At 38.9% G+C, this 576,716-nt stretch overlaps 1 protein-coding gene across 2 annotated transcripts; it reads left to right on the top strand.

Moving 5' to 3' along the window:
- The first annotated feature begins 195,345 nt into the window (after positions 1 to 195,345).
- On the top strand, positions 195,346 to 442,232 carry Fgf12 (fibroblast growth factor 12). Of its 2 annotated transcripts, none has more exons than XM_027412929.2 (5): positions 195,346 to 195,544; positions 240,566 to 240,676; positions 265,905 to 266,008; positions 424,580 to 424,778; positions 441,839 to 442,232. In XM_027412929.2, the coding sequence occupies exons 1-5, from the start codon at positions 195,346 to 195,348 to the stop codon at positions 441,955 to 441,957; spliced, it is 732 nt and encodes a 243-aa protein (XP_027268730.1). In that variant the 3' UTR covers positions 441,958 to 442,232. The 2 variants fall into 2 exon arrangements, with proteins under 2 accessions (XP_027268730.1, XP_027268732.1); XM_027412931.2 differs by lacking the exon at positions 195,346 to 195,544 and adding an exon at positions 218,645 to 218,705.
- Positions 442,233 to 576,716: the final 134,484 nt, after the last annotated feature.

The following is a 576,716-nucleotide window of genomic DNA, read 5'->3' on the forward strand; positions in this document are numbered from 1 at the left end:
GAGCTTCAGTTACCACCTGTTCTCTGATGGCTCCCTGCCTGGCATCTTTCTCGAAGCCCGGACACTCCATTCTGGTGTGGGTTGCTGTCTTGGCATCTCTGTGTGGATGCTCACACAGAATGGAGAGTCAGCACTTCTAAAACTGGCCTTATCACTATCCCTTTTCAACCTTGCCTCCACTTGTCCTGTTAAGAGGCTTAGAAACCTTTCTTGTTACCTAAGCAGAAACCCGAGTGGTACCTCACGTTCTTTTTCATTTAGCCCTTCATGTCATGAGGTACAGGCCACATGGTAACAGTTGATGGTGAATGTGCTTTATATTTTCACTGACATCCTTCAAAGCCTCATGTACTCTAAGCTGTGCTGTTCTGAGCTCTTCTAACACTTTTACTTACCTGGTCATGTGTGACCCATTTCTTGAAATCTAGATTGGTAATGCCTTTAGTATCATTCTCTTTGTTCAGAATAGCATTGGCTATCTGGAGGGTCTCTTGTGGTTTCATATGAATTTGGGTATTTTTTAAATTATCATTTCTGTGAATAATGTTATGAGGATTTTGATTTGAATTGCACCAAAGCTGTAAATTGTTTTTGGTAGAATAGTCATTTTCACACTATTAAATTACCAATCCATGAGCACAGGGGGTCTTTCTATTTACTAGTGTCTTCCTTAGTCTTTGTGCAAAGAAATTAAAATGTTTTTATTGTATCTTTCACCTCCATGGTTGTGGTTGTGTTGACTCCTAGACATCTTATTTTCTTTGAGGCCCTTGTGAATTTGAATGTGTCCATGATCTCTTTCTCAGTGTTTTTATTTGTAGTGTAGAAAGGCTACTGATTTTTTTGTGAGTTGGCTTTGTGTCCAGTCACTTTGATGAAATTATCAATCATTTCCCAGAGTTTTTTGGTGGAATTCTTTTGGGTTTCTTATGTATAATATCATTCATAGGGATAATGTAAATAGAGGTAACTCAACTCCTTGTTTTTCCTTTTTGTGTTCGTTTAATTTCCTCTTCTTACCTTGTTGCTCCTTCTAGTACTTCCAGCACTATATTGAAAAGGAGTGGGAGTAGTGGCCATCTGTGGTAGTTTGAAAGAAAATGACTCCCCAATGGAGTGGCACTTTGAGGAGGTGTGGCCTTGTTGGAGGAAGTGTGTCACTGTGGAGGTAGGCTTGAGGTCTCCTATGCTCAAGCTATGCTCAGTGTGGCAGGCAGTTCACTTCTTGCTGCTTGTGAATCAAGATGTAGAACTCTCAGCTCCTTCTCCAGTACCATGTCTGTCTGCACAACTGCCCCACCATGACAACAATGGACTAAACCTCTGAAGTGTAAGGCAGCTTCAATTAAATGTTTTCTTTATAACAGTTGCTGTGGTCACTGGGTCTCTTCATAGCAATAGAAACTCTAATTAGGACACCATCAATGTCTCATTCCTGATTTAAATGGGATTGCTTTGTGTTTTTCTTCATTTAGAATAATAGTGGCTGTGGGTTTGCCATATATAGCCTTTACTATGCTGAGATATGTTCCCTCTAGTCCAACTCTCCCTAGATATTTTATCATGAAGGCATGTTAGATTTTGTCATGTGACATGTTTTTTAAGCCTATTTATATTATTTAATACATCTATTGATTTACATATGTGGAATCATTCCTGCATCTCTGAAATAGAGCCAAATTAATCTTGGTGGGTGATCTTTTTGTAAATGCTTATATTTATTTTCAAGTGTTTTATTGGAGAGTTTTGTATCTATGTTAATGATATAACATAGATTATTAGGTATTAGCCTGTGTGTGTGTGTGTGTGTGTGTGTGTGTGTGTGTGTGTGTGTTTACCTGCTGTTAATATTAGAATATTACTGACTTACTGATCTCACCACTTTACTTTTTTATTTTTCCCCTTCCCTCATGACAATGACATTTTCTTAAATAGTGTCTTACTTTATAACCCAAACTGTGCTGTGATTCCCTAGTTAGCCCAAGCTAACCTTGAATTCATGGTGATCCCTCTATCTCAATGTCCCGCCTCAGGAATTGCGGGTGTGAGCCACCATGTGGGATTTTTAATATGTGACGGTAAGACCATCTCCTATAGTACTTTAGGAGTCTAGCTGCACTTGAACCACCTCTACAAATGTGAATTACATTTGCTTCTTTTAGATCTCACCACTTTATAACCCCCAGAAAGAGTGCTATTCTATCAGGACCACCTGGGTTCTTGAGTTGGGGCAGTAATGATTTACTCAGGGAACCCTGTTCCTAGAAAAAGTCCTTAAGTTCCCTGACCCTCAGTTTCTCTTCCTGTAAAGCATAAGAGCAAGTCTTCCCAGGTGTGCCTCAAATGGCTTTTGTGAGAGATTACTGAAATAGTAGACTTGGAAATATTTTTAAATGATAAACATTTGCCTAAGTATGATCTGTGAAAAAGGCATCAATTATTGAAAAGTCAAGAAAAATTCTAGGACATTTGACATATTGATGACATAGTTTGATAGGCATGTACAAATGGCATGGATATGAATCAAGTTGCAAAGAAAAATAATCTACTCCCAGATACATAGACATATACATCCCTGAGATATATCATTTAAAAGAGGAGTTGTCATTTTTTTTTTTTTTTGCAAGAAGTAGATAAAGGTGAGGCTTGGGGGCTCTGGTTGTGTTTTTTGTCATTGTTCAGTGTCACTGTGGTTTGAAAGTTATTGAGGGTATTAAACAGACACTTGGACATTGTGGCATTTTAATAAAATAATCTGCTGGTACTAAAATATATAATTTTCACTAGCAGAAATACTATGTTTGCCATGTTTGGTGGCATACTTTAATACTGTCTCTTGGCAATCAAAGGAAATGACATTTGACTATCTCAAAGGAGCCCTCACTGCCTCTCTTTACCCACTGAGCCATCTTGCTGAACCTGAAAATTTCAAAGAGAATTTCTTTATTATGTGTTCTTAAAACAAATATAGTATTTTGGGTTACATATGAAAAATGAAATGGTTAAAAATTAACATACAGTCATCTTACATGGTTTCCCCCATCATTATCAGTTAGTTTTGTATAGAGAGAACTAGCTAAATCTGTTTATTTAGCAAGGATCTCAGACTCAATAGAACTTTGTCAAAGTATCTCCAGGTTGAGAATTAGATCTCTAGATTCACTCTTCTTTCTATTCACTATCATCTCTACTACCTGATAACCCATGACTGCCACATCCCGCTCCTCCTCCATGTACTTGGTAAACATGCTTATTCTCTGTTTCTGTAAATTAACTTGTGGAAACAAATAAACAATCTCACACAATTCCAAATAAAAGTGTCTTTCAGTGTGCATCTTTCCATTTTTGTCTCATTCTAGTGTATTATTCTATTTCCATTTAGATTGTAGCAAGTGGCAGGCTCTCCTTTTAAAGGATGAATGGCACCATTGCAGATAGGTCTAAAGAGCAATTTCTGTATCTATTTATGCATCAACAGATGCTTGGGTTGTTTCCCTATCTTGGCTATTGTGAATACTGAATTTCCGGGGGAGTACAGATTTATCTTCAGTGCAGATATTGCGTTTCCCTGGGATGTATGGTCAAAAGCAGATTACTTGGTGCTATGAGAGTTCAATTTTGAATTTCTTTATGGGGTCCTTGCTGTCTTCTGTAGTGGCTTTGCCAATCTACATTCCTGCCATGAGTGTTCAGGTTTCCTTCTTCACATCCTTGTCAACACTTATTGTTTACTAGTTTCTGTTAATTTTTAACTGATGGGAGGCAAAGATCTTATTGTGGTTTTGACATGCTTTTCTCTTGAGTAAGGATATTGAACACTTCTTCACATAGCTCTTTTCTATTTGTGTATTCTCCCTAGACAAAGTCTAGTTCAATTCTTTGCCCATTTTAAAGGGAATTGTTTTTCCCTTATTGAGTTGCATGAGCTCTTTTAAATTTTGTATATTGGCCCTGCATCATATATATCATTTGCAAATATTCTTTAATGTATAGCTTCTTATGTAATTTTTACTATTGCTTCTGATGTCATATAGAAATTTTAAGTGCATTGATGACCAGAAGCTGATGTCTGTTGTCTTGATTTGATAGATTTTCCTTGATTCTCAAGTTTCTCAATATTAAAGTAGGTATGTTGAATGGGCATTAATTTTTCAGAGCTCCTAAGGTTTGCAGCCATGTTATCACTACAGTTCCAAGTCGATATGCAAATAGTATGTTTCAGTGTAACTTTTCTTATTCAAATACTCCCACAAACGTGGGCAGTAACTCACACTATAATAAATGAACACATCTATAAAACAAGAAACCTAATGCCTACTTTGTGGGCATGTGGCTAAACTTAATTATTTAACACTTCTGAAGAATTTTCAAAGCTGCCAATAAAATGTATCATTCAATGCTAGAAGCATTGAATTGTTTATTATTTCCTCTACTATTCCCAAGTAGGCACCTCATTATTACTGCTCAATGGCAGTGATTCTGAAAGAGGCTGGCGTTTAACTTTGTTTATAGGGCTCATGAAGCTACAGGTAACATTTTAATGAACTCTTTCCCTGCCTTCCTCCCACACCCAGGATCATTAGTTACCTTTGATGGTGCACATTCCATTGAAGGCTCACACAATTTGTTAGTGTTTCACAGTAATTTTGTATAAGTATAAAAGGAATAAGGGAATGTTTTTCCAGCTAAGATAAGGTGATTTAATGATGTTAATAATTGTAGGGATGTTAAATGATGTCTTATGGGATGAAAAACAATGAGTTGTATTTAATGGTTGTAATTGACCTTTTATGTTGGTCAACAGCATGGCATAGATTAAAGCCATTGGATACCGATACCAAGTTCTGCTTCTATAATATTCAACTTAGTTCAGAAAGGCATACAATTATAAGATGTGAGACCATTTGATTCCTACTTGCAAAACTGTGAGAGTCAGCCACATATTATACTAGAAAGGACATGAGATTGGGCAGTAGCTACGTAGATAGAGGTTCAATTTTCCTCTTTATTAGAAAGTTTCTTCTCTTCCCAAATCTCAGGCTCCTGGTAAAAATTATTACATCACTGATTTTCAGATGCTGCTTCCTGGAATGTAAGGCTAATTAATGACAGATATATCAAGATTTCTACCAATAATTATTTTACAATAAACATAGCAGCATTGATGCCCACAGAGTATATTTGTCATTTCTCAATTACATTTCAAGGTTCTTATCAAATGTGATGGGAGATGTCATTCTGTAAATATGTCTAAAACAGCTGAGACAATGCAGCCTTGCAAACTACAAAAACAAGGACCTGGCCAGGTTTCTGTGTATTGTCATGATCCCCATGGTCTGGACAATGCACCCAACCATCAGGAAGCAGTTTGGAATGAACAACGTCCAGCTGCTCTCTATGACCTGACTGGAACCAAGAGAGAGCAAGCCTGTCCCAGATACCAGATCAAATCTCACATGCTCACATATGCATATGTGGCCATGCCCATTTGGGCGTGGTCAATGCCACAGGTGCATTTGGTAGATCTCTCACTACAATTCCCCTTTTAGTCTAAAGAAAAAGATGTAGACTTGATACAAAACTATATACAAAGATAGCAACTATCAAGAACATACTCCCTTAAGACCTATTGCCAGTGAAGCACCAAAAGCAAATGTCAAGAACTACAGAAATGTATATCTAAAGAGTTTTATTATTAAGAAATTATTTCATCTAGTGACCTAACAGATTGTTTCCAGTGTACTGGCATTCAATGATCTTGCATCTCAATTAGAGCTGGCATGTCCAACACACACACACACACACACACACACCTATAAAACATTTTCTGAGGACTCTAATTCTAGGCTCCAAGACAAGTATAATTCTTGAGACTTCTGGACTACAGAAGTGTTGTTAAATGAAAGAAAGCGAATCAGTCAACAAATGGCACTTGGAAGACACATATTTTGATACTACTGGACAAGACACCTGTCATAAATTTTCTCAGTATTTTACTCCCCACCAAGTACTAGTTGTAACCAGATCTTAATGCCATTGTGTCTGGAATTGTCTAATCATATATGCATAGCTGAACCAAGAAGAGCTATGATATGCCTGTCAGAGTGCCAAGTGTCCTGGGCAGTGCCTCAGCTACAAGTTTTGGTGTATTAGCACTTTATAGTTCATAAGGTACAGGCTTGGAAATGCCGGTTTCAGAGCTTATTTCTCCTTCTGTTTTGGAGATTTCATCTTTCTGACCCCCAGAAATAATTTCAGAAGCCTATACTTTAAAGTGCTGCACAGAATAGAATATTCACAGCTTACTGTACATGCACCTATAGAGACAGATAAAGTGATATGTATTAGCATATTTGAGAAAGAATAAGAGCTTGGGAAGGGACATGGATTTTCATTGATGTACTAAGTTCACTCTTAGATCTACTATTCTGAAAACTGACAATTCACTTAATACTCCATGTGACATGTCAAACTGCGTATCTGAAAGGTAGGCTTTCCAGGATGTTGTAGTCGTGGCCTGCCACTGATTGTATGCCAGGACCCAGTCCATATTGTTAGTACAATAAAGACTGTCTGTAGACTGACGGTTGACCACCATGCAAAGCCAATAACATGCTTGGTACATAGTGGCATCATAGAAAAGTATGGGTGAAATGGAAAGCCTTTCACTGAGCCCATGCCAGCCCCTATCTTTAACTAGCCTGAGAATGCAGGCAAAATCTGTCTCCTGTGTACATCTCAATGTCCTGATGTTTAGGATGTTTGTTTAAGGTCTCTCTCATCTCTGAAATCCCTATTATCAAAAACAGGATAACCTTCGTGGGTAAGCTTAATCTCTGTTTATTTAGCTCTCCCAACAGTATTTATTAATATCATGAATATTTACCTTGCATTAGACTCCAGGCTAAAAGGTGCCTTAAAAAGGATACAATCACTCCATTTATGAGCAGAAGGAACCTGACTTAGAACAAGGGTTTCCACTCCCTGGAGGGTACAGTTAGCAAGCTGCAGTTGCAGAGGGGGAAGCTTAACAGATAACCAGGTTCCAGAGCCAGAATGCAATGTCCATGTGTGGGTTATGACATTGGGGATAATGACACCCAGAGGATAGGGGTCTCATGCTAAGACCTGTCATGAGCCACAGAGAAAGCTATGACAGTGTTTTAGTCCTCCTATGATCACTTATAGTTACATTTCAGCTGAAAGGAAATAGCAGTGAAAGCTTTGAGAGAAATACCAGGCAGCCTGAACACTGGTGGCCAAGGGAGAGACATCCTCAGAAGAAAGCAGTAGGGACTTGGCACCACTGAAGTATCATTACAGAACCAGCCAAAAGCATTGTCAGCATGTAGCAAGACAGCCATTGCCTTCTCCAGAGGATCAACAGTAGGAGAGATGCAATGAAAAGAATAAAGTACAGCTGCTCATCAAATACATCCTTAGTTATCCATTGCTTGGAGGGTTAACTGCTTATCATAATCAGGCAAAAGGTGGCTTCCTAGGTGGTTCTGTGATTCTGTGCAGCATCTGCCTTCTGTCGCTGATCCTAGTCAGTTACCATGTCTTCACTGCTGGTATCCCCCTAGCACCATGGACAGACTGAATCTGTCTTCATTTCTGTTATTGCTTTTGATTTGGAATTAGGCAAGCATAGATTTTTGGAATAGGCTTACTTTTTAACAACTTTGTAGTTCTGCTCAATACCTGAGCCATTAGTACAAAGTCCCATAAAGTCACCATGTTGACCAACATGGCTAAGTCACATTTTGGCAGAGAAAGACCCAATAGGCAAAGTAGCTAATATTTATGACAATCATGATCTCCACATCAATATTTTCAAATCTCTGGTACAATATGGCATGGTGCTTGTACATAATAAGCCACTCAATCTGCCCTACTTTTTGTTGTCCCTAGGTTATGTACAATGCTTCCTACAATCTAAATATTATATGAATAGTTGTGTTGTATTGTTTAGGGAACAGTGATTATAAAAGTCCATCCATGGTTATTACAGGCCCATTTTTCAAATATTAATATATGCATATATGTATGAGTTTATAGAAAGAAAGAGGGCAAAGGGCATGTGGAAGAGGAAAGGGGAATAAAAAAGAAGTAAAGAGAGAAAGAAAAGGGAAATGGAGAATAAACTGTTGCAAAAATTTAGATGTTGATTAGAATTATCTTAAAGAAGCTCAACTGGAATTGGGGTGAGCATTTGTGTATAACCTGGGCCTTTAGACATGAATTACACTTAAATTTTGAGTATGGGTGTCTGGACTGAAGGAAAGACACTGTAGGAGAATAAACAAGTATGTAAAGTATTCTAAGGTAGACATAAAGGGACTTATATAACACTCATTGAAAATACAGTGCAGGAACCAATGCTGGGATGTAAGAGAAGCTACTGATAGTGGCCATCATCTGTTGCCATAGGTAACAGCCACCATGTTTAATTCTGCGCTAACTTGAAAGCCATTGAATGAAACAGGAATTCTTTGCCAAGGTGAGGCAGGATGATGCCAGTATATACCCAGAGGGTCCACCCTACAATATGATTTAGATGGGAGCTAAAACAAAAACCTGAATTTGAGTCCTCATTCCATGATTTATCATTCAGTGATAATTCTGAAATCTATTAACTCTTCTCTGGTAGATAAGTTTTGATCTCACAAAATTCTTTCACTAATAACCTAAACTCATGACCTCATTTAGGATATGGGTTTACCACATCATATTAGCATCATCTCTAAATTCATTGACTGGTGCACTTGTAAGAAAAGGACTCGGAGAAAACATGATGTGAAGATGAAGGCAGAGATTTCAGTGATGTGCCCAAAGCCAAAGGCACCAGGAATGTGCAGAAATCTCCAGAAGCCAGAAGCTGGGTATAGAACAAATTCTCCCTCAGAACCTCTAAATTCTAAAGTCTAAAAGGAACCAACTCTTCCAGCACTTTGTTTTATGTTCATGTTTTTCTATGACTTTGAAAGAATACATTTTTATTGTTTTAAGATGTCCAATTTGCAGCTGGGTGGTGGTGGTGCACACCTTTAATACCAGCACTTGGGAGGAAGAGGCAGGCAGATCTCTGTGAATTCGAGACCAGTGTGATCTACAAGAGCTCATCTGAGGACAGGCTCCAAAGCTACACAAGGAAACCCTGTCTCAAAAAACAAACAAACAAACAACAACAAGAAGATGCCCAATTTGTGGTATAGTATTTGTCATGGTATGAAATCAACACATTTTCAAACTTTTTTTTTTCATTTGAGAGACAGGATAATGGTTCTTGCCTGAGTTTTATTGAGAACTAAAGGAACTAGAATCACTAAGAAGAGACTGACTGGTTAAAAACTGCTCTGCAAATGTCTACACTTGAAAACACTTTCTAAGATTATGGAATGCTTGATAGTATTTGAGAGCTAACTGGGCAGCAGTCAAAGCATGTCACACCTTATACCTGCCATGCCGAGGAGAACATGCCATGGGAGAATTAATAAAGCCATCTAATATTATTTTTGCATATTGGTCCTTGAAACAGAATAGTAACAAAATGTGTAGGTATTTACTTGTTGGGGGTAAAAAAGAGTGCTTTGACCAATACCCTGGCTTTCTTTTTCATTATTCATAATCTTTTTCCTCTCACAGACCAGTGAAAGCTCACTGTGCAATGATTTAGTAAGAAAACTATGTGTTCAGTTAAACCTCCAAATGGAGTTTGAAGGCAGGCTCTGCTTTTCTATTATTGCTCGCCTTTTCCAAGAAAAACCACAACTTCTCAAGAAGAAGGAAACCCTTGTACTTTGTAGTAAGTGCAATCTGGAGACCCAGAGGAAAATAGATGTGCAAAGCCATTCAGTGCAGCTCACTTTCAGATGGTTTGGTAAATATCGGCTAATTTGTTCCTATTGCTCCCCTGAGGGAACTATGAATTGTGTTCACAACATAGATGCAGAAATGGATCAGGCTGGTTATAAAACAAGTGAGCATAGGGGTTAAATGTTCTTTTGAGTGAACTCATGCGATGTTAGGGTTCTGCTCACTGGTGTGTGTACCACATGATATGAGAAGACCCCCAGCCTCTCCATGCTCCTTACTGTCTCTCAACTATTCAAGAAATTGTGTGCATGTGAGTGTCTGTGTGTATGTGTGTGTATGTGTATGTGCATATGTGTGTGTGATCTATATATTGTTTATACATGTGGCAGGGTGGTGAGCATACCCCAACTGGAGGTTGGCATTTGGTGTCCTTTCTATTGCTCTCTGCCTTATGTTTGAGACATGATATTGGCATACTCTGGAAAACTCTTTTTTGTCCTTTTTCTTTCTTAGAGTGCAATGTTGCTTTGCATCAGTATTTTCCAAATGTCAAACATGGCCTTCCACTGGGTTGGTCATCAGAGTCAACTGGGGAGCTCTTGAAGATCCATGTTGCTGAGTTCTGCCCTGTAAGACTGTGTGTGCAACAATCAGGGATGGATCTTGGAAGTATGTGTTTTATTAAGGACCCTGTGTCATTCTGAGTTGGAATCTACATAGAAATCTATGACTCTAGAGACTCGAAGCTTCTTCAACATCCTGGTTTTATTGTTTTCTCTCTAACACTTGGCGTTTGCATCTTTCTGTGTTTATAAGCTGGGATGCTGCCAAAGATCAAGTCCAAGTTTATCAGCGTATCATTCCCAATGGAGACTTCAAGTGGGAGCCAAATGATGCAGAGAACCCATGCTCATTGTTTTCTCAGCCCTCATGGAAACACAAGCCATTAAAAGTCTATGTAAAAACCACACATTCTCCAATCCCACATTTGAAGTTGGCTTTCTTTGAGATCACTGGTATGTTTTTCAAAGTTCTATGACACCTTCCCGAGGCCTAATTAGTAACACCTACCCAGTATTTCAAATTCTTTAGAGAAAAATGATTATCATAGGTGTATATGATAGTCATTTTGATGTTCAGGTGATTCCTCCTGACCTATAGGACAAATGGAAGACTCCCCTTAAAGGGCCTGGAGAGGTGGCTTAGTGGTTAAGAGTACATACTACCATTACAAAGCACCCATGTTCAGTGGCTCACAACCACCTGTAACTCCAGTTTTGGGGGCTCTGATACCCTCTTTGGCTTCTGAGGGAGACATGCATACATAGACATGGACAGACACACACACATAATAAAAATTAAATAAGTATATTTACAAAGACTTCATTAGAGTTCATTTTAGATTTAAAAAGTTCACTTGATATGTGTATTAGGATATATTTTATTTTGTTTTAATAACTTTTTCATTTGGTGGAAAGTGGTACGTTCAGGGGCTTTTATAGCTCTCCAGAAATATTATTCTTTACTCAGTGAGCAAATTATAGAAACCATGCCCTAGAGAGATAAAATAACTTGCTCAAATCATTTATCAAATTAGTGTCAAGAGAATCTCAATCTCTGGTCCTTAGTTCTACAGTTAGTGATCAATAGAGCTAATAAAACTATTCTTCTCATTCACAGCCCTAAGGGCTCTCCAAAGAAAGTACGTGTGTGTGTGTGTGGGGTGTGTATGTATGTGTGTGTGTGTGTGTGTGTGTGTGTGTATGTGTATGTGTGTATGTGTGTTGTAGGCATAGTGAGGGGCACATGCGCATATGTGTGTCTGTGCACGTGTGTGTGTGTGCGCGTGTGCACACGCGCGCATACACACACACACACACACAGATTGGGGGGGATGATATGGAGGTTGACACATGCCCAGATTGGCAGTCAGTATGGAAGGGATAGGCAAACCAAAGGTGTTAGTCAACTTCCAGGCCCAATTGTATAGCTCCAGCTTAAATGTTAGCAAGCCCTAGAGCCAAGGAGAACTGGAGTTTGCATTTCAGTACAAAGGCAAAGACAGGAAAAATATCCCAAGCATGAGGCAGCCAGGTAGGGGGTCTCCTGATTGGTGAGAGAGTCCTTCTTTGTGGCCTGCATCATTGACTTTTGAGATGAAGCCTATGTGCATTATAGAAGACAATATGCCTCCCAATCTACTTCAAAGATAATCTCACCTACAGTTATTCTTACAGATACCCAAAATAATGTTTATCCAAATGTCTTGGCATTTTATGGTTCAATTGAGTTGATACAGAACATTAGTCACCTCAACACATAACAGTACGACCAAATGAAAAAGTTATTAAAACAAAATGCCAGCAAGGATGTAGAAATAAATTCCATTGTATTTTTTGGGTGGAAAAGAAAAAAAAAATAGCACAGCTATTTAATAACTTTACGTATATGTATACATACATATGTATGAATATAGTTTGTCAGTTTTTATTAAGCAAAACATCAAATTATCATACAACATTACTATTGGATTCTGGAGTTTAGTTTCAGAGAAATAAAAACTATGCTCACACAAAATGTATGTACTACTATTCAAAGGAGCTTTATCTGTAACAGCCACACTGGTGTCCCCTTGAACAGATGCCAGGATCACATATGCTCTGTAACAAAAGTAAACTAACTGTTAATATATACCACTATTGAATGAATCTGTAGGAAATTGTAGTGAGTGACAAATGCCAATCCCTGAAGATTATAGAGTTTATGGAGCCATGTGTATGATCTTTTTAATGACAAGATTTCTGAAGTGGAAGCCTTATTATGTCTAGGTAGCAGTGATAGGTTGGTGCAGTGGTTGAGAGCAGAACGTGGCTATGAATAGTCAGCACAAGCAATTTTTGTGATGGAAAGCCTCTCAGCTTTTGCCTATGGTAATTCTACATAAACCTCTACACACACAGCAAAATTGAATAGACTGTGTTTGCGTACAGCTCAGATTAAGGAGACAGGGCATAACATGCACTGTAATATGCTGCCATAGTTTTCAAGTTTGAAATAGGATGGTGCATTGAGGTCCTTTCTGTGTTACTTCCTACAGTTTGAGATGAACTGATAATTGTCTTGTAAACGTTTCAATTAGAGAAGAGACATTCCTGAGAAAGCTAGTTTTATAAATGCTGTATGTCAGTTTGGACAAAGGGATGCTTATTGCTGCCATGCAATATTGTTGAGAAGAGCAAAGTAGACATCTATACTATACCTGTTAGGAGTCCAGACTGCCACAAACAAATAATTTGATGTATTCAAATTTATTTTTCATTTGTGTTTGATGAGGTATGTGGGGGAGAGGTAAATCTTGCTTGTCTTCCTCAATTGCTTTACACCTTATAATTTATTTATTTATTTATTTTAGATAGGGTCTCTTAGAGCAGTTTGGCTACACTTCCTTCCCAGAATGCCCCAGGGGTCCTCTCTCAGTGTCTGTACTGCTAATACCTTGGATATTCACCATTGCACCCAGCTTTCCACATGGGTACTGGGGATGTAAGTCCAGATTATCATGCTTGTAAAACATGCACTTTGTCAACTGATCCATCTCCCCAGGACACATTTTAAATCATTTGACCTGTTTATTTCCTACCCATGAAAGTCACAGGAAAAAATAATTAAAAGTAAATGAAACATTTGTACATAAGTATTTTTAACATATTACTATGATAGCACTAAGATGTCAAACATTCTTCATTATAATCATACTTTCCTAAATACTTATTACTTGAATAGAAACTCATGAGATAATGGTAAATATAAGAGTTAAAATGACACTGTTCATTAGATCAGAAATGGTATGCCAACACATATATCTGATAACATATATTTCCTAGATGTCTGAGTTGGGTCAGATTACTAAATCCCTTTCTGGACCCATTATTTTTACAATAGACAGTTAATAGGAACATTTATCTTTTATGAAGATGAAAGGGCTGTAACTTTTCTAAGCATGTAAATATTAAAGCTGGTGTGAAATAGCAATTGTCTCTGTGTGGTAGTGATATTATCCCCATTTGCACTCTTCTTTACTTTGAAGAAACTTTCACATTTAACAGACATATGATACTTTGGTATTTTTAATGGTGTGTATATGCACATTTATTAAATATTAAACTTATTTCCACTCTTATTGCTATTAATGATTAATTTCCATCAATGCATAATTCATACCTATAACTCCTACATGTGGTATGTATGTAAAGAACATTGTAAACGTCAGAGGCTGCATTCTTAGACAGTGTTTTAGACAATGGGAGTCTGTGAACTGAGTGTTTAGCTGCATTCAAATTTACAGCCCATAGTTAAATAATATAATTTGATGTTAAAGAACAGAAGTAAAATCTTGAAAAATGCTGTTCATTTTGGCTGTAGAGAAATACCTTTCTGGGATATTAAAGAGAATAGGCAATATATGCTAATTGTTTCAAATACACTGATAGGACATGTTGGCTTTAAAATTGAGAACTCAAACCAATTGCCTGATACATTTGGAGGAATTTAAACATTTACTTAACCACAAGTGAACTTTTAATTTGCCTTTTGAGAGGCATCTCCCAGTCTTCCAGTTTGTAGATCTGTTGCATTGCAGTGAGAAAAGGATGATCTTGGGAGACAAGAAACTACAGAGTGAAGTCAACAGGAGCTATATTTGTTGAGCAGTATCTATCCCAATAAAATTCATCTAGCTTATACAACAAGCTACCAACCAACCTCTCTATGACATTTCATTCCACAACCCAAGACCTTCTGAAAAATGCAACTCATGGCATGTGGTTCCTAAATTTCCTGATACACATTGTGCCTAATTATCACTTTGCTCATTATTGATTCTCATTCTTATTGATATTTGAATATTTTGGGGTCTTCAAAATTATTTATTTTTATTATACTTAAAGCTACTTTCATGAAAGTATTCAAAATGTTCTTTGAACATACCCCCAACACACACCCTGCTAGCTAACCCCACCTTCGTTCACCTCCTTCCTTTCCATCCCTTTTGCTTCCCTAGGTGATTTTGCATCCACTCACATATATAATTTTTTATATCTATATAAAGTTTATGACTTATAAGTGAGAGGAAACATGTAATATTTGTCTTCCCCAGGGTTGACTTAATGTGATTCTCTCCAGCTATATCCAGTTTGCTGAAAACAACATAATTTCATATCTTCTTCATGGTTGACAATAAACTGTTGATATATACACCATATGTTTTTATATGTTGCTTTGTTGACAGACACTTGGTTTGGTTCCATAGTTTAGCTAATGTTCATAGTGCCAAACATTGCTAACATTGTTGTGAAAGAGTCTCTGTGATGTGTTGACTTAGAGCTTTTTGGGTAAATATCCAAGAATGGTATAGCTGGGTCATATGTAGTTCTACTTTTAGGAGTTTGGATTTGTTGCTGTTGTTGTGTGTTTGTTTGAGAAACTTCCATACTAATTGCCGCAATAGCTGGATTCATTTATGTATAAGAGTCTGTTTCCTCTGTACCAATAGCAGCATATGTTGTTATTTGTTTTCTTGCTGACTCCCACTCTGACTGGGGTGAGATGGAATTTCACTGTACTTTCAATTTGCATTTTCTATTGAGTTTGAACTTTTTTCATATTTTATAAAGTATTTCATAATCCAAAAGTTTCTTGTGACACCTGGTAACAAAATGCTTGCAGAATACAACTTTTAAAAGGATGCATGTTTTCTGAAAATAGAGGTTCTGTATTTTCACATCGTATTCATTCATGCTGTAAGATCTGTACTCCTTTATGGAAACCATTAGTGCTTGACTGTAATGTTTATTATCAACCCCTAGAGGATATTAAAATTGTATGAACTCTCAGCTTTCCATATTTATTTATTTATTTATTTATTTATTTATTTATTTATTTATTTTTATCTATTGTATTTCAAGATAGAGTTTCTCTATATAACAGTCCTGTCTGTCCTAAAACTCACTTTGTACACCAGGCTGGCCTCAGACTCTCAGAGATCAGACTGCCTCTTTCCCCCCAAGTACTAACATTAAAGGTGTGCACCACCGCCGCACAGCAGTCCATTTTCATTCTTAATACAGTGAAGTTATCATCTCAGAGGAAAGTCTAACATCTCTAAGACCTAAAAAAAAAAGTGCTCTGTAACAATCAAATATGGAAAAATTCAAATTATGTAAACATTTATCTATCTATCTTTTAAAACAGTTTTTTCAGCAAGCCCAAACTGAACATGAACTCTAGATTCCTGTGATTCAGCCCCCCAAACACCAGAGTTACAGCTATGCATCATGCTGCCCGACCCTGTCTATCATTTTTAAGTTCTTAAAGTTTCAAAGATGATTATCTCTTATAACACAGTTGATTGGGTCACAGGGTAAATGGACATCCATACAATAACCATGTGAATGACATAATCTTTATTGAAGGGAATTTGGAGCTATCTGTCCAATTTATCCTGCATGCATTCTGATCCAGAAAGTCTACAAGTAGGAATTTCACGGAGAGATACACAGGCATGCATAATAAAAATCTGTAAAATAATTAAGCTCTGTAATTTCTAATACAGAAGACTGGCTGTAAACTAGGAAGCGACTAGTCAATGAGATGATGGAACCTTATTATGTGGATTTTTGTGTATCTAAAACACAGGATGGCATAATGTACTAGATGTAATATTTGTTGAGCAGTATCATTGAGTCAACAGAGCAAAGGTGTGGACTGTGACAACATAAATTATCTCTGAAAAAATTCATCAAAACATGACAATGGCCTGTCATGGTGTCACATGTCTTTAATCCCAGCACTAGGAAGGCAGAGGCTGGCAGATCTCTGTGAGTTCAAGGCCAACCTGATCAACATGAAGAGTTCTAGCCAAGCTAGGACCACACACCGTGAGACTCTGTCTCAAAAAAAAAAATAAAGCAAAACAAGAAGCTTCTCTAAAACCCTCAAATAAGAACCATGACAAAGGTTCTGTTCTGTGGAAGGATGATGTCTGCAAGACAGGCACTGAGGAGTTTAAAACAAACATTGTCTTGTGGGTTTTAGGTGATGAGAGCATATTACCTAATCAGAAAAGAAATTAACGTGATAAGTAATAATGACTTTATACAAATATATAATAGATCAAAATGTGCACAATCAACTTTCCTTTCATTGGAGTTACTTTTTTCCTAATTCTTCTCTCCAGACAAAAAGATAGTACATAATTATTTTATAATGATGAGAAATGGGTTTTAGAAGGTTGAGAATTCAGCTCCATCACATTTAAATTATTTTATTGCTTCTATTTGCATTCACATGTATGGAATATAATGAACAACTAAGTGTGTGAGTCCCCCTTCATTTGTGAGGTCCCCTTCCTATGTGAGGCGCCATCTGTATGTGTGAGTCCCCTGTGTGTGTGTGAGGTCCCCCTGTGTGTGTGAGGCCCCTGTGTGTGTAAGGTCCCCTGTGTGTGAGGTCCTCTGTGTGTGTGAGGTCCCCTGTGTGTGCAAGGTTTCTTCTGTGTATGAGGCCCCCACTTTGTGTGAGGTCTCCTCTCTTCTTCTGGCTTTCCATTTTCTGGAATTTTCTGTGGCATTGGCTAAAATTGGAATGATTTTTTAAAATATATTCAATGAAATTCGGTTACATAGTTATATTGATATTCATATAAATAAAGTGCTTTCTGCTTACATAAGTACAAGCAGGACAAATGGTCTTGTTGCATATGCCAGCCTTATTTGAGTAGTGATTTTATTATTTCTTGATTTAGTGTCATTTGGGATTTTTAAAAAGTAGAATTGAAATTGTTTTCCATTTGTCAAGGGGAAGTATTCCTTGTATGGACTTCTATAGAACATTGGCTCATTTTAGAAATTTCTAGCATTGAGTCCTAAGGAGATAGGTAACAGGTGCTTAAAGTACTTGGCTTCATAATGCCATTTCTATCCAGCTCAAGAGAACATGTGTTTTCATATTCGATTAACCTCTGTCTAATACAGTGATGACCCAATCTTAAAATTGATTATCCCCCCATGGACATGTTTTGAAGGGACATTTTAAATAGCGACATTTTCCAACACACAGTTTTGGCATCATGTCATGACCGCTTTTCAGCCTCCAGTGAGTGGGCTTTCATGAATGTTTCAGATGCTTCATTCCACAAAAAGCTGCAAGAGCTGATGGTAGCAGGGAGCGAGAAGGTGGACTTACTCATCTTTGGCTTCTGTTCTCTCCATTGTCTTCCATTCTTGTGTTGTCTGCACCTATATGTTATATGTCATATGATATATATATATATATATATATATATATATATATATATATACTTTTTTAACAAACAAAACCAAAATAACCTGATGCAGGGGCATGATAATTAGAGCAATTCTGAAGGAACTAAATTGACAGTGTAGCTTCACACACCAATCAGTATTTGTAGCATTTTATGCTTGATAAATACTATTTTAGCAAAATAATTGAACTCTAAAATTCACAACTAATAGATTAGAATTATAAACTTGACTTCTCTGATTAGAAACTTGACCCAGAAATATGAAAAAGTATATTTGCTTTAGGTTGTTTTGTGTGAATTAAAAGATAGTTACAAAGATACAGAGACAGAGGTAGGAAGAGAGAGAATAAGGAGGAGGAGTAAAACCCTCTGTGCATTTACAGTCCCTGTAACCATGTAGCATTGGATTCATTTGTTCTCATTTCTTCCTTAATCTACAACGCAAGTAAAACTTAGAGCAGGGAGTATGTGTTTCTCTCTGTAGCCAACACAGTCTCTATTTAGGGGCCTGGTGCCTAGCTGTTACACACATAATGTTTATTTGATTGAACTGAATTATGAATAATGCTTTCATTATTCTATTGTAAGTAGAGGGGAGAGGCAGAGAGGAATTAGCTAGGTATGAAACTCAAGTTGGTTGTAGTACAAATACATACTGTGAGCTTCTTCTCTAAGTATCATAATCCAGAAAGATTATGTGGTTAGTACTTGGTGGATACGGGCAGAAGTTACTAACATCTCCATCTGCTAGCCTTTGGGACTGATGAGGCAGGGGTGTGTGTGTGTGTGTGTGTGTGTGTGTGTGTGTGTGTGTGTGTGTGTGTGTGTGTTTCCTAAGAAGACCCTACTTATTTATGGGTATTGGGAAGTTTTACAGTTTCCAAGGTGTATCTATGCTTTTCTCATGATCATACTTGATTTCCAAGGAAATATGAGAATGTTTCGTCTCATTTACAGTTAAGTAAACTAAATTTTAGGGCAGCAGCTAAATGATTTGCCCGTTTCCCTACTTGTAAGGGATACAACCAAGACTGGCTCTCTCTTATAACTATCATTCTGGCTCTCTCTTATAACTATCATTCCCTGAATAGGAGAATGGCGTTTCCCAGGAATCTTTGGGCCTTGCTCAAACTTCACATCTGCCCCCACTTCTGAATTTTGCCAGCACAGCTTCTGTAATAGGAAGTTGCCTCCTATAGGTGTTTCAAGTGGCCCAGTGACTCCTGCATTCTAGTTCTCTGTTCTCTGCTTCCTACCAGGGACTCACGTGTTGTTTTATCTTTAGGAAAGAGTGGCCCATGGTGAGGTGGAGGAGAGCAGTCCATTAGATGACTCAGTCCAGTCTGCCTCCGCAGTTCTCTCTTCGGCCTGCTCAGGAGGCTTCCTGTTTCTTGGTTGCTGAATGTTGCTTAGTGCCCTTGAGCTGAAGGAGGCCGTGCTGTGCAAAATGATTACATCAACGTGCCAGTTGGCACAGAGAAGCCATGCTGTGCATATTTATTTGTAGCCATGCCATTTGACAACAGTAAGATTTAGCATTTGGCTTGCTTCTACAGAAGAACTAGAATGTTTGCTCTGGGGACGACATACAACAAAAACCCGAGTGTTCAGTCCTGTGTGAACGACTAGAGATACTGTTCTTCATACAGGGTAAATGTTTGGGGTGCAAGACATAGATTCATTTCCTATCTTGCTCTAAAGAGAGTTTGCATACATAAAATTTTACTATTGACAGTGGACAAGGTGCCAAGTATTTTGCCAGTCATCTAGATTTGTTGATGCCCTTTCTGTTTTATAAAATTATAGTCCTTAGGCTGGAGGCAGGAGGTTCTGAGCTATGAAAACACGTGAGTTTGTGTATTTGTGCTGTTTTTTCCTTTGTATGTGTGTGTGTGTGTGTGTGTGTGTGTGTGTGTGTGTGTGTTTGTGTGTGCGCGTTTCGCGTGCGCGCGCGCGCATGCGCGCGCGTGCATCAAAGAGTATTTATTTAAACTAATGTTGGGACTTCTCTAAAATGGAGAAACGATTTTCTCACCATCAAAAGATCTTTGTAGCAAATGATATTCTGCTCCATGAATCGTCTAAACATTACCTCCAGTCTTTAAAATAGCCTTTCAGTAGGATGCAACTATTTCCCCTTCCTACAAATGGTGGAGAAAGTGCAAGGACACAAATTTTCATTTTGTCTCATCAGAGGGAAAAACTGATTCCTCCCTTTGCCCTTGCAGTCAGTTTAGCACTTCCACATTCAGTGGCAGAACTTGAATTCCAACCCCATTCTTAGGTTTCAAAACCCACTGCATAGCTGAGCTAAGCACAAACCTAGTTTTACAGAATGTAAAATTCAATTCAAATTCACACATTTTTTCTTACCCAATATGCTATCTGTGGTATAGAATTGTGGACAGAAAGAAAACATTTTCTACCAAAAAAAAAATAGGAAAAGAAATTTCTCTTAGCTAAATGCAGATTAAAAGTATGAAGGAAAAATACATATGATTTTGAGTGTGGAAATGTGAAAGCAAACTTTAGATTTAGAGTCACCAATAGATTTCTGAATTAAAATTAATTTGATGGGGTTATCTTAAATATATTTGAGTTTTGTTAAGGTAGAATCAGATGGTTCACGGGCTGGTTCCAGATGTGGATGGGAAGAAGAGTCTCAGCACCTGGGTCAGTGGAGATTTCAGAGCTGAACATCTTAGTCTTCCAGGGGAACCGGGATACACTTGGCTAGTGGACTATAGATACAGCTGCTTCAGCTTGCTTCATAGAAGAACCAAGTGCTCCCCATTGACCTGGTACTCTAGGACAACTCAATGCTCCCTGAATTGGCATGGTACTCTAGGAGAACTCAATGCTCCCCGCATTGACATAGTACTCTAGGACAACTCAGTGCTCTATGCTTTGACATGGTACACTAGGAGAAGTCAGTGCTCCATGCATAGACGTGGTACTCTAGGACAACTCAGTTCTCCTTGTATTGACATGGCACTCTAGGAGAACTCAGTGCTCCCTTTGTTGACATGGCACTCTAGGAGAACTCAGTGCTCCCTGGGTTGACATAGGACTCAAAGCTGAATACTCAGCAGCTTAGACATTTGAGCTTAAAGAGGTAGTTGGGTAATATTCAGCAGCCTTATATTAAAATTATTGAGTGGGGATTATAGTCTAGTGTTCTTGGTGGATGATGCACATGAGAAGAACATTAGTGTTAGGATTCAGAAATTTCCAATCTAAACCTCATGAATTCTCCACTCAGCAGCTCATCAGGGGCAAAGCTTGGGCAACAAGCTAGAGGCACGTTGGCTAGTGCAGGCAGGGTGACATTTTCCCTACTGTATCCTTTTTATTCAGAGCACACACCAAGCAAATGATTCTCAGCAGGGAAAGATGCAGATTATTTCTTGTGTATTACAGCCATTTGGAGGAGATGAAATACGGGCCTTGGAGGCCTTTCTGGCAAACTCTCCAATCACTGCAAAGAGTGCTTTTTAAAATAGAAGAAAATGGGCTCTTTTTTAGTACATTGAAACCAGAAATTGTTTTTACCTGGGGGAGGGGAGCAAGTGCTATTTTATTTTCTAAATTCAAAGCCAGAGTATGCTTTCATGTCTACATCAACTAGGGGATGGGTCAGGTAGGCAAAAATGGAGAGTGAGTATGGTATGATGGCAAAGAGAATGAATGTGTAGACAACAGGGGTCAGAATAAAGACCCTCCCCTCATGTTCTTTCCACCCACTGACCACATCTTAAATGGTCTACAGGTTTTTCAAAGGATTATTTTTCTCCCTGGAGCCCATCTCATTAGCTATTTCCAAGAGCTAGGGAAAAACCATTGCCTGGTGGCTGGAGGTCCAATTATCCCAACTTGCTAAACCTCTATGTTTTTCCTGAAAAAAAAATGGTCAGCTGGAGATTCCTTTATGATTAAGGGTATTGCAAATGAAAGCCCAGCTCTAGCCAATATTCCTATTTCTTTTGCAAATGGTGATAATGTATAGGTTTAGAATAATTTAACTCAAATTTCTCATAGTGTAAGACAAGTAAATAAGCAAAATCGAAAGACTTCTATTGAGAGTAACAGGAGTGGGCTCACTAATCATGCCTACTCTCACACATTCCTGGGTGGGTTGGTGGGTCATCACCCTGCAATTCTACTATGCCCAAAGGTAGCAGTGACATCTCTGAGGTAGATAAAGACGTTAGCTTTGAGAGCAAATAAATTCCTCACAGATGTCAGTAGGAGATGTTCGGAGGGAACTGGGCAAGAGCATCCAGGAGGATCCAGTGAAGGCTGACCATACTCAGGCCACACACCCATGCCGTGTTCCCCTGACCCAGTTCTTGCAGAATTCCCACCTCTCTCTGCTAGAGACATGTTCATTCCTTTCAGTCCTTTCCTTGATATCTATCTAAAATGTCACTTATCTTACTTCTCTTTTATATCAATCTCGGAAAAAACAAGGGATATATATGCCTCCTTCAAGAACTTGAAGATAGTTCTTGCCCTATTTTAGGTAATATTTTTTAATTAAGTATCCATCTATAAACTCTATTGGGCTGCAGAGCCACTCTTATCTGCATATCCTAAGGCCTTGGGAAGCATTTAACACCTAGGAGAGATTTAGTAAATGATTGCTAATTTGAGGCTATCCTTGAACTTGTCCTCAACCAGAAAGGAGGTTAACTTAGCACTTGGCCCAGCCAATTGTGTGAGTCAGTCTTTGACCTATGAGAGCAGAAGCATTTGGGGATGGATGCACAGGGTTATTTTTTCCCCTTTCTTCTGTGATTCTTATCTGTAAGACATACGTCTAGAAGAGAATTGAATGGAACTAAAATTTACTTCCATTTCTGGGTCAAAGAGCCAGAGAGAATGTTTTTGCCTCTAGTTCTAGTGAAAAGAACATTCAAATTTATCTATCTTTATTATTAACACAATGCCATATGTAATATATATATATATATATATATATATGTATATATATATATATATATATATTCTCATAGTTTTTAGTACCCAAGTCCCACCTCGCCTATCTCTCTTTTATTCCCCTCTTATTTTTCATTTGTCTGTTCTTTCTCCTGCCCTCTCCTCTCCTTTCTCTCCTCAAAACAGCCATTAATTTTCAGAAATTCATCCATGTATTTATCTTCTTTTAGATCAAATGTAATTAGTCCGCCAAAACCTAAGGTCATGAGAAGCACTTGAACTTAGAGACCTCTCCCTATCAGCTTGCAATCTTGTTTCTCTTGTAGCACCCACTGGTTAAATGGACTCACTTTAGATCTTTTCCACTTTAGATCTTTTCCTTGGAGTTTGCAACCTGAGTTCTCATTTTAAAATGTAACCTTAGTGATTACATCATAATATCAGAAAAGAGTAGAATAAACAGGGCCTTGGCAGTTTTCCTAATGTGTTTCTTGTGATAAGAGGTTGCCTTATCATTTTGAACTCTGAAGAAAGCAACAATCCTGTTTCTAATTCAAATTAAAAAAAAGTTGAAAAAAAAAGCAATTTATGCTCCTCCACATTAAGGCAAGGCTTTGTTGGGCTATTTTTTTTCTATTTTTCTTTGATATCCTGAGTATACAGATGGAGTCATGTTTGCATCAACCATGCAAACTCAGTAACTTTTCCCATAGTTTTCTGCCTACAATACCTAACAGGAGTACAGAATTCCCTATGTTTATGCGATCACCTTGATTTTTGTGAAGTACAGACTTAGAGCATCCATAAACCACACACTGTGCAAGTCACAGCTGTGAATCTATCTGATCCTTGGTTTTTCTATGTTGGGAAGTTTTTTGTTGCTATTACAGCTTCAATCTCATTGCTTGTTATTGATCTACTTACACACAGGTCTAGAAATTTATACAGTTCTTCTACATTTTCAAATACATCAACACAAATGCTTTTAAAATATTTCCCCAAGGATCAGTCGTCATATCCTCTTATTTACCTCTAATTTCATTTATTTCGGTTTCCCTCTCCTTCTTTGGGTTAGTTTGGCTAAGGATTGTCAGGTTTCTTTGAAAGAACAGTTTCAGTGATCATCCGTATGCTACTACTCTCCACTTATTTCATCTCTGTTATTATTTAATAGTTTTTCTAAGGTCTTGATGTATATCATTTTGTTATTTATTTGATTTCTCTGTTTTTTTTTCTTTTTTCATTAGGGCACTTATGATTACAGAGGTTCCCACTTGGTTCCCCCCCCCCCATGTACAGTGAGATATGGTATGTTGTATTTTCTTTTTTTTTCCTTTCTTTTCCTGCATTTTTTATTTGAATTAGAAACAAGATTGCTTTACATGTCAATCCTAGTTCCCTCTTCCTCCCTCCTCCTCTCCCCCGCCCCCCCCCCCCGCCCCAACTACCTATCCCATACCCTTTCTGCTCCCGAGGGAGGGTGAGGCCTTCCATAGGGGGTCTTCAGAGTCTGTCATATCCTTTGGGATAGGGCCTAGGCCCACCCCCATGTGTCTAGGTTCAGGGAGTATTCCTCTATGTTGGATGGGCTTCACAAAAAGACAAACATGGTATGTACTCACTCATATATGAATTTTCATTTTATTTGATTCTAGGTGCTTTATATACCCCTTCATTTCTTTAATTTTTATTAAATTATTTTATTAATCTTTATTAAAATATTTTTGCTTTAGTCTCCATGCATTTGTATAACCCTCCAGTTCCTCTTATTTATTTTATTTATCTTATTTATTTTTCTGTGATCCAATAAAATTCAAGAAATTGTTTAAAGTTTTTGTACTTGTTAAAACTTACTTTATGACCTAAAATGTGATTTGTTTTAGAAACAGTTATCAGTGATGATAAAAATGTATGTTCTGTAATTGCTGTACAGAAGGTTTTGGAGCTGCTGTATTGAGTACTCTTCATGTCACTGTGAGAAAATAACTGACAAAGTAACTACTTAGGAGAGCAAAGGTTTGTCCTGGCTCCTGATTTAAGGATAAGCAAGTCCTCAGTGGCAGAGAAGTGATAGTTGCAGGGCAGGTTCTGCCTTTGTTAGCAGCAATGAAAAGCGACAGGACATCTGCTGGCAGCCAGGATGCAGAGAATAAGGGCAGAAGCCAGACTGAATGATAACCTTTAAAGGCTGTCCTCAGTGATCCACCTCAAACATCCAGACTCCATCTCCTAAAAGTTCTACAGTGCCAAGAAGCAGTGAGACCAGTTGGGGACCACTAAGGCATGAGTCCATGGGGAGAGAGATGCTGCAGGCTCTAAGCTTGACATATGTCTATCACATCTTTTATATTGTAATTAAATGTTTGTTTCTTGTTTTGATAATTTTCTGTTGGTGAAATTTACCTCTAGATGAGAGACACCCATTATCATAACAGTAGCATCCCGTTTCCTTTATTTTCTGTGGTGTCAGTTTTGAAAAGTGTAGTGTTTCAAGATCCAGTGCATATCCATCTATAATCATATTGATCCCTTTGGTAGTTGTAGTAAGGTTTTGTTTTGTTTTTTGTCTCACACCTTAGGCTTGTAGCTATCATGTTGGCTATAAGTATGGATGCTCCTGCTGGGTTTTGGACTTGTTTGGAATGCCATTTTCTAGCCTCTCACTTTCAGTATGTCTTTTGCCCAGTGGAGTGAGTTTCAGAAACAGCAAATGGATGGCATTCTTTTTTTAAATACAATAAGCCAGTCTGAGACTTTTATTTGAAGAGCTAAGGGCACTGGTGTCCCATGCTGTTGCCGTGAGGCTTGTGCCTGTGCCCGTCATTTTGTTGATTTTTCTTCCACTTGTTTAATGATCTGTGTTTATTTCTTTCCAAGATATTCATGTTAGGCACTTGATTATCGACTAAATGGTGTTTGATTCTTCCCCAATTCTCTTTTACATACCAGTGGTCCTCCTACTGAGATTTATTGTTCTTTCTTGGTAGTCTTTAATTTTTTTCCTCCTCAGTGTAGAAGATGTCTTCAAACATTGTCTGGAGTACTTGTTTAAGGGTCATGAATTCCATCAACTTGAGCATGTTTTGAATTCAGAGCTGTGTTCTCCTGGGTGGTAAACCAGGTTAACAGTTGTTTCAGTTTGGAGTCAGAAATACTTTCAGACTGTTGGAACATCTAGTAAGAAGTCTGTATGTTCTAATTGGCTTGGCCGTGGAAGTGACTTGGTACTTCTCTTTTATAATTTTTAATGTTAGTATTTTGTTACTTTCTTATTTCTTGTCTCCTTCCATCTATCAATTTGACATGGTGCAGATAAACAAAAATGAAATGTTTTCTGATCATGCCTATTTGATGTTCTAAGTGCCTCCTGAACCATGGTATTCATACCTTTTCTTGACTTAGGGAATTATCATTCTTATTTTACTGACTGGGTTTTCTACACTTCTGACTGTACCTTTGCCTTTCGTTTGTGGTTTTGTACAAGCCTGACCTTTTGTCATGCCACACAGGTCTTACATGTTCTTTTCCTAATTTTTACTTGGTTGCTCTCTGAATGTGGCAATTCACCAACCTTACCCTGAAGACTTGACATTCTTTTCTTAACTTCATCTTTTTTTTTTAATCAAGTGAGGCTATCAATTAAATTTTTATGTTATTAAACTTTTCAAGATTTCTTATTATGTTTCTCAATTTCCATGTATTCATTGGATTTCTTGTTCATACTCTGCGTTCCCTTCTTTAACTCATTAAGCTGTTTATTTTTATTGTCCTAAAATATGTAGATCATTTTGAAAATCATTTGGTAATACTTTGTCATTTGGACCACTTAGGTATGTTTGGATTCACACACACACACACACACACACACACACACACACACACTCCTTGTTTTATATGCTGAGCTTTCATCTTTGGGGATAGTGACTTGGTCACTTTTGTGTGAGAGTTTCCATAGTCTCTCCCCTGCAGCCATCTTTTGAATATTGTTACTCAGCACTGCTTAGAAAAGAGAAGACAAACCCCAATAATGACAACACTAAACGAAACAGAGACTAAATTCAGTAAAACAAAAATTAAAGTTACTAACTCACAAAAGAATGGGAAGGTATAAAAATAATATAGAATAAACAAAAAAGTTCAAAATCAACAAGATTAGTCAATAATAACAAAAATAACTTAAAATTCAGGAGAGAAAAGTAAACAAGACAGGTGAAGGAAAAAATGGGAAAAAGATGAATGTTAAATATCAAATTATGAAACAGGTAAATAAAACCAAAAAAGGAAAATGTTATTTTAAAAGAAAGAAAAGTAAAAGCAGGTGAAGAGCCTTCCTAGCTGACACACTTGAACTGGCAAAGATCCTTCCAGGCTCCTCCAATGCTAGGACCTTTCAGGTGCAGGCTAGCAGCTTCTAGCTGAGACATGCTGCAGTTCCTCTCAGGTCCCACGGTGTTGACTGGTGCTGGATGTGGACTGATCCTTACCCTAGGTCTCCTAATGGGATAGTTAGAAGTATGCCGTCCATGGCAAGGCTGTGTTCACACCTGAGAAGATGCTGTCCATGGCAAGGTTGCATTCACACCTGAGAGGTCTGGTTCTTCTTTCTCCTTCCTTCCTTCCTTCCTTCCTTCCTTCCTTCCTTCCTTCCTTCTTTCCTTCCTTCCATCTTTCCTCTCTCTCTCCCACCCCCTCCCCTCCCATCTCTTTCTTTTTTTTCATTTCATTTTAACACAAGAGTCACAACTAGCCTTTTCAAACTGTGGTAGTATGTAGGCTTAATGGGCACACTCTGTGCTCAAGCACCACGGGGTGCAGCAAATGGCCACAATAGGTCATATCACCCAAAGCTTGATGAGCTGGAAGAACCAAGTAGACCTTTGAGTTTTGGGTTTGAGGCATATGGGAATGAAGTTATATGTTGGTCTTTGTTTCTGCACTCTCAGATGGTACCTTTGTCCTAAACCATGTAACTGGTTCATTCCTCACCAGCTACCACTGTTCTCTTTATAGCCAGTGATATTTGCTGCTTACATTTCTTAACCAGTTTGTTATAGATGCCCCTACTCCATGACTGCTTGACTGATTTTGACAGGCAGTCAGTCATGTCCATAGTGACAGGGTATCTTGAGGAGCTCTACATTATGTTTTTTCCATGCTTTCAGAACCTTAAAGTAGTGAAGTTTTACCAACAGGTCCCTCTGGAAGCGGCTCTCTATGACACTCAGGGATGGTAAATGACATAATGGATTTCCTCTCTAAATTGAGCTTGTGGTGTGTGTGTTTGGGGAGGGGCACTTTTAGACCAAATTCAGTTCTGTATTTAGCACTTCTAAGAACCATGCCTTCTTATGTAGCTAGGTTTGCCTGTCTGTCATTATCATCAGGCTGCCTGCACTTTGTAGCTTACCTTGTGCCCATAGCATCTGGTCCCTGTTCAGCTCCCCAGGGAACCTGAGATGGAGATGCTGAGTGTTTGGGGCTTCCCTCTGAGTTGCCATTTGGCTTCCCCATACTCTTTAGCCTTCAGTCACCACTCTCTTTGTTCTTATAGCTCTTGTTTTCTTTCTTCCTCAGAATATAGCTTTTACTTTGTAAAGTTATAAATGATGTTTAGGATCTTATGCACAAATGTTGATAAAAGTTTGTCTTCTAAAGCCAGCATAGACATGGATTCTTAGTCCATGAGTGGATTAGTATCCAGGGGCTATGTCTGTAACTTTCTCAATAGTGGGTTTGCAGTGACTCTTCCTTCAATTCTCTTAGACGATTACTCTAACCAGGGAGGTTGCTCGTACCTGCTTTGTCTTTGAATATGTTATGAATATCTGAAGATGTTGGCAAATTTCTAGTAAATATGTTGAGTATCTACAATAACAGAGAATATGTGTTCTATAGAAAGGTCTTTTTTTTATGATTAGTCAATATGTGTATCCGTAAGCCAAACATGGCCACCTGCTCAGGTCAGAAGTGGAGTGGGACCTTTTCAGTTGTCCCCTAAGCCTTCACAATTCCATTTATGCAACGAACACTTCACTATCACACTGTTGCAGAAAAACAATAAAGGAGCAAGCAACTAAGCTGTAGCTCTGAGAGTTCTCTTCCTCCATTACATAACAAAGATGCCCACACCCAAATTACCAAAGTGTACCCTAAACAGGAGAAAATGCTTCACATCTGCTGATATGGCTTGAAACACAACAAAAAGACACCATCTTCTCTTCTGAGACATTTTTTCAGGAAAGAAATTGTGCAAAGAAAGTCTTCAAGGAATAATTGACTTTAACAAGCTTTTGACTGGTCAGCAACATAGTTTTTTTTTTTTTTTTTGCTTCGAAGTAAAAATAAATAAAACAAAGCAAAATGGAAAAGATCAGCAAAAAGAGCATCAAAAGAGAATGCCTGCATCTTCTCAGCAAGAAAAATGAGCAAGGAAAGGTCACCATCTTGTGTTTTCAGAATTATTTGTCTATCTCACAGTTTGTGGTTCCAAAGTATTTTATCAGCATTAATTAGTTTTTTTCATTTAAAAATCTGGATACATTCGACTTGAAACATTGATGCCAACTTAAGTTTTAAAGTAAAATTCGGGCAGTTTGTTGTGCATTTCTTGGAGGACAGGGTGAAAGAAAGACACTTCTATTTACTTGGTTTTTCTTCAAAACCTCACAAATAATTGGCTCTAATATTCCAATTTTCCCTGTCTTGAAATGAGTATACATTCTGCTTAGAAAGTTTATGAAGTATAAAATAAGCAACAGAAAGATAAAAAAACAAGTTGTCCTTCTAATCTTACCCATGGACATAACCAGTAGATGATTTTTCTTCATGTTCTGTGCATTTGGTGAGCTTTATGTCCTCTACCACATCCTTTTTATTATATGTTGAATGTTTTCTTTGCAGTATTTCACCAAACTGGTCAAAGATATTTTAATAAGCTTTCTTGTTCAGTTCATTTGTGTTTGGAGAGTAGAATACATACAGTGTACAGGCAGGCCTTGAGCTTGGTATATAGCCACTGATGTCCATGAACTTCTGACATCCGCACTTCCACCCCTCAAGTGTTAGAATTAGAAGAGTGCCCCTCCATCCCTGGTTTTTATGTGTTTCTAGGGATCAAACCCAAGGCTCAGTGCTCCCTAGGCAATCACCCTATCAACTGATTGATATCCCCAGTTCTAGTAAGTATTCTTTTTAGTAATTAGTTAATTAATTGATTTTACATTTGGGGTGTGTGTGTGTGTGTGTGTGTGTGTGTGTGTGTGTGTGTGTGTGTGTGTGTGTGTCCCATGCTCTTAGATGCTCATGTAGAGACCAGAGGAAAACATGCAGAAGTCAGTTGTCTTCTGCCATGTGGGTTTGGGGGTGGAACTCAGCTATTCATGGTGGCATGTGTCTGTATCCACTGAGGCATTTCACCAGCCCTCATCTTATTTTTAATGAAGAAAATGATACCAACTGAACAAGAAGTCATACAAGCCAAATGCCATTTTAAAATTCCACTTACATCCATTGCAGATTTTGACTGAGCATCATAAAGCAAAATTGATTTCTTTTACTCAAATTATTCATTTGCTTACAAAAGCCAGGCAAAAGAAATTATATGTGAATTTGACAAGATAAGAAATAAGAAAAAAAAATCTGGTAAAGTAGAAAAAAACTGAGTCAAATACAAAATGTTAGATATGTTACCTGAGACTAACTAGAGCACGTGTTATCCAGTTCCTGTAAGCACATTTTTTAAAAAATATGGCCTTTAGTCTATTTCTCTGTCTGGTTTGTTTTCATGGCAAAGAAATGGCCTTGGCTGGAGCTCTCCAAATGGCTAAGATTAATGGGCATCAAGAGAAGTATGTGACACATGGAACTGGAATATGACTCAAATACCAAAGAGCCAACATGACTGTTCTGCAAAGTCTCGAGCAATGTAAGACTGCTCTAGAATCTCTCTCTCCACTCTGTCAAGCAATTGGAGTACAAAGAGATTCACCAAGCTGTTGAAACTCCAGAAGGGGAAGTGAGAATTTCAGTTAAGACTATTCTTCACAAAATCACATACACACACACAGATAGACAGATATACAGACACAGACAGATATAAAGAGACAACAGAGACATAGAGAAACACAGAAAACAGAGACAGAGATATAGAAACACAGAGACACAGAAAGACAGAGACAGACTGTAAGAGAGACATTATCTAATCTCTCCCATCTTCTGCACTCCCATCTGCTGCTCCTTCAGTATCTGTCCTTTCTATGTTACAGTGACCATAAAATCTAGAACAAACACTAAACTCATTGGAAACACTGAAAATATTTTCTTGTTCTTCAGATTTCTGGAACGAGGCCCCAGGAGCTGGTTTAGTTTTGAGCCTTCTAAGCAATTCTACTTATTATTCAGCAGTGCTGGCCTCTGCTGTTTCATGATATAGTTTTTAAATGCTTCGGGGAATGTGTTCAATATGGATTCTGATCCCTTAAGGCTAATTCAGGGACCTTTCAGATAATAGGGTTCTCGATAAAAATTTGTTGAATGAATGTAGGTCTAAAATATTATAATGCAAACAAGTAAGATGAAAATCAAGGAGAAGGCAGTTCCCTGCTAGTTGCTTACCTTCTTTACTGCTGGCTATGTGAGTTTAAAAGCTAGAAGTGTTTCCAATAAGAAGCCACTAATATTTATTAGTGAGGATGCCATGGTTTTTGTCAAGGTGTAGAAGGCAGGAACATTGTCTAAGGACTTCATGCTTATTGTCAAGGTCTAAAGAATCTTAAGTTATTTCCACAAGCAAAACACAAAATAGATTCTCTTTAAAATCCTAGATCCAAAATTATCAGAGCTGAACTTGCATTCTTTTGTTTTCTTTCCTTGTCTCCGTAACTGAGGACTGTATGTGTATACATATATAGCAATGTTCTAAGTTCTGAGAATACACTAGTGAGTGAAACAGGTAAAAGTCTTTGTGTTCACATAGATTGGAAAGTAATTAGGAAAGCTAATATGTGTGTGATGAGGAGTACAGAGGGAGATGAGGCAGAAAATGCATAAAGATCTGGGGTCAGACAGTACTTCTGTGGTGGCTTTCTGGGTGTGCTTTCTCTGCAATCCTAAGAAGACAGTGTTGAAATAGTGGAAGGGGGTGAAGTGTTACTTGGGGGAAGAGGCTAACAGATCAGCAAGAGCAGAAGCTGTGGGACAGGAGTCCACACATAGTGTCCAAAGAACAGCCAAATGACTCAGTAAGAGACAGTCAGACGAGCTATGCAGGGGAGAGGCCTGTGGGCCTTGGGAAGCTGCAGGAGGGACACTGTCTTTCATTCTTACAGAGATGAGATGTCCCCGAGGGCTTTAACAAGTGATCTGGAAATACACTGTCACTGGATGACTTTGGTCACCACAATGACTAGGCCAATGTGGCTAACATGTGGGAGTCAACAGTAATAATACAGACAAAGATGCTGCTGATTTGGACTCCAGTTAATGATAAGAAGCTGTGATTTATGAACTAAGATGACAATGACTGGGAAAATAAAACACCACCATTTCTTTCTGAAAGATATACTGTAATAACATTAGCCTTCAAATTTTCTTGAAGCCCCACGAGAACTTCTTATGCCCCATTTACAGTTGAAAAATGTGATTCTTGTTGAATACATCTCCAGTGTCTTTTTCTTAGACACTGGCAGGCCAGCCTATGGATGAATCTAAAGAGAATCTTGTCCCATAAGAGAATGACAATAGATGGGTTTGAGCATTCGTTCTAATATGCGATCTCGTTATGTAGTGCTTAATAACTATGAAAAATTTCTGGATGGACAAGGTCTGAAAATTTAATTATCTCTTACGCAAGAGTGGCACCGATTGTCCCCATACATTATAAGCAAATGCTAATGGCTTTGAGTAACATCCTCCACATTTACGACTGGCCCAGCACAGACATTGATCTTTATAGGTGCCAGTTATATAGACAGCAGGCACTGCCATGCATCTATCAGGATGATTATAAATTACACTTATGCATATGTGTGAATCACATCACACCTTAACTGATGTAGTCTGACATAGGCACTGCCATATTTAACCAACTCCACTAGGATAGTGTAGTAAACAGACACGTTCGTGCCTAGTTTGCACCTGACATTTTGAGAGAAATGTAAAGAAATATTGTGAGATGTGGGCATAACTTATAAATTCCTTTTAATACAGCTTGGAAGGGAATGCTTTGCATTTAAAATGAATTGTGAGTAATCAGACATGGAAAATACAAACAACCTTTTGCAAATTCTTGCCCTCCAAACACATTTGCTTGCTTCTTTGTAGCTGTTTTGTGTCTGAGACTTCAGATTAATGTAAACAGGAAGCTAAACTCATCTGTAGGACATAGGAAAATATCCCTCATCTCATTTTGTAGCACCTTAGAAGAGAAATGTAAGGTCCTGGGCAAGCATCCAACTCTCACTTAGGTAACAGACACATAGGATCATATTCTTTCTCTAAATCTATGCCTCTGTAGTGAGATATCCATCCTGTCCACACCTGTAGCACTGACCACGTCCATTTGGGTGTGGTCATAGGTGTGGATGTGATGGAAGGCAGGAGTAGATCTGGGGTCCCAGACCCTAGGGCTCTCTCTTGCTTCCGGTTGGGTCACGGAGGACAGCCTGGGTGGATTCTTGGAGCTGGAACCTGCAGCAGTCACCCGCTTCTAGTGCATTCTTCCCGAATAAACTTCATATAACCTGTACTGAGTCTAGTGACTCTCGATCCCCATGCAATATGCCCCTTTTCTGATTTGGGTGCTTCCTAGCACAACTGGATCCAGTGTGCTGGCTAGTTTTATGCCAACTTAACACATGCTAGAGTCCTTTTAGAAGAGGGAACATCAACTGATAAACTGTCCCCACTGGACTGGTCTGTGGGCAAGCCTGTGATACCTTTTCTTGATTGATGATTGATGTGGCAGGCCCCAGCTCACTGGGCTTGGTGTCATCCTGGGCAGATGGTCCTGGGTCTATAAGACAGCAGGCTGAGAAGTACATGACAATTAAGTCATAAGCAGCCCTCCTCTTTTTGCATCAACTCCAGCCTCTAGGTTCCTGCCCCTCTTTGAGTTCCTGCCCTGACTCCCCTGGGTGGTAGACTATAGGCTGTAAGATGAAATAAACCCTTACCTCCTCAAGTTGCTTCAGTCCATAGTGTTTTATCACAGCAATAGAAACCTTAGCTAAGACATTGGTAACCTTACACCAAAAGTATGAGAGTGGGAAGTTGCCCTAAAACCTTTCTTTTGCAGTCTTCATCCAGATTCACGAGTGTCTTCAGAAAGACCCTTCTTAGGTGGGTCTGAACAGAACAACGCAAGACCTTGATATGTGACACCCACTTAGCACTTCAGTTATCTCCGGTCACAGTTATGACTATAGTTTAGGATCAATACAGCCAGCCACATAATCAAGAAAGACTTCACAGAACTCAGGTTATTTGACTATCTCTTCCCTAATCATTTAAAAGGAGTCTCGGGGCAGAAAGGAGCCATGCAAACTTTACCCAGCAGGAACCCAGCATCTCCAGACGCTAACTACAGATTCTTTCCCTCAAGTGAGATGCCCGTTATAGCTCAGCCAAAAGCCATTTTTAGTATCCTCCTCTTCAAAGCTGCCTCACTGAGCTGGTTAAGTGCTGGAATATGGGGAACTGACCACGCTAAGATGGACTTCTGCATTAAATCTCTCAGAGCTGATAAATTTAGAACAACCTAAAGAGCCGAGCCATGTTATGTCTGTACTGCTTATCCAGTTGGCATAATGGGTAGAGTTAGCACAGGAGCGGCGTTTGGCCGGAAGGCTGAATTATTTCATCGTCAGCAATTCTGAGTTCCACAGTGAAGTAGAAGTAACAGAATTATCTGCTTCTGAATGTAAGAGCATCTTCTCAGGAGGTTGGAAGGCATTTGCAGTCTTTTCTATTTGCTGGCTGTTCTGGGATTTGCCCAGTCTGAACTGCTTTTGAGAATTCTGTCGTGGAAGTAAGTTCTGCACAAATGTAAATAGCAGGCTCGGCATATGCTTCCCTATAAAGTGTCAAATTTGAGCCACTCTCCTTTTGTTCTAACAGACATAGCTGTGGGCATACAGGGCCATGTTCTAAGCTGCAGCCTTGACCTATCATCATGTGACTTGGACATGTTATAACAGACTCCATAGTGCTACCCTTTTCTCCTATGTACAGTTGGGCAGTAACGGCTCCATCACAGTCTTGCTGGGAGGCAGCACCAGCATGGCCCAGAGTAAGTGCTGTGCCAATAGTACCTGCTCCTGTTCTCAGCATCCAGATGGAAAGCAATGACCAAAAATTTTCACCAAAGAGCATTTGTATCTTTAAAAATAGCTGTCAAAATTGACACTTTGAAATAGATCGTTATCTTAAATAAAATTAATGACCCATGCACTGGAATAACGAGTCATCAATGTGTTTTTTCAACAGTGAATTGAAAATGATGGAAACCTTTTACTCCAACAAAGAACTTGGCCTCTTCCGGAAGCTTGCTATGTGTCAGGCATATGTAATGGCATTGAGCCCCGATTCACTCTGTCGCTGCCATCTGCATGCTGTAAAGAGGCAGAAGCTCCGCATACCAGTAGCTTTAGTGAGCAACATGGTAAAGACACAAATTGGACATCTCCGAACTTCCTCTTCCACTGTGCCCAACAGTATACCTTCTGTCTTTCTTTAAGCCTCAGTTTCCTGTTGGCCCTTGGTATTCTAATTGAGTCTCTTGGACACAAGGGGATTTCCCAGAAACAGGCAAGATATGGTGGCTTGGTATGACTTTTTCTCCAGCAGTAGCTAAGCAGGGGGTCTCTTGGTCCAGCTGTCAATGTCTTGTGACTCACTTTGTAGTCCCACAACAAAGAGGACATGTTAGAAGCTTTGGAGAAGCCGTGAGAAGATGCATGGTAAAATTGTGAACACATGTGTGCGTGTTCCCTCAAACTGTGTCTCTATAGTCTCTGCTCCAACAGTAAACATTTATAGTCACAGGTTTGACTCAGCATACTGCTGTCATCACCATAGAATCGACCACAGTGTTTGGAACAAGACAAGACAATGTATGCCCTGGAATAAGAGGGAGAACTGAAGTGTCCGGGGGGCATGCTTCCACCTCATTGGAAGCTGCTTGGCCTAGTGAACGTAAAAGCAGAGCAATAGAGATCTCGATTCAATTGTTTCAGGGCACGAGGGTGGTGATGAGACTTTGTCTTAGTTACTGTTCTGTTCCTTGAAGAGACACCATGGCCAAGGCAACTCTTACAAAGGGAAAAAAATAATAGGGGGCTTGCTTACTGTTTCAGAGGCTTAGTCCATGCTCATCATGGGAGCATGCAGGTAGGCATGGTGCTGGACAAGTAAATGAGTGCTATATGCTCATCCATCAACAGCAGGCTGAGAGAGCAACAGATACTGGGCCTGGTCTGGGCTTTTGAAACCTTAAATCTCTCCCTGAGTAGCATACCTCCTCCAACAAGGACACACCTCCTCCAACAAGGCCAGATCTCCTAATCCTTCCAAATAGCTCACCAACTAGAAACAAAGTAGGTAAATAATGAGCCTATGGGAGTCAATCTCATTTAAACCACCACATACAGTGTCTGGTTATGGATTCTTGAATGGCCTGGTATATGCACCTCAAACTCGTGGCAACACCCTACTTCAGTCTCACAAGGACTTAACAATTATAGGTGTGCACTGCCACACCCGGCTTTTAAAGTCTGGTGACTAATAAGCTGGGGCATCTCATCTCTAAAGTCTTGTTTCTCCTAGTGTAACAGACAAAATGGCTATACCAGTGTTATAGGGTGTCTGTCTTAGTTAGGGTTTATATTACTGTGGTAAATCACTATGACTTAAAGCAATTTTGGGAGGGAAGGGTTTATTTCATCTTACAGCCTGTAGTTTACCACCCAGGGAAGTCAGAAAAGGAACTCAAGGCAGGAACCTGGATGCAGGAACTGAAGCAGAGGCCATGGAGGAATATTGATTATTGGCTTTTCCTCATGGCTTGTTCAGCCTGCTTTCATACAGTAGCCAAGAACACCTGCCCAGGGGTGCCATAACCCACAATGAGGTGGACCCTCTTACATGAATCATTACTCATGAAAACGCACCATAGGTTTGCTCATATGCTAATCTGGTAGGGGTATTTTCTCAAGTGATGTTTTCTTTTCTTCAATGACTCTAGCCTGTGTCAAGTTGACATAAACACATCAGCCAATAGGGCTCCTAGTGATCACTGAGAAAAGGAGAGCCATAACCATGGCACACCTGTTGGCTTGTTCCAAGCAAATGGAAATTCTTAGTGAGCACTGGCCTAACTAGAAACGCAACACATTCACAAGTTAAGTCCTTCCTGCATCATGCAGTGGCATCTCGGATATAACTCCTCAAAATGAAGCTTCTGGAATTTTGCACTTTTGAAACTGTGTTGTACATGCAATGGCAGTTTACACGCCTGGAGAGCAGACTATTATATGTCTTCAGTGTAGTTCAACTTTACTTCCCAGCTCTGACAACATGTACCACCTCCAACATCCAATGTGAAGGAAAAGATCAGTAATTGGCCCTTTCTTGTGATGTAAGTTTTGCACGGATACCAGCATCTCAGAGGGAACTTACTTGGTAATTTTTTACCCTCAGTAGCCTCATCCTAACCTGCACTATCTATGTCTTTTATGCTGTCATATTTCTTATAATGTGCTTAATTTATAGATCAGCTTTGAGTTTATAGCAAAACTAATCAGAAAGTGCAAATTTGTTCCACTCCATGTTATGGACCTTCCCCACCATTAACATTCCCACCAGAATGGCATGTCTCTTACAATTGATGAGCCCACATCACACAACAGTATCACAGAAGGACATGGTGTGCACCAAGGCTTTTTTTTTTTTTTGGTGCAGCATAGTCTAAGAGTTCAGCAGACTTTGCCAAGTGTATATAGTGTCTCATAATAGCTTGACTGCTGTGCTCAAAAGCTCCCCCATGTTTTTAAGTCATTCCCCACCCCCATCTCTGGCAACAATTAATCTTCCTTCTATTTCCATAGTTTTGCTTTTCTGGAATGGCAATATGCCTAATGCTTTATGTTTTCATTTTTTGTTTTGTTTGCCTGAGAGAAGTTCTCCCCATGTTGTTGAAAATGGTATAAACCCTTCCATTCATCCCAGCCTGGTCTTGAACTCTTGATCCTTCTGCCTCTACCTTTTGACTTCAGGAATTACAGGTGTGTCCTACGATGTCCAGCTCGATACTATATTTTTAGAAGTACATTTATTAGTGTTCTATGATGGTGATAAAACACCATGGCCAATGAAACATAGAGAAGGAAATGTTTATTTGGGACTCCGAGTTCCAGAGTGTTGGCATTCATGATGGTAGAGTAGAGATAGCAGGTAGCAGGAGACTAGAGAGATTGCTAAGAATGCACATCCCAGCCACACCAAGAGGCTGAACGAGCTGAGTTGAAATGGCCTAGGTCATTTGAAACATCAGAACCCACCCGCAGTGATATACTTCGTCTAGCAAAGTCATATTCCATTATCATCTCCAAACACAACACAAACTGACAACCAAGTATCCAAATGCCTGAGACTGGAGGGGAACATCTCATTCAAATCCACATTCCAGTCCTTTGTACTCATAGTCTCATGGTCATAATGTAAAATGCTTTTGGACCAACTTCAAAAGTCCCCCTAATCTTTCACAGTCTCAATACTGTTTAAAAGTCCGAAATCTCTTCTGAGACTCAGATCAATCTTTTAGCTATAACCACCTGTAATATCAAAAATCAAAATACATATTTCCAACATATACTGGCATAGAATATACCTCACCACTTCAAAGAGAGGGAACCAGAGCATATCGAGGAAATACTGGATCACAGCAAGACAGAAATCCATCAGGGCATACTCTAAGTCCTGTACTTCCTTCTTGGGCTGGTGCTACTCCTTGTTTGCAGCTCTGGTTGGCAGATTTCTAGTGGTTCTGATGCCTCTGACATTCAAGGCAACTCAAGCTTCACTTTCAGGGTTACACACAATGACCGCTCAGGGCCTCCATCCAATGATTCCCTTGCCTTGACTCCGGGATCAGCAGCTCCCTGAAAGTGAAGAGAAAGATTCCACATCCCATCACTTGTATATCCTTCATGGTTCTAAAGCCAGCATGGGACAATACTGATGAGCTATCAACTTGGGATGAACCCTGGCATTCTTGATCAAATCTCCAGAAACAGAGATCAAATATCGTGGGAGACATCTCATTCCAACAACTATAGTTCTTACTGTTCCTTATATATATTATTTGTTTGCTTGTTTGTTTCTTTGTCTATGTTTAAGTAGTGCAAATCCTCGGGGTTCATCTATGTCTGGCTAACAGTTTAGTTAATGAATAAAGCATAAAAATCACTTGTATCCTTCTGCTAGAACTGGTGGTTGGAGATATTTACAATAGTATCCAGGAAGATATTAATTACTATTTTTTCTTATTTTTCACATACCAGTCTCCACTTGGTACACCTTGTGTGTTATTTACTCTAACCAGCATAACGACCTGAGGATAGGTACCACTTCAACATGTAACAGAGGCAATACATAAGAAATATAGCCAATATTCAGGTAATAAAATGTAACTCTGAGAAATTATCCCAGATCACACAATTGGACAATGTCAAGACTATGCCTGGAATTCAGGCCCATAAAATCCCCAAACTGAAGTTCTTTAGTTTAGGGTTAGAGGAAACACCACACTAATCCAATGCACAGCTTGGATTTGGAACACAGTTGGTTAATTTGCCTGGCATGATGCTCACTGTGGTTTACTTAACATCATGCAGCACCTACCTTTGGCTGGCTGTGTGTTTTAGGGCATCACTTGTCTATTCATAGAAGACTTTCTGCTCTCCTCAGGACCCACAAATCGGTATCTGTGCTTTGAAACAAGTGTGGAAGTGGAGGCAGGTAGATGCCTGGTGTTTGTTGTCCAGTCAGCCTAACTTACTTAGAGAGTCTCAGGCTCATGAGAGAAAGACACCCCCCCCCCAGCCCAAGATGAGTGATAGCTGAGGACACCTGAGGTTGCCTGAAATGTGTGAGATATGTGTGTCTGAACAATACTACTCTGTAAGGGGGATATCAAGACCTCCAATCCCATCCCCTAACCGAGGAATGAAGAAAGCAGTCTCAGTCCCCAGGACAGTCTGTGCTTGAGCTTTTCATGCTCCCTGGTACTTACCAAACACTCTGAAGTCTTCTAAATTACTTAAGGGGTGAAACATCAGCCAGGAAAATGGACTGACTGTAGCAGAGGATGAACAAGCCAGTCTCTAGCTCCCACACGGCATAAAATATTCTCTTTCAATAGTGCATAGAAAATTCAGGTATTTTTTTCTCTTGCCATGACTCAGTGTTAGAGTGGGTCTCTAGTGTATCAGCACTTCCTACTGTAGTGGGTACATTTCCATAATAGAATTCAGATGGCAGCACATCTGTAACCCTGCGATGATGATAATGGCATTGCCAGGGAAAGGGGAAAAAAAAAAAAAAAACCAAAACATTGCTGATGTTTGATTACAAATTCCAGGAGTACTACAGCACTTCCACCAGGGAAGTGTGGGTGGTCAATTTCATCACAACTTTAGGCTGCTGCATTCTTACATCAGGGGACACCTCCTTGTCTGCTTTGTAATATCTCTGTCCCAAGTTCAACCCATATTGCACCCTTCACTGTAATGAGCATTTAGGCCAGGGAGGAAAACGTAGCTGTTTCAGGTATGTTGACTTTCTCAGCACCGTCTGCATTCAAAAACCAGTTGGTTTGCTGTGGTTGTCTTTGCATCTGAGGATGAGTTCAGGGCTTTGATCAGTGCATTAGTTTTCTGCTTTGTCATATACAGAACTGGCAAGTCCAGCTAGCAGGATGTTCCAGGAGGAAATCTTCCTGTGCCTGGAATGCAGAACGACCAGTTTCTCACATTTCTTCCCTCTGCACCCTCCACAGCTACCATTCCTTTCCCGTTCCAAAGTTACGCACAGACTATAATTATGTGTATTTCTTTCATGCTGTTTATAATCATACAGCATTCTCTGCATCCACAATAGGTGTGATCCATCCCATTTCCTCTTCTTATCTTTTGTAATCCAAGCTTGCCTTGTTCTCTCTCATTGATTCCTGCCCGCACCACAACAATCAAATGGAAATACAATACGTTGCACCTGACATCCATTTAAATCACCTGCTAGGGTGCTGATAGGCTCTGCCGATTTCTTTGCACAGCACTTAGAGAAGAGTATCATACTGCAATGTGCTTTTTCTGGAATGAGCTGTGCTTTGCTGCGGGAACAATCCAACAACACTGTAAGAAGTCAGTGGAAATGAACAGGCTGAATGTCATCACACATCTTCCTCCCTGTTCAAATCCTCATAGTGCCAGCACAGTCTTTCGTTCTTTCTATGGATATGTATGTTTTCACTTATTCCTTTAAAAGATTAAGGTATAGGATTTGTTTACAGGGAAGACAGTTAGCACTCATAGAAATGAGGTGGTGTTTTAAGGTCCCATAGCTGGCTATTGACAGAGGATATAGAAACCATACCCATCCCTAGAGATGTGCTGTCAAGAGTCAGTGGTATCTGCCAGGCTCATCTAAGAGCTGATGGTAGGCACTGCACCGAAGGGACTTTCTTTGCTATGAGTAACTGGAAATGGAGAGAAGCAAAAATTAAATACATGAACTGTGCTTTTATTTATTTTTTGTACTTTTTAAACTAGTGGTTTTTTGTTCATTTGTTTTAATTTAAAGGTAGTTCACACAGTAGTGGGCTTCACTCTGGCATCTTCATGCACATGTCTTAGTGGTCTGGTCCCCTCCCCTCCACTCTCCTCTCCTCTCTCTACCCGACTCTTGCTCATCCTCTTCCTCCCCCAACACCCCCTCCTGATTCCATTTCCCTCACATCCCATTACCCTCCTCTATTGGTTTCTTTCTCCTTGTTTTACAATATTCTCTAGGGTTAGAGGGATGACTCAGTGGTTAAGAGAACAGGCTGATCTTGCAGAGGACACAGCTGGAGCACTCACAATTCCCCCCACACCCACATGGAGGCTCACTACTGTCAGTAACTCCAGTTCCAGGGGATCCGTGTCCTCTTCTGGCTTCCAAAAGCATTACCAAGCATGTTATGCATATACATACATGCAGGCAAACACACACACACACACACACACACACACACACACACACACACACTCATAAAGTAAAAGTAAATCTCTTTTTAAAAATCTCATCTTCCCTTGTCTCGGTCCTCTTTCTAGTTTCATGACCTACAGCCCCACTCTACCCCACTCACACACATGCAAATTAAAATCTGAAACCAACCACAAATGAGAGAAAATGGTATTTGTCTTTCTGTGTCTTATTTATTTCAGTCAACAATCTCTACTTTCAGCCATTTTCCGTAAATGTCATGGTTTTGCTTTAGGTTGTATAAAATTCCACTGTGTATATGTATCACCTTCTCCTTGCTCATTCATCTGTAGTTGGTTATCTAGACTGGTTTCATTTCTAATTCTGTGTGTGTGTGTGGGGGGGGGGGGTCTTGCAGTAGTTGCAGCAGTCTGCCAGTAGGGGAAGCCTTCTGTGTAAATGATCCAAACAGGTTACCTGGTTGTTTGTAGTTGGAGGTTTTTCTCCGGAATAACCACTCAGAGGCATACAGAAGGACATCCCATATCAGTTGCACCCTTCCTCCTGTGAGGGGTTTCACTGTGGGGTCTTTACCTTTTACAGAGACACCCGGCCTACCAGTTATTACTTCACCCTTGGTGTTTGAGTATCGTTCTTTAAATGCACAGGACGTACTATGACTGAGACTCGCGTTAGGGGGGTCTACCCCCTTCTACACTGGATAGTCTTTTCCTGGCCTTGCCCACTGGGGAGACACAGACAAGTTCAGCACCGGGCCTCATGTGTTCTCATGCCACTAGTGCAGGCTGCGGAGGGCTTATCCCTTCTCAGACTATTAGCTCCTAAGAACCTGAGGGAATTCTCAGTTTTTGGCTTCATGCTGTGCTGCCTCCACCTTTATCATGCCATGCCTGGTAAGGGCTCCACAGCCAACTCTGCCTTTCTCCAGCTAGCTGTTTGTCTTAGTAACTGCTCTGTTGCTGTGAAGAGTCACCATGACCAAGGCAACTCATGCAAAAGAAAGCATTTAACTGGGGGCTTGCTTACAGCTTGTTCCATCATCATCATGGCAAGGAGCATGTGGCATCAGGCATGGTGCTTAGGAAGTAGTTGAGAACTACATACATCCTGATCCACAGGTGGAGTGAGTGGGTGGGGGGTGAGGGGTGAGGGGTGGGACTGGCATGGGCTTTTTAAAACCTCAAAGTCTGCTCCCAGTGATATACTTCCTACCTCCTAATTCTTCTAATCCTTTCCACTTCTAAAGAGTTCCACTCCAGGGTGACTAAGCATTCAAATGTATGAGTCTAGAGGAGTCATTCTTACTCAAATCATCACGCTGTTCTTGCAGCACCTGTGTTCAGAGGGAACAGCACCTTCCTGGAAGCTTCTGTCTAGGCCATCCTGTGTGAGCAGTATGGTTGCAGCTTGGAAGCAGTTGGGACATGCTCCTGTCTTCCTGAGAAAACGCCACCTAGGTTTATTCATTTTTCTTTCAGCTCATTCTCTCAAAAATCCTTACTATTTCACTGGATTGCACAAATGTAGCTCCCATTCAGTCTTACCCAGACACTCCCCATGCTTGGATATTTTAGTGAATTTATAATAACTAATAGTGTTGGTTGTTCTGTGTAGTAAGCATCCTAGGAAAAACTCTCTGATACTTTGCTATTTTCCAACCTACATTTCTTTTTTAAACCCGTTTCTTTATATCTTCTTTTCAACTTACCACATTGTTATGGTGGAAATGATCTCATTGATCTAAAAGAAGAAGCTGAAGTCCCACTATTCACTAGAGAGGTGACTTTCCAAGGGTAGTCCTCCCCCAACCAGCCTTTGCAGTCCAGTGACAAATTCTTAGATCGCAAGCTCATGAGTCTACCCCAGGCTGGTCTGAGTCAGAGGCTAAGAGCTGTGTTCTGCCATTTGTTTTAATGAACTGCGCTGGAGACTCTGATGTGATCAGGAGTGAGAGCTGCTGCTCCGCTAAAACTCAGGCTGTAAGTAATTGCCAAATCAGAGGCTTATAAAGGACGTGTGAATGAGGAAGTGGAGTTAATAACACTGTCAGGGTTAAGGAAGGGGACAGTGGTGAACTGTGTGCCACTTCTGTTCATGGCAACAGCTGGTGGTCATGTGGTCATTCCACCCTTGCTTGTCATTTAGGAATATGGAACACCTCCAACTGTAATGTTCTACAGGATAAAAACCAGGACTGTTCTACAAATACTCAATGAACACACTCTGAAGATTGGCTCATGAATAAGAAATCAGAAAGACAATAAAGCTTGCTCAAGAGAAAATGAGAGGTGGATGTCTTTATATAGTGAATAGAAGAATACTGAAATAAGATTAAGTTATTAATAAATTTGATTAATATCCTACAGCAAAATAGGAAAGGCCATTTGTTCCTCTAAACAAAAATAACTTGAAAACATCCAGTCTCCTATACATTAACATCTAGCCCTAATCAATACCAAGAAAAAAAAAAAACAATATTGTGCACCTGGAGTCAAGGATCTGTATGTTTAAAGAAATCTAAGGTAGGTTTATTAAATGATACTACATTATAACTGAAAGAAAAATGCAATAATATCTGTTGCCTTATTCCCAAAGTTTGGAGTGTGTGTGTGTGTGTGTGTGTGTGTGTGTGTGTGTGTGTGTGTGTGATACTAAGAACTGAACCTAAGGTTTGGCATACGCTAGGCATACAGTCTACTACTGAACTATTTTGTGACAGGTTCTCACTAAGTTATCCATGCTTGACTTGAATTCATTCTGTAGGCTCCAGCAGGCCATGAACTTGCAATCCTCCTGGCTCATCCTCCTAAGTAACTGGATGTGTATACTATTTCCCTCAGGTCTTTACAGAGCCTTTTTCTCCTTAGCAAACAAGTATGACAGACAGATCCTGCACTTTCAAAAGGAAGCTGCAACTAGGGTTCATATCGAAACTTTCTTAGCTATAGCCTAAATAAAGCATACTGTAGGATTGGTACTACAATGTGCTACCTTGCAACCCAGACACAAACTCCTACTGCAGTCACAAGATCCAAAGACACTGTAATCACTGTTTGATGCCTTTCCTTCTTTCTATTGACTTCCTGCACTGTGTCCAAGGAAGACAGTAAAGTCTGTTACTCAGCTTCTGAAAGCAAAACCGACAGTTTAGTCCTCTGTGCACATGTCTTTACTAGGTACCTCCACACTCGGCTTCCCTGCATTCTCAGAGAAAATGTTAGCAGGTTGGCTTCCTTGTGTAACCTTAATTTAAAAGCCAAGCCACTTCCCCATCAATACTTAAAGGACTCAAGGCAAGCCCGAGAATGAAAGCTGCAACTAGATGAAGTAAGACCAAGGTCATTTAAATCCATATCACAATAGTCTCATGTAGAGGGAGCTGTTTGATATATATATATATCATATATTTGCAAAGAGCTCTTCACTTCCTTCTTTCCTCTTATTGTTCCAGAATCTTCAATCTTCTACTCTTTGAAACAGTTATGCTTTAACCCTCAGGAAAAGGTAGATACATCCCATAAAAAGAAATCAACACTCTGCCTTGAGTTATAAAGTAAACCTCCAAATGTATTCAGCAATGAAAACAGTCTTGGAGCCCAACACAGGTTCGAGTGAGATTAGCTTCTACTTCCAGTTTTACTTTGTATATCAAGAGTCAGTGTTTATAGGCTTATAATTCAATGTTCCTTCATTCACTGAAATTACAATTATTCACCAAGAACACTGGGTATACAGAAGGCAACGGAGCCAAGTGTTCTCATGGATTCAAGTTCTGGTGGAGAGAATTAATAGTAAGTATACAGGCAGATAAACAAGTAATAGACAGATGGGGAGAGATTAACAGAAAGTATACAAGCAGATCAACAAGTAATAGACAGATGGGGAGAGATTAGCAGTAAGTATACAAGCAGATCAACAAGTAATAGACAGATGGGCAGAGATTAACAGTAAGTATACAAGTAGATAAACAAGTAATTGACAGATGGGGAGAGATTAAGAGTAAGCATACAAGCAGATAAACACACAATAGACAGATGGAGAGAGATTAACAGTAAGTATACAAGCAGATCAACATGTAATAGACAGATGGGGAGAGATTAGCAGTAAGCATACAAACAGATAAACAAATAATAGATGGGGAGAGAAAAAAAAAAAAGAAAAGGAAGAGACAGGTAGATTCCAGAAAACATAGAGAGGGGTGTAGTAATTGCATGAAATAAGGAAGGTGTGTGTGGCAACTGATCAGACAGACCTGACACAGTGTGGGGAAAGCCACATCTAGATTGTCAGTACAGAGAACTCAATAGACCCCAAGTGGAGGAGGCCGAAGCTGTGCTTACATCATAAAGGAGAACCCACAGAGTTTCCTGGTTTATTAGCTACTTTTGCATTGCTCTGATAGAGGCTTGGTAGGAACAACATGGAAGGAGAGACTTACACTGGATTTTGCTTTCAGAGGGTCTCAGTCCATCACCATGGGGAAAGCAGTGCACAGTTGCTACCAGGGACTTATGTCTTGGAGACTTCTTCCAAGGCGGGGGACCAAGAGGCAGAGAAAGAGGTTAGAACTAGCAGTGGACATAACCTTCAAAGTCCACCTATAGTAACCTACTTCCATCATCCAGGCCAACTTGCCCATCATCCTTCAAAATAACCGTGTAAGGTGGTGAACAAGCAGTAAAAACATGAGTCTGTTTGGGACCTTCCAAATTAAATCCACAACATGGGTTAATGCCAGGACTTTGTGTTTTGCTAACAATGTTGAAGGAGAAACCAACTGGGAACTTTGTAGAGCAGAGGAATAATTTCATGTAACTTGATTATAAATGACTCGTGGAGGATCCTAGAGAACCAGGAAGCAGGGAGACCAGTGAGGGAACAGTAATACAAGGAAAGGGGCTGGTGGTTCAGCCCACCATAAAAACAGACCTGAGAGCCAAAGTTATGTTTTAATGACTGTGCCTAAGGGATCCATGAAACAAAAATGCCTCTAAGTTGTAAACCCTTTGACCAAGGACACATGCTTCTTGAAGTGCTGAAGCCTATTGTTTAATGAAAGATAACAAGCCACATGTTTTCACTACCCCTAAACAAATTTGGCCCAACTACACTGGATGTGCTTAATCCCATGCAGGCAGGAGGTACATGGGCAGGAAATTTATCAGGATGTATGCTGCCTCCTGATTGGATGTAGGTGGGAAATACACAGGCAGGAAATTCGTCAGGATATGTGCTTTCCCCTGATTGGATCTGATGGGAAATATGGTGACCTTATGGGGTAGCCTCTGCAAGGTATGACTTGTCCCCATTTTATGGGAACCCAGGAATGGACCTGGCCAGAGTCCATCATTCTGGCCAGTATTTCACTAAAGTTTGCTTCAAATTTGGCTCAAAATTGTGGTAGTGGTCTTAGTTATATCCAGTGGGATTAAAATGAAAAGTCGAAGTCTATAGGCTTCTGGGGGTATTTCAGTAGTGATTAGCATGCTATGACTCCAAAGGAGAGATGGTCATGGTGAGTGGATTGGAAGGAACAATAGGAGAGCTATACTTTGACCTGGCATACTGAGTCCCAAAGAAATGATCCATGTTCCTTCCTCTTTCCTTCAGCCTGAGCTCTGCGGGTCACAGGAAGATGCAGACCATTGATGTAGTTAAGGGGATTCTGGAATAGTGTTATTTTGTCTAAGAAGGATAAATTTGGGACTTGTGGAGAAGTGTTGCATTCTCTGCGGCTTTAGAATGATAAAGGCTAGCAGCAGGACAATGAGTAAGCTTGGAAGGATGGACTAGAGAACCATTTCTCCTATACTTAGCATCCTGCATGTGGAAAACCAAATCTTTTCATAACCTTGAGATGGAAACAATGGTAGTCAGAAAGAAACCAATCAAACTGGAAGGATGGGTCAGTGGCCAGGATCAGGAAGAGGCCACACAAATACCTGCTTACCGGGGTCCAGGTAGGACCAAAGAAGCTGGTATTTGTAGGTATATAAGGATTAGATTCCAACGTCTAAGACCCTGTGCTTTGAAATATACCCACAGCATGCCACTCACTGGTATCCAGGATGGAATCCTCTCTTCCCAGGAGAATTTATCTCGCCAGAGTCTTGTCAACAACTCTAAGGAACACTGGAAAAAGTGACTCCAGACAAAAATCGCCATTTACCAGGGAGGAGTTAAAGGGGAGGAGGTTATGATTCTAGAAACTTGAGCTCAGTGGAAGTTAAGTCCCAGGGTTATCTGTGACCGTGAAACCCTTCCCTCTGCCCATTCTTATTGTTTACATATTCTGTAAAGGAAGGAATATTTATACGGATTTACTTTGTAAATGTTTCTGGCAAAACCACTGAAATTAGATTTAAAAGTACTAATATCTTCCAATTTTATCTATGGTGGAGTAGCTGAAGCCAGGGCCTAGTTTCTTCTCCACCCACACACAAACACCCGTCTTCGCTCCAGGTCTTAAAAGTTCCCATTTGTGAAACAAAGGGCTGTGCAGGAAGTCTAATTTCTTTTAACATAATATGATGGACTTTACACTGCCATAGAAGCATTCTAGCCGTACTGTCCCTGCTTCTATCATTCACCCTGTGTCTGGTGACACGCTGCCTTGCTCAGCACCAAAAAATTCTTATCGGTGCTTGAAAAGTGTGCCACAGACCGAGGCCATTGTAAGACCTTGCTGGGGACAGAGAGCTTGACTGGCCTTGGACTGAACATCATTGCCATTGTGAGTCTGATCAGGATCAAGATGAAAACTCTCAGCAGTTGAATTTGTAACTCTTTCACCTCAGGGGCACCTCTTTTGTTTAGCCTGTGTGGGTGTGGAACCAAGCAATCTGGACTCTCCATTCTTCTGCCATTAAAATTGGGAGCTGATCATGTTCAGGGGGTCAAAGGACACCCCTCCCCCAGGGGTAGCAAATGCAGTCTCTTTGTTCTAGTGAATGTGAATGTGAATGTGATCTAACTAGACATCAGAAGGGCCAGGTGAGGACTCCTCATTCTCAGAGGCCAATCAAGAGGAGGGCAGACAGAGAAGTTGCTATAGTAGTTCGCCAGTACCTGTCCAAGGAACTGGGTTGTGCAGTTACCTCTTCCTATGTGCCGTGAGATCTGAGATGGTGAGATCGACCACCCAGACACACAGCCATTTCTAAGGCTATGGAGGGAAGCAATGTAATTACGGCTAGGGGGAAAGACTGTATGTAGACAAAGGAGAGAACTCACTAATTGGACACAAGCTTCCAGAAGAGACCGGGTGGCGAGTCATGTGTTTTGCCATCAAGGGAGAGAGAAGGGGGAGAAGTTGAGATGTAGCTCTCTGGGCAAGGAAGCACAGGAAAGGGATCGGGAGAGCAAGGTCTACATGGGAACAGAGTTTCTCATGTCATGTCGTCATTCAGCTGGAGCCTGTAGTCCTCTGATGGTTCTGTATTTAAGTGGGCTTAAAATCTTAGGCTAAAAAGTGTGATTTCAATAATTCAAGGTCAATAATTCAAGAAAATGTGACACGGTATGCGTCATTACTCAATAGTAATGATGCAACTGAGCCCGAGCCTGTCGCTGACTTCTCTCTCTTTGGCAACAGGAAGAGATTTGTTTTAAAGACCGATTGTAGTTTTTGAGAACTTCAGTAGCACTCAGCTTTTGAGGGAAAAATATTTCTATAATTCTTTAAATTTTTATAATGCTGTAAAAATATTTTCCTGCTCAAAAGAAAAACCTTCAGATGTTTGAAAACCTTGAACTATCCATAGTTCCCACAAAACCTTTTATAATTGAATGAACCATATTTGAAGGAATGTAGTTTCCTGAGAACTATATTTGTTTTCTAAATAAATTAACTCACTAGAAATACCAACAAAGTGCAAAGGAGTTTATGCTTTTTGTGTGGTTTCAAGGTCTTTCCTTTACTTATATTCTGATTCTATGAGTTTCCCTGGTTTGTCACATATTGACTTTTGAGAAATAACTAGACTATCTAGACTCTAATCTTTAATTTTTACAGGAATTGAAAATTTGAGGTTTGGTAAATAACAAGGAAGGTGCAATGGACGTAGACGTCTTCTCCTCACCAATTATTAGTCTAGTTTCATGGGATATATACACATGTTTATACATGTGTATACACACACACACACACACATATATATATATATATATATATATATATATGGTTAAAATTAGTTTAAATTCCCAACATGGGCTAATGTCAGAACTTTATGTCTTGCTAACATTGAAGGATATATATATATATCTCCTAAGGAAATTGTTCTCTAGAATAGTAATTATTAGATCCAAGGAGGGATGTTGAGGGGCGAACGGAGGAGGGTAACTCCTTTTCTCCTTGAATTGACAGACTGTTTGACAGAAGCAGCGAATGTGGGGACCAATATATTCTGACTGGCATCTTCAGGTGGTCTGATCCATTATAGTGAGGAAGCTTGTTAGCTAGGAGCTGGCCAGTCCACAGCACAAGTGTATGTAACAGAGGCTCTTCACATCCTGTTGGATCAGGAAGCAGAAAGAGTAGGTCAGAAATGGGGCTATGACTGCCTAGCCTCACCCCAGTGGCCTTACTCCACCAGTGAGGCCCAATGTCCGAAAAGTTCCATAACTCTGGAAACAGCTATATTAGCTGGGTACTAAGTATTCAAACACCTGAGCCTATAAAGGGCATTTCCCACTTTAGCCATGACACACACCAATTGTAACATTTGAAAACAATTAACCAATTATTTCAACTATGCAAAAGAGTGGAATATGAATCTTCTCACTGCAAGAAATGGCATGTTTGAGGCCTTATGTGCCATTTACTCAATTCTCACCACTATGTGCTGCATGCATTTATTAAAATGCCTCACTATGCTCTATAAATATGTATAGTTATTGGAAAGAAACATTAGAAATATACTTAAGAAGATTTTTTCCTCTTTTGCATGGTAATAAGAAACTACACTAAACTCCAGCTTGATTGCAAAGAGTGTGTGTTTTTCTCTGTTCCTGGGTAATGTAGAATCTAACAAGGCTTGTTCTTCGTCTTCCTGGCCTGCGGAATCATTTTCCTAAAGTATACTAGTTATCTGAGCTGTATGACCTTGATGAAATGATTTCTGTCCCTTCAGTGTCACTGTTTCTGTAAAAGGATCATAGGTGACTATGAGAGCCTTCCTCTGCCACTGTCATTCAGGGAGATCAGGCATCACACCTTCATCTTATATGAGCTTTGCAGTGTGACTCCCATTGTGGAAGCACTGTGGGGACACAAGGGGCCATCCTAGAAGATTTGAGCTGAGAAGCCAATTGGCAGAGTGGTGGAGTGCGTCCTTCTTGTGTAGAGGTATTTTTCCTCATGTTAGATAACTCCACCCCCTTATGTTATGGTTTACAAGTCTCTGAGAGTTTTGTGTATTCTGACAAGTTAGCACAACCTGCCTATGTAAATGGGTTGCTAAAATCCAGAAACAATCATCTTAGTTTGTATAAATGATAATTATAAATGCCTAAGACCTTATGTTCTTTGAGCAAAACAATTGTATGGCTAGACTATAAAAAGAGACTACTAAAATGTGAAGCCCTTAACCAGATTGATAGAGAACCCCAGGGACCTCTAACACACGCGCGCGCGCGCGCGCGCGCGCGCGCGCGAGAGAGAGAGAGAGAGAGAGAGAGAGAGAGAGAGAGGGAGGGGGGAAGAGAGAGAGAGAGAGAGAGAGAGGGGAAGAGAGAGAGAGAGAGAGAGAGAGAGAGAGAGAGAGAGAGAGAGAGAGAGAGAGAGAGAGAGAGAGAGAGAGAGAGCTAGTCTTAGCATTTGGGGATTACAGATACTGGAATCAGATCCTAAGAAATGATTACAAATCCATTCCAATGTTAACAAAGTAAAACAATAATACATTTCATTCTTGTAATCTCTGGGGGGAAAAAAGAAAACCACTATGAATCTGTATAAAGGGAAAACAAAGCAAAAGAAAATTAAAAAAATAGCTGTGATTCCAGGAGGTGTCTGCACAGTGGGGACTTGAGTTAGTCTTCTGTGACTTAATATCTTCTTGAACAAGGTGAAGGTGAAAGTCTTGTATCCAGGGAAGTGAATGGATTAAAAAATTGGCATATGAAAGGTAGCACTAGAAAATCTAAAGCACAAAAATTGCCATTGTTGTAAAATAACTTATTTTTGTTTGTAGCAACACCACCATTACTATTGTTTTCATTTTTATTATATACTAGCAAATGCTTTATCCCTTACATTCATACTGTTTTAAAACAGTGCTATAAAATCGCCCCAAAATAGATGACCACTCAAAGTCTGTAAGGATCACTGTTGCAATGAGAGAAATAATCTTAAACATCGTTTTATCATTGTATTATAAAGATGGCATCCAAGGTTTTAGTATTAAAAGTATTACTTTCCCACCTTTATAAAGATGCCTTTAGTTGATTTTGAGCCTAAATCAACCTGATTTACAAATGCAAGTGTAAATGCGGTGTTTAGACAGTACCTATCAACACTGCTGATCTGATATGTAATACTGATATATGTTTGTACTCTTCTGGTCTAAGGCCCTTCTCAAACTCTACCCTGTCTGACCTACTTTTCTCAGTTTGATAACTAAGTGAGTTAACTCCTAGAATAGGTGGGTACCACAGGTGCTGTCTTTAGCACCCACGGCATCCATCTGATTGGTGGATGGATGCCTGAATCCCAGCCTTACGTAAGTTGGCATTGAAGGTGTATGGCTCCATGGCTACCACAAGGCAGTGTTGTTTTGATCAACAGAAATGCTGGATGGAAAGGGGCTGAGCAGCTCTTTCCCTTTGGATACGTGTAAACCCTAAGCCTAAACACCATGCAGTTCTGAAACTTATGTAGTTCTCTGAGGATACCCCGAGGGGTCAGTAACTCTAGAAAGTATAAGAATTTTTCTTTTACATTTATTAGACTCTTTCTGAAATAATAAGTTGTTAGATTTATAGAGACCCAAGAGGAAATGTGTGCACATAGGAACCATTCTAACAAGAAATATCATTGTCAGCATTTTAACAGAAATACTGTTCCATTAAATCATCCAAGCACAAGACTTACATGATTTAAGAAAGAATCAGAAGTGGGTTTGGTTCAGTCTTTGGCCAGGTACAAGCACATATTTCTAACAGAACCAAATACACCTCTGTGGATTCACCTTGACCTGCGTGTAGACTAACTGTACTCACTGATTACTTGCAAAAAGTAGGTAAGGCTGGAATTCAGAATAGTTACCCATCAGTTTTTTAGAGGCATTGATCAGACAATTGGATGGATGGAGTAAGACAGAATCCTCCTTTCTGGCTTTCTGCTTCCTATGTGGTTTATGTGGAATTATATTAAACAAGCTCCCTCTGGTGATACATCAATATTATGAGCACATTCCTAGATAAATTAATATTAAGAATAAAGATAAAGAACACCTGCTAGTCATTTAGCTGGTCATATGCTGAATGAATAAGGATTGATTATGTGTCAGGTACTGCTCCAAGCCCCTTATTTACACATTTCATATAAACTTCATAGCAATGATTGAAGTTGATGGTATTATTCAAAATGTATGGATGGGGAAGTTGCAATTCAGAAATGTGAACTTTTCTAAGTTTTCAATGCTACAAAGTGACATGGTCAGGAATACATCACCTCACATATGTCAATATTCCAGTTGGTCCAGGTCATGGGGTTCACAAGGCTTGTAATGTATGATCCATCTATGTGCTAATCTTAGAGGAGAGCCAACTTTAGGTGGTGTTACATGTTATTTACCTGTTTCCCTGAGTCTGTTTCACTCAACAGTCTCCTACATCTCCATACAGGTGACTAATGACCAGACTCAGTCTTTCTCCAATGACTGTATGGTGCCTTTTCACACATGCGTTTGGTAAAATTGTATGTACAACCTAACAAACTTCCCCCCACTTTCCAGTAGTAAATTCCTTTGGATAATGTAGCTAAATACAATATTGAATTTTCATATTTTTTTTGCTAATGATTTCTTTGCTTGCTAGTTCGCAAATAAATGTGTGTAAACATATTCAACTAAGCACAGTTGTCATGTAGTTTCACTAATGACGCTGAATTCTTAGACATGATATTATTTCTGTGACTTGACTTCTCCTTCCTACCATAATTTAATGTAATTGACTACTGGCTTTAGTCTTCTACCAGGGTATTTTTCGTTGTTACTCCTATTGCTGCTGCTCTTTGGGGTGACTACTGAGGTTAGGGAGTACCTGGACTGAGGAAACAAACCAGATGGGCAGCAAACAGTGGATGGGAAGGTAGATAATGGGTTCAGGAGTCACCTGTGGTCCTCTACAGGTTCAGTCTCTTTGGATCAAGCTGATAAGATGGAAATAATAGCTGCTGGTGTCTGTAAGTCAGGAGCCTGGAAAGTCTTGTGGATATTTAAAAGGGAGTCAGAACATTGCCACCAGGTGGTGCCAAACCACAGCACAGTTGGATTTAATTGTACATTCTGAGGCTTGGAAGTGCCCCCCCTCCCACTCACCCCAACAGCTGGAAAAAGGCTAAAACAGAATTTGTTGCATACTGTAGACAATATGGGGGAATTTGGGCCCAAGTATTTAGGTTTTTACCTTTTGCTTTCCAAGCTTTTTATGAGATCTAAAGTAACTTAGCCAAGTCAGTATACACAGTGGGGAAATAGAGGGCCCAGTAAGTAGGAGGCATTCTACAAACATTTGCATCTGTTAGACCCCCAGAAAAACTCAGGTATCCGGGATCCCAGGCCATGACCTCGGTTACCCCAATCACCAGGCAGATTCGAGAGCTTGATGCAAACTGCATGAGGCTTTATTGTAATTTAATGAGCTAACCCCATGTTAGCTGGGGTCTTTTGTCCACCCACCATGGCGGATGGCTACAAAAGACAGTTTGAACCGGCTGCTGAGAGATCTTGTAGGGCAGCATAAGGGGAGTGTCTAGGGTTACGCACAGGCTCACAATTGGTGTGCCTCCAGGCTTGGAGGGCTTGCCCTGTGTTGATTGGTCAACTGGTTGTTATGGCCCATAGGCCCTCCCAGGGTGGTTGCTATGCTCTGTGCCTCATTGCTGTGTGCTTGTCCGTAAAGTACACCCAGGGACGTAAAGCATACTGCCACAAACTAACTTCTGATTGGTTCTTGTCACGAGGCAGACACCTAACCTCTAGTGACTAAGACAAGGTCATAACCAGCACGTGTTACTGTCATGGCTGACGAAATGGGGAGCTGGTCCCTTCACACCTGACCTGAAAAAGAACTAATTTGCCCCACAATTTGTCCCTTAAATATTGAATTTGATCCTGCTATTTATTGCCACTCTGGATTTATTAAAAACAGAGTGACTTTTTCTTACTTGCTGAAATATGCCTAATTCATTGTGAAAACGGCCTGTAAATAACTCAGTGATACCTAGATGTTTTTTCCCCCAATCTCCTAACTGTAACAAGGCACAGAATTAATGACTGGTGTGAATTAATGACATATGTTCTCCCCATATCTCATCCCCTGAGGATTTGGATGACAGTTTGGTAGGAATGCATCAGCGGAGGAAAAGCTACACTGAGTGGCTTTGGAAGAGGTAGCTGAACTCAGCAGAGAAAGGAAAGAAAGGAAAGACTCTTAGAAGCAAATAAGGCTAGAGGAAGAGAGTGAGGACAGCCTGGAGCAACCCTGATGGGTAAAAAGGGACTGAGGGTCAAATTTTGTCTACAAATTTTAGTGAAATGTCCAGGGAGGGATGATTTTACAGTTTGAGTGTGAAATTTGCCCTTTAAGTTCATGTGTTTGAAAGCTTGGTCCCTAGCTGATAACCCTTCTCCCCCCTACACACACTTTGAACTTGGAGGAGATTGGGCCTATGTGGAGGAAGTCGGTTACAGGAGACTGGTTTTATGGGTTGCCTATAGCAGAGCCTTGATTCCAGCTTCAACTCTGCCTCCTGTCCCTCCCAAGGTGATTAACCAGCCTCAAATATCTGCCACACTAGACAGGAACACTCCCATTCCCATGCCTTACTTTCTCCACTCTGATGGGAAAGAGCAACACCCCCCCCCCCACACACACACAAAGAAACACTTTGTTTTCTGATTGTGAGAAGTGAACCTAGGACTACATGGATACTAGGCAAGAAATCTACCACGGAGCTCTACTCCCAGCCTGTCTTGCAGTATTTCTTCCTTGTTGATAAGAAAAGAGGTAACATGGTGGATAAATAAATACAAGAAGTGTAGCTGGCATGTTGGTATACAATGGAAGAGAGCTGAATCTCCTATGCAAAACTGTTTTTCAAGAATCTGGAACAACAGCTAAGCAATGTATAGGATCAGTGGTTTTCACCCTTCCTAACCCTTTAATACATTCCTCCTGTTGTGGTGGACCCCAGCCATTATTTTTGTGTCTCGTTCTTAACTGTAATGTTGCTACTGTTCTGAACCATAATGTAAACATCTATGTTTTCTGATGGTCTTAGGTGACCCCTGTCATTTGACCTTTAAGGAGTTGTGATCCACAGGTTGGGAACCACTGTATTAGATAACAAGTGCTTCAAGATTTGAAATCAGAAAACATCTGTTTAAGACCATATGTAGTGTGTCTCTAGACTTCTCAAGACCTCTGTTTTCAACAAAAATCCCCAATGTACATTCTGATAAGTATATACTTATACTTATAAATTTGTACACCTATAAACATTCTTCTAAGTCTGTACTTGTAAATTTATATACTTATAAACATTCTTGTAAGTATATACTTATGTAGCAAAATAGGAATAAAAATTAAAGCGCTTGTGTAGAGAGCAGGATTGTTTCATATGAGGTGAAGAGAATTAAAAACAAACATGTTGTTGTCATTCTTGTTAGTTTTATGTCACCTTGATACAAGCCAGGTTATCTGGGGAGAAGGAACCACAGTTGAGAAAATGCCTCCATCTGACTGGCCTGTAAGCAAGCCTGTGAGGCATTTTCTTGATTCATGATTGATGTAGGAGGGCCCAGCACACAGTGGGTAGTACCACCCTTGGGCAGGGGTTTCCTGGGTTGTACAAGATAACAAATGAGCAAGTTAGCAGGCCATGGAAAGAAAGCCAATAAATGCATTACTTCACTTCCTGACTCTAGGTTTCTGTCTTGGCTTCCCTCTATAGTGGACTGTGATTCAGTTATGGTAAGCGTGGAAGGGGGCAAAACCAAAACAATACACCTTTCCTCCTCAAGTTTCTTTTGGTCATAGTTGGTATCAAAGCAATGGGAAGAAAGCTAAAACACGCATATGAGTCAAAGAAATCCTTAGGAAATGCCCAGTGACTTGACGCTAACTTCCTAGCAACTTTGTCCTTTCTTATTCTTCTTTTGAAAAAGAACATGGGAAGCAGAAGAGGAAGTGTGGTGTGGGACAAAGCTGGTCCCAGATACCACAAATAGTTTCTGATGGAGTTCAGAGCATCTGAGTTGTTCAATCCTCTAAAGAGGATTATGAGCTCAGAGGCTTTTTCTTCTTCTTTTGAATCAGCAGAATGGTATTCTCTGGAGCAGCTCAGCAGGCTTCGGATCTGGTTAGACCAAAGTTCCCCTAGGATTTAAATCGCCACAGAAAAGGATAAAACGGTGATTGGGAGGGGCACAGCTCTCCAGTGCCTCTGAAAAGGCTACCTTGAAATTCAAGACTAGAAGGTAATTTTAGAGATAGGAATCCAGCAAAGGATGCTTGAGTGCTGGAGAACAGGAGAGTGACACAGATGGTGAAGGCTGAGGTGACTGGTATGATGAGCTCAGGGTATCTGCAAGACATGAGATTGTTTGTTTTATTTGCTTTCCTTGACCCATCTCCAAGAGAGTCAGATTCGGCATTTTCAAATATATGTCTTTTTTATTTTCTGATGCTTTATGTTATACTCAAGTTTGAACTGTTCTTCCCATTTATGAAAGGTTAAAAGCATCACTGAAGCAAATCAAAGATATTCTCGCTCTGTATGAAAATTATCTTCTCAAAACCAACACAGAAAAGGAAAATCAGTGCAAAGGTATATAGACACAGAGGCCGGAGAGCTGCCTAACAGGTAAGAGCACTGACTGCTCTTCCAGAGAACTCAGGTTCTGTTCCTAGCACTTACGTGGTGGCTAATAACCTTCTGTAAGTTCAGTTCCGGGATATAATGCTCTCTCCTGATTTCTGCGGGCACTGCATGAATGTGGTACACAGTTATACATTCAGGCAAAACACCTTACACATAAAAATAGGCAAATATTTAAAATATGTATAAGCACACATTATTATAAACGATAATATTACTGAGCAGTGAGCATTTGCTGCCTGACAACTTGTATGCCTTCAACATTCCCACACTATGTTAGGTCCTGTGGAGAACACAACAGCAGCAAGTGAGAGCGGTGTCCAGCAGAGACAGGGCACAGTGGGAATTCAAGCACAGGTTACTTGAGGCAGAATGTAGTCAGCTAACAATGGAGGATCAAATATGGAAAACAGCAATTTGGAAGAGGGAGAAATGAACAAGAGCTCAAATGGTAAAGAATTACCCTAGGAAACAAAGGAGCCAAAACTGTTGTGTGGGAGAAGGAAGGGCTGGCTTCGAAATGACTGGGGAGTGGATCAAGGAACACTTAGGTCAGGCTACCCATGCTTAGAGGAGAGGGAGGAACAGATTAAACAAGTTGTAGAGTCAGGAGTGAAAAGTGTTGTACATGTTTGTGCTGAGGCAGGGGTGAGAGGGGTAGGGGTGAGAGTGTAGGAGCTGGCCAATGGGCTCTACTGAAAAATCAGGCAAGAGTGCAAAGTTCATCGAGAAGAGCGTTGGCAACTTTCTTAGTGTCCCATTGGTTTTGAATGATTCCCAGTTCTCTGTAATCGTCCAAGGATGTAGCATGGATTTCCTCACACCATTCATTAAAGCTGTTCCTGCTCCTACTTGTAAGGACTGGATGTCTTTCTTGTTTTCCAGCACCAGACCATTACTCCAAACTACCCTCACTCCAAACCAGCATTCGAAATTTACTGTTAGTTTAAAACTAGCTGGTCCCCACATGATCTCGAAGCACCCAGTCTAAGGAAGAGACCATATTGTCAGAGGTCAGCTGGTATTCTCCATAGCTGGAGGAACTGGATATCTCACTGGGAAAGAGTAGATCAGGAATAGCAATAGGTGAGACTTGATAGAGACACAACCCTGAAAAAGTGGATGCTCCCCCATTTACTGGCCAATGGCTGTCATTTCTATTTAAGGTTTGTCCTTTGGAAAGAGATTTTTAAAGTGTACTTCAATGGTTTTGGGTGATCTGCTAAACATCTAAAAATAACTTTATAGAGACTCTAAATATATAGCCTTAATTATGTTTTAAAGCTGAGAGCTATTTTTAAATCTGTCATAATATGAGAAATTCTAAAATTAAATTGGCAAAGCTTAATGCAAAGGTGAATTGTGTTGAGCTCAAGTTAGCATCAGTATAAGAGTTATATCTAGTTGCCCAATAGTCAAGAGTTTGGACTATTCTACTAAGTAGCACCATTTGATTTTCTCATAACTCCCAAATGGCTACAAAATTGTAGAAGTATTCTCAATGAGCACAACATTGATCCAGCAGGATATTTGAATCCCCTAAGAGAAGAAGGCATCGTGGTTTTGGCATTTTCAAATCTGTTCACATTTTTTTTTAGCTAATTCAACATAATGATATTTTAGAGGGAAATGTGCTCATCAAATTGATGGATTAAGAATTCTTCACACCATCTAAATTCTGAAAGACATGGGGGAATTTTTCAATTTTAGTGTACTAAAATGGATTAAGAAGCCATCATGCCATTTGGGTTCTGAAAGATGAAAAACTCTGGAGCCATCTAAAATATTTTCATTTACATTTTAAAGAAGTTTTCCAAGGCAGCAGCAGCACATACAACATTCATCTTTTTTTTTTTACTAGCAAAAGAAATAAGTGTTTATTGAGAAAAATGTGTTCAACCCAGACAAGTCTTACGCTTCCCATAAACGTTCTTTGAATACAAATCATGTGTCACCACAGTATACTAGACATGGGCACCGTAGATTTAGTCATGCTAGTCATGTTGGAGACTTTTAAAGAGCTGGGTTACCTCTTGAAGAAGTGAAATCACAACTGAAATAAAGTGTGTGATAAGTGACAGGATAGGCAAGGTGTGTGGTGCCAGACAGGATGCAACAGAGGCTTTCCCAGGTGAGTCCAGGGGTCGGGGAGAACCAGCCAGACTGCTTGATAGGAAAGAGCAGTGAGAGCTGAGTGGCTTAGTTGGAGCAGGGGTCATGATTAAGGACAGCCTGACAAACACTAAGACATTTTAGAGTGTCAGGTAAGTTGAATTCATATCATTGACATTCTGATAGACACTGTTTGGTTTATTTTTAAAGATACACTGAGGAATATATTTATTATATTTTGGATTAAATAGCTTTTCATTTCTTTTATTCCCAAAGGGATAATTATATTTATTGGCCTATACAATTCTATTTTGATTTATGAGAGTATATTTATGTCAAATAATTTCATATTCATCAACTCCTTTTACTGAATATAATATTTTCAATATTTCTCCATTATAAAAGTTAAATATTTAATGAAAATATCATACATACCTCTGACTATTTGTTTAAAATCTAATGTACTGTTTAAAATCTATATAAAATGAAAGGCTTCACATGTTAATCAAACAAATCTAACTCAAATTAAATTCCAGAGCAAATTAATTTTCTTTCAAAGTATTTATTGAGAAGCGTGTTTGAAAAGTATAATTATGCAGGACATGTGACAACTGCCTTTAAGTAGAAACTGGTTTGGAGCCACATCCTAAGCCACAGCATTGGAATACTACGTCACATTCTCCTAGTAGGCAATCCTCTTTGTGGAATTAAGGGGAAACTTGGTCCCATTTATTTTTAAAATAAGGGCTTCATTTGTATTAACAAAATCCAACTGTGTCGATGGGGACAAACCCCTGCAACTTGTTAGGCACCTATGCTGCTTGGGGAAGGGCATGTTTTTTGGAATTTTAAATGATCATTATATAATATCTTCTTTGAAGCACCTCAGGAAAGCTAGCAAGCAAAGAACCAGGAAGGCCACAGCATTTCATGATTTAGACTTATGAGAAAAGAAAGACAGAGCAATAGATTGAAAAGGAGTTTCAGTGACACTGTTCCTTTGTTCCCAGACTGTGAGTTCCTTCAGGTCACTGGGCATAGCTGTCATCTCTTTCCTTTGTGAGTGTATACACCATGGCCTCAGTCCTGTCAAATTAAATTCCTGAGTGAGTAAATGGACAGAAAAATGAATGAATGTGTGAACAGGCATCTTTAGGCTATTAGAAAAACATAGGTTCACTACACATCATCAGCAAGGTGGGTCATGAACACACCCAGCTTGGAGCCATATTTCTATACATCTGTTAAACATGACATGAGGGGCATATCTGTACAACTACATGTGAAGTATCTAACCAATGCTATTTTCTCTTTCTTTGTGTGCTTTTCCAAGGTTAACCCTTGAACGCATATTTATTTCTCATTTGCATTCCAATGTTTTAGAAATTAATACTAGAATATTTGCATACACTTTAGGACACAATACAATAAGTTGGTAGGTGTGTTCAATATATAATGCTCAGATGAGTCAAAAACAATGAGTTCTCGTCTCACCAGAGTCAGAATAGCTACTGAAGTAAAACGTTTTAAAAAATTAACCAGTATTGGCATGGTTGTGGATTAAAGGGAACACTTATCTGCTGTGAGTGCAACATAAATTAATATGTTGCAATGGTGATGCCTCAAAATCTTTGCACAAGTACAGTAGACACACGCGCCCACGTACACACACACACACACACACACACACACGGTATTAAGTAAATGCTGACCACAGAAATCCATCCCTAGCTGCTTTTTATTTTTCATTTTGAGGCAGGATCTCCCTGAGATGTCTAGGTTAGACTTGAATGCACTCTATAACCCAGGCAGGCTTTGAACTTGAGATCTTCCTGTGTCAGCCTCCAGATTCCCTGGCATTCTGACAGTAGCACCAGGGCCTGCCTCTTTTTTCTGTACATCTTAAGAGTTGCTTTTTGTGGTTGAGATAATCAAGTCTTCCCCACTGAGGAGAGCTGAAGTGTCTAATTCTCTTGTCAAAACCAGGCTCACTATCAATCCAAGAGATTTCCTTTTTCAAAACTGCAACTTGTAATCAAGATGAAGACATGTCATAGGTTGGAATGACAGTGAGATCCTTCACTTCGTTTTTCTTGGTTGCCATTGAGTCCAAAGCTCCAACACAGTAGGCACCACCTTTGAGTCACACTTCTAGCTGTCCCAAGATCAAGATCTATAAAATTGGAATGAGGAGCTAGAACTGTGGGAGAACCAGTGAAGATTATTAAAAGGGAGAAAGAAAATAAATCATCATCTTAAAAGACGGTTGGAATGAAGACTCAGTGATAGACACTTTACAAACCAAGGCAGTGTGGGAGGCTTTCAATTTATATTTTTAAATGTGAGCAGATGGGCTGAGCATCCTTATAGAAAGTGGATGCGTGCATCTATGAGATGAAAATGTAGTTCACAAAGGCTGTTCCTTTGCAGGTGGGGATGATATGAGCTTACTCACTCTGCACTGATAAGAAAGCTAAAATCAAATCGGCACATCACTTCACATATGGTGACCCAGTTCTCCTTATTAACTCCACAGAGGGTTGTTCTTTCTCTCCAGATGACAATTTGGGTGAAAGGGGTGTATTTTCAAAGGCAATTTGAATTCAAGACATGTGAAGGCTGGACATGTCCCAGGGATGCTATTAATTGTGTGATGGTAACAGGACTGGGTATGGTGGGGCTCTTTGGGACAAAAAGTAAAGAGAGGGGTCCTGATTGCAAATCTAACATCAGCATTCACTGGGTTGTTAAGGAATAAGAGCAATAATAAAATTTAAAAGTATATATATATATATATATATATATGTGTGTGTGTGTGTGTGTGTGTGTGTGTGTTGTGGTTCACCCTTAAAAGACAGTAGAAAGTTTATAATGCAGAATATGGAACCGGAAGGCTGGAGTTCAAATCCTGTATCTACTGCTTCCAAGGGCACTTAAGCTTCCTGTGCTTTAGTACCCACCACAATAAAAAGGAGAAGATTGGGCAAAGTAACAGTTCCTACTGATGAAGGAGTATGAGAGAATTAAATTTGTTTACTTATTAATGTATTTAGGACAGTTTCAGGCACATTGTAATCATCATTTAGATATAATAATGTCCTCAACTGTTATTTGGTATTCGTTTTGTGGAGTCTGCATTCTGCTTTAAGGCAATGTACCCAAAATACTTTTTCTTGCTATAGAGAATAAGGCTATCCATTGTGATGTAAGTGCAGTGTTGCTATTTTCAAATGTGTTCCCCATAATCCCTGTTACCAGAGGTTTTGCTCCCCATCCACTCCTCCTTTGCTATCAAGTTTATCCAATTATTTTTTCCATTTTTTATTTAAATTAGAAACAAGATTGTTTTACATGTCAATCCCAGTTCCCTCTCCCACCCCCACTAACACTCTACCTATCCCCATGGAGGGTGAGGCCTTCCATAGGGGGTCCTCAGAGTCTGTCATATCCTTTGGGATAGGGCCGAGGCCCTCCCCCATGTGTCTAGGCTCAGGGAGTATCCCTCTATGTGGAATGGGCTCCCAAAGTCCACACCTATGCTAGGGATAAGTACAAGAGGCCCCATAGATTTCCAAGATCTCCTCACTGACCCCCACGTTCATAGGGTGTGGATCAGTCCCATGCTGGTTTCCTAGCTATCAGTCTAGGAACCAAGAACGCCCCCTTGTTTAGGTCAGCTGTTTCTGTGGGTTTCACCATGCTGGTCTTGACCCCTTTGTTCATCACTCCTCCTTCTCTGCAACTGGATTCCAGTTCAGTTCAGTTTTTTTTCTGGAGGTATCTGCTTCTACTTCCATCAGCTGCCAGTCTACCACAAGATCCAGAAATTCCACTCTTAGGCATATACCCAAAAGAAGCACATTCATACAACAAGGACATCTGTTCAACTATGTTCATAGCAGCATTATTTGCAATAGCCAGAACCTGGAAGCAACCTAGATGCTCCTCAACTGAAGAATGGATAGAGAAAATGTGGTACATTTATACAATGGAGTACTACTCAGCAGGGAAAAAAACCCTATGGAATCTTGAAATTCACAGGGAAATTTATGGAACTAGAAGAAACCATTCTGAGCGAGGTAACCCAGTCACAAAAAGACAAACATAGTATCTACTCACTCATATATGGATTTTAGACATAGAGCAAAGGATTACCAGCCTACAATCCATACTGCCAGAGAAGTTAGGAAACAAGGAGGACTCTAAAAGTTTATCCACTTATAACAAGAATGTAATTACTTCTTTTCAGTTCTAGGGTTGGAACCCAGGCCTCACATATTAGGCAAATGCTCTACCATTGAACCACAACCTTGGCCCCTTGAATTGAATCACACCCTTAGGGCTTTGTCTCTCACACCAAATCAGTTTTTTGAGATTGTAGGATGAGTTCTTCCAGAGGACAGTGTTGGCTTCCATGCAGGCCCGTGCTGCCAGTACATTACAAGTCAACAACATGATTGTTATTAGATGGAAATCTGTGGGGTTTGTATGTTCTCAGCTGTAATGATGGGTAGCTTTATAAACCACATGTCCCATGGCCCAGTCTTCTCTGACCTCCATGCTGTTCCTATTAATACAAAGGCTTCTGTTGTGCCATATGGTCGGATTTCCTCTCTGCTTGTTCTCCATCCCAGGTTCTCTCCAGGGCCAGTCCAGCTTCATCTCCAATAGTGCCAAAGTGTACCAGTATTCAGGTAAATCGGACAGAAACATGTTTCCTTCCTGTTACAGAATTCCACGCATAGGGTTAGCTGCTGGGATCTAAAATAATAGCACATGGGGCCACATGTTTAAGGGCTCAGGCATTATGACCCTCACAATGATGGTCCAAACCTTGTATCTATTTAAAAGTCTCTCCCCTCTCCTCTCTGTCTGTCTCTGTCTCTGTCTCTCTCCTCTCTCCTCTTTCTTTTCTCTGTCTCTTCCTTCTCCCACTCTTCCCTTTATCCAAAGTCTCTCTCTGTAGATCAGAATGGCCTTAGACTCACAGTAATCCTCCTGGCTCAGTCTCCTTCATGTTGGGATTATATGCATAAGCCATTATGCACAGCTGAAAAGAATTATTTTCCTTGTGCAGAGGACAAAAATACATGCTTGTATTTCAAAATGGAAAAGTGAAGTCAAGAATAAAGAAACCTCACACCATTTACAGTGTCATAACCAGAAGGAACACAGTGGTGGTTATGTGTTGGTACACTAATGCTTTCCTGCCGCCCAACAGATTTGAGACTACAATGTTCTTTATCTGTTTTTCAAACTTCATACTAAATTATATGCATTTTCCCCAGGACATGAAATGGTAGCAAAAGAGATATCTGATGGAATTGATTATGATTTTCCAAATCCTATTATTACTGTTCTTATCATACTCATTATTATTATTATTATTATTATTATTATTATTATTATTATTATTTTATTTGGTTTTTCAAGACAGGGTTTCTCTGTAGCTTTGGAGACTGTCCTGGAACTAGCTCTTGTAATCCAGGCTGGCCTCGAACTCACAGAGATCCGCCGGCCTCTGCCTCCTGAGTGCTGGGATTAAAGGCGTGCGTCACCACTGCCCAGCTCTATTATTATTATTATTATTATTATTATTATTATTATTAGCAGAGACTTTTCAAGTGACACACTGGGGCATAGGACATCACTCAAGTATGAATCACCCAGAAATTCCTAATCTCCCATTCTTTTCCAAGCATTCTTCTCCATTGGGTAGCTGAGAGCTGGGGAAGCATGCCAGGTTTGGAACAAATGTGTGAACAGTAGCCTGTGTGATGCTTGTCCCTGCCTATGGGAAAAAAGAATGGGATAGTGGACAACAAACTATCTTACCAATTAAGAGAGACAAGACTGCTTTCTGTTTGTGTTTTATTTTCCTAACCCAAGGGCAAGGTTGACTCTTTCTCTCTCTCTTTTTTTTTTAAGGAGATAATTGACTGTATCAAAGTGCTAGTAAAAACCACTGTTTGACTGCCTTGTCTTCCATGGATTTGTTAATACATAACCCCAGCTTGCCCCTTTTCACCAATGGCATGATTTGTCTGGCAATTTAAAAGAAAGGTTATTTGAATGTTTGAAAGGCATTGTATTTTATTTTGTGAGCCCACGTATGAGTGTGGTGTCACATGTGGAGGTCAGAGGACAGTTTGTGGCAATCCATTTCCCCCTTTCACCATGTGGGTTTCCATGACAAACTCAGGTCATTGGGCTAACAAAATGAGACTGTTTCCTGCAGTCCATAGGACACTAGAATTCCTTACTTCAGTCCACAATAGATCATCTTTTTATTGCTCAGTTTGATTCTGTTGTCTAGATGTACCATTAGTTTATGTGTTCATCTCCTGATGGTTGTCCAAGCTATCCATTGTTGTGCAACAGACTTTCCAAAGCTTAGCTGTTTAAAATAACTAAGCATTCACTCATTTACTCACAGTTTCCGTGGGAGAGATGGTGGGTGGGGGTGTGGCTAAGTGCTCTGGTTCAGAGTTTCCTGAGATAATGGGGTGCTGGCCAGGTTTTTCTGCATCTGCAACCCTCTGGAGGTTGGATTGGGATGGGAATTCATTTTTGAAGTGCGCGCGTGCACACACACACACACACACACACACACACACACACACACACACACAATACTGAATGCATAGTAGGTGGCTATCAAATTCATGTGACTAGAGCAGCAATTCTCAACCTGTGGGCCATGATCCCTTTTGGGGTCAAATGACCCTTTCACAAGGGTCACATATCAGATATCCTATGTACCAGATATTTACACTGCAATTCATAACACTGGCCAAATTGCAGTTATGAAGTAGTAATGAAATAATTTTATGACTGGGGGGTCACTACAACATGAGGAGCTATATTAAAGGTTTACAGCATTAGGATTTTTGAGAACTACTGGGCTAGACTTAGGGCCTCAAATTTCAGCCTAAGGAGCTTGAGTGTGCTTTCCTTCCTATATATGCTAAGTTGAAGAGAATTCCTGTTTGAGTGGAGAATGCTTTGAAGATTTCCACTTGCTGGTTTCATTGATAAGAAGTGACCAATGGAAGGAGGGCTACTGGAATGACTTGAGAGTTGAAGTTTTGGGACTTGTCCATCCTGTAGAGGTAGAGCAGACCTGCTAGAGCTGTATGTCTATTCCATGCTTTTATCCTATAGTCCTAGAGACTTAAGGGTATGCCATTCATCACATTTATGTTTACAGATCTGTTAATGGTTATTATGTGCACAGAGTGGATATTTTGCAGCTTAAACATTTTATTTCTGCATGTCCAATGCAAGCAATATAGACTAGCCAACTTTTGTGGCCCCTTTGGGTTTTGGTTTCATGTAGTATGATAGGAAAGTAGAATGATTCATTTCAGAGCGGTCATCAATGTGCAACAGTCCCAGATATCTGACTTGTGTATGTAATCACCATTCGAAGCAGGATGATAAGCTGCTCTTAGCTTCATAGTTCCGAGGTAATGCTCAGCAGGAAGAGACACCTCCCCTTCCTGTTATCTTCCATTAGTGATGCCTGGATACAGACCTTACTTCAGGACACCTCAGGGTAGAGAGACTTGGAGAACAAAGAAGAAGTCCACTTTGTCATTGTATTTTTGTTCTCAAGCTAAATGCAGACTTAGTAGCAGTTTTGGAGGTGTGAGTGGAGAAAGACTAATAGGCTGGCAAATAGCTACTGTTGACACATGGCATTGTGGGCATTATTTAAATTCTGATGCCCCGAGAATAGCCTTGTACCCTAAGTATTGTGTGTATCTTTGCATATCATAACTCTTGCCACATTTATTTGCTGTACATCTGAACTGGGTAGAGTTTTGTTTTTTTTCTAATAAATATTGCAAAAATAATAACTATGAGCCAGAGTCCTCCAGAGAAACAGAACCAGGAGGAGATTTATTTGGATTTTAAGGAGTTGGCTTATGTGGTTATGGAACATGGTTAGCCCCAAATGTGCACAGTTAGTGCCCCCTGTTTTTGGGCTGAAAGTAGGTCCAGGGAAAGCAAAGGTCATTTTTTTTTATCGTGGCCTTTATCTTATAGGCAGAGGTCCACTCCTGTGATAGAAGGCAGCCAGGCAGCCTGGTCTACCAATTCTAGTGATTGTATGATGAGTCTCATCCAAAAGATCACCCATATCAGCAACCCAGAACATGGCAGCCATGTTATAATTTAAAGAAAGAAAGAAAGTGAAGGAAAGGAAGGAAAGAAGGAAGGAAGGAAGGAAAGAAAGGAAGGAAGGAAAGAAGGAAGAAAGGAAGAAAGGAAGGAAGGAAGGAAGGAAGGAAGGAAGGAAGGAAGGAAGGAAGAAGGAAGGAAGGAAGGATCTCAGGTTTCTTGACTCAGGGTTTTGGTTTCTGTTTTCAACTACTCAAGGCTAACTTGTCACCATTCCCAAGGTTCTGTTGAAGGTCAGTTCAGGTAATTGTTCCATATGCACATTAGCTCTTAACCTATAAAAAAGAAGTACCTTCCAAAGGTGTCCTTCCTAGACCTGGACATCACATGTAGAGTAGGATTCCGGAAAATGGGTCTTCATTCATCATTTCAGACCCTCACTGGTCAAGTATCACGCACATGGTCCCTAAGTACTGGTCCTTTATGCCAAGAACTGTGTCATTATCCCCCTGTCCCACTTTTGTCATCTTGCTGTCTTTGCACCTCAGGCTCCTCTTGCTGTATCTTGTTTATTTGTTTTAATGGCTGTTTGCTCTCTTGTTAGCAACTTACATGCTTCATCATTAAACAATATTAGAGGCACATGCAACTTGATTGTGGATGTTTTGTTGTTCACATTTCTCTTGCAGCAAGAGTTTCTCAGGTAGACCTAAGGATGAGGACTCTGGGGACTCAGACAAAAGAATAACTTAGAGAAAGTTGTCAGTTTTATGGTCTGAGAGAATGCAAGAAGAGAAAGAACTCAATTTCTGCAAATTAACTCTTTGTTTTGAGACAAAGTTTTTTAGTCCTGACAGTCCTGGAACTCACTATGTAGGTTGGGATGGCCTGGAACTCACAGAGATCTATTTGCCTCTGCCTTACCAGTGCTGGGATTAAAGGCTACCATCACCCAGCTCAGCTCCTTTTTAAGGAGAATGTAAAACAAGGAAGAAGGGAAGAGGAGTTGTGTTTGTGATTGCATCCATCTTCTACCAGAATCTCCACTACCACTGACTGTTCATGAAGAACTCTAGACCCCCTTAATCCATCTATTTGATAATTTGCTCCTAAAAATTTCTGTCACCTAACTAGATACAGTGAGTAGCTTGTAAACGTCCAGAGCTTCTAGAACCATATACTATAACTATAATGTTTTAAAAATGATGCTGGGGCCACTGTATTCAGGAATTTTCTGGGAGGGGAAGGAGCTCCTGGGGCTCGGGGACCATTTCTTAGGGAGTGTGAGCATTGTGCATCTGGATAGATTGAATTCCCAGGTTGTTACTAGGGCAGAGGTCAGAAAGCAGATACTTTGGGTGTGGAAGAAGCAGCTGCTCCAATAGCAGCTTTGGTGTTGGGGGACCACATGCAGACAGGAGCTGGAGCTTGGGAAACAAGGGAGAGCAAAAGACCTTGAACACGATGGGGTCTATTAATGAGGCAAAATAACCTGGCTGGCTTTGCTGGGTAGGAAGTCAGACCCTGGCAGAGCAGGCAGGCCCTGTGGGGCTGACTGGGCACCTTAAGGAAGCGCTCTGCTCTCCGCCGCCCTGGCAGGCGGCCCGGAGCGGCGTGAGTCAGTTTTGCGCCGAATCTCAGCATAATGGAGAAAGGTGCTATTTTGGGATAACAGGCATATGATCAGCTCTTTTTTGAGCAGATTTCACAGGCCATGATGTTTGCAGAAAGAGTGACTTTCCAGAATACCTCACTTTCTGCTTGAGTACAGAAACAGAATCCCGGAGAAAGGTTTTCACTTTTGACATTGGCAGACCGACCGTTAACCATGGTAACAATGGTAGTGCCTCCAGAACAGTTTAAAGAAAGATGCTTGTGTGTAGTTAATAAGCTACCTGCTATTATGTTAACCCAGTGGTAGAAAATGAGAATGGAAGGTGTGGAGACGGGAAACATCCAAAGGGTAATGGCGTCACAGGAGCCGGAAATGTCTAGACCTGCATGCCGTACCGATCTCCATAGATTCATCGTTTTCTTTGCTTTGTGTTTCCAGGGTGAATGCCAAGGAGAGAATCCAGTTTGGAATAGTTACTGAAAAAGGAGCTGCTAAGACTGGGTTCCGTTTTTCTTTTTTCCTTTCCCACATACTGTCATGACTATCTACCTGCTAGGTATAGACTGGAAACTGGAAACGTTGTACAAAAGGTGGCATGAACGCCATGATTTCCAGGGTGCTGAAGTTTTAAGAACCTGCTTCCCACTAGATGTGCTGTGGACAGTATGGTGCTATGAATACCCAGCTCTCAACCTTGTTTCTGGATAGTGTACACAGTGGAATGTTCTGTTGCATGATGTAGCCAGCTGTGTTTGGAGAAATCTTTTAGATTCAGTACCTACTTAGACCAAGAGACCAAAGGCAACTATAGAACTCCTAACTTTGGGTACATGGTGAACTCTATTCTAGTCTCCTTCATGCCTCTTGTATTTTTCCTTTGTTTCTTCTCCTCTGGAAATTTCATCAATCAATATTTATCTGTAACTGAAGCCTCTTTGATACATTTACAAGGCAGGTGTCTATTAGATGCTCACTGGGCCCGACTGCATGTAGCTTATCACACACACACACACACACACACACACACACACACACACACACCTTTCACTAAACTGCCCCAGAGCTAATTACATTTCCATGAGCAACTCAAATTTGACATGTGTAAATCTGCAGCCGCTCTGATGTCCTCTTCTGTAAACAAGACAGATCAGCACTACTCACCCTGTCTTCCAGGCTTGGGTCTGTACATCATACCTTATCACCCATACTTTTCCTTGGGTTTCAGCCACTTATATATTGAAATGCATGCTGTAGCCTTTAGGTCCACTACCTCTGCGCTTTCTTCACTGGTACAGCCCAGTTTAGAGTCTTTGCTTTCCCCTTAAACATCATCTTAAGACTTACATCTTATATATTTTCCCTGTCCATTTATTACTTACATACATGTTTCCAAATTACAAATGTGAGTTACCACACTTTCCCCTGTAAAGTCCCAACCCACTTCAGGAACACTCATTTCTCCATGAAGTTCATGATTTTGGAGTCAGGCAGGCCTGAGCAAAAATCTGCACTCTTGTCACTTACTTGCTGTGTGAAATTGGGTCACTAACTTCTGTGTTTTAAAAAGTGAGAGCGACAAGGGTAATATGTAGTAAATTTACTTCAAATTCTATACTTGACTTTTCCTCTATTTCTGGACCCAGTGTTTCTCTGATCCTTGCCTGGCTAACTGTTGATGACATATTTTTTTTTTATTCTGAGATACCCATTTCTTCTGTTTCCTATCAGAGCATCTTTAAGCAACGTGACTATTCTTCATGTACTGTTTTGTCTTGTTTGGGTCTGATTACACTCATTCTGCACTGGGGACCAACAGCTCTGTAAAGGGTCTCCTTACACCTTTTCTGCGCACAGCCTAGGCTGCTTTCTTATCTCCATGCTCTGGTATACAGAGACCCTTTCTTCTGCTCTTGGACACTAGATCACAGTGACGACATCATGGCTCTGACTGTCTGATTGGGATGGGGTTCTCAGAAAGGATTCTGTCTTGGCCATCATTGCATCCCCACGATCTACAGCAGTGTATGATACAAAGAGTTTAATGTGATGTGAAAGCACTCTGAACTATCAGGAGACCTCAGACAGCATGACACTTGACAGCTCTCATCAGGTGAGAGGGCCTCTTACTTCATGGAAACAGTCACATTTGATGTTCCCTTTCACCCCAGTGTCCTTTTGATTTTGTGACAGATAGCTTGTCTAACTGCCCAATTTTACCAGTGAGATCAACGCCAAGGGATGAGCATACATGGATACAGCAGGGAGGTATCATACTAGTGTCCAAGTCAGAAGTTAATACATGAGACAGCTACATGTGAGGAAAGGCCAGGAACTGTAGTACAAACATTTATGAAATCCCCATAGGCTAGAGGAGGGAAGATCATGACAATGTCACCATGGTTGTGTGCCAAACCCTAAGATGTTATATCCAAGTTCATAATTAGCCCTGGGCTCCCATGAGTGTACTATTTCTTGGGAAAAGATCTTGAAGATTTAACTCTCAGGGTAAGACTGTTCCTGAATATCTGGGTAGATCCTAAGCCAAATTAAGAAGTCTTTTGAAGAGGCACAAGGAAGAACTGATCTTGTCCATGAAGATGGAGGCAGAGATAAGAGTTGAGCTGCACATACTAGGAAAGCGCCAATCCCTTTCTTCTAAAATGTGTTCCCCACAACACCTGGGGAGCACAGCCCTGTGGACACCTTGATTTTGATCCAGCTGCTCCAGAACAATTAGCTGTGAGGCCAAAGGTTTACACAAGTCAGCTACAGTAGGACAGCGATTTCTTTTACTTTTTTTTTGTTTCAGTCAAGCTTTCTGTAATAGCATTTTGTGATATGCTGTATGTAAGTGTGCGTGTATTTGTTATTTTTAAAACATGAAAATAATTTCCTTTCCCCATTAATTTTCCAGAGGAATTTCTTATGGTCCTTGAGGTTTTGGTACCTCCACCCTGACTGTTAATCAGGGGGCACATTTTAGCTGAAATGATGGCAGACCACAGGGTCTGGAGCTTTGTCTGGCCTCACGCCTCCCAGGGGCTCCTGGTACTTGGAGTAACACTGAGCCCATAGCCCTCAGAAGGTTCTAACCCTGTAGGACACAGAGGAGTGACCTGGAGTGGCAAGGAAATGCTTTTCGGAAGTGCTACCATCATCCTGCTGAACTTCCCTAAGACACTGGGAATTTGTAGATGTGTTTGTAGGAAGTCAGGCTCACTCTGCTGGTCGCTTATTAGTTGTGCTTTGCTGCCATCGTGTGGCTGTGCTTGTATTTGTCTGTGTCACCGGATTTGTGGTGCAATAAATAGTTTAATTTGTTATAACTTTTAGAAATTTATAAAAAGGAATTTTCTTTACAGAAAAAAATTACTAGGAAGATAACGTCAAGTTTTCCATTGTCTCCATCATTTCTTATTTTAGGAAATCTGGGAGACTAGATTTGTAAATACCCTTTTGAAGAATTATAGCAGATAAATTTTATTTTTCAAGACAGTGTTTCCCTGTGTAGCCCTGGCTGTCCTAAAACTCGCTCTGTAGACCAGGCTGGCCTCCAACTCAAAAGTCTGCCTGCCCCTGCCTCCAGAGTGCTGGGATTAAAGGTGTTCCACCACGACTGGCTTTTCAGTAGATAGATTTAGAGAAACCTCAGCTAGTTTGAGAGCATGAGGGTTAGCACAGACTTTAAGTAATGAAAACTCACCTTATCCAGGTTGCATCCATAGAATGTCACAACAGTGGTTGGCTTGTCTCATCACCTTCTCTCGCCTTTCTGCTTTGTAGATTTAATTAGATTGATTTGCACGAGGTATTCAGAACCCAGGGATTAAGTATGGGGTCAGACTTCTTGTGGTTGAATCTCAAAACTATCATCTTGGTTTCCAGTGGTTGAGCAGGGAAGCCACTTAAACACTCTGTAAGTCAGTTTCCTTGAGGTTATAGTGTGGACACTGCAGTACACACCCACAGGTTTGTGTAAAGACCTGTGACATGCAACCAGTGGCTACATATCAATGCAGCAGTATGGGGTGAGGCTCTATAAGCATGAATCTGCTCTGGTTATTCCTCCCCAGTGAACATGGGTTCCTTCCAATACAAGATTATTTTTTATCTCCATATTCTCAATTTCACTTATTCCTTTTTAGATTAAAGTAATTTGTCATCATTTTAGATATATAAGTGGGGAGTCAATAATCTTTTCTGAGTACACTCACTTCAGTTCTTGAAATTCTGATTAAATCATCAAGATACGCCTTGATAGTGTGTATGTATGTGTGTGTGTGTGTGTGTTGCAGATAATAGACAATGATCACAATTCATCGAGTGTTTATTGTATGGAAGGATCAGCTCAGAAGGCTTTGCATGGATGACCCTTCTCAACACTCACATCGCTTGGAGGTCAGTACTAACTCAACAAAGGTATGGCTAGGTACCACTGGAGGTAGAATAGAACAGGTTAGAGCCAGGGCAACTGTCTCTGGAGGTTACATTCCTGGGAAACATTCATGCTGTAAATAAGCCTCCTTCAAGGTTTGGTTTCAGGTCTGCTGCCAGGTTCCTGCACATCAAAAGAGAAACTTAAAGAATATATATCAATCCTGTGCTATTGCGTCAAGCCTCAAACTTGCCTTCACCTATTTTGGGAGCAGCACGCTATTCAATAATGAACTGTGAACAATGGTTTCTGTTGTATATAGATAGCTGTGCGTGTGGAGACCTCAAGGACCAAGTATTTTTCAGCTTTTTGCAGTAGGTAGGACAATGATTCCATTCCAGTTAGCATGCTGTGTGGCCTATTGCAAAGTACCCACTGCTGCCTGGCTGCTGGCTGGTGCGGGAAAATCTTCCTAAAATTACTGGCCCTGAAGCAAAAAGAACCACAAGCATTCAACCCTTGCAGCAGAAGCAGCAGCCTGCCCTTGTGTACATCCATTATAAATACATGGCCTCATTTTCAGAATTAATCATTTATTGATTTAGAAAATGAAAACTCTGAAAAATGTAGTCATACTAAGTGAATCTTCCACTGGTGGTAATGAGCACACATATTCAGTTGGTTGTTTTTTATTCTTAGCTGTTACTCTTCGAGGGGCTTGCCACCTAGCTCCCAAATAAATCACACACGGAGACTTTTGCTTACTTATAAATGTCCAGTCTTAGCTTGACTTGTTTCTTGCCAGCTTTTCTTAATTTATATTATCCCTTTAAGTTAATTAATCTTTTGTTTCTGGGTTTTTTTATTTTCCTACTTCTGTATGTCTAACTTTAACTCTTATTTGTGGCTGACTGATTGGCTGGCTGGGTGAGTGGCTAGCCCCTGATGTCCTCCTCTCCTCCTTCTATTTTGCTTCTTCTCTTAGATTTCTCCTTTTTATTTATTCTTTTTGCCTGCCGGTCCTGCCTGTCCTTTCTCCTACCTTGCTATTCGACAGTCAGGTGTTTTAGACAGGCAAAGAATCACAGCTTCACCAAGTCAGGCAAATGCAATATAAACAAATGTAACACAACTGAACACAACATTTCACAACACACACACATCTACTCACACACCTTGCTTCTTAAGATTAACTTAATTCATGTAACACATCTATGGGTAAACAAGGACACAGTTGTATTCCAAGCAGCCTAGCTCCAAAGTTCAAGTGTTAACTGTGGCTGCGCGCTTACTGTTATCCATTGATGATGGCACTGAATGGTTGCATGGGATTTCTCTCTGTTTCAGTGAACGCTACGTGCGCACTGGGACTTGTCCACTCCTAGTGTAGGTGGTATCCCTCGACTTTACTGTTACAGCTTTATCTTTTTCCTCCCTAGGGAGGGATGAGATTGAAACGCCCCAGCCCTTCTTCAGATGCTGCATTAAAATGCTGGCAGCTGCTGCAGACAGGAAAGGGGGAATCAGGTTTGTGTGAGTGAGATCCTGACGTGGAGCAAGTGGTGAATGTGGGAGGAGTGTATCTGAGGATCGATGAGCCTGGGGAGCAGCACCAAGTCCTTGTTGGTCAGACTGTTTAACTATCCAGCAGCTGCTCTGATTCTGTCTCTATGATTCAGGCTTGGACGATTGTAGGTTTCCAGCGATCTCTCTCCATCCCTCCCGCCCGCCTTCCCTCCCTCTCTCCCCGTCCCCCTCCATCTCTCATTTCTCTTCTAGTCTCTTATAATCCTTCTTATTTCTATGGCCTAATACAATGTCCCTGTCTCCTTATGACTTATTTATTTTAGACTTACATGGTTTCTCTTTCCTCTGTGTTGAAGATTTGCTGCTTAAGCTTTTTTAAAAACTTGAAATTGAGTTGACTCTTTTTTCCTATCAATTTCTATTTCCTATGTAATTAGTTTCTTTTGTTAACCTTGGGCCTACTTTGTTTTTTCTTTGTCTAGTCCTTTCAAGGATGCCTCTGCATTGTTTGCTTTTCTTCTTTTTATTGACTGCTATTAATGCCCTTTCTAGGACTGCTTTGCTGCACCTGCTTGACTTTGTATGCTGGTTTTTGTTTTTTTTCCCACTTACATTTTACTGAAGATGATCTCTCATTTTTCTGCTTTCTTTCACAGACGCATTGGTTTTTCATTTACTCAAAAACTGCATTGTGGTTTCCGATTAATTGTGAATTTTTCAGTTTTTCCTCCTGTCTTGACTCCGAGTGTCAGTCTGTTGTGGGGAGAGACATTTCAAGTGATTTTCAGTCTTCTTACCTGTTTGATGCTTCTTTCATGACCTGATGTGATTTATGCTCAAGCTCATTCTGTGTGAGTTTGAAAATCATGCCTACTGGTTTAGATGAAGGTTCTTTGTGTGTTTATGTCTGCTTACTACTGTTGAGTTCCACACTTCCTTACTAGCGTCCACTAGGTAATACATCCATTACCAACAGTGGGGAGCTGCAGTGGCCTTCTATTGATAGGCTGCCATTTCTCCCTATGTTTCTATCAACATTACTTCACGTATGTGGTTACTTAGTCATTAGCTAAATGTAACGCACACATATATAATTATTTTACCTTTCTGGTTAGTTGATCTATTCATCAAAAAATTCTTTGTTTCATCCTAATGTTGGAAGTATTGTTTCCACCCAATATGGCATTCTGGATTGACTGTATATTTATTTAAAGCATTATTTCAAAATAGTCTGGGATCATTTTTTTCTTTGTCTTCTTCATATTTTTGTCTTTTTATAGTGTCAAATTTATTGAATACTGAGAAATTAAAAGGGTGCAGCAGGTTTTTTTGAGAACAATAAAATTTAATAGAGTTCCCCCAAGCAATATCTAAACAACATTTTCATATAGCACCTCCCCCTTTTATTGAAAATAGATTCTTTTCTCACATAGGATACTCTACAGAGGGTTTTTGCTCCCTTTTCACCTCCCGGGTCCTCCCCTCCTATCTGCAGCCACTCACTTTCAGTTTCTCAGGCTTCTAGCAGACAATAATAAAATATAGTAAGACAAAACAAAAACTATTACACTGCAGTTGGGCAAGACAAACAAACAGAAGAAAAAGAGACCAAGAGGATGTGTAAGAATTACACACACACACACACACACACACACACACACACACACACATATATATATATATATATAATATATATATTTCACTGGTTTTGACAGTTCAATTCCATCTAGTACACAAAGGAAGTTTTATTCAACTATACAACCAGTGCTTGCTAACCTAGTGCAATGCCTACATTGACTTTTAAACAAATTTGGGGTGTTGAGACTAAGCAGTAGAGTTCCCTCTCTTTGGTATTTTGGCTCACAAATTTCAAATGCTAACTTCTGATCTACACCTAGTGTGCTAGACATTGAAGACTGTAGCCCTGTCAATTGTGGCTTGAGCTCTCTGTTTCCTACCCATTGTTGCAATAGGAATAATCAGCGTGCTCCCACTACCATGGACCAAATCTTCTTTTCTGAGACTGCAGTCCTCTTTCAGACTTGATCTTCCATTCTGACTCCTAGAAAGGGGCCCCAGGAGGAAAGCTGGAGTTGGTGAGTGTGGCGGGTGTTTGATCTCAGCTCATGTGTCCATTCCTCATGAAGATCAGGGTCACACAGAATATCCTACCCTTGCAGAGAAGAATAAGTATTTCTGGATTTTTTTTAAAGTTTTTTTACAACTGGAAAGAAAGTACTAGTTTAGTTACTCTGCCACGAGTAGAAATGAGTTAAGAACTTTGTACACTGTTTTTGATTTATCATGACACATAAAACCTATCGACAGTTGCTAGGTCTTCTCAATAAGTAACTCACTATACCTGATAGTAGTGTGTCTTCCAGGCAGTGGGAACAAAGATAGAGGAGGCTTTCCCTTCTATTATTTTTAAAGGAGAAAAATATCTGTATCCTTCAAATATTTGAAATGTTTAATTTTTAATATAAAATAAATTTAATACAAAATAGGATTTCATAATCTATTGCGTTGCAAACATTACATTTTTTCAAATTTAATTTTTATTTATTTTTCTGTGGATTTCATATCATGAATCTCAATCCCACTCATCTTCCTGTCCCTTCCCATCTCTACCTTTGCAACACCCCCCTCCCTGGATAAAATAAGGTAAGCTTTAAAAGAAGAGAGAAAAAGAAGTCTTGTGGAAACTGTAGTGTGATGCAGTGAGTCACACAGTTCCTTAGTCCATATATTGTTACTTGCTGGTGTTCATTGAATTGAGTTATTGGTCTGGTTTGAGGTCTCTGGTTTTTACTACATCACCAGAACTGGGCCATCAGTGTGACTCCTCTGGGATATCCTATTGTTGTTCTGTGTCATGGAGATCCTGTAGCTTCGGGTCTGCAGGACCAACTCCTTAATGTGCTCTAGCAGATCATAGGTGGGGGTTAGATGATGGGATGGGCCATCTCATAGCTCTAGTTCTGGGTTTAGGTGATAATACTTTATAGTAGATTTTATCATTTCAGTTTTAAAAATACCTTTCAAACCTTTGATGATCTTTTTCAGAAGCAGCCTTTCCCTCATACACTGATTCACATATGAATCCTTTCAGGAATCTGTCCAGATACAACTGGAATAATGTTTGCTTAAATGCCCTGACACCCTGTGGCCCGGTCAAGCTTGCACATGGGATAAACTATCCCAGTTTCCTCATGTCTAGCTCAAGTGTTATTTTATCTTGATTAATTTTTTGTTATTGCTGATATGTATTGCTGTTTATCTCATTGTGACAGATATCCTGACAGAAGTGATCCTGGATAGGAGAGGTGAGGTTTTGCTCACATTTCAGGGGCTAGCGTGTATATCATGGCAGAGAAAGTATGTCTATAGAAATCTGGTCCACCTAAGAAGGAGCTTGCTGATGTTTCTGTTGCAGCAACAGTAGGAAGCAGAGAGCTTGGGCCAGAAATGTCTGAGCTACAACCCTCAAGTCCTGCTCCCCAGTGTGCCCAATGAGCCCATGCTCACCCCCAGACCTTACCACCATGTGTGGCATATAACAAGTCTATCATAAAACCCTGTTTTCTGTCACAGCAGAGTGTTTTGCTAGGTCTTCTTTGGTTTTGAGTTCCTTCATTCTCATTATACTACCAGGATCATCATGCCCCTGTGTAGTGAGTTTCTACATCTGGTCAGTACTATCTACCAAAGCATCAAATCCCATGTTTGTATTTTTTTGTATTTATCATAATATAGGATTTAAATTTGTTGGCGGAACCATTTGATCCTCCACATCTCCATATTAGTACCAGAGTGACTTTCTTGAATCACAAATTTGATCGCAGAATATGACAAATTAAAGTCTTTCAGTGACTTTACAAGGTTAAAAAGTCCAGATTTTTCAGAATAGTAACAATTAACATAGCTAGCTTGTATGGCATAATTTAGAAAACATGATCTGTGGTGCTCATTGTCATGCCTATTGACAAATATAGTAGGGATTTATTTTCATATAATAATGTAAAGAGTTTGCTGGAAATGACTCACAAACTTTTTTTTATTGATTTATTTTATGTGTATGAGTGTTCTGTCTACATGAATTCATGTGCACCATGTGTATACCTGATGCCCATGGAGGTCAGAAGAGGGCATCAGATCCCCTAGAATTGTAGTTGAGGGCTGTAGTGGAGCCATCATGTGGGTTCTGGGGATGGAACCTGGGTCCTCTGCCAGAACAACTGTTCTTAACTGCTGAGATCCTCAAAGATATTTTGATGCAAACAACTCAAGGGAGCATCTAGGTATCAAATGTCACACACCACTCCTAGTTTGCTCTGTACTTCCTGCTTGCTGTTTGAGCTGATGTGAGCTCCGTCTCAGCTCCCAGTTTTGGCTATCTGCTGCCTATTGCTGTAATGTCCCTGCTATTATGGATCCTAACCCTCTGGAATCGTACACCCAAATAAATCCTTTCTTCTATAAATGCATTGGGCATTGGGTTTTATCAAAGCAATAGGAAATTAACTGACACTGAAGTTATTAGTAGGAGTGGGCAGTTGCTGTGACAGATTGGACCTGACCATGCCTTTTTGTTTTGTTTTGTTTTTAATCTGGAAGACCTGGGGTTCTGGACTAGAAAGCCATTGAATGCTATAAATAGGGCTCAACTGACCATCCTAGTAGGAGCTTGGGACCAGCTGAAGAGTGTCAGACGAGGCCAATATTAGCAATTGGGCTAGAGCCCTTTCTTATGATATTTTGACAAATAATGCGGGTGCTTTCTGTCCTTGTCCTAAGAACTTTGCTGAGGCCAAACAAAAAAGTAACGGACTAATTTCTTTGGTGGAGGAGATTTCCTCCCCCCCTTTTCTTTTCTTTTTTTTATTTTAGAAACAATCTAATTTTACATATCAATCCCTCCATTCCCTCACCCTCCCATGCTCCCCACCGATTCCCCCAACCCACCCCCACCCACTCCCCAAAGATAGTAAGGCCTTCCACAGGGGATCATCAAAGTCTGTCACATCATTTGGGGGGAGGGCCTAGGCCCTCTTTCATGTATCTGGGCTGCAATAGGGAATGGGCTCCCTCCATAGGGAATGGGCTGCCGAAGTCCATTTGTGCACTAGGGATAATCACTGGCTCCACTGTTAGAAGTCCCATAGACTGCCCAGGCGGTGGAGGAAATTTCAAAAACAGTCCAATATCAATTGCTATGAAGCTATTATTAGTGACTGTAATGCTGGCCTATAAAGAAAAAGAATAAGTGGGGAAGAAAAAATTACAAACTGGATTGCTTGAAGAGAAAAAGAGCAGCTGGAATTTAGTATCACAGCCAAGGTTTGTGATAAAAGATGTAAGGACATTGAGGAAAGGCCTATTCTATATTGGAATAAAGGGGAAGGTGCCCTTAGGACAGTGCCCTACCCAGATAATCTTATAACCTATTAAAAATCCTAAGGAATTGTCTGCTCCTAGGCATGAACAACAAATCACATTGTTACAAATGTGTTACAAGGGTCCAGGGTCCATCTCAATTTGGCAGCCAAACTTGACAGTGTGGTCCACATAGTACTGACTTTAGTGTCATTAAGGATACATGTGTAAAGGAGCTGTGGAATCTTCCTCCTCGGTTTCAGAGAGACCTTGAGGCCAAGTATGTGGCAGGGAACTCCCTGCCTGGAAGCCTTGGAAAGCAATTGCATGGAGCTGTGGAAGTGAAACCTGAATCCTGTTGGTAATCCCAAGAAGTTGAAGATGCCAGAGCAGTGGGATGTTTGCAAAGGAGAGCTGCAGACTGGGAGTGGAAATGATGAGGGATGTCCTTCTGTGTATTTGTTTGTCTTATTGGTTGATAAATAAAGTACTGTTGGCCAATAGGAAAGTAAGATAGGTGGGACCAGGAGTTGAGAAGGATTCTGGGAAATGTAGTAAAGAAGTCTTGTGATCCAGGCAGGAAGTGACATAGCAGGCAGACTCAGAATATAAGCAGGGGCAAGAAGGAAATCGTCCTTTTGCTCTTGCTCTTCCTCCTGCTCTTTTCTCTAAGGAGCCACCATGTGATCCCGGGAAGAGGACACCATCGGAAGGCGTCCTTGATAAGATAAGTCTTATAAAATATATAGATTTATGATAATTAAGACTGAGCTAGCATATAAGAAGTCCTAGTCAATTGGCCAGCAGCATTGTAAACTAATACAAGTCTCTCTGTGTATTATTTTCGCCGCCCACGTGGCATGTGGAACTCAGGTGGCTGGCAGAAAGATTTATCATTACAGGGAGATAAATGTATACTGTAATCAGTAAAGCTGGAGGGCTGGAACCAGTTAAGCCTTTGACAGCAGACACAGAGCTACAGGATTTAACCTTTGACTACTGATTTTTGTTTTGTGGTAAAGTATTTCCTCACTGTACCCCCAACTTGCTATTTGGAATGGATGTATGCAATTTGCTTTTTTGTCTTATAAGACATTATTATTAAGAGATTGCCTTGAGTCTCAGAAGAAGTTTTGGACCAAGTATTTTGAAGAACTCACTGGATATAGAATGTTTACTATTACCTTTGGATCCAGTTTTACATTCAGAAAAGCTGTTCAGAATCCATCATCATTTCTATGTGGCCAATTACCTCAGTGTAATCTAAATTTGTATAAGTATCAAAGTTAATTGACTCTAACATTCCTTGTAAAGATTTTATCCCATTACAAAGTACAAAAATGACTACAGACCACTTCCCCTCAAATAAGTAGATGTAATTGATGAGACGAGAGAGACTCTGGTTTACTAGAGGGGCAGAAATGTTATAAAGAAACTCAGGGTAGGGTGACTGGGGATTCCTTCCTATGACTAGGCTCAGAAAGACACATTCACTGTGAGACACTTCAAGGAACAGGTAGAAAAGTCAGAGAGCACACAGACTGTGCACACTGGGAGAGTTCATTCCTGTCCTACTGTCATTGGAAATGGCCAGTGTGTGTTCCACAAAGCATTCCAGTGCAGTTCATGGAAACTCAAGTAGTCAGTGAAATTGAAACATGCAGTTAGCATACCACGAGTTTGGAATACTGTGGAGGTTGAGCTGGAATCTGGATATCATCACCTGCCCACTTCCTGCAAGTCCTCTTAGTTAGTGTTCACTAGTTCAAATGTCACAGTTAAAGGTTGTTCTTTATGATGCTCCCTGTCCATTTTCATGGGTTTACAGAAGAAATGCCTCCTGGAGTCAGTGCTGAAAATGTGTTTGTTACAATCAATTAATGCACTTGTCCTTGTAATTGAGCATCTACCCAGTCCAGGTGTGAGGATCTGAGAGGACACCATCAAGAGGTTAATGCCCACACCATCAAGATTCCAGGTACTTGATTTCTTGGGCAACTGATTTTGGCACAGGAATCCTGCATAGTTCAATACTGGAGATGACTGCTTACTGCCAGTATCCTAACCACCATGGGAATCCCATCAGGTTGGAAAATAGAATGACGTTCTCTTAGGCATGGCTCAGTTTACCAGTGAGACGGTTTCTGTTCATGAAGTTTCAAGCTCTCCTCATGTGATCTCCTTATGTGTCTAGTCTTTCCCTTGAGCCCTCATCAGAAATAAGAACATTGAAGATTGGAAATAGGTAGCTGCAGCCACTAACCCAAAATAGATGTTTCACTCTTTTTTTTGGGGGGGATGTTAGAGCAATTTACTTCACATAAGAACAGTGTATTTTAGGCCTATGGTTTTCATTGAATATCAACAAAAGTAATCTGTACAGAATACCTAAAGGCAATCATATAGCATAGCATGTAAAATGTGCAAATATGCTTTAAAATGTAATTGTTGTGTATGTAGCACTTGCAAGGTAGAACTGCATAGCAATTCTAGTTAACCTAGTAATTGTTTGCATGTAGTCAATGCAAATGTCCAAGGCACAATTCAGAGTTGGTACACAAGTGTATGACACACGCCCTCAGATCATTTATTTGAAGACATTAAAATAACATGATGCTACGTTTAATGAGACATCAGTTTATCTTTAAAGCTTCATGAAATACCACACTGATAATGTTGTGTGGCTAGAACAAACTGCTCCCTGAACTTAAAAGTGAAGACAAGATTCTCCATAAACTGATATATATATATATCCACATCATACACAGGAAACACCCAAAGTCCAAAGGGAAGCCGTTTTCTTATTATTAAAGGTTCCCATTGCAGTATTTTATAACAATTCTTTAAAAATGTATACTTCTTTGCCACATCTTTTGGTCAATCTTGGCTACAAAAGGACACTGAAGTAGACAACTTTCTTCTTCAAGGTGAAGGTGATGACTAACTTAGAAAGTCTCTTGCAAAGTGAAAGGTGTTGTGTGGTTATAAAAGTATGCTGCCTTTCGAGGAATCATTTTGATCTACACAGGAAGAACCAACCCACTGCAAAGCCAACAGTAGCACTGACTGTGTGGCACAATCCTCCAGATTCATCACAGTGTTCTGCACTTGACCACCCATTCCTGAGAGTAAAGATTCTACCATTTTTAATTTTTAATAAAACATTAGCTTTAAGAATGCTTAAAGATTTTTTTCAAGATATTTATATATCACTAGCTTTAGACCTATTTCAATTTCCTTAAAAAAAAAGAAAGAAGGAAAGAAAAGACATTGCAGACATTTCACTCCTATCTAGACAAACTAACTGATCCCTGAGCCAGAGGGGACTAGAGGCCTATTAGTATCCCCTGATTCCATGTCAGTGGCACACATTAGCAAGTGATTAGCTAAAGGGTGGGTACAACAAGTCTGGGTCTATAATCAGCTCTGTAAATTCCTATACTATAGAGCTTCACATGTTTTTATATTGTTTTTGGAAAATGTTCCACCCTTTACAGTTATTGTTACCGTGCATGCGTGTGTGTGTGTGTGTGTGTGTGTGTGTGTGTGTGTGTGTGTATGCGTGCGTGCGTGCGTGCGTGCGTGCGTGTGTGTGTGTGTGTGGTGTGTGTGTGTGTGTGTGTGTGTGTGTGTGACATCTGTATGTGCACACCTGTGTTGGCTGTGTACTTGACCCCACTTATAAATATGAACACCAAGGGTTGATTCCTGGTATTGTATTAACTCTTATTTTTTTTTTTTGAGACAGGGTTTCTTGATAAATATAGAAGTTGTCATTTCAGATCATCTCTACTTTGTCCTTTCTTTAAATACTTTTGAAGGTTGGTATATATGTTCTAGACACTTATTAGATTAGTTATTAAGCTATAACTAGGTATTATAGATGAGTAAACTCTAGTTCCATGTGCTTCATGGCATTGCCAAGATTATGGAATAGGATATTGCAATTCTAGTTCACTGAATAACTTAATTCATGCTCCGGGAAGTGATATAAGCATGATCAAAGACCTAGAAAAATAACTGTGTAATATGAGACAGTTATGGTCTAACTCATGATTTCTCAGTGTGGTGCTTACCAGAAACTGGTTTCTTTCTGGCCTGCTCAGTGCTGAAATGGAGGGAAGTCTAGTAAAAAAAATTGCTTAATTCTTGCTTAGAATCTCTAGAAAGTTCTTGACCAGAAAAGAAAGATTTTTAATAATAGTTTTCAAAAACCTCCAGCCTATCCACATTCATCAACAGTGTGGAGAGAACAGTGAACACATGGACAAGTTTGTGGCCAGGAGTGCCTAGCTGGGGCTGGCTTTTATTGTTTGATTCATTGACTCCATTGAGGAAAACGCACATCCAGGAGCCCCAGGTGCAAAGGCTAACCAGATACAGAGCTGTCTTCAGTAGTTTCTAGTTATAAGGGAAAGACATTCACGCTAATGGCAACAGAGGAGAGATACCAAATATTTGTCATGAATATTTGGACAAATAAAGAGTTGACATTTTGGCTGGCCCATGACAGAATTTAATAAGCTAGAATTGACATAGAGGATTCTTAGCCATATTCTTGGCTAGTAAAGGATGTAAACAAATGCCCAGAAGTCCAGAAGTCCCTGTCCAGATAAAGTAAGAAGACTTATGGGATTTAACAGTAATTTCTAAATCCAAGAAACCCTGACTGCTGTCTCCACCCCTTAGGTTTACAACAAACTTACCCAGGGGGCACAATGACAAGTTTGTTTATCTTAGAAGATGATATTTTGCTGCAAAAGTATTAGTGTGTCTGGTTATAGGTACAGTTCTCAATACAGGGACTTTCTAACATTTTATGCACTTATCATACTACTTAAACTCCCCACGAATGTGAAATAGTTTGTAGTAAAAGCATGCTATACAAGTTACAGCCAGACACCCACAGCTAAGCACTGAGCCATACTCCTGTAATCCAGTTGTAGAAATGGAGGAGGGATGATCAAAGGAGTCAAGACCTTGCTGGAGAAACCTACAGAACCAGCTGACCAGACCTTGTGAAGGCACATGGTCCCCAGTCATAAAGCTGGGGAACCAGCATTGAGCTGAACCAAATCTTCTGAATGTGGGTGCTAGTTAGGAGGCCTGGGCAGTCTATGGGACCTCTATCGTGGAACCAATATTTATCCCTAGAGCACAAATGGATTTTGGGAGCCCATTCCCTATGGAGGGATACTATTTCAGCCCAGATACATGGAGGAGGGCCGAGGCCCAACCACAAATGATGTGACAGACTTTGATGCCATGCCTCCCATGGAAGGCCTCACTGTCCTAAGAGAGCGGGTGGGAGGTGGGTGGGTTAGTGGTGTTTGTAGGAGGCATGGGAGGATGGGAGGGAAAAGGAATGTGGGGCACTGATATGTAAAATTATTGTTTCTAAATAAATAAAAAACTCAGCTTTTGTAATTCAAAACAAAACAAAACAAAACAAAAAAACAAGTTACAGCCAGAGATCTAGGCATGCACGGGGCTGTGCATTGAAAGTGAAGCTTTAAATGTTGAAAATTTGAGCCCAGCCTCTAAAGCAGCTGTTCTCAACCAGTGGCTCCTGACCCCTTTGCAGGGACACACGACCCTTTCATAGGGATCGAACATCAGATACTCTGAATATCAGATATTTACTTTGCAATTTATAACAGTGGCAAGATGACAGTTAAAAAGTAGCAAGGAAAATAATTTTATGATTGGGGGGTCACCATAGTATGAGGAACTGTATGAAAGATTGGAGCATTAGGAATGTTGAAAATCACTGCTCTAAAGAAGCATTATAGACTTTAAAAATAATTTTATTATAAATGAAAATATAATTATATCATTTCCTCTCCCTTCCTTTACCTCCTCCAGTTCCTCACATGTACCCCATCCCCCCCACACAATTGATTTCAAAGTCATGGTCTTCTTTTTAAAAAATTCTCTCTCTCTCTCTCTCTCTCTCTGTCTGTCTCTCTCTCTCTCTCTCTCTCTCTCACACACACAGCCCTAAATACATAAACATGAAAACATGACATGCTCAGTCCATTCACTGTTGCTTGTATATATAGGTTTTTGAAGAAGCCATGAAATAATATTTTTAAATTGGTTTGTATTTCTGAGCACAAAATTCTTTCCCCACACAATTACGAAGATTGCGATGCTCTCTCTCTCTCTCTCTCTCTCTCTCTCTCTCTCTCTCTCTCTCTCTCTCTCTCTCCCTCCTTTGAAGAAGAAAAAGATGTCAGATGAACTGCTTTGGAAAGTAGATATTTGCATCTATCATTTCTTTCCTGGGAAAGGTGTGTGGGAGGAATAGGGCGAGAGAAGGCAATTGCAGCCTGCATTTGCAGCTTGCTGAGAGTCATACCACATAAATACGGCCAGACTTTGTTGTCCCCAAATGACTTCTCTTTGAAAACGAAGGAATAGATTCTTGAAAGGAAAACGAACCAGACAAAAAAGGAACCACCATTCAATTTTTTTTTTTTTGTTCACATTCTTTTACTGATGACAGCCAAAGGCAAGATCGAGAGAGTTTCATTTTGATGAAGTGGAGACTGTTAGTTGAGCAGTGATAGTGTTGATTTTGTGTGTGGTGGGTGTTCGCTCTAAGTCTGAGAGCACTGGTTTTGGAAATAGACAGCCTGCTGGACCTACGTCAGTGTTCCTCTGTTAGATTGTCTGCAGAGTGTATGGAGTTTCCATCTTCCCCATGTGTGTAAGAATTAGTATTGGTTCTCAGGAATAAAAGCACATCTCATTTTAAATTTTAAAAATAGCACTCAGGAGGCTGGAAGCAGAGGCCGGCACATATAATTAAACCATACATTGAGACAGTTTTTCATGCATTTCGTAGCCACCTTAGTGACATTCTTAGGTACATTTTTCATGCATTTTGTAGTCACCTAGTGATATTCGTATGTTTGATTCCTAGAAGATTTTAATCCTTCAGTGTTTCTTCGGGGATCGAGAAAGTTCACCTAATTCATAGTGTATGGCTTTCTGAAAACTCCATTTGACTTCAGAATTATCAAGTATTAATTACATGTTTACAAACATTTCCTGGCTCTTGTAAGAGACCAAGGATGAAGTACTCAGCTTGGGCCATGGAGGAAGTGTTTTTGGATGGGCTTTATAGTATTACCCCAAGAGTTAACTTCTGAATGTTGCTTGACTTCCTTTTCAGCACTTGGGGATTAAACCCAGGACCTTACAAGCTAGGCAAGTACTCTGCCCATGACCTACACTCTAGTCTGACAGCTTTGAATTATTCATGAATGCAAACATGATGGTGCTGTTCCTTAATGAAATATTTCTTTCCCATTAATTTGATGCTAGAGAAATGCTTGTAAAGAATTAGTGATAAATCAATCTTGTTTCTAATTCAAATAAAAAAATACCCACAGAGCTTCTTAAGCATTCTATAGGTATCATACTTCATGCTTTAGTTACATTAACCCAGCTAAACATTCTGTGATATACTTTTGTTAAATGTATATTGAACCACTGAGGGTTACAAGTGATGATGACTTGACTGGCACAGGCTCATCAGGTGCTGAGGTCCAAGTCTAGAGTACATGTTCTGAACAGGAATACTTGCAAGCTTCCTACCAGTCAACAATGAGCACAAAGTAGTCTCAGAGAATACCCACTGGAAGACTTTCATATATTCGCTATCAATATTTCTCCAGGTATATATGTATACTGGGGCACACTTTAAATCTTGGTACACACTGTTTACTTACTTTCTCTACTGGTGTTTTGACTGTGGAATCTATTAAGATTAATAAAATAGCAACAGAATCATCTTGATATATCTATTGTTGCTTGTCTAGGTAAAAACTTAAATTGAAAACTAAGAAACAAAAGCACATTCTTCAAACCAGGCACCATGGCTCAGGCCACCTTGGAGGCAGAAAGGGCTTCCATCTTCCCTAGGTGTGAGTGATTCAATCAGGCCTGCTGTAGAAAAATGGGGGAATACACTACAAGAAATTTGCAACAGGAGAATTCCTAGGTCAGATCAAATTCTGACCTTGAAAAAAAATCTCTCTTAAAAATAGACGAGTCATTGTTAAGCAAGTCTTTAGAAATGAGAAAGGAGAAACTGAACTCTGCTTCCCCTTTTGTTTTTGAGGAGGGATATCACTCTGTCACCTAGGCTTGCTGAGGACTTGCGATATTGATCACACTGGGCTAAAACTCATGGTGATCCTCTGTGTCAGCCTCTTGAGATTACAACAGTGAGGGAGTAGACATACATTATGTTGTTTTTCCCCTGTATCAACCTGCATACCAAGTTCTTCACTTCATTTTGGTAAAGAGTGTAATAAAGCTCAAAGAAGTTAGGAAACTTTGTCACGAGCACTCAAACCCGGTGGATGTTTCCTAAACATCTACTATCTGGCAGGCATCATGCTGTGGGATTCTGTCTTGACTGACTCTGCTAGCAGTTCTGTCATTAATACCCACAGCATTGCACAATGTCACAAACCTGAAACCTAAATGTCAAAGCTGAGCAGCAAGCCTAGGTCTAGCTTTATCCAAAGCTCCAGCAAGAAAGCAGGAGTGGTTCAAAATCGAGCACAGATACCCAAGTGAAATTAGCATTTACATCCAAATTGATTGATTGTACAAACCAAAGATGCTGAAGATGGCTTTGTAATCTTCATACTGGAAGCATTATCCTTGTGACCTTTGTGCCTCTTGGTTTTGTGGTAACAAGTGTTCACCTGCATGAGACTAGAGAAACCAGATCTTTCCCACCCTCCCAGTTTTCATTCTATGATAATTAACCTATCAAGTCAGAAATGAGCAGCTGCCTGTCTGGAAGCATTAGACCTTTCAGATTCACGCTGTAGACATCTCTCCAGTTGTTTCCAACTGTTGGTTTTCCCGACCTCTGTGCTGGATGAGTCAATTTAAGGGCCGAATGGGCTGCTCTTCCCCAAGTGTGAGCTTCTCTTTGCTCTTTTGAAGACGTCCCTTTATTGTAATCACTACACTCAGAGCCATCTGGTAGGTGTGTCATGCCACTGATTTTCAGGAAAGAACACATGACATATGCTGTTTTTGTTCATAACAGAAATGCTAGCTTGTCATAAATATGGTTAAGGATGTATTTTTATGTTTGTATGTGGACTTGTGTGTGTGTGTGTGTGTGTGTGTGTGTGTATTGAGGTCAGAGGTCATCATTGATTCTCTTCCTTAATAACTCTTTACTTTTTTTTTTTTTTTGAGTCATGAGCTGTCATTGAATCCAGGGTTTTATTTAGGCTGACTGGCCAGTGATCTCTGAGGATCTTCCTGTCTCTGCCTCTCCACTTCTGGGATTGGCATGTGCTGTCAAACCTGGCTTTTTATACAGGTGATGGGACTATGAGATCAAGTTCTCATACTTGCAAGACAAACACCTTATCTACTGAGCCACATCTCCTTAGCTTCTCATTAAAGACCTATTTCCAGATAAGCCATTCTGATTACTTTTGTATCTCATTGAAATGTGTAATTCTGATCAATTTGATTAAGGCCTTATCTTCATAAGAAGTGTGTGCTTAACTCACCCTTGTGGATGCGTGTACCTATGTTCATTTGAGGTGAGGAAATGTACCTAAAACTATACCCAATGATACAAGGGCTGTTAACTGAAATGAGTCAAAGATTTTCCCAGGTTCACCTTCACCCCTCTTTAGGGACTTTAGAACCAAGTATTTCTCTTTTTATTCATCTGCCACAGTTGCAACTGTACATTAATTTGAAGAATTATTTAGATTGACATCCAATTGGTACTTTGGCTCCTTGGTTATGAGATAGCGCTAAAGAAAAAAAAACAGACATATTGGGGTTATTGAGTGACACTTGTGTACTGAAAAATATGTAGAGCTGATTCCTCAAAAGGTAGCATGTAACCTAGGCAGGGGAGGTGATCCATGTTGGGCTACTTTTCAAGGTTGCATATCCATTCATTCTAAGAACAAAGCAATATTTTAGGCAAGTAGAGTAACGTGTGCAATCATATATCAGCATGATCATGAAACTGCATAAACCAGTATATAACGGGAGTTAAATTTCTATATTGGCAAAAGAAAACAAAGCAAAATAATCAGAGGTCAAAGAAATTGTAATGAGAGGAGAAAGATTTCAGGAGGCAACCTTGGAAAATAGTGATGGATGCAGGGTGGTTGGAGAGAATACCATTATTAATAGAGAGGCAAAAAACAAACCAAGATAAAAATTGTTTCTGAAGGGAAAGAGGAAGAATGTAATGAAATTGGTTGGGACTAGTAACTTTTAGTAGCTTTAAGATAAAATTTGACACTTGGATCTGGAATAGCTTAGTTTATAGTGACTCTACATAAAAGAACTTAGGCAGGATTGTGTGGGCAAAAGGCAGCATTCAACAAGTTAAGGAAAGAACAGAAATTGCTAATACAGAGACAGTACATGCAGATCCCTCACTAAGTTGTTTACATGCTTGTGGGAGGAAAGAAAGAGAGGGACCCACAGTGGGGAAATGGCCTTGAGATTTCCCCACACAAAGCTCTTTCCTGCTAGCTCAGAGTGATCTCCTGATTCTAATTTGTGTTTCGCCCAAAATGCATGTATGTGTGCCTCTGTGCGCATACCTACATATAAAGCAACACTCTAAAAAAAGGGATAGTATATTCATTTACCAGATTACCACATCTTCAACAAATCTTCAGCCTGACTCACATCAATGTCTGTAACCACAAAAGCTGTGTAATCCTCATGGCTGTAAGTAAAAGGGAAGACAAAGGGGACTTGATAGCAGTGTTGTACGGATAGGGTGTGTTCAGGAGAGGAGTGGAAAGAAGTGGTGTGACATCAGTCAGGAAAAACAAAAGGGGAGGGGCATTTCTCAGACAAGATATATTCTTATAAAACTTTAACTTTGCACCCAAATAATGTTTTGAGTATTAAATAAATGAAGCTAATTAATTTTAGTAAAATAATTAAAACCACCAAGCATGGAATGTAAATCATAAATTAACTTAAGTTACAAGTGAATAGCACCCTCACTGAAGAGGAGGAAAAAAAACCTCAGAGTTTTTTGTTTCAAAACTTGGGAAAATAACATTTTGGTAGAGTTCTGCAAAGCCAGTGACAAGAACTCCTGTACAAAATGGGAACACAATAGCAAGTTTGTTTCTCATCAGAGTACTGGTTAGGGAATTTGAGGCTACTTCAGGTATGTACTAAGACTGGATCAATAGAATATAAATAATGAAAGGCAAGGAGGACAACTAAATTGCAACCTGGTCTATTAGACAGGTGTGGGAAGCTGTCTTTGTGGGGCTACAGTCAGAGCCAGCCCACTTGCCTGGTTCATACCTGAGAGAAAGAATGTGGATCCAGAAAGGGCAGATAAAGATGTTAAGAGAAATACAAAGACACAGGATAGAGTCAGGAGGTCAGCCCAATGAATGCTGACCTCCTCCAGTTCATTCTTGAACATTCTTAAGTAACCAACCAAAAAGGGGTGGGGGGACTTTTGGCAGAAGACTTCTATTATCATGTGTAAGGAGCAAACAGACTTACTTCCCTTAATCCTCCAGGCATTTGATAGCCATACCAGTCAGGGTCAAGAGTAAACTTGAGCCCCGAACTTGAGCCTTGACCTAAAGATCAAGCCTTAGACCTTTAGGTCTTTTGACTTACTAAGGACAGTTTCGAACTCTCTGACCTTGAGGCAAGATGAAGGGGGCCCATCTTCATGAGTCCCAACATACAGGGATCTGGTGTTGGCTATCTTCATCTCAATCTTTGTGCATACCTTGGGTATATCTGCCCATGTCTCTCTTTGATAAAGAAAATAGAGAAATAAATGATTTATGTGTTATACAGCTTTCACATAATTATCGAATTTCTAACTCTTTACTGAATCTAGCAACAGTTAATATCCCAGCCAAAAACAAAACAAAGCAAAAAACAAAACAAAACAAAAAATCCTCTGCATCTAGCATCCAGCATTCAGATTTAGCCTCTTCGATATCAGACCTGATACAAAGAACTAGAATTCACTGGGAAATTAGCTGATTCTAGGGCTAGGGCAAGATAAACGGAAGTTAAAAAACAAATGGTAAATCTGGAGCATCCTATGGTGGCAGAAAATTAAGGAAGCAATTTAAAAGCAGAAACTGCCCAAAGGCCATGGGATCCAGTCAAAGCACCCCCAATGCTAAACTACCTCAGACACAAGACAAAGACAGGGAAGTACCACCTATTTAAAAAAAAAAAAACCTTCTTGCATAACTGAATAAAGCAGTAAGTGCGGAGAGGGCATAGTCTTTCAAAATAAATTGCCAGTTTATAGACGAAATCAAGGGTATTTGAACTCTTTGTTAGGTATACAGTACAGTAACAATGGTCACTAACAGGATCTGCCCTTAAATGTTGAAAGTGTCAGGTGAGAGTTGCAGTCACAGGACATTGGTATAGCAGAATTCCTCAAGATAAATTTCAAAATAGACCTTATAATGTAAAAACGTAGCAGACACTGCATTATTTACTTCAGCAAGGTTAATATCACTGATAGACGACAGCAGGGATTCCCCTAATAGTGATATATTGTTGAGGTCACAGCACCACTGTCAATCTGTGGCTGTCTTTCCAAACCGAGTAACTGTAGACTAACAATCAGAAACTGTCAAGGTGTTTTGAAATGTAGTTGTCCAATGTTTATGGAATGTCAAATCTTTGAAAGACAAGAAAGAGTTGAGGATCTGTCACAAGATTGAAGAAGACTGAAGACACTTGGGGATTAGCACAGGTCCCAGCTGAATTCTGAAACAGAAAAAAATGTACAGTAAGAGGAAATCCTGTGACAGTTGATAAAATTTCTACTTTACAGGATCATTAAGTGCCAATGTAAATGTTCTGAGTTAACTGTTTACAAAGTGGTTAAAGAAGCGGTGAGTATTAGCAAAAGTTGGATAAACTAATTGCACATAAACCCTGCACTGTTTTAACTTTTCCCCAAGCTGAAAATCATGCCAAACCTCAAAAACCTGACAAGGAAAAACAAAGGAAGCTAGCTAACTTTTGGGTACTGTTTTTGGTCTGAATAAACTGCCATGGTTGCCTGTCATACTCTGGTTTGACTTCTAAGACATGAAGCAGCATCATTGTTTGTAGCCCTAAAGATGACAAAACATGCATACTGTTGTGTGCCATGCTGATTTCAACCCTTTGGCTCATATGCTTGCTTGATTTGCTGGGAGGGGGAGATTTGTTCTCTAATAGTCACTTATACACTCAGTAAAAATATGGGGACCTGACAAAGTCTTAATGGGTTATTACTAATCTAATGTAGGCTTCCAAAAAGATAAATTCAGTGATTGCACACCTGTGCTTAATATGAACCAAAATACCTTATATTAGGTGCCATTTGAAAATGGCACTGTTCCCTTGCACAACTGTTAATTCATATTAACCTTAAGTAAATGACATTTTTAAAAAGTAAAAATTAGGTATTCAGAATTTCAACAAGTTCACGTATGTACCAAGATACACAATTCTTATTAAATACTACAAGGCCAGTCTGTGCACACTTCCAATACTAGCACCAGGGAGCTGAGGCAGGAGGATCAAGATCTTTTCTCCCCAAATAGTGCTAAATTATTTCATTGTGAAACCATGTTGCTAAGCTATGTGTTAGAATTGGTCCCAGGTACCACTTTGATTAGAAAACAGAAAACATAGAAAACTGTAAAAGCCCCAGAGACAGAAAATATATAACTTGATGTTTTATAGTCATCAAGACAACTATGTGTATTACATTTAAAATAAAATGTCATTGCTGCAAAAACTTTGAGTTTGACTTTGACATGCACAGAAACAAAACTTGAAAGTTTTTGTCCAAACTAGTCTACCACTTGTCTGGCTTCTGCAGTCTTTGTTTCTTTTTCTGTATAATATCACCAGTAAAGCGAATAGTGCTGACGTCCTGCACCTGATACTTCAGGGAAGCTGATGCCAATTACACGTGGAGGGGTTTCTAGAAGACATTTTAAAAACAACCCAAATAATAAAATTTTAGTGAGTGACTCCCCTTGGGGCCCACTTTAATGAAACATAATCTGAAGTAAAAGAAAAATCACATTTTAATATGCTGTGCTATCCAATTTAAAAGGACTTCTGGTGGTTTGGTAACATGACAGTGTGTGAATGCAATCCCTCAGTTTCTTTTTTTTCTTTTGGATGAGCATATCTGGCCCTAAGAATCATGGGCAGGGTAGTGTAAATATGAGAGCAGGCCACCTGAATATCAACTGTGATGGAGTTGACTTTCCTGCCCTGCTGCCCTGTTTTCTATGGGGAGGGGGGGTCGGGTGAGGCTACAGGCTTATTGAGGAATCAGAAGATTCACACTTAAGCGCTTCCTGTTATCAATAATAGAGCCACTACATTAGACCTAGAATCCAGAAAAGCTGACAGTGGCACCTCACCTGGCCAAAAAAAAAAAAAAAAAAATTAGAATTTTCAAACACTTTCATGTGTCTCAGTCCATTGAATTAGCATAAGCATTTTCATGTGTATTTTGTATTTACCTATGGACCGTATCACTCTGCTCAAGTTCCATTGGGAACCAATGTCTCATACTATTGATTCATTTGCTCCTTATTGAGCAATACCACTTCTTTCAGAGTGAAGCAGGAGCTCTGGGCTTTGGGTTCCAGAGCAGGAGGGCGCTACCGGAAAACTCTATGCCTTCTGCTACAGCACCAAGGGCTATTTTTAGATGTTTTCCTCTGGCTAATTGTCTCACCCTCCTTGGGGAATCTCCATGGGTAGAATCCCAGATGAGCCAATTTTCTTACTAATTCCCGCAGAGATGGGAAAGAGGAAGGCCATGGCTGTTTGTTGCCTTGGGGCCTTAGGACCTTCTTGGTGATGACAGAGAAGGAGTTTAGCAAGATCTTCAAGGATCTTGAAGCCCACAGAGCTCTGCTCAAGGTATTGACTGAGGAGACTAAGACAGGACTTGCTGGGAGACTGGGAAGTATCCTCTTTGAGCCTTGGAACCACCCTAAATGGCCTTGTCTGAAGTTGATTTGTGAAAGGAGCTGAGGGCATGGAGCCAGCAGTGACAGGGGGCTCAAGAGGCCCTTCTACATGCCCCAACTTTCATCTACCATCTTTAAAAGGAAAAGGGAAGTTCCAGGGAACTTGATTTAAACTTTTGGGAAACACAGGAAAAGACCAGTGGAAGTTAGTTAGCTTATCAGAGGTAAAGAGAGAGGGAATAATGACAGTCATTTAGGCTTCCTTCCTTTCTGGAAAAACAAGTAAAGTAGTGTTAGATGCCTAGAAGATAATGAATGGAATGGAACACTAGAATGGGTGTTCAAGATGGTTTCCGACTCAGTGACAGGGCCAAATGTCTAACAGGTTTTGTGCAGTGAATTACCTCGGGGGGGGGCACTGAATTTCTTATCACCTGGATTGTACAGATACTAGTATGCAAACTGGCTTTTGCTGGGAAGTGAAAATGATCCAAAACCCTAAAGGTGGCAGCTAACATGATAGCACTTATGACTAGAGTGTTCTTAAGCCACTGCAAGGGGTACATGAGCTACCCGGTCATTAATGGTGAGCTATGAAAACCCTGAAGCACCAAGAAGTTAATGTGTTGAAGAGCACACAGCAAAGAGGAATTTGAATTCAGGCTTTGTCTGTGCTCTCAAAGATGTGTCCTTGAAGGTTCCTCTCTGTACAGGACTTCACATAGGGGATGCTGTTACATAGACATCACTATTTGAGTTCTTCTCTCAACCCGTTTCCAAAAGGACATTGATAAACTCTGGGAAGTGAGGGGTGAGATGCAAAGCAGCTGTTGTAGAGAAATATGAGCCCTTAAATACCAAGCAGATTCTCCTAGGGTAACCGAGCAGTCTGGCAGCGGCAGAGGTACCAGAATACTCTCTCCAGAGTGAAGCGCTGGCGCTGTCTGATTCGGCTTCATGCGCCCCGCTTTCCAACTCTGGTGTTCAGGTCAGGCTCAGGCTCAGGCTCAGGCTCAGGCTCAGGCTCAGGCTCAGGCTCAGGCTCAGGCTCAGGCTCAGGCTCTTCTTCCCATTGCGCCCATGGTAAACATGTCCTGGAGCCTGGAAGGCCAGGGACAAAAGTACCAGAAGCTGCCAACCCCCCATTTCACACTCTCTTCCTCGTCCAGATTTATGGAGAGGCGCCCAAGGTGGCAAAAGACTTACCCAAGGTCACAGCCCTAGCCAGGAAATCCAGGAGTCCGGGTCCCACATCAGTACCCAGCGACCGCCTGGGCTCACTTTTTCTCACCGCCCGCGCCCGAAGCTCTGTCCATGCCACACCCCGCTTCCCTGTCCCCCGCCCCCCAGTCCCCGGAGTCGCTTCTGACGCTCGGCGGCCTCCCGGGTGCAGTCCTTCCTGCGGGCGCTCCCTTCCGCCGGATTCCCGCCGCGCGCGCACGCCCCCAGCCACCCGCCGCGGGGACCCCGAAGCCGCGGAGCCCCGGGTCGCAGGACCCGAAGGAGGCGCGACCCGCGGTGACGGTGACGTCCTCCGCGCCGCGGCGCCCGCGCTCCCGCCTGCAGTGGGGCCGCCCTCCCGAAAGTCCCAAAGTGTCGCGCGGAGCCCGCTGAGGCGTGGCCGAGTCCGGGGCCCCCCGGGAGGGCCGCCCCCGGCGGAGCCCCAGCCCGGCGAACGAGTCGCGAGGCTCCGGGACGTACCATGGGCTCGGGACCCCGGCGCCCCGCGCAGGCCACCGCCCGGTCGCAGGAGTAGCCGAGGTGGGCGGGGAGCCGGCCGACCCCGCGCGCGTCTCTCCATGAAGATTCTTGCGCTTTCTCTGAAGAAAGGAGTGCATATGCTGCAGTGCCTCTGTGGAAGGAGCCTGAGGTCCAGCGACAGCCCGAGCGGTGAGCCGACGTCCCCTCCCCGGCTGCCCACCGCGGGAGCCCTGCGCCCAGAGGGCCCGCGGGCTTGCGAGCGCGCGCGTGTGTGCGCGTGTGCGCGTGTGTGTGAGTGTGTGTAGCCCTCAAGTCACCCGCGCTGTCGCCCCGCACCCGAGAAGGAGCCTGCGGGTCCGGCACGCGGGGAGCGGGAGGCACCGGCTCCCACACTTCCTGGCGCCTCGCTGCTCCTTGTTGACTTGCCAGGGCGGCCTGGAACTCACGGTTGTTCAGGGTCTCCTCGGAGAAGTTGCTGGTGCATTCGGCTGCAGAGGGGACTTTAAACAGGTGGCTGGCAGACAGGTATCTTATTTTTCTTGCTTTGTCTGAAAGTGGACTTTCGGCGGTGGTTAGGTGGGGTTACCTTTTCTGCGGAGATGGAGCGATTTCTGGCCTTGGTGCTGAGGCAGGAGGATTCCCAAGTAGTCTGGGACTTAGCCAATCTACTCCCGTAGGGAAAGAAAAGAAAAGCGGATCGGTTGAGTAGCTTGTGATATTGAGAAAAATCGTTGAAGCACTGAATGACTTTTTAGAAACGCACCAAACTCGAATCAAGTAAGCCCTTCTGTTCTGCAGAAGCCTTGTAAGATAGTGTGGTCCTCCGCGGCATTCCCTTCCTTTGTCTGATTCTTTTAAAAGATGAAAGTTCCCTTTAAATCAATCATCTGTTAATCTTGCAAGTGCTAATTCAGTTTCTGTGCTCTTCAGTTGCTTTCTGGAAAGTGGAGGTGGGGTGTGAGGAGACAGGAAAGGCACCATATCATGTCTAAACGCGTGTCTCTGTAAAGAATGTATTTTTGATCTCCGAGCCCCAAATAACTAACAAATTCAACAACATTATAATAGCTTTTGTGTTTGAAACTTTTGTGCTATTTTTGGGGATCTGATTCATTTGGTGATGCACCTATTTTCACTCTGTTCTAGAGCTATGAAAATTCTATTTGGGAGAGTATGTATCTATCTATATCTATCTATCTATCTATCTATCTATCTATCTATATGCACTTTCATTCATCTTTTTTCAAACTTGGGCTTTCTAATTATTCACCAGTCAAAAAAACAAAACTAGAATCTAGTTTTAAAGAAACTAGAAATTTTAACTGTGTGGAATTTGTGAACACGGTTGTGAAGTGACATTGGCAATGTGATCTCATGTGTTACTTCTATGTAATTCAGGAGGTTAGCTAGACTTCCTTCTTGTTTTGTTACTGTATCTGTGAGTGCTGAAGGAGGTATCTACATCCTTCAACTAAAAAGCTCTACTTTAAAGACTTGCATCTTAATGGTACGTGACCCAGGAAGTCTCTGGAGATCCATGTAGATAGCATTTCGGTTCTCCTGGCTCAAGTTAAATAGAACATGAATAGACTGTAGGGAAGGTGTTCGCCGCCGAGGTGTGAAGTTTTAAGGTAATGTGTGGTGTGTAACTGAGCAAGGCCCTTCCTCAGTGAAAAGGAGGTAAAATCTTCAGATAACAGGCAGAGTTCGTTTCCCAAATAGTAACAGCTGCAAATGGAAAGGGCTATCCGTGTGACTGGATAGCGTGGGCTGCTGCAAGCATGGGGTTTAGGAGTCAAGAGATCCAGTTAGGAGGCAGTTACCAGGCAGTTTCCATAAGTCACTCTACTTGAAAAAAGTCTTGGTTTTCATCTGCAAAGCTAGAAAGTGGAAATGCTGCTAGCTCTTGCCTGGTTCCTCTGTTTGTGACTTCATCTGCCTTTAACGTGTGTTTCTGGAAGAACTGTGGTGTCTTTATTTATACATGTAATTTTACTTAATGGATAAATATTTTCTTTTGGGGAACTAGCTCTCTAGAAAAAAAAAATTTAAAAAGTTTCAGGACCAAACAAGGAAGATGAGACCTCTACCTCAGTCTTTCACAAACAGATTAGTATGCAGTTATTTGCCAAGAGAGTGTTTCTAGAACTACAGGGTCTTTGTTTAAATTATGACTCTTTATAGCTTGTGATTGTATGCAACTAACATAACCTTGCTGTTTGTCAATTTGTGTACAGATCTAAATTACCTCGACCATACTGCACACATTGTAGGTGGAATAAAATGATTTAATAGAAGGTAAAGATTTAATCGAACTCTTGTATATCAGGTACCAGTCTAAAGGCTTTTAACCTCTTGTATGCAATACGCTTAGCATGTTTAGATAGTTTCAGTGTGTTCTGTTTTAAATTGGTATCATTACCGTGGCTTCTACCATTAACATAACCTCACAGCAATTCTGCAGGTAATATTGGTATGCCCAATGTTCTCATGCAAATTGGAGTAAAGAAACTAGAATTGTTTTCATGAAGTGAATTCATAAAAACCAGGCTATGAAAGCACTATAAGTTTTAAAATCTTGCCTGAAAGGAATTTAGTAATGTTTTAAATAATGTCACTATGTATTTACAATTCCATTCTAGCCATTTCCTCATTGCAGTTGAACTGAACACGTACCGGAGGGGCATGGAATACCATTGACTACAGTAGGTTAAAAGATTCCATTAACATACTCAGCCTTTGAAATTATAAATGTTTCACTTTTTATTTATATTTTGTCAACTAAATGGGCTTAAAATTTAAATTAACTGTTGGTTTTGAGTTTTTAGGGACATTTATCACTCTTGCCTGTCCTGCATTATTGGACATTAATATCATGTCTAGTTTAGTAAGTCTACCACTTACTTCTGTACTTCAGAAGGACGGAGATGATGGGGACACATGGAAGGCCATCTTGATACACTGTGAAGTCAGTTGCTCAAGGCTGAATTCCCAGCCTCTTTCCTTACTTGGGTTTTGTTCTTTTTCTCATTTACCAAAATTAAGTGATTTTTTTAAACATATGGAGACAGTCTGTTAAAGAATAGATTAGAAGCTTAAATTTCTGAACACCTCTGTTCAGAGAACATGACATTTCTATCAGACCGATGAATTAAAAAGCTTGTAGTTTAAAGAGGGAGTGAAACAAAGAGGTGGGACTTTTATAAAGAAATAGGCACTCAAGAGTGGTGATCAAAACAATGGCTTTCACACCTGCTCCCACTCTTCAACAGATGTGTGGGGAAAAACCTTGGTGCCCCACCAGTGAGCTTAGGGTTGCAGGCTTCTCACTACAGCAGGGTACATTCTGATTTTGTAGAGGAGGAAAACCTATCCTAACACCCAGGCCGCTGAGAGGGAAGACCCTGATGAGAGATGGTCCCCATAGGAGGACTAAGGTAAATGTATGAGTGTGTATGCATGTGCTTGCTTGCTTTAGCTGTCACTAAATTATTCTGGAAAAGTCACATGGAAGTGATGGTGTGACTCTTCTGAAGTATGCATAAGGGAGGGGCTTCCCAGCTTGGCAGAGTGAAGGATTATCAGATGTCTAGAGTTGGAGCCCAACAAGAACACCTAGTTTCCTTGACATGGAATTCAAACACTTTGGGCAAGCATAACTCATTGATTGAGCCCAATAGAAGCACACACTTAGAACTCGAAGTGCCACTGTTTTCAAGTATAGTGCAAACACCCAAATGAAATACAAGTTGTCTCAGACATTGTATATCAGGCTTGGGTATCTAGGCTTTGATTTTTCTTCAGGGCAATGAAATGATTTAAGAAAGGATATTTGTTTAGATATGGTTATTGTTCATAAGCATATTTCCCACCAAGATACCTTTGTTTAAAACATTAAATAATTGTTGTTGTTGTTTTTTATGTGTTGTGATATATGTTTGTGTGTCTATGGTCATGCTTTTTTGTGTGTGAATGCAGGCTTCCTATGCCATGGGCTTAATGGGAAGGTCAGAAGATAACCTCATGTCCAGGCTTGCGTTCATTCCTCCTTGTTTTAGATGGGGTCTCTTTGTTATTTTTACATTGTGTATAGCAGGCTAGCTGTCCCATGAACGTCCAGGGATTCTCTTGTCCCAGCTTCCTAATTCTCCATAGGACCACTAAGATCACAGATACTCACACTGCAGTCAGTTTTTACATGGGTTCTGGAGATTCAAACACAGATTCTTATGTTTATGCAATAAGCACTTTCACCCATTGAGCCTTCTTACCAGTGTCAAAATTAGCAAGCTAATGAAAAATCTTGCCCTTTGTTTTTTTCTTCAAAGGTAAAAGTGATAGTTGTCAACCAGGAGGACAAATGGAAATAAAATATTTTATACTTGAGGTTATTTGGAATTCCTCTTGATCTTTAGAAAATTATCAGGCTATCCAATGTGCTGTCAGTATAGCCCAGTGGTAGAATGCTTGCTTTGTATGTCTGGGATCCTGGATTTGATATCCAGAAACACACACACACACACACACACACACGAGATACATCTGCCAAATTTAAAAGAAATAAATGACAAAATCTACCTTTTGAGGTCAGTTGCTTATAGTTTCTTATGGTTTTAATTTTCAATTTTTAAATTTTATATTAGATTTTCAGTCAGTGTCAGAAAACTCAATATGTTGCTTATTATTGGTTACCTTGTTTTACATAGTCTATTGTCTATGTATTAACACACTACCATTAGGGGCTTTATGTCATTTTCTAGAGTAGTTGTAGATTCCCAACAAAGTTGAAAGGAAGGTAAAGAGGTGTCTTGTAAACTATAGTCCTCACAGGTGCCTGGTCTCTTCTGCTCTCAGTTGTCCCTCATCAGAGTGGTTCACTATTACATTAAATTCATGAAGTTGCACTGGCAATGTGTATTTTCTGTTGGTTGTATATATCTCATAGGTTTGGATAATGACCATTATAGTATCACTCAGAGTGTTTCACTGTCACCAGAATCTATTCCCTAACTATTAACCTTCATTAACTGCTGGAAGACACTGGTTTTTAAAAACTGTCTTCATAGTTTTACCTTTCTTAGAATATCATATTGTTGTGGTAACATAGTATGCAGTCTCTTGAAAGTGGCTTCTTTCACTTAATAAACATTTAAATTTCTTCCATCTTATATCATGCCTTGCCAGCTCATTTCTTCCTAACTCTGAAGGATATTCATTGTTGGCATGTATGGCAGTTTATTATTCACTTAGCAGAGGACATTTTGGTAATTTAAAATTTGAGAAATAATGAATGAAATTGCTATAAACACCAATGTACATGCTTTTGTGTGAACATAAAATTTCAACTCTTCTGGGCAAATGACAATTTTTGGATCATGTAATAAAAGAAATTTGATTTTGTAAGGATTTGTCAACAGTAGCTATGAGATTTTGCATTCTGACCATCAATGAATGCATATTCTTGGGCTCCTATCCTTGCCTGAATTTGTTGTTGTGAATTTGTTGGATTTTTGGCAGTCTAATAGGTGTGTAGTCATATTCCTTTGATTTAATTTGAAATTCTTTAATAGTATATTGTATTGGACATCTTTCCATATGCTCTGTGCCATTGGTATATTTTCTTTGGTGAGATGTCCTTGTGACTTCTGTTTTTATTTATTTATTTATTTATTTATTTATTTATTTATTTATTTATTTATTTAACTTGAGTGCTTATTGTCTTACTGTAGAGATTTTTCATTGGCATCTTTTTTTTTTTGTTCAACTCTTTGGGTTCTCCTCCTGGGACATTGTCAGTTATATGTTACTCTTCTGTTGCTGTGATAAAACACACCACTGAAAGCAGTTTAGAGAAGAGTTTGTTTAGACTTACGATTCTAGAGTGATAAGAGTGGATCATGGCAAAGAGGTAAGGCAACAAGTGACAGGCATGGTGGCAGGAGCAGGAGGTTTAGAGCTCACAGCTTCAAATACAATCAGGAGGCTCTAACCCCCTAGTGACATATTTCCTTCTGCAAGGTCACACCTCCTAAACTTCCATACACATTATCACCCACTGGGAACCAAGTATTCAAATACTAGAACCTATGGGGGATATTTACTATTTAAGCCAGTTCAGGCAGCTTTATTCTATTCCCATGAAGTCAAGTGTGCCCATCAGTATTGGATATGAAATGTGAGCTAGTGACACACTGGTACATGGAAACTCCAATTGCCCAGAGCAAAATACTCTTCAAGTTTTGTTGTTGTTGTTGTTTGTTTGGTTAGTTTGGTTTCTTGCTGCTGCTGCTGCTGCTGCTGCTGCTGCTGCTGCTGCTGCTGCTGTTAGTTGGTGGTGGTATTCAGGGTAGTGTTACTCAATTAGCCTGTGTCCCTGAGTGTCTGTTGTTAATAGACCCCACTACATGATCTCTGATGGACATTTCATAGAAATGAGAAGTTAAAGCCATATTCATAAGTAAATTCCTTTAAAAGGTAGTTTCTGATCTGCCCTATTCTGATGGATAGGATATTGCAGTACTGCTAAAAATAGCAGTTAGTGTAATGTATGCGAGTCATGCTTAGGGTTCTTCCCAGTCAAAACACTCCAGTTTCTTTCTGATATCTTCTGTAGTATTTAACGAATATACATGCTGACTTCTATTCATGGTATTTTAATAATAAGTGTATTATGCCACAGTCTTAAGCTTTGCTATCTTCCAGTGGGTTAGCAGATGCTCTTACCATGGCTGATACATTGTTCCTTTTACCAGCGTACCAATTCTCCACTGATACACTTTGGGATTATCTTTTTGTACTTGTGATTTCATGTTAAGTCTTTAAGGGATTAAGTTGCTATATTTTACTTACCTAGAAATGTGACATTCTGATGCTATAAATCATATCTGGATAAGTAAGAACTCACTGTGTTGCTTTACAGCAGTAACTGTACTTTTGCAGCCAAAGGAAAGTGCAAATAAACACTGTTTCTCCCTTAAGTTTGTGCAGTCTACAAGGTGCATCGGGAAGGAACTCAGTGCAGCTCTTTATAGGGAAGGGATCAAGCTCAATGTCGTTCTCACCTGGGTCATGGAACTCCACTCTGCCTGTCTTGCTGGCTCTGCCCTGTGTTAAGTACAGCAGAAGAGAGGAAGCAAGCCAGACCTTTCCTGAAGCCTAGAATACATGCATCATGCTAATTAGCTCACTCCAAAAGACTTCCTTCTCTTTTTTTTCCCCGGCCATTCTCTAGCATTCTCAATTCAGCAAAAAATCTTGGGGACAAGTATATGAGAAGTTCATAGAGACCCAGAAGAAAGAGACATGAAAACAAAGAACAACGAAGGATGAAATGAATGCCCAAGTAAAGGACGCAGGAGCCATTGCTTGTTTCGTTTTAACTAAGCTTTGTAAGATTTAATGATAAGGATCACATCAAGGAAGGAAAGATTTGGCTCAGGAGTCATACTAATCTCCCTGAGTTTGTAAAGCACCTAAGAACTCAAAAAGAAGTGCTGGAGAATGTGACATAACAGCTGTGATTCGAGGGGCAGGGGGTAGTATCTCCATACTCCTTTTGGGGAATAACGTTTTTGAATAAAAACACTTTTTGAGGAGTATTACTTTTGTAAAAGTAGTTGACCTATACCTCAATGTAAGTCTACTTAACATTGACCACGGTCAGATACTCTTCCTAGTTATTTGTATTTTCTCTCCTCTCCGCCCTTGCATCAACATGTCCCGTTACCCAGGGCCGGTTGTACTACATTAGCTTCTTACAGAGGTATGGATACTAATCTGTGGTGCAAGAGGAACGAACAGCTGGGGAATACTTGCAAATCTGCTCCCTTGGTTTCTGCCGAACATTTTACCCAATGATTTTACTCTTTCGCTTTGTTCAGCTCAGTGCATACAATTGCTGTATTTTCTCCATGTTATTTTCCTTGCACAGTGTTCCAAACATCATGTCAGGGCATCTCTTCTAATGCCATTAAATACCGGACATCTCAGTCTCCTCTGATGCCTAATCAGAGATGCTGTGAGTCTGCCCAGACAATCTCTCTTGCTGGAATGATTTTTCTTGTTTATACATAAGCTTCTAGTACCATCCTACCCCCTCCACTCATTACTGTTTATAGAAACGAAGGCATTGCAGTTGGTGTCACTGATTGCCCACGTTGTTGCTTCAATGAAGCCAGCTGGGATGCGATTGCATGGTCTTTAAATAAAACTTAGCGGCACAAAATGAATCTCCTCTTTTAGGGGAGAGGGGTTGGTGCTAGCTAGCTGTATCTCTTTCTAGAGCACTAATTATTTGCTTATCTTGGAGAAGCTTGGGAACTGACTTTCCATGTTAGCATGGTGGCTGACCTTGACCCTAGGACCTTGCATGTGAAGAGCACAGCCACAGTCATAGTGGCTCTCTCCTTACCTTGCACTCTGTACACAACACATTGACTAAAGACAGTGGATGTGTCAATTGTTATAGCTACACAAAGGCTGAGGTCCGAAGATAAATTGCAATCAGGAATTTGGGGCAGTGAATGATAAGCTGACAGTAGTCCCACATTCACAACAGCACGGAGATCATAGAGGTGATGAGAGGTAGAACAAAAGACTGGTGTGGCATTTTCTGAATCTGCTACAGTATGGAAACTGAATAACAGTAACATTTCCTGCAGCTGGTTAATTTGTGGATATCATTGTGAGTTGGCAGGACAGCAGATTTCATAGTTACTCGATACAAACTAGGGCATTAGGTCTTTTCCAGGTAGAGACTTATCTGTCTATGTACCTTTCTTTGTTTCCATCTTGAAAATCTTTTTGATTCAGGATCTTGCTCTTTAGTCCAGGAGAACCTGGAATTCACTATTTAGCTTAGGCTAGCCTTTGGTCCATGCCAACTATCCTGCCTCAGCCTCCAAAATACTGGGATTACAGACATGAACAAAAATATCTTAAACTTTAAGAACATCTTTATCTCTACAAAGCATCTGTGTGTGTGGGGGGGTGTAGGTGTGTGTATTTGTAGGTGGGATTCATTCAGTATTGCTTATGACAGTTACCTCTGGAGAGTGATGGGATAGACTGAAGAATTACTTTGTACTCTATGTGTTTCCTTTAAAACAAAACCCAGTAGTGAGTATTATTTTAATATTATGTAGTTTTTGTTTATAGCAGAAAACATTGACCATGTAAAGACTCCATAGGCTAAAATCTCATAATATCAAGATCCTGACAGAACTTCTTCCAGTCCCTGTGTGAATCTTTACAAAAGTTAAAGGGTTGTGGAATTCAGCTTTTTCTTATGAAGTTAAACAATTAAGTGAAATAATTAATAATGCACATTGAATTATTTTCCAAAAAGTACTTACAGAAAGTTGCTCAAAGTGGCCATTGGAAGTCATGGCAAAGTAGACCTCCTTGTCCTTTTTTGGTTTTTACTTCTGTGTTTTCTAAAGATATACATAGATCTCTATTGGCATGTCAGAGTTGAGAAACTGTGTTATCTTAAACACAAAACTTGCATTTTAAAAAGTATATGTATATATTAAAAATACTAGTGGCTTTGTGGTTTTCATGAAATTGTCCTAAATGTAACTTTAAGTTACTAAATAGAATGATATTACCTGTGTCTGTTATTATTATAACAATAGAGTATCCATCTAATACTCACTTTCTATGCCTTTGGGTTTTGCTGTGGCAAGTACTTTTCGTAGAAATCTTTGTGTGTAAGTACTGCATTTATGTCATTTCAACCCTTCCTTTGCCCTCCAACTCCTCTCATGTTCCTACTTCCAATTTACACACACACACACACACACACACACACACACACACACACAGATGTGCTCACTGATGTATATATAACCTATTGAGTCCATTTAGTTTTGCTCTTACATAACATGCGTTTAGGGCTACACTTGGTTACACTTGGGATTCAATAACCTGTTTAATTTTGACTAATCATATATTCTACTGAATACCTGAAACATTTGGTAGTACAGCTAATGAAATCTATTTTACTTATTTATTTGAAAACTTTGGGAGCCCATTCCCCATGAAAGGATACTCTCTCAGCCTAGATACACGGGGGAGGACCTAGGCCCTGACCCAAATGATGTGATAGACTTTGATGATCCCCTATGGGATCATCATTAGGAGTGGATGGGGGTGGGATGGGGGTCAGTGGGGGGGATGGGAGGACAGAAGTGAGAGGGAACTGGGATTGGTATGTAAAATAAGATTGTTTTTAATTTAAATAAAAATTAATTAAAAAGAAAATGTTATAAACATTAAGAAAAGGAATCTTTGTGTGATGTCAGCTGCAGTAAGAGTTTGAGTAATAACTTTTATTTCTCCCCTGTGTTTAACCCTGAGTTCAAAACAACCAAGGAGGTAGATAAAGTTGTCCAATGGATGCTGTTATATGTACCCATCTCATCTTAGGTCACCACCCAAGAGGTTGTAGAATCCTTCAGCACAAGAAAAGCTTGTTTTCTAAGGAAAATCTTGGTATGTCATACAAGTCACTAGAGCACAGATTAGGTGCAGCCTCATTTCTGTTGTGTCTCAGTGGTGGATAAGAGGGATTTTTGGACTCATCATACACCTACAAAGGCATGTGCAGGAGCCCATCCAGCTGCCCAGAAAGTGTGCGTCCCATGGGTAGGGCGATCCACACAGAGGAATCCACAGCAGGCTTAGTCACACTGCTGCTTTGTTCCCTTCCTTCTCTGGTCATTCAGAAGTTTTCTGCTTTGCCAAAGAATGAGGTAGATAGACAGGCATGGTGTCTCGTTCCAGTACTGCAGAAAAGGCAGAAGCCCCTGCTTTTTTTTTTTTTTCAGACCAAAATGGATATGGGAGAATGGATGTTAGCTTCTATGGACATGTGTAACTTTACAATACATGAGTAGTCTTGGGGGGTGGGGGAGTTGGCATGTCTTTCAGGGCCGACACTCCTGCCAATCATATGTTATTTTCCTTACAGCTCTTCTGCTAGTTTTGTCTTATCTATGATGCAATATGTATATCTTTAAGTATTTATTATGTGAAGAACACATATCCTTTTTATCTACTGAAAGGATATGAGTTAAATCCCATTTTGAAATATTTGTTGACCTCAATTTCTTGTCCTTCTTACTATATGCATATAAACATATTTTTGCTTTATTAAATGAAGCAACCCTCTGTTGTGGGACTGCTCTGTGGTACACATGCAATTTGTAACCAAATACTTTATTATTTCCTAAATAATTTTTATCATATTATTTTGGGTGAGATGTTCATGGAGCCAACTTTTGTCTTGTTGCTGAGAAAGCAGAGTTCTCAGTTTTGCTCCTGGTGGAAGATATGAGGTAATGGCACATTGGACTAACTTTCTAGTCTGGTACATGAAAATGGGGGGGGGGTCATTGTTATCTGTTCTTGATTTTAATTTCTAGCTATTCCACACAGGTGTTCCTTATAATGTTCTAAAGGTCTGAGTTTCATGCATGAAAACATGGACTTCTTCCTCAAAATCCTTTGAACTTCACAAGATAATTCTAATCACCTCAAAAATACAGAAAATCAAGACAAATATATACACTTCCTATAAGCCTACTCCAAATAACTCCTATCTCATTTAATATTCTTTTGCTCCTTTATAAAATAGTATTACACTGTATACTATTCTATAAATTTTTATCTTTTTCAGTTTTTCTTTTATTGAACATAGATTTTTCTTTTATGATATATTCTGATTACAGTTTCCTGTCCCCTAACTCCTTCTAGATCCTCACCACATCCCCTCCCAACTGAATCAACATCCTGTAAGTCTATCATTGGGAAACAAACAGGCATATAAAGAACAATAATAAAATAATATAAGATTATATATTCCTTATTATAAATAAATTAACATTTTAAATTAAAAATAATGAAAAAATTAAAATTAAAAGTATATATAAATGTATAACTTAAAACTATGAATAAATAAATGTCCCAACTAAACATTATGAGACCAAAAACCTCCAAAGATGCCTCTGAGTTTTTTTTTTTTCTGTTGGTCATCTACTTCTAGGCATGGGGTCTGCCCTTAAGACTATGTGACTAAGTTGGAGAGAACTAATTTTTCATTTGCAAGTGATTATCAATTGGAGATAGCTTTTGGGTTAGGGATAGAGGTTTGTACTTCCCTCTGTGCTGAAACTTCATCTGGTGCAGACTTGTGCTGGCCCTGTGCATGCTGCCTCAGTCCTTGTGAGTTCATATGTACCATGGTCCTGCTATGTTTAGAAGGTCTTTCTTTCTTGGTGTCTTATACCCCCACTGGCTCTTACCCTCTCCTTCTCCTCTTCCACAGAGTTCACTGAGCCCTGAGAGGAGGGGTGTGGTGGAGGATTGAGTGTTCCAAATTTTCTATCTCTGCATGTTGTCGGTCTGTGGGTCTCTGTACTTGTTCCCATCCACTGCAGGAGAAAGCCTCTCTGATGGTGGACGAGCCAGGCACTGATCTATGAATATAGCAGAATATCAATCGGAGTCATTTCATTGTTGTGTTCCTTTAGCAGAACAGTAGTATTTGATTTTCTCCTAGGTGCATGGGCTTTCTCATCTCATGTTCTTGGCCACTGAGCAGTGATGGATTCCATGTCATGGAGTGGGTCTTAAATCCAATTAGATAGTGGTTGGTTACTCTCATAAACTTTGTGCCACTTTGTACTGCTGACTCTTGCAGGGAGGTCATCATTGTAGATCAAAGAGTTTGTAGCTTCTGTTCTTTGCCATGGGGCATCTCTAACTGTGTTTATATTATCTTTCTTATTGCTCCTAGCTAAGGGAACATACAGAACATTTGAATTTTTCTTGTTAGAAATATAAAAAAATAAGAATAGTTGCTTGAAAACTTGCCTGAGGTTGCTGTTTTCTTTTTTTCTTTTTCTTTTTAGTTTTTTGAGACAGGGTTTCTCTGTGTAGCTTTGGAGCCTATCCTGACACTTGCTCTGGAGACCAGGCTGGCCGCAAACTCTGCCTCCTGAGTGCTGGGATTAAAGGCGTGCACCACCAATGCCTGGAGCTGTTTTCTTTTTGTACCATAAGCTCTACTTAGATGCCATGTTTATGAATGGAGAGAGGCTAGATAAGACAAAGAAGCCCATATAGAATGCAAGAGGTCAGAGGTAAGCAGAAGAGATGCCTAATGAGTGATGGGTGAAAGATAGTTCAAATGACAAGTATAATTTTTAAGGAGGACAAGTTTCTCTACATATTGGGATACTGTGAGTTTTCGATTCTTGCCTGTGTTTAAATACAACAGACCACAATTTCAAAGAGCAATTGGAGGAAATCAAAGTGGAAGAACTATAGACTATGCTTAAGAAGGGGCAAGAATAAGGAAAATATTTTGGGAGTAATGTAAATGACAGGAACTGAGGGAGAGTGAGCTGCTTTGTTTGCGTATTTTACCCACTAAGAAGAAATGGAGGGAAGAAACTCCCAAGATCATGGAGAAGGATTCGAAGCTAAGAGTAAAGATTAGATGCATCTCACTGAAATTTAGGACTTGAATTGACCCAGTAATCGACCTCAAGGTCACCAAGTGTTTCTCCAAACATATACTTGGAAGACAGTGGGAGACTTTCATTGTGTACTTCAAGAAAAGGCTTTGGTCCAGCTGTCACAGGCTATGTGGCTCTGGGGGAGTTGCTTGTCATTTTGGAGCCCAGTATGAAGTGAAGTAGGGCCTAATGATATTGCTTCCTGTCAGCTCAGGGTTCCTCACATTTTTGTCTACAAGGCTTATGTCTGTGCCCTTTGGTCATGTGGTCGGTACAGAACTTTTCCTGCTCATGTTCTTCTTACTGTCTTCCCTTCCCAGGGTCATAAGATACCAGTTGAATGCTATAATACAGTATCTGACTTATTCTGAGTTGTTCATTCTCTTGACTATAGTAAAGAACTACAAAACTGTTAAATCTTTGAATATATTTATAATTTTGATCTATATGTTGAACTTTTTCATAATAAAAAGCCTTTGTTCTCATAAAAATTAACCACTGCTTATATTTAGCCAATTGTGATTATCAAGTCCAAAGAAGCTTACCTTCATAAGTTATTATGTTGGAAAGCATTTGGAAAAAAACAGTCATTTTAGTATAACTCTGTATTCATTTGTGTTTTCACAGCCAACGATATTGAGATTCACACCATGTGCTAAATTGTGGACCTGCATCTACCCCATCATAGAAGGATTTATGTTTTTATAAATTAGGAAATATGTTTATTATAGCTGATCGTTCCTTTATTCTAGAAGAGAGACTGCTGAGTGAAGAAGAGCAGGGGTAACTTTCCCCAGTACTTTCCCTTTTTTTGTTATTTTTCTTTGACAATTATTCTGGCCCTTGAGATTGTTTCTATGTGCCCAGTTAATTTAGTGGATTGAGTGACTTGTTTTTACCACTAGACAAAATATTCTAGTAGTGAAGTGTAGTCATCATTATGATTCTGTTTTCCAAACTACAATGCTTGTGGGTTCCATGACCTCAAGAAGAAATGGTGTGCATGACACTAGAAAGAGTAGAGGGATATGTGGCCTTGACAAACAATGAACAAGCTGATAACTTTATGCCATCTTTATTCCTTATTTTGATGAAAAACTCAAACACTACTGATAGAATTGAAATCATTAGACCTGTCCTCAGCTTCTGTTCCCATGCCCTGTACACAGTACTCCTATGATGTTTATGTCCCTCCAGCTCATGTATTTATATACTTAATACATTCCAGAGGTAGGCTTTGATGTTTGTTTTCTAGAATGGATATTAATAAGTGGATTTAGTATACTAACTCTACCACAAGAGCAACTAAGAAGGGTATGCATCCAATTCCTCTTCACTTTTGAGGAGTATTTTCACCCCCTTCCTCTCTCCCCAGAATTGCAAATAAATTTAATTTGTTATCCCACCTTTTAAATTGGGAAGGGATGCTTCTTGGTTGGCATGGGACTAGAGTGAGCACTAGAGACTGAAGCAAAAACCTTTAGGGTTGGGAAGGGAAAAAAATAAAAGGAATAACGTAGCTGAGAATGACCAATGACTTCAGAACTGAGTCTAAGTCACTTGGGTCTCCTCAGCGAATTCCTTCTAATTGAAAATAGCCACCTTGCTCAAAACAGGCTGGCATTCTAAGGCATTCATTAGCAATAAGCTGGAAATTGTCCCGATAGTTCTACCTACCTTCTGAGACTTTTCTATGAGGGCAATCACCAGCAGCTCCAGTGCAATCTCCTGCTGGTGCGTACATAGCACAAGTGTTAGCCAACCAAGACAGCATCTGGGTTGCAACCTTGTTGTAACAAGGAAGGACCAGATAATCATGTTACATCAAGCGTGTAAGTGATTAAAAATTCAGTGAATCATAATATTTGAGTGCTAGCAGCAGCTGTGGGAATGGGCACCCTCTTTTAATGGTGGGAATGAAGTGACTGAGGTCTGGCAAGTTTGAATGGATGTACAAGCCCTGCATTTGTGTACAGAGCCTGATCTTTGAATGTAGGCTTTTAACCCTTCTTACAGTCATGTCTGGAAACAAATAGTTGGGTTGAAACCTGGTTCTTTTATTTACTCAATTCAAGGAAGTAGTAAATTTCTTAGTTATGTGAGAGTCGTGATTTTTTACTTATAAAGTGATTGTGTTTATCATTCCTTTCATCGAAATACTACTGGGAGGAGTACACCTTGATAGAGTGACTGGTTGCCCCAAATTGCTTCTTTGGTACAGAGGATTTTTTTTTTTTTGTAGAATCAGGTTGCTTAAAAATAAGCAAAGCCTTCCTTACTAATTTACAGTGATGCTGCTTGAAAAGAATGCTATTCTATCAAATAATACAACGTTTTCATTCTACAACATAAAGTGGGATAACATGACAGAAGTTAAGGAGTTTTGTTGATTGAAACTCACTTTAAATTCTTGCACTATTAACCAGCAACTACAGTGTATGTGGAAATGAACTCTGATATCTAGACCAACTTATGTTATTGAGTATTTCTATTTTTTTAGGAGAGATAAACACATTAATGAATAGCAACAACCAATTACAATAACAGCAACAAACAAATAAGACTCAAAAGGAGCTAGTGAAAACTCATTAAGCATACTAGCAATTCGATAGGTACACACATCACGGGTCTCCTACTGTGTATTGGAATTTAGGCATAGAAGGATAGATCAATACGTGCTTCAAAGAGGTCATAAAACGGCATGTGTAAAACCAAACCAAACCCCAAATCCTATAAAAGCAAAAAAAAAAAATAATAAAGGAAAAAAAATGACTTACTCCAGTAAGTCCCTCTTTATGGTAATGGTGGTGGTGATAGTACATTTATGTGTTTATGTACGTGTGTGTGTGCGTGTGTGTGTGTGTGTGTGTGTGTGTGTGTGTGTGTGTGTGTGTGTGTGTGTGTGTGTTTGCAGTCAGAGAGGGTAGTTATTGAAGGCACATAGTACCTGAGCTAGATGGAAAATTTACAGTCACCCGCCTGGCATAGAAAATGATAAGAAAAAAGAAATGTATTTAAATGGGGAGGGTACAGCATGGCCAGAGCCAAGAAGGAGTGTGTGCTGCAGGCTCCTGATGTACTTGTTCCTCCATTCATTTCTTTTCATTTATTGATGGCCCTACTTCTTTTCCCATGTAACATTCCAATTGTGGGTGTTTGGTATTGAGCAAAGTGATGTCTATTTTGAGAACCTACTTTCTAGTGCAGAAGTAAAGCAATAAATAAGTAAACAACTTCTATGCATGTAAGATAATGTTGGTTGGTACTAAGTGCTGTAAAGAGAAATACATGCATTAAGGAGATAGGCAGCAAGAGGAAGAACTTTCCAGAGAGACAGCCTTTTCTGAGGGAAAGATCAAAGGCAGAAGGGGAGCGAGCCTTCAGATGTGTTGAGGAAACCTGCTCCCCCTGCAAGGAACAATAAGAGGAGGTGAAAGCTGGATATATTTGAGGGGGGAAGCACAAAGCAGTGTAGATGAGCAAAGCAAGGAAGAGGGGTAGAAGGGAAGATTAGTGTCTCCTGGGCTGTGGGAAGCACTTCGGAATTTATTTTGAGGACTGTGTGACACTAGGATTTATTACTGAAGGTTTTGAATAAGGCTATAATAAGCCATTCGTACCTTAACTGGCTATCTGTGGCTACAGTATGAAAATGGACAGCACTAGGGAGACAGTTTTGTTCATTATTACAGACTCTTTGATGACATTCCTAGGACAGAGTAAACTGTGTAAGGTGGTGATGTGTGATCTGAATCAGGATGCACTTAGAACAGAAGTGACAGAATTTGACAACTGATTAGCAATAGAACTTGAGAAGTAAAGAAGTATCAAAGTTTACCAGAGAAGTTGGGCTTGAGCATTAGCTGAAGAGTGATATATTTTATTGCAGTGAAAACAGAATAGAGTCATGTTATGCAGTAACAACTTAAATAGTCTATTATGAATGTTTTGAACTTTATACAGACTAGAGATCTTGAATAATAAATTCTGAAATTTAGAAGAAGCCAAGGCTGGGGAAATGAGTATGTGGTTCATTATTATATATGTGATATTTTGGATTGGAGAACTACATTTAGTTCACTTGCAGGAGTTGAAATGTACAACACTGGGCATAAACATTGGCACTCCTATATTCAACCACTAGAAATGAAATATTTCCAAAGAGACACAGGGGAGTAACTAGAAGATGGAGAAAATTCACATAAAGGAAGTGTCAGAAAGAAATGATAGACTGGCTCAGAAGACACAGAGACAGCAGTAATATGCAGACCTAGACTGGATTGTCAATTTGAGACGAATGGAGGTCGTTGGTAACCTGGGTAAGCAGTTTCAGTGGCTTCTTGGGTATGAAGGAGCATAGGAATCTATAAAGCAAGACATTAAGACAATGAACAGAAAAAACCTCTCAATTGTTTTTCAGTGAAATTCATGGAGAAATGAAGAGATGTGAGACCAGGGAGTATTAGTTTGTAAAAATATTTTAACACATTTGATGACAATGTGTTAATGATGACAATGATTGGTTAGAAAAAGGAGAACAGAGGTTGCAGGAGGGAGGGCATGTGGCATATAAGTGGCCTCTATGACTATCAAGTCTGGGACAGCCACAACACAATTGATTCTGACTTATTAATGAAGCAAACTGCCTTATTCTACAAAAGACCTCCCCATCCCCCACTCCCCTGTCAGAATGGCTGTTTATGAATTGGGTATTCTCCCTGGGTACCATTATTGGGACTTAATATCAGAACTTGTTTTAAGAGACATTAGGTATTACAATGGTATAAGCATCCAATAGAGTAAGGTGACAAAAAAGTCTGGCTTTTTGTAAATACTAATTCTTATTGCTTTTGCTTTTCTTGATTTTTGTATTTTCTTTCTTAAAACTGATACTTAGGGGGAAGATGAGATGCTAGGAAAGTCTGGTGACCCGAGTTTGATCCCCAGAATACCAGCATGGAAGAAGAGAACATACTCCTGAGGCTTGTCCTTGGGCATCCACAGTCATGCTATGGCACATGTGTATGCACCACACACACATACACACACACACACACACACACACACACACACACACACACACACACACGCACGCGCGCGCGTGTGCGCGCGCACACACACACACAGACAAACACACACACACTAAAAGTAAGTAAACACAAATGCAGAATTATATTTGGCCAGACCTCCTGATACAGGCATATAATTCTAGCTATTAGAAAGACTGAGGCAGAAAAATGGCAAATTAAAGGCCTGCTTGGGCTACAGAGTAAGTTCCAATTTAACCTGTACAACTTTGTGAGACCCTGCCTCAAAGTAAAAACACAAAAAGCGATAGATAGATAGATAGATAGATAGATAGATAGATAGATAGATAGATAGATAGATAGATGAGAGGAGGCTTTGGTGCACACTCAATGGTAGTGCCTTTGTGCAGCATGTACCAGGCTCTGGGACCCTTCTCATCACTACAGAACAAAGCACAGCAAATCCCATACTGCTGTTGTCTGTGTGTGGTTTGATTTTTGTCTCTCAGTGTTCCCAAACTGGACCAAATTTGAGAGTCCACGTGTCTCTCTGGGGTAGTATTTATGGAAGTGTCTACCTAGCTCTCACTGTTTGTAATTAGGAAATATTTGATCAGGAATTGAATCAAGTGGTTCCCATTTAAAAAGTGAGTATCATGTGCCTTCCTGTCTTGTAGAAATATACAGAAATAGCCACGAGACTGCCACATCCAGCCTGAACACATCCCAGTAACTGGGTTAAGGAGACCATTAAGATTTATAGTAGGAATTGGGTGGTGGTGGCACACACCTTTAATCCCAGCACTCTGGAGACAGGCAGATCGATCTCTGTGAGTTTGAGTCCAGCCTGGTTTACAAAGACAGATCCAGGATAGCCAGGGCTACACAGTGAAACCTTGTCTTGAAAAAGAGAAAGAAAAAGAAAAAGGAAAAGAAAAGATTTATAGTGTAAGACTGATAAACTAAATCTTAGAACCATCTAGATCAGCAGTTTTCAACCTGTAGGTCTCGACCCCTTTGGCAAACCTTTATCTCCAGGAATATTTTCATTATGATTCATAACAGTAGCAAAATTACAGATATGAAGTAGCAATGAAAAATATTTTGTGGTTGGGGGGTCACCACAGCATGACGAACTGCATTAAAGAGTCCCAGCATTAGGAAGTTTTAGATCCACTGATCTAGATGTTTAGAAGTCGGTTATTTTTTGAGAATACATTGTGTTTGCAGACTGGATATGAATCCAAAGATCCCCTGGTTCTGTAGTTGACAGAGTGAATTTTTGCAAGTTCTGTGTTTTTCTATGAAATTGAGTATACAAATACATTCTTTGCTTTCATCTTACATTTGTCATGAATTCAAGTAAGTGGAAGAAGTTGAGAAAGGCTCGTGTCTTTACTTACTTGTATGTATAAATACATGTATTTCTAATACAGAGTGAAAGTGATTACTGGTTTATGAATAGATATGTTTTATATATTCACATATGTTCATGCAAACACATATACAAAAATGTATTTGTTGGTATTCAGCTTTCTTTGCTCAGTACGATCTTACTGGGTCTCTTGAGGGGTTAAGGATAATTTTTGGATTACGGCTAATAAAACTATAGAATTACATGTTTACACAAACATGAAAGCAAGCATTAATAATCCATTGGTGTCCCTCCTTGCATGACATCTAGATTCCAATCTCTGTCTGGCAGAAAACAAATGAAGAAATAATTTAGATTGTGCCATAATGCTCCATACATATCACAAAACATGTGAATGTATGAAGGGGAGAAAATTATGTGAGTTCTGAGGTAGCATAGTTTCCAACAATGAGAGTATCAGCAGGATTTGAAAACATGATTCATGGAGAGCAGATGATCTGTGAAATTATGTGTCATAGACAAGAAGGCTTCAGGTAGAATGTGATATTCCAATGATTTCAAGGAAGTAGAAATAGGTTTGATAGATTGAGAGGTAAGTCTGACCACAACAGGAAGCAGTCATTGAAACTACAGAAAACACACAGTGGCTGTCTTCTCTACTGTGGTAAAACAGAAACTCATGACTTGTGAAGTCAGTTCTAGCCTAATAATCTGTGTGAAGTTCAATATATGATGAAAGGAAGATACATTTATCTCTCTGTGCTCTTGATGGGTGGGGGATGGCTACACAGAACTATCAACTCAGTTGCATAGGAACATAGAACTTGACATTTCCGCTCAGAAGTTTTAAGATAAGTTTCTGGGCTCAGTTCTGTCATTCCATTCTGTTTCACCGGGTCAAAACACTATCATTGGTACGTAGGTTGGTTGCTTTTAAATCACACACACAAAATGCCACTATCTGAGGTCTTTTCACATTTTCTTTCAAGAGGTAAAACTCACCATAAAATCATAAACCTTAGCTTGGCAGTGATGGTCCACACCTTTAATCCCAGCATCTCAAAACAAAACAAAACAAAACAAAAAGCCCAAAACAAACAAACAAACAAAAACCAAACCAAAACAAAACAAAATGACGTAAATTCTTTAACAACTATTTCTAGATAAGTGGGTACGTTGAATGTAAAAGCTACAATTTAATGTATAAGCTACTTACATGCTTTAACACACTTCCCAGCATCATGTGCTCATGATATAATTAATGTCTGGTGCATTGTTGTTTCTGAAAAGAACTTTGGAGGTAAGTAAGTTTACTAATGAGTAAGCTAGACTCAAGAAAGAAATCTGTGAAAAGATATGTTGTCTCAAAATGAAGACCAAGATCTAGCCTCTGGCACCATCTTCTGAGGTACACTGTAACTCTCTGTGTGGGTTAGTCATGTAAATTGATTATTTTAGCATTACTTGTTGAGATAGTTTTTAAGGAAGTGGTTTTGTCCTGGGAATCACTTTTCTCTCTTGAATATGAAATGGAACTGTCCCAGAAGAGAGTATTTAAGTAGACTTCACTCAGCTCATTATAGCTAAAGAAAAAGCAGAAATGTCTCCAACAGGTAGCACCCAAACTAGAGAAATCCACACACACACAATTTCACTGTATCTGTACTCTCCCAGTAATACTGGTTACCATCTAAATTGGTACACTTAAAACCAATGTAGCCCATTTCAACAATTGTTTAGCATGCTGCACTTTCCCAACAGGACAAAGTTATTTCATATAGTTATCATTTGTAAGGGTTTATCTGGATGCCACCTTACACCATTTTTCAATCTGGCAATTGGCAAAGACTGAAGAAATGAATGATTTCCATGAACTCTCTGCCCAAACAATGTGCAACAACCATTTTTTTCCTCTCTATCTTCTGAGATTCTCAGTAAGTTCAAAGGAGCAGCAACAACTACTGTTGTGCATAGACTTTTCTTCCTCTATGAGATCAAAGGAGATGAAGAAGAAATAATTAAAAACAATTCATTAGAAAGTGAGAGTTTGAGTTTCCATTTCTGTATTAACTAATGGTGAGGCTCTCTTGACTTTAAACATGATTAAGAAAGTGTGTGAAATAGGTATTTCCTTCCCTCTCAAATATTTCATCAGTTGCTCATAAACTTACTCTCATGAGAACACAAGATATGAATCAATGCAGCTTCAAGGGCTTTTCTTGCAGTGATGCCAAAAGAAGGTCCACATAAATGTAAATAAATATTTCACCATGTCATGCTTGGGTATTTGACTCTGCTGTGAATGCTCTTCTGTGAAGATTGGTGACATCAGTACCTGGTTAGAGATGATGCTTGGGGCAATCTGTCTCCTAGAACTACCTTTTGTATTTGAGTTCAATATACCACTAGATGCTACCACTCATGATACTCAAGGGAAGTAGATAACACCTTGGTGCCATTTAGCCAGAATTTTCAATTCCAATGAGTTGTGTTTTATTGGAATAGAGCTTTCTAACCAATGTACTTTTACGTATTCTCCATCCCCAAGAAGCTTTGATATTTGACTTGTATGTAATACAATAACTATAATGCTCCATGTCTATATTGCTTCTAGTCTGGACTGTTTTTTGGAGTTTACAAAACATGAGCATCATCTTTCTTGAAACACATAGTATGCTGTGAGGCAAACATGACTCGATTTCAAATGAGGAAAGGTACAAGTCTGATAAATTCCCACAGTTCATGGTAAAAGCAATGGAATCTTGCTAGTAAAACTTTGAATGCTTAATCCAATACAACATCTCCCACAATATGTTGCCTTTTGAAACCCAAAGTTTCATATTACTGCAACGTGAAAACTCAAAATCATATAGACAGTAAAGTGACAGATCCTTGGGACATGTATCAGATAGGAAGCCATTTTGAAACAAAGCTCTGGTCAAGGATGATTCCCAGCCTACTTGTGCATTGCAGAGTGACACTGCAATTAAGAGGCTCACCTCCAAAGAGATTAGTCTTATGGAGGGGGACAGGAAATATGTTCCCAAACACCTTGTCTGAAGCAGCCTGGGGTGTGAGTTATAAGACAGGAATGGCAAATCTTTACATAGGAATAAGAAGAAAAAAAAGCTAAAATAAAGTGAAATCTGAAGAAGCATGAGGAAGGAAATGCTACGTTGATTATTTGTAGTGTGGTATACTTTCTGTTTGAAACTCCATTGTTTAAATATTATATATATGGATATTTTGTGCACTGAATTGCACAAATTGCAAATATACGACTTAGTGTAAAATAACAAGTGAACACTCCCATGTAACTACTTCATAGATGGAAAACAGAATGTCACAGCATCCCAGTAGCTCCTCTGTGACTCCTTCCAGTCTCTGCCTTCCCCAAGGGCAACAATTATCTTGCCCTGACAATACAGATGAGTTGCCTATTCTAAAGTTTTAGATGAGTGGAATGATACAGCAGGCCTTCTTTTGCATATCTATGGTCTGTTTATTGCTATCTTTGCAAGTTCTACCCACCTAATTGCATGTAATTAGTTTGCTCATGTTTGTGTATACCAAACAGTACACATCAAATTGATCACTGATGGCCATTTAGTCCCTTCCTACTTCCAGGTTATTATGAATGCTACCCTGTCAACAGTCTTATACTTGTCCCTTGGACAGCCTATGTCTGCACTTGTGGAAATACCCATGAATGCATTTGCTGAGTCATGGAATGCACCTATGCTATCAGAACTTTCGATGAGGAAAAACAAAGATGGCAGAAGACTTCCCTTAGAGAAGAAGAACCTTTAGCCTTGGAATGGAGGAGTAATTAAGTGTCAGGAATGTACTCTTTAAGAATTATAGAAGACATGGTTGCGTAGGAATACAGAGAACTTTTAGGTATTTTTTAAAATGGTAATCCTATTAGTCAGAAAGTCAATCAGTTGTATATCAGAGACTTCAATTTAAGTATAAGCATTTTTGCTGGTTTTCACAGAGACCACTGCAAAGTCACCCACTACCTAGGATCTGCCTTTGGAATGTGGCTTCCTTACCATGTTGCCATTATATACACCTTTCCAGCCTCTTAAGGAAGCCTCTTTAAGGATGGCTCCAGAATCAAGCTTAAATCCAAATCTGTATTAACGTGTTGTGGGATGCCAGTGGCATTGCTTTTCTTTCACCAGAGAAACAAGATCTCCAAATGTTCTCCACAGCCTCCTTCCTCAGCCTCACTGCCTGAAGGAAGGCATGGAAACTCAGGATGGCATCAGTAAGCCCAGTGTTTACAGAAGCCCATTTCCTGAGACTAAGTGCATTGCTGTCCTGGAGAAAACTGGAAATTTTTAGCACAGAACAAAATAACTGCATACAGAAAGACAATTATATGAGTCTTCTGTAACAGTAAAGACCTCAAATGAAGGGCTGTCTGGAGGATGGGACTTTACACACTAGGAAATTTACTTCACTTAGAAAACTAGGAAAAATGGAAAACTAATTTATTATTTTCTTAAATGAAGGTGATTAATACTTCAGAAAGCATGCTAATAATGATTATTACCATTTCATCATTATCACTATTATTATTATTAGTGATTTGGTAGGTTAAAACAGGCTAGCTGCTATGTCTTAAAATGAACTTGTGCCAGCAAATCGGCTGTTATGTAAAGTGACATTTCACCAGCTTTTCCAGAACAGAAATGAAACCAAAGAACAGGCAAGTGTCGTGAGCTGCTGCAATTACAGGCAGAGTGGTGTGTAAAGAGGGTTCTAAGTTGCATAAATTAAAACATCCCATCAGAAGGTTAACAGATCCAAAATAGCCCAATTTGGTCTCTCATGTGACTTCATTTCTACACTCTAACCTGAATTTGTTGATTTCAGACAAATCAATTTGCCACTGAATCAGTTGGTTCAGAGGAAAAAATGCATGGATTCTGACATTCGAAAACTTGGATGCACTGACCTCAAAAAGCAAATGGTCATATGAGGTTCTTTTGAATAAAGCAGGTTTAGAAACGAGGTCAGTCTACAAATTTAGTTCCTTGACTATTTCCTACGAGCAACAAAATAAGATGCTTATTCAGTTAAGTGTCATTGAACATACTTGTGTCCCTTGTGGATATGTGTTCAGGTTGTGTTAGGGTATGAGGGGCAGTATTAATTTGTCAGGGATAGTTTTATTTATTTTTTTCCTGTGTTAAGGGGACTACAGAGGAAGAAATAGAATCATGGGCTGTGTTGTATCTAATGTAATATTGATAGAGGCAGAGGTAACAGACTTCAGTTTCATAATGAGCAAGACAAACATTGTTCTGTCCAAGAAATTCACTCAGAGAGAGGAGATGATAAATGTAAGCACAGGGAGTAAGCACAGTTCAGACCTGGGTTCAACAGTAAATTTTGATGAACTTATTTGCATAAATGATTAATAATGATGAGCATAACATTCCGTAAGGAGGAAACATTCTCCAGACTGCTTTAGAATTTCATATAGATGATGCCCACTGAACTGATTTGCATGAGACCAAGAGAAATCTTAGCTAACTAGGCAAATTTTATTATTCTGAGAGATGTCACAGTTTCAGAATATAAATAGGCTCAGGACAGCGGCATGTGAGCTAGAAGCAGGAACTTACAGTTAAGAAAGTGCTGGTATTAGAGGGAGAAAGCAATATGGACTGTGTTTTTCACTTGCAGACCTTATCACAAAATGCACCTTATGGTTTAGCTTATAAATTGATAGGTCCAAAGCAAGATTCTGGGCTGTGTTCATTGGCCTGACTGACATTCACTCATGAGTACAGCAGAATACTTAATGAGGAACTAACATATACAACTGTTCTAGGTACTAATAACTGTGCAGAATAAACAAATTAAAGTAGTTGTAGTCTTTTAGGAGAATGTTTAGTGAGATAACAAAAAGTATAAGCATTCTAGGCTGATGAGAGTAAAGAGGAAACCTGGAAATAGGCTTTAGTTTCCCCTGAAGGAGTTTCACATTACAATAAGAGTTTTGTATGTTTTACTTTTTAAGTTTATAATTGAATTACAAAATTGTTTAAGTAGCATGTGATTTGCCTTAGAATGCTTGGTTATGAAAAGGCCCTAGGAATTACTTCAACAGTAGATCTCAACAAGACAGAATTAAGGTGAGCATGTCTTCAGAGACCTGGTCAAATATGAGCTTGGGATCTGGGAAAGTGGCTCCCAAAACCAAAGCTAAGGATGAGGATATGGGCACACCCTAATTGAGTTTATGATTCTTGTCTAGTGAGGGCCAACTGGATGAAGGAACAGGGAGTTGTACACCAAACAAAGATCAGGTATGGACCAAAAAAAATGTTAGCTGTACCAATAATGAGGTTTTGTCATAACAGTAAGGATAGCTGCCAAGGGCTGTGACTATTGGTTACTGTAGTCCCTGTGAAGAGGATGTATGTATGTATGTATGTATGTATGTATGTATGTATGTATATATGTATAGTATAGTATGTGTGCATACACATATACATACCTTGAAGGTGAGAAAAGTGACTAAAGTGGACTAGTGCGTTGGCATGGGGGAGTTATTGTGATCAACATATGATTATGGAGCTTTCCAAATGGGTAAATGCAGCAGCTTCCCATGGTTCCAGCCTGTTGGTTCTAGGCAGGAATGCAAGTTCAGTGTCATTGGATGTTCTAGAATTTTGTTTTCATCTCCTGATGTGCAGGGATTACAGATATTTTAGGTAAAATTTTAAACTTTGGTAGTAAATCAAACACAAAGCCCTTAAATAAACACTACCTTTTCCCCGCCTCTCAGGCAGTGTTGGCTCCCGGAGAGAAGACTGTATCCCGTTCATCTTTGAGTCTGCAGCCTTTATGTCAATGGCATATCTAACTCTCTTGCTCATTTCAGTCTGATGTTTTCAAAGTGTAAATCACTTGCGTCTTGTATCTCTTGGTTGCTATGTCCCTCTCTGGTGTCCCATTTACCCAGAATAAAAGTCTCCCCAGCCCCTGGAGGCAGTCTTTGTCTACCTCTGCAAACCTGCCTGGGAAGATTCTCTTTGCTGTTGCCTTCCTACACTGGTCACCTTTTATTTCCTAGGCTGTTCTGTCCTTCTGCATTAAAGGCCTGTGGTTTTATCACCCCTTCCTCTGGAATCACTAGCTTTGCCACCCAAGTCAATTCTTTGTTTTTAGGGAAGAATGCTCTCTCTAGAGATATCATACACACTGTAACTTCCAGGAGAACCACACTGCTAGCAATTCTTGGAGAGTATCAGTCACTTTGTTTATTATAAGACTATATATTGAATATAATTTAATTAAAAATGCTTCCATACTAAGAATCTGTCTTACTCATTTGGTTATTCACTGCCTGTGGAGCCAGCATTACATTCCTATAATGATCACTGATATAACTTCAGTGCTCAGCACTAGTAGACTCTCAATAATTATGGCTGAATGGATGCATTCCTAAAGACAAGACTGTGGAAGATCTGTGTCTTACCTCAGTGTTTTGCTGATACATTCTTTGGATCTGGACCTTCTAGAGCAGTGATTCTCATGTTAGGGAAGGTCCTCATCTCTATTAAAATCTATACAGATGATCATCTTTATATAAATTTATATCATTCCATTATGTATTATGTATAAGGGTTATTACAGATAAGAAATTCTCCTATGAGAGAATTACATTATAATGTAATTTTGTATTATATTATAGTATTATACTGTAAAAGAGTATCTTGTCTCTGGTACTTACTAAATTGTGAACCTACAAATGAAGTTATCATACATTTATACAAGAGTAGATCAGCTCTCATTAGTATGACTTGAGGATGTATGTAATACTAATCAAACAAATTTGCCTAATTTTATAACTCATTCTGATATAGTACTCTATTAAATATTCCCATGTATTTCTTTAAATTATACTTAGAGTATTCATTCACATAAGCATACTTGACAAATTGCATTAATACTGTCTTTGGTTTTGTTTGGTAACTGACAATAATTAGATCTCATGCTTGACTAAATCTTTGTTGAATTTCTAAAATACTAAATTTAATTCTATAACTCCAATTTTTTAAGTTACTGCGGTAGCATACTAAAAAACTGCATTAAATTGTGAGCTGGATGGGGACATGAAGACCAGGCTTTCTCTTTGAATATTTGCTATTTATCCTTCACTGAGGGCAGTGGTTGTTACAGCCACTGCATACTTACAGCTGTGCTCTCTGAAGTGACACTATCTATAAAGGAAAGTCAACCCCTGGATGCTTGGTCATGGCTATTTTTCAGTGCTCCAAGTCAGGTTGTTTCTCTATTTTCCCAATGGAGCTATCACTTAATTTGGTATTTTCTGAAGGTAAGACAATTAAGGTTGAAAAGCCATTTTTGGCATCAGATGATTAAAGTCATTGTCCTGCTGTCCTAGAGGATGCCTGCCTGTTGTACGTAAAGATGGACACACACATTTATATCTTTAATATGTGTAGGTAAATGTTTATGTGGATGCTCATGTGATTTTACATCTCCATGGACACTCTACCTTGAACTAATTTTAGAAATGGTGGATCAAAGGATCTACTGTGTTCTACTCTTGCTGCCTAGGCTCTAATTGGGGAAAATAGGTCTCTGGTCTAGTCCTGAGATGTACACATAAAATAAACACAAATATAAGCGGATAGGAGCTCTCTGCTCCTCCTGTTTTCTCTGAACTGTGCTCTGTTCCAGACAAAGGCCAGTGTATGAGGCATTTCTGGAGACAGCATTCCCATAACTTTGGCATGGTGCTTCAAGACATGCCATCTCACACAAGTACAGTGTGGGCAGTGTACCCTGCAGCTTTGCAATGTGGGCCTGACCATCCAGACAGAAGAGTGCATGCCATGTGTCCACCTGCGTGGTCACTGCATTCTCCTTCCACCCAGAGAACTCAGAGTTATCCCGATCCACCTCTCATAGCAAAAGTTCACTTTGGTGATGGTTTAAATGATGTTTCCCCTCACAAAGGGAATTGCATGACATCCTGAAACTGGACACTAGCACATGGTGAATACTTTAACCATAGAGTAACAAGGTAGGGCAACAGGCCAAATTTTGCTTTGAGGAGACAGAGCAGCCACAGTCAGCATCCCATGTATTTTCATCACATGGAGCTGTGGACTGAGGGTAGTGTGCCACTTCGGAATCTATTTATTTGGGGCTATTTATTGTATAATTCTAAATCAATGAAACCAAGTCTGTCTGTCTGTCTGTCTGTCTGTCTGTCTGTCTTCTCTCTCTCTCTCTCTCTCTCTCTCTCTCTCTCTCTCTCTCTCTCTCTTTCTCTCCTTCTCCTCCCCCATCTGTATGATGAAAAAGTGTATGTGGTCAGCAGTGTATGTGGTCACATATCAATGGTGATAACAGAGCCATCACTCAGAGGAACAATTGTTCTATCAGTGTAAGTCTCCTAATGTGTCTTCCTTTATGATTCATCAAGTATCTAACTGGCCCTTTGAGTACATGGTATACTTGCATTTCTTCAGGAGTCAGTCTCCCAGTTTTCTAGCTTGAACCCAGTCTGTATTTTAACATGTAATTTTAATTGTTTTTGCATGAAAAAGTTATACACATTTTTCTTTAGAATGTATGTTATGCTAAAGATGTTCAAGGAGGAAATCTCATTTCTGTAACATAAAGGACAAAAAGTGTTTGGCCTCTTTGATCTTATCCGAAGTCCCTTTCCAGCTCACCACATGCTATTGATAGATGGCATATTCATTACTTATTTTTTTTTTGCTATGACAGAGTGGCAGGCAAGAAAAAGGGAACAGCAAGGTGCAACAAGATACAGCTATAACCCTGGAGACTTATCCCCAGTGTGGTATACCACCTAGATCCACGCCAAGTGTGGTCTACCTCCACCAGCTAGACCCACCCCAAGTGTGGTCTACCAGTTAGACACCTCCCAAGTGTGGTCTACCCTCAACCAGGTAGACCCATCCCAAGTGTAGTCTACCTCCACCAGCTAGCCCTCACCTGCCAAGTGTTCCACAATCTTCCAGATAATTACCACCAGCTAGTGACCAAGTGCTCAAGTACATTAGTTCATGGAGGATGATATTTCACTTTACAATACCATACCTGGAATATTTCCCCTGCCTTGGATATAAATGAAACATGTTTTCTGTCTAGGCTACTGCTTATATAATGTATTTTCTATCTGGAGTGCCTGTCAGGTTCTTCTCATTTAGTTCAAATCCTACCCCTCTTATAAGCTCTTCCTGAACCACACTTGCATTTGTTGGCATTCACACTGAAGTGATAATTATCTGGTTTTCATTCTTTTCACCATTCACATGTGGCCTATAACATGAGATCATCTTGTATCCTAAGCCATTTTCTCATTCTGTTCCTTGTGGCCATTAATTGAATTGTTAGTTACTAAAATGTATATTTCAGAGCTGTCTTATTTTGGCATCCCCAGGACACAGAACCACATATGACATAATTCTTCTCCTAAGGGTTCCAGAGTTAGTAAGAAAAACAAGACATTTTCTAATGAGATGGTTACATAATGTTTTCTTTTGCTTTTACAAGCAAACATGTTAAAAGTGGGAGGGTAGAAGACTTAGGAGAAGACTGCTCCCAAACCCTGCTGGCAAATGAAGCCCTGTAGGAAGGATGCATGTGGCATTTGAAATGAAATCTAAGAGTCTTAAATGTAGAAGTAAATAATAAGACAAAGACAAGGCACGGGTAGGAGAGCGAGCAGGGTAAAGGAGAAGCAAGTGGCACAACTCTCTCTTTCAGAATTAGTTTTCATACTTTCAGCTCTGAAATCACTGTTAGCTGGTTATCCCCATGCACAAATAGGATAGCCGAGACAATATCCAGTAGGGCAGGATGGGTATGCACAGAGAAAAACTTCAGAAACCTCTGTGGTGACAGAACTATCATTCATTCATCAGTGGATAATCAGTCGCAGATCTACCATAGCTAGGAGCTCTCCAATCAGAATGGCTGAAACTTAGTGGATACTGAAAAGAAACCAGTGTCTGGTCAAATCTGTAGAACTGCGTTTCCTAGTAATTCAAGTTATTTTGCTTTTTCTTACCTTGAAGAATTTTCTTAATGGGTAACTATGTTCACACAACTCAGTTTGCCCCTAGCAGGCTTTAAAGTGAATGGTTCATTACACGCAGCATTCTGAGAAAAATATACAGGGAATGTCATCTGTCAGTTTTGTAATGTGTTCACTTGGGAGGATTTGAACTTCACCATGTCTTAGGAAAATAAACTAAACATCAGGAATATTAACAGTTGCTACTCACTTGCCTGCTTCATGATTAGAGACAACCAATTATGGCACAGTGTCCTTTGATTTAATTTTTGAATAGATATTGGAGTGATTAATCTGGGGTAGCACAGTGTGTAGACAATGAAAACACATTCATCAATCAATAGTAATGGGTAAATGTCATGAGATAATGCAGTTAAACTATCTTGGATTCCCTTTTAAGCTTCAAAACACATAGATTTATCTTTTTCATTTTTAAAATCATGCATGTTTTCTATGCCATAAGAGTCTAAGGGACTCTTGTTGTGTCTTATATTCCTGGTCATTTAGACTTTGGGCAGGAGCTTTCTGTGTTGTGAGTTCAGAGAGAGTGGAGAGATTTTGCTTGTTATTTCCTGGCTTCAATACTTATGTTCTGTACTTAGTGGTTGCTTCATGTAGCAAAAATCTTTCTATCTTGTTCTCTTATTGTTTTTATGCTTGACAGCACCATTTTTTCTCCTCTTAGGAGCCTGAACTGTTCTCTATAAAATCAAGTATCCTGTTCCCACTGGTCTTGTAACTACTATACTGAGCAGTTGCCTGGAATTGGCTCCAAGGGCTCATATTGATATTCAGTGTCTTGGATGTATGTAGAGGATGAAAGGAATTTAATGTTGGTATTTAAAGGTGATTATACCAAAGGAAACATTAGAATCATCTGTCCCCCGTGTCATAGAAAGAAGAAACTAGATTTTACAGGCAAGGATGACAATGGCAAGTCTCTGTTGCCAAGCCACACAGGTTATTTCAGCCAACTCATCATTAGTTTTTTTAGTTCCCATTCTGACCTCCTCCACTCTGCTCACTAGTGCAGGCACACTGATCAGCTATCAGCTTTTCCCACCGGCAAGACATCCTGGAAAACCCTTCTTTTTCCCAAAGTACATTCTGTCCTTCAAACTCAGGGTTGTTCATGCCTGTGCTACAGACTGTCCTCAACACTTTGAATTATTTATTTATTTATTTGTGTAGTCACGTTGTTTGTTTTTGATTGTGTCTGTGGAGACCACGGGTCAGTGTCAGGTGTCCCTCTATTGTTCTCCACCTTGAGACAGGGTCTCTCACTGAACCTGGAGCTTGGCATTTTGTCTAGACTGGCTGTCCATTCAGCCCCCAGGATCTGCCTGTCCCTACTCTACTGGAGCTGGGGTTATAGTTGTGTATCACTGTCTGGCTATTGACTGGGTGCTGAGGATCAGAACTGAAGTCTTCATGCTTGTACAACAGATGCGTTACCCACTAAGCCTTCTCTCCAGCTCTCACGGCTATGGCTTACAAGTTGTTTAGTGTCTTCAGTACCCATAAGTTTTATTCTTTAGTCTGGGTCATCTTACTCTTTCCTTGTCTCATCCACATTGTACACTTCAATGGACTGGAGGTGACAAACAAGTAATTGAAGTTTTGCAGTCCTCACATCTCCAGGGTACATGGGAAGTACTAAAGGATGGATTGGATAAACCTGATGATAGTATGTCAAGACACTAAAACATAATATTATCTAACTTTTCTAAGCTGATAGATTTGTTCTCCTATTGTGAATTTCTACCATTTAGAAACAAAGAATGTGTCTTTGTTTGGGCTTATGGAAGAGATTTGCAGACTGTTTTAAGTTAACAACTGAAATGGACTGAGTCTATGTTACTAAGGTCCTGTGTGATTTTCACTTGATCATACATTTCAGGGAGGGTAGGGGTGGGCTCTGTGCAGGTGGGCACCTGCTGGGGACCCACCCCAAAGTTCTATCACTTTATATAGCTGATGCTGTCTATTGGAAGATGATGGTTTTGACACTAAACATAACTTCATTGGTGTAGCCTTCCATCACCTTGACAGAGACTAGAAGTGGGAAGATGTTCTCTGGGCAAATGCTGGGGGAGAAAGACATAGGTCTTGGGTTACTGCTCATTTATAAAGGATTATATTTCTTGCATCCAGAAAGAGAGTTGCAAGGATGGAAGGATGTGGCTTTAGATGAGAGTACACATCTGTACGATGTTTCACAGGGTATTTCAAACATATGCTTCTTTGAAGCCTCTGTATTCTCACCATATGCACAACCAGATATTTATTTACTTCAGTAATTTATCTTCTGGAGAAACGTGGGCTGGCCAAGCAGGTTCTGAACAAAGAACATGTGTAGTAAGAATTAAAATACACAGCACAACATCAATAGCAGGTTGCACATTCAACAGAATATTAACCACCATTTGGGTTTATGCAAGTCAGTAGCCACATTGAAATGGGAGCATTGTGAAGTGCAAGCACATAAATTCTGTAATAACAAAGCAGGTGCTTTTAAGGTTTTTTTTTTTTCCAGATTCATTTTTCTCTCAATGAGTACTTACATTCTTAATAATTTCAAACATCCCATCTCCAAATCTAGTATTTGAAAAATCTGTCCCCATCACAGGAAGGGTGAAATCATTAACATATGATAAAATATTTATGCAAAGAATGAATAGAGTAATCTGTTTGCAAAGACATATGTAGGGGGTGATGCTGCATGTTGGCATCTATAAAACACAGTGTAATACTATAGTTCTTTGCCTTTATTGCTTTTATACTGTGTCTTAACACCTTTTTGTTTCATTCAAATCCCAAAGGACTGTTATGGCATAGGAGGGAAGTATTGTACTACATAGTTTGTGGTCAGGCCAAAATCTTTGTGCCAATTCCATTAGCCTTAAGTCTATACGCAATTTGCTGAAGTTGTGTCAAAATAACGCAGTTTTCTCTGAAGCAAAACTGAGGGGAAACAGTCACACCTACATCTTAGCTTGTTGTGATAAACAAGGGAGATAAAGCAGTGCTCAGGGTGTCGTGAGACACTTTGCCCGTCTCTCAGACCCTAAGGGCACAGTCAGAATCAACAGTAGCAAAATTGAAGGGTCACAGTTGCCTTTGAGAATTGGGACTCACTACCATTCCTTCATCAAATATTTACCAAGCTCTTCTGCATGCTGTCATAGAATGATGAACAATTCCTTAAACTCCTCAATAGGGAGAGTCAGGCTTTGGAGTCACACAATTGGTTCATATGTGGATTCTAACTTTCGTAAGTTGAGTTCCTGTGGGTTCTATTTTTTTTCTACAACCAAAAATAACACATTCCTCACAGGCTGCTGGGAGCAATGAATGAGAAAGCCAATGTGCTGAGTCATTTAGATAGATAGATAGATAGATAGATAGATAGATGGAAAGTTTTAGAACTAGCTATCAAGCTATCATTCTTTTGCTTGCATTTTGTAATCTAAAACTCATAGTGCTTCCTGGGGCCAATATTTTGGCCACATGTGATGTTGTTGTCTATCTGAGTGGCTGTGGGTCTGTTCCAGTATATACTGGGTATCACTTTACCTGAGCTCAAGGCTCTCATGAAGAAGAAGTAACTTTATTTCTCTCCCCTTGGGTGAAGGTCATTAAAAGCACATTAATGGACTGTAACACTATTTACCTGGTTGCCTACACCAACATAGACTTTATCTACAGTAATAATTTTAGGGTTGCAAGTAGTTACCTTCTTGAAAATCATTTTGTTGCTGTTAAGCCAGAGTCTTATTCCAGGCACAAAGGAGTGTAGTGGCATCTTGTTCTACCAACAGATTTGGGATACTGGCCTTTGGGTGTGGCTTTGGTGTGTGGACACGATCCCCTATAAGGAAGAGGAGGAGCACCTCTCTCTTTCTCTCTCTCTCTCTCTCTCTCTCTCTCTGTTGTCTAAGCATCATGCACGGCAGCACCCTTCTCCTCCAGGTACAGAAAACCTTGGCAGCTATTTACCTTCATTGTGTGAGTGCTTCCCAAATAAATATCTGTTATTCCTTTATTCGGGCATTCATGGACTTTCTTTACTACACCTTCAAAGGAACCATGTGTTGATCCTCTACAGTTGCCTATGACATGAGCAGTATCAACAATTATTTATAATTTGTCCATTCCTTTTTTGTTGAAAATCTGTGATATGAGGAGATTTGAAGGAAGAACTTATATTCATAATGCTTAGCCAGCCCTCACTTTAGGAATCCTGGCTTTGTTTGTTGAGTTCAGCATCCTGACCTTTCTGTCAGTGGGTGTGGAATCTCCCAATCTGTGCTTTTCTCACACTGTCTAAGCTAGGAATAAGCTGTTGTTCCAGGTCCTCCGAGGCCAGCTGCCATGCATTCTGCCATGTCCTAGCAGATATGCTGTGAGGGCATAGGCTTCTATATCCTGATCGTCTGGTGTCCAGATCAAGGCAGGATGTTCTCTGAGTGAAGGCAGAGGTTCTAGAAAGGTCTCTGGAGGAACAGCTTATCCTGATTAACTTGTCCTCACTAATTTACATTCATAACCAATCTCTGACTTGGCCGTCTAGAATGTCCAAAGAGCATTGTTCTTTAGATCCTAAACTCTTGGATTGGATCAGTGTAGTGGTCTTCTCTGTTTCTTTTTTATCATAAACTAAACGATTGAAAATTAATTTGATACAATTTATATGCAACTATGTTTGAATCACAGATGCAGAGTCTTGACTTGGGTTTACTTAAGCAAAAGAACAATTCCTAGAAGGACCCAGGGGGCACTCCCAGGAAGAGCTATGTGGAATCGGTCAGAGTTGGAATTTCAAGTCCTTAGAACCCTGTTCTAACTCCTTCTTCTTTTGGCTGGATCTGCCCTGTTGTCTCTTTGATGTTTGAGCATTGCTGCAGTCTGTGATAGCTGTTGGTTCAGAGGCAAATCGAGTTTTGTCTAACCACTCAATAAAGGATGTATAGGAAAGGACACTGGCATCCTGGGTGACATGTTTGTCTAGGTGCCAACTACCATGACAGGGGAAATTAGGTGTTTTCATTGGCAATATCTGGCTTATGAGCCTGATCCCATAGCCTGGAAGCCCAGTGTCTTCTCATTGGCATCTTTCTATGTGTCAGTCACCCAACAAAGGGAGGGTTGATGTCAACAGCAGTAGAGGAGGAGAATCTGAACCGATGAAACAGCTCACTGTCCAATCCACAGAAAGAAACTAAATTAAAATGTAAACTTCTTCATAATCAAGCAAAACCTATTTTACCTCACTGGCATTATATTCACTCAAAATATTTACTTTATATGTTCTATGTGCCACATTATAAAGAGACAATTATATTTGCTAAGCCTAAATTTCAAAATGTTTCCAGTAACTGACCCTAGGTATTGACATTTAATGTCCACCCAAGTACTGTGAGATGCAGGGCTATACTACAGCCGGCAGAGCCCTGCTCTGTTCACCTCTCCATTCTGGAAGCCTTACTGAAGAGAAACCCCATGGAGACACAGTGCTTCTGTGGTGGAGGAGGTGGGGAGTAATAAGCCTTGAGCAGAGCTTCCGGTTATTTCTAAATGCCTCTGTGCAGTCAGTGGTAGACAGCTGTGCATGATTCTTAGTCCAGCACCTGTTTTATAGCCAAGAACAGAATTGAAGAGGTCAGGATGGGATATGGTCTTATCTATAGAATGTACGATGCTTGTTCAGCAATGAGTAGATTACAATTGTGTTGTAGAGACAAAACAAAGTGACTGCAGGAAATAGCTCAAAATACTCTACCTTGCAAGGAAATTTTGAATCCCTGATTATTTGACTGGTATGCATTTGTAAAGGAAACACTGGCAGTTTGATATTTGCAAATATTTTTCTTTAGGGAGACAGATGTTGAGTCGAGTCAGCCACATGTCAGGTCTGTATTTGGTTTCCTTGATTTTCTACTGTCTGTGTAGCCTTTGATGGCTACTGTGCCTTTGGTTATCCTTCAATAGTTACCAACTCATCATAAGGAAAACTTGATGGGTACAAATGAGAAAGGTGAAGGCTTCATAAAAGCCTTCAATGTCAATGTCAGCTATTCATAAAGCTATGTCACAGTCCTGTGACTTGAGGTCTGAGGTGTAGTCAACAGCTTCTCTGTATCTCCCAGGTACAGTTGGCTGCAAGAATGGCCTGGGTCCTCAGTTCCTGTTTCGGTGGAATGCATACCCATGAATTGAACAGGCAGTAGGCTAAAGTCACAGATGAGTGAATTCCTAGGTCCTGCTCTGTAGAGCAACTGGTGTGTAATTAATGTGTTTCTTCAAGCACAGCATTATCAGGGACAAGTTCTGAAGCCTGGCATGGGGGATAGAAGGGAGAGACATCCTGTGACAGTAATAAAGTAGCAGGCACATTGCAGAAGAAGTTGCAGGCAAGCTTAGGAAGCTCCATGCAATGAAAACAGCAAGTATGAACTCAAAGTCACACTAAACGGGGCTGTGATGTGTTCAGACCTCTAGTAGGAGGCAAGTACTCGGAGTAGAAAGAGGTGATGAGAAGGGTCTGAGGAAGCAAGCAGCTGGAGCATGAGCATAAGACAGGATGGGCTTTCAGGAGTGGAAAGCGTTGATTTTCACTCTGGTTCCCCTCCTCCTCGGAGCAGTTGGGGCCTGCCTTATGGGGCCATTCTGGAGTTTCTAGGAGTTTTTATGTCTTCCAACTTTTATTTGGAAGCCCTGAAGTGTAGGATTGGGGGGTCATTTGGTCTATAGGATGTGGCAGAAATCAAAAGAAGCCAAAGACACCATACAAAAAGGGAAAGTGTTAAGAAGAGATCGATTTGTGGAGAAGTGTATATAAAAGTTTGTGTATGTGGGTACATGTGTCCTTGCAGGTGCATGTGTGTTCCTGAGACTGGCATGTAGTGTAGAATATCTTGCTGAACATGAAATTCATTAATTCGGACAGACTAATGATCTCCAGGAGTCTGCCTATATCTACCATATGAGGGCACACGCATGAATCAACAGCACAAAATAAATGATATACATTTTTCTGCCTTTTCTGAAAAAGTATGTCAATGCTACTTTATAGTTTGTGATTTTATTAACATTACATTAATAGTGGCTGGATTATATGCAGAATTCCATAAAAAGTAATTGTATGCAATTTATTTTGACATGGAACAATGGTCAATAGCAAGAATCTTCTCTGGGATCCAATCCATTAGTTGTACCACTGCCTAGCTCCTGAAACTGGAAATGAAAGCGTGTATGCAGAACCCCATCCATCCCAGGATGAAGAACATATCGGAGGGAGGCAGACCTCAGAGAGACTGTGTCATGTTGAGAAAGCATCCAACACCTGCTGCTCAGAGCCAAAGGGGAAAGAGTGAAAAATAATTTTGTAAAAAAATACATCAGATTAGAAAATGAATGAACAACATGGCAGGTGATAAATGATTGGAAGAGAGTACTTAAGATAGATGGCCAGACAGGAGGTAGAGCATCTCAGCCTGAGGGAACCAGTACCCACTGATCATCGGGGAGATCTCCTTTCCTTAGTAGAAATTGATTTTTTTGTGTTCGTGTTCTCTATCCTCTCTCTTCTCCCCCACTACCCCCACGGTGCTGTGGATTAAGCCTAGGCCTTTGCATGCCAGGTAAGCACTCTGCCACGGAACCCAGCCCCTTTCCCTTCTTAAAGACACAGCCTTTTTATAGCAGAGGGACACTAGATTCTGATAGCAACGGATGTTATGAAGGCCACTATACCCACATTAAGGCAAACATATTAACAGATCTCCACTGAAGTTTCAAAGCATCATTACACACTCACACAGTTCAAACATGCCATTTCAAATTAAAAGGTTGCTGCTGCAGAATTTAATTTCTTTTCCTTCTAAGTTCTTCGAAGTTTTGAATGCCAAATGTAGCCTGGTGAATTTTTTCAAGTTAAATTCCTATTTTGCTATTGACCTTTTCACTAGTTAACTTCTTATATTTTGTTTGTTTTTATTTTTACCTGGGAGGTGAAGAAGCTTGAATTATGATCTTCAACTCATCATACATAATCACATGTGTTCCGTTAAAAATGTATCTTACTGTAGCTTTTTCTTAAAGCACCCTTTCCCATCACACACAACTCCTATTCTCATCCCTCTTGTTGCCATAATATACACACGTTATATGAGCCTAAGATGTGTCAAATGCATCTGTCTTCATTAACTAACATACTTTGTGCAGGTTTGTAAATAACAATGTAAATGGTCTTATTTATGTTGTAATTTCTTTCAATACCGTGTTCCAGGCTGCAGTCTGGTGTATTGAGCAGTAGCCCACCTTCTATGTCTTTTCCCTTTCCCTTCCCTACTCTTTCACTGTTTAACACCTTGATTGGTTTCATTTCCTACAACTCTACACAACAATGTGGGAAGCATTCTTATAGGTGGTAGCGATGGGAGGGCTCCTTTAGATCATAAGTTAATTCTACATAGTTTGCTAAACATAAGCACTCTTGTCTTGGCTGAGTAGGTGGTTAGAAAGAAAAAAAAACCCAGGCCCAGATGACAGCCAGGACAAGGTTGCTAATAAAGAAAGGCCTTGTGGTGTTTGACTAGATTTGAGAATATTAATATGAATTTGTAGAGTAGAGAGATTGATGGATAGACAGATACGTAAATAGATGCATGTGTTCCATGGTCAATTAGCAAAGCAGACTAGAAGCAAAGGTACCCTAGCTGTAGTGAACACACTTAGCCAGAGTTTGCTTCTGACATTCTCCAATAAAAAGTCAAGGCACCTTGGAGAAGTGCTTGATTCTAGGGCTGGGCCAGGCAAATGGATGGACTTTTAACATCCAAGGCTCATAAAAAGAAAATTAAGGAAGTGCTCAAAAGCTAGAAGCTTGTCAAAGAATGTAAATCTAATCTTAACGTATTTGGCATTTTCGTTGGGCTGCCAGACAGCTCCCAAATAAAGACACAGAGACTTATTATTAATTGTGAATGTTCGACCTTAGCTTAGGCTTGTCCCACTACCTCTTTTAACTTAATTTAACCTGTTTTTATTCATCTACATTTTGCTGAGCTTTTTACCTTTCTTTCACTCTGTATGTCCTACTTTCTTGCTTCCTCCATGTCTGGCTGTCTGTACCTGGAATCTCCCCCAAATCTCTTGTTCTCCCTCCCCCCTCTCCATGCCTGGATGGCCTGTCTGTACCTCCTCCCTCACTATTGGCTGGTCAGCCTCTTATTGGACCAATCAGGGTCCTTAGGTGGGCCAGGTAAAACACCAAAACTTCTTTACATAATTAAACAAAAGCAACACATCTTTATATAGTGAAACAAATGCAACACATGTTTATATAGTTAAACAAATACAACATATCTTTGCATAGTTAAGCAAACATTCTGCAACACAGTCTGAAGATAGAACTAATTGTTCAAGAACAAGGAACAGCAATACCTAGAGTGAGTCATTAACTCATATAATAAATTGCTGGAAGTTGCTACAAATCAACGACTTAATATATGAAAAGAAGATAATCGACATCACATTACAGAAGAATCCCAACTGTGGAAGAAGACTGGGAAATAGATAAATTACTGTTGGGCAAGCTGGTAGTCATAGCCAATGCAGATAACGCACCTCCTTAAAGCAGCGAGTGGCTGCTTGGAGAGATGATGACACAGGCACTGTTTCCAGGTCCCTTCCTCATCATCTACAAATGGATGTATAGCGACTTTCCATTGAAAATACAAATTGTCACTTTAAACAGATAACCAGTTAGTGACAAACATCACTGGTAATATGACGCATCCACGTCACTGACTCAGATATTGTGCCCAGGAAGGACTTAGTGCAAGTTTTGGAACATTCTTCCCCAACAATGCATAGCCACAACCTTCTGTGAGTCTGTAGTAAACCTAAATGGTGAGCAGTCAGCAAGGCTGGGGAGTCAGTCACCTTGTGGGTGAAGGCACTTACCGCTGATCCCGATAGACAACCGGAGCACAACCAGGGGCCCACGGAGTGGAAAGAGAAAAACAACCGGAAAATGGGTCTTAGTAGAAAACCTGGAAGAGCCTCAAGTTAGAACCATAGTTGAATATGGTAGCATATGTTTGATGGTTTAGGAGATTGCACCATGACTGGGTGAGCATCTCCCATTACGGGAGGCTGGGTGAGAGGCATAAAGACACTCTGCTAATCTTCCAAATTAGCTTTAAATGAAAAACAAAAGTCCTCAAATGTACCCAATGGGAAGGAAGCCTTGGCCTTTGCAGTCACAGAATTGCTTGTCTCTTTACTGTCTTATCAAGGGAGCTGGTTTCGTGTCTGTGAAGAGTGGGTCATCAGAGCGAGCATTCCTAGTACCCCAAAGTCCCGTAGAGAGACAGCTTCCTTGTCAACCTTTCCTGCTTCCCAGAACACATGTGGTTTCCAAGACATTGTGTTAGTACAGGCTGAGAGTCAGAAGACCCCCTTTCTCCCTCAGCTTCTCCATTCCCCAGCAGCAAGGCACCCAGTGGCACCTGGTTCTCCATTTGCTACTGCTGTCTTCAAAGCTGGCCTCTGAAGCTTCCGTTTCCATGATTTTGAAACATCACGGTATCCTTAAATTCAAAATTACAGGCTTTCTCAGTGGATGCCTGGGTGTTTTCTGATCGAGTGTGTCAGCTTTCTGTTTAAGAAAGGCAACTACAGGTAACTTTGTTTACCCCTCAGTACAAGCCATCTGTTCGTAGCCCCTGGACTTACAAGCTGGCAAAAGTAGAATTGTGCCGCCACCGTGTGGCTAATTTAAGGTACTGTAAGGCCAGGCAAAGCACTTAAGAGACCGAGGGAAAATTATAATATGGAGAGGTGGAAGACACTGGGAATTCTTGTGAATCTTTCCTTTCCTTAGAAAGGAACTGATTTCAGAGACTCACAGTGACCTCCTGTGGTGCTTAGAGATTGATGCAGATCTGCAGAGAGACCAAGGTCAGTGTGGTTGAAGTTAATTTGTAAGACAGACACGAGGGGAAGATTCCCAGACAGGCACCAGGAGGAAAAAAACAAACCAAACCAAACCTAAACAAAACACAAAAACATGAAGTATTTTTGAATCAGGTATGCAGATTTGTATTTTTGTATTATCTTATGTAGATATTAAAAAACAATGAAATAACCTGGTTATACACAGAAACTGCCCCTAGAATTTGTCCAGGGTTTTAAAAGAAAGGCTATTTGATCCTGTGGAGGGCAGACTCCATACATGAGACTGCACAACCCTTTTTATGCTGCATTATAAATTATTTCTGCTAAATTAAACAGCTTCTGATGGTTTAATGCCTACAACAAATCAGATTCTGGAAACAGCTGATAAATGAAAACCAGACATTTAAACCACTGCGTCTGAGTCCAACTCCTGTGCAGTCTGTGAATATGATCTACGTATCAACAGTATAGACACCCCAGGCATCCTCTCGATCCTCACTCCCTCTCCCACACTAGAGAATACCTTCCTCATGGGATTCTTGTGAGAGTTAGCCAAGAAAATGAAGTTACAATTGATTGTAAATTACAAGGTTCCAAGGGCATGTATGTTACTTACTCTGCTCCTGAAGTGAGCTGAGCTAAGTAAAACAAGGTAGCGATGGCATGGGAAGCCCTTGCACATATCATGTTCTTGCCTACTGATGAGGGTCTTTTAATAAGGGCTCATAGTAAAAGTGCTTGGCCTTTGGCTATGGGAAAGGTTGTGGCTTGATGTCTTCTGAGACTGGCCATCAAAAGTGTGTGTTCACATATCTAAGTGTCTCGTGGTGTGTATGCATGCCTAAACACCTGCTTAGAGGATCCTGAACCCACTCCTCCACTGTGTGATGGCTAGAGAGACTCACAGACATCATATAGATGTCCAAATCCTCTTAGTATACTACAGGAAAGATCAACATAATGGGTTTAATCAGGGTGTGGGGAAACTTTGGATCACACTGATAAATTTGTAGAGTTCTATCTCTGTCCTTGACAAGACACATGAGGTTTGCTTGTTTGTCTGGCTACAAAAACTGCAGTTACATCTGAATAATCTGTGGGGAAGCCATTGGAATCCAGTCCCCAGGTTGCTGGGAAGAAAAGTAAATATCAGGCACCTTCAGTTCAGCAACTGGCCAGAGTCAGTGGCTTAAAGCACCTGTCTATGTAAACACGAGTGCACAGTGGGAGTCACCCCAGTGACACGGAGCTGACTTCCAAAGCCCGAGTTTCTGAGGCTAGCCTGTCTGGAGGAGCAGCCTTAGGTCTGCTTTATCAGATTTCCCCACACAGTGCACCCAATTGAAACAGCTTAATAGAGGCTGGTTCTACAGACTCCACATGCAGAAAAATACAGGCATTTTATAACCATATTGTCTCAGGACTGCATATATTCACATGGCACATGTGCTGAGTTTCAGCTTTGTGTCTTCATGTATCATATAATGTGTTTTTTCACTCTCTAAGCTTCTTATTTGGTCGTGTGTGTGTGTGTGTGTGTGTGTGTGTGTGTGTGTGTGTGTGTGTGTGTGTATGTGTGTGTGTGTACCTGTGTGGAGGTGGCCAGCAGAGGCCAGAAGAGAAGAAGGTTTCAGATTCCCCTGCAGTTGGAAGTACAGGCAATGGTGAGCCACCATCAAGCATGCTTAACCACTGAGCCATCTCTTCAGCCCCTCAATGTACATCTTCAAAACTGGTGTCTCTAGGATTGTATTTCCAAGCAGACGTCTGCATATGTTATCCCACTGAGTAATCTTTAAGTTCCTTGAAGCAGAGAATGGCTCACTGACTTGCAAACTATCCTCTCCTGTCGCTACACACCAACATGGAAGCATACCAGTCTCAGTAAACATAAGGACTTTGGTTGAAATAGAAGCCTGGAAGTAGCAGTGTATGATGGGGAGTATGGAGCTAAACACCCTTGGCTTCTGTTCTCATTTGGCATAGCGGATTGTTGGGGGGCGGGGCTGGTCTGTTGGGGTTCTGTTTCATCATTCTGAGCCTCCTGATTTTCCTGGCTGGTTCCAAGTGCACCTCATGCAGCAGGTGGTAAGAAGCTTCTGATGACCTGTGCAGCTCTGTGGGAATGCAGCATGCATGTTCTTTAAAAATGAAGATGAAGAATGGTACCCTGCAACTTTCTCAGAGGTCCTGATGAAAGGGCAAAAATAACCCAGGTCTGTGTCCATGCTCAGGACCAGACTTGGCAGGGTCAGTCTGGGGCTGGGGCTGGGGCCTAAGAAGGAAGGAATGACAGTTTACACTCCTGGGAACTTGACCTTTACCCCTAAAGAGATTGGAGCTATCAGTCCCAAGGCCACCGTGTGCTCTGTCTGAAGTGTGCTTGAGACGTCCTGCATTCCCTTGTGCAACATTGCTTGATTTGCTTTCCTTTCCTTTGTCCTATTGTATGATATCTTCTTGACTCATCTGTCTCATTTTTTTTCTTTTGCCTTGCAAACTGTTTATAAGATTCTGTACTTCTCAATCAACTTGCTTGGCATAGATGTAGGTTGTGCAGGACCTCCTGAGCCCAGGTTCCCTACCATCTTTATCCTCTGATCTGTTGATCCTTCCTCCCAGGAACCTGTCACTGAAGAATGACCTACTGGTCCAGGTCAGTATGGCTACGACAGGAGGTAACCTTAGTGCTCTTATTTGAAACACAGGGATCTGGAACACAGTGCAGTGTTGACTTGGGGTAGCTAGGGGTATGAGTAGGGCTTCTCAGCCCAAGTTGCTGCTTGCAGAGCTTTGTACTGAGGGATCTATGGTCAGTAAGTTTCCAGAAATCCTGTTTGAGAAAGCATCCAAGACAGGATGCCCACAAGCTTTGTATTTGCTTGACTCCTGAACACGACGCTTCAGTAAGCCACCCCGCCTGTTTGTTACTTGTCACGAGCAGAGTCATAGGAATGGTTTTAACGCAGAAATCTTCCTTTTCTTCCACTGTAGAATCCTATCTTTCAAAATATCCCTCCTTCCCAGCCCAGCTCTCATGCATATTATTTTGATGGACTGAATTGTAGAGCTTTGGCTACATCTAACAAGCTTAAAATCTTTCCGTCCTACTTTGGTTACTTGATTAAAAAAAAAGTAGAAAATGTACACCGTGTGTAATGATCATCACTGATTCGTTAGTGAATCTGAAATTTCCTGCTGAAGCTTGTTTTCTCTACCCACCCTGCTGACACCTATCAGACTGCAGATCGAGGTTGAAGGAAGGGGACCTACTCCTTCTCCTGAAGGTGGCTTCATTCAACAAGCGCATTTATGACTAGTGTTCAGAAACTGCCACCTGAGGAAATGAACGAACACCCAGAATGATGTAAGAACTACAGGAGCCACCAGGGAGAGGCTGGGTCAGCAACAACAGGAAGCTTGGCTCCTCTGCCTACACCCTTATTCCCCAACTGGTTTGACTCCCAGAACTCCACACTTTCAAAGTCATCATCCCTGGGATGTTACCACTAGATGCAGGCATTTGCATTGGTAAATGTCAGCAACAGAAAGCTTATATCTGGTTTAGTTAAATTCGTGTTACTGTCTCCGCAGTCACATGGGTAACTGAAGGTTAGCAGCAAAGGTGAAATTCTTCTGGCAGATAGATAGATACAGAGAATTGATGGGAGATAAGAAATAAAATAGAAATTGATAGAACAGTTGGATAAATACCTGATAAAATAGGATACATACATAAAATATTCATTGTTAACACTAGTTATCTCTCAGGGGAATTTACACCATTTCAATAGAAAATTTCCACAATAAGCACGTACCACATTTATAATATGAAAGATTTGTTTTCTGAAAATATTTTTATTGAAATTTTCAGAGCTACTTAATTATAATAAGACTCAATCCACCATTTCTGCTTGGGGTGAGGCTTCTGGATGAGAGATCCTCAAGTCCCAGCAGGTGTGGTCAGTGACAAACACTTTTGGATTTGCAGTTTCTTCCATAAGCAGTTTCATAGAACAGAGTTTATTTCTGATAACTAGATAGAGCTGTAGTACAAAACAGTACATTTGTAATTTTTTACATCTACAATTAAATTGCAAATATTCTTAGATTTCCCACAAGAAATGAAAATGTCATGAATGTTTCCCAAATGTCCACTGAGGGACAGGCAGGCCTGATGGGCTGCAGATTGATAATGTGGCAAAGTGTCCTCTTCAGGGCAGAGGAGGGTTTTGGCTTTAGACAGATAAGTGAAATAGCCTGTTTGCAAAAAGTAAGAGCCAAGCCATCAGACACTGGCATCATTATTTCACTTCTGTAAAATCTTGGCTAATAGTTTGCCACCTTGTATCATTTTCTGGAAACTTCTTTCTCAGTACAGAAAGGAATTGAATATTCAATCTGGCAGCTAGACCTTTGCTGTGCTGCTGTTTTTATGTTCCTTTTTTTAAAATTTATGTGTTTGGGTGTTTTGCCTGCATGCATACAAGTGCAGATGCCTCCAGAGGCCAGAAATGAGCACTAGACCCTTTGGAACTGGAGCAAATAGTTGTTATCTGCTGCATGTGCTGGGAGCTAAACCCTGGTCCTCTACAAGAGCAGCATGTACTCCCCAGCCCTGACATGCTATTCTGGGTTCTTATGGCTTCTGAATTTCTGAAACAAACTCCCATCCTCTTTTCTCGTGGACAGTGGCTCTCTTCTTGTGGTCCTTGGCACCTTTTTCTTGGGCCATGGCTGCATCTCATGTTAACTTACAGAGTGGGCTTTTTGTTGCTGAGACTTGGTCTTTTCTACTCTTGCTACTATTCAATTATTTCCCTTCTTTTATGAATCTCTCTCTTGGTGCATAGAAGACTGATTTATGCTGAAAGCTGACCATGTGGATTTTATTTTGCTAATAAAATGGAAGCATCTTTTGTTTTTGTGCGAGACTAAAATGTGCAGCCTCTCTTGTTAAGAGAAATGTGGGTGTGTACCTAATTAACTTTTTGCCATACCTTGCTTAGAAAGTGAATAACAGACCAAGAATGTTATACACAGAAAAGCAGTCTGTTTGGTTCTAAATATAATTATTTACATGGATAATGCACTTTAGAGAGAGAAAAAACTCTGATCTGTTAAAGAGATGAATTTAGAACACTAACATTTGGCTCAAATACATGGATTCTGTTAATTTATTAGTCTAAGCAAAGGTTACTGTGAGTGTGAGATGATCTTAAGGCCTTGGACCACCTGTGATAGTAGGTGAGCCCCAGCCATGTAGGGGTCACCCTGAATGTCACAGAGATCACAAACCCTGACAGGAAAGACTCCTATGGTGATATTATGTTTATGATCCAATAAATCTTGCCTGAAGATCAGAGTGCAAAGGTAGCCACAGCCATAGAGGCCAGGCAGTAGTGGTATACATCTAAGCCACTAGTTAGCCATAGAAGACAGGCAGTGATGGCCACACCTTTAATCTCAGTACTAAGGAGACAGAGGCAGATGGATCTCTGTGGATTCAAGTTCATCCTGGGCTACCTGAGAGTGAATCAGTCTAAAAGAGAAACAGAGCACACACCTTTGATCCTAGCTCTTGGGATGACACACCTTTAATCCCAGCACGAGAGAAGACTATAAGGCAGGAGACAGGAGTGGAGTGTATTCAGTCTGCAGTTTAGACAGTCTGCTGAGCAGTGCAGTCTGGAGATGCAGTCAGGAGGAGATGCAGTCAGAGGACATGATCATCTCTTCTGTCTGAGCACTGGTAGAGGTGAGAACTCTCTAGTGGCTGGCTGCTTTGCTTATCTGATCTTCAGCTTTAACAGAAGTATCTGTCTCTGGATTTTTATTATTCATGCTACAGAATCCCTTTGAAGGAAACCAGCTCATCTAAACATTTTTAAATAAACCATCAAAATTCAGAAGATTTGTAGTTACATTTGGGGATTTGGTTTCATAAAAGGTAAGAAAGTCTCTGGAGTATAACAAAATTACAGTTAGTTGTGACCTTGAAGTAAAATATCACCCAAACCATCTTAAATGAAGTTTCTGATGAGAGTTATTAGATTAAGAAACCAAATAGATTACCTGCTCCAAGGTTTTAGAACTTAATATATTTGACCAGTGACTCTCAACCTTACTAATGCTGTGAACCTTTACAGTTCCTCATGTTATGGTGACCCCTAACAATTAAATTATTTCCATTGCTATTTAATAGCCATAATTTTGCCACTGTAATGAATTATAATGTACATGTTTCATTCTCAGAGTTGTTATCTCAACACCTCCAGAGAAAGCATTAAAAAAAACTGAGCACACTATCTTCAAACACAAAACTCTCCTAACAAAATTAAAATATTGATAACCTTTTCAATGCTTAAATAACAACTGCAAAATCATCAATGAGCATACATACCACAAAGTGAACAGCTATAGAATTCTGTATTTGGTGTCGTCTTGGAGATCTTTGGTAAAATAAGAAAGCAGGGAAAAATAACCATCAGTGCTATAGATATGAATACTCCACAAGACCCTTCTCTCCTATGAGGTGAATGCCAAAAATAAAGGCTTCATGTCACCAAGACATGAGGTCCATGGCAGTGTCAAGTAAGGTATCTGTTAACAGCCCACATTTCACCAGCAATCAAACAGAAAGTGAGCATGGGAGACTACATATCCACAGAAAATAAACTGTAGCTATATGTATGTCATGGTAGAATTTAAGAAATAGATTATTGAATTAAAAACAAATTGCCAAGTCTTAAGTGAAATATACTAAATATATGCAATAGTGTACTGTCTTGGCACAATTGGATTTCATTTTAACTTCTTAAAGTTAAAACTTGCAGTCTCCTCAGTCCCCTACCTGATATATCTTCATTCAATTGGGAACATAACTATCTGGTAAATATGTTAAATGTCATCTCCCTGTACCACTCTTCTCTTAACAGAATGACACAGCATACACCCATTTCAAGTAGTATATGCTGGTTTCAATTCTTAGTTCAATAACCCATCTTTACAAGTTTCTTTTTCTTCTTCCTGCTGTCGAGTACAGTACATGTCCAGATATGTAACTGGTAACTCACATAGTCCTTTCATGTCTTTTGTTTTCTACCCCAACATCCCCATGCTAATACCTTTAAATTTCCACTCTTTTTTTAAAATTTTTTTAAACTTTTAAAATTTGAATTAGAAACAGGATTGTTTTACATGACAATCCCAGTTCCCTTCTCCCACCTGTCCTCCCCTATCGTCCTCCCCCAACTAAAATTCTATCACATATCCTTTCTGCTCCCCCTGGATGGTGAGGTCTTCCATAGGGTGTCATCAGAGTCTTTTATATTCTTTGGGATAGGGCCTAGGCCCATCCCCTGTGTCTTGGCTCAGGGAGTATTCCTCTATATGGAATGGGCTCCCAAAGTCCACACCTATGCTAGGGGTAAGTACTGAACTTCTACAGGAGGTTCTGTAGATTTCCAAGGGTTCCTCACAGAAACCCATGTTACTGGGGTCTGGATCAGTCCCATGCTGGTATTCCAGCTATCAGTCTGGGGAGCAAGAGTTCCTTGATGTTCAGGTCAGCTGTTTCTGTGGGTTTCACCAGCCTGGTCTGGACCCCTTTGCTCTTCACTCGTTCTTCTCTGCATCTGTGTTCCAGTTCAGTTCGGCGATTAGTTGTGGGTGTCTGCTTCTACTTCCACCAGTTGCTGGATGAAGGCTATAGAATGGCATATAAGTTAGTCATCAATCTCATTATCAGGGGAGGGCATTTAAGGTAGCCTCTCGTCTGATGCTTAGATTGTTAGCTGGTGTCATCTTCGTAGATCTCCAGACATTTCCCTACTGCCTGATTTCCCTGTAAACCAAAAATATCTCCCTCTATTATGGTATCTCCATTCTTGGTATGGTATCTATTCTTCCTCTGACTCAACCTGTCTGCTCCCTCATGTCCTCTGCATCCCTCCTCTTCTCCCCTTCTCATTCTCCTAGCTCCATCCCCCCTCTTCCCATGCTCCCAATTTGCTCAGGAGATCTTGATCCTTTCCCCTTCTCCAGGGGACCATGTATGTCTCTCTTAAGGGTCCTCCTTGTTTATTAGCTTCTTTGGCAGTGTGGATTGTAGGCTGGTAATCCTTTACTCTATGTCTAAAATCCACATATGAGTGAGTACCTACCATGTTGGTCTTTTTGTGATTGGGTTACCTCGTCCAGAATGGTTTCTTCGAGTTCCATCCATTTTCCTGCAAATTTCAAGATTCCATTGTTCCATTGTGTTTTTTTTTTTTCTGCTGAGTAGTACTTCATTGTGTAAATGTACCACATTTTCTCTATCCATTCTTCTGTTGAGGGCCATCTAGGCTGCTTCCAGTTTCTGGCTATTACAAATAGTGCTGCTATGAACATCGTTGAACAGATGTCCTTATTGTATGAATGTGCTTCTTTTGGGTATACGCCTAAGAGTGTAACTGCTGGATCTTGTGGTAGACTGATTCTCATTTTCTTGAGGAGTCACCATACTGATTTCCAAAGTGGCTGTACAAGTTGGCACTCCTACCAGCAGTAGAGAATTGTTCCTCTTTCTCCACATCCTGTCCAGCATGAACTGTCATTAGTGTTTGCCCTACTATATACCGATGACACATTGGTGCAGAAAGAAATCAGAGAAACATCACCTTTTACAATTGCCACAAACAACATAAAATACCTTGGGGTAATACTAACCAAAAATGTGAGAGACCTGTACCATAAGAATTTTGAGTCTCTAAAGAAAGAAATTAAAGAAGATACCAGAAAATGGAAAGATCTCCCATGCTCTTGAATAGGTAGGATCAACATAGTAAAAATGGCAATCTTGCCAAAAGCAATCTACAGATTCAATGCAATCCCGATCAAAGTCCCAATACAATTCTTCACAGACCTTGAAAGAACTATTCTCAACTTTATATGGAGAAACAAAATACCCAGGATAGCCAAAACAACCCTGTACAATAAAGGAACTTCAGAGGCATCACCATCCCTGACTTCAAGCCCTATTACAGAACTATAGTCCTGAAAACAGCTTGGTATTGAATTTCCACTCTTGACACTCATAATGGCATATTGCACAGAAGAATTTTAGGAAGTTTTGAGACATGAATTGAATTCCTGGTCATTCTGTTTACCTACTGTGTGAATTTGAGAAGTCATCCAGACACTTCTCATTGAGCACTCACAGTGTAGGAACTGTCCAGTGCTGTTGGAAATTAAGTATGCCTTGTGTAACTTACAAGTATCTGAGAGACAGAAGAAACACATGAAAGGCAAGCATAGCAGTCAGCACAGATACTCGCCAAAGAAGTGTAAATCACTCCATGGGACACCAAGAGTAGAGGAGTCGTCGTTTCTTTCTGGTGGAGATGAGAAAAGTCTCATAACTGAAGCGATAACTGGACCAGAAAAACACAAAGTGCATACAAGTATTGAAAGTATACATAAATCTGTACCTGGGTGAAAACCTTAGAATAAACATTCTGGAAGCTGAAAGAGGGACAGAATCAAATCAGAGCTTGGCTGTTTTCTGTTTGTTTCACTTATTTATTTTTGGGACAGAACCTCATGTAGCCCAGTATGACCTCGACTTCACTATACAGTGGAGGATGGCCTTGAACTTCTGATCCTTCTGCCTTTAACTCACAAGTGCTGAGGTCACAGGTGAGCACCAACAAACCCTATTAGTGAGTTTGATACTTTAATGGAAACTAAGATCATTATGGAGGCATAATAAATAATCTGTTTTCTATCAGAGATTAATTAATGAGACCCTGGGCAGCCTAATTATTTTGATGCATAACTTATCAAACAGCATTATACAGTATTATGCTGTTTGATTTGCTATACTTTTAGGAGGCAAGTTATGTTTTTATATGCAATAAGTTAGTGGCTCATGATTATTATTAAGAATCAAGCAAACTTTTCATTTGGTTTGTCTTACTGTATTGAGCCATAAAATAAATGAAGTCCTGAGACACTGTGTCCATTAGAGCTATGATGTTTATCTAGTATCCTGGGGTCACTTACCAATGATTCTTGTTGAAGTTTTCTTGGTGTCCTGTGTCCAGTTTTATCTGTGCTGATTGCTGTCTGTGATTTCTAGAATTTGCTTTGTTATTAAAGTTGGGTATATGTCTTAGCTAGTGATTCTATTGCTGTGAAGATACACCATGACGGCAACAACTCCTATAAAAGAAAACATTTCATTGTGGTGGTGGCTTACATTTCAGAGTTCAGTCCATTGTCATCACAGTGGGACCTGCTGGTGTGCAGGCAGACATGATGCTGGAGAGGTAGCTGAGAATTCTATATCTTGTGAAGCAACAGGAACTGGTCTGAGACATTGGGTATGACTTGAGCATATATGAGACTGCAAAGCCCACCTCTACAGTGACACATTTCCTCCAACAAGGCCACACCCACTCCAACAAAGCCATACCTCCTAATAGAGCCATTGTCTTGGGGGACAATTTTCTTTCAAACCACTACAGTATGTGCAGTGTTACTTTTCATCATTTTTTTTTCTTAATAGGTACCACAGCATATCTCTGTGCAGTGGAAAGTACTCACACAGCATGTTGTAGAGTTTGACATTTCTTTCACCTTGTCCAAGTGGTGTCTAAAGTGATTATGGAACTAGTTATTTTATTGGCTTAAATGTTTATTGTTTTCTTCGCCAATGGGCTTCCATTTATGAGACTAGAACTTTGGTGCAGTGGAAATCTGTAAGAATGGAGGTTTGGAAGGTCTGTGTTTGTGTCTGGCTTTGTCTAGGGTGAATGGCATTATCAGTTACAGTCAAATCTGGAGATAGAAACAATGCGGTACTTTGAAAATAGGAAGGTTAATGTAAGATATGCTAATGACAGTGCAGAGTGAAGTAACAGACTTGACTAGTAAAGGCAGTTCTGCGGCAGCTGCTGTCACAGGACTAAGGCAGGCAACTAGGAAAGAGCTCCAACTGCACCCCAGGTGGAGCTCCAGATTGCTTTGGGGAATGCATGAGCAAAGTCACTGAGTGCCCTATCCCTGGGACCTGCATTCCAGTATCCTCAGAGCAATCTGCAGAAAGGTACTGCACCCGGAGGAGATTTGCTTCAGAGTGACTGGAGCCAGTGCTGCAGGAAACCACCCCCTTCTGTTCACTGGCAGCCACCAGAAACTGCAGCTCCCAAGGCCAAAGAGACAACATTGGTAGAAACTGTGCTATGGAAGCATAATGCAGGAAAAGGCACAGACCCTGCAGGAGCTGAGCACTGGGGGCTTCATGGAAGAATGGGGATGGCAGGTGCTTGTTAAGTGAAGGGACTGTGAGGCCTGGCATTGGGGGATCCATAGCAAGGTGGTCACCAGGCTGGGATCAGACTCACAAACTTGCCAAGGGATTTCTCTTTCTGGACATGTGATTGGACACAGAACCATGGTAATTTCCATAACCAATTTACTCTTGACTATTGTGCAGTGGGAATTACAGAAAAATCACTAAGGTGGTACAATGGAAGCAGAGAAGAAAAACAAACCAAAACCAAACCAACTAACCAAACAAACAAAAAACCACCCTTTCCCCAGAGCTCTTTACCACAAAGCTTATGTTTGGTGTAAGGAGGAGACATTTGCAGGGTTTAAGTCTGTTGACGTATATCTGCAGTAAAAGGAAAGTTTTAAGCTGAGGTGTAACAAATCAGTTGTCAGCGCCAATTAAAGTCTGTGAGGCATTGAAAGCATTGAATTACTTTTGGATTTAAAAGCTCCCAAACAGGGCACAGAAATTCACTGTTGCTATAGAAGTGCTTTACTGTAATTGAACACAAACGGATATGAACCTACAGTATGCCAGAGTTGGAGTAGACTGACTCTATCAAAGGAACTGAACTGTTAGCACTTTTGGGGATGTGTTAGTTCATGATTCTATCTGAGCAATTTTATACCGAACTTAAGCTTATTTGAGCTCCTAAGATAAAATATACTCCACATCGGTAGCCACTGATGGTATTTTTAAATAATGTAAAAGAATATTGTCAAATAAAATTTGAGGTCTCATGCAAAGTAGTATCACCGTATTTAGTTCTCAGTTGTATCCATCCCCACTGCTGTCCCCTATTCCTCCTTCCTGTCTATGGCTTGTTCCTTCCTCCAAACCAACAGCCAACAGTACTCCATTCTGTGTTCTTATTCTCATGTATTGCATTATCCTTTATTTGTTTAAGTGGTGTCCGTGTGTGTCCGTGTCCGTGTGTGTCCGTGTCCGTGTCCGTGTGTGTGTGTGTGTGTGTGTGTGTGTGTGTGTGTGTGTGTGTGTGTGTGTGTGAGAGAGAGAGAGAGAGAGAGAGAGAGAGAGAGAGAGAGAGAGAGAGAGAGAGAACAACATGCCACAGTATTTGTGTGGAGGTTAGAGGACAGCTTGCTGGAGTCTATTCTTTCCTTCCAACATATGAGTTCCAGAATGCAATTCAGGCCATCGTGCTTGGCAACAAACGCCTTTATCTACAGAGCCATCTCAGTATTCTGTTTTTCCCAACTTACATAGATCTTTTCTTCACCTGTCACAATTCCATTTTTAGTTTCATTCTCTCCCCGCATATTATACCACAGACACTTTTAACTGCAGATTCTGGTATATGAGAAAGATATGCTGTGTATATCTTTCTGGGTTTTGCTTATTTGACTTTTATAATTATTTCCAGTTCCTCCAAAAGGAATAAGAATTGTTTCCATAGCTTCATAGATTTGAAAACTTGGTCCCCCATTGGTGAGACCCTTTGGGAAGGGCGTGGGTGGAGCCTTGTTTGAGATGTGTCACTGGGGCCTGGCTTTTGAGATCTCAGTGTTCTCTTTCTGCCTCCTATTTGCAAAATAAGATGTGAGTTCTCAGCTGGCCCTGCTGCCACGCCTTCTCTCTGCCCCCATGAACTCTAGCCCTCTGAATCCATTATCTCAATGGATTTTCCTTTTTAAGTTGCCTTGGTCATGGTGCTTTGGTACAGTAATAGAAGAAGTAACTAACACAGTGGTTATTTCATTTCTTTGCTGCTGGCCATCTATATCTCATTCCTGATTTTAGAGAAAATGATTTTGATTTTTCTTCATTTATTATAATGTTCATTATGGGCTTGTCACAGACAGTCTTTTAATTGTGTTTCTTCATAGTCTTCATCATGAAGGGATCTTGAACTTTGTTCAAGTCTTTTTCTGAATCAACTGAGATGATCATGTTCTACATGTTCCTACATATATTTATGTGATTCATTACACGTATTAATTTGCCTGCTAGGTTTCTACTGTCCTAGTCACTAAGAAGTATTTCATGCTAACAATATGACTAGGTTAAAATCATTAATTGCGACAGCTCATGTGTAAAAATACTATCCTAGAAATTATTCCACTTTTCATCAACAGGGTATTAAGAAAGTATGATTATACCAATTGGCTATCTAATACCAAATGGTCAGCCTTGAAAACATACGCATACAAGTAGCATTATACAGACTGAAAAAATTATACAAAATCTCACAGCATCCATGTGGTAGGACAATATTTTAAAGCTTTATTTTGTTAGAAAATAGATGTGGCACTATAAAATTGACCTTAAGATACATTGAAACTGCTGCTGTAGGAATTTCAAGTGATTAAAGTGATGTGTATAATCTCCAAATAAATCCTGCTAACAGTTACAAAAAGTGTATAAGATTATATAAAGAAAACGTGTTTGCTGTACTGGGAATCAAACTGCAGCCTTGAAAATGCTAGGTAGTAAGTACTTTACAATTAAGTTACATACTCAGGGTGACTATTTTCACTAAATGACAGTGAATGAGCTACTGCTACACCTGAAAGTGTGGCAGAGATAAATCTCACAGCTATATTATTAAGCAGGTAAAATATCGTGAAATTCAAAACCAGGCAAATTTTAATTGACAGTTTGGTAAGTCATCAGGATAATGTCTAGGCTGACTTTCAGGTTTGCCTAGGGTTACTTAGAAGGTTTTGAGATGTTGCTAAGGTCAAGTAGTCAGTAACAGCTCTATGGGATAGATACAGATAAATCTTAAATTTCATCAAAGTAAACTTTAGAGCAGCTAATTGGCATTTATTTTGAACACAACTGACTACAACTGGTAAGACTTGAGTGGCAAAACTTGAGTGTAAACTTGGGAAAATGTATAAGGAGCTCAAGAAGCTAGCCACCAAAACATCAAACAATGAAATTAAAAAGTGGGGTGCAGAACTAAATAGAGAATTCTCAACAGAGGAATCTGAAATGGCTGAAAGATGCTTAAGAAAGTGCTCAAAATCCTTGGCCATCAGAGAAATGCAACTCAAAACAACTCTGAGATACCACCTCATACCCGTCAGAATGGCTAAAATCAAAAATACCAATGACAATATATGCTGGAGAGGATGTGGAGAAAAAGGAACACTCCTCCATTGCTGGTGGGAGTGCGAACTTGTAAGACCACTCCGGAAATCAGTATGGCGGTTGCTCAGAAAAATGGGAATCAGTCTACCTCAAGATCCAGCCATTCCTCTCTTGGGTATATACCCAAATAGTGCATGTTCATACAACAAGGACATATGTTCAACCATGTTCATAGCAGCATTGTTTGTAATAGCCAGAACCTGGAAGCAACCTAGATGCCCCTCAACTGAAGAATGGATTGAGAAAATGTGGTACATTTATACAATGGAGTTCTATTCAGCAGAAAAAAAAGCAAAGGAATCTTGAAATTTGCAGGCAAATGGATGGAACTAGAAGAAAACATCCTGAGTGAGGTAACCCAGTCACAAAAAGACAAACATGGTATGTACTCACTCATATATGAATTTTAGACATAGAGCAAAGGATTACCAGCCTATAATCCTCTTCACCAAAGAAACTAGGAAACATGAAGGACTCTAAGGGATAAATGGTCCCCAGGAATGGGAAGTGGCATGAACTCCTGAGCTAATTGGGAGCATGAGGGTAGGGGAGAGGGAGCTGCCACAATAAGAGCAAGAGAAGAGGAGTAGAGGAGAGGAAATGGAGGAGCAGAGATATTGAGTTGGGGGAAGAATAGAGGAGAGAGAGCAGGATGAGAGATACCATATCAGAGGGAGCCACTATAGGTCCAAGAAGAGATCTGGAACTAGGGAGATCTCCAGAGACCTACAAGGATGACAGATCTGAAAATCCAGGCAGTGGTGGAGAGGATAACCTAAAAGCCCTTCCCCTAAAGTGAGATTGATGATGACTCTTTATGCCATCCTAGAGCCCTCATCCAGTGGCTGATGGAAGCAGAGACAGACATCCACAGATACACACTGAGCTGAAATCTGGAATTTAGTTGAAGAGAGGGAGGAATGAAGAGCGAAGGGGTCTGTACCAGGTTGGAGAAACCCACAGGAACAAGGGAGGAATCTGAACCTTGTTGGCCTGAACAAGGGAGAGCACATTGACCCCAGATGCTGTCTGGGAGGCCAGTACAAGACTGATCTAGACCCCTGAACATGGATGTCAATAAGGAGGCCTCTGCACTCCAGGGAGCCTCTGGTGGCGGATTAGTATTTTTCCCTGGTGCAAGAAGGGACTTTGAGAACCCATCCACATGAAGGGATACACTCTGGTCCTGGACACATGGGGAAGGGCCCAGGCCCAGTAAAGGAAGATTTGGAGGACACTGCAGAGCCCCCGTTGAGAGCCCTACCCTGCCTGGGGAGTGGTGGGTGGATGGGGTGGGGGTAGTTGGGGGTGGGGGAGGAGGGATGGGGGTGAGGGGAGGGAGAGGGAGAAGGGACTTACATGTGAAACAAGCTTGTTCTCTAATTTGAACTAATAAAAAAAAGCAAAAGGAAAAAAAACTTGGGAAAATGACAAGTTAAAATTATGTAGTACAATTTAATGTTAGGTTGCCATCATTTGACATATTCTAGAGTTTGCAAATGATCAGTAAGTGATGTTGATGCTATCTCTTGTTTCCTCTTATTGACAAACCAAACTTGGGTGTGCTACACTCTTCCCACTGTGCAAAACAAATGCCTAGAAAATAATCCATACAATCTTAATGGTGCTGTAGAAAATGGTAGCTTTTAAAAAACTTTTCTATAGCCCTGAATTTAAAATTTCAGGTCATTTTCAGTAAGTTTATAGTTAAACTGCTGTTACTGGGAAGATGAATACTTAGGGAGCTGCTTCATATGTAGAAGGCCAGGACATGTGATGTTGGACCATTATGAGGACAGTTAAGGGCGACCCAATGACACTGACGATTTGTTGGGGAGTTGTTGAAAGATGAGACAGCAGGCTGGAAGGAGGTGAGTTGGTGTGGCATGCTTTGAAGAGTGACATCAGAATTGGCATAGGCTCTTGTGTGGCTTGGTGTGAATTGCTAGATTGGAATAGAGGAGGAGCTCATTCAGGGAGCATCCAAGAGTGGCTGCCAAGGGCCTGAGAGCTGGCCCTGGATGTGGATATACAGTTACTCTCCTCAGCACCAAAGTGGCTGATGTGGACGGCTGAAGGAAGGAAAGTTTTATTTGGCTCGTGGTTTCAGAGGGTTCTTTCCATCGTGGTAGAGAAGCTGAGAAAGGTATCTGTGGACATCATGGCCGCCAGAAAGAAATAAGAATGCTAATGCTGGGCTTGCTTCTCCTTTTCTTCTAGCAGGACCCCCAGCCTGTAGGACTGGGTCCCCTATATTCAGAGCAGGCCTGCCCTACCTCCTCAGTAAACACACACTGGAATACCAACTTAGTCATTTCTCAGTCCAAATGGACATAAGATCATCCCTATGAATTGACTTCACTAAGCATATGAATGTGAATGAAGTTCCCTGTGAATTTTTATGGAGGAGGGGTAGAAAGGGAGGCACGGATTTTGACTGCTACTGCCCATGCGGGTTCTTCTGTCTCCTCATCTTGTAAGGCACATAAAGAACAATGTATTTGTTGGAACTGTCACTGAATTGCACATGTCCATCTATGCTCTCCTTCCTTTATCCCCATACTACCACATGAGCTGATACTCAGCTAACATCTTTTAATTATTTAACACCATGAGATGTCAGTGTTGGAAATACACAGATGAAGCTGAATGAGCCACCAGTTTATCCAGGAACTATTGCTATGCCCAAAAGTTCAAGCAGGTTAATTTGCCTGTTCTGAAAAGCAGTTTTATCTCAGACTCCATCTGTGATTTTCATTTTTCCGTGAGCAACTTGGTTTCCATGCACTTGTGCTAAAAGCTAAAACAACTTTTTAAGTAGTCACCTAACGTTTGTACCTTGCGTTTGGTGTCTGGTCGTGGTTTCACTTTTCCACAGATAAACTTGCAACATCAAATGACATGCACAAATTCCAGACAGATGCCCTCGGTGTCTGGAATGAAGACAAATTATAACACGCGGCTGTCACCAAGAGTGCCTCTTTTGACGTTATGGAGCAATTTGTTTAATGACACAATTGCTAGGCTGTGGAATGGAAGGCTGTCTTCTTTGTTGTTCAGAATTCCTGGGGCACTGCAGAAAGCCAAGCAGTTACAGCATGATTATTGTGTCTGGGAAACTGCAATCCCAGTATCTAGATGGTGGAGCAGGGGATGACTCTTCTGCTATTGGTAGCTGATTTTCTTCCAGGTTGGGTGAGAAGTTAGTTTTCTGGTGGCTTTACTGCAAGTTGATTTTACTAAGCTCATCAATTTCTGGACTAGCAAATTACAAAGCAGAAAGTCCTATGAGTTTGGGAGCTAACTCCCAAAATTTGGGAGTAAATACCCTAAAATTCTGTTGGGGGTTCAAAGTGATGTATGAGAGCCCCCCCTTCCCAAATTTCTCAGCAGAGATGTGGCTGTCTGATGAGCTAAAGTGAAATGAAATAATATAATTATTGTGCAATTATTGTGATGATGAGGACAGAGGACTCAGAGGAGTGAGGGTCTGTTTGGGAAAAGTTCCTGGATGGAGGTACTGCAGGAAGGTGGGCTATGAAAACCTACTAGTAGTCTAACATCCAGGGATAAAGACAAGCCCCAGCCACAGTGATTTGTTTCTGGGATGCAGGCAAAGGGTAGCAGATCTACTCTATGGAAGAGAGTCCAGCAGGGTGGGGACTGAAAGTGCCCTGTGTGAGTTCCAGACTCATGTTTTGATACAGTTGTTCTTGATTGGGGTTCAAGAAAATACACACACACACACACACACACACACACACACACACACACACACACACACACACACACACTATAGGTGATTTCAATGCAAGTGACCAGTAAACCCCTGCTCTGATAACTGTTGCAGCTAAATACTGAAAGCTGACTGACTTCTGCAAATGAGTGGTAGCTCCAAGGCAACAATGGCTTTATTTCCAGGAAAGGTTTAATGCAAGAGAATTGGTTAGTTCTCTGCCTCAAAGTATAGGTGGAATTTATTGCTCGGGTGCTATGTAAATTTTAATTAGAATTAAATATGCATAATTAGTCCCCCCTTGGATTTCCAAAACCTTTATCTAGACAAGAGGAGGTTGTCCTTCACCTTAAATCTTACCTGCAAACAGATGAACCACACTGCTATTTTCTACCACTGTTCAGATAAGAGCTAAGGTGGGGAATTCATAAAATCAGGCTTCAATTCAGTGACTGGAAGGTGTTTGAGCCATTTAAAAACACAATTCTCTTCAGCTTGATTTGAGGCTTAAAAGGCTCAGTTGGCATAACAGAGTGAGGCTTTCCCACTTCAGCCCACAAGGTGGCACCTTTTCCCCATCCCTGGCCTCCTAGCAAGCGGCACTGAGGTGATGCTGAGATGGTGTCTAAAGAAGAGAATCTGGGGAGCTCCTGTCAGCTGTACCGAACGGCCTTGTTTGAATTATTCTTAGAACACAGAGTGACAATATTCCTCGCTCTTTACCAACTTGTTTCAGCTTGTCTAAATGCTGAAGGTCGCATTATCCTGTTCTAGAAACAATGTAAGGATCAATGGACTCGGTAGAAGAATCAGAGGCGAAACAGCTTCCCACGCTGGCAAGGAGAAAAAAGACAAAAGATAAAAAGAGAGAAAGGGCTAAAATCAAAAGCAGACGACCCTTCTAGTAACCCACGGACCTGGAAGTAATGGGAGCCAAGAGAAGATTAGAGAATACAGGAATCCTGGCAGATGCTGGATTCCAGTTTCCTCTACTTTTCCAATGTCAATTCTCAAGGTCAGACTGGAGAGAAAATAGGTTACAAGCTATATCAGGCTGGTCTTTAGTTTTAGGACTAGGCTGTGGAAATCGAGGTTGCAGACTGATGGGCACTGTCACATTTCTTCAGAGTCAACACATGAAAGTTCATACAAACATCTAGGAATAATGAAAATCTTAATAGTTCTATTTATTTCGGAATGTGATGCTTTTTAAGCATTCACACCGTTTTAAGAATTTTCATCTACGTGTATTGTATTTCCACCCTTGCCCCAGCCTCACCATTCTTTCTCACATGCATGGTCTCTTTTCTTTAATTATTATTGTTATATGAATTAGCCTATATACAACCTTTGAGTCCATTTAGTGTTACTTCATCATCCTTATTAGTTTATAAGACATTACTGGGACTTTTGGAATTCTGAGATTCGGTGGATTTTGAATTGAGTGTGGGCCTATGTCCACTCATCTGAGGGGGAGAGTTCAGTGTCTGGTATGTGCTGGCCTTGCACACGCAGCACCAGTGTTTCTTGTCTGAGCTATCAGAGTGCTCTCAGGTTACCTGCTCTCTTGCTGCTTTGAGAGCCCAGAGCTTCACTTGGCCCCAGGAAGATTTTCTACCAATTCCTGTATGTGAAGCAAAGTTCAAACCATCAAACTGATTTGGCTGAGCTAAAACTGAGTTTTACTTATGTGTGTGTGTGTGTGTGTGTTTTAACTAAGCTTAACTCGGTATAAGAACATATTTTAACTTAGATCCCAGGAAAGGCCTCAGACGAAATATTCAGTCAAAAGAAAATGATTAACTTTTCTTAGTAAATTCAGAGTATTGGTGTTATATCTGTTTTTTTTAAAAAAACCAAATCTCCAGTAGTCTAAAATATAGGTACTAAAATAAGTACTCAAAATTATCTATTAATCTTTCTTTAAGTATGACTTCCTATAATATTTACGTTTATGGTTTTATAAAGTATTGTGTGTAGGGTCACCTGCTTTTGACTTATTTGCATACAACAAACAGGTTATTGTATCCCTTTCCATTTGCTTTTACTGAAGTCTTGTTTTGGAATGAGAGGGTTTTACGGAGAGAGCTCAAGGTTATCCCTTGTTTACCCACTTTGCTGGGAAGATGGCTCTCCTTGCTGGTGTCCACATCCATCTATGATGAGTCTGTCTGAGATCCCAACTTCCCAAATCAAGTTCCTTCTTCAGCCTGGTGCAAGCCTCACCCAGGATAAATATGGAAAGCAGGTGGCTCCTTCTCCTCCTCTGGAAACAGAATGGGTTTTAGGAAAAGCTCATGGCAGTCACCTGCAGTATTGTATTGTAGCATCCAAATAAAAGACTTCATTTATATAGAGATTTGAGGTTTACTGAGAGTTTCTTTGAATCAATTACTCTGGAAGCTTGAGATTCTTTATCATCTTTAAAAAAGAAAATCCATGGGTCTCATTCTAACATTCTCTGTCTGTACTAGATATACTACATCTGTAATTTTATTGGGCAAAGTCAGACGATTTTCTGCCGAGGACCTCAGACATTGTACCCAACTAAGCTCATCTACATCTTCCTCTATCCTGCACCGTTTCTGTTTGCTTTAATGATGTTAATGATTTCAATTAATTGCCCTATTAATAAATAACTACTCCGACCATTTGGTGCCAAGCACAGGGTAGACTTCAGTGCCAAGCACAGGGTAGCCGCACCTCTTCCCCATGGCTGTCTGTGTTTTTGGTGCCTAACCAGTGTGACAAACACCATGTAAGCATCGGCCAAATGGATGCACAGAGCTGAGCAGGAGATGTCAGTTTGTGTTGTTGCCCTGTTTTACATGCACAAATGATGCCATGGGGTCTCTCAACCACAGCCTCTTGCAGTTCACTGTGTGCTTTCATTTTTTTTTCCTCTCTTTGTATTTATGGGCCCTGCCAGCAGAGGCAGATGAAGACAACCTTCAACAATAGTTTAATTTCGATCTGCATGGCACACTGTAGATTAAAATTCAGCTTCTAAAAGGTATGCATAGCTGGTGGGATTGAAGCCAGCAAGCACCAAAGACAAGTTTTTAAAAACTGTCTCTCTTGAGAATACAAGTTGTGCCGGGTGAGATGTCCCCCAGGCTAATATCCTGACCCTCTATCTGGACTTTGAGCTGTGAACAGGGTATTTTCTAACAGTTTGAGTTGTTCAGCTGTAAAGCAGGGTCATGCTTGAGAGGTGACGGTACTTGCCCATCTCTGAACCACCAGGTCCTTCATTTGGAAGGATAAGGACTCACTGCTCAAATGGTTGCATCTCCTAACATAGAGTTTTCTCCTGCTGTTTCTCAAAGGCAAGAAAGTGATACAGACAGAATCTTAAGGGTGAATCTAAGTACTTCAGTTACTCATTTGACGAGATCTTTTCATCCTAGCAATGAACTATTCTTTCAATTTATTTATATCTCTTTTTTTCCTTTTCAAAGGGATATAGTTGAGTAAAATGTTTCTCTTTTTCACTCTCTATAGCAAGGACAACAATAAAAGTGTCAGGAAAAATGCAGTGTCACTGAGAGAGGAATTACAATGAGGAAACTGAGGCATACAAAGAGAAAAGTTTGGCTTTGGATCAGAGAGTAAAGAAGGCGTTCAACATGGCTTGACCTTTGTTTTCCTGTCTACTGAACAATACCCTTGGATAGGCTGCATCATCTCTCAAATTCACTGAGATATTCACCCCTTCACATCATGGCTTATTCCCCATTCATTCAAAAAAGGCAAGGAAAGCTTGTGGCTAAAAATATGGCTTAGCAGTTAAGAGCATTTGTCCTTGCAGAGGACCTGGGCTCCATTCCTAGTACCCCTATGTCAGCTCACACTACATGTGACTTCACTTCTCATGGATCCAATATCTTCTTCTGGTCTCCTTGGGAACCAGACAAACACATCATGCATATACATATATATGTACAAGCAAAATACTCATATACTTAAAATAAAGTAAATCTTTTTAAAAAGATTTTATTTATTTATTTATTTATTTATTCATTTATTTATTTATTTATTATGCATACAGTGTTCTGTCTGTATGTATGCCTGCATGCCAGAAGAGGACATCAGATCCCATTATAGATGGTTATGAGCCACCATGCTCCTGGGTATTGAACTCAGGACCTACTGGAAGAGCGGCCAATACTCTTAACCTCTGAGTCATCTCACCAGCCCAGTAAATCTTTTTCTTTTCTTTTTCTTTTTTAGGATAAGGAAAGTAGTCCTGGGTCCCATGATATTTTGGCTCCCGGAGCTGAAAGTTTGAGATTTATAATCAAAATGATTGAAGCCCAAGGAAATGTAATAATGTACTTGCTTTCATATAGCTAGTTAAGTAGCAATTGTGTCATTTCAACTCCAGCCTTCAGATACAAGCCTCTTATAGTTGTGCCACCATGTCTAGTATTTTAACCAGTGTTCAAAAACCTACCAGACATTGGGAAATAACATGTATTTATGTATTTATTACATTTAGTTTGAGCAAGAATGGTAAGTTTTTCGTGAGCATTTTCTGTAGTGTCTTAGAAGTATGTAATATACGGTGCTGCAGTGATGGATCAGTGCATAAGAGTGCTTGCTACATAAGTGTGAGGCCTGACATCAAGTCCCCAACACATGCATAAAAAACTGTTTGGGTTTGTGAGAGACAGACAGATACACACACGAAACACAAACAATGTCGCCCCTTCCTACTATTGATGACTTTACACCTAAACTAAGGAGAAGTTCTATATGCAGTAACATTTGAAGGCTTGTACAGGGGGAGGAGCTAGTTCAGCCTAACACTGGGTGCTCCCAGTGACTGTGGAGTTTACTCATGCTTTTGAGGAAGGCATTAGTTGCTCCACTTCCAACTTGCTGATTAATAAATATTAGAAGAGAGAATAGAGTTCGGTTGTCAAACACGGCAGATGTTTGAAAACTCCTTACCATCTGCAGAACAGAATGTCACAAGAGATTCCACTTGGTATCTTTGCACTCTCTCTACTTTGTGTCAGTTCTACAGAAACAATGGAAAAAGATGCTTAATAGCTAGAGAAAGGGGTAAAGATAGGGTGAATGGAAGAAAGCTGAAAAGACATCCAAGTTGAGATTGACACTCTGCCGTCAGTGTCTATTGGCAGTGTTGCTGTGCTTGGAAACTGGCGTGCAGACTCTCCCACCTTCCTAGCAACCTGGAGGTCACCTTGGACCTTGGACATGCTCTGTTGATTCTGCCCAAGTCTACCTGACTTACCCTCATTGCTGCTGCCAATACTTTCATTATTTCATCATCTGGCCTTTTGCAAATTGTCACTAACTTGATCACCCTTCCCCAAGAAATGTCGCCTCAACTTGACCATTCCAAGACCATAGTCGCTGACTTTTCCACAACACAAATGTTTTCACCTCCTCCCCCCAGCTCCTCCAAACCATTCCAAGGCTACTCTTGCTCTTAAAACAAAGACTTATTTTCAGTGGCTTATAGATTATTTTAATCTTTTAAAAAGATTCCCTTTGATGCTCATGGCAGACTGTCTACCTGGCCAAGTCTTCCTTGGGTCCATGCACTCTCACCTTTTGAATCTCAGCTCACTGTTTAGTTTCCCAGTGAAGGGTCTTCTAACCGCCCTCTCCTTGTTGTACAGTCCTTCACAACCTTGTCCTTCCTCCCCTCTTTCTTCACAAATACAGGACTACAGTTAGCTTTCGTGATTATGATTGCCGTCTCTTTCTCTCACCATAGACTGCAAGCTGGGCTGTGCAAGAACTGGGCCAGCTTTTCCTTCATTAGCGCTCTCAGAACAGCACAAGGCCTAGTTTTATAGATGCAGACTTAATGCTTGTTGAATGCTTGGCTGAAGGCAAAAGGAACTATTTTGATTCTAGGATGGGGAATCCCATGAAAGTTTTTGTAAGATATAACTTATAAAAAAAAAACAAAAACAACCAAACCAACCAACCAAACCAAACCAAACAAAAAAACATCACAGGAAGAGCAGTTACCCCTAGGAAAATTTGAAGCTTATTTATTTTCCCTGAGGATTTGTGAAAAAAATCACGTAAGTGTTGACATCAGAGTGATAGAAGGAATTACTAGTGGAGACTTAAATGTGCATAAAGGAAACACAGTGTGGCAGAATGCAAGTGGACAGGGCAGATTCCGTGTGGATCAGAGGAGCTCCTGTAGCAAACAAAATCTCCATTTCAACAAACACCTTCAGGCAACTCAAGTTTGCTTGAGTTTTAGACCTGATATTTATACCCCAAATCTGATCATCCTTTACAAGCCCCCATAAGAGTGGTATAAGGTGGGCACTCCTACTTACCCGACACTGGTTCATAATGATTCTTAGAGACCCACTGCCGAAAACGACAGCACCTGTGTCTAGACTCAGACCCAGACACTTAGCATCGTGATTCAGGACAAAGACAATTCAGTCTGTGGTTTTGCTTTTGTTGTCATTTGTTTTTCAGTCCAGGCTCAGTCTCTCTCGAAGGAGCCCTCCATAAGAAGCTTTGAAGTTAACTGACTTGACAGGGTTGAGGAGCATTGGGAACACTGCAGATGCTTCATGGTGATGTGTTGGCCAAGCAGGGCTTTTTCATATTGGAATTGTACTAGGTCATCTATCTTTGAAAAGAGGACCCTCATGGGTACTCTGTCCTGTGTGTAGTCTAAAGTCTTCCCTGGGGACATGGCTCTGGATTCATCCTTGTGTGCCTGGATCAGGAGAGCCATTAACATCAGAAGACAGGAAGCCCAGTAATCCCTGTTCTTGTCGATGGACTGATGAGAGCCATGTTTATTAACCCCTTTCCCAAAGAGTTTCTTTTAGAGTCCTTGTAAGCTTCCAGAATGACATAAAGTTCAATCTTTGTAGCAGCTGTTAGCCTTTGCCCTAAAATTTGAAATTCGTGAAAACCTCAGGTTGTTAAAGATATAGATAAGCATAGCAGATTCCTTGTGGTCAGTAATTCTAACACCTGGAAGAGATGAAGCTTAAAGGGTAGGGGTCGAGGGATCGGGGAGTTCAAAGCCTGGAATCACATTCAGTTAGAATTAAAATGTGTTCAGAGAGCATCTGAGGCTCTTTAAAATGCTCACCAATGGAGAGTGTGAATAAAATAATAACCCACAGGGTGGGGCGCTTACCAGCTAACCTGAAAAATGAGCTGCAAGGCAACTGGAAGCCAAAAGCTCAAGCACAGGATGTTTGTATATTTGTAGGCGTTTGGGGGGGAAAGGTTGAGTCCATCACCATAGAAAATTGGCTCCTTTGTTTGTCTTTGTTTTTTAACTTAGGAGACAGCATTGCTAAAGAACAGACTTCAGAGAACACCTTTCTTGGGGGAACAAAGGGAAGGAGAGGCAGGAAATGCAGCTGTACAAGGCAGTGGACAACAAGGGAGGAGTCCCCAAGCCAAAGCTAGGCTCTGAAGTAGGAGGCATTATGTCCTCAGATTCTGGAGTAGCTGAAGAAATAGATTTGGGACTAGAGACTGGTGGTTCACAGCAAATGAGTCACTGAGAATTCTTATATATTCTTCTGAATTTCCTTAAAATGTCTGCATAAAGAATGATGTAGTTTCCCAACTTGATCTTTACACAACAACCATGCTCTCCTTTGTTATTTCTGTTCTTTGTGAACACTGTGTCAAAATGGTGATAGCATTTCTACTTTCCCCACTCTCTTCAGAGTGTGTTAGTTATTGTACTCTCTGCAGAGCCGTTACTATAAGGCTTTTCCTGTAGTCACTACACTCTTCTGTAACTTTGTTTTCCATATTTTCCCTAAAAATTCTCTGCTCTCTCCTCTGCTTACTTAACTATGTCTGCTCCTGGTTTCTCTGGCTCTAGAAACTCCTAGTGAGCCACACACACACACACACACACACACACACACACACACACACACACACACACACACACAACTGAGAAGTAAATCTGATGATGGTTCTCTTATCCTGAACAACCTTCCATAGCTTTATTTATTCAGCACTTCTTTTATAAAGTGTGTAGATGGCAGTGAAGGGCATACATCTGCCATAGTTCAAATGTGGAGATCAGGACAACTTAGTAGAATCAGGTCTGTCCTTCAATTCTGGGGAATAAGCTCGGGTCGTCCAGCTTGCATTGTAAGTGCATTATCCACTGAGCCATCTGGCAGAACCACTGTTTTGTTGTTGTTTAGGGGTCTTGCTATGTATGGCCTGATAGTCACTGTACAGTCCAAACTTGACCTGCCATCTCAGCCTCTCAAGTGTGTGATAACAAGCATATGCCACCACACAATGCCAAATTTAAGTCTTTTTTTTTTTTTTTTTTTTTGAACTTGTCTTGGAACTCACTCTGTAGATAAGGCTAGCCTCAAACTCAGAGAGATCTGCTTGCCTCTGTCTCCAGAGTGCTGGGACTAAAGGCGTGCACCACCACTAAGACTTCTTAAATCGGAAAGTATGAACCATTGGTTACAGCATAGACTGAACATTCAAACAATATTCTTGAATGCATAGGTTTGAATAAATTTATCCATGTGTCCTTTAACATCTATCTAGGTTTGACATGGGTCCCTGTCTTTCTGCTCACTGACACCTAGTATCGTATCATGTTGGGAGAGAAAGCACTTGATAGCAAATAGGCAGGGAGCCAGGGTCGTTCTAGTTTTCCTGGGATGTATCACCCGAAGCATAACTTCACTAAAAAGTTGAAACTACTGAGCAAGAAAACACATATCACACAATTTATTCAGCAACATACACAGCTTAAAGCACTTTTCGAGGAAAAGAACATTGAAAAGTCTAAGCCAGTGGCTCTCCAGCCTGACTGTAACATTAGAAACAGCTGAGGAGGCTTTTTCAACCCATCAAAGTCAGCCTTATTCCAGGGTAATTAGCTGCCTTCATTATGGTTCCTTTTGATTCAGGGTTCCTAAGCAGGGGGCCCCAGGCGTGCCATCAGTAGGACCTGGGAGCGTATAGAATTCATACTCCCCACTCCACCTAGTCCTGCTGAGTTGGAAATGTGGGAACAAAGCTAGACGATCTATGTTGAGTCAGTCCTCCGCTTGACTTGGGTGCACTCGGATGCCTGGGAACCACTGCTTTCTGGTGCTCAGCTCTCTCTGACTCCGGGAAATAAATCTGGGACAAGAGAGGCTCTTTCTCTCTGGCATCGAAATGCAGCCAAGTGAATGATATTGGAAGTTTGGGAAGCTCCTGCCACAAAGCAGCTCCATTGAAGTAACCACCTAGAGGGTGAGTGAGTCTCCTGAAGATGGGGCTATGTATGACCTGTGCCATGCCAGGCTCACTTTCTTTGCTTCCCTCCCCAGCCTCCCAAACTATCCCAGGACCTGGAGTGAAATGAGTATTTTTAGCAAGGGGGTAGAAGAAAACATTGAAGATGACTTGGTCTTATTCAAAGGAACAGATGCTATCCTGATGGCATAATGTTTTCCTTGAAATTTACTGCTTTCAAGATATTCTTTCAAATAAATAATCTTACAAATGCAAGCGATTGCAAAGTCTGCTTAAGCAAATGGTATTTACCATTTGTGCTTCTGAAAAATGTGATAAGGAGGCTTCGCATGGTAACACAGAAGATCTTCCTCTGCCCAGGGAATGCTCTAGAAGCAGATTGTGTTACCAGAGCCTGCAGAGCAGAAAAAGGAAGGCCTGGTACATTGTTTGATTAAGGCTTGGTATAGTGTACCAGCAACAGGGAACGCTTGCTCCAGTCCTCTGAGAAACATGCCTTTTAGAAAACACAGATTTCTGAGATAGAAAGAGGTATCCATGCTTCCTCCATAACTGAGGGTAGGAAGCTCTACAGGCTGCTCTACAGGCTAGTCCACCACTGGGCAGAGTATGACTTCCTCCTTTGCACCACCTGTCCAAAGTGGGTCACTGGCTTCCTGGACATTACAAGTCCAGAGCATCTTTGAAGCCAGGGATTATCACAGGAGACTGCAGAGGCAGGCAGGTAGCCAGAGCTGTTTCTTGAGCTTTACTGAGTCCTCCTACCTTCACTGAGTGGCTTTCCATCCCAGAACTGGAATTCTCACACTATTTCCTTTGGCAATAATTAAAAATTCACACCTCATTTAGCATTCAAGGAAATCAAGTTAGGGCTTTTTCCCCCCCTGCTTCAAAAGTGGGTCTAAATGAGAAAGAGATCTGAGACAATTCAAACTGTCCTTTGGCCTTTACAGCCATCAGCGATGTATCTTTTGGTCTGAGCTGTGCTTCTTGATTCCAACTTCAGTGCTCTTTGAGTCTTTGCATGGCTGAGTATTTCCCCAGGGGAAGCACTCATAGTCATGAATAGGAAGTAGGAGAGCTGCTGCCTCCCTCCCAGATGATGGAAGGAGAGGCCATCTCCATAGTCATCTCGATCACGTTGGTTTTAAGTGGTGGTTTTAAAAGGAAGTCTTAAGTTTGATTTTTCTGATTGTTCTTTGTCAAACGAAATTTTGGATGGTAGTAGATTACTCACTGTTGCTATAGGCTCCTGCTGTAATCAAGTGGAACAGACAAGAACTCCAAAGACAAAGGAAAGAAAATGCCACAATAGGCTGAGCTCACACAGGTCTTCCTTTTGCCTATACACACTGCAGTCCCCAGTTTGATTTATTTTTATTTTCATTTTTTTTGCCTTAGTCCAAGAGTCATCATCACCTGTGTGATCTGTTAGTTACCTTTCTGTCTCTGTGATAAAACACCATGACGAAAAGCAACATAAGGAAGAAAGTGTTTACTTTGATGTAAGTTTCCCGAGGGGATAGTCAGTGATGGTGGGGAAAACTTGGCAGCCAGCAGCAGGAGCAGTAAGCTGGCTGATCACATTTTCCACTCACACACAAGAAGCAGAGAAGAATAAGAAGCCTGACACCAGTGACACACTTCCTCCAGCAAGAAAGACTTCCACCTCCCCAAACAATACCACCAACCTGGGGCCAAGTGTTCAAATACAGGAGCCTACTGGGGATTTCTCATTTTTCAAAGCACTGCATTATCTCACAGTGTTTTCAATATAAAACTGTTGTCTTCCCCTCCTCTGAACAAAGGTTTATTCAGCTGTAGCTTCCTGGGTTCCAGAATCCCCCCCCCACCTCTCTGTGGTCCTGGGAGCAACCCTTCCCACAGTCACATGTTAATATGGTTTGTGTAAATTTGCAAAAGCACCATCTGTTGACTCAAATTAGTTAAAGTTGCTATCTTGTTCCCTAGACCTCTGTGCCTGTTGGAAAGGGGTAGGGTACTTGCTGCCATTTTTGGCATCCAGCTAAAGGAGAGTTCACTTGTGAGAAAGAAGTCTCAGTTTGGGTGTGTTAGGATTATCATTTATGTCCACAGCTACTTCCTGTAACTCAATGCCAACCCTCCCCAAGTTGAAATGGTCAGAAATAGTCCAATTGCCCATGTGCTGACTTGGTGGGGGGCATGACACAAAGCCCGGGGCTCCGAGACTGTGTTATGGTGTGTCATAGCCACGAGGAGGAGGGAAGTACAGAAATTAATCTCTGGGAAGTTCTTCTGAGTTTTAGCCCACATACGATAAAATTCAATTTTCTTCTAAAATCAAATTTATCACTAACCATAAATATTTACATTGCATGATTTGTAAAGATTGAATTTAACATTACTTACCTTTTCACAAGAGGAAATCAGTTAATCAAATTAAAGGAAAACTGAATCATCTAATTTTTCTATAAAAATATCACAACATTGCTCTTGTGTGAAGAAAGAATGAAAGCAGGTAAAAATCAAGTGTAGTTATTAAAGCTATTCCTGAACTTTGTGATGATTGTGGCATTTTTAAAAGGCATTCTATGGTTCCTACATTGTCCTTGAAAATAATTCACCCCCCCAAAAACAATGAATCAATGCCCTTCGTAGGAATTCCACGTAGAATACTGGGGTCTGGACTATGTGAGGTGGGTTGATGCCCTTTGGAGTCTCTGCTGGAGCATGCCTGGTGACATGAACGGCATTCTTTCTGGAAACAATATGGATAATCAGAGCTACTGTTGCAATGAAGGTACCATCTAGGCAGGGGCCTTGGTCTTTCAAATCAGCTGCTTCATTTCATTGAGGAAGAGTCTATTAGTTTTCTTATACTAGGTAGTCAACTATCACAATGTTAATGGCTTAAAGTATCAGATGCCCATTATCTAATGATTCTTGTGGGTGAGGACTGTGTGTGCAGCTTACCCACGTACTCTGTTCAGGGTCTCACAAGGCTGGGGGTCACTACAGTGCCCGCCATGATTTAGTTCTCAAGATTCTTTCTGAAGTTCATAAGGCTGCCAGCAGCATTTGCTTCATTGTGGCTGCAGAGCCAGCCGGAAGTATTTTCTCTAGCTGTTGGCTGTGACCACTCTGGGCTCCTACAGGCTGCTCTGAGGCATCGCCATGTGGCTGTCTCCATAGGTAGTTCACAGCATGGCAGCTTGCTTCCCCCGACCAGCAGGAAAATCTCTCTCCAGTCTGCTAAGGAGGAATCTTACACAGCATAACCTAATCCAGGCCGCTATCTCATCCAAATCAGAGCCCCACTCCCACTCAAAAGCAGCAGATTGCATAGGCCATGTATGCCAAGGAATAGAGAGGTACTGGGGATTTCTTAGAATACTCATCTGCCATGAAAGGGAAGGGCAATAAAATTTGAGTGTCAACCACATATACACTATTTATGTCTTAGAATTGAGTTTGGGGATGCTTTGATTACCCCATGTTTATCAAGACCAAGAAACTATGTTCTAAAGCATCAGTCAAGCCGTGTGGAACTCACTAGCTGTAATCCCTGCTGCTCAGCTCACTGGGACAAGAGGATCACAAATTCAAGGCCTGTCTTGAAGTAAGCTCAAGTTCAGTCTGGGCAATTTAGTGAAACCCTTTTTAAGATAAAATAAAATGAATAAAGGGTGGGGATATATCTCAGTGGGACAATGCTTGTCTAACACGTCTGAAGACTCTAATTTGATAATCAATATCAAAGAAGATAAGTAATAGATGCAGACACAGTGTCTAGATTTAAGTAAGTATCTGTCTGACTTCATAATCAGAGAGGTTTGAAGCATACCAGGTAGCCTTGGAAACTGATTGATGTTCTTCACAGAAGGACACTGGATGGGCAAGTGACACGTAAAAGCACTTAGTGATGTGTCTTTATCCTAGGGGCCAGTGCCTTGTAAATATAATGTATGTACATCAAGTGTCTGTGCAGCTCATGTAAAGCAGTTTAAAGTTTACCCTTTCATTCTTCTAAGGTGAGTTGTCCAACTCTAAACTTACAGTTGAATTCAGCAAATATTTGCATAGCTGTCCATTTGAATTCACTGAAGGAAATAAATTAATTCAGTAGAGTTTGCAGCAATAGGGCTTCTTCTTCTTCTTCTTCTTCTTCTTCTTCTTCTTCTTCTTCTTCTTCTTCTTCTTCTTCTTCTTCTTCTTCTCCTTCTCCTTCTCCTTCTCCTTCTCCTTCTCCTTCTCCTTCTCCTTCTCCTTCTCCTTCTTCTTCTTCTTCTTCTTCTTCTTTTTCTTCTTCTTCACAAGAATCCCCATGGTAGAGCAAACAAAGACAGACAATATAGAGCCCAGTACGCAAGTGCAGTCCTTCCTTCTGCTCTTAGTCCAACTTCTGACCTGTATCACTTCTCCTAGAAGGACACTCATGTGGATTAAGAAATGGTCAGGAGACATCAGGCTATCAACAGTAATTACTATGAGCCACATTTTATAGATTTTTCACAGTGTTCTGCAAGGTGCTACAGGGGTGTGGAGAAAGCATGGATTGCCCTTGGCTTGGAAGCTTCCACAGTGTTTTGGATATATTGATCTTTCAAGGGTCCAGCTGTGGATTTGTAATGGCTGCAAAGTTTCCCAGGTCAATGTTTTGCCTCTAGTGTGTGTCTCTGTGATGAGAATCTCGACTCTCTTCTTAGAACTTTTGCTTCTCATTTTTTGATTAGAATTGCCACCTTAAAACCCTATGAATAAAACTGATGAAAGAGGACCAGCACTCTAACTGAAACTTTACATTGTTAATGGTAAGGGAGCTCCACCTAGTCTTCCCACAGCTATGGACCCATGACTTGCCATTTGTCCATATGACTATCTCACACAAGAGCCTTGCCTTCATTCCCATTGTCACCCATTCTTGAAAGAGTTCTTTCTTCTTTCAGAGCAACATGTAGTAGAATCCTCAGTCTCTGGCTAGTATTGTAAGATCCCTTCACTATTTGAAACAAAAATATAAGGAAGAATTATTAAAATATAACTTAGTAGCACTCCAGAATTTACCAAGCAGATGTATAAACACTCCACATTTGCTGTTTGCCCTCTTTTGGGGGTATGTTGAAGGTTTCTCTCTGTAGACCAGTTTCTCCTGCTTCATATGCCTGAGTATACTGGGATTACAGGCGTTCACTGCTGTGCCCAGCTTTACACATTGATATAAAGTTGGCATGACACATATCCTGTAGTTTTGTGTCATATATTTTCTTTTAATCCTATGTTCTATTTTCCAATATTATTTTGTCCTTTATAGTATGGTTTAAAGACTCTTCCTTGTTTCTTTTTTGTAAGTACTTTTGTAAATAGCTAGGTTGTCTTTTCATGGTTTCTCTCATATATTCAGTTCTCTTCCCCATTGGGTGAACCTATCTCACCTCTCATCTACCAGTCAGACCTCAGTTTGCTTAACGAGGCCTGGCTTTGTCTTTTGTGAACATGGCTACAGACCTCATTTTAAAGTGAACCATTTAAAGTGAACCTGACTCTGTCAGGTCTACTTTGACTGTTCCCCTGCTCCAAAAGAACCAATGTTCCAATGGCAGAAGGTCAGCTTGGTTTATTCTGCTCTATCCTACTCTTATTTGTTGGATTCTGCTACCCCCATTAGAGTCTCAACCAGAAAGCAAACACATTTGTTCTCTAACTGTCAGCACATGGGACAGTGCCTAGAACATACCTTGTAGTAGTGAACATTGAAAACTAGATGCCGAAGTAAGTCCCTCAAAGAATGGGAATTAAGAGGTGGTATGTGTGCAGTACTGCCCGGGTCTGCCTGGATTGAAAACTGGGCACAGACAGTAGCAGTGGTAACCCAAAAGAGACAACAGAGAAACACTGCAGTAATAACCCTGAGCAAAGTGTGTATGCGGTTGAAGGATGAAGGATGAGTTAGAGTCTGTTTAATGACCAGATGGAGGTGAATGCTCGGATATGATCAGCAGCAGGACCAGAAAGGCTGCTGGAAAGAAATACAATTTAGTTTATGTTTTAAATAGCAACATATCAAGATACACACAGAGATAACTAGTATCCTTTACTCTCTCTCTCTCTCTCTCTCTCTCTCTCTCTCTCTCTCTCTCTGTGTGTGTGTGTGTGTGTGTGTGTGTGTGTGTGTGTGTGTGTGTGTGTGTGTGTACTCTTGTGGGGTCAAAGGACAACTTTCAAGGAATCAGTTTTCTTCTGTGACCAATGTGGAATCTGGAGCTCAAACTCACTTCATCAGTGAGTGCCTAAACCAGCTGCACCATCTCACTGGTCCTCAAATCACTTTTGAATCCATTCAAAATTGAGTTGGACTATGGACTAACATATTTAGAAGCCACAAAGATGTTGCAACTAAGAGAGTTATTGAACACTTAGCCTCCTTCAGATGAAAGAAGCCAGATTAGTGCTGTGAGCAATAGTTGAAGGAATGTTTCATTAACAGAGGCAGAGGAAACACAATGGCTGAAACTGATTTCTGCACAAATCTAAAAAGCTTTCTTGCATAAGGGGAGCCAGAATAATTCCTAGTATACCAAGGACTAGGATTAAGGCCTGGAAGATACACATGTTCTTGACTTAAGAATATTTTTAGGGTCAAAGCTGACCAGGGATGAAGGAGAGGTTCATGAGGCTGGGACTGGCCATTGCTGAAGCTTTTTAAGAAGGGATGCACTCTTGCCCTGGACACATGGGGAAGGGCCTAGGCCCAGCCCAGGATGATGTGGTGGACTTTGCAGAGCCCCCATTGAGGGCCCTACCCTGCCTGGGGAGTGGAGGGTGGATGGGGTGGGGGGTAGGCCGGGGTCAGGTAGGAGGGGTGAGGGTGAGGGGAGGGAGAGGGAGAAGGGATTGACATGTGACATGAGCTTGTTCCTAATTTGAACTAATTTAAAAAAAAAAAAGTCTTGCCACTTCATAAGTTGGTCTGTGGGGCCTTCAACTCAGGATTCTGGGCTCTTTTTGTTTGTTTGTTCATTTGTTCTCATGAATCTTCTGCCTCAGTCTCTAGGTATGGGGATCACAAATGTACACAGATATCTAGCTGGTATTCTGGGATTTATCTATCGGAACTGTTTTGTGTTTAGCAGGTTCATTTGGGGGATGGCTTGTCATATTTCCCTGTCATTTTTGATTAAAGAAAGTAGAGGATAGTGTGAAAAAAGACCATCCTGGTTTCTCACTGTGGGCTGTAGTCATGACAGAGATTGCGTCTTTAAGATATTTTATATGGCTCAGGCTTCCCTTGAATCCATGTGTGGCAATCCTGTCTGAAATGAAATGTCTTTTGTTAGACCTGCCCAGATTAAATGTCATTTCTACCTTGAACTCCCTTGAGTCTCTCAGTCATATCAATTGTCTTTCCGGTCTCCCTGGATCACTTATATATCAATTTATACGTTGACACATGTTGGTTTTCCAGCCAAATCTGATTTCTTTATGAGTAAAAGGCATGTCTTCACTATTCACCCTCTGAAACCTAGAGGAAGCCTATGAAAATGGGGATTTCTAGACTGATATTGAAGTAAAACAAATATTTAAGTTCATTGGTGGAAATGGGCAATAACTTGCCTCAGGCTCACTTCTTCATGAATATGATGTTGAACTCTAGCCTATAACCGTGCTCACAGGCTGAGCATTTTAAATCATGCAGCTCATTGACAGTATCTTCCATCAGTCTTGTGAAAGAGCCAAGACAGTAGGCTTACTTCAGTGGAAGAGGAGAGAGCTGGTTCCCTGTCTGATCTCAGACAGAGAAATGAACTGTCTAGAGATTTTTTTCAGCCACACTTGTGTTTGTTTTCTTATGTTAACTTTAATTTCTGTTCTTTCCGTTCTCTCCTCCTTTTTTTTCAAGCACACATTTAATTATAATGACTTTCTAGAATGAAGCTTCTAGAATGAGCAAGTGAGAGTCCCTGCCTTCTAGGAACTCTGGGCTTAGTGGGTTAAACAAGAAATGACTAAGATGCAAATCAATTTCATACATATGAGGAAGCTGTCTTTCCTGTGACAAACCCAAACCATCCCTTAGTCATCCAGAAGAGAAAGTCTGGTTGACCTACAAGAGCCCTTTGATTGGGAGGGATCCTAAGGGGCCTGAGTTAGGAAGGCTTTTTTCTAACTGACTCCACTTTGGCTATGTTCATGTTTTTGATTTTAGCTGCAAAAAGACAACTTGGTTCTAAGCTACTCTCTGTGTCTGATTATGTGGGTGGATTGAGTCTGAACCTTGGTCCAAATAAACAGTTACTTTTCAGATATTAGCAAACTTGAGAAGGAAGCCTGCCCCAGGTGTCTCCTCTGTAGGTGGCTGAAGTTAAGTGGGCTGTCTCTGTGCATGATGAGAAGGACATAGAAGGGTTCTGTTCACTGTGGCTGAGTTTCAGTCATGTTCATACTCTGTCAAGACTATACCAGAGGATGCACTTCAAGAGACACTCAGCATATTGTCATCAACTTTTCTCCTTATATCTCTTTATACACACCCATACCATGCACTCCAAATGAAATAAGAATAACTACATGCTGTTTATATTTATTTCCCAAATATGTGGAACATCCTGTACCACACAGTGTCTTTTGTGTATCCAGATACAAATTGAAAGTCCCAAACGAATTTAAAGTTTTGGATTTACTAATAACTTAGATTATGCTAAGCCACACTACATGCACCATTAAAAAAGAGTACAGTTCTCACCTCATCATTGCCCCATAGAAATGTCATTGAGAAGACAGCTTCTTCTTACTTAGCACATATTATGTGATAAAGATCATGCTAAGTTTTTATTTCATGTATTTTTCACTTGTTCTTAAAAACAATCATGCTAATAGTTTTATTCTCACTTTGATGGTAATTAAGGGACAAGGAATTAGCAATTAATCTGGGGTTCTATTGTTATTTAGTCCAAGAATCACAGTTTAACCTCAGGGTTCTGATTACAATCACTTTTTGGCTCTTTTCAATTGTGTTACGTCTTGCATAAGTGTCTATCTTCCAGACACAGCTCAGGATAAAAGTAAATGTGTGGACTGTTTCTCTTTTTCTAGCTCTTAATATAATTACTGGGGTGTTATCATTTTTTTCCTGCACTATGATTTTTGTCTCTTAAAATTCTCAAGGAAGTTAACAGAGACTATTACTATACACACATTATTGCATTGTATGAAATGGGGCACTCTCTGGGCAAAATAAAACTTCACAGATTTCCAAATTTTGTGCCTAATATAGTCTCAAAATGATCACAGGACTCTTGTGTTGTGTCTTACTTACCTTACTTGTTTACTTTATACCTTTATTTGTTCATTTTTAGGTGAACAAAGGAAAGGGTACTATGGCTGTCCCTTAGAAGAGATTGAGTCCATAGTGTGTACCCTAATTGTCTGTTGTTCTAAATATGGTAACTGGTACAGTCTGTATCTGAGGGTCCCATTCCAGAGGCCTCACTGACCTCACTGGAATCACAAGGTCTCAAAGCTTCATTTAGGTTCAGAAATCGGTGAAAGATTCAAGGTCTTCCAGTCAGTTCATAAAAGCAAAACTAAGCACAATTCTGACTCCATCCACCTCTTACACACATTGCCATTTTGTTCCATCAACTACATTTATTCATCATGAACTTGGCTCATGAGATTTAATAATGAACAAGATACAGCTCCCTAAATTTGGGATTTCAAAATCTGACGTTCAGCACTAGTGTGTTTCCTGCTCCTCTTCTGTTGAGAGAAGCCCTTTCTTAGTCCTATTTCTGGAAGGTTCTATCCCACTTATTCATGAGTGGGCAGTTCCCAGGGTGCTTTTGGATAAAGCTTGGCAAAGTCCCTTCAACTGAGAAGACTAACCTTTTCTTCTAAGTGTCCCTGCAGGAACCTACCTCTCATTAGCTTGTGCCTCATTCTGTAGTCACTGAAAAACAACCAGGCTCATCCACTAGACAGTAAGTTCTGTGAGGACAGAAACTGTGTTTTATGTCTTTATGCCTCCTACCTGCTAAAGAGTTTGGCATATGTTAAGTGTCTAGTGATGGGCTTACATCCATCCCTTGATGGATAGAAAAATAAAGTAAAATAAATACACTGATGAGTGTCTGTGTGTATTGCATATATTTGTGTGTATAACAATTGTGTATATATAAATATACATACATGTCGCGTCCACCCTTGACCAGCAAGAATGACGCAACACCGAGGAACCTTCTTCTCACCGTTTAATTGGGAACCTTGATTTACAGTGAATGGTGGCCCCAGGTAGAGGAAGACGGGGCCTGATATAGTCTACATCTACCAATCACCTAACCCTACATGGTGCGCCAGGATAGGTTGTCTCCAAGCAGAATTAAGAGGATACATGGCCTTTACCAAATTAGAAGTTGTTTACCACAGAGAGCACTCGCCGTCGGGCTGGTGGAAGGCGGAAACCGGCGCCATCTTTTGGGCGCGGTACTTTGCAGCTCCCAACACATACATAAATACAAATTTAAATATCTGGTTATATATTTGGATGTATAGTATATACATGTATATACACACAATTTGAAACTTTTTAATCATATTTATGGCGGGGAAATTACCAATACGGAGCCAGGTAGAAATACAAGGGATTTTAATAGGGAAAAAGCCTTACTTACAGGGCGACCTAGCCAGCTGGTGGGCAGCAGTCTGTACAGCAACCTGAAAGTGAAACCGAAACCAGAAACCAGCCACCTGACCAACTCTCATTCTACAGCACCCTGACCACACCCTGACCACACCTTTAGCTAGCCCCTAAGCAGGCGTGACTACAGCCTCCCCTACAATTCCCCTTTTAGTCTAAAAGAGGATTAAAACTTATCAGTGTAAAGTATCCAAAATTAACAATCATAAAGGTGAAATATAAGAAGATACAACAATCTGCTTATGTCACATCCTAACTATCTATTTTAACTAAACCCTAAAGTCATCTGAAAGAGGTGTCCAAGCCTGAACACCTCCTTCCAATCCCAACCATAAACAATAAGAAGCTATCCCTAACTAGGTATATACACTAGCCTAAGTGACAACAATGGGGGAAGGGGACGTAGCATTCTCCAAGTCACTTCCTGCTGAAATGGGACGACGATAGCCTTGTGGTGTCCTGTAGGAAGAAAATGTTAGTATAGTGAAAGTTTTGAATAGATTGTATCCAGTCCATTTAGATGGGATTTGCTTGATTGAAGATCTTGCTTGAAATCCTCAACTTGATTGAAGTCAGTAACTGAAGCTCCAACAGGAGTGTCCGTTGAAATGGAGCAAGTTGGATCCAGTGCAGTCAAGGAGGTGTGGCCCATTTTCTTTCTGGGGTATTCAGGGATTGCTGTCAGGCAGGTCTTCATTGTCTGTGTGGGACTCAAACATAAACAGTTAGCAGAGAAATGTTTGCTTGTGTATGTACACATACTGGGAAAGGCAACCATGGGAGAATAATGATTCTTTGAGACTATAATTGCATCATTTCCCTCTTCCATTTCCTTCTTCAAAAACTCCCATGTGCCCCCACTCCATGTTAGCATGCTCTCTTTCCAATTCATGACCTCATTTTCCTTAACTGTTGTTGTTGTTGGTGTGTGTGTGTGTGTGTGTGTGTGTGTGTGTGTGTGTTCCTAGATACATAAATACTACCTTCTCAATCCATATATTGCTAATTGTATGTATGTTTTCAGTGCTGACCATTTGGTTTTGGATAACCAGTTGATGTGCTTTTCTTTGGGGGAAGACTACATATCTTGCTCCCAACATTCCTTAGTTGCCTGTAGTTCTTTCTCTATGTTTGAGGTCCCTTGAGCTCTCCACTTCCGTGTCAGCATGTCTGTTGGTGTTGTCCTTGTTCAGATCCTGTGTAGGCATCCTGTTGATGATACTTCATGGGTGTAGCTTCTGAAAGTTTTAGAAGACACAATCTCACATCAAACTCCCTGGTCCTTTGGCTTTTACAAGCTTTCTGCCCTCTTCAGAAATGATTCCTGAGCCTTAAGTGCAGGAGCTGTGTTGCAGATGTATCCACTGGGACTAGGATCTACAACTCTACATCTTGACTGATGCGGTTTTCTGTAATGGTCCCTGCCTATGGTAAAGAGAAGTTTCCTTGATGAGGGGTGAAGACCTCACTTACCTGTAGGTGTAAGGACAAATATTTAGAGTTCTGGTATGAATGATGATGATTTAGTAAAGTGGTGGTTGTAGATTCTCCTCTAAGATTCATGATTTCACTAGTCCTGGGAAGTTGGCTAGTTTTCCAGCACCAGGTATGGTTTCCTTCTTGTTGAGCAGGCCTTAATTCCAATTAGAGAGCTGTTGTTAACTGTGTGCCACTACTGCATCTTTAGGCTCATTGTGCCATGATGGTCGTGTTGTATACACATTTTTTAAATGCCAAGGAAAGAAGACTGGTGAAGGGTTAAAAGAAATATGGTCTATCACTGAATTTCATTAGATATGTTTAATTGCCAACAAATAATTTAGCAGGTTATAAACATGGGAAATGAGAAATGTAGAGAGAAAATGTGTTTACCAACTTACCTCCTCATCATGTGAGTCAGATTATACAAATTCAAGAAAGGTGAACTCATTTCTTCACATTTTCCCCTGGTTGCTTCTAAGGATAACGTGCAGCCTAATGAATATTCCCACAATGAGTTGATAGTTTTGTTTAATTGACTATTTGAAGCCAAAGAAGTCCAAGGGGTGAATTAATTAAGGGGATTTTTATGCATTTATGAGATGCTCCAGCATTGGAGGCATGCATGAAAGATGGCTTCTGTCTTGGAGCACCTGGTGAAGAAAATCCCGAGACAAGGTACTGCCTTGTCTCTCAGTACCCTTGTGTTCCTAGTAAGCAAGACTGGATGTTTTACAAACAGCACTACCTGGTGCTGAGTGGAACATCGCATGGGAAGAGCAAAGAACCCTGTAATTTGGTATTTTTACTGTTCCAAAGGGAATCCTTACCCTTGTATCTACTGCTGATAAACCAATAAAATACTTATTTTAAAAAGCCTGCATGCCAATTGGAGACATTTTGAGGGAAGCATTTATAGCCACTTACACAGATTTCATAATTAATTTGGTCATCTAAACTTGAAAAGGATCAGAGGGGGAGAAGATTCAAAGGAAAGACAGCAAATCATATTGGGATGCTCAGAGCTAGAATGCTCATGCCAACAGCTACTAAAAGTGTGGCTTCCTACTACTTCTGCTGCCATTTAAGCCTCTGGTTTTCATCTACAAATTAGGTATTTTAAAGGGTCACAGTGTATCTCATGGTGTGGTTGTGAGCATTGAATGGAAAGTCCCTTTCCTTCTAAACTATGACATGTTATACATACTCATTTTTTTTTAGGCTTTTTCAGACAGAGCCAAAGATGTGGCTGTTAACTAATATATTAACCTTATATGTAAGAGGTCGCTAGTCTCAGAATGAGGGAGTTGGGCTGTTTTTCCACTTACTATCAGGAGCTGTGTGACTGAAAGTGTACCTACTGTGTCTTTCTCAGTCATCAGTTTCATCCTCTTTGAAATGAAGGCATTGGCGCATCTGATTCTTAATGCTCTTTCCACTCCAGTTATTATGTTTGGTCATTCTACATGAATCACTGTCGTGAAAAAATCGACTGCATTTATTTACTGAATGATCCTAAGTAGTAGGAAGTTCAGCATTCGCCCAGGCATTCTCAACAAGCGAATAGCAGCTATGCTTTGAAAAGCCAACTCTCAGAGCTCAGTGACTTAGTCCTGAGTTGAGCTGCTCCTTTAGGTTCATACTTATACAGTAGCTCCCTAGGATTGAACACTCTGAAAGGAAAATCACAGGTTGGCATTTTAAGGGTACTGGCAGTACAATTTGAAAAAAAAAACTCACATGCATTTTACTGACTTTAGAAGAATTGATTAGCAAAGCTGTACACACTTCAATTACAGTGATTATGTAACTGGGGGCTCTCTGACAAAGGAGAAAATCAGTATGACACACACTGAGGCCTGATTGTACTTCAGAAGCAGGATGTCTTGTCCCTATTTTGAGAGAAGGGGAGTGAGATTTTATAGCATTATAGGGATCAGTTAAGATCAGAAACTCATGGGAATATTAGCACTAAGGTTCGTCTAAGATGATCAAGTGTGTGTTCTAAGAATCTCTTTGTTGAGATTCTTTATATCAGGTTTTCCTAGCAAGATCTTTTCATTTTCATATAGGAAAACAAATGCCATGATCTATAGCCACCATCCTGGTTGCCCCTAGCAGCACCAGAAGACTTGGTGGACACAGATAGACTAGAAGGATGATGGGGGTCTCAGATTTATCTGCTCTTATTATGGTCCTTCTCTTTAGTAGCTGTGTGACTTATTAAGTCACTTTCTCTCACCCCGCTGTTTACTCATTGATAATAATGTCCAGCTCACAAATGGGAATAATGTACTTGTATAGATTCAAGGGATCCACCCCAATCTGTTGTTTAAGGGAAGTAACACCGGTAAGGATTGCAGGAATTCAGCCATTGTCTGGATGGATTCACTTCAGGGTTGAGAAAATGAACTCTATAGAGATGGAACGGTTATCCAATCTTCTATTTAGGCAGCATCTGAGTGAAAATTCAGTAAAACTAGGAATAAGTCCATTATTATCTACTTTCTGCTGACTTTCCTAACTATAAAATGATTTGTCTTCGTATCTGAATTATTGTGGAATTGTTCATCATTGGCTAAGGTGACCAGATGTATATGCACATGTATATGTATATCACTCATTAAAAACAATCAACAATTAAAATTTCAAACAAAAAAAACCCTTTGATCCTCTTCCACCCCCCTCCCAGTTATAGTGGTAATGGCATTATTCTGTGGAGTTCTAGCTCCAAAGAGAGCAGAATTTCTCATTATTTCTTATTCACCCACTATCACCACTGCTGCTGTCTCTAGTAGGGTACCTTAGAGTATACATGATTCTTGTCCTTTAGAATCCTAAATTAACTATTGCCATTGGCTCTAGGGCCTTTTTATTTAGGTACTTCAACCATAAAGACCGGCAGTTATTCTCTATTAATCATTGTATAGGCAACCAAGCTGATGTGGGGAAGTTGAATGACCTTTCCATGTTTACATGGCTTTCCTACTATGGGACACACAGCTACTCCCCAGTTTTGAGGACAACATGTCTGTGTAGTCAGTGAATTACTGTCAATCAAGAAATAGAATGATCACCTTTCAAAATCCCAAATTCCATGAGTGGGACATCCATTTTCTTTCTACTCTCACTTCATTTTTTCATTGTGTTTTATAACATGTAGTTAACAAAAATTTTTCTGAGTTTTTTTTCCTTCTGAATTTATAATCAGTTTTCTCAAATTGTTTTTAAGTGATTCAGAGTTGTGATTCTCATCTATCTTTCTAAAATAAGGTATCAAAGCTACTACTGTAAAAGCTTTGAGAGGAGTCAGGCATAGTGGCAGACATTTCTAATCAAGCACCCAGGAGGCTAAAGCAAGAGGATCCAAACTGGCAGGTGGCCTGCACCACATAGTAAAGCCTTGTTTCCAAAAATGTTTTTAAATGCCGTAAGTTTGTATATAATATTTAAGAATTTTCTTCCTATCAGTTAGGTCTCTAGATATGTGTTATTAATGTTAAAACAGAGGGTAAGTCTTGTAGAAAGCAACACACCTTCATGACCAGTATTTCAAACATGTAACCATCATGGCTTCAGTTTTCTCATTGTAACATGTGGGTAACAGAGTGAGCCTCAGAAGGACAGCAAAAAGCAGCTCTCATGGAGTGAGCACAGAGCCTGATGCATGTAGCATCACATAGATCTTGGTTTCTACTCCAGTGTCTGGCTTTCCTTTCCTCCTAACACTTTTAACTCATTTTTGGAACACAAATACTTTTTTTTTCAGATAAGAAATCATATTTTATTAGGGAAAACATCTATGGAAACAGTGGAATGGAAAAATAAGTTTAAAAATGAAATTAACCACACAAAATTTATGATCCTTAAATAAGAATGTATGCTTGTGCTTGTTCCTAAATGAAAGAAGGGATGAAATTCAAATCATTAGGTTAGGGCTAGAAAGATAGTTCAGCAGTTAAGAATAGCTGCTGCTCTTGCAGAGGGCCAGTGTTCAGTTCCCAACACCCATATTAGGAGCTCACAACCACCTGTAACTCTCCTTCCTGTGGTTAGCCATTTGACTAGCATGCTTGAATAGGTTCATTCTCAGCTCTATATTTAAAAAAAGAATCATAGTGGAAAATTCACATTATGTTGGCTACATGTAAAAGAGTAACATTTTCAAATATATTAGATTTGTAGGGTACCAAAATGAACAGCCCTTTACAGTCAAATAAACTAGTTGATATTACCAAAGCAATGTGTACCTTAAACACAATGCCATCAAAATCTGCATGTAATTTTTATAGACAGAAGGAACAACCCCTCAAATTCATAGGAAACCACAAATTACCTCAAATAAGGTAGAACAAAGTTGGTTGTGTCATTCTGGTCTTAAAGTGAATTACAAAGCTACAGAAGTTAAAGCAGCCATGTGGATGGCCTAAAGATAAACATAAAAACCACAACAAAACCAAAATTAATCCATGAGTACATATAGTCGACTGACCTTCCACAAGGTTGCTATTTAAAACAATGGATGAAAACCAGCATGCATGCCTCTGACCACTCAGGACTTTCGGGTGGTATTTTCCGGGGTAGGTGGGAGCAGAAATGGACACTATGCTAAAGCAGTAGTTCTCAATGCTGTCTGAGGAAATAAATTTCCTGCAAAAATTTTGGTTGCTATCACATGACCTTCTTTTTTTGTAATTTTTTTATTAGTTCAAATTAGGAACAAGCTTGCTTCACATGTCAATCTCTCTTCCCTCTCCCTCCCCCCAGTTTCCCACCTGTTCCCCCCACCCCATTCACCTTCCACTCCCCAGGCTGGGTAAGGCCCTTGACGGGGGCTCCCCAAAGTCACATGACCTTCTTTAGATGTTGTTTCTGTAGACTTTAGTTGCAATTTTGAGTGGTGGTAATTTTCAAGTTTTTGCCCAGAAATGTCAGTGCCTTCTTCACTACTGATAATTCTAATGCCCTGAATTTCTCAGAAACACAGTGAGTCAGGGAAGCCTGATCCTACACCAAGATGGCAGCACAGCTCTGGCGGGGGAGCCAGTACTCTAGCACCAAGATGGCAACATAACTTTCCGTATTCCACCATTTCCTTCCTTCCTTCCTTCCTTCCTTCCTTCCTTCCTTCCTTCCTTCCTTCCTCCTTCCCTCCCTCCCTCCCTCCTGCCCCCTCCCTCCCTGCCTCTCTCTTTCCTCTTTTCCTGATAGTTGAGAAACATTTCCATTCCAGTCAAGCCCAAGACATAAGCAACCTACTATTGAATGGACCTCTGTATCCACAGTACATGCATGTATTTCCACAGTAAGCGTGAGGTGATGTGGATATGGAACTGAGATCTGGGTCCTCTGAGGCCTAGCTAGCCAGGTGTCAAGGACTATACAATCATTTCTTTTTAAGACAAAACTTCTGTCTTCTTGCAAAGGAAAATGGCCAGCATTGGAAGCACCCTTCCTTCACTTGGTATGTTTTTGCATGCTTCAAGTTAAGAATCATAGGATTTGCCTGAAATTAAATAAAGACTCGTGAAGATAACACAGTAATGCTGAGATCAAATGTTTTTTTTTTCCCTCCTAAACTGTAACTGCAGAGCAATATTTCCCAGTGAGGATCAACTTCCATGACACCAAGTGTGATGTGAAGCCTAGCCTAAGTGTAGTTATTGACATGTTTCTTTATTATTGTCAACATGAAAGGGGCTGAGCAGGAATGTTACTCTAAGACTTTCTGGAGACTGAGCATAGAGCAATTTGCAAGCAACAACTATGTAACTTGAAGCTATCAAATCTCAGGAGTCACTATGAGATTGTCTCCCTTCATGGTTTCTGCTTGATTCTGTATAGAAGAGGGCACTTCCCTTAATAGACAATCTTGAACATTGGAGTGTTTCTCAAAATCAACTTATAAGGGATCATCCCACCCCTTGTTCCTTGAGTTTTTAAGATATCTTCATAAACACAGATCCCCTTATTATCTGATTTCTGAAAACAACTTCTTATTCATGTAGGTAACAACTATTTACTTTTTTAGAGTGGTGGGGTTCACACAGGGTTTATATTATACAGCATTCTTAGGAAACAGGACCTAAGGGAAACCTCTAGATTTAGATAATTTTCCCCACTTTTATCAGCTGTGAACTTCTTATGATAACCACAGCTCAAATAATGCCATCAGAGGGTAAAGAAGATTCTACTACTAATAAAAGGTTTTTCAGGTGCTTTGTTCAGGATAAAATTTGAACTACCCCTATTCTTCTTGGACATTAATTATTTTTAAGATGCATTTAGGTCAAAACACTTACAAAGTAGCTATAATGCTCAAAATACTATACAAGGGGTTTATAGTGATGAAGTTGTTAATCTGATTCTTGTCCCCAAATTCTACATCTAATCTTATCTAGAGAGTACATTTAAGATGATTTCCTTTATGGTTTTTTTTTTTTCACTGGATTCAATTTGTTCTGAAGCTGACTTTTAACTCTCATCCTTAGCAAATAATAAATGTTTCTGATGAATTCTCTTTTAAAAGCTAGTTATAACTAATTCCTTGTTTCTGCCCCTTTTCAGGAGGAGATGAGACAGCCAAAAAGTAGAGAAAGGAATGCATTTCTCCATGCCATAGTGTTAGCATACTCAACCAAGTGCCAGGCAATGGGCTAGCTTACTTGTACCAAAGTCTCAAGTCCTCTCTGACTAGTCATAACACATATGCATCATATAAAATGCATTGATGGCCTCTGAGATCACTAGCTGACACAACAAATTTAAAGATTTATACCCTATTCAAAATGTTGCAAAGATAATGCTCATTCTTTAAATACTAATGACAGAAATGTTCTTGTATGGTTATCTTATAGCCCTTCTTTCTGAACATCCAAGGTTGAGATGAGTCTATCTTTCCATTTGTCCATCCTTCCCATCATCCTTCTTGGCTTGAACTTTTTGAGTTTCCCAAATGTACAGCTATCTAAACCAGTGTTATTGTGACGTCATTCTAAATATGCCAGGTTAGCAAGGGAAGTGGGACCAAGGGGACACACTCTTACACTAAAGAGACAGGTGAGAATGTGGCTAGGGATCTTGCTACAATGCTTTTATTTTGCCCTCTTAGGATTATTGAACATTTTCTTCTCCAGTATTATGAAGGAAGCTCTCAAAAATATTTTTATGTTGAATATTTGTGCTTAGTTAACAAGGCTGGCTTATTGCTATCTAGAAGAGGGTATATTTAATCCATTCCTGCTCATACATTTGCTCATTCCTTTACTCATATGTCATTTGATTTTAAAATTAATGCTTCGGTTTCGATATATTCCTTCAACTATTGAGGTCCTACATAGTAATCACTTTATAAGTGAAGAAAGTTAGACGCAATTAACTTAATAGTTTTATGTTAGGATGAATTATTTCTTAAATTTCATGATTATCTTATATTGTATGTTTTGAGTTTTCAAGACCTAGAACCAAAAATGGCTTTATTAGTCACTTTGTCCAAATTGTCTTTAGATCCTCTGACATGTTTTTCTAAACTGTATATTTTCATAGCCCAGTGCTATGTACAACATAAAGGACAAAACATGACTTTATTATGATTTTTGTGGTATATTTTGAGTGTTAGTCATGTGCTATTTCAACCAGATACATTCCCTAGAAATTTGAAAACTAAAATTAGAAATGAGAGCAACTAGAAATGGCCTATGGAGAAAGCAGCGCAGAGAAGATGGGTGGCAGTATAGATATTAGAATTATCTGGCCATTTTAAGGTCACTTTAGTCATATTCTGAGACTTCAAATATTGGTTCATCATTTTTCTGACACATTTGATCCGCTGTCTTTTCCATGTGTTCCAGTTTTTCTATGAACATGGGTGTAAACATGTACATCAATGTGTATGCATGTTTAAGAGAGAGACGGGAAGGGAGCTGAAACGATAAGCCTAGATATGACGGATTGTTATAGCAGAAATCTGCATCCAGATGCCTTCTCAGGCTACAAAATTTTAAGATACACTGCATCAAGGCAGATGGTTTTTAAAGTATGTTGATGAAACAAAATAGTCCACTTGAGAACATGGAGACACCCTTGAGTTTCTTTTTTGTTACAAAAGGTGAACATGCCCCACTTCTCTCTGGGATGACTTATGTATCTATTTGACTTTACAAGACGTATGAGTGGATAGATGAATTTTATCATATTAGCACTAGAGAGTGAACCTAAGGTCTCAGACATACTAAGCATGCACTCTTACACTGAGCTACAACCCAAGCTATTGGATGGATGAATTAATTCCTTTATGCAGGTGTTTGATGAATATTTGCTATGTACTAAACTGTATTTCATACACTGGAAATAATCAAAACTGACAGAAACCTGTCCTTGTGGTTCTTGCCCTCTTACAGGGACTTCTTACAGTCTCTTCTATAGGCAGCACCAAAGGGGAGTGGTGTGACAACTCCTTTCCACCTAGGAAGGAAGACAGTCATGTATGTGCCAGAGCAGTGTGCAGTACTTAGTAATAGGAACAAAGGAAATGGAAACTTCAAAGGACACTGTCATAACCAAAACTTGTGGAAAAACAAAACAAAACAAAAACAAACTATTACTTTAGCTTTCCAAGCCAGAGGAGGTAAAACCAGGTCAGGGAAGAGTGTAGGATGCTTGTGCAATTCTGTCTACCATACATCAATCCCTTAAAATTATTCTTAAGACTGTGGTAGAGTTCAGTGCATGCAAGAATGTTTGGAATTCCCATTGTCCCCCTCTGTGTGGTTACAGTTAGGGCAGTGTAGACATCAAGGTTGGCAGGCCTGGGTGTAACTCCTAGATTTTCATTGTGTGAGATTGGGAAGTCATTCTACTAATTGTTCATTTATGAAATTAGGTTACAAGTACCTCCTTTACTTTAGTTACAAGTTTCTTGAGTCTTAGTGAGAAAATACATGGAAGAACAGTGTTCAACAGTAAATAACAAGAGTAACTGGGAACATTAGTTAGAAGTTTCTTTAATTTTAGTGAGAAAATACGTGGAAAATCAGTGCTCAACAGTAAATAACAAGGGTAGCCAGATTTTGTGGTACACACCTTTAATTCCAGCACTTGAGAGGCAGAGTCAGGCAGATCTCTGAGTCTGAGGTCAGCCTGGTCTACAGAGTGAATTCTGGGACAGCCAGGGCTATACAGAGGAATCCTGTCTCAAAAAAAAAAAAAAAAAGGAAGGAAGGAAGGAAGGAAAGAAGGAAGGAAGGAAGGAAGGACGAACTATGGGGGTAACAGAAGTGGCAATTATATTCTTAATTGTGAAATTCATTGCATGATTATACTTGTTAATGGCATTCTATTTTTATTGGCATACAATGCTGGCACATTCTCTGGTAAGCCAAAGCCATGTGGAGGTACACAAATTAATAGAAATTGGTTTAATAATTAAGGGAGAGCTAGCCAATAAGTAGACTGAACCATTGTTCAGAAAGTTTTTAATTAAGTCTCTTCAGACTCTTAGCTGTGTGCCCTAAGTTAAGCAGCTTGACCTTTTTACTTCATTATGACAAGCCCACTTGGAGGACTTGGTATGTCAGTAATTGTGATGTACTTAGAAGTGTCCGAGAAACTTAACACTAATATGTCTCATCAAAACAGACATGATTCAAAACTAGAACATTTCTCCATTTAAGCAACAAAAACATTTTCATTGTCATAAATAGAAATGAGAGCTATCCATTTCTTGTTTTGAGAGATGTCCAAAACAGACATGCACATACAAAGGGTAATTCCACTGTTGAACTGTCAAATAAAAAATAAACAAACAACAACAACAACAACAACAAAACAACCAAGAATGAACTTGCTACAGAAAGAAATTCACAAATTATTAGAAAGGACTTGTTTATATTGCTTTGACCAATCTACTTTAATTGACCATCTGACAGAGTGAAGGGACTTCTAGTACAGGGACTGTAAAGGACAAATGGTTGGAAACAAGGTCTCCCACCCTGCAAACCTGCTGTGGTCAAGACCAGCTTGCCTATATTTGTGAACTTTGAGTCAAAGGCCTAATCTCCCAGAAGGATGGTGGATTACAGAGGTGGGTCTACTTGTGTTTCCAACAGACAAGGAAAGTGACAGTGTTTTCCTGATGTCTGTAATTGCAAGGTTAATCACTAACTCCATTTAGATTTCCAGTCTGCATTAAACACCTTATGCACAGGAATGAGTGATGATGTGTGTGAATCACAAAGTACAGTTTCTCTTTCTGAGAGGTCTGCATTTTACAGCAGGAACTTGATTTAGATGGATATCTAAAGGGTAGCATTCTCTTTCTCAATCTGGACATTACTGTTACAGCCTTTGGTATTCTGTGACCTTGGTTAGATCCTGTGAGTGTTAATCTCATCTACTTGTGCTGCAGCTGTGGTTCAGATAGCTTGACTAACTGATTCACTAGCTTACTTAAAATGGATGATATGCCAGCACTTTGGCAGCAGAGGAAGGCATATCTTTGAGTTAGAGGCAAGCCTGGTCTACAGAGTGATTTCCAGGACAGCCAGGGCTACACAGAGAAACATGACTTAAAAAAACAAAAAGAAAGAAAGGAAAAGAAAAAAAGAAAGAAAAGTGAGCACCCAAAATGAAGATAGTGGCATGGACTTGAAGCTTGTTGATGGCAAGGGAATTGTAAAAATATATGGAATTCCCCTGAGTTACTGACTCCTATCCTAAATACCAGGTGCACTCAATACAGTGTTTAAAGTGGATGCGTGAGGTAATCCTAGTTTGATTTGGGAGTTGGAAGATTTGGCCTGTGAGCAAGCCAAAGACAATTAAATCTCTCTGTTTTTCTTTTAATTTTAAAATATGGAGATGACTAATGCTGTCTATATTTTGTTTGACTGGAGGTAAGAGATATAAATATAACTATGTAAGAATTCTTCTGATGTGTATTTGGCAACTTTCACCAAACTAAAACTTTTCCTATTCATGATGTCTCCAAAACTGGAAAGGGACATTCTTCCTTTATCCTAAGAAAGATAGGAGAAAAATTGAGATTTGTATAGCTCTGAGATATCACAACCATCAGCAGGTTGGTTTATCTTCCTATCCACAAATGTACAGTTATTGGACATATCCTGGGAAGCACTAGAGAGGGGTTATAATTCAGTGAACCAGATAAGAAAGCTTTGAATTGATTCACAAAAGCCTAATTTGCATATTTCTTCTAAGTCCAACCTCCATGAACCCAGGACCTAGGTTTTTCAGATTTCCCTGTATCTATTTTTTCCTCCTGGGGAAGTGAAGCAGATGGCAGTGCTAAGGAAACATGTGAGGACCAAATAGCTAAAACAATGCATGGACAGTCCCAGAAGTGCAAGGGAGAATGTCAGTTCTTTGTCATTTCATCGAAACCCCAACATCCCATTCTTTTGATAGAGATCTAAGACGGGACTCGTGTGTATCTCAGAGATCTGACATTGAAAAGGTTTTTAGTCATTACATTCCAAAACTGATGATGACACATCAAGACAGGAGGACTTCAAATAGCAAGAGCAGGGTTTTCATTTCCTATTCCACAACTTACCTTTGTTTCTAGGTGTATTTTCTCTCCATCCAACATCCTGACTGTCCACAGCCTATAAAAAAGTAAAGATTTGAGAACACATGTCTCTTCAGCTATTGAAGAAAAAGAGGGGCAGAGGGCTGCAATTTGGCAGTAATGTGACTGATTTTGAGAGCCTTGCTGTATTTTTCCAATATTATTTGTATGTATTGCATGTGTACAGTAAACAGTAATATTTTGAGATCTGGAGAAGCTTTTAAGAATTCCAATATATATGCTTCAATTATAGAGATTTCTGATTCATATTCCCAGAGCCTCCCCTCAGGGATCTGCATCTTTAGAGCCGACATCTCAGGTGAATCACAATCAGGGGCTTTCAAAACACCACCACCAACTCTGTCATTCATTTGGTGTTTTCCTGTTGTCAGAATGCTTACATATGTACATTCTGTTCCATGAGGTAGATGGGGACGATTATCTTCATTGTGAGGATGAAAGGAACTAAGTTGAGTTGATTTCCTTAGTTCCTCATTATACATAGCTGCCTTCTTGTTCATGCTTGAGATTCCCCTTAGCTGACCTTTTGCTGTTTGGGTGTTGATTTGCAAACCACAGGGTCCTCCCCAAAGCCAGCCAGTACTATCTGTGCCTGCCTTGCTGAAAAATGAGACAATTGGCTCTTTCCTGGAGCCAAGGAAAGAATATAATTTTATTTGTGGAAATTGAATACTTCCCTAATTGACTGTGTTGCCAATTGATTTCAAGCAATCCCTTCTGTCTTGTCAGATGTACTTTGGAGTGGGTATCCTTTTCACCTGTCTTGATCTGCGTTGTTGTTCAAATTCCAGGAATGAATCTCTCATCCCCATCCAACCAAACTGAGCTGCTGCCAGGGCTGTGTGCTCTCCCCAGTAACCCTTCGAAGCCCCTCCTCCCGTGCCTTGCCTACTGAATACTCCTCTCAACTATCTGCCACACCAGCCCCTATCTGCCAGCAGTCAGGAAGGCCTGATCACTGCCTAGTGTTGGGTTGTCAGACACACACTTCTGTTCTTCTCATGGCCCAAGTGAATCTCAGGTAGTCCAGCAGATTTGAACTCACATTTAGACAATCCCTGGGTCTCTCTGAGACTGGGCTCATTTTCAGCAGTGTTCAGGGCTGATGTCTTCCCGCAACCTCTTAGAAAATTTCTGTCTCTGCTTGCAGATCATCCATTGAATAAAGAAAGACTGGTGCTATTTGAAGACTAGTTGGAGAGACAAAGCAAACATGACTAAGGGGCACTCCCAGACAGAACGTAGCCTGAATCGAGGCTGAATACAGGTTTCTAGGATCTCTGATGCTGTGTTTCCTTGGATGACTCCAGTCTATCAGGAGCAGGGCGAGCACTTCTGGAGACAAGAGTGTACTCCAGTGTTCACTGTCCCTGTTCACATCAATCATCCCACTTCTGTTCACCCTCAAGGCAGGTTGCCTACTGAGACCTTTCTAAGCATTGAATCTGCTTTGTAGCTCTCCGGACAGAAACAAGAAATCTAGGTTCCAAAGAGATGGAAACACAGTTTGCAGTTCCAAAATGTGGCGGGGGCGGAGGGGGGGCAATATGGGTGACCAAGAGGTCATTGCTATTTTTCTCCAGTGTCCACTTCCTTCCTGAAGGAAGAATGCTACATGCTTCTTCTGGTCACCACATTGAGGGCAGGTTGCATCTCCCTATTCCCTGCACCATCCCCTTCTTTGGTCACCTAGGGTTCTTCAACAAGCCAGTGGATGTGTTTTTGTCTTGGGGGAGGGACCGGACACAGCCGACCCAAGCTGCAGTTCCCTCACTCTGCCTCTGAGAATTTCTCATCCAAACCTCAATCACGTAGGATTGCGTAGAGAGGAGAAAAAGGGAGAGACAGAAGACAGAGAGGGGGGAGAAGGGTGTGTGTGTGTGTGTGTGTGTTTGAGGGGGGGAGAGTCTGGGAGCAGAGGGCGCCCAGGAAAGGGAGCAGGACTCAAGTACCGCGCTTTCCAGCGCTCCGCTAGCCCAGCCCCCAACTCAGTCCCACCAGGACGCTTTCCTGCTCTCCAGGAGCCGGAGCAACTCGGGCTCCTTAGTCCCATCCGCCGTCTCGGCGGCTGTCGCCCCTACCGGGAGTTTCCTGCGGTGCCAGCGCTCCGGCGGAGGTAGCCCGCGGCGGCGCCCAGGAGCCTCTGCTCATGAATGGGACTCCGCCCTGAGCGCCCCCTCCCGGTCCAGGGGAAGCGGCGGGGGGCGCCCGGTGATCCCGCGGGCTCCCAGCCGCCACCAGCGCTGCAAGTTGGGCGAGTTGGTGGCCGCCTGCACCTGCCTGCTGTCCCCGGCCCCTGAGTCCGCGCCCTGCTGGGGGAGCCCAGGTGGCACGCGCGGCCGCCTCCCGCCGTCGCCCAGGGCGGCCTAGGGACCCTGCCTGTGCCGGGGCACCGGACCATGGTGGGCAGCTGCGACCCGGAGCCGCAGCCGCCGCGAGCCGACGTCGCCCTCAACCAGCCCCCGCCCCACCCGAGCGGACGCGCGGGGGCTCGCAGCGCGCGGTCACTTCCTTCCACGGCCGGGATGGGCAGCGCGGGACCGAGCGAGCGGCCCAGCGTCGGCCGGGTAACCCCTATCTGACAGAACTGCGCCGGGAGCTGCCCACCGCTGGGGCGTGCGAGCCTGGGGTCCGTGCGGCGCGGCGATGACCTGATCCCGAGCCCGCCAGGGCGCCCGTCCCTTGCTGCCCGGCTCGCTCGCAGCCTGTGCAGACACCGGCTCGGTGCGGCGGCCCGTGCGCACGGTGGCGGGGAGCTCCGGTGCAAGGCGTGTGGGCGCCGAGCTGAGGAGGACACCTTCGGCAGCTCTGCCTTTGGAGGGGCTTCTCTAAACTACTGAGTCATTCCAGATTTAGGATTCCCTAAATAATCACCAACTGTGCCCGTCTCGTGCCGGAACGCAGGCAGAGAGAGCGAGAGCGCCCGCTCTCGGGACCCCGCGGATCCCCAGGGTGCTTGGCCCTCGAGGATCTCCCTCCCTCCCGCTAGTCCTCCCCCTCCTTCGTCTCCCGCTTTCTTTGCAGTGCTGCTGGAGGAGAGGTGCACTCGCCGCAGCTGGAAACAGCTGCCCCCGCCCCGCGCCCCTACCCGAGTCTAGCTAACCGCTCCCACTTCTCGCCTCTTGGAATTCCAGAAGTGGGGAGGCCGGCCCCTGGAGAACCGCAGCCGGTGCGATGCATTCCGTAGACCTCACCCAGCTGGGACGGACCTCCTAATCTCCAGAACCGCGGGCCACAGGGAGTTGAATTGCTGCCTTCCTCTCTTCTCTGTCGCGGTTGGTGGCTCGTTTTCTAAAGGAAGGTTTTATTCACTTTCCAGTATTTTCTTTTCTTTTTCTTAAGCCGGGGGCACGCTTGTCGCCTCGGTCCAGACTCTGCCTTGTAAACGGGTTTTCTATGTATGTATGTGTAGGCATACTTTGAACACCTTACAACGCTTGCGCCTCTCCAACCGGGGCACGACTTGTTATTTTGGACATCTTTTCCCCCTTTCCACTTGGTACCCTGAAGGCAGTGTGACCAAACTCCTCACTGCCCTTTGGACGTGGATCGCTTTGGGGGTGCAAGTTTGGGGTACAAACATCTACTTCGCGAGAAGGCCTGGGACCGCCCCGCCCCCGCCGCCAGTGGTTGGGGAAGTTTACATCTGGATTTTCACACGTTTTGTTGCCACTGCCCAGACTCTGACTAATCTTGTGGGCTCCAGGTTTTCGATACTGCAACCTCCTCAAATATTAGCACTGCCTCCCCGCGCCTGCACTCTCCCTCCAGGCCCCTGAGGTCCTTCCCTCATCCCAGCGGAGCAGGAACCCGAGGGCTCAGTGGAGCCAGGGGCCTCGGGCCCACGCTGAGCAGCTATGGCTGCAGCAATAGCCAGCTCCCTGATCCGGCAGAAGAGGCAGGCGAGGGAGTCCAACAGCGACCGGGTGTCGGCCTCCAAACGCCGCTCCAGCCCCAGCAAAGACGGGCGCTCCCTGTGCGAAAGGCATGTCCTCGGGGTGTTCAGCAAAGTGCGCTTCTGCAGCGGCCGCAAGAGGCCGGTGAGGCGGAGACCAGGTCAGTAGTGGCTGGAACAGTGGCCTCCCCAGAGGCTGACACCCTCATCCCCTTTCTTAAAAGCCTCTGGGAATGGCTCATGGAAGGGAATCAAAATTCCTTTCTTCCATGCTGGCCCACCCTCTTTCAACATCCCTGTGTCAGTTAATAGCTTGTCCCATATTCGGCAAAACGTTTTCTGCTTTTCATCAGTACAGTTTGACTAGTGTGAGGGCCACTTGTGTAGATGCACCTAGGTTCCGAAATCTTGTAGTGTCCAGGAGGGCAGTGACTGGTTTGTTTGTTTATTCATTTATTTGTTTATTTGTCGCCTATGGTTCTACCCCTCCACCCATCTACATCATATGGAGAACTTGAAGATGAATAAAGTTCTTTATATTCCTCATAACTACACGCGGCAGAGGATTATGAATTATAATGAATACCCGATGAACTTAATATTATTTTGATTTTCTCTGCCTTCAACAAGCACATGGTATTTTGCCTTTCAAAACATCCCAGTTTCCTGATTTTCCATTTTCTCACGTGCTCACGTGGTTCTTTCTAATAGGGCCCCTTTCCAACCAGTTGATAGTGACCACAGGCTATTCTTATAAACTTTCTTTCCTATTACCATTCTGTGCACACTAACACTTTTGTGATATCTACAGTTTGGCCCCAGGAAGCGGAAAGAAAAGTTGACTTCACAGATACTTCTATGGCACGACCTTTCTGAAGCTTACTCTGCTTCGGCAGCCGTGGGTCCAAATGGTTCCTCATATGCCTCTATTTACCGGGGGAAAACTGAATACCTTAAGTTTCTAGGAGACCAGTCCCACCCTATGCCGGGACAATGTTACACCTTGAGAGACCAAAAGCAAAGTTCCACAGTGGGTGTTTTCCTCAAGATTTTGGGTGTGGCCGTAGAATCAGTGCTGATAGCTGCAGGAAGGATGGTCTGAACAGGGATTCTGTCCGGTGATGGTGATGAGTTGGCTACCTTACCCTGTTAGCAACTCCGACTCCCACATTCTCTTGAGTTCAGCAAAAGAAGTGTGTAGATTAAATTCAAAGTGGGGCTCTGAATAAGTCAAGATTTTGAGAGTAAGCTTTGGCAGAGTGGGTACTTTAGCTTGCATTGACTTTTCGTAACATTTGTCACTCCATATGTGTCACATTTTCACACTCTCTGATGGCCATAGTAAAGCAGTAGATTTCAAGAGTAAACAAAATTGGTGACAGTTCCATCTTAGCAGCTGCCGAAGTCTTTCCTTCTTACATCCATCCGGTCAATATGGCCTGTAGGTTTGGTAGAGTGAAGACTGTAGAGAAAATCTCTGCATATTGAATATTTCATTTAAAAGGACAGCATAGATCATTTTTGTTGTATAGGGTTCCTTTGGGACCTTCCTTTCTCCGGGTGTATGTGGTGTACAAGGGACTTTAAGGCTCTGAACCCAATGTGATTCACATACTCAGTCTCTGGAGTGGAAGCTGCACTGTGGTTAGGATACTTATGTGATATTTATGAGGCGATTCTACACAGCCTTCTCAGCTAACAAGATAATAAAAGTAATAAGTTAGTCATAACTGTGAAGGGATGAGATAAACTCACTTATATTTGTGGAAGTTGATTTCTAGATGAGCAGTAGTTTACATTGTTTCAGTCTTTTGCTTGGGAAGGAAGGATTGTGCATTCTTTCCTGAGGCCATTTCCTTAATGTCTTATTATAAATTAGGGGATTCTCTGGGCTTACTTCCCTTAATGCTTATTTAATCTGCCTCTCTTGTTCACACACTCGGTACTCATCCTGAGAATCCTGCTGGTGACTTCCTTTAGCTCAAGTGTCACATGATAACCTAGGGGAAAGATGGTGGGATCCCTAGTATAAAGCATTTGTAGTGTAAGAACACCAGGAGTGACTTTGTACATCAAAGACTTCGGATTGTTGCAAAGCCTACTTAGCTCAGAAGAATGGGGTGGTGTGGTGTGTGGAAGAGCCTTTTGGGAAAATGATAGTTGTGCCATCATTGTTATTAACAAAGCCAAACAGTTAATCTGTTGATTTTATGTCAGCAACCATGATTCACAAAGCCTGAGACGAGACTATTTATAGAGAGGTAGCACCTTACACATTTCAATTCCACAGAGGATTCTTTAATGGATTTGGGGGAAGTTGCTCAACACCCAAAGAGGGGATCTGTTTTCCATTTTATAAGTGCTTTGATCCTAATATTCGAGTTCTTTTTCAAAACCATTCAGGCTCTAAGCAACGGCCTTCTGAACTGCAAACTGAGTCATAAATGGGAAAGTGGTGAAGGGGAAGAAAAAAAAAAAAACCTGCCTTAGTAAGGAATTTCCACTGTGAGCTTCTACCACGGAGGGAGACACACACTCCAGTGGTCAGACTTTCTAGGAGAATTCAGCTGAGGCACTGAGCCTAAACCGGGTGTTTAATGGGAAAGGGCATGGCTGTGGTGATGTCAAGGGCAGGCACACTCACCACCTCTCATTCTGTTTTCTAAGCTCACCAAGTTCAAGTCTGAAAAAGTGCCAAAGCTTCACAAACACATCACGAGTTTAGAAATCATCATGGTACAAGGCTCTGTTTTTAAAAACTCTGAAACACAAAATGAAGACATGGGACCTGGCAAGGTGAAGCATTACAGGGCCATAGTGTGCCTCTGTGTTTTGTGAGTCTTCTCTGGAGCACAGTGTGCTGGTGTACTCTGGGGTTGCGCAGCAAAATCCTGATTTGAAGAGATGACAAATCCAAAGGCCACAGCCATTTTTATTTTAAATCTGTGATATCACACAACTGGAGTATGAAAAAATTTGGATTGGAAGTAAATTCACTCCATTTTTGTTTTCTTTCCTCCTCCTCCTCCTCCTCCTCCTCCTCCTCCTCCTCCTCCTCTTCCTCCTTCTTTTTGCTCTATTTGCAGTATAAGTATTAGGAGAGATGGATGCGTGCTGTCAACTACTAGAAACAATTTTGTATTTTTTAATTGTTAGACATTGGTAGTAAGGTTATTCATATTACTTGACAATTAGAATACATGATGTAGAGGAGGTCACTCTTAGTAAGGGCTAAAAAAAGGCAATTATAGTTCTGAAACCACCATCACTATAACCAGCATGCATCATTGAAGTAGAAGTTACAGTGAAACCCTGTAACTAGCACAGGTCTTGTTAACAACTTAGTCACTGTGTGGGTTGTAGCTCTTTGAAAATGAAATGTTGGAGACCCTGAACCGCCTTGCTGTCTGAGGCTATTGAACCATGAAAAAAGCCTTTAGAACATTTCTGTTTTCTCACTTTCTAATAGAGCGGTGTGATGGCCATTATCTGAGACATTCCTTTTGTGTGAAGTACCTGTATGAGCCATACTTGCTTAAATGTGGGTACTGCTCTAATTTACTGCACTTCGGCTTTTAGTTCACCCATATACACGGGTTATTATGTCCTACACTTATTTATTTATTTATTTTTTCAAGAGGGGCAGTCAGTCTCAAACATTTCATATGTGACTCAATAGTGCCCATCAAGAAAAGGAAGGTACTGGTAGTAGAGTTACTGTCTGTCAGGGTGGACAAGGCACTTGGGAGTTATTCAGGGTCACTCTCACTGTGCAGATGAGATCCTCTCTGGAAAGTATGGTGTAACCCGATAAGTCTAAAGGCTGTGTGCTTTAAGTCAACTCTGTGTATTTTGCTTTTGTTATTGCTTCTTTGTATAAAACAGTCCCTTCCCTTAAGCTATTAAACAAAATCACCAACGAGGCAAAGTCCTTCACCTAAAACATTTGAAACACTTTCCTAATTAAAACAGTCTTCTTGCGACACCATTTCCCTTTTGAAGATGATGTGGTATAATTACAGCTATAATAAACTAAAGCAAAGAAGTGATTGTAATTTTACCATATTTTGTTGATTTTCTTTCCTATTTTTCTGAGCCTTTCTTTCTCTCATAAAATTATAGTTGTTTATAATACTTCAGTGTTCTTCCAGCTTCCTTTGGCAGATGTTTAAAATAGCATGTAGCAGCATACTCATTCAACATGTTACTATCAAACTTGCCAAAAGGTCTAAAAATATCCTTTCGTGTGAAGGAAGAAAGCCTTACAAAAAATAAAGTCTTTAAGAGTATGTACCCAAGAGACTGAAAGAATGTTTACTCCTGAGGTATATGGAATGGAGTTTTTTGTTTTTTGTTTTTTCCTAAATAAAGTACTTACGGCCTGACATGTGAGATTTTACATTGATAGCAAATACCTTTATTGAATTCTTTCTTTTAAATGACTTATATCTGAAATACAAAATCAGTCTAATCAGATGATTCTTGGTTTGATGTTTGTTAAAAACATACCACCACCCAGCCACTAACCCCAGTAAGTCAAGTTTTTATCTGAGCAAACATCTTCCAGTTTAAAGTGACATTTACTGTTTTTAAAATCCCATTTCTCTGCAGCAGGGCGTGCTCACTAGCAATTGATAGCCCCACCGTAAGGCCATTGTAAAACAGTAGCTGCTGTGATCTCTTTATTTCTTCCCATCCCACAGAGATCTCATCAAACCCTCACACAGGATCAAGTTTTTAGAGTACTAATGAAGTTGATATTCTTGAACAGAATTAGAAAAACAATTTGCAGGAAATGAGGCAGTCTCTGTAGTTGAGAAAGCACTGGGAATATTTTTAGACCTTTAGAAACAAGGGTTTTTGTCTCATAAATCTGGATTTTTAGAAATCCTCCCAGGTTTGGTAGAACAACGTTATATTGTTCTGTTCCTAGTCAACAGGTCTTTGTGGGTTGGGATTTCTGTGAGGGTCTGAATCATTATCAATTCTCTTGTTTGTTCCTCCAGCCCTTCATTTTAAGGGGTGCATGGTATTGGTGTGTCTCTGTGGGATTATTACAGACTGTATGAGGCCTGGAAGCAAAGCCTCCTTAGACAGGTGACCATCCTTTATAACACCTTTGGCCTTTAGCTAAGGCTCGCCTGTGGATCTATGGAACTTTTCTTCTCCAGAGAAAGAAGCACTGTGTCTACAGGGCTCAACCTCCAAAGCCATCACCTGAGAGCCTGTGAGAGAAGGAGGCTTTGCTATCAAATTCTTTTAAAATAAGCAGATATAATAAACCTTTTTTTTGTTTTGTCTTGTTTTCAGACAGGGTCTTACTATGTAGCTCTGGCTGTCCTCCAACTGGCAGAGATCTGACTGCCTCTGCCTTCCTAGTGCTTGGATTTAAAGGCATGTGCCACCATGCCCAACACCATAATAAACATTTTACTAATTAAGTGACTTTAGGTTTTACAGTTTCTCCACAGCTTTCCTCTTTTTAATTTTTATAGCAGTGTACAGAAAACTGAGAACACTATAGCCACTGTAGGCAGAAAGAGACTAAGTCATCACTTAACTCCATTGTTGTTTTTATCTGCCACCCCACCAAGCTAAGAGGATTTAGTTCTGAATAACTTAATTGTTTTGAAGTTGGAAAACTATTTTGGGGAGGAATCTCAGTCAGAGATCAAGAAGAGTAGAGAATGGTTGCCTGGTTTCCTTGCTCTGTGCCCTGTGTGTGGTCTAAAGTCCCCAAGGAAGAAGAGTAAAGTGGAAAAGGTGATGGGGATCTTCTGTGCCAAGCAATCATCCCAAGACTGTCTTGCTCTGGGCCAGGTTCCTGGCTGGGATTCCCTTTGTATGTCAAGAGACTCAGAGAAACCGACTAGTGCCCCTGGGAGCACCAGGGGATCTACAGGGAGACTTGGCTCCAGTGGGCAGACTTTCTTGAGTGTAAACATAAACACTTGCTTCAGAAATTTCCCAGATGTTTTCCAAAGTCCTGTGGCTAATAGTGAGTTCAACAGAGCTTTGCAGGGTTATTCACTTAGTCTTTTTAATCGTCTTTCTTTGTTCGAGGCTACCATTTACCCAAGAGCAGAGCCATTAAATGGGTGAACTGTAGAGTGTGATGCCAATATGAATTCTGGATGATATTTTTAGAACATTAAGTATGTGTATTAATCCCTTTGAGCCTCAGTTTGTGGACTGTGAAATGGAGATATTCTCCCCAGTGTTTCCTTAGGTTATACCTCTCTCCTAAAGAATTGTCTAAGCTGAGTTCTAAAAGGTGAGACAAGCACCATTCAGAGAATGCACAAGGCAGTGGAGAGCAACCTTACTCAGTTCCTTGGGAGACTCTGAAGACTAGAACAGTGAGAGCAGCAGGAGAGGGTGACGAAGGAAACATGGCAAGGCCATGGCTATATATTCAGGGCCTTGGAAACCCAGGAGAGACTTCATGTTTTAATCCAGGATCCAAAGAAGGGTCAGCAATAGGAAGTGATAGGATGTGATTTGGATTTTAGAATGGGCACTCTGGTCTTGGAAAAGAGAATGGACACAATGGGTCTTGAGTGGAAGTAAAGGAGTAGGAAGGCAGCTAGGACTTGAGTCAAGGCCAGTGGGTTATCGGAGTATGGTAAAGGGTGTCCAGGGTGTCTTGAAAAGTCTCTCAGTCCACTAGGGCAAAAGTTCTTAGAGAAATCCCATTATTTGCACCCCCCTCCTTTTGTCTCCGATTGCATCCTGAATGATCTCTGGGTTTTCCCAGGGACTGTTTGATAAATACAATCACACAATCCCTACTGTCACAATTATGTCTTGGAGTAAGACCAGCTTATCATGATACACTTTCAACTACAATGATACATGGCAAGAAACTGAGCTCAAAGGGGCTTGGCAATTAAGCTGCCTCCACTGAAGACAGACATTAGAGTGATTTCCAAAATGCTTGTCAGTTACACTTTTCATCAACAATTGGGAATATATAGTTACATAAGTGAATTTGGACTAAGCTCATTGCTCTATACATAGTCAAATAACATTGAAAAAATGTTCTTTGCAATGGCTACTTATTTGTCTCTTATTTGTCATTGGACAGTGTGCAGTACTTATGTCCCTCAGAATCCCTGCTTCTAGCCACAAGCAGGTTAATGCCTCTTAGTTGGAGTTGATATACAGTTCTTTTAAAAAGTATTTATTGATTTTACTTTAACTATATGTGAGTGGATTAAGTGTGTCTAAAGTGTACCACATGTATAGGATGGAGCACATGAAGGCCAGAAGAGGACTTGGATCCTCTGGAACTGAAGTTATAGCCACCATGTGGATATTTGGGACCAAGCCCCACCCTTATTAAGAAAAGAAACTGGTTTCTGAACCACTGAGACATCTCTACAGTCTGCTCAATGAAGAATGGACCTTCAATTAGTGTTTCCACTTCCCACATTGGGACAGCAAAGCCCTCCAAGTCAGGCCCTGCAACTTTACAGTACTGGTTAGATTAAGTTTGTTTTTCATAATTTCATATCCATTCTGCTCTGTTAGGACTAGAAATCATGAAACTTGGTTTTCTTCTTTGAAAGCAAGAAGCATAGCTAATGATCTGTGTGCTTGGAAAGGTGTTAACTCCAGCTCTTTTCTCCATAGGAGACAAACTACTCATGACTGGAGATATAAACCAGGAGTCTGGTCCCTAGTTATTAGGAAGGGCAGATATATTTTGTTAGGGTTGTGTTTTGTGCATCCCTTGCTTTGTGATTTGCTAGCAAAGTTATCTTTGTCTAAAATATCAGTCTTTATTTGTTTTGACCTCACTTTGGGCCTATCCTGTCTCACTGAGGATTTGGAATGAAACCTAATGTGCTACAGGGTCTGCTACCTTTTGTAAGCTTCGGTCAAATGGGATCGAAATGAAGCACAGACGAGATTCATGAGAGAAAATCTGGGATCTTACATAAGTTGTTATAAAGAGGAAAAAAAAAACAGATGAAAACTTCCAGAAAAGATTTTATTTTATTGCATTTGTCACATAAGTATTGTATTTTAATTTAGGGGATTCTGATGATGAACCAGATTACCTAAACCAGGCCTCAGGTCAGAATGTATCTCTCATCCATATACAAATTGCCTGGTAAGAATAGCAGTTGATTCCATTTAAGAAGAAACAGCTCTACCTGTTCCACCCACAGAATATCGATTCAGTGGTGTTAGGTTTTTTTTTTTTTTTTTTTAGGACCCAAAAAAATCACTCCAGGGAGGTGTAAGAAAGTTTTTCTATGTCTGAATAAAAGAAAGAATGTTGAGAAGTAAAGAGAACCTCAAGTTCTAAGGAAACCCAAGTCTCCCAGGGACAGAAATAGAATCGTTGCCATCATGTTTTGTTGTTCAATAAAACTGGGCTGGATTTTTGCAGCCAAATTGCAGTCATGAAGAAAGGAGAAGTGGTATGTGAGTGATCCTCCTGAATCTTCTAGTTCTAGGAAATGAAGCCATTTCCATAGCCCTATACACACAGGACATTTCTCTGAGAGATCAGAGATTTCTTTTCCTCCTATAGAAAGAGTTTCCAATCATTCATCTGTCTTTTCTTACAAGGTCCTTGGGCCATTATCCTCTGTAGCTTTTGCTCAGACAAGGAGTTGAGAGACACATGTATGTGTGTGTCTATCTGCCTCCAGATCTCTCGGATGGCTTCACTTGTGCTGATGGCTATAACTGTGAGATCTGAAGAGCAGCACCTGTCAAACATCTTGGTCCATTCCAGCCAAGTATCTGAATTTCTGATGAAAAACTCTGTTTTGGAAATGGCTCTTTGTTAGAACTTTTGCCTCAGGACATGGTATACCCATTGTATCTTTGAGCATGCTCATTTGTGACCCACATCATGGGATGTCTACCTAGCTGGGTCTAGGATTTAAATTTTTTGTTCCTTTAAATTGTAATATATCAGAACTTATTGCAGTCAATCCATTCATCTCATGAGAGAATCATGGGCAAATTAGGAAATAGAAATTTTAAGAAAGACAAAGAAAGGACTGAGATTCCCCGAAATTCTATGCTTCCTTGCAATATCACAACTTCTCTGGGGCTTTTGCTTCATGCTGGTATTGAAATATATGTAGTTCCTTGAGGGAACTGTTTCTAAATAGTGACAATCAAGTTATTTTCAGGATACTTGCTGAGTGTCTGTGTGCCATGTATTTGGGATTGAGCATATAGAAATCTAGCCGGATATATACTCCTGCATTCTAAGTTGTATGTTCACTGTGTTCTTTTACATAGTTTCTTCTTAAATGCTTGTATTTCAAAAGTAATTATTTAATGTGTAGCCACAATCTGTCCTTTAAAAATGCATCTGTAGCTGAGCGTAGGGCTTCACCAACATGGCTTCTCAGCATTCACCATGAACCTCTTTAGCCAACTGTATCTTTTGCACTGTAATAGAACATTTTCTTTATCCATCTGTTTCAGTCCTCCAGTTTATAGTTGTTTTGTTTTCTCTGTGGGGGTACAGTGAACCTCTACACCCATCCTTTATTTATCCAGACAACTTTCTCTTGCCTTCATCCACCCTGCTGCAAGGGTGCCATTATTTCCAGTTCTGCTCAACCCCCATCACTCCTGCCAGCCCTTCTGAGTTCCTCCCAGGTGGCATGAATCACTTCCTGCCCAGGCTTTGTACCTGTCTTATTTGCAGTTCATTCTGTCTTATCTTGTAATTATTGTGTAAGTTCTGTCTCTGCCTCTGGAGTGTGAGTTCCTGGATGGTAAGAACTCTATCATATTAAACTCTATCCTTCGTAGGGAGTCAAAAATACCTCACCCAAAGAAAATTAGTTCTACTAATGACTAGTGTGCTTATAGAATCAGTACTAGTTAAATTTTTAAGGAAATTCCTGAATAAATAGGAAAATCTTGGGCAAGACATGAAATCACTGTTTTAGCCTAATATTCATTTTCTTAATTTAATGTTAAAATAGCAAAAATGTCATTGATATATTTTCATCTGATATGTAGCTATTAAATAAATGTGTAGAACCCTATGGCTTCCCTTCTTTCCCAAATCAATCCTAATGGCTACTCACCTCATTCATGCTTTGCCTGGTTATATTGCGAGCATCCTTTTTATCAAGCAGAATAAGTAATTAGGGAGGAGGCAGCTTCTGTTGTAGACACAGGAGGAATATTGTGACACTGTCTTAGTCATTTGACCTAGGAACTGAGAGACCACTAGTGTAGCCAGTTTAGAAAAGGGCCCATTTTTACTTTGACTGACTTTGGATTCTTAATGTTGGGTTAATAAGGAGAGCCTTTGTTATTGATTTCAAATTTAGTCAAGCCTGGTCCTTACATTTACATTTGAGCCTAGCAAGTCATTTTGGTGTGAAATACTCCCAAGGAAATACATTCATTCTGGTCTCACTTTACAGGGTGAAATTATAAGTGGTAGGGGAATAAAATATTGATTAGTTCTAATTAAAACGTTGCCTGCTGTCAACACTTTATTCCTCTGTCAGCTTTCTTCTGTCTAGTTCCATCTTTTTAAAGCTGTTGATGTGCCACAGTCTTCTGTGTTTATTTCATTGCCTGTAGAGATTTGAATGGGAAGTTTTCATTCAGTCTTAAGTCACTGCAGTAAGAATGAGCCACATTGACCTTGCCCTGTGTCTTCTGTAGCTCAGTCGGTTTTCTCGGTTAGAATGAAGGGGATTCTGAGATTCAGCTCTATCATTCTTGAAGAATACTTCTGCTACCAACACCTTTTCTGGTTTGCTTTTCTGTTGCTGTGTGAAAACACTGGTCAAAACCAGTTTTAGTAGGGAAGGTGTTATTTCAGCTAAGATTTTGTATCTCATCAATGAAGGAAACCACAACAAGAACTTGGAAGCAGGACTGAAGCAGAAACTGTGGAAGAATGTGCTTTACTCACTTGGTCCCTAGTTTCTATTCAGTTAGCTTCATTATACAGCTTAGGACCCCCTGTCTAGGGATGGTTCCACTCACAGTAGACTGGGCCTTCCTATAGCAAACAACAATCAAGAAAATGCCCCAAATATATCACCGTAGTATAATGTGATCAAAGGAATCCCCCAGTTGTGACTCTCTGAGACAACTCTTGGTTCTGTCTAGCTGAAGTTAAATAGGAGAATATTCATAGAGGATTTTAAGATATCTCTGTACTAGTTTTAAGAAAATAGTTTAACAATAGATTTGACATAAAGTTTTAGAGGAGTTTCTGTGCATACTAAGTGGAGGAGCAAAATTTAACAAATATATTTAATTGCTTTCTGATCTATATTTTCTTAATTACATTAATATATTTGATCATGCAATGATTAATTTTTGAAAATTTTCTCTTGTGATTTTACTTTGTAGCATTTCACCAACCACCCAAGATAGACTTACTTGGATTTCCCTCAAAACTGGAGTGATAAAAAATAATAAAATGTGGAATCAGTTTTCTTGTTTTACTGGAAAATACATTGATTTATTTACCAGTGGAAGCTCAATGAGATGTTAACAACAAAGCAGGCAGGAATGGGATCATTGATGCCATGGAGTAAAAGAATTTCTGAATAAGTCAGTGTATAATGTTGCATTTCTTTTAAAAAATACTTATTGTGTATGTATGTATGTATGTATGTATGTATGTATGTATGTATGTGCAAGCTATGTGTGCATCAGGGTCACAGGATAACCTGTGGGAGTCAGTCATTCTTGGCTTTCATCATGTGAGTTCTGGGGATTGACTCATGTCATAATGCTTGGTGTTAAATACCCTACCTGTTGAGCAATCTCACCCATTCAAGGAACATCATATTTAAGATCTGTTTAAATTAGACATTGGAAATATAACATAGTACAGGATACCATATGAAATGGGTCAGTACTGGAGAGAAAACTTATTCCTTAATTATTGAGTTTCAAGACTTCCCAGGCCTTGGGATCTGCCCTTAGGCACAGTTTTCATCACTAGTTAAGTGACAGAACATTTCATTTGCTATATATCAAACCTGAGTTTCCTAACATCTAATATTTTAGATAGTTGGTGAAAATCGATTGTGCCTCTCTACCAGGGGGTGTAGAAATGAAGATTTTAATTAAAAACCACACTTACAGTGATATTTAGTTTCTATAAGTTTGTGTATACTACCTTCTATCATCTGTTCTGGGAAGCATTACCGGTATTTGAACTTTTCCTTTCTTTTGAGTCACTGACCATGCTGTGTTACATTTCTAAAAAATAAGTTTAGCCTACATTCTGAACTTGAAGTCTAGCACAAATCCACCTTAACTATTGCTTCAGAAGGGCTCTGCTTATTTCAGAAGAGACTGTCATGATATTATGAGGTGGAGACGGCTTCAGAGTATGTATCAAATATGAGGAATATTTGGAAAAATAATTTGTATCACCTCTGTGTAGATATTAGAGTGAACATAGGACTTAGTCACGCCACTGGTTGGTTGACTGATGAGATCATGGCACCCATCAATGGAACGTGGCTATTTGCTTATTTTGTAGTAAAAGACAATCCAAACACATTACTTGACATATAGATGTCATGGGAAATGCATTTGCTGGATAAATAATCTTGATAATGAGGTAGGCCTAATAAAACTAGATAAATACAGGGAGTCCTGGAAGAGAGGACACTCATGCTCAGCAACACCTTCTTCCGGGCTGCTATTCTTTGAGAAATTCTAGTTAAACTTTTCTGATCGATTGTTTTCCCACGCATAGGCACAATTCAAAGCAAGACAACCTGCCATTAATGCGATTGTAGTCTTAGGGATTTGTCTGACTTTAGAGGACATCTGATTGCCTCCAAATTTGCACCTCTATGGTTCCTTACATTCTCAGCTACTTAACAAATATCTACTTCTAATTTATAAGCACTAAAGAAGGAATCAATAGAGAAGATGTAAGTTTTTGTTTTGTTTTTCTTTCTTAAGGAAACTGTGAGCTAGAACACTACTAGTATCATCTGTGGAACAGCTTTCTACTTGAATAGTCAGGAGCCAGGAAGCTTATTTTGGCCAATGGCCAACTATAGCATATGTTGTCAACTCCATTGATTCTCTCACCTCCAGTGTTAATACAAAATGGTTCTCTTGGAAACTTAAGTTTTTGGGAGAGAATAGACAGAATAAAAGGTGCTGTTTTCTTCTCTTTTATGTATAATACTTCTGTAGATTAGTGGTTCCAAACTTTAAAAAAAACTTTAATATTTTTGAAATTGAAATATGGTTATACCATTTTCTTCTACTACTTCCTCCCTCCAACTCTCCCTTGCTCTCTATCAATGCCATTATCTTGATTTCTTTAATTATTGCATGCATTCGCGCATGCGCGTGCGCATGCGCACACACACACATACACACACACACACACACACACACACACACACACGGATATATATATATATATATATATATATATATATATATATATATATCCATCTCAGTCCATATAAAGTATGTATATAATTTCAGGGCTCAGAGGCCACACTTATGAGGTCTCAAAAACATGTTTGTTTAAACAAAACCTTAACAGAGACAACACCAGTAGACATGCTAATATTGAAGGAGAGAATCCCATGGGGCCTCAAACGTAGACAAAGAATTACAAGCAGCCAAGGAATGCCAAGAGTAGAAAAAATTGTTTTACCTACAGAAGAGGCCCCTACCCCCAGTTATCTGAATTTTAACAAACATGCAAGACATTCAGTGTTGTCACCATACCCCGTTACCTTCAAGGACATCCTAATACTACTCCAGACTCATTGAAACCACTCTGGATTTTAACATGGTTTATGGACAACACTGAACATCAATGTTTTAGGTATCTTAAAACAAAAATCATGGTGCACCCCAGAACTCTCTATCTTTATTTCATATTTTATGGCCTCCAGTCTAATTCTTCCTTATTTCCTGTGTGGTGGCTTTCATCCTGAGGCTCTGCCCTCTATAGAATCATATAATTAGCAAATCTGAAGGCTGAGAGAAAGATTTACACTTTTTATTCTAGTTTGAGAATTAGGACCCCTAGCTTAAATTTGGATCAAAATTACTTGAGATTGCATTGTATATAGGAGGTGTATTGACCTTGATTAGCTACAAGTCTAGAATCATCCCAGAGTAATCAATATCATTATAGAGAATGTTTATTGGAATCAAATACAGTAACCCATGCTTGGTCTGATAACCCCAAAAGAGCTTCAATTGGGATTAGCTTTTAGAATTTGTATGAGACCTTTAGGAGATCACTTTATTCCTCTGCATAGTAATATTTGGTTAGCGGTCCCAGCACTGCTGTCTATAATGTGGTTTGAGAAGAGAACTTCATAATTTCACAGTAGGAATTTTATTATTATTTAATATTAGCCAAACTCTTTGGATTTTCATAAGAGGTTTTTGCAGGCTTTCTAAATTAGGTCTCCAGTTGGTCTAGACCTCATCTGAATTGATTCCAGCACATTCACAGGTAGAATTCACAGCGTGGGAGCTATGTGCTTGAAGGCCTTGCTGTGTTTAGTTTTTCAAGAGTTCTCAGCACAGTGTTGTTCACAATTGTACTTTACAGTCAGTGAATTAATTTAACCAAAAGATACATGTTCTGCTAATTCCCAAATGGTAGCTTTCTTTGTCTTCCTTGGGGTTCTGCAAGCCCCTATTCATCACTCAGACCACTTCCAGAGAAGTTCCTTACTTTCTCCAAGTTACTCTGTGAATCATTTTCTCTAGTACCTCCTTATTCAAAATAGTTACTACTCAGAGTTTTTTAGCTTGTTGACAGTAATCCATGAAACCTGGGTTGTCTTTGTGAATATTAACGTTGCTCAATAAAAGTTGTGACAAAGGTATTCCCTGCTTTTATGTGTTCCTTTCCTCTTCTATTGTCTATGGTTGCTCTTGGCATTAGCTCACGTGTTTTCTGTCTATTTCTGATTCACACCTATGTCTGAGCTTCTCATTCACATCTGACTGTACCCCAGACATTGTTCCATAGTTTTTCCGCCAGCCACACTTGCCTTCAGGGCCCAATCTACTTTGTGTTTGCAGGTGTTTTCTGTCACCAACCCCTTTTGTCTGCCAAGATGGGAGTCCTTCTTTCCCTGATCCCCTGTCTCTCGTTTCTCCACTTATATCCATGGGTCTTGTCTCGTTGGTGTTTTACTCTTCTAGGTCTTGTCTCATCAGTGTTTTACTCTTGTTCATTCCCCAGGTACTGATTAAGGACTTTCCAGAAGCTGTAAGGAGTAGTGAGGTGATTCAAATATATGTTTAGGGATGATCACTCTGGGGTTAGATAACCTATAAGTGAGAATATTGATTCTCTTTTCCTTAGCAGCTTATGGCTCTTTATCTATGGATTTATGTGAGATTTCTTTCACTCAGGGTGGAATGTCAACTCATGTTGTCATTGCGCAGTTCCTTTTTAGATGGCTGTAGTGTTAAACCCTCCCAGAGTGAATTGCTCTCTGAATTTTGACCAGTTGTGGTCATGATGTCACATAGTTGACAACTTTGGTTCCATGTTATTAACCTTTATTTTGTATTTTTTGAGAATTACATACATTAGTTTCCATCACTTTTACACAACATTTTCTGCCCTCTGACTTCTTACTTGTCCCCTGACTCCCTTTCAAAACTGTACTTCTTTTTCTTAACTGAGATTCTATCTATCTATCTATCTATCTATCTATCTATCTATCTATCTATCTATCTAATCTAATCTAATCTATTACACACACACACACACACACACACACACACACACACACACACACACACACCACACCACATGCTTCGACACTTGATGTTGCTCCCTTGTATATATGTTTAGGGATGACCACTCTGGGGTTAGATAACCTATAAGGGAGAATATTGATTCTCTTTTCCTTAGCAGCTTATAGCTCTTTATCTATGGATTTATGTGAGATTTCTTTCACTCATGGTGGAATGTCAACTCATGTTGTCATTGCACTGTTCTTTTTTAGATGGCTGTAGTGTTAAACTACACTACAGTGAATTGCTCTCTGAATTTTGACCAGTTGTGGGTTTCTGTGATGGTATCCCCTATGCTACAAAAGTTTGACGAGGGGTGAGAACTGTGCTTACCTGTGGATATAGGGTTAGGTTCCTTTGAATGTAGCTGATGAATTTTACTTGTTTGGGAAAGTGGAAGTGGTAGACTGTCTTCTAGGGTCCACATCTTCCAGGTTAGGAGCAACAGGCTAGGTTTACAATACTAGGCATGTATTCCCTCCTCTCAAGAAACCCAAAATGCTGAAATGACTAGAAGCAAACATATGGTAGTATTCTATGGATAGGTGTAAAAAGGGGGTTCTGAATAGGACTCCATCCAATGAAGATCACAGGTCAGTAGTTGACAATTGGGGCATCCATCATAAACCTAAAAAGCTTCTCTGTAGCAAAACAAATAATAAACTTAGTGATGAGTAAGCACATAGAGTGGGAGAGAATCTTTGCCAGCTACACATATGATAGAGAATTAATATCCAGAATACACTAAGAACTCAAAAAAAGAAGAGTAAAAAATGGGCTGTGAATAACTGAACAGAGTTCTCAAAAGAAAACATTGAATATATCTACAAAATAGCTTTAAAAGTATTCGATATCCTTAGCCATTAGGAAAATTCTAATTCAAACATCTATGAGTGCTCATCCCAGTCAGAATGGCAAAGATCAAGAACACAGTTGACAACAAATGCTGGAGAGGATATGAGGAAAGCGGACCCTTGTTTACTATTGATGGGATTGCAAATGGGAGGAGCCACTATGAAATCCATGTGGACAATTCTCAAATGGCTAAAATTTAGAGCTATCGTATGACCTACTTGTGTTTTCTCATCTTCCTTGTCACAGTTTAGGGGCTTGTTATGACTTAGAGTATTGTGAAGTTTTTAGCTGGGTGTGTTTCCTCTCTCAATTATCTCAATTATCAATTGATCACAATTCAAAGAAAAACCTATTTGATATCATTTCCTATAAAAATGGTGGCAAAGTTCTCTGGCACCTTACAATGGCTTTAAACTGACTGGGATTCCCTGAGCTTTTTTCTCACTCAATCTCTTTATCTTTTCTCTTGGGTATTTAGCCACAGCCCCTACACTCCCAGTGTGCATTTGGGCTAGGCTAGGAAGGATGCGAAGTTCAGTAAAGTATCAAATATGGGCAGAAAATACATGAACAAACAAGTGGTGAAGAAATTGTGGGGCTGCATATCCTAGCATTTCCCCAAACTCAGAAATACATGACATAACAGATAAAAGGGCTTTTCCTCCTCTCCTCTTTTGATATTTCCCACTAGTTTTCAGTCAAAGCAGCTGCTTCTGGTGTGGTCTAATTTAGGAAAACAGAACTCAGGAGATTGGAGAGTCTTTCATAAATTAGTATGTTGGAAGCTGTGAGTCAGCTTTCCGCAGGTCCTGCCTTGAGATTCCTGGATTATTATGGGTCTCTTTCTTCATTGAGAGTAAATTTAAATTCTAAAATGGGAACTTTAGAACATGATATCTAAATAAAAGAAATTCTTTTGACAGCCAAGACACTGGGGATGACGGGCTTAATCAGAAATGATATTATCTCACCATTTGTTCCTGGGTTGAATTTTGAGCTATCATTTAGTCTAATTGTAGCTTGCACCCGATACTGCTGGTTTGGAAACGTTCACAGGAATTATGTATTCAGAAAAAAATGGGGTTTTACTGAATAATTCAAAAGATAACGCTTAAGTGTGAAATAAAGGTCTCAAAGTGATTTTAAGTGGAATTAATGTGGAATCATCAAAGTTTTGCTGTTTTTGATTTTGTTAAACTAGTTCAACACTGAATACTGGAAATGCTTCATTTCCTTTCAAAATCTAGAATGGAAAAAAAGGAGGTGCTGATTTTGAAACGATATCATTATGGTCTATGCAAGTAGTCTGGAATAGTCCCTGAGGAATTGCCTAGTCTTGTTTTTCTTGGGTCCCAGGAGAAGATTATGAATGCATGGAGTTTTCAAGTCTTTTCACATGCATTAGCCATTCGACTAGGGTTCACTGTTAAGATTCCCTTCAACATACTATCAAGAAATAAGTGACAAAGTTTGTTAATGTTTGTATTTCCTAAGACATCGGTGAAAGTTTTGGTTCATTTTACTTTTATTCTTTCCCATGTGCTTTGTATTTAAAAAAGAGCACCTTCTACAAGATATTTTCAAGTTTAAAGAGTTATTTGTAAAATTCTTCAGTATGACATCATATGGAAATATGATTTAAAGTATGCCTTTGATTTCCACTTCATATTCTAATTGATATTATATTACAATTATTCGATCATTAGTCATACATCTTCCTGTTAGGCTGAAGTGTTTGCAGCGTGTTTTGCATCTGGTTTCCAACTGTAACTCAGTCTGTATCTGGTGAGTTGTCTGGTACACCGCTGTGCTTCCATGGACAATCAATAAAAAAACCATCCCAGAGACAAAAGAACACCCCCTCTTTAATGTACAACAGTCTCTGTATTCCACACAGTTATTAAAGAAAATGCAGTATGAATTCCATTGCCTCCACATAGTGATTGACTTATGATAGGTACTATCCCAGTATGTTGATTGGATTGTTTTGCCTTCGTTTTTTTTTTTTTGTTGTTCATGGATGTAAATTTGCATATGCCCAATTATATAAAAATAATAAAGAAGAGCTATAGTTGAACTTTGATGTTTTTACATTCAATTCCATCATTGTACTCATTAATAACTATCCAAGTATGTTGAAAAATTAAGACATAAAATCTGTTTTTAAAACAATGATCAGTGATTACTTAAGCAAACCTAACATTATTAATTGGTATATTAATGAATCATTGTACCTCTTTTAACCCAAAGGAATATATGTTTGGATGCCCAGTCGTCTAGCTAGATGGTTCGATACAGCCTTGGTCCATTGGAGCCTTCAAATTCTGAGCTTTTGTGTGGTCCCTGATTGGTCTCACATATGTCACATCTGTTCTATGAAATCACTGAAGGGCTGACTAGGAGATGTCATTCCAGCTCTTCCTTTGAGAAATAACTATAAAATGTTAACCAGCTCCTTCACTGTGATCCCATGTGCAGGCATGCCAAGGCATGCCGGGATTCACTGATAACTGATAATGATGAGAACCGACTATTGTCCTAGGATTTGCACTGCTGCAATAAGCACATGGGGAGAGGGACGGACACTGTGAACCTTTCCCTGTACCCTCCCACAGCCACAGGGCATATACTGCTGCCATTGTTTGTTCTCACATCCCTACCAGTATTTTACGTTGTTATTTATAGTGATATTCATATTCTTACCCAGGAAGCACAGACTGGATTAGTATAACTGTGTGAAAGTCAGAGTCCTCAACAGTCACTTACTGACCATTTATGAGACTTTTCATTAACTGTGTCCAGTGCATGAAAGAGACCTCTCACTAAAGCTGGGAGTAGCATTGATCTCTTGGTATAAACACTAGTATTTAGAAGGTAGCTTGATAACGAATCCCTTTATCAAAATGATGATGGTAGGTTCACACCGAGGTTCTGTGACCTTCCTCTCTATGTGCTTTTGAGCATATTTATAGTACCAAATACTAATTCCTTCTTGTGGAATGGGGCCTAAATTAAATTAGAAAGTCATTGGTTACCCCCTTAATGATAATGGCATTATTGTGCCAATACCATACCTGGTAGGTCAGCATTGCACCATCTAGGGTCTACTTTTGAATGGGACCACTGTTGACCTTTATTCCACAGGGACCTGGTTAGTACCTTTTGGCACTATTGAAGCCAGCAAACAAGAAGGAAACTTACAACTTAATTCCAGTTTCATTTCTTCGTGTTCTTCAAACAAGTGTGTGCTGTCTTCAGCAGTAAGGTGTCACAGTATAGTTCTGGTGGCAACCATTAGCAATGGCAATAACCTGTATTTTTGGGGAGGTGGGTCATTGATAGCTTTCTGACCAAGAAATCAAAGAAAGTATCCCACACCCAGCACTGGGATTTTATTTAATAACCTATGGCTTCAGAAAACAACGTCATCCATACACTGATATCTTCATTTATACTCTTTAATTTTATATTTTTATTAGTGTATAATAGCAGGCTTTGATATGGCTTTTTCACAACAGTGGCTTTGGTAAACCCTTCCCTCCGTGCTCCATTCCTGCTCAAACCTTTCCAACTTCAAAATCCTCCAGTTTATTTTCATATTAAGTGTATTCTAGTAGCCCACCACCGATGTGTGGGGGATGGGTGGGTTGAGAGGCCCTGTCTCTCTCTGAATAGCTTATGGCCATTCATGATTGTTGGGGGGAGTCCTTTCTTCCATGTTTTGCTGCTGATACTCTAATAAATAACCCATGCCCATGTTCATATAAGCCACCTTCCTCAGAGTCAATGGGTGCCCCACACAAGAAGAGATGAAAGTAAAAGGGTGCTTTTTTGGGAAGAAAATGGTTAGTGGCAATGGGAGCAGGGGAAAAGCAGGTAATGGAGATGGGTTTCATAAAAATAGTACATGCATGAAGCTCAAAGAATCAGTAAAAATAATGATAATAAAAGGACACGAGGAGCCCAAGAAATCTATGAGTTAGGAAGATGGGATTTTCAAGTGTCAAGGCCAGACTTGTAGAAGATTTGTTTTAATTTTGTGGGGTGTGTGTGTGTGTGTGTGTGTGTGTGTGTGTGTGTGTGTGTGCATTTGAATTCACAGCTGTCAAATGCCCATGGAGCTGGAGTTAAGAAGTGTTTGTGAGCTGCACAACATTGGTGCTGGGAACTGAATTTCTGGACTTGAGCAATAGCAGTATGTGCTCTTAATCACCAAGGCATCTCTTCATCCCCAAGCAAAAATTTTATATAGTATAATACCTAATTATATTGATTTATAAATTTCAATGTTAGACATGGTATGTGGGCCTCCATTTTCTGTTGACCCTACAAGCATTAGGGATAGGTTTTTATAATAACCAACTTAAAATCACATTTTGTGAAACAGAGTGTGTATGTTTGTTAAGGTGTCACTTAATTCATAACAATTGAACATAAATGTTTGATAAATTACTATTATGCCATGGTGTAAACATAACATCCTATCAGGAGGATCTCAATGGCCATGAGATACTTGATCTTTTGCAGGGACCTTAGTACATCATGCCCAGGCCATTGTAAGTACTTATTGCCACAATTAAACTGCAGCATTTCACATGCTTTTTAAATCATTCCAACTATGAATCATTTGTCTGGATCTTCTTCATACAGATGAGGACACTGTAACACAAGTGAGGCAAGTGAATCAGCCAAAAGGCTAGTGACAGAGTTAGGAATTGAGGCAATCGTGGGTGACACTTAAGACTGACTTTCACCCTTTCTATCTTCCTGGGGAGTGCTGGGTAACTTACCAGAAGGCGTAGGAACTGACTGTGCTCTGCCTAATTCCAGGATAGGGAGTTATCACTCATATGATCTTCTACAAATGGAACTTCCAAAGTCCAGCAGAGGGAAGTGGCTCCATGAAGCAATCATTCTCAGAAGACAGTGTAGTCTGAGATGTTTCTTTTCTCCTTAAGAAGCTTCACATATGTACTGGAACTCTTGGGTGAGAAATATTTGCTATAAAGAGGAGCCACCACATTTGGAAGCTCCTCGACACTTCTGCAACTGAATAAGCAAATTGGCATCTGTTCTATCATTCTTCCCTTCTGTTTCAATGAAGTTGTTTTCTTCTAGTGGAGACTACTCTCCTGGGTTCTGTTTCCTGCACTCCAACCTCCACAGAGAAGGTGTATTACCTCTAAGCCCTTTCTCTTCTTTCTATTGGTTTCTATAAAACACAAAGCAGCCTTTTAATAATGCTTTATCTTTGTTCATTTTGTTCATGAGCGAGACAGGAGAGGGAGAGAAAGAGAGAAAGAGAGAGAGAGAGAGACAGAGAGCCCCTGCTGTTGATATTTGACATTTTAATACCTTCTCTATAGTTACTGTCAATTTTTCTTCATCGCCCACTCTTTTTGACTATAGAATCTATAATCAGCACTAACAAACTGCTCTTACCTCTACTGCTAGTAGTCTTGCAAAATTTAAGCCTAATGGGAAGTTACCAGTGCACTTTCCCATGACGGAACTGGTGGCACTTGCTGCTACTGGATAGACCTTCCTATGAAAATATTCTTTACTCCTGTCTGAATGCTCCTTGTTCTCCTGAGTCAGCCAGCTAACCATCTCTTGTTTCATATCTGTGAATTTCCAAGGCTCTGCTCTCGGTACTTAACACTCAGTTTATATTTGTCATCTATCGAGCACCACTGCACTGGTGTCCACAGTCAAGGCCTCTCCTCTGAGCTCTCACCTGTGTATTCATCTCCACTTTCTCTTTCTACCAGGAAACAACCCAAACTGCACAGGTAGATATGCTAAACTCTGTTTCTCTTCTACTATTTCCCTTTTCACAGAGTTCAGTTCTCACCTTTCTTGTTTAAATAGGTAACCCTGAAAGTGAAGGGGTCACTGACAAGAGTAAACATGTAGACTTCTTTAAGACCGCCTTCACCACTGTGCTTTATTAGCAAACCAGCATATGAGCTGTGTGCAGGATGTACACAAGAACTGCTATGCAGATTAGCACATAGCTCCTCCTTGGAGCTGTCATTGATCCCTAACATTTCACAGAGGCATTCCACACTGCTAGACTCCTTGATCAGAGAAGCTCAGCAGAGGGGGATCTTGTTTGCCTCAGGGATGTATAAATTCTTGGGTTCTTTCCTGCTAAACAGGGAGGCTTATGCCATTTGGAGTGAAATAGACCAGATAGGAATCTACCCTATGAAGGAAATTCTGGCTGTGCCCTGGTTATACACTTCCACTTTCTATTTTTGCTGCCCTCCCACACATTTTTCTTTCTGCCCACATGAAGTTATTAAATATGTCAAGACAATGCTGCACCCTAAACTACTTTCCATCTCCGAGTCTTTTGGCACATCACAGTCTTCTCTTCGTCAGTTTATATGTGTTAAATACTGCTACTTTCTGATGGGGAATGTACTGTGTATGTTCATCTTATTGATTATTGAATAAAGTACTCGTTTGGCCAATGAGACAGCATGTTAGATGGGACTAGGAGTAAAAGAGGATTCTGGGAAATGTAGTAGAGAAGTGGTGATCCAGGCAGGAAGTGACATAACAAGGAGACGCATATTTAAACAAGGAGAAACAGGAAGTGTCTCCTTTCCCCTTCACATCCTCCAGCGGCAGGATGTGAGCCACCAGCAAGACAGGGTGCCAGCAAAAGGCATCCTCTATAAGGTAAGTCTTATAAAATATATAGATTTATGATAATTAAGACTTTGCTAACAGATGAGAGTCCTAGTCATTGGCCAAGCAGCATTTGAACCTAATACAAGTCTCTCTGTGTATTAATTTGGGCCCTAACTTGGGCGAGCGGCTGGCATAAAGCACACACGTGGTGGTGGGGCTCGGCGGCCTTTGGAGGAAAGATTTATCGTAACAACTTTCTTACTTGCCTTCTTGTCTATCCTCCCATCTGGGCTCTCTCTAGAATTCTCTATGGTGTTTTTTCACAATACAGGTTAGGTGGGGTATTTTTATTCTAAAACTTTTCTGTTACATTTCATTACTTTGCACAAAAATAAGAATCTGTAATATAGTCTTTCTTTAGAATAGTTTTTATAAATTCCAATTATAATATATATATATATATATATATATATAATGGTTTTTCTATCTTAATAATTATATATTTTACTATTAAAAAGAAATAATTCAATTGTAATGAATATATATATAATGTTTTTCTATCTTAATAATTATATATTTCACTATTTAAAAGAAATAATTCAATCATATTGAATTACAAACTACAAATAATAATGCTACGGTAGTTACTTTTCTATTAGTGTGACAAAATGCCATGTTTAAGGCAACTTATAAAAGAAAGAATGTAATTGGCCTATGGTTTCAGAGGGTTAGAGTCTGTGATGTGGGACAATGGCATGGTGGCAGGAATAGTTCAGAGTTCAACATCATGATCTACCAGTGGTAGACAGAGAGAGCTAATTCAAAATTTTGCAAGTCTTTTGAAGACACAAAGCCTACCCTTGATGACACACTTCCTCCAGCTAGGCCATATCTCCTAAACCCTCCACAAACACCCAACTGGAGATCAAGCATTCCAATTTAATAGCCCATGGTGGCTATTCTCATTCAAACCACCACAACGCAAGAAATATAATTCACTTGTAGCAAACCTCTTTTGATCAACTATTGGCCTTATATTAGTAATACTAAGGGAGGGAATTACCTTTGCTTGGTTAAATTACCTGGTTTGTTTTAGGGGTTTTTATACTTTGTTTTATTATTGAACGCATGAATGATTGGTAAGAAAAGGATGGCTGTTAGTTTTGGACAAATGGTGGAAAAAGTCGAAGACTGTTTGTATTGTACCATTTCAGGTTTCACGGCTGTGTATTTCAAGTTCTGCTGTGCTGGCAAGACTAACATAGAGGTGGCCAGCCTGGATGTAGATGAACCTTTGCTCTAATGTACTAATGCAATAAACCTGTGTTGCCCTAGCTCCCATTTTTGTGTTTCTGATTCTTTAGCCTCCCCCACCCTGCATCGTTTATCCTCTTAGGTCACTTTTCACTCTCATTCTCTAAACTCCAGCCATATTTTCAATGTTTCAGCTCACCAAAACCCTTTCTGCCTTTGAATGTTTTTCTCTTGTCTTTGACCTTGTGAGGAATGTTATCCTTCCTCAGTTCCAACATTTCCACTCATCCATCCACAGTCCACTGAACTGGTCCCTATTTATTCTTCTGGACCTATCTGCTTTTATGTTCTAGAAGCAGCCATTTTCCATTAGAGGTCAGTTCCAGCATTCTTTCAGAGCTCTTCTTGTATTTACAGTTAATTAATTGTCCAATTATTGCTTTCTATCCTTTCCCCTAGAAGGTCGATTTCAGCAGGCCACTGGCCAAAGCTCTCATATTTACACTTGTATCCCTTGGCACAGGATCAAGGACAGAATACTAGGGGAGGAAAGGTCAGTTTAAGAGGAATGTGAGAAAGCATGCTCAGTGCATAGTTTTGGTCTTTCACCTAATTTTGGTATGCATTGGTGAGAACATATAGGGACCAGGCAGTGGTGGCACACGCCTTTAATCCCAGCACTTGGGAGGCAGAGTCAGGCAGATCTCTGAGTTCCAGACCAGCCTGATTTACAGGGTGAGTTCCAGGACATCCAGGGCTACTTAGAGAAACTTTATCTTGAAAGAAAATTTGCAAAATTAAAAATAAAGTATGTGGTACTTTGTTACTTGTATCTTCTCTGTAACCACATTATAAGTCATTGAAATAAGTATTGCTTTGGAAAGCATTCATTTCAGTGCTGTTTGGAAAACAATGCAACTGTCATAATATACAACCAACTCAGACTGTGCTTTTTAATGTTGTAGCCACTAGCTACATGTGGCTTTTGAACATTTGAAAGTGGTTTGTTCAAAGTGAGATATGCTGTAATTATAACCTACACAGTAGATTTTGACAATAGTGTGAAAAATGAGTATAAAGCATATTGGCTGCATACTTCTGATGTATATGTTAAATAAAATATATTGTTGAGTGTCTTAGTTAGGATTTCTATTAAAGTGAAGAGACACCACAACCGTGGTAACTCTTATGAAGCAAAACCCTTAGTTGAGGTGTCAGCTTATAGTTTCAGAGGTTCAGTCCATTATCATCATGGTAGGAAATGGTGGTGTGCAGGCAGACATGGTGCTGGGGAAGGAGGAGCTGATACATGTTGATATGCAGGCAACAGGAAGTAGACTACCATACTGGGTGGCATCTTCAGCATCTTAGACCTCAAAGTCTGCCCCCACAGTGATAGGCTTCCTCCAACAAGGCCACACCCATTCCAACAAAGCCACACCTCCTAATAGTGCCACTCCCCTTGGGGGCCATTTTCTTTCAAACCACCATGTTGAGTGATTTCACCTCCCTATCTTCTGTTCTCTAAATGTGACAACCTGAAACATTTAATGACTCCTAAATGTATTGCACTGCAATAGCACTCACCTTGAAAAAGAATGTGGCATTCTTTCTCTTGCTACCAGATCCCAGGAGTGAGGAAAACTGCTGTGGCAAAGTGAAATAACAACTGCTGTCAGCATTGATGTGCGGAGAAGTCTAAGATGATTGGCTTTCCTGCTTATGGATCAACCAGGGCCTCGTTTTTCCTGAGTTGTTTTTATGATCTGTCATAAGTAGACTGTTTGCACATGAATGCTATTTTTCAAATAACACCATTGCCACCACCTTTTCATAATGTTTCTGGCTTAGATTATGTGTTTTCTCTTGTGACTACCCATGATCTAATAGCCACCATCTGTATTTCTTATGCTAAATCCTTAAATGAAGGTTGGTGTTTTCACATAAGCATGCAAGAGAGTTGGGAGACTGTTAAGCTTTGAAATATCCTGAATCTTTTGCCAATGTGAGAGAGAATTTTGAAATTGGTTATAAATTATCCTACCATTGATACTAAGTTCTAGAACACTAAATTCCAAAAAGATGCCAGTCCATTAGGCAAACAGATGAAATATGCTTCACCAAAAGCACTGTCTGCTACACCAGCTATTGTAATTCTTAATAATGAGCCAAGAAAGTGTTGCTTACGCACCTGGAACTGAGGCTACACATCACTCACTTAATTATTAGTGGATATTAATTATTATAGCTTAAAGTTGGAACTGATTTAGAGTTCTTTGAGATTTCTGGCACAGCCTTCCATTTAAATCTTGTTATTAATTTCTGGAAACACCACACTCTCCCCCAAGCACTAAGGTATAAAACATTTTTGTTATGTAGTTCTGTGGTGGTGGGGCTTGCTCTGATCTGGGTATTTTATGACATCAGATAAGTAATATGTAATAAAACAGTAAGTTAATGCCTTATCCCTAATCACAGTATGTTTTAAAACCATAGGATGAGGATCTAAAAAGAGAAAGAAAAAAACTCAGTAATGAAACTCTTTTTACCTTAGATGAAAAGACTGAGTCATGAAGGGAAATATAGACATGATGGAGCTGGGATCACAGATTAAGCTTTCTGCCCCCTCCCAGTCATCATAGAAATGTTTCTCTTAAGTTCTTGTGAGACTTTATCTGTTCCAAAGTGTCCTCACCAGAAATTAATATGTAAGACTGGTTAACAAGATAGCATTCCTAAGTATGTGAAATATAGGGAGAGAACTGACAATCATTGTGTTCGGGGGATGAACGAGGGGATGAGAGAGGGAAAGAGGTAGGGGGTTTCCATGTGTTCTAGAAGGCTGGTGTTTTGTAAATTCCATAGCTTTGCTGACTTCTGAGAGAACTTAGACCTTTGGAAGTGTCCTTCATGTTCTTACATTACTTCCTTCATTACTGTGGTGTCAGAGCGCAGTAGGACATTTGTATACCCATTTTCCTCAGGAGTTACAGGTTCGTGGCAAAACTAAGTAGAAGATACAGAGACTTTCCAGTACACCCTGTCCCACTCTAAGAGACAATCCCGACATGTTTGGTTATCCTGTAGATACTTTCCCTTTTATGTACCTTGACAAATTTAGGAAGCAGTCTTCTGGTATACATGGTCCTTTGGAAAAGTAGGCATGTACTGTTGAGAATTAAGTCAGATGGTATAAATCAGTGGTTTTTTCTTAATTCAAAGTGTAAACTTTCTAGAGAATACTCCTAAAGAGCTTTCTACTGAAATGAAGAAAACTAACCCTCATTCCATTGCTTTTAGAAAGTCGATAGAACCCAAGACAATCTTTAAGTCTTCAGTGTAAATGAACTGAATTATGGTAATTAACAACCTAAAGTTTAGCTATTTAGATTCATGGCTGCAAACATAGTTGAGCTTATATATTTACAGTTTTAAGAAAACTACTGTGGTAGTTTAAAGGGGTCTGATTGATAGCTAGTGACCTTGAAATGCATCTCAGAAATCTTTTCTTCTATGCAGGTGCTCCATGCCCTCCCTGGTGAAATAAGGGTGGGGAATAGCAGCAAGTTTCTGATGAGTGGTTTCTAGTCCCCGAGGGAAAATATCTGTTTAAATCTGAATCTCTGCCGGGTGGTGGTGGTGCACGCCAGCACTTGGGAGGCAGAGGCAGGCAGATCTCTGTGAGTTTAAGGCCAGCCTGGTCTACAAAGCTACATAGAGAAACCTGTCTAAAAAAAAAAAAAAACCCATAAAAATTATGAATCTCCTTAAGCTACAGAATAGAAGATTTAAAATATTTTAAGGTTAAAAGTTCAGGAACAAATAACTTGGGGTTTCCTGCTGTGTTCCAAGATCCTTGCATAGAGATTGGTTCCATTATTCTTGCAGTTGCTGAATACTTAGGTGGGATAGGATGGGTGTATATCCCAGTCATTCCAGGCATCTTTCATTTACATTGTTTTTCATGTTAGTCTCACAGTGTGTCATTGTTAGATGCAGGAAGTGTAAGAAACATTGGTGGTGAAATGATAATACTTTGACTATTCTAATGTGAGTTGTTATAAAAGGCCTCTGCCTCTCACTTAAAATAGATACATCCGTAGGAGGACTACCACAACAACAACAATTAAAATGCACAGCACAGCTCAAAATGAACCGGGGAAACTCTGCAGGTGCCAAAAAATGAAGAGCAAATTTGTAGGTGCATAGATGAACAGGAAATGGTTTGTAAGCTTCATGGGGACTAAGCAGATCTAGATTTAGACATTATAACTTGGACTTTGTGGTGAGCCTCATGCTCTCACAAGGCCTTGGGTCTGTGATTGCCAGACAGAGACTTTTCCAGAGACTTTGGTCCATTCTGAGGAAGGGTGACTGGGGAAAACTTCCTACCTCCAAAATAAAATTGAAAAGGAATTGATGCCCACCTAGGAAGTTGGATAGACTGTGTTGCTGGACCACTGGGTCATTGGACCACTTCCCATGTGAAGTCCCTTTCTAACTCCAGTTACAGTCAGAGAGGTTCCATAAAAAGAACTTCTCTCCAACTGGAGAAATGCATAAGGTATAGCATGTGAAATTATCAAATGAAATTTTCAGTGTATGGCAGAAAATATTATGGTCAAAAAACTGAAACCATGCAGCAAATAAATCCTTAAGCTCTAACCACTAGGCAAATATGAGGTAAATTCACCATAAGCATATTTGAAATGTTTATTAATTGAAGGAAGCCTAAGGCACTAGACAAGTAGAAATCAGAGGACAATGTGGAAAACAAGATAGGCATTAAGAATTAAAATGTGGTAATTACATTAGAAAAGAAATATCTATGCCTGTATTCAGAAGTAGACTATATACAATAGAAGAGAAAAATGATTGAATTTGAAATGAAATCAGATAAGTCACTCAGAACGCTTCCCTGAAAGATTAACATTTGAGTGAAAAACACTGAGTGAGATCTTAAGGCAAAGGGTGCATGGAAAAAGAGGCTCCAATCTGCAAGACACAGGAGTACTGAGAGGAATTCAACGCTACATTATCTATAACCAAAGAGATTAAAAATGAAGTTGCAAAACTCAAAAGTTCACATCACCTCTTTCTATTGTGCAGCATCTTAAGAAAATCCAGAAATGCAAATACTGTGGCAAAGTCACATGATGCAAGCACAACTATTTCAAAAACAACCAGAGAGAAAATGACAAATGATACAAATGAAGGGTAAACTCTTAGCACCAGTGATAAGAGTTTCTATGAGAATATGGGATCGTATTCTCAGGATGCTGAGAGAACATATGCACTCTTTATATGTTGCATATTCAGTTAACTACAGGTAAAGAGAAGGAAGGAGGAAGACAAGAAGGGAAGGAGAGGGGGATGGAGAGAGGGGGAAGAGAGAGTGAGGGATGGATGGATGGAGGCAGGGAGGGAGACAGGGAGGGAGGGAGAGAGGGAGAGAGGAGTAGGACACTATAGTGGCAAATACTAAGAAATCTTTCCTATTTCTGCACCTTCATTTATATTTCAAAAGGAGGGAACTGATCTGGGGAAAGGGCTTGAAAGGAGCAACAGAGAATATAAAAGTAAGAATATTGGTAAAACTATAGTAAATACTGAAAAAGATCTTACGACAAGTTTGGGGCTTTAAAACAATCTGAGACTGCAATTGTGGACTCCTAGAATTTTAACTATTTTGTATTTGGTAGGAACTGAGTGACAGCAGTTACACTTGGACTTGTTAAATTAGAAATTCACATAACTATGAAAGGATAACCAAGTGTGGGTAGTGCACACTGGCAACATTAGCACTTCAAAGGTAGAGAGGCAGGGGGATAAGAAGTTAGTTTAAGACTGTCTTTGGCTACTTAGTGAATTGGAGGCCAATCTCTGCTATTCTGGAGTATCTTAAACATACACACCACACACCACCACACCCGCACACACACAGAGAAAGAGACAGAAACAGAGAGATACAGAAATCATACTGTGATTTCCAAATTGTGATAAGAAAAAATGCTGGAGGTAAAACAAGGGGAAGATCAATTTGAATGAAGAAACAAGGATTATAAAATCAAGAAGTACACGAGGAATAGAAAACACAAGCTGAGATGTAATATATACATATGTCAATCAGATTACAAAAAATGCAAAATGCTTGGAGGAATTTTCATTGGATGATATGTGTACTTTTTGTGTAAAAATGTGCAATAGACAAAATTGCACTAGGCACCATTTGTGGGCAGAGGGAATAAAGCAACAGAAACTGGAAAGCTACACTACAAATTCAGAAACATGGTCAGTTCTGGTTAGGGAAGTAATGGCATTAAGGGGATGCCTGTGATGTTTGGATTCTGGAAAATAGTTTAAAGCAATCATAAAACATGCTGGTGTTTGATGATTTGTATGTACTGAATGGATATCTGCGAGGCAATGAGAGTGGGAACCTGCTTTCTAGACCATGAGGCCACACTAAGCCCATAGTCTTACCACCCTTTACTTATGGAATGTGGTAGCTTCAGGACTTCCTTCTTTGTTAGCTGTACATTTTCCACATACCAAAAATGGTTCATGATAAAACAGAGTTTAGGGAAAGAAAATAGTTGGTAGATAGGCAAGATTAAATCTGAAAATTAAAATTAAGCTAATCCTCAGAAAATATATACGACAATCACAGATCAAATTTTTGCATGGCACATCAAGAAAGGGTTAGACAGTCAATATCATAATTAAAGGAAAAGATTCCATGAGCGTTCTAGCTAATTGATTTTCCATTTATGACAACTAGGAAGATCTATATGCAGAACTGACTGTGTGGATACACACTTATAAGCAGCTTCTTGATTTTGGGGGGAAGACATCTAACATTCTAAAATACAACCAATTTTCTTTTGAATGAGCAAAAAGCAAGTTTTAAAATATGAAATAATATTTTTGCTTGTCTAGTTTTGATTCTGTGAAACATAAAATTCAACCTATATTTTAATGTCTTTGTCCTTTTAAAAATATGTATTTATTTTATGTATATGTGAGTGTGTGATTGTGGTATGTGTACCACATGTGTGCAGGAGCCTGGCCCGTGAAGGCCGGAGAGGGCATTAGATTGCCTCGAACTGAAGTTGCAGATGGTTATGAGCCACAGTGTGGGTATTGGGAACTGAATGCAGGTCTTCTGCAAGGCCAGTAAGTGCTGCTGAATGCAGAGTTGTCTCTCTGGTTCTTGTTTATAGTTCTTTGTGGGGGTATGTACCATAAAGGCACAAAAGTGCTTATAATTTTAAAAATAGATTATGAGTGGTAAAGGCTCACTGTCCTCCACCTCTGGGCTGAGAAGATTCAACAGCTGTCCTCCAGTAAATCTGTGCTCCTTTCAGTTTGCCATGAGAGTAGTGAGCTCTTAGCCCCAGATTACCTGCAGCTGGAGCAGCAACTCCAAAGAGCATCGTTTCTTCATGGGATCTTACAGTGCATGTCATGGTTCTAAGTTTGCAGTCACAGTGGCAGTTGCTTGGACCTATGTTGGACTTGTTCCTGGGAGCTTTCCCGGAGTATGTGGGATATAGCATGCCATACACGTCTATATCTTGTGTGCTGTTCACATTGATAAATATTTTCAGTTCCTTTCTGTGTGCTGTATTATCAAAAAATCAGTTGCTTACACCCACTCAGTGTGTAGCACTTATAATGCAATTGGAAAGTTTTAAGTCTTTACTAACTTACAGTGCTGAAGGATGTTCATCTATTAAAAACATTTTCTCCACTTTCACTTCTACCTTGCTACAAATAGCTTTCGTGCATCTGTTTCTATGTTTGAATTTTTGTGTTTCTTGGATCCTATCTTTGCAGCAACTGAACTTTCCCAGTTCTATCATCTTATAGATGGAACCTGAAGCCCAGAGAGAAGAGATCCATCAGTTGATTAAGGAACTTTGCTTACTAAATAGTGTGGGTAACCATTTAGTTAAGTACTGGGCATATTCTGAGGGCTTAAAACTAACAAGATTTCACTCACTCTTATGTATTACGATGAATAACTAATACGTAGCTCGTAATAGTCAGGATATCTTTAATAAGTAAATGCCAACCCACAGGAAACAAGAGTGTGCCAAAGGAGCAGACAAAAGAGAGCCTTGGCTAACTCTTTAAACCTTTACCATGTCACCTTGACCACACCCTGATGGGCGTGGTCAGACACACCTGCATCCAGCCCTTAAGAGGCGTGGTTACGGTGTCTCCCTACAATTCCCCCTTTCGTCTAAAAGAAGATTAAAACTTAAAAGTGTAAAGTATCCAAAATTAACAATCATAAAGGTGAAGTTACAAAAAGATACAATAATCTGCTATGTCACATCCTAACCATGTCTATTTCAGCTAAACCCTAAAGTCATCTGAAAGAGATGTCCAAGACTGAACACCTCCTTATATACACTTTTGGATGCTACAGCCTAGCTGTAGAAGTAGATGTTAAAGAATACATAGAAATTACCTACCTATCTGTTAGGATACATGCAAAGAAGGGGGAAAACTATGCTGACATATAAAATGAATATGGAGGTAAATTTAGACCAGGAAACTGAGCAAGAGATCTGTGACATGACTAGTATTTACCTCAGGAAGAAGTCAGCCCAGGCATAATGGAGCACAGGAGCAGAGATGCCTAGGTCTGAAGAGGGAGAAGGGCGTGTGCTGAGAACCTACAGACTTAGGCAGAGTCAAGTGAGACACTGATGGGACAGTGGGAGGAGCCAGATGATATGAAGTTCTCCAGGGTATGGTAAGGGTTTGCTGTTTTACTATAAATGAAAGCGGAAGCTATTAAAGGGCTTTGACAGGAGAGTGGCACTAGCCAATTTACATGGTACAATGTTACCTTGATTGCATTGTGGTTGGACACAGGCATTGTGAAGAGGTCAATGTCCTATGATAGGCTGGAAATAGAGATGGCATTTGGAATCAGTCAAGAGGTCTGCAAACCTGTGACCCATGCATCCCTCTGTGGACACTTCCTGTTCTGAACTTGCCAGTGTAGAGCCTGATGGATGTATCCTCAGGGCTGATGGATGGTATCCTATGGCTCTCTGCACTGAGTATTTTAGGAAGTTTTTATTATCAGTCTACTGGAGATCTTGGTATAAAAAAGGTAACAGTCAAAAATCATGTTTTGCCACAGTATCATTTTACATATAGGTAATTTGGATCTGGGGTAAGGGAGTTCTCTGGACTTTCTCATTTGGAATGCTTGGTGGTCTGGGAGAGGTTCCATGTTTGTACAAGGAACTGTGATGTCAGGCAACTGTTAAGTGTTGCCTCTCCCAGATACTTCATACTGCTCATTTATTTCTGGTGCTAGAAGTGTCTTTGAAAAAAAAAAGAAGTTTAAGAGTAACAAGTAACAGATTATTCTAGACCAATTATAGAACACTTTCCTTGTGCATAGAGGTGTCTATATTCCTTCATCCCTTTTTCATTTGACTCTGTTTGTGCCAAGAGGCCAAAGGATGTTTTCAACTTCAGATTACTGTTTCCCATTTACTTCTGGCCTTTTCCTTTGGAGTTTTCCTAAGCTGATTGCAGTTAAGGGAGAAGAGAGATTAAACTGGCATACTACACTTGGAAGGACAATTCATGATTAGTGAGAAGAAGATGTATGTGTTCAGAGACAAGATCATCTTGCAAGCCTGTGCCTGGCTGTTATTAACCCCGTGACTTAGCTATAGTTTCTAGCCTTCCCAGTTTCTTTAAAAATACATACAGTTATATATACTCAGGGTTAGTATCCACATTATGTGATTACTTCCCTAAGAATACAATGTTACAATCCACAGAAAGTGCCTGGTGGTGCTGAATATGGGACATTAGCTGTATTTACATGCAACTCAGGTTTTTCCCAGTTTTGTAGTCCTAACCATGGGTATATTTGTATGGACTGTGTCAGAACTTAATAAACCTTATAAGCATGGCTGCCTCCTAGCTATGTGCTATAATATGTACTCTTAAATCCCTAGGAAGGCCTTCAGAAGTTGGTCCTGGTTATTATATCAATTACACAAGAAGCAAAGTATGCTTGTGCTTGAGCAAATGAAATAGCTTTCTGGATTCTGCATGGGCAGCTTGAGAAAAGCCCAAGGGTCTTTGGGGAGATATGAAAGATACTTTTCATTTTCAGGACTAGAAGACAAAGAGGTCACCATGCAGATTAGAGAAGCCCAACTCCAGGGAATACAGGATGTGCAGCTATCATGGTTTTCTCCTCTCCCTGGTAGTTTGCTTTTTCACCTATAAAGACAGCCTTGAATTAGATCTTCCTGCATGGTCTTTTCAGATCTTACCTCTTAAGCCTGGGGTCATCTTCAGGTTTGTATTGTTTTGTAACCTGTGTTCTCCAGAACCTCAGTATCAGCTGTGAACTATCCCCGAAATTATGTTGATTCCAGGTCTACCTCTCTAGAGGGGTCACTGGAGAAAACCAAGCAACCATGTCCCGGTGAGCTTACCATAATCAGACTACCCTGGTTGAACTCAGATCCCGAGGAAGGAAGAAATCATTTCTCTTGCTGGAAATGGCTTCCTTAAGCTTCCTTCATGCACGGGCTCCCTTGGAAGCTGAGGTGGATTTGAACTTGGGGAGGGAAACTTTGGCATCTTTCAGCAGCTGAGGGAGACCTCACATCTGCCATCCCCAGGCTCTTTAAACATAAATATGACTGTCCCAGGTCTTTGTGGATGTCTTTGCCTCCATTAGGGTCCTTATGATATTGAATAACCCCCTTTGTGGCTGCCATGGCCACCGTGGCACAGTACCCAAATGCAGCCTTCTTCAAACAAACAAAACAACAGCAATAAAAACATCTTTACTTTATCCAACTAAAAAAAAAAAAAAGCTAAGTCTTAAGTTTTTTCTGTGGCCTGATGCAGTGCTCCTTGAAGAATGGGGAACAGGGTAGCCCTTCAGCATGTGGAAAGATTTTGTTTTTATGACTAGTGCTGATGTATTTTAAAATGCGTTCTTTGACTCATCACACATACACAGTTTGGAGAGGCATACATGCATGTGGCTATGAATAAATGTACATATATAGAAGATGCAGATTAAATTTTTGAACATATAGGACACATAGTAAAAATGATGTCGATCTCTTATTTAAATGATGAAATGAAACTTGTTTAAAGCATTAGGATTGTTTGCAGACCTTGAGATGTGCTGGACCCCGTTTTCTTTCTTCCCACTGTCCCCTCCAGCCATATGTGAACCCCTGAATTATCTCCCCACACCCATTTACCTTTGGAGTCTCTCACCATATTAAGTGCATGCTTGCTCCTGCCAGAAGCAAAAATCCTCTTACCTATTCAAGGCTATCTAAAATGGGATTTCCTATTCAGAGTCTTTCTTAACTGCCTTTTGTCTCACAACCCGCCATCCCTGGTAAAATTAGCCTCTTCACTCTGTGAATCGGTGGCATTTTATTTGTTATGTGTGACAGCACTTTTCATGTTCACTGGTGGAATGATTGGTTGTGTGTGCCTCCCTGATGAGCCATGGGTGCCTTCGAGGCAGGAAATGCTTCTTGCTCATCTTTGTACCGGGCACCTCACGTTTGTCGGAAGTCAGTAAAATGGTGTTTGAGTTATTTTAAACTTTCACGAGCACATTAAAGGGAGGGGTGTTGGAGGAAGAGAGGGAGGGGTATGCTATGAGGAATGAGACTGGCTCACTACAAAAATCTCATCTCTATTGAGGTCTTATATCCTTGGTCAGTTTTCTGCCTTGCTCAGACTGCTTCAGCCAAAGGACACTCCTGAAAAGCAGGATGTTTCTTTCCATTTAGCTGTGAGGCGGCGTGAAGGTTAAGGAGAGCCTGCCTCAAGGTCACTTGATTTCTGTTGAAGTGTGAGGCAGCTCCATGCTTTGGAGACAGTGCAGTTTACGGAGGCTGCTGCTATGCCTGTCAGACAGTGCGGTGTGAAGGCTGGAGGCATCCTATTAAGGGCTGTGAACGGCTTTTTCTTACAAATGAGCTCCTCTGAAAGTCACAGGTGACAATGGAAAATGCCAGCTATAACTTACTCACTCAAATGTTTGAACACTATCCACTCGCCCGGTGCCTGTTACTGTGCCGGAACAGGGCTAGAGTACTGAATGATTTGAAGTTTTTGCCCTTGAGATGATCATAGTTATTCTAAAGAGGGGGATGATAGCAAGTGACTGTGGCCCTGCAGGGAGTCCTCTGCTACCCTGTGTAAGAGGGAATGTTGAGACAGAGGATGGATTTTACTTCAGTGCACCAGGAAAGACTCTCATGGGAGGTCTTCCTGATGAGGAGTCCAGGGTTAGAAGGAAGGCAGAGGCCTTGAATTTAGGACAAAGGGAGTTTTAGAAACAAGGGATGTGAGGCAGATGTTGGCAAACTCTCTGCACAGAGCTGATAGTAAACAGACTTGCTTTGCAGACTTGAAGATCATTGTTGTGATTGTGCATCTCTGGTTGGAGTATAAAAGCAGTCATGGAAAATGATGACCAAGAATGTCTGTAAAGTTGACTAACAAAATTGGCAGTAACAGGACTGTGGTCTGTGCACTCTTTCCATAGAGGAAGGCTGACTCTTCAGGGAGCCTCCAATCTGACCTTATTAGGGCCAAGCTTTTTAAGTTTAGAAATGCTTTGCTCTTACTGTTTGTGGTCCAGGGATATTCCATAGTAACTTTCTCTGGCTCTTCCCTCAGGTGTGTATGTTAATTATAGCACATTCTTCCCTGGTATGTGAAGTCCATTTCTATTGTCTTAATTTTTGATTGCAGCACATCTACCAAATCTCAATTAAAGATGCATTTATCAGGGTTGGGGATTTAGTTCATTGGTAGAGCACTTGCCTAGCAACTGCAAGAGTCTGGGTTTGTTTTTTAGCTTGGGGGTGGGGAGGGGATGCGTTTATATGTTTCTTTGCCCAATTTCTCACTACACTGTATGCTTCATATTTTCTCCTCTGTTTGATCCAGCAGTGAAATAGGGCTGATTGAGATGACATCTTCTTAGCTTGAGTTCCATGTTTCATGATGTCAAATAACTGCTAAAAATTGATTATATTGAGAATATATGCATGCATGCATACATACATACATACATACATACATACATATTTTTCCAGGAATCAAACCCATGGAAATCAAATCTGGTGCTTAATTGTGTGTGTGTGTGTGTGTGTGTGTGTGTGTGTGTGTGTGTGTTTGTGTTTGAATGAAATGTGCTATTAGTACTAGTTGAAGGAGACAATGGATTCATATACAAATTTTGAACATACTTTTAATTACTCATGCTTTGTAGGGACATCATGTCCCATAGGTCGGTAACTGCTGATTGCATCCACTGCTTTGTTTCACTCATGAGGAGGCTAGGGACTCCTGACAGGAAGTGTCTCTCTCTAAGCTTTGGAACATATCCTGCCAGTCTGCCATGACACATACTCAGCCACATGCCTCAGTTCTTGAAGCTGCTCCTTTTGTTCACTGCAGTGTACTGTGTAGTGGATGAGGGGCCTCCAAGTTTCTTCTCCTTTAGCTAAAGAAATGTGTTTTTAATGAGTAACCCCAGCTCAGTGTGGCTGTAACTTTGCCATTGTGTCCAGATGAGTTCTATTATTTTTCAAGTGTTACACTATCTTCCATTTCTGATTTATTTATCTGGTACTTCTACCTATAATTTGTAAACATATCCTCATCTATACCCTTTAGCTGTGATTGGTCACACTATTGCTTCTTTTGAATAACCGCCAGCCCCCATAGTGTGATTTTGAAATCTGCAGTGATAGAAGGCCCCAGAAACACTTGACAAAACTCATTTAACAGCCTCTTCAATCTCAGTTCTTTTAAGTGGGCACTATCAAGCCATAATACAGCAGGCCCACTTGTAAACCATCAATTGAGTGTGTGTGTGTGTGTGTGTGTGTGTGTGTGTGTGTGTACTCAAGCATGCACTATCCTTATCAAAGAATTTTGCATTTTCAGATTCTGACTAAACAGTTTTTTTCCAGAAGCTAAGAGAACAGAGAAGGGAAATTGTATTTAGCAGCCACTGGTTCATCCCAAACTTTCTGGTGGCATCAGGATCCAGAAGCACTGTCACTCAGAACATCTTATCCTTTTAAGATGCCGAGGCCAATGCCCTTCGCAGGCTTCTGACCTGTAGTTTCCCTGCATCTTCCTGCCTGGTGGTAGAAAACATTCTTTACTTTGGCAACCTCTTCTCTTTGAAGAAAATTTGCAGAGCATCCTTTTGGCCTGCTTAGCTATAGCTCTGCTCACCCTAGCGCTGGCCCCTATGGAGGTACTCACCAAATTGGTTGCTTATTGCTTATTGCTTTCCAGAATATGGAGGCAATCCAGATATCCCCCAATTCCCTGCTTCTTCAGTGAACAGATATCCCCATAGACTGTTCACTCAGCCAGTCTTCACACAAAATAGCCCTTCAAACCCTCTTGACTTTGCTTGCTTTCTTCTGGACATGGGTCTGTTTTCCTGTGCCCTTTTAAAGCAACAGACCTAAAAGTGTTAGAGAGTGGTGTAGGCCCCTCGTCCAACATCTGTAATCTTCCCTGAAAGATGAGAAGAGATTGGCATATTCACTTGCTGTCAGTGGTAAACCAAGGCTTAGCGAAATCACTGGGACAGTACAGGAGAGTGCTACTGGGGATGCAGGCTGGAAGAAATGCTAAGCCTCTGACCCCAGTGGCCTTCAGAGTCTTCACTATGGTCAAACATTTCTTTTTGTTTCAATTTTTAGAGTAGAGGTTACATGCAAGCATATTTGCTAATTGGTAGAGGAACAATTGTCAAGTTTGTCCCATCTCAATACAACTTAATTTTCGTATCAAAACATGGATGCACAAAGCATGCACAGGGTCCTTCATTTCTTTGCCCCACCCTCATTCTCAAATCTTACACATGAGTACCTATTCTCAACAAATGCTCATAGATCCGAAGTGAAATAAATAAAATATGGTCAACAGGATGTTTTTGTTAGAGACATTAAGAAACAAACTTTTACAACTTTCCACTCTGTGGGTCAAATGTTCTTTGCTTTTACTTTCCAGTGACCAGCTGGGACTCCAGTAACTAATGCCCTGTTCCATAGTTCCACCTTGCCCTGCTTTCCTGGCTCTCTTCCCCATCCTCTTTGCTTTTTTTTGATGCCCTCTGGCTCCTCCTGCCCACTATTGTCTGCTCTTTGGAAATAGAGGGTGCTGTTTATATAGAAAAATGAGTTTTGATGGTCACTCATCTGCCTGCCAATTGGGTGACCTCAGAAATTTGTTCTGAGCCCCAGTTTGTTTGTTGCATAGTTAGCTTTGTATTTGAACATGAGGTAAGATCTGCCCATGAGGACTCACACCTGTAAGCCTATCACTATGGAAACTGAGACAGTCTTATTACTCCAGTGTGAGATCAGCCTGGGCTAGGCAGACCGCGCTTCAGTAGTGTAAACACTGTTCAAAGCACTAAGAGCAAAACAGGAAGTGATGCAGAAAGCATTAGATGACATAGGCTTCCTATTTCTAAAACACATTTTGTTTTCTGCAGTCTGCTATTTATCCCAAACTGTGTGACCAGGTTCTCATGTTCCATCTCTGCTCCAGTTTCCTCTGTTCTCCGAGATAACTGCTGGGTGGCATCCCTTGTCAAGCCTTCAGGAATATTTGGAAAGTTTCTTCAAGTGTCATCTTCTCAGAATATCCCAGAATTCAAAAGTTCTTTTGAAATCAACTTGTTACCATAAAGGATATAGTGATGTACATGGGATCCTGTCTACCTTTTACCTCTGTCCTCACACAGCTGCTTAAGGCTTTTCTTTCTTCATTTTCTGTAATTTCTACTGTGATAACCTATTTGTGTATTTGATAATAGGATTCAGCTTCCTTCCTTCTTGCCCTCCTCCCTCCCTCCCATCATTCCTTCCTTTTCTCTCTCTTTCTTCCTTTTGCTTGACAGTCTCATGGAGCTCAGGCTGGCTTTTTAATTCATTATGAGGCTGGCCTTGAACTCCTGATCGTCCTGATTCCACTTTCCAAATGCTGGGATTATGGATATACACACTTACACCTGATTATTTCTGTAATAGTTTTTGATTGAAAAGTTAGGATAATACAGTTTCTGTATGGTCTGCACCCATTTTCCTTATTAAGGTCTTACATTATTCTGAGACATTTGTTACAATTAAGAATTAACTGTGATACATTATGATGAAATGAAATCTAAACATTATTCCTGTCTTCCTTCCTTTACCCTCATCCATTTCTCCTTCCTTCCCTCGTTGTTTTTATTCATATTTCATTCCTTCTTTCCTCTTTTAAAAGCAGAGTCATCTAACATTTGTGATCCCCCTGCCTCAGACCACCAGGCTCTGCTACCATAGTCATGTGCCACCATGCCTCCTAGCTTTCCTCATTTTAAGCCCACTGTTTTGACTTTTCAGGTCCAAAATACCACTTTCCATTAGTTATCACTCACCTTTGTACCCCTCTAGTCTTGTCTCTGGCATTTTCTGTTTCCTTTTCCTGGATGACCTTGACAGTTTTGAGGGGTTTGAATCCAAGTGTTTCGTGTGTCAGTTGGTTGAGATCTGCTTTGTGTTTCTCTCTATGCATTTTCGATGAAAAGTCATAGAGGTAAAACGCCATGTGGGTATACCAAGTATATATGGTAACACCAGGATTTATTACTGTCAGCATCTTCTTGTCATTTGGCTGTGGTAGAGTTTTGTCATATTTCAGTAAAATCCCTTCTTTTCCATACTGTTCTCATTAGAAGAAAGCCACACGCTGAGCCAATGGAAATTTGTTTGTTACTTACCTTATTGCCCAAGGTGGGTATTTCTGATAGCTATTTTCTCTTCTCTACTGGTTATTCAGGGCATGACATTCTTCCATTCCATTGCTGCAGCATCCCCTAGGGCTTAGCCATCTTAATCCAGAGAGAACGGGGAAGAGAATGTTTGCTTTTGAAAGATTTGGCCTGAAAATGGCACATATCACTTCCACTTACATTCCATATGACACTCTTTCATCTGCCAAGCCTAATTGCAAGGGAGGCTAGGACATATGGTCGAGCTGGGTGCCCAGGAAAAGGAGGAAATGGATTTGAGGGAAATGCTCGAAGCACTGCCACTCAGTTTTAGAGCACAAAACATAACAAACTATCTCCACCACCATTAAATAATCTGGCCACTAGAAAACAGAAGAATTAAAAAAAAACAACAAAATATTTCTCAATCTAAAAGTTTCTTAAATTATAAAGAATTTAATAAAATTTATTTCGATGTCTTATTAAATTTCACTATTTCACTGAATTTGCTCTTGATCTGTAAACACTTGTTGGGCACACTAACTTGTATGTCAGTTTTTGAGAACTTACTCTCTGTGTTCCATCTGTGCTGGACTCATTGGCAGAGTCTGATTGCTGTGTTTTCTGTTTGGAATGTCTCTGTCCATCTTTTAGTTTTGTTATTTGTTTTGTCTTTTCAGATGGACGTTCTATTCATAGGCTGTGGAGATGGCTCAGCTCCAAAGCCGGAGTAGAAAATTCTGAGTTTGGTAGCATTCACTCATAATCTCAGCACCAGAGAGGTAGACACAGGTGGATTCCTGGAACTCATTGGCTGGCCAACCCAGCCTGCTTAGCAGGGCCTGAGGGAGTCTGGGAGTCCCTGTTTCAAGAAAAGGTGGAGGAAGGGGATGCCCATGGAGCAGTCCTTGAACTTTTCCTCTCACCTCCTCACTACCTTCTGTCTCTTTGTCTATCATCTGTCTATCTATCTGTCTGTCTGTTTATCATCTACCCCACACACTTCCATAATGTGAAAACATGTACACATATATGCACGTGCATTCCTGCACTTGTGAATAATACACAGGTACTTGGGGGAGGGGACCCTGTTCATTCCTCAAGTGGCAGTGGTGTTCTTGTCTAATGTAGACAGAATTAGTCCTTGCTTCTGGGGGACATCATGCCACATTGCTTCACTTGTTTAGTAGTCTCTCCCTTGACACTAGTGTAATTTATGTTTCATGCGTTAGCCTATGTGCTCCCTGAGGATAGCACAGGCTTTTCCCCTCATCTCTTAGGTTCCTAATGAGAGACTGACAAGGAATGTGTATGTTTTTCATATTAACAGGATGCTTTATATGCCCCAAAGTGGGCTTAGTAGTTCATATTTCTTTCAAATATAGCAAGGTGCTTCCCCCCACCCCCCACCAGTGAGGGCACTCACATTGGCCATCCTTTCTGGAGGGACTACTTGTGACAGGAGCCTAGAAAGGCTGGTAGGGATTGAGAGAACAGAATGGGGTGCTGTGCTACAGATGGCCTGAACTGGGCTCTGGGCATGCTCAATAGATGTGCTGGTCTCCTGGGAAATTGCTGTGGTCCAGGAAACTTGTGTTTCTAGATCAGGTAATTAAGACTCAGATTCAGGTTTAACTTCTCACTGCTCTTGGCACAGGGAGGTGGTGTAAAGGTCTAGTGCTCATTATTCTGAATAAAACTTACCAACCTGAATTCCCAACGTCCCAACAGGGGGATAACTTCACCATGGCAAAAAACAGTGTTTAATTGCAGGTGTGGAAAGAGAAGCAGGAGGAAAACAAACAATAATTTGCAGGCTTTAATGAGTAAGCCACCATGCATCTCATTACCAAAGAGGACAGGACTTCTTAAAGTGACCTGAAGCTTGTCAGAAAGACACAGGTTGAGAAACATTGTTCCTTTCCTTCTGTCATTTTCTATCTCTCAGTCTCTTCTCAGCTTGCTGTTTACATTGTCCCTTCACAAGTTCAATCCGTATTTTTACCACAACAGACCCAGGATGTGTGGAGTTTGCTTGCAAATGCTTTCTTCACCCCTTCAGCTTCTTTGATTTTCATAGTTGAAAAATGCACTAATTGGGACTTAAAGATTTGTAGAGTTTTCTAGTTCATACAGTCACCTACAGGACTTTCATTTGAAGTACTCAGTGGCTACAGTATGAGTAGAATTTTTTTTTAAATCCAGATAAGAAACCTGAGCTTCTGCTGCTGTTATATTGTTTTTCTCTGTATGCCAAAAAGATACAGAGACCCCATGCCTACCTGAAGCTGAGTGGACCATACCAGAAGTCTTTTCTAAGCTCTGTAGCCTCATAGAAGATGGACACAGTTGTTTGTTATGTAGCTGTGTGTTTCTCTGACATAGCCATGGTATGCTTGTAGGGTTCATTGGGTTCATGGAGTACAAGCATGGAAGACAAATCATCACTAAGAGTAGAGGACTCCAATGTGACAAGAAGCAAATCATAGAAGCCACCTAAGGCCCACTTAGTTTGACTTCTGGATTGTATCAATAAGGGAATTTAGATCTGCAAATGAAAAACATTTAATTTAATTCAAGTGAATAAATTGCTATTAACCAGGATCTCTGGTTTCCAATTCAGTTCCATATTCACTGCTTGTTGCTCATTTTCAATTTTCTTAGTGTATCTTTTGTTTCTTGGGACACCTTTGGTGTCATACACATTGTCCTGTATTCTCAGTTATGGTCACCAAGTCACATGCAAGGTTCCTGTTAGAACTAAGTACCTTTGAAGTGCTCGATTTACCTGATGTATTCCCAGACAGGAGAAAAAAAGTGTATTCCTAACAGATGTTGACTGAACAAACACAAAGATCAAGGCTGACAGGCCCGAATTCAGTGACGGTCCTTCCACAAACACCATTCTTCATCCTTAACTTCCTCTATGTGGTTTCCATCTTTGCCTCAGTTTCTACTACCAAAGAGAGCAGTCTCTGTTCTTCCTTATGAAATAATTAGAGCTATGGATAGCCTAAGATAATTTTCATCCAGCACTAGAGCTGAAAGGATGGCTCTATCCTTTTGTTGCTATAGGCACCACCACATGAAAATGCTGTAAATATTTATATCAGCTGATGTACAGAACTATAAATGTATTATACCAAGGAGTTTGATTTTTTTTAATTCTGTAAAATGCTTAAAAGTGAAGATCACTTATGGTTTAGTTTTTTTTTTTTTAAGAAAATGTTTATGACTTGAGGTTTGCTGCTTTACTTTGTATGAAAGAAGTTAGTTTTGCTGGACTCTTCTGTGGTGAAGGGTTAGTAACTGTGAGGGCCTCATTCTCTCATAGTTTTGCTCAAAATTGTAGTTCTTTTCAGATGAACTTGACCAGAATTTCAAAGTCCAGGCATTTCTGGCAGGTACCTGACATACAGAAATCAGAAGTCTTCCAGATCCTAATTAGGTAGAACATCAGGGAACTTAGGGGTTATCATGGCACTTTTGTTTGTTTGTTATAGTCATAAACTTTGGAGCATCTTGCAGGAAGGCAGCATATGTAGAAGAAGAGGGAATACTTCCTTTTGTAACATGTTTGTGTTTTCAGACCAAAAGTAGCTTTAATGTTTATTTACACATGACATACTATTTCCAAGTATTATGGTTCTGCCACAGGAGGAAGAACGGCATAGCTATTACTCAGAAACGACCCCCTTTCAAATGCTAATTTCAATATTTATGACATGGGCATTTATGCATTTACTTATAGAATGCATTTAACAACTTGCAAGTGTGCATTTTATAAACAAAATAAAAAAGCGAATAATTATTTCATCTTGTTTTGCAGAACCCCAGCTGAAAGGGATTGTGACAAGGTTATTCAGCCAGCAGGGATATTTCCTGCAGATGCATCCAGATGGTACCATTGATGGGACCAAGGACGAAAACAGCGACTACAGTAAGAAACACCAGCTACTTGCAATGCAGTGCAAATTGAATATGTGGCCCAACCTAGCCATGCTGCCTTTTGGACTATTTGATGATTAGTGAGCTAGTCTTCCCCCCTTTATCCTTCTTGCAGCATTATTCTCTTATTCTTTATAGAAAATAAAGCAATACTATATCAGAGGAGCTATGTATTCAATGAGAAGGTTGGACACTTGAAAGATTTCCAGTGGTCATTAGATGAAGATGTCTTCCTACTGAATTGGTTTTTGTGGAGGAGCTAAGCCCTCATAGCAATAATATAGACCTTCCAACATAAGGTAGTATTTAAATCTTAGACCCAAGTGATGAACAAATTATAATTCTCACAGGCTATTTGTTTATAGAAAACATTACTTCTACAGGCAAACACTGAACACATATGTATGTTATTTCCTTTTGGTTAAGGATAAAATTTGAGTATCATTATGATGAATCACAGTATATGTAATAGGAATAGTTTAATAAAGACTGGTAGGTCTAACATGAACTCTAAGAAGTCCTGAAATAAAAGTTGCAAATATTGAAGATTATTTAAAAATCTCCCAGAAATAGTCATTAGTGTTGACAAGTTAAAAACGGAAATACAATACATCAAGGCATGAGAGAATTTATTTGTATTTTGAAAACAACAAATACGAATGCTTCAGAGGCTAAAAGAATAGCTCTCATAATTTTCAATGTATCTAAAATCATACAGATGCCTCAGGGTAAATTCCTGGTCATAAAGTAGCTCAGGGTGTCATTTTTTTTTATAATTTTGTCCATGTTTATTGCTAGATCTGTAGTGTTAGATTACAGTGAATGAACCCGGTGTGGTAGGTGTTTGAGTATAATGGAGCTTTAGAGAGGAAATGCACGAAGGTCAAAAGTTCACTATCATACTAGGTTTTATACTGCCTTTAAGAGAAGCCTGGGCTACATGAGCCTTTGCCTCCGAAAATAAAAAAAAGAATCAGAGACACAGAGTAAATGTCCATAAAATAGCTTTAGGATGGTTTGTGATTCTGATTAAAGTGATTTTGTCAGATTGACAACCTCTCACGCTTCAAAGGATAATTTAGGAAGCTAGACATTTTATGATGTTGCAACTCTTAAATTAACAATAGCATTTGAGGCAGGACTTAAAACTCTTAAAGCACTGAGACGTTCCTGTCCACCCCTTTTAAGTTTTCTTTGTTTACTTAATATTGTACATTACAAAATATGAATTACAATAAAGAAAAGATCTTATTATAGAGAATCCCGTTCCACTTTTCTCTCACTTTTTGGCAAAGTCGTTGATTGCTTTATTGTGGTTTGCACTGTTAATTTGTGTTTCTATGAATGCTTTCTCTAAGTGGTTCAAGTTTTCAATTCAGGCAAGAAGAATGAAGAGCCCACACACCCTGTATGTAACTGTCTTCTATTGCATCTGCATTTGAATGTCCGATTGGGAAGGCCACACTTAAAAACTGAGGCAGGGAACTGCATAGCTGTGTCACTTGTGTTAATTGTGAGGTATCTTTAGATCTCAGTTTCATGTTTAACATAAGAATTAACACCAGACGTTGGTGGTACACTCCTTTAACCCAGCACTCAGGAGGCAGAGGCAGGCAGATCTCTGTGAGTTCAAACCCAGCCTGGTCTTCAAAGAGGTCAAGGACAGTCTCCAAACCTACAGAGAAACCCTGTTTAGAAAAAAACAAAAAAACAAAAAACAAAACAAAACAAAACAAAAAACCAAAAACCACCCTCCCCCCAAAAAACACAAGAAGTAACTAGAGGTAGGAATAACTGTAGCTGCATTTTCTGTCAACTTATAAAATCCATCCTGAGTCCCTGGGGACATTTTGGGAGAGGAGGTGACAGAACTGAGAAAGCTACAGGAGTTCTTTAAAATATTGTCTTCCAGATGTGAAAAGGCCATGGTAAACATTAGCATATAGCAGCCATGATCACAAGAGAGACATACAAAAAGGGCGGAGAAGTAGGAAGTGGGACCAGTTGGGAAGAAAAAGGGGACCAGAAGGATTGGGGCAGAGATAAGAGAAAGTTGTATGGACATACCTCATTTTATATAAGTAAGAAAGCATCAAACATTAAAAGCAATTAAATGAAAGAGTTATATAAATTGATGAATACAGATTCGATCTCTAAGCAAGCCAAAAAGCCATTCTCTCCCTGTTGCACAGGACGCTGCCTGAGACCAACCAGCTGTGTAGCAGTTTCTGTCTAGAGGACAGAGGGTAGCAAAGATTGTGGGATCCAAGCATTCACATCCTTCACTGTTGCTCTTAATAAGTCTTTCCTCCAGCTGCCCGAGCCCTGCAGCCACATTGGCCCCCAAATAACACACAGAGACTTATACTAGGTGCAATGCTGCTGGCCAGTGTCTAGGATTTCTTATCTGCTAGCTCAGTCTTAATTATCAACCACAATCATTAATCTATATATTTATAAGACTTTTCTTATCGAGGATGCTGGCCTTGTGTCCTGTCTTCCTGGTGGTCACATGGCGACTCCACAGACACGAGGAGGAAGAGAGCAACTTCCTGCTTGTTCCTGCTCACATTCTGAATCTGCCTGCCTGTATCACAAGACTTTACTACATTTCCCAGAATCCTCCTTGACTCCTAGTCCAGCCTAACTTGCTGCCTCATTGGCTGAACAGTGCTTTATTCAACAACCAATAAGATAAACATACACAGAAGGGCATCCCCCATCAGTTGCCAGAAAAAAATAGTAGAAAGTGATCTCCTCTGAGGCTAGGTCCATCACATGTCTGAATCCATGCTTAGCTCTACATACATTCATACATGTATGCACATATACTTCAGGCATACAACAAAAACATGGCACCAGAATACCTGATACATATGTACCACACACATTGAGGATGGCCAATGATGTGTTCTAACAAAAGCTAACAGAACTGGTTTAAACTCAGAAATTGATAACATCGTTTTGAAGTTAAGATGACCTACTGTGAATACTTCTGATAAATTATTATCAAAATAACTTAAGAGTGTAAAATCCAAAGATTAATGTAAATTCATTTGGACCAGCATAAAAGTTAATTTAAAATTTCAATACATCTGAACCTTTTGTTCAATAAGAAATTCTGCTTTCCTTGATTATCAGGCATAATAGCTTCCCCAAATTTGACTTTGCTTATTTAGTAGTGATCTACTATAACCATACATTTGGTTTTGAGTGAGTGAGTATATTTACTATATAGTAATCCAAAGTAAAAGAATAAGTAGCAAGTGATAGTTATCTAGATAGACAAACAGAAATATATGTGCATATATATCTCAAAATATCAAAACATACAGCAGAAATAAACTGGGAAGGCTTCATTGAGGCAGTCACTTGGGGTTCTAGGAAGAGTAAGTGTATGGCATCACAGAGGGTGCCCTTGCTTGAGGCTTCCAAATGAAAGAGAGAAAAAAGGAAATTGGGAGGGATACATGTTGGTGAGTGGGGATATGGAAGTAGTTGGGGAGAGAAACTGGGGTTAGATATATGACATTTCTTTGTATACTTGTATGAAATTCTCAATCATAAAGAATAAACTAAGGAAAAATTAAAAAAAAACCAAACAGTATTAAATAGAAACATATAGAGATGAGATAATCAAATCAGCAGCTCACAATATCCCACAGAAACTGGGAGGTTGAGACAGTAAACTTGAGTTCTGGATTGAGTTTCACTCCAGGGATGGATTGCCCAAGAATGAACTGGTATCTCCTTCCCACTACAGGAGCTTTTACAATACGGGCTAAAGAATAATAACCTCTGTTGGAACTGATCACCTTCTAAGTCTTCTCAAGGACATGATGCTCACACTCTTGGATGGCCTTGTTCTCTCTCTTCCCTCTCAGAGTTAGAAGGGGACAGCCTATTCCGGCCAAGGGACTTGAAGGACACTTTGAGATCAACATGTGTGGTCTCTGAGATTGGGCAAAGATCTCACTTCTAGAGCCAGCTCCTTAGTGAGCTCCAACAACATGTGACAGTTACCAACATAATGTACATTACACATACAATTTTTTTTTTAGACAGGGTTTCTCTGTGTAGCTTTGTAGGCCACGATGGCCTCAAAGTCACAGAGACCTGCCTACCTCTGCCTCCCAAGTGCTGGGATAGGTATGTGCTGCCACCACCCAGCACACACATACGGTTTTGAAAACAACCTTTTCTGCTTAATTATATGCTTAAAGCACTCTTTATATTGTTTGGCATATTTCAAGATTTTGTATAAATCAGAGCATTATCATATACATATTATATTCTGTCATCCATTTTATTGTGGCTCTGAGGCTTGTACAGGTAATAAATACACTTACTTGCTTTATCTAAATCATGTGTGTATTAAGGGTACCCCACGATGCCACATAGTAGATTACACCTTAAACACATGGGCTTCTGGGTGCTAGTTTAGATCCAAACGTGTAACCATTTTACTCTTACTTTTAAGTTCTGTGACCATGCAATGTATAGGTTTTGTTATTTTTTTCCTTTTAAAATCCCATTTACCAGAAGGTAAGGTCCTATGTGAAGAAGTTTTGTTTTGATCCTTGATTGTATTTACAAAATGGTCTATTGTGCATAGTAGACATTTGCTGGGAACTGGATGGATGGATGGATGGGTGGATGGGTGGGTCTTGTAAACAGGCTTTCCGTGGTTGACTAAATTGCTTCCCATCTACATAATGTTTACCTTTTATTTGTTTATAATTTTTATTGAATTGTTTTGTGTGTATGGGTGTTTTGCCTGTGTGTATGTCTGTGAACCACATGTATGCAATGTTCCCAGAAGCCAAAGGAGGGTGTTGAATTCCTTGGGACTAGAGTCACAGAAAACTGTTAGCTATATCTGGGTGATGGGGATGGAATCCAGATCCTCTGAAGAGCAATAGTGCTTTTAACCACTGAGTTACTGCTCCAGCCCTACCTTTGTTTTTTGAAATGATTCTAGACTTTAGAAAAATTAGATTAGTGTAGCAAACACCTTTGTACTCTCTGAGCTTTCTCAGATACTATTGTTCCATGTAACATCAGAACAATGATCAAAGCTGGGAGAATAGACACATGTACAATGCTATGTACTGGTTACAACATTTATATGTCAGTTAATGAACATTTCCCTGACCCTCTCCCACCCCAGATATTAATAAAAGAAGTTTTAAGTGAAGTAATAAATTTATATCTTTTCCATAAGTGGAGATGAAGACTAAACAATGCCAGAGAGATATTTAAATTCCGCTCATGTTTTTAATAGAAAAATTATAAGCCTTTCAAGTTGTTAACATGCCTTTTCTTTCTCCACTTTGTGTGGGTGGAGAGTAAAAGCAGTTGATTGTTTGAAAAAGAAGAAAAAAAAAGCCCTCTTGTTACTATAAGCATCTGACAGAAATGTTTTATTTGGTTCATTAGGTCCAAACCAACTTTACCACAGCATCTTCGGAGATCTGATAGACACCTGCTCTTTTGTTCATGGAGAAAAGACTAATTATACGTAATTGAGTACAAAGCAAATGGGTTTTTTTTTTTTTTTCTGCAATGGCAGATAAGAATCGCTACAAATGTAATGATAACAAAGATGCAGGACTGTGTTGGAACACTGCTACAAAAAAAAAGACAATTGCAGTTTGGAGGGTATTAATAGGAATATTTTACATAAAATTTAACATCTCATTATTCTGTTCTATATGTTATCATAGGAGATACATTTGAAGAGCTTAAAAAATGCTGGAAAGAAAATGATGATGATATTGTAACCAAATACATTGCTCTCATTTGGCTGGGAAAAAAAATACATGCATGTCCTCTGCCTGTGGAGAGGGACTGCATGCTAAGTTAGTGTCATCGTCAGACTGGAGAGTGGGGGTCCATGCTGTACCCACCTGGGTTGAGGGGAGAGGGCCATGGAAAGCCCCTCTGTGTAGCATGAAGAAACAAAAGGTCTCTGAGTAGTCTTGAAGTGAGGTGGCCCCGGAGTCTCCTTCAGCCCTTTTCAGCATTGTTTTGGGAAGGAAATACAAGCACATGGGACAGGATTATAAAGGTGCAATAGAGAGTGCAGCTGATAAAACATTTGAGGAACAGCAAGGGTCACCCTGTACCTAGCGGGCCTTGCTGTACGGTTGAAGGTGGCTTAAAAAACATTTCACAGGCACAATCACGCAAGGACCCAAATGTTGGCATGGATGAAGATGAAAGCAAAAACCCACTCAGGACTCATGTTTGACCATAGACAAAACAAGGATGCAGTAGAAATGACAGAAGGGCCACTTTTCAAATCCTTGGCTGGTGAGTGTCACTGCTTGCTATTTCATCAAGCAAAGCCTCTAGTGAAGACTTACTAAGATAAACAACAGAATTGGGAAGGCCACACTTAAAAACTGAGGCAGGGAACTGCATAGCTATCACTTGTGTTAATTGTGAGGTATCTCTAGATCTCAGTTTCATGTTTAACATAAAAATTACTCCCACCCCAACTCCTTTAGAACACACAGGTTAAGGGAAATCCAGTTTTCACCTACCACAGCGAAACTCCAGTCTATTTTCCCTGTCTTTTTGGTCAGACTCTGAAGTTCTGCCATTGTGTACAGCTCTGGTGCTTGCTTTGGAGTTGTTACACCCAAATTTGTTCAAACATGGATGTGCTTCTGATATTTCTTGAAGGGAAGGCAGTGACACCATCAAAGAGGTGTTCTTTCCAGACCACCCTTCCCCCCACCTGGCCACATTCTAGGCACATTTTTCCTATGTTCTTTCTAGCTGTTCCTGATTTGCTTTTCTGTTCACTTACTACCTTATCTTTTAAATTCAGAATATATATTTGGAAGATTTTTCATATTAATACAAATTTAGTTGGAGTGGTTTAGACACTTGTGGGCTAAAGAGGTGACTTGGTGGGCAAAGCTGTTGCCATGACAGCTTGAAGACCTGTGTTTCCATCCTCAGAACCCATATACAAGGTGGAAGCGGCAGTGTGTGCACACATCTGTAGTGCTGACTAGCTTTACATAACTAACTAGCTGGGGCTACATAGTGAGGCTGGCACGTACGTACGTATGTACGTACGTGTGTGTGTGTGTGTGTGTGTGTGTGTGTGTGTGTGTGTGTGTGTGTTGGCCACTTTAAGACATAAACTTTATTTTTGATTTTTTTTTTTGGTTGGGTTAGGCTGAACACTTCATTGTATGCCATATGAACCTTGTAATACTTTTGTGTTACATTTCTTTATGATACTCTGTGAAAAAGGCATTTATCATTTTTATCTTATGTAAATTAAATCTACATAATATCATCTTTGTTATTTGTGTTGCACAATGTTTTTGCCCAATTTCTTATCTTTGAACATTTTTGTATTGCCTTTCTATTCTATTCTATTCTACTTTAAACATGGCTTTATACTCTTTCCTCCCCCAACCCCTCTAAAAAACAAAACAAAACTACTCATTCCCTCCAAACTTAGTGACACAGGCCTATACTAGGAAGGATGAGACAGAAGGATCACAATTTTAGGGCCTATTTGAACTACTAAGTTTAAGACAAACCTGGGAAATTCAGTGAAACCCTGTTTACAAACATGAAGTCAGAAGAGAGATGAAGAGAGTGGGAAGATCATGGAGCAATTGCTTAGCACATTGGAGGCCCTAGACTCAGACCCCAGTAACACACACACATACACATACATACACATTCTCACACATATGCATACACACACATACATACACTCACACACATAAATCCTACTCATTTGTAAATTGAAAAGTTCAGTCTTTTTGTTTTAGTAATGCATGTTTCATTTTTTTACAGCTAACATACAATTAATTTGTATCCCTTAATTCTGAATTTTAATATTTCATATTCCTGTCTATCATAAATGCAATTATAGTTTATTAGATCTCATAAATTATTAACCTTACTATGATTTTAGTGTAAAGAATCGTATCTTAGAATGGCCTATATCTGAGTTTTAGAAATCTAATTGTAAATGTAAGAAGTTAGTCACCCAGTTATGTTTTCTATACAATACTAAGCATATGATGTTTTGATACCACCAGTCACAAGCATATAGACACAGCCAAAGCCAGCAGGAGCTCATCCTGCTCAACTATGAACAGAAATAAGAACCAAATGGTTGCTTGGGGAAAATTGTCAAGGGAATTGTGTATCTAGTTATAAGTACACACATATAGATGCCTCCAAAAGCTATGAAGACATTCGCTCTCCCTAATGATGGGCCTTCTTGGCCCAGACCTTCTTCCTCTTTCACCTGCTTGGGCACATTTGTTAGTGTTCATGACAGAAAAGCTATGCCATGTCTAATTTTGTTTTCTAGAGCCATCTGTATTTTAAGACTATGTAATTATTTCTTGTGAAATTATACCTGTAGGTTGAGTTCAAAGAGAAGTAAGTGGACGCATTATCCTGCAGGTATCCCCAAGCAAAGCTTTTATCCCACCACGCAGCACTTAGGCGCATGCAGGGCTGTCATTCCTCATGCTATTTCCTCTCAGTAGCACAATTAGCTGTCGCCCTTAACTTGTGAATTCATTTATTCCATTGGGTGCTTTTTTTTTAGAAAGGAAAAAAAAAAACTTTGCAATCTGATTTGGGGATGAAGAAGGTAGTTCTGGTGTTAATTAGAAATGCATATCTTGAAGTTAATAACATGGCCTCCAAATAATATTCGTGGAAAGCTTCAACATGATCCATTTATTTCCTTGAATAGTTTAGCATTTTACAGATGTCACAAGGAATAACCCCTTTGACTCTTGTGACCTGTATCTTTTGCTTTATTCTTGATCAGATGTTCTTTTTGGTGGAGAGACTCTCGCCCAGTGTAATTGCTTGTTCAGAAAAGGAAAACACGAGCTGGTTGAAATTGTGCTTTTGTCAAATCGCTCTCCCACTGTTTATAATGTATTTATAGGTGGCATACATTGGTTTAGAATCTTTTAAAAACTACGTAACTAAGTGGAGTCCTAAAAGCTGGTGAGGACTAAGTTACATTTAGTGTTTGCTTGGCTTCATGAGATAACTTAATGTTTGGCCTTGTGCCAAACATATAAACTTTCTTCCATTCATATGATCCGGGGTTGTAACAGATGAGAGGGACAGATAACCTCATAAACCCTTGATGCTTCCTTCCTTTCCTTTTTGTGCAGAAATAAATGTGTGCTTAGTGATTTTTTTTATTGCTTCACCTTTTTTCCCTGTGAAGTATATTATAAGCAGATATGAAATCATCAGTTTGCAAATCAGTGTATCATATTGTCGAGAGTAGTGTAAAGACCCAAAGAGCACCCTTCTACCCAGGATCTGGGCTTAATGTGACTTGTGTGCCTTGGGGCCAGTATTTAACTTCTCCGTGTCTTTAATTTATTGTTTCTTTAAATGAGAGTATACTGGCCATTAGATCTCAGGGGTTTTGCATCAGTCAGATGAGACAATTTATGAAAAGTGTTTCAAACAGTACCTAGAACACAGTAACTCTAAAAGCTCTCATCCATTATTATTAGCTTGTCATTAGAGCTAAAGAGCCCGTTTTGTTTGCTTGGATTGGTGGGGGGGAGGTGCTGGCTTGCAAGCAGCTCACAGACAGTGGCTGTTTAGCAGAAGTAGAATTCTTCACAGTGGCTGCTGTTGTACAAAACAGTTTGATGTGTTTACACTGGAGAGTATTGAAATAGTTCAGAAGATGTGGAGCACCTCACCTGCATCAACAGCCTTAGTGGGGATTTTGTAGAAATATATCTTCCAGCTCAACTCTGGACAGAAATGACTTACTAGTGTAAGCAAACCTATGTAGTACATAGTTTTATGCTTTTGAGTTTTTACACACCCTGATTCTGTTTGCTTGGAAGATTGTCAGTCTTACTCACTTTGGTAGGAGGGTTAATAGCATCTACTTGAAAGGATCTAAAATTACCCAGGAGATGGGCCTCTGGTCAAGCATATTCGGAATTATGTTGATTATGTTAATTGAGGTAACAAGACCCACCAGCTGTGGGTGGTGCCATTCCCCTGGCTGGGCTCCTAGAGTATAAATGGAGAAAGGAAACTGAGCAGCAGCTTGTGTTCAGCCCTTGCTGCTTCCTGACTATGCATGTGATATGACCAGCTGCTTGAAGCTCTGGCTGCTTGATCACCCTGTTATGATGGGCCCTGAAACTATGCACCAGAATAAACCGTTTCTTCCATAAATTGCTTTTGTCAAGTTATTTAGTCACAGTGACATTAAAGAACTAAGGCATCTCATGAGGACCCTACTCACATCAGTACCTCTTTCAGCCCATATACTCTGTCTATGGTCCACCAGCTCCACTCATGCTCAGCAACTGCCTCCTGCCACAAAATCCTCACTTCATCTGCTGTGTGTGTCTGTGTCTGTGTGTCTCTCTCTCTCTCTTTCTCTCTCTCTCTCTCTCTCTCTCTCTATGCGTCTATTTACAGCTGCACAGATCATATTACACTCAAGGGCTAGCTGCATCTGCATTACTCTGTTCGAGGACTACTAAATTATTTGTTCTTCTAGCAGGCAACGAACATGTTCTAAGATACCAAACCACAGGCACGCATGTGCTTCCTCTCCTTGTCTTATGTCAATAAGTACACAAGCCTGAATCAACCTTTTCTCATCTTTGACTTCTGTAGTTGTTTGTTTCCTAGTGGATCCTTTCCCCAAGGTTCCCCCTCCTCCATGGCCGGAGACCCAGTCAAGGCATAAACTCGATGCTCTACTTTCCTTCGTTCCTTCTTTCTTTCCTTCCTTCCTTCCTTCCTTCCTTCCTTCCTTCCTTCCTTCCTTCCTTCCTTCCACACATCACTAAGAAGAAAACTGAATTTTGACTGGTTAAATTTAATATAAGTTAGTCTGCTGCTCTGTCTTCTCCACTGGTTCTCTGTCCTCCTAAAGTTGACCTTATTTCTCAAACACAGCAGCTTTGTTCCACCTGAAGGCCCTAGAATAGACACTCATTTTCCTCATCTTTATTCTCTCTAATCTGTGGGTTTCACTCTTTTCTTTTTCTGGTTTATCTAGATAAATTTCAGTCTCTGTGATTAATAGTCTCTTTTGGATACCCAATTTTTTTTTCATTTTCTAGAACCCCTTATTCAATAAACTGACTTTATTGTCTACTGACACTACTAAAACATGTCCCATACAGACCACATATTCTTCTCCATACATACTTGTCTAGACTCTTTGAGTGTATGACATCACTTAAAGCAAGGCTGTTGTTCTTTTGTTTTGACAATACCCCCCCTTTGTGGTTTCTTTAACCAAAAAGTCTGCTTTCCCTTCCAAACAAACTGCATCTCTAATTTATACAGTTGTAGCTGATGCATTTACTGTGTGTGCAGCCTCCTGACTACTCCTGGGGCATAGCTTGGGTCCTCTCTCTGTATAATTATGCCTTGGCAGTTACTATGGATCTGCTCTGTGCTTAACTCCTGGCAGTAGAGTTTATGGGTAAGTGGCTGGTTTAGTTATGTATTCATAGTCACCAACTAAATAAAGGAATAGGGACAAATACTGAATGCATACTCTTGTGAACTGGTGTTTTCAGGGCATATTGATATGAAATTTAAAGGAGGGATTATATATCATCAGTGGGGGAGTCAGAAAAATAAAATGCTGTGCCAAGTACGATTTCATTAATATTTTTACATTTATTTATTTTATGCATGTTTGTGTGTAGATATGCACATGGCATGTGGAGGTCAAAAGGTTCTTTTTGGGGGGAGTTGATTTTCACCTTCTACTGTGAGTTCCAGAGATTGACCTCAGATCATCACTCTTGGCAGCAAGTGCCTTTAACCACTAAGCCAGTTCCTGGGCCCCAAGAACTATTTTTTAACCCATAGGTTTGGGATCAGTCTATCATAGTAGTTAATGTTTACTGAGCATTTTCTAAGTGTTTAGTACATGTATGGAAATTTTTATAAATTTTGCTTATATCTTAGAGAAACATAAGAGCAGGAGCTGCAACTCTTCCTATTTTGAATAAACCGAGGCACAGGAAAATTATAAATAATTATTCCCATGGCTATGCTGATATTAAAAACCAGGCTCAGGATTTGAACTCAGTGTCCTTAACCCAGTCTGCACTGCAGCTCCAGTGTCTCTTTCCTGGTAAACATCCCTCCATTCATAGGAAACATTTCCTTACATCATGTGTACATATCTCTATAACAACACTTACCAAACATTAAGAAGGGAATGTAACTGACTGATAAATATTATGATGTTCTTTCTTAGACAGGGTAAACATTAAACTTGAGGATTTTTCCCTCAATATGTTTAATTTTTAATTAAAGTATTGCTTGAAAGTAGTAAACCATTATACGGCAATTTTAAAGACATTAGACCCGTTTTCCTATTCCATATATCTGACTAGGGAAGCTTGATGTGTGTGGGATGTGTATGTTTGTGGGTACATACATTTTCACATATTTTCTAGCCTCCCATATACAGTGGTACTGAGCAGGCCTTCAGCTGAGAGCTAGTGCTGCTGCTCTTCATAAACTGCTTTCCCTGACATTGCAATGGAATATGGAATACCTATCCATGTCACCTTACATCTATCTACACAGGGGTAATTATTAAACACACTCCACAGTATTTCGGTGGAAGCTTTCAAACTATTCTGCAGCACTTTTACCTGCTACCTCTTCTTTTAGGAACCATGAGAGCATCACTTTTATTGTTTCTTCTCTATGCACTTAGGCTCATTTTCCATACTCCAGACACAGCACTGGAGAAAACCCATAGGAACTGTGGTGATACCTGAAGTCATAGGTATCTCTCCATTTGCCAGTTGTATGAACCTGGAAAGGTTAGCACCCAGACGCCAACGTTTCTGCTTGTGTGTGTGTGTATGTGTGTGTGTGTGTGTGTGTGTGTGTGTGTGTGTGTGTGTGTGTGTGTGTGTGTGTAGTTAGGGTTGACATTAATATCAAATATATGACATGTCCACTCATGGAAGGAAATGGCCTAGGTTTCTCCTGTTTAGAGAAACCAATGTCTATCAAAGTGTAATCGAGAGTAATTTCAGGAGAAATGGAGGACTTGAGGATAGCCTTGAGTAATTGTGTACAAAGTTATTCATTAGCCTCTAGGCCTTAGAATTAACCTTCTCATTATTGGGAAAGTCTTTGAAGCTTAATTTAATTGGGCATTGCATGGCTTTTCTTGGGGGAAATGTTAACAAATGCTGATAACCATTGATAGAAGCCAAAGTATTCCACCCAACTCTAGCTTATTGAATTTATTGTGGTTACTTACAGGAGCATGGGGCAGGGGTTTATTCAGAGGGGGGCAAGATTGACTCATCAAGGAGTACATCAAAGGAGGACACCCAATAATGAATAATAATTCACAAAGGCTGTGCCCAGGAAGCTCCTTGATCACTTTATAGGCATCTCCACTGAAGAGTGTCCTCTCTCCAATTGTTTACTGCTTACATAACTTTGTGGCACAAGCTTGTGAATCTGTGACTTTCTGAACTTCTTGGGTCTTACAGGTTTCACGTGTTTCCTGAGCTGCATACAGGTTTATAGCTTCTTGAGTCTTAGGTGGTTTCTTTCTCCTGGAGGGAATGGTTTAGTTCCAAGGAAATGGATAGATAATGGTATTTGGAACTTCATTGCAATGTAGGGTTCTACTTTGGGGAAGTTGGATTGACCACTTCTTGGTCCTTGATGACTGATGATTTGGGCGGGGAAATACCAACATTTCCTCTGCAAACACACATAGCTCCTGTCCTGTCATATATTTTAATGCTCTTGAAGGATGCTATCACAGCATGCATTATCTACAATAATAGGATCAAAATCTCTAAGGTTAGAACTTTGTAACCAATGCTCCTTAGAAAGAACCTAGATTATGGAATTGGGCATGAAGCAAAGTTAGTAGAGTATATTCATAGCCATGCAGGAAGCCCTGTGAATTGTCCCCACCAACACAAAAAACAAGGTTTGGTGGCACATGCCAATAATCTTAGCAATTTGTAAGTGGAGAGAGGAGGATCAGAAATCCAAGGTCATCTAGCTACCTGGTGAGTCTGAGATCCATCTCAAATAAAGAGAAGTTACATTTTTAAGAACAGTGATTCATTCTTCATCATGTCCATACAATAAGGATTCCTGGTGTTTCAAAGATGACACTGCTCAGTCTATCCCAGAGTTTCTGATCAGAAAGTTGGGGCAGCTTGGAGTGTGGTGATGGTGGACACATCTATACCAGGTTCCCACTCTGATTCTGATTAGAAGGTTGGGTCCAGACTTGGGATTGTGACTTCTACACCAAGTTTGCACTCTGAGTAGATTACTGTGGTAAAGCGCTACCCCAACCTCCAGTGTGTAGTTACAACTACAAAGGGATTGGTGAAGATGTGCATTTGGATTCCAGGAATCTTGGGTAAGGTTCCACATTTTGCCTTTCCACAGAGCTCCAATGGATGGAGATGATGCCCAGTGGCTGGTAAGGTGTGAGAAGCATCAACATTCCAGGGAGCTTGCTGAAACCTTAGTCTCTTGTATCCATTTATTGTACTTAATTGGCTTTAAATACAGGGATAGCATTGTATTTTCTCTTGGAAATATTTTTCCAATATTTTAGTTTAAAAGTAGGTTATGAAGCTGGGAATGATGGGTCTGTAGAACAATTGACCCTCCTGTGTGCCCAGCTAGCTCTACTAAATTCCCACAACATTCAGTTTGCCTGAAACAGATACCTTTCTCTGGTGTTGCTTCACACCACACAGAGATGGACTGTTACTATGGCTGTCATATGGACACCCCACTTTCATCTCTACCCAATATACCAAGGGCCAAAATCTTCTAGTTATGGAGCTACAAAAAGAAATTTGATGCTACTCCTTCTGGTTCGCCAAGCAGGAGAGGAGTTTGTACCTTCATGTAAAACAAACTTGATGTAAGATACCTCTGGCACCATTGAGTGATCAGATGTATCTGGAGATTTCAGATATCAGAGATCCCCCAAAGCCATGCTAGTTTTAAATTGAATCTTGAAGAATAGGAGCGGGACACATAGGCTGAGATTAGAAAAATTGAGTTTCAGATAAGGAAGCAGGCAATCACTTGGCAGAGAAAGCTCCTGTCATGTTGGAGAAAAATGAGTTGACCAGTTTGGAAAGAGATCAAGCAGGGGAGTTGCCAGGCGGTGTTTCAGGATGTCTGGAATTACGTTTAGTTTAGAGGAGTGTAAGTTGCTGTGGAGGGAAACAGAGTCACTGAAAGTTACTCAGTAATTGCAGGCCAGCTAGGTCTGAGCGCAGTGCTGTGGAAACATTCTAGCTATCCTCTAGAGAGGACTCAAAGTAGAGCTTTCATGTAGAGAACTAATAGGGAAGAGATCAGCATTTTAGTTTCAAACCCCCTTTAATCCTCCATTTCTCAAAAGGGTTACCACATTGCATTTATTTCTATGGACACTCCTAATAGTTTTAGAGTGAGACAGGTATGGACTTTTGCATGGTAAATTATGTTATTGAGGTTCACAGTCTAGGTCTAGAACGTCTAAACTAGTTTTCTCAAGTTGTCTTGTACTTTATCTGTGTGATTGCATCTGAGAACTGAAGGTTCATATTTTCTTGCTGGAACATTTCAGGTGCCCAGAAAATTGTGTCTCAGGCTTCCAAGTTGGACCACCATTAGTTTCTTTTTCTCACTCTATCTTTGCAAGTACTTGGATTCTAATTACTTCATGCACCTCTTATTTCTGAACAGCAATATCATCTTGTAGCCATCAGGACTTAGTCTCAGGACATTTGTTGGCTACCATTATGACTCTGGCAAAACCATATTTTTGTATTTTGATTTTCTACTCTATAAAAATATGACCCCATGGAACACACCTGGAATTTCTTTTCATATTTCAAACTAAGTGCCACAATGACAAAGGTGACACATATTTCTTTCCACCACTTCATTACACATAGCTTGCTTGGTGTCTGGAATATACACACCACATCAGCGAACAAGACTAACGGGAAATAATATCACTATCAGCTGCAGCACTGAGTGGAAGATTTGTGGGAGTTATAATTGTAAAAGTTCTACACTGTGCAAAGGTTTCTTGGCTGCTTTGCCTTGCCCATTGATCTTGGGGACCGACACCTGTACCGTTCATTGAATTCTCCAAACAGGCCAGGAGACACATCTTCTGTGTAAGACAAATTGGCTGCAGAGGATGAGTGATGACAGGCATTTGCTTCCATTATCAATAGTGATGTGCTTCATTTTTCATCCTAAAGGGAAAAAAAAAAAACTCACGTTGAATTGACTTGTTAATTATGCGGGGCATTTTCAGCATCTCTGAGGTATCATGGAGAGGTAATCTCATCATTAAAAACCAAAGGGAAGCCCTCTCTTAGAACTCAGGTGTACATATTGGTTAGCTTTTGTCAAAGCAAGAGATCACCATGCCACTCATTTTCACCGGGCTGAAAATCCACAGTCTGTGCTGTCAGGGAGCGCTTAGAAGAAAAATCTCTGTCTCTAAGCCCCAGACCACTAATCAGTTCCATAAGTCAACAAATTCTGCGGGGAGACTAAATCAGCCAGTGAGATTATTTGGCCAGTTGTTTATAAAGCAGGGCACCAGACTGAATGCATTGAGTCAGCACACCGTTCGGAAGCATTTGGCTCTGCTGTCTTATGTATGATTTTATTTAGAGTATATATTGTTTGTGCTTCCGGAATCTGCATTTGTATACGATGAAATGCACAGCTTCTCCCTATCCCATGACATTTTAAGAAAGCCAAGTTGAAACATGGGGCAGCCATCATCCAGCCCTCTCGTCTCCAAAGCTCCAGATTTAGAGATGGAAGAACAACTAATGATGCTTCATGTTTTACCTTGGGAGCCTGAGGTCCAGTTTGTTTCTATTTTATTATTTTATTATTTTAATGTATCTTCATCAAAGTCCAGTGAACTCTACAGTGCAAGCAGAAAAGAATCCTCGTCACCATGGTCTCAAAGCCGATAGGTGTAAGAGTAATATCAGAACGCGCACCCATGGACTAGTAGTCCATCCTTATCTTGTGCTCCTCACTTGAAAACTAAAAGAATAGGGCTAATCTGATTTTTCTCTCAATTTATCTAAGAAATGCTACTTTAAAGAGTAAAATACAATTATTCGTTCTGCGATTGTGCAAGGAACTCTGGATAACACAAAAGGAAAAAGTGACAGTTTCACCATTTAATAGCTTTTCAAAGACAATTGCTAAAACAGCTGAATTTCAGAGATGAAGCTCTCCATTTATGCATATAGCAAAGCCTTACCCAACCAACTTACATTAACCATTTATGCCTACAACAAAGCCTTACCCATGAAAATTTACATTAACCATAGCTAGAGTAGTTTAGCAGAATGCAACTGTTCTGAAAGGTCTTTGACAAGTAAATGATCCATCTATTTGATACTCTTGAAGACACCAAGCTTATAGAGACACGCATGCAAACTTGAAAAAGGTTCGAGATAGGTGCTGTGTGCAGAGTACTGTAGGATGGGGATAAGGGATCCATAATCAGTTTGGATAAGTAAGCATTCTTACTTATTCTCTTACTCATTCTCTCATAATTTATATACTCATGTTTGCATTGAAACATAGAAACCTTCAATGCTTTTTTTACTGAACATTTAACAATGGCATTTTAGTATGGAGAACAGAAAAAGGTTGCAGAATTGACATTAGTGACTGATAAATAAACTAAGTACTAAAGACAAATATTAATTTCATGACTAAGGAAATACCAGTCAAGTGGCTTACAAATATTATTGTAAATATTACAATTATAAATATTTCAATAGTCTTTAGGATTGAGAGGGAAAACAACTGAGTATCTGCTTGCTTTTAGGTTAAGGCTTTGTTGTCGTAGGATGTTACTCATATTTTAACAAAATTCCTTAATGAAAACAGCTCAAAATCTAGAAAAAATTAGCTTTAAATATCTTCATTCTCTGTCAGTGTCTCCCATTTAGATACTAATGACTTATAAGATTTTTTTTCTCACTGTCCACCCAAAATTTTCAAGCAGGAATTTGAAATGAAATTGTAATTTCTTATAGCAGTTCACTATTACAAGCAACAAGGAACTTTGTCCTTAAAACTTATTTATGGGGTCAGTGAGATGGCTCAGTGGGTAAAAATATCTGCTACAAAGCTTGACAACCAAATTCAATCCCTTGACCCCATCTCTGACACAGATAGAAACAATTCCTTTAGACTCTCTTCTGAGCATACACTTCCACACACAAGCATGCACGCACAAAATGTAACTAAGATGATGTTTAAAATGTTATCTGTGAGTGCACTGAATTTGTGCCTCTCAGAGGAGAGTTTTTAGGGGGGTGCTTTTTTCTTCTAACTTCCTCTTCATTTACCCTCTTTCTTGTTTGTAACTTCATTGGCTGAATCTCATCTATTTTGTTTATATGGTTTGGATTCATTGTTACCTTCTTGTCACTTGATGTATATAATGCTCAGCTAGAAATTAAACTGAAAGTAGCATCATATTTTATAAAAGGGCATTTTTCTATTCCAAAATCATTTTGAAAGATGTGTGTGTTAGTCAAGATACTGTAGAGGAGCAAAACCCAAAGTGTGTGTGTGTGTGTGTGTGTGTGTGTGTGTGTGTGTGTGTGTGTGTGTGTGTGTGTGTGTGAAACCAAGCAATTTTTAAAGTAACAATCACAGCAGAATCATACCTGTGTACTTAGACTCTGTAATAATGTGTTCCTAGAGGCTGAGTGCCTCCACAGTCTGTGAAGTCCCATGATAGCTCTCCCTGGAGATAACAACCCACAGCAGCTCTTTCTACAAGTCTGGGTGTCTCAGTAATTGCAATCCTGTGCTAGGAGCCTAGAAGCTTCCCGGAGAACTGCTTTAGTCTACAAGGAAAGCTTGGAAATAAAATGCTTCTGATATAGGGAAGGAATCAGCAGCCCCAACCTGGAGGCAAAAAGGAAGCTAGATCGAGGAAAGGTCAAATGATCTTCCCTCTGCCATGCCCTTTTATCTGAGTTGCTGCAAGTGATGTAGCCCACAGTAGGAGCTTCCCAAATGGTTCAAGGCAATGGGTACAGCTCTTCAGTTGAGGCTCCCTGTATAGGTGATTTTCTTTATGGCAAGTTGACATGAAACCAATCATAACAACCTATAATACCTTGATAAGAACAGATTCTGCAAACCATCCCCTTCCTTTTCATTCCTTCCAACCTTTCAGCACTCTGCAAACCCTGAAATCTACTGATGCACACCACACAGATGTTCTCTCCCAGAAGCCCCTGCATTCTGTGTCCACATCTCAGGATGCCTGAGGTTTCTCTTTTCCGTTAGGGTCCATATTCAGATGTATTTCATGTGCTGTAAATATTAACTTCGATTTTCTTGCATAGTCAATTATGGAAATATGACCTAGAAAGGATATGAATAAGCAAGCCAGAGCATTCTGATGAGTTTATTTATTCAGCAAATGTTGAATAGCAGCTTCTTAGACCAAGGTTCCATGTTAGGCCACATGAATGGCAATAAAATTTTCCAGTGCCTTCACGTGAAAGAAAGCCTCGTGAAGGACTTCCAGAGGATGTGTCCTCACCGGGGAGTATATCTGTTGGACTCACTAGTACTCATCCCCTGTACATGAGGGCATTTGGCATATTGTAAGTGCAACATAGATCTTGATGAAAGTAATAGAGAGTTCTAAATCAAGTGCATTTTTTTAGGGTATTGACAAAATTCTGTAGACTTATATTTAACCTATTTAACCACTTATAAAGAACACGAATGGTGACCATGTTTGTTACCAGGCAAAACTTTGCAGCAGTGCCCTCAAGAGATTTGCACGCAAGAATGGAGGTAGATAGGTAAACAAGTAATTCTAAGGCTCATTTACAACATGCATCATGGAGGAAAGGGATCTACTATCTCTGATGGGCTTCTGCAGGACTCCGGTGGAGTTAAATTTTGGAGCTTGAAGGATGAAAAGATGGGGCTGGTGAGATGGATTGGTCCTCTTTCAGAGGACCCAAGTTCAGTTCCTAGCACTCATGTCCTAGCAACTCATTGCCACCTATAACTCTCGATCCCGGTGATCTGACACCCTCTTTAGGGCTGCTGTGTGCAATTGCACACACATAATGTGCATTCACACAGTCACAATGACACACACACACACACACACGCAGAAAGAGAGAGAGAGAGAGAGAGAGAGAGAGAGAGAGAGACATACACACACCTTTAAAAATCAAATGAAAAGAATTATCTATATTTACAAGTGGGAAGACAGTCTTTCTATGAAGAGATCAAATATAAAAGAATACAAAATCAATTCTAGCTAAAAACCAGCAAGTTAGGAAATGGCAAAAAGCTATATTTTGCTAGTTATGGTAGATGGAGTGGATGACAGGTGATAAGGTATAAATGAAAGATGGTGTCAGGTTGTAAGAGATGGGGACAGAGGAAACACTAGAGGTTTTGAGCAAGAAATGGCATGAGCAGATGCTATGAAGGTGAAGAATGGGGTGCAGTCCAATAGCCTCATTACTTATGGCTTATGGATGAAGATCACATTCAGTATTAATTCTCACCCAGTGGGAAGGGCTGCTGTGATCCAGCATCCACTCTAGATAGGCAGAAGTAAGGCTCTCACCACTTTCTGAGATTTTAGGGGGCAAGATGAAGACCTTTCCTAAGAAAATTGACTTTTTCCCTCAACTTTTGATTTAAATTAGGAGCAAGATTGTTTTACATGTTGATCCCAGTTCCCTCTCCCTCCCCTCCTCCCCTGCCCCCCACTAACACCCTACCTATCCCATACTCTTTCTGGAGAAAATTGACTTTTTAAAACATTTATTTCATTGTTATTTGTGTGTATGTTTGTGTGTGTCTGTGTGTGTGTGTGTGTGTGTGTGTGTGTGTGTGTGTGTGTGTGCATGTGTGCCCACACATGCACACGTGTTCATGTTCCCTAGGTGGTAGGAAAAGTTGTGGAATCCTCTGAGCTGGACTTAAGGTGGTTTTGGATTGCCTGACTTGGGTGCTGGGAACTAACTCCTGAGTACTACCAAAGCAGTACTCAAGGGCTGAGCTTCATCTCCTAGCCCAGATGAATAGATTTTTTTTTTTTTTTAGTTCTTAACACTGAAAAGTCTTTTTTTAAAGTTGTTACTGAATCTTTTTGGTGAAGGTTAAGTCTCCAGAAGCATTCCACCTCAAAGCCATTACCACCTTGTGGTTTATAGAGGACTTTCTAGTTTGTGTGCCTCCCTCACCCGTGTTTGTGCTTTCCTTAAGCCCCTTGAGGATGAGAAGATTTAGAATGGCTTTTCCCTTCCAATTCAGCTGCATCATCCATGCTTCCAGCCTTTGACAGAGAAGTCTCTTCCTTAGGGGGTCATTATTCTCTGTCTCTTTTTCCTTTCCTTCTCTCAAGAACCATCATTTAAACAAAATTGTAGAGACATCCAGCACACTCCATTTAAAATTGTGTATCATAATTGTGCATGACTTTATTTATGAGCTAAATAAATGAATTGAAAAAAAAAAGAGAACCATCATTTAGTTTGATGCTTTTATTTAGAGAACATAAGCACTTTACACACTAACTCTGCTTTCATTAGCAATCTCTGTCAGGATTAGCGAAGGTTTCTCATTACATAGACTTAAACAATAAGGGCTGGTTTCTCTCCTAAACTTGAGGTTTAGTAATTGAGCACTGGACCGCTGCCACACTCTCAGAACTCTATGGGGTTCTGCTTCTTCCACGCATCTGCCATCACTCACTTGGGAGTAGCTTTTGTTTTCAAGTCTGAGATGATTCAGGTACCACACTCCTCCCCATCAAAACAGCAAGAAGACAAAATGTTGAGAAGAGGCAGTAAAGGAAACCTTCTTGAGTCTTTGGGAAGGGTTCTTCAAGCACATCAGGATGTCTGCCCGTGTCAAACAGTGAGTCCGTAATAGCTACCTCTGACCATGTTACATGTAGGAAAATCAGCTAAGATACAGATTAGTTTGTGAGAAGATAAGACCAGATATCCTTGGAAATTAAAGTTAAAATGGTACAAAGAAGAAATACAGGTTTTAGACAGACAACTCACTATATCAGTGCGCTACATACAAATCCTCTTTCGGGTTACAGCCACCTCAGTTACCTCTCTTAATTAGTTTGCCCTAAAAATTGATGCAATCTCGATTCTGCCAGAAATTCCTCATTCCATTTATGGTTTAGGATCAAATGCAGTTTGTGAGTTTATAAGCATCTCACAAATGCACAGATATGAAATGTCGTCTTTTGAAGCATTAAGCAGGGCCCTGAGTCTAAACTAATAAAATTACTAAGGAAATATTTTTTTATATATGTCAGATCATAACTTATGAGAATTAATAAATACTGGGCTAGGGAGATGGCCCAGTGAATAAAGATCTTGGAGTACAAATGTGAGGACATGAGTGAGGACATGTGAGTCCCTGGAAACCATATAAAGCTGGGTGTGATGGTGTGAGAGTAATCCCAGGGCTATCGTGGTGAGATGGGAGGTGGAGATAAAACGTGTAAGCAGGCCACATAGTCTGGTATACATAGCTGGGAACAACCCAGAGACCCTGCCTCAAAATAAGGTGGAAGATGAGCACAGACACCTGGGGGTGCCCTCTGGCCTCCACATGCATACTGTGGTGTGTGTGTATCCATGCCTGTCAGTCATCCACATACACAAAGGAGAATATTTACTATTAATGCTAAATAACTCTATTTGTGAAACACTTCTAAGAGCATGGTGCATTTTTTTTTTATATAGACTTGTGCACTGTATTGTTACGCCCACTTTACAGATAGGAAACCAACCAATGCATGGAGGGCAGGGTACATGGAGCTCAAAACCATAACACTCTGAGTGGCTGTTCTAGAAACATCCACCTTCAAAAGTCTCTATCTTTTAATCTGTGTTGTTGCTCTAGTCTTTGTGTGCCCCTCGTCTCCTGTCCTTTTGGTAAAATCCAAATCTCTATCATTAAAAGGAGGCTTGTTTATTGACCTGTTGTGCTTTCTCATTTCTCGAAAGCATGAACCCACCCTTCTGTTTTCCTAAGTGTCAGCTTCAGTCTTGTGTTCTGTGTGAGACATTTCCTTCCACAACATACAAACTATATACGAAGAAGTATCTATTCATTTGATTATAGACATATATTTTACACTGTATTAAGTTACTCTATATGTCTTGACTTTCTCTCCTTAAGCAGACTCTCTTATATATCTTAAGCAATTTAAAATGTGCAAGATCAATGTTGAGCCTATAGGAAGAACTAAAATTAGCTCAGCTCTAAACTGAACCAATGATTAATCCTTAAGCAACTATTGTAGTCTACACTTCCATGACAAATGAGAAATAAGTCTTAAGGAGGCAGAGACATAGCCAGTGTCAGCAACTAGGAATATCCAGTCCTGCTACAGGAAGCCTGTAGTCTAAGGCTTGATCCTCTGCAAGTGTAACTAAACATGTGGCTGAAATCTAAACACTATGCATGTTTGTGTTTGTGCTGTGTGTACAGATAGCTTACTGTCTTAAGCAGAAGAAAACCCAGGTGGAAGCAATTGGGTTAATTTATGGGCAAACTCTATTAAACTTAGTATCAGAACTGAAGGAATTTTGTATGTAGATAGTGTGTATGAGCTCTGCTAGTCAGTTTATTAAAGAGAACTGCAAGGGATTCTTTTACAAATGTAGCCATGAGATATTTAGTACCTCCCTGTAATGCCATCTACAGAGTCTAACTAGGTGGGTGGTTGCTTCCCTCCTGTGTGTGATGCATGTATTTTCAGGGTCATATTTTCTACTAAAGCCAGGGCCATGACATATACTTTCTAACAAGACATTACTAGAAGGAGCATAGTTCCAGTCTTTGTCTTTTCTGGTCCATGTATTTGCCTTTTTCTGGGTGAACATATTGGCTTAGTATTTTGGGTTATAGGCAACTTGAACACATAAAGATGACAATATTCCTGCCTTATTTTAGGTTTTAAAAATCAACTTGCCAACTTAATTTTTAATATTTTATATAGTCCACTTTTGTTTAGCTATGATATATATCTGTGTTGCTCAAACTATCTATAAATTGCCTGTCCACTTTGTCTTAGTTACTGTTCTATTGCTGTAAAGATACACCGTGGCTAAGGCAACTTATAAAAGAAAGCTTTTAACAGGGGCCTCTTTCACAGTTTCAGAGTGTGTGTCCACTGCCACCATGGCAGGAAGCAGAGCACCTATCAGGTAGACCTGGCATTAGAGCAGTAGCTGTGGGCTCATATCTGATCCACCAGCAGGAGGTGGAGTGAGTGAGACTGGGCCTGGCATGGTCTTTTGGAAATTCAAAGTCCATCCCCAGTGACACACCACTCTTCTTCCAGTAGGCCACACCTCCTAACCCTTCCCCAAGCAATCAGTCCACCTATTTGGGATCAAAAATACACATATATGGATCTATAGGGGCCACTCTCATTCAAACCACCACATCGTTTATCAGTATATCTTCATTTCCAGGCAAAGATTCAAAATATCAAGAGTAAATTCTCCCCACTGTTGCTCCATGTTAGTCCATGATTGTGTTCACTGTTTATGCTCAAGACTTTTCCAGGATTACAGCAAGAAGACATGGTCTGTCATGTTTCAAAGTTAATATTTTACTGTTACTTAGGAAGAATGGCTGCTTTCATTATTGAGAGGTTATTGTTGCAAGTTATTCATTAGAAAGATAACCTGCTGTATTTCATGTGTTTATTTTGAGGAACAGAGATTCTAGACATTCCAATCCATGTAGGCCCTTACAGTCCTTCTAATCTAGCATTTTTGTTCCGGTTGAGTCACATACCTCACTGGAGCTTGTATGAGTAATTAGTGGTGTTGCAGAGGCAAGCCAAGGCAGTGTTGTTCCCCTTGCTGTTTTAATTCTTCCTCCCTCCTTCCATCTCTCTCTCTCTCTCTCTCTCTCTCTCTCTCTCTCTCTCTCTCTCTCTCTCTCTCTCTCTCTCCCCTCCCCCTTTGTCTCATCATTATTTTCCATACTATTTCCAAAAAATAGATTTTTAACACTGAAAATTGTAGATTATAATGAGCAAGATGATTTATTCACAAAGTCACTAATCTTTCCCTGCCTTTTTCTTTTTCTTCTAGCTCTCTTCAATCTAATTCCTGTGGGACTGCGTGTAGTGGCCATCCAAGGCGTGAAAGCCAGCCTCTATGTGGCCATGAATGGGGAAGGTTATCTCTACAGCTCAGTAAGTAGCGTGTGTGTGTGTGTGTGTGTGTGTGTGTGTGTGTGTGTGTGTGTGTGTGTAGAAATCATTGTTTTAACAAACTGATATCACCTTATATTTTTAAATCGGATTAGTTTTCCGGACTATAGCAAAGATTTTGCCATTTTTGGTATTAAAGATCGTGCCCCAGTGAGTGAAAATAAACCAGTTACTTTCATTGTTATGTATTCTTACAAGTAGTTTTGACTTTCAGAGGGTGCAGTTTGGAATTTACCTGTAATACACTTTCTTGTTCCTGTGTTCACTCCCCTTCAAGAACAGAAGATGGCTTATGGAGGGTCTTCTTTATCATATTGTAGAGAAAAAATTTTCATAGACTCTGCTTTTTTTGTGCTTAATAAGTTCTTGTGGTGTCCAAAGTGTCATATTCTCTAACTTACAGACATTGTCTAATTCAAAAACAATGGATGTGCAGAATGAGCTCTGTAGTAGGAGCAGCAACATCAGTGTATTTTGCACATATCAGTATAGAGGTGTGTGTGTGTGTGTGTGTGTGTGTGTGTGTGTGTACACAAATAAGTTTTCCTTGTTACCCTAATTTCTGGCGTTGGTTCCTCTCTTTATACAATCTCTTCAAATCTACACATGACAAACTGTGTAGTACCAGTGGCTCTACTGTGGGCATGGACATTCTTTTTAGCATTAAGTTAACACTATCCTGGTATTCTATCTCAAACATTTCAGTTCATGCACTGAAAAATGTAGCTATTCTGAATAATTCATGTTTTTCACATGGGAATGGCCTGTTTGTGATTCATAAAAAAAAATATCCCTTGGAAAAATCACAGCTAAAGGGTTTTACCCATTCTGTAATCTTGGTCACTGTACAGACTAGGAAATTCACCTGTGTTTTGCAGCTGTGGCTTAAACACTGAGTAGTTCCAATAACTATTAAATGAGTATCACATACATTATATTTGCTTATTAGTAATGCATCTTTCATCATATTATATTAAAGCTATCATCTGAATGTCGTGGTAACAGATAGCCCAGTTACTCTGATGGGATCATTACGTGTTGTTTGCCTTTTTTGCTATGTCACATGGTCCCTCATAAATATGTATAATTATTGTGTTATTTAAAACACAGAATAACTTAAAAAGATCAAAGGTGACAGTCTACTTCTGAGCATATTCAGATCTGGATATTCCTTTATATAAAGTATATGTGTACACATATGTCCAGGGTAATTACCAAAATAATATTTAAAGATAGAAACATTTCGGCCTAAGTAACAAGCATTAATTTTTCATGCATTGTGTTAGATACACTAACAGCTTTCACATAAAATCATCAGGAAGCCCCTTAAATTTTTCTTTAATTTTTTTTCAACACCAGATATTGAACCTAGGGACTGGCACATGCTAGGCAAGGGCTCTACCACTAAGCTATAGCCTCCATGCTTCACAAATTCATTCAAAATAGAAGAATCAAAACAAGAATAAAAAAGGGTATTATGTTGAATAATTCAAGTTAGCTAAACAGCAGCAACACCCAAATTGACTGGGATAAAAGACTGATAGCTGGGAAACCAGCATGGGACTGATCCAGACACCATGAACGTGGGTCTCAGTGAGGAGACTTTGGAAATCTATGGGGCCCCTTGTAGTAGATCAGTAATTATCCCTAGCATAGGAATGGACTTTGGGAGCCCATCCCACATGGAGGGATATTCCCTGAGCCTAGACACAAGGGGGTGGGCCTAGGCCCTATCACAAAGGATATGACAGATTCTGAAGACCCCCATGGAAGGCCTCACCCTCCCTGGGGAGCAGAAAGGGTATGGGATATGTAGGGTGTTAGTTAGGGGGGGCAGGGGAGGAGGGGAGGCAGAGGGAACTGGGATTGACATGTAAAATAATCTTGTTTCTAATTTAAATAAAAATGGAGAGAAAAATGCTTAAAAATAAAAAAGATTAAAAAAAAAACAACTAAAATGTGGAGATGACTGGGGATGGAACTAAAGATTGAATAAGACTTCACATAAGAATGTAAAGGCTCTGGGTGCCAGAGGGCACAATGTCACTGTAGGGCTTTGGCCATTGAACTAGAGTTGATTTTCATTGGCCCATGGTTTGTGTATAGAATGGATGGGCAAAGTGGGTGTGTGTGCAGGTTTGTTCAATTTTCAGAACTGTATTCTTCTTGTACTTCTTATTTAGAAATGAAGCTAAGTGCATGCATTTGCATCTGGGGTCTGTGGGGCATAGAGGTTTAAAGAAACTTGCAGTTTCGATTGCAGTCTTGATTTTTAAAAATAGACCCAACTCCTTTGTAAATTTACATGCTTTGGTACGTAAGATTGCTTTTGTCATACATAGAATCATAGCACTGTCTTTTCGAGGGTACCAGGGGCAAGTGTTCTATAAGTATAAGTAGATTGTTACTGGCATAGGTCATCTGATTCTATTCTCTTTAAATGCCCTATCTCTATCCCGGACTGGCAGGGTGAATACTGGTTTAAACAGCCTCTAATGGGACTATAGGGACCAACATTAGCAGATACAAGCCCCATCACACTCCGTACTCCAGTTCCTCTGTCTGGTGTGTTGCAATGTGAGACTGACTCAGAGGCCTTGTGGTGAGTTCAAAGGCAATCACTAACCCCAGCTTTCCCGGGGTGTGTTTGCTATGTACTAAATCTTGAAGTTATTTGAAAAGCAGCTTCCTGTTTCCTGTGACCAGAGCAGTAGAGCACATCATCAAGGACCACCGAGAGATGTGTGGAGGGAGGGTTGGTGGTGAACAAACTGAAGAAGTCCTACAGAAGCTGGATCCAAGAGGAATGCAGTGGTGCTACCTTGTCCATACTGTCTATTTCAGGTTTCTGTTTAGATGTAAGCTGGAGGTCTGTTCCCTTGCCACCCTTGAGTTCTCTTCATTTTCTAATAAGCAGGAGAAAAGAAAAGTAGTGAAGGTGGGCTGATTGCTAGGTACTGTAGATGGAGCTAAATTGTTGGAGTCTGTTCTCAAAATCCAGGCAAACTAATTTATTTATCTATCTGTATATGTCTCTATATCTATCCTGTATATCTATATCCATCTTTAGCATCTGTATTCATATTCATATCTATTATCTGCATCTATATCTTTATATCATCTATATCTGTATCTATATAGTTTCTATCTATAGCGGTATCTATCTATATGGAAATCTCTGACATGGTTTTGACATATCTGGATTTGTTTTTTTTTTAATCATTGTATTTTTCATGTTTAAACATTACCTTGATTTTACTTTTTAAACTCTCAGGCATTACTGAAATTTCCCCAATTTTTCTGTTATTCTTCTATACATAGTCTGTATTTAGTTTCCTTTCATGGTTGCTTCTAGTTTTTAGTTTATATCTATCCATGATTACATAGATTGATAAATATTTTTGTGTTTCTGTTTTCTAAACAGCTTATGAGCTGTAGGATATTTCCTGGGCTATTAAAACACATCTCACTCACCAATCTGGATAAATGTATTTTAAAGCAAATTATTTGTATGTAGATAGTGATTAAATTTTACCAGACTTGGAAAATAATTTCTATGAACAGTTTTTTTTTTGTGTGTGGCAAATTTAGTCTTGCTGTGTCTATTCTTTCACCAAAATACACACTTCATTGTTCTTTGTGTGAGGGTCTCTATGTAGTGACTTCTTAGGTTTGTGTAAGGGTCTCTGTGTAGGAGGTAATGTGTTGCCTCGTGAATTCATGCACACGCTTCCTTCCATTACTCTCTTTGACTGTAGTCCACTTATTGTAAGCCTCTCACTGTACAGGTATGTCCCCTAGTGTCCCCTAGCATCCATGACATGATATCCCATTGCTTGCATCTGTTGTTGAATGTAGGAATTTGTTGTCAACTTAATATTTCCTTTTAGGTAATCTCTGTGGAAACAGAAAAAAATATTTTCACTTTATATTTCCTGCTCTTAAACTGCCTTTACCTACTGGAGATTTGTAACGAATTTACAATTGAAAGAGTTCTAGTTCTTCAATTTAAAAAAAAATGAACTTGTATAGCATATCCATTTTATCTCCCACCATACTTTCCAGTCTTTTATCATGTTTTTGTGATGTAAATTAAAAACATTCAAATTCATTGTGTTCAAATTTTATACTGTTTTGTGATTTCAGGCATGGTGTTTCTCATTTCAGAATGTTGAGCGGCTTCTATTAATATCCTCCTGTCCTTGATTTATTCCTTCCTGTTTTTATTGTGTGGCATTTTCCACTTTTTACAGAAAGTTATTCTCTTATCTCTTCAAGTGTTTCTAACATAATTGGTCAGTGTTTTCCATAGTTATGAATTCATATTTTAGGCATTAATTTTCTTAAGTGTCACTTTTTAGTCACATTCAGGCTAGATTTTAGAATTAATTCTTTAAGTGTTCTGGGATTTGGCTTTGGAGCATGTTTTTTCCCTTTATCTTTGATAGTTCTTTCTGTGAGGTCTCCTGTATTGTTCTAGCAACTATTGGGTAGCTTCTATCCAGCTGCCAGTATCCCTAGTTTAGAGTTGTTTTAAGGCATTCCCAAAATGTCATCCTAGGGTAACAGTTGGGTGAATGCAGGAGCCTGGATTGGTCTAGCTGCTCTTGTTGTAAGAGACTGCACTGTGTTTTTAGGAAGGAGCATCAGCTTTTTTCACTGCATGGTACCCCAGGGGAGCAAGGCCCTGGTACTCACTTTGCACAGAAGAATTTTACTTCGTTCAGCTAACTTGAGAGAAGTCTAGGCCAAATGACTTTCTTCAGGACCTGATGCCAGGCTGGCCCGAAGCTGTAGCTGGTGTGTGCCATTTCTATTCCATGGGAACACTGTGCTTGTTATGATAGTGCTGTTTCTGCCAGCGCTGGCTAGGTCTCGAGGTTTGCATTTTACTGTCCTTGTTCTCTATTTGGAAAGAGGGGGTACATGATACTGTGGTCAAACAATGAATCTCAGTCTCTCTCCCTCTCTCTCTCTCTCTTTCTCTCTCTCTCTCTGGTTAAAAGTACATAAAGTAAAATTTCCATCTTAATAATTTTGTATGCGCTTAGTGTTTATCATATGTATACTTTGGGCAACAGATCTCTAGACCTTTTTCCTATTGCAAGAACAAATGTTGCGTGACCATTAAAATCATTTTCTCTTTTCTCCTCCCCATGACTTAATTTCTCTTAGTGAAATGTTCTCATTTCATCCATGTTATAGCATACAATAGGATTACTTTTGTCTTAAAAGAACATAATAAAATTCCATTGTGTGTGTCTTTTTGCCCATTCATCTATTGAAAAGCATTTAAGTTCCTCCTATTCCTTGGTTATGGGATTAATGCTGCAGTGAACACAAAGTTACAAACACATTTTCAAAAATCTTTTCAGTTCTCTGGATATATGCCCAGAGACAGAGTTACTAGACCGCATGACTCTATTTTAATTCCTTTGTGGACCCCATACTGTCTTCCATGCACAGCACTGTTTTCTATTGCTACCAACAATGCACAATGCTTCAAATACACATTTCCAGACAATACTTGGCATTTTCTGAATTAAAAAAAATCTTTTGACATTGGTCATCTCACCACTTAGGATATAAGTACAAGTATAGTCTGAGTCAAGGTTTAGTGAGTGACATTTCATGTGTCTATTATGATGTATTCTATACATCCTCCTGGGAGATCAGTGTATTTAACTCCTTTGGTAGTTTTTTTTTTTTTTTTCTTGTTTGCTTGCTTGTTGCCTGTTTGTTGATGAGGTAGAGCTTGCTTATATATGGTGGATATTTATTCTTTTACAGATACTACTTGGAAATATTTTCTTTCACTTTACAGGTACCCTTTTTACTTTTTGGTTATTAGTTGTGCAGAGTTTTTAGATGGTGAAGTTCCATGAGCTTTCCTCTTTTGTTTCCTTTCCACATGGTGTCATATTGAAGAAATCATTGCCGAATTTGATATCATGAAGCTTTGCTTCCAGTTTTCTTCTAGAAGTTTTAATTTCAACTCTCACATTTAAATATTTAATCTATTTTGAGGGGATTTTTAAAAAATGTTTTAAAGAGTCTTTTTCATCCTTTTGCATTGAATTTGCTGTGAATTTTTTCCCATTACCATGCATTGAAAAATATGAACATATTTGTGCCAGGATTAGTCTGGTGGAGTGCTGTAGCTGTATATATGTTTCTTTTTTTATTTAAATTAGAAACCAGCTTGCTTTATATGTCAATCTCAGTTCCCTCTCTCTCCCCTCCTTCCCTGTCCCCCAAGGTCAGAAATTATGAGGCTAATTGCTTTGCTTGTTTTTCCACTTGGGGGTGGGGATGTGTTTTACATCTGAAATTTAATAGAAATGATATTGAATATATACATTGTTTTAGGTAAATTTGGACATCTAAACAATGTTAAGTAGTGTGGTCTATGAACTTGGGATGTCTTTCTATTCATTTGCATCTTGACTGTTTTATATCAAGGAGTTTTTAAGTATTTTCCACTTCTTTGATTAAATATAAACTTACTGTGCCTTTTGAAAGACAGTTTAAAATAGTTTTAATGAAATTAAATAACACTTTGTTTTTAAGTAGAGAAAACAAATTCTGTTTCATACCCTGTGAAAGAACTGACTGAAACCCACATTTGATGTAAAATTTTCATTACATACATATACATTAAGTGTCTATATTTTTTGCAGTTTAACCTACTCTACCTTGAGGTTTAATCTGTTTTCTTCTCTTTGAGTTTTACGAATTTTGAAAATTCCTATAAGAGCATCTAGACTTCTTAAATAGTTTTACTTATCTGTGGGTCAAATGAAGAAGCAAGTATTTCATCACACACAGAGGGAAGTGCTTAAAGTCTACCATCTCTGTAAATTTAATCCCATCAACATTTTTTTTATACTTAAGCAGTTTGAACTGAAGTTTGTGTACATGACTGAACTGCAGAGGAATATCATTGAGAATATATTGTAAGTCTACATCACTTTCATATTGTGGCTAGGAAATTAGTGGTACAGTGTTTTCAGTAATTCCTGGGTAGAGTGGTATTTTTAATAAATATTCAAGGATGGTCTACAATCCCATGGTTGGCATGATCATGTTGTCCTTTCTGAATGTGTGACAGTTTCAATCCTTCTATTAGCCCAGCTCTAGTGCCAGCTGATATGCCCCTTCTTCCTATCATGTCTTTCTTTTGCTGACCCTGGAAGGAAACAGTGAAAAAAGAAATGCTGGAGCTGAGGCTTTGGCATGCCAGAATTTTGGAAGTAAAAATGTAACTGAATGGTTTGGACAACTTGAGAGCCTTGACATTTGCATCTGGAAAAATTATACTTAAAATGCAATCTGAGTAATTTGCATTTTAATGAGCAGTTTGATGTACTTTGCACCCATGACACTGACATTCCATTGATTAGTAATGATTAATATGTTTGGGAAAGCTATTTTTATTGTAATAATTGTTTATTTTATAAACCCTAAGTAGTTATCTCTCAAATATGAATTAGGTAGTTTACAAACTAGTGGTAGTTTAACTGAGAGATCAGTTAAAATGACATGAACAGTATTTTTTTAATTTAATGCTACCTTAACCTGTAGCAATTGTATATGAATCTATGGCAGTGATAAATTCACTTCTCTAAGTCTATCTGTGTTCTAGTGAGCAGTAAGTTATTGTGACAGCAGCTGTAAGAGCTGCCATAGCAACAGAATTAATGATCGTGTTTGTACAAATAATAAATTTGGTTTGGTTGTTACCTTGAAACAACCAAAGTGCTTTTGGATTTGTATTTGGGTTTCAGAGCTTGGAAAGAGTGAAAGATTAATTATTAGTCATTGATGAAGAAAGGAGGCTTAGTTAGGGAGTTGACTTAAATAAACAGATCCTAGCAACAGGATCAGGACAGAGATCTAGGCGTGAACTGAAAACCCATAGAATTTTCATGACATCATTCTGTCCTTGGCCTTGTATGTAAATGACACCTTTTCACTGTGGACAGTTTCATATAAACTATTTCATTAGATCTTTGTAATAATAACTCTGATGTTATTGTTTCTGAGTGGCAGAAGGTCTCTCTGGGAAACAGAAAGTTTAAGTGACAAAAATGATGTCACTTAAGAGAGCTAAGGCAGGCCAAGAGGAAGGAACTTTAGTTCATTATTCATTTCTGTAATCAATATTGCTCTTTCTGTCTCCCTCAGTGAACTATTTATTACCCTATAGTTTCACAATTACTATCAAAACCAGAGTTCTTTGAGAAGCTGTATGAAAAGACATGAAGAAAAATGATTAGGAGACAAAAGAGAGCTGCTTGAGTAATGCACAGCCTACAACAGTTCAACAACATTTAGAATTTCACACCTAGGTCAGTGAGAGCAGACACCCTGACGTTTTGAAAAATAGTTAACAGTTATTGAGTAGCACAGAGAATAGGGGCTCTGAGGAGGAAGGAAAGAGAAGCCACACTGAGAGCTGTCAGAGACCATTTTACACTCACAGGTTGGAGTAGAGAGAAACATGGTCTTTTGTTTGTGCCTCTAATTGCTTTTCCTTTTCCTTTTCCTTTATTATAGATGCCCAAGTTTTCCTGTCATTTGGTGCATAATAAACATTTTCACATTAACTGCAGTCAAAATAGTTTCATCATTTGGGGCTTTGAGAAGACATTTGTCTCTGCTTCTCCTTTTGTTAGAATTAATTGTTTTCATGCCTTGTCGACCCTATCTAGGGCTCAGAGTTAGAGATCCTAAATGATAAGGATGAATACTTCACGAAGCACTGAGATCTACAATCCCCAGATGAAGACATCGGCCAAGGCCTTGTTTAGATAGTTGATGGCAATGTCCTGCAGCCTATTTCTGGCAGTAATTAATTGACTGTCTGGTAGTTATCTTCGTAATCATGTCTCTGATTATGATGGTTCATACTCTCCAGTTCAGCTTTGCATAATCTCTGGCTCATGTGTATAGGGATCAGCAAAATTTCTGATGAGTCTCCTGTGTTGAGGCTATATTGCCATGCTTTCACTTTCCTTTCTGTAGTAAAGAAACACTGCTTATCCAAGCAGTAGAGGGTAAAGACTTGCCATGGCATCTTCCTGGGAGGCCATCCATTTCCCTTCATCTCAGTGAAAAATGTCTGCCTTAGCTTAAGAAGTAGTATACTTCAAAACCTAATGTATTTAGAACAGAGAAATGAAACTATTCCTTACAGAATACCAACCCCTCCATTTATCCAGTCATTCGTGTGTGTGTGTGTGTGTGTGTGTGTGTGTGTGTGTGTGTGATATGTAAGCAAATATATGTGTTCATGATCTCGTGTGTGATTATATATGTGTGCACATGTGGAGGCCAAAGGTTAACTGCATATGTTTTCCTTGATGTCTCTCTATACCTTATATTTTGAGGTAAGAAATGACTTGGAAATCACTGATTGGCAAGACTGGCTATCCAGTGAGTCTCAGGAATCCTCTGTCTCTGCCTGCATAGTATTGGGATTACAGGCATGCATCACTGTGCCTGGCCCTTTACAATGGTGGTAGGGATCTGATCTCTGGTCCTCATGGCTGCATTCCAAGCACTTTATCCACTCAATCATCTTCCCAACCCTCCCAGGACACTTTAAATTCCCTCATCAGCTTCTACATGGGAATATCTAAAATCTGAGACACATTCAGAGTGGTCTCTTAAGAAAGTGGTATCTAGAGGGGAGGGGAGAGAGAAAAACAGATGGCAGAAGAGAGGAAAGGGATGAGGGGGAGAGAAATAGATGGGTCTTCGCCATTAATACCAAATGCATCCTGGAGTTTTGAAGTTAATGATGCCTGAATAAAGAAAGTTAAAGATCAAATCACAGAAACTTGCTAAACGATTACATTGTGAAGAACGTTATCTAGGTCATGGAGGCAGATTTTTACCTTTTTCATCAATTTATGGTTTCCTTGAAGTTTGAATCATTTCTTTTCATCTTAGAGTGACTTTTGGCCACACTATCTGGCCAGAAAGTAACTTCTTTTGCCTATTTTGATTTTACTACATATATATTAGTTAATTGAACTGAGATGTTCAATTAAAAGGAGGAATGGAACCCTGACAACACAGGAACCTGGCGGTTAGGTACTTGTAAGCATGAGATACAAATTCTCATTAGGATGTTCTGTCTTTCTTAAGAAAGTATTAATGTCACCAATTTTGCTTTCACTGGGTTAAGAAATTATAAGAACCACTCACGACATAGGACTTTTTGAATACCTTACTATCCTACCATACTACATGTCATTTGAAGTTAGAATATATCACTTCACATTGCAAACCACAATTCCCAAGGGAATGCTTAAATCTTGTTGAATAAGTTGATGGAGCATCATTGGGTGTCGTTCTTGCAATTACTCATATCTTTTTGGTCCCAAGGATTTCCTGACTGCAACCCTGTGTACTCTCTAATGCAGTTAAGCATTCACATTTGAGTAGATTTTGACTAGTAGTTGAATGTATATGCATGTATGTGTGTATACATGAATGCATATTACTTATGTTTTATTTTCTTATTTTTTTAAGACAAGATCCCATTTCTTGTTAAGCATGGCCTAGAATTTACTGTGACCCATGTTTGCCTGGGTCTGGAGTACTCCTGCCTCAGCTTCTAGAAAGCTGGGATTACAGATAGGAACTACCATGCATGTCAGCAGTAGACATTTCAAAGAAGGCTTACAGAATAGTCAGTTTCTTGGTGTCAGTGCCAGAGACTTATGTAGGATCCATCTCTTGTTAGTTATAGTGCAGGTTCCTGGGTCAATTTCTTTAGTAACCTTGGCCACTGGATGATTGGTGCAGAATACCTCCCATACAATTATGGGAAATTAGCTTAAGTCTCAAGATGTAACTTTTTATCTGAACAACAGTTGTCTTTAAAAGGAAAACGGACACAAGCTCCCCAATAGATAACACATAGCCCCAAGTGTTCAGTGTTAAATGTGTATACACACAAGCAACACTAAATGGATTCAGGAGGTTGTATTTATATGTACTTATATGTATATATATACTTATATGTATGTTTACATTTGTATAACAATAATTAAAGATGGGAGGACATGAATATGAGAGGAAGTTGGGGCACGAACATTGGAGGAATTGGGGGCACAGGTGGTTGAAATGGTGAAAATACAGTACTAATGTATGACATTCAAAGAAAATAGGAAAAAACAACAATGACAACAAAAACAAACAGACAAACAAAAACTTCTTATATTTGGAACTGAGAGTATAGATCTTTTAATGCCACAAGGGTCTAGAATGTTACACCATTCAGAGGACAGAAGGTCTCAGACAAAGATGGAGCAATTAGATGTCAATCATACCTGGTTTCCTCCCATACAATCTGAAAAATTAATAGGTTTGGTCTCTGAATCTATCTTGGGTTGTACAAGAAAAAGAAAATACAAGGCTTAATTATTTTTCCCTTTTCTTCCTCCAGTATGATAGAGTTTTCACAACACTGGGGACTTCCCTTCTGGAAATGTCTCTACACATGTCACTTGAAAGGAGACACACTATTTGAAATAAGTCTACCACCCATGGCTTTCAGAACGATCAGAGAGAAAGAGTTAGTAGCAAAACTATGCTAAGGGAAACTCAGTGTGTTTTCAACTGAGATTCGTTTTGTTTCCCTTTTAATTGAGATATGAATAGAATAGAGATGTGGCAAGGCAGGGAAAGGAGAGTCAGGACATGGTTGTAAACACATGTAGAGAAGTTAGCTGTTTAAGGAGACAACACTGAGCAAGGCAACACAAATGAAGGAAACAAAAAAAGCATGTGATAGGTGGTCAAATTAGAACAGTAGTAGACAGGACAAGGCCACAGATATGATGTTCTTTTCATTTGCCATATGTGAGCACCTAAATATTATTTCTGCACTTCCTTCAAGTTAAAACCTAGCCATTGCAATGGGGAACTTAATTACACATATTAAAATACAAGTGGTGTGTATTTCAGTCAGCTGAACTGGGTAGAGCTTTATTATTTTGAGGCCACAGAGAACATCGCCCTCCCGTGGGGAGAATATGTGCCCTGGTTCATTCCAAACCCTTCTAGTTTGTGCTGATTTCTTAGTGTAATTATTGATAGAACTGAAATAGCTCTCAGAGGTGTCCTGGATAAGAATTTGGAGAAATAATTATGTAGCTGCCTTACACACGTCCAGAACGTAATCCCAGATGTGAGTGGGTAGATTGAGGAATCAATACAAACACAGAGCCTTGTGGAATAATTTGTAATTTTTCTAGTTTTTTTATTTTTTTCGTAGGCCCAAGTTTTGATTTTGTCTTTTGAGACATAGTCTCATTATGCTGCTTGAGCTAATCTCCCAACTCAGGCCTCACCCCTGAGTAGGGGATCATAGATGACTGAATTTATCTTTCATAAATTCACTTTTCTGCATCAGATCTGAAGTGGTTTTGGTGATGAACCACAGAGAGGCTGTAACAACAGGATTAAAGGGATCACAAACCTAAGTTTTCTGATGTATGCAAGCACAGAATTCTTTAACTAAGTAGTTATAGATGTTGAGTCACTGGTTGGTTCCTCATGCCTTCTCATTATTGTACAATATGGCTCCGACATCCCCAGCTAATATTATACATTTTAGGCAGTGGAAGGATTACAGAAGGAGGAATATTACTGTGGTCAGGAGAGCTGAGTCCTCCTAAGGAGTCTAGCTAACCTCTACTTAAAATTCTATCATTACAAAGGTGTCATGTGGTCACTTCTTGGTGGAAAGAGACCAGAGTAATTCTTGTTTTAATTTATCTGGTTTTGTTTTTAATTTTAAGAAAATAAGCCTGCTATATTCACTAAAATCATAGAGTTTTTTTTGTGAATATGAGTATCCACAGAAAATTACTGTAACAGGGTAATTTAAATAATGGGATTACTTTTCACAGTTCTGGACCCGAAGGGTAAAGAGTAAGGAAGCAGGCACTCTCTTTTTGTTTTATAAGGGAAGAAATTCCATGATGAGGGCCTTATCCTTTTCAAAGGATCCTAACAAATACCATCACATTGGAGGTCAGGACTTAGCATGAATGTGAAAGAAATAGAAATATCCAGTCCTTAGCAAAGGATTCAAAAAAGAATCGATGATGGGGAGATAATTTAGTGGTTAATATTGTTTATTACACAAGTACCAGGGCCTGAATTTGACCCTCACAACCCATATTTTAAAATCTAAGGGTGTTGGTCTCTGCACCCAAATGGTAGAGACATAGACACAGGCAAATTTCTGAGGCTTGTTGGGCAGCCAATATAGTCAACTTAGCAGGCTGTAGACGAGTGGTTCTCAAGCCATGAGTTGTGACCCCTTTCAGGTCATGAATCAAGTATCCTACATATCAAGTATTGACATCACAATTCACAACAGCAGCAAAACTACAGTTATAAAATAGCAATTAAATAATTTTATGTTAGGGGGGCACCACAACATGAAGAACTATATTAAAAAGTCGCAGCATTAGGAAGGATGAGAACTACTGCTCTAGACTAATAAGAGACACTGTCCCAAAACACATGGTGGATGCTGACAAGAATGACACCTCAGTTTGTATTTGGGATATGTGCCACCTCCCTACACACACAAAGAAAAAAACTCTGGGTAGCAAGTACATACCTGGCAGCTATAATACCTTTTCAGACCAAAAATTTGTATGTATTGTAATATTTTAGGATACAAAAGAAACAGATATGTGAGCGGATTGAAACACAGATCATAGATGTAGTCTTTTCATTAAGTTGCAAAATATCAATATAGTAGGTAATAATATTTAAGTAATAATAGCCAACATGCTTATGAACTTCTACTAGGAAGTAAATACTGAACTTTGGAGACTGTAAGGAAGAAAGATTACCTCTAATTTTATTCAAAATCAAACAGATTAGATTTTCCCTAGAATTTGGACAGAAGATTTTTGCTTATTGAATTTTCATATCAGGTTGCTGGGGATTTCCTTTAAAATATCTCCCTGTAGCCAGGGCAAGGATGAATAAATATTGCTACTTAAGAGTACTTCTTCACTCTATGGGAAAGGCTCTCTCTGGGACTGTGACAGATAACTCCTAGTCACTCAACATGTCATGAGAATACTAAAGGAACTATGGAGCAGCATCTGCAGTGTCTTTGTGCAAGCATCCATGACTGGTGTCAGCGCTCTGCTCATGAATATTCAGAGTTAGTGAAGCTTTCCATCTTCCCATTCATACAGTCATTTGCTGCCTGTGTATTTATAATTAGCAGTATGAACACAATATCTTAGATGAGAATTCCCAACATCTAAGTCATGAGGTAGGAGCGAAACAATTTTATGGTTGGGGATCACCAGAATATGAGGAACTGTATTAGGGGGTTCACAGCATTAGGAAAGTTGAGAACCACTGACTCAGATGTTAGAAGTAATATGAGAAACACTTTCACTAGTGTGGGAGACTACAACATGCAACAAATAAGTAGGAAACTTGCCCATATGTGGTTAGGGCTGTCAGAGAGGTCAAGATCAATCTGCTTTGTTTGGCTCCCAGTATAAAGTTTCAAACTGCTACTAATTTATCTTGAAGGAGTTTCTGTCCTTTGCATTATCTATCTGTGCATTTTTACTTTCTATATACATTCGATAGAACGTATAACAAGATGTAAAGTTTCAAACCTTGTATGTAGCACATACTTAAAGGCTTTCTAGAATTGCTACTATGCTTTTGGGATTTACAGGACCATTTCTAGTTATTTCAACAAAAAGATGTTTATTGGCATGCTGGCATTATTCATTATTTTAATTCCTTGAGAGGTCTGATTAGCAGCACATACCCTTCAACCTCAATTACAATTTCAAGACAATTTTCATAGCATATATAAAAAAGTATTACACAATAGATTTTAGACACCAATAACTGTTAAGAGATAAGACTTTCAAGGAAGCATAAAAGTAGGTCTTCGTGACCTTGAATTAAGGAATGGTTTCATAGAAATGACACCAAAGTACAATCAATAAAAGAAAAATAAGCCGGATTTTTATCATAATTAAAATCTTTTGTGCTTCAAAAGATATGATCAAGTGGAAACTCAATTCATAGAATGGAAGAAAAATTTGAAAGTCACCTTCCCCATCTGGAACTTGTATCTAAAATATATGAAGTAGTGCCACAACTTGGTAATAAGAGGGCATGGTTAAGCTGCACAAAGGTCTGAGAGTAGTGTAATGATGGGGCATTCATCTACCATATACACTGTCCTGGTCCACCCCCAGCAATGAAACAATGTAGGTGAAGAGAACCTAAGTAGTAAACTTAATTAAAAACCAAAACAAACAAAAACCAGCCAATAGCTCCATGAAGAGATGCTCAACACCACCAGCCACCATGAAGATGTAAATTAAAATCACACAAAGATACTGCCTCACATGCACTAAGGTTATATTAAAGGTTAGATAACAACACTTGTAAGTGAGAAAGTGAATTATTTGTACATTGCTGTTGGAGAAGTAAAGTGTTGTACACATTTTGGAAAACATTCTGGCACTTCCTTTGAAGGTTAGACAGTTTTTACACATCCCACAGTTATACTACTAAGTATTTACTGCAACGAAATGAATGCATTTCTACACAAAACTCTGACTTGTCACAGTACTATAATTAACCACAGTCCCAAAGTTGAAGCAACTCAAATGTCCAACTAAAGGATGGATGAAGTTTTACATATGCACACAGTAGAATATATGTGGGTGGCTGTAAAAAGTCATTGACACATACTGCAAAATAGATTACCAATGAATTCATATTACATGATATATTTAAAAAGGAAAAATAAAGTATTAAAATAAAATAAAAGGCAAAGGTATTTCATCTAGAGAAAATGTCTAGAATAGGTTGCTGCATCATATGAGAGATCAATGACCAATAGTGACTGAGTGTAGAATGCCAGAATGCACATTTGAGGCAAAGGGTGCTTGTTGCTGATAGGGGTGGGTTCGCTTTCTGGGTTCATGACAAGCTCTAAAATTGATCCTGGTGCTTACAATTCTTGGCTTACACTAAAAACCACTAGCTTGTATATTTTGAGTGGTTACACTGTAGAGTATGTGAATTAAAAATCAATAAGGTGGCTACTTAAAAAGCCAATTTTATTTAAAATGCCAATTAAGTCATGATTTAATAGAAACTTAAGGGTAAACTCAACATTTTTCTTAATGTCGTCAATACAGCCCAATTGGGTTGTATGTTTTGTTTGTTTAAGTGCAAAGATGTGAATTTTATCGCTTTCTAGAAGTGAGACAAAGTTTTAGCACTCTTTTGTTAGAGCAAAATGTGGGAAAAGGAATGGAAGCAGTAGAGTCTGTGTTGCCATGGTGATGCTTCTTTTTTTTTTTTTTTGTTTGCAACCATACACTCTAATAATTTTGACCACAAAACACAGACTTTGAGAGCAGAGTTCTTCCATAATGTTGTTACTGTTCCCCAACACCAGTGTGTTCAATGACCATGAGCTTCCAAATTGTTACAGTTTAGGCTTTAAAGCCATGCACACAGGTGACAGCAAGATAATACATTTGAATACCTGTAAGTTTAAAATCCCAAAATATATTGTTGCTCCTTAGCTTGACTTTAAGTTTTGTTATGAAGCATTTTATAATATTGTATTATTTAAAATTCCACCATAGGGCTGCTTAATAAAAAGCGGCTACACAATGTGTGTATATATATTGGTGCAGTGGTTCTCAACCCGCGGGTCGCAATCCTTTTGTGGGTTTGAAAGACTTTATTATAGTGTCTCTGTGCAGGCATCCTTTACTGGGGTCAATACCTGCTCATGGATACTCAGCGACAGTGAATCTTTCCACCCTCCTACTCATCCAATTATTTTCTATCTGTGTATTTATAATTTGCAGTGTTCTCATCAGTATTCTCAACCTGTGCGTCACTACCCCTTTGGGGGTTGCATGCATATTGGGTATGCTGCATATCAGCTATTTCCATTTTGATTCATAACAGTAGCAAAATAACAGTTATCAATGAAAGCAATTTTATGGTTGGGGGTCACTACCACACGAGGAACCGTATTAAAGGATCACAGCCTTAGGAAGGTTGAGAACCACTGTCTTAGATGTTAGAAGTAATATGAGAAACACTTTCACTGTAGTGGGAGACCACACCATTCAACAGATAAACAGGAATCTTTCCTATATGTGGTTAGTGCTGCCAGAGAGAACAAGATCACTCTGCTTTGTTTATTTTAGTGGTTACATAGTGTGCCAATCCCTTCAGATCATCTCTAAAAATGTAGAGCTACACACAGTGCAGAGGAGACCATCATGTATCTCCTGTCAGTCATCATGGTTGGTTTTGTCTTCACCACTGCAAATAATAAGCACATCTCAAGTCATAATGGCAGCCTATTCAGTGTCCTGAGGCTATTTATCAAGTGTTTATCCAGTGACATTGTGACAGTTGTCCTACCATCACTTTCTTGGGTTTGTCCTAGACTTCAGAATGTCTGCTACTCAAAGCCATTAGTCAGTTGGATGGTGTACAGTCTCAGAGAAATGCTACTGTTTTGAATACTCCATATCTAGTGAATGCTTAATTCAGACAATGTAAAAAGAGAAGAAGCAGTGCTCTGAAAACTACTGAGAACTACAGAGTTTCAAGGAAGTTAAGAGACTTTTCATACAATTTAGTTTGGGGAGGCTTTGGCTCCAGTATTCTCTGCTTGAGCAATGCAGTTATGCACAGTGCAGTGGACCTGAGGATGCTAGGTTGTGTGGCTGCTGTGCTGTGCTCAGGCAGGTAGCTGTGGTAGAGATGACAGTGTAGGGAGTAGTCAGTTCTAACTTGGCTGCTGTTACTGACTGAGTTGGGGGTGACTTACCTTTTTAATGTCTCCTAGTTTTCAGATTATCTTAAAAGTGGCCATGGCATATTACTTTGAGGGCTTGTTAGAAAGAATTAGAAGGATTAAATAATAACTAATACACTCAGATCCATGATAAACCCCCAGTACACTTAGTTTTCCTTTCTGCCTCCTAAATCTGTCAAGGTACTTGGAAAGACACAAATACCTAGGGCATTGCATACACCTTGCAATTGAAAACAATCTTCTTTGCATATGTGAGTAGGAATGTAGTTATACTTTTGCTTCTGGCCCTGCTTCCTCTTCACTTCCTTCATTACCTGGGATCCCCCATTCTTCTATCCTGAAACCCTTGGATCCATGATGCTCCAGTCACTCACTACTCTGGAAACCTTCACTGAATCCTAGCACATTATCATATCCCCACTTTGAGCCTCACCTTCAAAACCCTCAACTAGTTTTGACCTGAAAATACCACTATGGCTTCATTTCTAGATTTCTCTTTGGCTTCATCTCTAGATTTTTTTTTTTCCTTTTCAGTCAGGCTTTCTTTTCTTCTTGCATCATTCCATAATCTCATCTCAGCTTTTCACACCCCAGCCCTCATCTTTTAACAGTTCTTATTGTTGTTTTGTTCTGTTTTCACTTCCTAACACTCTACCTCTTACTGTTTTACTTCCACCATCAGATCTGCCTTGGATTCCCTATTGAAACTAAACTCCAAACACCTCTTTGCTGCCTTAGGCACACTTTGTACCTTTGTCTCCAGATTTGAGCCCTCAACATTTTGAAAGCAAACCCGATTTTAGATTTCCCCTCACATTCCCACCCCATTCCTGGGGTTTTATGAATTTTTCCATCATAGCACCTGCCAGCAAAGGACCAGTTAACCCTGGTAACAGAGTCGTCCCTTGGACAGTTTCTAGCCTCTGTATTTCTTCAAAGAGAGGGATAGCTTTGTGGCCTGATGGCACTCACTTGGAACACCCTCAAGGACCTTAAATGAGGATGATATAAGGCATGTTTTCCTTTCTTTTCACATGGAATCCATCATAGTGGACACCTTCTTTGTGTCCACCAGCAGCCTATCTTCATTGCTTTGTTCTGCTCTTGAATTCATTTTCTCCTTACATATTATTTCTAAAATGTGTTCAACATATTCCTGGGTATAGTTTGTACTAAAATGACATTTTACTCGGAAATGGAGTTGTTGGACTGCAGATGTAGGCCAGTTGGTCAAGTACTTGCCTGGCATTCTCAAAGCCCCCAGCAGTGCATAAACTGGGTGTGGTGGTTCACAATGATGAAAATTGTTACAGGGGAGCAGAAGTTCAAACTCATCCTTAGCTATATAGTAGGTTCAAACCCAGCTCTGACTACTATGAAACACCCTGTTTCAAAACAGAAAAGTTAAATTCAGTTGCTCTTGTGTGACAGACTTTAGATGATTCTTCATTTTAGAAAAAGGAAAAGTATTTCTGCAGAGAAAATGAAATTTACATGACATTAATTTTTTTTTTGTTAGCAAAGCATGCACATTTCCATTATTTCATTTGATTCCTCCTTCTGTGAATTAAGACAAGTAACATCTCAGATATGGAGTTAATTTTCAGTGTTCACTCTAAGATAACTTGTGTTACATAATGCTAGCATAATTAAAATTCACATAGTTCGATACCTGAAGTTATATATCTGTGGCTTTCCCCAATATTTATTCAAGTGAGGTGAATGGTTGTAGTTTAGCAGTTTAAAGGCTTTTGGGTCAGAGGACCTTCTGCCTGACTTTTGAAATTACTTGTTTTTGCCATTAGATCCAGATATCATATTTTGATTGTCTCAGTGATGTAGTATGATTGGAAGAGTTCAAATGAAGTTTAAGATTTTTCTTACAATTTACCCATATTCTTTTAATAATAATACAATATAAATTAAAATCCAATGCCTTTTTTTAAAAAAAAACTTTAAACATCTTATTTTTATTTATGAGTGTATGTCTGTGTCAGTGGAGTGCGTGCCATACGTGTGTGGGTGCCCTGAGGCCAGAAGTAGGCGTTGGAGTCTCTAGACCTGGAGTTATTGCTGGTTGTGAGCTGCCAGACAAGGGTGCTGAGAACTAAACTCCAGTCCTTTGGAAGAACAGCAAGCACTATTAAGCATTGGCTATCTCTCTACTCTCTCAGTCTAATTGTTATGCCAGGGTACGTTGTTGGAAGGCGGTTTCTATTCTTATTTTTTTTTTATTGGTCTCTGTTACTTCATCACTTCCCTAGTGACTTAACATATTGTTGAAATCTCAAATGGAGGTATGGAGTATGCTTCAGTAGATTGCAGTTCACACTCCTTATGGCATTTTTCATGTGCCTTTCCTGGTCCTTATTCTCAAATCTCTCTATATAAACAGACAGTTTTAGGCATCTTTTTCTTCACAAATGAAGAGATGTAGGCAGCACCCCCAGTGTCTAAGATATATCATGTGACAATTTAAAATAGAGTTATACAGCCAAAGTCTCACATGAAAAATGCAGAATGGAATTGGCTGTATTCCACACTCTTGAGAGCCCAAGCCAGTAGTCCAAAATGGAAAATGGAGTGTTGGGAGAAAAAAAAAGCATTTCCCCAAAGAAGCGCACATTCATCTTGGGTGGCAGGAAAGATAACTCTTTGAGCGCTGTTGTAGGTTTGCCTTCTTCCTTGGCACTCCAGAGGGCTTGACTCTGTGAGGCAGCCTCTCAGCAAATTCTGCAAGTCCTGCTTGAATTTCTACTCTGACAGCTTATATTTGAACACCACTTGTTAGGGGGAGAGATGCACAGATCCACCATTTGTGTCTCAGCTTTCCAATGTCATGGTTGCCTAGGCCTCATTTTTAACTTTTTTGGGGGGAGGGGTTGGTTTCAAGACAGGGTTTCTCTGTGGTTTTGGAGGCTGTCCTGGAACTAGCTCTTGTAGACCTGGCTGGAATTGAACTCATAGAGTTAATAAATAAAAGGAAATCGAATCAGTGACATTCTTTATACAAATTGAGCATCGATGATTTCCAAACTCAACTCTAAAATGCTTCAAAATCTAAAACTTTCTGAGTGTGGACATGGGGCTGGGGCAGATATTTCTAAACATGTGAGAAATAACAGTCAAAATTCAGGCACACTGAAAATATCTGCCATTGCCTCCTGTCAAGAACATGGGTAAACCAGCAGTCGATTTAGTGTTTTTACTTGAAAATCCATGTGTAAACCAGCAATGGACTCGGTGTTTTCATTTGAGTACCATCCTAAAGAACTCATGGATATACAAAAATATTCCAAAATCTCTAACAGTGCAACACACAAAACACTCTGGTCCCAAGGACTTTGAATGAGGGGTGTCTGTCTTTTATTCAACACAGCTAGAGTCTGTCTTTGCAGAATCATCTCTGCTACTAAGGACTTTGTCATCTAGTGTACATTTAGGATCAGTGTTCCTCTTTGTTCTTCATTCTGTGGTATGAAGTCACACAAATACATGCTATTCATCATGTTCTTTGTATGTGGTTAGCATCCTCAGGCTCTTGTCATTGTGAAGAACAGGTATCTCCATCTTTATCTTTACTCCATAATGACAGTGTGACTGTTCATGTCCATACCTGTTCATAAGCATTTATCATCTATACTAGTAAATGAGATGCTTAGTGACAGAAAGAACTTAAAAAGTATTTGCCAAATTCAATTATTTGTTGGACACATTAAAATACTATATAATGTAATCATGGGAATAGTCACCAAATCCAGTTATTTCAAAATGACTTTTTCATTTTTATATTAGTGGATCTTTCAATAAATAAATGAATAATCAATTAATAGAATCATTAAATTTTGGAAGTGGGAAGAAGCAAACCATTTGATCCAATCCTTACACTCTTTTTAGATCGAAGTTTAGACCTTACACTTGAACTCTTTTCTTTACCCAGAGTTCACTGTTCTCTGTGTGACTGTTGAGGAATATCCTATTGTATCATCTGTGCAAATAACAAGTGATTTAACACCTTGGTGGTGGTGCCTTCTGCTTTTCCTGTGCTCTTCTCGGGGGCTGTGAGAAAAAAACATTCATAGCCTGTCAGTAGTACAAGCCAGAGAACTGGAGTTTATTATATGTATTTAGTTCTGTGTTTCCAAGTGTGTTGGTGTCTTCTATTTATGGCTCAACCCTGAACCTTCATTTGTGTCTTTGCTCTTCCTAATACTCCAAAGACTTATTTGGGCTGGAGCTCTAGCTTCCCCACCTTTATTTTTGTGTAGAAACTTATAGTTCCTGTTGAGTCCGTAGGAAATAAAAAGCACCATCCTTAAGTGGTAGTCGTTCTCCCCATTTATTTCTCCCTACTACCAGAAGGAATCTCGTCAGGCTGAACCTCTACATTGGGTAGTGTTTATATTTTAGCACCACTTCATTAGCATCATTATTTCTAAGTGTCTGGTGTTTCCTTCAGCTAAAATGCAGGTCCTGAAGCATCCCTGTGCTGCTGAATAAACACACGTGCCAAAAGGTCACTTTGAGAAAGCACACATTGATTTTCACACCACCCACTGCCGAGCCTCCTTTTCTTTGCTGCTTTCCTACTCGGCTCGCTGTGGTAGTTGCAATCTATACCAGTTGTCCACATGTCCACCAGAGGCCTTTTATCTAAAACACCCAATTTTCAGCTCATAGAAAGTATTCCCTTAGCTGGATACTTGGTGGTTGTCATGATGACCCTCAAATAATATTGTCCATTTGATCTTCTTTTAGTATTCCATAGTTAGGAACTGTAACATCTGATTTATCTGAGCTGTGGACTAAGACATTTGGTCACATCCCTAATGGGAGTAGAGTACAGATGCCCTGGGACTTCTGTATTAGATGATGCAAAAACATTTCCAAGCGATTTTGTTCTCGCATGTATCAAAAAATATACATTTAAAATGATTCTGTAATTTTTAAGTGCATTATATTGTTTATGCTTGAGGAGTTTTCATGTTCATAATGACACTGAATCCAGTCAAACCCTGGGTGTTTCAGAGTAGTGTAATTATTGCTATAACTAATACAGAGTGAGTTACTAATAAGTGAGTGGGGTCACTTTGGCAGCATTATGTCTGAAGAACACTTGGAGCAGAAAATTTTCATATGTCATACTTAAGCCTCATTTCTCTCCCTTGTTAGAAAAATAACCATTTTGCCACCCACTGGAGTTTATCATTTCTAAGATTTTTATTTGTCCTTTGATGCCAGACTACTGGCTGAGATGTATGTCTGAAAGAGTGATGTACATGCTTTGAAGCCAGGAGGACAGCAGGTGACAGCAGACTGATTGTGGAGTTTGGCCAGGAGGCAGAGTTGGTCAAGGGCAAAGGCACATGGAATGATGTTCCTGGAAGGAAAGAAAAACAAACAGATGATTATGTCTTTGCCTACCACGTTTTTCCATTTAGCTTCGTAGCTTTTTATGGAACCGAAGTCAGTCAAAATTCCTTTTTTTCTAATGATGGCCTAGCACAGGATTAAGAAGTAGTGTGAAATGTGGTTTGAAATGTAACACCTGGACATTGGTGTTGCTGTGGTCAAATCCTTGAAGGAAAACATTTGGTGTGGGAAGGGGTTTATTTCAGTTCACAGTTCCATAGCAGAAAAGGTGCAATAGCTGAACAGGAGTGTGAGCGTGGTGGCATCCATGACAATAGAATGGCTCCTATCTGTGGCCACCATGGAAGGGTAAACCTCCAGCAACTAGCCAGCAAGATCCCCTAATCCTATCCCAATGGAACTGTGTAGGCCAGCTAAGTCCCATGCATAAAAATTTCTACAACTATGCACAACACCAGCTGAAGATCAAGTGTTATCTCACAACCCTGTGAGGGCTGGTTCACATTCAAAGCATAGCACAATTTGAAGTTAGTTCTGAGTTAGGACCAGTTTGTGCCCAAATTCTGAGTGTAGAGGAAACCTTATGGGGCAGAGATTAGTTCATGAATATAATCCTGCTGTTTAAAGTCTATGGAAAAATAAACTGTCATTGTTAGTTATGTGTTGTGAAATGGATTACAGATTCTGTGATCATGCCATATTCCAGTATGGATTATGTGATGATATATTATTCATTTTAATATTAAAATTACCACAAATAGATAAATTCAGGAGAAACAGGAAGTTGCCTACTGCAGGTGCCTTAATAGAAAGTCTTTGTTCCCTCCTTTCTCTTCCTCCTTACTCAGATCTGTAGTCAGGTAAGAAATGGGAGCTCTGTCTACCAGGACCATGGGAACTTCAGGCTCAGCAGGACTGCTTACTCCCTTGACAAACAGAAAGATGTATTTTTTGTGGGGAGAAGGAGGCAGGTAATTTCAAGAACAATAGAAGAGACAAGTGAAAGTAAAGTCGGTGTCAGTCTCAACAGAGGCAGTGTGAAGTTTGAGAATCACCTCCAGCTTGCAGGCTGTTTCAGAAAGCCTCTGAGGGCTGAGAGGATTAGGCACAATCCTTTCCATGTGTTTGAATCCCAGGGTTCATGGCTTTGGGGTCTTGGTAATAGCTCTGTCTGAATTAACAATGCCTCAGGCTCTCACTGTGTCAAGTGATGAAGTGATAGGTAGGATAATTGCACTAGTTAAGAGATTTGAGTGCTCACTGTACTAGATCCTATCAGTTTTTTTTTCATTCAGTCATCACAGTGACTCCCTAAACTAGGTCCTAATATTATCTTCCATGGACATGCATGAGGAAGAAAAATAAAGAGGTCTACTCCAAATTGAAGAGAACCAAAGCTTTTTAGCTATGTTAATTACTGTTAATCTAATAATAAAAAGTGTGACTTAATATTAATTTTGTGGTGTATGGCCATTTCAAAAGACTTTTGTATCGTTTATAGTTTATGATCAACACACTCCTGTTAAATATGTTAAGTCAGGTATATTTACTTGTCTCTCTAAAGATGAAAATATTAAGGTTCAGGGACAAATTTTGAAGAACTCATAGGTGATAAAACTGAGTCAATTTCTTGACTATGTATTCTCTTGAAGCCATTCCACTGTATCCTGATATATCTCCTTATAACTTAAACCTGTATAGACATACCTTATTTAGGCAATTCTCCAGTCCAATAGGGTAAAATCAAACAATTTTTGGAAGTTCGGAATGTAAGTTTCTGTGTCTTGGTAATTACCTCACACATTGTACAGTCTTCACTGAAGTTGCTAGATAAATGAGATGTCAGTGCACTGTACAGCAAGCATCATTGCTGCTGGCTTTTGATTGGCTCCATCTGTTGCTAGGAAGAGTTTTGGGCACTCAGCAGCTGCCAACCATGCAGGCATTTCTGAGTGGAGCTGAACCCAGGTTGACAGTAGCTAGAAAAGGAATGTGTCCTCACCTAGCAAGGACATCCTTCGAGTCAATGTTCTTGTTTGTTTGTTTCTTTGTTTATTTATTGTCCACTGGGCTGAGAGAACTCCTAATGTTGATGAACTTTATTGCTTTTTATGAAGCTCATTTTTGCCATTTTTCTTCTCCTTTTCCTTACTTAGGTTTGTTTAATTGCCTACATGCCATTCACTTACCTTACAAAAGAATAAGTAATTTCCAATTAACATCTGAAATGCAGAATTTGGTTTTTTTCACTAGTAGGAAAGTAATTGTTATGTTAAAAGAAATAAAGGCTATTTTTTTTTAAAGAATGCTGGGTACACATCATTTCCCTGGCAACTATAAAAGGGATTTTAAAATATTCTCTTAGGATTGTGATAAAAGAATGAAAATTGTTCAATTTGGGTGGCTTCCTGTGTTTAGAATCCTGTTTATCTGCAGTGTGACTGAAATAGATGGCAGGGAAGGAAAAGGCATTATGCTCATTCTCTCTGTTCTTGCCTTTTCATAGCATGCTGTCTGTCTGGGAGTTTATCCACCTTGTTGGCTTCGTTCATCTCTACTCATTCAAGTCAGGCTGATGCACGAGACTCCTGGCCATTTGCCCCATATGTGTGCCTTGCACCAACACTCATACTCCTACTTTAGAACTTTGAATAGTAAACCAGCATAACATTTGCTGTTTCTTATGGCCTTTTCCAATCCTAAGTTGTCTAATGCCTAAGATCCAAGGATCATATTTTATGCGATTTTGAATTCCTAGTACTTAGAACTGCATCTGGTTCCTAGTGGACACTACTTCTTAATGCCCCCAATATTAGCCCTGAACTGTTCTGTGTGTTAACAAGTGCCTTACTGAAATGTATTTTTCTATATCTCTAAGTCGCTCATTCCAGGCCCCGGTGTCTCAAAGGCCAGGTTTAAAAGTAAAAACTGAGTGAATAAATCAGCACAAATAAGCAGTGAACATATCTCTGGTTGTTGGAAGAAGATGCGAACTGCCTCTGATCAATCCATACTTGGAGGAATTCGAGCAGTTTCTAATAATGGAGTGGGGTACAAGTAGCATGGTGTTCAAGGGGAAGCGAGGTCACACAGTTGAAAGGCTCACAAGCCCTTTGACAGATGTGTAAAGAAGGCTTCCAGAGGGGACTTGAGCTGCCTGAAGCCATCCAGAGGGCAGGTGACTGAGCTCTACTTGACCCCTATTGGACATTCTCTTAGATTTCTTTTCACCCTCTCACTTAATGTTTTCTACCAAGTTAGCATTGCATGCTCAATTTTGTCTTCTCCAATAAAGCTTTTGTAGCTGTGCATTTTGATACCCAGTAAATACTGAAATAAAATTGGTTTTCCCTTCCCCTTTTCACCCCTCTCTCTTCCTTATGGAGAGTGTAAAAGAGAACACACATGGCTCCAGACACTCAGGTGAAAGAAGAGCTGTTGAACCTCTAATTAAAGAAATAACACATGAAGGTTTGTCAGCCATGTTCCCTCCTGTCTTTCTCTGTTGCCATCCTCCTCTGTCATCAGCTCCCTTAGTCTCTTCCCAAGGCGAAAAATCCACCTACTTTCTCTGGAGGGTTGAGAAGTCTTAACAGTTCTCAATTCTAAGCAGCCTCCACCACTTTTGCGGACTACTGAAACTCAGTAAAGCTGTTTGGAAATGGAAGCAGAGCATGGCAATGTGCACTTGCTAATCACACATGAACTTCCTACTGGTTTGTCCTTCCCTTCTTCCTTTAATCTTTTTCTACGTTACTGACAATTTCATACTTGTCTATGATGAAATATAGTCATATTCTTCCTCCAGCTTTTTCCATATCTACCTCAACACATTCACCCTCCATTGAGTGTGTGTGTGTGTGTGTGTGTGTGTGTGTGTGTGTGTGTGTGTGTGTGTGATTTAACCCACTGAATGCAGGTAGTGCTTACCATACATGCACAAGTTTGGGGCAATCTAATGGATCATGGCAATCCTATCAGTGGCCATACACTCAGAAAAGAGTAATTCTCTGTTCTCCAGAAACTATCAACATCCATAGCTCCTAAGAAAGGGGTGAGACCTGGAGATCATCTATCCATGTAGGCCAGAAATTTGGCTGTCTTGGCCTTGTTCAGGTACCCCAGCTGCTGCAAGTTCATGAGTGAAATAGCCATATCACATCGTGCCCAGAAAACAGCATTACACAGCATTCTTCCCTATCCACAGGCTCTTACATTCCTTCTGCCTTGTCGTGCAGAGTGTTTCATAGCCTTAGCTGTGAAGGCATTGAAATAGATGTCCTGTGTAGGACTGAGCACTCACTTTCTTACTCTCAATACTTTGAGCAGTTACGAGTCTCTGCATTATCTCTGTCCACTGCCAAGGGAAGCTTCTCTGACAGAGGTTGAGAGCAGCCCAAGTCTATAGGTGTAAGCATAAATCTTTAGATGGCTGTTTGGCAGCATGACCATTTAGCAAAATAACAGTAGCAGACTCCAGCATAGGATCTTTGATCTCCAAGCTATGGGCTTCTGACTACCATACCAGGCATGAAATCCATCCTGTGGAGCAGTCTGAGATCCAAGCAGAAAGCAGTTGTTACACCACAACAGTTGTGCCACTATTGCACCAGTAAACGTATTTTATTTGGCAGGTAAGTATTACAACATACAGGGTCCAGTTCTAAGTGGGGCCATTGATTTGTTTTGTCCCCCAACAGACTGCACAGCATCTTCCAGCAGGTCAGAACTACAAACGAGGGAGAAGTGTCCTGGATGGTTTGAGATTTTTTGCTTCTGTATAACTTGCAACTGATGTGTGTATGCTTCTCCCCTCAAGGCTTAGCTTTTCTTTCTCTCTCTTTCAATACATGTATTTTACATTTTAAGTAAAATATAATTACATAATTTCTCCCTTTTCCTTTGCTCCTATCAACTTCCTGAGACCCTCTCAAATTCACTCTCGTTTCCTGATTATTGTTGTCACACACACAATGAGATACATTAGTACAACCTGCTAAGCCTGTTTAGTGTTGCTTCAGACAACTGGAAGGGAGTAGACTGGTCATTTATGACTGTAACATTGTGAAAACGCACTTGGTTACCTTTGTTTAGGCAAAAGCTTTAAGATCCTTTGTCAACAATTCCCTTGATACATTTTAAAACAGCACCAGTGAACAACTCCAGTCAGAAGTCTATCCCATCTCATATCCAAATCTGTCTTAAGGTTAGTTACACCTGATTTTACTGACATTAAAATGGATCATAATAGTCTGAGAAGTAACTGATGGGCAGTAGTGAGAAGAGGATTGTTTTAGGACAGACAAGGTGAGATCTTCCAACCCAGTCTTCAGGTGCCTCTAGGTACAGTCCATTCCTGAGCCATCACTATGGTACTGGAGTAACTTGCTGTGTTCCCTGAAGCTTTGCTGAAGTTCCTACTGGGTTTTTAAAGAGAGAAACAAACACCATAGAGAAAAAGAGAACCCCCAAGGGATGGGTGGAGCAGTGAGCACTATTAGAAAAAGAAAGCATAAACCATTGGGGTAGCTTTGTGATTCCAGTACTGAGATTAAGTCCTTTCAATGGAAGAGTTCCCAGTAGAATCTTCTGGGCTTTGAGCTGGAAGGTATGAGCTCACTGGCTGGCTTAGGCTTGGTGTCTTGCAGGTCCTGTTGAGAGCCCGTCATCAGATTCTCCACTCAGCCAGCCATCATCCTCACTCTCTGGAAATTTTGTACTCACCAGGCAAAGTTTAATTTCACCAGGAGTCATTGAGCAGGGTCAGGTCTGTTAAGACATCCGTTAGGAGCCACACTCCTTCCTACTCTACTCCTTAATGCCTAGAAAAACGTTGAGGTAAGATCAAAATGGAGGAGTTTCTGGTGGTTATCTATGGTACTGGGAAGCTCAGTCCCTGGGATGGACCAAGAATTGAAAGTCAGGGAAAGACAGAAGACCAATATTCCTTCACAGTGGGATGGGAACTAAAGCTGTGAGTAGGCTAAACAGAGATTCTGGATTGGGTGTTTTATAGGGGCTCTTCCTCTTTAACTTATTGGTCTTGTTAAGATACCCTGGCCCTTGCCTTCCTATTTTTTCTCATCACAGCATCTTCAGAGAAAAGGTGCCACCTTATCAGAGAGCCCATTTTCCACTTTTCTGTCCACCTATGTCCTTCTGTCCTTGAAGATGTATATTTAAAGTGTTTCCCATAGAGTTGTTATGTTTCTGTGTTAGTATTTATGATGTGCTATGACTAGTGTTTCTGCTCTACATCTAAGAGAAGCTTAAATCGTTCCACTTTGTGAATCCACTGTTAGGAAAGGAAAAAAGCTTAGGGATATTAAAAAATGTGGATGAATAGGCTGTGTCCATAACCACTGCAGAAGTGCACATTTACATGCAACCAATCTGTATGATAATCACAAGCGTTTCTCATTCAACATTTCAGCAAGGCAATGGAGTTTGAATTAGCATGGTGGAGTCAAAGGGATACAATTTCTTTCCCTAGTATTTTCCCCAGTTAGTGTCACTATCAAAATCATGTTCATCAAAAATCAAACTTGCCTCTTTTGCAAGTGTTCGACCCAACTAATTTTGTGTTCCCCTCCCTCTATAGTATGTAGTCACTTTCAATTCTTTTCAATTTTTTAAATTTATTTTTTGTGTAAGGTGTTTTACTAGCATATATAGCTGTACATTACACATGTACTTGGTGCCCTCAAAATCCAGAAGAGGGTGTCTGATCTCCTGGAACCAGAGTTCCAGGTGGTTATGTAGGTGTTGGGAATCAAATCCATGTACGAGCCACTAGTGGTCTTAACTGCTGAGCCATCTCTCTATCCTCACTTTTAATACTTTTAAACTTTATTATTGTTTTTAAATTTTATGTTCATTGGTGTTTTGCCTGCATGTGTGTCTGTGTGAGGGTATCTGGAACTGGAGTTACAGAAGAGTATGAGCTGCTATATAGATACTGGGAACTAAACCTGGGTTCCTGGAAGAGCAGCCAGTGTTCTTAGCAGCTGAACCACCTCTCCAGCCCCCCACTTTCTTTTTTTTTTTTTTGTTTTGTTTTTTAAGACAGGGTTTCTCTGTATTGCTTTGGAGGTTGTACTGGAACTCCCTCTGTAGACCAGGCTGGCCTTGAACTCACAGAGATCTGCCTGCCTCTGCTTCCCCAGTGCTGGGATTAAAGGCATGTGCCACCAACGCCTGGCCCCCACTTTCAGTTCTTATTTACCTCTTTCTAGTTCATTGTAAATTATGCAAGATACAGATATGTTACATCCTTTCTTCTTTCTAAATAAATCTGTAAATAGAATTTAGGAAATAATAATGGGCAGAATAAATGAAGGCATGAATTAAGCTAGGAGAACTTTGGTTTTTAGTTGATGATCTTAGGAGTGATGATTGGCACAGCATGCAATGCTCTGTGTTTAGTGATGTGGTGAACTTGAGCACTTGTGGTCTAACTTAACAGCTGTACTCTTCCATTTTTATGCTAAAGAGTAGATTCACAGTAAGGCTAGGATTCTACCATTTTTGAGAATTAGGTGAAATCGATTGTTCTTTTTTTTAACATATGTGAGAAGTTTTTATTTATTTGTTTTTACAGAGATAATGTAAGTCATGTTGACATTTGTATTTTCATACTATATTCATGATATTACTCTGTGTTCTACACAAAATACTTTGGTTTGAATTCACAGATGAATGCAATCAATTGACTGCTTAAAATAATAAAAAAGAAGCTAAAAGCTTATATGAAAAGGTGAATTGAGTGATTTAAGATGATATTCAGTTCTAAAAGCTTATGAAAATATATGTGAGGCAATAAATTAAACTATTTGGTATTTGTAGTCAAACTCAAACCTTGCTTTTTTCTGTTTTGTTCTTATGTGTCTAACACTCTTTGACTTAGAAGTGAGCTCTGAGTATGTGATCAGTACAAACAAGCAGGGTTTGTTTTGCTATCAGCTCCCAAAGAAGAGACAGTGAACCATGTCAAAGCAAGACTTCTTACTTCAGCAATGCTAATGGTTCTATTTCTGTCTTCTCAAAACACTGACTTTTTCTTTTTTTGGTCTTATCCTCACCACCATGTATTTCTTAAAGTTCTTCATTTTCACGTTATTACTCATTTTTCCTGCAAGTGATTATTTCAAGAAATAGTTATTATAAAGTACTTTGCAAATAAAAGACATATGTAGGTTCTAAGTGGTATTATTATGCTTTGTCCAGTGATATATATGGACAAAGATGCCATTTGCTAATATCTGCTTTAATGTGTTAACTCCCTGTTATAAGAAAGTACCTCAAGGAATCACCATATAGTCTTTTTAAATATGTGCATTGGTAATTAGAACAATTAAATTGCAGTATTCCTTGTGCAGCCAATCATGAAATTGGCCTTGACTAGCACAGAGTATGGCCTTTGAATTCCAATTACTCCAGAGTATATTTTTCTCTCATCAAAGTATTGTATCTGAACCAGTGTAGCAATCTAAATATGGCCACTCCATTTTAAAATTTTGGTTTACAACATATTTTCAGGCAAGCTAATGAATCAACTCCCTTTGTGAGCTGTGACATGCAATGTGGGAGAATTCTAGCCAAACAGCTTTTTTGACTTAAAAAACAAACAAACCTAAAGCACTTATACCTAGTCTTTGAGTTGAGTAATTTTTCTTGATTGTATATATGGCCTGAACATAGGAAATATACCACAGAACACAGGAAAGACTAGCAGGATTTCTGCTGTGGCAAAAGAAGTCTGAATAATAAAATGTATACAAGGTGTTTGAAAGTAGTTAGGTTATCTCATTTAGGGGCATTCAGCTAGCCACTTGAATTTGGTTCTTTGTGTAAACGTATCTGTAAGCCTGGATTCTCTGGCTTTGGGCTACAAGGTGTTCAGGAATGATAACATCAGTGAAAATGAGATAAGAGGATTAGACTACACAAATTCAATATTTCCTCTTATTTTCTTCTGAATTGTGATGTGCAGACTATAAAGTTCTTTGGTTATGAAGTTTCAAAACATCAATTTCTCATGACATTTCTAAAGGAATTATAAAAGCTTGATACAAAAATTATACATCACATGTATGCACAAAGTTTATAAAAGATAGTTGTTTCATTTGTTTTGAAGACTTCAAAAGGTTCTTTTTAAAAAACTAAAGAATCAATGGAGCTTTAGCTAAAAGATAAATATCCATTTTGAGACTTCCTGTTTCTTACTAAGTTATGGCAAGTTTTGAAGCTTTGATTTAAAAGTAAAATGAATATCACTAGTGCAATGTTTTAAGATCAGAATTATGTTGAAATAGCTGTCAAATATGGGAGTGTTTGTGATAAAAATAATCCCTTCCCAAACTTGACTTGGACAAATATTTTATGAAAAAAATTATTGGATTTCATGAGGTTGTTTCTCAAAGAACAAATTCAGATTTACCTTTAAAAACAACCATCCTAGGCTGGCATAACTTTGCTGTATTTTCCTGTGGTAACACTTCTTTGGCTTCGAATCAATACTGTCCCTGCTGTGATTATATCTAATTGTTCTTAGTGGACAGAAAATTGGGAGAGAAATATAAATGTTAATTTGCTGCCTCTGCATTTGAATGTTCTGTGTTTGGATTATTAAGTTTAACTCTAATTTTGAGGTCTTGTTATCTGTTGACCAGAAATCCAGGAGAATTGGCATCTGATCTTTGTTCTGCCTTAGAATGGTCATCACAGTTGGGCGAAACCTGAGGAAATAACTGCTCTGCAGTGGGATCTGGAGATTTATCAATGATCTACTAGTAGAAATACTGGTAGAATTACCACATTGCATTATAGTGGGTAGATAAGTGAACGTGGAAAGAAGAAATCCAATTTCCATTTCTATCCCTTAACCTATGCAAAATGCACAGAGCATTGTCAGAGGGACCCACGACATGGGCACAGTGGTAAATGTTTGTCTTGATAAACTGGAGTGAGGTTGGGGTGAAAGCTAGTGAAAGAGCAAAAGTCTGAAGCATAGCTCTCTCCCTTTTCTTCAGTAGCATTCTCAGCCTTAAGCCCTAATATTTCATGCCATATGATATAATGTAGCTGTATTTTTGTAGTCTTCCCCAACATTGTAAGATGTTTAACCTGCTAATGTCAGTTTGCATTATTGAAAGATAAGATCTGATGGACGCCATTTTGGTCATCTCTATCCAAGGTACCAAATTTCTTGATTATTTCCATATTCTGTATGTCTTAGGAAGGCATATTACTGGAAAATAGCATGCCTTTTGAAAGAAATAGATCATCTGTCATCAATCTAATTAGATACTTTGCCTTTATCAATTTATAGATCATCATTGCATATCTTGGTTTTTCAGAGTTGTGAGACTTCTGCTCATATACTTGTTATTCACCCCAAAGTAAAATACAATCAAAAGACCAGGAAGAAAGAAAACAAATCTAAAAGGTCCAAAGATATTACAGTGTCTTTTTATAGAATCTCTTAGACTCTAGCCTGTAAGTGAAGAAATTACTTGTTGTCCTTTTGAGCTAACAAACATAGTTCTATTAAACAACCTTCTTTGTGTTGTTGAATGAGATAGAGTGCTTAACATTAAAAAGAGAAAGAAGGAAAAGTGAATATGAACCAGCCATATTCATTTGCTGAAATCGCAATCTGCTAGGTGCTGGCATTAGAACTTGAGGCCACTGGTTGGTTACTGTGCATGGAGGGCGTTCATGAGTGGGATGGGGACTCTAATTAAAGAGACCTTAGAGACTTAGCTGTGTCTGCCCATCAGCTGAGTATTCCAGCTATGAATCAGAGTGAGCACTCACCTCACCCACAAATTATTGTTAGCTTCATCATGGGCTTCCAGGTCTCTGGTAATGTGTGAAGTAAGTGTGGTTATTAATAGACCATCCATTTAATGTGTTTTGTGAAAGCATTACTAACAGAGTGAAGGAGAATGAGGAGGAAAAAGGAAATCACAGATGTAAAGCAAAGTCAGGGAAGTGTTAACTACACATTCAAATACATTCCACACAGAATAAGCAAAACCTGAAGCAGACAGAGTCCCTACATCTCTGATTAATCATGAGTGACAATCTAGTGTATTATATTCTTGAGATATACAGTTTACCAAGCTTTTGTGCTCCTAAATTTTTCTCTTCCAAATCTCACAAAATTGACCCATCTTTTTTCATTCAGGACATTTCACACTCATATAAAAATCAAAACACTAGAATAATTCCAAAATAAAATTGGCCTGGTGTGAGTTATGATGGATTTTATTTTAGAAACACTTGCAAAATTAGTTTAGAGTTAGAGTTATCAGTGGAAATCCCTTGATATTAACACTTCATTTTCTCTTCTGTTAAAAACAGTAACAAGTAATTTCTGAAAAAAATTTCATTTTCCAACAGAAAGTGGTTTTCCTCTTCCACACTGCTGTTTTCTTCAAGACATCACAAGTGCCCAAGATTAGATTAAGTCATGGAAACTATGGCTCACTTAGGTCATGTGCCTCTTCTATGCTACTTTCTTCATCTGTCTGGGAAAGATATTTAAATAAAAATTATATCTCATAAAGTCAGCTGAGAAGATTTCCAAAATTGTCAATATAAGGAAGAGATAGATGTCTGCACGTAAGTAATAAAATGTCTGTTCAGGCATAACACATTGTGTGTGATATCAGGCTATCACACATGGCCTCTTAATAGCTACATGTCAACTGAAAAGCAAATGTTATTAGCATCTATATATATGTGCACATATAAATAAGACATATTTTTTGGATAGTGATCTTTTTAGAGAAAAAATTGATTTTCATAAGCCAGAAAATTGCATAGACTTTTAAAGTAATTTCCCTAAATGTATCTCAGTACTGTAGATATGAGTGTAAATGTATGCATAACTGAATACATGATGATTTTTCTCAAATATTCACTCTTACTTATTTTTAAGTGAACATAACATCAAGAGACCTAACATTCCAATTGAGTGGGTCAATCATCTGGCTTACGAGTCACCCCTCAGAAAGGTGGATCCACTTTAAGCCTTGCTAAAAACACAGGAGCAATAATTATCCCTTTAATGAGATAATGAACTTTTCCATCTGAGAATTCCAGCTCCTAACACAGTAACACACAGACACATCCATGCAGTATTCCCTTCATACTGTGTCAAACTTCCCTCCTCACAGTTGCTGACCTTCTTGCCTGCTTAACTTAAAAGGAATGCCTTGCCCACCCCTTTTCTTCTCCATCTTCCTCCTCCTGACAGCTGCTGTGGTTTACACCTTACCTGTATCAGAATTTTTTCTCTTTAACAGTATTTTTCTCTTTAATAAAATAAATCGACCCTAGAATCTTAAAAAAAGAAAAGAAAAACAAATGTCAAGGGGAGGAGTAACCTTAAGGGCTCCATTTTCATTTATTAAGGCAAGAAAGTAATGCTTAAAGTAATTTATAAAGCAATCAAGGCCATTTATCCATATCCTTGTAAATTATTGTTGTTATTGTTTTATGCTTTACAGAATTAGAAGGGAAGGGTCTTGATTGATGGAACATAGTGTTTTCTGTCTCACAGCATGGTGCCAGGAGGATGTGTGAATACTGAAAAGTAAAATTGATAATTTGCCCAACCTCATGTTAAAGCAAACCTTGGGGTTTGACCGAAGTTAGCCAGGTGGATCTTAGGGAAGACCCTGTACAGTCACTCCCATCATTCTGAGGACACTTTCAGTTCTGGGGGGTGACACTGATGGACTTTAAACTTTGCATGGGGGTAGCTGTCCTCCTGTTTGAATTTTAACAATGTCATATTTTCATTTTGTGTTTTGTACACACTGTTTGAAGTCTGACTGTGAAATGATTTTTTGTTGCCTTTCTATTTTTACTGAAGCAGCATTTGAGTTGGGTTAGACACATGGTTTCAATACTAATTTGATACAAATACTGTCAACAATAGCATACTTTGCTTTTATCAGGACTTTGGGGAAATACTTTCTATTTCTTCTAATTAAGATTCACAATCTGGTATGCCAGGAGCTTATTGTCAAAGGTCAAATAATTTTAGTATTTTGCCATAAACCTTGAGAAAAATGAACTTCTATGAATAGTTTACTCACAGATGCTATTTTCCTTTACCTAATTCTATAAATTTATCATATTTATGTCTATTATCATATGCATTTTGATCAGCCTTAGTAAGCCTGTACTCCACAAGCTATTTATTTGAGGAAAAGTTAAGTATTTCAAGAAATACCCTGAAATACCCTTTTGGATATAGTTTAGTTAAAAAAATCACACCCAATACTTCTCAATTTAATATCTATTGGATAATCAATACATTAAAGATGTTTCATATATACATATATATTTTCTAAGAATCATTTCTAGTTAACAGACTTAAATTACCAAATTATCATAACAAATTCTGATTAAGGATCATGGTAATATAATGTTTTTCAACAAACAAAATCTAATTGCAGAGTATCCAGCATACCAATGTGTATACACACCTGCACAAACGTGTAGGTATGTCTGTATATTTGTATATGTATATACATATAGTCTGCATTATATATTTGTACATATGTGAATTTACTTGTTATCATGGGTGTCTGATATATGTGTGTCTGTATGCTTGTGACAGTGTATGAACACTTGTGGAGTTGGTTCTCTCCTTCTACCTTTACATGGGTTCTGGGGGTTTGACTGTCAAACTTTCGTAGCAAGCATTTGATCAGCTGACCCATCTTACCAGCCCACCCATATATTTGGAGAGCAAATAATGTTATAGTTTACCATATCAGGATTGATTATAACACTCCAAAATTGTTAACAAAGCAACAACATAGAAATACTTAAGAGGTATATTCTTATTTTAAATACATAATAATTTTCATAAAATCCACTGTACAAATCTGACTTTATTGAATAGCCAGTGTAGTTTTTCAGCTTGTCTCATAAGGAAATAAGCTTAATGGTGTACTGTAGGCTGAGGCACCAGATGCAGGCCCTGCTGCTCAGTGTTAATGTAGATCTATCCTCTGAAAGTTGATGAATACTTTAGTTCTAATCCTTGCACCCCCTCATCGGATTGTGGTGAACATAAACTAAGATTTAATCTTACTGAGAAGCAAGTGGTGACATGATTATTGACTGGAAAAAGTACACAAATGATAGGTTATATTTGAAAATGTAAGATTCTTATACTTTTTAGAACATGCTTAGCACTGAAGAGAGAAGCCACAAAACATTCATTTTGGCAAAGAGCCTGGCACATTATCAATAAATATTCTTCAATAAGAACTTGCATGAAGTACCCCATGATTAATACAGTAGTGCCTGATTCTAGTATATTAGTCTTGTGATTTGGCTCTAGGTGTTATCCAACAGGCAGGGGTGATTTTTGCCAGTCTGCCATCTGCATTATTAAATCATGCATGTCTCTCCTGAATATGAGCCATCAACTATAAGGCTATCTAATCCTTGAGTCCTTATTTGTATCATGGATTAGAAAATCAAAATATAATTCTTTAAAGAAATCAGGACACATTGTGTTTGTTAGTTATGTACAACATTCGTGAGGGTGTGATTTCTGTACTAAAAATGAGAAATAATGGTTTGTGATGTTCTGAAAAATTCTCCCTTAAAATTGGCATTTATAAATCAATAGGATATTTTATCAAATGAGAAATGGCATTCTAATAGTTATAGTTGCCAATTATTGAGTACTTGATATTTGCCAAGCAATATGTTAAGTGTGTTCCATCTTGGCAAATAATGTTAATTCTATGAGTATTAACAGAGGAGAAACTGAACTGTCAAGAAGAAGTTCATTTAGGAGTGCAGCTAATGTAAGGGCATATCACAGTTCTGAGCATCTGTCTTCAGAAGGCTTATTCTTCACTGCTGTGCCCACAACTTATGATCTGCACACACGTGTAGTTCCTAGACATCCCATGATGTCACTGCCATATGAGAAGCACTTGTTCCCTTTGGGTATACCAGATACTATCATATGTCATTCTACACAGGTACACGATGAATACTTTAGTACAAATAAAAGCCTGGGGCACTTTGGCATATGGATGTTGTGCGTGTATGTATACATGCATGTATCTGGGTGTGCAGGGGCAGGTGTGTATTTGTAATATGGAGGCCAGAGATTGTTGTCAGGCATCTTTATCATCACTTCCACTTTGTTTACTGAGACTAGGTTTCTTGCTGAACCCAGAACTCACTGAATTGGCTCGTCTTGTAAGCCAGCTTATCCTGGGCAAGCCTATCACTATTTTGAGCACTAAGATTCTATTATCTGCCACTTCCACCTCAAATTCACGTGTGTGATGGGGAACTTAGTCCTCTTACTTATGTAGGTGTTTTACCTATGGGGTTATCAAGTAAATTCTACTTATTCCCCTAGTGGAGAGAGGATTGATGTTTGTTGAACACTAAGTATCTATGAAGTACTTCATTTAGGTCAACTAATACTAACAAAAATAGAAATTAAATGCTATTATCTCATTTTGTAGCAAGAAAACATATATTTGAAACTGGCTCATTTCCCCACATAACACAGAAAGTGAGAGATAGAATCAGCAATGGCCTTGCCCTGCCCACTCTCAGATTCAAGCCAGGTCTCTACACCCACCGCACATAGTTCCAGTCCTTGTCTCACATGTGTTGACTGGCAACAGTCATTCTGTTTCTCTATTTTGTTGTTCCTACATTTCTAATTTCTTTTGGCATGGAATATTTTATATTCTCCTCTCCTAGTGACTGGTCCTCATACCTCCTTTCTCTCCTTTACCTTCTTTTCTTATTTCGAGACAGCATCTGAATACACAAAACTGGACTTCCCACCTTAGCCTTCCAAGTTCTGGGATTGCAAGTATTCATGACCATGTCAAGTTTGCATAGTTTGGTTTCTTTATAGTACTCAGAATTCTTCTCTATTGATCTGTGTGTCATAGAATGTAAAGTCCGTGAAAGCGAGGACCTTTTCTATCTTTTTAGCTCCTGTATTCCAATTCATAGTGTGGGTTTGGGTAAAAGAAGCAGAAAATGAATAGCTATTGAATGAAGGGATGATTGCCTTTAAGCTATCTCTCAAAATTTGTTTTATAGTTTGAGGTTGAGTAAGTAACTTTTAGTGTCACCTTGAGTTTTCTGAATGATTTTCAGTGCTTTTCCTGAATGTCACCTAAATTCTTGCAAAAATTGTGTGGCTCTGAAAGGCTTGGCTGGCAACGGATTATTTGCATGTGGGCTGGGATATCAGGGACCATCTCATATGGAGTAATCTTTGGCATCATAAATGGCTATTCTTAAACATGATGCAAATTTAAGCATATAAAGCATGCCACATATGAAAATGTATGAACTTTGCAAGGCATTTAAAATGCAAAGATTGTGCTTCTATCTTGAATGCCTACAGGCAATCTTTAAAACACCAGTTTACATTAATAATTAAATAAAACAATAGAAACTACATAAAAGTAGAAGGAGAGCTTGGAGGCCGAGGAAGAAGAGCAGAGATGGGAGGAGCAGGCTGTGATAATAGGGGATTGAAGATGACCAAAGTACATTGTATATAAAAAGTCATAAAGAAACCCATTATTTCATAAAATTGATAAATTTAATAAAGATGGAGAAATATTTTAAAAGACAATTTCCAAACAGAAAAGTAAATATAAAAATGATTCATATTCCTTGGTAACTGTCAAAAATTAGTTTGGGAATAGACTAAAATTGATCTTTGTTGTTGCAAACTCAGTAAGAACAGATTTTGTCTAAGCTCTGCTTACTTGAGTGCCTGCGTTAGAGCCACAATCCAAATTATGACTACTGTAAAACTGGTGATAAAAGAAATAAGACGGTTGTTAGTGAATGGCCAGGCTTTTGTTAAAAATTTGGAATCATCAAATAGCCTAAAAGTCTTATTTGGATTTTAAGCAGAAATGTGATCTGGACATAAACAGCAGTAAGTGATCACATTGCAATTTAGGTTAAGATGTCACTTAAAAACTTTAATTATAGGCATAATTCTAATTCTTAAAGAAAGACTTGTGAATCTCTTGGGAAAATTGATCTGCTGTTTTGTTTTCCTTGTAAATGACACCCAGATGGCTTGGGTAATTGTGCTGAAGCTTGTCTAACATTTCTTGATAACTAGGCATAATCTTCATTAATTGCTATAAATTGTTCATTTCCTTGCTGGGAAATATTTTTCTTCTGCTAGGTAATTGCTTATATTTTGTAAGTTATGCAATTCACAAACTTATTTTTTCGGTGTTCATAGCATGCTTGAAATCGCATCCTTTCTGCTGAAAATTTTCCCTCCAAGGAAGACCCCAAATCCTGAAGTATTTGCGAAACTCCCTCATTTGAAAGCTCTTTCTTTGATCTTATTCCTAGGGACTATAACCCCTGGATAGATAATTACTTAGAATATTTCCTTTACATTCTTCTTTGTGACTGATACCATCAAAGAAAGAAGACCAGAAGATGCCTTTTCACTGAGGAATCACTGTGTGAGCATCTTTTGCCTGTGGTGCCACAAGGTGCTTTTGTCTATCATAGCAGTTAGACTTGGTTTTAAGAACAGTATAATTGTATTCGTGTCCACTAATAGATAGTAATAAGCCCAAGAAACCATTTATGAACCTTTGTGAGATCATGTTCTAGCATAGTACTTGGTAAAATATCATTCTTAAGCCATTGTTGAAGTTAAACCAGAATCAATAATTTACTATTTTTCAATTACATCCTTAGAAACAATTGAGGTTGTACAATGATTTTCTTCTTCATTGAATAGCTCTGGACAATTTTAGGGTCACTGATCTCACTGAGGTGGCAAACTTTTATCAGTTAAGGTAATTTCACATATCTTGGCTTTTAGAGCTTTGTCCCTGTCGCTTTTTCTCACCTATTTTGATGTGGTAGACCAGATGACTAAGGAAATGAAAACAGATTGTAAACTTCTAACAAAGATAAGTGCTTAGACTTGTGGTAAGCATCATGGTGGTACAGAGAAAAAGTAAGACACAATGCCTCATTAATTTATATTTAAAAACAGAAAACACAACTGATGAGTCGTATAATATATATTTAGTACTGAATAATGCAATGGAGATCAGGGTGAAGGAAACAAGGGTATTAGGAAATCAAGGAACCAGTAACTTACTCTGAAAGCTGTGTGATTAGATACCAACCTTGAAAGTTAAGCAAAGAAAAACAGGTGTTGTGTCTGACAAAATTTGAGAAGTTTTACATTTGAGAATCTCTCATTTCTTTTGGAGCCATTTCGGAAATTTCCATTTATATTGATCATTCATTTTTGCTGTTGTTGCAGAACTGCTTTTTAAATTTGGTGGCATTCTTTCATCATCTTAAAATTGGATGAGATATATATTCCAAAGAAATTTTAAATAGATGGTGTGTTTTACACAGCAGACTGACTCACAGACCAGATCACAAGGCTTTCATTATTTCAACAGACAGCAAGCATTCTGGACATTAAAAGTCATGACATGCCCTGCCTCTCAAGCAAGTCTATAATGTGTAAAGTTCCCATTCTTGGTTGAGCCCCTCCTCAACTGTTATGAAGTGGTTTCCTTCCTGTGTCACTTGAACATAATTTATCTTTAAAAATACAAACATTTTAGTTGGGGTCATCCTTGTGGATCCCTGGACATTTCTTTAGTGCCATATTTTTCTTTAAACCTATAATGGCTCCCTCTACTAAGGTATCCCCTCTCTTGCTCTCTCTCTCTATTCTTCCCTCACCTCGATCTTCCTGATCCCTCATGTTTTGCTCCCCCTCTTCCTCCTACCTACCTCACCTCTCCTCCCAAGAGTTCCCAATTTGCTCAGGAGATCTTGTTCCTTTCCCTTTCTCTAGGTATTGATGTATGTCTTCCTTGCTTCCTAGCTTCTCTGGGGTTGTGGGTTGCAGGCTGGTTATCCTTTGCTCTATGTCTAACATCCATTTATGAGTTAGTACATACCAAGGTTTTCGTTCTGTGTCTGGGTTACCTTACTCAGTATGGTTTCTTCTAGTTCTATCCATTTGCCTTTGAATTTCAAGATTTCATTTTTTTTTTTTTTTGCTTTTTTTTTCCCGGATGAGTAGTACTCCATTGTGTAACTGTACCACGTTTTCTTTTTCCATTCTTCAGTTGAGGAGCATCTAGGTTGCTTCCAAGTTCTTGCTATTACAAATAATACTGCTATGAACATAGTTGAACAGATGTCCTTGTGGTATGAATGTGCATCCTTTGGGTATATGCCTTCTTAGGAGAGGCTACCTTAAATGCCCTTCCTCTATAATGGAGATTGATGACTTCCTTAAATGTCATCCTAGAGCCTTCATCCAGTAGCTGATGGAAACAGAAACAGATCCACAGCTAAACACTGAGCTGAATTCCTGGAATCCAGTTATACAGAGGGGGGAGTGATGAGCAAAGTGGTCAAGACCGTGCTGGGGAAACCCACAGAAACAGCTGATGTGAGCAAGTGGGAGCTCATGGACCCTAGTCTAACAGCTGGGGAACCAGCATAGGACGAACCAGTCCCTGTGGATGTGGGTGTCAGATGGAAGTCCAGGGCAGTCTATGGGACCTCAGGCAGTGGAACCAGTATTTATCCCTAATGCAAGAATGGGTTTGGGGAGCCCATTGCCTATGGAGGGATGCTCTCTCAGCCTAGATACATGGGGGAGAGCCTAGGCCCTGCCCCAAATGATGTGACAGACTTTGATGATCTCCCATGGGAGGCCTTACCCTCTCTGGGGATAGGCTGGGGATGGAATAGGTAGTTGGTGCAGGGCATGGGAGGACAGGAGTAGGAACTGGGATTGATATATAAAATAAGATTGTTTTTAATTTAAATTAAAAAAGAAAATATAAGATAATATAATAGATAAATCTATAAATGTATGTAAAACAACAACACTACCCCATCCTAAACATTTTAAGTAGCAATCTATGCAATATCTTCACTTACCTCTATGAAACAGTTCATGTATGCCTTCTTGTCTTATTTGCCTTTTGAGAGACATTAAAGGCAGTTTTCTCAAAAACTGTGTATTTGCTATATCTATATATTAATATGCACAGTTTAAAAAAACAGAAACTGTGCTACTGGTTTCAGAATGAGGCAGTTCAGTCACTGCAGATTGCTATGAGTAACTGAGAAAAGAACAGATTTCTGGGTGCTCAAAATTCTCCTTAACTCTAACACCACAGTATTCAGCACCAGTAACTGTGAATGGAAATGCTTCCAACCAGAGTCAACCATTGATATGTGTTTGACTTGGAGGGTTCTGTGATTTGGCAAGGACCTTATGGAGGATTACAAATTGAAGACACAAAAATGAATCATAATTAGAAATTTCAGAAAATTCACCTCTTCCTGGCGGGTGCTAACAACACATGTTATGGAAAACAGGCAAACATCTGATGACAGATCATTCAGGACTCAGCTGAACCTTTCCCTCCCCATCTCAAGTTCATGCTACAGCAGCAAAGTCTATTCATTCCTTCAATATTTGGCTCAATTACTGCTTTTTGGAATCTTCACACACTTTAGGAGAGTGAATGCCTTTCCCTCTGTAAGCTTGTCATGCTGTGCTTATAATACTGAATACATTTAATTCCAATACATCTGCTGAAACAAAGTTGCTTACCAAATGTAATGACTTGTGTCCATCTCCCTAGACGTGTGAGTCCTCATGGAAAGGTTGTACTGAGTTGTGTGTCTCCAACACCCCCGAACAAGTGCGTGTTTCATAAGCAGTTAAAATGCCTTTTGTTGGCCTGATTATCTCTGTTTTCCTCTTTCCCTCCTGCAAAGAAGATAACCTTCAAATGGTGTAGAGTATTACTTGAAGCACTCCCCAGCAGGATGTATTTGCAAGGTGGTGACATTTCAGTTCTTTCATGCAAGAAGTCATAATTACTAAGGGCCTCCATAAAAAATTTTTTAGTCTGACCTGAAAGGTGGATCACAGCATGAACACCAAAGCTAAGGGTGTAATTAAGCTTTGTGCATTTCGGTTTCATTTGGAGGGGTAGGCAACAAAGCAAGAGCTTCAGAATTTATAGTGAGACAGTGATTTACAAAACTTTTTGTGTGGTATACTTTTAGAAACATGCTTAGTTACTTACATTGACCACTTTAAAATTTATATTCTTTTTCAGTTTCTCACAATATTTGTGTGTATTTATGGGGTACCTTGTGATATTTGGATAGATGTATATATTGCATAATGTTCACATCATGAAAATATATTTACCTCTTAAAAAAACAAAAACAACTATCTCATTTTGTGGCCCAACCCCAAAGAATTTATCTTTTCTATATAGTGAAATCATCATTCTACGTTCAACATTCAAAAATCTTTCTTTAAGCTCGCGCGCGCACGCGTGTGTGTGTGTGTGTGTGTGTGTGTGTGTGTGTGTGTGTGTGTGCACATATGTATGTATGTGGGAGTGCATATGAGCACATTCATGGAGGATACAGGTCAACATTGAATATCTTCCCTAATCTCTTTCCATTTGATTTTTTTAGATAGTCTCTCACTGAACCCAGACTTCATTGATTTTAGCCAACAACCTTCAGGGATCTTCCTATATCTAACCCCCCTCTTCAGCACTGTAATTTCAGGTGTTTCCTGCTGTGCCTGGTGTTTTACCTGGGCACTGGGGATCTAAACTCAGGTCCTGATTTGTGCAGCAAGCACTTTACTACCTAGCTTATCTCCTCAGATTCATATCTAGCTTTTTAAATGTACTATATGTTAATATCTGTCATGATGGCACTGTGCAGTAGCTTATTAGAACTTCTTATCTCCTGCCCACATTGTTGTGGGTTCTTCTTCTTAAAGAAAGAATGGTATTCTGCTGAGTGTACATACCACCTTGCCTTTGTCAGTGTACCAGTTGATGGATATTGAAGTCTTGCCTGTAATATGTAGTGCTGCAACACTCAGCAATGGGATCACTGAGTCACAGAAAACTTATGTTTTTATATTTCTTAAAGAAACATACTATTTTCCATAGCACTTGCTAATTCATATCCCAACCAGTTGTGTGACTGGGTTTCCTTCACTTAAGCACTTGTTGCCCTTTCTGTTTTTACAGGAGCCATTAAAGTTGGAGTGAGATAATATCTTATTGTGGGTTTTATGTGCATTTTCCTCATTATTTGTGATGTTGAGGATTTTAACATATACTTTAAAGCCATTTGTATGTCTTCTTTTGAGAAATATCTATTTCTATCTTGAGCTTAAACTTGATTACTTGTTTCTTTTGCTGTTGAGGTTTTATTTTTTACTTTTTCTATATCTCCAATATTGAATTCTCTTGAACTATAGTGTCCTGATTAGCTTTAAGTGTCCACTTGCCCTAGCCTAGACTCATCTGGGAAGAAAGTTGCCCAAATCATATCGAACTGTAGGCATGTCTGTGGGGAATCCAGTCGTTCTTGTTAATAGATGGAGAAATTCCTTGCCTATGGCCAGTAGAGCCATTTTCTTGTCAGGTGGTCCTGAGCTGTATAAGAAACCTAGCTAAACATGAACCCAAGATAACAAGCCATCAAGTAGAATTCCTCTATGGCTTCTGATATACTTCTTCATCTGTGAGTTCCTTGGTCAGAAGTTAATGCTACTTGGACTAGCAATCTCTATGTTGCTGCCTTGACTTTGTTCAAAGATTGACTGTGAGATCTGGAAGTATAATATTAAATAAAGTCTTTCCTTCTCAAAGTTTCTTTTGGTGGTGGTATTTGTCACAGAAATAGAATAAAACCTGAACATACTGTCTATGAATATTTTCTTCCATTCTGTATGTTAGCTCTTAATCTTTTGCCTATTCCCTTTACTGTGCAGAATAAGTTGATATTTTGTATAAGCCATTGATCTAGAAAATAGTTCTTCACATGGTTGAAACTTCAGTAAAGAGAATGAGATTTTAAAGACAGTACAAAACATATCATGAGGTTATGGCCACATTCCTCTATTTGAGGGTTGAATAGATAGTTCATTTTTAGAATGGAGATGGTGAATCCTGGTTATCTTCTGCTGTTGACTGTGAGCACTAAGGAAGGTGAGTTTTAGTCATATTTTACTTGGTGTTATAGTAACAGTGTATATCCTAAGACTGGACATTTTTGCTTACCAGGGCATGTTAAATCCAAATTATAAGTTATACATTAAAGTTTCTTATTACATGTCTACAATATACCTTTGAATGGCGTTTGCTTTCTTTACTCTCATGCTTGTGCCTCCTAACTTGGCAATCTCTCAAGCTGATCATTAAATTTGTTGAGTGTTAAGTCCTGGTGAAATATATGACTTTAGTGTCATTAGCAATTCACTAAGTGCCTTGTGCTCATTAAATAACACTGAGGCTAATGAACTAAAGACTCAGTTTCCCCAGAAACTTTTAAAGTGGCTTTGGGAACTCATTTTAAGGCAGTTTGCTTGGTGGTTCCATGATTTATGAAGGCTAATATATTACAACAAAATATGTAAAATGCTCATTGCTTTCTGAGTTAATGGGAACTTGAGATTTGGAGTCCTGTTGTTATATATTCATTTATTTTACTCACAAATTTTATTGATTTGGCTTGAGAATCATGACAAATATTATTCTTTCCCTGTGGAATTATAGATTAAAAAGCGGTTTTGTGGTGTGACCTGCTTCTTCAATATTAAGATAGGTCAATATATTTTGTATTTTATCCTTACTTCTTCTCTTTCCACCTTGTGTACCTAGCTAGACTCATATCATTAAAAAGCTAAATTACGGAGCTAATACTACATTTTTACAATTGTGTTGAAAATGTCGGGTTAAAGATTACATGAAGGGCATGGTAGGTGACAGCTATAACTGAGCATATTTTTGAATGTTTGGTTACCCAGGTGTCTACTTAACAATATTAAGTGAATGTCCTTGCTGCTCCTGTCATCAACAACTTTCAGGTTTGGAGCCTGGCGAGATGTCTCAGCAGTTAAGAGCCCTGACTGCTCTTGCTGATGATCCAAATTTGGCTGTTAGCACCCACATGGAGACTCATAGTCATCTGTAACTCTAGTTCTGGGACTATGATAGGCCCTCTGGCCTTTGTTAGCACTGCATGGACATGGTGCACAGACATATATGCAGGAAAGACACTCATATAAATAAAATAAAGATAAATAGGTCTTCAACCAGAAAGAACTTTCAGGTTAGAAAGGATGTGGAAGCCGAGTATTGACTGCTCTTTTCTAGGTAGAGAATGGGGTCAAGATTACATGTAGAGACCTTTGTCACCTTTGTTTGAGTTTTATTACTTGTGACAAGTGTCTAGTGGTGCTGAATGAAGCATTCAGTATTGACTGAAGACAAATGCATTTGGTTACCTCTGGGTATCTGAATGTGGACCCCATGGCCCACTCCCAGAGAAAACTTGGTCAATAGATGGTCCCAGGGCTTTTTAGGTGATTAGCCTCTTAACGGTTCTCTGACAGACAGCACTGGGCTTCTTATGTGCCCTTGGATGAGAGAACCTGGTCCTGCTTCAGAACCCTGATGTAAGCAGTGCTTAGCATCCTTAAAGCAAGCAGGGAGGTGATAGTACTCTTTTCATGTGTTTGAACATAAATAACCCCATTCACATTTGTTCTTTTTATTATTGATTTAAAAAAAATCTTATTTTACATACCAATCCTAGTTTCCTCTTCCCCAACCCCACCCCCATCCATCCCTCAGAGAGATTGAGACCTCCCATGGGGAATCAACAAAGCACTCCCAGCACTCAGCCCCCATCTAGGTCTAGGCTGAGCAAGAGAATGGGCTCCAAAAAGCCAGTTCTTGCACTGGGGATAAATACTGACTGGTCTCACTGCTATTGGCCTCACAAACTGCTCAAGCCACCCCACTGTCACCAACCTTCAAAGGGCCTTGTTCACATTTTTAACATGGCCTGATAAACTTCAGATTTGCTGTTAAGATTGGCTACTTACTTTTCTTTAGGAGTAAACAGAGAGACACAGAAAATGAAAATCTGTTTTGTTTCAGTACAGAGTGGGGTGTAGTCTCAATAGCTAAACCTAAACTTCTTTAAGCATTTTCATCTGTATATTGAGTTACACTGTGAGTAGACATGATCTCCAGTCATCTTTGAATTATTTTTCTTAGGTTGGAAGATCATAGGTTTCTATGGTGCTTTTTTCATGTACTTTAAGCTTTCTGCTATAGTGGATAAAGTAGCAGTAAACATGGGAGTACAGATATTTCAATGGTAGAGTATGGAGTTTCTGGATATATATGGCCAGGAGTGGAACAGCAGCGTCAAAAATAGTTCTATTTATAATTTTTAAAGAACTCTCCAAACTGACTTCCACAAAGGCTGCATTAATTTGCACCCTTGAAAACAGTGCCTAAGAGGTTCTTTCTCTCTATGTTCTCTCTAACATTTGTTGATGGTAGCCATTATAACTGAGGTGAGGTGGTATCTTTAATTAATTTGTATCTCTCTGGTGATTAACAGTATTGAATATTTTATTAAATATTTCGACTATCTGTGTTTCTTTTTAGGGGAATTATTTATTTGCTTCATTTGCCCATTTGTTGATTGACAGTTTTATTTCTTTGGCATTTAGTTTCTGCACCTCTTTGTATATTCTGAATGTTAGCTCCTTGTCTGTAGTGCAGCTGTTAAAGATCTTCTCCCATTCCGTGGGCTGTGTGTGTGCTCTGCTAATAGCTTCTATTGTTGTGCAGAAACATTTTCTTTTCATGTTGAATCATCTGTTTACACTGGGGGTTAATTTCTATGCTCTTGATGTTCTAGTCAAAGAGTATTGCATACACCAAAATCTTGAATCATGTTACCCCATTTTGCCAGAAGTTATAGGTTTTGTTTTGTTTTTGTTTTTTAATAATCTGGAAACTTTTTTATTAAAAATGATTTTTTCATACTATATATCCTGATCCCATTTCTCCTTCCCCCAACTCCTCTCAGATCCTCCTTACATCCCCTCCCATCTAACGCCCTGTCCTTTTTTCTACCTCTTTAAGAAGCAAACAACAAAAATTTAAAAACCAAGGAGCTTACTCATATACATTCACAAAAGCCTAATAAAACACAAGCTCATAAACAAAATACACAAGCAAAAGACAAAAAAAAATGCCAAACAAAGCAATATGAGGAAAAGTCCATAAAAAATTACCACTGTGTTGGCCATCTACTCCTGGGGGCATAGGGCCTGCCTAGAATTCTGGTTGATATACCCAGTGACACTCCAGTAGTGAAGACTAATTGGCCAGGAGTTACAAATTGCAGATATATTCTTGGTTAGGGGTAAGAGTCTATATTCACATTGCCCTCTCAGTGCTGAAATCCTGACTTCCTTGAACCTCTGTGGCCCTGTGCATGCTGCCACTGTCTCTGTGAGTTCATATGTACATCAGTCCTGTTATGTTGGAAGACACTCTTTCCTTTGAGTTATCAGTCACCTCTGACTCTCAAAATCTTTCCACCTCATCTTCTGCATAGGTCCCTAAGCACTGAGGGAGGGACTTGATGAAGAAATCCCATTTAGAGCTGAGTTCTCCAAATTCCCCACTCTTTGCTTGCTGTCCAGTTGTGGGTCTCTGTATTAGTTCCCACCTACTTCAAGACAAAGCTTCCCTGATGGTGGCTGAGCAAGGCACTGATCTATGGATATAGCAGAATGTCAATAGGAGCAATGTAATTGTTATTTTTCTTTAGCAGAACAATAGTATTTTGTCTTCCCTAGGCAAATAGCCTTTCCAGTCTCAGGTTCTTGGCATGTCTCAGTGTCAGGCATACAGTCCATCTGGTGGAGTGGGGTTTAAATCCAGCCAGTGTGTGGTTGGTTATTCCCAAAATGTTTGTGCCTCTATTGCACTCTTACTCCCTAAGTTATCTCTTTACCCCTTTATCAGGGAACTTAATTTGTTCAGAAAGTAGTGAAAAGTTTTAAAATCTCTTGAGAATATGATACTAATTTACATCCATGGAACTAGTGTGTTTGCTTGTTGGCACCTTCACATAAAATACACATGTAAGAAACACTAAATAGACTCAGCAGGGTTTACTTATATATTTATTTGGCTATAGAATAATTAAAGAAAAAGAGACCATGAGTATGAGTGGAATTTGGCGTGCATGGGAGGGATTGAATAGAGAAGAATGAGGGGATAAATTATATAACTATATTTAATTTAAAATAAAGATAAAGGTAAAAGACTAAACTTGGTACCATATCTATTAGGGTCAATGTCTATGTCTAGTCTCTCTCAGTCCCAACAAGTGAGGGTTGTCAGTCATCCTAAACTGTCCAGTTCAGCACAGGTGACAAGTGGTGATGGAGAGCAAAGAAAAGGAGATTAGTTCAATGTGGCTACAATGTGAACAGGAGCAAATAAAGGCTTCCACTGAGCTTGGAGTGCATCCTCACTGTCTTGATGTGTGGTTTAGGTTTAGAGGGTAATTGATCTGCATCACTAAAAATCCTACTATGGCAGAGAGTGGGAGTCAGGGTAGCTGTGATTATGCCAGCTCCACTCTGCCCTGTAGTGCCAGAACTATGTTAACTCTCTTCCTCAGAGACAAATTCTCTTGGGACTGGCATCAAGCTTCATCCTTTCCTTCTTGCAGTGTAAGACGACTGCTGGGCAAATTTGGATTTCTTGGGGATCAAATTCTTGCTAATTTTACAGCCCAAAGGGAGGGCTCATGTTTGTCTTTAAAATATCTACATCTCTATCAGAATGGTTACAAAACCAAAGAAACATAAAAACACCATCACAAAGAATCTCTGATGTAGCCATGCTGAAGAGGGAGGTGACTTGAGAACTAATGCCAGATACTGAAGAAGACAACCAGGAAATCATTAAACAACTATATTAATTTACTAATGCTCTACTTTTCATGCTTCTAACTTTCACTGCCCACAATATATACTTCCACGTAATGTGGTAAATAATGTAATAGAATCATTTTATAGTGCATTTAGAGTATGCTTATACTATAAACTTATTAGTGAGCAGGTGAACAAATCTTCTTAGTTAAAGACTACAGAGAGGAACTAGATAATGAAAGAGGTTGGGGTTTTTGTTCGAGGAAAATAAGTAGGACATTCTATATAGAAGCAAGAGTACACATAAAGGAGAAAAGTACAAAAATGTGTGGCAGGACAAATGCTGAGTGGCCTTCTGACTTCCTGTTGGACATGTAGAGAATTTGGAAATCTTCATTCCCATCTTCACAAGGAGGAGGAAGAAGAGGAGGAGGAACAAGGAGAAGAAAAAAGAAAGGGAAGAACAAAAAAAGCTATGAAAAAGTGCCAGCATTTTTCCCTTGGAGAACTGAGGTCATAAGGGAAACAGAAGAATGGAAAATAGAGAGAACTCCAGATTACTGAGCACAGACACTATAGCTGGAGCCTGGTAAGTAATTGACTCATTCATCAAAACTGAGTTTGATCTAGCTAGAGAGATAGTGATTCCTGCCAATCAAGCCTATGCTGGGGCTTTTTCATGAGTTTTCATGAGTTTTTCCTTCAGAACCCACACCAGATTTTAAAAGTGAAGCCTGGAGAAAAGTATACATTATACCTTGTAGGAAGAGGGGCAATAATTGTTTTGAGATAGATCTGGATCATTTGTTCTTCCTAACAAATATCTAAATCAACCAAGTTTTATCAGTGCCTATCTTGGGCTTTCACAGGAAATAAACCAAGATGAACTAAAAGAATAACATCAGCCCATTCCACCCTCCTCATCTCGTGTAAGGGTTGTGAAGCAGAGGGACAGCTGAAAAAAATTGGAAAGATTGTATCTTAGTATCTTAGCACAGGCTCAATAGAATATAGCCTTCATCATAAGGCCAAAGAGTATTTCTTTCCCAACAGAGCTAACCCCATACTAACTGGAATTCTGTGTGACAATGGAAAATTGCAGCTGAACACAGTAACAAAACTTTTATGTTAATAAAGGAGCTGTTGGGAGAGTGCAAAGATAGAAGGTGAAACAAAGCAAAGACAATACAGAAAATTTTATGTTTGACCATTACAGCTGTACTGGATGGTAAACATAGCCTCCCATCTAGCCAGATACATACAAAGCGTCACACTTGAACATGTTTTATTTCAGTTCCCTTTATCCAGCACAACACCTAGTACTCAACCCAATACCATATCTGACTTTCAGAAACACAAGATGTGCTTGAAGGCAATAACAGAGTGTGAAGACAAAAGCCAAGCATTAGAACAGACTCCAATACGACATCTATTGAAGAATGAAACAGGAATTTGGCGAGCATGGTTACTAACATATTAGTGTCCCTAATGGAAACAGAGCACAGAGTGCATGAAGAAATATAACATAAAGACTGGAAGGGGAGAACTGAGACAATTCTTTTCTAAAGTACTTTAACAATTTGTATGTGGAATTTTGAAAAATTGACCTTGGAAGTCCAAGATGTATTAAATGACTTTTTTTCTCATAAAAAAGTATTTTTTCCACCTATTGGGAAATACTTTTAAAAACTATGAAAAGAGGAAAATATTTTACATGCTAACAAAGGTTAAAAAGTGTGATCACAAAATGTTCAGTTCAAACTAAAGACTACAGAGCATGGAGGACAAAAGAAAGTGCAATGGGAGGAGTACGAGGAAGAGGAGCAGAAAGTCAAAAGACAGTAATCACAAGTGCAGTTGCTTCCATCTAATGGTGGGAATAATCACCTCCCTTGCAGTGTATAGATAGCAATTAGTAGGGAAATTGTCAGAATACATGAAAAAATGTGACCCGATTATGCAGTGTCTATGAAAATTCCACCTTGAAAAATGAATTTATATATAGAGACTTACAATGAAGAGGTGGATTCAGGCACACTGTGCCAACAATGACCAAAGGAAAACTGGAATAATCATTTTCATTTTCAAAGTAGACCAGATCAAGGTAAATATTATCCAATATGAGTAGCAGTACCTAGTGATAAAGTCAGTACCTCCCCACAAAAACATAACACTCCTTAAGCTTGACATGTTGAATACTACTACATCAAAATGTATGAGACAACTACTTACAGAGCTGCTGATAGAAACAAATGAATCCATTATTCCAGTTATCATCACCCTTCAATCAGTAATGGACAGAACAAGTCAGCAGAAAGGCAGTAAGGATATGTTGAGCTCAATATCATCATCAATCAACTGCATTTAGTTGACATATACAGACTATTTCATCTAACAACAGCATGATGCACATTTCTCCTCAAGCTTGCATTGAAGTTATCAAAACAAAATGCTCTCAGGAACATGAATTACATCTTAATGAATTAAAGCAATATAAACTGTAGAAAGTAAACAACTAGACCTCCATAGAATTAAATTAGATATAAGTGCAATATGGTTAGGTGAATTGACACTTGCTTGGGGATTAATCAATGTACTGGACAAATAAAACTGGAGAGCTGAAATTTTTTTTGAACTAAATGGAGGAAAGAAAGATAATAACACATGATCACTCTTACATGTGTAATATTGAATAAAATTAGATTAGGTATAAAGTGGTAGACAATACAATATTGATTTTTTAATAGATGGAAGTGATATGGAGTTGATAAAATGGGAAGGTTTCAGGGAGGTTATTGTAAGAGAAACTGCTGGCTAGCCTACCCAAGAAGCAGTGACTTTGTCCAAACCAGCCCAAATAAGTGTGGGCAGCAGGCACCTCCCCTCGGAGCCAACCTAAGACCTGCTGCTACACCCAGAGATTGCAGGCAGGGTGGAGATGCCAATGAGGGAAGGGCAACACAGCAGAGTCAGCCACCTGAGCCAATGGGACATTGGGAGGAGACATATAAGCAAGCCTGTTTTCCTCAATAAACTAGTTGGCTTTTGCTACTCCAAGAGTCCGTGTTGTTAACTCTGCATCTTCTCATCCCCTCCCCCAAAGGGTGTTCAGGGTCACCTGTACCAGGTTGTAACATAGCAACTGTGCAGGATGTAAAATCCAGAGAACTAGCATACAACTCGAGAACCATAGTTAATGAATTTTACTGTGCATCATTCATGTTGAATAAGAAATTTGTACCTGTTGTGTCATAAAAACAAAGATTATAGGTAGCTAGTTGAGATGATGACTGTGTTAATTTGCTTACAGCAGTAACCTTTCTACTACATGTATTCATCTCAGAACATGCACATAGTAAAACTTGTTTTTAAAATGTAGGCATATAAAATAAAAATTAGGACACAATAAATGTGTTTCTTAGTATACTGTCTATATCATTCAATACATTATATTAGGAAAAAGAAAGATGTAAGGATAGATTTTTGTTACTGCTTTAGGAATCTAGAAAAAGAAGAACTAGGTAAGTCCAAAGAAAAAAAATGTTAAAAATTTGGGCAGAAATCAATTGAAGTTGAAAGCAGAATTAATAGAGAGGGTCAACAAAACCAAAAATGTGTTCTTTGAAAAGATCAATTAAATCAATGGTTCTCAAGCCTGGCTAACCAGGGGAAAGGCAAAATTATTATGGTTACTAATATCAGAAGTGGAAGTGAGGATGTCACTATTGTTTGCGTGGCTATTAAAAAATAATAGAGATCACTATGACCAGGACTGTACCAGCATGTTAATTAACTTAGACGATGTAGAAACTATCAAAGTCACATATCAGGAAAATAGAAAACACAATGCCTAGCTAATATCACTTCTCTGTTCCATATTACATTTATGGAAGAAAATGAACCAATTCTCTATATCCTCTTCTCCAAAACAAAAGCCATTCATTCATTTCATGTGACTAATATTACCATAATACCAAAATTAGACAGATATCACAAGAGTAGAAAATGCCTGCCATGGACACAGACACAGAAATCAACAAAATAATAGCACATTGGTTCTAGCAACTTATAAAGTGAAAAATGCTGCATGACCAGTTAGGATCTATTCTAAGTATGGTAGTCTATTTCAGCATTTGAAAATCAATATAATCAACCACATCAAAAGATTAAGAAAATATATTACTATAATGATAAATGCAGAAAAATATCAGAATTAAAACATATTACAGATAAAATCTCTGAGCAGCTCAAGGATTTCTTCAACCTGTTACAGAATTCATATAGAAAGAACTTCTATTAGCACACCCCTCAAACACTAAGCTCTAGACCATTTCCTTTAAGAATGAATGGTAGGATGTCTGCTCCCATTGTTCTATGGTAGGATGCTTGCTCCTATCAATGGTAGGATGTTTGACCCATTGTTTCTAACAATTTTAAGAAAGTTCTTGCTAATTACTAAGTAAAGAAATGGTATCTAGATTGAGCAGAAAGAAGTAGGACTTTCAGAGTTGGAGAGATGGCTCGGCAAGTAAAAGTGCTGGCTGTTCTTCCAGAAGAAGTGGGTTCAATTCCAAGCACCCACAGGGAGGCTCACAACTGTCTGTGTTTGGAGCCTGTACCTATCTATGTGGTTCTCAGATAAATTAAGACATAAACTCATACACCTAAAATTGAATAAATAAAGTTTCAAAAAATAATGTTTTAATTGTCAACAAACAAAATATTTGACTATGTCTGAGAGCTAAAAGAATAGCTGAGCTCCTGGAACTATTAAACAATTACAGGACAGTTACAGGGTATGAGCTAAATGTTAATTTTTGCCCATTATTCTAGAATGAACACTTGGAATTTAAAATAAAAACACCATAGCATTTACATTAGCATAATTTTCAAATATTACTCTATGAAAGTCTTTATAATAGTCTCATACAAGGAAAATGACAAAATTTTAGCTAACAGAAACAGTTATAAGTGAATCAGATTTGTGGGTAGATGATATGTTATTATTAATTTACTATTTCCATCATATTTTCTTTATGTTGAATGAATCCATAATCATAATCACAGGAATTTATTTGTGGATATCAATAACTCACCTAAGTTCTAGTCAAAATATCTAGAATATTCAACATTACAATGAAGCAGAAGTTTGAAATCTGTCATTGCACAAAGTTAAGACATACTCTAAAGCCACACAACAGTGTGGTTTAATGACAGAGCAGACAAATGTATCAATGGACTAGATTAGAAAGTTAAGAAATAGACCAATAGTAATATACGTTTTGGTTAAAGGATCAAGGGCAACTCAAGGCAGCAAGAGAGTCTCCTCAGCAAATGGCGATGTAACCACCTGGGCACACAGGAGATTTAAGCACAAATCAATTCAAGACAGACCCATAGATGTAAATATAAAGTAAAAAATCATGTAACTCCTACAAAATGAAAAGGATGAAAACCCAAGGTGACCTTGTGTATAGCAATAGTTTTAGATACAAAACATAAGTTTGAACCACGAAAGAGAAAAATAAGATGGGAATTGTTAAAACAAGAACTTTTACTCAAAAAGACATTAAGAGAATGACAAGGTGAGTTAGAGAAAGCATTTTGAAATCATGTATCTATAAAATGTATCCAAAATATACAAAGAAAATCTAAAACTCAGGAATAAGAAGATTAACAATCCAACTAAACAGTGGACAAAAAATTGGACTACCTACTTCATTAATTGATACTGATATTGAATTAGCAATGTGATGTTCACCATATGGTAAGAAGTCAAAAGATATTGAAAATTAGAGTATGAGATATTGTCATATGCCTAAATACTGGCATTGCCAAGTGCTCATAAGATGTGAAGCGCCAAGAACTCTCCTTCCTTGCTGCTGTGATGTAAAATGCTAGATCCATTTAGGAAGACAGTTTGGAACTTCATTGCATAGTTAACTTTAGGCTTAATATATGATGCAGCAATTGTACATATAAATGATTACCAAAGTAACCTGAAAACAGCTACACAAGAAACTATAAATGAATGCTTATGTAAGCACCACTCAAACTTGCTAAAACTTAGGAATGAATAGAGGCATCATTAGATGCATGAAAAGATAAATAAATCAGTACTTATTAGATGCTTGAATTAAGGTGTGGAGCGTCCATGAGATGAAAAGTTATTCTACCATAAAAACAACCAAGCCACAGAAAATTAGGGAAGAGACACAAATAAGTATTTCTGAGTGAAGGAAGGCAGTATGAAATACTCTATAATACACGATTCTAGCTCTATGACATTCTAGAAAAGGAATACATACGAAAAGGCCAAAAACTCAGTGTTAGGCACAGGTAGGAGAAGTGAATAAAAGAGAAAATCCCAGCATTTGCCTTGGCCTGAAGTGACTGAGGAAGGTAGGAGTGAAGCATGTTCATGGAGGAGATTTAGGAGAGCAAAGCTGTCATGGGGCTCTAAGAGCAGACACATGGTATTGTGCAGTCTTCAAAACTAAGCCTAAAAACTTCAGTGTCCCTTTAGCTAATAATATTATTATTAGCTAATGATGACATATAAGCACACCACAAGAATGCAAGATCACATAGGGATATTCCTTGTGCAGGGTGATCATTGGGGAATCTGTGCACTTTCTGGGCAGATTATCTGTAAACCCCAAACTGTTCAAAGGTTGATCTGACTTGCTTTAGAAAGTAACTAGGTCATATTGTCAGGCACCTTGGGAGTTTGGTTCTTTCTAAAATGCTTTGTCTTTGTCCATAGTTGATTGGAGAAGACCCGTGGAAATGAATAATAAACATAACACAATTAATAAGTAAAATATTCAAATAAAGAAAATTAAAATTTAAAGAGGAGATGAATGTATATACAAGAAAGTAGGTGTACAAGTGTTAAGAGCGGAGCCTATAGAGCTTGTGCATTTGGTGCTATGAATTGACCCAGAGCCAAAAATAGAACCAGAAATACTATTTCTTGTTTAATTTTTTTTAGCGTAACAAACTAGATACTCATACGCAATGAAATTCTTCAAATAGACTTTCTGAGCAGGCAAATTGAGGAATGGCACTGAATGAGAGTCTCCACTGACAAGATAATTCTATTAATGGAGGCTATTGTTAATTATGATAATAAAGGAAGTGGATGCATTTATCTGGCAATATTGTACTCTCACTTTTCTCTATATTTCATTTTGTTTATTCATTAATGCATTCATTCCTTTACAAAATGTGTTGAGCCTCTAGCATGTACCAGACATTTATCTAGGTATTGTGGATCTATTTGATAACAATGGAGCTTATTTATAGTATAGAAAATTAGACAGTTTTTCAGAAATATGTATAAATGTTTTGAGAACAAATGATGAAAATAGACCCTTACTATAATGGAAAATGCATGTTTCATTCATTTGCCCTTTATTAAAGTGTCAGGAATCATTTATTAAAATTTTTATGGTCTGAAGAAGGTGCAGACAGTGTATATTTGCTTTCTGTCATGCCACTTAGAAGAGTTAGGGTCGGTTCTTCTTTCCTGCTTTTGCCATTATTGTAAATTCAGGAATCAATTCAGTGTGAAATATCCTAGTGAATACTCATGCCTGATCAGCATCCATGATGTCTTCAGGGGGCCATTGCTGGAGGCAGAGAACCAGAAACATTGATACCTTGACATTCCAGAGTTGCTGTAAGGGCTGTACGAAGCAGGTTTGGAAGGCCTAAGATGTGTGTTTGTTGTGTTTTAGGCGTATAGCACCCAGAGGAATGCCCCTAATCCCATCACGTCACTCCTGAGGGAGTCTATGAAACTTGTTTTCCTGTGTTGCTAAGTGCCCAGGCTGAGATCACATCATTGCTTGTAGAGTAATGGTGTGTTTGGAATAGGGAGTTTGGATGCATCATGAATGGTGGTTTATTGCTAAGTTGCCATATTCCCCTACTGCCTGAAGTAGGTTCAATTGTCTTTCCCAAAATTCATGTTGACCTAGTAGCTAAAATGTGACCTCATTTGGAAATGGGACCTCCACAGATAAAATTATTTAAGAATCTCAAGGTAGTTTCATGTGATTCAAGATGGTCCCTCAGTCCTGGGCCCTCAGTCCCTGCAGAAAGCAGAGGAGCCAAAACAATGGGAAGCTGGAACTGGATGTTCCAGCCAAAGAATCAGGATTTTCAGAAACTCCCAAGAGCTGAGAAAAGGCAAGACTGGAGTCTTTCATGGAGAGTGTGGAGGGAAGGTGAACCTGCGTCTCCCCCCCCCCCCCCCCCCCGCTCTTGAGAGAAAATGTTACTAACTTTTAAAGTCACCCAGTACTCCTGTAATTTATGATGGCTGTGTTGGGAAATAAGTGAAATTTCACACTGACTGAGAAACTAGAAACTGAAAGGAAGCATGCTGCCCAACTCACAAGTTTCATCAGTCAATGCGATAAATACACCCAAATCCAAATTTTTCCCTTACAGGCAGGGCCTTCCAAGATGTCATTGTAATAAAAATGATTTTTTTTGTTACCAAAGGCATACATTTTATATTTGTAAGACAGAGCTTTAGTGACATTCATCTGATGTGTTACTTCTAAATATAAAACCTTCAATACAAAATTTAGAGTATTTCAGTATTCTTTTGCTAATGATTTTGTTCTATGCCAATCTACAGTCTGGTGACACTCGAACTCCCTGACACCACTAATTGACTAAGTTTAGAGAAATTACTCTACCTCAGTTTCTTCATTAATCACATGGGGATAATAGTAGTGTCTAGTACTAGGCATGTGAAAACTAAAGAAACTGAAAGTCATCAAGGCAGATTGGGTAGATGGGGAGTGCTGGAACCATCCAGTATACATTTCTAGTCAGCTGCCTTAGATTCCTTTGGGCTAGGCAAATCGAAGGTCATAACTATTGATTTTGAATACCTAGAGAGTTACATGGTGGGACTGAAACTCTTAACAATGTTTCATCTTAAAAGATAATATCAATCACACAAAATATAGAAATAAATTAAAACAATGAGGTATTTCTCACTCTCATGACTAGCGAGCAAAGAGGCCAAAATTCATGACAAATTTTAAACTCTAAATTCTTATGTGTATTGATGTTCTGCCATGGGTCTTGGGTCCCCTGGAACTGTAATTACAGATGGTTGTGAGCTGCCATATGGGTGCTGGGAATTGAACCCAGGACCTCTAGAAGAGCAGTCAGTGCTCTTAACTTCTGAGTCATCTCTCCAGCTTAAAATCTAAATTCTTACTACATTTCCTATTTAATGCTAATATATGACAAGGAAATAAATGGGCTATCTATGATATTAATTAAAAATGATAATAGTGAATTGAATTCTAACTCACAAGCTCTTACATTTCTCATTTAGGTGTCTTAAATCTTCAAGATTGTCTTAGATTTTCATCCAGTTCACATGTCTCAAAAAACATTGTTGATTGCATGTTACACTACCATTTTTCAAGAGCATCTCTTATGTAAATGTGTAACTGTTTCATCAGCCATGCAGTCAGATGCTAAGCTGAATTATTTGCATAATTTAATATGTATAACCTGCCCACCCTAGAAGCATTCTTTCAGAGCTGGGAGTCAAATCCAAATCTGCAAAGGCTTCTGGAGGCAATCCAGTCCAGTCCTCTGAATGTAAGCTCTGAGAAGGGAAACTATTTACTCTTTACCACAGGATGAAGTAGTGACAGCCCCGATGGAGTCCCTGCTCCCATGCCACCTTCTTCATGCTTCAGCTACAGCTTCTGTACTTGACAGAGAGTCCCCCTGGTGATTGGCAAAGCAGCTATGGCTCCTGCTAGCTCTGCTTCTTGGAGTCCCAGTGCCCTGGGCTCCAGAGCAGGCAAGGTGTGGCAGCCAACTTGGGTGTCACAGGCTGTAAAACATGTAGCAACATGATGACGTCCTCATACTTCTCTTAGGAGAATTAGATGAATTAGTAAATGTATACAATGCTTAGAACTTTAGTGTGCAGCTGTACCAGAGCCAGCGAATTAATAAAGCTATTGATAGTCTCAGTTTCCTCAGCTGTAATATATATGGTGTGTGTGTGTATGTGTGCGTGTGTGTACAATCACACATTAAACAAGCCTGATTTATAAGTGAAAAAAAAAAAAAAAAACAGAACTTTGTTTTTTTCCCTTGGCTTTTTAGAAATCTACAAGCCAAAGAAAAATCTTTTTCATAAGTCTGTGAAAGAATCCCTTTTATTTTTTCTCAAATTTTTGACTTAAAAATAGCATACACCATAATGGAAAATCCTTTAACAAGCCTGAAGTTTTAAAGTACTGCATAATTTGTATTGGCTATTGTAGCACATGCCTGTAATCTCTGCATAAAGAATGGTGAGGCAAGAGGATTGTCATGCATTTGAGGACAGCAAGGGCTACATAGGAACACCTTGTTTTCCCATCCTGCCTCCCCCAGGAAAAAAAGCAAGAAAAACAATTACTAATATAGTAAAGGTAGATTTCCTAAGCCAATACAGTTCAATGTGTGCTCTTCCTTCTTCCTGAAAGGCCATTCGTTCCATACTCTCACCTGAGTCAGGCCCTGGCCCAGGCATAGTTACAGCAAGACAATCTATGAACATCCCCACTTGTCTTCATCATTTATGCTACCCTGATGGATGTTCCGTGCTATAGAGCAGAGGAGGAGAGTGGGACAGGACAAAGAGGCTCACAGGCTCCAAATGGGAGGATTAATACTCAGAGGGAAATGTTGATTAGTCCAATTTGATTGTGTGAATGTGTGCTGGACGATCCTGCTGTGCCTGATAGACTTGTGCAATTATTATGTGCCAATAAAAAAAATGCACTGGATATTGTTCTCCACTCCAGAAATCTCAAAGAGGAGCCCTATCATCCTTATCTGCATAGCAAGTTCAAGGCTGGCTGGACTACAGGAGACCCTGTCTCACTCTCCCTGTAATTTAAATACTTGAGATGAAAATATTAATTTGACCATTACACATCATCTACATGCATTAAGTTGCCACACTATGCCACATGGATATGTACAATTAAATTGTAGTAAAAGTAAGGTGTCTGGGATAACTCATTTCCATTGGAGGTTTTGTGTTTCTTCTTTATAGACTTTCTCTGTTGGTGAACCTCTACATCCCACCATGTCCCCTTACTCTATAATTGCAATGACTCCAGGCTGGTTTCTCTTACCATGTGGCATCCTTTGGAACCCATGGTCTCCTTCTCCAACTCTGGAAGAATCCATCAGTTAAAACGCAGCCCCGTAATGGGCTCTCCTCCCTTGCTTCCTAACTGTCAGAGAGACTGTATTTTAACCTTGCTTAACGTGTCCTCTAGTTCAGTGCGAAGAACAAGACCTCCAAAGGATCCTACCAAGCAGCTTTTGTCCATGGTCAAGATTTAAAAAAAAGATGAAAGTTTTATGTTACTCTCATGTTCCTGTGTCTTCCATAGAATTCATAACCAGTTCTTGCATCGTCTGTTTGCATAATGCTGTCTCCCTTCTCTGCTCTGTGATTTCGTCTAGCGTGAATTTGTGTGGCTCTTTTGAGAGCTGTCACATTCTCTGTGAGTTCTGATACACTTTTTTTTGAGAGTCATGTAGCTCAGGCTTCTCTGGAATTCTGTGTTGCTGAGGCTATCATTGAATTCTTTATCTTTCCACCTCTATCTCCACAGTACTGGGGTTGCAGACACAGTTGTTGTTATGTTCCAAAGCATTAATACTCAGCTTCATCACAGTGTTATTTAACAGATATTTTTCATAGGGATGAGAAAAACAAATGTATACTAGGCTCTTAAGACTTCTTCTAAAGAAAGGTCTAAATTCTGGACTTAACACTGATAAACAGCACTGGAAAGAACAATTCTAAAGGCCTCCATGTAGAAATATGAAGGGAATAATGTATATGTTGGAGAGGTTTATAATTTTTGTAATGTTATTGAGGGATACTCTATGTCCCTAACTTGATACTACTAATACCATCTGCATCCAGTACTTGCATTATGTTTGAGGAGTCAGTGTCTTACTGACCTGAAATGCAGAGAAGCTGTTTAACTAAGAAACAGCTCTAATTTAGAAGCCAGGCTTTGCTTAGCTCTGCCTCTCTCTCTTACCAAGATCATGAGACTCAACATCCTTAGTTAATACTTACTAAACTAGGTGTTTTGTGTACTTTGTTATTTTTAATACTAAGTAGCTTCTTTCAAGTGGATTAACAGGTAATGTATTGTAAAACATATAAGCAGTTAGTAAATGTGAAGTTTGCTTTGCTGATATTTACACTTGGTATGTCCTACTCCACACACTCTATATAGAGACACTTGCCTCTGAGTTCTCCATGGCAATCTCAGCAAATGCCCGTAGTGAATAAATAACGTTATTTTCTAAAGGCTTTTATGTTGGAGAATTTTTGCCTTGCTCTGTCTTACTAGGTGAGAATGCAAAGGGAAGATTTATCCTGCAATTTCAGTGACTCACTGGACACAGGAAATGATCCACATTAATTTTACCTGCCTTTTTTTAGGCTTATCTTTTAAAGGAGTATATGGGTTGTCACCAAAGGTAATTAGGATGTATTAACCTTGAGGCATCTATTTTGGGTCTAATGTTTGTAACTGTCTTCTTCAGCCTGTATAATTACCCAGCTGATGGTGATCAATCATGAGGATGCTGATGACAAGCATTTTTCATTGTTTTCAGGGCTACTTTTCAAAAATCACTTCTTTTACATCTTGAAGACTCAAATCCTTGGATCAACCCACTGAGCAAGAGGGCACAGGCAGAAAGAGAGACCAATTTCCCAGCTTGCACTCAAGGTTGCGCTTAGAGATTCAATCCCTCCATTTATTATTGTTGCCAGTATTTTTGGAAGAGAAGTTTTATGGGAGCAGAAGTGGATTTTCCAGAATCCTGACATTCTCAGTGTCAGAGATCCATGCATTTATTCATTTAACATTTGCTGATGACATATCAATTGCAAAGCCCTGGGAGAGAGAAAGTTGCTGCCTCTGAGAATGGATTGTTGTTGTACACAGGCATGGACACACATGTGTAACCACACACATACTCATTCACACACTAAGTCACCCCCTACACATATTCATCACATAAGCATATGCTTGATAAAAATAATAATTACTCCCATAGCACACTCTTAGTGTGATTGACTTGTTCTTCAGTCTCTGGAGAGCCTGGTTTTGTATCCTATATGTTTTGGTTTTCTGTCTCTTCTCTTCCACATCCAGCCTTTGAGCTGATTTCCAAAATTTATCCAATGCCTTGTCCTTGTCTGTGAAGGTCCTGTAAAAGCAATGTAGCGAGGTGATGTTTTGATCCTGAAATCTGGGAGAATTTTGCTTTTAAAGCAGGTTATGAAAGTGGTAATTTGCCAAGTTCAGCAGATCACAAATCAAGTGGCATCAAACTGGGAAAAGATCTCCCCACTAAAGAACTGGCAGTCAGTCTCCTTCCTCTTGGGCTATCCCAGTGATAAAGACCTGCCTGTCACACAGGATGCCTATCAAGAACTTTATGACAAATGTGTCATAGATGATGTTGCCATGTGTCTAAATAATTACCTCTCTATTTTGCTAAAGTTGAGAGAGAGTGTTTGAAAGAATAGCAGGAATATTAGATACATATCAACATGAAGTCCTACGTTCCATAGTTGGATATTTTCATCAATTAATTGAATGGTTTCTGGCATTTAGGTCAAGTTTCTACATCTGGAATCAGTATTTCGAAGAGCACATTCTGACAGAGCGACTCCAGTCAGATGAGGTGAACACATTACACACCCCACTCCTCTTTCTCCTGTCAGTGAAAATATAAAGGAATGCTTGGAATGAAATGAACTTCTGTGAGGCTTAGCTGCCTCCAAACAGCAATAACAGTTATTGAAAATTCCTGGAGTGGATTGTGTTTATCTGAAATGTTTTAGTTTTCATTTTGGATTTGTCACTGAGTGATTATTTCATTTTCAGATGTCCCTAAGGTACTTGGCCATTACTGTATTTTTTTTTCTTTCAGCACTCTGAATTTTCTAAGACTCCCTATCATTTTTATTAGTCATTCTTAACATTGCTGAAAGGCAAGTCAATATTTCATCTTCTTTTTTTCCACCCAGAATATCTCAGACCTAGAAGAGAGAATGAGTAGGAGCGGGTCAGTGCTAGGTCTCAGTCTTTCTCCTTTGATAATATTTCAAATGATTTGAAGGAAGCTTACCCAGAGAAACTGATCCCTCATGGTTATTCTTATCATCACCCTCAAAACCTGATGTCCTCAGCTTCTCTGGTTTCTTCCATATAGCACATTGAGAGTCATTTTGATGAACACGAAATTGTGTTGATTGCTTCTAACATATTCAAATACGATCTATGAGTGAGCTGATGTAATTTGGGGATGAGGGCCAGGAAACTTTCCCAGTATAGCAATGTTTGAGGTTATACCTGAAGGTTCCAGAACAAACTAGTTAACCAAGCTGACAAACACTTAAAGTTGGGCTGTAAAGAAGGAAGTCAAAGGGATGTGGTAAGCCAGGATTTTTGTTTTACATTTCCAAAAAGTTTTGAGTTTGTTACTCAAAAGAACAAATATGCTAGATTCTCTTACCTCAGTGTAATGTATCGTGATGGGTCCCTTACAAGTCAGACGTGGTGATGGGTGACTGCATCAGGACCACCTTCACTACACATTAACACTTGTCTACAGTGATGTGTTGGGTCTTCGCAGGGTGAGTTACTTCCTACAAGGACTGAATGTTATACAAGAGTGATCTTTACTGCTGTCCAGCTGCTTCTTTTCATTCTATGAAAAATTTTCTTGTATATGTTCTTGTCATATGATGCATTCTCCATGTTGTGCTAAAGCGAAGAAATTCCTCACTGGCAGGCCCACCCTGCCTACTCAATCTTGGATCTTGGACTTTTAGTCTCCAAAACTGTTGAGATAAAGAAACTTATTCCCTTTTGAGTACCAGACCTCCGGCAGGTTTTTTTTTGTTTTTGTTTTTGTTTTTGTTTTTGTTTTTGTTTTTTGCAATAAAGAAAAACTAAAAACAGATGAGATGCCAAAAGAGAGTTTAGGTTTGCTTTGCTGCTGTAACCATTCCATATTGTCGTTACAATTTCCAGCAAATGTAATCAGAATTCACAAGTTCTTGTTTAACATCATTTTTATTGATTCTATGGGAATTTCATACCATAAAACACAATCCCATTCATTTCCCAGTCCTTCCATAGCTGCTCTTCACCCTCGTAGCATTCCCCACCAAAGGAAAACTTAAAAAGAAATAATCAAAATAAAATAAAAGTAAAAAAATAAGAAACACAACAGTTCTTTTTGAAAGAGTAACAATATCATTAAACAACGTAAGCTCAAAAATTTTAGTTGGAGCATACTTTAGAATACAAATGGAAGTCCTTACGCTGAAGAGAGTTTGGGTCTTTGAATGCCTTCTATAGAAAGCCATCAAATCTATCTAGTGATAGTAAGTATATCGAGACAAAGAAGCCTATGCCATTTCCAATATGATGGTCATTCTTTCTTGGCAATCTAGAATAGCACATGCCTCTCTTTCTCATAAAATGTCCATCATGTTTGGTGCCCAAAGTTAATGACTTTGAGATGACACTTGGAGCAAGATTTGTAGCCTGTCTAATTGATTCTTCATGGTCCAGTTTTCTAAAGAACCATCCTCACAGCATGGAATGATATAGTCTGCCAGTATCCCAGCTGAGAAACTCGAATGGCAAGAAAACCCATTCATCAATTCAATTTATCTGAATCTGAGTTGTGATTAATAGAATTCTAATGTCCTGTCAACACCAACCATATCCCCCTTGTTATTCTTCTCACTGGATTATTATATGCTTTTACGAATTTTCTCACTTAAATTTCAACCTAGTGTATAACTCCTTTGCATAATCTACAAGGATTTATAGGTTATATAAGTATGGAAATGTATTTTTCATTTCTGTAATCTTTGCTGAAAGTGAGAAGAATATACAAAGTGGGAGATGCATTAATTCCTGAAAGCCTTTTCTGTTTGGTTCTATTAATTCCTATAATGCACACTGGTCTAAATTTCCCCCCAGTAGCTTTCATGGGTCATGCTGTGGCTTTTAGGAATTTAGATTGGATTTTTTATTTTCTTTTGTTCTCTCAGTTAATTTTGCCAAATGATAGAAGGGCCAAGAGATGTTCTGTGAAATGTTGCTGTAATGGTAGGAGACCACGTGAAGAGAACATGAAGAAAGTCCAGTTTCTTGCTTGTGAACTGATTTAACTGTTGCCAACTAAGGTGCAGGAAATTAAGCCTACATTACTTGTAGCCCGAGGCTCCTGGGAGAGAAAAAAAATGCTTTCACTTTTCAATGAGCTCTGGGAAATTGTTCCAGAACCACTATGAAAAGCTTTATTCCTCTGAAAAAGAGCTCTGTGGTCACCAGAGTGAAGGGCTTTGAATTTTATAATGTGAAAGGCTTCCATAGAATAAGCCACCAGACCTTGACTCCATTGACCTTGAGATGCAGGCGAGTGTGGGGCACAGACTGGAAATTGGAAACCCACAAAAATTATTGTTTTTTTTTCTGTGATATTTCAGGGTTACCAACATTCTGCCTCAGTGAAAGAAATACATAGTCACTAACTCAAATAATGTCGTTTATCATCAGTGCAAAGGTGCAGTTAACATTTCTTTTCCTAACGCAGGCACGGAAACAGTGTTCAAACTTTGACTTCTTTATCTAACTCACAGAAATTTGCCCTGACACTCTCACATGCTGGGGAAATAGCCATGTGATGTGGCATTCTTTGCTGGATTAACAGTAATAATAAAAAGTAGGAGCGACTTAAATATTCAATGGTATAGAAATACTGCATAAATTTAGATATGTAGAGGTAAAAAAAATAGCCTTTACTCATTAAGAGTTAATCACCAGCAGTGGTGGTGAATGCCTATTATCTAGGCACTCAAAAGATTCAGGCAGTAGGATTGCTGTGAGTGTGAGCCTCCTCCTGGCTTAAAAAGACTGATAGAATTTTAATAGGCAGAAAAAGGGTGAGGGGGTATTGACAGTTTTCTACCTGCAAAATACTGTACTAATGCATCTTTTTCAATGTGCCATGTTCTAGCCTCCCCCCATAACATGGAGGAAGAAATGCAAAGTTCAGTTTATTTCGGGCTCAAAGGGAGAACAACAAGGAAAGTCACGGGAGTATTTGCGAAGTTTATAGCAGATGGCAAGTTTTTCTTAATGCACCATATGGAACACTGTATTTCCAGGAATCATTTCTATTGTTTGTTAAAGGGCCAGATAGTAAATATTCTAGGCACTGTATACTACCCAATCTCTGTTACAATGACTCTGACATTGTAGCACTAAGTGAATTAGCAGCCATGACTGTGAGGAATATACAAAATTGAAATTTATCTAATTTTGTATTTTATGAAATGCTGAGATATATTAAAATCACTTACTGACCATGTCTTTACAAAATCAGGTGATTGATATAGATTTGTTGAGTGTGTACAGTTTAATGATCCCTAATGGTATATAAAAAGTGTTTTATTGGAATTTACCAAACACAATAATTAAAGAGGAAGAAAAACCTCGACTGTTTGCCCAAAGATGTTGTATCACATACTGTTTGGGTCCTTCATGTGAATCCCAGTCCATGTGAATAGCTCCACTTAAAAACTGAGGATTATGCAGTTTGGGGGGAGCAGTGGCCCCAAACTCTAACACCAAAGAATTTGATACTGGAACATTTCCCTATTTAATATAAGCAAATCCACTAAAAATAATGTTATGAAATCAACTAAACTAAGCTTAGACTCTGAGCTAAGTGTGGTGGTACATGACAGTCATATACCACCTAAGTGGAGAAGGCAGGGGGATGCCACAAGTTGGAGACCAACCTAGTGTATTTAGTGAGTTCCAGATCAGCCAGGGATACACGGTAAGCCTTTCTTCAAATGAAAGTTCAATTTTGTTATTAAATTAAGAAATGTTCCAGCCTTGCTCTTGAAAAAAAGCAAAGTTGTGTTTTAGTCCATTTTGAACAAGATATTGTATACGCCCCCTTAACTTTAGTCATCCCCCTATTGCTTGAAAAGTCTTGGATTCTGACATTTTTGCAAAATGAACACAATGTAGATTTGAAGTTATCCCAAGTAAATAAAATGTCCACCATACGTGCACATACTTGGAGAGACCCTAAACTCCTGTCCATCTGGATTCTCCCTCTCTTTTTAAAATTTATCTATTTTAATTTTGTTTTACATCCCCACCACAGATCTACCTCCCACCCCTCCTCCCAACAGGTAAGAGCTCCCATGAGGAGTCAACAAAGTCTGGCACATTAAGTTGGGGCAGGACCAATCAATCCCCTCCTCCCTGCATTAAGGCTGAGCATGGCATCCTACCATAGGGGACTGGCTCTAACAAGCTAGCTTACGCACCAGGGATAGATCCTGGACCTATTGCAAGGGGCCTCTTAGATAGTTCAAGTTTCACAACTGTTTTTTCTAGTTCAGTCCCATGGAGGTGCCACAGCTGTCAGTCTAGAGTTCACGAGGTTCCACAAGCTTGGTTCAGCTGTCTCTGCAAATTTCTCTGTCATGATCTTGACCTCCCTTGCTCATATGTTCCCTCCTCCTTCTCTTCACTGGATTCTCAGATCTCGGCCTGGTGCTTGATTGTGGATGGCTGCCTCTACTTCCATCAATTCCTGGATGAAGGCTCTGTGATGATAACTGGGTTATTCATCAATCTAATTGTAGGGGAAGTCCAGTTCAGGCACACTCTCCACTATTGCTAGGAATCTTAGCTGGGGCATTCATTTGGATTCCTAACCTCATAGTGGCTCTCTCTATCAAGATATCTCTTTCATTGCTCTCCCACTCTACCCCTCCCTGCTTGATCAGCCCATTCCCTCATGTTCACATCCCCCTTCCATCTCCTTTACAACCCTCTATCACCCCCAGTTTACTCAGGAGATCTCATCTAATTTCCCTTCCCAGGGGGATCCACATGTTCCTTTTAGGGTCCTCCTTTTTTTTTTATCTAGCTTCTCTGCAGCTGTGGATTATAGTCATGTTATCCTCTGCTTTACATCTAATATCTATTTATGAGTGAGTACATACCTGTGTTTGTCATTCTGAGCCTGGGTTACCTCACTCAGGATATTTTATTTTTTAGTTCCATTCATTTGTCTGGAAATTTCATGATATAATTGTTTCTTACAACTGAATAATACGCCATTATGTTAATGCACCACATTTTCTTTTGCCATTCTTTGGTTGAGGGGCATCTAGGTTATTTCCAAGTTCTGACTATTACTAATAATGCTGCTATAAAGATTGTTGAACAATTGTCCTTGAGATATGATTGAGCATCCTTTGGGCTTATGGCCAAGAGTGATATCCCTGGGTCGTGATATAGATTGATAACCAGTTTTCTGAGAAACCACCATACTGATTTCCAAAGTGGCTGTACAAGATTGCACTCCCACCAACAGTGTGGGAGTGTTCCCCTGACACCATATCCTCTCCAACATAAGTTGTCTTCCGTATTTTTGATCTTAGCCTTCTGGAAGGTGTAACGTGGCATATCAGACTTGTTTCTGTTTGCATTTTCCTGATGATTAAGGATGCTGAGCAATTCCTTAAATGTTTTTTGGCCATTTGAGACTCCTCTGATGAGAATTCTGTTTAGCTCTGTAAACCATTTTTTAATTGGATTATTTTGTATTTTGATATTTATTTTCTTGAGTTCTTTATATATTTTAGAGATCAGCCCTCTGTCAGATGTGGGGTTTTTATTACTATAAGCTCTATAGTAGAGTTTGGAGTCAGGTATGGTGATGCCTCTGGAAGTTCTTTTATTGTACAGGATTGTTTTAGCTATTCTGAGTTTTTTGTTTTCCACATGATGTTAGAGAAAGAGACAAAACAGCTGGTAGACTATGGATGCCAGGGACATTTGATATACATGTCAATGCTAGGCTTGAGAATTCTATCATTCTTGGACTATAAGAATATGGATAACTTAACTATAACGCAGATATCCAAGAAATTCTGCATGACTTAAAGGACTCCAGAGTTCTCTTCATTGGTCCATACATGCCTTAACTAAACAATTATCTGTCAAATTATTTCTGATTAACTAGTTATTCATAATTAAAAACATGAAGCAATTATATGATCAGATTATTTAATTCATGCCTTTGCACCAATTCCTATGTCTGGCTTGCAGGGAATATGAACAGAAACCCTAAGTACCTTAAGTTAGAGAAGGGAATTAATGCTCAAGGTAAAATGCTAATTTAGAAGGAAATTTTTTTCTGTTTAAATTTGCAATAATATGCCATTTGGTAGAGTCTTGTCTTATGATTTGGAAATTCTTAAAGTCTAAATTACCTCTTTCCATCTAATATATATATATATATATATATATATATATATATATATATATGAAAATGGTTTTAGGAATTTTTACTTATTTTAATAATGTATTCAAAAAAAGAATATTACCCAAGTGAAAAAAAAGGTGAGAAATACTGGCAGTATGAATGATGGGTGATACATCTCTACCACCCACTATTTCAGGGTGTGAGTTTTGAGACAGACAATGTGAAGAAATTAAGAGCAAGGGTAAAGACATCTAACCACCATGTTACATGAGGATAATTTTATTATAAGAAAAGTAGAGGCAGAGGATGTTTCCAGCACAACAAGCTTACAAGAATCAGGTCTCACCACCTCGGGGAGGGGCAGTGTCACTCTGGCTTTTTTGTACATTAGAGAACCAAGTCTCCAAAGCTTGATAAAGAGTTTATTTTGCTTCAACAAGTGATGTTGTCACTTGGTTTCTTCTTTGGTCCCTCTCTAATGGATTTACTGAGATAGGGTCTCTTGCTGAACGCAGAGTTTACACACATCCATCTAGTCTGGTTAGACAGGGAGCCTGGGGATGGCTGGCTCTGCCTCCTAAGTACTGGGATTAAGCCTTTCTGGCTTTTGTTTGGGATCTGGGCATCCAGACTCTGGTCCTCACTCTTGTGTGGGAAATATTCTCTCTACTTAGCCAGCCCCCCTGTCTCTGACACTATGCTTCAAGCAGTATTTCTATGCTATGTGACTAGATCACTTAGTCCTCTCAATAGAAACATTCAATCTGCAGGTGACTATAAGCCATTGGATTTTCTGACTAATTATAAATTTCTTCTCATCACAGGTGGGAAATTTCTCTAAATATAAGAAGTTAGTTTCTTCTCGGTACCTATAGTTTATAGTAAGTCAAGTACATCTCTCTGAGTTAGTCTTTTATATATCTGTTCCCTAAGACCCATTAAATTATAACATATGAGATTTTTGTTATCTCATAAAAGTATAAATTATTCATGTTTTACTTATTATGTACTGCAGTTACATAATATTACTTGTTTTAAGTGTCCATAGCCAGATCTAAGTTCTTTGAAAACTCCTTGTTGTAACATTGTAAATTTTGTGCTTGACATTGTGACTGAAGGCATTGTATTAAACACTTAACTTCTAAAGGACTTTTTAAATATCTTTCCAGAAATTAACAAAGTGATCAGCAGCTCAGAGACCAGGGGAATTAAGAGCAAACGTTATGCCTCCCTTTTGCCAGCTTACTGGCTTAAAGCAAATGTCACAGGTAGCATGTGGAGGGACTTGTAATGCTTTAATTTACATGTATGGAGTCAGCACAAAATTAATAGCAGTCTGTTACCCATGATTGGTAGGTAATTGTTGGGTTTTTATGTTGAGCAAAAGAGTGTGGATTTTAACAATAGTACTTAGGGACCCCTTTGGGAACCTTCTCTCTACTTTGCTTTGGGCATGCTGTTTTATGAACACGTTTCTAGTTCTTTAACCACCAATGTGGTGGCCCCTGCTGTCTTTGGCAGTTGCCACCCATCCTAGAAAAATCAAGTAGGTGCTTTCACAGAAAAACAGGCCAAGGCAAACCCTCTGTAGACCATTGTTGATGCTTGTTTCTTCAAACACTTTCCCCTGTTAATGGCAAGTGTTTCACTGTGCTCTCTTGGTTGATAGAGAAATGAAATGACTTTCTGTTTTGTAAAATTTGATAACACACAAAATTTCTGGGACTAGGTCTTCATTCCATAATTTTGTCTGCAACCTATAAAGCAAGACATCTCTTATAGTGTGAACAACAGATTTTCCTCTCTGTGTCCTTCACATTTGTGTCAGAGGACATGATATTTACTTGTTCTTGATTGTGCCCTCAGTGTGTCCATATCTACATAGAAGCACACACACACACACACACACACACACACACACACACACACACACACACACGAAGATGGAGTCATTTTAGTAACTATATTTGAGTCTGGGATATTAATATAACCAGATGTTAAATTTAACAGTAATTAAATCCCTCTACCCCCACCCTGGCAAAATCACACACATACACAGAGGAAGCCTGCAGTTGAAATGAAAACATGGAAGTGCACTATCTCACTGGGAGTGTCTTACTTTAGTAGGATGCCTTACATCTGTAATTCTAGGGCAGGAGAATGCCATGTGCTTGAGACTAGTAAGAGACGGATAGTGAGTCCAGGCCAATCGGTGCTACAGATTGCAAGCCTGACTCAATAAACAAACAATAAGAAAAAAAAGGGAAAAAAAAGAAAAAAACAGACTATCTTACTTTGTCACTTGCTATTAGGTTCTGTATTAGCCTCACAAGTAAGTTGACAGAAGGACTAAGTAAGGTCATGTTTATCTGGGTAGACTAATGAACTTTGGACCTGGTAGTAAACTCAGGCTGAATCTATGTTTTCTTCAATTAGAGAGCATCGACAATGAAGGCATCTAGGTATTAGGGACACAAGTGAGAAGAACATAAAATTTCTTCCCCAAGATAAGTTCATAACACAGAATGCTTGCAACAGGTCAGAAATCTTAGGTTTTGATGAGATCACTTGTCTTATACCCTGAACAGTTTTTATCTGCATCTTCATTTATTTATTGTTGCTGTGTCTGATGCAAACATTTTAAAAAGGACTTAAGCCATTTCCACACTTTTGTTGGAAGGAAAGATTCATATTGCATCTTATGTGAAAATCAGTACTTTATTGCTTATTCTTGGAGTAAATATATTAAAACTACCTTCCAGCTGCAGATTTCCATGGAAAAAAAGAAGTGTAAAGCATGCCCTCCTTTACATTTAAGTATTTCCTTTTGTTCTTCCTGATGAAAAACAAGTGTTCATGTGTGTATGTCAGGGGTTTATTGAATTTTTTTCCTGCACTTTATAATGTCCCTGTTTTAGCAGTAGTAACAACACAATTGCATTCAGCTCACTCTTTTTTTTTATTTTATGGAGATAATTCTTGCTTGCACCTCATGCTCTAAAAACTTGCTTTACAACCATGCAACCATGTCACAGCATCTGCTTTACCTTTCTTCATCACCCTAGGTGATAAAAATACAATAAGACTACTAACTTAATATGCAATATTTGCATTGTAAAGATTTCTCCATTCAGTTTTCTAGCAAAGCCTTCTCCAATATGAGACTGATATTTTCTGAGCCTGGTTCTGTTTTACAGCCACATTAATCAAGCTCTGTTCCATGACCTTGAAAAAGGAACTAAATAGAGGCGTCGCCCTTGAGCTTGTAATGAATCGACACAAGAAAAGCTGTTCTGGTTGAATCTTAAATGCAACCAAGTAATTTCTTTAGATTCTCAAGAGAATTTTTTTTAAATTCCCTATTAGTATATGTTCAGTTGAATAACTTCCAATTATATAAGAAATATTGATAGACAGATGGCAGGGGTAAACTTAAAAACACACATATTTGACACGTGTTAGAAATTTGATTCATTGAGGGCACTTGCTTCCTAGAATTGCTACATGTTGATTACAACATGGAATACTTAAAGAATTTTAAGAAAGCAGGCATTTTTTCTTCTGCCTTGGTGACAGCTGTTGTATGTTCTGTGCATGCAAACACATCCAAAGGAGACTATCAGCAAGGTAAAATTTTCTCCCCTAAGAGTAAAGTATCCAATAGCCAGAACCTTCGATTTCCCCCACCAGCAGCAGAACCAGCACTAAACTGTGATTCAGATGAACTGTACACAAACATCATTGCAGTAATGGTGAGATCAAGATGCCTTTGATGCTTATTGTATGAAGAAAGCTGATCTATTGATATAAAATGTTAATAGCTGAAATCTCCAGATGAAGTGCAAGATTTAAGAGAAATTTTTTAAAGACTTGGGGATGCACACGACAATAAGAAATATATGTGCAGCTGACACAGGGGTTGGGGCAACAGCTGTTTCTTTGATATTTGGGGAGAGGACATTTAGATCATGGGCATGTTCTATTTTGATGGCTGTTGAATAGGAAGCTAAATAACACTCTTACAATATTGCAATGTGTATTTAAAATATTAGTTCTTCTCTCAAATGATAATGCTGAAATTGTGACAGGGATTTAACCCCAAAGAGGTTACCCCCAAATAATATGAGTTAGTCCTTATAGAATTCAGTGAACTCCAGGAAAATAGGAAAGACATTCTGCTATTGCAAGCACCAAGTACCTGGAGCTCTCACTCTTTGCTCTATCAGAACATAATTGCACTCCAGAAGCTTATAGAAAATAGCTATTGCCACCACGTGTGGTTTCTCTGGGAGGCAAAATGCTCGGAATCCAAGCTTCAAAATATAAATGGTAAAGAGAAAAATTAATTACCAATTGAGCTCTAAACATATCAAAGCTAATTAAATGAAAATACTAAAGCTTAAAGTAACACTACTCAATTTGCCGTTGTTCAAGAATTTTCATCATCATTATTTAATTTTTAAATTTTATTATTTTAGTGTTTGCCTTTGTGTATGTCTATGCATCATGTGCATGCCTGGTTCCCATGGATGCCAGAAGAGGGTGTTACTTCTCTTGGGACTGGCTTTACAGCAATTGGGAGCTACCATGTGGGTGCTGAGACTTGAACCCAGGTTCTCTGGAAGAACAGTCAGGCTTTTAACCTATGGGTGATCTCCCTAAATAAATTTTCATTATTCTTACACTGTGCCATTTTTCTGTATATCTATCCATAAATAAGTGCATATAATGATTTAAATAAAACTCTTCTCCAGTAAGATTTTTATAACCTACTTTACTATTTTTTTACTGTTATACACGAAGTACATATTGCTTTAATTATTTTCTTTAATTACGTTGGTTTAGATATAAATCGTTTTAAGGAAGCAAAATAAGGGGTTAAGCATATTTTGATAAAAAATGTATCGGATGGATGCTATATATTACACCAAATGGCCTGCTAATTTGTGTGCACCATTTATGAATATAAAGAAAAAAAGACATATATGACTTACTTATCTGCCTTACTTAAAGAATATGCAAATATTTAAAACAACCTCTGTGACCAGAGGTTGGGAAGACAGCTCAATTGGTAAAGAAAACACTTGCCTCCAAGGTAGGGGAAGCTGAGCTTCCCAGATCACATGTGGAGAGGTCAGGCACATTGGGATGGCACTTTACAGTCTCAACACTGAGGAGGAGGAATGACAGGAAGATCCATGGGGCTTGCTGGTCAACCAGTCTAACAAAATCGTGGAGCCCCAGGTTCTGTGTGATAGCTCATCAAAATGAAGTCTACTTTGGCCTGAATGTGTGTGTGTGTGTGTGTGTGTGTGTGTGTGTGTGTGTGTGTGTGTGTGTGTGTGTGTGTGTACACGGGCCAACACACTAGCCACATACTTTTAAACAAATGTATAAGTAAATATAAAATGCTAAAGTAGCTGTAAATTAATAAGTCTGTTAGGTTTTGTGTGTGTGTGTGTGTGTGTGTGTGTGTGTGTGTGTGTGTGTGTGTTAACTAACTGTATGCATTTAATTCAGCAACAGGTAATTTGAAGAGAGATCCTTATTATATAATTCCTTCTGGGGAGATGTAAAAAAAATGTCTATTCATCTCAAAGAGGCACCAACAGGTTAAAGAACGTATTTCATTCAATCCCACTTTGATACCCTAGTGAGTTAATTTGGGTTATTTACAGGAACACCAGTGATTCAAAGGCAGCTGCATCATCAAAAAAGTCCCACACAGTCATGGAAAGAATCCCAACCTAGAGCTAATTTTGTGCTTCCGACATACCCTGACACTTCTCAATGTCATGTGCAGCTCAAGGAGAGTGTGGTCTGGAATCTGATGTGAGGGTCTCTTGGCCCTTCCAACCTCCTAGGCAGGGATGTTACTATTACCAAGGGCCTACCTACCCTGTGCTGTTCAGTTCATTCTAGCTTCTGACTTGCAGGAAAGGTCTTTGTTGACCATCATAACAACTGTGCTTCATCATGGCCAATGGCCATGTCATGCCTCCAGGAAATAGCTTTTCTACAAGAAAATATAAATCAATAAAAGGATAAATTAGTGTAAAAATGTCCTAAGGTTTTCCCTTCTCACATATACTCTTCATTTTGAAGAGGAAAATGCAAACTAGCTTAGAATACTGCAAATTTTCTTTTACTTAGCTATTATATAGTTAGGCTGTTTTATAAATCTAAAACTGAAAATCCAAAACAAATGACTCAGTCACACAGGAAGTGTGCTGCCTTATAGCCAGTTGAAGATTACTGTGAAGGAAAGTGGACAGGACAAAGGCCAACTAGCCATACCCCCTATTCTCCACAATGAAACTGAATATTTATGACTATAACTTCATCATCTGGAAAGCTCAACAATATAAAGCCATAACAGAAGTGACTTGCAGTTTCCCTCCACACCACAAATGGTGCCACAAAGCTCTATAAATCTTGCTGAATGGGCTGTTTTACCTCATTTTTGTGAAATGCCAACCAGAGTTCTGACAGGCTGGCACTCATTAGATGCTGCATTACCTCGAGAAGGCCACTAACGGCCATTGGAGGTGTTCCACCGACTTAATGAAGCACATACCTCTTGGAAAATGTATGTGCATAACTATGTCTACAGCCCAGGTAACAGATTTCTCTCTTTCATATTGAGGAGGCTGTCAGACACAGGGAACACATAAAACCTAATTCTAGGCAAATATAATTTTCCGCCATTGCTTTTAAACAATAATGGTATATTTGCCTTTATGACTCATCAGAGGTAGTAAGTGGAAAAGTGGAAATAATAACAGAGAATCAAGTTGTGTTTATATTTGATATGTAAAACAGGATATGACTGGAATACAATTTTTATCACACTATGAGTTACAATTCATTATTAAAATTTATGCTGTTATGTACATCAGCCTGATTCCCAATAGTGCATTGAAAATTCAAACTTTTGTAAACATCATAGCATTCCTCCTTCTGTAAATCAACTTAGATGTGCCTAATGCATACTGTTGAGATGTTTTCCCTCTCCAGATCAAGCTGCATTTGAAGGTGCAAACCTCACTCCTAGACCTAGTCATTGGCCTTTTCTGGATGCAAATGGGAAAGTCACACTCTTCATAATAATGTTATTAATAAGTAATACCATTTATAAATATTAATATTATTAATACTATCATTAGAAATGTTTGTATAATTAATGTTATCATTATTAATGTCTCTAGTATACACATTCTTAGTATTAATGTTTCAGACTATGGTTAATTTAACAACAACTAGTATTACTTGCTGTTTAATATACTGAGCTGAGGAGCTCAGTCTGAGATATTTCCATTGGTTCTTACCATGCCTTATCCTGGGAGTGAGGACTGTTCTTTACTCTTCTTTTTTTTTTTCAGAAAAGAAAGTAAAGGTGTCAACAGATAGAGGATTTTGTCTGAGGTCTCACATTTTGTAAACTATGGGATTGCCATTTATACCTTGCTGCCAGAGCTAACCCCTGCTCACTGCTTCCCTTCATGGTCTCTCATCCATCTCAAGGGTGATGTGCATTCAAGAGGATGAATAGTCTGCATCTTAGCAACAAATGTTGTTCAATACTACCTAATGTTTCAAATAGTGTGAAGAAGTGTGTAAGTGTTCACACTGAGCCAACTCATCAGAAGCAAGTATTTTATCATGTAAGCACACCTTTTGCAATATCTTTTGGTTGGATTGTTAAGCTGTAAACTATGAGATAAGTTTAAATCACTTTTGCACAAGCAGTGTCTTTCCATTTCATGTGTCTGTTCTCTTTTGGGAACAACTGAGGGTTGAACCCATCATGACCCCCATGCTGTGCAAGCATTGAATGCCTGAGCTATATTTCCAGTTCATGCTCTATTTTATTTATTTATTTAATCTATTTTAAAGTTTTTATTAGTTCTTTGAAATTTTCATACAATGTATGTGGATAATATTCATACCAACTCATTCCAGAGCCACTACACTTCCATACCTACCCAGTTTGGTGTTCTTTATGCCTCTTTCTATCTATCAGGTTCAATGTGCGCTATGTGTATATATTCTGGATTTGCAGCCTTCCACCAGAGTGTGGTAGATTTGCCTGGAGCTATATGCTTAGAGAAAAAGTAACTCTCCTTCTCCCTCGAGCTAACAATTGCCCATGGCTCCTTAGTTTTATGAGGGACCTCTTCCCAACTCCTGTCTCCATACTGAGACAGGTCTGACTTGAGCTTTCATGGGTCTTGTGTGTGTCATTACAGTTTCCCTAATGTGTTTAGAAGACACTGTTTCCTTGTAGTCATCTACCACTGTGCATTGATGAAGGGATGTGATGTAGATGTCCTGGTTAGGGCTGGGCATTTCCCGTATTTTATTCACTGTACCTTGATCAGTGGTCTCTTTGTTAATCACCATCTACAAAAAAAAGCTTATTCTGTGAGGTCTGAGAGATGCATAAATCTGTGGGTATAACAATGACTCATTAGCAGGTAGTTTAATACTATGCCAATTTAGGAAAGTAATAATAGTATGGTCTCCCTACAGTCTATGACCTGTCTTTCCATAGTTTCCTGGCCCAAATAGTGATGCCATGTGTGCATTTCATTTTGTAGAGCATATCTTAAGTCCAGTAAGATAGTGGTTTGGTTATTGGTTTGATTACTCCTATGATGCTTTTGGTACTTTTGCACTAGTGGGAATGTCTTGCCACCAGTTATTGTTGTAGGTCACAGGATCCACAGCTGGTTAAGACTGGTGATTACTTTTCTCATCTGGTAGGGTTCACAGCTCATCAAGGAAAAAGAAAATAGCCTGTGAAGATGAAGATTTCAGATTAGCACCAGCTTGGTATTTCTTTGTTCTGTGACTCAATTATGTGATGTGATTGGTGGTAGGGTCTTACTGTTAAGTTCTGGAGAGCAACCAGTATTGTCTGCAATAGTGTTAGGGTCTATGGGACCTCACTGGCCAACAAGGTAGTCCCAAGAGTAACCCTTTACTCATACTGGACTTTTTATTATCTATATTGTCTATGCTATGGTGCCTCATGGGAGCAATATGGTCTTGTTATAGTATTTTAATGAGAGAGAGAGAGAGAGAGAGAGAGAGAGAGAGAAAGAGAGAGAGAGAGAGAGCTTCTATAGTAGTGAGTAGTTTTGAAACAATGTTTGAAAGGGATTTTTAGCATTTGTTTTTGAAACAGTCTTGCTAAGTAGCACATGCTGATTTCAAGCTCACTCCATGGCCCAGTTTGGTAGCTAGGATTATAAATATGCACAACCCAGCTCATCTCCAGGTTTTATATTTTAATGATTACATAATACCTATTTTAATTGCTTACAGAGTACCTCAAGTATCTGGACTTTTGCCTATTTGATAATCATATATTTTGAGGCAAAGGTAGATTATAGGGTGATATGGTCCATGATCACAAACAGTGTAGTTGCCCTTTGTACATGTTGCTGAAATAGCCTTTGTGTTCATCTTCAGGTTTTAATTGTCAAATATCCTATATGCACTACTACTTGAAAGTAGCTATAACATGCTTTTGAAATTGCATTCATAGTATTTGTAAAAAATGTTTCGTTATATTAAGGCAGGTATTGATATGTGAATAGATAATGTAAGTGTAGTATAGTATATATGTAACTAAATGTTTTTCAGTTACTTAAGATAAGTAACTTCTGTATTTTATAGAAAATATACATTAGCCCCAAAGTCACTATGTTAAGTTAAATAAGCCACATAGATAAATTTTGCATGATCTAACTTATGTACAAGATTTCAAACTTAACATTAAATTACAATAATGTTTACCAGGGGTTGGAAGAGGAATAATGGGAAGAGATGAGAAAATAATTGTCAAAGATTACACATTTGAGACAGACAAGAAAGAAATAGTTATCAATTGCATAGCATAGTGGCCACAGGAATTGTAGCTTTGAAAATCCCTAAGAGTACAACTTAGTACAAAAAGTCACAATTCAGTAATGTAGTTAGTTCCATTTTTATATTTATTTTAAAACATCACATTATAAATGATGAATAAATGTAATTTTTATTTATTAAATAAATAATTCAACAAAAAGAATAAGGCATCATTTCAGATATTTACTTTTGCATAGATCTGTCATTAATAACAGACACACTGGTAACAATACATGATTCTTTCCTTTTATAAAGTAAATACATTTCATAAATTAAGTCAACTTTCAGGGAAAAAATTCTTAATTGTTTTTATGCTTGTAGTGCCAGGCACTTGGTCAGCTTTCTTGCAATACAATGAGAAGCATGATAAAAGGCATATTTTTTTTTCTCAGAGACAGGGTTTCTCTATGTAGTCCTGGTTGTCCTGGAACTCACTTTGTAGACCAGGCTGATCTCAAACTACCAGTCTCCCAAGTGCTGGAATTAGAGGTGTGTGCTACCAATGCCTGAATCAAGACATAACTACAATAATATTGTCTCCTCTCTCAAAGTATAGGCTTGTGCCACATTCTACCTTTTGTATTCGATCCTTTTAAATAATTTCAATATTGAGTTAGTTCATAATTTTGGCATATTTTATAGAAAACTACACGAACACAATGGTTTCCTCAGACTTTTGTTTCCTTGAGTTTACTAAAGCAATGTTTACCAACTTCTTTCCTCCTTCCAGATTTTTCCTTCTTCCGTATGCTCCACCCTTTCCCTTCTTCCTGCTGCATATTTTGTTAGGACCTGCCAAGATTTATGATTTCTCAGTATGTTCTTACTACCTCCTTTCCCATCCCTCATTTTTAATTAAATTATTTCCATGTCTAGAGGAAAAGTCCAAAATCAATAAAGTGATCTTGCTGCCCTCACAAGTACAATCCTCTGGTTGCTGAAAGGAAGTGACTAAGTAACCTATAACACAAGGAGGTGAGAAGGGCTTCAGATCCCAAGTGCCAGAGATCGAAGGCTCCTGTTGCTCACTGAAAGTCAGGGTACATTTCTTCTTCAATGAAAAAAAAATAGAGACAAGATCTCTTTACTGTTATCTCTTCCTTTTCTCCTTCCTTCCTTCATTCATCCCTTCATACCTTTGTCCCTTCCCTTCTTTTCTCCTTCCCTCCTTCCCTTCCTTCCTTCCTTCCTTCCTTCCTTCCTTCCTTCCTTCCTTCCTTCCTTCCTTCCTCTCTCCCTCCTTCCCTTTCTCCCTCTCTCATCCTCTCTTCCTTTTTTTGTGCACAGGTATGTGTGGATATAAGTGTGTGCACATGTGTGCACTGAGGCCATGGGTTAACACTGGTATCTCTGTTGCTGCCCACCTTGCATTTTGAGAGTTGGTCTCTTACTGAACCTGGAGTTAGGAAATTCAGCTAGACTACTGGCCAACATGTTCCAGGGATCTTCCTGTCTCAGCCTCCCTAGCACTGGGGTTACAAACTCACACTGTCCCATATGACATTTCATGTGGATGCTGGACATTGGTTCAAGTTCTCATGTTTATATGGCAAGCACTTTGCCATCCCAATTTGTCAATGGGCTTTGTATTCTATTGGTAAGAAACGATCTGCGAGCCCATTCATTAATCAATCAATCAATATATTGTCAAAGAATAGTATTTCATACTTTTAAATAGCTAAGCTGTTAGTAGGATTGACTTTCTTTTTCTAGTTTTCTTTGGCAGTAAGACAAAATTCATTTCCTGGAGGATATATGAGAGTGAGGTTGAAATGCAGCAAAGCGAAAAATCACATTTTATACAGTGCTTCTTATTAGCATTAATCTTTCTTGAGGCTCCTTTTGTTTCACATTTCACAGAGAGAGGTGTCTCATGAATTAGGTAATATGTTAACAAATATTTTCCATGACTATTCCATCACAGTTTGTACATAGCTTTCATTGCTCGAATGAAGATGATCATTGTGTTATTTGAACACAATAGGTATTTTTGAAACACTTGGCAGTAGGGAGTACCTGCCAGAGCTATTAATTCTAGTCACAGGCAAACATTCCCTCTGTCAATTAGGGGTGTGGGCTATCATCTTTTCTTAAGCCTGAATGTTTTAGTGTCCTGCAATGAAAAATGCTTTCCTTGGATTGAGTTAGAACATCTCTGGTTTGCTTGTTTTTGGACATGTGTGATATCCCCTCAGAATTATCATCATGAAATATCTCCTTGATTTTGAGGATGGAGTTATCTTCTCCCTAAGTGGTGGTTTGTTCTTCTGTAGCTTCAACTCTGTAGAACATTGCATTACTGTTCATAGGGGTGGTATGGTGTTGTTAAGTCTACTTGCTTTTCCCGTTAAGAACAAGTGAGTGCAAGGGTATATACCTTGCCTAGCATGCTAGAGAGACTCTAGATTCCAACCCCAGTACTATAAAACAAAGGTCAGAGTAAACGTGAGGACTTGTTATTTATGGCAAGGATCAAACCAGATGATTGTTTAATAGTACAGTCTATTGAATAGAGTTTAGTCTTAACTTTGTTTATTGGGTATAACTATAACCAGTTGTGGTCTTTTAAGTTATAAGAGCTTTAATACAAAGTTTAATGGTTATCTAATTCCTGCCTGTTATAGTGCTAGATGTAGAAAATATACCTATAAATAGGGCTGATCTTAATGTCACAGAATTCCCAAAATCTTCATTGAAGGGCTCTACCGCATCTGTCTCTCTCTTTTACCCATCCTAACATGCAGTTATTATCATATTTGTGACTATATATCCAACCATTATAGGAATACTTAGCACAGACTGAGTCATAAGCAATTACATCTTCTATGGATAACACTTAGAAGAAAGTCAGAGAGGTAAAGAGAAGAGGAAGGGAAGGGAATCACAGTGTCTTCCATGGCAGAATGAGAGGGGTTCTCATCAGCAATCTATCCTAGAAAACTGGCTGATTTCAGAGGTCGAGATGAGTAGGTTTGTAGGGGAATTTTGTGATAAGTTACAGGAGTCATAAAGACCTGTAGTGTTAGATCAGCAACAACAAAAAAAAAGTTCTATGGTGTGGCAGTGTGTGCCCTTAATCCCAGAACATGGGAGTGATAGAAGGTTTTAATGGAAGGTGGTAAAACATGCAAATTTGTGCCTTAGTAGCTTTCCATTATTGACTCATAATCAGTTTAGTATTTGAATTAATTTGTATCCTTCCTTAGTAGTCCATATAAATTAAAAAGCTTTAAAATGTACTTAGTTGTTCTATACTTCATTGGATTCTTCATGGCATCAAAGGCTCCCATTTCATGTTGTGCTTGGAGTTTACTAAAATGAAGGCTGTAGGCATTGCTCCCTACTTCTCAGTTAATGAAATATTTGTAAAGCAATGCTGTTAATGTTCTATATTTGTCATTGGGTTATTGATACCACAAAACAAACACTATTCTCCTTAATTAGGTATATATTTTATTAACAGAATTTTAATATTAAAATACAATTTAATTTTGTAAAAATTTAATATTGTTTAGCAAAATCGCTTATGCTAATAACGGTAGAACCATTTTACTTGAAGTATGAAAAGTGTTGTAGAATGGGTAGAAGTTTTTATAGTGCTCAAGAACGATCAAGAAACCTGGGTTTTTGTTCTGGATTTAGCTTACATCAAACTCATCAACAAGAATGGCAGAGTATACCCAAATCAAAACCTGTTTCTGTGGATGACTCTTTGGCAAAGGACGACATTCCTAGGGCCAAATGCCAAACTTAAAAGATTATCAGAATAAACAGAAATAAGGAGGCAAATTTCTCTACCATGAGAGCTGACCTTTCAGTCCTGGAATCCACCCAGACTCTGGGTTGAGAACAGGGTATCCTCATCTGCTTTAGATCCCATAGCTCTAAAGACAGGGAGCCATTTACTCCCTTCTTCTTGTTCTTGGTGTGGTAAGGCAGTCATTTTAATGCATTATTATATCATCTTTTAATGCATTAGTATAAGTATTCAGGGACAACAAAGTCTGCAATTGAATCACAAATCTGACTAAAGCAGCTATTTGAGCGGACTTGCTGCTTTACGCAGAGAGCTTTTTTGAATATCTGGTGCAAGTATTATCATGAATAGTGGCAGGCAGACTTTTAAAACAATGCACTGGATCACGTCTTAGTTCTGTGTCACAGTATTTTATCAGCCAAGTACTCAGTAAAAATAATAATAAAAAAACATCTGCTTTGTGAAAAACATTTATCATGGGAGTTATAGTGAATAATTTTTCCCCAATGAGCTTATGGCTTATTAAAATCTCATGGTGTATTGCATTTATATGAACTTGATCATAAAAAGTGCTGTCACAGTCATTATCTAATTTTTGCAACCATTCAGTTTCAGTTGTGGTTGACAGAGCTTTTTCATAACCTCAACCGAAGGTCTAAAAGTGGTTGATGAAATTAAGGGATTTATTGGGTGTATGCATGAACAGCATCCCCTATTGGTCCATGTATTTGATACTTGGTCATAACTGGGTGTTGCTGCTTGGGGAAGCTACAGAACTTTAGGAAGCTTAGCAAGGAGAGACTTGCTGGAGGGATTTACAGTCCTGTCTCACTTCCTGCTTCTTACCTGTGCATGGAAATGTGATTAGTCTGCTTTCTGTGCCTGCTGCCTGCTGCCCTGCCCTCTCTGTCATTATGGAGTCTTCTTTCTGGAACCTTGGGGAAAATAGACTCTGTCTTCAGTAAGTTGCCTTGGACATGGTTTCTTTTCACAGCGACAGAAAAGTTAAAAACAGTATTCAGAACCCTTGGCTAACCAATGGATATTCTAACCAATGGATATTGGCTGAATATAGTGAAAGTTTGAAGGATGAAATGCAGGTAGTGAACGTATGAATCATGAGAGGGAATATAAAGGTAATTTTGTTTTTCTGGATTTAACTCTGTCCAGGAGCTTTCAGTTGGGCAAGCATTTTGGTGGATAAGTGGGTAAAAGTATATTTGGTAATGAAAGTGTGACATCCTGTGAAAAGCTCCCCAGTTTCAGAATGCCTGTTCTGACTCCTGAAGTTCACTAAGATGTGTAGACTTTGGGCCTGGCTAATCTCATTGTCTGATTTTTAAAAATTTTATTTACAAGTTGTTTGCAGTAAAGTTTTAATAAAAATATTTTACAAATTTAAAAATTAAGAAATACTAAATGTGCTGATCATTGTGTGTGTGTGTGTGTGTGTGTGTGTGTGTGTGTGTGTGTGTGTGTGTGTGGTAATAACAGCTAAAAGAAAATTGAGTCCATGCTTTTGAGAGGGAATGCTGGGAAGTGTTTGGGATAGGTTAGAGGGAGGAAAGAGTGGGAGGAATATAATGTAATTATATTTTAATTAAGAATTAAACAATTAAAAATAAGATAAAATTCTGAAGGGAATATTTCTAAGCAAACAAAAATGTGATGACTGAAAATAGACAATATATCCAGTCAAATTTTGTTGATTTTTTTCAATAAAATGTTCTCTTCAGTACAAAAACAATTAAGTATAATAATCATATGGCTCATCAAGTCACTAGAATTTAGAAAAAGTCAATATTGTCAATAATTTCTTAAGGGTTCATTTTATTTTAGCTCAGGAATCTGGAAAAATAATAAAAATTAAGTTATTTTGAGTGCACACAAAAGTTTACATATCTAAAACACGGGAGTAACAGAAGGCCGCATCTGGAGGATGTGGTAAGTTATTCAATGTTACTTACACAGCATGAAGAGTGATACTTCCTATGTTCAGACAACACAAACATGTTAAGATAGGTGAAAGCAACAGCGTAGAGGGCACGAGAAAATTCCATTCTGGGCCAAATCTATGGACGTGGAAACAGTTTCAAAGACTATCAGACTTTTCATTCATGGAAAACTTTCAGGGATAGGGTGTATTTCAAACATATAGAAATTAACCATTATGCTAATTTTCCACTTGTGACTTTTGTTTTCAAGCCCTTTGAATCTGTGCATCATGACTAATGGATAGATGAAATCTGTCCCAGAAAAAGCAAACGTCATTAGTTGGCACTACTGTTACTAGACACAGTAATGTGTGACAGAAGAGAATCCTTCCACTTTGTAATTCTCACAGTTGACCACAGATGATTAAACTTGAATGATCAACTAGCCCATTTTACAAAGTTTGGTGTTCGGATTTCAAGAAAATTTAAGTTCACCCCTGTATTTAAGTTCATGTCCTGAGCTCTATTATAAGGAACTATGGGGAATTTTGTTTGCTTGTTTTGTATTGTATTTTATTTTTTACAAATTTTAAGAATAGTTTCTTATTCAGAATCATATGTCCCCCAGTTTTTCCCTAATTTGTGCCTAAAGCACACACTACTTTAAAATCCTTTCCAGATTTAAGATCTTCAGGTTTTTTCTCTATTCCTCATTAACTATGAGAGAATTGTTGACTGTATAAGAAGACAACTAAATTCTTGACCTTGAGCTGTCAAGCTCTGCCAGTCATCTCCGGGTGCTGGTTTTGGAAAACAGTCAGCTAAGTATATGTTATCATCATGATGATATCACTGAAATCCTTTCCTTGGACTGTTCAGATAGAGTGAAAGTTGGCCGGATTTTAAACCACATTGAATAGATACTTGTTATGTGAATGGAGTCCTTCAAGCCATACCTAACTGTATGCATGGATATCTGCAAAATAAAATGACCTCTAAGCTAATAGATTCCAAACAAATGCTTCCATAGCTTGGTAGAAAAACAAAAACAAACGAACAAACAAAAGGTATGCAACAATGCAAAGTTTAGAATCAACTGCTCCTTGCTGAGGTCCTTTCTGGATACTGAGTCCCCTTCAGTCTCTGGGATGAGGCTGGAAACAAGCTGCAGGTTTGGATTCTTGTGGAATGTATGAACCCTGTCTCAGCAACTTCTCATGTCACCAGTCACCAATTCTCAACATGCGTGGGCTCCTAAGGATTGCTATAGCTTTTCCAATTGCTTTGAAGTTTGTATCAGACAGTGGAGCCAGTCCCTGAGTAGAAAGGTCACTGTAGTAGATAAAGTAAGTCTTTAAAGCTTAAGTCTGAGGAAGGATGTCTCCAGCTAGAAAATGTTAAATGCTTCAAAACTCAGATTTCAGAACAATTTGGATTTACTATGATTTTGTTTAACTGTAACATCTATGGTACAAAGCGATTTGTTTCATTTATGTGTATGTGTTTGTACCTTGTACTTTGTGGATGTTAATCTCACCCCTCTTTCTATTTTAAGTGACCATTTTGTCACCAAAACAGGCCAAGCAATTATTATATTGTCTTCTAGATACTTTTACAAATTCATAATACTAAATATTTTAATCATTGCTCTGAGAATATAAAATTTGGAATTCATATTTTTAATTCATGAAGTTTGCCTTTGATTGGAGAATTTTTTCTTTTGAGCACTATTTAAAAACAAAAGCTATCATTTTCCTGTCCACCTTGAAAATATTATTTATGTTTCCAAGTCATAACTTACATGGAATGTCATAGCGGGATGAAGCAACTAGGAATGCCTCTGAGATATGAATTTTCTTCAAGGACACACTGACATTAATTTTGTTCTTAGAGCTATTGACAGGACCACAATGCTTTCACAAGCAAACTTATTGGAGATCAATAAACCAGGTGGACATGAAATGGGCATCTCCAACTGAAGAGTCAAATATTAATCAGCCCTGTAATCACAACTTTTAAGTGACTCTGGTGTACAATATCATGAAGCAAGAACTCTGCCATCTTTACCTTCATGAAGCTCCATGTGTGTAGCCTTTCATGTGTGAGGCTCTATGGCTCTGTATGTTTGTTTCTGCTTCAGCCTTCAGGTCTCTCACTGTTGCTTCTGGCCACCAATCTGAACACAATGACTCACTTCAAATTCCATCAAACCCCAGTCTTCCTGTATGAGGTTTGCATGAGCTCTTGAGCGCAGAACCACAACATTTCGACTTTCTATGCTCTTTACATGCCATCTGGTGTGGGATAGATTCCCAGGAAACATTTGATAAGTGGAGACTAGTGCATAATTATTGCCCGATTAAATATTTCTGAGTTTCTCTTTGAGGCAGGTTTCTGGTTTTGTGGCTAGATGCCTGAGGTTTCAACTTATAAATGGGGAAAAGATTCTTTTGAGTCACAGTTTTGTGGATTTCAACCCAAGGTCACTTGGCCCCTTTGCTTTGAGACAAAGTATGGTGTGAGCACAAGGGAAAACAAAAAGCCACTTAGCTAATGGCAGACATGTGAAGTCAGAGAAGGAGGAAGGGATCTCCAACCCCAGTGACCAAGGCTTCTCACTAGAACTCACGCCTTCTTACAAGGGTTTGATTTTACTTTTAATGATGTGAAAATGTGTGGGCATTGTCAGGACAGAACAGTGCCTGTGAAAGTTAGAAGAAGGAGTTAAATCCCCTGGAGCTGGAGTCATAAGTAGTCCTGATCTACCTGATGAGGGTTCTGAACCTGTATCTTTCTTCAAGAACAGTGGATGTTTTTAACTGCCATCTCTCTAATTACTCCTTGCCGTCTAAAGGCTCTCCCACTTCCTAACAGCATGCAGTTGAAGTTAAGCCTTCACGATCAGAGTCTTTAAATATCATTCCAAATGTAAACTGCAACATCCACAATTAGGGAGAAACAGTACCACAGTCAGAGCAAGAACCTAAGTATTGAAGTCTTCTAAAGGGAGAAGTGATGATGAGCTGGAATAGAACTTCAGTCTGTGGGATGAAAATACCATTTTGTCCAGAGTGAACTCGACTTGGATTGCTCTCAATACTAAGGTTCACTCAAGAGCTTTATCTGTGTAGTTTATCTGTCTACAAGCAGAGTTGGGGGCTGGGGCTGGAATGTGCATGCAGCTGTCTTCAGAGGCTATACCAGGATGTTAGATCCTCAGGAGCCAGAGTTACAGACAGTTGTCATCCACCTAGCATGAGTGTTAGAACAAGCACTAACCATCTGGAAGAGGAAGAAGGTAAGTGATCTTGTCCATGGAGCGTCTCTCTGGCCCTCTGTGTCAACTACTTCACTGTCTCTCAACTGGGACAATTTTGATTTCCCAAGAAGAAAATCGATAAGGTCCACAGACATTTGTATTTTTACAATTATTTAGGGGAGAACTGCTGGCATTTGGTTTGGAGAGAGGCAGACATGATGCTCAACTCAATGGAGAATGGTACCCACAGCCTCTCTGGAGTGCTACAGTATCTGGGTTGACTCCTATTATTTTATCTTTTAAATATTCTGTTTTTATATTTACTTGCTAATCCTACAATATTTTTTTGAAATTCAGTGATTTGTTTTAAGCATTCCACTATTCTTCCTTCTACTTTCCTAGAACTTGTTAATCTTTTAATTCCCAAAGACCCATGCATATCATACTTACTCATTTTCTTAGTTAGTCTCTATGAATATATAATAAGATGATTCCTCTGAGCACAGTTCAGCTACATTCCATAGCTTCTATCACCATGTACTTTCATTTTTAACATCTAGATATCCTACAATTTGGTGTTGGGGCTTTATGCAATACAGTGTAAAAGTCTGGGGGGGGGTCTTGTTCTTTTAAAAATATGTGTATAAAGTGCATGTGTATTTAATTTCTTAAAGATGATTTTTGATGTAATCACAAGTCAAACATTGCTAAGGTGACAATGACATAATAGTAATAAGAAAGACACAGATCAAAGGGTAGATATACTAAATTTCATTACTGGCATGTTATTTCCTGACCGGCTCTTTTGACTTTAAAATCTGTCTTCTTTTTTTTTAAATTACTCGGAGTGTGTGTATGTGCATATTTGTGTGTTGCTTTTAATAATTAGACGTTACCTCATTACCTTCAAAATTCAAAGTTGCTGTACAAATTTCTAAGGTGGCTCTTATTTTCTCCTTGAAATTGACTTGTTCTCATTCCCTGAAACCAAAAGTGTTCCTTTCTTTAGCTTGCAGAAAAGCATATCATAAAAATTTAGAGTTCTGTCTTAAAAATAAATTATTGAATTTATTTATTTATCTTCTATGTATGCGTATGCACATGTATGCTTGGGTGCATACCTGTCTCTGTGTGTCTGTATGGCAAGGAGGAGGTACACATGAGCCATGTTATTTGTGGAGGTCAGAGAACAACTTGCGAGAGTTGGTTTTCTCCTTCCACCAAGTGGGTACCAGGCATCACACTAAGGTCATTATAATTCATCTCTACCTGCTGAGCCATCTCTCTGGCCAAGATACCTCTTTTTTAAAGTATATGTGTATCACCAATAAAGTAACAATAATATCATAAAATGAGAAATTGCAAGCAATATAAAAATAGAGAAAGGAGCTCTAAGAAGTTGAAGGGCAAATACATTTTCTGGCAAGATATGTTTTTCAAATGACTTAAATGGAGTATTGAAAGATTAGGACACAGAAGACTGAAGGTGAACAAAATTCAGATAAATGGAAAGAGAAATTGCATAATATAATCATCGTGCTCTGTCAGCTAATTTACTAGACTTTGAGAAGATTCAAGTCAGTATTTTTGTGTGCCTTACAACTCAGAACGTTATCCTTCACATACAGCAGTTAGGATAATATTTATTGATGTACATTGCCATCTTATTTGCAACAGATCAATAAATATAAATTGGTTTCCAGAAAATGAATGCTTTTACAAGTGGGGTATCATTGTAAATTCACTGAAAAGTCAGTATTTCCCAGAAGACATAAAGTAGTAAGGGGAATCAAATAAGTCATAGTAGCCTTGTTGATTGCTCATACCGTGTGTGTGTGTGTGTGTGTGTGTGTGTGTGTGTGTGTGTCTGAAAATGTTTGTGATGTGTTTATTTGTGCACACAGAAAGGGAACTGATTAATATTGGGTGTCTTTTTTCCTGAGACAGGATCTCTCACCAAACATAGAAAGTGGCTAGAATGGCTGACCAGTGAATACTAGAGTCTATCCTATGTTCTCCCACCCACTCTCTATACAGGCAATATACAGACACACCACCACCCCTGTTTACATGGATTCTGAGGATCCAAATTCAGGTCATTATGCTTGCATGGCAAGCACCTCATAAGCCAAGCTACCTCCCTAATATGTCTCTTATCATCTTTTTAAAAGTAAGATTATTTTCAATGCTGGGAAGAAAAATCCAAAAAGTTTTGTGGTTTCATAATGCTGATTTTGAACTTGATTTATATCTGGGTTGATTGCGGTGAGAAGGAATACTCTGACAGTTGGCATTACCATTCTGTGGGTGGAAGTATGACTGAGTAAAACAGCAAGTTGAGTACAGCATTCACAATTCTCTGTGTGTTAGTTACTTTTCTGCTGCTGAGAAAAAATGCTATGACAGAAGCAACTTACAGAAGGAACAGTTTATCTGGACTTACGGTTTCAGAGAAATAAGAGTCCATCACGATGTAGAAGCAAGCAGCAGGCATGGCATGACAACAGGAAAAGGAAACTGGAGCTCACATCCTCAACATGAAGCAGAATAAACTGGGAGTGGCATAAAGCTTTAAATTCTCCAAACCTACCTCCAGCAAGGTACATTAGCCAGTATCACCTTTAAATCCTCCTCAAATAGCACCACCAACCTGAATCCAAGTGTTCAGATATCTGTCCCAATGGGAGACATTCTTATTCAAGCCACCAAGTACCTTAGACTTGGGAGTCTACATAATACTTTCCATTTTTAAGTTGCTTTATCAGACATTTCACATCCTTGACAATGGGAAAGAGGACTAATATAACCCTCTAATAAATGGTAATTAGATATAGGGTTCATTTAATCAACAATGCACTCACCCCATTTTAGTGGAGCCTTCATCATTCTAATAGACCCTTGTAAACATATAGATTTAACTTGAACATGCTCCATGACAAATTCACATTTCAAATTATTGCTGAGCTTTGTTCTACCAGGAAGGCCAGGTCTGATCTTGAACTTCTAATAGAAGGCTGTATTAGTCAGGGTTTTCTAGATGGTACTCATTAGATTGGCAGTCATGGTTGCCACAAGGTCATACAATGGCTGCCTATATGCCACAGAGCCAGAAAGCACAGCAGCTATTCAGTCCCAGAAACTGGAAAATCAGAAGAGGGATCATTGATGTAGTGTCAGCCTGAAGCTGCAGATCTAGAAGATTCCCAGAGAGCTGACATGAGTCTCCATTGCAAGCTTGAAGACTCTGGATTCCTAACCTCATGTAGTAGCAACAGAGCAATCACAGAAGGAAGAAGGGAGCTTGCACCCACTAGCTTGCATCCCATCACTTCTTGTTCTTCCATCTAGTATCGTGGCCTGTTGACTGGTGCTGCCTATGTTCAGGGAAGGTATTTCCCCTTCAGTTGTTGTTCTGAGTGCTGAGGACTTCTGGATACACCTTCAATGACATAGATGTGAGTTTGCTTTAGTAATCTCTTAGGTGTCTCTCAATCCAATCCAGTTAATGGTCAAGCTTAATCATTGCAAAACCTATTTGAGACTTATGTGTCTATACTTAACATGCAATATAACTCAACACCTTTCATCTTCCCCACTTCCACTAAACCCTGAGATATTTACTTTGTCTTTTTATCTTCACTTTGTGGCTGCAGTTACACCTTAGAATTAACCAGCTACCACACAATTAATGATTTAGTTCCACATTGCTATTACACAGGCAGAATGAGTTAAAAATAAATTTCCCATGGTCATTCTCTTCCATGAAATTCAGTGTAGGAGAGCAGGAATTTGTCCTTCCTTCCTTGGTAGTTTTGAAATACTATGAACCTGATGAATCTGTTTGCATTTCTTCTTAATATTACCCCTTGTTACAATAAGTCTTTCCGCAAAAAGCCACGGAGCCCCACCGCCACGTGTGTGCTTTACGCCAGCTGCCCACCTGAGTTAGGGCCCAAATTAATACACAGAAACTTGTATTAGGTTCAAATGCTGCTTGGCCAATGACTAGGATTCTCATATGTTAGCTCAGTCTTAATTATCATAAATCTATATATTTTATAAGACTTATAGAGGTTGCCTTTCGCTGGCGCCCTCTCTTGCTTGTGGCTCACATCCAAATATGAGTCTCCTTGCTATGTCACTTCTGGCCTGGATCACCACTTCTCTACTACATTTCCCAGAATCCTCTTTGACTCCTAGTCCTGTCTAACTTGCTGTTTCATTGGCCAAACAGAACTTTACTCAACAATCAATAAGATAAACATACACAGAAGTACTTCCCCTATCAACCCCTGAATAATATATTAAAGTATGAGGGTTGTGATTTTTGTATACAAGAAAAATAGAGCCTGAAAAGGAGCTAGCATTTTATTCATCTCCATTATGTTTGTGATAATTATATTATCCTGTACTTGTGAGTCTATCGTATTTTAAGTATGAAGACTAGGAAAACCTAACAGAATACTAGGCTCATGTTGAAGGGTCGGCACTGTGGTTGATATGACTCTAAAACCTTTGCTCTTTCAGAATGATGGACTACCTCCCATGAGTGTTGTAGAGTCTGGGATTCATTAGACTTGGTGATCTAGATAATAGAATCAACTACACTTGAGTCAGCCAAACCAGATTTGCTATTGATAGGTTCCGTGGCATCCTACAGATTGTTTTCTCAAAGGGTCGATGGTCAACATCATTCACTTTCCCTGAGTTACAGAGAACACTGGGTCTGTAGGGATTCTCGGAAGAAGAGTGAGAGATGACTGTACAACATATTTATTTTTGCTATTTTTATTAATTTTTATTTAAATTAAATAAATCTTATTTTACATATCTATCCCAGTTCCTTCTCCCTCATTTTCTCCCCTTTCCCCCACCAACCTCCCATCCTACTCCCATATCCATTCCTCAGGGAGGGGGAGGCTTCCCATGGGGGATCAGAAAAGTCTGTCACATCATTTGGGGCAGAACCTAGCCCTCTGCTCCTTGTATCTAGGCTGAGAGTGTATCCCTCCATAGGGAATGGGCTTCAAATCCCATTCTTGCACTAGGGATAAATACTGGTTCCACTGCCAAAGTCCCTATAGACTACCCAAGCCACCCAACTGTCACCCACTTTCTTGGGGCCTGGTTTGGTCTTATGCTGGTTCTCCAGATGTCAGTCTGGGGTCCATGAACTCCCCACTTGCTCAGGTCAGCTGTTTTGGTGGGTTTCCCAAGCATGGCCTTGACCCCTTTGCTCATCACTCCCCCTCTCTACAACTGGATTACAGGAGTTTGGCTTAGTACTTAGCTGTGAATCTCTGCTTCTGCTTCCATCAGCTACTGGATGAAGGCTCTAGGATGTCATTTAAGGTAGCATCTCCACTATTTCTCAGAATCTTAGTTGAGGCAATCCTTATGGATCCCAGGAGATTTCCTTAGTGCCAGATTTCTCATTAAGCCCAAAATGGCTCCCTCTATTAATGCTCCCTATTTTCTTGCTGTCCTTCTCTGTTCTTCCCTCAAATTGACTTTCCTTGTGGTGGTGCATGCCAGTAGGATTTTCTGAAGGAGGTAGAGGCAGGAGGATCACAAGTTCGAGGCCAGCCTGGACTATACAACATATTTATAACACAGAGATCTGGGATCTGCCTGAGGCTAGTTCCCTCCTACATGTACCATAGTCTCAGTGCCCCATTTACAGTTCTATTATGCACATTAGGTGAGATCACTGAAACCTTCCTGCTGAATTAAAATTATTTTTCTGCTTAAACTATCTCATTCCATATGGGTGATAGGTGATTAGGTTCAGAAAATGAGACAAAATTTTAATAGATGAAGTCAGCCCTTTTCTATTCCTCTCCCATAGTAGGAAGTAGGAGCAACCATGAATCTTATGGGTACCAAATATGTTAGTGGGTGATGTATATCTCCCTTTATCTCTGTCTTTCTTTCAACATCTCTATCTCTGTTTTGTCTCTCACACTCACTCTTGAGAGAATACGGAGAGTTTGACAGAACTAATTTAAATAATCTGTTGAGAATAATCATATCTAGGTATGAAGCCATGGAACGAATGGAGAGGTTCATCTAATGTGTTAGTTGAGCCCATTGAATTTGATATTTGCTTTCTGCTAGTCAACAATCCCTGCTGTATGGAAAATTCTTTTCTACTTTCACAACAACTTCCTCTCTTTCTAATAGCTCTAATTTGAAATACATTAAAAAACAAATTTAAAACATTTCTTTGGAGTCGCATAAAACACACAGTAACCTCTAATCCTATTTTGTTACTCAAGTTCTGTGGGTCCTCACATTTAACTCTTCATTTAGTGAAAAAGAAGTTGACCATCTGTCCAAATATTCATTTCCATATTTTTCTTGTGTTCAAAGGTTTGTCCAGTGTTATTGAAAGCTGCATCAATAATGTATCAACAATACACACGGAATTCAAATTCTGTCATAGATAAAAGGCCAGACAGAATAACATAGATTGCCACTTTGCAGATAAAATTAATCTAGGCAGCTACACCAGATGAACTTACAGCATTTCATATTTAATCACATTTAGCAATGTCTTGAGGATGTACATCTAAACTATTTTATTGAGGTGCTTAAAGATTAGAAAGGTAAATGATTTTCTTAAGTAGGTCAGTCTCTGCTTAGAGTGTTTAGCTTTATTGAAGGGAGAGTCCTGTTTAGAAAGCTCTGAGACCGTATCTGCTATCTATATTTTCCACTCCATTTCATAGCACAAGAGGTTATCTGAGCTGATATACTGAATTAATTTCAGTTTCATTACTTATATTCCAAGGTCTCGTATTGTCCTATTTAAATTTCACATAGAGAGGCCTTTACCTTTAGGACAATAAAACAAACAAACAAACAAACAAACAAAAAAACTACAGGATAAAATAGAATGTTTTTTTTTTCTGTGTGAGATTCCAGGCCAGTCTCACATTGATTCTTATCTAAATTAGACACAGTTGCTCAATAAAAAATGTTTTGTTTTTTTTTCTATTCTGAGAGGCTTTATTTTCAGTTGATTTGGATGTGTGTGCCTTCTTCCCTGAAACATCTCAGATTAAAGTGTTACTCCATTTCTCAAAGTCAGATTCACATATTGGCTTCTTGACCTACTGCAATCTGGGTATGAGAAAGTGATTACTCCCTCCTGAGAGACTCAGTCTGAAAGATACAGGCATCAGACATAAGTGGAAGGCATCTGTGTGAGGAAAAGAGTCTCGGCAAGTTCCTATCTCTATGGATCCACTGAAATTTCTCAGCATATAACATGTTAAACTACATTGTCCTAAGATTAGTGTTTTTTTTTTTTTTTTTTTTTTACTTTTGCACGATGCTTTCCATCTTCTGTGTACATATACTCTTAACAGTGTGGGTGGGATGTGTTTCTCTGTCAAAGTACAGGCCAACTTGCACTACAGTGTGAATCTCCATAAATTGTTCTTGCAGAATATTTTATCTAATGTTTATAAGTATTTAAGGCTCTTAAGGGAAGACTTTATCATTTTACTGACAAGAAAACTGAATTGACCACAACTCTTCCTGGCTTTTCAAACTTGAGATTTTGTAATTATTAAATAGAGTACAAGAACTTTGTTCTTTGGACTTCTTGAATATATCTCTCTTTTTATATAATGTTCTGCAGCTGAACATACTTTTGCTACATTATGTTCATTTATATGTTTATAATATTTATTATCACAGGAATTTACATTTAGTTCATTTTATGTTCTTTAAAACTGAGCTTTCTACTCTCCAGAACCTGTCGTTTACTTTCAGAATGTTACATTGTGCTATATAGTGTAAAGTGATGCTTGATTTCTCACCTATTAACCTATGGAACTATAATTTAATTTTTTTCCTTTTTACCTGGAGTATTTATGTTATACTTTCATGAAATAATCACGGCCAACATTACTTGTTAAGTGGAAAATATTCTATGACCTAAATTTCAAGTCATCATTTATTAATTCTCTGGACTTGACCCTCTAAGGGTTCAGTTTTATATAATTTTATTCATTTGATACATACAATTAATTGTGCATCAGCTACTTATCAGATCCTAGAATACAGATGATTGGTTTGGGACGTCCCTGTTCACAAGTAGCTAAGAGGTATGAGAATGGTCTCATTCTCACAGAATAACACAATTACAGAGCCTGAAAATTGCAGTATCAGCTTTGGGATAGAGGTTATACTGCCTATGTAATTCATAGACTTACTGGGAGGATGGAGTAGTTAATCAGAAGCTCAGATTACATGGATTTCATCTTGTCTGTTTTCCATCTATTTTTTCCTGCCAGACACAGCATTTGATAGCTGTACAAAATAATTACTGAAACCTTACAACCAAGACTAGAAGGAAATTAGTGAAGCAGTGTTGTTCTTTTCTGTCTTGGTGGCTACAGCAGCTCAGGCACACATGAACTGTAGATTCCGTTGCAATATGGCATGCATTCCTTTCTATAATTTCTTTCCTAAGACAGTGATGGTGATTCTGTTTTATCTTTAATACTACAAGGTTGTGTTGTGTTTCACTCTGGGGGGAAAATCCCTGAAGACAGGATGACTGTGATTAAGTTCCTAACGTTTTTTAGTGTCTTGTCACAGAACACTGCAGAGAGGTGATGAGCCTTGACAGGTTGGCTCTGAGACCTTGCTGCACAAACAGATGAAGCTGTGATGGGAACGTCATTGGTTATGTTGGGACTGTCTCTGTGTTTATGCATTCTCAGTACCTGCAATGCAGTTGGCATGACGAGGTGTAATGTGCTTAGCAGAAGATGCAGAGTCTTGGTGATAAGGACAGCTTCTTCCACAGTAGATCTTCTCTTTAGTCATTTATCTTAGTTTTATTCATAATTGACAAATAGCAAGTGCATATATTTTAGGGGCACAATATGATGTTTTGATACATGCATGCATTGTGCAATGATTAAATTAAACTCATTAGCATAGGTGTTATCTAACTGAGCTGCCATTTTGTATGTGTGTGTGTGTGTGTGTGTGTGTGTGTGTGCAAAGAGAACATTTAAAGTTTACTCTTTCAGCAATAGAGTCAACTGCCACATTGTACTATACAGTAGATCACAAAAGCATTTATGTAACCAAAGCTTTGTGGCCTCCTACTGACATCTACTCTTCTCTGTTATCTCTTTCATCTCTTATAAACAAATACATAGAGTTTCAAGGAATAGGCGCTTGTAGAGAATACAGAAAGTGAAAAGAGAAAATTGAATGTTCCACAACTTCCAGGACCTTTTGTCATTTACAGTTCTCTTTTCTGAGTTGTTCACTTCTAATTGTTCTGTACTTGATCTTAGCCAAAAGGCTGAGAAGCAATCTTCTAATTGTTCTGTAGTTGCTCCATTTCCAGCATAGGTTGAAAATAACAGTTGTATATCTTGGGCTTCAGTGAGCAGTAATTGACCTGCTTTTGTCAATGAGGATTACTTAGGACTGCCCTTGGCTTACAATCAATTCTTCCTCAGTTTCCTACAATTATTGTTCACCTCCTCTGCCCTTTTATGCACAGAAATGAAGTGGAATTTTAGCATTTCCTCACAGCAGGAAATCTTTTCCATAATTAAACATATTCAGATAAAAAAAGTGGAGGGAAACACCAGGAAGCAATTGATATGTATGCAATAGACTGCACAATAGTCTAGTTGTAGAGAAAAAAAGTTTTAAGAGACAGGCATTGTCATAAACAGGGGAAAGGAAACATCACCAGCTAAGACAGAGGTCTGGAATACCAGTGAAGATGCAAGAGTTATGCTTCCTGGGTGTTAAATCATTCTCCAACATTGCTTCTAAAATAGATAGATAGGCAAGAAGAGTCTTATATTTGATGCTCATCATTTACTTATCATAAGATTGCACACGTGTGTGTGTGTGTGTGTGTGTGTGTGTGTGTGTGTGTGTGTGTGTGTGTGTTATCATATTGGGTGCTGTAGCTACTATAAATTTATGAGTGTCGTGGTCCTGTCATATCCAGAAGACTCTTCATTAGGGGCACTCCCTAGCATCTGGCTCTTACCATCTTTCTGCCTCTTTTCCACAGTGTTCCTTGAGCCTTGGGGGAATGGTAGTGTTACAGATGCTGAATTGTTTGCAGACATCACACAGTCACTTAATCCCTGCACTTGACTATGTGTAAGTCTCTGAGTTAATTGCCAGCCACTACAAGGAGAAGCTTCTCTGATGAGAGATGAGAGCTGTATTTATTTATGGGTACAGGTATTAGTATCTGAAGGTAATTTGATGCTATTTCTACTTTGCAAAATAACAACAGTATTTTTCCTGCTTAGGTATATGAGCTTCCCACATACACGATTTTGACCAGATTTACAGTACCAGGTATGAGATCCCTCCTATGGATTGGGCCTTTAATCACATCAGAAAGCTGTTGTTTACCTCCGAAGTACCCACTGACAAAAGGGGTACAAAAAACCCCAGGCAAAACCCTGGGACTCCTGCTGAGCATATTTTAAATCAGAGTTTGGAGCAGAGAACCCCAAATCTGGTTTTTGTCAAGTACTCCTGCTGACTTATTTACCTGCCAGAGTATACTGCAGAGGGAAGAGTCATTGCAAGGGCCTCTCTGAGGGTGCTGGCCTTGATCACCCTGAGAATTGCCTACAGCTCAAAACTCATCTTGGTGTTCAAGACATTTCATTCTTTCCCTTTCACCTCAATTTAACAAATCTGTGAAGTAGGATTATAATTATAATTAATCACTACAGAAGGTGACAATCAAGTGTTAGAAGTTTAAACACAAAAAACTGAAATAAAGCAGACTTGAGATTTAATCTTTAAAATGTTTACTTAATATCCCATATTCAGATGGTTGCTGTTTATTCTATAACATGAAGTGTTGGTGAGAAAGAAGGAAAGGAAAATCTCCCCTCCCATGGAATGTTTCACATTTGCTTTTTTACTGAGTATTCCAAAGAAGTGGGTTTTAGAGCCATGGAATTTTCCATCCTCAACATCATCTTCAACATCTCTGTCAATCAACAGCCTCACCATTCACAAACACTTCTCAAGCCTCTTTGTACAGAATTATGGGTGTATGACACCTTCAAATACAGAAAAAACTCCACGATCTGCCTGTAGTAATAAAGGACTTGGTAATTGGATTTCAGAAAACACTGCAACAGCCCTCAGATTATCAGACCAAGTTCCAGCCCCAGGCATTTTCTCAGTGGTGCCTATAGGACTAGGTTGCAGCCAAGGTGACCTAGACTCATAGCTAATAGAGTACTTTCAGAAATACATCTCACTCCCTATGGACTTTATCTCTTCATTTTATGAGCCAAGAGGATGTGCATTTTTGGTATAATTTATTACATTAGGACAAGGATTTGAAAGGAAAATTCTTGTCATTTTCATGATAGTGAATGATCTAAGAGGACCATATTATTTCAGTAGTAAATACTGTAAAGAACTAAAATTGCACACTGCAATTGGTATTTGTCAGTTAAGCCGGATGTTTTCAGCTCTCCATGGTAGAATTATCTTAATTCAAGTTTCTATACTTCAATAGAGTTTATATACAGAGGAATTAACTAAGAGAAACATTCATGCCTAGAAAATTTAAAAGTAAAATGGTGAACCATTAATAGTTTTCCACTACCATCAACTATGATTAGATTAGACAAGCAGGACAGATGGTCAGCGTGAAGGTTTCTATTGACTCAAAATTGATTGTCAAAGTTATAGAGCTGCCTCAATGGTTAAGAAACCTTACTGCTATTGCAGAGTGCCTGGGTTCTGTTCCCACCACCCACATCCGGCAGTTCCCAGCCACCTGTAACTCCAGTTCCAAGTGATTTGATGCCTTCTTCATGCCTCTCTGGCTACCTGTATGCAATTACAAACCATTGACACATTGGTTGGATTGGAAAGCACCTAGGAGACTGGTATAGCACGTCTCAGTTTGTAGTGGAGGGTGCTTCCAGTATGTGTGGAGTCAGCCAGTAGGCCTGGGGCCTAGGAGAGTAAATAGGTGAAAACCACTTAACAGAGGCATGCTTCTTAGATGCCCTGGTACAAGCTATTCCATCACACTCTCATACTATTATGCATTGAAACCATGAGCCAAAATAGATACTTACTACCGAGTATGTGCAAGCAAGTGTTTTGTTATAACCACACAAAGCTACTATAACATAATCTCCTAACATTAGTGAATGCCAAAAGATATCTATATGTTAAAAATTTATCTTTCACACCTTTGGGTGATCATAAATGTCACATCTTGTGGACAGGTCAGAGACTAATAATAAAGAGTATTGGTCTTGATCTGTTATTACAGGGTGGAATTCTTTTAACAGCTACTCTAGCAGACAGAGAAGTACAGAATAATGTAGAGAGGGGAAACCTAAATAGAGCAGTAGCTGTGTGCTGATCTCCACTTGTTAACTATTTCTTTTACCACCCCTAAAATAGAGGCTTTAAAAATGGCACTCAGCCTCAGTTAGAGAGCTTTTGTTGTTTTTTAGTGTAGTCACTGTGAGTTTCCTAGGTAACCTGTAATATTCAGTGTTCGGGCGCCTTTGATAAGTAAAATCTGTCGAAAATACATGGCTAAAAGGAGCTAGTCTTGTCTTAGAAAATTTCAAGATTTCTTTTAATGTTATTATTTGATCTGAAAATATTGATAATAAAAATACACTCTATGAGTCTATGATAAAGACTGGACAGAGGTGGAGTGGAAAAGAGGCAAAAAAAAAAAAAACCACAATAGTAATAAAATCAGTAAAGATGTCTACTCAGCCAAACAGGACAGCCATGAAATGTGGAGACATTTTCATTTGCATCAAAATGGAGAGATTGGATTTTAACTTATCATCATTTTGCCTGGCTTATCCAAAAGTCTGGTTTGTTCTTGAGGTAGAATAGAAAGTTAAAATGTGTTCGTTTAAAAGGAGCCAGATTCAGAAGTCAGTCTGACATAAATATCAATTAAGCTGTAGATAGGATAGATTTCCACTTTCTAATGTGTTGTACTGGGATCACTTAATAGGTATCAGACAATGATTCATAAGGATATGTCAGGATTTCCCCCCTTTTCATATGCAATAAATGTATCATGAATAAATATGGCCCCTTTCCGAAACCATGTTTTTGTTATCTTTGAGCCTTTAAGGAAAATATATTTTCACAATTCAAGTGGTGTCTGCCAATTCCACCTCCAAGGGATCCCATGTAAGGTGAAACCTGATGGCAAGAATGTATGTTAATGATGATTCTTCTCTGGGTCTCTGGATGCTGACACTTTTCGATGAAAAACATCCAAAATGTAATCATAGTATCTAAAGATTCTAGCAAATTCTTCAAATTAAACACAAACGAGTCTGAGATGGAAACTGAATTTCTTGTGGATGTGCTGTGAGGTGGTCTCAGCAAAGGACCATGTCTAACTCCTTGCAATGTGGATGAGTGAAATATAGGGTTAATTTCAAACACTAGAGAATAAAAAATATAGACTTCATAGCATTTTCTTTACTAATCTGATTAGACCCAAGATCTGTGTGCTATATTCCTCCCATAGTCTCTCTCTTTGCTTCTATGAGTTCCTCTTCTCCCCAAATCCTTTTATGACCAATAATGAATTTAGAGGCTGAGCATGGTGGTGCTAGTCTTAATCTCAGCAGTCTAGACTGAAGGGAGATGATGAAATGTTTGAGGCCAGCTTTGACTACATAGAAAACTCTGCCTCAAGACTGAGTTGGAAGTAGAGAGCAAATGCATATTAGTTATTACCATCTCTCTTTCAGTAAAAGAGGCCTTCATTTTTATCTTGTGTCTTTAAGTCCACATACCATTAAATCTGCATGGTTTTAAATTACAAGTGATTTTAAATAAGGTGTGCCTTACCTTACACCAGTCATCTGGAAGAATCTTAGCATATGTTTTTAATTTATTGTATTTCATATGTCAGTAAATGTTTGACCACCTTATGCTCAAATTTCCAATATTTTTATTATATTCTTTTTGTTATTTTTGTTCACTGTTCCCCAATCTGTGTGTTCTGTTTTGAAGTGTTTCATTTTAAGTCATTTTTAAGTTTGTTGTTTTATTCAAGCTCCTCAAATACATAATCAATTTTGTGAATAAATCAATAAGTAAATAAATAATGAATCTCCCTTTTTCCTTCCTCCAGTCAACTCTTTTTAAATTTTTTTGGGAGGATTATAATACCATTACATAATTTCTGCCTTTAGGCTCCTAAATCACATACACACCTCATTGGTCTCTTTCAAATTAATGGCCTCTTTTTTCGCTACTTGTCCTAAACAAATTATCCAAAATTCAGTTATGAATATTAATATTTAAAGGACTATATGATATTTAAAAAGATAAGGTAACTTGTGCCTGTGCTGTTGTTATCAGTTCCAACACTGTTAGAGTTTAAAAGATGTCTCAAATGTGAATTTGAGAAACAGCAAGGATGGGAATATTGGAGGGTTTGGAGGCAGGAAAGAAAAGGGAGAAGTGATATGTATATATTTCAACATCAAAAGCAAAAGAAGAAATAACAGAAATCATTTCCTATTGTAGAGAACCAGGTACCTCTGTGAGATAGGGAAGTTGTACCCTATTTCATGAGTTCTCAGGGGAAATATTTGCCAGTTTAACCTAGCTGATATTGGAAAGTAATTTTTCTTTTGCAAAAGGGAATGGCTTAATATGAAGCCACCAAGTCCCACCACTCCCCCACTGTTATATAAAGAGACTCAGGAATAGCTTTCATTTGAATAAGACCAGGGTCTCAGAATGCAAACCATGATAAACTCTGGTCAGAACCACAGAGGCATAGGGTCAGCCTCAGATCTGGTGATATACTCACAGCTCAGTGGTGGAGTGTTGGCATAGGCACTAGGTTCAGTCCTCAGTATTACACACACACACACACACACACACACACACACAGAGAGAGAGAGAGAGAGAGAGAGAGAAGAGAGAGAGAGAGAGAGAGAGAGAGAGAGAGAATGCCTGAGACTTGGTTGGTAAATCTTGTTATCATAAGAAGCAAGAAATTCAGGAGAAGGACTAACTTTAGAAGAATATGAATGAACTCAGATAGGGTCTACAAATACACACTAGGTAGGTAACTGATTGGAAGCAAAGTACAATGCCTGATTGAGGTCTCCAGTACTACCCAAGTTGAGGTCGCTCTAAACCTGGATTGTGAATCAGAATAACTTGAACTGATTGGTAACACACTGATTCCTTAAAATTTGTTCCTTTCATCCATGTATAACTTTGTACCCTTTAACTGACAACTCCTACCCACCCCACTCCTCATCTTCAGGCCAAGCCCATCTTCCTGCTCTCTACTTCTGTGGAATTAACATTATTAAGGGTTCATGTATATAACTGGCAGTCTCATGATTGTCCTTTTGTGCCTTGATAGTCCTTTTAACATAATAGCCTTCAAGTTGACTGTTTTCAACAATAATGCATTATACACTTTGACCCTTAAGACAGTAATTTCAAATGTCACTACAAAAATGAAAGGAAAATTAGAGACTGTTTTTATTGCACTGTGTTATATGCATGGATCAAAGTATCATGTTGTAATTGAAGCAAGCCATGTTTCACATCCCAAATCATAGCAATAATGAGACTGAGGCAGTGGATCTTGAGTTAGAGGCCAGTCTAGTCTACATAATTAGACCCTGTCTCCAAAAATACATGGAACCATCATTTTTGAAAAATTAGCCACAGTTCCCCAAACACTGTTTCTTAGATTTTCTGAAAAATTCTGTTTATGCAGGTTTTAGGGTACCCTTAATAATTCATGTTTTCTACTTCCTTACAAAGAGACAAGGATGGTTTTAGTTGCCTTCTTTAAAAACATCCCTATTCTAAATTCAAGTAATTCTTGAATTTGAAATAAGGACAATAACAACAGCAATGATTATAAGCTCAGGCAGGCTTTGCAGGATTACATATTTGTTGATCCCTATTACTCTGCCCCAGCAAAATGTCCCATGAGGCCTGTGGAGCCTTACAGGCATAATACCCAAGCTAAAGCCATATATACTAGAATAATCTTGAGGATACTTTTCAGTTTTTTAACTTCTTCATATCATCTCCTGGGAAGCCAGTCAGAAAACCACTTCTCACAGATTCTGGTGGTTAAGTTACAAATATAGCTGTTTATGTAATTTTTATAACATTGCACTGTCCATATAAACCACTTCCAAGGCAAAATCTAACTTAGGTGGACAACAGACAACTGAAAAGACCAGGGCCAGGAAGTGAGCACTGTATTTTGACCATAGATCAAGGTGTGCATTTTAATTCTGTAAATGCAAGAGACAACCAGAAAATAATATTGTCTAAATAGAATGAGCACTTAAACAGCTCTTTCTTTTTATTTCTACATGTACCCAGCTTTAGTCAAAGCACCTACCCTTTTGTAGACACCCATATGTTATAGCCTCCAGACTAACTGGCCTCAAAGAGGGCTCAAAGGGTGGTAAAAAATGCATTAAATTCTGGAGATTATTAGTAGAAACAATGTGGGATTTGTTTTGTTTTGTTTTGTTTTTCTATTTAGCCTGCCAGGGGCCAGCATTCTGTAAACCTCCTGATCTTGGAAATTTCTTGTGTCTATGTCTGTTTGCCCAAACCCTGGATGCCAGACTCCTAAGATGAGCCGATCTCTCATACTCTCCACCTTGATGTGGATTATCAATTAACAAATCACATCAGATTGCAAGGTCTACCTCCCACCATTGGGGTGAGAATACTGTCTTCAGATAAAAACCAAGTGACCAGTCTTGCCCCAGTGTGCTATCCCAATTTGGGTATTTGCACTCTGTTATACAAAAGTAAATTGCCTTGCTAAATTACTTTCACTTTGTTAGTGTGTCTCTGTACATCCACGGCGGGAGAATGCAGGGTGGGGCGGTGGCCGGGGGAGTTCTTTCCAATGGAAAAGGGCACATAAAGATTTTAAAGGAACTAGATACATTATATAATTAATTTTAAATCTATTTAAGGGAAAGCGTTGTTAAAGTCCTTAAATTTGATTTTTCTCATTATCTTAAGAGAATGCTAAGCATTTAAGTTGTCCAGATCTATTTTAAAATGGCTCTAAAGAAATGGGTAGCAATTGAGAGAAGCCTGCAGATACTGAATAGCTGAGGATGTTTTGTGTGATTTCCTTGTGTATCTCTTCAGAAAGAGAGAACATCTGTCCATCGTAATGGAGCCAGCTCCACCCACCTCCATCTTCACCTGGATGGGATTTCCTCACCTTAGTTTGATGCTGGTAAAATGGTTGTAATTAAAAGTAAACTTGGAAAGAATAGGGGGAAAATAATTCTTGAATTTAGAGATAAGGACAGCCACAGCAGCAATGCATACACCCTCCAGCAGGTTTTACGGGATTACACACATACTAACTCATTTTACCCTCAAAGCAAGTCTCTGAGGCTGGCACTTCCATCATCTCTGTTTTGGAAAACTGAAGGTGAGAGAACTTAATGCCTGGCCCAGTGGCAGGAGGCTGATAGAATGTGTGGGTGGCAGAGTATGCATCTGAAGCCATGTTTATATGACACGGAACACATGTCTTTGATCATTGTCATGTTGGCTACTTAATGTGTAGCAAATGCTACCCAGTAAGCATGTTTCCCTTGCTGCCTCTCTCAGCACGTCTTTAGGGGCAGATCTGACTAGGGCCCATGAGGGAACAAAGAAAAGACAAACACAAAGAGAGAAATAACTGATGTCCGGTTGGTTGACTGGGCACTCTGATGGAGAGATCGCAGCACCCAGGATGTTCAGCACGTTTATTATACACAATTCAACTGGAGGCAGAGTTGTGCATACAGATAAACAAGGAGGTAGGTGGTTTACAGCATACAGCTGGATCAAGGAGACAGGTTTAGGTAATCTCTGTCAAGTGAGCAGTTATCAGACCACAAATATCTGAGAGGAGAAAGCTGACAGATATTTTATGTATGCCCTGCTAACATTCACACTCAGACCAGAAGGGAAGGCATTGCCATTTCCTTGAGACTGGCTCAGGGAAGGCTTTGCCATTTTTCCATGGGTCTGGAGCTTTGGTGCCCTTGACCTAGCTGCCTACAGCATACATTCACATAGAATTCATTTACTCAGGGTTTCCTCCACACTCAACACCCTACCATACAGATAATCAAGTAAGGCAAACACAATGGAAATATCAAATTATCTGCTTCAGTGAATTCATCTTCTCACTCCCTTTATATTCAATTATTAAGACATTTATCACCTTGTGCAATAAAAAACGTTACTGTACAATGAAGGGATAAGACTGAAAACCAGAGTGCAAGTTAGTTCTGTTCTGCATTTCCCTAAGCTCCAATTGTCTTTCTTCCAGATGATGGTTTTGAAGACGTTTTTTTAAAGCTCGACAACCTTAAGAATTAAATTTGATTTCTAAGATAAATATGACAACGGGACAAGATAATTGTCTAGAGATTGTTTTCTACCCTGACTGCCTAGGAAAAATTGATTACTTCTTTTATGTGAAAATATTCATGGAAAGTTCTGATTGTTTGGCATTTTAAAGGTAATGTATATTATAGAATATGGAGAAATTTTTATTTAAAGGGAAAGCAAGGATTTTAGTATGTGAAAACTGTGAGTTAAAAAATACAATTTATAGAACAATGTGTAATTTCATTTACTCTCCAGGCAAAGGGGTTTTTGTTTTACATTGGAGGCTAAAATCTTGAGAAACAAGTTCTGTCTTATTGTTTAAGACAATGGGTGCAAACCAGGGAAGACCATCAGGTTGGCAAGGGATGACCTCCATTACCAGTGTGAGTGGCTAATTAACATCTTAATGCGACTGCCCCATTTACAAGGGACACAGGTGCTGAGTGATTTGGGAACAGTTCTTTGTACCTGGAAGGAAAAGAAAGAGTAACTTTAGATATAAATGGAAAAGAACTACAGATTTTATATAGAAGCAACATTAGGGTGATCTGTCAGAGGATGTAATGATACCCTGCACTGTCTTCATAAACAAATGTCTGGAAATTAGTTACAGGAAAAAAAAGTAAATCATTCCCCAAATTACTGTGGAACTTGGGATTTCTATGGTCTCCATTGCTAGGTACATAGAAGGTGCCTTGCATATAGTGGAAACCCTTCACAGAAACAGATGCAAACAGGGGAGGCAGCAACATTTTCAAGAAGTCTAAAGACTTCATCTTGTGATGCAATTGCTTAAAAAAATTCAAGGCAGTCTCTATGAGGCTTTTAGGGAAAGGAGAAAGGTTTTGTGTCACCAAATAATTAAAATATATCAAAGGAATTGACTTGCTTTATGTGACTGCTCTAAAGAGCTCCTGGCACAATATCTAACAGTTGAGCTCTGAGGTGATGCTGGGACCTTTGGAGGATAATGAGAGATTCAGGGCTGAAGATCTGCCAGCAGAGGAGAGATGGAGAGTCTGCTAGACTGTTGAGGAGGGTACCAGAATGAAGATTCCTACATCCATTGCTTCTAATATCCATTTTATTCTAATGCAGTTACACATTAGGTAATCATCAGGAAGAAAAATCTTAATAGAAGAAGCATGCTTATTCTAACTGACAGTTGCCATGGAGATCCATCAACAACTATGTAGAAGTTGGGGTCTTACAGCTTTCAGGAGTGGGGTGAGGATGGGAAGTGCTTCTTTTAAGTTGAGGTATGAGTGCTAGGTATTTCTCTGTTCTTCATCACCTTGACTCAGCAAAACAGATTTAGAGGTAAGGATGAGTTGGGTAGAGTGTGATTAGAGAATGAAATTGTATTACCCACACTTTTGTGGAGAGCCATGCAATGAGGGCCAAGCAGAGAAAGCTCATGGGTTGGGATGCAGTTTGGGTAGAAGGCTTCTCTAGTGTTCACAGGGCGTTCTGAAGGACAAATGAGAACAAGAGCCAGTTGTTCTGTATTGTGGTGAGCAGTATGAACCAAGGGGCATCCAGAGGGGTTAGACATTAGTACTAAAGAGCTGCTGACCTTGTAGGAGGCAGCTGACCTCCTACACCCATGGGAAGCTGAGAACTGGAAGAATTTCTGCCATCCCTGTTTGCAGTACCTTAGAAGTGAATTCTCCACTCCAGGGGAGAGGCCTGCATTATACAAGATGATGCCAGAAGGAATGTTGTCAGTGTGTGTGTGTTCATGAATGTGTGTGTGTGTGTGTGTAAGAAAGACACACAATTCGTCACAAATACTCCACACAAAACAAAGTCTTAAAAATATTTTTCCAAAGCCAGGCGTTGGTGGCGCATGCCTTTAATCTCAGCACTCGGGAGGCAGAGGCAGGCAGATCTCTGTGAGTTCGAGACCAGCCTGGTCTGCAGAGCGAGTGCCAGGATAGGCTCAAAAGCTACACAGAGAAACCCTGTCTCTGAAAAACAAAAAAAAATATTTTTCCAGCCATTCATATGTGATCATAGCTGTTTGTGCTAATCAATGTTGCCTAATGTTGGTATCAAACCCAGCCTTTAGCTATTGGCCTAGCTGCCAAATGGATGACTTCAACACATTTGTGATTGGCACCTTGAGTAAGTTTTAGCAACTTCATTGCCAAATCCTCTTCATTGTGTTAGTTTTACTCTTCTGCAAGTTGCTCAATCATAGCAACCAAAACTGTGTGGAAACAGGGAAATGCAAATGGTCTATTCAACAGTCTGTCATCAAAGATCCTTTTCATCTGGTAGTAAAGACAGGCGTGGAGGGTCTGCTGATATTGACCCACACTGTCATTTCCCATCTTTTTGAATCTCTCTTCGACAAAAATGTATGTCATCCCTATTACTCTATCGTCCCCTCCATATACACCCCCATAAGCATTTTCAAATAAAAGAAGCAAAACACAAGAATTGCAAGAGAAATTTAATTGCTTACCTAAAATCCCACTATAATCTTGCTTCTCTAGCTTCTGGGTTCTCTCACTTATTAAAGATGAAAGGTCGGGGAAATGCCTTGTCATCTCTGATACCTTAACTGTAAGGTGTCCCATTATCCCCTGGATGGTTTGGAGGAAGAAATGAGTGTAGAATAGTGAGCACTTGGTGTATGATGCACAGTTGTGTGGATGTTTGTTACAGCCACAGGCTTGTCTCCACTGAAGGAGGCTAGTGAGTTGTGAAGTGGCCTAGGGAAAAGCATGACAGGCAACAACTCTCAGTGGATGATAAATAGCTCCATCACATAGAGGTACAAGAAACTGTTGAAGGAAGACAGCACCACTCTCCTTGAATTAGATTGGTCTTATCATGGTACTCCATAGGTTCATCTGTCGAGCCTGGGCCATGCTTCTTCAGAGTCGCATAGCCACTACTTTCACAATGATCCCCAAAGTGAGGGATCCTGAAGACCAAGAAGCTGTTCAGTCACGTTAAATAGGTGACAAACTGCACCTCTCATGGTCTGTAGTGGTTTTCTGAGAGTTTGATTGTCTGTGTATAGGCCATAATGAAACACTGTCATACAATTCTGTTCATATTTGCTAAGTCATTTCTTTGGAAAATAAATTCCAGTATCAATACACGCAGCAATTTCCTTAGATAAGACAGTGAAATGTGTCATGAGAGAAAATGGAAGTTATCAGATAGCCAGGTCACTTAGTGATCTTGGGTAAGTCCTTTGTCTTATTGAAAACTGTCTCCTGCATGGATTACTAGAGCAAAATGCTGATATTAACTGGCGAATGAAATTTGATTCATGAAAAATCAGTAAGATGTGAGCTTAATTTATGTTGGTAGGTAACATTATTAGCGGTAGAGATATAGAAAGCAAGCATCCCCTTTAAAGGGAAGCTCCTGTGCAAGTTTATCCAGTAGTCCCTACTGACCACAAATACAGATCCCCTCCACCAAAAATTAATAAATAAGAGGCCCACTCCCAACAACTGGCACCTAAAAATAGGTACCTGTTGTCCCTCACCCTGGTTCTAGCTCACCAGGGCAGTAGTTCCTATAATAAGGAGAGAGAATGACAGCATGCAACTTTCCTTGGGAAAGAGGGTGACAGTATTCTGTGTGAACCCTTCTGTGCAAAACTTTTGATGTTGATTAAAGATGGGCACATCATATTCTGACAGGCTGTGCTGGAGGCAGGTCACAGCTGCAAACCCACAGCCCGTTTACAATTCTGGATCCAGCAGATAGCTCTGATAAGCACAGTTATGCTTGAGACAAGAGACTTGTTTGTTTATATTTCTCTATGTGGGACATGACATTGTTGCTAACTGCCTACCCCAGCAAAGCTCGGGGCTAACTGAAATCACTAACAGGGATGACCATGCTCCCTATGGAGAGAAATCATGAGTGGTGAGATTGCCTCGCACAGAGGAAGCACATTATTTATGACTTTATGTGACAAATCCTAAAACTGCTTTGAGTCTGGGCAGGATAAAAAGGTTGGTATTAAATATGACCTTTGAGTGTAATAGTCTTGGGAAGAAAGTTTCATTTTGGCTTTGAGACCTGTTCTGTAAATTATTGGCAGGGGGTTTACTGTGATTTCCAACAGCTGGGTAAAGGGGGCAGGGAGATAGCATCAGAAAGCTACTTTGTGTCACTTACTGTCTTCAGCATAATAAGTTGCTTGCACTTAACCATTCTCCCTACATGATTTCTGCATGATGGCTTTACTTTCAATTTCCCCCAAGAGTATTTAGTTGGATCATGTCAGTCCTTGACCATGCATGATCCATCCTATGGTCCTCAATGTTCACATCTGTAAAATGACAGGGACAGACAATGTCATTTATGAGGTATAAACCTTGGCTACATAACCCCTTTGTTTTTATTGCCTGTGAAGAGTAACTGTTAATCATGACAACAATGCAGCGCCTCAGAGCCAAATAAGCCACATGAAGAAATCCACTTCTGGAAGTCTCAGTGTTTAAAGGTAGGTCCTGCTGTGCATGCCTGTAAAATGATGGCATCGCAACACAGAGGAAATGCATTTGCAAAATAAGCTAAGCAAAAACAGAAGTTAAATTGCAAATACATGCTGCTCAAGTTGCACTGTGGACTATTTGGAGAAGTACTGTGGGCTGTTTAGCGTTCCTGTGTTAATGTGGGAGAGGCTTCACTTTGTAGCAAGGTCTAAACTTTTGTGTTTTCTTACTTCCGCTAAAATTCACAACTCTGTAGAGCTTATTATGTACTTTGGAAGGAAAAGAAAATTCCTTGCTGATACGTTTTAAAAATTACTTCAAAATTTCCAGGCTATAGGTTTTATACATTTTTTGGATGTTTTCCTTGTAGAAAATTGTACGTTACTAATGTAGTTGTCAGTGAGTTTATATGTCCAATGGAATAGAAAATGGTGCCCTTTCTTTTTTCAGTTGATAGCTAGTCTACCCTTCCAGTTTCATCTCTCTCTCTCTCTCTCTCTCTCTCTCTCTCTCTCTCTCTCTCTCTCACACACACACACACACAAGAATAAACTACAAGAAAATCATTTAAAACACTCCATACTCATCTGTTCCTTTATACCCTAATGTAATCTGTTACAGAACTTGTAATTCTGTTTTTTTTTTTTTTCAGATGAATGGGTAATCTTACCATTTCTCTCATGTGTGCACAGTTTTACTCCTAGACAAATGACACCTTTCTGAAGTAGTAGAATAACCTGTGTGCTCTCTGTCAGAGACATAATCTACATAGCAACCACAGTGTCCTGTCAGAATATCTGTGACCTCATGTCAGACCCATCCTTTAAACCTTGAATTCTCTCTGATCTCTACTAAAGAACATAGACTTCTCATTGGCATTTCGTGAGCCAACCCATGGTAGTTCTAGTCTTATTTCTTTCTTGTTCTAATCTTTGCTTACTTTTCTCTCAGATATCTGGCCCCCACTGCTCTTTGGCAAACCTGTTAAGTTTGCCCGTCACCCCACTTGTGTATTCCAGTACCTTACTCCTGTTACTTACCACTCTTAATATAATACTTATTACATCAGTATGCTCCCTCTGCTGGAGTATTTGCTCCAAGACAATTCACACTCTCTCTATATTGCCATACTTCATATATAGACAGTCAAGTGGCTCAGAGATATTGACCAATAATGACTTAGTTAATTCTCAATCACAAGTCCTACAATTATTATTTATGTTTATCTTTTGAGAAACCGGGTCCCCACTCTTTTGTCTGCTGGCTTTAGTGTTTACCAGATCTGATTAGTAGGTGATTATAGATGAAATTCCTTGCTTTAGCGCTGCCCAAATCGTCATAAGTTATCAGCTCTTTCTATGTGAATGGGCACATTACCTACCCCAAGCTTCATATGAGCTCCCAGATTCAGTTCTTTCCATTTTCTATAACTTCCCATACCCCACACCTCGTAGTCTCCCTCTGCTGTTCATCCAGGTACTTAGGGACTATATAATCACTTAAAGTCATATTTCTCCTACTTCAGACTTTGCCAAGAAAATTTCAGCTACTTTTTTTTCTTTCTTTTTTTTTTGTCTCTCTAAACTACCATTTTTGTTTTCTTAAATCAGTGGGTCCAATGCTGTTTCCTGGACATTGCCTCCTAGGTCCAGCATGCCTGTTTATTTCCTTCTCTCAGCTGTCAGTTGTTTATTGTCACTTGCCAGTGTCTGAAAGCCACTGGTCTCTGTATATACATATAGAAGATGATTGTGGGTTATTTAAAATGGGGAGGTAAAGCAAGTCACTTACTTCAATATTGCTAGGAAAACAAAGAACAGCCCAGTGGAAGTCTACTGCAGCCAAATCTTGGCTTCCCTACAGGTCAGCTTGCCTACCAACCTGTCTAGGTTCTTTCCTTCCTTCCTTCCTTCCTTCCTTCCTTCCTTCCTTCCTTCCTTCCTTCCCTCCCTCCTTCCTTCCTTCCTTCCTTCCTTCCTTCCTTCCTTCCTTCCTTCCCTCTTTCCTTTCCCTCCCTCCTCCCTCTCTCCCTCCCTCCTTCCCTCCCTCCCTCCCTCTCCTTTCTTTCTTTCTTTCTTTCTTTCTTTCTTTCTTTCTTTCTTTCCTTCTTTCTTCCTCCCTTTCTTTCTTTCTTTCTTTCTTTCTTTCTTTCTTTCTTTCTTTCTTTCTTTCTTTCTTCTTCCTTTATTCCTTCTGTCTGCCTATCTGCCTTCTTTCTTGGCTGTCTGCCTTCCTTTGAGACAGGAGCAAATAAATGAATCAGGTTACACATGGCATGTGACAATGTGACTAATTTTCACCTACAGAGGCTTCAGATTCTAAGTAGATTTAAGGGAAAGGATTTGGTTTTCGCCTCTACCAGTTGGAGTTTACTGACCTTGAACAGGTCACTCTGAGCTTTAATTTCATCATCTGTTTCCATGGGAACTGGAAGTCCTGCTGCTTATCACAGAATTACATCAAGGATTAAATGTGGTCATGGATATAAATTTCTCCTTCTAAAATCCAACACTACAGTGAGAGGATATTTTTATTTACATCATGGTTATCTGTCAAAGTAGGGCATTCAGAATGATCATGGCTTTGCCTTAATCTTTCTTGTGTGTTTATCTTCATGACTTCTGAAGACACAAACAATTTTTCTATTGATATAAACTGTGCCTATTTAGATTAATTTTTCATTTTAATAACAAAAGTATAAAATACAAGTGTTAACATAGACATATTTTTCTTACACAAAGAGGTCTTAAGGTCCAAGCCTACCATAATAGAATATGGTTTATAGAAGACATCAGGCACTCAGGGTATACATTCATTCATTCATTCATTCATTCATTCATTCATTCACTCACTCATTTTGCTTTCCCACACAGCTCTGGGTTCAAGGCAGCTGCTTGCTAGTTCTTCAGTGATGATGACCACACAGCTTCAAGAAACAGGAAGGAACAAAGTACTTCATTCAATACAGACATGTTTATTTCAATCATGTTTCCTGAAAACTCTATAAAACTTATTTCTTCATACTGTGTTTATCCTAGTTGAGTGAGATGACTTGTACCTATAAGGAAAGGAATATTGCCTCTTCTTTTTTTTAAGTAACTTACTATAATAATATGTTTTCTCATCTCTCATCTACTAAATGAAGACTGGATGCTGAAATAACCTTTCAATTGCTGGCATATACCTTTTCTTTTTCAATAAGGAATTTTCTGCCCTGCAGAATGTATTTTATGACGTCTGTGCATACTGATTCTTACAATGAGACATTCAGGGACAGTAAGTAAGATGGCTGCGACGTGGAAACCAATAAGTACTAGACTTAAACTGAAACTTGCCTACCCTCCCAAATTCACTATGTAAGATTTGTTTCCAGGAAGGATACTTCAAAAAGGCTTTGTCAGCAGTCTGCACAGTTCCCTAAAGTGTTGTTTGGTTTGTTTGATTTCAGCATTGAAATTCTTCAACATTTATATGTATCTTAGAAATTACTCTGTTGAGATAAAAATGATTCTATTCATAATAAAATTTATATTGGTTAATTATGCCAGAATGTTACAAGCATGTGCGCACATGCGCGCGTACACACACACACACACACACACACACACACACACACACACACTCCAAATTCAAGTATGTATTTTACTAATTCATGTAACAATGAAGAGTATTTGTCTTATGACCAATGAGTAATGCCTGATGACAAAAAGAAGCAATTGGTGAAAGCATGTATACGCCATTTAGACTTAGAGATAGTGAACTCCATGCTCAGAGGCTTAGCCTCCGTGATTCTGTTTCTATCAGGGTGACTATTCATAGTGTCATAAAAGTGCCTGGATTCATTCAGTAGAAACTTGGGGAAACACAATAGATAATGACAAAATGTTCTCCTTCCCATATCTGTAAATTATATTCATGGCTTTTATAAATCTATTTTGTTTCCATTGATAAATGATAAATTAAAAATATTTTATTTTCTTCCCATAAATATTAACTTAAAAAAGCTTAAAAGTGCATCTTTAAGGTTTTCTCAACTCTCCCCCCCTCTACTAAGTGGCTAATGAGTGAAAGATACCCCAGTGCACTGAAAAATGCTCTATTTAGGGGAACCCTGGGATCCTCAAATGAATCCTCTTACAACTCAAAGAACGATTTGCCGTGGAAGTAATCACTCTGTAATTTAGCAAGCATTAAGTGGGATCTTCCTTTGGTAAGCTTTACAGACTGGTTTGCTCTGTACATCCTGCAGTCACCCTAGTTTTAGTGTGTCTAATATGGTGGCAGAGAGCCCAGTCGAGAGGCAGTTGCTGAACCTAAACCTGTTTTTCTGGACTGCAGTTCATCTGCCATTCTGATGCCAAAATAATATTTCCTGAAAAACAGTTCCTCTCAATTCCCTGAGCGACACAAACCTCTGCTGGGTCTCTGTCTCTATTTCCCATCCTTTGTGCGATTGAAGCCAAGCCCCCAAACAGAGTACTGATGGTCCTTCATGTTTTGACCCTGTCTGCTTTGCTCATAGCATTTCCTGAGCCCTATCCCAGTGCATGCCATATGTTCCAGCAACACTTCACTTCTCTCCCTCTCCAAATATAGCAAACACTTCTCTGTGTTTGCCTTTAGCTATGCCTGGATTGCTGTGTGCCCAACACCTTTTGTACCTGCTGCAAGCTTTTGCTCAGACAACACCATTCCAGCTTCTCGGTGAAGTCAGCCATCTATGTCTTTATCCCCTTATCATTCTGCTCATATCTGAGAAAGGTCATTACATTTCAGTGCACATCAGCCATTATCTTTATGTATGTCTTCATGAATAGCCTTTAAGTTTTGGAGCCATGACATCATAATCCTTCTTGTATTAGGAATGGGTAACATTTTGGTGTGTGCTAAACCTTAGTACAACTATGTACTTCATATGTTTCATTAACCCCTTTCATTAAAATTTAGGAAGCATTATTCCTATTTCATTGATGGGTGTATGACTGCCCCGAGGTGCTTAGCAAGGCCTTCATCAAGACCAACTTCCTAATAAAACAAAGTGCTAAGACTTCAATCCACTTTGGACACCAATGTCAGGATGTTTTTTTCTTAGCATATCTTGTTCTTATTTGAGCTTAGGCTGTCATTAAAAATCATAGCCACCACCCTCAGGACAATATGGTACAACTGAGGCTAATGTGAAGGAAGTTCCACAGGAAGCTTCCAAGGACATTCTCTGTGTTGTTTAGAGCTATTACAATGCTTGAAGTCAGATGCAGCCACTCTGTTAGTAAAGTATTAAAATTCCTGTTTCCCCAATGGACTTTTCATCTCAATTCCAACAAGGCAAGTTTCAGCAAATGAAGAGATAAAATTAGAAACAGGGCCCTGACTTTTCAGGGTGCCCTAGTGACTCCCCCATGGGACCTGCCTGTGATGTCTTCCTGATATGCCTGCTATCCTGGGTCCTAGAGCCAATCTCAAGTACCATACACACACGATTTTATCTTCTTGAAAGAGTCCCCACAATCAACTAGCTTGTTCAAATTTTGTGAGATCATTTGAGAATATTTATTTACTAACATAGTTCCAGATTGTGTTCTGTCAAAATTGTGCCAGAAGAACAAAGAAATATACCCATACCTTATAATCAAGCAAGTAATTTCAGCTTGTTTGATAGAAACAAGAGAATACTCTGTCATTGTTTGAAAAAAATAAAATAAAACAAAACAAAACCAAAAAAACTGCTTTTCACTGCTCTGTCTATGCTGTGTCAAGTTCCCCATTCATGCTTCAATATTTTATTCGTTAAGAGTATTCTTTTACATTTTATTGCACTTCCCAACTCTGCCCAGATCTTCTAACCCCCCCATCATGCAACTTCCTGTTCTTTTTCTTAAAAGAGAAAAGATAGCAAAATAAATAACAAAACATTAGAGTCCAACTTGTGTTGGCCAACTACTCCTGAATGTGAAGCCTGTCCTTGAGTGTGGCTGGTATACCCAGCATCACTCCATAAAAAAACAAAAAAAAAAAAACAAAAACAAACAAACAAACAAAAACAACCTTAATTTCGTCTCAGAGCAGTTATTAACTGCAAACAACTTCTTGGCTAGGGTGGATTTGACCCCCTGCCTCTCCTTAGTGCTGATACTGTGCTTTCCTCGAGCTTGTATAAGTCTTATGAATGCTGTTACAGTCTCTGTGAGTTTGTATGACCCTCTCCCCTACTGTGTCTGGAAAATGTTCTTTCCTTGAAACCATTCCCCCACCTCTGTCCCTTATAATCTTCTCACCTCTTGCTCTCCATAGACTCTAAAGGCTTGAGGAGAAAGGTGCGATAGACATCCTAGTCAGAGATGAGCATTCCCAAGTCTCTTATACTCTGTGTGCTGTCCAGTTGTGGATATTTATTTCCCATCTACAGCCAATTTGAAAAAAAGAGATTCTCTGATGATGTTGCTACCATATAATATCTAGATTGGGTATTCTCTCCCATATAATATAGTAACTCTACTTAAATTCATTTTACATGTTAGGAAGTTTCTATAATAGTAGTTTTCATAGGCATTTCCTCCATTTGTGTTTAGCTTGTAGTATTTTTAAATCATTTATTTTTTGAGATTATAATATAATGAGATCAGCTCTCCTTCCCTTTCTTTTCCCCAAACCCTCCCATATGCTTTCTTGATCTCGTTCAAATTCATGACCTCTTTTTTCATTAAAAATTGTTAGATACACATATGCATATACATATAAATTTCTAAGTACATAAATATGTTCTGCTCAGTCTGTGATAATATTACTTGTATTCATGCTTTCAAGGCTGCTCTTATATAATCAAGTAATGTGTTTCTCCCTGAGTAAGACTATTTCTCTTGCTCTCAGCATTCCTTAGTTGACTCTAGTTCTTTGTGTAGGGTTGAGACCTCCTGGGCTTTCCCCTGTCCATGTTAGCATGTCTTTACAAAGGGCCCTCAGTGAGTCATCTGAATTGATTGTTCACAGTTACATCCTTGCTTCTTAATGACATATGGAATCTAATGTTCTCTAGCCACCTGTCCACTTTATCTGATTTCAATCTCCCATTCTTCCCTTTTAGAGATAAGAACAATGTCTTCAGTTTATATAGAGTAAATGAAAAGATTTTCTAAGGTCTTCATCCTATATATCCATTCTGGACCTGGAATCTTCAGTTTCATAGACAGGGGAAGAATGTTAGCAAAGGCAGAGATCATGTTTTATGCCTAGAAACACGGTGGGAGTTGGAGAAGTATCTATGACATAGCTCTGGATTATCTGGCATCCATCTGCTGCCAGGGCTTCAGTGGACGTTAAAGTTTCCATGTAAGCCACATATGTGGCTTTATTGGTGTAATATTCAATTGTGTAACTCCTTTGCTGTGCAGAATCATCTCAGAGGAGTAAATGTGTCTCAGTTGGTGCTGTGAGTGGGCAACTTCGCTAATATCTCCTAGTAGAACATCCTCTTCTTCTCCCACACAGCGAGCTATACTTTCAGTGTCCATAGCCATGAAGAAAGCAGAGGACTTTTGCTTTGTCCCTTTCTAGGTCTAGGAACTAGAATGGAGTGAGCATTACCGATTCTCCTTCATGCACACTACCACATCACAGCCTCCTCCATGGCTAATTCTAGAAGGCAACCTGATTTCTAAGTCTCTGCAGAAAAGATGGTCAGTACTTTCCAATTTCTCTGTGTCTCATACTTTAATTGGCACAGTCTTACAAGAGCTCTGCAATCACCCCTACATAGGGCACAGCACTAGAAAAGAACTGCTGGTTTACTCAATTCAGCAAGCATGCAGTCAGGGAAGATGCTAGTCTCTTCCTTGGCAATGACTCAAATTATATGATCATTGCCATAAGAATCACTTTCATTTGGCTACAGGGAGTGAAATATTCCCCATCTCCTAACTCAGACATACAGAAAGGAATTTACTATCAGTGTATTTATCAAAAGAACTAGACTTGATCTACCTCTCTTATCACTAGTCCCTTTTTCAAGTTAACGTGGAAATAAATGACAAGATCATAGTTGGTGATTATCCCGTCTCTCAGTAAACCCTTTCAAAGACACTGCTTTGATTCTAGGAAGCTCACTCAGGATGGGGAGTACTTCATGATGAACATTTACGTTTTGAATTTAGCTACAATTTGACCACACAAAAATCTACTTTAAAAATTCAATATGCTTGGAGAATTTCTAAATTAGATTAGCCACTTTTCTGATGATTGCCCTAAAAATTAGGTCTCCTAAAGGATTGTATAGTTGAGGCATATGGTGTTTCTATTTCTAGACTTTTTAAAGGACTCATTACACTGATTTCCATAGTGGCAGCACCAGCCTATATCCCTCTCAACGGTGAATCAGGATTCCTCTTACCCCACATCCATGCTAGCATTTGTTGTCATACATTTTCTTTATGATGGCCATTCTGAAATAAGGTTGAGAGATAATCTTCAGTTGCAGCTTCCTGATGACTAATGATGTCGGACACATTTAAAATGTTTTTTGCCATTTGTATTTCTTCTTCTGAGAACTCTGTTCATATTGGTAACACAGGTATTTTGTTTGTTTGTTTTTTATTGGTTTGTTTCCTTAAAGCTTTGAGTTCTTTATATATACTAGATACTAATCCTTTCAGATGTATAGATGAGAATTTTTCCCCAATTCTGTGGGATTCATCTTCACTTGACTGGCTGGCTGTTTTTGCTCTAAGAAGTTTCTTAGTTTCCTGAGGTCCTTGTCAACTGTGAGCTGTATTTCCTAAGCAAAGAGAGTCTCAATTTTTGAAAGTCCTAATGTGACCTGTATGCTGCAGTCAGATCTCTCTTTGTTCTTGTAGAAATTCAAGGCTTCGTGTTTAATGTTAAGGTCTTTCATACATTTGGAGTTGATTTCTACAGGGAGTGAGGCATAAAGGTCTCATTTCCTTCTCCTGTATGTGGACATCCATTTTTCTCAACACCATTTTTTAAGATGCTTTCTTTCCTCCAGTATTTGTTGTTGTTTTTGTTTTTGTTTCTGATATTTTGTTTAAACTTGGGTAGATAGAATTGTGTGGACTTCAGCGTGAGTCTTCACACCCTTAAGAAGAACCCACCAATGTTGTTTAGCCAAATTTACATGGTATCAAGCTACCTTCTAATTATGTATGTTGATACTCATAGACAGTTACTACATTCAGCCTTAATCAGTGAAGCCCCCTCTTTTCAGTGAAATGTGGTAAGTAGAGAAATAAGATTGATCAAGGTACCGGAGAGTACTTCAAGGATAAATAAATATTCAGCCACAAATGAAACATTTATATACCCCACTCTAGGATTCAGGGAATATTGCACAAGAAGGTGCAGAAAGAATGTAAGAGCTAGGTGATACACAGAAGAGGGACTACTGAATGGCAGCTTCTGGGCATAATTTACCCTTTTGATCATGAATTCAATGCAGTTTCACTTGAGTGCAGTAAATATGCACACTAATGGACCTGTCAACAACCAGTCATGGATGGGGGATGGGCTTAAGAGCCCCCACTTTAACTGGAGTGTCACTGCCATCCCTTGTATAACCACTGGTAAATCCTCCAGGATCCAATGGACAGTCCTAAACCTATGGTCATAAAATGGCTCTGATTAAGCCCATTGTAACACAAATCATTGCAGCAGGCTCTAAACCTATATGTGTGTGACTACTAAAATGTAACAATTTAGTTTCAGAATCACTAGAACCACATTCTGAATGCTCCATAGTTGCATGAAATTTGCAGCTACCATACCAGACAGTGCAGAAAGAGGCAGATTCTGTCATTACAGATGTTGTATTGTGGGCATTTTTTGCTTGCTTAGACTCACTTTACACTGCCATGATGCTGATGGGATTCTCTCTGTCTGAATACCCCGAGGACTCCCCTCTTCCTACTGTGGAGTTAAGACAAGCCAGACTTATCCCAGACTAGACAGACACCTTCACTGATCTCCATGTCAGCCTTTGCATCAATCTTAAATAATCCAGCAGACAGATGTTCTTTTCTATTATACAATAAAATGATCAGATCAGTTGAATAACATGACTAATTATTCTTAATTACACAGAATACTGGCCATTATTCTTTTTATTTTAAATGCTATCAGTTGTATTTGAGCTGGGCTTAGAAAAGCCTAGGATAGAAATTACAATTACAAATGTATTCCATCCTTTATTAGAAATACTTAAGCTATTTAAAAAAACATATTTCCTTAAATGTGTGGTATTTACAAAAGGTTTGATGCAGCCTTCCAAATCCCACTTTTGTTGACAGTATTCAGTAACCCTGTGCGCACATGAATGAAAATGAAGCTGTACTTCGTTAGTCAATGTCACATGACTCTAATTACTTTGAGCCAGAGAAGATCTTTTTTAGGAAGACAATTAATGTAGGTCAAGGTGAAAAGCAGGTTACAGTGCAAATGTGTATAAAAGTAACATCTTATTAGGAAATAAAATGTTTCATTAATCCTGTCTGTCATTTGGACAAAAGGAAAGAACATTTAACATGTGCATATATGTGTGTATACCACCATACACAAGCACAAAATGTTTGTAAAGAAGTTGGTATCTGAAAGGTCATGCGACTGCCTTTGACTCCTTTCTCTCCTCCTAATATAAGGACTAATGTTTTAAAAATAACCAGATATGTAAATATGTGCTAACATATTTATTTTCACTATCAAACATTGTGTAGGTTAGATTTTCATTCCCAACTTTATTCACTGATGGAGCAATAAAAGTATTGAAGGCAGTGATAAAAATAATATGCTCTTAAGCTCATAGTCAAGGTATACCAGCTTCAGTAGGTTGTTGCTCAGCATATTGTAGCACATGTTCACTTGTAAAACCTTGTTGCACCCATGTAACTTCTCTTCCTTACAACAGGTGGATATCTAGTGTTGCCAGCTTCCTATGACAAGAACTTAAGACACGGAACTGATATCTTTTCCTGTCACTCTGCTCTACCAGAGTGGCTCTCCTGCTTCTTTTTTAAGACAAAACAAAATGTTTTCCTGATATTTGCATTTTAATTAAAAAAAAACAGAATTGTCACTAATGAAAGTAAAACTCCCACATGCCAGGATCTGGAAATGGCCATGGCCCAGTGGTTAAAGCTCTTGCCATGCAAGTGTAAGGACCATAAGTGTAGTACGTCTCCATAATCATGTGAAAGTGGGTACAGGGGTGCACTGTAGTTCTATCATGTGGACTGCCTGCACTGAGAGTGAGATGATAGACTCTCTGGAAGCACGCAGACCAACAAGCCTGGCACACTTAGTGGTGTAAAACCAGACCCTGTCTCAAACAAGATTTAAGCTGAGGACTAACACCCTGTGTTGGTCTTTCCCTGCCATCCATGAAATCCTCCAGATTTACCTGCACTTGCACACATGAGCATTCATACACACAAACCATTCACAGACACACACCATTCACAGACACACACCATTCACAGACACAGTACACATACATGCCGGGAAGAAACTTCTCACAGATTATTGTCTTCCTCAGGGTTATAACCAAAACAAAATGCACATTTCATTAAGGAAGTATATTTACCCACATTATATAGAACAGGGTCATATTATCCAAGTCCAACCACCGATGAGACTGGGTTCTCTGCCAGTTACCTACCTATGGTTCTAAGTGTTTGGGTATTTGCTTTGTTGTAGACAAAGCACAGGACCCTGCTACCTGATATGAGACCCTGCTACCTCAAATCTTTCTTCCTCTTGAAACATTTATGCATAGAATGGTATCGTTGATGCATTTGATTTTGTTTTCCAAGTGAGGTAAATGCAAAGCATTTGACGAAATGATTTCGATCCAATTAGGTAACAGGCATCGAAGGAATATCCTTATGAAAAAGTAGTTCGGGAAGAGGTCTTTGAAAGGTTATGCTGTTAGTAACTATCAGTAGACATGTTCTTGGTTAGGAAAGGAGAATAGCATTCCCCAGAAGTCATCAATATGTATTCCATATCTGAAAATCAATGTGCATGAGCACGAAGCTGCTATTAGCAGTCATTAATTACTGCCCTGCTGGCTGTGCTGTTGGGAAGGGTGTTCACTCATTTGCTCTCTCTGACTGACAGGCAGTAATGACTTCAATAAGTTAATGAGACATCTAGTTAAATAAATATGATTTTAAGTTAATAAAAGGGTAAACATGATTTTTAATGAGTTCCTATGCTAATAGAATTTCAGTACCTGTGGGTCAATGATGGTGGTATATATACAGGGATGGATATGACATTGTCTCTCAGGCCCAACACTGCAGCTTGCTAGAGGTATGACTGAGCAGGCATTTGGTGAGGCTCAGATGAAATGACAAATGTGGACATTTCCTTAAAATGTACTTTATTCAAATGTCTGAAAAATTACCCTTCAGAATGTGTCTATCTTTGATTCCTTCCTTTATACATGTGTCTCTGCCCTCTCCACTTATCTCCATTTGAATTGTTTTACATTTCTTCCCACACTTGCTTACAGGGAATGTTTTGGTAGTTCAAATCAACACATGGCTTTCAGAAAGTGAGTAAAAATGCAAAGATCAATACAAACAGCTTCAGAAAATTTCCAGGATTTTATCGCATTCCTTAAGGCCCCAAATGTAAGCTTACAGACTTGATAAACAGATGTCTAGCAGTGGCCTTCCTGAGTTTGACTTTTTACAATGAACAGATGGTTTGTGTGAGGTATTCTGGAAGGGTAGCCCTTCATGGGAAAACTTTAGATGCTTTCATTCACCTTTTCATCTAGCTGTCAAAAATAAGACACCCTGCTATTCCTTAACATACTGAAGTAGCATGCTTATTTATGTTTATCTACAGAGGAGCCTGGTTCTCCTGGTTCAGCAAGGAGTTAATCTTCTGATAGGATGTAAAAGGCAGTGCCACTTGTTAATAAAGAAACTTAAAGGGCAGAAGGCTTCAAAGAGAGAACCAAGTTCAGAGTGATTTGTTTGCTCCCCTTTCCTAGTCATTTCAATGGCTGTGTTAGTCAGTTTTGTTGTTGTTGTGATAGAACACCTAGCATAAAACTTCAAGGGGAAAGTATTTCTTTTACCTTATGGTTCAGTGGTATCAGAGGGCCCATGCTGAGATTGAATATCATAGCTGTAAGAGCATCTGAAGTGGGGGGAGGACTTTTAGAGGACCAGAAGCAGGTAGCAGAGAAAGAGAGAATGTTTTTGACCTGCTTTTTTCGTCTGGGTCATGATGGGGGATGGCCTTCTGTATATATGTTTCTGTTATTGGTTGAAGAATAAAACACTGTTTGGCCAATGAGGCAGGAAGATGAGCAGGATGAGGAGACAAGGAGAATTCTGGAAAAGGTAGGCAGAGGAAGACCATGAAGCAGTCACCATGAAAGAAAGGACACACCAGGTGTTCTCCTGTAAGATAAGACCATGTGGAAATACATAGATTTATAGAAATGAGTTAGTAATTAAGACAGAGCTACCCAATAAGAAGCCCTAGCCATTTTGTCAACAGTTTAATAATTAATATAGCATCTGTGTGTTTATTTGGGGTTGAGAAGGACAATGGGACCTGGCAGGACAAGAGAAAACTGCAACAGGGTCACACCTCCAAGTTTCTGAAATACCCAAAATAGTAATACTACCCAATGAACAAGCCCTGCACATATGAGCCTTTCTTTTTGTTGTTGTTGTTATTTTTCGAGATAGAGTTTCTCTGTGTAGCTTTGGAGCCTATCCTGGCACTTGCTCTGGAGACCAGGCTGGCCTCAAACTCACAGAGATCCACCTGCCTCTGCCTTCTGAGTGCTGGGATTAAAGGCGTGCACCACCAATGCTCAGCCTACATATGAGCCTTTCTGAGAGGGCCACTTCATATCTAAACTTAACATTGTGTCCCTGCCCCCATGACATCACACCTATCTAATAATGGAAAACAAATGTAATCCACATTCAAGAGTCAGCAAAGTTCTATAGTTCCAACACTGTTCAGAAGGCCAACTTTAAAGTCTTGTATTGAACTCAAATTGAAATATCAGCTGTAATATATAATCTCTGAAAGATCAGACTAGGATAATATGAAGAGTAAAATGTTTGCCCTGCCTATAGCTCCCTGTCTGTATCCAGGGCATGCATGTTGTATGACATAAGTTCCAAAGTGAAACTCTACACCTAAGGCTTTGCTTTTTGCAGGGCTGGATCTGCTTGTTGTTTGCAGCTATTCTTAGGAGACATTGCTGGCCTCTCCACCATCTTAAGAGTACCCACTGAAGTGTATGATTCATTGTGACAGCTTCATGCATTGCCTATCTGGGGGTCCTGTTATTCATTGCTTCTGTTCCTGGTCCCATCTTTGGAATCTGATTATAAACTGCCATCATCCCATAACTCTTGCATATTCTATGCCTGCAAAACTAGCATCCCAAGAAACCCAAATTTACCACCACTTCCTGGTAGCCTGATCCATAGCTGAATAGCCCATGAGTGTCTGCATGGTGAATGGGGGAAAATCCTTCACTATTCATTTGTGTGTCCTGGAGCTCTTTATTCAAAAGGAAAACTAATTCTTGTGAGGGACACAACGTGTTTTTCCTGCTATCCTGGTTGTAAGTGCTTGATTTTTTAAAATAATGGTACTCATTTGAGCAACAATGTTCTTCATGTCTGTAACTCCAAGTTTGTTCTCTCTCTCTCTTTTTTTGTCTAACTGTACATTTTAAAAATCTTTCTGCCCTTTCAACTCAGTTCTCAGTGTGAACCTGGCTAAAAGCAGCCACAAATAACCATGTCATAGTTTTAAGGCTGTGCTAACTTGAGATTCCCTTTACAAAATTAATTTAGTCTATGACTTTTAAATCCAGCCTGACTGAAAATCTCAGGACAAGGCTAAAATGTGGACATCTTCTTTGCCCAAATGTAGCAGAAATGGTCTCTAGTAAAATGCTCAGTAAGATCTTCATTGCCTCCTGGAATATTGGGAAACAAGTCTTTACTCTCTGAATTCCTTCCATGATCCTGGATTTCTGATCTCTCACTAAAATCATCCACTTAGCCCTGCTTGTTCCATCATAAGGCTACTCTAGTCTGCTTCTCTAAAGTCAGCTGAATTCCCATCCTCACCAATAACAACAGTTCTGAGGTTTAGTCACAGCTGGTAGATTCCTATTGGAAGACTACCATTCCTAGTGTCCCCTGTAGACTATTGAAGTCATTTCTGTCCAGGCAAAAGCCCATCTTCTTCTGTAGGCCTTCTGGCCATTTGCACACCTAGTGACAATGCTCCCTTGCATGTTTGGTCATTTTGAGATTTGGAGGATCTCTAAGAGATTGGATACTGACACCTGTCTTTAGCCTTAACTCTGGTTCCCACCCTGGGTTCCAAATTCTCCATTCCAAAGTACCCACCCTCAGCCTGGCTGCAGGCTAATCTAATAGGCTCCATTTGGCAGACCTCAGTTGTTCAGCTCTTCACCCAAATCTAACCTCAATATACATTTGACAAATGGCCACTGCCAGCCCAAATTCTGAACTTTTGTTTTCTAATACTGAGTTAGTTAACTCCCTAAGATGTAATGGTAGCATGGTCAGAGGCCCCTCCACCAGATAACTCACAGTGCACTTTAATTAATTCCATGGCTCCAGCTTGCAACTCCATCCAGAGTCAGAATGCCTACTCTCATCATTTTTCCTGGGCTTCCAAACTTGTACCAGCTCCTAACAGAGATAGCATAGAGCTCTTTTGCCTTTTTTTCTTTGCCTACTTGTGTTTCTACCTCTCTGAACCTGGAAAATTCTACTTCTATCATTAATAGCTAAAAGGGTAAAAAAAAAAATATTTCAAGCTGGGTGTTGGTGGCACATGCCTTTAATCCCAGCACTCTGGAGGCAGAGGCAGGCGGATCTCTGTGAGTTCGAGGCCAGCCTGGTCTCCAGAGTGAGTGCCAGGATAGGCTCCAAAGCTACACAGAGAAACCCTGTCTTGAAAAACCAAAAACAACAACAAAAAAAATTCAGATGGTCTGCCCCACTGCAGTCACACGTAAACAGGGTATGGATATGCAGATCACTGTGTATAGTCTTGTAGAGATTTAGTTGTCTTTTGGGTATGGAAAATATTGAAAACTTGTTTTATGCTACTCTACTCTCTTGACAAGGTTGGCTCTGGAGTTGGAATTCAGCTCGCCTGCTCCAGACCCAAATGTGTTCATTTAAAGTTTCCTGAAGAACCTCTGCTCTGTGTCAGGCCAGCCACCTTACTCTGACACAAAGAAGGAAAGCAAAACACAACAACCCCTAGAAAGATACTTTGTGCTTGGGAACAATTAAGGAATCAGCTATGTGGCATAGAAGTTTTGTTGCTATTTCATAATCATAATTTTGCTACTGTTATGAATCATAATGTAAATATCATATATGCAGGATATCTGATATGCAACCTCTGTGAAAGGGTCTTTAACCTTCAAAAGGGTTGTGGACTACAGGTTGAGAACCACTATTCTAGTGTGTTCTAGGAAAGTGCCTGTTACAAAGAAAGCAAGGCAGTCACTGTCTCTGGAAGTATTTTTAAATTGGAAATTGAAAATCATTTCTTTTGGAAGAATGCAACTTAGAGTTAAATTGTCTCTGCATGAAACCTAAAATTTACTATATAATCTTGACATATATGTATAATGATTTGATGTTAACAAAAATATATATCATGTAATGTTTTAAATACTATATATGGTCCATATTTAAGGTAATAAGGTAATAGTTTCAACTTAAAAATTCATTAGCAAATTCTTTCTAACCAAAGTTATGTTTTACTTGAGATACTCTTTTTTAATTCATTAAATAATAGGTGGTATTGTTAACACTTGAAACAAATATACAAAGTTTATCATATGTTTAACACATTCTGTTCAGATTCATTCATTAGCTTCTGACTTTAAGTGGCTTCTTTTACAAAGCTTCCAGGTGCTTGTTTGTTATATAGGAATCTAATGTAAACCAACAGCTGATTACAGCTATCTTATCCTTCTAAAGAACTCTGATATGTGGTTCAGCCCATTTAACAATTGCCTTTAACCTTAAGTTAACTTTATATTTAACCTTATACTATATTAACTCATGTTAATCTTGATGTAAATGTTTGCCTCATGTAACTATCTCTTAATGTTCCCATAAAGTTCAGGCATTACCTCCTGACCTATGTTCTGGACTTTTCCATTTGTTAAGCTTTATCATGGCTCCTTGGATGGACCCTCTTCTGAGATACTCTGGCTGTCACTCCCCTCTTTCCCCCTTTGTCAGCAATAAAGCAGTTACATACAATATTGGTTTCCTGAAACCCCTGAAAGCACTTTGGGTGACTCCTAAAAGGATACTAATGGTTGGATCATGGACCATTCAAGCCATTCCTCTTCTTGCCACTCTAGATACTGTTTGAGAGATTCTGAAATAAATTTGCTGAACTTCATCAGTTCAATTCTGTCTCATCTGCATGGATCAGCTTAACATCTTTCAGGGCCTTGCTGGCTCCTTGACAGCCACAGTGCTCCACAATTAAAAAGGACTAGGTCTGACTGCTGCTAAGGATGGGATCTGTGCCCTCTTCAAACAATGCTGCTCCCACACCAACAAATCCTAACATGTTTTATTTAGCTGATGCCTAGTGACAAGGGGCAGACAAAAACTCAACCACCAGCCTCCTCCTATGTTTAGGCTTTTGGTTCCTTGCCATGCTGGCTCATCCCCTTAATCAGTCCTCCCTACGTATTATCCTTATACTTGCATTTTTACTTTGTCTTTTAAATGTTTTACTTACTGAACTTCACCCTGTACTCAAGCAAAATATTCCACAGTAATCTCTCAGTAGTTGTCATTCCTACAACAGCTTAAATTTCTGGATACATCTACAAAAAAGACCTCTCATGCTGTGGGAAAACTCTGGCTAAAAGGGAGCTTAATCTCATTTATTCTAAGGCAGATAATAATTCTTTATAGTAGTCCTCTGTTTTCCCCTTTCCTTTCCTTTGGTGTTTTGTCGCTCCCTGATACTTCAGCTAGCTCATTTTAGTGCAATAGTCCAGGCAATGGGACCAGTCATTGTCACCATAAATCAATGCTATGACCATTTTCTCTCACCAACCCACTCTGTCACTCAACCCCCTTCTCTAACCTTTCGGAGAAATATCTTGGTTCTACTCTGTAGACAAATCGTCTGCTTACATCCCTCCAGTACTTATTTTCCAAGTCTCTTCAGGAGTACAGGATGGTAATTGCCTGGTCCATCAGAGGCAATCAAGTTAAGACTGTCTCCCTGCCATGTGACCAGGGGACCCTCTCTTCACTGTACCCAGAGCTACCTCTTCCCAACCTTCCTCAGCAGAAAACAGCTGTAATACCCCTGCCCTGCAGTTGTTTTAATCCTCTCAGAGTTAGTAATGATGGTTTCCTGCTGAAAGACTACACTTCCCAGCTCCCCCTGTGGACTATGTAAGTCATTCCTGCCCCTATAAGGGACTACATCTCATCTTCTATAGGCATTTGGGCATCTGCACACATGGATGACAAAATGCTCCCTTGTCATGAATAAACATGGTCCTGGCTAAGATCAGACCAAGTCTCTCTTTCTACCTTCTGTCTCCCTACAACTGCTTTCAAATAATCTAACAACAGTAATGACCAAACTTCTAGGACACCAATTTTCTATATTACCTTTGCATCATCGTGACCTATATATCTGACAGAAAAAAACTTAGAAGTAGGAAAGACTTCTGATGTCAGTCTATACTAATACATTCCCTTGATGCTTTGCCCATAATGAAGTTGGTGGTCATGGGGTAGGAGCCAGTGCTGTCTACCTCATAGTGGATAGTAAAAGTAAACAGGAAGAAGAGATGTCTATAATAGTGGGCTTTCTTTATTTTCTCTTTAACCCATGAAGATCTCTAACATTCAGAATAGTGCTACCCACATTCACAACCTCTTGATTGGTCTTCTCTGGAAATGGACTCACATATGCATTCTGAGGTGCACTGGTCTAATCACAGTGGTACCCCTCAATGCAATCAAATTGACAATAAAGATTGACCGCAAAAGAGGGAGTATGCCTTGTCCAGAATCACAAAGCATATTATCCACGAAATACTCATTGACCTAGTTAACTTACTTTTGGGAAACATGATATTTCATGGTAGTGACTATGTCCCAGGAATTAGTGTATACATAATAGGAAATAATGTTGGAAGGCATTTGCTTTCATTTGTTGAAGTTTCTTTTTTTTTACTGAAAAATAAAAAACCTTTTTCATACAATATATTCTCATCAGTTTACCCTACTCCACCTTTTCCTACACTCCCTCACATCCCCATCCATCAAAATCCACCCCCTTTTCCCTTTCTCTTTAGAAAACAGACAAACAAGAATAAAAACAAAACAGTAACAGCACACACACACACACACACACACACACACACACACACACACACACGCTCACGTGCACATGAAAGAGAGAACAAAAACTATTAAAATACACAATCAGAAACCACAATGTACAAACAAAGTACCAGTAAGAAAAAAATAAATGTTTAAACCAAGCAATATGAAATATAAATTTGACAAAAATACCATTTGAGTTCATTTTGTGTTGGAACAGCCATTGCTGGGCATGCGGCCCACCCTTAAGTGTGGCTTATATATGCAACTAAACTCCATTGGCAAAAACTAATTTTTTCTTTGAAGGCAGATGTCGAGTAGAAATAGCTTCTTGGTTAAGGCTGGAAGTTTTTTTCACTTCCCCCTTTCAGCCCTGGGTCTCCATCTTGCTTGAACCTGTGCAAGCACTGAGCATGCCACCATGCCACCATGTACATCAGTCCTGTTCTGTCTGTAGCTCCTTAGCATTAACTATCTCTTCTGGCCTTTACATTCTTTCACATTGCTCTCTTCCATATTACTCTCTGAGCCTTGAGGGGATGGGTTTGATTACTATGTTCCATTTAGGATGGAATGTTCCAAAATTTCTCACTGTCTGCATATTTTCCAGTTTTGGGTCTCTGATAGTTCTCATCTACTGTCAGATGATGTTTCTCTGGTTGTACTGGGGAGGTGCTGATCTATGAGAATAGTGGGATGTGTTTAGGAGTCATTATTTTTCAATGTTCATTTAGCAAAATGATAATTGGTTTTCCCCTGGGCTCATGGCCTCTCTGGTCTCAGATTCTTGGCCAACCAGGTAGTGTCAGGCACATGTTCTATCTCCTGGAGTGGGCCTTAAGTCCAGTCAGATAGTGATTGGTTACTCCTACAAATTTGTGCCAGTATTGCACTACATAAAATGCAGACAGGTTACTGTTGTAGATTGCATGGTTTGTAGTTGGGTAGGTGGTTACCTTCCTTTTCTGGTAGCATGCAGAAGACCATGAACACTAGCTATAATGGGTGAAGGCTAACACCTTGGTACTAAAAGCTAACCTACAGTTAGGAACCAACTTCATTTCTTCATGTTTAATGTGATCTGTAAGTATAGTCTTGAGCAACAGGTCTATACCATCAGATTATGAAGAGCAATTAATAGCCTGAAACATTTGGCTATGTCCATGGTCTCCCTTGGCCAATGATTCAACTAGATACAACCCATTCATTCACTGGAGAGTTTCACTTGGTGGCAGAAGGTCTAGTTGAGGCATTATCTCCCCTGTTATTTTGCAACTCCATCTAGATTTTTTTTACATATGTATATATTTAAGAGGATTCTATATATTAGGTTTCCATAGGGCCCCTTGAATAACTTAGTGTCTATTGATCTTTCCCATATTTCCTCATTTACCCTCTTTTCCATTCCTCTCTCCATTTAATACTCCCTTTCCTGTCTTTCCACATATTTTCATAATTATATATACTATTTCCTCTTCCTTGGGAGAACCTTCCATCTCTCCTAGTCCCTTACTTATACATGACCTCTGTAGTTATATGGATTGTAGCCTTCCAATCTAATGCTTAAAAGCTAATACCCCTATAAAAAAGAAAACAAAATATTTATCTTTTTTGAGTCTGGATTACCTTGCTCAGGTTAGTTTTTTTCTACTTTCATCCAATTACCTTCAAAATTCCTAATTTCATTTTTATCAGCTGAATGATATTCCATTGTGTAAATGTGTGGTGTTTTCATTATTCTTTCATCAATTGATGGCCATCTAGGCTATTTAGAATTTCTGGCTATTACAAATAGAGCAGCAATGAATATGGTTGTTCAAATGTCTCTGTACTAAGATATAGAGTCCTTCAGCTATATACTAAAGATACTATATATCTTGAGGTTGATCTATTCCCATCTTCCTGAAGAACCATCACACTGATTTCGGTAATGGCTGAACATGCTTGCATTACCACCAACAAGAGATAAGTGTTTATCTTACATCCTTGTCCGCAAAAGTTGCTATGTGTCTCATTGATTTTGGCCATTATGACCTTCATAAAATAAAAATCTCAAGGTAGTTTTGATTTGCATTTCCCTGATGACTCAGGATGTTGAACATTTCTGTAAGTGTTTGTAAGCCACTTTTGTTTCATCTTTTGAGAATGCTCACTTAGTTTGGTCCCCCAGTTTTTATTTGGGTTACCTTGTTTTCTTGATGTCCAGTTTTCCATTTTAAGGGATTTTTTATTTTGATTTTTGTTCTTTTAGTTCTTTATACAGTTTAGATGCTAACCCTCTATCAGATATGTAATTGGTACTCATTCTGTAGCCTGTCACATTGTCTGAATGATGGTGTTCTTTGCCTTACAGAAGCTTCTCAGTTTCATGATGTTCCATTTATTCATTGTTGATCTTGGTTTCTGCCCTATCAGTGTCCTGTTCAGAAAGTCTTTTCCTGACCAATGAGCTCAAGGCTATCCTCAGTTTTTCTTCTATCAGCTTCAATGTATCTAGTTTTATGTTCAGCTCTTTGATCTATTTGGACTTGAGTTTTGTTCAGGCTGATAAGCATAGCTCTTTTTGGATTCTTTTACATGCAGACAAAGAGTTTGGCCATCATTATTTGTTGAAAATGCTATCTTTTTTGCAGTGTGCATTTCAGGCTTCTTTGTCAAAATTGGGTGTCCAGAGTTGTGTGCATTTATGTCTGGGTCTGTTATCTCTTGGAATTAGTGCTTTTCTAGGTTAAACTAGAAAGAGAAAACAGTACATAGGAGTTATTTTTATACCTGCTTTATTGGCATTCTCATTTTTATTGTTACTTTAATATCTTCATGATCTCAAGCATGAGTGTTTTCCATTGGTTTTTGATTGACCTCTTTAGCACTGCTGTCTTTATCCTTGAGTCTGGAAAGAAACATTGACTTGATAATCCCTCAGCTAGTATATATAGGTGATAACATTTTTGACATGATGAATCTTTGTGGACAAGAAGATGCCTCTTGTTCCACATGGATTTTGACAGTTTGATACTTGAGATTTCCTAGCATGAGAGTATATAATACAGTCATGTCCTCACATTGTTTTCAGAGTGAGAACAGCAAACACTCAACCCTCACACACGGCTAGACTATATTTGCCTCTTTGCCTTTTCAATTTGATAAAAGATATTATTTATTGCACCTTTACATAGCTACTTGAATGATTCATCCTTTCCCCAAAGGCTTTCATCGAAAGTTAAATGGTCTTTTAGCATTGGCTGACATGCTTCCTTAGGAGAGCGGCTGTACATGCTCCCTTCATTTGTGTGTTAGCTTAATTAAGCTACTGGCCACTGCTCATCTGTCCCAACTCTCCTTTTCCTTCAAAAAGATAAGAAATCTCAAGTATGCAGGACATTTAATCTTATTTGCTGTGACATAACTCTCATAGGAAATGTGATCCAAAATCCAATGTTAAGGTAGGTGAATAACATTGCTACACAGGGGCATCCTGGGCCCATGCACTCATCCCTTGGAATCATCTTAGCTTCTGATTTTAAGGTCATAAATTTCCAACACTAGAATGGATCTCACAGGTCATCATGTTACTTCTCTTTTGTGGGCCCATTTTACAGATTAAGTAAATGAGACCAAGTGAATTAAAATACTGTGTCAGTATGTGTACTTTTAGTACAAATACCAACTTTAGTTCTTCTCATTTATATTTTGCAATACTCTTCTTAAAACTGTCTTAAGAAAAGCTAGCTCAGCCCAGGACAGTTTCAGCTGACTTCTGAAAAGCACGTCTGCAATGAAAAGCTTACATCATCAGGAGGTGGTCTGTCAATGAACTACTGTACAGAAATGAAGACTTTATCTAGGTAATGAGCCATATCAGTAGAAATGCCAAAGATGGCCTGAGTAGAGCACAGGCCACCTCTTTGGCAGAGGACTACTATGTTGCTCACATTTGCCTCTCCACAAACATCCCCTTCCCTCACTCATCTGCCTCCCCAGTTTGGTGTCAGCATTAGTCTTTCTCAGTGTGGGCAATGTAGGGAGGGCCAAATCTAAAGAGTTCATTGTAGTTTTGAATTGTTACTGTATTTTCCATATCTCAGTTTTCTTTCTTTCCAATGTCTTCAGCACTCCCTTAGACAAAATGCTCATTTCTCTAAAACAAATATCAGCAGCAATGTTGTCTCTTCCTTCTCACTTCTCTTTATTGATAACGTAAATGAGGTAACTATATGAAGTGCACTTGAGGCCAGTGTTCTCAGAAAGCTTTTGAAGTGAAAGTTGGAAATTTTGGCAGATCAGGCCAGCCTCTTATTGCTTTGGTTTGCTTATTGAGACTGAATCTTGCTGCATTTGATCTCATGGCCATCCCTCTGCTAGTGCCAGGGTTATGGGTTATGGGCATTTGCTACTATGTGTAGAGAGACTCTGGATACCTGTACCGCTGACCATGCCCAAACAGTATGTAGAGGGGTAGGGTCCCCTCCTCTCTTGGGGTTCAGGCCAGATCTTGGAGGTATCTGGGACCAGACTTTTCGAGTGCCAAATCTGGTTTTTTTGCTCCTTGAGTGAGTATCCCTTCTTAATAAATTACCAGTTAATAACCTATCCCGTGTTCGATCTTGTTCCTTATCAACTATGCTCAACTTAAGTCAGCTTCCTCCCCACCCCAACCCCTCAACCTTTCTTTCTTGAGACAGGATCTCACTATGTGTCTTAGCATGGAACTTGACATGTAGTGTCCTTGGACTCATAGACATCTGTCTGCCTTTGCCTTCAAGTCACTGGTCTCCTTGACATCTGGCACCGTGCTCAGTTAATCGGCTTCCTAAAAAAAGAGGAAGCTACCCATTTTTAAAGAATGTGACTACCTTTCAAATTTTCCACATTTATTTTTGACAGTTATGTCAGAGAAACAAATAGAGAAGTTTGTGAGTTAGAAGGAATAGAGATTTCTGGACAACTCTGCCTTATTTATTTATTTTTGTACATCCTGCCCACAATGACTAGCCCAGTGTGTACTATTCAGTAAAAAGAAAACCAGAGAAAGTTTGATGCCATGTACTCACAAATAAACTCAGACTTGAGAGACCAAGGCAAAGGTAGTTGTTTTACAAGACATCATAGTTATCTTCCAGCAAGTTACACTGGTGTGCATATACAAACGGTATTGGGGACAAACATTCTAAAGAGGAGGACAGAAGGCCTTTATGGTATTTAAATGTGTTTAAGCATGGATTGAGAGCTCATCCCAGAATAAGTACAGTTGTGATTGTGACTGAATTCTGTTGACATGGAAGATGACTTTGGGTTTGAAGTATATAATTGACCTGTTATCCAGGTCTAAACAAGAAATCCAATTTTCAAGAGAAGGAGTCCAGAAAAAAATTATCAGGTGAAATAAAACTAGGACTGATGGTAAGAGAAACTAACCTGGGAAGTCTGCTTTAAAGGTAAAGGCAAAAGAGTGGCCATTGAGTTTTAGGTTCTTTATCACCCACAGAAGGAGACAGACTCCTTGTTGTTATCCTCTTATTTGCTCTCCTCTTGTGCCTTGGGACCTGCTTTGGGGATTGGGCAGTGATGGTGGCAGTGTCTACCTAAGCATAAGGCTTGAAGTTGTTCTCTTCTTGACTCAGCTGTATTCCACCTCACATCACATTAATTTCTCAGTCATGTTTCAGTGAGGATGGTGCCATCCCAGTGCATGGATGGTACAGGGCCAGCAAGATATTGAAGTAAGTCACAACATATCCTGGAAAATGACAGAAATTTGATAGACATTTAAAAATACAAATGAAACTTTGGAGATTGGCTGGGGTTCCCAAACACTTCATGGAAACCATAGCCACCAAGACAAAATTTCATTGATTATGGATTCTGGGTCAAACATTGTCCTGCCCTCAGAATTCTTCAATTTCAATCTCAAAATCCAATGTGACTCTCTTCTGCATGGATACTGAAAGCATTCTTGGGGTCACCGTTTTATGATAGCTGGATTGTACTTCATCCCAGTTTAAATGGCAGTTTTATGGTACGAAGTGCTTCATAAATAAAGTGGCACATGCCTGGATGCTCTATCCCATGTTGTGAGCAAAAACATATATTCTGGTGACATGTGATTCAATGTCACTGTGGTTCTCCACAAGTGATTATTGAACTGCTCTATGTCTGTCCATGTACAGTTAAAGCTGCTTTGTCTCCCCTTGAAAATATACTTCAATGGAATGGTTTCCCTACCCAGGGCTTCAGTGGAATGATTTCCACATCCAGTGCATGTTTCTTTGTAAAATCAAATGTTGTGTTAGAAAATTCTGGCATTCTGTGACCCTAAGTATGAGTAGTTGTGAATGAGAAAAGGGAGAAATACTTTATAAGTTATAATAAAAGCATATAGTGAGTTTTTTCTCATTGCATTCCCTTTTAAAATACGAATTTATTATTTTTATAGTAGAAAAGGAGTGTGTAGGGACGTGTAAGAGATAACGAAAGGGAGAAGAGGAAATTTGCCTTCCTACTGATAAGTCCAATCAATAGTTCAATTGTTTCATTTTGACCAGCTCATAAAACAGTCATTAAATCCCCATCTGTTTCTGTTCTTCACTGAGAGAAAATGTAAAGACCAAGGCTTCCGGTTCTAATCCATCTTTTGTAAATGGAGTTTCATAGTGAATTAGACTTAATATTTTTATCAGAGGTTTTCATAAAGTTTATCAGAGGAGCAGACCATGATGCATGCCCAGATGCTGAAGTGGCACCCAGCACTGCCTTTGCACAAGAGGAACACGAATAAGATGATAGCAACAACAAAGTTTACTGTATTATGTGTGGCCTTCTGGGAAGTCCTCCCATTACGATGCAGGCTGCTGAAGGAAGAAAGTTATGGATGGTTTGACCCAGCTGTGAGGCCTGTAAGCTGCCATACCAACTTACTTGCTTGGCAAGATGTACCCCCTGGCACAATAATGATGTGACTGTTATTGAAGTAACTAGCTGCTTTCTGATTGGATACGAGGACTGCCACACAGGAGTAAAAACTAACAAATTAATAATTTTCCCTTTAAGGCAATTATTGATGGAAATTCTTATAGCATAAAACTCTATTCCAAATTTAACTTGTAAAGGATATATCAGTTTGCTTATTACTGAAATAAATATTGTTCATATAACAACTGTAGAGCTTTGCAATGCCAAGCCTAGACAATGGAAATTCAAAATGATCTAAATTCTTCCTCTTTCTCGAGACTTCTTTTCAGGACCCCTTTCCTTATTCTCAATGACTGTGTATTCCTCAGGAGTTCCCATGTCTCTTCCATGCTTGTTTTATCCATGTTTTTCTTTGACGGTCTGGGTCTAGTGTTTTAGTCTCCTCTTAACTCCTTCTCTCCTGCTTTTCAAACACCAAAGGCTTTTTCAAGCCCTGTTTGGTGTTGCCACAAACTGCAACAGTATAAGCTATTTTTTTTGTTTGTTTGTCTTTTTCGAGACAGGGTTTCTCTGTGGCTTTGGAGCCTGTCCTGGAACTAGCTCTTGTAGACCAGGCTGGTCTCCAACTCACAGAGATCTCCCTGCCTCTGCCTCCTGAGTGCTGGGACTAAAGGTGTGAGCCACCATTGCCCTGCTCAGTGTAAGTTATTTATCTAACAGAAATTCCTTTGCTGATCATTTTGGAGACCCTTGAAGTTCAAGATCCCTGTGTGCTCATGGCCAGCTTCCTCTGTGTCCTTTCTCCTTGGCTTTCAGGTGGCCACTACCGTGGTGCTCCTTCCCTTCATCTTTCAGGACATTTGTACATACTTGTCTCTTCGTGTGTTCAGATTTCCTCTTTTTAAAAACATACTGGCCAGAAGTATTTAACATTTACCCTAGCAGCCTCATGTTACTGCGAGGGCACTACTTCAATGCCCTATTTCAAAACACAGTCACATTCTGAGGTACTGGGTTTCAGCTTCAATGTAGGAATTTTCTAATGCTATGCATAATTCAGTCCATAATAGAGGGTAGGGGAGGAGACAGGTGCCAATGTTACATTTTCAATATGATTCTGAGTTAAGTAAATAAGTACGCTGGCCGAGTGATTATTGTTTGGTTACTTCTTGTTTTTCTGTAATTTTGGAGCTGAAGAGTATGCCTGTGTCACAGAAGAGAAGGTCAGTTCCTATAGAGATGTTGTAATTTGTGTTTTCTTGCTTCCTGGCACACCTCTAAGTGTGGAATGGAAGCAGAAGAGCAAACAGGGAATCTGGAAGACCTCCTGGACAGTTTCAGGGAGGCACACGAGTTTAGGATACCCAAGCTCAAGAGCTGTCAGCTGGGGAGAAAGTGCTTGTGTAGTCTCATTGACACTAGTGCATCAGAGTCCTGGGTGAGCTTCTACTTACTCTGGTTCTACCAGAGTTAGTACACCCAAGGGCCGAGGGGAAGGGGAGGGGACAGTCAGAGGACTTCAGCTAGTTCCTAGGTAGGAAGAATGAGGATCCAACATTGCCTGAACTTCAGACTTTTAATGAGAACTGAGAAGTAGGTTTCTATGTGAAATCTTATGAACAAGGATTAAATCAAACATTTGTGGGTTATAGCTGGGTGGTGACCAATTGTTCTCTCCAAAGCACATTGTGACACATGGCTTCATTTAACAAAAATCCTAAATGAGTGTGATGATTGAACTGTTGATGTGATAAGACAGTGGCTCATAGAAGTCAGGAAGCATGCTGGCTTTCACCCATCTAACAAATGGTGCAAGCAGACATAAAACCCAGTGTTTCAAATCAAAGCCTTGGATTTTCTTTTGCTTTGTTCTACCCCTTGGAAAATATATTTTAATCCAGGTATCGTGTGCCATACGATTACTTCTGAACACGTATTCCGGTAGCTTATATCTTAATTGTGCATTGCAGTTTTTGAAAGAAAAATGAAAAGAAAGAGAAAGAAAAAAATCTTGTACCCATAACTGCCATGGGTGGTATCAACTGAAGCCCATTGGAACTAAGTCACTACTACTCCACCTAGTGGCAGCATCGTGGAATTGGAGGTTAAGTATGGCCTCAGGAAAACACTTAAAATTGAGTAGAAAATATGCACAGTTTCACTCTCAGTCTCACAGTATCCTCTGGGCAGGTCAGAATAATGCTCTCCTAAATGACTGGATAATGTGGAGGAGTACAGAACACAAAAGACCTGTGCCTAGAATTCCTGTCTCTGGTTGAAGTCAAGCTCCCTTATTGGTGAATTCTAGATTTCATTCGTAGGATGTCATGATTATTACATTATAAATGAAAAACTCACTACTGGATAGTAAAACCATCTGTTAGATGGTTGAATCAGTACATCTTTCACCCTCCTTGGAAAAAAAATCTAGCTCTCAGCTCCACCAGGATGACACAACAGCTGGAACTGCAAAGTTTGCTTACATTTTCTCACACCCGCCCCCACTTACCTCCCCATTCTCTTCTCCTCCTTCTTGGTGATGCTGCCTTTGTGTTTCCTCAGTTTGGGCTGTTTTGTTATGTAGTCCAGGTTTGCCTCAAAATCATGATCTTCTTGCTCCAGTGCCTACTGTCTGCTGCTCTTCAGTTCCCAGGTATCAACCCTGAGTGACTTAGAACTGCTGATAAAAACTGACCAATCTTTTTTCCTTCCCCTTTTCTTTCTTTCTCCCTCCTTTTCTTTGCCTTCTCTAGCTATCTCCTAAAGGTTAAGGATACTTCAAGGGTCTGATCCTCCTTGTTTATTCACCAAGTAAGCCTACAAACTGTTTACTCCCTGGGACACTTAGGTTTACAACATTTCAAAACTGCATCAGAACATGGATACATTATTAAAGTACATGAACAGATGATTAAAATGTTACTAAAATACTACATCAATTATATGATTGTGCCAGTGATTACCCTGGAACTAAATGCAAAGTATACTTCTTTGTCAACTTCACAGTAACCCTTTTCTCTTTCCTACTTTGGCTGACCTGTCTATAGCCACTTTACATATAAAACATATAAGGAGATACAGATTACAGGGAAATACATTGTTTACAGTTTGATCGATTTAAAAGAAACCAACAGATACACTTTATACATTTTTAACCTTTGCTCCAATACCACTGACTATCTGTGTCAGAAACTTGTGGAGTCTAACATAATATCTCCTTCCCATATTGTTCTGTTCGCCCACACACTAATTTTAAATGGAGCTTTTCAATGGTTGAATGCTGGGAATTTGCCTGCTGATTCTATTAGAGAAAATGGTAGGACTCTGTTCATCCTGAGCACAAACCAAATTGGTGAGATGCTGTGACACATTGCCATTTGACTTTGCCCTAAAACAGTCTATCGAAGTTTACTTTGATGGTAGGGTCTTTCCATTTTATAAAAAGATGACATCTGGCTTAGAAAACAAAAACAAACAAACAAACAAAAAACAAAAAAACAAAACAAAACAAAACAAAAAACCTAGCCATTTTCTTCCAGCACTATCTCTATTAAAGCCCGACATATACAAAGGCAAAAGGAAATTTAAAATGTCAAACTGAAAACTCTCTGAGAAGAGCGAAGGCTGTGATTAAACAGATTGACACATTTCAAAAGTAGCTGAGGACAAAGGTCATCTGCTTAGCAAAAATTGAACCCCAAACTTGGGAACTGAAGTTGGAGACAAATAAAAGAATGCAAGCCTACCAGAAGATGTGTTCCATATTAAATGATGCCTTGTCAGATGTTTTTCAAACCACCAATCTAACTATTTTATTATGTTTTTTGTAGAGAGCAAAAAAATATTAGCAAAGAAAATGAAACATAATTTTCTTCTCTTCTATAGAGTAACATTCAACCCAAAGAAAAACAGAACTGATAGCTGTTTTAAAATTTTGTTTTGCTTTTTTAAATTAAAAACAAATTACATTACTCCCCCCCTTTACTTCCCTCCCTTTCCTCCTTCCTATGTCCTCTTCCTCCAGCACCCCCCACATCCCCCTCAGTACTGCATAAATCGATGGCTTCTTTAGTAGTAGTATTTGTATTACATACATATATGCATAAGTATATAAATAAAACTTTCTCAGTATATTTTCACCTCCTGTGTGTATATGACTTCAGGACTAAGCACTTTGTATTGGATAAGCCAGTTTGGGGGCCCATCTCTGGGAGAGACTAATTCTCCTTCTCTCAACACTTGAAACAGTAAACAGGCTAACAAACTCTTGAGAACTGATATCATTTACACTTGTTAACCTAAAGTGGAAATAGCTTATTCATTTATTTCGTCAAAATGACTGTGGTAGGGTGAATTTATTTAAAAAGTTAAGTTGCTATTCCTGATACTAGTCTGCTTGATATGTGTCAAATATCCTTATGAAGAAATCACGGACATACACTACATTATCAAATCACAAGTTATGTCAGACTTTATGTAGAGTGGTGGGCATACAAGACATTTCGGTGTACAATTTTAGTATTGATTCATATGCAGGACTCTGTTCATAATTGCAGCATTAGTACTCTCTTTACATTCTCCAAGTCCCAGAACATCATTTACGTGCTGTGACTAATGTACACTGATATCATTTGTAAAGTTAAAGTGTATTTATATCACTATGTAATTGGTTCTCAATTCAAGAGAGAAAAAATCTTTCTTAAGGCTCCTGACATGAAGTGATTATCTTTTGTAAGCGAGCACAGAAAAGATACCAATTCAAACATGTATTTATTCTGGGGTACTGTGGACCCCAAGAGAATGAACATTTCTGTTTATATTTAAGTGCTTTTCTTTTCAAGTAAAGTTAATATGTTCTCAAACAGTAAGTTGTTACATTTTGGATACTACAATGTTCATTCATTGGTGACTAGATATAACTTTTAAGGTTCAATTAAAAAATACTACAAGAATGAAAATGCAAATAGTTGGGCTAAAGTTTGCATTTTGTTGTTTAGTTTTGGAAGTTGTTCAATGGAAGTTTAGCTATGGACACTCTCTGTATTGGGCTTGGTGAACCATTTCCTGGGCCACATTGTCAAACTACCCTGGACATTTGGCCCAGGCTGAGCTTCTCCACTCCTCCACAGCCATGTAGGAGCTGCTGATTCCAGATGCTGTGAATTGAAATAAAGGTTCTGGTGTCAAAGAAGTTGTGCTTAGTGAGGTCCTCACGCAAAAACACATGAAGCATTAAAGGACTGTTATAGTCAGAAATACACAAATAGTGCTTTGTAGTGGGGTCCAAAGAGGGAAAGATGGTCTTCAAGGTCAGAGATGTTTATACGGGGAGTTGAATATGAAGAAGGTCTGGGAAAACAGGTGAAACTGACATACAGACAAGTTCAGAGAGCAAGCTCTTTATGAAAGCCCAGCAACAGCAACAGAAAATGAAATAAAAATATGCAAATTATAACCAAATTACAATGGCGGGAAAGGCGAAAGACCAATTACTTATACTGGCTGTTTAGTCTTAGGATAAAGAGGACATACACCATCCATACAGGTATGAACCATTATTTGCATGAATCTGTAGGCAAACTTTGTGTTAATGGGAAGAAAGAGAAACATGCATGTGTGGAGGAATGTGACAGCTGTCTGTCCACTGTTTGTCACAGTGCCTAAGAAGATTGTCCAAGGAAGAGACTTGTCAGCTGCTGGTTTTCTAGAGAAAAGTACACCATAGGAGTGGTGAAGAGATGGCTTAGTCGCTAAAGTGCCTGCCCCACACATGCAGGGACCTGAGTTTGGGCTTCCCAGCACCGACATAGAGAGCCGGGCTTGCCTGAATATGCCTGTGATCTTAGCGTTGGGGAAGCAGAGGCAGAAATCCCAAATGAAGCTCAACCTGCCAACTAATCTTGCCAAATTTCTCAGCTCCAAGTTTGGTGGGAGATCTTGTCTCAAAAAACTAGGGTTGACTGTGGTAGAGGACTTTGCCAAGATCAATGTCTGACCTCCACATGTACACACACACACACACACACACACACACACACACACACACACACACACACACACACACACCCACACACACACACACACAACACACACACAACACAACACATACACAACATGGTGTGGGATGGGGGAGTCACATGAGGACCAATGAATGAAACTCAGAATGCATTCATTAGACCTTAGGTCACAGTATAACAGCGCATTGAGCCTGCCATTTCCTTTTATGCAGTTTCTCTCTGTCCACAAATGCTGGTTCTCCTTTGAAAATGATTTTTTTAATCCATTAACCATTCTTAGTAGCATCATCCATCAAACCTGTTCTATCTTTACCTAATTTACATGAAATGATCACCCCTTGTGTCCTCATACTTCATGTAAGTTTGCTTTATAGAACCATACAAGGAAAATTTTGCTACTTATAATAAAAATGCCCTGAAACAAAGTGTTCATTGTTGCAGTTAATCAAGGTAACAACCATTAAATGAATTGAAGTACATTGGTCAAGAACATCTAATTAATCAGAAATATACATAATTATAAATTCAAGCTGTTGCTAGTCTGTACAAGAGCAAAACTCAATGAAAGCACTGGAGTGGCATGCTGGGGGCGAATTTCTGGACTAGACAATGAGCTCTCATCACACCTCTTCAATTAGCCAACCCTGTGGTCCTGATGGGCTCATTTCCATTCACTGCCCAGGCTTGCTTTCCCCTTAAATTTTCAGCTCTAAATTTTAGGGATCCTTTTGCTCATCCTCAGGATAAATATAAGACCTTCCTGTGTATTTCATATCTTTTATGAAATCAAACAACTATGTAATCTCTTTGTCTTTGCGATGACATGCCACAATTACAAGAGCGTGAAATGCTACTCCAGAACCAGAATTCCAGAGAGTGGCACAAAGTGAGCCAGGCTCCTTTCTTACCGTTCCTTTGTGGATGTGAATGTGTTTACTTTGAATTTTTGTTCAGAGGACTCATCATCACAGCAAGCAGGGTCACAGTAAAGATTTTTTTCCCCTCTTTAAACAGAGCTCTAGCTTTGCAGCGCCATCAGAACTGTTTGTCTAGCAGATTCTGTTCAGGCTATTGAAGTGAAAGTGGTTGATGTGACAGCACACACAGGCTTGACTGCGCCAGCTCAGGTCACATCTGTCAGGTGTAGGGGTGCAGCATTCTTAGAGATATTATGTCAGATCTAGATCTGTTCCCAGGATTCCTTTGCTTTGCTGTTATTTTTGTAATCATATTTCCCCTCTAAATGCTTTTTTTTGTTTAAACAAAGGATCTTGGGTGTCTGTTGTATGTGATGGTGATAGCAGCATTTTAGCCATCCTGCGTCTCACCTGCCGCATTCCTCCAACCTTCACCTTCACAGCAGAAACAACTTCCTGAGTCCCTCCCTCACTACAGTCACTCAACTGGAGGTGCAGTCACTTCCAGGACACTGTATTTAAACCTAAAGACTGGACATGCCAAGTTCTGGAACTGGGTCCCTTCTAGGACAGGATACACTTGTGATGGTCTGAATGACATGATCCCATAATCTCAGGCATCTGACTAATTGTTCCTCAGTTGGTGACATAGTTTGGGTAGGGTTAGGAAGTATGTCACTGGGGGCAAGCTTTGTCTTTGAAGAAGTGAATTCTCAGACTTTCCTTCTGGTGCTTGGTGCTACAATTCTTCCCCATGGTGATGGACTCTGTCTTAGGGTTTTCTGTTGCTGTGAAAAGACACCATGACAACTCTTTTATGAAAAGCATTTAACTGAGGGTACTCATAATTCCAGAGGTTCAGTTCATTTTTATCATGGCAGGAAGCATAGAGAAATGCAGGCAGGCATGGTACTGGAGAAATAGCTGAGATTACTACATCTTTCAGGCAATAGGAAGTTGACTGAGACACTAGATATATCCTGAGCATAGGAAACCTCAAAGCCCACCCCCACCATGACACACTTCCTCCATCAAGGCTATGCCCACTCTAACAAAGCCACACCTTCTAATAGTGCCACTCCCTATGAGAATATGTGGCTTAATTATATTCAAACTACCACATTACACTCTCTGGCCCCTGTAAGAGTGTAAGGATATCATAATGCAAAATGCATTTAGTTCAGCTCCAAAAGTCCCCATAGTTTATGACAGTCTCAAGAATGTTTGAAATCCAAAATTCAAAGTCTCTTCTGAAATTCATGCATTCTCTTAATTATAATCCCCTATGAAATCAAAATAAAAAACAAATCATATACTTCTAACAAATAATGGCACAGGATATACATTACCATTCCAAAATTCAGGAAAGGGAGCATAGCAGAAAATAGTGAATGAAAGCAAGACCAAAAATCAGCTGGGCAAACTCCAAACCCTGTATCACTATGGTTTATATCAAAATGCTCTTTTGATCACTAACTCCATTATTTTTATTGACTGCAACACACTTGTTTCTCTTGGGTTGGTTCCACTCCCTGTTTGCATCTCTCCTTAGGTTTCTCTTATCACTGTAGATATATAAATTCAAAATAGACCCTCCCTTCTACAGGTTGCCTTGGTGATGGTGTTTTGTTACAGCAAGACAGGTTATGTGTCATACATCTGGTGACACATTCCCTCAAAGACAAAGCCTTTCTACTCAGGTACCATCGTTGAAATTTTGTTGTATTTTAGAAATACAAGATTTGAAATAAACATAGATATTCTTGAAAGGGAATCATGGAGTCCACTGAAAACTAAGAGCAAGTCAAATCACAGAAAATCTAATGAATAAAATAATCAAAATTCAAATAAGAGAGTGTATTATTCAGGGTTCTTTAGAGTCACAGAAGGGAAGTTATTGAAATGACTTACGGGCTGTAGTCCAACTAATCCAACAATTGCTAGCTGGAATGGAAAGTCCAAGAATCTAGTAGTTTCTCAGTCCCACAAGTTTGGGTCTCTCAACTGGTCTTCTGTATATGCTGGAATCTTAAAGAAGTATGCTCCAATGGATGTTCTAGCAAGGTGATGGCACTAGGCAAAGAAGAATAAACCCTTCCTTCTTCCATTGTCTTTGCAAAGGCTTCCATTAAAAGGTGTGGCCCAGATTAAAGGTGTATCTTCCTGCCTCAAAATCTAGATCACCTGTGTACCCTACATTTCTGGATTGTAGTTCATTCCATACATAGTCAAATTGATGTCCAACAATCACTATCACAAGGACTGTTTTGTTTTAAACATACATTCCTTTCACTAAAGTCTAAATTTCTTTGATAAAAGATTTATTCTTATTCTCCCTCCATTTTATCCAGCTTATTTTGTGGCAGTCACTTACTGGGATATCCATTGATCTTCGTTCAATAATTTGGGTTTTTTAAATTTTATTTTGGTCTTTTGGGGGTAGTTTTGCTTTTATTTTTTGCAGTCTTTCCATGTAGCACTGCTACCCAGCTTAGCCTTAAACTCTAAATAATTTTCCTCATCAGCTTGGTGAGTGCTGAAATTCTGATAATTTTTCACAAGACAGTTTCTTTGTGTACCTGGGGTCAGATAATCATTTGGAACACTCTTACACTCTATGTTTTTACTGGGAGGTTTTGAAGTAAGTTTCCACATCAGCATCCATGTCTTGGGTCTCAGGAGGCTTGAGGCTACATCCTGCTAGAATGTCAATGATATCTGGCTCCTGATTTTTCTCATTCACACAATTATACAAAACACACATATTTACAAAAAATTGTTTCTGTCAGCTCTTCTCTAACCATATAAATCCCCTCTCATGAAGCAAGCATTATCTGTGGGCATCCTTCAGTGGATTTTTCAAAGTACAATAGTAGCAAATATTAATTTGGGTTTATGTTTACATACTTTATATGCTTAACAAAAATGCTCAAATATATTCTTACGCTATGAGTATGTCTTTTAATACAAATGGTGGTATATCAAAGTACATGCATATGTAGATAGCTTTTTCTAATGTCTTGGAGATATTTTTATTATGTGTGTTGGAGGTCTTTCAAGAATAGTGCACAATGCTCAGTTTTATTCACATCAAGAACTATACAGTATCCCATGTGGAAACAGGCTGATCATTACTCATTCACTGTCACTTTGAAAAAAAAAACATACAGATTGTTTTCAGTAGTTAGACATTTCCAACATCTTTGCTATGAATACAAAATCAACATACTCTATTTTGCACAAATCCTTCCATGCCTGCACTTTCTGAAGTGGATCAAAAGGTGTATACATTGTAATGTGTTCACCCGCTGCATCCCTTTAGCTTTGTCTTTGCCCAATCTCTGTTATAGATACATTGCCTCTAAACCACTTGTGAAAATAACTTTGATAACAGTGAAATGTAAGATGATTCATCCTCTCATCCGCTGGGCTCCTCCCTGCTTCCCATATTCACCTCTCTTATCCTTAGAGGCTAATCAAGTGTCCTTAGTATATAGCTCTTCAGTAGAAGGTGGTAAGAAACTGACGATGGCATTCTCTGTGCACTCTCCAGATAGATGGCCATATCAAAACTTGTATGAGGTAGTTTGGTCAGCTCTTCACACTTTAAGACTTTCGCAGAACTGTGTTTGGACTCCCCAAGTAAATTAGTTGGCCATTCATGCTGGCCCCCTTCTCATCTGTGGCATCAGTCAGCACCTAAATCTTGTAGTGAAGGGTAAAGAGTGTGAAATACCAGGTGGAATAGGTCTGACACACTTGCCTTCTCTTGTATAATAATGTCAGCCTTACAATGGAGGTGTGGTTCAGCTCTGACTGAGATATTGAAATTGAGTGTCAGAGAAGTCAGGAAACGTGATTAAGTCACACAGTGGAAATTTAAACACGTGTGACTTACTGCGTCCAGAGTTGTAATGCCAGCACCCCTGGTAGTATTATTTCATGTGCTATGTATTTGCTTTGCTATCCCATCAAACACCACAAAGGAAAAGTTTATGAGGAATTTTGACTTTTAGAGGAATCCCGTCAGTAATTTTCCACCAAAAAATGTCTCAAAAATGTATAGGCAATGGTTCCCATATTTGTAGTTATTTTTTAAGTTATAACACTAGATTTGTAGTCAAAGCTATGATGAGAGGAGGGTTATTCCTCATTTGAAATAATGTAGTTAGTATTTTCTTTGCCTCTTGTCAAATGGGAAACAATAATTCTCTCAGTTGATTTAACATTATTATATTGGACAGTACAGGTAACACAGCAGCTGCTAACACACTAAGGCTTTCCGGTCCTGTTCATCAAAACGCCTTTCATGAAGTGAGCAGATCACAGGCATCAAAGCCAGATAGCCAAAGGGCTGTGGAAGGAACATACCTGTTCTGGAGTCATTAGATACAAACCAAGTTTGCAAGGATTACCGATAATTGTTTTTCCTTTCTTTCTTGTACATGTTCTAGTAACAATAGTGCATAGCAAACAGCTAAGACAGTTTCCTTTACTAAAATAGTTCAAAGAAGTTAAGACCAGGCAAATTGGTACATGGTCCTAATTCTATCTTCTTTGCAGGCAGAGCCAGAATTATCACTTGAGATTAAGATGTTGAGACCATCCTGAGTCATGGATTTAAAAAATTTATTTCGGGGATTTTGATCAGAAAAGCAAAAACAGAAAGTAAAAAGTAGAAGAACCATAAAACCTAGAAGAACCTTTTAAAGAATGTAAATTTTAAATACTAAAATTATCATAACTATTCAAACAATTGCACAGTTTATTTTCTCTGGTTAAATTTTCCTCATGATATTTTAATAATATACTTACATTTCTTGAGTAGATTAGAACTATTTTTGAAGTGATATTTTATATGAATTGTTTACATTCAATAAATTAACTTGGTATGAATAATAAGCTTATAGTAAGTGAAGACACAAGATATACTTGTCATTGATTAATTTTGACAAACAGCTATATTTTACATTGAGGGAAATGAGCACCCAAGAAGACAAATAACCTCACTGTGAACATAGCTTAGAAATGCATTGCAGAGTTAGTCAAGCCTCAGGATGACTTTTCATCAAATTCGTTCCTTTGGAGTAAGTAGTTTTTATTTCTAGATTTACTGAGAACACAGGGGAATATAACAATCACAATGCCCCTTCATAAAGCTTTAAAAGGTCCATTATTCAATGACCTTGAGCAATATTATGAAAAATAAAATATCAAGAAAAAGGCTAGGAAGTGATTTAAGAAGATGTTCCCATACTCTCCCAGAGGTAGTGACAAGGAAGTTCTCCCTGAAATAGTAATGCATAAGAAGTGAAGAGATTCAGGACTAAGAGAAAATGACATGAACCACTTGTGTTTGAGCAACAGCAAGGAAACCAGAGGCTGATGGGCAAGAATTTTGCATTCACCAACTTCATATTCATCCCATGATCATGCCAGCTAGAAATGAGGAAGGAAGGAATGAGAAGAATAGTTTCATCATACCATGTTAACTACACAGGACTGTGCAAATCACATGTTCTTATCTGAATTCAAAGGCATACAGTTACAGTTGAAACAAGGGGAAACATTGGAGGTTCTGATGAGAACAAGCTGTTGCTTCATAATAAGAGAACCTGCTTAGCTCCCATTCCTACCACTGCAAAAATAATTGGCTTTGACTAAAAACCATATTAATTTACTTTAAAAAATTTTAATACAAATTCACATGATAGTGAAGTACAAAAATATTTTAAATTATCATATTATTCAATGAAAGGAAAATAATTTCTAATAATTGCATGGTTTTGTGGGTATCAAAAGATAGATAGTAAATAATTTGATCTTTGTGACCCCTGTGCTTATAGAAATATTATCTTCTGTTTATGTTGGTGGATTTTGGTGTTTAGGGAGGCTAACTGACCTGTTAAAAGTCAGATGGAAATTTATCAGTAGAGGACACACCAGAAATTTGGGAGTCCAAACAATTTTTCATTTTACTATCCATTTCTCAAGTGTTTTAGAGGAGTCTTTTATTATACCTTATTTATTTTATGCATTGATATCATTATTACAAGAAATTGCAAATGTGACAGTTTTAACTTAGGAACTTTGTGCTCTTTATTAGTAAATTGGTGTTTTTCTGTTAACTTAGCAGCTGCAAATGAATCTATTATTATTTTAATTATTGTATGCAGCCCCACAGCCCGGCAGTAAGCACCCCATTGTCTAGTCACGCCATGGCCTGGAGTGGCTTCATTTCTCAGAGCTGTGATATGTAGGTTTAAATTAAGTCTTGTTCTATTTATCAATGAGACTTGGGTATCAAAGGCCGGGGTAAAAACCTAGCTCAGAGAGGTTGAGTAGCAACTAGCTGACTTTGCCTTTTGACTGGAGACAACACAAGAGATGTTCCTCTTCCCTTGTCCTAGAACCAAAAAGGAAGCTCAAACTCCAGTCCCTACCCTTTCCTTCCTGTGTGTCTTCTCTATCCATATTCCAGGCTTTTCTATGGCTAATCCAGTTACCTAGCCTCTGACTCCACCTGCTGATTCAAGATAAACTTTATGGACAGTCTGGAGTATCACCATGCAATCAAAATATCCCATGACAGTAAATAAAACATTTAAATTGAGTAAAACATGGTGGCTGAAAATATTCAACAATAAGTATAATGTATAAACTGGAGACAATGGAAAATATGAATGTTATGTGGTTTTCAAGGGTTAAAGTTTCACCTTGAGTCAAATTTACCTGAAGCCTATAGTTTTTACTGGCATTAAAATAATATATATTTTCTGTTAGTAAAGTTAGAAGGAAAATCTTCCTTTGAAAAGGAGATTTAAGAAGTAATTTTTATATCTTACTTAATTTCATAACATTTTAATATGAAAATGGTTTTCTTCATTTATAGATAAGAAAAAAATTAAATCAAAATTAAATAGCATGTTTCAGATAAGACAACCAACTCTGTTCTGTCAGTCAGTCACCTCTATATTGTTGCATATTATCGTTGCTGTTTCCCTGATATGTGATTCTTATTATTTATTTCAGCAAAAATAAAACAACTGACAAATACGCTGAGATTTGTAAAATGTGCCAAAGAAAAGGGTTCCATGAACTGAAGTGCACTGGATATACATTGGAGAAGGACAAACCATGATTACTCAGACAACATATTAAGTATTAGAAGAAATTAAAAAAAGAAATGCTTTGAGAAATTGAAAAGGGAATGTTCAGCATTACCTAATATTACTGTTTCTTTCACAGGTCTGTAGGATAGAGAGCTCCAGAGACTGCCATCATCATTATTCAGTTAGGAAGTGCAATGTTGTCAGAAACTGGCATTTGATGAGAACGATGTCAGTGTAATCAACTATGAAAACCATAGGGCATTTTTCCACATGTTCATTGGAATCCCTGAATTTCTATGTCTTTATTTTTCATGATATTTGCATCTTTCAAGAAACTGTATTTAAGTGAGACTGGTAACTGTTTGTATTGCCATAATTAAAGTTTGGCCAAGAATGAAATAGTTGTCAACTACAGACTAGGAAGATAGAGAACATGTAGATCAGAAAATTAAGTGGAGAAAAAAAGAGTCAGGAATAAATTTGACATGAGAGGGAATCCAAGTGCAGCATACACTTTGAATCTAGACTTCTACAGGCTCAGACTGGAACCAGATGGGATGGGAAGACCTTGGGAGGGATACTAGGTGAGCTTCATGGACTTCGGCAATGATTCAGCATTTGTTCATCACCTGGATTGAGATGGGTGGATGCTCTGAACTTTTGAGGACAAGACTAGGATGGATAAGTGTTCAGAGGCGAAAAGGAGCTCATCACAGGCTTGTAAAGCATTTACTCATTTGTTTCTGAACACTATCAATCAATTCATATTCTACTCATATCCTAATGAATTAATAATTATTATAAAAAGCTGACTTGGTTGTATCATAAACATTGCCTTCTTTGGAAAGTTCTGCCTCATCAAAACATGTTTCTATAAACGTTACTATAATTTCTGCATCAAGCTAAGAGCTCAGAATCACAGGCATAAGAAGAATTCACAAATTGCAATGTGAATTTTCAAGAGGAAATTCTTCCTTATTATACTGCCTGTGGCCCTGTTTTCAGCATTCGTCAAGGCATTCAAGGGTCTTGTCATCTTTGGCTCCCAGACTGTCTTCCCTACACACTAGATGTGCTGTTAGTCTGGACACTCAGTGAATAATCTTAGAATTCATCTGAATGCATGTGATTGTCTAAGTTCCGGCCAAAGGGTTTTAAATGACTATGTCCTTTGTTCCAAGTATGCTTGTGCATCCCTTTCTGGGTGATAGACAACATACAAATATGTGACAAAAGCAAAAAGCACAAAATTTGATAAATTGTATGTGACAAAATATAATCCTTTGTCACATGGTCAATGTGACATGTTACTGCATACATTCTGAAAGTTTATAATGTGTGTTTTCTGAAATGTCTCCTTTTTTACTTGAAAATATGAAATCCAGTTTTTAGCCATTTATTTGAAGTCTTATAACATAATATGTATGATGCTAGAAGCACAATGTTAATTGGTAGGCAACCAAGTCCAGGATTTCTATTTTTGATTACACAAAAAGAATGTAATAGAAAATACATTATAAATTCACTGATGCCCAATTTTATGTTGAAATTGAAATAGCAGTTACATAGAAGTCATACTGAAAGGCATTGCCCAAGCAGACTCAGTGCCCTGAGGTTTCTCCCTGGAGTCTCAAAGCCCCTTAGCATCTAGAGATCATACTATATTTATTTAGTATTGAGATAGGTCAAGCAATACAAGCATTGAAATTGATTGGTCATCTTTGGTTTGTGTGTACATATTCATGGGAGTGCACCTGCATGCATGTGCATCCGTGTGTAGAGATGAGAAAGGTTCTTGCTAGGTTTCTTCCACATTCATCTCCATGTTGTATTTTGAGACAGGAAATCTCACTGAACCTGGAATTTATTATTTCATCTGCATTGGCTGGCCCTTAAGTCTCAGAGAGCCATCTATCTCTGCTGACCCAGACTGGGAATACAGACACCAATGTTTTCATTTGGGTTCTGCAAGTCCTGTCATAGTTTCTCGTGATTGCACAGAAAACATTGTACCTACCAAGTCTTCTTCCCAACTCCCCAGCCTACTTTTAAAATAAAATAGCAAAATTTAAACTTGTTCTAATTTTTTTTAACTTAAGTCTATAATATTTAACTTAATTCTTATAGATTGACAATATTGGAAGATAGTGGGACCACTAAGGAGTGGAGCATAATGGGGCTTCCTTAAGTCAACTAAAGTGTAGTCTTAGGAAAGACTGGGGGATCCACGTTTATCTCTGGCTTCCTATTTTGTGAAACAGTCTTTTCCCCTATCTATCCCCCTTCTACTGTCTATCTAGAGCCTTCTCAGCCTCTAAAACCACCAGCTCAATAAGCCATTTTTCTTTTATTATTAACTTGCTTCAGCAGTTCATCTGTTTTCGAAACAGACCAATACTGGCCTGGTGATATAGTTCAGAGGAGAATACTTGCCTAGCATACACAAGCCCTGGGTTCAGTGCTCAGGATCAAAACCTGACACTTTACACTAGTTGAATCTATACTTCTTTAATATCTATACTTGGCAATGATTTGGCTCTTTCTTGGTAATATGGACATGATGTCATAAAGAGCACACATTGTTAAGACCAGTGCTGCCATGTAAGAACACACAATGCTTTATTCTCTCCCCTAATCTTCTCTGGTCAATTTGTTTCTCTGATTCTTTTTATTGAATATATAACTTTTATTGAAATATAACTTACACACAATAAAATTCACATTTAAAGACTTTCAGTGGATTTTAGTATTTCTACAAAATTATACAAATATCAGAACTGTTTAATTCTGACTCATTTCCATCTCTCCAGGAAGCAGCCATTCTCTGTTTTATTCCAACTCTGTGGTTGCACTTGACATCCATTACTTTCCATCTCTGAAATTGTTTGCTCATTATATACAATATTACAGACCCTGTTGTAATATTTCATATAAATTGAATCAAATAACTTTCACCATTTGTACCATGTAGCCTAATGGTTTTGTGTTCCACTTAGCATAATGTTTTTAAGGTTCTTTTATATTGTCATATGTATCAGTATCCCGTTACTCTTACAGCTATGCCACATTTTGTTGATCTACTCATCAACTGATAGATACTTAAGTTGTTTCTGTAATCAGTACTGTCAACATTTATGTATGCATTTTCTATGGACATGTTTTCACTTCCTATAGGTGCATGGCTACAAGTAGAATCATTGGATCCTTGCTAATTGTATTTTCATTCTTTTCGGAAAATGTCAGGCTATTTTCTCATCTGTTACACCATTTTATGCTCCTACCATAAATGTATGAGAGCTACAGCTTTTTTTCACATTCTTTTCCTTAACAACACTTTTAACTGTGCAGTTTTTATCACCCTCAAATTAAATAGTATCTTATAGTCATTTATTTCCAAGATTAGCGGGATAATTTTCTTAGAATGAAGAGTACTCTGAGAATTCTCTTTTTCAGTTTTAATATAAACACTGTTAATGTACTATTACTATTATTACTGTATTTCCACATTCTCAGTCCCATTTTTTTTTTTTTGTTCAGCAGTATGAAACTCATTTCAAATCAAAGGAGTCTCTTTAGTGGCATTGTTAGCACTTATGGCCTTCACTAGCTTCCTACTTGTTTGTCTCTTATCTCTCTCTAAATGAATTCAGGAGTATCATCCATAAGGACATGGTTCCTACTAGCGTTATTTTTATGTGGTCATGGTTTTTGGAGTTCTCTGTGTAAATGCACTGAACAGTGTGCAGTGACAAAGACTCTCTATGGCAAGCATGTTTGGTACGGGGGATTTCACTTGCTTATAGCTGGATAACATACTATCACATTTTTCTCTTTTTAATCTCAGGAGAGGCATTTCATCTTTAGAAAAATACATTTCATTCCTTGTCATATTAAGATGTGATATTATTGTATTGATTACAAAATTGTACTACACATAATCAGAAACAGAAGTGGTGAGTGTGGAGATTATAACACAATTTAGGGTGAATTCTGCCATTGGCTTGTAACTTTATTTCCTTGCATCTTTAACTGACTCTTTAGCATTTTGAGATGCTAAGCCTCACTAAGAGATGAGGCTGAAGAAAGATGTTCATAAGATTTCCTCCTGGAATAACAGTGTCATTCTACGTTTCATGGAGGATTCTTTAATCGGAGTATTTTTTCCTACTGCTTATTCCTAAGGTTGTTATATCTAACATTTTTATTATTAAGTATACCACATTTCAAATGAATTAAAGAGTAAACCACAGGCATCAAGCAAAGTAGTAACATACTGATACTTTTAGGGTACAAGTTTTTGCTGAGTCATATACCCGTGCGTGTGTGTGTGTGTGTGTGTGTGTGTGTGTGTGTGTGTGTGTGTGTGTGTGTGTGTGTGTGTGTGTGTGTGTGTGTGTGTGTGTGTTTGTGTGTGTGTGTGTGTGCCTATAGTATATTTCCTTCAAAAACATCAAGTGTACCTGTGTTGCTTGTAGCCACATTTTGATTTTGGTTCCTAGGGGTAAGTTTTACTGTTTTAAGCCCATGTTACCAGACACTAAAGAAAGGACTTTCCAAACACTTTGATTTATAAAATATTTTACTTGCTAAGATTTTAGACCTATCCAGGGCCTTAGCCTCCAGTGAGTAACAGTATCTGAATAGTTATTTTCTGTGGATTAAAAGTTGATTGGAAAAAGAATCTTAAGTTTTGATTTTGTACAATGACTGTATGAGTGTTAACTGAAATTTTGTCTGGTTTCCTGTGCCTTGTTCTGAACACTGGGGATATTTTTGAGACTGACTGGATACAGCCATTGCTGATTCATTACTAATTCCTTTCTCTTTTACTGTGTTTATTTCTGCAGGATGTTTTTACCCCAGAATGCAAATTTAAGGAGTCTGTGTTTGAAAACTACTATGTGATCTATTCTTCAACCCTGTATCGCCAGCAAGAATCAGGGCGTGCATGGTTTCTAGGACTCAATAAAGAAGGTCAAATCATGAAGGGGAATAGAGTGAAGAAAACCAAGCCTTCATCTCATTTTGTACCAAAACCTATTGAAGGTATGAAAGCAACTTCTTTTCTTCTTGGGAACCTGATCTATGTGCTGGGAATGGTGCTTCTTGTCCTTTGTTCTGTAGGCTCCACCTGAAGTGAAATGATGGAGCAAAGATTCAGAAAATATAATAGGAACTTTCCTAACAAAGATAAAACTAGAGTAGAGAACTCTTGTAAATATGTGGTACCTAGAAAAAATGTACTTGAATATGGAAGTTAGAAAATTCCTGAATATAGAAAATTAGTGTCAGGCTGGGCAGTGGTGGCACATGCCTTTAATCCCAGCACTTGGGTGACAGAGGTAGGTGGATCTCTGTGAGTTCGAGACCAGCCTGATTTACAAGAGCTAGTTCAAGAACAGGTTTAAAAAAAAAAAGGAAGGAAGGAAGGAAGGAAAATTACTGTCATTTACCATTTGGAATATAATTTCCTACCTTGTTGAACACTATTCCATTTTTCAGAATACCTCTGAAAAATACTAATACTATTATTACAGAGCTTAATTTTTTCAAGTAATTTTGTACATATGTGTGATGCTGACCTTTTCATCCCTATGAGAAAATATAATAACATTGTTTTCTTCATATTTGTGAGGAGCGATAGTGTGTTATTTCGTTTGATCTGCAGTATTTCCCTTTTCATTTGAACCTAAAAGTTGCTCCCTTTTCATCACTTAAAATAGTGTTGACTTGTTTCAAATTGAGCAGTGAAATAATTCTTTTGAAGGAAGCTATTTTTTTCCTCAAAATTCTCTACTTAGGAAGGCTGTTGAGTGACCATATTTGCAATGCAGACCAAAGAATAATTATATGTTGACACTTACAATATAACATTGTTCTCTGTAAACCATTATATTAGCTTAAACCATGGCTCAATCTCCTTTCCTGAGGAAATGAGATCATTGAGACAGTGTACTGCAACCCTGACTTAGATTGACTTGCTCTCCTGTAAATGCCAGAGATGTGGTCACTTGCAGAGTATGCACGATGCCAGCTGCCCAGTGTACATCCATTAAGTGTGACTACAGCAGACTGTGGTAGTCAACCACAACCTAGCTCTTGTTATGTTATGTGTGGAATGCTGGGTAGAAGGTGACTGTCACTACCCCTAATGCCTCTTGAGCCTTTTCTCATCTGAAACTGAGTTTGTACTATGCTTGGCCTCCTGTTTTCTATCTCACCGGCCCTAATTTTCATCCACACATCTGCTTAATAACCTTTGTAAAGAAGCAATTCAAGAGTCCATACTTCTGTTATTAGTTTTTTCTGACTTCTTTACCAGAAGAATTAAGCACTATTTCTTGTATCTTCTATATGTTTTTCTGATGATCAAGTTGTACTAGATGTGCCTATTGTCCCACTGTCTCTGTCCATTCACGATTAACTCATTCTCTGAATGAATGGAATATATTTGTTTTTGTTTTTTTTTTGTCACATCCCTCCTGTGTCATGTGAACCACTTAGCATGTCATAAAGAGATATTTGATATGTTCTCAGCTGAATAAGTGAGCATGTGCAGGAATAAAGTCAGTGTAAAGTCTAAGAACTATATTTTCCAGAGGATATATTCTTAGAGGTATGAAATATGGTTACTAGTGGCAACAGTGTAGTGAAAAAGGTAGTTATTTCATGTTGTAGAATTAATATGAGAGAAAGTATTGTCATTTCTGCAGAAAGGAAGATATCATTGAGAACTAGGTCAGACTCATACAAATGGGGTCAAGGAGGAATCTCCCAGACAAAGCCATTACACGTACACTATAGTTAAAGGCAGAGATGCACCTGCTTTGGAGGGCTGAATAAAAGATCCCTACGAGGTAGATAATACTGCTATTGGAAATATACAGTTCTGAGCAATGCTTTGGCAAATAACACTTTCAACTTCTGTATCATTTTTTAACAGTGAAGCTGTTGTATTCATTTTTGCAACAGTATTACAAGACCACTAGCAAACTTTGGTAGAGTAGAAAAATATCTTAAAAATCTGAGTTTTAATTATTCTTTATATAGATAGTGGAGTCCTGTGGAACCCTACACACTCCATTCCCCCAAAGGAAACATCTATAATCTGCCTCCTTAATTGGCACTGCTTCCTGTACTCTGGTTGGTTGAGTTTTCTCTTGGGGTGGATGGCCTTATGTGCATGTCAAAAAGAAATGCGTGGGATGACTGTGTGCAGAGTCCCAGATGTGCTTCAGTGTTCTGCTTATTGCTGCATTTTGTACAAATAAGGGAAGGTACAAGAAGACTTACAGTGCTATAAACTAGACTTAAGATTGATCTCACATAATACATGTCAATTGCAGATTGCTCATGCTAGTTCTCTCAGAAACTAAATCTGGAGGTGAGCTCTCCAGGAATGGTGCCATGGTGTCCCAAATTGGGGGCTTTGGGGGCTTGACTCTTTCACGTCCTTTATCTTAGTGTCTTGCTGTGATTCCTTAGATCTGCACAGTGCAGCCAGAATGATGCACAAAATGTAGCTCCATGTGGAGTGCACTGTGCACTGCACTTTAGTCAAAACTACATGCTCACCATGTGTGATCCTGCCAATGACATTACCAGAGTCACAGAGCAAGGAGGAACTAGAAGAAGGGATTGAAAATCCATGCAACTTTACATGTCAGCTTAGTCTCCAATAGCTGCCACACAATCCTAACACCTTAGTGGCCACGCCTAGATGGTTAGATGGTTAGCCATACTTAGGTACAGAGGAGATGAACATATAACCTTTTGATGTATGGCTTCATGCCAAATACATATTCAGATCTGGGACGACAGTGGTAGAATAGGCACCGAGACATCAGTTTCTGCTTCTGGATTGCATCTTCTTCACTTGAGAATGTCTTGGGTTCCCTTACTGGCAACATTTTAGTTGTTTGTTTAAGTTTTGCTTTTACTGGTGAATTATGAGGATTTCTCCTTTTATACCAGGAGGAAAATAGCATCTGTTTTAAAATCAGATTCACTAATACTAGAATTTAATTCCAAGGTCCTTCTCATGGTTCATTTGTAGAGAAGAACTCTCAGGTGTGAAGTTCAAAGAACTTGATGAGACTAACTTTTGAAGCTAGAAACTTAGTTGCTTTCCCATCAAGGACCATTGAATTCCCTGTGGATGTGCTTGCCATTTTTCTTAAAAAAAAATATTCTTCACCAAACAAAATTAGTTAAGTTTTATGATTCTTTCTCCTTCTAGGTGGTGTTTTAAAGTCTGCCTCAATTATTTTTTCATTTTATTCCATTTTTACGAAGTAGGTTCTAGCATAATTTGCTTCCCAAATGGTGTAGTTGAAGCAAAGACACCAGTGTGCAATTAGTCCTGAGTCATGGAATCAGTGAGTATCAGAGCTGGAATTCATACCAAAGCACAATGCCTCAAACAGTCAAGTGATGAACTTCCATGAACATGGGTGACACAGGCTGGTCTGAAGTCAGGAAGGTTGTGGATGTAATCAAATTACATCCTAGGCAACAGGACTCAACACTCTTGTACATGTCTACTCATGGTTGTATCACCTTTACTTCTCATGGAATATAGCACAGTGTAGAAATAAAACTCCTCACAGATCTTTGGAGAGATTCATGCTCTTAAACCTAACTTGATTGTCAGGTGGTGGTGCATGCCTTTAATCCCAGCACTTGGGAGGCAGAGGCAGGTGGATTCCTGTGAGATAAAGACCAACCTGGTCTACAGAGCTAGTTCTAGGACAGCTAGGAATGTTACACAGAGAAACCCTGTATCAAAAAAACAAAACAAAAAAATTACTTGATAAACATAAATTGGTCAGGTCCTTTATGCTTATAAATATTCTGTTATAATTGTCAATATGGAAAATTTCCATCAATAATCTAAGAAGCTATATTTTTATAACATTGGGTTTCCATTAGTAAGAAAGATAATTGAGGTCATGTTAAGATGTTAAGCTTTTTTCTGTATTTGAGAACTTTTTCCTTCCTGCTGGCTTTCCAAGCTATTCTTGCAACATATCAATTTAGTATTCACTAGGCAGGTTGTGTATACTATCTGTATTTCCAAGAATCACAATAGCCCTAGGTTATTCTTATTTTATAGATGAAATGACTAATATCTAAACAAATTATGTAAAGCATCCAATATCACAAGTCTAGAAAAACACAACAGTAAGATTACAATCCAGCAAGTTCAGTGCCAGTGGTTAAGCACCTACCCCTATATTATAATTCCCTGCTATTGGGAATAAGCTATGAATATCCAGCTACTCAAAGAAGTTAGTGACAATGAGATGGTGATGTAGAAATGCTGTACCATGTGTTAGTTGTTTTTCCATTACTGTGATAAATCACCATGAGCAAGGTAATTTACAGAAAAAAAAGAATTTATTTGTGATTTATAGGTCTTGAAAATTAGACTCCATCATGGTGGTGACAGGCAGCAGGAACAGTAGACTGAGAACTCACATCTTGCAAACATAAGAAAGCAAATCCGATATAGGGCAAGGCCTTAAACTCTCAGAGCCCATCCATTCCTAGTCACATTTTTCCTTCAGCAAGACAACACCTGCCAAACCTTCCCAAACACCATCACCAACTGCAGACCAGGTGTCCAAATGCCTGAGACTATGGGGCCTATGTCTTATTAGAAATAACTATGGAGCATGATAACAATCACATAGTAAGCTGGCTTTAAATCCAGCAGAATTAAGACAACTGTTTATGAAGTGATATAGAAATACATATTGAAGATAAGTGCCTGGGACCATTAATGGTGTGCCATGTTCAAATTGGGTTAAAAATAATTAAGAACATATTGCCTTTGTACCTCTTATTTTTTAAATATGTTAATAAAATTAAAAGGAAAATTTATTTCAAAAACTAATAGATACAGTCTGAATGGATTAGAAAACATGAAGATCCAATAATCTTAGAAATAAATAACTCAGTGAGTCTCCCAATCCAATAGTTTGTTGCCCACAGGAAGTTCCTTTCCCTATTATATATAGATAGACGCAATGAGCAGACAGAAAAAGACATCCCATGCTAAAGGAAAACAGTAGCAGACAGTAGCACCCATACTTACATCAGATAAAATATACTTTGAGATGAACTATATAAAGCAGTAAAGAAAGAGACAAATTCAAGAAGGAGATATAACAATTACCATATACTTATATAATATTTAAGTAATATATAAAATAATTATATACTTATTATTTTCAATGTTGTTAATTTCCCATTATATAAACTAATTTGGGATAAGTGATTTCTAATGTTTTTGACAATCAAATTGTGTGGTTTCCCCCCACACACTTAGTTGTTTTTATTTTTGGCATTCACACATCTACTTATGACAGGATGTGTGACATTTCTTGTAAGTACTTTAGTGTAAAACCACAAACGCTGATGGGACCTTGCATTGGATTTACATATAAAGTAGTCTAGACACATTTCCTTTATTAATTTAGTGAATGAACAAAGTAGTTTTATGAGCTATTCCTATTATTGGTGATTTGTTATTTGTCTACTTCTTTGGAATCAAAACCTAAGATGAAAGGTACTGTAAACATAAACTGTACTTTGAAAGGAAGGGCTTCATTTTTTAATGCTCTCTCCATGGTCTAATTATAAAGCATATAATTGGAAGATACTTTTAGAAAAGAAATGTGAAACAGTAGCACTGCAAGCAACTGGCCATATAGCTGTTTAAACAAGCGGTTGCTGGGTGTTTTATTTCTAATGTTCAAGAAAATCTTTATAAATCTGTAAACCCACAGCTTATGCCATTACCGCCCTGACAGATCCCAGAACTGCATGATGAGTGGGCTGTTCTTTTGTGAAGTCGATTAGCCCTAGGTGGTACAAAGCCAAATGTGTTATTTTAGTGTTGTGATTGTTTTTGCATTCTTCAAACATCTTTGCCTTTATCCTATTCCTGTGTTGATTTCATTTGAATGTCAAGATTCCTAAAATTAAGTTTTTTCCAGCTAAAGGGCCTGTAATTCTTATACAGATAACATGATAATAATTACCCACTTGCCCATTTCCCTTCAGTCCTTCACTCTCTGGTGTTCCACTTAAGTGTTAATGAGGGGTTGCAGATGCATCTCCTGGATGGATTGACTTGGTATTTAAGTCCAATGCTATGTACACTGCACAGAAGCCTCTACTTACTTGGATTGTCTCTAGAAATTACGACAACAGCACAGGCACTTTGATTCTCAGAGCATTATTCCACCGCTGAGAAGTGACACCCCAGATTTAAACTGTCTCAGGTGACCTCCCCTCCAGTATCAGAAGGCAAAAGACTTTGACAATGAAAAGGATCAAACACCTCATTTTCTCCTCCCTCCTCCTTCAAAAGCTCATTGCTCAGCTCTTGCAGGTGGTTGAGTAATTATAATCAAATTATTACCCCCTGAAAAATAGTGTGTGTGTGTGTGTGTGTGTGTGTGTGTGTGTGTGTGTGTGTGTGTGTGTGTGTGTGTATGTGTGTGTATGCACATGTGTTATCCAAAAGCTTTACATTTCCAGGACTGAGTACTGGAGAAAGAAAGATGTTATCAAAGCATTTATTTTGAAAAACATCCCTATAAAAGTATTAAGTTTGAATTAGGAGTACTAACACAATACTTTTTTGATGGGAAAAGAATATTAAAATGTGTTCTTGCTCTCTATTCACTGGGGGTGGGGGCAATTACTTGCTATCCACATTCCATGTTAGTTATGTAATTTTAAAACCTAGCAGAATATCATTGATTGTGGCATCTCAAACAACAGTATCATGACCATTTGGAGTATAGTTAAAAGTCACAAGCCCTCCAAAATAAGCTCATGAGGTCTGGGTGTGTCCTAAGTATGTTCAGCTTTTAAAGCTGTCTTATTGGCTCTGATGGTCACCAAATGAGACCAGGTGTTGTGAACTGAATTTGGTGTTGAATTACTCAGCATATTTTGATTGAGTTTGATCACCTACTGCTTAAGTTTATTTAGATTATTGTGATCACTGCAGTGGATGAAGTTGAGTAAATTTTTCCTCTGACACTGTATATGAAAAGACAACTCTAACCTCATACTAGATAACAGAGAGTTTATTCTGGAACCAATGTGAGTGATCATGGCCCAGGATGACAGATTTAAGTTACTTTAAATTCCATATTCTGATGGGGTAAGAGTTCAAAGAAGTTTTAACAATAGCAGAACAAAGAGAGTCGTAACTTAAGGAACTTTTTAAATGAGTTGGTAGAGACTTAAGAAAAGTGGAATAAAGCAAATACAGACATCTCTGTTATAGACTCAGATACTCTCTGACAACACAGACTTTGTTTAGTAACCAGCAAGGGGTTTCGTAAGTGAATGCACTGTAAATGGGTTTCACCTGTTAGTCATTAGAATGTCAAGTTAAACATGAGGGGACAAATATGGCTATTAATGGTGCTAAAGATGCACTAAGGGGAATTGTAAATTAGCTGTGGACTTGCCGCATTCACTGGAAGTTCTGTTCAGTTCACCAGCCTCGTAGAAAGTTCAGTGGAGTTTGGTTCCTTTCAGGAACTTTTCTTCAAAGAGACAATGAGCTTAACTCATTTATAATTTATAATTTATAAATTTATAATTTAAAATTGACCATTTTTCTAAAATAGGTGTGTTTTAGTGCTAGGTTAATTACTGCATGGAATTGGCAGGTGTAATGCCAATTATTTTACTAACTTGATCAAAAAAATATGTAACCTAAGAAATAGCAAGTAATTAAGAATGGGACAGCCTAGTTCTGATTACTCTTGGAGGTAACATGTGGATTAACCACTGTAAGATGGTTCAGTGTCTCAAATTTTGCCAGATTAAAAGCAAAAGGCCTTTAAATATTTTTTTAGAAAAATGGGCATTGCCTTATTTTCTTCTGTCTTTAAGAATTGAAGAGAGATATGACATTGGATGAAAAAAAAACTTAATATCGTAGAGCAGAGATTCTCTCCCACAGCTATACAGTGAGTCAGCAAAGAGAAAGACACACTGGGTTCCTAAGGTTGTGAAGCACCAACTGGGAAAATGAAAACCACAACTTATTTTGATATATAAATAAGTTTATAAACATATGTATTTAAATCATCTGAAACAAGAACTAGATGGTTCATGCGCAAAGAGTCTCTTTGAGGCTGAGCCGCACTAAAGATAAATAGATGGATTCCCCAACCTTGGTGGCACAGCATCCTGCAGAAAGGCAATTCACACTGGCTCTCTTTGTGTCTCCCTCCCATCTTCTTCCTGTTTTACTCTCTCTCTTCTTCCCTTCCTCTTTTGATTTTCCCTTTCCCCATTGGAACTCTTCACAGCAACTTTTTGCTAGTCTCTGGAATGAATCTTTAATGAAACATCCCACCTCTTCCCGACACACTCTTCACCTGCTTCTGTCTATCTTTTATACTTGGATTTGAATATTGTTTCTGCTCTCCTTTCAGATAAAGACATAAATCTTTAGTTCATAATTTCTCAACCTTCGTAACAAACATTTCAGAATTCTGGAGGCTTCCCTATGACCTGTTACCTCCACATCAGTGTTTAACTCACTCCCAAGTTTCCAAAGAGATTCCATGTGACAGTAATTAAGGTGTGAAATTGCTTCATGCTAATTGCCCAAGCCCTTCTATGATCTGCTATTAAGAAAGCTGGATATTTTTAATGGTACATTAACTTACAGAGAAATCTAACCTTTCCAGTTCTTGGAAATTAGAGAAGGCCAAAGAGGATTTGATTAAATTGTCATTAATAAAAAATATTAGTCATATTTCATTCTTCTTTCATAGAAACAGATAGAAGACAGGGATTATGAGTTTGATCCAAAACAGAGGGTCTGCTGTCTCCATTTGGATGGGGAATTTGTCACTAACAATTGCAATGGCCCTGTAAAAATGTCCCACAACCTATTTTATGACAGTGGTGACTGTCAGAGCTCCCCACTTCGCCACTAGAAGTCCCTGTTTTCTTCTTGACTGTAAAGAATGGGGTAGTGATGTAAAGTGGTCAGTGGCCCACAGCTCTGCATCCCTGTCCTCTTCACACAGCACTGTTGCTTCAACCTGTTGAATTAACTGGATTACCATTTGGTAGTCACCAAGACCTGGGTATACACAAGCTGATAGCTGTTATCCCCATTTTAATTGGGAGAAAACTTATTTTTAGAATAATTAAGCAATTTGCTCCAATCCACATTATATCTTCCAACTTGAAACCTCACTCTTTTCCTACCAAGAGTGTGAGGGTGTGAGTGTGTGTGTGTGTGTGTGTGTGTGTGTGTGGTGTGTGTGCTCACACAAGTCTGTGTGTGAGAGAACATGTATAAAACATTAACAGGAGTTACAGAGTTATAAATGGGCAATATTTTAAAGTTTTAAATTTATCTGTTAATTTTTCTTGCTTAAAGTTTTACAAGTATAAGAATGATGCGGGCTTATAGAAGTACTCAATGTTTGTTATTATGATGGGGACATAGCAGGAGGGTATCCATGAGGTGGCACCAAGAACCTGGCTTTTCATAGTTGTCACCTTTACAAATAACATCAACTCTTGCATTTTTTTATGTTTAAGAAAGTTATTGGTTTAATCTACATGTTCAGGGAAAAACAGTAGTGATTAGTGAAAGTTGCAAGTTGTAAACAGAAGTATGAGCTGTGATTATGGCATAGAAAACCTGCATATTCGAGTAGCTACGTTTGAATGCAGGCACCAGTGAACAGAACATGCAAGAAAAGCATGAAACAGAAGGTTTGCATTGGAAAACCCATGCTTTGTTGTTGTTGAGTAAACTATAAGGTCCAGTAGCACACATTAGTTACATCTTCCCTTCAAGAGCACAATCCTTTACATAAAAAAGTGAAAGACTTCACACATATATTCACACATTTGACAGCTTATGGAGTGTTTATAACCAGATGTAGCATTTCATTTGTGATTCCATGTCTCCTGAGTTCGCTGCACACTCAGTACACAGTCTGGTATCTGCAGAAATATCAACCTTCCTGATACCAGTGCCCTGGATACCAGCATCCACCTTTCAAGTTTGTTTTGCTCCCATTCAGGGATCAAGCTTGGGATTTTTAGCAAATACTGTGTCGTACAATAGTCCACGATGGGAGTTCTGTTCTTAGGAAGCTGTGTTTGCCCTTGTGTCTAAAAACAATGACAAATGTTTTGCCACCAAACCTCTAAGTCATTGTACTTGAAAAGCTCTGCTGAGTCCCTCTCTTCAGTCTGCTGTTGAGTTAGAAAAGTAAAACCTATAAATGGAAAGAAAGGTCAAGGGGGGGAGAGCGAGCTGTTGAAGCATAGGTTCAAGTATGGGAAAAGAGGGAAGGAGAAAGCTGAGATAAGGACATGCTTTGACTTGAACTTGGTGCTAAAGAACCAAACAGAAATATCTCCCTTTCAGCCGTCCTCTCTGTACAACTCATCTGAAACCACTGTAGCAAAGGAGATGGCAGAGGAACACTGACATTCTCCCACTCCCTGCACTCGACTACTGAACCAAAAGAAGGGAAGCTGCCAGATAAAGGAAGGCAGGCCAGATGTAAGGGAATAAAACCAGTTTCAAACATTCAGATATTGTTCCTTAAGACCTTGAACAAATTTGGGGATTTTAATTATTGACAACAAGTGTGAGCCAGTCAAATACAATTAGAATTGATTCAACATGAAATATCATATGTATTAGGTGCCTGGTGAGATGTCTCAGCATTTAAAAGCACTGGCTTCTCTTCCAAAGGACCTGGGTTCAATTCTCAGCTCCCACTTAGCAGTTCACAGTGGTCTGTAAATCCAATTTCAGGATTTTCAGGATATCTGACACTCTCACACAGACATACATGTAAGCCAAATACCAATGCACATAAAATATAAATAAATAAATAAATAAATAAATAAATAAATAAATAAATAAAGCTATTAGACATATCATACACAATATCTGGATTCAGACAGTTAGTGGCTTATACTCCTTTTGTCTTAAATTGTCACAGGGAGGACAGTGAATCTGGGTTTCTGTGAAAGCAGATGTGAAACTCAGGTGACAACAAAGATTAGGAGTTTTGCTTGATCTTGTTTTCACTTTATTTCCAGTTTATAAATTTTTTCTTATTAAAAGGAAGAAAATGTTTTCCCCAGTGCTGGGTTTCTCCTTAAGCCCTTAGGAGCTCCCTCTATCAAGGTATCTCTTTCCTTGCTCTCCTTCTCTGTTCTTCTCCCAACTCGACCTTCCTGATCCCTCATCCCTCCCACCCCTTCTCCTCTCCTCTTTCTCCTACCTCCCTCCTCCCTCCCCCACGTTCCCAATTTTCTCAGGAGATCTTGTCCCTTTCCCCTTCTGGGGGGCGGGAATCTTAGGGGCCTCCTCGTTTCCTAGCTTCTCTGGGGTTGTGGACTGCAGGCTGCTTATCCTTTGTTCTGTGTCTAATATCCACTTATGAGTGAGTGCATACCATATTTGCCTTTCTGTGTCTGGGCTACCTCATTGAGCCAGAACCTGGAAGCAACCTAGAAGCCCCTCAATGCAAGAATGGATAAAGAAAATGTTTACACATTGTTAATTACACAGCAGTAACAATGACATCTTGAAATTCACAGGCAAATGGATGGAACTAGAAGAAACCATCCTGAGTGAGGTAACCCAGTCACAGAAATATCTTTTTGTTTGAGGTTCTAAAACAACATAAATCTGTCCTTGATGAGATAGTGGCTCACTGTAAGTGGTAGAAATGGCCTCTTCCAAGCAATGATTGCACTTTCAACTATGACAAAAGACAAAAAAGTAGCTTTTCTGGGCTTATAGAGAGAAAAAGGCTTAGTCTAGTGTGGGCTACGAATGGGAGCCATGGAATTTATATCACTATTAGAGGTCACATCTAAACAGATTCTTGGACATGCCAGCTCCATGTTCCTACTATGGTTCTAGTGGTCTGTGGTTAGAATTAACATGCAAACTCCTCATTCTGATGGTTATATAAAACCATGATTTATTTATTTTTTAACCATAGGCTCTGTGATTGTTATTTCTTATGAGATATTATTCTGGGTTCATCATTTGTTTGTCTGAAATCCTTAAGGTCTAAATTAAGCTCCTTCTAGACAAAACATGTGGTAAGTAGCCTGATCAAGTGAAAAACGCATTGCAATTGCAGCCACAATTGGTACTTGGAATGTACACAGTAAATCTCAGATGCATAATGAATCTTGAGCTAGACCAGCTTCTGTGAAGCTGAGACTGTATTTGCAAGGAACTAAACAATTTATAAACCTTTTCAAATGTGTTTCTTGTGAGAGTCACACTGTGAGATTCAGTTTGGCTGAGTTTTCTCTTCTACATGGGCTGGCTGAGTTCATGTCAGGTAAATATTTTTGATAATAATGATTGAATTATTAGATTCCCCCCCCAGAAACTTGTTATTTTCTGGGTGGACATATTATTTACTCTTCATTTACTATCAATTTAGACTGGTGTGCACTGACGTACAGCAATCATGGTTTCCAGTTGTAGGGATGGAATTTAATGAGGTCTGAGACTAGCTCTGGACCACTTCTCCCTCATCACCTCCTTATATTGTTCCATCCTGTATTTATGTTTACCTTCATAGTACATCAAAGTAGGGATGTTTGTGTTTTACTTTAAATTTTGTTTTGTTTTTGTTTTTTGAGACAGGGTTTCTCTGTGGCTTTGGAGGCTGTCCTGGAACCAGCTCTTGAAGACCAGGCTGGCCTAGAACTCACAGAGATCCACCAGCCTCTGCCTTCCAAGTGCTGGGATTAAACGCATATGCCACCGCCGCCTGGCAGGATGTTCATATTTTAAATGCTCATAGCATCATGGAGCTAAACACAGTTCTAGAATTTTTCACTGAATCCTTGAATCCTCTTCCCAAGCCTGTATCTCTTAGCCATATCTCCATTCTCCACACGTTAGTTTCAGTACTGAGACATTTCTGATTACTGGGAGGAGGCTGATTATCCATATGCTAATAGGAGAGCTCTGGATTGAATAGTTCTTTTAAAAGAAAACATTTATTTACTTTATTTAACATGTTTGAGTGGTTTGCCTGTATGTAGGTGCGTGTACTACGTGCATGCCTTATGGCTGAAGGCCAAATGACAGTGTCAGATTCACTGGAACTGGGGTGGGGGGTGGTTACAGATGGTTCTGAACCACTGTGTGGTGCTGAGACATGAACCTGGATCCTATGCAAAGAACAGCTAAGTATTCCTAATTGCTGAGCCATCTCCCCAACCCAGATAGTTAGTTCTTTATTTATTATTTATACTCAGGGAAATTAGGGTGTTTTTAATTGTGAGAACATATGAAAATAGAATTCAACATTTCAATCATTTTAAGTGTACATTTCAGTGCAGTTATGTTTATCCAGTGCTTATAAGCCATTCCCAGCAACCCTCCCATAACTGCTTTCATGCTACAAAACTGAATCTCTACACCTTTTAAGACTTAACTCCATCTGCTGTGCTCCAGGGTCCTCACAACAATACTACTTTGTCTTCATGCTTACCATTATCCTAACTTTCTCATAGTGATCCATTCAGTATTTGGCCCTTAGGAGCTGATTTGGATGGCTTACTGCCATTTCTTCAAGGTATATCCATGCTGCGGCATGTATCAATAATTTTTTCTTTCAAAAACTAAATAAAATTTAATATATATATATGTTGAATATATAAACATTATATTAATCTATTGTTCTATAAATGGGTACTTTACTTCACCTTTTGACTATTATAAATAATGTGGCTATAATCATGGGTGTGAAAAATTTTTGTTCAAGGCCTTTGTCTTTTCTTTCTTTCTTTTTCTGGTCTACATCTACAGAATATAGTGGTTGGATCCTTTGGCAATTCCATGTGTAATTATCTTAACAATAGTCATTTCTCACCATGGCTGTACCACCTTAAATTGTGAGCAACAATACTTAAGGGTTCCAATAGCTCCACATACCTGCCAGCTTTGTTGGTTTCAACTTCTTCTTTTTAACATATCCATGCCACATCCATTTTCAAAACCATTTCTTGATGACAGTAGCAATATTTAGTAAAAGTAAGGCCAACTTCTGTATTAGTTAATATGCAACCATAATAGTGTAAACATTGTCTAGTATCAGTTAGTCTGTAGAAGCTTGTTTAGATCAGAACCCCTGACTAGATATTCTCATCCTGGTTCTGCCACTGCTCACCCCTTGATATTAGGGAAGTCATTAACTTCCCTTGATGTTTAAAAAGTAAAGGTAATAATTTACCTATGATGAACACATAGTTATTCTAATGAGTAAATGACACAATCAATTTAAAGTGGCTTTGAATACCTCAAAATGACAGTTAGTTGTGGGATTAACAGTTTACATTTTGATTTACAATATATTTGTCAGACACCTTGTGCTTTGTCACTTCTTCAATTTTGCTCCATCATTTGTTTTGAAGTATTCAGAACTTGGCTCAAAGAAAGTTATTCCAACTATTGGAAGTGGTGGTTACCACACTAAAGAGTGCTCGTCCTTTGCCTGTCCTTGTCTTACATAGTAACTGAATTCAGGTGTGTTCTGCAAAGTACATTTAGTTCTAAAGTTCTATTGAGAGCTATAGCACTTTACTTGTTACGGTCTAAAGTTAGATGTTTTGCTGAATCCCAGGAATTATAAATGATAATGATGAAGTAATTGGTTCAACAGTGCCCTCTCTCTTTCTCTTGGTCTCCTTTTCTCTTTCCCTCCATCCTTCCTCTTTACATCCCTGTCTTGCTCATTCCCATTTCTGTATTTTTGTGCAACTCCTAGAATTACCTGAGTTTCCAAATCCACTTTGTAAACAGCAATGTAGAGAATGAAATACCTATTTCATTCATTGGGTGGAGGAGAGGCAGTTTCTCTCAGTGAAATGGAAAACATAGCTGTTAACCATTTAGTTTATTAAAACCCTGAATTTTATTATTCAATTTAATGGGGTGTAATGAGGATAATTACTGAATTACCCTAAAAGAAAAACTACATCTTCTGTTGTGGCATTATTGAGTTTTACTTTGATAAACTAAAATTCCTGAGGTTAGTTTGGAAATTTCTTTACAGATTCCACTTCAGGGATGGCTAGTGGGGTTTTCAATTATTGGAAAATTTGCCTGCAGCACTAATTTTAGTGCTAATATTTGTGTGTTTATACTTGAAGTAATTTATGTATTTGTGACAAATAGTAAATACATAAAATAAAAGTCCAAATGTACAATGGGCAGAATCTATAAAATGAGAACAGAGGAGATGTTGCAATTTTAGGAAACTCGACTATTCAAATACATTATTTAGTGGTTATCAAGCAGTATCATACACTTCAACTAACATGATGTTGAAGTAATCTTTTGCCCAACATTTTTCCCTGGGTATTTAAACAGAAAGGTTCTTTTTATCCATTGAAATGATGGTTTAAATGATCTGTGCTGGAGCCTGGAAACTGTAGGTTTTCACAGCCGATTAGGTGGTAGAGTTTAGAAAACTACTTCGTGGCAGCCTGTGGATTCCTTTCCAATGGAATCACTTCATTACCTTTGAGTTGCCTTGTGCATTAGCCAGTTATAGGTAAGTGGATATATTATGCATAAGTAAAAATTTGCCTTCACCTTCGAGATTTGGAACCTGCTCTACTTTCCTCATAACATAAATACAATAAAGAGCTAGTGCACTTGAGGGACTTCAACAATCTTCTAGGCTATACTATAAAAATTTTTCTAGGATTCCTTTTGTTGTTGTTATTAAAGATAGGAATTTGAATTACCTATGTAAACCATTTGAGAGCATCAGAATCAACTCCAAATACTCAAGAGCTATTAGTTCATAGCTTACCTATAAGTTGTGCTTTCCCACTTCAGCCAAAGGCACTTAGAGATATTATGATTATTGATGGAAGTAACTGAAATGTTTAAACATGTCATTCAAAATTTGATGTTTGTTACTCTTGTAAAAGACATTGAAAAAGCATCTTTCATAGCTATATTCTGTATTACTCAGAGAATGTGTATTGTATTTCATCAGCATTACCTGGCAGCTTAGTAATAGAAAAGTAAAGAATACCAAACTTACCACAGAACTAATGACTCCTAAGTCACATAGTAACAATACCCATACTTAGTATAACTGCACAGTACTAGACACTACTAAACATACTGGGGAAAAAAACCTGTCTCTTCTCTGAACTAGTGTTCAGAACCATGCTTGTATTTTTAGTCTGTGTTTTGGAAGCAGTGGAATGGCTTAGACCAGAAGAATTTATATGGCATTCTCAAAACATACTGTCTAAAATCTTAATGAATGGTGTTATTTTTTTGTTTTTCTTGATCATTTTGGATGTTTTCTATCTATTCATGCTGATAAAGATGTCATTTTTCGGTCATAAAAGTGTGTCTGACTTGACCAAATAGTCAAGCTCCTGAAGATGTAGTATTCCCAAGTCATACCCAGCAGAGGAAACTATCTGATTTTGGAAACAGTATTCAAATTCATCAACCATTGTGGTGATGATAGGTAAAATAGATACAGATATTTATTTTTTCTTATTTCAAGAAGGAAAGCAATTCCTGATACATAAGTAAAATGTGCCTATATAGATAGACACATTTGTCTCTATCAGAACAGCCCACTGAGGCCAAAAGACTCACTGTAGTGATTTATTTTGTAAAAATAGCTATGAACTGGAAAACCCTACTCATCCTAAGTGATAATTGAGCAAAAGCCATGATAGTTCTCAGATCACAACCTTGGAGCCAGACAGAGAAGAGAGGATGTGAACTTAATCTTATGTTAAATTACCACACTCCCTATTGGAGAATGGCTAATGGCACATGGACTCTGAGCCTTAGTTTAGGTGAAGGAAGTCAAAGCCTATTAAGCAGATATATTGGTATGTTTCTACTTCTATCCTAACTCAGACATCACTTCTGATGAATAATGCTCTGAAAATTCTAAATATTCCTAATATTCTAAAATCAAACTAGAGAAGTTCATTGAAGCCAGGTCTATGTTGATTATCAAGAGTAATTTTTTTTTTGTAATTTTGCTTTCCAGTGTGTATGTACAGAGAACCGTCACTACATGAAATTGGAGAAAAGCAAGGACGTTCGAGGAAAAGTTCGGGAACACCCACCATGAATGGAGGCAAAGTCGTGAATCAAGACTCTACATAGCTGAGAACCCCTCCTGTTCTTTCATCTCTACCCTCTCCTTTCTCCTCTCTCCCCTTTCCCCATTTTCTCCAATAAATCCATCCCAACAAGAGAAAAAAATAAAACAGCATCACAGGACTTAGTAGCTGAGATTCTGCACTCAAAATCTTCCTTTGTGTAGGACAAGAAAATTGAACCAAAGCTTGCCTGTTGCAATGTGGTAGAAAATTCACATGCATAACAATTATCGCACATAAAAGCAAAGAAAAATAAATCAGGACTCCACAAACATTAAATTTAACTGTGTTGTTATTAACAGAGGGCTAATTACAATGAAGATTCAACTATAATGCAGACAGATTGCAGTCATTGAATGGATGGAAAAGGTCTTGAGAAAGCCACTTAAAAATGTTGAACTGTAAATCCCTTTAAGTTCTAGAGAATTATGTGATGTGCAGTTTTGTTTCATCTTTGTATTTTCTTTAGATTTCTGTAAATGATGCACAACTATATCCTGTTTCCAAGACAGTCTTTCAATTTTAAAATTGAACGTGTCAAAATTATATTCTTCTAATGTCTATCAGTCATATAGCCAGGGTCCATTTAGCATGAAGAAAAGTTTTAAATATTATTCTTGATGTTGATAATATATTTTATTTTAGAAAATGAAAATCTTACGTTGAACTTAATCATATTAGCCGATTTAATCCTTTGTAGAGTTTCTCCTAAAAGAATATCTTATTTTTTATTTAGGAATTGATTTGGGATTTCATTATTTTTTTAGACATTTAGTGAAATGGGTTTTATTGTTATTTTGAGGAGACATACAGAACCCCTTCCATTGCTGTGTCTGGTGAAGAAGCATGGACTTCTTGCTTTTTCCATTCAGTCTCAGTGTTGATTTGTTGGGTACCTCTGAGTGTGAATGTGCATATCTGTCATAGGAAGTTGTTCTTTTTCCTTTTTTACCATATATTGCAGCAGGGAAGATGGAAGGTGGGTTTTACTGAAGAAAATAAGTCTGAGATTCAGAGTCAAAGCAAATTTCAATCACATTTTTACATTGCCAGTTTTGTGTATAGACTGTTTTCCAAACTATGAGATATTGGAGGAATGATAATGAAATTCCTAACTTTATCTATGAAGCCAGTAGCTTGTTAGTATTTTCCACAGTCATAAATCTAGTTTGCAATAATTCTGTATTCTACAAAACAGAAGGTAACCAATTAAACATGGAATTTTCAAGGGGCAGTGAGAAAAAATGTGGAATTAACAGCTTTGATTCCAATATAAAGGGTTTTGTTGGTGGATTTGTGTACTGAAAAAGAACTCCATGTAAGAGCAAGAAAACACACTGTTAGGAATACTGAAGTACTAGAAAACATTAGCAAAGACATGAAGTTATACCATGGCGTTGGAATCAGTAGATCTACTTAGGCCTGGAAATCATGAATGGTGTAGAGACATCCAAATTAAAACAAACCAAACCAGAATGTTAAAAATGTTTGCAGATTTATGGATATCATAATGAGAAGACTTAGCATGTAACTTCTCCTATATCTCTACTGCCCAGCATGTATTACTCCAACTATGACTCCCTAAAATACATACTCTGAAGGAGATCTAGGCCCTCACCTTGAACCTTTCCACTGGTTGCTGTATTTCAAGGTCAATGTGGTGTCTCCCCTCTACACAGTCATTATTCTTCAGTGTGATTTTTGTCCTATCAAGTATCCTATTGTGTTCTCTGGACAATGGCAGAAAATGTACTGGAGGAATTTTCCTATAAACGTAGGAAGAATAGCAGTTATGCACAAAGGCAAGGCTTTTGGACCATTTTAAATCAGAATTTACAGAAAGTAACAGATAAATTTAATTTTTTATATAAGGAATATTGCTCTCTTAGGAAAAGAATAACCATGAAAAGACACAAATCCAGAAGTTGTATTCATTGTCACTGTTGATCCAACTTGATTATAAATATACCTGTCACTTTCAGGACCAAATAAATCCCAAGCACAAAGCCTTATTTTCTTTGGAAAAAAATGAATAAAGAGGCTTCAAAAATATGGGTCATGGGCTTTTTTAGAGGAAAGAGCCTGGAGGATTGAAGTTGATATGTTTATTCAACTATAGAGCAGCTGAGAGTCCACAGGAAATGCAATTGGTGGAAATCAAAGTTGCCCATCTCATTGATGATTTCATGATAGAAGTCTAATCTCGTTATTTATGAAAATATAATCTGATATTAATATCTAATAAAATCCCTTCTCTATTTTTTAGTGGTTTTTAATCATTCATCATACAGACAAACCTTCCCACATCCTGTCAGTAGTTAAAAAGGAGCTTTCTTGCCACTCAATTTGTCTTTAGTTTTCTCTCCACATTGTGTTTAGAAAATGTAAATGTGTTTTGGAGATTAACTTTGCTACATTTACAACTAATTTCAAGAACAAATTGAAAGCCTCACAATCGTTTTATTCATAAACCTGGAAAAATGGGTTAGATCACAGGGTGAATGTTTATTTACTCTCTGGTTGCTTTTTAAGTACATTAAAAGCATAAATAGAACCAATATTCACTCTTAAGTCTTAAAATACATGAAGAAATATAAGCAAATAGCTATCCAGTTTCACTTAAAAACATGAGCCAGTTGTGATGGTTGTTTTTCAGCTTTATAGCTAAGTGTAAGTCTTCATTGTGATAGTCTTTAATTCCTGGCTTCAACTCATCTATCACATGTTCTTCTTTCATTGTAATAAGAGTTTGCTTTTCATTGTTTCCAAAACAATGCAAGGGGATATTCCCAGGAAAGGACTCAAGTAGAGAACTATAGGAGCCCCTCTGTTTTAACTGAATGGTCTTGATAATGAAAACACAACTTCTGTGAGTCTTACAAAATGTAGTCAATATTCTTTACTTGATATTTTTGCTAGATGTTTGAGGTCTAGAAACAAATGGTGCTGAAGTTCCATCTGCTAACTTAGAGTCCTTGTGCTTCAGGAGACTGAACACAGTAAACCATCCTTTTCTTCATAATAGTGATAGTCTTGGTTTTGAATTACATATATGAAGTTCATAAGACATTTTTAGCCATTATGGATTGACACAGTGAATAGACATCTGCCTATGTAATATAATGTGATTCTTTATGGGTCTCATTTATACAGAATAACTCTTCTACCTAAGAAAATGGCAATACTGCTTCTAGGTATTGTTTCTCAACTGGTGATTCTGTCATGCCACAAAGAAGTGTTGAAAGTATTGGAACAGGAAGAAGGGATAGAGTGTAACATGGTTGTTGTGTATTAAATTGTCTTCAGGTCCAATCTGGAACCCCTGGTTTCTTAGACTACTTCAACAATGATTTATGTTTTAAAACATAGACCCAGAAAGAGGAAATCTACCCTTATGGCCTGGGGCTTAGTGTACAAGGCCTTGCTTTTGAAAAGGTTTTCCATGAAATTGCTTGATTTCTTCTGCACAAGATGAGACACAGTCAATCTTAAAAATTCCCTGCTCATTTTAATGCCATTGAAGGCTGAGGCTACTACTCTGTCATAGACTGTAAATAGCATTTTTTAAGCCAGAATCACATTTAAAACTGTGGATTGTTCTACAAATATATATGTGTATATATACATATGCTTCTGAAATGAGGATATATTATATAAAGTTTTTATTTGATCTGTGGTCTTTCATTAGGTAGTCAAAAATAAAGAGATTTGAATGCAAAACTTTATATATAAATGTATATTTCTAATGATAGTACAAATTGCCACTTTATAATAAAAAAACGGGTGGGAACAATACCAAAGCACATATGCCTTCAGAACGTTGGTGATTCTTAATCCTCTCTGATGCACCGATAATGTCTAAAATATTTCCTAGAAAGCTATAATCCCCAATAGAAATCTCAATCTGAGATTTGAAAGCTGGTTGAGGGGTTGGCAAAGGAAGTGAAATATTGATCTTTATCAGGACATTTTGGAGACCATATTTAAAACCAATATTTAAATCAAAATTGAGTGAAAATTGCTAATATTCAGGAATGATATATTGAGCTTCAATGACAGACAAAAGGAAAAAAGAGAATACTTAATATTATAACAGCATTAAAATAGTATAATTAACATTGCATCTTTACTAGCTGGAAACAATGAGCTGCTTTTTTTGGGTTTTTTTTTGTTTTTTTGTTTGTTTGTTTGTTTTTTGTCTTTGCTCCAAGCACAATTTAATGACAGTAGCATTCATTTTACTCAAGGTCAATTAAAAAGCTAAAATATATAACCACAAATAGGATCATTATTAGCTCCATTTCAAGGTTAAGTGTTACAATCTTAATAAATGATTGACGCTAAAATGTTTAATAAACATGTTATATGAGAAACCAAGCATATTAATATTTGTTTTTCATTAAAGCACAGATTATTTAAGTCATTGTTTTTTTGAGATCAGCTTTGTAAACTGTTTATACACCACAACATTCCTGAAGTGAAAAGAAATTAAAATCTCGAGATACTCATGCATGTAGAATATTGACACTTAAAAAAAAACATTAAACTTCACTGAGAAGTCTCTTTTTCTTTTAGTGTATCTATGCTAAAATGTGTGACTGGAAAAGTGTGTCATGTACAGAAAGATGCGGCTTTACAAGATGGGAAGTCAATTAAATTTTATTCAACAATCAAAAGTAAATAAACTTTCTAATTACAAGGCCTAACACATGCTCCCCTACGGTTAAAAACTGGAGTACATAGCCTTTATTTCTTTATTCATACTTTGTCATCTAGACACTTGGCTGAATTTAAGGATCATAAACTAAATTAGCAGCTCTGAAATCTAAGCAAGTCAGACTCATAAATCATCGGATGCCCTCTAAAATGTGTTACAGTGGTGTGTCACTTAGAAGTTGAAGACCATGAATGATAGAGGAAAGGAGTCTAGAAAGGGACGGACTTCAGAAAGCAGAAATGTTACTTGCTCTATAGAAACAAAGATGAGAGGGGACCATTTGATAGAGGAAAGTAGTTGAAAGAGAGCCATAGATTACAGTGTGGGAGCTACTTAGGAACAAAGCAAGAAAACCATACATGATGTGAGGTTAAAAAGGAATTGAACTGAGATTAATAAAAAATTAAAAGTTATTCAAAATGTTGTCAGGGCAGTCTCCGGAGTCAGTCTTTTATGTGTTAGGGTGTTTTGATTGTTCATGCAGAATTCTTGAACAAACTGGAAGTTCACAAAGTGGATCCTAATAGCATCACTGGGGCATAAGCTGTGTTTGGTTTTCTTAGCTTTATTCACATCATCTATAATGTCCCTCTTTAACATCCCTCTTTAAATCTGTTCATATCTCACTGTTCCATATGTGTGCACTTTAAAGAATCACCTTGGACTCTAATCTGAGTGTTTTGAAGGTTTGATATTAGTACCCAAATGGTTATAATCCCCCAACATTATGAAATGCCTGCTGTAAAGGAGGCACCATGGGTCACTGGGTTCCATTTCCCATTTATACACAGACAAAAGCCACAGGGATACAGCAAGATATGTCTTCCTGCCAGGAAAGCATCTTTGTCAGGAACCATCAGCTTATGTCTCATTGAAAAAACAAAAAAAATAGAATTGCATTAATAAGGATGAGAGTGGTATTGACACTGGGAAAGAAATTGGAAGTCCCTGTCACAAGTTGGAACTGTCTTTGAGGTTTGCACTGAGCATTCTCCATTTTCACTGAGCACATCCTGCTTCTACGGACCCTCAAGACTGCACAAGGCTATCAAGATACAGTTCTCAGAGGCTGAAGATGTATATATAAGGTGCTTGGCATGCAAGCACAAGGGCCTCAGCTGATGCCCATCACCCATGTACAAACCCTTGGCATGATGGTGTGTGCCTATAATCCCAGTGCTGGGGAGGGAGACACAAGAGCTGACCTGATGATCACTGGTCAGGCATCCTAACTTAATGGTGTCCTAGACCCAACTAACACATTCTTTTTTAGAAATCAAAGTGAATGACTCCTGAAAAAAATGCCTCTAGCTTCTACATGTACACACACACACACACACACACACACACACACACACCTTTACATATACCCTCACAGCCATACCCACACACAAAGGTTCAGAATAATGGTTTCTCAAACAGGTTGAACCACTGCCTTTTCTACTTTGTATATAAAGTATAGCCTTCATGGGTGTCCCTTATCAGATACTAATAAGGAACATATTGGAGCTACATGTAGAATCATTTTTTTCTTTCAGTCCTACAAGTTAGAATGGGATTATTATTCTTTATGTGGTGCCAGAAACCTTAGCCAAAACACCTTGCAGAGTCTGTTTGCTCTGGTACCCAGTTAACCAGGATAAAGTCCATCATAAAACCTAGATGTAACAGCATTCTTGATGATGAACTCACATGGTTAGCAAAAGCCAGAGCAGGCACATCCCAATGCACATGCTAACACAGCATGTACCGTGGTCAGGGTGAAACACACTTTCCATCTTAAATGTCTAGCACCATTTCTGGCGTGGTTGAAAATAAATGACTATGAACCATTAGAACGTAGCAACCACAGCGATCTGTACATCTGAGGTGCCTGTCTGCTCAGAAGTTGCAAAGTATGTTCCCATGTAGAATTTGATTGTAAAGGCAGAAGTCACAGTGAACTCTCCCTCACTTCATTCCCTCCCCCACTACCAGAACCCTCATCACATCCTTTCCTTAACAATTAAAGCACAGATTTTAGTCAAATGTATGTATCTCTTTTCCAGATAGTGCACTCAAAGAGCAATCCATTAATATTTATATATGAGATTACTTCATTTTTAACCTTTTCTATCTCTCCAAGCTAACAAAAGTAATTTGTTTCATCAGACTTCAATATTATTACATATGATTATTATATAGATTTAATTTCTATTCTGGTTTAGGACAAACTGAGTGTTTCTTAACCTTTACTTAATATTATAGTCATCTTAGAACTCCTAAAATACGTATTAAGGGTACAATCTTGTCCCTGGAAATCCTGATTTAATTAGCTTAAAGACAAGTAGTTTTAATCTCCAGGAACTATAAATCACTCTCTTTAGAGAATTCCTGAGAAATCATAGCAAGTACTAAGTGTCTACCCAGTGCTGGATTGTGCTCAATCTCCAGGGAACTTATAAGTGCTAACTGCCCCTAAGAATTATAGATAGAAGTCTCTCTTTTTGACATAGAAATGATAACATGAATACCAGGCAATATCATCACTAAATATGTGTGTGTTTCATATCATATTCCAGCATTTTGCATAATCACTTAGAGATGGAATAATGGTGTGTTTTACTATATGCATTTCAATAATAACTCTGAACCAATGATCTCCATTTGACAATTAAAGGCCATAGACTGGCAGACTGGATCTTTCTGTTCCAGATCCTAATGCTGTATGACAGTATTCCTCTACAGACATGAATGGATGAATCACTCTAGATAGTGTGATAAAACAAAGTAAGAATACTACCCAAATAATACTTTGTGAAACAATGGATTTTTACTATGGCTATTTACATGAGTGTGGGTAAGAGATAGCCTAGAGGAGCAGAAGTGATACAAAGACAGCTGCATCAGCAAATTCCCACCCCAGCAATGGGTGGTAGCTCGTAAAGTGGGAAACCTGGAACTCATCAGATGACTTGCAAAGAGCACAAAAGGTTGAAGAATGTATTTTCCAGGCATATTGACTAAGCCCTTCTTCCAAGTAGCTCAACTGTCTGAGAGTCTTCTCAATACTTAAGCTTGTCTAAAAGTGTCTCTCAACATGCTTTACCGCTTATATAAACCCAAGAATTAATGGAGCATGGTGGGGTAGGCTCATGTACCTGGTCCTTCCAGCAGCTTCCTTAAGCCTCTGAAATTTTTTACATTTTTGAGTGTAATGAGCTTCCCTGAAAGATGAACTGTTTCACCTCATTTTAGAATATGTTGTGTCTAAAGGATCTCCTCTCCAAGATGGAGGTTTTATTTTAGGGGAGGTTTTATTTCAGGCTTCCTCACAGATGCCTCCAAGAAACACACCTCCACAACAAAGAGTAATAATAACTTAGAAAGGAGGGACAAAGGTGTTCCAAGACAATGAACCAAGAAGCAAGAGTCACTATTCTGATACATGACAAGACAGACTTTAGAGCAACACATGGAAGAAGAGATAAAGGACCCTTCATACTAATTAAGGTAATAAGCCATCAAGAGGACATTATAGTTCTAAATATGCATGCACTGAACACAGGCATGGCTAGAATTAAAGTCAAACATTAATCCCAACACAGCAATAGTAGGTGGCCTCAATTCCCCTACTCCCCAATATACAGATCATACAGGTGAAAAATTCATAGATAAACAGTCAAGATGAACTATAGTGTGTATAAAATGGACTTAACAGACATTATCAGAACATGCAACTCAAATGCTACAGATTATGTATTCTTATCATCAGTTCCAGGAATGGAATCTAAAATTAACCACTTCCTAGGGAACAAAGTTAGTCTAAAGTATATAGGAAAATTAAAATTACTCCCAGCATTCTATCTGATAATACTATGAAACTGGAAATCAAATGGCAAGAACCACAGAAAAAATACAAATTCATGGAGACCAAATGATATGATATTGAACAATAGCAGGGTGATTTTAAGACTGAAGCAGAAAGGAATAAGATAGAAACAGGAAAAACAATTTTGAAAATCAATGAAATGAAGAATTGATTTAAAAAAAAACTAAAGAAAATTGATAAATCTTTAGCTAAATTAGCTCCCAAAGACCCAAAGATTAGAGATGGGAATGAAGAAATTACAGAAGATGCCAATGAAATCCACAGAATCATAAGGTCATATATCTATAATCCACCAAATTGGAAAACCTAAAAGAAATGGATGAATTTCAAAATCCATGTCCTACCAAAGCTAAGCATAGAACAGATAACAAATTTAAACAAAACAAGATTGAAATAAAACGTTTTTTTTTTTTAAAAAGGAACAACTACAAACCAAAAAAAGGCCTATGTCCAGATGGACTCACCATAGAATTTTCTCAGACCTTTAAAGAAGACTAAAATTGATGCTTCTCAAATTATTCCATAAGATGAAAATGAACGGACACTTTCAAAACCTTTTTCTGAAGCCAGAATTAACCTGATAGCTAAAATCTGATAAAGACACAGTAAAAAAGAAAATTGTATACCAATCTTCTTGATAGACACAGACACAAAAATAAAGTCAATAAAACTCTGCTAAACTGATTTCAAGAACACATCAAAAAGATCATCCACCACGATCAAGTCAGTTTTATCCCAAAGATGTGGGGACAGTTCAACATATATAGATTAATAAATAATTCACATTATTAGTTGACTCAGGACATAAATCACTTGGTAATCTCAGTAGAAGCAAGTAAAAAGGTCTTTGGAACCCAACATCCTTTTAATAATATAAGCTCCAGAGAGACTAAGGACACAAGGGACATACCTCACATAGTAAAGGCAACATGCAACAACCCATAGTCAACATCATGCTAAACAACAATAAACTAGAAGCATTTCTATTAAAATCTGGAGCAACACAAGGATGTCTACTCTCTCCAACACTTTTCAATACAGTACTTAAAATGTAGCTAGGGTTATAAGAGACTCTGAGACAAAGGAGGTAGTACAAATAGAAAGGAAGAGTTATGAAAATCCTTACTGTGATCCAATACATGAAAAAAACAAAACAAAACAAAACAAAAAACAAAATGCATGACTCCACCAGGAAATGCCTAAAGCTGAAAGTATTTACTTTCAGCAAAGTGTCAAGAAACAAAATTATTACAGAAAACTCATCAGTCTTCCTATATACCAATTACAACTGGAAAAAAATACTATACTGAGTGAATTAATGCAGGCAGACATATCCCACACATTTTTGTGGTTCTAAGCTTTGAGTCTTTAGCTTTACCTGTTTAGCTTGGAATACCTGTAGAATCCAGGTAACTAGAAATAGGCCATTGGGGGTCTTAAAGACTGGGCAAGCAGAACATCTGTGGTATGAAATCAGAAAGGATGCCACATTCGTGATGGGCATACAGGGAATAGAATTGCGGAAGCAGGAGTGGGGATGAGGAAATGGGGGTGGTGCAAAGGCAAGGAGGACGAGCAAGCTAACCAAAGTTAAAAAATATGTGAAAATGTCAATAAAAATCTACTACCTTTTAATCTCATTAAAAGTAAGCTAGGAAAGTAGCTATAGCAATATTCTATATGACTGGATAGTGCTAATACTAGAATCCATTGTTTATCAAATAAAAGCCTCAGCAATCTAGTATCATGTACCTTATAATGACTTATACACCACACACACACACACACACACACACACACACACACACACCACCACCACCACCACCACCACCACCACCAACAACAACAACAACAACAACAACAACAACAACTATAGCCACTCCTTTTCATTGGTCATCTCATCTAGGCAACAAAACCCTAGTCCAAAGTCACAATACACTTTGGATGCCAAATATAGAGAAAGTGAGTTCAAAGATTCCTCTTTTCTGGCTAGCTTCCACAGTGCCACATATCTGAGGGAGACAAGATATCAAAGGATCTTATCAAGGTATGGACCCTAGGAAATATAATGCCAACCAGTCAGATAACATGTTCCCAGTGGTGCAATAATGGCATAATGGTTATAGGGATAAACAGTCTATCTTAGATTAGATTGAGGAACATGCTATAGGATGGAATACATATCACATACTGTCAATCTGGAAAAAAAACAAAAAAACAAACAAAACCATGGCTAGGGAGGTCATAGACCTTATGTTAGGGACCCTACAATTATGCTTTTAGCTAAAGTGACATGACCATGGCACAAAGCTACAGTCTAGACATTTGTGTTTGTATTCATAGACAAGTGATATTTTCACCCTTAATCAGAGAAACTTCTATTTGCAATAAATAGTGGTGAATGCATAAATTCATGGATGTATAAGGTGCAGGGAAAAATTGACAGTTTAGTGCTTAGTCCTAAACAGGACATGTATAGCACCTCTCTGAGTCTCAGGAAACATCAGGGAAAAAAAGAGAGGAAAGAATCAGAAGATCAGGAGAAGAGATGCAAAATATTGTCTTCAAGGAATGGCAAGGCCATTGCAAACATGATCTCACAACACCTGTGGTATTACACTGGATCTGCACAAGACCAGACCTATAAACATCCAAACATATTTTATGGAGTGATCATGGGACCCTATTCCTACCTTCTGTATTACTGGCAAGTTGTAGATGCTTGGAGAGTGACAGTCATTGCCTTCAGTTTTGTACTAAATGGTGTGTTCATTAGGGTTCAGGGGATAGTTCCAAACCCTTGAACCACACAGAATGTACCAATTAAAACAAAAAGGTTAGCAAACTAAATGGATAAACATGAATGTGGGAAGGGACCCATGGGGAGAATATGTGGATACAGGAGGGTGGAAAATAAGGAGAGTGGGAGCTGAATAAAGAGAATGTGCTATACATGCGTTTGACATTGTCAAAGGACAAATTTAACGAATAAAAACTAAAGTAAATATGTATGATAGATGAATTTAAGGTTTTTACCTTACCTATATAAGCTTTCAATTAAACTATATATTTTATATATGCTTATAACTGTATGTAATTATATATATATATATATACATACATACATATAGTTTAAAACAGAAATATATGTGAAGCAGAAAAGTTGTTAAGAAACAAAGATTGGCAAATAAGTTTATCACAACACGTACAAAAGAATTGCTTGAGGTGGAACTTAGCTCTTCCTTGAATATTGAAGTTGATTCAAGCACCATGTTTCTTATCTGATGTTTCTTTGTCCAGCAAGCATACTATGTGAGTTTATTTATACGCAAAGTATTTGTAACTGGATCATATTAATACACATGATTGCTGTCCTCAAACATTAGCCTCAAAGAAACAATTAAAGGAATCCATTTAGAATCTGTATCTTTCCAGACAACCAACTTTATTTCTTTCCTTTGCTCTCAACATTTTCAAAACTACTTTATTCGGCACAAATACACTGAGACATACTTCTCTGGCAGTTGCAAGAGAGTTCACTTTTTCCTCACAGTGTAGCCAATGCTCAGTCTGATTTATTTCCTTGGATCTGAACATCTGGTATGAAGATAAAATTAAGTTACAATTGCTTTCTCTATGCTTACTAAAAGCACACTGTTCCTTCTAAATAATACTGTCACTTTGATATTTTCTTCTCTGTTCATCACTATACCAGAGAAAGTAAGAGACAACATAGAACCCTTCCTCTACATGTACCCTGACTGATTCAATGAGCGCCTTGGAAGAGAAACGTGAGACTACTTCAGAATACTATATGACTCATTGGTTTCAATATCTAAACGTTTAAGCCCATTTATACTTCATAGACCTGTATCCTTTTTTTAAACAAAATCACAGCTAATCTCACACACTCCCTTTGACATGTCCCAGTGATCAGGGAGAAAAGGATAGAAATTTACTATAGATGATTCTGTCTTCCAAGTCTCAGAAACCACTCAAAGCAAACTATAGATATCAAAGTAGAATATACTCAAGTACCAGTAAACTCCTCTTAGATAATTTGGTCTCTCTGCCCCATTGAAAAGAAATGATGCAACTGAACAGATCTAGCATACCTTAAACTCTATGTATTAAATTCATCATGGAAGATACAGATTAAGCATCATTTTGGTGCATCTGTCTGAGGATATCTTCACATGAGACTAATATTCATATCAGTGACCTCAGTAAAGCCACTGATCCTCATCCATATAGGTGGTCATCCTGTAGTGCACTAGAAACCTACATAGAACTAAAAGATGAACTTAGTTGTACTGTTAGCTTTTGTTGTTGCTGCTGCTGCTTGTTTATTTGATTGTTTGGTTCCTTGGTTGGTTGGTTGGTTAAACAATGTGGCACAAGCTAGAGTAACCTGGGAAGAGGTAACCTAGAATGAGAAAATACCTCTACCAGATTGGCCTGCAGACAAGTCTATGAGGCATTTCCTTGGTTAATGATGAATGTGGAAGTGCCTAGTCAACAGTGGGTGATACCATCTCTGGGCAAATGGCACTGCAAAGTATAAGAAAGCAGGGTAGGCAACCATGAGAAACAAGCCAGTACATAGTGTTTCTATATGGCTTCTCCTTCAATTCTTGCCTTCAGGTACCAACATGGATTTCCTACCTTGAATTCCTTTCATGAGATAAGCTGTAAAATGAAACAAATGCCTTCCTCCCTAAGATGCTTTTGGTCATAGTGTTTATCACAGCAATAAAAAGAAAACTAGATAGAAGTCTTTCACTTTTCTGTCCCTTGGTTTGCAGTCTTCTTATGAGCTGGCATTTACACCATTAATTCTCCTGGTTCTTAAGACTTTGGTTTAGGTTGTTATTATATTACTGCCTTTTTTAGAAGTAACTATTTTGAGATATCACACTGGAACTTCTCAGTTTCCAGAGTAGTATAAGCCAATTCCTCAATTCCTCATTGTAGAGGAAGCTGTAGCCACGCCTACTTAGGGGCTGGCTACAGGTGTGCCTGACCACGCTTGCGAGGGTGTGGTCAGGGTGAGAGATACTGCGTTTTTGATTTCGGTTTCTCTTTTGGGCTGGCGTACAGACCACTGCCACTCCGGCTGGCTAGGTTGCTCTGTAAGTAAGGCTTTTCCCTATCAAATGCTCTGATATTTCTACCTGACTCCGTATTGGTAATTTCCCACTATACCTCATAATAAATATCTGTCCTCTCTCTCTCTCTCTCTCTCTCTCTCTCTCTCTCTCTCTCTCTCTCTCTCTCTGTGTGTGTGTGTGTGTGTGTGTATGTGTGTCTCTCTCTCCATATGTATGTATGTATGTCTATCTCACTGTCTTAAAATACACCACACACACACACACACACACACACACACACACACACACACACACACACACACAAATTCCAATTACTATAACAAACATCTGAGAATCTGAGATGATCAATTTAGAAAATAACTAATTTTGACTCCCTGCTTTGAAAGCTATGTTGCTGTCCATTTATCCTGTTGTTTTGTGGCCTGTGGTGAGACTGCATATCACACTGCAGAGTAAAGTGCTCACCTCATGGCTAGGAAGGGAAAAAGAGAGCAGGAGGCTGGGTTCTCACTATCTCCTGGAGGACATTTTGTCTCAATGACCTGAAGATCTCCTACTATATCCTGTTGTCTCAATAATGACAAACTAGGAAAAAAATCTTTAACACATGGACAATGAGAGGGCCTTCTAGAACTCTACAATGTCTACCTTGGGAACACACACACACACACACACACACACACACACACACACACACACACATATAATGTATGAATGCATATTCTTTTTATTTCTCTAAAGAACCTTAAGGGGGAAAACAGAGTATTTCCTGCTTCTTAGTGCTTTTATTATATATTTTATATGTTTAGTTGTATTTATAACATAAATACCATTATGTTCTAGTTCCTGAAAACTCAGTAAGGAATCATGTTATACAGTTTTGTAGGCCAGAAGCAATCGCTATAAAACATAGTTTAGATATATAATACACTATAACATACAGGGCTGTATAAGCATATTCTCTGATAGTCACACTATTGTTAAATCATTTAAAAAGACACTTCTCGGAGTGCATCCCCATCATTAAATCATGCCACACATACATACAGAGATTTGTGTGTATCCACATATTTATGCATGTATATATTCATATAGGAAAAGACAGCCAGTTTGAATTAAGATAGGATAGTTGATGAATAAACTCAAAGATTTGGGAATTAGGGGTAAAACATGAGCAATATACTCAATGTAGTCAATATAGAATCTGGTGTGATTAGTCATAATTTACTCCCTCAATATACAGTCATTGGTTTCTCTAATGGGTTTCCTACTTACAATGTCTTCCTGGACTGAGTCAGGACTCCAATTCCAATGCACTCTGAGTTATGCCCTGACAGGCTGTCACCTCATTACCCCTACTATCTTGTTTGATTTGATGATACATTAGGGATACTAGGTAAAACATTAGAAAACTTTAAATATGGTTCTGTTGCATCTTTACCAGGCAAATATCCTATAAATTTGTTTCCTGATTATTAAACAAAAATGGTTTATACCACATAGCATATTTGACTGTCTAACAGTTGTTATCCAACCTGAAAATATCTATCTTTTAAAATGTGTGTTTTGGGATCATAGGGATGGTTCAGTGAGTAAAGGGCACTTGATGCCGAGCCCAGTACACTGAATTCCAATTCCAGACCCCACATAATAGAAGGAGAGAACCAACTCCCATAGTTGTCCTATAACCTCCACAATCAGTATGGCATACATGCTACTCTCCAACATACACAAAACAAGTAAATTTAACAAATAGTGTCTTGTTACAATTTTTACTTAATTTTGTGGATAAAACTCAACTCCAAATATATCAAAAGGCTCAATATAAAACAAGATACAATAAAACTAATAAAAGAGAAAGTGGGAGTAGCCTTGAACTCATTGGCACAGGAAAAGACTTTCTGAATAGAACACCATTAGCACAGGCATTGAGATAAACAATTAGATGGCCTGGGCCCTGTCCCAAATAATAAGACAGACTCCGAAGATCCCCTATGGAAGGCCTCACCTTCCCTGGGCAGCAGAAAGGGTATGAGATAGTTAGGGTGTTAGTTGGGGACAGCAGGGAGGAGGGGAGGGAGAGGATTGACATGCAAAACAATCTTGTTTCTAATTTAAATTTTAAAATGGATTTAAAGAAAGATAAATATGTCAAGTCTAACCATGATGCAACTTCATTAAGCAAATTTATAACAAAAAGTTAAACAATTAATAAATGAGACTTCAAGAAAAGCTTCTGTATGTCAAAGAACACCATCATTCAGACAAACCAGTAGACTACAGGATGGGAAAGGATTTCTATCAAGTACACATTTGATAGATGATTGATATCTAAAATACATAAAGAACTCAGAAAACTGGATAACAAGAAAGCAAATAACCCAATTTAGAAATGCGGTACAGATCTAAACAGAGAATTCTCAAAAGAGGAAACTCAAATGGTTGAGGAACATTTAAAGAAATAATCAAAATCTTTACTTATCTGGAAAATGAAAATCAAAACTACTTGAAATTTTATCTTTCATCAGCCCCCCCCCAAAAAAAATGATAGGACATGCTGGAAAGGATATTCAGTAAGGGGAACACTCATCCACTGCTCATGAGACTGCAACTTATACAATTGCTATGGAAACCAGTGTGGCAATTCCCCAAGAAGCTGAAAATTGACCTATCTCAAGATCCTGGACATATACCCAAAAGACACTTTAACCTACTACAGAGAGACACTTGTTCATCCATGTTTATTCCTGCTCAAATAATAATAACTGAAGACCAGACACAACCTAGATGCCCCTCAACAGATGAATGGATAAAGAAAATATAATAGATTTATACAATGGAGTATTGCTCAGCCATTAAAAACAAAAACATGAAATACGAAGGAAAATGGATAGAACTGTGAGGTAACCCAGACCTAGAATGACAAATATGGTATGTATTTATTTATATGTGGATATTAGCTGACAAGACAATGATAACCAAGCTATAATCCATGAACCACAGAGGTTAGGTTTATAGTAAAGTACTAGGGAGCACAAATAGATCTCCCTAGAAAAGAAAAGGGAAATAGAATAAGTATGGCTGGATAAAGCCTGGGCTAGGGGTAGGACTGACGGAATGTGAGGATCAAGTGGGGAGGGAAAGGACACAAAAGAGAGAATACAGGGAGAGATGGCTAACATTAAGGGCCATCTGAGGGTATATAGAATCCTAATACAGTAGAAGATTCCATATGTGTGTGTGTGTGTGTGTGTGTGTGTGTGTGTGTGTGTGTGTGTGTGTGTGAAGGTGATCTAAATGAAATTATGAAATAATGGGGGAGACTGAGGCACACCAAGACAGGTCTTATCACCAAATGAATCTTCCAGTACTGGCATTGGGTTACATCTAATTGAATTGTTGGCCAAAGTTCCATGGAACCACCTAACAACTCAAACTGCTACCAAGACTATAGATTGTTCTCCAAAATCTAACAGCAGAGCCATCTTTACAGAAGACAACACTACACAACTCATTGAACATGGAGAAGTAAAGCTGATGCCTACATAGAACATTCATTTTCTATGTTCTAGCATCTTTGGTACAGGAAGTACCCTTCAGGTTACCAAAGGAGAACCATAAACACTAACCCAGTTATAAACCTTGTGCTCATCAATTGTGTCTTGCCTTCAAAAAAAGATATGTTTGTCCAATGATGGCAAAAAGCTTGTGGGCGTAATCAACCAATTTCTTATTTGATTTGAGGCTTACTCCAGCAGATTGACCACATATTCAATACTATTTGGATGATCTAGAGCCTGAGACTACATAGCTTAGGGACCTAGGGTAAAACCAAATACTGCTGCTCTACTAAAACAAGCTAGCAATAAATGACTCCTAATAACATTTTGCTGTGCTCCTAGATCAGTGTCTGGCTCAGGCATCATTAGAAAAGCTTCCTCCGGCAATATATGTGAATAAGTATGGTGTTCCACAGCCAGACAACATGCAGAGAGTGAGAGACCTTGGAACACTCAGTCCTATTCTGAACATTTACATCAAACCACTCCTTTCAGGACTCAAGGATCAGGGAACCCAGTAGAAGAGGAGGCAGCAAGAGTCTAAGAACCATAAGGAATGGAAGACACCAAGGAAATGAGGCCTTCTTAATCAACAGTGTCTATACACATATGAACTCACAGAGAGAGGCAGCATACACGGGGCCTATATGGGTCTGCACCAGATGGTGTCCTAGACCTAAAAGGAGTAGAAACATACCTCTATCCCTAACTCAGAAGCATCTTTAGAGGTTCCTCATCTCATGATGTCATGCCAGGGTTGGGTTTTTTAATTTTATCTTTTATTTTATTTAATTAATTTATTTTTCTCCTTTTATCTTACAGGTCCTTTGTGGATATGTTATAGCTTTAGTTTAGTGTTTTCATGGGATTCCTGACTGTGAATGAGTTGGTCTTTGCATCTATATCTGTTTCTTATACTTATCTTGGGTTCTTTTCCTTCTGTTTGTGTGTCCTATATCAATGTGCTAGTTTCTGTTTTACCTTATTATATTTTATTTTATTGTTATTCTTTAGAAGCCTGTTCATTTTCTAGTAAGATGAAGAAAAGGGATGAATCCAGTTGGGAAGGCAGGTGGGGAGAATCTAGGAGGAGTAGATGAGGGGGAAACTGTGACCAGGTCATATTATATGAGGAAAAGATCTATTTTTAATAAAAGGAAAAATCAATTTATATTTAATATAATCATGTGTATGTTTAGATTTGAGTTTACTGTTAAATTACTAGCTTTTCTTTATTTTCTCCCTTAGATCTTTCTACTTTCTCTTATCCAACTTCTTTTTTGTTGTCAGGTAGTTTATCTAGAGAAGACAATATGCACATTTAATTTTAAGTCTACTTAGAATTAATATTTTACGAACTTGGGTTGAAAGTAGAAAGCCCACCACCATGTGGGCCCACTGAGCCTCTCACTTGCAATCATCTGCAGACATTGCACTTCAGTCATGTTCTGATTTCTCCTTCCTGCTTTCACTTGTGGTTTTAAAACTGAATAAGAGAATACATTTGCTCACATTGTTCCCACACTGCTGCTCTTCATTTCTGAAGATTCTGATTTCTTCTAGGATCCTTATTTCCTTTGGGCTTCGTCAACTTTCCATAGTTATGCTAGGTGTGGGGCAGGTTAGCTGGCAATCAATTATCTTCATTTTCCCTTCATCTGAAACTGTTTTAATTTCCTTTCATTCTTGAAGAAATGCTAGCAGGATGGCTCTGCTTCTCATGCAGCAACATGTTAAAAACACCTCTACCTTCAAGTTTCAGTAATTGCCCTCCAACTCTGTCTCTATTTTCTGTGAGTTCTCAGAATTTGCATATCTGACAAGAACTAATTAACAAGAGTTTATTCTGGCTCATACTTTGAAGGGGTCATGCCAGCATCATTGAGAGAGAATGAGAGTAGTAGAGAAAGACACAGGAGTGTCAGCAGAAGGCTGTCTTTTCAATTACATCCACATTCAGGAAACTGAGAGTAAACATAAAGTAGAGCTAAGCTATAAACCTCAAGGCTTGCATCCAGTGGCATACATCCCCTACCAAGGCTCCCTAATGTCCACAGCCTTCCCAAATGTCACCACCATGTGTTCAAAGGGGACCATGTGTTCAAACTCACATGCTTAGGTGGACACATCATATTCAAAATACAAGATTTTTAAATTTCTTCCCCTTTTCTCTTGAACATTGCACAGTCTGATTTTCATGTGTCTCCACATGGATCTTACATGACATTCACCAAAAGCATGTGTCTTAATTAGTGTCTCTATAGCTGTGAAGAGACAATGATCATGGCAACTCTTGTAAAAGAAAACATTTAATTGGGGCTGGCTTATAGTTCCAGGTGCTTAGTCTTTTAGCTTCAGAGCAGCAACCATAGCAATGTGCAGGCAGAGAGTTCTACATCTTGATCATCTTGATCTGTAGACAGTAGAATCAACTGTTCCACTGAGCATGACTTGAGCATATAAAGCCCTCAAAGCCCAACTCCACAGCAACACTTCCTCCAACAAAGCCACACTTCTTTGTATCGCCACTCCCTTTAGCAAAGCATTTAAACACATGAGTCTATTGGGCCATACATATTCAAATCAGCACATTCCACTCCCTGACTCCTACAGGCTTGTGCATAGCATAAAGAAAAATGCATTAAGTCCAACTGTAAAAGTTCCCATAATACATCAAGGTCTCAACAATGTTTAAAAGCCCAAAGTCTCTTCTGAGATTCATGCAATCTCTTAAGTGTATTCCCCAATAAAACTACAATTAAAACACACTTCTAACATATAATGGCACAGGATATACATTACCATTCCAAAGTGGAGGAAAGGGAAGATAGTGGGGAAATACTGAATCTAAGCAAGGCAAAATTCAAGCTGGACAAACTCAGATTTCATGAGAGAATGTTATTGTTTTCATGAGTAGAATTCCAAACTTTCCAGTTGGTGTTTTTTTGTGGTTTCTGTATATTTGGCACACTTTCCAAGGTCCTTTGTTTTCAGGGGTTACATTAATTCCAACCTCTTCTTCATTTCAGAGTGTTATCCTTTGATTTATTTTTTCCTAAACAAGCTGGTATTTTCCTTTTAACTCATATACCACATGATTTTTTTACTACCTCCTGGATATTTCAAATACCACGTGTTCTTATGAAACTCTCCATCAGCTTTAAATGTAAAACAGAAGGTTAACACATTGATTCAATGAACAGTAACTAGATGGGTTCACATGAGAGTTCCAAATGCCTTCCCTATAATGTGGATACAGTGCCAGAATAGCTGTCAAAGTAGTTACAGTAATTTATATACTCCTTGACTTATAATGAATGGATTGATTTACAACCTTTATGAGGGTGTGAAAGTGAGATGCATGCAGTAGAAATCTTACATAAAATTTTTGCTATCTTATCCTAAGCCAGTGATGAGCATTCCACTGACACCATCTTGCTTCCTGTCACCCACAAACAACCAACACAACATTGCCTATTAGGTTTTTAAGTTATGCTGTTTGGCATGCTAGGTGTTTAATGTGTGGGTTTTAGATTTATGATATTTTCCCCATATAATGAACAGGCTTATCATGAGGTGATCCTATCAGAAGTCTTTGAGTGGCTGATCTGAACCAGTCTCAGACATAACCAGTGGTTTATGTGTTCAGTTCTTGTTCTTTTAGAAAAGAATCCAGCTTATAGGTGTCTATTTGGGATGATTTTTCAGGTTTCACCTGGTTTGCATTTGAGGTCCTTTGGAACCTTCCATGTTGCCTTGCATTGGGAAGTTAGACTTGTGATAATCCAGAGCACTTCTGGGTTCTATTCACATTGGGTGTGAATAAAAGGACAGGTAGGGCAACAAACAGTAGTGAAGATGGGCTTGCTTTCTGAATCACAACTGCATTGTTGAAAGGAGTAAAGACATGTACCCCTCCCAGTTTGGGCTCCTATAGACACTATTCCCCAAGTTTGTTTAAGGTTTGGCTATGGAAGGGAAGGAAAATAAAGGAGGGATATGTTGTTAATTTTTTATATTTCTCTTAATAATTTGAGTTTTTTTCCTGTTCCTTGAGCCAGGCTTAGAGGGTTTCTTCTGCACTCTTTCAACCCCTTTGTCTACTTCTCTGTTACTAAGAAATATTAGAGGAAAATACTGTAAATCCACCAATGGTTTAATGACAAATGAATACAAAACTGGTATTTTTCAGGATCCCAAAAGACATTCCCTGTGTATTCTAGCCAGATTTACTCACTGAAGAAAATATGTTTAGTATACAGAATCCAGAATGGACCCCATAGTTTATTAAAACTCCCAAATTTTAATGCTTTTTAAAAAATTTCTATTAACTTTTCATCTCTAGTTAGTTTTCTGAATGACTGTCTTCTCTTCCCTTCAAAGATCCCTTGCAACTACACACATGCATACTTAAAGCCCAAGAGAAATAGAAATAAGAGCAAAATATGTCAAAACTCCACATATCTTGTTTGATTCAGGGAAAAATAGAATGTTTCCCATTTAACCCAGTTGCCCCCAAGTATACAATGTAACCATATGATTTTCAAAACATTGTGGGTGAAGGATTTTGTTTTTAACTGACATGCTGAGGCTGGGGAAAGGCTCAGTAACTCACAGCACTTGCCATGAAAACATAAGGACCTGGATTTTAATAGACAGAACACGTGTGTAAAAGGCCAGGTACTATGCTTTGAGCCCTCATTGTTAGGAATGGAGACAGATAGATTGGTTGGTCTTGCAGGTTTCCAACCTTGCTGCAGGCTCACTAAGAGAATCCATCTCAAAAGAAATAAGGTGGGAAATGAAAAGCTGTACCTGCACACACACACACACACACACACACACACACACACACACACACACACGAGAGAGAGAGAGAGAGAGAGAGAGAGAGAGAGAGAGAGAGACAGAGACAGAGACAGAGACAGAGATACAGAGACAGACAGAGAGATGATGATGATGATGATGATGATGATGTGAATGGCTGATTGGGAGTTTCTGTGTAGCCCATTGATTTGGATTTAAAATTTATCAAAGTAGATTTAAAGATAATCAGAATGTCATGTTTTAAGCTACAGTTAAAGCTTTGTGCTTCAAATGAAATACAGAAGCGGCCACACATAGAAAATTCTTAGAACCAAATACCTGGTGCTCTTTTCCCACTAAAATCCAGAGCACTTCTTGGAGTAAATGAGGCACTTTGGAAAAGGCCACAGTGACTGTTAGTCCATAAATAAATAACATACTACACAGTCTTGTAAGAGCTATGCAGACAGGATAAATCTGTTAATGCAATACTCTGATACCCACATAATTATGAATTACAAAGAGTACCTCTGTACAGTCTCATGGAGATAGATTTGTCTAAATTTTATTTAATTTAATAAAAAGTTAGTTTCTACACTTAGGTCATGTAAGACAGATTTTAAATGTAGTTAAAGGTTTTCTAGACTATATATAGTCATCATTTTTTTAAAACAAAATATAGGTAAGGTAGGTAATAAAGGTAACAAATTTTCTCACAGAAAGAACCATGTTTTTATACCAGATGTAACTTGATTCTTCAACTTTCCATACTGTTTCCCTTTTGTGTTTTCAGCTTCTCCTGTTGAGCTGAAATGTCCAAAAGTAAGGTATGATGAACTAGGTTGGCAAACCCAGAAAGCAACATATCCTTTACAATTTACTTAACAAATTCTTTTTTTAGCATTGATTTATAATTATATGTGGGGGAGGATATATTTATCTGAGGGTTGGGAATGTGTATGTGGAAGTTGAGATGTGTATGTGGAAGGGGGTATGTGTATGTGGGGGTGGGTATTTGTATGTGGGAGGTGGGTTTGTAGGGGGTGGGTATGTTGACTGCCAAAAGAATCTGTTCTAGTGGTGGAGCTACAAGTAGCTATGAGGAGTACAGCATAGTGCTAAGACACAAACTAGAGCCCTGTCCAAGTGTAGGGTATGGTTTTAACAGCTGAGCCATCTTCCACACCTCTTTTACTAATTCTTGTTTTAAATATGAAAAAAATCAATCAGAAATTATTGATAATAAATAATTGGCTTCTTAAGATGACCGTATCAAAGAAAAAGGATTCTAACAAGAAATCCAGAACGTCCTGGATGGATGTTCTAAAAATGCTAAGGGACAATGGATGCCAACCCAGACTACTACACCCAGCAAAGCTTTTAATCATTACAGATGGAGAAAACAAGATATTTCATGACAAAACTGGATTTAAACAATACATGTCCACAAATCCAGCCCTACAGAAAGTTCTGGAAGGAAAACTCCAACCCAATAAAGTTAACTACACTCACAAAAACATAGGCAATAGATAATCCCAAAATACCAAAAGTCAAAAGAAAAATGGGGGGTATATCCACACACAATATCACCACTACCACCAAACCCAAAACAAACAAGAATTAACAATCAATGGTCATTAATAAATATCAATGGTTCTAATTGCCTATAAAAAGACACAGGCTAACAGAATGGATATGAAGACAGAATCTATCCTTCTGCTGCATACAAGAAACACACTTCAACTTCAAAGACAGATAGTGCCTCAGAGTTAAGGACTTGGGAAAAGATTTTCCAATCAAATGGACCCCAAAACCAATCAGGTGTAGATATCCTAATATCAAACAAATTAGACTTTAAACTAAAATCAATCAAAAGAGATGAAGATGCTCATTTCATATTCATCACAGGAAAAGTCCATCAAGATGAAGTCACAATTCTGAACAGCTAGGCCCCAAACACAAAGGCATCCACATTCATAAAAAAACATGGCTAAAGCTCAAGTCACACATAAAACCTCAGATGCTTGCAGTGAGAGACTTCAACACCCCACTCTCACCACTAGACATGACCACCAGACAGAAACTTAACAAAGGAACAAAGGGACTAACAGAAGTTTTTTTGGTTTGTTTTTTTAATATGAGTTTTCCATTTTATATATTTTTTCTTCATTTTTTATTTGAATTAGGAACAAGATTATTTTACTTGTCAATCCCAGTTCCCTCTCCCTCCTCTCTTCCCCTACCACCCTCCTAACTAACACCCTACCTATCTCATATCCTTTCTGATCCCCACGAAGGGTGAGGCCTTCCATAGGGGGACTTCAGAGGCTGTCATATTCTTTGGGATAGGGTCTATGCCTACCCCCATGTGTCTAGGCTCAGGGAGTATCCCCCTATGTGGGATAAACTCTCAAAGTCCATTCCTGTGCTAGGGATAAGTACTGTTCTACTACAAGGGGTCCCATAGATTTCTGTGGTCTCACTGACACCCACCTTCATGGGGTCTGGATAAGTCCCTTGCTGGTTTCTCAGCAGTCTGGGGACCAGAGCTATCCTTGTTCAGGTCAGCTTTTTCTGTGGGTTTCAATAGCCTGGTCTGGATCCATTTGCTCATCACTCCTCCTCCTGTGCAACTGGATTCCAGTTCAGTTCAGTGTTTAGCTGGGGGTGTCAGCTTCTACTTCCCATCAGCTGCTGGATGAAGGCTATAGGATGGCATATAAATTAGTCATCAATCTCATTATCAGGGCAGAGCATTTAAGGTAGTCTCTCCTCTGTTGCTTAGATTGTTAGTTGGTGTCATCTTTGTAGCTCTCCAGACATTTCCCTAGTGCCTGATTTCTCTTTAAACCAATAATGTCTCCTTCTATTACATTATCTCTTCTCTTGCTCTCCTCTGTTCTTCCCTCCACTCAACCTTCCTGCTTCCTCATGACCTTCTCTCCCCTCCTCTTCTCCCCCTCTCATTCTCCTAGCTCCCACTCCCCTCCCCTCATGCTCCCAATTTGCTCAGGAGATCTTGCCAGAACCTGGAAGCAACCTAGATGCCCCTCAACTGAAGAATAGATAGAAAAAAATGTGGTACATTTACACAATGGAGTGCTGCTCAGTGGGGGAATCTTGAAATTCACAGGCAAATGGATGGAACTAGAAGAAACCATTCTGAGCTAGGTAACCCATTCACAAAAAGACAAGCATGGTATGTATTACTCATATATGGGTTTTAGACATAGAGCAAAGGATCACCAGCCTATAATTCACACCACCAGCGAAGCTTGGAAAAAAGGAGGAGTCTAAAAGAGATATGCATGTTCCCCTGGAAAAGGGGAAAGGGACAAGATCTCCTAACAGAAGTTTTTGACACAATTGGGTTTAACAGGCATCTATAGAACATTCCATTCAAATACAAAAGAATATACCTTCTTCTCAGTGCCACATGGAACCTTCTCTAAAATTGACCACACACTTGGCAACATAGCAATCCTCAACAGATACCAAAAAATTGTAATAACCACCTGTGTCTTATCAGATCACCATGGTTTAAAGTTAGAGTTCAACAGCAACACAAAATGCAGAATCCTGCAAACTCATGGAAATTGAACAATGTGCAATTGCACCATTCCTGGGTCAAGGAAGAAATTAAAAAAGAAATTAAAGACTTCCTAGAATTCAATGAGAATGAAGACACAACGTACAAAAACTTATGGGACACTTTGAAAGCAGTGCTAATAGTAAAGTTCATATCACAAAGTGCCCACATGAACAAACTGGAGAATAGTCACACTAGAGAATTAACAACAACACACCTGAAAACTCTAGAACAAAAAGAAGTGAACTCACCCCAGAGGAGTAGACACCAGGAAATAATCAAATTGAAGACTGAAATCAATAAAGTAGAAACAAAGAAAACAATACAAAGAATCAACGAAACAAAGAGTTAGTTCTTCAAGAAAATCCTCAACAGAAATTCATTCTTTTTTTCAAGCTGAAAATGGGCTATATTGTTCCATGATGTATGCATACATTTCTATACAAACATAATCTTGTACATATATGTTGTTAGAAAATGTTATTACAGAATAACAAATAAATACAAATATATGCACAAATAAACAATCCTAGTATATCATAGAAAATATGATAGTATATATACACATATGCATATATAATTACATAATATAAAATATATGCGCATATAATGTATATGTATAAAGATATGTATATTCGACTGGTACTCTATAAAATTTAAAACATTTCCAAAATTTAAAGTAACAACTATAGATCTTCAAAATTAAGTAAAAAACATATGACTTTTTTTCTTTTTTAAATTTAAATTAGAAACAAGCTTGTTTTACATGTCTATCCCAGTTCCCTCTCCCTCCCCTCCTCCCCTGGGGAGAAATCCATTCTTTACAAAACAATTCTTGCCTTTTAACTAGAACTTGTGGCATTCACTGTACTATTGCCAGATTTTCCCCCTCTTTTATTATGAGTTACTCTACTGATGGAAAAATTTAAGCCAGTATTCTAAGTGGTGTGTAGGAGTCTGGACAAAGCATATATCTTGTTAATATATAATGGGATATAGGCACATATTTAACTCCCACATAATCTTCTCAACTGCTCTCCTTAAGGGCTATACAGTGTCTATCTACTTAGCTGGCATTCTACCTGGGATTCTAGTTGACAACAGCTCAGTGTTGACATATAACTCTGTACTACTCATATTTAATAAGAAGATCATTAGAAAGTTTCTCCCTGAGAAATCTTAAGCATTCTATGGATGCCTGGAAGACATGAACATGGGCTTTGTCCAATAAATAGATGATGAGCCATACATTTTTACTTTTCTAGTAGCCACACAAAAATGCCAAAAAGGAAATAAGTGAAATTAATTTCATATTACAATATATTTAGTCCAATAAATCCAAATTATTATAATCTGAATATATAACCAACATGAAATTCTCAATAAGTACTTTCTATTGATTGCTAAAGCAAGGCTTTGTGACTTGATGTTCATTTTCACAATATATCTCTCAGTTCAGACAAGCCACATTAGAAGCACTCAGCAGCCACATGTGGCTAGTGGCTGTCTTGTCAGAAGTAGATTTAAAAGAAAGAAAGGGAAAGGCCAGGTGATAATTCAAGTTCTTATTGAATGCTGACATATCAGATATTTCTCTCCAAATTCTCTTCATTCTCTGCAATGTTCTTCATGGCTGAGCATCCCCTCCCTGATCCTAACCCTCTGGCTAACTAACAGCCATATTTTCTCATTTTTCATATGATACCTCCTCCCTTCTCTGGGTGGGCAGTTGTTTCTCTTTAGGTTTGTTGTAGGCATCATTTCCATCTCTGTAGAAAGCATGTAATGCTAATATTCTCAACCCCAAGTTACCTCAGCTCCATGGTTTGGGGAATAATCTGTTCCTTTTTGGAATCTTAAATTAATATTTCATTCCCAAGGAGAACTTCCCTGAAACTTTCAAAAGTTCTCTGACAGTAACACTCATCCATCTCTTGCCCCCTTCAGAGCACTTGCTGTGGAGGACTTCTCTTGCAGCCAGGAGACACACGCATCAGGGGACATAGTCTTCGGCTACATAGAAGGTGCATGATTTATTTTTTCTTGGATGAATAGATAATTAGTTAAATGAGTACAATTATAGAAAGCTTGGAACAGAAAGTGAGTTGATTAAAGTCCTATAGCTGGCCAGAGGTAGGTCCTAGAGAATGGTCCAATTGAATGTATGCAATCCACATATTTAGAGGCTATATTTTTTTACTTTTATCTGCATTTATTTTATGCTGAATTTATTCCCGTGCCATAAGTTTTTGTTTCTTCAGTTTCTTCTGGGATATCTTTTTCTTCTGTGCAACCTTCTCTTCTGGCTTTGGAACAATCTGTTCCTTTTCCGTGAGGATCATACGATGTGGCAGGGGGAGCTCATCTTTGGGTTAATCCGACTTGAGCTCTGTAAGTTCGGCGACGCATCTTAGGTGCTTTGTTCACCTGGATGTGTTCCATGACCAGAGAATCTACATCTAGACCCTTAAGCTCAGCATTACTCTCTGCATTTTTAAGCATGCTCAGCAAAAATTCAGCACTCTTTTTCGGCCACCTGGGCGCCCCTGCCGACTCCACCGTTGTATCGCCAGAATGGCACACATTGCTTCTTCAATGTGACATCTTTCAGGTATTTGGTGGCTTTTCAGATATGCATACCCTTGATGGCCTGGGCAGTTTCACGGGTATTCTTAAAGTGAAGCCGGAGATTTGAACCTCTTGACTTGCATGATTTTGTAGGGTTTTCTGGGTAGAGAGTAGCGAACCATCTTCACAGGTTACCTCAGGTCGCTTACAGGAAGAGCTAGAGGCTATTCTTTAAGATGTCAGTCATTTCAATGTGGAGAGCAGAGTTACAATTACTTGAGCATTCAGGAAATTTGAATTACATGCCAGATACCCCCATTTCTGAAAATCTAATGCAGTATGTACTTCTCATGGGAATGTAGACTGGCAAAGCTACTATAGAAAGGCCTATGTCAGTACCTGAACATACTTTAGTCATGTAAGGCCACCTGTGAGTAGGCAGATCTCAAATTATAGTGCAAACTCTTGAGAGAAATGTTTGAGAATTTTCATAATTATGGTGTTTTTGTTGTCGAAGAATTGCAGTGTGGTTTTTCCTTTGTTTAATGTAAATTTACAAACATAAACTAAATATAATTCAAAGAAATATAAAGATGTATAGCACTTGTAGCAGAATGATTCTGTCTAGAGGTTGAGCATAATGAAGTAAGGAATAAGAACAGAGGAAAATAAAACAAGGGTTTAGCATGGGTCTCTACCACTGAGTTAGAACTTAGAAATTGAGTTCCATAATGAAGAAAAAACTGAACAGAATGTGTGTGTGTGTGTGTGTGTGTGTGTGTGTGTGTGTGTGAGTGTTTAAAGCACATACCTTTCCCAGTATATACGGGGATGTGTGTTTAAAAACACTTCTGTCTTTTCTCTCCCTTCTTTCCTTGTTTCCTTCCTCCCATCCTTGCTTTTATTTCTTTTACTCTGTCCTTTGCTCTCCTTTCTCCACTTTTTTTCTAACTTTCTTTGCTGTCTGTTAACCCACATCCAAACGTCTGCTTCCTTTCTGTTTTCCATCATTAACTAATTTAAAGTGGTCCTTTTGTAGATAAACAGGTGTGGAGCTGTCTAAGGAGCACTGAGGTGTGCAGCATCATCTTATTCACCATCTGTGCATCTTAAGAGATCAAAACAGCTGTTTGATGGACATGGCGACTTCTCATGGCCAAGACAACTTGGCCAAATTGCCCGATAGTAAAACAATACCTGTGCTTCCTCTAGAGCGATGGTTTCTCCACCTTCCTAATGCTATGGCCCTTTAATATAGTTCCTCATATTGTGGTGACCCCAGGCACATAAAATTATTTTCACTACTACTTCATAAAAATAATTTTGCTACTATTGTGAATCGTAATGTAAATAGCTATATTTTCTGATGTTTGTCCAATGCAAAGGGGTTGTGACCCATAGGTTGAGAACTACTGCTCTAGCTGACCCTCCTTGGCTCATCTCCACCAGCTGCATTTGTCCTTTTACTTTTTCCTTAAGTGTTTGACCAAATTCCATTATATGCCCTTGGCAAAATTGTTCACTAAATAAGCAGAGTGTCATATCCTAGGTGATGGGTGTGCAAGGATGGATAAGTACAGTTCTCAAATTTTGTAATGTATCAATCTAGCAGTGAGACATAATGAGTAATTAATCACTAGATAAAATTTACAGGTGTAGTTACACAAGGATCTGATAGTTATTTTGATGTCACTAATTTATTCCTTCATGTAACAATCTGAGCTACTGATCAGACAGCAAGGAACTAAAAACAGATCATCAACAACAATTAGACCACATGAGTGCTGTTTACACCCTATGCTTTCAGGATATAGTGGTAAAAATTGAGACCACTTCTCTTTTATTCTAAAACTTGCACTGCAAATAATTAAGGATATATTAAAATAATGAACATATAAGAAATGAAAAAGTAACTCTGCCATGACAGAAATAATTTAAATCCATACTATGAATATATTCTCTTTTGCTTGGAATATTTGCAATGTCTTAATTGAAGAGTGACATTGAATAAAAAAAAATCAAGGAAAACATGTGTAATGGTCCAAAGGCTGGGGAAAATGTGTGGAAAATAATGGAGGCTTCACTGTGACAGAATGTTTGTGGAGCACAGCATTGAGGAAAGAGACCTAGGTTCAGGACAAACCCTGCAAGGACAATGATGTCAGTGGCTTCATAGATGTAGAGCAGATTCTGACAGGTTTACTAACAGTGATGGGGTGTCCTGTCTTTTTTATTCTGACAGACACATTTCAGCCATACATTGAATTTTAAAAAGGAAGCTGGAGATCACGTCTGTAGAAGTCACTTTTAAACATTACATTAGATTACCTTTATATCTTGACCAAAGCCTCCTCTAATTAGTTTTATGTCTACTGGCATAGCATCCTCTTGACTTCCTTTGATGACAATTACTACCACCTTTCTTTTGTGCCAACCCAGAGGCCAAAATCTTCCTTTTTACAGCATTCTCCTATGTTTACCAATTTTTGGAGGGGAGGGGATTCTTGTTACTTCTCATGAATAAAACTACTTAGTATTTTTGCATTCAGTGTCCTAGAGATGGGCTTAAGTAGCTTTTAATGTGTCTAAGCTAAAGTGTCAAAGAATAACATGACAGTATGTAGAATTAATCTAGATGGACTTGCATTGCTACTTACTACTTTTGGATAACTTACAATTATGGCTATTTTTAGGACAATTTGATTTTAGTTTTTGTGGTAAAAACACATAAAATTTCTTAATGACAGCTGGCCCTTGATTTTTGGATAAATTAAAGGTCAATTAAGATTATTCTAATGCAACAAACTAAAGAAAGCATGTAAAATAATTCAAACATCTTTATTATTATGATGTCTTACTTATCATAGGTTCTTGTTATAGTTATATAAATGTGAAACGTTGGCTTCTGAAATCACTAAATATTATCAACAATAATCAATGCTCAATTAAGTTTTCCTCCTATGAAAATACAATTATACTTGTTAGACTCTAGAGTCCAGAGCATATATTGTACTCAGTTGATGGCTTCGAGACACTGGTGTAATGAAACCTGAACTCTCTTTGTAAATTTTGGTTTTCTGTGTCACCTTGGCAGAAAAGGATTCTCATTTTCTAAGATGTTGATCAACTGGCTGAATGATGAGCAGAGAGTTGTTGGTAGGCAACTGATATTCTGACCAGAAGCTAAAGAGGGAACAGAATTCCATACACTTTCCCCTCAGTTCTCTGTCATGGTAACACACCAGTATTAGATCAATCTGGGTTCCCAGACTGCCTTGTACATATAGGAAGCAAGGTGAAAATCTATTTAAAAATGAATGAACAATACAGGTGTGATGACACAGACTTTTAATCCCAGCACCCAGGAGGATTGGGAGTTCCAGATCATCTTGGGCCATACATCAAGCTCTGTCAGATAGATGCATAGATAGATAGATAGATAGATAGATAGATGATAAATGAATAGTTGTATATATACACACATAAGTAGATAAATGATAAATAGGTATATAGATATATAGATGATAATGAATAAGTAGAGAGAAGATAGAAGGAAAGAAGAAGAGAAGGAAGGAAGGAAGGAAGGAAGGAAGGAAGGAAGGAAGGAAGGAAGGAAAAGAGGAAGTGAGATGGGAGAGGGGAGCAGCATAAAGGCAGTCTGTGAATGCTGTACTTTCACTTGTTCCATGTCAGAATAGGAACTTGTGTGACTGCAATGAGTCTGAGGTAAAGAAGGCATGGAATTGTAGAAATCTGTACAAATGACCCTGATGGTTATAATGAGGTCACAGTGATCTCCCTTTCCTTTTCCTTATTATTCTACTTTGTACAAATAAGAGTTTCTTGCTAATATGAGCTAATTTGACAAGATAATCTACAAAGCCTTGTCAGTCGTGTTTTCTCTGTTCCCAGGCAACAGATGCTTATTTTAAACATGGTCTTTCAGAAGCCGTTAATCATAGTTACTGTCTAAGTTTGAAGTGACATTTAACAGTGGAGCAATGCAAACCTCAGAGGACCTGGGTCTTCCTGTGTCTTAATCAATTCAGTTCAGCTCATGGTAACGTGGCACCTACATCCTACACTTGTAAGTCCATTCGCTTACTGGTAAACATGAGACAAACACTTCACGGACAGTAGAAAATCAGAGATACAGCCAGCATTTGTCCCCTTTTTAGAGTGACCAGTACTGCAGTGGTAACAAATGCATAAGAATCACTAGAATATATGACAGACTACATAGCAACTGGTTTAAAAATATATAAAGTGAATAGAAGAAGAGGAGATAGCACAAGAGTAGAAGTGCACATTCCAGTCAGAAGAAGTATCCTAAACAGAGATCAGAGGTTGCAAAAATGCTGAATTCAAGGGTTCTAGAAGAGTTCTCAGCAATTACTGGATGGTGTGGAGATTACAACAAGATCATCTATTCTGATGGTCTTAACAGTTTAAATTTCTTATTGGACCTTTGAAAAATGTAGCAACACACTACTAATTGACTTTTAATTTAATTAGATTTCTATCGATTTTTCTTTTTTAAAGTCCTTCTAATTAGTTGACTTAGTATAATAGTAGATTTTCTCCAAATGTTAGGCACACAAACTGTGCCTAACACTATTTATGTCAAGAGTGGCTTGCCATGTCAAATAATCCTAAGCACAAACAGTGATGTGTTACTGCATGCTGAGCAACATGGTGTTGCACAAACAAGAAGACAGAATCAAATCAAGGACGCTTGGTTTCATATCTTTTGTTTGCTTTTGTGTCACTGTGACAAAATTGTCAGAGAGAGGGGCATCTAGGTTGTTTCCGGGTTCTGGTCATTATGAATAATACTGCTATGAATATTGTTGAGCAAATGTCCTAGTGGTATGACTGAGTGTCCTTTAGCTGAATACCCAAAAGTGGTTTCGCTGGGTTTTGATGTAGATCGATTTCCAATTTTCTGAGAGACTGCTGTACTGATTTCCAAAATGGCTGTACAAGTTTGCATTCCCACCAGCAGTAGAGGAGTTTTCCCATGACTCCACATCTTCTTCAACATAAGCTATCCTCAGTATTTTTGATCTTAGCCATTCTGACAGGTATAAGATGCTATCTCAGAGTTGTTTTGATTTGCATTTCCCTGATGATTAAGGATGTTGAGCACTTCCTTAAATGTCTTTTGGCCATTTGAGATTCTTCTGGTGAGAATTCTCATGCCATGCTCAGTGGCAGTAGGACCATGAGCTAGCTTGTTGGAGCCTATTCCCTATGGTAGATGCATGGGAGAAGGGCTGGACCCTGACCCAAGCTGTTGAACCACACTATGTTGACTCTTTGTGGGGGCCTTGCCTATGAGGAGGAGTGGACAGAGGGTGGACTAGTGGGGGAGGTAAGGGAAGTGGGAGGAGTCAAGGGGGTGGGAGAAGGGGTGGGAGAGATAACTGGAGTTAGAATGAAAAATGAAATCAAAAAAGATAAATGGAAAAATATCTGACAGAAACAACTTAAAAGTGGGATGGTTTGTTGGGGCACAAGCCTGTAGAGAGATTGGGAAAGGCATGGCAGTGGACATGGGCTTGTGGGGCTGACCTACTCACACGGCTTGAATTAGGAAGCAGATACAATGGCTGGAACTAGGGTGAAATGTAACTTTAAAGGTCCACCTCTGGTGACCTATTTCTGCCAGCCAAGACATACCTCCTAACATTTCCATAGCCTTGAAATTAATGCCACTAGCCAGGGACTAAGGTTCAAAACTCTGGGGGACTTTCTTCAGAAGAAAACTGTTATCCAGAGCATGAATTAGATTTATGCTTTTGTCTGAGATGTTAGTTTTGCAATAATCATCACTGTACTGTGGAGACTTAATTTTGGAGGAACTAATAAGTTTTAAAAAATAAAAATAAGTTCAAAAAGAAAGATAATTAACTAAGGCAAGGGAAGAATAAATTATACTCCGTATTCTTTCTTCAACACTTAAGTCAAATATTACACTTACACAAAATTTATCCTAACAGCAGCTTAGCAAGTTGTACATGACACTTTAGACACATTTACCTACATTGAACTAAGTATAATTGCATATTATTCTTTACAACATCTCATGCTTCTCTGAATTTTGGAGCTTTGCCTTCATAACAAAATCTCTAGAACCCTAGAATATATAGAGGATTAAACCTTTATAAATAGTAGTAATAGAATAACCGAAATAAATAGGTTAAAAAACTTCTTTCATAATCCAAAGTACCAATTAATGTGAAATTAAGGGAAGAATTATTTCTCATGATTGGTAAGAGGCATGCAATATCTACATGACTAGGCATGGGGCAAAATAAAAAAAAATGCTCTGAAATTTCAATGTTGCTAAAAAACATACTGGAGATTAATACTTCAAGATGGACTCTACCTACTGGGAAATGATGGTGTCTGAGCCAATAATAGCACTCTTCTAAGATAAAAATTTAAAACATTTGTACTACTAACTATACAGATCCTCATAAGCATGGTGATTGATTGAATGAATGTATAGTTGTCTCTTGAAATACAGCTGTATTGTAGGGAGCAACTCTCCTTTAGTTGCTTCTACTACGTCTGTCACTTATTGTTTCTGGTAATTACAGTTTCTCCAATAAGTTTGTGCATGTTACAACAAATTCCTGATTCTTGTTATATTATCTAGTAAGGTAATGTTTGTGACCATGTTACAATTGGTTCCATTCATTCATGTACAATATCCCATTATGTATAAAACAATTGAAGAGTAATCTTTACAAAATAAAGACCAGATTACATTACTTTCTGTTAGAAAATTTCAATGATTTTTTATCTCACATGAAAATCTAAAAAGCTTTTTAAGGCCATTGTTTTGCCAGCAACTAAGGGTAGCATGGGACACACAATAGATACTCACATTTGACGAATATAAAAATGCAATATAGAATTAAAAAAAAAACGTGGGTGCTAACTGTGAACAACTATGTAGTTGAAAGGGTCTAGGTAAGAAGATGAGTCTCCTGAATCCAAGTACTTTTGTTTTCATGGCTCCCAACTAAAAATTCATGAAATTTTATTCTTTGACCAATACAAGAAGGGTGTGTGTGTGTGTGTGTGTGTGTGTGTGTGTGTGTGTGTGTGTGTGTAAAGTCTCTGGATAAGAACCAGTTAACAACCCAGATTTTACCACACACCTGAGTCCTCAATTGTATTTTCTGGGCTTCAAGTATTGACAACTCATGTCCATTTTCTCTTATAATATGAGAATGTGCATATATCCACTTCTTATTCACTTTGTATCTCTTATTATAAAGTATGGTACCATTCTCACATTCATAAATGATAAAGAGCTAGGTTGATGAATGTATTAGAATCATCATGTAAAGGTTAAATGATTCTGATTTTGAGCAATGTGTATTGGTGATATCTTTAAGATGTAATTGAAGAACTATTATCATTGAGCAGTCATTTTTCAAGGTCCTCTTGAAATTCAAGTGAAAGAAATGGGTGAAGAAGGAACGGTAGACACAAGAGTATTTTACATATTAAATTGTTCTGGAAGGAACACGTGGCTCTGGATATAAGAACTATGAGGAACTGAGAAACTGTGAAATCCAGTATTCTTCAAAAAATGTAGAACATCTATCTATTGATCAGAAATATGCAGAAAATATTTGTTAAAAACAGAACTAAGTCATTTAAATCATTTGATTGACTTCTCAGTGCTACACTCATACTTGATATTTTATGCTCTGTCCAAGGTAAGTTCTGTTCGATGAAACCCATAGTATCACAAGAAATTTGTGCTTTTATTATCTTCTAGTACTGTATGTTTCATAAAGATTTAGATAGCTGATTTTAAACAAAGTGTTTATCATTATGCATATGTTTTTCTGGAGTACAATAGACCAACAATGAGTACATAAATTAGCTAAAATAGATTTAAATTAAATACTTATAGATTGGTTTGCAATTTTCACATCACTAAAGAGAGTGATAATTGGGTAGATTCGAACAGACAAAATAAATTGTATTTAAAATTATGAAATGGTATATAAGTACATTTTGTGTGTTTGTGCAAGAATTTTAATGTGTGTCACTCAAAATGCCATGTTCACTTGGACTATTGAAGACAAAACCTCTAACTCAAGTCACAGTGGGGATAGAACACCAAGGAAAATGGCCACAGAGGAGAGTGAAAAAAAAAAAAAGCTGGGAGAGGATGGTTACAGAAATTTGGAACACACTGTCCTTCCAGATTGCAAAAACATGTTGGGAAGTCACATATTATTGTTGTTGCTGTTAATATTGCTCTGGGTATTTTATGAGGAGTTATTATTTTAGCAATTAGCATTTTGATAATAGCAGTCTGGTGATTACAGAATGGCTTCTGTGTGGAGATGAAAGTGCCCAGAAGAAAAGCGGAAGAGGCACCTTCCAAAGGCACACATTGCAATTGCTGCAGGATTAATAATGCACCCGTTCCAGCTTTCTCAGCTGACTCAATCCCAAAATCCAATTTACAGGATGGTTGACCTTTTCTTGCCTACTCTTCACTTTTTTTAATGTATAATAAACTAATGTACTTCCAATCAGTACAGGAATTTTCTAAGACACTTAGGTTTGATATGTAATTTTCAAATTTGCTGTTTTTATTGATTTTTTTCTCTTTTGGCTTAATGTCTTCCTGTTGCTATTTCCATTGAATCATCTCCTCCAGCAACTCCCTGTGTAGCTTTGGGAATATGAGTTCCTTTAAGGTTATAGACAATTTGCTGTTTACTTTATCCTCATATTTGCAAACCTGGCTTCTGGCTCAAGAGAGGGGCTTAGTGAATGTAGAATTTGCCAGAGTTTGCACATTGTGAGCTAACTTCTACATCAGTGTTGTGTACACTTCAGTTCTGCACATATGATAGGTCACAGTAGTGTTTGTACCTAGAACGGTTTGCTATTCTTTAAAGTGAGAATTTAACTTTATATGACTGTCAGCATAATTATCATCAAATGAGCAAGATACTAAGATCTTGAATGTGCTCAAAAGCAGAGAAGACACAATTCTGTACATACAGTGGATCTTTACAAATCTGGAATTGTACTTTATTTCACAGATTTGTGTTCAACTGAAAATGAGGATCAATTTATTGGATAAACATATATGGAATATTTAATATGAGCAGTCATATTTCTGAGTATGTAAGATACAGATCTATTTTTAGAAACCTATCTTCTAGATAGGAGATACAGACACTTTATATAAACAATGATTATCTCTATGGTAGAGTATGTTAGAAGGTGGAAGAGCCAGAATACAGGGAACATGGACTAATAACATGTAAGGAGAGGAAGCCACATCATACACTTAGGCACAAGTCCCAATCTACATTTGAGAGCAAAGGAGGAGATTTATAGGACTGCAGAATGGCTTCCATGCCATCCCTGGTACTGTGCCTTACATTTTCTGTGCATGCTGAGGATTTGAAGCTAGAGACCCATGTTAACACAACAGGCTCCTTTACCAATGAACCACCTCCTCAGCCCCCCCAACTGATACATTTTTACAGCTTAACATGTGGTTTGGAAAAATGAAAATAAGCTTATATCCTATTTTAATTGAATATGCTTTTTCAAAGAACCCCATGAATTTTCAATATTCTCTCCTAAGCCAGTGCTTTTAACTGATTTTTAGTTCAGAAATATTCCTGTCTCTCTTACATTTGCATTACTCTCACACACCCTGTCACAACTCTTCACTGTCATCCTGACCTTGTCTTCATTTAGTCAACCTTTAAACCTTATAATTTTCCCTATAAATTTACTTTGAATGTACCTTTGTTTGTCTTCAATTCTGTCCATCCTAGATGATCCAGGAACCAAATACCTTTGCTCTAGGCTCTTCTTGTTAAACTTTCCTATAAAACATGACCAACTAATTCTTATTAAACAAAACCTTCTTCTACTCAAATAACACCAATTGCTCCTTACTGGTTAGTAAAGTTAAAACACCTTGATCTCTGTTCAAAAATCTAGATCTTGTCAATTTTAACTCAGACTTCTACATAGAATTCTTTCTTTTCCAATTTCTTTGAGGCCACCCAATTCTTCAAAGATTTTCCAGTGGAGATTTGTGTGCCTGCTTTTCATGTTCATTTATTGAAGATGCCCCAGTACTTAAACTTATTTTCCTGGAAATAATTTGTGAGGTAGACCCTTCCAGACTTCAATTTGAGAGTGATTTATCTTTCATGACACTTCTTACTGTTTTACTTGCTTAAAGTTTTATTATTTATTATTACTTTTCCTCTTGAGAAATTCTTTAAGAACAGGAATCATAAATAAATTATGTTTATTACCATCCCCAAGTAGTTATCATAGAATCTACAGTGGTTAGTGCTCCAAATTATTTATTGGGTGAATGAATGAATGAATAATGAAAGATTCATGGTTCCTTAAAATTAAGAATTTCTCTTTTGGAACATCTTCTGTTTGCAGCAATAATAGCCTAAGTTTCCAGTTATTGCCTTATGTTTTCTTCTCCCAAGTTATTATGCAAATCATTGACTCTGGAAAAACAAGTATTTCATTGACTGATGAAAACGCTTAAGACAACAGAAAGAGGGGCATATTAAGAATCAATAGAAGTTGCTACATCGGTATCTTTTTAACACCATCTGTCTCTCTAGTTGCTAGATGAATCCAAATCTCATTGAATTTTGCTGGCCCACAGCAGTAAAATGCTTCAATGGCAATTTTAGACAGATTGAGCATGCTTCAAATAGACAATTTCATTGCAAGAGCACTGTGTTATGGAGAACCCTTAGGGATTATAACAAATACAGCTTAATTGGTTTATTAAATAAAATTTACAAAGTCAGGAGCCTTACTTTGAAGAAGTTGTAGGCATCAGTGAGCTATGGGATGCATTACTGTTATTGGAGAAGAGTTGGAAAGTGACTGTGTACATTAGATGACCATTCAGACTAACTAAGAAGTTGTGTGTCAAAAAAGCAAGTTAATGTGTATTGATTGAGTTTAATTGACTTTTGTCCCGTGTTAACACAAGCCACCTTATGTTTCCTTAATAACAGTATAGAATAAGTAGAATAAAACTCTATGTATTAGTTACTTTTCTGCTGCGGTAATGAAACACCTTGATCAAGGAACTTATGGGTTAAAGAGTTGGGTTTAGCATTCCAAAGGATTAGTCCACATGTCAGGAGGCAGCACACATGACAGCTGGAGTAGCAAGCTGAGAGCAAAGTGGAAATGCCTCAAGTCTTTAAGCCCTTAAAAGGCCACCTCTCGTGACATATTTTCCCCAATAGGCCACACCTTCTCAATACATATGGAAGAATCTGTGAGGACAGATTTTATTTTGGTTCATGGCGAAGGGGTTACAGAATATCATATTGCATAAAGTATGATAGAGGTTTGGCATTATCTGTGATGGCTGAGACTTGTGAAATGGTGAGCTTACATCTTGATGTAGCAGGAAGCATGGAGATAAGGCAATAGCAGATCAGTTCTATATAAAACTAATAAGCCCTGTTCTCTAGTGACCTACCTCTTTGCAGCTAGACCCTAGCTCTTAAAGGTTCCAGAATATCCCAATATACTGTCACCATCTGGGGATCAAGTGCTCAAATGCATGCCTATGGGAACATTTCACATCCAGACCATGTGCAAACACAATACCTATAGTACCATAGCATATACCTGTGTATGTAAGGGTTTTGAACATATATTTAGTATTGAAAATACATATTCTTGGGCTGGAGAAATGTCTCAGCAGATAAAAAAACCTATATGAGCCCAATACTGATAAACCTCAGTTTAATCCCTAGAATGCACAGGGTGGAAAGGAGAGAATTGACCCCAGTGTGACTTGTCTTCTGACCTCCACATGTGTGTTCATGAGCGCACATGTTTATGTACACACAGACACACAGACACACACACAGACACACACACACACACACACACACACACACACACACACACACAGAGAGAGAGAGAGAGAGAGAGAGAGAGAGAGAGAGAGAGAGACAGACAGACAGACAGACAGACAGACAGACAGACACACAGACACACAGACACACAGACACACAGACACACAGACACACAGTTTGCACACAATTTACTGGGAAATTAACAATGATTTCTAGAGGGTAAATGTCTCTTATTATAATGAAATAATTGTAGTAAACACTAACTCCAGTTTTGTTTTTGTTTTTTATTTTAATATTATGGTGGTGATTTAAATGAAAACATCCCTACACACACACACACACACATGCACACACACACACACACACACACACACACACACACACACACACACACACTTCTATTTGAACACTCAGTCTTCAGTTCTCCAGTTAGTGATGCTGCTAGGATATGTTTAGGAGGTGTGGCCTTGTTGGAGAATATATGTCATTAGAGGTGGCTTTGGAAAGTTTAAAGATTTGGGGATTTTCTACCTTGCTCTTTTGCTTTGTGTTTTGGTTTATAGTGGGAGCTCTCAGCTTGCTACTCTGGCTGCTATGTGTGCTGCTTACCGCCATGTGAACTCTCTAATCCTTTGGAACCATAAAGCTAAATAAACGCTTTGTCCCATAAGTTACCTGATCAGGATGTTTCATCACAGCAACAGAAAAGTAACTAATGCATAGAGCTTTGTTCTACTTATTCTATATTGTTATTAAGGAAACATAAGGTGGCTTGTATCAACATGGTACAGAAGTCAATTAAACTCAAATCAATGCATATTAAAAATTCTATTTGTTGGAACCTTTATTCTGGGTAGTTTTTATTATATAAATAGAAAAATATTGTCCTAACTCTGTGCTACTTCATTTTATAAAATGTCCATCTATGAGTTGATTTCTATTAAACCAGAAAATTGTGGAAGTCCCAAGTTCTGTATGCACACAACCAAGTTAAGATCAGGTCATTAGTGTTTACCCTGTGTGATATAAGTCCTTATCAGACTAGAAGTTGTCTTTTGATGGCAGACACACTAAGAGAGCACTGTGTAACATATGGTAGTAATTGGATAGATGCCATTGCTCCTGAGGAATGCCAAGAATCACAGCACTGTCAATAGCCTTGGAGAGACAAGGGAAACTACATCTAGAATCTGAGTGCAAAAATGGCTCAGATAACACTAGCCCCAGGCATGTAGCAACCCAAACCATGAGAGAATAAAGTCCAGTTGTCTTAATCTATGTAGTTTGTAGTATTTGACAATGGCAGCTATGTGAAACCAATACATTCTTTTTCATAATTTCCAAACTTCAAAACATTAAGGCCAAACAAAAGATGACCTTAAATATCTAAGCACTGTAACAGAGGACATTTCAGGGGCAGTGGTGGAAGGCTCATAATGAGGTAGTTCTAAGCCTCACAGAATTGACTCTGAAAGTTAACAGACAGTGAGAGTTAACATGCAGTGCTCTCAATGAGCAACCAAACAGTACACACACGGTCTTCATTATTCAGGTACTTTCATTCACCCCCATTGTGTAATAATATGTAATGATGAAATAAGATATGTTCCTGTCTTGCTGTCACTATCTTTAAGTAAGGTGTTTTCAGGTGATTTGGGTGATTAGAATAAAGAAACCTTCTTGCTAGCATCTCATTGGAATCTAAGCACTTTGGAGAGTAGATGAGATAAAGAAAGAGGAAACGGAGTATGTTACAGTCTTAATGCCACATGAATCTTTGGGTTTATGAAGCTTGTTTGTAAATGATGGCAATTGATATTATAAGTCATAAACTCTGTATATGGGATGATTACAGTCTGCTCTTTCTTCTTGGTACCTCAGCTGAAGTTAATTGGAGAATAATCATGGGGCTTACTAAGGAGAAAATATGTCTGCATCAGTACAAATTCAGAGGATTGAATATTACCAACTTTTCATGATAAGATTTTACCCGTGGAATTGTTTCCTGGTTTATAATGTTATCATCTGGATCTTTTTAGGATGATTGGAACTTACGTATTCTGTGCTAGCTGTGTGTGATAACCTGTGCTGCTGGTAAATTAAATTCTAACAAAAGATCTTCCAAGGCTTTTGTGGAAGACAAGCAGGTTTAACATGAGAACTTGCCCACACTCACACACTTTAGGAATGACTGTGTGTGCCAAAGATCCCATCCCATGAACCTTACCTGACATCTATTTTTAATGCAAATATTAATCTCCACAATATACAATATAATGTTTCAAAAGGCATGAAGACAATAGAATTACTTCTGCTCCACTCCTCTGCTCATCCTTTCTCTCCAGACACTGCAGGTGACTCTTTTCACCTGCTCAAGACTTACCCAGTATTAAATCATGAAGATCACTAAGGAGATAGCTTTGGCCACCTTGATATGATGTCATCCTTCACTGTGGAATAAACTCCTCTCTACCAGGAACTGGTCGTCTTCACTACAAATGTTCCAGTGGATGTTTTTGTTGTTGTTGTTGTCTATTCCTTTGTTCCTGGTTTTGTTTTTCATGCATATTCTCTTACATTATATTTTATAAGCTTAGAAGAAAAATATAAAATCAGTCATAATGAATGAAGGCTAGTCATACTACTTAATATAGACTATTTCTAAGTGGGAAAGAACCTCTCCTCTTGACTTAAAAGTTTTATCAGTGGTAAGAGAAACTTTATATGCCTTAGCTTGACAATGCCAAGTAAAGCCTATTTATGTAGCTCAAACTCTAATATATGACCAGACATGAGATGATGTTGCCACTGTTTTGCCACTGTGTTCAGTGCATATTTTGCTGTGTGTTTTGGCTTCATCCCCACCCCCACCAAATGTTACCATATTTCACATGGTGGCATTTTCCTAGTGTTAATTGTGATGACTCAGTGTAAAGATGATAAGAAACTTGGTATTTTTCCAAATAATGGACTTTTTATTCTCTTAAATATGTGTTTATTTAAGAATATGCTTATACTTTTTTATTATCCCATTTTCACCCTCTGAAATAAAGTTTATATTTTCTTGAGACATGGGACATGGCAGCATGTGGTGAATAAATTGTCCCAGCACAAGAAAAGGCTGTTAGCAAAGCTGGAGTGCCTGAAGGCATCATCTTGGACATCCATCAGGAGCTGAGACTTCATCAATGGATCTTTGAAGTTGTGCTTCGCATAAAGTAAGGACAGATAATATCAGCACTTTTAAATTAATTTACTAATTAAAATATAGGTATATTTACCTGCATCTTCTTTTTTTCATTTTTAAATATCCTCTCATAAAAGAGAAAATTACAATTACAAATAAAATTATTTCATTCTCCTTCAACTCTCTTAACTCAGCTATGAATTTCTTTCTTTTTCATGCACTTCTTTTTTTAGCAGCTTTTGTGGTCTAAAAACCTTAGGAGAAAAGAAATGCTGATTGGCTCATGGATGATGCTCTTACAAAATCACTCATGGACTTGAGGGACATTTGGTGTTCTTACGATAAGCCAGAGAAAATGAGATTACCCTAAAGGTCTTGTGAATAATGGATGGTCTGGCTTTCTCTCATCTAGTTTCATATACATATTGTATAGTGGTGAAGGAATCAATCCCTTTCTACTTTACAGGACTCCACTGTGCCTTTGCTATCTGATTGAGCTCATTGAAATCTCAGAATTAGAACTGCATCTGACACTATGGCCCTGAAAACATTGAAATGTTGAGTAAATAGTCCTTGATAAACATGAGCAGCATAGGCACTGGCCACACTTGAGGAAAGTGACTTAGAGGATTTTATAATCTGCTTCTTCAGTGCTCAGAACTTGGCAGGGATACTTAGGGTTTCAGCTTTGCTATTGTCTTTTGAGATACTGAGGCAGAGAGATATATACACTGATGTCATTACTGTAGGTGGAACTCTAGGTCTGCTAAACATTTGGCCATTATAGAAACCCTGTGACTGTGAAGGTTTCAGCACATAGAAAGGGTTTTGCTGGAGATGCTCAGTAAAGTGAAAGATCATTTTTATATGAAGATTAAATGGGCTTTTTGTTGTTTGAACAACCTGCTAATACTAAACACTTCAACAAATCAATTTAGTGGGAAAATGTCTAAGTCTTGAAAAGTCTAACACTGTCAACACTTTGTGTGTATTGACTTTGTGTGATTCTCCATGCTATGTTGTTTGGGAAAATAGAGATGATAAGAATGGGCATGCTCTTGAACTCTTATTTGTTAGACTTGTCAGTGTCTTGCTAAATCACCCTGCCTTCCCCAGACTTCTGAAAAAGGCCTTTACTGCAACTTTCCAAGTAATGTTAAAGCAAATTAAGCATAGTTTGTCTTGATTTTCTTGCTGGACTTTCACAAAAATGTCTAAGATAACTGGATTCACCAGTTATTCACCAGTCATTATACCTGGATGGGATAAATTATGCCTAGATGTGGCATAAACATCCTTTTGTGTATAAATCTTTCTTGAAACCAGTTTTGTTTATCTATAGGTCAACAAAAAATACTTTGGATATGCTGACAATGGGAATCCTCATAGAAAACTATATGCTACATAAATTCAAATATAAGGAAACATTTTATTCGTTAAAAACATACAGCTTAGCTATACTTTCAGTTACTCTCAAGTAATCAGAATACTTTATTAGAGTGAATTTTAATTCTTAGATTATGCCCAAAGGCAGCTTAGTGTTTTTATGTATCTAATTAGTTGTATGACTTTGCATTTCCCCCAAACAGTCCATTTTCAGTACTTTTCTCTGCATGAATTCTATTCAAATTAATAAAAGGAAGATTTGGGTTTTAAGTTCCCATTATTCCAGCATATAAAAATCCAGCATAAAAGCAAGAAGGAAGAAATATGACAGACTGTTCTTAATTACAGAGTGTGATTGCAAAGCCTGCATTTTTTCTTCTCTTGGTGTCTGTCTCTTTACACAACTGGCAGATGACACTACAGTTCCTAGAGGAGCCAGGCAGTGCTCAGAAGCAAAATAAACACCAACCAGGCTCAACAGCCTCAGAGTCAGCTATTTCTAAAGTTAGAGTCCTGAAAAGCATGCTTTTTCCATTCATTTATTTAGCTCATAAATAAAGTCATGCACAATTATGATACATAATACAGTATGTTCACAATGGCATGGCTAAATTAAACCAATTAACATGTTACATCACACATTTTCATCATTTTTGTTTTGAGAACAGTTAAAGTATACTATCTCACAACTTTTAAAATATAGCATATTGTTACCAACCATATTTATCATGCTCTCAGTAGACCTCAAGACATCACAGAGTCTATGCCTCTTGTCCAACTGCAGTTTTATATCCTTAAACCAATCATTTCCCATTGTTAAAAGACCCACATTGAATCCTAATAGCCACAATTCTGCTCTCTGTTCCCATAAGTTCATCATTTCTAGGTTACACATAAAATTGAAATTGTGTGACATTTGTCTTCCAGTGTGTCACTTATTTTTTTTTTTTTGGCAAGCATATAACTTTACTACTTACTAAAGATGAAATCAAATTTGCATGCACAGGTGAGCACTCACTGAAACACCTTGGATTCATCACATATTTATATATATTATATATATATATATATATATAATGGCAATATGTTATGCATCAATAGCAGCAACAGCTTTTCCAGGTTATTCCACCCAAATACAAAACAATTTACCTTCTTCTCTGAAAAGCATGTTTTAACAAATTCTGCTTTGAAGTTTCATCAGGGAAAGGAGGAAGAATGAAACAAATTCATATTTTAAAACTCATTGTTCAAGTGATTGAAAAATTATTATACCGCTGCCATGTTAAATGAATAGGAAATAGTTTATTCTGAAGTCATTTTGACCATGGCTGAGAACACAGATTTTGCTTGCCCGAAATTCCATGTTCCAACATGGAGGCAGTATCACAGGGTTCTTATAGTTTTATAGAACAAAGCTGTACAGTCAACTTTAAAAACATTGTTGGGTATACCAGAGTGGCAACTATGTGTGAGACGGAGCTATTTTCTAGTCCCACGATGTTATCTGTTGGCATTCTTATCTCTTGGGTTGGTAAATGCTAATATTCTGCTAAGTCAATAGATTCTAAAAGGTATTTTTTATCACAAGATGTTAGCTCTAAGTTAATAGCTTCTAAGAGATTTTTCTATTTATTATCACAATTTTTTTATTTATCACAAGGTGTTAGTTCAGATACAGAGTTGGGCAAGGAATGACTGTTCCAGAAGGCTAAAAGTAGCCTGAAATAATGTAATTAACCTCTGAACCTACAAAAGCCCAATCTTTGCAGAGTACTAAAATTTCAATCAGTCCATCAGTCTCCAAAGACACAGAAACTCCTTCTATGTGTTTTTTATGTTGCCAGCCAGACACAACTTCTGTTCAGGAATTTTTATTCATACAAGGAAGCAATTCATCTTAGTTAGGGTTTCTATTGTTGTGACCAGGGCAACATTTAATTGGGGTGGACTTACAGTTTCAGAGGTTCAATCCATTTTCATCGCTGTGGGAAGCATGGTGGCATGCAGTCAGGCATGGTGCTGGAGAAGGAACTGAGAGTCCTACATCCTGATCCACAGACAACAAGAGACCTGCATCCCACACTGGGCATAGCTTGAGCACATGAGACCTCAAAGCTGCCTCTTTAAGGCCACATTTCCTCCAATAAGGCCACACCTCCTCCAACAAGGCCACACCTCCTAATAGTGCCATTCTCTAAGGGCCCAGCATTCAAACACATGAGTCTATTGGGGCCATTCCTATTCAAACCACTCTAGAATCTATACTGTTTGAAAAATTTTAAATGACAATATACATGAAAGCTTAGCTCTTCTTATGGTAAGGACATCTGAACTGTGTGTAGTCTTTGTATGGCTTTTTTTTTTAATGGTGTGTGTAAAGGAAAAATAAAATAAAAGGAAGTGATTATAGATAGAAGAATTGGATGAAGGAATAAATTCCAGGGGCATCAAGATTAACATGAAATAAGGTAGGGGCCTGAGAAGAGAGGCTTCCACACTATTGGCTATAAGAGAGCAGAGCATGTGTGGGAGAAATGCATGATAGGTAAATGACCCACAATAGGACAGAAGGTCCCCAACTAGGTTTCTTTTGGAGCAGTACCTCAATCCAGATCCAGCTCTGGTATGTTCCCAAGCACATTTGTTTCTCCTCTAATAAACTATTTTCCTTCCTGTTACAATCCATGTGTCTCTGTACAAATTGTTTGGAGCCACAAGAATCTCAACATCTTAGCTGGTGACTTCTAAACTCATCTCCACACATATTAATAACTACAACAGATATCAATAAAAGGGAACCACCCCCCCCCACACACACACACTCCCACACACATACACACCAAACCAGGGCTATAAAACAGGCTCGAGGTTTCAAGAAACTTGCTGCCTATGGAACTCCAGAAAGCAGCCTACTGCCACCACACTTTCTAGTGCCCAGAGGTTGCAAAACAAGCAATCTGATTTAATTCAGATAGTAATAAATTCAGAGTCAAAAAGAAAGAGACCACCACTCCAAGAGAATCATCAGGACAAGGCAGACTACACTTGATCAAGAGAGTGTGCTTGAAAGAGTGAACACAGAGAGACAGGAAGTACACTTGATTTTTATTCTAATGAGGATGATAACTGTGTCTTTTCCCCATTGGCTGCATCAAACCTCACAGTCTTATTTGATTGGCTAGTCTGAAAATAATTGGTGTACAGGAAATGAAACAGGTGTTAATCCTCCAGACATGAGGAAACAGACCACTGACCTCAAATTATAGCCAAATTAAAGCATATTTCCCATATTTCCTGGATATTTTGTGTTAGGGATTTGTTGAACTTAAAATTTTCTTTGGTCAATGAATCTATTTCTTGTAGTGTATCTTCAACACCTTAGATTATCTCTTCCACCTCTTGTATTCTGTTGGTTATGCTTGCCTCTGTAGTTCCTGATTGTTTACCCTGCTTTTCTATTTCCAGCATTCCATCAGACTGTGTGTTTTTTTAACTATTGTCTCTTTTTCTGCTTTCAAGCCTTGCACTGTTTGAATTTTTTTTTTTTTTTTGCAATTTTTGGTTTGTCTTTCCCTCCATTTCTTGAATTTTTTTTTGTTTTTTTTCCATTTCTTTAAGGGATTTTCTCATTACCTCTTTGAGGGTCTCTATCATCTTCATAAAGTTGTTTTTAGGGTCATTATCTTCTGCTTCATCTGTGTTGGGATGTTCAGGTCTTGGCGGTGTGAAGTCCCTAGAGTTTGGTGGCATCTTATTGACCTTTCTGTTGTTGACAGTGTTATTATAGTGATGTCTTCCCATCTCTTCTTCCAGTGGGTACTGGTGGGTCTCTCCCACTCCTGGTGGGTATGGAACCAATTTTCTCTTCCAGTGTATACATGCAGGTCCAATACTCCATGGCTCTCCTCTTGCTGTGGGTGGAGGCGGGACTAGTACTGCAATTGGAATGTTGGCAGACTCTGGATAGCCTGTTCTACTGGGATGGCTTCCCCCATGCACATTCTCCAGGCCTCAGGAGGCTCTGAGCAGGGCAGCAGAAAGCAGGCCAGCAGCTGGCATAGTTCTTTCACTAATGAAATCCCAGAAATCACTAGGTATTGTTCTAAAAATATATTCCACTAATGAGGAAAATATGAAAGAAATGGATGAATTTCTAGATGCATATGACCTACCAAAATCAGATGAGATATGCAATATAAACATTTATTAAAAGCAATGGAGTGAAGGAATAATAATAATGAGAAATACACCCAAATTAAAACATCCAGGCAGTGCATGCCTTTAATCCCAGCAATGGAGAAGCAGAGGCAGATGGATATCTGTGAGTTTAAGACCAGCCTGGCCTATAAGAGCTAGTTCCAGGACAGCCTCCAAGGCCACAGAGAAACCCTGACTTGAACACCCCTCCCCTCAAAAAAAAGTCCAGGCTAGATGGATTCATGACAAAATTCTGATGGGAGAGGTCCTTCTGTGTATATGTTTATCTTATTGGTTGTTGAATAAAGTACTGTTGGCCAATAGGAAAGCAAGATAGGTGGGACCAGGAGTCAAAGAGGATTCTGGGAAATGTAGTAAAAAGAAGTCTTGTGATACAGGCAGGAAGTGACATAGCAGGCAGATTCATATATATGCACGGACAAACAGGAAGTTGTCCTCTTTGCTCTTGCTCTCCTGCTGTCTGCTCTGGAGCCTCCATGTGATCCCCTAGCAAGAGAGGGGCCTTAGCGCCAGAGTACTCCATAAGATAAGTCTTATGATAATGGTTGATAATTAAGACTGAGCTAGCACATAAGAAATCCTAGTCAATTGGTCAGCAACATTGTAAATTAATAAAAGGCTCTGTGTATTATTTGGGGCCATATCGAGGTGGGCCGAACTCTGGCAGCTTGGCAGAAAGTACCCACATGGTAGCAGGAGTCGGGCAGATGGAGTAAGACTTTTCGTTACAGAATTCTACCAGACTTCCAAAGAAAAACTAACTACAAAGCTTCTCAAAATATTCAGTAAAATAGAAAAAGAGGGAATGCTACCAAACTCTATTTACAAAGACAGCATTACCCAGTTTTCTAAACCACATGTCACAAAACAAGTAAAAGAGAGAATTTTAAACCATTCTCTCTAATAATAATTCTCCCTAATACATACAAAAGTTTCTAATAAAACATGGTAACTGAATTCAAGAACACATTGAAAAAGGCATCCACTACAATTAAGTTGGCTTCTTTTACAATTGCAAGGATGATTCAACGTATGCAAATCAATAAATGCAATTGTGAGAACAAAACAGAAACAAGAAAAAATACCCCTTGCACATTAATGGGAGATCAAAGCAGGAAAAACATACTTTTTTGGTTAAGGGTTCTATTGCTATTAAGACAGTTAAGATAAAAATAAACCCCTGTTTGTCCTGTGTTTGTTAGACCCATCTGTACCTGATGTGCTTGATCATGTGTTTGCAGGAGATATACAGGAGAAAATAAGTCAGTATATATGATTGTTCTGATTGGATCTGACAGAAAATTTGGTGAATTGTGGGTTTTGCATTTTGAAGCCCCTTCAAAATGTGACTCATGGCCATTTCCTGAGAACCCTGGGATGGACCTGGCCAAAGTGCATCTACCTGGCTAATATTTAATTAAACCTTACCTCAAATTTGGCTTTAAATGATGGTATTGTCTTATTTTTGACTGGTGGGATTGATAGTAGTGTTGAATAAATGAACTCAAGAACAGATCATGTGATAGATGAGGCAAGGTGTCTCTTTATTACCCAGGCTGATTAGTTTTAATCTGCTGGGTTCAAGGGTTCCATCAGTCTCCACTTTTCCAGGATGGAACTACATAAGCTATTCTCCACATTAGATGGTATTAGGCCAATTGGAGTGCTCAGCAGATAATGGCACTTTGCCAGGAACAACATGATTTCAATCTCCAAGACCAATATGATGGAAGGAGGGAAATGACTCCTCCAAGGTGTCTTCTGGGTACTACAACAAACATGAACATAAACACAATAAGAAATAAACAAATAAATCTAATTTATATTTTTTGTTTTTGTTTTTTTTATTTTATTAGTTCTAGTTAGGGAACAAGCTTATTTCAAGTCCCTTCTCCCTTTCCCTCCCCTCACCCCCAAACTTCCTCCCCCACCCCCAGCCCACCCCCCACCCCATCCACCCACCACTCCCCAGGCAGGGTAAGGCCCTCAACGGGGGCTCTGCAAAGTCCACCAAGTCTTCCTATGCTGGTCCTGGGCCCTTCCCCATGTGTCAGAGTGTAACCCTTCATATGGGATGGGCTCTCAAAGTCCCTACAAGCACCAGGGAAAAATACTAATCCACCACCAGAGGCTCCCTGAAGTGCAGAGGCCTCCTTGTTGACATCCATGTTCAGGGGTCTGGATCAGTCTTGTACGGGCCTCCTGGACAGCATCTGGGGTTGATGTGCTCTCCCTTGTTCAGGTCAACTGTTCCTGCGGGTTTCTCCATCCTGGTACAGACCCCTTCGTTCTTCATTCCTCCCTCTCTTCAACTAAATTCCCGATTTACATTGTATATCATTGTATATCTGTGGATGTCTGTCTCTGTTTCCATCAGCCACTGGATGAGGGCTCTAGGATGGCATAAAGAGAAGTCATCAATCTCATTTTAGGGGGAGGGTTTTTAGGTTATCCTCTCCACCGTTGCCTGGATTGTCAGATCGTGTCATCCTTGTAGGTCTCTGGAGATCTCCCTGGTTCCAGATCCCTTCTTGGGCCTATAGTGGCTCCCTCTGATATCGTATCTCTCATCTTGCTCTCTTTCCTCTATTCTTCCCCCAACTCAATGTTTCTGCCCCTCCGTTTCCTCTCCTCTTCTCTTCTTCTCTTGCTCTTATTGTAGCAGCTCGTTTCCCCCCCACCCTCATGCCCCCAATTAGTTCCGGAGTTCATGCCACTTCCATTCCTGGGGACCATTTATCCCTTAGAGTCCTTCATGTTTCCTAGTTTCTTTGGTGAAGAGCATTACATACTGGTAATCTTTTGCTCTATGTCTAAAATTCATATATCAGTGATACATACCATGTTTGTCTTTTTGTGACTGGGTTACCTCACTCAGGATGGTTTCCTCTAGTTCCATCCATTTGCCTGCGAATTTCAAGATTCCGTTGCTTTTTTCTGCTGAGTAGTACTCCATTGTATAGATGTGCCACATTTTCTCAATCCATTCTTCAGTAGAGGGGCATCTAGGTTGCTTCCAGGTTCTGGCTATTACAAACAATGCTGCTATGAACATGGTTGAACATATGTCCTTGTTGTAAGTACATGCCCTATTTGGGTATATACCCAAGAGAGGAATGGCTGGATCTTGAGGTAGACTGATTCCCATTTTTCTGAGCAACCGCCATACTGATTTCCAGAGTGGTCTTACAAGTTTGCACTCCCACCAGCAATGGAGGAGTGTTCCTTTTTCTCCACATCCTCTCCAGCATAGATTGTCATTGGTATTTTTTATTTTAGCCATTCTGACAGGCATGAGGTGGTATCTCAGAGTTGTTTTGAGTTGCATTTCTCTGATGGCCAATGATTTTGAGCACTTTGTTAAGTGTCTTTCAGCCATTTCAGATTCCTCTGTTGAGAATTCCCTATTTAGTTCTGCACCCCACTTTTTAATTTCATTGTTTGGTGTTTTGGTGGCTAGCTTCTTGAGCTCCTTATACATTTTGGAATTCAGCCCTCTGTCAGATGTGGGATCAGTGAAGATCTTTTCCCATTCTGTGGGTGGTTGTTTTATCCTACTGACTGTTTCCTTTGCCTTGCAGAAGCTTCTCAGTTTCAGGAGGTCCCATTTATTAATTGCAGACCTCAGTGTCTGTGCTACTGGCGTAATGTTCAGGAAGTGGTCTCCTGTGCCAATTTGTTCAAGGGTAGTTCCCACTTTCTCTTCTAGAAGATTCAGTGTGGCTGGATTTATGCTGAGATCTTTGATCCATTTGCACTTAAGTTTTGTGCATGGTGACAGGTATGGATCTATCTGTAATTTTCTGCATGTCCGAATCCAATTGTACCAGCACCATTTGTTGAAGATGCTATCTTTTTTCCATTGTATAGATTTAGCACCTTTGTCAAAAATAAGGTATCCATAGGTGCGTGGGTCGATATCAGGGTTTTCAATTCGATTCCATTGGTCTATCAGTCTATTTTTGTGCCAATACCAAGCTGTTTTCAGAACTATGGCTCTATAGTAGAGCTTGAAGTCGGGGATGGTGATGCCTCCAGAAGATCCTTTATTGTAAAGAGTTGTTTTGGCTATCCTGGGCTTTTTATTTTTCCATATAAAGTTGAGTATTGTTCTTTCAATGTCTGTGAAAAACTGTGTTGGGATTTTGATGGGGATTGCATTGAATCTGTAGATTGCTTTTGGCAGGATTGCCATTTTTACTATGTTAATTCTACCTATCCAAGAGCATGGGAGATCTTTCCATTTTCTGGTATCTTCTTTAATTTCTTTCTTTAAAGTCTCAAAGTTCTTATTGTACAGATCTTTTACTTTTTTGGTTAGTGTTACCCCAAGATATTTTATGTTGCTTGTGGATATTGTGAAAGGTGATGTTTCCCTGATTTCTTTCTCATTGGATTTATCATCTGTATATAGTAGGGCTACTGATTTTTTTGAGTTAATTTTGTATCCTGCTACCTTGCTGAAGGTGTTTATCAGCCGTAGGAGTTCCCTGGTAGAGTTTTTCGGGTCACTAATGTAGACTATCATGTCGTCTGCAAATAGTGAAAGTTTTACTTCATCCTTTCCAATTTGTATCCCTTTGATCCCCTTTTCTTGTCTTATTGCTATAGTACAATATTGAAGAGATATGGAGAGAGTGGACAGCCTTGTCTTGTTCCTGATTTTAGAAGAAACGCTTTGAGTTTCTCTCCATTTACTTTGATGTTGGCTATTGGTTTGGTGTATATTGTGTTGATCATGTTTAGATATGTTCCTGTTATTCCTGTTCTCTCCAAGATCTTTATCATGAAGGGATGTTGGATTTTGTCAAAGGCTTTTTCAGCATCTAGTGAGATGATCATGTGGTTTTTCTTTTTCAGTTTGTTTATATGGTGGATTACATTGATGGATTTTCGTATGTTGAACCATCCTTGCATCCCTGGGATGAAGCCTACTTGATCATGGTGGATGATTTTTCTGATATGTTCTTGGATTCCGGTTGGCCAATATTTTATTGAGTATTTTAGCATAGATGTTCATGAGGGATATCGGTCTGTAGTTCTCTTTCTTAGTCCTATCTTTGTGTGGCTTGAGTATCAAAGTGATTGTAGCCTCGTAGAAAGAGTTTGGTAATATCCCATCTGCTTCTATTGTGTGGAACAGTTTGAGGAGTACTGGAATTAGCTCTTGTTTGAATTTCTGGTAGAATTCTACAGTGAAGCCATATGGCCCTGGGCTTTTTTTGGTTGGGAGGCTTTTGATTACTGCTTCTATCTCATTAGGGGTTATAGTTCGATTTAAACTGTTTATCTGATCTTGATTTAATTTTGGTAAGTGATATTTATCCAGAAAGTTGTCCATTTCCTTTAGATTTTCCAATTTTGTGGAATACAGGTTTTCAAAGTATGACCTAAAGATTCTCTGGATTTCCTCAGTGTCCGTTGTTATATCTCCCTTTTCATTTCTGATTTTGTTAATTAGCATGCTCTCTCTCTGCCTTTTGGTTAGTTTGGCTAGAGGTTTGTCTATCTTATTGATCTTCTCAAAGAACCAACTCTTTGTTTCATTGATTCTTTGTACTGTTTTCCTAGTTTCTACTTTGTTGATTTCGGCTCTCAGGTTGATTATTTCCTGGCATCTACTCCTCCTTGGTGTGTTTGCTTCTTCTTGCTCTAAAGCTTTCAGTTGTTCTGTCAATTCTCTAATGTGACTTTCCTCCAGTTTCTTCATGTGAGCACTTAGTGCTATGAACTTCCCTCTTAGCACTGCTTTCAGGGTGTCCCATAAGTTCGGGTATGTTGTGTCTACATTCTCATTAAATTCTAGGAAGTCTTTAATTTCTTTTTTTATTTCTTCCTCAACCCAGGAATGGTGCAATTGGGAGTTATTCATTTTCCACGCAAATGTAGGTTTTCTGCAATTTGTATTGCTGTTGAATTCTAGCTTTAATGCATGGTGGTCTGATAAGATACAGGGGGTTATTTCAATACTTTTGTACCTGTGGAGGTTTGCTTTGCTGCCAACTATGTGGTCAATTTTTGAGAAGGTTCCATGTGGCGCTGAGAAGAAGGTATATTCTTTTGTGTTTGGATGGAATGTTCTATAGATATCTGTTAAACCCAGTTGTGTCATAACTTCTTTCAGATCCTTTGTTTCTTTGTTAAGTTTCTGTCTAGTAGTTCTGTCCAATGGTGTAAGGGGGGTGTTGAAGTCTCCTACTATAAGTGTGTGTGGTTTTATGTGTGGTTTGAGCTTTAGTAATGTTTCTTTTACAAAAGTGGGTGCTTTCATATTAGGGGCATAGATGTTCAGGATTGAGACTTCATCTTGATGGACTTTTCCTGTGATGAGTATGAAATGCCCTTCTTTATCTCTTTTGATTGCTTTCAGTTTAAAGTCTAATTTGTTAGATATTAGGATTGCTACCCCAGCTTGTTTCTTGAGCCCATTTGATTGGAAAATTTTTCCCATCCTTTTACTCTGAGGTATCGCCTGTCTTTGAAGTTGAGGTGTGTTTCTTGTAAACAGCAGAAGGATGGATTCTGTCTTCGTATCCATTCTGTTAGCCTATATCTTTTTATGGGTAAGTTAAGACCATTGACATTTAGGGATATTAATGTCCATTGTTCATTGGTTCTTCTTTGTTTTGGATTTATTGTTGGTGGTATCATTGCGTGTGGATTTTGCCCTCCTGTTTCTTTTTGTGTTTGGTGAAATTAGATTAACTACTGCCAGTGTTTTTGTGAGTGTAGTTATGTTCGTTGGGTTGGAATTTTCCTTCCAGAGCCTTCTGTAGTGCTGGATTTGTTGATATGTATTGTTTAAATCTGTTTTTGTCGTGGAATATCTTGTTTTCTCCATCTATAGTGATTGAAAGTTTTGCTGGGTACAGTAGTCTGGGTTGACATCCATGCTCCCTTAGTGCTTGTAGGGTATCTATCCAAGACCTTCTGGCTTTCAGAGTTTCCATTGAGAAGTCGGGTGTGATTCTGATTGGTTTGCCTTTATATGTTACTTGGCCTTTTTCCTTTGCTGCTCTTAATATTTTCTCTTTACTCTGTAGATTTGGTGTTTTTATTAATATGTGTCGGGGGGACTTCTTTTTGAGGTCTAGTCTGTTTGGTGTCCTGTAAGCTTCTTGTACTTTCATAGGCATATCCTTCTGTAGGTTGGGGAAATTTTCTTCTATGATTTTGTTGAATATGTTTTCTGTACCTTTGAGCAGTGTTTCTTCACCTTCTTCTACACCTATTATTCTTAGGTTTGGCCTTTTTATGGTGTCCCATATTTCCTGGATATTTTGTGTTAGGGTTTTGTTGGACTTGAGGTTCTCTTTGGTTGATGAATGTATATCCTCTAGCGAGTCTTCAGTAGCTGAGATTCTCTCTTCCATTTCTTGAATCCTGTTGGATATACTTACATCTTTAGTTCCTGATCGTTTATCCAACCTTTCCATTTCCAACATGGTCTCATTCTGTGTTTTCTTTATTGTGTGTATTTCAGCTTTCATGCTTTGAACTATTTCAAGAGCTTCCTTCACTTGCTTGGATGTTTTTTCTTGGCTTTCTTTAGATTCTTTAAGAGATTTATTTATTTCTTGAATTTTTTGGTTTGTCTTTTCCTCCAATTCATTTAATTTTTTGTTTGCTTTCTCTTCTATTTCTTTAAGGGATTTTCTTGTTTCCTCTTTAAAGGTCTCTATCAACTTGCTGAGATAATTTTTGAGGTCCATCTCATCTTCATGCTCTGTGTTGGGCTTTTCAGCTCTTGCTGGAGTGGAGTCCCTAGATTCTGGTGGTGTCATATTGGTCTTTCTGTTGTTGAGTGAAATCTTATTCTGTCTTCTCCCCATATCTTCTTTTAGTGGGTGCAGGTGGGTTCTCTCTATCTCCTCTTGTGGCCCAGTGGTGTGTGGGGGCTAGGAATTCAATGTCCACAACTCTAGATGATCTCCATGCTCCTGGTAGTCTCCTCACTAGTTCCTAGTTCCTTGGTCGTTCGGCGGAATGGAAGAGTGGGGTGCTAACAGATTTGGGGTGCAGGGAGCTCCTCCCTGCCTGGGCATGTCTGGCCCAAGCCCGCAGGCACAGGCGGGGGTGGGGGGATGGGGGTGGTCAGGGTTTATGCTGTTCTGGCCTGGGGTCGGGAGCGGGCAGAAACTCACTCACCTAGTTCCAGGTCAGTCGGCGGCGGCGGCGGAATCTAATTTATTTTTTAAGAGAAATTGATGATATTGTTGGAAGGGTTGGCCAATGGGATTTAGGCATTTTCTGTTCTGTTGATTGCTTATTGAATTTAGGGCTCTGATTCCCCACAGGGACCCATCTTTCTTGATTATTACACTTCCTAAGCAGAAGGGTGGGAGATGATGTACCTATCAAAGAAGCAGATTTTTCTAAAGAGAAAATACAGAGAATTTTTAAAAGGGGAAGTTGGAGAATCCTTTAGGAGGTACACTCTCACCTGCAGAACATGAAGTATGGAGAGCTGTTAACCTGCAAATACATGTACATATGAACGTTAGTGCATATTCCTGCAGAGGCCACAAGAGGGCATTAGATCTCCTGGGGCTAGAATTACAGGCAGTTGTGAGTGCAGGAATCTGAGCTCAGGTCCTCTGTAAGAGCAGTATATGTCCTTAAAAGTTGAGTCATTTTGCCAGCTCCTCAAATGGACTGTTTAATCATTTCTTATTATGAAGTCTAAGTTGACTGTCATTACTATAATGACTCTTATTTCCATTTCATTAGCATTTGAAAGCTATATTTACACTTCCTAATGCTTTTAATTTTCTTCACATTTATTATTGAAATATTATTAAGAAAGTATCAAGTTGCATCTTTTGCTTTTATTCATTTCATAGAATTCCAATTATTAATTAGAATTTTATATAATTTACTGTGGGTTTGATTATCACTATCTTAGAGAAACTTCATATGAAAAACTGTCTTTGATATTTACCTTTATGCCCACCATTTGTGTCTTAGAAACTTCATATGATAAACTGTCTTTGATATTTACCTTTATGCCCACCATTTGTATCTTAGTTAGGGTTACTATTGATATGGTGAAACACCATGACCAAAAGTGACTTGGGAAGGAAAGGGTTTATTTTACTCATAGTTCAATCTAACAGTCGATAATCAAAAAGCAGTGAGAGCAGGAACTAGAACAGAGTAAGAACCTGGTGGCAGGATCTGATGCAGAAGCCATGGAAGGGTGCTGCTTACTGGCTTACCCCTCATGGTTTGCTCAGTCTGGTTTCTTATAGAATCCAGGACCAGCAGGCTAGAGGTGTCCCCATCCACAATGGGCTGGGCCCTCCCCCATCAATCACTAATTAAGAAAATACCCTACGGGCAGATCTTATGGAGTCATTGTCTCAACTGAGATTACCTCCCTTTAGATGACTCTAGCTTGTGTCATGTTGACATAAAACTAGCCGACGTAATTTGCTTGTATTCTTCATTAACTGCATAAATCAAAATTCCCATCTGTCATTATTCCTTTGACTGATAAAGCTCCTTAATATTTTTTTCTATCATAAGATTGTTGGTAATAAATAATCTCAGCTTGTTTGCCTAAAATGGCATTTTCTCCAATTTTGAAACATATTTTGACTCTATAGAATTCCAAGAAGACAGATTTTCTTTTCCACAAAATTTAGAGACAACATTGCACTGTTTTTAATTTCTATACTATGTTTTAATGAGAAGCATGAAATGATGTTTGTTTTTGTTCATCAGTATTTGATAGTTTTTTCTGTCTGCTTTATATATTTTCTGTTCCTTACCTTTTTTAGCCTCTTATTTAAAATATTCTTTGGTTTGAGCTTCTTTATTATTGTATCATTGGGGTTTAGAATTGTTTTTGAATTTTCAAGTTTATAGTTTTCATTAATGAAAATTTGGTCATTGTATCTTCAAATATGTTTATCTTCTTTTTTTTTTCTTTGACTGCTCTGAGACTTCAGTCACTGCTGTAATATCTTAGGTCCTTTGATATTTTCCATATGAGTTCATTTAGTGATGTTTCATCTTATGTACCTTTGCTTCATTTTATATAATTCCTATTCCTTTATAGTATGTTGACCCATCTGTTGCTACGTTCACTCAACAGTTCTGCTTTCAAATATTATATTTTTATATCTTTACAATTAAAATACATTTTATACTTCTCATATATTATAAATTCCATTTATGATAATGCCTTAACATATGTTTATGTTAGTCTTTACCCCTACCTTTTGTAATTCTATTTCTTTTGATTGACTTTTCCCAGAATATTTTTCTCAGATGTTTGCTGACCTTTTGTTTGATTGACTAGATAATTCATTAGTAATTCTGTCTGAACGTCATTATATTCTAACAAAATTTATTAGTTCTTCCTGGTATTTAGTGATGGTACTTTCATATTAATCTGATAATTTAGTGGTTTTATTCTATTTGAGATTTTAATCAAGAAGAATTTTCTTTACTTCCATATACAAAGTATCCTATGTCTGGGTTCCTACTGGATGCATCTTGTATTCCACAGGTATCTTTACTCTAGCCAATGGGATTTTAATGTTCTATATGAATTCTCAGAATTACTAATTTTATGGCCATTCATTGTTCTCTCTTTCAGCCTTTTCTTGATTCAGTTTAACATTTAACATTTAACAGGCATGGACTTTTATTTTTAGACATAATTTGATATTCATTCAAAGATTCAGGGGTTTTTTAAATGAAAATTTCTGGGTCTCTATCTACATAGTTGCTTCATTTAATCGTGTTCTCTTGGATATTCCAACCACTTTGTCTTCAATGAACTCTGATTATAGGCTTTTATCATTTCAGCTGAAGACAGAAAAACCTAACTGCTGAGCTCCTCTCCTTTTTTTTTTGTTTTTTTAAAAACTAGGAATCATAGCCATATATTGCATATTAGCAATGCTTGAAAATAGTTCTTTTTTGTACTTTTCCCAGGCTCAAAAGATATGCTGCTAAATCATTCACTTTCTCCCAGGAAGAATGCTATTCCAGAAACTATAGAACAAGTCACCCCCCACAAAATAAAATAAAAAGGCCAAAAAAATGAAAAAGAAATAAAGAAAAGGAAAGAAGTGCAAACTATGCCACATAGACCCTAGAATTCTAGAATAAAATCAATATGCCTTCCCAGTGAGAAGTCACTCTGCACACTTCGTGATCAATAAAGGAAAAAGCTCTGTAATATAGTTTATATCTTATTCTAGCTACTTCTCAAAGAGGAGCCGGCCATGAATAAAAGATTTTACTAAGATAATTTGATATGTTCTTCTAAAGTGTATACACAAAAGCTTGAATACACCTTAGGCTTATGAATTCCATAAGCGCTGTCATCCCAAGATTTCTTTCAGGTCCCAGCTCCAGATTACAGATTTACAGAGCAACAAATATTGCCAGAATTATTTTTTAAGTACACAAGTATTGATCTTTGGGAATAATTGTTACCCAGGTTCATCTTGCTCTTCTGGCAGAAGTGGGCTTTTCCTGAATAGAGAGAGTGCAGGAAGTTAATGGCAGACCAAGATTTTATGATGATTGTGGCCATGTCCCACTGTCTTGAGCTGCCCCTTAGACATGTATTCTTTGCTTTGGATTTGGACCTAATGACCTGTTGTAAGTCAACATTTTCTCCTTTTGTTATGATTATGAACCAAATTGGAGTTGAGTAGCCCATTAGCATCCTGGCACCCTGCTTATCTGTAACTGGTATGGGTAGCATACTAGTTAGTTATTTGGGGAAAGGATGCTGGAGGTAGTGTTCCCTTAGCTAAGATCTATTTAAGGTCTCATAAGAAAACCTATTAGTAAATTCTTTATAGCATCAATTCTTTCACTTCATGTTTCTTCTGCATCACTGCCATCAATAAAAGGGATAAAGAGATTAGGTTTCTAGAAATCCTACTGACCTAATAATGTGTTTTCCTCTATGATGTCAGATGAGAAAGAAATAAAGCAAACTGCCTTAGTGTTCTCCTAAACTAAGAAAAATGGGATTTTTAATACATTCTAATGGTATATATTCTGGTTGTAGAGATACCATATTTCTTTAGAGTCATGAAGGTTTGTTTTTGAATCTTACTTTTTAGACCTAGTACCCTAGAAAAACATATTTTCTGAAGCCCAATTATATATCCATTAATGTATTAGTGTTATGTACATAAATAAATTGTTAGTTTCAAATGACATAGTTTAAAATGCTGATTGTTTTCCTTTAGCCAGCTACATTGAAAATGTTAAAGCATCAGTAATAATCTTATGCATAGGCCCTCATCTTTAAAGAAAGGATATAAAAATTAAAGGGAGGTCCATGTAATATCAAGTTTCAAGTCAGCACTAGAATTCAGATTGAACATTTTATTTGGTGCTGTATTCTGTATTATGTTGTTTCTCCATGATATATATATATATATATATATATTATATAATATATATATATATATGATTAAGGACAGATGGTAGTGTGAAGATACAGAGTGAACTACTAAAAGGTAGTTATTTGAAATCTTTTTTTTTTAAGCTGAGACATGTTGATTAATTTATTATACGGGCTCGGCAGAGTAGGGAGACTAAGAAGAGGAGAGGAACAGGGGTAATGGCTGATCGACATGGCTGGTCGCCATAGAGAGGCAGAGAGAGCACATAGGTGAGAGACAGAGTAGAGAGAAAGCAGAGAGTATAAAGGGGTCCTCTGCACCTGCGTGCAGACTTAGTTCCCATGGAACCTTGGGCTGACCAGGGTACTGCCTGTTCCAACAGGTAACAGGGGCAGGCCAGTATAATGCCTGAACCTTTCATTCTTACCTCTACTTATTATTAAAAAAAGCTGGGGTGTTAGACATGTCTAGAATAAAGGTGTCGAATTCTCAAGACTGCTTCCTGCTGACTTGGGGGGCGTTTACCATCTTTGGGGTACCTGAGAAGGTTGGGGTGCTGCCACGTCCTGGGGTAGCTGGTTGTTTCATCTCAGTCCAGGCTGTATGGAACTCCCTGGTGCTTCTTAGACCTGGCAAGATGTTGACAGAGCAGAGGACAAGGTTAAGTTTAGAAAAAAAAGTTTTTTCTTAGGTCCTGTTACTTGAGTGAAAGATTGTAAGATGAGGGAGGGGTTCCTGAGGAGTCCCAACATGAGAGAAGGGAGTTCTGGGACCAGGGAATGATTGAATAACTGGAGTGAATCTGACCTGTTTGTCTGGATCCAATTCAGCTCCCTGGAACTTACAAGAATCCTTAGAGTTTGTGGAAACATAAGTATTAGCACATTAGCAGCATATTCTTGTTAGAAGCAACTTGGCTGAAAGCATTAACATTTTGAAATTGACAAAAAATTTTTTAGGACAATGAAAAGCATCTTAGTTTTGACCTAGTAAGTTATGATCATATAGTGTATTGTAGAACTGATTATGAACAGTAGCATGAAAAATAGAGAAATCAAGAACATATTTCATTCTTTTTAATGTCTCAACTCACTTTATCATCACTTAAGCCTTTTTATCCTCAGACCTTTATAACTTTAATTTATACAATTTATATTACCATCTTAGACCTTCCATTCTCAGACCTTCATAACTTGCATTAGACCTTTCCATCCTCAGACCTTGGTAACTACATTCTCAGACCTTCGTATACCTTACATTTTCCTATCTTCATATAGATAAACCCTAAAATACCTGTTCCTGGAATCTGTTTTGCTTTAAGCTGGCAAGACTACCAGTCGTCAAAAGCATCAGAGTTCTTGAGAAGGATAAGATTTTACCTGAATCAATGATTAAAAATAACAGAGACTTGCCAGCAGGCTGCATGGACAGCCATCCTCAAGGTCCTCCATCCATAGTAGTGGGCTGCAGGACATCTGCCTTCTTGCTGATAACATGTGACCTGTGGATTACAGACTATAGGAAGACTCGCCTACCATTGGTCCAAACAACTCGGGGAAAGTCAATTCCACTGTCATCTTGTCCACGGTCTGGAGTACCTTGTAGCAGTTGAGGTGAAGGGCAGGGTTGCTCAGTGACTAACATTGTCACTGACTGGAGATGAAGTTTCTTCAATGCCCATCAGTCTTCTTGGAGGAAATGGGGTGGAGCCAGAAGCTGGCCTATCTCTCTGTTATAAAAAAGCTTTTTAAAAAAACATTTTATATTTTTGGTTGTGAGCCTAGCCTTTAACGGCTGAGCTATCCCTCCCATTTGCCTCTGTATTGTGTATGTCCTTCTCATACTCCTTCTATTTTTGTTTTGTTTTGTTTTTTGCCTGTTTATTTCCTAAAGAGACACAGAGAAAGAAGACATGGAATTAGGTGGATGGGGATATGGGGAAGACATGGAAGGGATGAGAGAGAGAAAAAAGCATGATCAGAATATATTTTATGATAAAGTATATGTTCAATAAAATATAAACAATGTTTTTTCTTTAAATAAAAAAAAAAAAAAAAAACATTTTAAATGCCATATTCTCTGGATCTCTGAGCATTTGAGGGCTGTCTTTTCAGTATCTCAGCAGTTATGTTTACCTTTAGTTAGAGAAAAATCCCTTTTTGTAATAAAAGCTGTACCTTTGTAAATGGCTTACAGGATGGACTAAGTGGTATAAATATTTTGTTAGTTTGAAATAGACCTTTGTGATTTTAAATTTTGATCATCATTTAAAGATACATGAGTTAAATTTAAGTTGTATAGACTTAGCTTATATTTTAAGTATAGTTAAATTAGACCTTTATGACTTTAAATGTTTACCATCATTTAAAGTTACATAGCAATTTATAAATATGAGACTTAGTACAGTTTAATTTAAGTTGCATATAGAGCTAGATAAGTATAAAGTTAAATTACAGGTACAGAGACAAGCAGGACTGGATAACAGTAAAAGGGGGAACCAGAATGTAATCTCTGATCCGTACATTGTAGCAAACAGACAGGAGATTTAAAGGGACAGAGTAGACTTAAACAGAGGGCCCTGGAAAGGCACAGTATTTAGTAAACAACCCATGAGCAACAGAGCCAGTGAAAGAAGAAATCACAGACAAAAAATAAAATAAAATAAAAAGCAAAAAGATCTGGCAGAAATCAAAAATCCAGCAGACAGCTTTGCTGGCACAGGCCGCTGGAGTGGGTGTGCCTACAGGTAGGTCACATGACCAAGATGATGGTGACCATAAGCTGCCTTTTTGTCTGTTTACCTGCTTGTTGGCTGAAACCAGAAAGGTTCCTCTATGCATTTCCCATCGGTGAGGCAAGTAGAAAAACAGCAAAAGCTCCTCTCCGGATGCACGTCTGCCCATTGAGTTGCTAGGGGCCTGGCCCCAAAGGGGACATAGCTGTCCTGAAATCAAAAAACGGACCCAGCAGTCCGAACTGCAAAAAGCACTGCTCCTGGAACAGAATCCCATGCCTGCCCTCAGCAAATGCACCCAACAAGTGAAAGAAGCTGGTGGGAGTGCTTGCCCATGCAAGTCACTGAACTGAGTGGGCAGGCCTAAGCTAGGTCACGTGGTTAAGATGGCACATGACCAAGATGGCGGCCCCCAGGTTAGCCCACATGGCCGAGATGGTGGCCCCTGTAAGCACATTCTCAATTGCCAGAAAAGTTTCAAACCTCATTCATGTGGGGAAAAGAAAACCAGCAAACCAACAAAAACAGACATCGCCAACCAAGAAGAAACATGGTCAGAGATCCCAGGTGAAAGAAGGTTCCCACTGGGAGGCCGAACTCGGCTGATTTACCTACTCGCTGGCAGTAACCGAAAGAGCCTGTAAAATGTATTTCCCGTGGGCAAGGCCAAAAATGTCACAGGCTGCTCTGTCTGAGAGCACCCAGCAGAAAGCCCAAAAGAGGCTCAGCAGTAGTGCTGGGTCTGCCCCATGGGAAAAGTTATGGGTATCTTACCAGATTGCAGCAAACAGGCAGATGAGTGACTTCCAGAGATCCTTAGTTGGAAAAGTGGCAAGGTGAAGTGTACAGTGTTCCAGCATCTCGGGCTGCTGCAGGTAGGAGGAAGTGTCAGAAAAAGCTGAGATGGAAGTAGGTTATGAGTTCAGATTTTAGGATCCCCAAAATTTCCCATGCCCCTGGCAGGAGAATTTACAGAGAAAGCCTATTCCACCAGCAAGCTTTGGGAGAATTTACGGAGAGAGCCTAAACCAAGTCAGGTGCCAATGTTATGTTTTTATTTTTAAAAAAAGGAAAAGAGAAAGCTTTAAGCTGAGACATGTTGATTAGTTTATTATACAGTCCCGGCAGAGCAGGGAGACTAAAAAGAGGAGAGGAACAGGGGTAATGGTTGACCGCCATGGCTGGTCGCCATAGAGAGGCAGAGAGAGCGCCTTGAAATCTTATAAGAGAAAAATATCTAACGAATACTGGTAGTTACTGTTTGTGTATTTGTTGGTAAGGTGAGTGTATGTTTATCTGGATATGTGTGATGTGTAAAAGAGAATTGAGTGAGATAGGGTATATATGTGTGAGACAACATGTGTGTATTTGAAAATGTGTGAATGATTGTGTGTGTGAATGTGTGTGTGTTGAGTATGCAAGTGTGCATACATATGAGGGTGACTATGTGTGAGTGTATGAGTATTGTAAGTGTGTGTAAGATGGTTAGCTCCTAAAGATGCATTTGTTGTATCCCAGAGAAGAGTAGGTATGCAAAGTAGAACAATAGAATTTTTGAAAATCAATACTGATGGGGAATGTACTGTGTATGTTCATCTTATTGTGAATGGTTAATTTGGAAGCATATTTTAAAACTGAGTTAAGTGGCACATAGTGGTCTGTATCTTTAATATCTCAGCAATTGGGACAGATACATAGGAAGCTCTTTGTAAATTCAGTGCAATCCTGGACTACTCAGTGTGGTGCAAGCTTGAACAGCCAACAGAGCAATATGCTACAAAACAAAACAAAACAAAACAAAAACACCCAAACAAACAACATGAAGCATAACACACACACACACACACACACACACACACACACACACACACACACACACAAATTCTGAAAACAAATCTGACTCAATAGGGTGATCTGATCCTTTAATATTCTGCCAGTATTTCCTCTTCTGCTATGCAAATACGATATTAATGATTAAATGGCTGACTCTCTTTTGAAAATTCCACAATGCTAGACAGAAATTGAAGAAACACAAGACAGAGAAAGAAACCCTTTTTCTTTTGGCAAAACATCCATTTTTTGGTATGGACTTAAATTTAATATGAAAAGTAGAAAATATTTATCAAATACTAATATTAGTGCATTAAAATTAAAGTTGTAGAGTTCTGGTTTTAGTTCTGACTCCCAAAGCTCATGGAGTCTCTCATATCTTATGGATCTTTGGATAGGTGGTTGAGACAGTAGGGGTAGATCTGATGACAACTTTGTAGCATTATAAACCAAAAGATCCATGACAGAATGAAGCCCAAAGTATACAGAGACCAATTAAGAGTACTTCCAGTGGCCTGAGGTGGACCAGATTATTCTATAAAATAAAGTACTACTAGCTTGTAACCCAAAGTACACCAAAATATCTATGAGTTCATGTTGACATAAATAAGTGGCTGAATGCAAAGAAATAAATTGGACAGAATCTATAAATATTCCACATAGAAATTTAATTCATGTAAAAAAATCTGTTCTTAAGGATGTGAAGCCAAGCTTCCCACATGCTATATGCATGATGCATTGGAAAATGTATCTGTTAATTAATTTACAGAGAAGATACAGACTAAATTGTGATGGCTTAGGGTGGTGTTTGTGTGGCAGAAATAAAGATTCTTTGACTAAAAATTATCAAGTGCAGCCTTTTGAAGAAAAACTTGCTTGTGGTACTGTTTAAACCGGGTCTCTACTCCATTTTTATGTTTAAGATTTTCCTGATTATTTCACTGTATTCCAATGACGAAAAGATGGTAGCATGTCCACAGATCTTGAGAGGTGTCTTATTTACTTTTCTATTGCTGTGATAAGACACCATGAGCAAGGCAACTTACCAAAGAAAGCACTTAATTTGGGCTCATAGCTGCAGACGGTTAGAGTCCATAACCATCAGAGTAGGGACATTGGCCGAAGGCAGGCAGACAAGATGGTTGAATCAGTAGCTGAGAGTTCTTGTCTTTATCTGCAAGTAGGAGACAGATAGAGCTGACTGGAAATGGCATGGTCTTTTGAAACTCCAAAGCCCAACCCCAGTGACACACCTCCTCCCACAAGGCCATATATCCTAATATTTTCCAAGCAGTTCCATCAACTGGGAACTAAGCATTCAAATATATGAGCCTAGTGGAGTTAGTTTCATTCAAACCTCTGTAAGGGGGGGCGCATAGTTAACACACACACACACACACACACACACACACACACACAAATGAAATCATTCACTGGCTACATTAGCTGTTCCAATTATGACAGCACACTTGTTCTCCAGGTAACATGTTCATTGATCATCCGTGTTTAAAACATTTTGTCTTAGAATATGAAGCTTGGTGTTTTTAGTCCTTAGAAAGTTTGACAAGGGAGCCTGAGGGAATAACGAGGAAACATTTGATTTTGAGTCAAGGCTCAGGCTTTTCCATCCAGAAGGCAGAGAAAATGGAAGCTCCTAGCAACTGCACTCGCAGACTTCAAAACTACCAGGCTGAAAAAAACAGCCTTTGATTTCTTTTATCTTCCTGCCGGGCATGCTTATCAGAAAAGATTAGGAATGCAGACATAACACTCCCAGCAGCCCTGCCAGCTCTGATGCTTTCATTAACTGTCTACAGCAGCCTAGGCTTTCACTGTTGTGGGGCGATTGCTGACGTATTTTATATTTCTCAATCTACCTGGCATTTGTGAGCATTCCCTTTAGAGACAAAGGCAAAGACCTGGCTACAAAGAATAATGTAAGCCTAAAGGAAGTCATTCAAATAGAGGCTAAGAGAGAACAAAGGAAGAATGAAAATGCCCATAGTATAGACATCGAAGCAGGAATGGAGGAGGGAGTGGAGGTGAGAGGGAGTGCATTATTTAGGCCTACATAAGGGGGAAGAGAAGTATAAAATGAGGAGAACAAAGAAAAAGGGCAAAATTGGAAAATGCTCTTGGGACAAAAAAAGGGGGATTGGAAATATAGAGAAACAGCATCAGTGGCAATGACAGGTGGAGGGAAAGTGTCAAGTTCTCTGGAAGCCCCTGAGTGCACAGGAGGTGGTGACCTCTGGAGAGCCTGAACTGCAGAGAGGACTCACTGACCTCCACCCTATCCTTGTGCCCCCATTTCCAGCACCTCCTAGACCAACCATATTTTGCTGCTCCAAGTGCAGCCAGTTCTCAGCCTGAGGAGTCCCTGGGACTTTGGCAGAGCTGTCTCAGAACTCTGGGCATGCACATCCATACACATGTGGACCCATGTGCATGCAAGTGTGAGTGGGTTCTGGTAGATGCCATGGGGAAGCATTAGATGAGAATAGAAAAAAAAGAGGTTCGCCACTGATCAGAGTGGCGCATTGATGCTGAGCCATCAGTCCCAGCATGGTCTTTCTTCAGCTTAAGACTGCCAGGTAGCATGCACAGTGTTTATGTCATTGTAACATAGTAAGCAAGTATTGGTTTTTTCTCTCCATTTTTTAACCTTCCTGCAGTAGCACCATTATTTCCTTAATTCAAGAGGTGAATGAACAATGCTGGAAAAGAAAATTCATTAACTTCCTTTGTACACTGTCAGTTGGCTTCCTTCCAAGAAACTACAGAAGAATAGACTATAGGAGCATTCTATACCAAGGGAAGGTAGACTAGAGGTCAGAGAGCCTTTTCTTTTCTCTCACTTGAATCCCTTTGAAGGAAAGGCACAGTTATTGAGTCATGATTCAGCGGGGGCTGTCATTAATGACAGACCAAAACAGCCAGACTTCACAGTTTGCCACTGGCTTCCAGCCTCCTGTTCCAGCTGCCAGGAAGTAATGGGGGTGGTGAAGAGACCTTGCTGTCTGGAGCAAAGCCAAGAGGGAGGAGTGAGCATTGACAGAAGCACCTCTTCTATGCAAAGAGCCAGGCTGCAACTGGGCCCATCAAAGGGCTCCCTTAGAAAGCCCACCGTGTATCAAGATCAGGAGGAGAAAACTCATCCAGACAGGGTTTCTTTTGAAACAAAGCACAGTTTTCAAAGTGACACAAATTGTTGGGCCTCTGAGTGTATAACACAGCAAGGCAGACATCCTAGCACCTTATCTTGGTATCAGCTTTTGGCAATAGAATCATAAAACATATATGTTGAGAAATAATATCAGTCGGAGATGGTACAGGGACACTAGTTAGTCACACTCAACAGAGTACAGAGTGACACAAACAATTCAAAAACTAAGCTGCAAGTCTGGCCACTAAGGTAGGTTTCCTTTCCTCAACCACTCTGTGGTGATGCAGTATTATGAAAATGTCTCTTGCAATCTAAGAGATCAGAACTGTGGCTTGACTCATGGGTAGAGAGAGTTAATAGTACAACTTGAGTTGGCTTAAAAGTTAAAAAAAAAAAAAAACACAAAACAAAAGTTTGAAAAAAATTGGCCAGGCATTGGTGGCACACACCTTTAGTCCCAACACTCAGGAGGCAGAGGCAAGCAGATCTCTATGAGTTCGAGGTCAGCCTGGTCTCCAGAGCGAGTGCCAGGACAGGCTCCAAAGCTACACAGAGAAACCCTGTCTCAAAATAACCAAAAAAGAAAAAAGAAAACAAAAAAAAGTTAAAGTGTGCTGTGCTGTCTTACTGTGTATTTAGCAAGTTTGCTGATCTGCCTTTGAGAGAACACTAACAACCAACCTTGCTTTACTTTGGCTTTCCACTGTGATCAACTTTTACAAACTAAGCTAGTGCATACATGGTTGCAGTCTTGTTATATACTCTTCCATGACCCTGACTGGGCTAATGCATGTGTGTTTGTATGTGTGTTGTGATAGTCACTGGCTGGAAACAGCAATGACTACACCACCTTAAAAATGAATATTCCCACAAATGTTAAATATAATTGAAGGACATTTTTCGTTAAACAATGATGTTTGTAATACTGTTTACTCTCTGGGTCAGTCAGAGGCAGTGACTTGGTCTCTTGTAACACTCTGTTAAAGATTTCTGTCGTGTCCCTCGTTTCCTTCCCTGTAAAATACTTTCTGTGCTGTTCAAGAAAAGAGAGCAAAGCCCTTTGTTAGACACACAGGCATGCACACACGTGGGCACACACACACACACACACACACAGGCAAGGGCAGATAGGTTCACAAAACAGCATTCAAACAGTCATAGATTCAAACTCAAACAACATAGAGACAGAGAGGGAAGGTGAGGTAGAGAATTCAAATCTGGGCTCTCTTGGTCGAATGATGCCAAGAGTAAGTGCTGTCATTCCTATCTTTAATGTGACACTGATGAATTATTGGTGACTCGGAGTTTATTATTAATGATTTCAAACAGATGCATCATCAGCGTTTCATATATTCACACAGTGTAAAGGAATATTCCACACTCAGCCTTTGGACAATAATACATCTCTACATTAACTATTACTCCACTGCAAAAATAAGCATTTCTGATCCATGTTGACAAAACACAAATATATGGATATAAAAATAAGTATTTACAGGTATGTTACAAGCTTTTAAGCCCAGAACTCAGGAGATAAAGGTAGGTGGACCTCTGTTAGTTCAAGGCCAGTCTGGTGTATATTATGAGTTAAAAGCCTTCTAAGGCTACAAACATGATTAAAGTTTGTGGCTAGGGAATTCCTAGGCTCTGAGGTAGAACATGATTTTTCTAAATAACCATGTTGTCAAATTACCACTCTATTCACAACAGTGAGGCAATGAAATCCACCTAGATGTGCATCAGCTTACAAATGGACAATGAAAATGTGATACATAATCACATGTAACATACTAAGCTGTAAAAAATAAGAAACTTTCAGGATGCAACTTTTAAGTGGATTATTTAAAAAAAAAATGAATGAAATGACCCAGGACCCCAAAGACATGCTGTGTGTTCTCTTCCATATGAAGTTCTAGTTTCAAATCTTTTGTTGTATATGTTTAACATGAAGTATATGTGGAAACTAGAAGCAGGTCATTGGAGGAGAGATACATTTAGATAAGGAAGAGAGTAGAATATAGGTGAAGTGATAGCAGAGAGGGCCAAAGGGTTGAAGCAGCTAGGAGAGACCTATTTTTTATATGTGTATCTATTTATCATAAAGATATTCTAGATGAAGTTCAATTTAAAGAAAAAAAAGTCAATCCACTTCTGAATGTGAAAGGTTGAGAATTGACTAAACAGATGATGTTTAAGTTCCTTCTAGCATCAAGAGCTTGTAAATACAAATGCCTACCAATACTTATGTCTACGTTGGAGTATGCTAATTCTTTCAAAACAAAAGATGCCATGTGTACTGAGAGGAAATGAAATAACCTCAATATAACTCCCTTCTAACTACTGTAATGAAGATGCCCATGCTCCAGTATCTACAGCAAGATCAGCCCTCCCCCGCTCACTATTGTTCCTTTGGTTCAGGACTGTGGCTGATAAAGTGGAGATCCAAAGTGGCTGTCTTTCCTTACATACTAATGGGGCTGTCTCTCCTCTAAAATTTCCTGAATTCCCTATAAACTAGGCAAATAATATCTGTGATTAATGCCCTTGGAAATAAGTGGTATAAAATATGTAATTGTTTAGCACAATCCCTTAGTACATCTTGGTGCTCAAATTTAGATAATTCTCTCCTCATCCCTGTTATTAAGGTCATCACCAGCATGTTAATTATTAGCTTTCCATCTCTTCCTCTCCCTGCCCACACTCACCTACCTTTGTGAGATCATAGGACATTTTTTTTCTCAGCAAGAAATACTGACGTTTGAAGCTGTATTCATATATCACAAACTCACATATTTGTCAAAGCCAAGCAAGTAGTGTAATGTGACAAAATATACCTCACATGAGGTGATGGACAGACAACTACAGCAAATCCCCGGCATTGATGCCTGAGTATTGTTTTTAGAGTCAGTAGAACTGGAGAAATCAGGTATCTGTAATTGCTCCTGTAAAGCTGAGGGTGCATTTCTTCACACCAAAACGTTTATGGAGCAACCTTGGTGAGCCTAAGACGTGTGTGTTATGTAGCAAGGAGGGTAGGAGGAATATGAATTTATGTCATGTGTTTATAACTTATACTTTTCTGTTATTAGACTTGAGGTCCTTGAGTGAGTGAATCAGGTGAAGAGCCAAGGCCTGGCCCTGAACATTTCTCCCTGAAACTTCCATCCTGATGTCTCCAAGTGACAGGCGATTTAAATAAAGGCATTTCAAGGACTGAATTCAGGGCTCGAGTACTATAACTAGAACAAGAAAAGAAGTGAGATGTGGGTTTTGAGTGGGCATTTTTCAAAAACTTAGCTCAAATAAGATGTGAGCTGTTCAAAGAGAAAACACCCAGAGAGTAAAAGCATTCCTGATGATATATTTAAATTAATAGGTTAGAGTGATTTCATTTATTGCAATCAAATATCCATAAATAAACCTCTCCTGTTTTTGAAAAAAAAAGAAATTGGGAAGCAAATGTTCTGATATAAAACTTAAAATCCAGTGAATTTGTGGGTCAGTTAGAAAGCATTTTTTCCTTTGTGGAATTTATATTTATATCTTCTGACTAAAAATTAGCAATTATATTTTTCAAAAAAGATGCATGATATATAAAGAAACAAATGGTTAATTTATATGAAACTACCCACAACTCTTATTATTTGTGTGGCTAGTCTTATGTCAACTTGACAAAAACTAGAGTTATCTGAAAGGAGGGATCCTCAATTGAGAAAATGCCTCCATATGATCCAGTTAATGAGGCATTTTCTTATTTAGTGATTTATGGGGGATGGCCTAGCCCATTATGGGCCGTGCCATCCCTGGGTTGGTGGTCCTGGGTTCTGTAAGAAAGCAGACTGAGGATGCATACAGTCACTTTGGAAATCAGTATGGAGATTCCTCAGGAAAATGGGAATCAGTCTACCACAAGATCCAACAATTGCACTCTTAGGCATATACCCAAAAGAAGCACATTCATACAACAAGGACATCTGTTCAACCATGTTCATAGCAGCATTATTTGTAATAGCCAGAACCTGGAAGCAGCCTAGATGCCCCTTAACTGAAGAATGGATGGAGAAAATGTGGTGCATTTACACAATGGAGTACTACTCAGTGGAAAAAAGCAATGGAATCTTGAAATTCTCAGGCAAATGGATGGAACTAGAAGAAACCATCCTGAGTGAGGTAACCCAGTCACAAAAAGACAAACATGATATGTACTCACTCATATATGGATTTTAGACATAGAGCATAGGATTAACAGCCTATAATCCACACTGCCAGAGAAGCTAGGAAACAAGGAGGACCCTGAGAGAGACATATGTGGTCTCCCAGAGAAGTGGAAAGGGACAAGATCTCCTGAGCTAATTGGGAGCATTGTGAGAGGGGAGAGGAAGTGAGGAGAAAGAGAAGCAGAGAAGAGGAGGGGGGAGGAGAACATGAGGGAGCAGGAAGATTGAGTGGGGGAAGAATAGATGAGAGCAAGAAAAAATTTCCTTAATAGAGGAAGCCATTATAGGTTTGAAGAGAAATCTGGCACTAGGGAAATGTCTAGAGATCTACAAGGATGACCCCAACTAACAATCTAAGCAACAGTGGAAAGGCTACCTTAAATGCCCTTCCCTGATAATGAGATTAATGACTACTTTATATGCCTTCCTATAGCCTTCATCCAGTAGCTTTTGGAAGCAGAAGCAGAGATCCACAGCTGAACACCAAACTGAACTCCTGGAATCCAGTTGCAGATAGTGGGGAGTGATGAGCAAAGGGGTGAAGAACAACTGGAGAAACCCACAGAAACAGCTGACCTTAACAAGGGGGAGGTCATGGACCACAGATTGATGGCTGAGAGGCCATCATGGGTCTGATCCAGACCTCCTAAACATGGGTGGGTGTCAGTTAGGAGGCCTGGGCAATCTATGGGACCTCTGGTAGTGGATCAGTATTTATCCTTAGTGTATGAATGGACTTTGGGAGCCCACTCTATATAGAGGAATACTCTCTCAGCCTAGACACATGGGGGAGGGTCTAGGCTCTGCTCCAAATGATATGACAGTATTTAAAGATTCCCCCATGCAAGTCCTCAGCCTCCCAGGGGAGCAGAAAGGGGATGGGATAGAGGGTTGGTGGGGGGCAGGGAAGTAGGGGAGGGAGAGGGAACTCGGATTGACATGTAAAACAAACTTGTTTCTAATTTAAATTTTAATAAAAAGAAAAAAAAGAAAGCGGACTGAGGAAGCCATGGGAAGCAAGCCAGTAAGCAGACACCCATCCTTCAAGCATCACATCTTGCCTCTAAGTTTCTACCCTGTTTGATTTCCTGTCTTGACTTCCTTTGGTGATGAACAGCAATGTGGAAGTGTAAGCTGATTTTTTTTTGTTTTTTGTTTTTTTCCATTCATTTATTTAGCTCATAAATAAAGTCAAGCACAATTATGATACACAATACAGTATGCTCACAATGGCATGGCTAAATTAAACCAATTAACATGTTATATCACCATATTCATCATTTTTGTTTTGAGAACACTTAAAGTATACTATCTCACAACTTTTAAAATATAGCATATTGTTATCAACCATATTTATCATGCTCTCAGCAGACCTCAAGACTTCACAGAGTCCAAGCCTCTTGTCCAGCTGCAGTTTTATATCCTTAAACCAATTGTTTCCCCATTGTTAAAAGACCCACATTGAAACCTAATAGCCACAATTCTGCTCTCTGTTCCCATAAGTTCATCATTTCTAGGTTACACATAAAATTGAAATTGTGTGACATAAACACTTTCCTCCACAACAATTTTTTGGGTTTTCTTGGTCATAGTGTTTAGTTGCAGTAATAGAAACCCCCAACTAAGACATTATTACATTTGCTTTTGACTGATACATCTTCATTGACTCATCAGTGAAATTTGGAATTTATCGAAATAAAATTTACAGGAAATTCCTTGCTGTATTTATCATTATTATTTTAAAGGAATTTCAGAACAATATCCATACACTCCCTGGCCTTAAAACTGTTATGATAGTACAGGAAAAAAATTGATACTCACTGTTAATGTGTTACAGTTGAAGCAAAAGAAAAACATTTATCTCAAAGGTATTTTTCCTTTTATAATTTTTGATGCAGTATCTCTGCCTTGTTTTAAAGCCCTATGCTTTGTGTCCTATATGCTCCATTTTCTTGGTTTGGTATTTCCCTGAGATATTCCCTTGACTTATTGAGTTTTCATTTCTAAAATAATTTCATTTTCATTTTCTTCTACAATCCTATCTCTGTTGAATTTTACATCCTGTCTTAGCTTCCTAAATTTGTTCATTTCTTTGTTTTTGTTTTACCGGAATGCATTAATGACTTCTTTTAGTTATTTGAAAATAATTGTGAGTATTCTTTCAAACTCTTTATCTGGAAGCCCTTCCTAGTTGTTCTTGTCAGCCATGACTGTGGAATGAGCAATCTGGGTAGAAGATGTACTCTCTTGCTTTACCTTTGCTGTTTCTGTACAGGAACTTGTGTGTCTGGGGCAAAAGCTCCTGTGGTAAGGTTTTCTTTTGTAAAAATTATCTTTCCTTTAAATTTTTCTTTTATTATTCATTTATTGTTTGTGTGTGTATGTGATAGTGTGTTTGTGTGTTTGTGAGTGTGTGAGTGTATATGAGTGTGTGTATATGTATGTGTGTTTGTGACTGTGTGATTATGTGTGTAAGTGTATGTGTGTGTTTGTGTGTGTGTGTGTGTGTGACCGAGAGAGAGGAGAGAGAGAGAGAGAGAGAGAGAGAGAGAGAGAGAGAGAGAGAGATTTTTTTGGCTTTTAACATGGGTGCTGATGATCTAAATCTAAAATTTAAGTCTTTATCTTGTGCAGCAAGTGCTTTTAGCCCTGGATCCTTCTCCCCAGTCCCTAATTAGTCTATTTTGAAACTCTGTTTTTGGGTGCATACACACTTAGCACTATGTATTCTTAGAGAACATGTCTTCTTTATACAAAGGGAATGTCCCTATTTGACTTTGATGACCTTCTTTATTCTGCAGCCACCAATTTGTTAGCACTAGATAATATTACCTAGCTTATCACTTTAAATCTTTCTATATCTCCATGATAAAATTTTTGGAGTACTAGAAAGGGTTTGGTGTTACTTTTCATTTTATTTATCAGCTGCTGTATATTTGCTGTTTGTTAATTTGAGACAGGATTTGGCTTTATAGCAACAGCAACCTTTGAAGTAATAATCCTTTATCTTGCCTTAGCCTCTGACTGGGATTACAATATTTATCGGTATGCCTAGCCAGTCACCAACATCTTTTAACTGGGTGTTTACATGATACTTATTTGATAGGATTACTAACATAATTGAATTAAGTTGGGCTTTCGCTGGGTGTTTTATGTGTCTTTACTTATTTTTTCTCTTTTTGTCCCTTCTCTTGAATTAGTTGAGTGTATCATAATTCTATTTTATCTGCCATATTTTTATTATCTACTTATTTTATTATTTATATTTTGTTAGTGGTTGTTTTAAGAGTTACAATGTGTATTTCATTCAAATCTGTCTTCAAATAGTATTGCATTATTTTACACTTTGTCATGGATTCTTTCACTGCATCTCATATTTGTTCTGTTGTTTGTTACACCTTTTACTTTTATATAGATTATAAACACAAAATAGATTATTGTAATACTTGCTTTCCTTGGTTACATTTAAACACTAAAAATTAAAAATTTAAAGAATAAAACATAAAATTCAACATTGTCTTCATTTATCTTATTTCCAGTTCTCAGTCATCTGCCTATTCATGTGACTTACACTCTTGTTGAAATTTTCTTTCTTATCCCTCAGACTATCTACCAGAAATAGATTCTAGTATTTACTTTTCCAAAGAAACAGTTTTATCATTAATCCTATCAACTAATTTTGTTTAGTATAGAACAGTGCTTTGTTAGGCTTTGTTCCCCTCCCTCCATGCACAATTGGAACTTTGAATTTATCAAATGATTGTTTTTAGATTATTTGAATTCTAAAAATTCACTCAGATGTCTAATGCTTCCCTTGTCTTCCTTTCCTTTCCTTTCTTTCCCTTTGAAACAGGTATCATGCATCCCAGGCTGTCATCAGAATCACAGTGTAGCTGTTATCGGCACCAAATTCCCCACCTCCTTCTCTCTTTCCCCAGTGCATCACCATACTTGGTTTAGAAAGTACTTGGAATCTAACCCAGGGCTTCATTCATGGGAGGCAAACACTCTATTAACGAGGCCAGGTCTTTCAGCATGCTTTCTTCCTATTGTGTTATGTATGTGTTGTCTCCAATTGCCTTCTGGATTTTCCTATACTGCTTTTAGCCACACAAACTAAATGTAGCAGGGAAGTGTGTGTTTAGTGTGGTTCCTCCCCATCGGCTGTGCCTCACAGAGGATCAATCTCTAGCTGTGTATGCTTCCCTTTGTGCACAGTCGGCAGAGGTGGAGGGACGCCTCTGTCAAGAAGAGTCCACCTCTTTTTTGCACACAGCTTTATCCCTGGGATTTGGATGTGTGACCTTCTTGGTGTTTGACTCCTCTCACTGCGGAGCTCTGAGCCCAGCATGCAGTTAATCCCGTGAGAGTCACACACATTAATTAGAATGGTTCTGAGTAATTTCTGTCTAGCAGGAATCCCCACTGTATTTAGTATTGATGAGACAAGGAGCTCTGTAATTAGATCTGGAAAATGCCACCAGGAGGTGTTTAGCAAGGGGGGCATCTTTTTCCTCAGGTTCCCATTTAAGATGTTGAGAGCTTCAGGGATGGTGTCTGGAGGGAAGGACTATGTGGGAAATGAACTCACCTTCTTTTGTGCTAACACTCTTTCTGACTCAGGCAGATCATGGAGGCCCTTTGCTTTGTGAATTCAGAAATTACCTGTTTACAGCCTCAGGGAATGACAAGATCACGATGACCTTCCTTGAGACAAACTGTCCTGTTAGGAATCTGACTGTGCTCTAGATGCTTGGCTAATGCAGTTGCCAGGGTTTATGGGAGTCCTGCCATGTTCGTAAGATTGTTCACATTCGCTTTGCATTCAGGTATAAATGGATATGCAGCTAGCAAAATTCACATGCATAATCCATAAACATTTACTTCAAGGAGTGTGACAAGGTTTTCTTTCTGAGTAAATGGCTTTTTTAAGAACTCAAGTGGGTTGTTAAAAGCAGAAAATTTAAAATTAGCATTTCAAATAATGACATCTTCAATGTTCATTTTTACATCCTAAGACATTTTGCTAAAGTAGAGAACCTTTGTGAAATCATTTTAGCGATGCATATATTTGAAGATTTCCCTTCTGTTTGCCTATTGATCATTTCTCCAGTCTGATTAAGACTGAAGATTAATAGATACGAATGTAATTACCAAATAAAAATCCAAGGGCTTCACATGTAGTCAATTAGCTCTTGACTGGCTTTTACAAAAATAATTCCTTCCAGTTATTATATTGAACAGTGAATACTTTCAACCTACACCTAGATTTACATTAAAAGTCAGATAGATGAAAGGATAAATTGCCTGTGTTCACCTATTTATTTATTTAGCTAGTTAGCTTTGTTTTATTCAAGACAGAGTTTCTCTGTGTGGCTGCCTTGGAACTCACTCTGTAGACCAGGCTGGCCTTGAACTCAGAGATACACCTGCATCTGCCTCCTGAGTGTTGGGGCTAAAGGAGAGTGCCACCACCACCCAGCTCACATATTTATTTTATCTGTATATATTATATGAGAAATTGTTGCTTGAAGTTTGTATGTTTAGGTAATAAGTCGAGGAGTGAAGTAGACTCACCTAACCCTGTGTTGAGAATGCCCTGGAACAGCCTGTGAACTCTTCCAGGTGTAGGTCAACCTGTCCTTCGAATACCTTTGCATTTAGGTTGTTCTAGAGCAAATCTTGCTGTATGGTAAGATGTTATTTGACTTCTTTGTTCTTGGGAGATTTTGATTCTCATATTTCACAAAGATAAGCTCTTTTTGTGCACCTTAGCTTTCTCAGAACCTCTTGAGTCTGTCAGTCTATTAACTCTCCCTTCTCCTGCTTAAGCATTCCTTCTGTCCCTGCTGGTTTCTTTCCCACTCTTCTTACCTATATCAGATTCAATCAAAACAACATCTACTTCCTTATGATCTAGTCACTATTTTGAACTTGAAGTGTTTTTAAATAACATTAAAATAATATTTTATTTTGTGGGTATGTATGCACTGTCTCTGTATGTATGTCCACCACTTGCATGCCTGGTGCCAACGGAGGCCAGAAGAGTGCATCAGATCTCCCAAAAATGGAGTTAGAGGTGGTTTTTGAGATGCCTGATGTGGGTTCTAGAAACTGAACTCCAGTCCTCTGGAACAGCAGCAAATGCTGTCAACCATTAAGCATTTTTTATGGCCCCTGAGCTTACATTTTAGAAGTTAAATAAGTTCTAGATTTTAAGAAAAAGACTTATTTTGTGTGTGTGTGTGTGTGTGTGTGTGTGTGTGTGTGTGTGTGTGACACGTGTGTAGGTAACAGCATCAGCCAGAGGAGAGCATTAGCTTTCCTAGAGCTGTATTTACAAGCAGCTGTGAGCTGCCCAGCATGGATGCTGGAAACTGCTGTCTTCTAGAAGTGCAGCAAGTGCTCTTAACCACAGTGAGTACTAGGCTCAAAGAGTGGCTAATTCCATCATGCCACTAAGATAGACAGTGATCTCTTCCCTTCTTCATTTCCCTCTTTTCAAGATGTAGTAACTTTGAAGCACTTTTTTTTCAACAGATTTTTTAAACATTAAAATTTATTTTTACAGTTTCATATACTCACACCATGAGTCTTAGTTGCTTTTCCCCCTCCCAACTTATCCTCTCACTCTCCCCTTCTCTAGCTGGAATCCTTCTTCCCAACCAGCCTCCTTCCTATTATCATGTCTTCTTTGTGTGTGTATGTGGTCCACTGAACTTAATTAGACTTTCTTGCCTGAGTAGGAGGTAATTTACTAGAGGTAATTTACTAGAGCATGCATAACATGTGTGCCACTGAAGAAAATAAAACCTTCTCCATCAGCAACCTTCAATTGCCAATAATAGTCTCCTAAGAAGGGCTGAGGCCATTTGGGCCCTTCTCCATCCATGATGAAATGTTGATGGACCCAGTCTTAGAGTTAACCACAGCAGCATGCTGTGACTTGAGGACAATGGCTATGCCATGTCCAAAAGGCATTTTTTTTTGCTGCACATCTCATATCCTATGGCTGTTCCACAGTTTGTACCCTCTCTTATTATCAAATAAAACTTTTATTATCTGTTTATCAAAAAGTAAACCCTCTGAGCCTTGAGGGAGATGATATAGCTGTGTCATTCTGGGTAGAACACTCTTAATATCACCTACTCTTGGCATGTTGGAGAGTTGTGGTGTCTACAGTCACACTATACTGCTGGAAGAAGCCATTCTGGTGATGTCAGAGGACAGCACTAATCTCAAATGTGAACCAGAATGGGTTCTATAGAATTTCATATTTCTGTCTTATAACCATCAATACCGTGGCAACTCTACAGGCTTTCTTACACAACTAAATACCAAAAGTACCAAAAATATCTTATCTCTCTCTTATGCCACTAAATACCATAAATAAATTTCATCTCTTTCTCTCTTAGATCACTGAATGCTATTTCAACATTTTTTCTTTTCAAATTTCAGCATTACTAACTTCTTTGAAAGACAGAATTTAGCTTTCTTTCCTATCCCCTCTTCCATGAAGACATATAACAATTTGCCATCTCACATTTCTGGGGGGCTTCACTTTCATTTTGGTGGGATTAATGTTGAGTCTTAGGACATTTTTGAATGATTCTCTTGTATATCTGTTTTACTATCGTCATAATTTTAGACTTCTCCATAATGAGCCCTTCAAATTTATATTACCATGTTTCTGCTGGTTTGTGAGAGGAACACACCAGGGTTTGTTGCTGAAGGCTAAGAAACACTAGAATTCTGCAAGCAGACCTCAGTGGGCCATTCTGATAGAAGGTTAGAAGACTATGTAACACTGAGAGGAATTCAGCCAGTAAATGCTCAGTTCATGAGGTTTTATAGAAGAACAAAAATTCTAACAGAATGTTGGCTAAAGGACATCCATGCTGTGCTCTGGCAAAGAATCTGCCTCCATTCTGCATTTGTCTTGAGAACTTCAGAGAAGCTAAGTCTAAGAGTAATGGGCCATTTTATTTTGACAGAACAAATTTCTAGACAGGATAGCATTTAGCTTGTGGAATGGTTTCTGCTCATCCCTCTTATTTGGCTCAGTGATGAGAAACAGCAGTGAGTGGTACAGAACCATTGGAAAGAAGTAAAGTTTAGGAAGGAAAGGAATACAAGAGAATCTTAAATTGTTTTTAATAAATCTAAATAAATTTAATAAATGAAATTTTAAAGGGAAATGTAGAAAAAGCAATTGCTGGTTTTTAAAATATTAGCATCATTAAGAGAACACAAGAGACCATGCAATCATGCATTCAGGTTCTAGAAAGCTGCTGAGCCAGGATGCATGGCAGGGTTGGATTTCCTGAAAGAAAGCTCATGAAGATGGGAAGGTGAAGACTAAGTTGTAATAAGGATACCAGGATATTGGAGATGACAAGTCTTAGTGACATCTACCAAGGAAAGCTGCAGGTGTGTAGTGGAGCCAGACACATTCTGTGTGGCACAGGTAGCAGAGTTTGGGGAGTGGGAATGCCCAAGGCTGTTGGAACCCACATAATGCCAATAATGCCAGTATGCTTAATCTGTTCCATTGTAGTTTTGTAAGTATATTTCTTTCTTTCTAGAGGCTTAAAATTAAGAGTTTGTATTGAGTTTCAGAAGAGACACTGACTTTTGAACACCATTGGGGAATTTTTGTGACTGAGTAAATACATTTTGGATTATGAGATGAAAACTTGACTTCCGGAGTAAGGAATGGGGTGCTATGATTTGAAGTAATACATTTCAGTTTCAAGTTGATAAGAGCTGTGTTTAGGATGGCTAATTTTTATTGTCAGCTTGATTGGGTTTAAAATTGTGATGGGTATATAACTGCGATCTGTGAGGGTGTTTCCAAATGGGGTTCATTGAAAGGGGAAGACCTACTTTAAATGTATGTTACACTATCCCAGAGACTCAGGTTGTATGCTGATAAAGAGGAGAAAGTGAGCTGAACACCAGTCTCTGTTTCCTGACTGTGGATGCCATGTAACTACCTGTTTCACACTCCTGCTGCCATGCCTTCCCTGACATGATGGACTGTACCCTCAAACTGTGAGCTACATTAGACCCTTCCCTCTTTACATTATTTTGGTTAGGTTGTTTTGTTTGAACAGCAATAATAGTGCCCAGTAAGTACATACACAATTGCATAATAGTCATGGCCTTTCTGCCCTGTATTCTGGAGCTGTATAAACAGATCCTTGACATAAAGACTCTGGAAAACAATCCTGCTACCTTCTTTTCAGAGACATTAAAATTGAGAAGGTGGTTAACCATTTTTTCTCATATTTTATGAGGCAGTTAAATTGAAGGGTAGAATTTATGGAAGTAGACAGGGATTACTGCTCAAACTTTGTCTTTTTAAAATTAGTCCTGTTCATTATTCTGGTAAGTTCCTGGGTTTTCTCACCGTATTCTTTGGATTTGTTATTCTTGGTGCTGATATGTCAAAATTTCTCCATTCATTGTGCTATCATTCGAAGTTTTGTTATTGATGGCCCTGATCCCATTCTCTACCATTTATAAATTTATTCCTTTAATGTTACTTGTTATTTCATTGGGATTTTCACTTAATAGGATTTGAGGTGAGCACGAAATAAGATGTTTGTGCTGCCTCCACCATCTTTACTGAAACACTCTGTAATCTGGTGGCAACCTGTCAGGCCTACTATTGCTCCTTCCTGTGAAGAACCTAATAGTCCACTGGAATGCCTTACTCTCTTCATCAGTATTTGAAATGACCTGTGTTGTTTCTCCTCTCTGTCTTCATGCCTTCCATCCTTTCCTCTCCCCATTCCTTTTCTATTATCTTTGCCACTGGTGACATTTATGAGGAATCTGTTTTATGGCAATTGCCTTTACTTACACAATATGCTTTCCCCCTCAGAAGAAACTGAAACCAGGGGTCTGCTAGCTGAGTATTTTAAATTAGCTGCATGTTCATTGATAACATGTGAAGAATTCCTCCCACTCATCGAGAAAATGACAGGCTGTAAATGACCTAGTGTGATTTAGAGCAGACAGAAAATCTGTCTGTATCAATGCATCCTTCCACGGGGGCATGGCTGGGCATTATTTCAGGGTTTCTAATTCTCTGCGGAGCATCTGGTTAATAGCATGTGGGCTTTTGTTCTGCGAGAAAGAGGATCGAGGGAGGGCATGGAGGAAAGTATCTTTCCAATCCACTAGTGCTTAGTCTGAGGGAGCAAGTGGCCTTCGCTTTTGTCAAAATCCTGACATGAAGGACAAAATAAAAAAAAAAGAATGCAACCCAAGATACTACCAATTGTAACCATAGGACTCATAAGCAGAGAGTAAATGGCTTTCTTTTTAATAAGTAACAAGATATGATCTAATTTTTCTGAATTTTGTATTACCTTTTTATAAATGAGGTAGAGTATATTCTTCTAGATGAATTTTAATTAAAAAACAGGGAGCTATAAAAGAAAAGGGTATTCCTCAAAGGGGTTTCAAATGAATGAAAAAGAACTGTTTGTGAAGTAACAACAGATTATTTTCTATAGGAGAAAATTCACGCAGCAGCAGCAGAAGTAACAGCAACCATTTAATCACAAATATCAGTCCAGAGTGATAAAGTTCTCCTTGCAGCTGGAGAATGAGGCCAGGGATTTCTGGGAGTCACAGGCTGTCTCTGGTTCTGGTTCACTAGTGTGTATTATTATCTTTACCCCCACCCTCTCCCCACTCACATTTAGCTACTATCCAAGTCGATACCTAAGCTTTCCAGAAATGAGAAGATCAAGTGATACTGTTTTGAGTTTTGAAAAACATCACCAACCAAGAGAATAAGGATGACTCTTAAAAACTCTTAGAAGTTTCAGCCCTGGGTTTGAGTATTGTCAGTATTTGTATCTACATTTGCAAATTTCCCCCCAGATAGCAGCTGTTTGTAAGCTAGAATCAATCCTTATGCTGTCATCCTGATCATTTATGAGTGCAATCAATGCAGAAAAAAAAAACAAAAAAAAAAACAAAACAAAACATGAATTGCACAACGGCAAGGACATGGATGGCATGGAAAAGGCGGCTGTCTGCTCTCTTGTGGAGGTCCTTGGATTGTAGATAAGTGTCCTTACTTTGACTTCCTCATTGTGCCTTTCACACTTTTGTTCTTTTCTTTTCTTTCACTGGTGAATTTACTGTTTAACATGGTACCCCAATGCTGTGGTGTAGTATACTGTCTAGTTTTTTTTTAATGGCAAGAAGGCTCTGGTGTGCTCTAAGAACCCTGCGTGTTAGATAATTCTCACAGAAGCATGAGTTACAATGTTGTCATTCTTGAGTGCAATATAACCAAATCAACAATATATGTTACAGTGCCATGGAACAGAAACAAATGTAAAACATGTCTTTGTATTGAATCAGTGTTTGCTGCAACTTTATAGAATAGGACTCCAATGTGAATAACAAGAGCAGACTTTATCCATAAATAAAGAAGGGCCAGGAACTAATCTGAATCCTCTACAATGAATGTTTTTCTTGCAGTACATCTGACCATCTATGGGATGATTTTTCCTCCTCAGCCTCAACTGGAAAATTAATTTCTTTATTTTTCTTTTATTTTTTTCTATTTCTTTTTTCCTTTTTTTAATTTGAATTAGAAACAAGATTGTTTTACATGTCAATCCCAGTTCCCTCTCCCTCCCCTCCTCCCCTACTACCCACCACAACTAAAACCCTACCTATCACATACCTTTTCTGCTCCCCAGGAAGGGTGAGGCCTTCTATAGGGGGACTTCAGAGTCTATCATATCCTTTGGGATAGGGCCTAGGCGCACTCCTTTGTGTCTTGGCTCAGGGAGTATCCCTCTATATGGAATGGGCTCCCAAAGTCCATACCTATGCTAGGGATAAGTACTGGTCTACTACAGGAGGCCCCATGGATTTCCGAGGTCTCCTCACTGACACCCATGTTCATGGGGTCTGGATCAGTCCTATGCTGGTTTACCAGCTATCAGTCTGGGGACCCAGAACCCCCCATTATTCAGGTCAGCTGTTTCTGTGGGTTCACCAGCCTGGTCCGGAACATTTTGCTCATTACTCTTCCTTCTGTGCAACTGGATTCCAGTTCAGTTCAGTGTTTAGCCGTGGGTGTCTCTTTCTACTTCCATCAGCTGCTGGATGAAGGCTATAGGATGGCAAATAAGTCAGTCATCAATCTCATTATCAGGGGAGGACATTTAATGTAGCCTCTCCTCTGTTGCTTAGATTGTTAGATGGTGTCATCTTTGTAGATCTCCAGACATTTCCCTAGTGCCTGATTTCTCTTTACACCTAAAATGTCTCCCTCTATTATGGTATCTCTTATCTTGTTTTCCTCTATTCTTTCCCTGACTCAACCTGCCTGCTCCCTCATGTCCCCCTCACCCCTTCTTTTCTCCCCTCTTCATTCTCCTAGCTCCCTCTCCCATGCTCCCAATTTGCTCAGGAGATCTTGTTCCTTTCCCCTTCTCTGGGGGACCATGTATTTTTGTTTTAGACTCCTCCTTGTTTCCTATCTTCTCTGGCGATGTGGATTGTGGGTTGGTAATCCTTTGCTCTATGTCTAAAATCCATATATGAGTGAGTACATACCATGTTCGTCTTTTGCAATTGGGTTAACTCTCTCAGAACAGCAGGAAAAAAAATGGAATCTTGAAATTCGAAGGCAAATGGATGGAACTAGAAGAAACCATTCTGAGCAAGGTAACCCAATCACAAAAAGACAAACGGTATGTACTGTTTATTTTTCAAATTCCTCCAGATTTGAAAATTTTGATTGTTATTGAGCTAGGAAACAACTTGCTTAATCATTCAAGAAACTGGATCATTTTTGCAAGATATTTTAACCCTTTGCAACAGAGGTACAAATTGGTAATGTGTTATTTTGAATAGCTGGGCTCAATGGTACCCACCTTTAACCCCAGCACTGGGGTTAAAACATTAAGTAATGTTTTACTTTAAGGATATATAATAAAGAAACAAGTACAACATGGCCAGAACAGAATGCTGAGCAATGCGGACAGTATTGTAGTAGTGGAGGCATGCTGGGAAGAAGGGGGCTGGGATGGCCTTTGCAGATGTCAGAGAAGCTACAGCAGCTAACTGTGGAAATGTAGGCAGAGTTGACCATACTATTGAACAATGAGTTTGGATTTAATGTAGTAATCAGGGACATTACACTCATTTCCTTATTTCTTTCTGGTTCCACTTATTTATTTAGAATAATCTCTCTAGTTAAAAATGTAAAGAATGAATTAAATACATTAAAAGAAGTAAATAGTATCGTCAGGGAGAATCCTGTCAGAGAAGTGTCAATTGGACAAATGAATATAATATCATATGGTTCTATAGGCCTCAGAATTTAGAATGGTAGCCACTAGCTGGATATTAAAAGTCACACAAAAGGGAAAGTCTAGGGTGGTCCCCAAGGTCCATTCATTATAGTTGTCTGTGCTCCCAGGTTTCCCAAGTTCCATGAGTAAAATCAGTCTGAGCAACCATTACATATGAAGCACTAGATAGAAAGTAGAAACAAAACAATGATTTAAAATAATGGCCCCTATATCTCAGAACAGAGGGAAACACAGATGTTGTGTAGTAAGTATATCAGTGGGAAATCAAGTCATCAATCATTTATAAAATTTAGATGATCAACATGGCATTTTATCAATCTTATTGTAAGTCTATAAATTCTTGTGAACTGATGAACAGTAGAGCAGTGTTTTCAATTCCCTGGTGAGCTTTTGTGCTGAGAATATTGTATGTACAAAAAAAAAAAAAAAAGCTAGCCTGTCACTTGAAAGTGTGTTCAGTTTAATAGGCCACATAACATGCAGCAGAAGACCACACTTTTGAATTGATGAGCAGTACCTGGCATCCTGTGTTGTCACCCTGCATCAGTGCATCGATAATTAGGAAAGGCAAATGTGTCTTATGTCAGGTTCCATTGAAACAATGAGACATAGAAACTTGTATACACAAAGTTTATAAGAGAATGTATTCTCGGGCACAATTGCAAGGCAGTTTAAGAAGCAGGATTCATAGGCCAAATGGAAAACCTAACCTCTATTGATTTAAAATTAGAGACTGGCATGGTGGCACATGCCTTTAATATCAGTACTCAGGAGGCAGAAGTAGGTGAATCTCTGTGAGTTCAAAACCAGCCTGGTTCACAAAGCAAGTTCTAGGACAGCCAGAGCTATTACATAGAGAAAAACAAGATAAACTGAAAGTCTATCCACAAGGGAATTATGTGAAGGTGTATGGCCCACATTTTACAAATTATTCTTAAAACAATGTCATTAAACATAGATGGAGTCTATGTTCATTGACAAGCACAAGGTGATTTTTCCATTCAAGAAGTTAAAACTAACAAGAAAGAAGGTAATGGAAAACCAGTTTTGTACATGTTTATAGGAAATTTAAAAGACTGATCCCATCTACTGCTGGAGGCGAGGGGTTGAGGTGTTTTATCTCTTCCTGATTTTTGAAATGACAAATGTCATGTTTCAAATAGTTCCCATTAAAATTTCGATTGTGACATAACAATTATACATTGTGTGAGATACATTAATTATAATTTGGCCTATACATACAGTGTCGTGATCAAGGCAAGGTCATAAGCACTTCATGTCTTCAAATGTTTGTCATCTCATGTGCTAAGAAACTAGACTCTTTATTTCTAGTTATGTCTGAAAACATATTTTGCTGTACTCTGCTGTTTAATGGAAACCAGATCCAATTACTAGTCTCGACCTGTGTTTTGATGACCCTTTTACATTCTGTACCTTCTCCTCTTTGCCCTTCTCAATCTTTGATGACCACTGTTGTGTTTCATTCTACTGCAAGGTTGACTTTTTAGTTTCTTCAGTGAATGAAGACATACGGAATTTCTTTCTGTGTCTGGCTCATGTTGCTTAACAGTGATTTCTAGTCCATCTGTGATGGGGAGGTCCTTCTATGTATATGATTGTTTTATTGGTTGATAAATAAAGTACTGTTGGCCATTAGGAAGACAAGATAGGTGGAACTAGGAGTCAAGGAGGATTCTGGGAAAGGTAGGAGAAAGCACAGGGTCACCATGTAAGCCCGGAAAGACAGGACACTTGCTACTGGTGTCTGATAAGATAAGTCTTATAAAATATATAGATTTTTATAAGATTTTAAAAAGACTGAGCTAGCAGATGGGAAATCCTAGTCATTGGCCAAGCAGCATTTGTACCTAATATAATTCTCTGTGTGTTACTTGGGACCTTAACATGGTGGCGGGCAGAACTTTGTTGGCCTGGAGGGAAGTGCCCATGTGGAGGCAGGACTCAGGCGGCTTGGCAGAAAGACTTAATGTTACACATCTGTGCTGCTGTACATGAATGTTTTATCATTTTTATGGATGAACAGTATAGCGTGTGTATGTGTGTGCATGTGTGTGTGTGTGTGTGTGTGTGTGAGAGAGAGAGAGAGAGAGAGAGAGAGAGAGAGAGAGAGAGAGAGAGAGATCATTCTTCTCCATCTTCTCCATCCATGTACTGGTTGAAGTTTGGGTTGTTTCTGTATTTTAGCTATTATCAACAGTACTGAAATAAACATGAGGCATTTAAGTGTTGATATAATGTTTTCACCTCCTTTGGAGACATAGAAGTATTTATGCATCAAAGTGATTGCCAAACAACTCCTACAACAGCTGCTAATGTATACTCTCATGGTGAGTGTGTGAGTCCCCTGTATCTTCATCAGGCTTTGTTAGTTTTGATTTTAGGCAGGCATTGTATCTGGTGAGAGATAATATCATTATGGGTTTGAAATGCAATTCCCTGGTGCTTAAATGATACTGAACATGTTTTTCATGTGTTTATTTTCCATGCAAATGTCTTTTATATCCATGTGTTCTTTTCTAAATAATATTTTGCTTCTTCAGGCATTTTGCTCAAAACTTATTTACAGGAATCTTTTATCCTTCTCTCTTTACAAAACTGGAAATAACTTTGCCAGAGAATAATATTACGTAAACGTTGAACACAGGTGGTTCATGGAATCCATTGAATTAAAGATACTCTATTGTTCAATCTTTTAACATTGTATCTCTTTTGGGCATAATAATGGATAAAGATGCAGCTGTGGTAAAGAACAACTATCTCCTTCACTCCTCTGAATAACAGAATCTAGAAGTTAAGGTGTCAGTGAGTGCCTGTTGTTTCACCCTTTTGTTGTTGAAGCAAGCAAATGTGGAGACATGTGCTTGTCTCAAGTTCTGTAGTGTTATGCGAGCTGGGATAGAGATCTTCAAGATCTTACTCTGATTCCTTATTTCTCCTCCCCTGCTAGCTGGGTAATGCTAACAATTGTGAGCAGGATTGGAAAGCTATCTGTATAGACTATGTCTATTTTAGATTTCAAACGTTAACAATTTTTTGTTGGAAAATATAGATGATATCTGGGAGTGGGATGATTCATGAAGGGGAAAAAAGGATCATATGTAATGTGGACAAAGTAGCAGATGGAAAAATTCATAAATATTGTGAGTTGTGAAACTGACAAATGTCATTATGCTGTGGCAAAATGTTCAGAAATGCTGCTGTGCCATAGCTTGGAAGGCAAGCAATGTGCAATTTGCTTCTCAGCCTGTGCTTCTGAAAATTCAGATGACATAATTCAAAAGAATTCTGTAGTGCTCTCAAATGTCAGCAAGTAAGTATAGGAGGAAACCAATGCAAAAACGAGTTTGCTGCTCTTCCAGGGGACCTGAGTTCATTTCCAAGCATTCATATCAGACAACTCACAAGTGCCTGGGACTCCAGCTCCTGGGGATCTGTAAGACACTTTTGGCCCTGCAGGTACCTACACACATGTAGCATACATAGAAATGTGTGGTCACCCTTTCGTAGGTAGTTGTTGTCCATTGGCCTACAAGGGGAAAGAGAACAGAATCAGGAGCAGAGTTCTAATAGCTGTGAGGATGACAGAAAGAACTTCCAGTCAGCTTCAGAGAGACGGCTTATTTTATTGTTCTGGGGGTAAGGTATATAAGGGTTCTTAGGATTACAGGTGGGAAGGGCTGATTAGTCATAATACAGCACCTAATTATCATATGGACTGGAGGAAAGAGTGAGACTTATGTGCTGAGCCATACAGCTATACAGTGTTTGCAGGGAGCTCTGTGCAGGGTCATCCTCCAAATAAGCTCAGGCGTGTGAGCTTAGAGTCACTCTCCAATTAAGGTCGGAACAGAAGAGGAATCCCACTGAGGAAAGGAGTCCTCCATTTTCCTCTTAGTTCAGAGAGCAATCTGGACATGGTGTGCTGCCACCTTAATAGCCAGGGTTCTCCAATAGAAATGGACATATACATACATACAAAAATAAAAGCAAACCGAAACCAAAACTGAATTGGCCAGTCATCAAATGGAGGGCAGCAAAATGATAATAAAGGAGGAGTTCTCCTTCTGCAGACCTTGATCATTAATAAACTCTTGAACCTTCAAATCCTCACTGAACCAAAGAAGGTGAGAAGACCTTCCCGCCCTAACGGTGGAACATATGCCGACTCACCCTCAGGTTTGTGATCAAGTGCAATGCTGTCCAAGGCAATGCAGTGGGAGCCATGGAAAACAAGGCATGAAGGAATTACACCCGAATGCACAAACTGGGGGGCCCTGCTTAGCCAACAGCTGGAGATGTTTCTGTGACTTCTGCCATTGGGCTTTTGTACCTGCTCTCCAACACAGGACTCTCTTTCCCCCCACAGTTTCCATCTCAGTGCTTATTTCATCATGGTTCTCTCATTCCCACTGATGAAATATATTGAAACATTGGAAAGGGAGGGGGAAATGTCAACACATTTGATTAAAAGGATTCTTGCTTTGAATAACCAAATTCACATTTAATAGAAATGGCAGCATGTCACAGACTCCTGGAAATCAGGGCTGGATGCAGTCAATACATGAAGAGTTGTGTGATAAGAATGGAGAATTGGAGTACTCTAATTGCTCACAGTAATGTTCTTTTTAGTGCTCTATTTTAGGAAGACTCTGAAGCTTCTAAACTGAACTAAATTTTATCTGGATTATTTATGAACAAGCAATATGAACTCCCAGAAACTGTATCAGCATGCAAAGGGTTGGCACAGGTCCAAGCCAGATGGGGTGCCAACCCTGAAAGGGGAAGTGGACAAGAGCCCCCATGCCCAACCCACAAGGTATCTCCAGTTGAAAACCACTTCCAAAGGAAAATTTAGTTTCTGAGTAGCATCTCACTGGTATACCAATAACACTTAAGGGAGGCTCTATCCTCATCAGTAGATGGCCAACCCAAAATGAACTCAATGGTGTTTGTGGAGGTGTTTTCTCTCATAATGCTTTGTCTGGGCATTTCTACCTTACTCTTTTCTTGCTTCTCTATTTTGGTTCCAATTTTGGGATGTATTTTTAGTGTTTATTTCTGTCTTGTCAAAAATCAAGTTTCCAAATGTGGGTAGACTTATGCCCGTGTCTTCCATTTGATTCTATCAATGAACATTTCTGTTTTTGTGCCAATGTCATACTGTTTTTCTTACTATAGTTCTGTAGTATAATTTGAGATCAGGAAGAGTGATACCTAAATAATATTCTAATAGTTTTTTACCTATCCTAGATATTTGTGTGTGTGTGTGTGTGTGTGTGTGTGTGTGTGTGTGTGTGTGTGTGTGTGTGTGTGTGTGTGTGGTGTGTGTGTGTGTGTGTGTGTGTGTGTTGTGTGTGTGTGTGTGTGTGTGTGTGTGTGTGTGTGTGTGCATGTGCGTGCGCACATGCTTCCATATGAAACTGAAAGTTGCTTTTTCAAGATCTGTGAAGTATTGTGTTTGAGTTTTGATGGAAACTGCATTGAATCTATAGATTGATTTTGGTAGGATGGGCATTTTCACTATATTAATCCTACCAATCCCTGAGTATGAGAGATATTTCCATCTTCTGATATTTTCTTTAATATCTTAAAGTTTAGATCATACAAGATTCCATTTGCTTGGTTGGAGTTACCCTAAGATATTTTATAGTATTTGAGACTATTGTGAACAGTGTTATTTCCCTGATTTCTTTCTCAGTTATCTGTCTGCAGATTTGGGGGAGTTAAATTTGTATTCTACTACTTTGTTCAAAGTGTTTATCAGCTGTAGAAGTTTTCTGGTGGTGTTTTCTAGGATCATTTCTATATAATCATATCATCTGCAAATAAAGATAATTTGACTTCTTCCATTTCTGTTTGCATCCCCTTGATATACTTCAGTTGTCTTATTACTCTAGCTAAGACTTAAAGTGCTATGTTGAATAGGTCTGCAAAGACTAGGCACCCTTGTCCTATTCTTGATTTTAGTGAAAATTCTTTGAGTTTCCATTTATTTTGATGTTGGCTGTGGTTTGCTGCAAATCACCTTTGTTATGTTTAGGTATGTCCCTTGTATTCCTAATCTCTTGAGAACTTTTATCATGAAGAGATGCTAAGTTTTGTCAAAGGCCTTTTCTGTACCTATTGAGATGATTGGACTTCCTCCTGCTGCCTGAGGTGAGTCTGGACACTTTTCTGCCCCCAACTTCCCCGATCACCCACTGCTTGCTTCTTCCTGACCCTCCCCCCTGGACAAGAGTGTAACTGCCCAGACAGGAAGGCCCACGCTGAGTCTGGACAAACCTCACCCTTGTCACCCCTCCACCCTCTGCCCTCTGCCTGCTACCTGAGAGACCCCACCTTCACCCATGAAAGAAGGGATGGGAAGATGACAAAATAACAACACACTCAACAACAGAAAGACCAATATGAAACCACCAGAATCTAGGGACTCCACACCAGTGAGAACCAAAAAGCCCAATGCAGAGGATGAAGAAGAGATGGACCCTAAAAATTATCTTATGAAGATGATAGACACCATTAAAGAGGAAATAAGAAAATCCCTTAAAGAAATAGAAGAAAAAAACAAGAAAAAAATTACATGAAACTGAGGAAAAGACAAACCAAAAAAATTCAACAAGTAAACAAATCTCTTAAAGAATCTAAAGAAAGCCAAGAAAAAACAACTAAACAAGTGAAGGAAACAATTCAAACAGTTCACGGTTTGAAAGCAGAATTAGAAACAATAAGGAAAAACCAGAATGAGGGGATGCTGGAAATAGAAAAGCTGGGTAAATGATCAGGAACCACTGATGTAAGCATAACCAATACAATGTAAGAGATGGAAGAGAGAATCTTGGGTGGTGAAGACTTATTAGAGGATATACAATCATTGACCAAAGAAAATCTCAAGTCCAACAAACCCCTAACACAAAATATCCACGAAATATGGGACACTGTGAAAAGACCAAACCTAAGAATAATAGGTATTGAAGAAAGTGAAGAAATTCAGCTCAAAGGTACAGAAAACATATTCAACAAAATCATAGAAGAAAATTTCCCCAACCTAAAGAAGGATATGGCTATGAAAGTACAAGAAGCTTACAGAACACCGGATAGATTGTACTACAAAAATAAGTCCCCTCGCCACATAATAATCAAAACACCAAACTTAGTGAATAAAGAAAAAATGTTAAGAGCAGCAAAAGAAAAAGGCCAAGTAACATACAAAGGCAGATCTAACCAAATTAAACCCGACTTCTAAATTGAAACTTTGAAAGCCAGAAGATCCTGGATAGATGTTCTACAAATGCTAAGGGAACATGGAAGCCAGCCCAGACTACTGAATCCAGCAAAGCTTTCAAACACTATAGATGGAAAAAACAAGATATTCTATGACAAAACCAGATTTAAGCAATACATATCCACAAATCCAGCCCTACAGAAATTACTGGAAGGAAAACTCCAACTCAATGAAGATAACTATGCTCAAAAATCCATAGGCAATAGATAATCCCACTATACCAAACACCAAAAAAAAAAAATAGTGGGGAAACCCACACACAATAACACCAACAGCAACAAATCCAAAATAAACAAGAATCAACAATCAGTGGTCATTAATATCCCTCAATATAAATTGTCTTAACTTTCCTTGCCTATAAAAAGATACAGGCTAACAGAATGGATATGAAGACAGAATCCATCCTTCTGCTGCATACAAGGAACACATCTCAATTTCAAAGACAGACTTTCCCTCAGAGTAAAGGGTTGGGAAAAGTTTCCAATCAAATGGACCCAAGAAACAAGCTGGTGTAACAATCCTAATATCTAATAAATTAGAATTCAAACTAAAACTCAATCAAAAGAGATGAAGAATGGCATTTCATACTTATCACAGGAAAAGTCCATCAAGATGAAGTATCAATCCTGCACATCTATGCCCCAAATACAAAGGCAACCACGTTTGTAAAAGAAACATTACTAACGCTCAAATCACGCATAAAACCTCACACACTTATAATAGGAGACTTCAACACCCCACTCTCATCACTAGATAGGACCACCAGACAAACTTAACAAAGAAACAAAAGAAATAACAGAAGTTATGACACAATTGGATTTAACAGATATCTATGGAACATTCCATCCAAAAACAAAAGAATATACCTTCTTCTCAGAGCCACATGGCACCTTCTCTAAAAATACTCTAAAAATGACCACATACTCGGCAATATAGCAAACCTACACAGATACAAAAAAATGGAATAACCCCCTATATCTTATCAGACCACCATGCTTTAAAGTTAGAATTCAACAACACAAATTGCAGAAACCCCACAAACTTGTAGAAATTGAATAATGTGCAATTCCACCATTCCTGAAGAAATAAAAAAGCATTAAAAACATTTCCCTAGTGCCTGATTTCTCTGGAAATGTCTGGAGATCTACAAAGATGACACCAGCTAACAATCTAAGCAATGAAGGAGAGGCTACCTTAAATGCTCTCCCCTGATTATGAGATTGATGACTGACTTATATGCTATCCTATAGCCTTCATCCAGCAGCTGGTGGAAGTAGAAGCAGACACCCACAACTAATCACCAAACTGAACTGGAACACAGATGCAGAGAAGGACAAGTGAAGAGCACAGGGGTCCAGACCAGGCTGGTGAAACCCAAAGGAACAGTTGACCTGAACATCGGGGAACTCTTGCTCCCCAGACTGATAGCTGGAATACCAGCGTGGGACTGATCCAGACCCCAGGAACATGGGTTTCTGTGAGGAAACCTCAGAAATCTACAGGACCTCTTGTAGAAGTTTAGTACTTATCCCTAGCATAGGTACTTATCCCTAGCATATTGGGAGCCCATTCCATATAGAGGAATACTTCCTGAGCCAAGACACACAGGGGTGGGCCTAGGCCATATCTCAAAGGATACAATAGACACTGATGATACCCCATGGAAGGCCTCACCTTCCAGGGGGAGCAGAAAGGATATGTGATAGATAGGGTTTTAGTTGGGGAGGTGGTAGGGGAGGATGGGTAGGAGAAGGGAACTGGGATTATCATGTAAAACAATCCTGTTTTTAATTCAAATAAAAAAAAGTTGGAAAAAAGCATTAAAGACTTCCTAGAATTTAATGAGAATGAAGACACACAACATACCCAAACCTAAGGGGAACTTTGAAGGCAGTGCTAAGAGGAAAGTTCATACCACTAACTGCTCACATGAAAAAACTGGAGAATAGTCACACTAGAGAATTATTTGCGCAACTGAAAGGTCTTGAACAAAAGGAAACAAACTCTCCCCGGAGGAGTAGATGCCAGGAAATAAACAAACTGAGGGCTGAAATTAATAAAATAGAATACACTACAAGGACTCAATGAAACAAAGAGTTGGTTCTTCGAGAAAGTCAACAAGATAGACAAACCTTTATCCAAACTAACCAAAAGGCAGAGAGAGAGCATGCTTATTAACAAAATCAGAAATGAAAAGGGGGAATAACAATGGACACTGAGGAAATTCAGAGAATCATCAGGTCATACTTTGAAAACCTGTACTCCAAAAAAATTGAAAATCTAAAGGAAACAGACAACTTTCTGGATAGACATCTCTTACCAAAATTAAATCAAGAACATATAAGCAAGTTTAACAGACCTATAACCCCTAATGAAATAGAAACAGTCATCAAAAGTCTACCAACCTGAAAAAAAAAAAAAAAGCCCAGGGCCAGATGGTTTCAATGCAGAATTCTTCCAGAAATTTAAAGAAGAGCTAATACCAGTACTCCTCAAATTGTTCCACAAAATAGCAGCAGAAGGGATATTGCCAAGCTCTTTCTTTGAGGCTACAATTACCTTGGTACCCATGCCACACAAAGACACAACAACAAAAAAATAGAATTACAGATCAATATCCCTCATGAACATTGATGCAAAACTATTCAATAAAATACTGGTAAATCGAATCCAAAAACACATCAGAGAATTCATCCACCATGATCAAGTTAGCTTTATCCCAGGGATGCAAGGATGGTTCAACATACAAAAATCTATCAATGTAATCCACCATATAAACAAACTGAAAAAGAAAAACCACATAATCATCTTGCTAGATGCTGAAAAAGCCTTTGACAAAATCCAACATCCCTTCATGATTAAGGTCTTGGAGAGATCAGGAATAACAGGAACATACCTAAACTTGATGAAAGCAATATACAGGAAACCAACAGTCAACATCAAACTAAATGGAGAGAAACTCAAAGCTATTCCTCTAAAATCGGGACCAAGACAAGGCTGTCCACTCTCTCCTTGTCTCTTCAAAATTGTACTTGAAATTCTAGCTAGAGCAATAAGACAACAAAAGAAGATCAAGGGGATACAAATAGGAAAGGAAGAAGTCAAACTTTCACTATTTGCCAATGATATGATAGTTTACTTAAGTGACCCGGAAAAACTCTACCAAGGAACTCCGACAGCTGATAAAACCTTCAGCAAAGTGACAGGATACAAGATTAAAAAAACCAGTAGCCTTACTATATACAGATGATAAATGTGCTGAGAAAGAATTCAGATAAATATCACCCTTTACAATATCAACTAACAACATAAAATATCTTGGGGTAACACTAACCAAAAAATGAGAAAGACCTGTATATTAAGAACTTTGAGTCTCTAAAGAAAGAAATTAAAGTATATACCAGAAAATGGAAAGATCTCCCATGCTCTTGGATAGGTAGGATCAACATAGTAAAAATTGCAATCCAACCAAAAGCAATCTACAGATTCAATGCAATTCCCATCAAAGTCCCAACACAATTCTTCACAGACCTTGAAAGAACAGTACTCAACTTTATATGGAAAAACAGAAGACCCACGATAGCCAAAACAACCCTGCACAATAATAGAACTTCCGGAGGCATCACCATCCCTTATTTCAAGCTCTATTATAGAGTCATAGTACTGAAAACAGCTTTGTATTGGCACAAAAACAGACAGGTTGACCAATGGAATCAAATTGAAAACCCTGATATTAACCCACACATCTTTGAATACCTGATTTTTTTATAAAGAAGCTAAAGTTATACAATGGAAAAAAGAAAGCATTTTCAACAAATCGTGTTGGCATAACTGGATTCAGACATGTAGAAGATTGCAGATAGATCCATATCTATCCCCATGCACAAAACTTCAGTCCAAATGGATCAAAGAACTCAGCATAAATTCAGACACACTGAACCTCTTAGAAGAGAAGGTTGGTGGTACCCTCAAACAAATTGGTACAAGAGACAGCATTCTGAACATAACAGCAGTAGCACAAACACTGAGATTGACAATTAATAAATGGGACCTCCTGAAACTGTGAAGCTTCTGTAAGGCAAAGGACACAGTCAGCAAGACAAAACACCAGCCCACATCTGACAGAGAGTTGATCACCAAAATATACAATGAACTCAAGAAGGTAGCCACCCAAACACCAAACAATAAAATTAAAAAGTGGAATGCAGAAGGAAATAGAGAATTCTCAACAGAGGAATCTAAAACGTCTGAAAGACACTTCAGAAATTGCTCAGCATCCTTAGCCATCAGGGAAATGCAACTCAAAAGAACTCCAAGATACCATCTTACTCCTATCAGAATGGCTAAAATCAATAAAACCAATGACAGTCTATGCTGGAGAGGATGTGAAGAAAGAAGAACACTCCTCCATTGCTGGTAGGAGTGCAAACTTGTACAGCCACTGTAGAAATCAGTATGGCAGTTCCTCAGGAAAATGGGAATCAGTCTACTTCAAGATCCAGCAATTCCTCTCTTGGGCATATACCCAAATAATGCACATTCATACAATAATGACATATGCTCAACTATGTTCATAGCAGCATTATTTATAATAGCCAGAACCTGGAAGCAACCTAGATGCCCCTCAACTGAAGAATGCATAGAAAAAATGTGGTACATTTACACAATTGTGTACTACTAAGCAGAGAAAAACAATGGAATCTTGAATTTCACAGGCAGATGGATGGAAGTAGAAGAAACCATACTGAGTGAGGTAACCCAGTTACAAAAAGATAAACATGGTATGTACTCACCCAAGCATGACTTGTAGACATAGAACAAAGGATTACCTGTCTACAATCCAAACTGCAAGAGGAGCTAGGAAACAAGAAGGACCCCAAGAGATGATTGCATAGTCCCTCAAAGAAGGGGAGAGGGGCAGGAACCCTTTAACTAAGTGGGAGCATGGGGCAGGGGTGTAGAGGAAGGAAAGGAGGGAGGGGGAAGGAGAACAAGAGGACTGAGACTGGGGAGGAATAGAGGAGAACAAGAAAGGAGATGCCTTGATAGAGGGAGACAGTACAGGTATGGAGAGAGGTCTGGCACAGGGGAAATGTTAGGGGATCCACGGGTATGACACCAAATAAGAATCCAAGCAGTGGTGGAGAAAATGTCATTGATGCCCTTCCCCTATAATGAGATTAGTATCTACCTTGGTTACTGTTCATAGAGCTTTCATCCAGGAGCTGTTCCAAGCAGAAACAGGCACCCACAGCTAAGCACTGAACCACACTCCTGGAATCCAATTGTGGAGAGGAAGGAGGGATGACAAAAGGAGCCACGATGGTGCTTCAGAAACCTGCAGAAACAGTTGACGTGGCCTAGTGAGAGCATGGAGACACTAGTCATAAATCTATGGAAACAGCATTGGACTAAACCAAGCCCTCTGAATATGGGTGCAAGCTAGGACGCCAAGACAGTCTATAGGATCTCTAAGAGTGGAGCCAGTCTTTAACCCTAGAGCACAAATAGACTTTGGGAGCCCATTCCCTATGGAGGGATACTTTTGTAGCCCAGATATAGCAAGAAATGCCTAGGCCCTCCCCCAAATGATATGACAGACTTTGTAGGTCCCTGGTGGATGGCTTCACTCTCCCTAGGGAGGAGTTGGGGGATGATTTGGGGGGTTGGGGAGCATGGGAAGATGGGAGGGCGAGAGAATGGGGGGACGGATATGTAAATATGAGTAGTAATTAAAGAATTTAAATACAAAAAGAGATGGTCATGTGATTTTCGTCTTTCAATTTGTTTACATGATGGATTACATTTATCTTTTACATATGTTGAAGCATCCCCTGTAGCTCTGGGATGAAGCCTACTTGATCATGTGGGTTGTCATATTAATGTGTTCTTAGATTCAATTTGCAAGAATTTTATTGTTTTTCAATGCTTTCAATATCAAATAGACTAAAATAATTTCCATTTCTTACAAAGTACCTACAAAAATTTCTTTAAAATAAACTTCCATATTTTTTAATGCACCCCAAATTGTAGCAGATAGATTTTTCTGTTAGCACCTGTACCTCACCTGGTCTAGTATAGGTTCTTTGAAAATTCCTTATATTTTTTATATAAAGAATGTTGTTTAATAATTAGGATCTGTCTCAGAATCTGCTCATTGCTACTGATGCTATTGCTCAGAGATTATGGTAAAGATTACAGCAAAATTTCTTTCTAAGCAGAATGAGGTTTAAATTGAGACATCCAATTATAATTCCATTTCAGGGGCCTATTATTATTTTCATAAAGCTGCTTACAAATGTCATTGTTCTTAGAATTTACAGTCTTTTACTCAGTGGCACGCATCCCTTAGTTTTCTCACGAAATCATGTGCCATTGGCCTCTCATCCTTGAGGTGGTTGATGGAGGAAAAGGAAATCAGAGCACTCTAAAACAGATCACAGTATATGGCAGGACAGCAGGCTTGATGACGTTTTTCAAAATAAATTTGTAAGAAAAATGGAACGAAAGCAGAGAATGAAATTGAAGTACAATTATTTTGGAGTCTGCCACAATTTTGGAAATCAGCATAAAAAATTTCATTTAAATGCACATGCATTATATAAAAGACAATGCTCTTTAAATTTGTTATGATTCTATATTTATTAATAAAGGCCTTACGTTATCACTTTATATACCCTGTAGAAATTGATTCCTCTAAGACCTTTACATTTCTGAGTGACAAGGCCTTTTTAGCCTTATCCGCCTTGATGCCTACATAGATTCTACTCAAAGTTACAAAGCCGTGCTCCTTGGCATTTCTGATACATTTCAGGGATGCATCATTCCCCTTGGCCAGTTTTAAATTCTTCTCAGATTTATTTATTTTCTTTTGTGTGTATGTGTGCTTTGTCTACATGCATGTGTGTGTACACATATGTGTTTGGTTACAGAAATCACTAGGGTGTGGGTTTCCTGGACCTGAATCTGTGGAGTGTGAGCCACCCAGTGGGAGCTGATGTTCAGAAAGAGCGCCTGATGATCTTAACCTCGGCAGCAACTCTCCCACTCCTCTTTGGATACTTTAAAAATATTAATTTCTTGTATGAGCCTTTTGTTTTCCTGAAAAGAAAACACAATGTCCCACAATGTATAATCCAGGCTTCTGCCCTCAATACATGTTGTTTCTTCACTGTTTTTGTAAATTTATCAATATTCACAGGACATGGTATAAGACAGTTACAATTTATTTGCCTACTGAAAATTATTTGCCTAGTGAAAACAAAAGTCCAGAAGCAAACTTTCTGTGATTTCCCAATTTCCTTTGGTCTGTGAACCTGATTTTCTCTGTAGTATATGACTAATGGTTATGATCAAGGCAGCTGGAACACAAGAGGCCTTTAGTAGAGATGAAAGTGATTTCCTTTGTTCACACTTCAGCAAGTTTTATAATAATTTCAATTAAGATTCATTCATTTTAAACAGAGAACAAGAATCTTTCCTGGATTTATTGTGAAGGCCAAAGGTTTTCAAATTCTTACCTGATTTCCCAAATGAAATTAGAGGTTTGAATCTGACTGTTAAGTTCTCCTTTAAGAATCATCACTCTTTAAATGAATTGGCATATGAATAGAGGGAAGACAGATGTGGCACTTGGAACACATTCCTACACATTGGGTGAACAGTCATAATGAGGCTTTGTATTTCCACAGTGAGATAATTTTAATTGACAAATGGCCTGCTATGGAAATGACTTTCAACCTTACCTCTCATTAATTCAAGGTTATAAGAATGATCTGATTGCAAGAATAATTTATTGTGTCATCCCTGATACTATTTTATTTCTCCTTTATGATTTACACTGAAAACTTTCGTGTAGTTACACAATAGTAATGATGTATGGTAGTTTTGGGGGTGGGCATTTATAGTTCACCTAATTAGGGAAAAAGCAGAATTTGCTAAGCACAGAGAAAAACTTAGGCTTATTTTAATAAGGTTTTAGGAAATTATGAAATATATCTTTGGAGATATTCCAGTTGAATGAGGTCCTAAAACTACTTGCAATTTTAAAGAAGTTGGTAAAATTCCTATTAACATTTCTAACATTCCATTAACAGATTTATTGCATTGGTTTGCATAATATCCAATTTATTCTTTTGCCTTATATTCAACAGAGAACATGATTAAACCAATGCAAGTATTTGCCACGATGAGTAAAGCCATTCTTCATTCTCTCTGACATATTATTCAAATCTCAAAGAGTTGTGTTTATCTTGGAAGAAAGAAAAATAATGCCACCTCCATATAATCAAAGATTGAAAAGCCATGCTTCATGACATCATTACAAAGAACATTAGACATCCAAATTCATACTGACAGTAATATCACAGAGAAGGTTACTGTGAAATATGTATGTGAAAACAGCTACATGCAAACAGAGCTATCTATAAATTATATGCAGTCTCATTTTTTTTTAAAAAAGACTTATCTTTTAGAAATTGTGTGTGTGGGGGTGGGAGGGTGGGTATGGTGGCTTGAATGAGAATGGTCCCAAGGGCTCATATGCTTTGTCACCAGGCAGTGGGACTGTTTGAGTAGGACTCCTTGATGGAGGAGGTGTGTCACTGGGAGTTGACTCTGTCTCTGTCTTTCTGTCTGTCTGTCTGTCTGTCTGTCTGTCTGTCTGTCTCTGCTTGGTACTTTTGCATCAGGATGTAGTTCTCATCTACTGCTCCTGGACCATGTCTGTCAGCTTCCTACCATAATGATAATGCACTTACCTTCTGAAACTGTAAGCGAGTCCCAAATTAAATGATTTCTTTTGTAAGAGTGGCTTTGGCCATTGCTTCTTTTCTTGTCGACAGAAATATAACTAAGCCAGTGGGTGGTGTTCACATATGAGTGCAGTTCCTAAGAAGGCAGAAGACAGAGCCAGATTCCCTGGAGCTGCTGTTACAGTTTTGAGTCATCTTTAGGTGTGTTGAGAACTAAATTTGGGTTCCCTGGAAGAGCAGTACATGCTGGTAGCTGTGAGACTTTTCTCTAGCCCCTAAGCTCATTTGTATATTAGCACTTAGTGAGAACCTACACTATTCTATTTTGAGGTTAGGTATGAGTGCCTAGAATTTCAGAATGCATGGAGACATCCCAGATGTGAGCCACTGTGAATCATTTTTGTAAGCATTGTATACAGAAAGATAATGTTCCTTACATATGTGTTCTCATTGATGTGCTAAAAGGAAAGAAAAACATATTGATGCAGCTCATTCTAATGATAAATTTTATTTAACTCAATGTTAAATATTGAAATTTCAATATATACTTATGTCATAGTTACCTTTCTATTGCTTCAACAAAACACCATAGCCAAGGCAATTTATAAAAGAAAACACTTAAGTTTGGGTTCATGGTTTCAGAGTGTTAGAGTGCATTGCCATTATTGTTGGGAGCATGACACCAGCAGGAAGCTATAGCCCTGGAGCAGTAGGTAAGAGCTCACATCTTCATGCACAAGCATGAAGCTGAGAAAGCTAACTGGGATTTTCAAAGGCTTTAGAAACTTCAAAGCCTACTTCTACTGACACATGTCCTTCAAAAAGGTTATACCTTCTAGTCCTTCCCTACCAGTTCCAGTGACTGGGGCCCAAACATTCAAATATATACTCCCCTGGAGGCCATTCTCTTCCAAACCATCACAACTTAGTAAAAAATGATTACTGGAATATTTCCAATTATTCCTAGTAAATTTTCTAAGATCAACAGTCACTATCTATTTCAATAAGAGTTGGTCACATTTAAAGCACTCAGTAGCCATATGACACCGTGGCCAGTAAACGGACCCACACACCTCTATGCTTTGGAACTGTATAAACTGTGAACTCAGTATTTTTAAATCAGTATTATAAATTAATTTTTTTCAGTCTCTTTGCGTTTTCCTTTCATCCATCGTATCCTAGGTACCTACCTATGTTCATTTTCATTGACCAAGTGTCTTCAAGCAGAAATGTATTTGCTGTTTCGCAGTCCTACAGGTTAGCAGTTTCCCACTGCTGCAAAAGAAAAATAAATTCAAAATCCTTGTTCTGTAGTGCCCACATATTTTGTCATTGACCTCCCTTGGCTTCCTGGTCACCCATTTTTGTAACTTGAAAGTTACATTAATTTTCCTATGTTCAGATGAATCTTGTTTTCCTTCCATGTTTGAACTGGAGACAAAGACATCTGAACTTGACTGTTCTGATACAGCTGTGTGACTTTGGGCTTATTATTTCCCTCTTTGAGCCCTTATATTGCTCACCTATCAAGAAAAATTGTAAAGCATGATTTAACAAAAATCATTATATATTTTGGGACTTATCAAAATATCAGTCTTAACTTTAGAATATTATTTTCAAACAAATAGAAAAGAACCAGCTTAGTTAAAAGCTTAAAGGGACTCTTGTACAATGCAAATGCAATTGGAATCATCTTTGCTTTGTCTTAGTGTTCAGAACTGGCTTCAGCAAGTCTAAGGTGGAACTGGTATTTATCATTTCTAACAAGCTCCCAGGAGAGGAAGGTGCTGTAAGAGGAAGCACTTGAGTGACCATAGGGGACCTGATGCCTGTGGGATGCCACTACCCGAGAAGCTAACACATACCTAGTCGTTCTCAAGCACACAAGCACAATTATGTTGACTTGATTTATATTTTATCCAAAGGATTGCATTCATATGCTTTTATCTATGATAAAATGAAAGTAAACATTCAGAATGATTTTACTCCAACTTCTCAATATTCTTTTCTGTATTCACATTTCAATAGATTTTATTGCATTATTTTCTATGTAAATCAACACTTTAAATAAAAGCTGATTAACTCCTTTGTTGTCCTATAAATGAAGTGAAAATCTGACACATAGCCTCAATTTGTCTCCTCCCTCTTCCCACAAAAGGATTCTAGATGCCACTTTCATGCTTTTGACAGAAGCCACAATGGTGCATGGGGAGCAGTAAGGAGAAGCCCACTGCAGTTGCTATGGGAATTCTTTTCAATTTCCATTAACATTTCTCCTTACTCAGTCTAATTGTGTCAGGTACTGAACCTATGACTTGTCTATTAATTTGGACAGCTGGTCTCTTCCTCTAAAACCTGAGCTGGGAGTTGTGTTTGAGTCCCTGCCCTGACTCCACATAGCAACTTCTCTCAGAAATAATCTAAAAATGCAAAGGCAATATGTTGCTGAGAGTAAGGTAACTGATGCTTTGCTTCTAGGGGGAGGTTTTATGGCTTTTGGCTTATTAATAATATTATATTCTCAAAGACAAATTTGTGTCTGCAACTAAGAATTAGCATTAAATCTTTACTGTGATTACACTGCTGAGCCTAACAAGGATTCTTGAACTCTTGCCAGTAAGTATGTGACTCTTAGCAAATGTGGAATCCTTGAGAGCACAGGTTAGACCCATCCCAAGGAAGAACCATGGGTTTCCACAGATTCATGTTTTAAAACTACTTTACCATTGTTGCTATTGTTCTCATAGTGAGGCAGACCCCAGAGGACTGACTGACTAGAAAAACTGGGTTCTTGTGCTAAATAAGCTTGTAAAACAAAAGAATCATCCAGACAGTTTTTCCTTGCCAAGAGCATCCTGTTTCATTATGTCAAAAAATTTCTCCAAAATTTGAATTTGCAGCAAGCACCTATGTGATTCTAGTGATTTCCTGGAAGATTCCACACACTACACATTGGTATCCTTCCATTAATCTGAACTACTTGAAGACTTGAGCCACTTAACAGAAAGGTCAACATTTCAAAATGTGTCTGCACAGGGACTCTTTATTATGCAGACAACTGTGTCTTAGAGTCAAACTTTAAATGTAGATAAATTTAATACAAGTCTGCCTTTCGGTTATAACCAGACACTTATCTATCATTCTCTCAGTCAGAGAATGAGGCTTTCATTGTGAACTGGCATAGTATGATTGATGACAAAGGATGGAAAACCTTAGAAAGAGAGGTTTACTTTTCAAGCATCTTAGTTAACACTTGGATCAAAACTAGGTTTTTGATTCAATTTCCTTTACATACTTAAAGATTGTGTATCACATATTCTCAAAAATGCATACACAAACATGTATGCTTGGTTAGAGAATACATATACAAAATTTTACAGTTTAAAATAGTATTTTTAGCCTGTTTGGAATTATGTTTACTTAGTAGGATAATGCTGAGTGCCTTCTGCATATCAGGAAATTTGTTGATGACATCATGAAGCATTTTGTATTGGGATGGTAGGGCTAAGTACTTCTATGCTATGACAAACCCTAGAACTGAAATTGGAAAGCAAACATTAAAAAGAACTTGTTTTGAAGGAAAGCTGGGACTCACTCATCTAGTACAATTCTATCCTAGCCACTAAGGAAACAGGAGCTTCTTTTGACTTTAGGTGACAGCAGAATAGAACTAAAGCATTCAAGTTGGCATTTTCTATTGTAGAGCACAGCTGGTGTCTCTTCTTGAATAGTAAACACTTTGTCTTAACCTATTTAATTCAAAATGCAATTCTTAGACATAGGCAGACGTTTCTAAAACACTTGGAATGAAACAGTATGAAATGGTAGTGCTGGTGGGAGGATGCCATAAGCACCAAATTCATGATAGTGACTTTGACTTAGAAGAGTTACAAGGTCAAGCATAGCCTTCCTGTAGGTTAATAACAATTTGCTTCTTAATTGGATTGTGGAATTTCTATGCATTGAAAATAATTACTAAATGCATACTTAAGATATGGTGTCTTTTAAGTCTAGACATGCATTTCAATCTGTATAGTTCATCAGTCAAGGCTCTGCCATTCTCTTATGTTTGCTCTTTCTCCTTCCCTGATACTCATTTACTCACAAATAACAAAGTAAAGACAATTGTGTACTATACAAGAACAAATTTTGGTACTTATAGTAACATTGCAAAACATTTCTCTGTCATGATGGTTTCTCTTTTGTCACATTTTCATTACCAAGTTAACATCATTGGAAAAATCATTTTCATCAACAAATTTGAATTTATGTTTCCTAAATCACTTACCTTGAAACAAACAAAGTTAACAATTTTTTTTCTGAAGATATCTGAGAAGAGGGTCAATTTAAAGCATAATGGCAAATTCACACAAAGTACTTGATTGAACGCTGTTACTATAGCTTTGTGAGGAGTGAGGAAGAAGGAAATGGGGTGATGTTATCACTCTAGATACAAATTATGAGTGATGAAAACATTCTTAAAGAAAAAGCTGTGGTTCCCTCTTGATTTTCTTTATTTAGTAGGAAAATGTTAAACAGCAAAGGAGGTTGTCTATCTCCTTGGGCATGAGGTTGAATTGAAAGAATTTTTATTTTTAAAATTGGTGTGTGTGTGTGTGTGTGTGTGTGTGTGTGTGTGTGTGTGTGTGTGTGTGTATGTATGTATGTGTATGGCAGGTATCTGCACTGGACTTTGTAGATCAGATTGTCTGTAGGTGGAGTTATAGGCAGTTGTCAGTCACCTAATATGGGTGCCAGAAATGGAACCCAGAACTCTCAAAAACCAAAACACTCTGTTAGCTGCTGAGCTGCCTCCCCACCTTAAGATTACATCAGGTGTAACAGTATTTATTGGAATTTGTGCCAAAATTTAATTTTGACTAAACAAAGCTATTTTGCATTTTAAAAGTTTATTGTTAACAATCATGTAAAAATTGCTTTCAATAGAAATTCAAGTCTTAAGAAAAAGTTGGGTTATTAAGTAACAGCATGTATCTGTTTTCCTGACAATCACCCTTCCCTTCTTGGATCTATCTGAAAAATGGGAAACCTGACGTGCTCTCTGGCAGCTCATCCTATTATTGGATGGTACCTCAAATAATTCATGTGTTCTTTCTGTGTTTATCTGAAAGATTCCTCTTGTAATTTTCTAGTGAAGGTGTGATTTTGAACCTGTGAGTATTGAAAAACAAAAATAAAAATAAGGCAATTTTCTTGTCTTAAAGAATTCCTTTTTCTTCTAGATAAACGCAGTCAATATTCAGACTCAAGCAATTTTGGTTGAAATGTTCTGTGCTGTTCTGGAAGACGGTATCTGTTTCTAAAGTTATATTTCTAACTCGGGGACTGAATATTGTGTATTTTAAAAGGGTTTGACATTACCTTGAAACAATCAAAAGTACAGATGCAAGACATGAATGCTTCCTTCAGCTCCACTCCTCTGACTTCCACATAGAGAACTTTTCCAATCTTCTTCCTCCAATCAGATGTCACTGTTCATACACACAGATGTTGTCACCTATAGCACACCTGCAAGCTCCCCACAAATTACGATTTTTAAATTTTCTACTTAGTATTTCTGTGATGCAAAATTTCCACAAATGGATTTTTTAAGTTTTCCATTTTGAGATAATTATCCATATACATTCATCTAATTGTTTTGCACACACACACACACACACACACACACACACACACACACACACACACACATATATATATATATATATATATATATATTCCAAATAATAACTCATCATGTCCACATAATGTTACTTGTATGTATGTTTTCAGGATGACTGTTTGGCAATGGACAACTGGTTGTTATGTGCTTCCTGGAGAACACTATGTCTCCAACTATTAGCTTTCCTCTGTTGCCTGTAGTTTGTTGTGTAGTGTTGAGGTCTCTTGTCCAGTTTGGCATGTTTATTGGTGTTATACTTGTTCAGCTCACCACTAACAAAAATACAGAATTGTTGAACCCATTCCCAATGGCTACATCTATAAAAGACCTCAGCACCTAAGGCTCAGGGAACATTACAGAAGAGGGAGTCAATGATTGTAAGAGCCAGAGGATAAGGGAGTCTTCTACTGTCATTAGAAACTTTCTCCATAAAGTCTTACCAACATGACAGCCCAAACTTGATCTAAAAAAAGGAAGACATCAAATGTTGTATTGAGAAATTGAGATACTACTTTCCAGAGTGGTGGCCATTTTACTTTCCCCCCATTGACAGATATGATACTGCAAGAAGTGCTGTCTCTACTTCCAGGGAACCAAGTCCAAGAATGTTTAAGTCCAGCTTTTGTTATTGTATTCCTGCTTTTTAAATATTTCACAAGTGACACTACCATACTCTGCATTTCCCCATCAGCCCCTGTAGGAGATAATGCATTCTGTTGCTCAGATACTGTATATCTTGAACATTTGTGCTCACATTTCCCTTTCATCAGTTGTTGAAGGCACTACATGTTAGCAGTGCATCCATGTAACACGTTTTGGGCCATGCAATGGACTATAGAAGGCTGACTTACCAGGATTGCACCCATGTTCCAATTAGATTAATAGAGTAAAAGGAGTGTGATGGTAGTACCATTCTGGGGCATTTCTCAAGCCCCAACCTGTTCAGCTACAGAAACCCCAGGTGTTGGCTTCTCTGTTGTGATTGCACCACAAATTGGCTTCTCTCTCTGCCAAGTACTGACTCCTTCACTTCTGGGAGTTGATTTTTAGAGGACACTACTGTAGAATCTATGCAAGTCATACTGTCTCCTTGTATTTTTCTTTCAAAGAAAATTAATTATTTAAATATATCTTTCTTCGTGACCAGGTAATTAAAAGTAAATGAGGATGAACTCAAGACAGTTGGCCATCAGGGTAGACACAGAGAGGCACTTGAGTGTGATTTAAAGGATGTACTGTACTTCTGTTGCTGTGTTATGGCTAAGCCTTGGTCTAGTCATAGCAATATAATACACCAGAGTTTCACTGGTGGAACTTTGTGGATGAGACTGCTCCCATAGAGTTGCCCATGAGGTAACTGGGATGTAGAGGGGAATGAAGAAAATGGCTCCTGGGTTATGTGGTTGCTGTCAATTACTACTGATACAGTAGAGAAAGACAATGGGAAGCTAAGTATGATTAACCATTGATGAATGAAATCAAAAGTCAGGGGATGTCCTGACCAGCTTGTAAACTTGTCTCAGTGAAATAGACAAGCTGGCTTTGGCAGTGTTTTAGAAATGTAGTCAAATATATGGCACGCAATGGTGAGGCACTAATGCCACTGAGTTTCAAATTACTGACACAATGAAGAAGTAATCAAATGTTTTGAGATTTAGGGTGGCAGTTGGTAGAGCCAATACTAAAAATTTTCTTCTTTGCAGACTTAACAGTCTCTATCATAACTCTACCAATTTCACCACTGTAGCAAAACATAGCTGTATATTATCTATGTATAACTGTGAAATGTTTCAAAGCAAAGCTCCATTATAATCCAGGCAGCAATCTGGACTCATCAGCACCAGGCAGTAAGGGACAATAAGTTACTTATCCCCTCTCCAAGAGAAAGGATAGATCAATAAATATATCTTGCAACTTTTTCCGGGAAGAAGGTAGCAGTCATTCATAAACCTTCCTGAGTTCTGGGAATAACACATTCCACACTTGGAAATTGTGCTCTGACTTCTGCTTCTTCTATGAGGAAGTTTGCCAGAGCAATATAAACCTTATAGGAAGTTCCCACCAAAAAGTAAGTACCTGTGGATGCACTGGAGAGTTCTGTAGATAGAAAGACATTAAGTGACCTTCATAACAGGTGTCAATAAGAAAATCACAACTAACACAGTGACTGAGCTGAACAGTAAATGTAGGTTTGCTTAGGAGTTAATTCCTACATCTCTTACAGCATTTGCCGTCATCTTGCATAGCAGAGGATGAACAAAAACACATACCTGACTGTGACAGTGATAACATGGGTCAATTAGTTTGGAAGTAGTTATCATGGACCTGACACATAGTGGCAGGAGTATATTTATTTATTTTAAATTTTAGTTTTAATTTTAGTTTGTAATTAATTTTTTGTTCAAATTAGGAACAAGCTTGCTTCACATGTCAATCCCTTCTCCCTCCCCTCCCCCAACCCTCCTCCCTAGTCTCCCACCTGTCCCCCACCCCATCCACCCTTCACTCCCCAGGCAGGGTAGGGCCCTCAACGGGGCTCCTCAAAGTCCCCCACATCATCCTGGACCCCCGGCCCCCATGTGTACAGGCCAATAGTACACCCCTTCACATAGGATAGGCTCTCAAAGTCCTTTGCCACTACCAGGAGCCACCTAGAGTGCAGAGGCCTCCTCATTGACATCCATGTTCAGGGGTCTGATTCAGTCCTGTGCTGGCCTCCCAGACAGCAGTCTGGGGTCCATGTGATCCCCCTTGTTCAGGCCAGCTGATTCTGTGAGTTTCACCAGCCTGTTACTGACCCCTTTGATCTTCATTCCTCCCTCACTGCAAGTAGGTACCAGAGTTCAGTTCAGTGTATATCTGTGGATGTTTGCCTCTGCTTCTATCAGCCACTGGATGAGGGCTCTAGGATGGCATAAAAAGTAGTCATCAGTCTCATTATAGGGGAAGGGAATTTAGGTTATCCTCTCCACCATTGCCTAGATTGTCAGTTCATGTCATCCTTGTAGATCTCTGTAAATCTCCCTAGTGCCAGATCTCTACTGGGACCTATGATGGTTCCCTCTGATATGGTATCTCTCATCTTGCTTTCCTCTATTCTTCCCCCAATCCAACATTTTTGGTCTTCCATTTCCTCCTCTCCCCTCCTCTTCTCCTCCTCTCACTCTGGCAGCTCCCTCTCCCCTACCCTCATGCTCCCAATTAGCTCATGAGATCCTGCCCCTTCCCATTCTCTGGGGTCCATGCATTTTTCTCTTAGAGTCCTTCTTGTTTCCTAATTTCTTTGGTGAAGAGGATTGTAGGCTGGTAATCCTTGGCTCTACATCTAAAATTCATATATGAGTGAGTACATGTTTGTCTTTTTGTGACTGGGTTATCTCACTCAGGGTGGTTTCTTCTAATTCCATCCAATGGTGCTGGCACAACTGGATTCAGACATGCAGAAGATTTCAGATAGATCCATATCTGTCACCATGCATAAACTTAAGTGCAAATGGATCAAAGATCTCACCATAAATCTAGCCATACTGAATCTTCTAGAAGAGAAAGTGGTAGATACCCTTGCGAATTGGTACAGGAGACTGCTTCCTGAACATTATACCTGTAGCACAGACATTGAGATCTGCAATTAATAAATGGGACCTCCTGAAACAGAGAAGCTTCTATAAGGCAAAGGACACAGTCAGTAAGACAAAATGACAGTCCACAGAATGGGAAAAGATCTTCACCAACCCCACATCTGAGAGAGGGCTGATTTCCAAAATATACAAAGAACTCAAGAAGCTAGCTACCAAAACACCAAACAATGAAATTAAAAAGTGGGGTGCAGAACTAAATAGAGAATTTTCAACAGAGGAATCTGGAATGGCTGAAATACACTCAAGAAAGTGCTCAAAATCCCTGGCCATCAGAGAAATGCAACTCAAAACAACTCTGAGATACCATCTTACACCAACCAGAATGGCTAAAATCAAAAACACCAATGACAATCTATGAGGGAGAGGATGTGGAACAAAAGGAACACTCCTCCATTGCTGGTGGGAGTGCAAACTTGTAAGACCACTTTGGAAATCAGTATGGCGGTTGCTCAGGAAAATGGGAATCAGTGTACCTCAAGATCCAGCAATTCCTCTCTTAGGTATATACCCAAATAATGCAAGTTCATACAACGTGTTCATAGCAGCATTGTTTGTAATAGTGAGAACCTGGAAGCAACCTAGATGCCCTTCAACTGAAGAATTGATAGAGAAAATGTGGTACATTTATACAATGGAGTACTACTCAACAGAAAAAAGCAATGGAATCTGGAGTCTATTTAAACAAATAGTGATGCAATTAGTGCATCTTAAATTTTGACATGCAGAGCTTCCAACTTAAATAATTTCAATATGCAGGATAAAGCTCCAAAGGAGCTAGAGATAACCTTAAATTTGATGGATGGGCCTTCTCCTAGATTCCAAAGTTATAAGAAACTCTAATTGATGGGTTCATTGATCCTTCCTGATTAACAAAGTATTAGTGCATGTTTTTGTGTGGTTTACAGAAGAAAAAAATATAAGGCTCTGATAACAAGAAAGATCAAATTTATGGGAAAAATCTTTATTTATGTCTAAAGGGTGCTCCATATCCCTCATTAAGAAACAAGAATAAGAACCCATGGAGAAACTTATCCAAGTAATCCTTGATGTTTCCAGCACAGACCCCAGAGAAATGATATTTAATGATAGAACTTACCAGAGGTGCTGTTCCTGCAGGGTCTTAGGGAGTGTGTGAGCTGACACTGAAGTAGGATGCATATCCTAAAGCCTGATGAGTGCAGATGTAACAGAAAAAAGGGTGATTGACAGTGTGGGTGGATGGTCAACACTACATAGAGAGTTTAGAGGGATTATATACCATTATATGGGTCCTAATCATTAACTTTTGCACTTTTGTGTAGGAAATGATAAAATAGTTATTGTCTGTTGAACACTGTGTGCCTGGCACTGAGATAACTACTTTACATGATTTCATCACTTATTTCTCATTAGAGTCTAAGTTATTAATTGTTTTATTATTTCTGGTTTATATGTGAGAATACAAAGGTTCAGAGATGAAGACTGTTCAAGTTTTCTGTGTTATAAGAGGCATGTATGCATTATCTTCAGGAATTGGTCCTTGCCATCATTTGTGGAGTGCAGCTACAGCCTTGGCAATAGCCTGAGGATTGTCCAGTGACTAAAGTAGATGTAACCCATCAATGCACTGGTGGTAAAAAATGTCTAGTTGGGGCATTCTCTCTCCCATTGACTTAATTTTTATTCCATCCATACATGTATATATCTTAAGAACTGTCTACAATAATAGGTTTCCATGTGGCCCCTCAACTGACCCTTAATGTTAGTTGTTCTTCCCTGTGTTCCCTCGAAAGTCTATGACAGAATATTTATGATTACTGTCAATACCTAGTTTCCTTTAGTTCTTACAGATGTAAACAGTATAGAACATGCCTATATAACATTATACTGGTCTTGTTCAGGCAACTCTTTTGTCAAAAGACCATGGGTGCATTTTCCCTGCTGTGTCTAGGGGACACTATCAGGCATCCTGGTCCTCCAGTTCATATAATCTTTCTGTTCCCTCTTCCATGATGCTTTCTGAGCCTTCTGTGTAAGAGTTGCATTACAAATACATCAGTTGGGGTTGGTAATATCACTGACATTTATTCTCTGATTTTTGACCAGTGGAATTAGTAATCTACATCTGTTGTAAAGAGAAACATCTTTGGTGAGGAGTGAGAGCTAGACTTCTATGTGGATATAAGGATAAGTATTAGAATACAGTCAGAAATTGTATTAACTTAAGGAAATGGCAGTAGTAGGTTCTTCTCTAGGGTTTATGACCTCTCCAGTGACAGGTAATTGTCTGGGTTTACAGTACCACACATGAACTGTCCAATCCCAAGTGGTCAACCCTGGACATTTGTGCATATGGGCATTGCTAAATGGAATCACATACACATACATACACACACACACACACACACACACACACACACACACACACACACACACACACACACGAGAAGGATATGAGAAGACTTGGAGGAGGAAAGGATGGGGTAGATATGACTTAGAAGTAGTGTTTGTATTCAAAGTTCTCAACACTAGCAATATTCTGAATACTTGCACTAAAAATTTCTATCTGGTCTTTCCCTTATAGTTAGAAATGTAGAAACCTGAGAATATTTCTCAGATACTTTCAGACGTAATGTATTCCAGGAAGGCACTGGACATTTATAGGAGAGAAATAATTTAGTCTGACTTGTTGCCGACCGGTTACTATGCCATTGTGGCACAGTGAGTTTTCTAAATATTAGACCACACAGTTTCATGATATTTAGCAAGTTATGGTAACTTTTTGTGTATTTTAGCTGCTATAAAATGGTATTGTGAAAGACAAAAAAGTAAAATGCAATGTAGAAGCCTTAGATGTCATGTTCAGGGCCAGGAGAAAGCCTAGAATGAGACACTCACTCTAGGCTAGGGTAAGCATGTGGTCTTTGTACAGTTATTAACACCAGGTGTGGTGGTTTTTATAAAGATGGCCCCCATAGGCTCCTGTATTGGAATGCTTAGTCATCAAGGAGTGGCATTATATGAGAAGAATTAGGAGGTGTGGCCTTGGAGTGGGTGTAAGTTGTTGAAGGAAGTGTGTCACTACACTGTGGGCTTTGGGGTTTCAAAAGCTCATGCTAGGCCCAGTCTCTCTCTCTCTCTCTCTCTCTCTCTCTCTCTCTCTCTCTCTCTCTCTCTCTCTCTCTCTCTCTCTGCCTATAGATCATGGTATAAAGCTTTTAGCTACTGCTTCAGTGTCATAAGTGTCTGCTTTCTACCACGATAATCATGGACTAACCCTCTAAAATCTAAGTAAGCCCCCGAATAAATCCTTCCTTTTATGAGTTGCTTTGGTCAAGATGTCTTTTCACCACAATATAATAGTAACTAAGACAGAAGTTGGTACCAGGGACTTGGATATTGCTGTGATAGTTTGGACCATGATGTTTGTTGGAGGAATATTGAAAACTTTGGGTTTTGTTAGAAAAGCATTTTAACACTTTATTTGGGGTTTTAATGGACCTTACTAATAGTGTTATGATTCTGTGAGAGGGAGATGTTGGTGGGTTAGGTACAAACCACAATGCCTGAGAAGCAGGCAGCAGACAGCCATGTAAAGCGTTTATGGGGGGGTGAGAGAAAGGGAGTGCAGAATGGCCTTGTGGGCAGATGGTGTGTGTGTGTGTGTGTGTGTGTGTGTGTGTGTGTGTGTGTGTGTGTGTGTGTGTGTGTGTGTGTGTGTGTGTGTGAGAGAGAGAGAGAGAGAGAGAGAGAGAGAGAGAGAGAGGTGCAGACAGGCAGAGAGCTAGAGAGAGAGAAAGCTAGAGGGAGAGCTAGATAAAGAGAGAGAGTGAGCTTGATGGGGGTAAAGAAGAAAAAGAGCAAGAACCACAAGAGCCGTCAGTGTCCCTCCCTATTAAAGGGGGCATAGCTGTAGCAACATAGCTGAAGACATTGCCAGGATCCTGAGCAGTTCAGAGTACTGTCTGAGTACTGGCAAGACACACCATAGGGGTGATGTGCAGTCTGCCAGGTCCCCAGGGAAGGGCCAGTTATGCCTGGATGCTAACTGTATGGATGCCAGTAGTGTTGAGGATCATGTGGACTGTGTAGCTCAACTCAAGAAATTTTAGAGGGAAAGGATATTTTTGGCTGGTCTAGAGATATTTTTTAGGATATTTTGGCAAAGAATGTGGCTACATTTTCCCCTTGTCTAGAAAATCTTCCAGAGGCTAAATTGAAGAGTTTGGGATTAATGGAATTGATGGAATAGTTTTCAAGAAAACCTAATATTGACTTTGTCACACGCTTATTAGTGATTACTCTTGTGCAGGTCTACAATGAAAAAGAACAAGAAGAACAAGGAAAAATATAAAACAGTTTTGAGAAGGAAGTCTTAAGTGACCAAGGAGATAAAAAAAGTTTAAAGAAAGCCAGATACTAAATAGAATAAAGGGAGTGGTGACCTCAGGGCAAGACCCTGTCCAGCTAAGCTTCCCACTTCTGAAAAGGAATTAAAGAAAAGCTTAAGTAACAAAGAAAACCATCAACAAATGGAAAGTTTATGTAAATGTAGTTCAAGGAGGAGGCTAGTTTCCAACCTCAGTAAGCATAAGTATTTGGCAGCTTTGGCGATATAGTTCTCAATTTATCAAGGAATATAGAGCAAAGGGGAGATGGGACCTTCCTTCACAGTTAAGGAATGCTACTGAGGCCAGCCATTCAGCCGGGCAGAGCCTGCATGCAGACCTGGAGATACCATTGTGCAAAGACAAAACTTAGATTGCACTGGAGAGCCTAAGATATTGGAGACACCAGGGACATGGACTGTCTGTTAAGGAGAGCAGCTAACAGGGTGTGGAACCAGACCAAAAGGGAGAATTGTTTTGCAGTCAACAAAACTGGAAGCAGTTGGAGATCTGGAGTCCTACACATCAAACATGGAGATGCAGAATGTGGAGTTTGTCCGGATAGATTTCTTGCTTTGGTCTAGTATTTCCTCACTATGATGCTTTTCCTCCCCTTTGGAATGGTAATGTATAGTCTGTGCCACTGCATGTTGGAAGTATGTCACCTTGTTTTCGATTTTGATTTTCCAGGGAGTTGCAGTTAAGAGATTGCCTTAGGTTCAGAAGAGACATGGACTTTGGGCTCAAAACAGTGTGAAACTATGAAAGATTATGGAGAATTTTGAAGTTATACTGAATGCATTTCAAATTATGATATAGCTACAAGCCTATGGGGACCATTGAGTGAAATGTGGAGGTTTGAATGTGAATGATACCCTGTAGGCCCCATAGACTTGAAGGCTTAGCCATCAGGGCATGAGACTGAGAAGGATTAGGAGATATGGCCTTGTTGGTCTAGAAGTGGCCTTTTCAGAAGAAGTGTTGTGAGAACCAAAGGTACATTTTAAGTCTTAATTACTGTGCCAACAAGATCCATGAAACAAAAATGCCTCTGATCTGCAAGCCCCTTGCCCAAGGACAGATAGTTCCTGAAATTCTGGAGGCTATTGTTTATGTAAGAGCAGGTTGAAACACAGTGCTGTTCAGTTCAATTATGTCTCTGTAAGTAGCCTGATGGAATCATCAATTACTAGTGAAAATGTGTTGAAATCTCTCACTATAATAGTAGATTTGTCTATTTTTGCTTTGATTTTTGTTAGATTTTATCTCAAATATTTTGATGTCCTATCACAGGGATCCATATATTTTTATGTCATCTATCAAAGGTTGGTAAGTCTTGGAGAATTGACATTTCTTGTCCTTATTCAATGCCCTCATTACCCCTAACAATTTCTCTTGAGCTTCATTGGGATTTGTCTGAAATTAGATATAAGTGATCCCAATGTTTTTTATTTAGTGTTAATGTGGCAAAAGACATGATTCTCTTACTTTTTTTAAAAACTTGGGTTTCTTGTAGACAACACATAGTTGAACCTGATTTTTTTAAATTGAATTAAATTTTACATCATTTAAAAATCCTTATATATAATATGTGTGTGTGTGTGTGTGTGTGTGTGTGTACTTGTTCTTATGCATGAACAAAAGTGTGCATGTGTGTGTGTGTCTCTGTGTATCTGTGTGTCTGTGTGTCTGTGTGTCTGTGTTTGTGTGTGTGAGAGTATTCCTGTATGTATTTGGATGTTAGAAGAAACCTTAGGTGTTAGTCTGCTCCTTCCACCTTTTTGAGAGAAGATCCCTCTTGTTACTGCTCAGTATACCAGACTAACTGGCCTGTAAGCTTTTGGAGATTCTCCATATAATTGTAGAAACATTACAGAAGAATACTGCCATAGCTGTATTTTATGTTTGTTCTAGGATCTGTAGTCAGATCACTGGGTGTGTTTAATAATTTCTTTACCCACCAATTTCATGCCCCCACACTCTGTGATTTTAGTGTCCACTCTCACAAATCATTTAATTGGTATATCAAAATTTTTTCTTTAGTACAGTAGGATTAATAATCATCATGTTTACAATTAATTTCTGATTCTTTCATTTGTTCTTTGTGATCCTTTTCATCTTCTTTTTCTGTATGCTCATGTTGTAACACAGCACTATAATTTTTCTTCTGCTTAGCCTACCACTATTTATAATTTTAAAATTTTTGGAGTGGTGTACATTTGCAATGCCCATGTCCATAAATATGAATCCATTTTCAAACAATACTGCTATCTCTCCATGGCCCAGGACTATTAGAACATGGCATTACTAATTCCATTTCCCCAAGCCTTATAACAGCTGCCATTTGTTTCACTTACTCAAATACCATAAATATCCAATATACTGAATTTATTGTGTTAATAAGAAAAAGCAAAACAATTCATTATCTACACTGTGTCTGTGGATGGCTCTGATGACTGGCTTATTTCCTTAGACAGTGCTTTCCCCAGTCCTTGGAACATTTATTGAAAGTTAGACATGGTGTATTGTTTGATAGATAGGAGCCTTTCTAAATTAGCCTTCAGTTTGATGTTTTACATTTGTTGGCTAGTAGCTGTACCCTATTTAGTATTTGATGCAGTGGTGAGTGCCAGAAGTTTCTATTTTCTTTATTGTCCTTATTATCATCTCTTTTATTGTCATTAAAACCTCCTTCCTAAAGATAGTATGTGTCTTTGAGCCCATCCAGCTATAATCATATAATTGTTCTATTGGTGCCCTGATAATGTAGTATTGAGTACAGACTATTTTTGACTTACAATGATAAGGATTATTAGTATTATCATTATTTTTTTTCATTATTATTGCACAAAGCAATACTATTCAGTAGAAAATGTACCTAAAAATTTGAACATCATTTATTTCCCAGCCTAGCAGTTTACAAGTTAAGGCTACAACATTATTTTTTGATAATGGTGACTAACTCAGCCATGGGTCCTAATCAGGCATATAGTCATGGGGGGAGAAAGACACTGACACTACATTGCTTTGCAAATTACCAAATTTGGTAGATTAGATTATTTACTGCAGTTTTGATGCTTTATATTTTCAAGTAGTGGTGGGAATAATGGTAGCACAATGTCGTTCTAAGTTGAAGAACATTATGTGAAGGAAAGAGTAAGTATTCTGCAGTCATTGGGGTAAGTCTGAACTGTGATCTTCACAATATTTCTTGTCTATCCCTCTAAATTGATAAAAGTGTAATGCTGAAAGAGTGGGCATTATGATATTTTTTTAACCTTACATGGGTACCTGTGTAACATGAGGTTCTATGTCCTGGCTGGTCCCCTTGCCCTTCTCAGCCCCAAAGAAGCACATGGACATTATATTAATTATAAACTATTGTCTGGTGACTAGTGTTTCTTATTGGCTAGCTGTGTTTTAATTATTAACCCATAACTACTAATCTATATATTGCTACATGGCCTTATCTTATTGGAGAACACCTGATGCATCATATTCTCCCAGTTTCCACATGGTGACTGTCCCTGCCTACCTTTTCCAGAATTCTCATATCTTAGTCCTACCTATCTTCCTGCCTCATTCTCTGAACAGTGTATTATTCATCAGCCAATAAGAGAAACATATACAGAAGGATATCACCCAACATACCTGATAGAAAATCTTTCTTAATTAGAGAGTAAAACATTACTATGGAAAACCTTTTATGTATACTTCATGATTCTGGCTTCCCTCTTCCTCTGCCATACCTGACATATGAATTCTCTTAGCTCACACTGAGATTTTTTTATGGGGAATCTTAAAGATTAAACTCATGAAAGAATATATGTTGCTTACTTTTATCACTAATATGACTGAATAATTGAGAAGCAACTTAAAGGAGGATTAGGTTTATTTTCTCTTATGTTTCAATATAGTCTATGATTTCAGGAAAACAGAAGTAAAGAGTAGCTCTTGGCTGTGACAGTAAGACACCAGGGCCACTTGCTTACATCTTGGAGCATCAAGAAGCAGAGATGGAACAGAAAGTGGGTCTAGTCTATAAATCTCAGGACTTGTTCCTCAGGGACCAATTTTGTCTAGTGAGACCTGACTTATGGAAGCTCCCATAATCCCCCAGTACAGTAGTACTACCATCTACAGAATAAACTTTTCATTATATTTGCCTGTGATGGATATTTCACATCAAAATCATGTTTTTCTTCTGAAGGCTCACTGCCTTCTCATAACACAGAATGAATTCAGTCCAATTTCAAAAGTTACTAAACAGTTTGATAATTGTTCAAAAGCCACAGAGTTCAAAGTCTGTTCTAAGACACAGTTGGCCTATTATCTGGGAGCTTCTGTAAAAGCAAAAACTAATTACATACTTAGAAGACACTTTGGCTCAGGCTTGATGCCTACAGCTTTCTTCATTGAATTTTCTACAATATCCCAGAATCACCACTAAAACTTAGGCTTTGCCTCCACCACTTTGTACAAGCCCTCCTTCTCCAGGCCACTTTGTAGAGACTCTGAATATGCCACACATTTCATAACCTTAACAGCTTTATGAAAACTTGTCATAAGCCTCCATGACATACTGACCTGTATGCCTTGAATATCAGCAAAACCATTGGTGTTGCCACCAAAATTATGATATGGCCACTTATATCACAGTTCTACGTCTTTTCTTTTTGACCTTGGGGAATATTTCCTTATATGGCTATTTTTGACAGAGAACTTGTGTGGTGTCACTCTCAGCCTAGAATCTCCTTTCAAATTTCTTTACATTTATACAAGCTGGGGTATCTAATGTGTCTAGCTCTTCTGAGGACATGTTTCTAGTTGTTGTGGAGAAAAGTGTTAATTTGTTCTTTCCTGAGCCATATCCAGCTTTGGTCATGCTCCTGCTTTCCCTTATAAATCTATATACTTTTTGCCCCCATTTTTTTTTCTGTTTTCTTTCACTGTAAATTAGACCAAGAACTGGGAGCATTAACCATGTCATAGCCTGGATGTTATGATACATTAGCATTTTCTCTGCCAAGCAACTCAGTCCATTTCTTTTGAATTAAGTCTTATGCTTAAATATCAGGACACAAGCAGAAACAAGCAGACACCTTCCTAAAATATAATACATATAGTCTGTAGTCAAATACCTGATAGTCTCTGTTTCCCACTGAAACCTCTGATACTGGCATCTAATGTCACTGTTTTTGAGAGCATTCTCATCTTCCACTTATTTAGCATTGTCACTCATTAATGGATATTTACACCACTCTAGGCTCTTCTAACTCACATCTCCAAAGTCTTTCAGCTTTCTCATGTAAACTATTTCCAAAAATTAATGAATTATACAGTCAGGTCTGTCACAGCAATGACACTGCCTCTTAGTGTTAATATTTTATGTTACTGTATTTCTTGTGGATATGAATAAATGTCTAAGAAGAAGCAAAGGAGGAAAGCTTTATTTTAGCTCACTGAATCTACAGTTCATATGGTGGAGAAGGTATAGTAGCAAGAATGGTTTGGGGTGTGGCAGCAGGGGAATGAAGTTGCTTGCTCACATCCGGGTAAACCAGGAAGCATGGCTTGGCTATAATGGTTAAAGCCTGTCCCAGAACAACTTACTTCCTTCAACTAGGCTCTGCCTCCTAAAGCTCCACAGACTGCCAGTGCCATAATACTTGTTGGGGCCTCAATGTTCAAGTACATGTGGGTGACATTTATACAAAAACTACTTAAGTTAGTCTGCATTCATCTTCAGTAAATCATCAAAATTACTCTTTACTATATTCTAATAAGTTCAAATGTTCATTAACATATGTTTTAGGTAATTGTGTCTGGGATTTCTCTCTCTATTTTCATAAATTTTTGTGATGTCTTTGGCCTCAATTCTCTGATATAGCCAAGAAAGTGCTGTAATTAATCTTACTGTAATAAATGCCTGAGCTGAAACTAGAAATAAAGTTTTATTTTACATTTGTTGACATCATATGCTGACTTTAGCGGTAATTATGATACATGGTTGTATGCCATGTGGCACAGATTTTGGAGACATGATTCCAAAGCTCAGTGCTATTGCCTATTAGTGTATTCTGTAAATAATTTACACAACCTCTGTCTAAATACCACTCTCGTATCGGCAAACCCACCTGTTCCTGCCTAGACACTTTGGTTAAATCATTAGAAGATATAAAACTGTTATCTAACTTCATTTATTCAATATTAAGCTGAATGTTTCTTTTGCTAATCTTAACATATAAGAACTCAAAAGGCTACAATCAGTTCTTTATCTATTAAAAAGTATTAAAATCTGGAGGTCTATTCACCCAGTGAAAAGATCATGACATAAGTGCTATTTTCAAAGTGATACTTATGGAGTCATTCCCCCATATACCTTCTGAGTCTTAGATATTTTGAAAATATGATAATATATAAAAGAATCAATGTACTCCAAATAAACTTATGCAGGTTATTTTTATCTATACTTGAGTATTAAAAAGGTAATTAACTTCTATAACCTTTTACACTTATAATTAATATAATGTATATAGTAGGAAATTTTTCTCTAGCTATTACGTGTCATAGTTAATTGTTATAATTATAACAATTATAAATTAATTGTTATAAATTAATTGTTATAATTTTTAATCATTGAATAATTTTAATTACTTAATGTTGAGTGTTATTTCTATCTACCTTTCCATTTTTTTGTCTACTAGAGGAAGACATCATTAAAATTTCCTTTACTGGTAGTCTATTTCCCTTGTTATATATTTGTTATTGTGATATCAAACTCAATTCTCAATGGATTAAAGAAACTGGATAGTATGGACATCTCTTGGAAGAATGTTTATTACATATCAAACTAAAAAAAAGATACCTTTCTTTCTATCTCCATAGTCAATAAGTCTCATAACTCATATGCAATTAGCAAATGTTATTTAATGCAAGTGACCACCTAGCCATTTAAAATAAACATAAATGATAACTGGTTTTCAGTTTGAAGGAAAATAGACATAATAAGATAGGGAAAGGTGTGGTATATTGTGATAGATTGTTCCAGAAATATATAAATAACTGCATTTCAGATAATTTGGTCAAGGAGTATTGATGTGTAGTTAGGGAATCTAACTAGAGATTGTACTTCCACCTATGATATTGATCTTACATTTTGAAAAAGTAAAAAACTAACTTCAAGTACTCTGTATACAACTTGTTTGGGTTGCTTGAAAATGAACAATTGAAAGAAAAATAGATTTGTAGTAGATAAGATTGAAAATACTTGAATCAATTTATACTCTAAATGGACTAAATTACAAGGAGCAATTACATCTTTAAATGTTTAAAACAGGACTTTGAAAAAACCTGGTGGATTTGGTTCAATATATTCAATTAATTTTAGCTATAGGAATTATTTATTTTTCGTCTGATTCCATTTTCATCTATTGCATTTTAAGAAGTTCATTTATTGACAGAGGTATAACTCAATGATATGAAAAACATACTATGAGGGTTTTAGAACAGGAAGAGGTTCTGGACACTGGAATCTTAGCAGAATCCTCTCTCAGAAATGCTTTAAGGAAAGCTGACAGGAGAGGGGTTAATGAAGGCTGCTACTGAGTGACCTTACCAGGTCCTCCAAACAAACATTTCAGGGATTCTGTGATTTTTAGAGAGTTGCAAACAAGCTTTGCAAGTTCATGATAAAATTTGCAAAGCTGCTTATGGTTCTCAGGGATTAGTGGGGCTCTGTGAGCCCATGGATTAGCCTTTATACTTTATGTGTCTGGCTTCACAGAGAGAAATGACACTGCTCCTTCAGCTTCAATGGACTATGCACTGTCAATTATTTTCCCAATCCCGGCAATACTGAATTCTCATACCGAAGGCTGTTGCGGTCAAGGTCATCCACATTGTTACTGACAAATGTGGAAAGATGTTAACTGACCTTGTAAGAGATGATTGGGAAGAAGTTCATAAAGGCACAGAAATTCTGGGAAATTACCTGAAGGTTATTTAATTAAATCTCTAGTATTATTCAGGAATCTGATCATAATTTTAGGAATGTGAGCTAGTAGCTAAAATATATGACAGTATTAATTCCAATCATCATTGGCACAATGTGCTTAGGGGCTCATGAAGAGGGGGCATAGTGAGCAAAACACAGACATCCTATAATGACTAAGATAGCTACAGGAGAAAAGGAAAAAAGACAGTGCATGCTCAATTGCTAATTCTCAAGGACACTAATGTTCAAAGTTGCCTTACATCCTTTAGAACCACATATATTAGAGGGAATAAAAATGATTCTACAATCACTCAGATATGTGTACTGGCACCTTCACGGTGGTTCAATACAGGGAAAGAAAGCATTGATTCTGAGTTTAGATGTCAAAACATCTGAACAAGAGGGAAAGCAGACCTCCTACCCACACACTGTCTTGAAATGTGTACATGGCAAAAGGTTTACTATATACATTCCTCTTCAAAGTCTTTAGTTCATGTACCTGAAGCCAGATACAGGATGCAGCAGAATAGCCCCCATTCCTGGATGATACAATGGGAAAGGCTGTAGATGTTCTGGAATTTTGTTTGGGAGATCATTGCAGAGATGTCCTTAGGGAGAAGTTTCTCCCAGTCCATGTGAAAATGGGGTCTTGAAGTTCCTCCCCATGGAAACTGATCAAAGTGATGTTACAGCGCATTAGTCCTTCCTTTGTTCTTGTGCTTCTTCACCTAGAATTGGGGAAGGGTACCTAAGACCCAAGACTCAGCTCTACTTCTTTTGGTGTAAGTTCAATAAAAGCTACAAGTGTTGTAACTATACAATCTTGTGATGTGTACTTTTATTTCCCATTGGTAATGATTAGAAGCTGTATTTCTGGGTTTGTGTAGCAATAACACTTCAATATGTTGCCAGAAATTGATTTATTCATTTCTGATTAATAAATCCCTTATTCACAGCTGGCAGGTCAGCACCTGGAAGTTCAAAACTTCTCAGTTGGGGATGGGAAGAGTTTTCATGGGTTCAGTGATAGGCATTTGTTATGTCTTCTAGAGAGCAATGTAGTTCCCTTCTTTGGTGTTTAAACTCTTGTGTTTCTAGAGATGAATGCAGATGCTATTTAAATTAGGTTGAATGAGAGGAATTTGTAACAGTCCCTTGACCTTATTTTCTGTCAATGTTTCTAAAATCCACAGTGTCATCTACTTGGACAGTTATTGATAATCGTTAACTTGCTTTTGACTCTTGGGGCAAGTTTTCTAAGGAAATCAATTACATGTCACTTATTATTGACAGTTTAGTGGGGCTGCTTGATTGCATGCAATAGGAACATACTTTAGCTAATTTAGAATGTACAATCTGTTAGTCATTTGATGGGCAGCTGTTAAAGAATTGAGGAGACACCGAGAAACATATTTTCAAAGGAAAACAAGATAGAGTGAGTAATCCTAAGGAATAGTCCAGGTTGTCAGAGGATCCTTCTCTGGACTGGAGGTTCATTTGCTGATGTTGCCATCAAGATCACATGCAGTGTGGTTCAGGCAACCCCCCCAAATGGAAAAGCATGGATACTGATAGTCAGCAATGACGGATACCTACTGCCCAATCCTATAACTGCCATGAGCTTGATCCTATATATTACTATTAATAACTATTATTATTAGTAACAATAACAATGTGTGAAAAGCCAGCAACTCACATAATCCTGATAGGATAATCTATGCCAATACCATTTCCACCTTCAAGATGAACTGCTGAGGCAAGTCTGTCACCCCTTGCACAGCTGAATAAATAGGAGAGTATATTTATGCACATCAGACACTTAATCCTTCAATAAATAGACATGAATATTTTATTCTCTTTGTAACATATTCTTTGGGCTCTTAGTGGAATAAAAGGAGGTAATTAATAAGTTGTTGATAATTAATTGGCCTAACAGCCCTCTCCTTTCTCCACATCTCTATCACTAGGTCATTTATTCTTCTGAGACTATTAAATTAGCATTCTTTGTTTAGTGATTTGTAGATAGATATGTGGGGAAAATTAACAGACTCCTTTATGCAGACAGTGGAAAAAGGAGGCAGTGTATTTCATCTACCACCAGTCATAGGAAATGATTGTTTGCCTCATTTCAATTGAAAGCAGTAGAGACTGCTGATCTGCCTCCTGAACTTGGTGTTTGGTTTTCCAAATACAAAGGAGGAGATCCTCTGAACCAGTCCATTGCACTTAAAATTCTTCATTTGAAAACCTTGACTGGGCTGTTTTCTTTATTTGGAAAGTGATTGAAAAGTTTGCTTACCATCTTTCCTGCTTTTTCCCTTTCTTCCCTCCCCCTCTTTGTCGGGTTTGTCATGTTTGTTTTTAATTATGAAGGCAAGTATCTACCAGCAGTCCAGATTTCTACCTTTGCAAAAATCACACATATGTTTCCTGAATAAGGCTGATCACTTTTGAAATTGATTGCTTACTGTGGCATCCAGGAGAGTGAAACAGAATGAATGAATAGGACATTATTTATAAAGCAGTGCTTTTGTGCATCCATAATGGATATAGCAAACACAATCACTTATCAGCTTGCAAAGCCACAGCATGAAATAAATAATCCAGCCATTCTATCCTCCCAGCTCCCCTTCAACAGCAGGGACAGAGTAAGAAATCATGAGCTCAATAATAACACTTACCACAAAAATACAAAAACAAATGCCACAATCTTAATTTATTATTATTTTCCTAAAATATTAAACATTGACTATTTGCATATGTATATTTTATTCTGCAGGAGTATAAAAATAATGAGTTAAAATTTCCCAATTCCATTACAAAGTGCAAGTAAAAAAAAAATCTTAAGAAAATAGTGACAATTTAGTTGTATTTCATATTAAGCTTGATAATTTATCTTACAGACAGGTTATGCAAAAGGGAAAATGATTAACTCTGTTGGAGATGAGAAGAGACTTCATGGGAAAATATATTTAATAAACTGAAATGATGTCTCAGTAAAGAAAAAATGTGGAGATATGGGGATAAAAGAATGAAATGATTGTATCTCTGTCATATTTGATATATGGTATTAAGTTCCATGATATGCTTTTATGATTCATCAGACTTAGCTGGAATGTATTTGCCAATGATCTGTTTGTATACCCATAGCAATATGTACATATGCTGCTGTTTTAAGAAGATTTTACACTGAAATCCCACAAAACTCCCTAACCCCAAGAAAATTATGGAGTATTAATGGAGACTAAATGTGTTAGTCTAAATGGAACCTGAGGCCAAGAATCTCAAGTCACTGCTTTGATAGAATCAAAATCATTGTAAGTTTAAATTTGAGAAAATGCATTTCTAAGATGTAGATTACTTAGTTCATCAAGCCAAACATGTGAGGATCAAAAACAGTAAGTCAAAACAAGCAAAAACTCACCCAACTCACATTCCTCCCTAAAATTGTGATCTCTTACATTTTCTATTTCAATCCTATTTTCCCACAGAAAAGTGCATGTTTAATTTGGACAATAAGACAATCATTTTGCATATAGGGAAACATTTCTATCTGATTCCTAGGTAATCCAGGATGTTGACAAACATAACTATATCCTGGTAACCTTTTGGTGAAATATCAGCCAATTATCAAATAAAGAGGAAAGAAAGGACAGGGGATGCTGAGCTTGCAGAGAGGATATTCCAAACTGTCTCTGATGATGAGACTGACCTTGGAAAGGTGTAGAAAGCTTTCTCTCAATTGAATCACAATCCAAAGTTATTTCAGTACATGGAAGCTACAGAGTCATTTATTTCCATTCAATAAAGGAAACATTTCCCCTCCTATTCATTATTCATTTGTTACCTAACTTAATGCCTAACTGGGTATAAAAAGAAACAAAGTATGGGCTCTACTCTCATCAAGTTTATTCTCCATCTAGAGCAATGGCTTGTCACCATATGCATAGTAAAGCGGGGGGAGGGCTTTAGTTGAAAGCTAGTACCAAGCAATTTTTTGGCACTGTATGGAAACTAAATGCTTTGACTTCTACCATATGTTTGTCTTCCAAGCATTGTAATTAATGTTGCTCAATATTTAAATGAGTAAATTAAATCTATGTATAAAACAGTGGAGTACCTTGATGTATTTGTGCACTCTTTCCCAAGAAGTATTCTAAAAGTTAAGTTATTACTCAGTCTGAGAAGCTATTAAAGGTATTTGTATACTGGGAAGAAATTTGAAATAAGTTAATGACCACTGAAGACAGTCAGAACTTGGTGTTTTTGTTGGTGTAGGTCTAATGTAGAAAAGTAGAAATGTATTGTTCATTTTCTTGATATACACTATTTTCAGGATATGGTTTACCTTCCTCACCCCAACACTTCATGTGATCAAAGCTGAATTTACAATGTAGCAGTGTGATGAGAAAATGGAATTGTTAGGAAGAGGGATTTTACAGGAAATAAGTCATAGGTTGCCCTTGGAAGAAACTAATGCCCTTCTCATGGGATTGGATTAGATCTTATGAAAGTGGCTTTCTTACTTAAAGAGCTGGGTTGTTACCCAATGAGTCCTCTCCAGATTTCTGTCCTGATTCTTATGTATGGTAAGGCACTATTCAATGTGATTCTCCTCTGGCATTTTATTACACAAATATGATGTGCAATGAAGGCCTTGTGAATTGAGATATTTCAGCCTTGTGGTGGTTTGAATGAGGACCCTATAGACTCCTATATTTGGATATTTGGTTCCCAGCTGATGGAACTGATTGGGAAGGATTAGGCCCCATGGCCTTTTGCAGAAGGTGAGTCATTAGGAGCAGGTTTTGAGATTTCAAAGACTCATTGCCAGTTTCTTTGTGTCCGGTGGTTATGTCTCAAGATGTGAGCTCTCAGTTCTTGCTCCAGAGCCATGCCTGCCTGTCTGCCACCATGCCTCTTGCCTTGAAAGTCTAGGACACCAATCTTCTAATACTATAAGGCACAAATAAACTCTTTCTTCTGTAAGTTGCTATCATCATAGTAACTTATCATAGCAATAGAAAAGTAACTAGGACAAGCCTCAAAAACTCTTAGCTAAAGTAAACATATTTTTCTTTTTTTCCCTTTTATTTTATTAGTTCAAATTAGGAACAAGCTTGCTTCAGGTGTCAATCCCTTCTCCCTCTCCCTCCCCTCCCCCCAACATCCCACCTGCCCCTAGCCACCCCCCCTCCACTCCCCAGGCAGGGTAAGGCCCTCAAAAGGGGCTCCCCACATCATCCTGGGCCAGGCCTAGGCCCTTCCTCATGTGTCCAGGTCAAGAGAGCATCTCTTCACAGGGGATGGGCTCTCAAAATCCCTTCTTTTTTTAAATACCTTACATATTTAATACAGTGCAGTACCCCTGTACAAATTGAAAAAAATTAAGTTCAACATTTCTAGACCAATATGGCTGTTAATTTTTTTATAATGCCAACTCAACATGGTAAACTGGGATACTTTTTTCTAAAGTTTTCTAAACTTTAGCACAGCTAAAGTTTCCAAAAATTCAAATTATATATATATATATATATATATATATATATATATATACCAATAATGGCAGTATGTTATGCATCAATAGCAGCAACAGCTTTTCCAGGTTCTGCAGTCATTTGAACAAAATTGTAGAGACATCCAGCACTCTCCATTTAAAAAAAAAAAAGTAAAAAACAAAATCCAAGAAAAACAGCACAGTTCTGTTACTCTTGTGGTACCAGGCACCATTTTTTTTAAATTAGCTTCTCAATCATCATCTGGAAGGAAACCATTCTGAGCAACATTGTTTAAAAACAGCTCTAATGTGCCCAGTTTGATTTAGCAATATTAAATGATTAAAGTATCCTCCTGACCTATGTCTACGGAGAGCTCAGGAGACTGGGTGTTCACTAACGATCTCCATCCTATCAAAATAATGGTAAATCTTAAAGATGTAAATAGGATTTATAAAATAGTTGAGTACTGGTGAAATCTAATAACCATGGATGATTATTAAAAATATAAAAATATCTTTGAATAAGGCAATGTCTGTACAGAGGTAGAACTGACAGCAATAACAGGCAAATGTCACCCTAACAGTGACATATTTGTGAAAACTGCTTTGTGAAATATGTTCTTCCTAAAATTCAGAATCTCAGAGGAAGGTTAGAATAATGAGGCCATTAAAGAGACTAATGCTGACAGTGATCAATTAAGATAGATTGTAGCAATATAGATCTCAGGGAACCTACTTCTGGGTGTGTGCTTGTAGGACACAACTCAATCTTAAATAAGTACTTTGCCTGTGGGTTTAGGGGGAGGATCTTAAAGTCCTCAGCAGGAGAAGAGACAGGAAGGGAAAGATAGAGGGAGGGAAGGAGGGAGTGAGGGAGTGAGGGAGGGAGGGAGGGAAGGAGGGAGGGAGGGAGGGAGGGAGGAAGAAAGGGAGAGATCCTTGAGACTAAATACTTCTTGTAGAAAATTCAATTTCCTCAATTTCAAAATGTAGAATTATGATCATTATTTACCATAAAGGAACAACTGATCAGCATTTAGAAGCTTGAAGGGTGAGGTTTTAATTATTTGGGACAAAGCTGTCCTAGAAAGAAAATAATTTGGCAAGAAAGTATTTTATATGGCCTTTTCAGTTTGTAAAGAACTTTATTTTCTTTTTGGAGATTATAAAGTAATTACATTTCTCTTTTCCCTTTCTTACCCACAAGCCCTCCCACATATGCCTCCCCATTCTCCTTCAAATTCATGGCCTCTTTTTTCACCAATTGCCTATATATATATATATATATTATATATATATATATATTATATATATATATATTCCTAAATATAGCATGTTCAGTCTGTATAATGTTACTTTACCAATAAAAGCAACCTATTTTGCCTAAAAAAATCCTATGGAATATTCGAAATGTATGTTTATAAATGAGAAAATACGGGTCAGAGAAGTCAAATAATTTACTTAAAGCACAGTATTATAAAGGGTCACACCTGAAACTAAAGCCATCAGGTTACAAGTACATTTTTTATTATCTTACAATGATAAGTTCACCTTGAAAATCATATGCAAAGTAGCAACTTATAGTTTGAGAGATGAGTTTCTCTGTCTACATTTGTTGATATGACTACATTCAGAGGGCAACATGAAAAAATTTGATTGAACTTTGTGTATTATAAAATGCGCCTTGCAATGAGTATGTGACACAACAGGAGAAAATAGAATGATTACAGTGGCCTCTAAGCAAAACTATATATATATAAAAAAATCCTCTCTGCTTTCCTCTTTTATTGAGTAAATTTTTCTTTTTGGTCATTTTTATGTATTTGAATGCAGTTGAGATTTCTCATCATGGTGGAATTTATATCTACCTATTCACTTAATATTAAGTCATAATCCTTTTTTCATGTCTCTAGAATTTTTGCAACATTTTCATTACATGTGTGTTATTCATTGTAATGAATAAATAGCATCATTTGAATGTTAAGCATTTAGGTTGTTTTCAATTTGTGACTCCTTTAGATAATACTTGATAAAATTACTTATTTTGAAAGTGTAAGGCTGTTTGTTTTTTATATGATTATGTTATATGGATATATTATAATCTATGAAATATATGATTTATGATAAATTCATATATACAAACTTATATAAATAGAAATATTTGGGGTGAGAAGAAGTTATTGGAGTTAGCTGGGAGATATTTGGACTAGGTGGTAAACTAGACATGAATGGGTGTATAGGTGGGTGGGTAGTTATGTAGTTAGATGAAGGAAGAAGGAAAAAAGGAATTAAAGACAGGAAATTTCTCACTTTAAGCAAGGAGCCATAAAGAATCTATTCTAAGACACTATGTAGAAACCAGAGAAACACATTTTATTGAAAGATATAGCGTATGCAGGGAGCGAGTGACAACATCTTGGCACATGTTTAACATTTAGAGATGCTAACAAGAAGTGTTTGCAATCCTTTTTATAAATGTGACTAGCAGGGGAGCCTTAGAAAGGAGGATATGTTAGTGTCCCATAGAGGAGACAGAAACTAAATGAGTGATTTGGTGGGGAAGGGATGCATACAAAGAAATTTAATCAGACATAAAGTCACCAAACTCTCGAAAGAATAGAAGCCTAGGTGAGATGAAAGCCCTGAAACTGTAGGAAACTACTGCCCTCAGTGCAGCTGAAGGAGCAAAGGGTCCTAGGTGGAGGGGGTCAGAGAATGGCTTCAAGGAAGGATGAGAAGGCATGACCGCTTTGCCTGCCCTTCTCTTCTGAGCTGAGGGGAAGCTTCCTTCCTGCCTAGGACTCAGAAATTGGAGAGGCAGCATTTCTGGAAAAGGACAATTGCTGCCTTCGTGGGGGACAAATCTTGCTGGGGCTCTGCTCACTGGAGGATAAGGTAACAGAAAATCTGGGGAAAGGGAAAGAGCAAGAAGCTTGGCTCCCTTTATGCCCTTTGTCCAACTGGTTGGATGGAGGCTGCCTCCAAACTAGAGTCATGGGGCCTCAGCTCTGTATCCCAGGTCCGAGCAAGGAAAGGAGGGCTTTGAGACTGTGAAAGCCATTAACATAGTGGGCATAGCTCACTAAACGTGTAGGGTAGAGGGAAAAATTCAGGGCATACACTTAAGTGGTCTGAGCCTCTCGGGACACTTGGGTCAGAGCTCCTCTGTTACTAGATCACGTTATGACAGCGATTTTTTGTTTCACTTAGCTTCGTTTATTCCCTCCTATTTTGAAGCTACGTTTGTTCTTTATCGTGTAAAGTTCTCTGAGAGTCAAAATGAGACAATAGCACTAGAGAATTTTGAATATCACAAATTACCTGTTTCCTTTCCAAATCCAGATAACTCCTGAGTGAGCAGGGTGGATCATTCAGGCAACTAATCATACGGTTTTTCTCAAGAACAATTGGGAAGCGATGGAGGATCAGGGAAGAGCAATGGACTCGATTTGTGAACATGCTCACATTTAGCTTGCAGGGAAATGCTTTCTAATTGAAAGGTTTAATTCAATGAATAACATGTTTACAGTGACATAGCAACAGGAGGATAATCAATACTATCCCTACAACTATATTCCCAAGAAGCTGAAATTGAAAAAAAGGGGGTTTTGCACTTCCTGAAAGTCCTTGGGGAGTGCATTCATCTAATAAATTTCATTGAACTCAGACCATACAGCAGAATACATTGATCAACATACTATGTAGCCAGTATCTCTGTGTGTGAGAGATTATGGGGGCTTATGTGCAAGGTTATGGTGCCAACAGAGTGTCTGTGACAGCTTCTAACAAGCAACTTTGATGAAGGTCCTTTTTCATAAAGTCCTGGCTTTCTTTACTTAGTTTTGCCAAGGTTGACACCAGTAATCCATTTTTATTCTGACTCTTTATGTATTTGTTTACTCCATAAGTTTCAGGAGTACAGGAATTTAATGTTTTCCTATCTTTCAAATGACTTTACCTCCAATTGATAGGATAATGCCTGGTACATGACTATATATTTAATTAGCATGTTGACTAAAAGCCTTGACTTTTGTTCAAGTTCTCTGTCAGAACAAAATCACTATCGACATTTCCTTGTGAGAGTTCTGTAGTGGGGGCTTTTCTTTGCAAAATGAGCTAGTCCTTCTATTGAGGGCACAAATCTCAAAATGCAGTATGTATTTTCATAGGTAGGGTCCAAACACAGCAGGTGGTTTTAGGGAAAGTGATGATGCCTCACCATGAAGATGCTGAAAACATACGAGCAGTTCCATCTTCTGCAATGGCATCTAAGCAGGTCATAAGAGGAGAAGATCTTTCACTAGAGTTGGAATGTAGAACAGCAGTCTTGATTGTAGATAGCTTCGACTCTAACCGCAAGTCCTTTATATTAGTCTAGACTGATGGCTGGATTACTAATCAAGTCTGGACAGAACCAGTGACGGAGGGTGAAGTGGCTCTACAGGAGGGAAAGGCAAGGTGCACTGGATGCAGCAGAGGCTACATTAGGGACCTTTGTAGCGGTGGTAACAAGAATTCAATATGCAAATAGTTGGTTAAGCACATGATCACAAGGACTTGTTTGACTTGAATGACCATCCATTTCAGAAAAATCCATCAGTTGATAAACATTTTTTTTAAAACATAGATTGGTGGTCAGGCTGTGGTGGCATACACCTTTATTTAAGACCAGCAGGCAGAGGCAGGCAGATCTCTGTGTGTTCAAGGCCAGACTGGTCTACAGAGTGAGTTCCAGAAACCCTGCCTTGAAAAGAAAAAACAAAAACAAAATATATAGTATGGTGATTAAATGTATGGTTGAGAACTGTGAAAACATGTATTGAAGTAATTATAGAGATATATTTATGTTGGTGTTTAGCATCAACCCCAGGAGTAAAGTGTACATCTTAGCAACAATG

Source organism: Cricetulus griseus, chromosome 4 (assembly GCF_003668045.3).
Source record: "Cricetulus griseus strain 17A/GY chromosome 4, alternate assembly CriGri-PICRH-1.0, whole genome shotgun sequence".
Taxonomy (NCBI): domain Eukaryota; kingdom Metazoa; phylum Chordata; class Mammalia; order Rodentia; family Cricetidae; genus Cricetulus; species Cricetulus griseus.

What these genes read in the sequence shown, in the direction of transcription:
- Fgf12 (XM_027412929.2), top strand. Translation starts at nt 195,346, where the DNA reads ATGGCTGCAGCAATAGCCAGCTCCCTGATCCGGCAGAAGAGGCAGGCG. An exon ending in AAGGTTATCTCTACAGCTCA is followed by an intron (nt 266,009 to 424,579) that starts GTAAGTAGCGTG and finishes TTATTTCTGCAG; the next exon opens with GATGTTTTTACCCCAGAATG. An exon ending in TGTACCAAAACCTATTGAAG is followed by an intron (nt 424,779 to 441,838) that starts GTATGAAAGCAA and finishes TTTGCTTTCCAG; the next exon opens with TGTGTATGTACAGAGAACCG.